This window comes from Taudactylus pleione, unplaced genomic scaffold (assembly GCF_031769625.1).
Source record: "Taudactylus pleione unplaced genomic scaffold, aTauple2 ptg000385l, whole genome shotgun sequence".
Taxonomy (NCBI): Eukaryota; Metazoa; Chordata; class Amphibia; order Anura; family Myobatrachidae; genus Taudactylus; species Taudactylus pleione.
Genome location: NW_028284786.1, coordinates 649,565 through 1,226,280, shown reverse-complemented (window position 1 = coordinate 1,226,280; position 576,716 = coordinate 649,565). Strand labels below are relative to the sequence as shown.

The following is a 576,716-nucleotide window of genomic DNA, read 5'->3' as shown; positions in this document are numbered from 1 at the left end:
AGACTGTATTGTGACTTACACACTGCACATGGTATATGTGGGCCTGATGCAGAATTATATGTACACCTGCTTACAGACTGTATCGTGTCTTACACACTACACATGGTATATGTGGGCCTGATGCAGAATTATATGTACTGTGCTTACAGATTGTATTGTGTCTTACACACTGCACATGGTATATGTGGGCCTGATGCAGAATTATATGTACACCTACTTACAGACTGTATCGTGTCTTACACACTGCACATGGTATATGTGGGCCTGATGCAGAATTATATGTACACCTGCTTACAGACTGTATTGTGTCTTACACACTGCACATGGTATATGTGGGCGTGATGCAGAATTATTTGTACACCTTCTTACAGATTGTATTGTGTCTTACACACTGCACATGGTATATGTGGGCCTGATGCAGAATTATACGTACACCTACTTACAGACTGTATCGTGTCTTACACACTGCACATGGTTATGTGGGACTGATGCAGAATTATATGTACACCTGCTTACTGACTGTATTGTGTCTTACACACTGCACATGGTATATGTGGGCCTGATGCAGAATTATATGAACACCTGCTTACATACTGTATCGTGTCTTACACACTGCACATGGTATATGTGGGTCTGATGCAGAATTATATGTACCGTGCTTACAGACTGTATTGTGTCTTACACACTGCACATGGTATATGTGGGCCTGATGCAGAATTATATGTACACCTGCTTATAGACTGTATCGTGTTTTACACACTGCACATGGTATATGTGGGCCTGATGCAGAATTATATGTACACTTGCTTACTAACTGTATTGTGTCTTACACACTGCACATGGTATATGTGGGCCTGATGCAGAATTATATGTACACCTTCTTACATACTGTATCATGTTTTACACACTGCACATGGTATATGTGGGCCTGATGCAGAATTATATGTACCGTGCTTACAGACTGTATCGTGTTTTACACACTGCACAAGGTATATGTGGGCCTGATGCAGAATTATATGTACACCTGCTTACAGACTGTACCGTGTATTACACAGTGCATATGGTATATGTGGGTCTGATGCAGAATTATATGTACACCTGCTTACAGACTTTATCGTGTCTTACACACTGCACATGGTATATGTGGGCCTGATGCAGAATTATATGTACACCTGCTTACAGACTGTATCGTGTCTTACACACAGCACAAGGTATATGTGGGCCTGATGCAGAATTATGTGTTCCGTGCTTACAGATTATATTGTGTCTTTCACACGGCACATGGTATATGTGGGCCTGATGCAGAATTATATGTACACCGTCTTACAGATAGTATCGTGTCTTACACACTGCACATGGTATATGTGGGCCTGATGCAGAATTATATGTACACCTGCTAACAGACTGTATTGTGTCTTACACACTGCACATGGTATATGTGGGCCTGATGCAGAATTATATGTACACCTGCTTACATACTGTATCGTGTCTTACACACTGCACATGGTATATGTGGGCCTGATGCAGAATTATATGTACACCTATTTACAGACTGTATCATATCTTACTCACTGCACATGGTATATGTGGGCCTGATGCAGAATTATATGTACCGTGCTTACAGACTGTATTGTGTCTTACACACTGCACATGGTATATGTGGGCCTGATGCAGAATTATATGTACACCTTCTTACATACTGTATCATGTTTTACACACTGCACATGGTATATGTGGGCCTGATGCAGAATTATATGTACCGTGCTTACAGACTGTATCGTGTTTTACACACTGCACATGGTATATTTGGGCCTGATGCAGAATTATATGTACACCTGCTTAGAGAATGTATCGTGTCTTACATACAGCACAAGGTATATGTGGGCCTGATGCAGAATTAAATGTACCGTGCTTTTCAGATTGCATTGTGTCTTACACACGGCACATGGTATATGTGGGCCTGATGCAGAATTATATGTACACCTACTTACAGATAGTATCGTATCTTACACACTGCACATGGTATATGTGCGCCTGATGCAGAATTATATATACACCTGCTTACAGACTGTATTGTGTCTTACACACTGCACATGGTATATGTGGGCCTGATGCAGAATTATATGTACACCTGCTTACAGACTGTATTGTGTCTTACACACTGCACATGGTATATGTGGGCCTGATGCAGAATTATATGTACGCCTGCTTACATACTGTATCGTGTCTTACACACTGCACATGGTATATGTGGGCCTGATGCAGAATTATATGTACACCTACTTACAGACTGTATCATATCTTACTCACTGCACATGGTATATGTGGGCCTGATGCAGAATTATATGTACACCTACTTACAGACTGTATCGTGTCTTACAGACTACACATGGTATATGTGGGCCTGATGCAGAATTATATGTACACCTGCTTACAGACTGTATTGTGTCTTACATACTGTACATGGTATATGTGGGCCTGATGCAGAATTATATGTACACCTGCTTACATAATGTATCGTGTCTTACACACTGCACATGGTATATGTGGGCCTGATGCAGAATTATATGTACACCTGCTTATAGACTGTATTGTGTCTTACATACTGCACATGGTATATGTGGGCCTGATGCTGAATTATATGTACACTTGCTTACAGACTGTATCGTGTTTTACACACTGCACATGGTATATGTGGGCCTGATGCAGAATTATATGTACACATGCTTACAGACTGTATCGTGTCTTACACACTGCACATGGTATATGTGGGCCTGATGCAGAATTATATGTATCGTGCTTACAGACTGTATCATGATTTACACACTGCACATGGTATATGTGGGCCTGATGCAGAATTATATTTACACGTGCTTACAGACTGTATCGTGTCTTACACACTGCACATGGTATATGTGGGCCTGATGCAGAATTATATGTACACCTACTTACAGACTGTATTGTGTCTTACACACTGCACATGGTATATGTGGGCCTGATGCAGAATTATATGTACACCTGCTTACATAATGTATCGTGTCTTACACACTGCACATGGTATATGTGGGCCTGATGCAGAATTATATGTACACCTGCTTATAGACTGTATTGTGTCTTACATACTGCACATGGTATATGTGGGCCTGATGCTGAATTATATGTACACTTGCTTACAGACTGTATCGTGTTTTACACACTGCACATGGTATATGTGGGCCTGATGCAGAATTATATGTACACCTGCTTACAGACTGTATCGTGTCTTACACACTGCACATGGTATATGTGGGCCTGATGCAGAATTATATGTATCGTGCTTACAGACTGTATCATGATTTACACACTGCACATGGTATATGTGGGCCTGATGCAGAATTATATTTACACGTGCTTACAGACTGTATCGTGTCTTACACACTGCACATGGTATATGTGGGCCTGATGCAGAATTATATGTACACCTACTTACAGACTGTATTGTGTCTTACACACTGCACATGGTATATGTGGGCCTGATGCAGAATTATATGTACACCTGCTTACAGACTGTATCGTGTCTTACACACTACACATGGTATATGTGGGCCTGATGCAGAATTATACGTACCGTGTTTACAGATTGTATTGTGTCTTACACACTGCACATGGTATATGTGGGCCTGATGCAGAATTATATGTACACCTACTTACAGACTGTATCGTGTCTTACACACTGCACATGGTATATGTGGGCCTGATACAGAATTATATGTACACCTGCTTACAGACTGTATTGTGTCTTACACACTGCACATGGTATATGTGGGCGTGATGCAGAATTATATGTACACCTTCTTACAGATTGTATTGTGTCTTCCACACTGCACATGGTATATGTGGGCCTGATGCAGAATTATATGCACACCTGCTTACAGACTGTATCATGTCTTACACACTGCACATGGTATATGTGGGCCTGATGCAGAATTATACGTACCGTGCTTACAGACTGTATTGTGTCTTACACACTGCACATGGTATATGTGGGCCTGATGCAGAATTATATGTACACCTACTTACAGACTGTATCGTGTCTTACACACTGCACATGGTTATGTGGGACTGATGCAGAATTATATGTACACCTGCTTACAGACTGTATTGTGTCTTACACACTGCACATGGTATATGTGGGCCTGATGCAGAATTATATGAACACCTGCTTACATACTGTATCGTGTCTTACACACTGCACATGGTATATGTGGGCCTGATGCAGAATTATATGTACCGTGCTTACAGACTGTATTGTGTCTTACACACTGCACATGGTATATGTGGGCCTGATGCAGAATTATATGTACACCAGCTTATAGACTGTATCATGTTTTACACACTGCACATGGTATATGTGGGCCTGATGCAGAATTATATGTACACCTGCTTACTAACTGTATCGTGTCTTACACACTGCACATGGTATATGTGGGATTGATGCAGAATTATATATACACCTGCTTACAGACTGTATTGTGTCTTACACACTGCACATGGTATATGTGGGCCTGATGAAGAATTATATGTACACCTTCTTACATACTGTATCATGTTTTACACACTGCACATGGTATATGTGGGTCTGATGCAGAATTATATGTACACCTGCTTACAGACTTTATCGTGTCTTACACACTGCACATGGTATATGTGGGCCTGATGCAGAATTATATGTACACCTGCTTACAGACTGTATCGTGTCTTACACACAGCACAAGGTATATGTGGGCCTGATGCAGAATTATGTGTTCCGTGCTTACAGATTGTATTGTGTCTTACACACGGCACATGGTATATGTGGGCCTGATGCAGAATTATATGTACACCTACTTACAGATAGTATCGTGTCTTACACACTGCACATGGTATATGTGGGCCTGATGCAGAATTATATGTACACCTGCTTACAGACTGTATTGTGTCTTACACACTGCACATGGTATATGTGGGCCTGATGCAGAATTATATGTACACCTGCTTACAGACTGTATTGCGTCTTACACACTGCACATGGTATATGTGGGCCTGATGCAGAATTATATGTACACCTGCTTACATACTGTATCGTGTCTTACACACTGCACATGGTATATGTGGGCCTGATGCAGAATTTTATGTACACCTACTTACAGACTGTATCATATCTTACTCACTGCACATGGTATATGTGGTCCTGATGCAGAATTATATGTACACCTACTTACAGACTGTATCGTGTCTTACACACTACACATGGTATATGTGGGCCTGATGCAGAATTATATGTACACCTGCTTACAGACTCTATTGTGTCTTACACACTGTACATGGTATATGTGGGCCTGATGCAGAATTATATGTACACCTGCTTACATAATGTATCGTGTCTTATACACTGCACATGGTATATGTGGGCCTGATGCAGAATTATATGTACACCTGCTTATAGACTGTATTGTGTCTTACATACTGCACATGGTATATGTGGGCCTGATGCTGAATTATATGTACACTTGCTTACAGACTGTATCGTGTTTTACACACTGCACATGGTATATGTGGGCCTGATGCAGAATTATATGTACACCTGCTTACAGACTGTATCGTGTCTTACACACTGCACATGGTATATGTGGGCCTGATGCAGAATTATATGTATCGTGCTTACAGATTGTATCATGATTTACACACTGCACATGGTATATGTGGGCCTGATGCAGAATTATATTTACACGCGCTTACAGACTGTATCGTGTCTTACACACTGCACATGGTATATGTGGGCCTGTTGCAGAATTATATGTACACCTGCTTACAGACTGTATCGTGTCTTACACACTACACATGGTATATGTGGGCCTGATGCAGAATTATATGTACAGTGCTTACAGATTGTATTGTGTCTTACACACTGCACATGGTATATGTGGGCCTGATGCAGAATTATATGTACACCTACTTACAGACTGTATCGTGTCTTACACACTGCACATGGTATATGTGGGCCTGATGCAGAATTATATGTACACCTGCTTACAGACTGTATTGTGTCTTACACACTGCACATGGTATATGTGGGCCTGATGCAGAATTATATGTACACCTACTTACAGACTGTATCGTGTCTTACACACTGCACATGGTATATGTGGGCCTGATGCAGAATTATATGTACACCTGCTTACAGACTGTATTGTGTCTTACACACTGCACATGGTATATGTGGGCGTGATGCAGAATTATTTGTACACCTTCTTACAGATTGTATTGTCTCTTACACTCTGCACATGGTATATGTGGGCCTGATGCAGAATTATATGTACACCTGCTTACAGACTGTATCGTGTCTTACACACTGCACATGGTATATGTGGGCCTGATGCAGAATTATACGTACCGTGCTTACAGACTGTATTGTGTCTTACACACTGCACATGGTATATGTGGGCCTGATGCAGAATTATATGTACACCTACTTACAGACTGTATCGTGTCTTACACACTGCACATGGTTATGTGGGACTGATGCAGAACTATATGTACACCTGCTTACAGACTGTATTGTGTCTTACACACTGCACATGGTATATGTGGGCCTGATGCAGAATTATATGAACACCTGCTTACATACTGTATCGTGTCTTACACACTGCACATGGTATATGTGGGCCTGATGCAGAATTATATGTACCGTGCTTACAGACTGTATTGTGTCTTACACACTGCACATGGTATATGTGGGCCTGATGCAGAATTATATGTACACCTGCTTATAGACTGTATCGTGTTTTACACACTGCACATGGTATATGTGGGCCTGATGCAGAATTATATGTACACTTGCTTACTAACTGTATCGTGTCTTACACACTGCACATGGTATATGTGGGATTGATGCAGAATTATATGTACACCTGCTTACAGACTGTATTGTGTCTTACACACTGCACATGGTATATGTGGGCCTGATGCAGAATTATATGTACCGTGCTTACAGACTGTATCGTGTTTTACACACTGCACATGGTATATGTGGGCCTGATGCAGAATTATATGTACACCTGCTTACAGACTGTACCGTGTCTTACACAGTGCACATGGTATATGTGGGCCTGATGCAGAATTATGTGTTCCGTGCTTACAGATTGTATTGTGTCTTTCACACGGCACATGGTATATGTGGGCCTGATGCAGAATTATATGTACACCTACTTACAGATAGTATCGTGTCTTACACACTGCACATGGTATATGTGGGCCTGATGCAGAATTATATGTACACCTGCTTACAGACTGTATCGTGTCTTACACACTGCACATGGTATATGTGGGCCTGATGCAGAATTATATGTATCGTGCTTACAGACTGTATCATGATTTACACACTGCACATGGTATATGTGGGCCTGATGCAGAATTATATTTACACGTGCTTACAGACTGTATCGTGTCTTACACATTGCACATGGTATATGTGGGCCTGATGCAGAATTATATGTACACCTGCTTACAGACTGTATTGTGACTTACACACTGCACATGGTATATGTGGGCCTGATGCAGAATTATATGTACACCTGCTTACAGACTGTATCGTGTCTTACACACTACACATGGTATATGTGGGCCTGATGCAGAATTATATGTACTGTGCTTACAGATTGTATTGTGTCTTACACACTGCACATGGTATATGTGGGCCTGATGCAGAATTATATGTACACCTACTTACAGACTGTATCGTGTCTTACACACTGCACATGGTATATGTGGGCCTGATGCAGAATTATATGTACACCTGCTTACAGACTGTATTGTGTCTTACACACTGCACATGGTATATGTGGGCGTGATGCAGAATTATTTGTACACCTTCTTACAGATTGTATTGTGTCTTACACACTGCACATGGTATATGTGGGCCTGATGCAGAATTATACGTACACCTACTTACAGACTGTATCGTGTCTTACACACTGCACATGGTTATGTGGGACTGATGCAGAATTATATGTACACCTGCTTACTGACTGTATTGTGTCTTACACACTGCACATGGTATATGTGGGCCTGATGCAGAATTATATGAACACCTGCTTACATACTGTATCGTGTCTTACACACTGCACATGGTATATGTGGGTCTGATGCAGAATTATATGTACCGTGCTTACAGACTGTATTGTGTCTTACACACTGCACATGGTATATGTGGGCCTGATGCAGAATTATATGTACACCTGCTTATAGACTGTATCGTGTTTTACACACTGCACATGGTATATGTGGGCCTGATGCAGAATTATATGTACACTTGCTTACTAACTGTATTGTGTCTTACACACTGCACATGGTATATGTGGGCCTGATGCAGAATTATATGTACACCTTCTTACATACTGTATCATGTTTTACACACTGCACATGGTATATGTGGGCCTGATGCAGAATTATATGTACCGTGCTTACAGACTGTATCGTGTTTTACACACTGCACAAGGTATATGTGGGCCTGATGCAGAATTATATGTACACCTGCTTACAGACTGTACCGTGTATTACACAGTGCATATGGTATATGTGGGTCTGATGCAGAATTATATGTACACCTGCTTACAGACTTTATCGTGTCTTACACACTGCACATGGTATATGTGGGCCTGATGCAGAATTATATGTACACCTGCTTACAGACTGTATCGTGTCTTACACACAGCACAAGGTATATGTGGGCCTGATGCAGAATTATGTGTTCCGTGCTTACAGATTATATTGTGTCTTTCACACGGCACATGGTATATGTGGGCCTGATGCAGAATTATATGTACACCGTCTTACAGATAGTATCGTGTCTTACACACTGCACATGGTATATGTGGGCCTGATGCAGAATTATATGTACACCTGCTAACAGACTGTATTGTGTCTTACACACTGCACATGGTATATGTGGGCCTGATGCAGAATTATATGTACACCTGCTTACATACTGTATCGTGTCTTACACACTGCACATGGTATATGTGGGCCTGATGCAGAATTATATGTACACCTATTTACAGACTGTATCATATCTTACTCACTGCACATGGTATATGTGGGCCTGATGCAGAATTATATGTACCGTGCTTACAGACTGTATTGTGTCTTACACACTGCACATGGTATATGTGGGCCTGATGCAGAATTATATGTACACCTTCTTACATACTGTATCATGTTTTACACACTGCACATGGTATATGTGGGCCTGATGCAGAATTATATGTACCGTGCTTACAGACTGTATCGTGTTTTACACACTGCACATGGTATATTTGGGCCTGATGCAGAATTATATGTACACCTGCTTACAGAATGTATCGTGTCTTACATACAGCACAAGGTATATGTGGGCCTGATGCAGAATTAAATGTATCGTGCTTTTCAGATTGCATTGTGTCTTACACACGGCACATGGTATATGTGGGCCTGATGCAGAATTATATGTACACCTACTTACAGATAGTATCGTATCTTACACACTGCACATGGTATATGTGCGCCTGATGCAGAATTATATATACACCTGCTTACAGACTGTATTGTGTCTTACACACTGCACATGGTATATGTGGGCCTGATGCAGAATTATATGTACACCTGCTTACAGACTGTATTGTGTCTTACACACTGCACATGGTATATGTGGGCCTGATGCAGAATTATATGTACGCCTGCTTACATACTGTATCGTGTCTTACACACTGCACATGGTATATGTGGGCCTGATGCAGAATTATATGTACACCTACTTACAGACTGTATCATATCTTACTCACTGCACATGGTATATGTGGGCCTGATGCAGAATTATATGTACACCTACTTACAGACTGTATCGTGTCTTACAGACTACACATGGTATATGTGGGCCTGATGCAGAATTATATGTACACCTGCTTACAGACTGTATTGTGTCTTACATACTGTACATGGTATATGTGGGCCTGATGCAGAATTATATGTACACCTGCTTACATAATGTATCGTGTCTTACACACTGCACATGGTATATGTGGGCCTGATGCAGAATTATATGTACACCTGCTTATAGACTGTATTGTGTCTTACATACTGCACATGGTATATGTGGGCCTGATGCTGAATTATATGTACACTTGCTTACAGACTGTATCGTGTTTTACACACTGCACATGGTATATGTGGGCCTGATGCAGAATTATATGTACACATGCTTACAGACTGTATCGTGTCTTACACACTGCACATGGTATATGTGGGCCTGATGCAGAATTATATGTATCGTTCTTACAGACTGTATCATGATTTACACACTGCACATGGTATATGTGGGCCTGATGCAGAATTATATTTACACGTGCTTACAGACTGTATCGTGTCTTACACACTGCACATGGTATATGTGGGCCTGATGCAGAATTATATGTACACCTACTTACAGACTGTATTGTGTCTTACACACTGCACATGGTATATGTGGGCCTGATGCAGAATTATATGTACACCTGCTTACATAATGTATCGTGTCTTACACACTGCACATGGTATATGTGGGCCTGATGCAGAATTATATGTACACCTGCTTATAGACTGTATTGTGTCTTACATACTGCACATGGTATATGTGGGCCTGATGCTGAATTATATGTACACTTGCTTACAGACTGTATCGTGTTTTACACACTGCACATGGTATATGTGGGCCTGATGCAGAATTATATGTACACCTGCTTACAGACTGTATCGTGTCTTACACACTGCACATGGTATATGTGGGCCTGATGTAGAATTATATGTATCGTGCTTACAGACTGTATCATGATTTACACACTGCACATGGTATATGTGGGCCTGATGCAGAATTATATTTACACGTGCTTACAGACTGTATCGTGTCTTACACACTGCACATGGTATATGTGGGCCTGATGCAGAATTATATGTACACCTACTTACAGACTGTATTGTGTCTTACACACTGCACATGGTATATGTGGGCCTGATGCAGAATTATATGTACACCTGCTTACAGACTGTATCGTGTCTTACACACTACACATGGTATATGTGGGCCTGATGCAGAATTATACGTACCGTGTTTACAGATTGTATTGTGTCTTACACACTGCACATGGTATATGTGGGCCTGATGCAGAATTATATGTACACCTACTTACAGACTGTATCGTGTCTTACACACTGCACATGGTATATGTGGGCCTGATACAGAATTATATGTACACCTGCTTACAGACTGTATTGTGTCTTACACACTGCACATGGTATATGTGGGCGTGATGCAGAATTATATGTACACCTTCTTACAGATTGTATTGTGTCTTCCACACTGCACATGGTATATGTGGGCCTGATGCAGAATTATATGCACACCTGCTTACAGACTGTATCATGTCTTACACACTGCACATGGTATATGTGGGCCTGATGCAGAATTATACGTACCGTGCTTACAGACTGTATTGTGTCTTACACACTGCACATGGTATATGTGGGCCTGATGCAGAATTATATGTACACCTACTTACAGACTGTATCGTGTCTTACACACTGCACATGGTTATGTGGGACTGATGCAGAATTATATGTACACCTGCTTACAGACTGTATTGTGTCTTACACACTGCACATGGTATATGTGGGCCTGATGCAGAATTATATGAACACCTGCTTACATACTGTATCGTGTCTTACACACTGCACATGGTATATGTGGGCCTGATGCAGAATTATATGTACCGTGCTTACAGACTGTATTGTGTCTTACACACTGCACATGGTATATGTGGGCCTGATGCAGAATTATATGTACACCAGCTTATAGACTGTATCGTGTTTTACACACTGCACATGGTATATGTGGGCCTGATGCAGAATTATATGTACACCTGCTTACTAACTGTATCGTGTCTTACACACTGCACATGGTATATGTGGGATTGATGCAGAATTATATATACACCTGCTTACAGACTGTATTGTGTCTTACACACTGCACATGGTATATGTGGGCCTGATGAAGAATTATATGTACACCTTCTTACATACTGTATCATGTTTTACACACTGCACATGGTATATGTGGGTCTGATGCAGAATTATATGTACACCTGCTTACAGACTTTATCGTGTCTTACACACTGCACATGGTATATGTGGGCCTGATGCAGAATTATATGTACACCTGCTTACAGACTGTATCGTGTCTTACACACAGCACAAGGTATATGTGGGCCTGATGCAGAATTATGTGTTCCGTGCTTACAGATTGTATTGTGTCTTACACACGGCACATGGTATATGTGGGCCTGATGCAGAATTATATGTACACCTACTTACAGATAGTATCGTGTCTTACACACTGCACATGGTATATGTGGGCCTGATGCAGAATTATATGTACACCTGCTTACAGACTGTATTGTGTCTTACACACTGCACATGGTATATGTGGGCCTGATGCAGAATTATATGTACACCTGCTTACATACTGTATCGTGTCTTACACACTGCTCATGGTATATGTGGCCCTGATGCAGAATTATATGTACACCTGCTTACAGACTGTATTGTGTCTTACACACTGTACATGGTATATGTGGGCCTGATGCAGAATTATATGTACACCTGCTTACATAATGTATTGTGTCTTACACACTGCACGTGGTATATGTGGGCCTGATGCAAAATTATATGTACACCTGCTTATAGACTGTATCGTGTCTTACACACTGCACATGGTATATGTCGGCCTGATGCTGAATTATATGTACACCTGCTTACAGACTGTATCGTCTTTTACACACTGCACATGGTATATGTGGGCCTAATGCAGAATTATATGTACACCTGCTTACAGACTGTATCGTGTCTTACACACTGCACATGGTATATGTGGGCCTGATGCAGAATTAAATGTACACCTGCTTACAGACTTTATCGTGTCTTACACACTACACATAGTATATGTGGGCCTGATGCAGAATTATATGTATCGTGCTTACAGACTGTATCATGATTTACACACTGCACATGGTATATGTGGGCCTGATGCAGAATTATATATACACGTGCTTACAGACTGTATTGTGTCTTACACACTGCACATGGTATATGTGGGCCTGATGCAGAATTATATGTATACCTGCTTACAGACTGTATTGTGTCTTACACACTGCACATGGTATATGTGGGCCTGATGCAGAATTATATGTACACCTTCTTACAGACTGTATTGTGTCTTACACACTGCACATGGTATATGTTCGCCTAATGCAGAATTATATGTACACCTACTTACAGACTGTATTGTGTCTTACACACTGCACATGGTATATGTGGGCCTGATGCAGAATTATATGTACACCTTCTTACAGACTGTATTGTTTCTTACACATTGCACATGGTATATGTAGGCCTGATGCAGAATTATATGTACCGTGCTTACAGATCGTATTGTGTCTTACACACTGCACATGGTATATGTGGGCCTGATGCAGAATTATATGTACACCTACTTACAGACTGTATCGTGTCTTACACATTGCACAAGGTATATGTGGGCCTAATGCAGAATTATATGTACACCTACTTACAGACTGTATCGTGTCTTACACACTGCACATGGTTATGTGGGCCTGATGCAGAATTATATGTACACCTGCTTACAGACTGTATTCTGTCTGACACACTGCACATGGTATATGTGGGCCTGATGCAGAATTATATGTACACCTGCTTACATACTGTATCGTGTCTTACACACTGCACATGGTATATGTGGGTCTGATGCAGAATTATATGTACCGTGCTTACAGACTGTATCATGTCTTACACACTGCACATGGTATATGTGGGCCTGATGCAGAATTATATGTACACCTGCTTACAGACTGTATTGTGTCTTACACACTGCACATGGTTATGTGGGCCTGATGCAGAATTATATGTACACCTGTTTACAGACTGTATCGTGTCTTACACACTGCACATGGTATATGTGGGCCTGATGCAGAATGATATATACACCTGCTTACAGACTGTATAGTGTCTTATACACTGCACATGGTATATGTGGGCCTGATGCAGAATTATATGTACACGTGCTTAGTAGCTTACAGACTGTATCATTTTTTACACACTGCACATGGTATATGTAGGCCTGATGCAGAATTATATGTACCGTGCTTACAGATTGTATTTTGTCTTACACACTGCACATGGTGTATGTGGGCCTGATGCAGAATTATATGTACACCTACTTACAGACTGTATCGTGTCTTACACACTGCACATGGTATATGTGGGCCTGATGCAGAATTATATGTACACCAGCTTACAGACTGTATTGTGTCTTACACACTGCGCATGGTATATGTGGGCCTGATGCAGAATTATATGTACACCTGCTTACATACTGTATCGTGTCTTACACACTGCACATGGTATATGTGCGCCTGATGTAGAATTATATGTACACCTACTTACAGACTGTATCGTGTCTTACACACTGCACATGGTATATGTGGGCCTGATGCAGAATTATATGTACCGTGCTTACAGACTGTATTGTGTCTTACACACTGCAGATGGTATATGTGGGCCTGATGCAGAATTATATGTACACCTACTTACAGACTGTATCGTGTCTTACACACTGCACATGGTATATGTGGGCCTGATGCAGAATTATATGTACACCTGCTTACAGACTGTATCGTGTCTTATACACTGCACATGGTATATGTGGACCTGATGCAGAATTATATGTACACGTGCTTAGAAGCTTACAGACTGTATCATGTTTTACACACTGCACATGGTATATGTAGGCCTGATGCAGAATTATATGTACCGTGCTTACAGACTGTATTGTGTCTTACACACTGCACATGGTGTATGTGGGCCTGATGCAGAATTATATGTACACCTACTTACAGATGGTATCATGTTTTACACACTGCACATGGTATATGTGGGCCTGATGCAGAATTATATGTACACCTATTTACAGATGGTATCATGTTTTACACACTGCACATGGTATATGTGGGCCTGATGCAGAATTATATGTACACCTACTTACAGACTGTATCGTGTCCTACACATTGCACATGGTATATGTGGGCCTGATGCAGAATTATATGTACACCTGCTTACAGACTGTATTGTGTCTTACACACTGCACATGGTATATGTGGTCCTGATGCAGAATTATATGTACACCTGCTTACAGACTGTATTGTGTCTTACACACTGCACATGGTTATGTGGGCCTGATGCAGAATTATATGTACACCTACTTACAGACTGTATTCTGTCTGACACACTGCACATGGTATATGTGGGCCTGATGCAGAATTATACGTACCGTGCTTACAGACTGTATTGTGTCTTACACACTGCACATGGTATATGTGGGCCTAATGCAGAATTATATGTACACCTACTTACAGACTGTATCGTGTCTTACACACTGCACAATGTTATGTGGGCCTGATGCAGAATTATATGTACACCTGCTTACAGACTGTATTCTGTCTGACACACTGCACATGGTATATGTGGGCCTGATGCAGAATTATATGTAAACCTGCTTACATACTGTATCGTGTCTTACACACTGCACATGGTATATGTGGGTCTGATGCAGAATTATATGTACCGTGCTTACAGACTGTATCGTGTCTTACACACTGCACATGGTATATGTGGGCCTGATGCAGAATTATATGTACACTTGCTTACAGACTGTATTGTGTCTTACACACTGCACATGGTTATGTGGGCCTGATGCAGAATTATATGTACACCTGTTTACAGACTGTATCGTGTCTTACACACTGCACATGGTATATGTGGGCCTGATGCAGAATTATATATACACCTGCTTATAGACTGTATAGTGTCTTATACACTGCACATGGTATATGTGGGCCTGATGCAGAATTGTATGTACACGTGCTTAGTAGCTTACAGACTGTATCTTTTTTTACACAATGCACATGGTATATGTAGGCCTGATGCAGAATTATATGTACCGTGCTTACAGATTGTATTGTGTCTTACACACTGCACATGGTGTATGTGGGCCTGATGCAGAATTATATGTACACCTTCTTACAGACTGTATCGTGTCTTTCACACTGCACATGGTATATGTGGGCCTGATGAAGAATTATATGTACACCAGCTTACAGACTGTATTGTGTCTTACACACTGCACATGGTATATGTGGGCCTGATGCAGAATTATATGTACACCTGCTTACATACTGTATCGTGTCTTACACACTGCACATGGTATATGTGGGCCTGATGCAGAATTATATGTACCGTGCTTACAGACTGTATTCTGTCTTACACACTGCAGATGGTATATGTGGGCCTGATGCAGAATTATATGTACACCTACTTACAGACTGTATCGTGTCTTACACACTGCACATGGTATATGTGGGCCTGATGCAGAATTATATGTACACCTGCTTACAGACTGTATTGTGTCTTACACACTGCACATGGTATATGTGGGACTGCTGCAGAATTATATGTACACCTGCTTACAGACTGTATCGTGTCTTACACACTGCACATGGTATATGTGGGCCTGATGCTGAATTATATGTACACCTGCTTACAGACTGTATCGTGTCTTACACACTGCACATGGTATATGTGGGCCTGATGCAGAATTATATGTACACCTGCTTACAGACTGTATTGTGTCTTACACACTGCACATGGTATATGTGGGCCTGATGCAGAATTATATGTACACCTGCTTACAGACTGTATCGTGTCTTACAAACTGCACATGGTATATGTGGGCCTGATGCAGAATTATATGAACACCTGCTTACATACTGTATCGTGTCTTACACACTGCACATGGTATATGTGGGTCTGATGCAGAATTATATGTACCGTGCTTACAGACTGTATTGTGTCTTACACACTGCACATGGTATATGTGGGCCTGATGCAGAATTATATGTACACCTGCTTATAGACTGTATCGTGTTTTACACACTGCACATGGTATATGTGGGCCTGATGCAGAATTATATGTACACTTGCTTACTAACTGTATTGTGTCTTACACACTGCACATGGTATATGTGGGCCTGATGCAGAATTATATGTACACCTTCTTACATACTGTATCATGTTTTACACACTGCACATGGTATATGTGGGCCTGATGCAGAATTATATGTACCGTGCTTACAGACTGTATCGTGTTTTACACACTGCACATGGTATATGTGGGCCTGATGCAGAATTATATGTACACCTGCTTACAGACTGTACCGTGTATTACACAGTGCATATGGTATATGTGGGTCTGATGCAGAATTATATGTACACCTGCTTACAGACTTTATCGTGTCTTACACACTGCACATGGTATATGTGGGCCTGATGCAGAATTATATGTACACCTGCTTACAGACTGTATCGTGTCTTACACACAGCACAAGGTATATGTGGGCCTGATGCAGAATTATGTGTTCCGTGCTTACAGATTGTATTGTGTCTTTCACACGGCACATGGTATATGTGGGCCTGATGCAGAATTATATGTACACCGTCTTACAGATAGTATCGTGTCTTACACACTGCACATGGTATATGTGGGCCTGATGCAGAATTATATGTACACCTGCTAACAAACTGTATTGTGTCTTACACACTGCACATGGTATATGTGGGCCTGATGCAGAATTATATGTACACCTGCTTACATACTGTATCGTGTCTTACACACTGCACATGGTATATGTGGGCCTGATGCAGAATTATATGTACACCTATTTACAGACTGTATCATATCTTACTCACTGCACATGGTATATTTGGGCCTGATGCAGAATTATATGTACAGTGCTTACAGACTGTATTGTGTCTTACACACTGCACATGGTATATGTGGGCCTGATGCAGAATTATATGTACACCTTCTTACATACTGTATCATGTTTTACACACTGCACATGGTATATGTGGGCCTGATGCAGAATTATATGTACCGTGCTTACAGACTGTATCGTGTTTTACACACTGCACATGGTATATTTGGGCCTGATGCAGAATTATATGTACACCTGCTTACAGAATGTATCGTGTCTTACCTACAGCACAAGGTATATGTGGGCCTGATGCAGAATTAAATGTACCGTGCTTTTCAGATTGCATTGTGTCTTACACACGGCACATGGTATATGTGGGCCTGATGCAGAATTATATGTACACCTACTTACAGATAGTATCGTATCTTACACACTGCACATGGTATATGTGCGCCTGATGCAGAATTATATATACACCTGCTTACAGACTGTATTGTGTCTTACACACTGCACATGGTATATGTGGGCCTATTGCAGAATTATATGTACACCTGCTTACAGACTGTATTGTGTCTTACACACTGCACATGGTATATGTGGGCCTGATGCAGAATTATATGTACGCCTGCTTACATACTGTATCGTGTCTTACACACTGCACATGGTATAAGTGGGCCTGATGCAGAATTATATGTACACCTACTTACAGACTGTATCATATCTTACTCACTGCACATGGTATACGTGGGCCTGATGCAGAATTATATGTACACCTACTTACAGACTGTATCGTGTCTAACAGACTACACATGGTATATGTGGGCCTGATGCAGAATTATATGTACACCTGCTTACAGACTGTATTGTGTCTTACACACTGTACATGGTATATGTGGGCCTGATGCAGAATTATATGTACACCTGCTTACATAATGTATCGTGTCTTACACACTGCACATGGTATATGTGGGCCTGATGCAGAATTATATGTACACCTGCTTATAGACTGTATTGTGTCTTACATACTGCACATGGTATATGTGGGCCTGATGCTGAATTATATGTACACTTGCTTACAGACTGTATCGTGTTTTACACACTGCACATGGTATATGTGGGCCTGATGCAGAATTATATGTACACCTGCTTACAGACTGTATCGTGTCTTACACACTGCACATGGTATATGTGGGCCTGATGCAGAATTATATGTATCGTGATTACAGACTGTATCATGATTTACACACTGCACATGGTATATGTGGGCCTGATGCAGAATTATATTTACACGTGCTTACAGACTGTATCGTGTCTTACACACTGCACATGGTATATGTGGGCCTGATGCAGAATTATATGTACACCTGCTTACAGACTGTATTGTGTCTTACACACTGCACATGGTATATGTTCGCCTAATGCAGAATTATATGTACACCTACTTACAGACTGTATCGTGTCTTACACACTGCACATGGTATATGTGGGCCTGATGCAGAATTATATGTACACCTTCTTACAGACTGTATTGTGTCTTACACACTGCACATGGTATATGTAGGCCTGATGCAGAATTATATGTACCGTGCTTACAGATCGTATTGTGTCTTACACACTGCACATGGTATATGTGGGCCTGATGCAGAATTATATGTACGCCTGCTTACATACTGTATCGTGTCTTACACACTGCACATGGTATAAGTGGGCCTGATGCAGAATTATATGTACACCTACTTACAGACTGTATCATATCTTACTCACTGCACATGGTATACGTGGGCCTGATGCAGAATTATATGTACACCTACTTACAGACTGTATCGTGTCTAACAGACTACACATGGTATATGTGGGCCTGATGCAGAATTATATGTACACCTGCTTACAGACTGTATTGTGTCTTACACACTGTACATGGTATATGTGGGCCTGATGCAGAATTATATGTACACCTGCTTACATAATGTATCGTGTCTTACATACTGCACATGGTATATGTGGGCCTGATGCTGAATTATATGTACACTTGCTTACAGACTGTATCGTGTTTTACACACTGCACATGGTATATGTGGGCCTGATGCAGAATTATATGTACACCTGCTTACAGACTGTATCGTGTCTTACACACTGCACATGGTATATGTGGGCCTGATGCAGAATTATATGTATCGTGCTTACAGACTGTATCATGATTTACACACTGCACATGGTATATGTGGGCCTGATGCAGAATTATATTTACACGTGCTTACAGACTGTATCGTGTCTTACACACTGCACATGGTATATGTGGGCCTGATGCAGAATTATATGTACACCTGCTTACAGACTGTATTGTGTCTTACACACTGCACATGGTATATGTGGGCCTGATGCAGAATTATATGTACACCTGCTTACAGACTGTATCGTGTCTTACACACTACACATGGTATATGTGGGCCTGATGCAGAATTATACGTACCGTGTTTACAGACTGTATTGTGTCTTACACACTGCACATGGTATATGTTCGCCGAATGCAGAATTATATGTACACCTACTTACAGACTGTATCGTGTCTTACACACTGCACATGGTATATGTGGGCCTGATGCAGAATTATATGTACACCTTCTTACAGACTGTATTGTGTCTTACACACTGCACATGGTATATGTAGGCCTGATGCAGAATTATATGTACCGTGCTTACAGATCGTATTGTGTCTTACACACTGCACATGGTATATGTGGGCCTGATGCAGAATTATATGTACACCTACTTACAGACTGTATCATGTCTTACACACTGCACATGGTATATGTGGGCCTGATGCAGAATTATATGTACACCTGCTTACAGACTGTATTGTGTCTTACACACTGCACATGGTTATGTGGGCCTGATGCAGAATTATATGTACACCTGTTTACAGACTGTATCGTGTCTTACACACTGCACATGGTATATGTGGGCCTGATGCAGAATGATATATACACCTGCTTACAGACTGTATAGTGTCTTATACACTGCACATGGTATATGTGGGCCTGATGCAGAATTATATGTACACGTGCTTAGTAGCTTACAGACTGTATCATTTTTTACACACTGCACATGGTATATGTAGGCCTGATGCAGAATTATATGTACCGTGCTTACAGATTGTATTTTCTCTTACACACTGCACATGGTGTATGTGGGCCTGATGCAGAATTATATGTACACCTACTTACAGACTGTATCGTGTCTTACACACTGCACATGGTATATGTGGGCCTGATGCAGAATTATATGTACACCAGCTTACAGACTGTATTGTGTCTTACACACTGCGCATGGTATATGTGGGCCTGATGCAGAATTATATGTACACCTGCTTACATACTGTATCGTGTCTTACACACTGCACATGGTATATGTGCGCCTGATGTAGAATTATATGTACACCTACTTACAGACTGTATCGTGTCTTACACACTGCACATGGTATATGTGGGCCTGATGCAGAATTATATGTACCGTGCTTACAGACTGTATTGTGTCTTACACACTGCAGATGGTATATGTGGGCCTGATGCAGAATTAAATGTACACCTGCTTACAGACTTTATCGTGTCTTACACACTACACATAGTACATGTGGGCCTGATGCAGAATTATATGTATCGTGCTTACAGACTGTATCATGATTTACACACTGCACATGGTATATGTGGGCCTGATGCAGAATTATATATACACGTGCTTACAGACTGTATTGTGTCTTACACACTGCACATGGTATATGTGGGCCTGATGCAGAATTATATGTATACCTGCTTACAGACTGTATTGTGTCTTACACACTGCACATGGTATATGTGGGCCTGATGCAGAATTATATGTACACCTTCTTACAGACTGTATTGTGTCTTACACACTGCACATGGTATATGTTCGCCTAATGCAGAATTATATGTACACCTACTTACAGACTGTATCGTGTCTTACACACTGCACATGGTATATGTGGGCCTGATGCAGAATTATATGTACACCTTCTTACAGACTGTATTGTTTCTTACACACTGCACATGGTATATGTAGGCCTGATGCAGAATTATATGTACCGTGCTTACAGATCGTATTGTGTCTTACACACTGCACATGGTATATGTGGGCCTGATGCAGAATTATATGTACACCTACTTACAGACTGTATCGTGTCTTACACATTGCACAAGGTATATGTGGGCCTAATGCAGAATTATATGTACACCTACTTACAGACTGTATCGTGTCTTACACACTGCACATGGTTATGTGGGCCTGATGCAGAATTATATGTACACCTGCTTACAGACTGTATTCTGTCTGACACACTGCACATGGTATATGTGGGCCTGATGCAGAATTATATGTACACCTGCTTACATACTGTATCGTGTCTTACACACTGCACATGGTATATGTGGGTCTGATGCAGAATTATATGTACCCTGCTTACAGACTGTATTGTGTCTTACACACTGCACATGGTTATGTGGGCCTGATGCAGAATTATATGTACACCTGTTTACAGACTGTATCGTGTCTTACACACTGCACATGGTATATGTGGGCCTGATGCAGAATGATATATACACCTGCTTACAGACTGTATAGTGTCTTATACACTGCACATGGTATATGTGGGCCTGATGCAGAATTATATGTACACGTGCTTAGTAGCTTACAGACTGTATCATTTTTTACACAATGCACATGGTATATGTAGGCCTGATGCAGAATTATATGTACCGTGCTTACAGATTGTATTTTGTCTTACACACTGCACATGGTGTATGTGGGCCTGATGCAGAATTATATGTACACCTACTTACAGACTGTATCGTGTCTTACACACTGCACATGGTATATGTGGGCCTGATGCAGAATTATATGTACACCAGCTTACAGACTGTATTGTGTCTTACACACTGCGCATGGTATATGTGGGCCTGATGCAGAATTATATGTACACCTACTTACATACTGTATCGTGTCTTACACACTGCACATGGTATATGTGCGCCTGATGTAGAATTATATGTACACCTACTTACAGACTGTATCGTGTCTTACACACTGCACATGGTATATGTGGGCCTGATGCAGAATTATATGTACCGTGCTTACAGACTGTATTGTGTCTTACACACTGCAGATGGTATATGTGGGCCTGATGCAGAATTATATGTACACCTACTTACAGACTGTATCGTGTCTTACACACTGCACATGGTATATGTGGGCCTGATGCAGAATTATATGTACACCTGCTTACAGACTGTATCGTGTCTTATACACTGCACATGGTATATGTGGACCTGATGCAGAATTATATGTACACGTGCTTAGAAGCTTAAAGACTGTATCATGTTTTACACACTGCACATGGTATATGTAGGCCTGATGCAGAATTATATGTACCGTGCTTACAGACTGTATTGTGTCTTACACACTGCACATGGTGTATGTGGGCCTGATGCAGAATTATATGTACACCTACTTACAGATGGTATCATGTTTTACACACTGCACATGGTATATGTGGGCCTGATGCAGAATTATATGTACACCTATTTACAGATGGTATCATGTTTTACACACTGCACATGGTATATGTGGGCCTGATGCAGAATTATATGTACACCTACTTACAGACTGTATCGTGTCTTACACATTGCACATGGTATATGTGGGCCTGATGCAGAATTATATGTACACCTGCTTACAGACTGTATTGTGTCTTACACACTGCACATGGTATATGTGGTCCTGATGCAGAATTATATGTACACCTGCTTACAGACTGTATTGTGTCTTACACACTGCACATGGTTATGTGGGCCTGATGCAGAATTATATGTACACCTACTTACAGACTGTATTCTGTCTGACACACTGCACATGGTATATGTGGGCCTGATGCAGAATTATACGTACCGTGCTTACAGACTGTATTGTGTCTTACACACTGCACATGGTATATGTGGGCCTAATGCAGAATTATATGTACACCTACTTACAGACTGTATCGTGTCTTACACACTGCACATGGTTATGTGGGCCTGATGCAGAATTATATGTACACCTGCTTACAGACTGTATTCTGTCTGACACACTGCACATGGTATATGTGGGCCTGATGCAGAATTATATGTAAACCTGCTTACATACTGTATCGTGTCTTACACACTGCACATGGTATATGTGGGTCTGATGCAGAATTATATGTACCGTGCTTACAGACTGTATCGTGTCTTACACACTGCACATGGTATATGTGGGCCTGATGCAGAATTATATGTACACCTGCTTACAGACTGTATTGTGTCTTACACACTGCACATGGTTATGTGGGCCTGATGCAGAATTATATGTACACCTGTTTACAGACTGTATCGTGTCTTACACACTGCACATGGTATATGTGGGCCTGATGCAGAATTATATATACACCTGCTTATAGACTGTATAGTGTCTTATACACTGCACATGGTATATGTGGGCCTGATGCAGAATTGTATGTACACGTGCTTAGTAGCTTACAGACTGTATCTTTTTTTACACAATGCACATGGTATATGTAGGCCTGATGCAGAATTATATGTACCGTGCTTACAGATTGTATTGTGTCTTACACACTGCACATGGTGTATGTGGGCCTGATGCAGAATTATATGTACACCTTCTTACAGACTGTATCGTGTCTTACACACTGCACATGGTATATGTGGGCCTGATGAAGAATTATATGTACACCAGCTTACAGACTGTATTGTGTCTTACACACTGCACATGGTATATGTGGGCCTGATGCAGAATTATATGTACACCTGCTTACATACTGTATCGTGTCTTACACACTGCACATGGTATATGTGGGCCTGATGCAGAATTATATGTACCGTGCTTACAGACTGTATTCTGTCTTACACACTGCAGATGGTATATGTGGGCCTGATGCAGAATTATATGTACACCTACTTACAGACTGTATCGTGTCTTACACACTGCACATGGTATATGTGGGCCTGATGCAGAATTATATGTACACCTGCTTACAGACTGTATTGTGTCTTACACACTGCACATGGTATATGTGGGACTGCTGCAGAATTATATGTACACCTGCTTACAGACTGTATCGTGTCTTACACACTGCACATGGTATATGTGGGCCTGATGCTGAATTATATGTACACCTGCTTACAGACTGTATCGTGTCTTACACACTGCACATGGTATATGTGGGCCTGATGCAGAATTATATGTACACCTGCTTACAGACTGTATTGTGTCTTACACACTGCACATGGTATATGTGGGCCTGATGCAGAATTATATGTACACCTGCTTACAGACTGTATCGTGTCTTACAAACTGCACATGGTATATGTGGGCCTGATGCAGAATTATATGAACACCTGCTTACATACTGTATCGTGTCTTACACACTGCACATGGTATATGTGGGTCTGATGCAGAATTATATGTACCGTGCTTACAGACTGTATTGTGTCTTACACACTGCACATGGTATATGTGGGCCTGATGCAGAATTATATGTACACCTGCTTATAGACTGTATCGTGTTTTACACACTGCACATGGTATATGTGGGCCTGATGCAGAATTATATGTACACTTGCTTACTAACTGTATTGTGTCTTACACACTGCACATGGTATATGTGGGCCTGATGCAGAAGTATATGTACACCTTCTTACATACTGTATCATGTTTTACACACTGCACATGGTATATGTGGGCCTGATGCAGAATTATATGTACCGTGCTTACAGACTGTATCGTGTTTTACACACTGCACATGGTATATGTGGGCCTGATGCAGAATTATATGTACACCTGCTTACAGACTGTACCGTGTATTACACAGTGCATATGGTATATGTGGGTCTGATGCAGAATTATATGTACACCTGCTTACAGACTTTATCGTGTCTTACACACTGCACATGGTATATGTGGGCCTGATGCAGAATTATATGTACACCTGCTTACAGACTGTATCGTGTCTTACACACAGCACAAGGTATATGTGGGCCTGATGCAGAATTATGTGTTCCGTGCTTACAGATTGTATTGTGTCTTTCACACGGCACATGGTATATGTGGGCCTGATGCAGAATTATATGTACACCGTCTTACAGATAGTATCGTGTCTTACACACTGCACATGGTATATGTGGGCCTGATGCAGAATTATATGTACACCTGCTAACAAACTGTATTGTGTCTTACACACTGCACATGGTATATGTGGGCCTGATGCAGAATTATATGTACACCTGCTTACATACTGTATCGTGTCTTACACACTGCACATGGTATATGTGGGCCTGATGCAGAATTATATGTACACCTATTTACAGACTGTATCATATCTTACTCACTGCACATGGTATATTTGGGCCTGATGCAGAATTATATGTACAGTGCTTACAGACTGTATTGTGTCTTACACACTGCACATGGTATATGTGGGCCTGATGCAGAATTATATGTACACCTTCTTACATACTGTATCATGTTTTACACACTGCACATGGTATATGTGGGCCTGATGCAGAATTATATGTACCGTGCTTACAGACTGTATCGTGTTTTACACACTGCACATGGTATATTTGGGCCTGATGCAGAATTATATGTACACCTGCTTACAGAATGTATCGTGTCTTACCTACAGCACAAGGTATATGTGGGCCTGATGCAGAATTAAATGTACCGTGCTTTTCAGATTGCATTGTGTCTTACACACGGCACATGGTATATGTGGGCCTGATGCAGAATTATATGTACACCTACTTACAGATAGTATCGTATCTTACACACTGCACATGGTATATGTGCGCCTGATGCAGAATTATATATACACCTGCTTACAGACTGTATTGTGTCTTACACACTGCACATGGTATATGTGGGCCTGATGCAGAATTATATGTACACCTGCTTACAGACTGTATTGTGTCTTACACACTGCACATGGTATATGTGGGCCTGATGCAGAATTATATGTACGCCTGCTTACATACTGTATCGTGTCTTACACACTGCACATGGTATAAGTGGGCCTGATGCAGAATTATATGTACACCTACTTACAGACTGTATCATATCTTACTCACTGCACATGGTATACGTGGGCCTGATACAGAATTATATGTACACCTACTTACAGACTGTATCGTGTCTAACAGACTACACATGGTATATGTGGGCCTGATGCAGAATTATATGTACACCTGCTTACAGACTGTATTGTGTCTTACACACTGTACATGGTATATGTGGGCCTGATGCAGAATTATATGTACACCTGCTTACATAATGTATCGTGTCTTACACACTGCACATGGTATATGTGGGCCTGATGCAGAATTATATGTACACCTGCTTATAGACTGTATTGTGTCTTACATACTGCACATGGTATATGTGGGCCTGATGCTGAATTATATGTACACTTGCTTACAGACTGTATCGTGTTTTACACACTGCACATGGTATATGTGGGCCTGATGCAGAATTATATGTACACCTGCTTACAGACTGTATCGTGTCTTACACACTGCACATGGTATATGTGGGCCTGATGCAGAATTATATGTATCGTGCTTACAGACTGTATCATGATTTACACACTGCACATGGTATATGTGGGCCTGATGCAGAATTATATTTACACGTGCTTACAGACTGTATCGTGTCTTACACACTGCACATGGTATATGTGGGCCTGATGCAGAATTATATGTACACCTGCTTACAGACTGTATTGTGTCTTACACACTGCACATGGTATATGTGGGCCTGATGCAGAATTATATGTACACCTGCTTACAGACTGTATCGTGTCTTACACACTACACATGGTATATGTGGGCCTGATGCAGAATTATACGTACCGTGTTTACAGACTGTATTGTGTCTTACACACTGCACATGGTATATGTTCGCCTAATGCAGAATTATATGTACACCTACTTACAGACTGTATCGTGTCTTACACACTGCACATGGTATATGTGGGCCTGATGCAGAATTATATGTACACCTTCTTACAGACTGTATTGTGTCTTACACACTGCACATGGTATATGTAGGCCTGATGCAGAATTATATGTACCGTGCTTACAGATCGTATTGTGTCTTACACACTGCACATGGTATATGTGGGCCTGATGCAGAATTATATGTACACCTACTTACAGACTGTATCATATCTTACTCACTGCACATGGTATACGTGGGCCTGATGCAGAATTATATGTACACCTACTTACAGACTGTATCGTGTCTAACAGACTACACATGGTATATGTGGGCCTGATGCAGAATTATATGTACACCTGCTTACAGACTGTATTGTGTCTTACACACTGTACATGGTATATGTGGGCCTGATGCAGAATTATATGTACACCTGCTTACATAATGTATCGTGTCTTACATACTGCACATGGTATATGTGGGCCTGATGCTGAATTATATGTACACTTGCTTACAGACTGTATCGTGTTTTACACACTGCACATGGTATATGTGGGCCTGATGCAGAATTACATGTACACCTGCTTACAGACTGTATCGTGTCTTACACACTGCACATGGTATATGTGGGCCTGATGCAGAATTATATGTATCGTGCTTACAGACTGTATCATGATTTACACACTGCACATGGTATATGTGGGCCTGATGCAGAATTATATTTACACGTGCTTACAGACTGTATCGTGTCTTACACACTGCACATGGTATATGTGGGCCTGATGCAGAATTATATGTACACCTGCTTACAGACTGTATTGTGTCTTACACACTGCACATGGTATATGTGGGCCTGATGCAGAATTATATGTACACCTGCTTACAGACTGTATCGTGTCTTACACACTACACATGGTATATGTGGGCCTGATGCAGAATTATACGTACCGTGTTTACAGACTGTATTGTGTCTTACACACTGCACATGGTATATGTTCGCCGAATGCAGAATTATATGTACACCTACTTACAGACTGTATCGTGTCTTACACACTGCACATGGTATATGTGGGCCTGATGCAGAATTATATGTACACCTTCTTACAGACTGTATTGTGTCTTACACACTGCACATGGTATATGTAGGCCTGATGCAGAATTATATGTACCGTGCTTACAGATCGTATTGTGTCTTACACACTGCACATGGTATATGTGGGCCTGATGCAGAATTATATGTACACCTACTTACAGACTGTATCATGTCTTACACACTGCACATGGTATATGTGGGCCTGATGCAGAATTATATGTACACCTGCTTACAGACTGTATTGTGTCTTACACACTGCACATGGTTATGTGGGCCTGATGCAGAATTATATGTACACCTGTTTACAGACTGTATCGTGTCTTACACACTGCACATGGTATATGTGGGCCTGATGCAGAATGATATATACACCTGCTTACAGACTGTATAGTGTCTTATACACTGCACATGGTATATGTGGGCCTGATGCAGAATTATATGTACACGTGCTTAGTAGCTTACAGACTGTATCATTTTTTACACACTGCACATGGTATATGTAGGCCTGATGCAGAATTATATGTACCGTGCTTACAGATTGTATTTTCTCTTACACACTGCACATGGTGTATGTGGGCCTGATGCAGAATTATATGTACACCTACTTACAGACTGTATCGTGTCTTACACACTGCACATGGTATATGTGGGCCTGATGCAGAATTATATGTACACCAGCTTACAGACTGTATTGTGTCTTACACACTGCGCATGGTATATGTGGGCCTGATGCAGAATTATATGTACACCTGCTTACATACTGTATCGTGTCTTACACACTGCACATGGTATATGTGGTCCTGATGCAGAATTATATGTACACCTGCTTACAGACTGTATTGTGTCTTACACACTGCACATGGTTATGTGGGCCTGATGCAGAATTATATGTACACCTACTTACAGACTGTATTCTGTCTGACACACTGCACATGGTATATGTGGGCCTGATGCAGAATTATATGTACACGTACTTACAGACTGTATCGTGTCTTACACACTGCACATGGTATATGTGGGCCTGATGCAGAATTATATGTACACCTGCTTACAGACTGTATCGTGTCTTATACACTGCACATGGTATATGTGGACCTGATGCAGAATTATATGTACACGTGCTTAGAAGCTTACAGACTGTATCATGTTTTACACACTGCACATGGTATATGTAGGCCTGATGCAGAATTATATGTACCGTGCTTACAGACTGTATTGTGTCTTACACACTGCACATGGTGTATGTGGGCCTGATGCAGAATTATATGTACACCTACTTACAGATGGTATCATGTTTTACACACTGCACATGGTATATGTGGGCCTGATGCAGAATTATATGTACACCTATTTACAGATGGTATCATGTTTTACACACTGCACATGGTATATGTGGGCCTGATGCAGAATTATATGTACACCTACTTACAGACTGTATCGTGTCTTACACATTGCACATGGTATATGTGGGCCTGATGCAGAATTATATGTACACCTGCTTACAGACTGTATTGTGTCTTACACACTGCACATGGTATATGTGGTCCTGATGCAGAATTATATGTACACCTGCTTACAGACTGTATTGTGTCTTACACACTGCACATGGTTATGTGGGCCTGATGCAGAATTATATGTACACCTACTTACAGACTGTATTCTGTCTGACACACTGCACATGGTATATGTGGGCCTGATGCAGAATTATACGTACCGTGCTTACAGACTGTATTGTGTCTTACACACTGCACATGGTATATGTGGGCCTAATGCAGAATTATATGTACACCTACTTACAGACTGTATCGTGTCTTACACACTGCACATGGTTATGTGGGCCTGATGCAGAATTATATGTACACCTGCTTACAGACTGTATTCTGTCTGACACACTGCACATGGTATATGTGGGCCTGATGCAGAATTATATGTAAACCTGCTTACATACTGTATCGTGTCTTACACACTGCACATGGTATATGTGGGTCTGATGCAGAATTATATGTACCGTGCTTACAGACTGTATCGTGTCTTACACACTGCACATGGTATATGTGGGCCTGATGCAGAATTATATGTACACCTGCTTACAGACTGTATTGTGTCTTACACACTGCACATGGTTATGTGGGCCTGATGCAGAATTATATGTACACCTGTTTACAGACTGTATCGTGTCTTACACACTGCACATGGTATATGTGGGCCTGATGCAGAATTATATATACACCTGCTTATAGACTGTATAGTGTCTTATACACTGCACATGGTATATGTGGGCCTGATGCAGAATTGTATGTACACGTGCTTAGTAGCTTACAGACTGTATCTTTTTTTACACAATGCACATGGTATATGTAGGCCTGATGCAGAATTATATGTACCGTGCTTACAGATTGTATTGTGTCTTACACACTGCACATGGTGTATGTGGGCCTGATGCAGAATTATATGTACACCTTCTTACAGACTGTATCGTGTCTTACACACTGCACATGGTATATGTGGGCCTGATGAAGAATTATATGTACACCAGCTTACAGACTGTATTGTGTCTTACACACTGCACATGGTATATGTGGGCCTGATGCAGAATTATATGTACACCTGCTTACATACTGTATCGTGTCTTACACACTGCACATGGTATATGTGCGCCTGATGTAGAATTATATGTACACCTACTTACAGACTGTATCGTGTCTTACACACTGCACATGGTATATGTGGGCCTGATGCAGAATTATATGTACACCTGCTTACAGACTGTATTGTGTCTTACACACTGCACATGGTATATGTGGGCCTGATGCTGAATTATATGTACACCTGCTTACAGACTGTATCGTGTCTTACACACTGCACATGGTATATGTGGGCCTGATGCAGAATTATATGTACACCTGCTTACAGACTGTATTGTGTCTTACACACTGCACATGGTATATGTGGGCCTGATGCAGAATTATATGTACACCTGCTTACAGACTGTATCGTGTCTTACAAACTGCACATGGTATATGTGGGCCTGATGCAGAATTATATGAACACCTGCTTACATACTGTATCGTGTCTTACACACTGCACATGGTATATGTGGGTCTGATGCAGAATTATATGTACCGTGCTTATAGACTGTATCGTGTTTTACACACTGCACATGGTATATGTGGGCCTGATGCAGAATTATATGTACACTTGCTTACTAACTGTATTGTGTCTTACACACTGCACATGGTATATGTGGGCCTGATGCAGAATTATATGTACACCTTCTTACATACTGTATCATGTTTTACACACTGCACATGGTATATGTGGGCCTGATGCAGAATTATATGTACCGTGCTTACAGACTGTATCGTGTTTTACACACTGCACATGGTATATGTGGGCCTGATGCAGAATTATATGTACACCTGCTTACAGACTGTACCGTGTATTACACAGTGCATATGGTATATGTGGGTCTGATGCAGAATTATATGTACACCTGCTTACAGACTTTATCGTGTCTTACACACTGCACATGGTATATGTGGGCCTGATGCAGAATTATATGTACACCTGCTTACAGACTGTATCGTGTCTTACACACAGCACAAGGTATATGTGGGCCTGATGCAGAATTATGTGTTCCGTGCTTACAGATTGTATTGTGTCTTTCACACGGCACATGGTATATGTGGGCCTGATGCAGAATTATATGTACACCGTCTTACAGATAGTATCGTGTCTTACACACTGCACATGGTATATGTGGGCCTGATGCAGAATTATATGTACACCTGCTAACAGACTGTATTGTGTCTTACACACTGCACATGGTATATGTGGGCCTGATGCAGAATTATATGTACACCTGCTTACATACTGTATCGTGTCTTACACACTGCACATGGTATATGTGGGCCTGATGCAGAATTATATGTACACCTATTTACAGACTGTATCATATATTACTCACTGCACATGGTATATTTGGGCCTGATGCAGAATTATATGTACCGTGCTTACAGACTGTATCGTGTTTTACACACTGCACATGGTATATTTGGGCCTGATGCAGAATTATATGTACACCTGCTTACAGAATGTATCGTGTCTTACCTACAGCACAAGGTATATGTGGGCCTGATGCAGAATTAAATGTACCGTGCTTTTCAGATTGCATTGTGTCTTACACACGGCACATGGTATATGTGGGCCTGATGCAGAATTATATGTACACCTACTTACGGATAGTATCGTATCTTACACACTGCACATGGTATATGTGCGCCTGATGCAGAATTATATATACACCTGCTTACAGACTGTATTGTGTCTTACACACTGCACATGGTATATGTGGGCCTGATGCAGAATTATATGTACACCTGCTTACAGACTGTATTGTGTCTTACACACTGCACATGGTATATGTGGGCCTGATGCAGAATTATATGTACGCCTGCTTACATACTGTATCGTGTCTTACACACTGCACATGGTATAAGTGGGCCTGATGCAGAATTATATGTACACCTACTTACAGACTGTATCATATCTTACTCACTGCACATGGTATACGTGGGCCTGATGCAGAATTATATGTACACCTACTTACAGACTGTATCGTGTCTAACAGACTACACATGGTATATGTGGGCCTGATGCAGAATTATATGTACACCTGCTTACAGACTGTATTGTGTCTTACACACTGTACATGGTATATGTGGGCCTGATGCAGAATTATATGTACACCTGCTTACATAATGTATCGTGTCTTACACACTGCACATGGTATATGTGGGCCTGATGCAGAATTATATGTACACCTGCTTATAGACTGTATTGTGTCTTACATACTGCACATGGTATATGTGGGCCTGATGCTGAATTATATGTACACTTGCTTACAGACTGTATCGTGTTTTACACACTGCACATGGTATATGTGGGCCTGATGCAGAATTATATGTACACCTGCTTACAGACTGTATCGTGTCTTACACACTGCACATGGTATATGTGGGCCTGTTGCAGAATTATATGTATCGTGCTTACAGACTGTATCATGATTTACACACTGCACATGGTATATGTGGGCCTGATGCAGAATTATATTTACACGTGCTTACAGACTGTATCGTGTCTTACACACTGCACATGGTATATGTGGGCCTGATGCAGAATTATATGTACACCTGCTTACAGACTGTATTGTGTCTTACACACTGCACATGGTATATGTGGGCCTGATGCAGAATTATATGTACACCTGCTTACAGACTGTATCGTGTCTTACACACTACACATGGTATATGTGGGCCTGATGCAGAATTATACGTACCGTGTTTACAGATTGTATTGTGTCTTACACACTGCACATGGTATATGTGGGCCTGATGCAGAATTATATGTACACCTACTTACAGACTGTATCGTGTCTTACACACTGCACATGGTATATGTGGGCCTGATGCAGAATTATATGTACACCTGCTTACAGACTGTATTGTGTCTTACACACTGCACATGGTATATGTGGGCGTGATGCAGAATTATATGTACACCTTCTTACAGATTGTATTGTGTCTTCCACACTGCACATGGTATATGTGGGCCTGATGCAGAATTATATGCACACCTGCTTACAGACTGTATCGTGTCTTACACACTGCACATGGTATATGTGGGCCTGATGCAGAATTATATGTACCGTGCTTACAGACTGTATTGTGTCTTACACACTGCACATGGTTATGTGGGACTGATGCAGAATTATATGTACACCTGCTTACAGACTGTATTGTGTCTTACACACTGCACATGGTATATGTGGGCCTGATGCAGAATTATATGAACACCTGCTTACATACTGTATCGTGTCTTACACACTGCACATGGTATATGTGGGCCTGATGCAGAATTATATGTACCGTGCTTACAGACTGTATTGTGTCTTACACACTGCACATGGTATATGTGGGCCTGATGCAGAATTATATGTACACCAGCTTATAGACTGTATCGTGTTTTACACACTGCACATGGTATATGTGGGCCTGATGCAGAATTATATGTACACCTGCTTACTAACTGTATCGTGTCTTACACACTGCACATGGTATATGTGGGATTGATGCAGAATTATATATACACCTGCTTACAGACTGTATTGTGTCTTACACACTGCACATGGTATATGTGGGCCTGATGAAGAATTATATTTACACCTTCTTACATACTGTATCATGTTTTACACACTGCACATGGTATATGTGGGTCTGATGCAGAATTATATGTACACCTGCTTACAGACTTTATCGTGTCTTTCACACTGCACATGGTATATGTGGGCCTGATGCAGAATTATATGTACACCTGCTTACAGACTGTATCGTGTCTTACACACAGCACAAGGTATATGTGGGCCTGATGCAGAATTATGTGTTCCGTGCTTACAGATTGTATTGTGTCTTACACACGGCACATGGTATATGTGGGCCTGATGCAGAGTTATATGTACACCTACTTACAGATAGTATCGTGTCTTACACACTGCACATGGTATATGTGGGCCTGATGCAGAATTATATGTACACCTGCTTACAGACTGTATTGTGTCTTACACACTGCACATGGTATATGTGGGCCTGATGCAGAATTATATGTACACCTGCTTACATACTGTATCGTGTCTTACACACTGCTCATGGTATATGTGGCCCTGATGCAGAATTATATGTACACCTGCTTACAGACTGTATTGTGTCTTACACACTGTACATGGTATATGTGGGCCTGATGCAGAATTATATGTACACCTGCTTACATAATGTATCGTGTCTTACACACTGCACATGGTATATGTGGGCCTGATGCAAAATTATATGTACACCTGCTTATAGACTGTATCGTGTCTTACACACTGCACATGGTATATGTGGGCCTGATGCTGAATTATATGTACACCTGCTTACAGACTGTATCGTCTTTTACACACTGCACATGGTATATGTGGGCCTAATGCAGAATTATATGTACACCTGCTTACAGACTGTATCGTGTCTTACACACTGCACATGGTATATGTGGGCCTGATGCAGAATTAAATGTACACCTGCTTACAGACTTTATCGTGTCTTACACACTACACATAGTATATGTGGGCCTGATGCAGAATTATATGTATCGTGCTTACAGACTGTATCATGATTTACACACTGCATATGGTATATGTGGGCCTGATGCAGAATTATATATACACGTGCTTACAGACTGTGTTGTGTCTTACACACTGCACATGGTATATGTGGGCCTGATGCAGAATTATATGTATACCTGCTTACAGACTGTATTGTGTCTTACACACTGCACATGGTATATGTGGGCCTGATGCAGAATTATATGTACACCTTCTTACAGACTGTATTGTGTCTTACACACTGCACATGGTATATGTGGGCCTAATGCAGAATTATATGTACACCTACTTACAGACTGTATCGTGTCTTACACACTGCACATGGTATATGTGGGCCTGATGCAGAATTATATGTACACCTTCTTACAGACTGTATTGTGTCTTACACACTGCACATGGTATATGTAGGCCTGATGCAGAATTATATGTACCGTGCTTACAGATCGTATTGTGTCTTACACACTGCACATGGTATATGTGGGCCTGATGCAGAATTATATGTACACCTACTTACAGACTGTATCGTGTCTTACACATTGCACATGGTATATGTGGGCCTAATGCAGAATTATATGTACACCTACTTACAGACTGTATCGTGTCTTACACACTGCACATGGTTATGTGGGCCTGATGCAGAATTATATGTACACCTGCTTACAGACTGTATTCTGTCTGACACACTGCACATGGTATATGTGGGCCTGATGCAGAATTATATGTACACCTGCTTACATACTGTATCGTGTCTTACACACTGCACATGGTATATGTGGGTCTGATGCAGAATTATATGTACCGTGCTTACAGACTGTATCATGTCTTACACACTGCACATGGTATATGTGGGCCTGATGCAGAATTATATGTACACCTGCTTACAGACTGTATTGTGTCTTACACACTGCACATGGTTATGTGGGCCTGATGCAGAATTATATGTACACCTGTTTACAGACTGTATCGTGTCTTACACACTGCACATGGCATATGTGGGCCTGATGCAGAATTATATATACACCTGCTTACAGACTGTATAGTGTCTTATACACTGCACATGGCATATGTGGGCCTGATGCAGAATTATATGTACACGTGCTTAGTAGCTTACAGACTGTATCATTTTTTACACACTGCACATGGTATATGTAGGCCTGATGCAGAATTATATGTACCGTGCTTACAGATTGTATTTTGTCTTACACACTGCACATGGTGTATGTGGGCCTGATGCAGAATTATATGTACACCTACTTACAGACTGTATCGTGTCTTACACACTGCACATGGTATATGTGGGCCTGATGCAGAATTATATGTACACCAGCTTACAGACTGTATTGTGTCTTACACACTGCACATGGTATATGTGGGCCTGATGCAGAATTATATGTACACCTGCTTACATACTGTATCGTGTCTTACACACTGCACATGGTATATGTGCGCCTGATGTAGAATTATATGTACACCTACTTACAGACTGTATCGTGTCTTACACTCTGCACATGGTATATGTGGGCCTGATGCAGAATTATATGTACCGTGCTTACAGACTGTATTGTGTCTTACACACTGCAGATGGTATATGTGGGCCTGATGCAGAATTATATGTACACCTACTTACAGACTGTATCGTGTCTTACACACCGCACATGGTATATGTGGGCCTGATGCAGAATTATATGTACACCTGCTTACAGACTGTATTGTGTCTTACACACTGCAGATGGTATATGTGGGCCTGATGCAGAATTATATGTACACCTACTTACAGACTGTATCGTGTCTTACACACTGCACATGGTATATGTGGGCCTGATGCAGAGTTATATGTACACCTGCTTACAGACAGTATCGTGTCTTACACACTGCACATGGTATATGTGGGCCTGATGCTGAATTATATGTACACCTGCTTACAGACTGTATCGTGTCTTACACACTGCACATGGTATATGTGGGCCTGGTGCAGAATTATATGTACATCTGCTTACAGACTGTATTGTGTCTTACACACTGCACATGGTATATGTGGGCCTGATGCAGAATTATATTTACACCTGCTTACAGACTGTATCGTGTCTTAAACACTGCACATGGTATATGTGGACCTGATGCAGAATTATATGTACACGTTCTTAGAAGCTTACAGACTGTATCATGTTTTACACACTGCACATGGTATATGTAGGCCTGATGCAGAATTATATGTACCGTGCTTACAGACTGTATTGTGTCTTACACACTGCACATGGTGTATGTGGGCCTGATGCAGAATTATATGTACACCTGCTTACAGACTGTATGGTGTCTTACACACTGCACATGGTATATGTGGGCCTGATGCAGAATTATATGTACACCTGCTTACAGACTGTATTGTGTCTTACACACTACACATGGTATATGTGGGCCTGATGCAGAATTATATGTACCGTGTTTACAGATTGTATTGTGTCTTACACACTGCACATGGTATATGTGGGCCTGATGCAGAATTATATGTACACCTACTTACAGACTGTATCGTGTCTTACACATTGCACATGGTATATGTGGGCCTGATGCAGAATTATATGTACACCTGCTTACACACTGTATTGTGTCTTACACACTGCACATGGTATATGTGGTCCTGATGCAGAATTATATGTACACCTGCTTACAGACTGTATTGTGTCTTACACACTGCACATGGTTATGTGGGCCTGATGCAGAATTATATGTACACCTGCTTACAGACTGTATTCTGTCTGACACACTGCACATGGTATATGTGGGCCTGATGCAGAATTATACGTACCGTGCTTACAGACTGTATTGTGTCTTACACACTGCACATGGTATATGTGGGCCTAATGCAGAATTATATGTACACCTACTTACAGACTGTATCGTGTCTTACACACTGCACATGGTTATGTGGGCCTGATGCAGAATTATATGTACACCTGCTTACAGACTGTATTCTGTCTGACACACTGCACATGGTATATGTGGGCCTGATGCAGAATTATATGTAAACCGGCTTACATACTGTATCGTTTCTTACACACTGCACATGGTATATGTGGGTCTGATGCAGAATTATATGTACCGTGCTTACAGACTGTTTCGTGTCTTACACACTGCACATGGTATATGTGGGCCTGATGCAGAATTATATGTACACCTGCTTACAGACTGTATTGTGTCTTACACACTGCACATGGTTATGTGGGCCTGATGCAGAATTATATGTACACCTGTTTACAGACTGTATCGTGTCTTACACACTGCACATGGTATATGTGGGCCTGATGCAGAATTATATATACACCTGCTTATAGACTGTATAGTGTCTTATACACTGCACATGGTATATGTGGGCCTGATGCAGAATTGTATGTACACGTGCTTAGTAGCTTACAGACTGTATCTTTTTTTACACACTGCACATGGTATATGTAGGCCTGATGCAGAATTATATGTACCGTGCTTACAGATTGTATTGTGTCTTACACACTGCACATGGTGTATGTGGGCCTGATGCAGAATTATATGTACACCTTCTTACAGACTGTATCGTGTCTTACACACTGCACATGGTATATGTGGGCCTGATGAAGAATTATATGTACACCAGCTTACAGACTGTATTGTGTCTTACACACTGCACATGGTATATGTGGGCCTGATGCAGAATTATATGTATACCTGCTTACATACTGTATCGTGTCTTACACACTGCACATGGTATATGTGCGCCTGATGTAGAATTATATGTACACCTACTTACAGACTGTATCGTGTCTTACACACTGCACATGGTATATGTGGGCCTGATGCAGAATTATATGTACCGTGCTTACAGACTGTATTCTGTCTTACACACTGCAGATGGTATATGTGGGCCTGATGCAGAATTATATGTACACCTACTTACAGACTGTATCGTGTCTTACACACTGCACATGGTATATGTGGGCCTGATGCAGAATTATATGTACACCTGCTTACAGACTGTATTGTGTCTTACACACTGCACATGGTATATGTGGGACTGATGCAGAATTATATGTACACCTGCTTACAGACTGTATCGTGTCTTACACACTGCACATGGTATATGTGGGCCTGATGCTGAATTATATGTACACCTGCTTACAGACTGTATTGTGTCTTACACACTGCACATGGTATATGTGGGCCTGATGCAGAATTATATGTACACCTGCTTACAGACTGTATTGTGTCTTACACACTGCACATGGTATATGTGGGCCTGATGCAGAATTATATGTACACCTGCTTACAGACTGTATCGTGTCTTACACACTGCACATGGTATATGTGGGCCTGATGCAGAATTATATGTACACCTGCTTACAGACTGTATCGTGTCTTATACACTGCACATGGTATATGTGGACCTGATGCAGAATTATATGTACACGTGCTTAGAAGCTTACAGACTGTATCATGTTTTACACACTGCACATGGTATATGTAGGCCTGATGCAGAATTATATGTACCGTGCTTACAGACTGTATTGTGTCTTACACACTGCACATGGTGTATGTGGGCCTGATGCAGAATTATATGTACACCTACTTACAGATGGTATCATGTTTTACACTCTGCACATGGTATATGTACACCTATTTACAGATGGTATCATGTTTTATACACTGCACATGGTATATGTGGGCCTGATGCAGAATTATATGTACACCTGCTTACAGACTATATGATGTCTTACACACTGCACATGGTATATGTGGGCCTGATGCAGAATTATATGTACACCTGCTTACAGACTGTATCGTGTCTTACACACTGCACATGGTATATGTGGGCCTGATGCAGAATTATATGTACCGTGCTTACAGATTGTATTGTGTCTTACACACTGCACATGGTATATGTGGGCCTGATGCAGAATTATATGTACACCTGCTTACAGACTGTATTGTGTCTTACACACTGCACATGGTATATGTGGGCCTGATGCAGAATTATATGTACACCTGCTTACATACTGTATCGTGTCTTACACACTGCACATGGTATATGTGGGCTTGATGCAGAATTATATGTACACCTACTTACAGACTGTATCATATCTTACTCACTGCACATGGTATATGTGGGCCTGATGCAGAATTATATGTACACCTACTTACAGACTGTATCGTGTCTTACACACTACACATGGTATATGTGGGCCTGATGCAGAATTATATGTACACCTGCTTACAGACTGTATTGTGTCTTACACACTGTACATGGTATATGTGGGCCTGATGCAGAATTATATGTACACCTGCTTATAGACTGTATTGTGTCTTACATACTGCACATGGTATATGTGGGCCTGATGCAGAATTATATGTACACCTGCTTACAGACTGTATTGTGTCTTACACACTGCACATGGTATATGTGGGCCTGATGCAGAATTCTATGTATCGTGCTTACAGACTGTATCATGATTTACACACTGCACATGGTATATGTGGGCCTGATGCAGAATTATATTTACACGTGCTTACAGACTGTATCGTGTCTTACACACTGCACATGGTATATGTGGGCCTGATGCAGAATTATATGTACACCTGCTTACAGACTGTATTGTGTCTTACACACTGCACATGGTATATGTGGGCCTGATGCAGAATTATATGTACACCTGCTTACAGACTGTATCGTGTCTTACACACTACACATGGTATATGTGGGCCTGATGCAGAATTATATGTACACCTACTTACAGACTGTATCGTGTCTTACACACTGCACATGGTATATGTGGGCCTGATGCAGAATTATATGTACACCTGCTTAAAGACTGTATTGTGTCTTACACACTGCACATGGTATATGTGGGCGTGATGCAGAATTATATGTACACCTTCTTACAGATTGTATTGTGTCTTACACACTGCACATGTCATATGTGGGCCTGATGCAGAATTATATGTACACGTGCTTACAGACTGTATCGCGTCTTACACACTGCACATGGTATATGTGGGCCTGATGCAGAATTATACGTACCGTGCTTACAGACTGTATTGTGTCTTACACACTGCACATGGTATATGTGGGCCTGATGCAGAAATATATGTACACCTACTTACAGACTGTATCGTGTCTTTCACACTGCACATGGTTATGTGGGACTGATGCAGAATTATATGTACACCTGCTTACAGACTGTATTGCGTCTTACACACTGCACATGGTATATGTGGGCCTGATGCAGAATTATATGAACACCTGCTTACATACTGTATCGTGTCTTACACACTGCACATGGTATATGTGGGCCTGATGCAGAATTATATGTACACCTGCTTATAGACTGAATCGTGTTTTACACACTGCACATGGTATATGTGGGCCTGATGCAGAATTATATGTACACCTGCTTACTAACTGTATCGTGTCTTACACACTGCACATGGTATATGTGGGCCTGATGCAGAATTATATGTACACCTACTTACAGACTGTATCATATCTTACTCACTGCACATGGTATATGTGGGCCTGATGCAGAATTATATGTACACCTACTTACAGACTGTATCGTGTCTTACACACTACACATGGTATATGTGGGCCTGATGCAGAATTATATGTACACCTGCTTACAGACTGTATCATGGCTTACACACTGCACATGGTATATGTGGGCCTGATGCAGAATTATATGTACACCTGCTTACAGACTGTATCGTGGCTTACACACTGCACATGGTATATGTGGGCCTGATGCAGAATTAAATGTACACCTGCTTACAGACTTTATCGTGTCTTACACACTACACATAGTATATGTGGGCCTGATGCAGAATTAAATGTACACCTGCTTACAGACTTTATCGTGTCTTACACACTACACATAGTATATGTGGGCCTGATGCAGAATTATATGTATCGTGCTTACAGACTGTATCATGATTTACACACTGTACATGGTATATGTGGGCCTGATGCAGAATTATATATACACGTGCTTACAGATTGTATTGTGTCTTACACACTGCACATGGTATATGTGGGCCTGATGCAGAATTATATGTATACCTGCTTACAGACTGTATTGTGTCTTACACACTGCACATGGTATATGTGGGCCTGATGCAGAATTATATGTACACCTTCTTACAGACTGTATTGTGTTTTACACACTGCACATGGTATATGTGGGCCTAATGCAGAATTATATGTACACCTACTTACAGACTGTATTGTGTCTTACACACTGCACATGGTATATGTGGGCCTGATGCAGAATTAAATGTACACCTTCTTACATACTGTATTGTGTCTTACACACTGCACATGGTATATGTGGGCCTGATACAGAATTATATGTACCGTGCTTACAGACTGTATCGTGTTTTACACACTGCACATGGTATATGTGGGCCTGATGCAGGATTATATGTACACCTGCTTACAGACTGTACCGTGTCTTACACAGTGCACATGGGAAATGTGGGTCTGATGCAGAATTAAATGTACACCTGCTTACAGACTTTATCGTGTCTTACACACTGCACATGGTATATATGGGCCTGATGCAGAATTATATGTACACCTGCTTACAGACTGTATTGTGTCTTACACACTGCACATGGTATATGTGGGCCTGATGCAGAATTATATGTACACCTGCTTACATACTGTATCGTGTCTTACACACTGCACATGGTATATGTGGGCCTGATGCAGAATTAAATGTACACCTGCTTACAGACTTTATCGTGTCTTACACACTACACATAGTATATGTGGGCCTGATGCAGAATTAAATGTACACCTGCTTACAGACTTTATCGTGTCTTACACACTACACATAGTATATGTGGGCCTGATGCAGAATTATATGTATCGTGCTTACAGACTGTATCATGATTTACACACTGCACATGGTATATGTGGGCCTGATGCAGAATTATATATACACGTGCTTACAGATTGTATTGTGTCTTACACACTGCACATGGTATATGTGGGCCTGATGCAGAATTATATGTATACCTGCTTACAGACTGTATTGTGTCTTACACACTGCACATGGTATATGTGGGCCTGATGCAGAATTATATGTACACCTTCTTACAGACTGTATTGTGTTTTACACACTGCACATGGTATATGTGGGCCTAATGCAGAATTATATGTACACCTACTTACAGACTGTATCGTGTCTTACACACTGCACATGGTATATGTGGGCCTGATGCAGTATTATATGTACACCTTCTTACATACTGTATTGTGTCTTACACACTGCACATGGTATATGTGGGCCTGATACAGAATTATATGTACCGTGCTTACAGACTGTATCGTGTTTTACACACTGCACATGGTATATGTGGGCCTGATGCAGGATTATATGTACACCTGCTTACAGACTGTACCGTGTCTTACACAGTGCACATGGGAAATGTGGGTCTGATGCAGAATTAAATGTACACCTGCTTACAGACTTTATCGTGTCTTACACACTGCACATGGTATATGTGGGCCTGATGCAGAATTATATGTACACCTGCTTACAGACTGTATTGTGTCTTACACACTGCACATGGTATATGTGGGCCTGATGCAGAATTATATGTACCGTGCTTACAGACTGTATTGTGTCTTTCACACTGCACATGGTATATGTGGGCCTGATGCTGAATTATATGTACACCTTCTTACATACTGTATCGTGTCTTACACACTGCACATGGTATATGTGGGCCTGATGCAAAATTATATGTACACCTGCTTATAGACTGTATCGTGTCTTACACACTGCACATGGTATATGTGGGCCTGATGCTGAATTATATGTATACCTGCTTACAGACTGTATCGTCTTTTACACACTGCACATGGTATATGTGGGCCTAATGCAGAATTATATGTACACCTGCTTACAGACTGTATCGTGGCTTACACACTGCACATGGTATATGTGGGCCTGATGCAGAATTAAATGTACACCTGCTTACAGACTTTATCGTGTCTTACACACTACACATAGTATATGTGGGCCTGATGCAGAAATATATGTATCGTGCTTACAGACTGTATCATGATTTACACACTGCACATGGTATATGTGGGCCTGATGCAGAATTATATATACACGTGCTTACAGATTGTATTGTGTCTTACACACTGCACATGGTATATGTGGGCCTGATGCAGAATTATATGTATACCTGCTTACAGACTGTATTGTGTCTTACACACTGCACATGGTATATGTGGGCCTGATGCAGAATTATATGTACACCTTCTTACAGACTGTATTGTGTCTTACACACTGCACATGGTATATGTGGGCCTAATGCAGAGTTATATGTACACCTACTTACAGACTGTATCGTGTCTTACACACTGCACATGGTATATGTGGGCCTGATGCAGAATTATATGTACACCTTCTTACAGACTGTATTGTGTCTTACACACTGCACATGGTATATGTGGGCCTGAAGCAGAATTATATGTACCGTGCTTACAGATCGTATTGTGTCTTACACACTGCACATGGTATATGTGGGCCTGATGCAGAATTATATGTACACCTACTTACAGACTGTATCGTGTCTTACATCATTGCACATGGCATATGTGGGCCTAATGCAGAATTATATGTACACCTACTTACAGACTGTATCGTGTCTTACACACTGCACATGGTTATGTGGGCCTGATGCAGAATTATATGTACACCTGCTTACAGACTGTATTCTGTCTGACACACTGCACATGGTATATGTGGGCCTGATGCAGAATTATATGTACACCTGCTTACATACTGTATAGTGTCTTATACACTGCACATGGTATATGTGGGCCTGATGCAGAATTATATGTACACGTGCTTAGTAGCTTACAGACTGTATCATTTTTTACACACTGCACATGGTATATGTAGGCCTGATGCAGAATTATATGTACCGTGCTTACAGATTGTATTTTGTCTTACACACTGCACATGGTATATGTGGGTCTAATGCAGAATTATATGTACCGTGCTTACAGACTGTATCATGTCTTACACACTGCACATGGTATATGTGGGCCTGATGCAGAATTATATGTACACCTGCTTACAGACTGTATTGTGTCTTACACACTGCACATGGTTATGTGGGCCTGATGCAGAATTATATGTACACCTGTTTACAGACTGTATCGTGTCTTACACACTGCACATGGTATATGTGGGCCTGATGCAGAATTATATATACACCTGCTTACAGACTGTATAGTGTCTTATACACTGCACATGGTATATGTGGGCCTGATGCAGAATTATATGTACACGTGCTTAGTAGCTTACAGACTGTATCATTTTTTACACACTGCACATGGTATATGTAGGCCTGATGCAGAATTATATGTACCGTGCTTACAGATTGTATTTTGTCTTACACACTGCACATGGTGTATGTGGGCCTGATGCAGAATTATATGTACACCTACTTACAGACTGTATCGTGTCTTACACACTGCACATGGTATATGTGGGCCTGATGCAGAATTATATGTACACCAGCTTACAGACTGTATTGTGTCTTACACACTGCACATGGTATATGTGGGCCTGATGCAGAATTATATGTACACCTGCTTACATACTGTATCGTGTCTTACACACTGCATATGGTATATGTGCGCCTGATGTAGAATTATCTGTACACCTACTTACAGACTGTATCGTGTCTTACACACTGCACATGGTATATGTGGGCCTGATGCAGAATTATATGTACCGTGCTTACAGACTGTATTGTGTCTTACACACTGCAGATGGTATATGTGGGCCTGATGCAGAATTATATGTACACCTACTTACAGACTGTATCGTGTCTTACACACTGCACATGGTATATGTGGGCCTGATGCAGAATTATATGTACACCTGCTTACAGACTGTATTGTGTCTTACACACTGCAGATGGTATATGTGGGCCTGATGCAGAATTATATGTACACCTACTTACAGACTGTATCGTGTCTTACACACTGTACATGGTATATGTGGGCCTGATGCAGAGTTATATGTACACCTGCTTACAGACTGTATCGTGTCTTACACACTGCACATGGTATATGTGGGCCTGATGCTGAATTATATGTACACCTGCTTACAGACTGTATCGTGTCTTACACACTGCACATGGTATATGTGGGCCTGATGCAGAATTATATGTACACCTGCTTACAGACTGTATTGTGTCTTACACACTGCACATGGTATATGTGCGCCTGATGTAGAATTATATGTACACCTACTTACAGACTGTATCGTGTCTTACACACTGCACATGGTATATGTGGGCCTGATGCAGAATTATATGTACCGTGCTTACAGACTGTATTGTGTCTTACACACTGCAGATGGTATATGTGGGCCTGATGCAGAATTATATGTACACCTACTTACAGACTGTATCGTGTCTTACACACCGCACATGGTATATGTGGGCCTGATGCAGAATTATATGTACACCTGCTTACAGACTGTATTGTGTCTTACACACTGCAGATGGTATATGTGGGCCTGATGCAGAATTATATGTACACCTACTTACAGACTGTATCGTGTCTTACACACTGCACATGGTATATGTGGGCCTGATGCAGAGTTATATGTACACCTGCTTACAGACAGTATCGTGTCTTACACACTGCACATGGTATATGTGGGCCTGATGCTGAATTATATGTACACCTGCTTACAGACTGTATCGTGTCTTACACACTGCACATGGTATATGTGGGCCTGGTGCAGAATTATATGTACATCTGCTTACAGACTGTATTGTGTCTTACACACTGCACATGATATATGTGGGCCTGATGCAGAATTATATTTACACCTGCTTACAGACTGTATAGTGTCTTATACACTGCACATGGTATATGTGGGCCTGATGCAGAATTATATGTACACGTGCTTAGTAGCTTACAGACTGTATCATTTTTTACACACTGCACATGGTATATGTAGGCCTGATGCAGAATTATATGTACCGTGCTTACAGATTGTATTTTGTCTTACACACTGCACATGGTATATGTGGGTCTAATGCAGAATTATATGTACCGTGCTTACAGACTGTATCATGTCTTACACACTGCACATGGTATATGTGGGCCTGATGCAGAATTATATGTACACCTGCTTACAGACTGTATTGTGTCTTACACACTGCACATGGTTATGTGGGCCTGATGCAGAATTATATGTACACCTGTTTACAGACTGTATCGTGTCTTACACACTGCACATGGTATATGTGGGCCTGATGCAGAATTATATATACACCTGCTTACAGACTGTATAGTGTCTTATACACTGCACATGGTATATGTGGGCCTGATGCAGAATTATATGTACACGTGCTTAGTAGCTTACAGACTGTATCATTTTTTACACACTGCACATGGTATATGTAGGCCTGATGCAGAATTATATGTACCGTGCTTACAGATTGTATTTTGTCTTACACACTGCACATGGTGTATGTGGGCCTGATGCAGAATTATATGTACACCTACTTACAGACTGTATCGTGTCTTACACACTGCACATGGTATATGTGGGCCTGATGCAGAATTATATGTACACCAGCTTACAGACTGTATTGTGTCTTACACACTGCACATGGTATATGTGGGCCTGATGCAGAATTATATGTACACCTGCTTACATACTGTATCGTGTCTTACACACTGCATATGGTATATGTGCGCCTGATGTAGAATTATCTGTACACCTACTTACAGACTGTATCGTGTCTTACACACTGCACATGGTATATGTGGGCCTGATGCAGAATTATATGTACCGTGCTTACAGACTGTATTGTGTCTTACACACTGCAGATGGTATATGTGGGCCTGATGCAGAATTATATGTACACCTACTTACAGACTGTATCGTGTCTTACACACTGCACATGGTATATGTGGGCCTGATGCAGAATTATATGTACACCTGCTTACAGACTGTATTGTGTCTTACACACTGCAGATGGTATATGTGGGCCTGATGCAGAATTATATGTACACCTACTTACAGACTGTATCGTGTCTTACACACTGTACATGGTATATGTGGGCCTGATGCAGAGTTATATGTACACCTGCTTACAGACTGTATCGTGTCTTACACACTGCACATGGTATATGTGGGCCTGATGCTGAATTATATGTACACCTGCTTACAGACTGTATCGTGTCTTACACACTGCACATGGTATATGTGGGCCTGATGCAGAATTATATGTACACCTGCTTACAGACTGTATTGTGTCTTACACACTGCACATGGTATATGTGCGCCTGATGTAGAATTATATGTACACCTACTTACAGACTGTATCGTGTCTTACACACTGCACATGGTATATGTGGGCCTGATGCAGAATTATATGTACCGTGCTTACAGACTGTATTGTGTCTTACACACTGCAGATGGTATATGTGGGCCTGATGCAGAATTATATGTACACCTACTTACAGACTGTATCGTGTCTTACACACCGCACATGGTATATGTGGGCCTGATGCAGAATTATATGTACACCTGCTTACAGACTGTATTGTGTCTTACACACTGCAGATGGTATATGTGGGCCTGATGCAGAATTATATGTACACCTACTTACAGACTGTATCGTGTCTTACACACTGCACATGGTATATGTGGGCCTGATGCAGAGTTATATGTACACCTGCTTACAGACAGTATCGTGTCTTACACACTGCACATGGTATATGTGGGCCTGATGCTGAATTATATGTACACCTGCTTACAGACTGTATCGTGTCTTACACACTGCACATGGTATATGTGGGCCTGGTGCAGAATTATATGTACATCTGCTTACAGACTGTATTGTGTCTTACACACTGCACATGATATATGTGGGCCTGATGCAGAATTATATTTACACCTGCTTACAGACTGTATCGTGTCTTAAACACTGCACATGGTATATGTGGACCTGATGCAGAATTATATGTACACGTGCTTAGAAGCTTACAGACTGTATCATGTTTTACACACTGCACATGGTATATGTAGGCCTGATGCAGAATTATATGTACCGTGCTTACAGACTGTATTGTGTCTTACACACTGCACATGGTGTATGTGGGCCTGATGCAGAATTATATGTACACCTGCTTACAGACTGTATGGTGTCTTACACACTGCACATGGTATATGTGGGCCTGATGCAGAATTATATGTACACCTGCTTACAGACTGTATTGTGTCTTACACACTACACATGGTATATGTGGGCCTGATGCAGAATTATATGTACCGTGTTTACAGATTGTATTGTGTCTTACACACTGCACATGGTATATGTGGGCCTGATGCAGAATTATATGTACACCTACTTACAGACTGTATCGTGTCTTACACATTGCACATGGTATATGTGGGCCTGATGCAGAATTATATGTACACCTGCTTACACACTGTATTGTGTCTTACACACTGCACATGGTATATGTGGTCCTGATGCAGAATTATATGTACACCTGCTTACAGACTGTATTGTGTCTTACACACTGCACATGGTTATGTGGGCCTGATGCAGAATTATATGTACACCTGCTTACAGACTGTATTCTGTCTGACACACTGCACATGGTATATGTGGGCCTGATGCAGAATTATACGTACCGTGCTTACAGACTGTATTGTGTCTTACACACTGCACATGGTATATGTGGGCCTAATGCAGAATTATATGTACACCTACTTACAGACTGTATCGTGTCTTACACACTGCACATGGTTATGTGGGCCTGATGCAGAATTATATGTACACCTGCTTACAGACTGTATTCTGTCTGACACACTGCACATGGTATATGTGGGCCTGATGCAGAATTATATGTAAACCGGCTTACATACTGTATCGTTTCTTACACACTGCACATGGTATATGTGGGTCTGATGCAGAATTATATGTACCGTGCTTACAGACTGTTTCGTGTCTTACACACTGCACATGGTATATGTGGGCCTGATGCAGAATTATATGTACACCTGCTTACAGACTGTATTGTGTCTTACACACTGCACATGGTTATGTGGGCCTGATGCAGAATTATATGTACACCTGTTTACAGACTGTATCGTGTCTTACACACTGCACATGGTATATGTGGGCCTGATGCAGAATTATATATACACCTGCTTATAGACTGTATAGTGTCTTATACACTGCACATGGTATATGTGGGCCTGATGCAGAATTGTATGTACACGTGCTTAGTAGCTTACAGACTGTATCTTTTTTTACACACTGCACATGGTATATGTAGGCCTGATGCAGAATTATATGTACCGTGCTTACAGATTGTATTGTGTCTTACACACTGCACATGGTGTATGTGGGCCTGATGCAGAATTATATGTACACCTTCTTACAGACTGTATCGTGTCTTACACACTGCACATGGTATATGTGGGCCTGATGAAGAATTATATGTACACCAGCTTACAGACTGTATTGTGTCTTACACACTGCACATGGTATATGTGGGCCTGATGCAGAATTATATGTATACCTGCTTACATACTGTATCGTGTCTTACACACTGCACATGGTATATGTGCGCCTGATGTAGAATTATATGTACACCTACTTACAGACTGTATCGTGTCTTACACACTGCACATGGTATATGTGGGCCTGATGCAGAATTATATGTACCGTGCTTACAGACTGTATTCTGTCTTACACACTGCAGATGGTATATGTGGGCCTGATGCAGAATTATATGTACACCTACTTACAGACTGTATCGTGTCTTACACACTGCACATGGTATATGTGGGCCTGATGCAGAATTATATGTACACCTGCTTACAGACTGTATTGTGTCTTACACACTGCACATGGTATATGTGGGACTGATGCAGAATTATATGTACACCTGCTTACAGACTGTATCGTGTCTTACACACTGCACATGGTATATGTGGGCCTGATGCTGAATTATATGTACACCTGCTTACAGACTGTATTGTGTCTTACACACTGCACATGGTATATGTGGGCCTGATGCAGAATTATATGTACACCTGCTTACAGACTGTATTGTGTCTTACACACTGCACATGGTATATGTGGGCCTGATGCAGAATTATATGTACACCTGCTTACAGACTGTATCGTGTCTTACACACTGCACATGGTATATGTGGGCCTGATGCAGAATTATATGTACACCTGCTTACAGACTGTATCGTGTCTTATACACTGCACATGGTATATGTGGACCTGATGCAGAATTATATGTACACGTGCTTAGAAGCTTACAGACTGTATCATGTTTTACACACTGCACATGGTATATGTAGGCCTGATGCAGAATTATATGTACCGTGCTTACAGACTGTATTGTGTCTTACACACTGCACATGGTGTATGTGGGCCTGATGCAGAATTATATGTACACCTACTTACAGATGGTATCATGTTTTACACTCTGCACATGGTATATGTACACCTATTTACAGATGGTATCATGTTTTATACACTGCACATGGTATATGTGGGCCTGATGCAGAATTATATGTACACCTGCTTACAGACTATATGATGTCTTACACACTGCACATGGTATATGTGGGCCTGATGCAGAATTATATGTACACCTGCTTACAGACTGTATCGTGTCTTACACACTGCACATGGTATATGTGGGCCTGATGCAGAATTATATGTACCGTGCTTACAGATTGTATTGTGTCTTACACACTGCACATGGTATATGTGGGCCTGATGCAGAATTATATGTACACCTGCTTACAGACTGTATTGTGTCTTACACACTGCACATGGTATATGTGGGCCTGATGCAGAATTATATGTACACCTGCTTACATACTGTATCGTGTCTTACACACTGCACATGGTATATGTGGGCTTGATGCAGAATTATATGTACACCTACTTACAGACTGTATCATATCTTACTCACTGCACATGGTATATGTGGGCCTGATGCAGAATTATATGTACACCTACTTACAGACTGTATCGTGTCTTACACACTACACATGGTATATGTGGGCCTGATGCAGAATTATATGTACACCTGCTTACAGACTGTATTGTGTCTTACACACTGTACATGGTATATGTGGGCCTGATGCAGAATTATATGTACACCTGCTTATAGACTGTATTGTGTCTTACATACTGCACATGGTATATGTGGGCCTGATGCAGAATTATATGTACACCTGCTTACAGACTGTATTGTGTCTTACACACTGCACATGGTATATGTGGGCCTGATGCAGAATTCTATGTATCGTGCTTACAGACTGTATCATGATTTACACACTGCACATGGTATATGTGGGCCTGATGCAGAATTATATTTACACGTGCTTACAGACTGTATCGTGTCTTACACACTGCACATGGTATATGTGGGCCTGATGCAGAATTATATGTACACCTGCTTACAGACTGTATTGTGTCTTACACACTGCACATGGTATATGTGGGCCTGATGCAGAATTATATGTACACCTGCTTACAGACTGTATCGTGTCTTACACACTACACATGGTATATGTGGGCCTGATGCAGAATTATATGTACACCTACTTACAGACTGTATCGTGTCTTACACACTGCACATGGTATATGTGGGCCTGATGCAGAATTATATGTACACCTGCTTAAAGACTGTATTGTGTCTTACACACTGCACATGGTATATGTGGGCGTGATGCAGAATTATATGTACACCTTCTTACAGATTGTATTGTGTCTTACACACTGCACATGTCATATGTGGGCCTGATGCAGAATTATATGTACACGTGCTTACAGACTGTATCGCGTCTTACACACTGCACATGGTATATGTGGGCCTGATGCAGAATTATACGTACCGTGCTTACAGACTGTATTGTGTCTTACACACTGCACATGGTATATGTGGGCCTGATGCAGAAATATATGTACACCTACTTACAGACTGTATCGTGTCTTTCACACTGCACATGGTTATGTGGGACTGATGCAGAATTATATGTACACCTGCTTACAGACTGTATTGCGTCTTACACACTGCACATGGTATATGTGGGCCTGATGCAGAATTATATGAACACCTGCTTACATACTGTATCGTGTCTTACACACTGCACATGGTATATGTGGGCCTGATGCAGAATTATATGTACACCTGCTTATAGACTGAATCGTGTTTTACACACTGCACATGGTATATGTGGGCCTGATGCAGAATTATATGTACACCTGCTTACTAACTGTATCGTGTCTTACACACTGCACATGGTATATGTGGGCCTGATGCAGAATTATATGTACACCTACTTACAGACTGTATCATATCTTACTCACTGCACATGGTATATGTGGGCCTGATGCAGAATTATATGTACACCTACTTACAGACTGTATCGTGTCTTACACACTACACATGGTATATGTGGGCCTGATGCAGAATTATATGTACACCTGCTTACAGACTGTATCATGGCTTACACACTGCACATGGTATATGTGGGCCTGATGCAGAATTATATGTACACCTGCTTACAGACTGTATCGTGGCTTACACACTGCACATGGTATATGTGGGCCTGATGCAGAATTAAATGTACACCTGCTTACAGACTTTATCGTGTCTTACACACTACACATAGTATATGTGGGCCTGATGCAGAATTAAATGTACACCTGCTTACAGACTTTATCGTGTCTTACACACTACACATAGTATATGTGGGCCTGATGCAGAATTATATGTATCGTGCTTACAGACTGTATCATGATTTACACACTGTACATGGTATATGTGGGCCTGATGCAGAATTATATATACACGTGCTTACAGATTGTATTGTGTCTTACACACTGCACATGGTATATGTGGGCCTGATGCAGAATTATATGTATACCTGCTTACAGACTGTATTGTGTCTTACACACTGCACATGGTATATGTGGGCCTGATGCAGAATTATATGTACACCTTCTTACAGACTGTATTGTGTTTTACACACTGCACATGGTATATGTGGGCCTAATGCAGAATTATATGTACACCTACTTACAGACTGTATTGTGTCTTACACACTGCACATGGTATATGTGGGCCTGATGCAGAATTAAATGTACACCTTCTTACATACTGTATTGTGTCTTACACACTGCACATGGTATATGTGGGCCTGATACAGAATTATATGTACCGTGCTTACAGACTGTATCGTGTTTTACACACTGCACATGGTATATGTGGGCCTGATGCAGGATTATATGTACACCTGCTTACAGACTGTACCGTGTCTTACACAGTGCACATGGGAAATGTGGGTCTGATGCAGAATTAAATGTACACCTGCTTACAGACTTTATCGTGTCTTACACACTGCACATGGTATATATGGGCCTGATGCAGAATTATATGTACACCTGCTTACAGACTGTATTGTGTCTTACACACTGCACATGGTATATGTGGGCCTGATGCAGAATTATATGTACACCTGCTTACATACTGTATCGTGTCTTACACACTGCACATGGTATATGTGGGCCTGATGCAGAATTAAATGTACACCTGCTTACAGACTTTATCGTGTCTTACACACTACACATAGTATATGTGGGCCTGATGCAGAATTAAATGTACACCTGCTTACAGACTTTATCGTGTCTTACACACTACACATAGTATATGTGGGCCTGATGCAGAATTATATGTATCGTGCTTACAGACTGTATCATGATTTACACACTGCACATGGTATATGTGGGCCTGATGCAGAATTATATATACACGTGCTTACAGATTGTATTGTGTCTTACACACTGCACATGGTATATGTGGGCCTGATACAGAATTATATGTATACCTGCTTACAGACTGTATTGTGTCTTACACACTGCACATGGTATATGTGGGCCTGATGCAGAATTATATGTACACCTTCTTACAGACTGTATTGTGTTTTACACACTGCACATGGTATATGTGGGCCTAATGCAGAATTATATGTACACCTACTTACAGACTGTATCGTGTCTTACACACTGCACATGGTATATGTGGGCCTGATGCAGAATTATATGTACACCTTCTTACATACTGTATTGTGTCTTACACACTGCACATGGTATATGTGGGCCTGATACAGAATTATATGTACCGTGCTTACAGACTGTATCGTGTTTTACACACTGCACATGGTATATGTGGGCCTGATGCAGGATTATATGTACACCTGCTTACAGACTGTACCGTGTCTTACACAGTGCACATGGGAAATGTGGGTCTGATGCAGAATTAAATGTACACCTGCTTACAGACTTTATCGTGTCTTACACACTGCACATGGTATATGTGGGCCTGATGCAGAATTATATGTACACCTGCTTACAGACTGTATTGTGTCTTACACACTGCACATGGTATATGTGGGCCTGATGCAGAATTATATGTACACCTGCTTACATACTGTATCGTGTCTTACACACTGCACATGGTATATGTGGGCCTGATGCAGAATTATATGTACCGTGCTTACAGACTGTATTGTGTCTTTCACACTGCACATGGTATATGTGGGCCTGATGCTGAATTATATGTACACCTTCTTACATACTGTATCGTGTCTTACACACTGCACATGGTATATGTGGGCCTGTTGCAAAATTATATGTACACCTGCTTATAGACTGTATCGTGTCTTACACACTGCACATGGTATATGTGGGCCTGATGCTGAATTATATGTATACCTGCTTACAGACTGTATCGTCTTTTACACACTGCACATGGTATATGTGGGCCTAATGCAGAATTATATGTACACCTGCTTACAGACTGTATCGTGGCTTACACACTGCACATGGTATATGTGGGCCTGATGCAGAATTAAATGTACACCTGCTTACAGACTTTATCGTGTCTTACACACTACACATAGTATATGTGGGCCTGATGCAGAAATATATGTATCGTGCTTACAGACTGTATCATGATTTACACACTGCACATGGTATATGTGGGCCTGATGCAGAATTATATATACACGTGCTTACAGATTGTATTGTGTCTTACACACTGCACATGGTATATGTGGGCCTGATGCAGAATTATATGTATACCTGCTTACAGACTGTATTGTGTCTTACACACTGCACATGGTATATGTGGGCCTGATGCAGAATTATATGTACACCTTCTTACAGACTGTATTGTGTCTTACACACTGCACATGGTATATGTGGGCCTAATGCAGAGTTATATGTACACCTACTTACAGACTGTATCGTGTCTTACACACTGCACATGGTATATGTGGGCCTGATGCAGAATTATATGTACACCTTCTTACAGACTGTATTGTGTCTTACACACTGCACATGGTATATGTGGGCCTGAAGCAGAATTATATGTACCGTGCTTACAGATCGTATTGTGTCTTACACACTGCACATGGTATATGTGGGCCTGATGCAGAATTATATGTACACCTACTTACAGACTGTATCGTGTCTTACATCATTGCACATGGCATATGTGGGCCTAATGCAGAATTATATGTACACCTACTTACAGACTGTATCGTGTCTTACACACTGCACATGGTTATGTGGGCCTGATGCAGAATTATATGTACACCTGCTTACAGACTGTATTCTGTCTGACACACTGCACATGGTATATGTGGGCCTGATGCAGAATTATATGTACACCTGCTTACATACTATATAGTGTCTTATACACTGCACATGGTATATGTGGGCCTGATGCAGAATTATATGTACACGTGCTTAGTAGCTTACAGACTGTATCATTTTTTACACACTGCACATGGTATATGTAGGCCTGATGCAGAATTATATGTACCGTGCTTACAGATTGTATTTTGTCTTACACACTGCACATGGTATATGTGGGTCTAATGCAGAATTATATGTACCGTGCTTACAGACTGTATCATGTCTTACACACTGCACATGGTATATGTGGGCCTGATGCAGAATTATATGTACACCTGCTTACAGACTGTATTGTGTCTTACACACTGCACATGGTTATGTGGGCCTGATGCAGAATTATATGTACACCTGTTTACAGACTGTATCGTGTCTTACACACTGCACATGGTATATGTGGGCCTGATGCAGAATTATATATACACCTGCTTACAGACTGTATAGTGTCTTATACACTGCACATGGTATATGTGGGCCTGATGCAGAATTATATGTACACGTGCTTAGTAGCTTACAGACTGTATCATTTTTTACACACTGCACATGGTATATGTAGGCCTGATGCAGAATTATATGTACCGTGCTTACAGATTGTATTTTGTCTTACACACTGCACATGGTGTATGTGGGCCTGATGCAGAATTATATGTACACCTACTTACAGACTGTATCGTGTCTTACACACTGCACATGGTATATGTGGGCCTGATGCAGAATTATATGTACACCAGCTTACAGACTGTATTGTGTCTTACACACTGCACATGGTATATGTGGGCCTGATGCAGAATTATATGTACACCTGCTTACATACTGTATCGTGTCTTACACACTGCACATGGTATATGTGCGCCTGATGTAGAATTATCTGTACACCTACTTACAGACTGTATCGTGTCTTACACACTGCACATGGTATATGTGGGCCTGATGCAGAATTATATGTACCGTGCTTACAGACTGTATTGTGTCTTACACACTGCAGATGGTATATGTGGGCCTGATGCAGAATTATATGTACACCTACTTACAGACTGTATCGTGTCTTACACACTGCACATGGTATATGTGGGCCTGATGCAGAATTATATGTACACCTGCTTACAGACTGTATTGTGTCTTACACACTGCAGATGGTATATGTGGGCCTGATGCAGAATTATATGTACACCTACTTACAGACTGTATCGTGTCTTACACACTGCACATGGTATATGTGGGCCTGATGCAGAGTTATATGTACACCTGCTTACAGACTGTATCGTGTCTTACACACTGCACATGGTATATGTGGGCCTGATGCTGAATTATATGTACACCTGCTTACAGACTGTATCGTGTCTTACACACTGCACATGGTATATGTGGGCCTGATGCAGAATTATATGTACACCTGCTTACAGACTGTATTGTGTCTTACACACTGCACATGGTATATATGGGCCTGATGCAGAATTATATGTACACCTGCTTACAGACTGTATCATGTCTTACACACTGCACATGGTATATGTGGGCCTGATGCAGAATTATATTTACACCTGCTTACAGACTGTATCGTGTCTTATACACTGCACATGGTATATGTGGACCTGATGCAGAATTATATGTACACGTGCTTAGAAGCTTACAGACTGTATCATGTTTTACACACTGCACATGGTATATGTAGGCCTGATGCTGAATTATATGTACCGTGCTTACAGACTGTATTGTGTCTTACACACTGCACATGGTGTATGTGGGCCTGATGCAGAATTATATGTACACCTACTTACAGATGGTATCATGTTTTACACACTGCACATGGTATATGTGGGCCTGATGCAGAATTATATGTACACCTATTTACAGATGGTATCATGTTTTACACACTGCACATGGTATATGTGGGCCTGATGCAGAATTATATGTACACCTGCTTACAGACTGTATTGTGTCTTACACACTACACATGGTATATGTGGGCCTGATGCAGAATTATATGTACCGTGCTTACAGATTGTATTGTGTCTTACACACTGCACATGGTATATGTGGGCCTGATGCAGAATTATAAGTACACCTGCTTACAGACTGTATTGTGTCTTACACACTGCACATGGTATATGTGGGCCTGATGCAGAACTATATGTACACCTGCTTACATACTGTATCGTGTTTTACACACTGCACATGGTATATGTGGGCCTGATGCAGAATTATATGTACACCTGCTTACAGACTGTATCGTGTCTTACACACTGCACATGGTATATGTGGGCCTGATGCAGAATTATATGTATCGTGCTTACAGACTGTATCATGATTTACACACTGCACATGGTATATGTGGGCCTGATGCAGAATTATATTTACACGTGCTTACAGACTGTATCGTGTCTTACACACTGCACATGGTATATGTGGGCCTGATGCAGAATTATATGTACACCTGCTTACAGACTGTATCGTGTCTTACACACTACACATGGTATATGTGGGCCTGATGCAGAATTATATGTACACCTACTTACAGACTGTATCGTGTCTTACACACTGCACATGGTATATGTGGGCCTGATGCAGAATTATATGTACACCTGCTTACAGACTGTATTGTGTCTTACACACTGCACATGGTATATGTGGGCGTGATGCAGAATTATATGTACACCTTCTTACAGATTGTATTGTGTCTTACACACTGCACATGGTATATGTGGGCCTGATGCAGAATTATACGTACCGTGCTTACAGACTGTATTGTGTCTTACACACTGCACATGGTATATGTGGGCCTCATGCAGAATTATATGTACACCTACTTACAGACTGTATCGTGTCTTACACACTGCACATGGTTATGTGGGACTGATGCAGAATTATATGTACACCTGCTTACAGACTGTATTGTGTCTTACACACTGCACATGGTATATGTGGGCCTGATGCAGAATTATATGAACACCTGCTTACATACTGTATCGTGTCTTACACACTGCACATGGTATATGTGGGCCTGATGCAGAATTATATGTACCCTGCTTACAGACTGTATTGTGTCTTACACACTGCACATGGTATATGTGGGCCTGATGCAGAATTATATGTACACCTGCTTATAGACTGTATCGTGTTTTACACACTGCACATGGTATATGTGGGCCTGATGCAGAATTATATGTACACATGCTTACTAACTGTATCGTGTCTTACACACTGCTCGTGGTATATGTGGGATTGATGCAGAATTATATATGTACACCTGCTTACAGACTGTATTGTGTCTTACACACTGCACATGGTATATGTGGGCCTGATGCAGAATAATATGTTCACCTTCTTACATACTGTATCATGTTTTACACACTGCACATGGTATATGTGGGCCTGATTCAGAATTATATGTACCGTGCTTACAGACTGTATCGTGTTTTACACACTGCACATGGTATATGTGGGCCTGATGCAGAATTATATGTACACCTGCTTACAGACTGTACCGTGTCTTACACAGTGCACATGGTATATGTGGGTCTGATGCAGAATTATATGTACACCTGCTTACAGACTTTATCGTGTCTTACACACTGCACATGGTATATGTGGGCCTGATGCAGAATTATATGTACAACTGCTTACAGACTGTATCGTGTCTTACACACAGCACAAGGTATATGTGGGCCTGATGCAGAATTATGTGTTCCGTGCTTACAGATTGTATTGTGTCTTACACACGGCACATGGTATATGTGGGCCTGATGCCGAATTATATGTACACCTACTTACAGATAGTATCGTGTCTTACACACTGCACATGGTATATGTGGGCCTGATGCAGAATTATATGTACACCTGCTTACAGACTGTATTGTGTCTTACACACTGCACATGGTATATGTGGGACTGATGCAGAATTATATGTACACCTGCTTACATACTGTATCGTGTCTTACACACTGCACATGGTATATGTGGGCCTGATGCCGAATTATATGTTCACCTACTTACAGACTGTATCATATCTTACTCACTGCACATGGTATATGTGGGCCTGATGCAGAATTATATGTACCGTGCTTACAGACTGTATTGTGTCTTACACACTGCACATGGTATATGTGGGCCTGATGCAGAATTATATGTACACCTTCTTACATACTGTATCATGTTTTACACACTGCACATGGTATATGTGGGCCTGATGCAGAATTATATGTACCGTGCTTACAGACTGTATCGTGTTTTACACACTGCACATGGTATATGTGGGCCTGATGCAGAATTATATGTACACCTGTTTACAGACTGTACCGTGTCTTACACAGTGCACATGGTATATGTGGGTCTGATGCAGAATTATATGTACACCTGCTTACATACTGTATCGTGTCTTACACACTGCACATGGTATATGTGCGCCTGATGTAGAATTATATGTACACCTACTTACAGACTGTATCGTGTCTTACACACTGCACATGGTATATGTGGGCCTGATGCAGAATTATATGTACCGTGCTTACAGACTGTATTGTGTCTTACACACTGCAGATGGTATATGTGGGCCTGATGCAGAATTATATGTACACCTACTTACAGACTGTATCGTGTCTTACACACTGCACATGGTATATGTGGGCCTGATGCAGAATTATATGTACACCTGCTTACAGACTGTATTGTGTCTTACACACTGCAGATGGTATATGTGGGCCTGATGCAGAATTATATGTACACCTACTTACAGACTGTATCGTGTCTTACACACTGCACATGGTATATGTGGGCCTGATGCTGAATTATATGTACACCTGCTTACAGACTGTATCGTGTCTTACACACTGCACATGGTATATGTGGGCCTGATGCAGAATTATATGTACACCTGCTTACAGACTGTATTGTGTCTTACACACTGCACATGGTATATGTGGGCCTGATGCAGAATTATATGTACACCTGCTTACAGACTGTATCGTATCTTACACACTGCACATGGTATATGTGGGCCTGATGCAGAATTATATTTACACCTGCTTACAGACTGTATCGTGTCTTATACACTGCACATGGTATATGTGGACCTGATGCAGAATTATATGTACACGTGCTTAGAAGCTTACAGACTGTATCATGTTTTACACACTGCACATGGTATATGTAGGCCTGATGCTGAATTATATGTACCGTGCTTACAGACTGTATTGTGTCTTACACACTGCACATGGTGTATGTGGGCCTGATGCAGAATTATATGTACACCTACTTACAGATGGTATCATGTTTTACACACTGCACATGGTATATGTGGGCCTGATGCAGAATTATATGTACACCTATTTACAGATGGTATCATGTTTTACACACTGCACATGGTATATGTGGGCCTGATGCAAAATTATATGTACACCTGCTTACAGACTGTATGGTGTCTTACACACTGCACATGGTATATGTGGGCCTGATGCAGAATTATATGTACACCTGCTTACAGACTGTATTGTGTCTTACACACTACACATGGTATATGTGGGCCTGATGCAGAATTATATGTACCGTGCTTACAGATTGTATTGTGTCTTACACACTGCACATGGTATATGTGGGCCTGATGCAGAATTATATGTACACCTGCTTACAGACTGTATTGTGTCTTACACACTGCACATGGTATATGTGGGCCTGATGTAGAACTATATGTACACCTGCTTACATACTGTATCGTGTCTTACACACTGCACATGGTATATGTGGGCCTGATGCAGAATTATATGTACACCTGCTTATAGACTGTATTGTGTCTTACATACTGCACATGGTATATGTGGGCCTGATGCTGAATTATATGTACACTTGCTTACAGACTGTATCGTGTTTTACACACTGCACATGGTATATGTGGGCCTGATGCAGAATTATATGTACACCTGCTTACAGACTGTATCGTGTCTTACACACTGCACATGGTATATGTGGGCCTGATGCAGAATTATATGTATCGTGCTTACAGACTGTATCATGATTTACACACTGCACATGGTATATGTGGGCCTGATGCAGAATTATATTTACACGTGCTTACAGACTGTATCGTGTCTTACACACTGCACATGGTATATGTGGGCCTGATGCAGAATTATATGTACACCTGATTACAGACTGTATTGTGTCTTACACACTGCACATGGTATATGTGGGCCTGATGCAGAATTATATGTACACCTGCTTACAGACTGTATCGTGTCTTACACACTACACATGGTATATGTGGGCCTGATGCAGAATTATATGTACACCTACTTACAGACTGTATCGTGTCTTACACACTGCACATGGTATATGTGGTCCTGATGCAGAATTATATGTACACCTGCTTACAGACTGTATTGTGTCTTACACACTGCACATGGTATATGTGGGCGTGATGCAGAATTATATGTACACCTTCTTACAGATTGTATTGTGTCTTACACACTGCACATGGTATATGTGGGCCTGATGCAGAATTATACGTACCGTGCTTACAGACTGTATTGTGTCTTACACACTGCACATGGTATATGTGGGCCTCATGCAGAATTATATGTACACCTACTTACAGACTGTATCGTGTCTTACACACTGCACATGGTTATGTGGGACTGATGCAGAATTATATGTACACCTGCTTACAGACTGTATTGTGTCTTACACACTGCACATGGTATATGTGGGCCTGATGCAGAATTATATGAACACCTGCTTACATACTGTATCGTGTCTTACACACTGCACATGGTATATGTGGGCCTGATGCAGAATTATATGTACCCTGCTTACAGACTGTATTGTGTCTTACACACTGCACATGGTATATGTGGGCCTGATGCAGAATTATATGTACACCTGCTTATAGACTGTATCGTGTTTTACACACTGCACATGGTATATGTGGGCCTGATGCAGAATTATATGTACACATGCTTACTAACTGTATCGTGTCTTACACACTGCTCGTGGTATATGTGGGATTGATGCAGAATTATATGTACACCTGCTTACAGACTGTATTGTGTCTTACACACTGCACATGGTATATGTGGGCCTGATGCAGAATTATATGTTCACCTTCTTACATACTGTATCATGTTTTACACACTGCACATGGTATATGTGGGCCTGATTCAGAATTATATGTACCGTGCTTACAGACTGTATCGTGTTTTACACACTGCACATGGTATATGTGGGCCTGATGCAGAATTATATGTACACCTGCTTACAGACTGTACCGTGTCTTACACAGTGCACATGGTATATGTGGGTCTGATGCAGAATTATATGTACACCTGCTTACAGACTTTATCGTGTCTTACACACTGCACATGGTATATGTGGGCCTGATGCAGAATTATATGTACAACTGCTTACAGACTGTATCGTGTCTTACACACAGCACAAGGTATATATGGGCCTGATGCAGAATTATGTGTTCCGTGCTTACAGATTGTATTGTGTCTTACACACGGCACATGGTATATGTGGGCCTGATGCCGAATTATATGTACACCTACTTACAGATAGTATCGTGTCTTACACACTGCACATGGTATATGTGGGCCTGATGCAGAATTATATGTACACCTGCTTACAGACTGTATTGTGTCTTACACACTGCACATGGTTATGTGGGACTGATGCAGAATTATATGTACACCTGCTTACAGACTGTATTGTGTCTTACACACTGCACATGGTATATGTGGGCCTCATGCAGAATTATATGTACACCTACTTACAGACTGTATCGTGTCTTACACACTGCACATGGTTATGTGGGACTGATGCAGAATTATATGTACACCTGCTTACAGACTGTATTGTGTCTTACACACGGCACATGGTATATGTGGGCCTGATGCCGAATTATATGTACACCTACTTACAGATAGTATCGTGTCTTACACACTGCATATGGTATATGTGGGCCTGATGCAGAATTATATGTACACCTGCTTACAGACTGTATTGTGTCTTACACACTGCACATGGTTATGTGGGACTGATGCAGAATTATATGTACACCTGCTTACAGACTGTATTGTGTCTTACACACTGCACATGGTATATGTGGGCCTCATGCAGAATTATATGTACACCTACTTACAGACTGTATCGTGTTTTACACACTGCACATGGTTATGTGGGACTGATGCAGAATTATATGTACACCTGCTTACAGACTGTATTGTGTCTTACACACTGCACATGGTATATGTGGGCCTGATGCAGAATTATATGAACACCTGCTTACATACTGTATCGTGTCTTACACACTGCACATGGTATATGTGGGCCTGATGCAGAATTATATGTACCCTGCTTACAGACTGTATTGTGTCTTACACACTGCACATGGTATATGTGGGCCTGATGCAGAATTATATGTACACCTGCTTATAGACTGTATCGTCTTTTACACACTGCACATGGTATATGTGGGCCTGATGCAGAATTATATGTACACATGCTTACTAACTGTATCGTGTCTTACACACTGCTCGTGGTATATGTGGGATTGATGCAGAATTATATGTACACCTGCTTACAGACTGTATTGTGTCTTACACACTGCACATGGTATATGTGGGCCTGATGCAGAATTATATGTTCACCTTCTTACATACTGTATCATGTTTTACACACTGCACATGGTATATGTGGGCCTGATTCAGAATTATATGTACCGTGCTTACAGACTGTATCGTGTTTTACACACTGCACATGGTATATGTGGGCCTGATGCAGAATTATATGTACACCTGCTAACAGACTGTACCGTGTCTTACACAGTGCACATGGTATATGTGGGTCTGATGCAGAATTATATGTACACCTGCTTACAGACTTTATCGTGTCTTACACACTGCACATGGTATATGTGGGCCTGATGCAGAATTATATGTACAACTGCTTACAGACTGTATCGTGTCTTACACACAGCACAAGGTATATTTGGGCCTGATGCAGAATTATGTGTTCCGTGCTTACAGATTGTATTGTGTCTTACACACGGCACATGGTATATGTGGGCCTGATGCCGAATTATATGTACACCTACTTACAGATAGTATCGTGTCTTACACACTGCACATGGTATATGTGGGCCTGATGCAGAATTATATGTACACCTGCTTACAGACTGTATTGTGTCTTACACACTGCACATGGTATATGTGGGCCTGATGCAGAATTATATGTACACCTGCTTACATACTGTATCGTGTCTTACACACTGCACATGGTATATGTGGGCCTGATGCCGAATTATATGTTCACCTACTTACAGACTGTATCATATCTTACTCACTGCACATGGTATATGTGGGCCTGATGCAGAATTATATGTACCGTGCTTACAGACTGTATTGTGTCTTACACACTGCACATGGTATATGTGGGCCTGATGCAGAATTATATGTACACCTTCTTACATACTGTATCATGTTTTACACACTGCACATGGTATATGTGGGCCTGATGCAGAATTATATGTACCGTGCTTACAGACTGTATCGTGTTTTACACACTGCACATGGTATATGTGGGCCTGATGCAGAATTATATGTACACCTGCTTACAGACTGTACCGTGTCTTACACAGTGCACATTGTATATGTGGGTCTGATGCAGAATTATATGTACACCTGCTTACAGACTTTATCGTGTCTTACACACTGCACATGGTATATGTGGGCCTGATGCAGAATTATATGTACACCTGCTTACAGACTGTATCGTGTCTTACACACAGCACAAGGTATATGTGGGCCTGATGCAGAATTATGTGTTCCGTGCTTACAGATTGTATTGTGTCTTACACACGGCACATGGTATATGTGGGCCTGATGCAGAATTATATGTACACCTACTTACAAATAGTATCGTGTCTTACACACTGCACATGGTATATGTGGGCCTGATGCAGAATTATATGTACACCTGCTTACAGACTGTATTGTGTCTTACACACTGCACATGGTATATGTGGGCCTGATGCAGAATTATATGTACACCTGCTTACATACTGTATCGTGTCTTACACACTGCACATGGTATATGTGGGCCTAATGCAGAATTATATGTACACCTTCTTACAGATTGTATTGTGTCTTCCACACTGCACATGGTATATGTGGGCCTGATGCAGAATTATATGCACACCTGCTTACAGACTGTATCGTGTCTTACACACTGCACATGGTATATGTGGGCCTGATGCAGAATTATACGTACCGTGCTTACAGACTGTATTGTGTCTTACACACTGCACATGGTATATGTGGGCCTGATGCAGAATTATATGTACACCTACTTACAGACTGTATCGTGTCTTACACACTGCACATGGTTATGTGGGACTGATGCAGAATTATATGTACACCTGCTTACAGACTGTATTGTGTCTTACACACTGCACATGGTATATGTGGGCCTGATGCAGAATTATATGAACACCTGCTTACATACTGTATCGTGTCTTACACACTGCACATGGTATATGTGGGCCTGATGCAGAATTATATGTACCGTGCTTACAGACTGTATTGTGTCTTACACACTGCACATGGTATATGTGGCCCTGATGCAGAATTATATGTACACCTGCTTACAGACTGTATTGTGTCTTACACACTGCACATGGTATATGTGGGCCTGATGCAGAATTATATGTACACCTGCTTACATAATGTATCGTGTCTTACACACTGCACATGGTGTATGTGGGCCTGATGCAGAATTATATGTACACCTGCTTATAGACTGTATCGTGTCTTACACACTGCACATGGTATATGTAGGCCTGATGCTGAATTATATGTACACCTGCTTACAGACTGTATCGTCTTTTACACACTGCACATGGTATATGTGGGCCTAATGCAGAATTATATGTACACCAGCTTACAGACTGTATCGTGTCTTACACACTGCACATGGTATATGTGGGCCTGATGCAGAATTATATGTACACCTGCTTACAGACTGTATTGTGTCTTACACACTTCACATGGTATATGTCGGCCTGATGCAGAATTATATGTACCGTGCTTACAGATTGTATTGTGTCTTACACACTGCACATGGTATATGTGGGCCTGATGCAGAATTATATGTACACCTGCTTACAGACTGTATTGTGTCTTACACACTGCACATGGTATATGTGGGCCTGATGCAGAACTATATGTACACCTGCTTACATACTGTATCGTGTCTTACACACTGCACATGGTATATGTGGGCCTGATGCAGAATTATATGTACACCTACTTACAGACTGTATCATATCTTACTCACTGCACATGGTATATGTGGGCCTGATGCAGAATTATATGTAGACCTGCTTACAGACTGTATTGTGTCTTACACACTGTACATGGTATATGTGGGCCTGATGCAGAATTATATGTACACCTGCTTACATAATGTATCGTGTCTTATACACTGCACATGGTATATGTGGGCCTGATGCAGAATTATATGTACACCTGCTTATAGACTGTATTGTGTCTTACATACTGCACATGCTATATGTGGGCCTGATGCTGAATTATATGTACACTTGCTTACAGACTGTATCGTGTTTTACACACTGCACATGGTATATGTGGGCCTGATGCAGAATTATATGTACTCCTGCTTACAGACTGTATCGTGTCTTACACACTGCACATGGTATATGTGGGCCTGATGCAGAATTATATGTATCGTGCTTAAAGACTGTATCATGATTTACACACTGCACATGGTATATGTGGGCCTGATGCAGAATTATATTTACACGTGCTTACAGACTGTATCGTGTCTTACACACTGCACATGGTATATGTGGGCCTGATGCAGAATTATATGTACACCTGCTTACAGACTGTATTGTGTCTTACACACTGCACATGGTATATGTGGGCCTGATGCAGAATTATATGTACACCTGCTTACAGACTGTATCGTGTCTTACACACTGAACATGGTATATGTGGGCCTGATGCAGAATTATATGTACACCTACTTACAGACTGTATCGTGTCTTACACACTGCACATGGTATATGTGGGCCTGATGCAGAATTATATGTACACCTGCTTACAGACTGTATTGTGTCTTACACACTGCACATGGTATATGTGGGCCTGATGCAGAATTATATGTACACCTGCTTACAGACTGTATTGTGTCTTACACACTGCACATGGTATATGTGGGCCTGATGCAGAATTATATGTACACCTGCTTACAGACTGTATCGTGTCTTACACACTGCACATGGTATATGTGGGCCTGATGCAGAATTATATGTACACCTGCTTACAGACTGTATCGTGTCTTATACACTGCACATGGTATATGTGGACCTGATGCAGAATTATATGTACACGTGCTTAGAAGCTTACAGACTGTATCATGTTTTACACACTGCACATGGTATATGTAGGCCTGATGCAGAATTATATGTACCGTGCTTACAGACTGTATTGTGTCTTACACACTGCACATGGTGTATGTGGGCCTGATGCAGAATTATATGTACACCTACTTACAGATGGTATCATGTTTTACACTCTGCACATGGTATATGTGGGCCTGATGCAGAATTATATGTACACCTATTTACAGATGGTATCATGTTTTACACTCTGCACATGGTATATGTACACCTATTTACAGATGGTATCATGTTTTACACACTGCACATGGTATATGTGGGCCTGATGCAGAATTATATGTACATCTGCTTACAGACTGTATGATGTCTTACACACTGCACATGGTATATGTGGGCCTGATGCAGAATTATATGTACACCTGCTTACAGACTTTATCGTGTCTTACACACTACACATGGCATATGTGGGCCTGATGCAGAATTATATGTACCGTGCTTACAGATTGTATTGTGTCTTACACACTGCACATGGTATATGTGGGCCTGATGCAGAATTATATGTACACCGGCTTACAGACTGTATTGTGTCTTACACACTGCACATGGTATATGTGGGCCTGATGCAGAATTATATGTACACCTGCTTACATATTGTATCGTGTCTTACACACTGCACATGGTATATGTGGGCCTGATGCAGAATTATATGTACACCTACTTACAGACTGTATCATATCTTACTCACTGCACATGGTATATGTGGGCCTGATGCAGAATTATATGTACACCTACTTACAGACTGTATCGTGTCTTACACACTACACATGGTATATGTGGGCCTGATGCAGAATTATATGTACACCTGCTTACAGACTGTATTGTGTCTTACACACTGTACATGGTATATGTGGGCCTGATGCAGAATTATATGTACACCTGCTTATAGACTGTATTGTGTCTTACATACTGCACATGGTATATGTGGGCCTGATGCTGAATTATATGTACACTTGCTTACAGACTGTATCGTGTTTTACACACTGCACATGGTATATGTGGGCATGATGCAGAATTATATGTACACCTGCTTACAGACTGTATCGTGTTTTACACACTGCACATGGTATATGTGGGCCTGATGCAGAATTATATGTATCGTGCTTACAGACTGTATCATGATTTACACACTGCACATGGTATATGTGGGCCTGATGCAGAATTATATTTACACGTGCTTACAGACTGTATCGTGTCTTACACCCTGCACATGGTATATGTGGGCCTGATGCAGAATTATATGTACACCTGCTTACAGACTGTATCGTGTCTTATACACTGCACATGGTATATGTGAGCCTGATGCAGAATTATATGTACACCTACTTACAGACTGTATCGTGCCTTACACACTGCACATGGTATATGTGGGCCAGATGCAGAATTATATGTACACCTGCTTACATACTGTATCGTGTCTTACACACTGCACATGGTAAATGTGGGCTTGATGCAGAATTATATGTACACCTGCTTACAGACTTTATCGTGTCTTACACACTGCACATGGTATATGTGGGCCTGATGCAGAATTATATGTACACCTGCTTACAGACTGTATCGTGTCTTACACACAGCACAAGGTATATGTGGGCCTGATGCAGAATTATGTGTTCCGTGCTTACAGATTGTATTGTGTCTTACACACGGCACATGGTATATGTGGGCCTGATGCAGAATTATATGTACACCTACTTACAAATAGTATCGTGTCTTACACACTGCACATGGTATATGTGGGCCTGATGCAGAATTATATGTACACCTGCTTACAGACTGTATTGTGTCTTACACACTGCACATGGTATATGTGGGCCTGATGCAGAATTATATGTACACCTGCTTACATACTGTATCGTGTCTTACACACTGCACATGGTATATGTGGGCCTAATGCAGAATTATATGTACACCTTCTTACAGATTGTATTGTGTCTTCCACACTGCACATGGTATATGTGGGCCTGATGCAGAATTATATGCACACCTGCTTACAGACTGTATCGTGTCTTACACACTGCACATGGTATATGTGGGCCTGATGCAGAATTATACGTACCGTGCTTACAGACTGTATTGTGTCTTACACACTGCACATGGTATATGTGGGCCTGATGCAGAATTATATGTACACCTACTTACAGACTGTATCGTGTCTTACACACTGCACATGGTTATGTGGGACTGATGCAGAATTATATGTACACCTGCTTACAGACTGTATTGTGTCTTACACACTGCACATGGTATATGTGGGCCTGATGCAGAATTATATGAACACCTGCTTACATACTGTATCGTGTCTTACACACTGCACATGGTATATGTGGGCCTGATGCAGAATTATATGTACCGTGCTTACAGACTGTATTGTGTCTTACACACTGCACATGGTATATGTGGCCCTGATGCAGAATTATATGTACACCTGCTTACAGACTGTATTGTGTCTTACACACTGCACATGGTATATGTGGGCCTGATGCAGAATTATATGTACACCTGCTTACATAATGTATCGTGTCTTACACACTGCACATGGTGTATGTGGGCCTGATGCAGAATTATATGTACACCTGCTTATAGACTGTATCGTGTCTTACACACTGCACATGGTATATGTAGGCCTGATGCTGAATTATATGTACACCTGCTTACAGACTGTATCGTCTTTTACACACTGCACATGGTATATGTGGGCCTAATGCAGAATTATATGTACACCAGCTTACAGACTGTATCGTGTCTTACACACTGCACATGGTATATGTGGGCCTGATGCAGAATTATATGTACACCTGCTTACAGACTGTATTGTGTCTTACACACTTCACATGGTATATGTCGGCCTGATGCAGAATTATATGTACCGTGCTTACAGATTGTATTGTGTCTTACACACTGCACATGGTATATGTGGGCCTGATGCAGAATTATATGTACACCTGCTTACAGACTGTATTGTGTCTTACACACTGCACATGGTATATGTGGGCCTGATGCAGAACTATATGTACACCTGCTTACATACTGTATCGTGTCTTACACACTGCACATGGTATATGTGGGCCTGATGCAGAATTATATGTACACCTACTTACAGACTGTATCATATCTTACTCACTGCACATGGTATATGTGGGCCTGATGCAGAATTATATGTAGACCTGCTTACAGACTGTATTGTGTCTTACACACTGTACATGGTATATGTGGGCCTGATGCAGAATTATATGTACACCTGCTTACATAATGTATCGTGTCTTATACACTGCACATGGTATATGTGGGCCTGATGCAGAATTATATGTACACCTGCTTATAGACTGTATTGTGTCTTACATACTGCACATGCTATATGTGGGCCTGATGCTGAATTATATGTACACTTGCTTACAGACTGTATCGTGTTTTACACACTGCACATGGTATATGTGGGCCTGATGCAGAATTATATGTACTCCTGCTTACAGACTGTATCGTGTCTTACACACTGCACATGGTATATGTGGGCCTGATGCAGAATTATATGTATCGTGCTTAAAGACTGTATCATGATTTACACACTGCACATGGTATATGTGGGCCTGATGCAGAATTATATTTACACGTGCTTACAGACTGTATCGTGTCTTACACACTGCACATGGTATATGTGGGCCTGATGCAGAATTATATGTACACCTGCTTACAGACTGTATTGTGTCTTACACACTGCACATGGTATATGTGGGCCTGATGCAGAATTATATGTACACCTGCTTACAGACTGTATCGTGTCTTACACACTGAACATGGTATATGTGGGCCTGATGCAGAATTATATGTACACCTACTTACAGACTGTATCGTGTCTTACACACTGCACATGGTATATGTGGGCCTGATGCAGAATTATATGTACACCTGCTTACAGACTGTATTGTGTCTTACACACTGCACATGGTATATGTGGGCCTGATGCAGAATTATATGTACACCTGCTTACAGACTGTATTGTGTCTTACACACTGCACATGGTATATGTGGGCCTGATGCAGAATTATATGTACACCTGCTTACAGACTGTATCGTGTCTTACACACTGCACATGGTATATGTGGGCCTGATGCAGAATTATATGTACACCTGCTTACAGACTGTATCGTGTCTTATACACTGCACATGGTATATGTGGACCTGATGCAGAATTATATGTACACGTGCTTAGAAGCTTACAGACTGTATCATGTTTTACACACTGCACATGGTATATGTAGGCCTGATGCAGAATTATATGTACCGTGCTTACAGACTGTATTGTGTCTTACACACTGCACATGGTGTATGTGGGCCTGATGCAGAATTATATGTACACCTACTTACAGATGGTATCATGTTTTACACTCTGCACATGGTATATGTGGGCCTGATGCAGAATTATATGTACACCTATTTACAGATGGTATCATGTTTTACACTCTGCACATGGTATATGTACACCTATTTACAGATGGTATCATGTTTTACACACTGCACATGGTATATGTGGGCCTGATGCAGAATTATATGTACATCTGCTTACAGACTGTATGATGTCTTACACACTGCACATGGTATATGTGGGCCTGATGCAGAATTATATGTACACCTGCTTACAGACTTTATCGTGTCTTACACACTACACATGGCATATGTGGGCCTGATGCAGAATTATATGTACCGTGCTTACAGATTGTATTGTGTCTTACACACTGCACATGGTATATGTGGGCCTGATGCAGAATTATATGTACACCGGCTTACAGACTGTATTGTGTCTTACACACTGCACATGGTATATGTGGGCCTGATGCAGAATTATATGTACACCTGCTTACATATTGTATCGTGTCTTACACACTGCACATGGTATATGTGGGCCTGATGCAGAATTATATGTACACCTACTTACAGACTGTATCATATCTTACTCACTGCACATGGTATATGTGGGCCTGATGCAGAATTATATGTACACCTACTTACAGACTGTATCGTGTCTTACACACTACACATGGTATATGTGGGCCTGATGCAGAATTATATGTACACCTGCTTACAGACTGTATTGTGTCTTACACACTGTACATGGTATATGTGGGCCTGATGCAGAATTATATGTACACCTGCTTATAGACTGTATTGTGTCTTACATACTGCACATGGTATATGTGGGCCTGATGCTGAATTATATGTACACTTGCTTACAGACTGTATCGTGTTTTACACACTGCACATGGTATATGTGGGCATGATGCAGAATTATATGTACACCTGCTTACAGACTGTATCGTGTTTTACACACTGCACATGGTATATGTGGGCCTGATGCAGAATTATATGTATCGTGCTTACAGACTGTATCATGATTTACACACTGCACATGGTATATGTGGGCCTGATGCAGAATTATATTTACACGTGCTTACAGACTGTATCGTGTCTTACACCCTGCACATGGTATATGTGGGCCTGATGCAGAATTATATGTACACCTGCTTACAGACTGTATCGTGTCTTATACACTGCACATGGTATATGTGGGCCTGATGCAGAATTATATGTATACCTGCTTACAGACTGTATTGTGTCTTACACACTGCACATGGTATATGTGGGCCTGATGCAGAATTATATGTACACCTACTTACAGACTGTATCGTGTCTTACACATTGCACATGGTATAAGTGGTCCTGATGCAGAATTATATGTACACCTGCTTACAGACTGTATCGTGTCTTACACACTGCACATGGTTATGTGGGCCTGATGCAGAATTATATGTACACCTGCTTACAGACTGTATTCTGTCTGACACACTGCACATGGTATATGTGGGCCTGATGCAGAATTATACGTACCGTGCTTACAGACTGTATTGTGTCTTACACACTGCACATGGTATATGTGGGCCTAATGCAGAATTATATGTACACCTACTTACAGACTGTATCGTGTCTTACACACTGCACATGGTTATGTGGGCCTGATGCAGAATTATATGTACACCTGCTTACAGACTGTATTCTGTCTGACACACTGCACATGGTATATGTGGGCCTGATGCAGAATTATGTGTTCCGTGCTTACAGACTGTATTGTGTCTTACACACTGCACATGGTATATGTGGGCCTGATGCAGAATTATATGTACACCTGCTTATAGACTGTATCGTGTTTTACACACTGCACATGGTATATGTGGGCCTGATGCAGAATTATATGTACACATGCTTACTAACTGTATCGTGTCTTACACACTGCACATGGTATATGTGGAATTGATGCAGAATTATATGTACACCTGCTTACAGACTGTATTGTGTCTTACACACTGCACATGGTATATGTGGGCCTGATGCAGAATTATATGTTCTCCTTCTTACATACTGTATCATGTTTTACACACTGCACATGGTATATGTGGGCCTGATGCAGAATTATATGTACCGTGCTTACAGACTGTATCGTGTTTTACACACTGCACATGGTATATGTGGGCCTGATGCAGAATTATATGTACACCTACTTACAGACTGTACCGTGTCTTACACAGTGCACATGGTATATGTGGGTCTGATGCAGAATTATATGTACACCTGCTTACAGACTTTATCGTGTCTTACACACTGCACATGGTATATGTGGGCCTGATGCAGAATTATATGTACAACTGCTTACAGACTGTATCGTGTCTTACACACAGCACAAGGTATATGTGGGCCTGATGCAGAATTATGTGTTCCGTGCTTACAGATTGTATTGTGTCTTACACACGGCACATGGTATATGTGGGCCTGATGCAGAATTATATGTACACCTGCTTACAGACTGTATTGTGTCTTACACACTGCACATGGTATATGTGGGCCTGATGCAGAATTATATGTACACCTACTTACAGACTGTATCGTGTCTTACACACTGCACATGGTTATGTGGGACTGATGCAGAATTATATGTACACCTGCTTACAGACTGTATTGTGTCTTACACACTGCACATGGTATATGTGGGCCTGATGCAGAATTATATGAACACCTGCTTTCATACTGTATCGTGTCTTACACACTGCACATGGTATATGTGGGCCTGATGCAGAATTATATGTACCCTGCTTACAGACTGTATTGTGTCTTACACACTGCACATGGTATATGTGGTCCTGATGCAGAATTATATGTACACCTGCTTATAGACTGTATCGTGTTTTACACACTGCACATGGTATATGTGGGCCTGATGCAGAATTATATGTACACATGCTTACTAACTGTATCGTGTCTTACACACTGCACATGGTATATGTGGAATTGATGCAGAATTATATGTACACCTGCTTACAGACTGTATTGTGTCTTACACACTGCACATGGTATATGTGGGCCTGATGCAGAATTATATGTTCTCCTTCTTACATACTGTATCATGTTTTACACACTGCACATGGTATATGTGGGCCTGATGCAGAATTATATGTACCGTGCTTACAGACTGTATCGTGTTTTACACACTGCACATGGTATATGTGGGCCTGATGCAGAATTATATGTACACCTACTTACAGACTGTACCGTGTCTTACACAGTGCACATGGTATATGTGGGTCTGATGCAGAATTATATGTACACCTGCTTACAGACTTTATCGTGTCTTACACACTGCACATGGTATATGTGGGCCTGATGCAGAATTATATGTACAACTGCTTACAGACTGTATCGTGTCTTACACACAGCACAAGGTATATGTGGGCCTGATGCAGAATTATGTGTTCCGTGCTTACAGATTGTATTGTGTCTTACACACGGCACATGGTATATGTGGGCCTGATGCAGAATTATATGTACACCTGCTTACAGACTGTATTGTGTCTTACACACTGCACATGGTATATGTGGGCCTGATGCAGAATTATATATACACCTGCTTACATACTGTATCGTGTCTTACACACTGCACATGGTATATGTGGGCCTGATGCCGAATTATATGTACACCTACTTACAGACTGTATCATATCTTACTCACTGCACATGGTATATGTGGGCCTGATGCAGAATTATATGTACCGTGCTTACAGACTGTATTGTGTCTTACACACTGCACATGGTATATGTGGGCCTGATGCAGAATTATATGTACACCTTCTTACATACTGTATCATGTTTTACACACTGCACATGGTATATGTGGGCCTGATGCAGAATTATATGTACCGTGCTTACAGACTGTATCGTGTTTTACACACTGCACATGGTATATGTGGGCCTGATGCAGAATTATATGTACACCTGCTTACAGACTGTACCGTGTCTTACACAGTGCACATGGTATATGTGGGTCTGATGCAGAATTATATGTACACCTGCTTACAGACTGTATCGTGTCTTACACACTGCACATGGTATATGTGGGCCTGATGCAGAATTATATGTACACCTGCTTACAGACTGTATCGTGTCTTACACACAGCACAAGGTATATGTGGGCCTGATGCAGAATTATATGTACACCTACTTACAGACTGTATCATATCTTACTCACTGCACATGGTATATGTGGGCCTGATGCAGAATTATATGTACCGTGCTTACAGACTGTATTGTGTCTTACACACTGCACATGGTATATGTGGGCCTGATGCAGAATTATATGTACACCTACTTACAGACTGTATCGTGTCTTACACACTGCACATGGTATATGTGGCCCTGATGCAGAATTATATGTACACCTGCTTACAGACTGTATCGTGTCTTACACACTGCACATGGTATATGTGGGCCTGATGCTGAATTATATGTACACCTGCTTACAGACTGTATCGTCTTTTACACACTGCACATGGTATATGTGGGCCTAATGCAGAATTATATGTACACCAGCTTACAGACTGTATCGTGTCTTACACACTGCACATGGTATATGTGGGCCTGATGCAGAATTATATGTACACCTGCTTACAGACTTTATCGTGTCTTACACACTACACATAGTATATGTGGGCCTGATGCAGAATTATATGTATCGTGCTTACAGACTGTATCATGATTTACACACTGCACATGGTATATGTGGGCCTGATGCAGAATTATATATACACGTGCTTACAAACTGTATTGTGTCTTACACACTGCACATGGTATATGTGGGCCTGATGCAGAATTATATGTATACCTGCTTACAGACTGTATTGTGTCTTACACACTGCACATGGTATATGTGGGCCTGATGCAGAATTATATGTACACCTACTTACAGACTGTATCGTGTCTTACACATTGCACATGGTATATGTGGGCCTGATGCAGAATTATATGTACACCTGCTTACAGACTGTATTGTGTCTTACACACTGCACATGGTATATGTGGTCCTGATGCAGAATTATATGTACACCTGCTTACAGACTGTATCGTGTCTTACACACTGCACATGGTTATGTGGGCCTGATGCAGAATTATATGTACACCTGCTTACAGACTGTATTCTGTCTGACACACTGCACATGGTATATGTGGGCCTGATGCAGAATTATACGTACCGTGCTTACAGACTGTATTGTGTCTTACACACTGCACATGGTATATGTGGGCCTAATGCAGAATTATATGTACACCTACTTACAGACTGTATCGTGTCTTATACACTGCACATGGTTATGTGGGCCTGATGCAGAATTATATGTACACCTGCTTACAGACTGTATTCTGTCTGACACACTGCACATGGTATATGTGGGCCTGATGCAGAATTATATGTAAACCTGCTTACATACTGTATCGTGTCTTACACACTGCACATGGTATATGTGGGTCTGATGCAGAATTATATGTACCGTGCTTACAAACTGTATCGTGTCTTACACACTGCACATGGTATATGTGGGCCTGATGCAGAATTATATGTACACCTGCTTACAGACTGTATTGTGTCTTACACACTGCACATGGTTATGTGGGCCTGATGCAGAATTATATGTACACCTGTTTACAGACTGTATCGTGTCTTACACACTGCACATGGTATATGTGGGCCTTATGCAGAATTATATATACACCTGCTTACAGACTGTATAGTGTCTTATACACTGCACATGGTATATGTGGGCCTGATGCAGAATTGTATGTACACGTGCTTAGTAGCTTACAGACTGTATCTTTTTTTACACACTGCACATGGTATAAGTAGGCCTGATGCAGAAATATATGTACCGTGCTTACAGATTGTATTGTGTCTTACACACTGCACATGGTGTATGTGGGCCTGATGCAGAATTATATGTACACCTACTTACAGACTGTATCGTGTCTTACACACTGCACATGGTATATGTGGGCCTGATGCAGAATTATATGTACACCAGCTTACAGACTGTATTGTGTCTTACACACTGCACATGGTATATGTGGGCCTGATGCAGAATTATATGTACACCTGCTTACATACTGTATCGTGTCTTACACACTGCACATGGTATATGTGCGCCTGATGTAGAATTATATGTACACCTACTTACAGACTGTATCGTGTCTTACACACTGCACATGGTATATGTGGGCCTGATGCAGAATTATATGTACCGTGCTTACAGACTGTATTCTGTCTTACACACTGCAGATGGTATATGTGGGCCTGATGCAGAATTATATGTACACCTACTTACAGACTGTATCATGTCTTACACACTGCACATGGTATATGTGGGACTGATGCAGAATTATATGTACACCTGCTTACAGACTGTATCGAGTCTTACACACTGCACATGGTATATGTGGGCCTGATGCTGAATTATATGTACACCTGCTTACAGACTGTATCGTGTCTTACACACTGCACATGGTATATGTGGGCCTGATGCAGAATTATATGTACACCTGCTTACAGACTGTATTGTGTCTTACACACTGCACATGGTATATGTGGGCCTGATGCAGAATTATATGTACACCTGCTTACAGACTGTATCGTGTCTTACACACTGCACATGGTATATGTGGGCCTGATGCAGAATTATATGTACACCTGCTTACAGACTGTATCGTGTCTTATACACTGCACATGGTATATGTGGACCTGATGCAAAATTATATGTACACGTGCTTAGAAGCTTACAGACTGTATCATGTTTTACACACTGCACATGGTATATGTAGGCCTGATGCAGAATTATATGTACCGTGCTTACAGACTGTATTGTGTCTTACACACTGCACATGGTGTATGTGGGCCTGATGCAGAATTATATGTACACCTACTTACAGATGGTATCATGTTTTACACTCTGCACATGGTATATGTGGGCCTGATGCAGAATTATATGTACACCTATTTACAGATGGTATCATGTTTTACACTCTGCACATGGTATATGTACACCTATTTACAGATGGTATCATGTTTTACACACTGCACATGGTATATGTGGGCCTGATGCAGAATTATATGTACACCTGCTTACAGACTGTATGATGTCTTACACACTGCACATGGTATATGTGGGCCTGATGCAGAATTATATGTACACCTGCTTACAGACTGTATCGTGTCTTACACACTACACATGGCATATGTGGGCCTGATGCAGAATTATATGTACCGTGCTTACAGATTGTATTGTGTCTTACACACTGCACATGGTATATGTGGGCCTGATGCAGAATTATATGTACACCGGCTTACAGACTGTATTGTGTCTTACACACTGCACATGGTATATGTGGGCCTGATGCAGAATTATATGTACACCTGCTTACATATTGTATCGTGTCTTACACACTGCACATGGTATATGTGGGCCTGATGCAGAATTATATGTACACCTACTTACAGACTGTATCATATCTTACTCACTGCACATGGTATATGTGGGCCTGATGCAGAATTATATGTACACCTACTTACAGACTGTATCGTGTCTTACACACTACACATGGTATATGTGGGCCTGATGCAGAATTATATGTACACCTGCTTACAGACTGTATTGTGTCTTACACACTGTACATGGTATATGTGGGCCTGATGCAGAATTATATGTACACCTGCTTATAGACTGTATTGTGTCTTACATACTGCACATGGTATATGTGGGCCTGATGCTGAATTATATGTACACTTGCTTACAGACTGTATCGTGTTTTACACACTGCACATGGTATATGTGGGCATGATGCAGAATTATATGTACACCTGCTTACAGACTGTATCGTGTTTTACAAACTGCACATGGTATATGTGGGCCTGATGCAGAATTATATGTATCGTGCTTACAGACTGTATCATGATTTACACACTGCACATGGTATATGTGGGCCTGATGCAGAATTATATTTACACGTGCTTACAGACTGTATCGTGTCTTACACCCTGCACATGGTATATGTGGGCCTGATGCAGAATTATATGTACACCTGCTTACAGACTGTATCGTGTCTTATACACTGCACATGGTATATGTGGGCCTGATGCAGAATTATATGTATACCTGCTTACAGACTGTATTGTGTCTTACACACTGCACATGGTATATGTGGGCCTGATGCAGAATTATATGTACACCTACTTACAGACTGTATCGTGTCTTACACATTGCACATGGTATAAGTGGTCCTGATGCAGAATTATATGTACACCTGCTTACAGACTGTATCGTGTCTTACACACTGCACATGGTTATGTGGGCCTGATGCAGAATTATATGTACACCTGCTTACAGACTGTATTCTGTCTGACACACTGCACATGGTATATGTGGGCCTGATGCAGAATTATACGTACCGTGCTTACAGACTGTATTGTGTCTTACACACTGCACATGGTATATGTGGGCCTAATGCAGAATTATATGTACACCTACTTACAGACTGTATCGTGTCTTACACACTGCACATGGTTATGTGGGCCTGATGCAGAATTATATGTACACCTGCTTACAGACTGTATTCTGTCTGACACACTGCACATGGTATATGTGGGCCTGATGCAGAATTATGTGTTCCGTGCTTACAGACTGTATTGTGTCTTACACACTGCACATGGTATATGTGGGCCTGATGCAGAATTATATGTACACCTGCTTATAGACTGTATCGTGTTTTACACACTGCACATGGTATATGTGGGCCTGATGCAGAATTATATGTACACATGCTTACTAACTGTATCGTGTCTTACACACTGCACATGGTATATGTGGAATTGATGCAGAATTATATGTACACCTGCTTACAGACTGTATTGTGTCTTACACACTGCACATGGTATATGTGGGCCTGATGCAGAATTATATGTTCTCCTTCTTACATACTGTATCATGTTTTACACACTGCACATGGTATATGTGGGCCTGATGCAGAATTATATGTACCGTGCTTACAGACTGTATCGTGTTTTACACACTGCACATGGTATATGTGGGCCTGATGCAGAATTATATGTACACCTACTTACAGACTGTACCGTGTCTTACACAGTGCACATGGTATATGTGGGTCTGATGCAGAATTATATGTACACCTGCTTACAGACTTTATCGTGTCTTACACACTGCACATGGTATATGTGGGCCTGATGCAGAATTATATGTACAACTGCTTACAGACTGTATCGTGTCTTACACACAGCACAAGGTATATGTGGGCCTGATGCAGAATTATGTGTTCCGTGCTTACAGATTGTATTGTGTCTTACACACGGCACATGGTATATGTGGGCCTGATGCAGAATTATATGTACACCTGCTTACAGACTGTATTGTGTCTTACACACTGCACATGGTATATGTGGGCCTGATGCAGAATTATATATACACCTGCTTACATACTGTATCGTGTCTTACACACTGCACATGGTATATGTGGGCCTGATGCCGAATTATATGTACACCTACTTACAGACTGTATCATATCTTACTCACTGCACATGGTATATGTGGGCCTGATGCAGAATTATATGTACCGTGCTTACAGACTGTATTGTGTCTTACACACTGCACATGGTATATGTGGGCCTGATGCAGAATTATATGTACACCTTCTTACATACTGTATCATGTTTTACACACTGCACATGGTATATGTGGGCCTGATGCAGAATTATATGTACCGTGCTTACAGACTGTATCGTGTTTTACACACTGCACATGGTATATGTGGGCCTGATGCAGAATTATATGTACACCTGCTTACAGACTGTACCGTGTCTTACACAGTGCATATGGTATATGTGGGTCTGATGCAGAATTATATGTACACCTGCTTACAGACTGTATCGTGTCTTACACACTGCACATGGTATATGTGGGCCTGATGCAGAATTATATGTACACCTGCTTACAGACTGTATCGTGTCTTACACACAGCACAAGGTATATGTGGGCCTGATGCAGAATTATATGTACACCTACTTACAGACTGTATCATATCTTACTCACTGCACATGGTATATGTGGGCATGATGCAGAATTATATGTACTGTGCTTACAGACTGTATTGTGTCTTACACACTGCACATGGTATATGTGGGCCTGATGCAGAATTATATGTACACCTACTTACAGACTGTATCGTGTCTTAAACACTGCACATGGTATATGTGGCCCTGATGCAGAATTATATGTACACCTGCTTACAGACTGTATTGTGTCTTACACACTGCACATGGTATATGTGGGCCTGATGCAGAATTATATGTACACCTGCTTACATAATGTATCGTGTCTTAAACACTGCACATGGTGTATGTGATCCTGATGCAGAATTATATGTACACCTGCTTATAGACTGTATCGTGTCTTACACACTGCACATGGTATATGTGGGCCTGATGCTGAATTATATGTACACCTGCTTACAGACTGTATCGTCTTTTACACACTGCACATGGTATATGTGGGCCTAATGCAGAATTATATGTACACCAGCTTACAGACTGTATCGTGTCTTACACACTGCACATGGTATATGTGGGCCTGATGCAGAATTATATGTACACCTGCTTACAGACTTTATCGTGTCTTACACACTACACATAGTATATGTGGGCCTGATGCAGAATTATATGTATCGTGCTTACAGACTGTATCATGATTTACACACTGCACATGGTATATGTGGGCCTGATGCAGAATTATATATACACGTGCTTACAGACTGTATTGTGTCTTACACACTGCACATGGTATATGTGGGCCTGATGCAGAATTATATGTATACCTGCTTACAGACTGTATTGTGTCTTACACACTGCACATGGTATATGTGGGCCTGATGCAGAATTATATGTACACCTACTTACAGACTGTATCGTGTCTTACACATTGCACATGGTATATGTGGGCCTGATGCAGAATTATATGTACACCTGCTTACAGACTGTATTGTGTCTTACACACTGCACATGGTATATGTGGGCCTGATGCAGAATTATATGTACACCTTCTTACAGACTGTATTGTGTCTTACACACTGCACATGGTATATGTGGTCCTGATGCAGAATTATATGTACACCTGCTTACAGACTGTATCGTGTCTTACACACTGCACATGGTTATGTGGGCCTGATGCAGAATTATATGTACACCTGCTTACAGACTGTATTCTGTCTGACACACTGCACATGGTATATGTGGGCCTGATGCAGAATTATACGTACCGTGCTTACAGACTGTATTGTGTCTTACACACTGCACATGGTATATGTGGGCCTAATGCAGAATTATATGTACACCTACTTACAGACTGTATCGTGTCTTATACACTGCACATGGTTATGTGGGCCTGATGCAGAATTATATGTACACCTGCTTACAGACTGTATTCTGTCTGACACACTGCACATGGTATATGTGGGCCTGATGCAGAATTATATGTAAACCTGCTTACATACTGTATCGTGTCTTACACACTGCACATGGTATATGTGGGTCTGATGCAGAATTATATGTACCGTGCTTACAAACTGTATCGTGTCTTACACACTGCACATGGTATATGTGGGCCTGATGCAGAATTATATGTACACCTGCTTACAGACTGTATTGTGTCTTACACACTGCACATGGTTATGTGGGCCTGATGCAGAATTATATGTACACCTGTTTACAGACTGTATCGTGTCTTACACACTGCACATGGTATATGTGGGCCTGATGCAGAATTATATATACACCTGCTTACAGACTGTATAGTGTCTTATACACTGCACATGGTATATGTGGGCCTGATGCAGAATTGTATGTACACGTGCTTAGTAGCTTACAGACTGTATCTTTTTTTACACACTGCACATGGTATATGTAGGCCTGATGCAGAATTATATGTACCGTGCTTACAGATTGTATTGTGTCTTACACACTGCACATGGTGTATGTGGGCCTGATGCAGAATTATATGTACACCTACTTACAGACTGTATCGTGTCTTACACACTGCACATGGTATATGTGGGCCTGATGCAGAATTATATGTACACCAGCTTACAGACTGTATTGTGTCTTACACACTGCACATGGTATATGTGGGCCTGATGCAGAATTATATGTACACCTGCTTACAGACTGTATTGTGTCTTACACACTGTACATGGTATATGTGGGCCTGATGCAGAATTATATGTACACCTGCTTATAGACTGTATTGTGTCTTACATACTGCACATGGTATATGTGGGCCTGATGCTGAATTATATGTACACTTGCTTACAGACTGTATCGTGTTTTACACACTGCACATGGTATATGTGGGCATGATGCAGAATTATATGTACACCTGCTTACAGACTGTATCGTGTCTTACACACTGCACATGGTATATGTGGGCCTGATGCAGAATTATATGTATCGTGCTTACAGACTGTATCATGATTTACACACTGCACATGGTATATGTGGGCCTGATGCAGAATTATATTTACACGTGCTTACAGACTGTATCGTGTCTTACACACTGCACATGGTATATGTGGGCCTGATGCAGAATTATATGTACACCTGCTTACAGACTGTATCGTGTCTTATACACTGCACATGGTATATGTGGGCCTGATGCAGAATTATATGTATACCTGCTTACAGACTGTATTGTGTCTTACACACTGCACATGGTATATGTGGGCCTGATGCAGAATTATATGTACACCTACTTACAGACTGTATCGTGTCTTACACACTGCACATGGTTATGTGGGCCTGATGCAGAATTATATGTACACCTGCTTACAGACTGTATTCTGTCTGACACACTGCACATGGTATATGTGGGCCTGATGCAGAATTATACGTACCGTGCTTACAGACTGTATTGTGTCTTACACACTGCACATGGTATATGTGGGCCTAATGCAGAATTATATGTACACCTACTTACAGACTGTATCGTGTCTTACACACTGCACATGGTTATGTGGGCCTGATGCAGAATTATATGTACACCTGCTTACAGACTGTATTCTGTCTGACACACTGCACATGGTATATGTGGGCCTGATGCAGAATTATATGTAAACCTGCTTACATACTGTATCGTGTCTTACACACTGCACATGGTATATGTGGGCATGATGCAGAATTATATGTACCGTGCTTACAGATTGTATTGTGTCTTACACACTGCACATGGTATATGTGGGCCTGATGCAGAATTATATGTACACCGGCTTACAGACTGTATTGTGTCTTACACACTGCACATGGTATATGTGGGCCTGATGCAGAATTATATGTACACCTGCTTACATACTGTATCGTGTCTTACACACTGCACATGGTATATGTGGGCCTGATGCAGAATTATATGTACACCTACTTACAGACTGTATCATATCTTACTCACTGCACATGGTATATGTGGGCCTGATGCAGAATTATATGTACACCTACTTACAGACTGTATCGTGTCTTACACACTACACATGGTATATGTCGGCCTGATGCAGAATTATATGTACACCTGCTTACAGACTGTATTGTGTCTTACACACTGTACATGGTATATGTGGGCCTGATGCAGAATTATATGTACACCTGCTTATAGACTGTATTGTGTCTTACATACTGCACATGGTATATGTGGGCCTGATGCTGAATTATATGTACACCTGCTTACAGACTGTATCGAGTCTTACACACTGCACATGGTATATGTGGGCCTGATGCTGAATTATATGTACACCTGCTTACAGACTGTATCGTGTCTTACACACTGCACATGGTATATGTGGGCCTGATGCAGAATTATATGTACACCTGCTTACAGACTGTATTGTGTCTTACACACTGCACATGGTATATGTGGGCCTGATGCAGAATTATATGTACACCTGCTTACAGACTGTATCGTGTCTTACACACTGCACATGGTATATGTGGGCCTGATGCAGAATTATATGTACACCTGCTTACAGACTGTATCGTGTCTTATACACTGCACATGGTATATGTGGACCTGATGCAGAATTATATGTACACGTGCTTAGAAGCTTACAGACTGTATCATGTTTTACACACTGCACATGGTATATGTAGGCCTGATGCAGAATTATATGTACCGTGCTTACAGACTGTATTGTGTCTTACACACTGCACATGGTGTATGTGGGCCTGATGCAGAATTATATGTACACCTACTTACAGATGGTATCATGTTTTACACTCTGCACATGGTATATGTGGGCCTGATGCAGAATTATATGTACACCTATTTACAGATGGTATCATGTTTTACACTCTGCACATGGTATATGTACACCTATTTACAGATGGTATCATGTTTTACACACTGCACATGGTATATGTGGGCCTGATGCAGAATTATATGTACACCTGCTTACAGACTGTATGATGTCTTACACACTGCACATGGTATATGTGGGCCTGATGCAGAATTATATGTACACCTGCTTACAGACTGTATCGTGTCTTACACACTACACATGGCATATGTGGGCCTGATGCAGAATTATATGTACCGTGCTTACAGATTGTATTGTGTCTTACACACTGCACATGGTATATGTGGGACTGATGCAGAATTATATGTACACCGGCTTACAGACTGTATTGTGTCTTACACACTGCACATGGTATATGTGGGCCTGATGCAGAATTATATGTACACCTGCTTACATATTGTATCGTGTCTTACACACTGCACATGGTAAATGTGGGCCTGATGCAGAATTATATGTACACCTACTTACAGACTGTATCATATCTTACTCACTGCACATGGTATATGTGGGCCTGATGCAGAATTATATGTACACCTACTTACAGACTGTATCGTGTCTTACACACTACACATGGTATATGTGGGCCTGATGCAGAATTATATGTACACCTGCTTACAGACTGTATTGTGTCTTACACACTGTACATGGTATATGTGGGCCTGATGCAGAATTATATGTACACCTGCTTATAGACTGTATTGTGTCTTACATACTGCACATGGTATATGTGGGCCTGATGCTGAATTATATGTACACTTGCTTACAGACTGTATCGTGTTTTACACACTGCACATGGTATATGTGGGCATGATGCAGAATTATATGTACACCTGCTTACAGACTGTATCGTGTCTTACACACTGCACATGGTATATGTGGGCCTGATGCAGAATTATATGTATCGTGCTTACAGACTGTATCATGATTTACACACTGCACATGGTATATGTGGGCCTGATGCAGAATTATATTTACACGTGCTTACAGACTGTATCGTGTCTTACACACTGCACATGGTATATGTGGGCCTGATGCAGAATTATATGTACACCTGCTTACAGACTGTATCGTGTCTTATACACTGCACATGGTATATGTGGGCCTGATGCAGAATTATATGTATACCTGCTTACAGACTGTATTGTGTCTTACACACTGCACATGGTATATGTGGGCCTGATGCAGAATTATATGTACACCTACTTACAGACTGTATCGTGTCTTACACATTGCACATGGTATAAGTGGTCCTGATGCAGAATTATATGTACACCTGCTTACAGACTGTATCGTGTCTTACACACTGCACATGGTTATGTGGGCCTGATGCAGAATTATATGTACACCTGCTTACAGACTGTATTCTGTCTGACACACTGCACATGGTATATGTGGGCCTGATGCAGAATTATACGTACCGTGCTTACAGACTGTATTGTGTCTTACACACTGCACATGGTATATGTGGGCCTAATGCAGAATTATATGTACACCTACTTACAGACTGTATCGTGTCTTACACACTGCACATGGTTATGTGGGCCTGATGCAGAATTATATGTACACCTGCTTACAGACTGTATTCTGTCTGACACACTGCACATGGTATATGTGGGCCTGATGCAGAATTATATGTAAACCTGCTTACATACTGTATCGTGTCTTACACACTGCACATGGTATATGTGGGCATGATGCAGAATTATATGTACCGTGCTTACAGATTGTATTGTGTCTTACACACTGCACATGGTATATGTGGGCCTGATGCAGAATTATATGTACACCGGCTTACAGACTGTATTGTGTCTTACACACTGCACATGGTATATGTGGGCCTGATGCAGAATTATATGTACACCTGCTTACATACTGTATCGTGTCTTACACACTGCACATGGTATATGTGGGCCTGATGCAGAATTATATGTACACCTACTTACAGACTGTATCATATCTTACTCACTGCACATGGTATATGTGGGCCTGATGCAGAATTATATGTACACCTACTTACAGACTGTATCGTGTCTTACACACTACACATGGTATATGTCGGCCTGATGCAGAATTATATGTACACCTGCTTACAGACTGTATTGTGTCTTACACACTGTACATGGTATATGTGGGCCTGATGCAGAATTATATGTACACCTGCTTATAGACTGTATCGTGTCTTACACACTGCACATGGTATATGTGGGCCTGATGCAGAATTATATGTATCGTGCTTACAGACTGTATCATGATTTACACACTGCACATGGTATATGTGGGCCTGATGCAGAATTATATTTACACGTGCTTACAGACTGTATCGTGTCTTACACACTGCACATGGTATATGTGGGCCTGATGCAGAATTATATGTACACCTGCTTACAGACTGTATCGTGTCTTATACACTGCACATGGTATATGTGGGCCTGATGCAGAATTATATGTATACCTGCTTACAGACTGTATTGTGTCTTACACACTGCACATGGTATATGTGGGCCTGATGCAGAATTATATGTACACCTACTTACAGACTGTATCGTGTCTTACACATTGCACATGGTATATGTGGGCCTGATGCAGAATTATATGTACACCTACTTACAGACTGTATTGTGTCTTACACACTGCACATGGTATATGTGGGCCTGATCCAGAATTATATGTACACCTTCTTACAGACTGTGTTGTGTCTTACACACTGCACATGGTATATGTGGTCCTGATGCAGAATTATATGTACACCTGCTTACAGACTGTATCGTGTCTTACACACTGCACATGGTTATGTGGGCCTGATGCAGAATTATATGTACACCTGCTTACAGACTGTATTCTGTCTGACACACTGCACATGGTATATGTGGGCCTGATGCAGAATTATACGTACCGTGCTTACAGACTGTATTGTGTCTTACACACTGCACATGCTATATGTGGGCCTAATGCAGAATTATATGTACACCTACTTATAGACTGTATCGTGTCTTACACACTGCACATGGTTATGTGGGCCTGATGCAGAATTATATGTACACCTGCTTACAGACTGTATTCTGTCTGACACACTGCACATGGTATATGTAGGCCTGATGCAGAATTATATGTAAACCTGCTTACATACTGTATCGTGTCTTACACACTGCACATGGTATATGTGGGTCTGATGCAGAATTATATGTACCGTGCTTACAGACTGTATCGTGTCTTACACACTGCACATGGTATATGTGGGCCTGATGCAGAATTATATGTACACCTGCTTACAGACTGTATTGTGTCTTACACACTGCACATGGTTATGTGGGCCTGATGCAGAATTATATGTACACCTGTTTACAGACTGTATCGTGTCTTACACACTGCACATGGTATTTGTGGACCTGATGCAGAATTATATATACACCTGCTTACAGACTGTATAGTGTCTTATACACTGCACATGGTATATGTGGGCCTGATGCAGAATTGTATGTACACGTGGTTAGTAGCTTACAGACTGTATCTTTTTTTACACACTGCACATGGTATATGTAGGCCTGATGCAGAATTATATGTACCCTACTTACAGATTGTATTGTGTCTTACACACTGCACATGGTGTATGTGGGCCTGATGCAGAATTATATGTACACCTACTTACAGACTGTATCGTGTCTTACACACTGCACATGGTATATGTGGGCCTGATGCAGAATTATATGTACACCAGCTTACAGACTGTATTGTGTCTTACACACTGCACATGGTATATGTGGGCCTGATGCAGAATTATATGTACACCTGCTTACAGACTGTATCGTATCTTACACACTGCACATGGTATATGTGGGCCTGATGCAGAATTATATGTACACCTGCTTACAGACTGTATCGTGTCTTATACACTGCACATGGTATATGTGGACCTGATGCAGAATTATATGTACACGTGCTTAGAAGCTTACAGACTGTATCATGTTTTACACACTGCACATGGTATATGTAGGCCTGATGCAGAATTATATGTACCGTGCTTACAGACTGTATTGTGTCTTACACACTGCACATGGTGTATGTGGGCCTGATGCAGAATTATATGTACACCTACTTACAGATGGTATCATGTTTTACACTCTGCACATTGGTATATGTGGGCCTGATGCAGAATTATATGTACACCTATTTACAGATGGTATCATGTTTTACACACAGCACATGGTATATGTGGGCCTGATGCAGAATTATATGTACACCTGCTTACAGACTGTATGGTGTCTTACACACTGCACATGGTATATGTGGGCCTGATGCAGAATTATATGTACACCTGCTTACAGACTGTATCGTGTCTTACACACTACACATGGTATATGTGGGCCTGATGCAGAATTATATGTACCGTGCTTACAGATTGTATTGTGTCTTACACACTGCACATGGTATATGTGGGCCTGATGCAGAATTATATGTACACCTGCTTACAGACTGTATTGTGTCTTACACACTGCACATCGTGTATGTGGGCCTGATGCAGAATTATATGTACACCTACTTACAGATGGTATCATGTTTTACACTCTGCACATGGTATATGTACACCTATTTACAGATGGTATCATGTTTTACACACTGCACATGGTATATGTGGGCCTGATACAGAATTATATGTACACCTGCTTACAGACTGTATGATGTCTTACACACTGCACATGGTATATGTGGGCCTGATGCAGAATTATATGTACACCTGCTTACAGACTGTATCGTGTCTTACACACTACACATGGCATATGTGGGCCTGATGCAGAATTATATGTACCGTGCTTACAGATTGTATTGTGTCTTACACACTGCACATGGTATATGTGGGCCTGATGCAGAATTATATGTACACCTGCTTACAGACTGTATTGTGTCTTACACACTGCACATGGTATATGTGGGCCTGATGCAGAATTATATGTACACCTGCTTACATACTGTATCGTGTCTTACACACTGCACATGGTATATGTGGGCCTGATGCAGAATTATATGTACACCTACTTACAGACTGTATCATATCTTACTCACTGCACATGGTATATGTGGGCCTGATGCAGAATTATATGTACACCTACTTACAGACTGTATCGTGTCTTACACACTACACATGGTATATGTGGGCCTGATGCAGAATTATATGTACACCTGCTTACAGACTGTATTGTGTCTTACACACTGTACATGGTATATGTGGGCCTGATGCAGAATTATATGTACACCTGCTTATAGACTGTATTGTGTCTTACATACTGCACATGGTATATGTGGGCCTGATGCTGAATTATATGTACACTTGCTTACAGACTGTATCGTGTTTTACACACTGCAGATGGTATATGTGGGCATGATGCAGAATTATATGTACACCTGCTTACAGACTGTATCGTGTCTTACACACTGCACATGGTATATGTGGGCCTGATGCAGAATTATATGTATTGTGCTTACAGACTGTATCATGATTTACACACTGCACATGGTATATGTGGGCCTGATGCAGAATTATATTTACACGTGCTTACAGACTGTATCGTGTCTTACACACTGCACATGGTATATGTGGGCCTGATGCAGAATTATAAGTACACCTGCTTACAGACTGTATTGTGTCTTACACACTGCACATGGTATATGTGGGCCTGATGCAGAATTATATGTACACCTGCTTACAGACTGTATCGTGTCTTACACACTACACATGGTATATGTGGGCCTGATGCAGAATTATATGTACCGTGCTTACAGATTGTACTGTGTCTTACACACTGCACATGGTATATGTGGGCCTGATGCAGAATTATATGTACACCTACTTACAGACTGTATCGTGTCTTACACACTGCACATGGTATATGTGGGCCTGATGCAGAATTATATGTACACCTGCTTACAGACTGTATTGTGTCTTACACACTGCACATGGTATATGTGGGCGTGATGCAGAATTATATGTACACCTTCTTACAGATTGTATTGTGTCTTACACACTGCACATGGCATATGTGGGCCTGATGCAGAATTATATGTACACGTGCTTACAGACTGTATCGCGTCTTACACACTGCACATGGTATATGTGGGCCTGATGCAGAATTATACGTACCGTGCTTACAGACTGTATTGTGTCTTACACACTGCACATGGTATATGTGGGCCTGATGCAGAATTATATGTACACCAACTTACAGACTGTATCGTGTCTTACACACTGCACATGGTTATGTGGGACTGATGCAGAATTATATCTACACCTGCTTACAGACTGTATTGCGTCTTACACACTGCACATGGTATATGTGGGCCTGATGCAGAATTATATGAACACCTGCTTACATACTGTATCGTGTCTTACACACTGCACATGGTATATGTGGGCCTGATGCAGAATTATATGTATCGTGCTTACAGACTGTATTGTGTCTTACACACTGCACATGGTATATGTGGGCCTGATGCAGAATTATATGTACACCTGCTTATAGACTGTATCGTGTTTTACACACTGCACATGGTATATGTGGGCCTGATGCAGAATTATATGTACACCTGCTTACTAACTGTATCGTGTCTTACACACTGCACATGGTATATGTGGGATTGATGCAGAATTATATGTACACCTGCTTCCAGACTGTATTGTGTCTTACACACTGCACATGGTATATGTGGGCCTGATGCAGAATTATATGTACACCTTCTTACATACTGTATCATGTTTTACACACTGCACATGGTATATGTGGGCCTGATGCAGAATTATATGTACCGTGCTTACAGACTGTATCGTGTTTTACACACTGCACATGGTATATGTGGGCCTGATGCAGAATTATATGTACTCCTGCTTACAGACTGTACCGTGTCTTACACAGTGCACATGGGAAATGTGGGTCTGATGCAGAATTATATGTACACCTGCTTACAGACTTTATCGTGTCTTACACACTGCACATGGTATATGTGGGCCTGATGCAGAATTATATATACACCTGCTTATAGACTGTATAGTGTCTTATACACTGCACATGGTATATGTGGGCCTGATGCAGAATTGTATGTACACGTGCTTAGTAGCTTACAGACTGTATCTTTTTTTACACACTGCACATGGTATATGTAGGCCTGATGCAGAATTATATGTACCGTGCTTACAGATTGTATTGTGTCTTACACACTGCACATGGTGTATGTGGGCCTGATGCAGAATTATATGTACACCTTCTTACAGACTGTATCGTGTCTTACACACTGCACATGGTATATGTGGGCCTGATGAAGAATTATATGTACACCAGCTTACAGACTGTATTGTGTCTTACACACTGCACATGGTATATGTGGGCCTAATGCAGAATTATATGTACACCTGCTTACATACTGTATCGTGTCTTACACACTGCACATGGTATATGTGCGCCTGATGTAGAATTATATGTACACCTACTTACAGACTGTATCGTGTCTTACACACTGCACATGGTATATGTGGGCCTGATGCAGAATTATATGTACCGTGCTTACAGACTGTATTCTGTCTTACACACTGCAGATGGTATATGTGGGCCTGATGCAGAATTATATGTACACCTACTTACAGACTGTATCGTGTCTTTCACACTGCACATGGTATATGTGGGCCTGATGCAGAATTATATGTACACCTGCTTAAAGACTGTATTGTGTCTTACACACTGCACATGGTATATGTGGGACTGATGCAGAATTATATGTACACCTGCTTACAGACTGTATCGTGTCTTACACACTGCACATGGTATATGTGGGCCTGATGCTGAATTATATGTACACCTGCTTACAGACTGTATCGTGTCTTACACACTGCACATGGTATATGTGGGCCTGATGCAGAATTATATGTACACCTGCTTACAGACTGTATTGTGTCTTACACACTGCACATGGTATATGTGGGCCTGATGCAGAATTATATGTACACCTGCTTACAGATTGTATTGTGTCTTACACACTGCACATGGCATATGTGGGCCTGATGCAGAATTATATGTACACGTGCTTACAGACTGTATCGCGTCTTACACACTGCACATGGTATATGTGGGCCTGATGCAGAATTATACGTACCGTGCTTACAGACTGTATTGTGTCTTACACACTGCACATGGTATATGTGGGCCTGATGCAGAATTATATGTACACCAACTTACAGACTGTATCGTGTCTTACACACTGCACATGGTTATGTGGGACTGATGCAGAATTATATCTACACCTGCTTACAGACTGTATTGCGTCTTACACACTGCACATGGTATATGTGGGCCTGATGCAGAATTATATGAACACCTGCTTACATACTGTATCGTGTCTTACACACTGCACATGGTATATGTGGGCCTGATGCAGAATTATATGTATCGTGCTTACAGACTGTATTGTGTCTTACACACTGCACATGGTATATGTGGGCCTGATGCAGAATTATATGTACACCTGCTTATAGACTGTATCGTGTTTTACACACTGCACATGGTATATGTGGGCCTGATGCAGAATTATATGTACACCTGCTTACTAACTGTATCGTGTCTTACACACTGCACATGGTATATGTGGGATTGATGCAGAATTATATGTACACCTGCTTCCAGACTGTATTGTGTCTTACACACTGCACATGGTATATGTGGGCCTGATGCAGAATTATATGTACACCTTCTTACATACTGTATCATGTTTTACACACTGCACATGGTATATGTGGGCCTGATGCAGAATTATATGTACCGTGCTTACAGACTGTATCGTGTTTTACACACTGCACATGGTATATGTGGGCCTGATGCAGAATTATATGTACTCCTGCTTACAGACTGTACCGTGTCTTACACAGTGCACATGGGAAATGTGGGTCTGATGCAGAATTATATGTACACCTGCTTACAGACTTTATCGTGTCTTACACACTGCACATGGTATATGTGGGCCTGATGCAGAATTATATATACACCTGCTTATAGACTGTATAGTGTATTATACACTGCACATGGTATATGTGGGCCTGATGCAGAATTGTATGTACACGTGCTTAGTAGCTTACAGACTGTATCTTTTTTTACACACTGCACATGGTATATGTAGGCCTGATGCAGAATTATATGTACCGTGCTTACAGATTGTATTGTGTCTTACACACTGCACATGGTGTATGTGGGCCTGATGCAGAATTATATGTACACCTTCTTACAGACTGTATCGTGTCTTACACACTGCACATGGTATATGTGGGCCTGATGAAGAATTATATGTACACCAGCTTACAGACTGTATTGTGTCTTACACACTGCACATGGTATATGTGGGCCTGATGCAGAATTATATGTACACCTGCTTACATACTGTATCGTGTCTTACACACTGCACATGGTATATGTGCGCCTGATGTAGAATTATATGTACACCTACTTACAGACTGTATCGTGTCTTACACACTGCACATGGTATATGTGGGCCTGATGCAGAATTATATGTACCGTGCTTACAGACTGTATTCTGTCTTACACACTGCAGATGGTATATGTGGGCCTGATGCAGAATTATATGTACACCTACTTACAGACTGTATCGTGTCTTTCACACTGCACATGGTATATGTGGGCCTGATGCAGAATTATATGTACACCTGCTTAAAGACTGTATTGTGTCTTACACACTGCACATGGTATATGTGGGACTGATGCAGAATTATATGTACACCTGCTTACAGACTGTATCGTGTCTTACACACTGCACATGGTATATGTGGGCCTGATGCAGAATTATATGTACACCTGCTTACAGACTGTATCGTGTCTTATACACTGCACATGGTATATGTGGACCTGATGCAGAATTATATGTACACGTGCTTAGAAGCTTACAGACTGTATCATGTTTTACACACTGCACATGGTATATGTAGGCCTGATGCAGAATTATATGTACCGTGCTTACAGACTGTATTGTGTCTTACACATTGCACATGGTGTATGTGGGCCTGATGCAGAATTATATGTACACCTACTTACAGATGGTATCATGTTTTACACTCTGCAAATGGTATATGTGGGCCTGATGCTGAATTACATGTACACATATTTACAGATGGTATCATGTTTTACACACTGCACATGGTATATGTGGGCCTGATGCAGAATAATATGTACACCTGCTTACAGACTGTATGGTGTCTTACACACTGCACATGGTATATGTGGGCCTGATGCAGAATTATATGTACACCTGCTTACAGACTGTATCGTGTCTTACACACTACACATGGTATATGTGGGCCTGATGCAGAATTATATGTACCGTGCTTACAGATTGTATTGTGTCTTACACACTGCACATGGTATATGTGGGCCTGATGCAGAATTATATGTACACCTGCTTACAGACTGTATTGTGTCTTACACACTGCACATGGTGTATGTGGGCCTGATGCAGAATTATATGTACACCTACTTACAGATGGTATCATGTTTTACACTCTGCACATGGTATATGTACACCTATTTACAGATGGTATCATGTTTTACACACTGCACATGGTATATGTGGGCCTGATGCAGAATTATATGTACACCTGCTTACAGACTATATGATGTCTTACACACTGCACATGGTATATGTGGGCCTGATGCAGAATTATATGTACACCTGCTTACAGACTGTATCGTGTCTTACACACTGCACATGGTATATGTGGGCCTGATGCAGAATTATATGTACCGTGCTTACAGATTGTATTGTGTCTTACACACTGCACATGGTATATGTGGGCCTGATGCAGAATTATATGTACACCTGCTTACAGACTGTATTGTGTCTTACACACTGCACATGGTATATGTGGGCCTGATGCAGAATTATATGTACACCTGCTTACATACTGTTTCGTGTCTTACACACTGCACATGGTATATGTGGGCTTGATGCAGAATTCTATGTACACCTACTTACAGACTGTATCATATCTTACTCACTGCACATGGTATATGTGGGCCTGATGCAGAATTATATGTACACCTACTTACAGACTGTATCGTGTCTTACACACTACACATGGTATATGTGGGCCTGATGCAGAATTATATGTACACCTGCTTACAGACTGTATTGTGTCTTACACACTGTACATGGTATATGTGGGCCTGACGCAGAATTATATGTACACCTGCTTATAGACTGTATTGTGTCTTACATACTGCACATGGTATATGTGGGCCTGATGCTGAATTATATGTACACTTGCTTACAGACTGTATCGTGTTTTACACACTGCACATGGTATATGTGGGCCTGATGCAGAATTATATGTACACCTGCTTACAGACTGTATCGTGTCTTACACACTGCACATGGTATATGTGGGCCTGATGCAGAATTATATGTACACCTGCTTACAGACTGTATCGTGTCTTATACACTGCACATGGTATATGTGGACCTGATGCAGAATTATATGTACATGTGCTTAGAAGCTTACAGACTGTATCATGTTTTACACACTGCACATGGTATATGTAGGCCTGATGCAGAATTATATGTACCGTGCTTACAGACTGTATTGTGTCTTACACACTGCACATGGTGTATGTGGGCCTGATGCAGAATTATATGTACACCTACTTACAGATGGTATCATGTTTTACACTCTGCAAATGGTATATGTGGGCCTGATGCTGAATTACATGTACACCTATTTACAGATGGTATCATGTTTTACACACTGCACATGGTATATGTGGGCCTGATGCAGAATAATATGTACACCTGCTTACAGACTGTATGGTGTCTTACACACTGCACATGGTATATGTGGGCCTGATGCAGAATTATATGTACACCTGCTTACAGACTGTATCGTGTCTTACACACTACACATGGTATATGTGGGCCTGATGCAGAATTATATGTACCGTGCTTACAGATTGTATTGTGTCTTACACACTGCACATGGTATATGTGGGCCTGATGCAGAATTATATGTACACCTGCTTACAGACTGTATTGTGTCTTACACACTGCACATGGTGTATGTGGGCCTGATGCAGAATTATATGTACACCTACTTACAGATGGTATCATGTTTTACACTCTGCACATGGTATATGTACACCTATTTACAGATGGTATCATGTTTTACACACTGCACATGGTATATGTGGGCCTGATGCAGAATTATATGTACACCTGCTTACAGACTATATGATGTCTTACACACTGCACATGGTATATGTGGGCCTGATGCAGAATTATATGTACACCTGCTTACAGACTGTATCGTGTCTTACACACTGCACATGGTATATGTGGGCCTGATGCAGAATTATATGTACCGTGCTTACAGATTGTATTGTGTCTTACACACTGCACATGGTATATGTGGGCCTGATGCAGAATTATATGTACACCTGCTTACAGACTGTATTGTGTCTTACACACTGCACATGGTATATGTGGGCCTGATGCAGAATTATATGTACACCTGCTTACATACTGTATCGTGTCTTACACACTGCACATGGTATATGTGGGCTTGATGCAGAATTATATGTACACCTACTTACAGACTGTATCATATCTTACTCACTGCACATGGTATATGTGGGCCTGATGCAGAATTATATGTACACCTACTTACAGACTGTATCGTGTCTTACACACTACACATGGTATATGTGGGCCTGATGCAGAATTATATGTACACCTGCTTACAGACTGTATTGTGTCTTACACACTGTACATGGTATATGTGGGCCTGATGCAGAATTATATGTACACCTGCTTATAGACTGTATTGTGTCTTACATACTGCACATGGTATATGTGGGCCTGATGCTGAATTATATGTACACTTGCTTACAGACTGTATCGTGTTTTACACACTGCACATGGTATATGTGGGCATGATGCAGAATTATATGTACACCTGCTTACAGACTGTATCGTGTCTTACACACTGCACATGGTATATGTGGGCCTGATGCAGAATTATATGTATCGTGCTTACAGCCTGTATCATGATTTACACACTGCACATGGTATATGTGGGCCTGATGCAGAATTATATGTACACCTGCTTACAGACTGTATCGTGGCTTACACACTGCACATGGTATATGTGGGCCTGATGCAGAATTAAATGTACACCTGCTTACAGACTTTATCGTGTCTTACACACTACACATAGTATATGTGGGCCTGATGCAGAATTAAATGTACACCTGCTTACAGACTTTATCGTGTCTTACACACTACACATAGTATATGTGGGCCTGAAGCAGAATTATATGTATCGTGCTTACAGACTGTATCATGATTTACACACTGCACATGGTATATGTGGGCCTGATGCAGAATTATATATACACGTGCTTACAGATTGTATTGTGTCTTACAAACTGCACATGGTATATGTGGGCCTGATGCAGAATTATATGTATACCTGCTTACAGACTGTATTGTGTCTTACACACTGCACATGGTATATGTGGGCCTGATGCAGAATTATATGTACACCTGCTTACAGACTGTATTCTGTCTGACACACTGCACATGGTATATGTGGGCCTGATGCAGAATTATATGTACACCTGCTTACATACTGTAACGTGTCTTACACACTGCACATGGTATATGTGGGTCTAATGCAGAATTATATGTACCTTGCTTACAGACTGTATCATGTCTTACACACTGCACATGGTATATGTGGGCCTGATGCAGAATTATATGTACACCTGCTTACAGACTGTATTGTGTCTTACACACTGCACATGGTTATGTGGGCCTGATGCAGAATTATATGTACACCTGTTTACAGACTGTATCGTGTCTTACACACTGCACATGGTATATGTGGGCCTGATGCAGAATTATATATACACCTGCTAACAGACTGTATAGTGTCTTATACACTGCACATGGTATATGTGGGCCTGATGCAGAATTATATGTACACGTGCTTAGTAGCTTACAGACTGTATCATTTTTTACACACTGCACATGGTATATGTAGGCCTGATGCAGAATTATATGTACCGTGCTTACAGATTGTATTTTGTCTTACACACTGCACATGGTGTATGTGGGCCTGATGCAGAATTATATGTACACCTACTTACAGACTGTATCGTGTCTTACACACTGCACATGGTATATGTGGGCCTGATGCAGAATTATATGTACACCAGCTTACAGACTGTATTGTGTCTTACACACTGCACATGGTATATGTGGGCCTGATGCAGAATTATATGTACACCTGCTTACATACTGTATCGTGTCTTACACACTGCACATGGTATATGTGCGCCTGATGTAGAATTATATGTACACCTACTTACAGACTGTATCGTGTCTTACACACTGCACATGGTATATGTGGGCCTGATGCAGAATTATATGTACCGTGCTTACAGACTGTATTGTGTCTTACACACTGCAGATGGTATATGTGGGCCTGATGCAGAATTATATGTACACCTACTTACAGACTGTATCGTGTCTTACACACTGCACATGGTATATGTGGGCCTGATGCAGAATTATATGTACACCTGCTTACAGACTGTATTGTGTCTTACACACTGCAGATGGTATATGTGGGCCTGATGCAGAATTATATGTACACCTACTTACAGACTGTATCATGTCTTACACACTGCACATGGTATATGTGGGCCTGATGCAGAGTTATATGTACACCTGCTTACAGACTGTATCGTGTCTTACACACTGCACATGGTATATGTGGGCCTGATGCTGAATTATATGTACACCTGCTTACAGACTGTATCGTGTCTTACACACTGCACATGGTATATGTGGGCCTGATGCAGAATTATATGTACACCTGCTTACAGACTGTATCGTGTCTTACACACTGCACATGGTGTATGTGGGCCTGATGCAGAATTATATTTACACCTGCTTACAGACTGTATCGTGTCTTATACACTGCACATGGTATATGTGGACCTGATGCAGAATTATATGTACACGTGCTTAGAAGCTTACAGACTGTATCATGTTTTACACACTGCACATGGTATATGTAGGCCTGATGCAGAATTATATGTACCGTGCTTACAGACTGTATTGTGTCTTACACACTGCACATGGTGTATGTGGGCCTGATGCAGAATTATATGTACACCTACTTACAGATGGTATCATGTTTTACACACTGCACATGGTATATGTGGGCCTGATGCAGAATTATATGTACACCTATTTACAGATGGTATCATGTTTTACACACTGCACATGGTATATGTGGGCCTGATGCAAAATTATATTTACACCTGCTTACAGACTGTATGGTGTCTTACACACTGCACATGGTATATGTGGGCCTGATGCAGAATTATATGTACACCTGCTTACAGACTGTATTGTGTCTTACACACTACACATGGTATATGTGGGCCTCATGCAGAATTATATGTACCGTGCTTATAGATTGTATTGTGTCTTACACACTGCACATGGTATATGTGGGCCTGATGCAGAATTATATGTACACCTGCTTACAGACTGTATTGTGTCTTACACACTGCACATGGTATATGTGGGCCTGATGCAGAACTATATGTACACCTGCTTACATACTGTATCGTGTCTTACACACTGCACATGGTATATGTGGGCCTGATGCAGAATTATATGTACACCTACTTACAGACTGTATCATATCTTACTCACTGCACATGGTATATGTGGGCCTGATGCAGAATTATATGTACACCTGCTTACAGACTGTATTGTGTCTTACACACTGTACATGGTATATGTGGGCCTGATGCAGAATTATATGTACACCTGCTTACATAATGTATCGTGTCTTATACACTGCACATGGTATATGTGGGCCTGATGCAGAATTATATGTACACCTGCTTATAGACTGTATTGTGTCTTACATACTGCACATGGTATATGTGGGCCTGATGCTGAATTATATGTACACTTGCTTACAGACTGTATCGTGTTTTACACACTGCACATGGTATATGTGGGCCTGATGCAGAATTATATGTATCGTGCTTACAGACTGTATCATGATTTACACACTGCACATGGTATATGTGGGCCTGATGCAGAATTATATTTATACGTGCTTACAGACTGTATCGTGTCTTACACACTGCACATGGTATATGTGGGCCTGATGCAGAATTATATGTACACCTGCTTACAGACTGTATTGTGTCTTACACACTGCACATGGTATATGTGGGCCTGATGCAGAATTATATGTACACCTGCTTACAGACTGTATCGTGTCTTACACACTACACATGGTATATGTGGGCCTGATGCAGAATTATATGTACACCTACTTACAGACTGTATCGTGTCTTACACACTGCACATGGTATATGTGGGCCTGATGCAGAATTATATGTACACCTGCTTACAGACTGTATTGTGTCTTACACACTGCACATGGTATATGTGGGCGTGATGCAGAATTATATGTACACCTTCTTACAGATTGTATTGTGTCTTACACACTGCACATGGTATATGTGGGCCTGATGCAGAATTATACGTAGCGTGCTTACAGACTGTATTGTGTCTTACACACTGCACATGGTATATGTGGGCCTGATGCAGAATTATATGTACACCTACTTACAGACTGTATCGTGTCTTACACACTGCACATGGTTATGTGGGACTGATGCAGAATTATATGTGCACCTGCTTACAGACTGTATTGTGTCTTACACACTGCACATGGTATATGTGGGCCTGATGCAGAATTATATGAACACCTGCTTACATACTGTATCATGTCTTACACACTGCACATGGTATATGTGGTCCTGATGCAGAATTATATGTACCCTGCTTACAGACTGTATTGTGTCTTACACACTGCACATGGTATATGTGGGCCTGATGCAGAATTATATGTACACCTGCTTATAGACTGTATCGTGTTTTACACACTGCACATGGTATATGTGGGCCTGATGCAGAATTATATGTACACATGCTTACTAACTGTATCGTGTCTTACACACTGCACATGGTATATGTGGGATTGATGCAGAATTATATGTACACCTGCTTACAGACTGTATTGTGTCTTACACACTGCACATGGTATATGTGGGCCTGATGCAGAATTATATGTTCTCCTTCTTACATACTGTATCATGTTTTACACACTGCACATGGTATATGTGGGCCTGATGCAGAATTATATGTACCGTGCTTACAGACTGTATCGTGTTTTACACACTGCACATGGTATATGTGGGCCTGATGCAGAATTATATGTACACCTGCTTACAGACTGTACCGTGTCTTACACAGTGCACATGGTATATGTGGGTCTGATGCAGAATTATATGTACACCTGCTTACAGACTTTATCGTGTCTTACACACTGCACATGGTATATGTGGGCCTGATGCAGAATTATATGTACAACTGCTTACAGACTGTATCGTGTCTTACACACAGCACAAGGTATATGTGGGCCTGATGCAGAATTATGTGTTCCGTGCTTACAGATTGTATTGTGTCTTACACACGGCACATGGTATATGTGGGCCTGATGCAGAATTATATGTACACCTACTTACAGATAGTATCGTGTCTTACACACTGCACATGGTATATGTGGGTCTGATGCAGAATTATATGTACACCTGCTTACAGACTGTATTGTGTCTTACACACTGCACATGGTATATGTGGGCCTGATGCAGAATTATATATACACCTGCTTACATACTGTATCGTGTCTTACACACTGCACATGGTATATGTGGGCCTGATGCCGAATTATATGTACACCTACTTACAGACTGTATCATATCTTACTCACTGCACATGGTATATGTGGGCCTGATGCAGAATTATATGTACCGTGCTTACAGACTGTATTGTGTCTTACACACTGCACATGGTATATGTGGGCCTGATGCAGAATTATATGTACACCTTCTTACATACTGTATCATGTTTTACACACTGCACATGGTATATGTGGGCCTGATGCAGAATTATATGTACCGTGCTTACAGACTGTATCGTGTTTTACACACTGCACATGGTATATGTGGGCCTGATGCAGAATTATATGTACACCTGCTTACAGACTGTACCGTGTCTTACACAGTGCACATGGTATATGTGGGTCTGATGCAGAATTATATGTACACCTGCTTACAGACTTTATCGTGTCTTACACACTGCACATGGTATATGTGGGCCTGATGCAGAATTATATGTACACCTGCTTACAGACTGTATCGTGTCTTACACACAGCACAAGGTATATGTGGGCCTGATGCAGAATTATGTGTTCCGTGCTTACAGATTGTATTGTGTCTTACACACGGCACATGGTATATGTGGGCCTGATGCAGAATTATATGTACACCTACTTACAGATAGTATCGTGTCTTACACACTGCACATGGTATATGTGGGCCTGATGCAGAATTATATCTACACCTGCTTACAGACTGTATTGTGTCTTACACACTGCACATGGTATATGTGGGCCTGATGCAGAATTATATGTACACCTGCTTACATACTGTATCGTGTCTTACACACTGCACATGGTATATATGGGCCTGATGCAGAATTATATGTACACCTACTTACAGACTGTATCATATCTTACTCACTGCACATGGTATATGTGGGCCTGATGCAGAATTATATGTACCGTGCTTACAGACTGTATTGTGTCTTACACACTGCACATGGTATATGTGGGCCTGATGCAGAATTATATGTACCGTGCATACAGATTGTATTGTGTCTTACACACTGCACATGGTATATGTGGGCCTGATGCAGAATTATATGTACACCTGCTTACAGACTGTATTGTGTCTTACACACTGCACATGGTATATGTGGGCCTGATGCAGAACTATATGTACACCTGCTTACATACTGTATCGTGTCTTACACACTGCACATGGTATATGTGGGCCTGATGCAGAATTATATGTACACCTACTTACAGACTGTATCATATCTTACTCACTGCACATGGTATATGTGGGCCTGATGCAGAATTATATGTACACCTGCTTACAGACTGTATTGTGTCTTACACACTGTACATGGTATATGTGGGCCTGATGCAGAATTATATGTACACCTGCTTACATAATGTATCGTGTCTTATACACTGCACATGGTATATGTGGGCCTGATGCAGAATTATATGTACACCTGCTTATAGACTGTATTGTGTCTTACATACTGCACATGGTATATGTGGGCCTGATGCTGAATTATATGTACACTTGCTTACAGACTGTATCGTGTTTTACACACTGCACATGGTATATGTGGGCCTGATGCAGAATTATATGTATCGTGCTTACAGACTGTATCATGATTTACACACTGCACATGGTATATGTGGGCCTGATGCAGAATTATATTTACACGTGCTTACAGACTGTATCGTGTCTTACACACTGCACATGGTATATGTGGGCCTGATGCAGAATTATATGTACACCTGCTTACAGACTGTATTGTGTCTTACACACTGCACATGGTATATGTGGGCCTGATGCAGAATTATATGTACACCTGCTTACAGACTGTATCGTGTCTTACACACTACACATGGTATATGTGGGCCTGATGCAGAATTATATGTACACCTACTTACAGACTGTATCGTGTCTTACACACTGCACATGGTATATGTGGGCCTGATGCAGAATTATATGTACACCTGCTTACAGACTGTATTGTGTCTTACACACTGCACATGGTATATGTGGGCGTGATGCAGAATTATATGTACACCTTCTTACAGATTGTATTGTGTCTTACACACTGCACATGGTATATGTGGGCCTGATGCAGAATTATACGTACCGTGCTTACAGACTGTATTGTGTCTTACACACTGCACATGGTATATGTGGGCCTGATGCAGAATTATATGTACACCTACTTACAGACTGTATCGTGTCTTACACACTGCACATGGTTATGTGGGACTGATGCAGAATTATATGTACACCTGCTTACAGACTGTATTGTGTCTTACACACTGCACATGGTATATGTGGGCCTGATGCAGAATTATATGAACACCTGCTTACATACTGTATCGTGTCTTACACACTGCACATGGTATATGTGGTCCTGATGCAGAATTATATGTACCCTGCTTACAGACTGTATTGTGTCTTACACACTGCACATGGTATATGTGAGCCTGATGCAGAATTATATGTACACCTGCTTATAGACTGTATCGTGTTTTACACACTGCACATGGTATATGTGGGCCTGATGCAGAATTATATGTACACATGCTTACTAACTGTATCGTGTCTTACACACTGCACATGGTATATGTGGGATTGATGCAGAATTATATGTACACCTGCTTACAGACTGTATTGTGTCTTACACACTGCACATGGTATATGTGGGCCTGATGCAGAATTATATGTTCTCCTTCTTACATACTGTATCATGTTTTACACACTGCACATGGTATATGTGGGCCTGATGCAGAATTATATGTACCGTGCTTACAGACTGTATCGTGTTTTACACACTGCACATGGTATATGTGGGCCTGATGCAGAATTATATGTACACCTGCTTACAGACTGTACCGTGTCTTACACAGTGCACATGGTATATGTGGGTCTGATGCAGAATTATATGTACACCTGCTTACAGACTTTATCGTGTCTTACACACTGCACATGGTATATGTGGGCCTGATGCAGAATTATATGTACAACTGCTTACAGACTGTATCGTGTCTTACACACAGCACGAGGTATATGTGGGCCTGATGCAGAATTATGTGTTCCGTGCTTACAGATTGTATTGTGTCTTACACACGGCATATGGTATATGTGGGCCTGATGCAGAATTATATGTACACCTACTTACAGATAGTATCGTGTCTTACACACTGCACATGGTATATGTGGGTCTGATGCAGAATTATATGTACACCTGCTTACAGACTGTATTGTGTCTTACACACTGCACATGGTATATGTGGGCCTGATGCAGAATTATATATACACCTGCTTACATACTGTATCGTGTCTTACACACTGCACATGGTATATGTGGGCCTGATGCCGAATTATATGTACACCTACTTACAGACTGTATCATATCTTACTCACTGCACATGGTATATGTGGGCCTGATGCAGAATTATATGTACCGTGCTTACAGACTGTATTGTGTCTTACACACTGCACATGGTATATGTGGGCCTGATGCAGAATTATATGTACACCTTCTTACATACTGTATCATGTTTTACACACTGCACATGGTATATGTGGGCCTGATGCAGAATTATATGTACCGTGCTTACAGACTGTATCGTGTTTTACACACTGCACATGGTATATGTGGGCCTGATGCAGAATTATATGTACACCTGCTTACAGACTGTACCGTGTCTTACACAGTGCACATGGTATATGTGGGTCTGATGCAGAATTATATGTACACCTGCTTACAGACTTTATCGTGTCTTACACACTGCACAAGGTATATGTGGGCCTGATGCAGAATTATATGTACACCTGCTTACAGACTGTATCGTGTCTTACACACTGCACATGGTATATGTGGGCCTGATGCAGAATTATATGTACCGTGCTTACAGATCGTATTGTGTCTTACACACTGCACATGGTATATCTGGGCCTGATGCAGAATTATATGTACACCTACTTACAGACTGTATCGTGTCTTACATCATTGCACATGGTATATGTGGGCCTAATGCAGAATTATATGTACACCTACTTACAGACTGTATCGTGTCTTACACACTGCACATGGTTATGTGGGCCTGATGCAGAATTATATGTACACCTGCTTACAGACTGTATTCTGTCTGACACACTGCACATGGTATATGTGGGCCTGATGCAAAATTATATGTACACCTGCTTACATACTGTAACGTGTCTTACACACTGCACATGGTATATGTGGGTCTAATGCAGAATTATATGTACCGTGCTTACAGACTGTATCATGTCTTACACACTGCACATGGTATATGTGGGCCTGATGCAGAATTATATGTACACCTGCTTACAGACTGTATTGTGTCTTACACACTGCACACGGTTATGTGGGCCTGATGCAGAATTATATGTACACCTGTTTACAGACTGTATCGTGTCTTACACACTGCACATGGTATATGTGGGCCTGATGCAGAATTATATATACACCTGCTTACAGACTGTATAGTGTCTTATACACTGCACATGGTATATGTGGGCCTGATGCAGAATTATATGTACACGTGCTTAGTAGCTTACAGACTGTATCATTTTTTACACACTGCACATGGTATATGTAGGCCTGATGCAGAATTATATGTACCGTGCTTACAGATTGTATTTTGTCTTACACACTGCACATGGTGTATGTGGGCCTGATGCAGAATTATATGTACACCTACTTACAGACTGTATCGTGTCTTACACACTGCACATGGTATATGTGGGCCTGATGCAGAATTATATGTACACCAGCTTACAGACTGTATTGTGTCTTACACACTGCACATGGTATATGTGGGCCTGATGCAGAATTATATGTACACCTGCTTACATACTGTATCGTGTCTTACACACTGCACATGGTATATGTGCGCCTGATGTAGAATTATATGTACACCTACTTACAGACTGTATCGTGTCTTACACACTGCACATGGTATATGTGGGCCTGATGCAGAATTATATGTACCGTGCTTACAGACTGTATTGTGTCTTACACACTGCAGATGGTATATGTGGGCCTGATGCAGAATTATATGTACACCTACTTACAGACTGTATCGTGTCTTACACACTGCACATGGTATATGTGGGCCTGATGCAGAATTATATGTACACCTGCTTACAGACTGTATTGTGTCTTACACACTGCAGATGGTATATGTGGGCCTGATGCAGAATTATATGTACACCTACTTACAGACTGTATCGTGTCTTACACACTGCACATGGTATATGTGGGCCTGATGCAGAGTTATATGTACACCTGCTTACAGACTGTATCGTGTCTTACACACTGCACATGGTATATGTGGGCCTGATGCTGAATTATATGTACACCTGCTTACAGACTGTATCGTGTCTTACACACTGCACATGGTATATGTGGGCCTGATGCAGAATTATATGTACACCTGCTTACAGACTGTATCGTGTCTTACACACTGCACATGGTGTATGTGGGCCTGATGCAGAATTATATTTACACCTGCTTACAGACTGTATCGTGTCTTATACACTGCACATGGTATATGTGGACCTGATGCAGAATTATATGTACAAGTGCTTAGAAGCTTACAGACTGTATCATGTTTTACACACTGCACATGGTATATGTAGGCCTGATGCAGAATTATATGTACCGTGCTTACAGACTGTATTGTGTCTTACACACTGCACATGGTGTATGTGGGCCTGATGCAAAATTATATGTACACCTACTTACAGATGGTATCATGTTTTACACACTGCACATGGTATATGTGGGCCTGATGCAGAATTATATGTACACCTATTTACAGATGGTATCATGTTTTACACACTGCACATGGTATATGTGGGCCTGATGCAAAATTATATTTACACCTGCTTACAGACTGTATGGTGTCTTACACACTGCACATGGTATATGTGGGCCTGATGCAGAATTATATGTACACCTGCTTACAGACTGTATTGTGTCTTACACACTACACATGGTATATGTGGGCCTCATGCAGAATTATATGTACCGTGCTTACAGATTGTATTGTGTCTTACACACTGCACATGGTATATGTGGGCCTGATGCAGAATTATATGTACACCTGCTTACAGACTGTATTGTGTCTTACACACTGCACATGGTATATGTGGGCCTGATGCAGAACTATATGTACACCTGCTTACATACTGTATCGTGTCTTACACACTGCACATGGTATATGTGGGCCTGATGCAGAATTATATGTACACCTACTTACAGACTGTATCATATCTTACTCACTGCACATGGTATATGTGGGCCTGATGCAGAATTATATGTACACCTGCTTACAGACTGTATTGTGTCTTACACACTGTACATGGTATATGTGGGCCTGATGCAGAATTATATGTACACCTGCTTACATAATGTATCGTGTCTTATACACTGCACATGGTATATGTGGGCCTGATGCAGAATTATATGTACACCTGCTTATAGACTGTATTGTGTCTTACATACTGCACATGGTATATGTGGGCCTGATGCTGAATTATATGTACACTTGCTTACAGACTGTATCGTGTTTTACACACTGCACATGGTATATGTGGGCCTGATGCAGAATTATATGTATCGTGCTTACAGACTGTATCATGATTTACACACTGCACATGGTATATGTGGGCCTGATGCAGAATTATATTTACACGTGCTTACAGACTGTATCGTGTCTTACACACTGCACATGGTATATGTGGGCCTGATGCAGAATTATATGTACACCTGCTTACAGACTGTATTGTGTCTTACACACTGCACATGGTATATGTGGGCCTGATGCAGAATTATATGTACACCTGCTTACAGACTGTATCGTGTCTTACACACTACACATGGTATATGTGGGCCTGATGCAGAATTATATGTACACCTACTTACAGACTGTATCGTGTCTTACACACTGCACATGGTATATGTGGGCCTGATGCAGAATTATATGTACCGTGCTTACAGACTGTATTGTGTCTTACACACTGCAGATGGTATATGTGGGCCTGATGCAGAATTATATGTACACCTACTTACAGACTGTATCGTGTCTTACACACTGCACATGGTATATGTGGGCCTGATGCAGAATTATATGTACACCTGCTTACAGACTGTATTGTGTCTTACACACTGCAGATGGTATATGTGGGCCTGATGCAGAATTATATGTACACCTACTTACAGACTGTATCGTGTCTTACACACTGCACATGGTATATGTGGGCCTGATGCAGAGTTATATGTACACCTGCTTACAGACTGTATCGTGTCTTACACACTGCACATGGTATATGTGGGCCTGATGCTGAATTATATGTACACCTGCTTACAGACTGTATCGTGTCTTACACACTGCACATGGTATATGTGGGCCTGATGCAGAATTATATGTACACCTGCTTACAGACTGTATCGTGTCTTACACACTGCACATGGTGTATGTGGGCCTGATGCAGAATTATATTTACACATGCTTACAGACTGTATCGTGTCTTATACACTGCACATGGTATATGTGGACCTGATGCAGAATTATATGTACACGTGCTTAGAAGCTTACAGACTGTATCATGTTTTACACACTGCACATGGTATATGTAGGCCTGATGCAGAATTATATGTACCGTGCTTACAGACTGTATTGTGTCTTACACACTGCACATGGTGTATGTGGGCCTGATGCAAAATTATATGTACACCTACTTACAGATGGTATCATGTTTTACACACTGCACATGGTATATGTGGGCCTGATGCAGAATTATATGTACACCTATTTACAGATGGTATCATGTTTTACACACTGCACATGGTATATGTGGGCCTGATGCAAAATTATATTTACACCTGCTTACAGACTGTATGGTGTCTTACACACTGCACATGGTATATGTGGGCCTGATGCAGAATTATATGTACACCTGCTTACAGACTGTATTGTGTCTTACACACTACACATGGTATATGTGGGCCTCATGCAGAATTATATGTACCGTGCTTACAGATTGTATTGTGTCTTACACACTGCACATGGTATATGTGGGCCTGATGCAGAATTATATGTACACCTGCTTACAGACTGTATTGTGTCTTACACACTGCACATGGTATATGTGGGCCTGATGCAGAACTATATGTACACCTGCTTACATACTGTATCGTGTCTTACACACTGCACATGGTATATGTGGGCCTGATGCAGAATTATATGTACACCTACTTACAGACTGTATCATATCTTACTCACTGCACATGGTATATGTGGGCCTGATGCAGAATTATATGTACACCTGCTTACAGACTGTATTGTGTCTTACACACTGTACATGGTATATGTGGGCCTGATGCAGAATTATATGTACACCTGCTTACATAATGTATCGTGTCTTATACACTGCACATGGTATATGTGGGCCTGATGCAGAATTATATGTACACCTGCTTATAGACTGTATTGTGTCTTACATACTGCACATGGTATATGTGGGCCTGATGCTGAATTATATGTACACTTGCTTACAGACTGTATCGTGTTTTACACACTGCACATGGTATATGTGGGCCTGATGCAGAATTATATGTATCGTGCTTACAGACTGTATCATGATTTACACACTGCACATGGTATATGTGGGCCTGATGCAGAATTATATTTACACGTGCTTACAGACTGTATCGTGTCTTACACACTGCACATGGTATATGTGGGCTTGATGCAGAATTATATGTACACCTGCTTACAGACTGTATTGTGTCTTACACACTGCACATGGTATATGTGGGCCTGATGCAGAATTATATGTACACCTGCTTACAGACTGTATCGTGTCTTACACACTACACATGGTATATGTGGGCCTGATGCAGAATTATATGTACACCTACTTACAGACTGTATCGTGTCTTACACACTGCACATGGTATATGTGGGCCTGATGCAGAATTATATGTACACCTGCTTACAGACTGTATTGTGTCTTACACACTGCACATGGTATATGTGGGCGTGATGCAGAATTATATGTACACCTTCTTACAGATTGTATTGTGTCTTACACACTGCACATGGTATATGTGGGCCTGATGCAGAATTATACGTACCGTGCTTACAGACTGTATTGTGTCTTACACACTGCACATGGTATATGTGGGCCTGATGCAGAATTATATGTACACCTACTTACAGACTGTATCGTGTCTTACACACTGCACATGGTTATGTGGGACTGATGCAGAATTATATGTGCACCTGCTTACAGACTGTATTGTGTCTTACACACTGCACATGGTATATGTGGGCCTGATGCAGAATTATATGAACACCTGCTTACATACTGTATCGTGTCTTACACACTGCACATGGTATATGTGGTCCTGATGCAGAATTATATGTACCCTGCTTACAGACTGTATTGTGTCTTACACACTGCACATGGTATATGTGGGCCTGATGCAGAATTATATGTACACCTGCTTATAGACTGTATCGTGTTTTACACACTGCACATGGTATATGTGGGCCTGATGCAGAATTATATGTACACATGCTTACTAACTGTATCGTGTCTTACACACTGCACATGGTATATGTGGGATTGATGCAGAATTATATGTACACCTGCTTACAGACTGTATTGTGTCTTACACACTGCACATGGTATATGTGGGCCTGATGCAGAATTATATGTTCTCCTTCTTACATACTGTATCATGTTTTACACACTGCACATGGTATATGTGGGCCTGATGCAGAATTATATGTACCGTGCTTACAGACTGTATCGTGTTTTACACACTGCACATGGTATATGTGGGCCTGATGCAGAATTATATGTACACCTGCTTACAGACTGTACCGTGTCTTACACAGTGCACATGGTATATGTGGGTCTGATGCAGAATTATATGTACACCTGCTTACAGACTTTATCGTGTCTTACACACTGCACATGGTATATGTGGGCCTGATGCAGAATTATATGTACAACTGCTTACAGACTGTATCGTGTCTTACACACAGCACAAGGTATATGTGGGCCTGATGCAGAATTATGTGTTCCGTGCTTACAGATTGTATTGTGTCTTACACACGGCACATGGTATATGTGGGCCTGATGCAGAATTATATGTACACCTACTTACAGATAGTATCGTGTCTTACACACTGCACATGGTATATGTGGGTCTGATGCAGAATTATATGTACACCTGCTTACAGACTGTATTGTGTCTTACACACTGCACATGGTATATGTGGGCCTGATGCAGAATTATATATACACCTGCTTACATACTGTATCGTGTCTCACACACTGCACATGGTATATGTGGGCCTGATGCCGAATTATATGTACACCTACTTACAGACTGTATCATATCTTACTCACTGCACATGGTATATGTGGGCCTGATGCAGAATTATATGTACCGTGCTTACAGACTGTATTGTGTCTTACACACTGCACATGGTATATGTGGGCCTGATGCAGAATTATATGTACACCTTCTTACATACTGTATCATGTTTTACACACTGCACATGGTATATGTGGGCCTGATGCAGAATTATATGTACCGTGCTTACAGACTGTATCGTGTTTTACACACTGCACATGGTATATGTGGGCCTGATGCAGAATTATATGTACACCTGCTTACAGACTGTACCGTGTCTTACACAGTGCACATGGTATATGTGGGTCTGATGCAGAATTATATGTACACCTGCTTATAGACTTTATCGTGTCTTACACACTGCACATGGTATATGTGGGCCTGATGCAGAATTATATGTACACCTGCTTACAGACTGTATCGTGTCTTACACACAGCACAAGGTATATGTGGGCCTGATGCAGAATTATGTGTTCCGTGCTTACAGATTGTATTGTGTCTTACACACGGCACATGGTATATGTGGGCCTGATGCAGAATTATATGTACACCTACTTACAGATAGTATCGTGTCTTACACACTGCACATGGTATATGTGGGCCTGATGCAGAATTATATCTACACCTGCTTACAGACTGTATTGTGTCTTACACACTGCACATGGTATATGTGGGCCTGATGCAGAATTATATGTACACCTGCTTACATACTGTATCGTGTCTTACACACTGCACATGGTATATATGGGCCTGATGCAGAATTATATGTACACCTACTTACAGACTGTATCATATCTTACTCACTGCACATGGTATATGTGGGCCTGATGCAGAATTATATGTACCGTGCTTACAGACTGTATTGTGTCTTACACACTGCACATGGTATATGTGGGCCTGATGCAGAATTATATGTACCGTGCATACAGATTGTATTGTGTCTTACACACTGCACATGGTATATGTGGGCCTGATGCAGAATTATATGTACACCTGCTTACAGACTGTATTGTGTCTTACACACTGCACATGGTATATGTGGGCCTGATGCAGAACTATATGTACACCTGCTTACATACTGTATCGTGTCTTACACACTGCACATGGTATATGTGGGCCTGATGCAGAATTATATGTACACCTACTTACAGACTGTATCATATCTTACTCACTGCACATGGTATATGTGGGCCTGATGCAGAATTATATGTACACCTGCTTACAGACTGTATTGTGTCTTACACACTGTACATGGTATATGTGGGCCTGATGCAGAATTATATGTACACCTGCTTACATAATGTATCGTGTCTTATACACTGCACATGGTATATGTGGGCCTGATGCAGAATTATATGTACACCTGCTTATAGACTGTATTGTGTCTTACATACTGCACATGGTATATGTGGGCCTGATGCTGAATTATATGTACACTTGCTTACAGACTGTATCGTGTTTTACACACTGCACATGGTATATGTGGGCCTGATGCAGAATTATATGTATCGTGCTTACAGACTGTATCATGATTTACACACTGCACATGGTATATGTGGGCCTGATGCAGAATTATATTTACACGTGCTTACAGACTGTATCGTGTCTTACACACTGCACATGGTATATGTGGGCCTGATGCAGAATTATATGTACACCTGCTTACAGACTGTATTGTGTCTTACACACTGCACATGGTATATGTGGGCCTGATGCAGAATTATATGTACCGTGCTTACAGACTGTATTGTGTCTTACACACTGCACATGGTATATGTGGGCCTGATGCAGAATTATATGTACACCTACTTACAGACTGTATCGTGTCTTTCACACTGCACATGGTATATGTGGCCCTGATGCAGAATTATATGTACACCTGCTTACAGACTGTATTGTGTCTTACACACTGCACATGGTATATGTGGGCCTGATGCAGAATTATATGTACACCTGCTTACATAATGTATCGTGTCTTACACACTGCACATGGTGTATGTGGGCCTGATGCAGAATTATATGTACACCTGCTTATAGACTGTATTGTGTCTTACACACTGCACATGGTATATGTGGGCCTGATGCTGAATTATATGTACACCTGCTTACAGACTGTATCGTCTTTTACACACTGCACATGGTATATGTGGGCCTAATGCAGAATTATATGTACACCAGCTTACAGACTGTATCGTGTCTTACACACTGCACATGGTATATGTGGGCCTGATGGAGAATTATATGTACACCTGCTTACAGACTTTATCGTGTCTTACACACTACACATAGTATATGTGGGCCTGATGCAGAATTATATGTATCGTGCTTACAGACTGTATCATGATTTACACACTGCACATGGTATATGTGGGCCTGATGCAGAATTATATATACACGTGCTTACAGACTGTATTGTGTCTTACACACTGCACATGGTATATGTGGGCCTGATGCAGAATTATATGTATACCTGCTTACAGACTGTATTGTGTCTTACACACTGCACATGGTATATGTGGGCCTGATGCAGAATTATATGTACACCTACTTACAGACTGTATCGTGTCTTACACATTGCACATGGTATATGTGGGCTTGATGCAGAATTATATGTACACCTGCTTACAGACTGTATTGTGTCTTACACACTGCACATGGTATATGTGGGCCTGATGCAGAATTATATGTACACCTTCTTACAGACTGTATTGTGTCTTACACACTGCACATGGTATATGTGGTCCTGATGCAGAATTATATGTACACCTGCTTACAGACTGTATCGTGTCTTACACACTGCACATGGTTATGTGGGCCTGATGCAGAATTATATGTACACCTGCTTACAGACTGTATTCTGTCTGACACACTGCACATGGTATATGTGGGCCTGATGCAGAATTATACGTACCGTGCTTACAGACTGTATTGTGTCTTACACACTGCACATGGTATATGTGGGCCTAATGCAGAATTATATGTACACCTACTTACAGACTGTATCGTGTCTTGCACACTGCACATGGTTATGTGGGCCTGATGCAGAATTATATGTACACCTGCTTACAGACTGTATTCTGTCTGACACACTGCACATGGTATATGTGGGCCTGATGCAGAATTATATGTAAACCTGCTTACATACTGTATCGTGTCTTACACACTGCACATGGTATATGTGGGTCTGATGCAGAATTATATGTACCGTGCTTACAGACTGTATCGTGTCTTACACACTGCACATGGTATATGTGGGCCTGATGCAGAATTATATGTACACCTGCTTACAGACTGTATTGTGTCTTACACACTGCACATGGTTATGTGGGCCTGATGCAGAATTATATGTACACCTGTTTACAGACTGTATCGTGTCTTACACACTGCACATGGTATATGTGGGCCTGATGCAGAATTATATATACACCTGCTTACAGACTGTATAGTGTCTTATACACTGCACATGTTATATGTGGGCCTGATGCAGAATTGTATGTACACGTGCTTAGTAGCTTACAGACTGTATCTTTTTTTACACACTGCACATGGTATATGTAGGCCTGATGCAGAATTATATGTACCGTGCTTACAGATTGTATTGTGTCTTACACACTGCACATGGTGTATGTGGGCCTGATGCAGAATTATATGTACACCTGCTTACAGACTGTATCGTGTCTTACACACTGCACATGGTATATGTGGGCCTGATGCAGAATTATATGTACACCAGCTTACAGACTGTATTGTGTCTTACACACTGCACATGGTATATGTGGGCCTGATGCAGAATTATATGTACACCTACTTACAGACTGTATCGTGTCTTTCACACTGCACATGGTATATGTGGCCCTGATGCAGAATTATATGTACACCTGCTTACAGACTGTATTGTGTCTTACACACTGCACATGGTATATGTGGGCCTGATGCAGAATTATATGTACACCTGCTTACATAATGTATCGTGTCTTACACACTGCACATGGTGTATGTGGGCCTGATGCAGAATTATATGTACACCTGCTTATAGACTGTATTGTGTCTTACACACTGCACATGGTATATGTGGGCCTGATGCTGAATTATATGTACACCTGCTTACAGACTGTATCGTCTTTTACACACTGCACATGGTATATGTGGGCCTAATGCAGAATTATATGTACACCAGCTTACAGACTGTATCGTGTCTTACACACTGCACATGGTATATGTGGGCCTGATGCAGAATTATATGTACACCTGCTTACAGACTTTATCGTGTCTTACACACTACACATAGTATATGTGGGCCTGATGCAGAATTATATGTATCGTGCTTACAGACTGTATCATGATTTACACACTGCACATGGTATATGTGGGCCTGATGCAGAATTATATATACACGTGCTTACAGACTGTATTGTGTCTTACACACTGCACATGGTATATGTGGGCCTGATGCAGAATTATATGTATACCTGCTTACAGACTGTATTGTGTCTTACACACTGCACATGGTATATGTGGGCCTGATGCAGTATTATATGTACACCTACTTACAGACTGTATCGTGTCTTACACATTGCACATGGTATATGTGGGCCTGATGCAGAATTATATGTACACCTGCTTACAGACTGTATTGTGTCTTACACACTGCACATGGTATATGTGGGCCTGATGCAGAATTATATGTACACCTTCTTACAGACTGTATTGTGTCTTACACACTGCACATGGTATATGTGGTCCTGATGCAGAATTATATGTACACCTGCTTACAGACTGTATCGTGTCTTACACACTGCACATGGTTATGTGGGCCTGATGCAGAATTATATGTACACCTGCTTACAGACTGTATTCTGTCTGACACACTGCACATGGTATATGTGGGCCTGATGCAGAATTATACGTACCGTGCTTACAGACTGTATTGTGTCTTACACACTGCACATGGTATATGTGGGCCTAATGCAGAATTATATGTACACCTACTTACAGACTGTATCGTGTCTTACACACTGCACATGGTTATGTGGGCCTGATGCAGAATTATATGTACACCTGCTTACAGACTGTATTCTGTCTGACACACTGCACATGGTATATGTGGGCCTGATGCAGAATTATATGTAAACCTGCTTACATACTGTATCGTGTCTTACACACTGCACATGGTATATGTGGGTCTGATGCAGAATTATATGTACCGTGCTTACAGACTGTATCGTGTCTTACACACTGCACATGGTATATGTGGGCCTGATGCAGAATTATATGTACACCTGCTTACAGACTGTATTGTGTCTTACACACTGCACATGGTTATGTGGGCCTGATGCAGAATTATATGTACACCTGTTTACAGACTGTATCGTGTCTTACACACTGCACATGGTATATGTGGGCCTGATGCAGAATTATATATACACCTGCTTACAGACTGTATAGTGTCTTATACACTGCACATGGTATATGTGGGCCTGATGCAGAATTGTATGTACACGTGCTTAGTAGCTTACAGACTGTATCTTTTTTTACACACTGCACATGGTATATGTAGGCCTGATGCAGAATTATATGTACCGTGCTTACAGACTGTATTGTGTCTTACACACTGCAGATGGTGTATGTGGGCCTGATGCAGAATTATATGTACACCTACTTACAGATGGTATCATGTTTTACACACTGCACATGGTATATCTGGGCCTGATGCAGAATTATATGTACACCTATTTACAGATGGTATCATGTTTTACACACTGCACATGGTATATGTGGGCCTGATGCAGAATTATATGTACACCTGCTTACAGACTGTATGGTGTCTTACACACTGCACATGGTATATGTGGGCCTGATGCAGAATTATATGTACACCTGCTTACAGACTGTATCGTGTCTTACACACTACACATGGTATATGTGGGCCTGATGCAGAATTATATGTACACCTGCTTACATACTGTATCGTGTCTTACACACTGCACATGGTATATGTGGGTCTGATGCAGAATTATATGTACCGTGCTTACAGACTGTATCGTGTCTTACACACTGCTCAATTTATATGTGGGCCTGATGCAGAATTATATGTACACCTGCTTACAGACTGTATTGTGTCTTACACACTGCACATGGTTATGTGGGCCTGATGAAGAATTATGTTGTGAAGGCATCTGTTCCATTTGTAAAGCCAAAGTTAGCAGAAGAAGGGACATTAACCATCTAGGCACCTTCTCCCTGTTACGTCATTTGCAGCGAGTTCATGCAATTTATCTAACAAAATTATCCAGTCCAGTATCAACTACCAGCAGTTTGGACTAGCACATGCAATCTCCACCACCAACACCTTCATCATCAACCTCCTCCTTAATAATTGAAGGTAGTCCTTCCAAAAGATGTTTTGTGGGGGCCCATACAAACCAAGGAGTTCAGCCACTATAGTGTCAGTCCTACTGGCTAAAGTGCTTGGTTTATTAAACTGTGCATGTCCTTTTTAATTAATTCCACATAAGAGTGGGTAGGAGGGACAATTCCATCTTGCACCTCTTTTCTTTACATTTTGCACAATTTGGCCCATTGCCAACTGACATTATTATAGTTAATTAAACTGCCATCCTGTCTGCCACTGCTGTGTGGCAATGTTTCATAGATGTCCTATATTTTTTTTAAATTCCCCTGCGTTTGTGCCGCTGCTCTGTTGCTTACTTTAGCCAGCCAGCTCGCTGCAGCCTTTGGCCTGTATTGGTGAAAAATAGTGAAATCAATATTGTGAGCTGTGAGGAGGTTGAAAATGCATGGAAATGACTGAAAATCATTGTTATTAAGGTTAATAATACTGTAGGAACAAAAACAGGCCCAAATTATGTGGTTTTAGCTGTTTATATAATTTTGGGGAAAAAATACAGATCCAAAACCTAAAAACAAAACACCAAGGAGATACAGATCCAAAACCAAAATACGGGGGTCGGCGCACATCTCTAATAATAATACACTATACAGTGCAGTGCATAAGGAGACCAATCTGTACATCTATGTCTAGGGCAGTGCTAGGTTCTTGTGCTGCTCCCCCAGACTCCCGAACTTGCTCAAATGATCTGGAATGGAGCCCACATCTGTAATAAAAACATTCAGCTCTGGCAGGATGGCCCTACTGCCGCATTTAATGGCTTACTGTGATCGCTGGTCCCTATATGCTGGAATTATGACACACAATACACTTTGTATGACACATATTATAGCTGCTAAGTGCTTAGTATACCCTCTTCATGGACTGGGCACACTTGCTTTAAAATCAAGCATTTGGAAACCCCCCTCTAGAAATCCTGCGTTTTCCCCTGAGACCACCCCGCACAACCCCACATCTCAACTAGTTCTCCACACATGCCACACAGACCTCCTGCCATAATATATATATGACTCCCGATATGCTCTTCAGACCTACCCACATGCCTCCCAGATCCTCTTACATTATTTCAGGACACTCCGTGTAGTACAGTTTAATTTTTTGGGGAGCGTATTTTGTTTTATAAACCCTAATTGGATTAACAGATGAATTCTTAAAAGGGGTCTTGGGGTATCTTTATTATTATATGTGTTTGTTAATAAACTTGTTTCTGTGTTTTATTTTCATTTTTCACTAGTGCAATACAGGTGCCAGGGTCCCAGGTACTATGCAAGGTGACACTTGTGGTTCTCCAAGAGTTAGCATGCCCTGATGGCCATTTTTGGCAATTGAGCCATGATGGGACTTATAGTTCACCAAAGAAAAAACCTTTTTTTTTCATATTAGTAACAATTCTGGTGCATGTAGCGTGCAAAGGGCCTGATTCAGCCAGGAAGGCACGCTAGCAGATGCACGCACCCGTCCGCTGCGAGAATATGCTAATCAATGCATACACACGGAGACCGCAGCACAAGATGCAGACGCCCAGCCCCATATTAAGCCGCTCATCTCCCTTTACTCACAGACTGATCAGCACGCAAGATAGCGTAAACATCGGTAACACTGAGAACCATCCAACCCATTAGCATAATAGTGGTTGACGTGCCGCAGGATTTTGGCCACTTCCTGTGTACAGCTTACGGTATGGCTGCATATGCCACCATACTACCTTAATTATGCACACCCCTATAACGGCGTCATAATGCCTGCGTTCGCCTGACCACCCCCCCGTCACCACCCACAAACAGCACTTCCTGCCAATCAATTTCTGAAGGTTCGGCAATAATAAGTAATTTCCCACTATAACAGTGCCACGATTTCTTTTCAGCACTCTCACACGGCTGCAATTTTACAGACTTGCATGTAACACATACAGTTTATACTCACACACATACACATCCAGCATATTTCCCTCCTCCCAACCCCCCACCACTCCCCCTGACATATACCCCATTTGCTGTGCTGTATCAGCCACTATAAAAATCTTTATGTATACTATTTATTGCTGTTTGACTTTATGACATGTACACATGACATCTTTCAGCCAATAGAGAATGTAATGGCGTGTTTTCACCATTACATACAATATTATTGTTATTTTATATTCTGATGGCAAAACCGCCACAAATCAGCATATTTGAAAATTATCAGCTTAGTAAATACAGCCCAAGGACTCAAACAAATCATCACAAAAAAATCTCTAGAAATGATGTGTATGTCCCTGGACGGCATTCAGCAATAGACACAATTTATGAGCCGTATTCAATTAGAGACGAAAAGCCGTAATAGGCGAAAAAGTTTTGCATATAGACGCTTTTTGCCTGGTCGGAACTTATCTCCAAACTCTTTAGGGGTGTTAATTGACAGGATTTCAATTGACAGAGAAGGGGGAGGTTGTTAGGTCTGCAAGGGGGTGGGGGACAGTTCTAGAATATGATTGCAATTCTAGGGGAAGGGGTTGTTAGATTTAGGGGCAGTTCTGGGACATGATTTTAATTGCGGTAAAAGGAGGGGTTATCAGGTTTAGGAGAGGCAGTTCTATGACATGGGTCGGGGCTCGACTTGGGGGGCAGTTCTGGGGTATTATTTACATTGAGGTAGTTGTCAAGTTTGAGACTGATTATAAAGTAATTGAGGAAGGAGGGGTGATTGTCAGGTACAGGGTATTTTGCAATTGAGGGAGGAGGGTTGTCAAGTTTGGGGTATGATTATAATTGGAGGAGCGGGTGAGGTTGTCAGGTATGGGGTATGATCATAATTGAAGGAGTCTGTGTGATCTGGGGTCTGATTTTAAACTAGAGAGGAAGGGGAACTGACCTGTCAGATCTGGGAACTATTTTTTAATGAGGAAGGGTGGGGTCAAATTTGGGATCTACTTGTTAATGTATAAAAAATTGGGAATGATCATTTATTTCTTTTACCAATATAAAGTAGTCACTGTTTTGCTTGTGTTGCTTGGTGTATATGTAGCAAATTGTTTGTATTGTGTTATATAAATGTATGTTTTAATATCAAGTCAGTAATATTTTTATTTATTTTTACCTATAGGGGTCGATTCAATTAGCCATGAGGTGGCTTGCCCCGCGAGTAAGTGCAGCTATATAACACAGTTTCGGTGGCTCTGAACACGCAGCTTTTGTTTGCAGCGCTGTGTACAAAAAAATTGAAGTCTGGGGCAGTATTGAGCCGGGACTGGGCAAGTTCAGCTGCCATTGCTGACATTTCTACACCATTTCAACTGAAGCTTTCTTCTCCTGCGACTATTTGAATTGAACCCATAGAGTGGCACTTTACTAACTCCATGTATTAGTCGTACTATTAATTATTTATGATTTGTCCAGGTTTGTGTCAGTGCCAGCGCTCACATTTGTATGTTGTACATCTTGTGGTACACCTGACCACTAAGTATATGTTTAGCTTTTGCTAATTATCATCATCGTACATCAGACTACACTTGTTGCAGAAGATGCACCAGGCGTATTTACACTAAGGAACAACTCAGTGGCTGCAGTTCCATCAATACGCCCTCACTGAACATTATCTACATGAAATTGCTCATTACAGCCCAGTTATGCCTCCTCAGCCATTAGTGGAGATTCACTTGAAATGCGTACTACCCTGTGTCAGATACACTTGCATATGCCTGGTTTGTGCCTATATTTCTTTTGCCGTATGCTGGTAGAAAGCCAGGGCCACTTGCTTGTATTTTCTCCCAGGCTAAAAGCTGCCAGACCCTGACTATTACCATTCACCAAATAATGTAACAAGCAATCCCAGACCAACCATTTTTTTGTAATTGCCATTCTGTAGGACTTCCATAATGCAGATTACTTGCATATGTACATTAATTAGTAACATAGATATGAAACATAATACACAAGAAAAATAAAAGAATTGTCTAATATTGGTGAACACTTGAATGGAAAAAAGGAGAGAAATTCCTCTTAAAATATAACCTTTATTGATACAGTATAAAACATCATACACATTAAAATATAAAAAATATATAAACACGTAAAAAAAGTGATACAAAGTTGGAAATGTGAGGTAATAAAATGTCACATTGAATGCTGCTATTTTTGTATTAAATTATACAGTACTGTACTAAACTGTAACCATGACTATAAATAGAGAATAGTGTTAGTAAGGTAAGTCCATATAACCCATAGAGAGGGAAATCCCCAATAAAGAATATAATAAAAAAAAAGAAAACATATATATAATTATAGAGAGATAGAGATCATATATGGTTTATATACTGGAAATAACACAGTTTAAACTTATAGCTAATAATAAAATGGCCCCCATTCAAGACCTATTCATCTTCCTCCTCAGCATCACTAAAACCTGGCTTTCTCCCACAGCTCTCTACTATGGTGACCTCTTTTTTACTCACTCAACAGGTGATGGTGTGTTCGTCAAGGCTTTCATCTCCTCCAAATCCTCCAACTACCAGTGTCTCATCACCAACTTCTCTGCCCTCCTCCACTCCTATATCTCCTTCCCTATCTGCCTATATTCCTTCCCTATCTGCCTATATCTCCTCCCCTATCTGCCTATATCTCCTCCCCTATCTGCCTATATCACCTTCCCTATCTGCCTATATCTCCTCCCCTGTCTGCCTATATCTCCTCCGCTATCTGCCTATATCTCCTCCCCTATCTGCCTATATCTCCTCCCCTATTTGCCTATATCTCCTTCCCTATCTGCCTATATCTCCTCCCCTATCTGCCTATATCTCCTTATCTATCTGCCTATATCTTCTTCCCTATCTGCCTATATCTCCTCCCCTATCTGCCTATATCTCCTTATCTATCTGCCTATATCTCCTTCCCTATCTGCCTATGTCTCCTTCCCTATCTGCCTCTGACTTTGTCATCTTTTCACCTCCAAAATAGAATCTATCAGACAGGAAATCTCTACCTGCCAGACACCTTCTGCCCCTGTCTCCTATCCTAGTTCTTCTCCCTCTAGCTATTACTCCTTTTACTCCGTCATCCTCATCATAGGAAACAAATCCAAGTTCTTCTCTCTTCTCCCCTGGTCCCCCTAACTCATCTCTCCCCTATTCAATCTACCCTTAGGGTCGTATTCAATTGCCGGCGAAAAGCCGAGATCGGCGAAATGTTCTCACTGGTGATTTCATTTCGCCAGGCGAGAACTTTTCCCTGTATTCAATTCTAAAGACTTTTTGCCGGTGCGAAAAGTCTGTGCCTTGTAACCAGCGGGAAAGATTCGCCTCTGAAAGGAGTCGGAAAAAAGTGCAGAATTGGGGGTTTGGGGTGCAAAGTTGCTGGAGCACACCTTCAGCCTTGGGACAGTCCCTCAAAGGTAAACTGTGTCCAAAAAAGCTTAAAAATTATTTTGTTTTGGGGGCGAAAAAAACTAAATTTGGGGGACAAACTTAATAACTAGTGTAATAGACTCCAGGGGGTCCCCCAAGTATTCCCCATGTGTTTTTTGGATTGCAGATGTTTGCTGAAGGTGCATTTTTTATATTTTTTGAAAAACGCACTCTAGCGATTATTAACCATGCTTGCACCCATTTTCATGTACCCCAAATTTGTAGGGACTGCTTATTTTCTCCTTAAAAACCTTATGATGCTATTCTTCACCACTTATGCAAAGACGCTAAATAGCACTAATTGAGAGCATTTAAGCACTCCAAATACCTTCAGCAGGGCTATTCGGGGGGATCCATAGTGATCCCCCATGTCAGTGCATCTTTTGGGGGGTGCCAGGATGATTTCCCCATTTCTGAAAGGACTTTTCGACGATTTGAGTTTTGCCAGGATGCGTTCTCGCATATTTTGCGATTGAATAGGGCGAAAAGTGGTAACAAGCGCGATACTTTTCCGGAGGCAAAGCAAGCGATGACGGAGAAATCTCAGGCATGCCAAAAGTCTGGGACTTTTCGCCGGCAATTGAATACGGTCCTTAATGTTAAGTACTATTTCTTTCAGATAATAATAATAATAATAATAATAATAATAATAATAATAATAATAATAACAGTAACACTGATTTGTACTGTCAATTAAAAAAAAGTGTAATACAAACTGTTTTATAATACCATGTTTTATTTAATCCGGCCTCCACCACCCCTAAATAGCCGGCCAGTCACACTCCTTTGATACTGTTATTATTATTATAATTATTATTATTAGTTTTAATAGCAAGTTTATATACTGGAAATAACACATTTTAAACTTGTAGTTAATAATAAAATGGCCCCCATTAATGACCTATTCATCTTCCTCCTCAACATCACTAAACCTGGCTTTCTCAAAAAGCTCTCTACTACGGTGAGCTCTTTTCTACTCACTCAACCAGGTGATGGTGTGTTCTTCAAGGCTTTCATCTCCTCCAAATCCTCCAACTACCAGTGTCTCATCACCACCTTCTCTGCCCTCCCCCACTCCTATATCTCCTTCCCTATCTGCCTATATCTCCTCCTCTATCTGCCTCTGACTTTGTCATCTATTCACCTCCAACATAGAATCTATCAGATAGGAAATCTCTACCTGCCACCTTCTAACCCTGTCTCCTATCCTACTTCTTCTCCCTCTAGCTATTACTCCTTTTACTCCATCATAGGGAACAAATCCAAGTTCTTCTCTCTTTTCCATTGGTCCCCCTAACTCATCTCTCTCCTATTCAATCTACCCTTAACATTAGGTCATATTTCTTTCATATGCTAACAATAATAATTGCAATAATAATAGTAATAACAATAATGACAGTAACAGAGATATGTACTGTCAATTTTTTTTGTAAATAACTAAAACACAAACTGTAGGTTTTATTTTTATATGGACACATATTTACCATGTTTTAGTTAAAACCCGGCCTCCACCACCCCTAAATAGCCGGCCAGTCACACGCCTTTGATATTTATTATTATTATTATTATTATTATTATTATTATTATTATAGTTATTAGTTTAAATAATCTCTCTTCTCCCCTGGACCCCCTAACTTCTCTCTGCCCTATTTATTCTCCCTTTAACCCCTCCCTTCAGCAATAATAGCATTAGTAGTAGTAATAATAATAATAATAATAATAATAATAAAACCCGGCCTCCACCTCCCCTAAATAGCCGGCCTGTCACACACTCCTTTGATGTTTATTATTATTATAATTATTATTAGCTTAAATAATCTCTCCTCCCCTGGTCTCCCCTAACTCCTCTCTCCCCTATTCACTCTCCCCTTAAACCCCTCCTTCAGCAATAATAGCAGTAGTAATAGTAATAATAATAAAACCCGGCCTCCACCACCCCTAAATAGCCGGCCAGTCACACTCCTTTGATATTTATTATTATTAGAATTATTATTAGTTTAAATAATCTCTCTTCTCCCCTGGCCCCCCTACCTCCTCTCTCCACTATTCACTCTCTCCTTAAACCCTTCCTTCAGCAATAATAGCAGTAGTAGTAATAATTAAAATAATAACAATAATAAAACTCGGTCTCCACCACCCCTATATAGCCGACCAGTCACACTCCTTTAATGTTTACTATTATTATTGTGATTAGTTTAAATGATCTCTCTTCTCCCCTGGTCCCCCATAACTCCTCTCTCCCCTATTAACTCTCCCCTTAAGCCCTCCCTTTAGCAATAATAGCCATAGTAGTAGAAGTAATGATAATAATAATAATAAAACCCGGCCTCCACCTCCCCTAAATAGTCGGCAAGTCAAACTCCTTTGATGTTTATTATTATTATAATCATTGATATTAGTTTAAATAATCTCTCTTCTCCCCTGGTCCCCCCTAACTCCTCTCTCCCCTATTCACTCTCCCCTTAACCCCTCCCTATAGCAAAATTAGCAGTAGTAATAATAATAATAATAATAATAAAACCCGGCCTCCACCGCCCCTAAATAGCCGGCCTGTCACACTCCTTTGATGTTTATTATTATTATAATTATTGTTATTAGTTTAAATAATCTCTCTTCTCCCCTGGTCTCCCCTAACTCCTCTCTCCCCTATTAACTCTCCCCTTAAGCCCTCCCTTTAGCAATAATAGCCATAGTAGTAGAAGTAATGATAATAATAATAATAATAATAATAATAATAATAAAACTCGGCCTCCACCTCCCCTATATAGCCGGCCAGTCACACACCTTTGATGTTTCTTTTTTATTATTATTATTATTATTATTATTAATAATATTAGTTCCATCCTAACTCATCTATCCCCGATTAAATCTCCCCTTAACCCTTCCCCTTAGCAATAATAATAGTAGTAATAATAGTTCAAATGATAATAAAAATAATAGGAATAATAATAGTAATAACAATTAAATAATAATAATAGTAATAACATCTAATGTATCTAAATTATTTGTAGAAAATGTAAAAATACAAAAAATATAAACATGTTTTAAAAATTCTAAAAACATAAACATGTTCTTCTTTTCTTCATCATGGTTCTGAAGTGCTGTGTAATAACAAAAAAAAAAGTAAGACTTTAATGTGTGTTTTCTATGGTAAAAAACACACACACTACAGTATCTTATTCTGTTTGTTGCTGTGTGATCCTGCACTATGGATGCAGAAGGTCTCCAACATGCATTGTCATCTCCTGCCAATATGTCTTATTTCTATACCCAGCACCCTCATCATTAGATCTCTCATATTGTGACTATTCATGATATTAATTATCGGGATTCCGACCCCGATAATTAACATTCTAACTCGATGCAAGCGTGGAGACAGCTTATCCGAAAATCAGCTGTCTCCCCGAACTGTTTCACTGTTCCTTTCAGAGCAGTGAGACAAGTGCACATGCGTAACCTACAGGTCACGCATGCGCACAAGAGCCCCGTCGTCTAGAGGAAGGAGTCGGACAGGGGTGGAGGGATCCGAAAGAACCCTCTTCGCTATACGGGACTCCTTCCCATAGGAAGGAGTAGGTTGCGAGCCCGGAGCCAGAGCACTTGTCATCTAAAGATGGCGAATACTCCTGCACTCAAGCCTTGAAAATATTGTATTTTCGGAGCTTGATTAATTCTGACCCCATACTAGTGTATGGGGACAGTGGCCCATTCAGCGAGAGGAAGGTAAGCAGGAGATATCACGGATACCTTCTTGATGAATGGCCCGATAACTTAATTTCTACAATTGCAGGTGAAAATGTTCATTTTCCCCTGCTTTTATAGAAATTAAGTGATGATGAATAGGCCCCTATATGATGAAACAAGGGATGCACAGGATGTTATTGTTCATTTACTTATTTAATCAGTATGTGAGTTAATATATTCCCTATCCTGCATTACCTAATATCACATAGACAGCAGGCGCGTTACCAAATGGGATAGGCCATCCCCTTCCCCAAGTTCAGTCATACATTGTGTGGCTGCACAGTAACTGGGTATGAGATCTTCTTACACAGTAGCAAACTGATTGGTGGATGGTGCTGGTCATTCACAAGATGGAGTAGCTGGAGGTCTCCATACTTTAATTAGTGAATGTCTGAAACTATCCACTAATCAGAGTGCAGGCTGCTGTCACATGGCCTGTACAGTGCACAGACAGACAGCAAGACACCACAGGAGGGGTAAGTTATTTAATTGTTTCACCCTACAGATATGTGATCTAATTTCATAATAATTATACCAATAAACTTTTGGAAGTGGGCTCAGGGCCTGATTCAGAGCCGCTCGTAAGCGGGCGCTCGTTCGCTCCGAGTGATGTTCACACATCTGCGCATGCATATGGGTTGTAATGCGCATGCGCCAACCAGTCAGTGCGGTCGGAAATCGTCTGCTCACAAAATAGCGAATGCCTGCTAATTTGAGTGACATGATGAGGCATTTGTGGGTGGTAACAGGGGAAGGTGCTTGAAAACTGGGAGTGGAGATCCGAACGCAGGCGTGCCATATGGTCAAAACGGGCATTTTAAGGGTGTGCATAATTAACAAAGCAGCGTCATCGACCACGTCACTTGGTTGTCTTTTAGTCTGAACTGCTCGCATGATTGCGGTAGGAAAATGCTACCAGAAGAATAGCGAGCAGTTCATACGCCTTTCGATGTACTCGATTAATCTAATAAATAGCGGAGATGACGTATGATGCGAGCGGCCAAGGGGCGTCTTTACAAAATAGCGAGCGCATGTTTTGTTCGCTCGCTCAGACATAGAGGCGTCAACAGACCGCAAAGAGCGAGCGCTCAATTTAAATAGCCAGCCCCTTTTTCTGAACGACCGTCCACAAATTCCAGCTCTGAATCAGGCCCTCAGTCCAGGGGCGTATCTATAATGGGTGCAGGCTGTGCGGGGAACATGGGCCCCTGGGTCAAAGGGGGCAACGCACTGCACACCCTGCACCCATAATATTACGTACCTCTCCAGAGTCGCACATCAGTGCGGGGGTCCTGCGCTGTAAAACGACCACGGTGGCCATTTTCCTGTTGTTTGCGCATGCGCAGTACAGGGAAAATGGCCGCCTCTGCAGTGCCCAGAGTCTATACCTCCAGCGCTGGCCGCGCACAGCTCAGTGCACTGCCGGCCGCCGGGCGGAGAGGAAGGGGCCTATGTCGGAGACTGCACACGGGCCCCCTCCTCTCTAGAAACGGCGCTGGCTCAGTCTCATAATTACTTCAGAGATCTCATTTTATATTATATTATATAGAAGGTAGATTTAAATTATATTATGCTGTATTATATTATGTATATTATATTGTGCTGCTAGAGATCTACGGTCTCATTTAGCATTATTGCAGAGATTGGTAAGGAGGGGAATATTTTACATTATAATGTCATCAGAGATATGGGGCCTGATTTTGAATTACAGAGATTGAAGTATGGGGTACTCTATATTAAAATGCCAACAGAGATCTCATGAACAACCATGGCTGTGTATGAATCTAATAATTAAGACACTTTCATAGAGGAGCTGACTATAAAACCTCAAAGTTCAATATTATCACCAGCATCAATCAACTGATTTGCTGAGTGACAGACATGAGCCCTGAGATGTATAAGTCACCCTCTTAGAATTTACCTTCTTCATCCAGCGAGAAGTCTAAACTATTCCTGCTGGGAGGTGGTGGCATAATCTGTAGAGCACATCCTCAGAGGTGACCTCAGAAGAATAGAAAAGAAAATGTGTTAAAATTATACTCTTAACTTATAAAGAGAATATACACATACAATATAAACATGAATACGAAAACCATCAGCTTAAAACCATCTCTTCGTTCCATAACCATCTTCCAGGTGTTAGGCCATCTCGCTCCATGCAGTTGGAAGGCTGGTGTTCTGGGGATGGTCCTCCAGTTGGAGCCCACATATGAGAACCCTCTGAACAGCTCCTGGTCCATTGAGCTCAGTGGTGTTATCTGAGCCTCTGCTGCTTCCATCTCCTCGATGTTACATCCTCTGGAGCTGTGTTCAATGGTGGGCTACAGGAAGAAGAGACAAATAAACATCCATGTACTCAAATCTGATTTCAAATTCATAAAAGCTAAAAGTGTTAGAAAAAAGTAAGATGTGACATGTATCTATGGATCCGCTGATAGCACAGACTAATGTAGTGTGGTTCTGCCTCTCTATAAAGGGTGCGGGGTGTGCGGTGCATATATTGTAGGCTGCAAAGTCTACTGGCGCCCAAACCATACCAGGGCCAAAAACTAGGATTTTTCACACCCGCGGGAAGGCAGTAATTTGGCCCCTCCCCCCAAAAAAAACAACAAAGAAGACATTTTTTTACGTGCAATGCATGTGCACTCCTGAAAAAATTGTGTTGTTTCATGTATTACATTACGCCACACAGTAACGCCCACAACACATTATACCACAGTAATGTCCCTTACAACATATTATGTCACACTAATGCCCCTTACACATTATGCCACAGTAATGCCCCTTAAACATTAAGCCACCTTAATACCCCTTACACATTATGCCACAGTAATGCCCCTTACACATTATGCCATAATAATACCCTCTTACACATTATGCCACAGTAATACCCTTTACACATTAACCCACCATAATGCACCTTGCACATTTATATCCCCCTTCCTTCCCCGAAGCCTCTCACCTTGTTCCCAGGATTTGAAGCCTCTCACCCTAAAATTTGGAGCTGCACGCCGCATTGGCAAGCTTGCTTTCCAGCTAAGGATTTGGGGCCACATGCCTGCATTGGCAGGCAACCGTCCACAGCCCTTGAGAGACAAACACCACCATCATTCTAATGCGATACCGGTCACGGGCAAATTAGAACTTGCAGACTGGCAGCCGCTGCTGATTTGCAGCTGGCCCATGAGTTCTGATTGGCTCTCAATTGGCGCTACAAGAGAATGATTGCAGCTCTGTGTCTCTGCAGGGCAGCGGGCGGCTGCCTGCCAGTCCTGGCGTGTGGCTCCAAACCCACACTAACAGCCAGGTACCTAGGCCCCCGCTCAACAGCTTGTTCTCAGTGCCCCCAAGACCAGCGTCAAGGGCACGTGCCCCCCTAGTAGCTACCCTGACCATACACCCTGCACCCATGTTCAATACTTAGCTCTCCGGAGTTCCATGTTGGCAGTGGCTGGACTCAATATAATAATGTACATGAAATCACTTACTACATATGGGTGCAATGTGATTGCATTTATTTCACTAGCTAAATAAAGCAGGTAATGCCACAGTGATCACCATGTGGATAGGCTGAGCGATGTCCTCTCATCATAAAATGATAGTTGACTTTCATCTTTTTATTATATTTGTAAATGACCCTTATTATCTTTAAATGCATTAATTGTGCAAAACTGCTTTTTTTCCTATACTTACTGGGTCAGGGACATGTGGTGGTGGGAGTCTAAGGGCTTCCAGCGAGACCCAATCCATACGCTGGAACAAAGGATGCTGGCGGATGTTTCCGGTGACTCCCAAACGCCTGGATGGATTTTTACACAGGAGCTGCTTAATGATGTCTTTAGCCACAGCTTCTGCCTCGTGGAACCGTCTGGGATGGAAGCGACGGGTTCCGGTAATCATTTCATTAATGATGACACCAAATGAATACCAATCCACTCCAGCGTTGTACTCCTCTCCTGCCAGCATCTACCATAAGAGAGATATTATAGCACATTGTTACTCTATCATTATCTACTATATGCATGTGTCTGTGTCTCATTGGCACTAGTTCTTTGCTATTATCATCCCACCTCTGTCAGTAGGTAACACTTTGGGTAGCATTCTATTAGCTGAGTCTTTGCCGCAAATTGCTTAAAGTGGCTAAAAACGTCACAACCGTGACTAGGAATGGTCATAATGTTTTATTTGTGTGTGGTGTAACCATTTTTTTCTCCATATGGAGAGTTTTTTCTATGTTTTAGAAAAGATTTTTACATTTTATGCCTAAAAGTGATGTATACACTGTATTTTGCAGTCAAAACAAATGGCAAAAAACATTGATTAATAATGTAATAAGTGTATGTGACATCTGCCAGGCGTAAGCCGGAGCATATGCTGCTGATAGTAATAATATATTATACCCCTCACCTCTGGTGCCATATATCCAGGGGTTCCAGCGTATGCTGTGGCTGTCTGGTCACCAAAGATGTTATCGATTGCCAGGCCGAAATCAGCAATTTTCAGATGACCAGACTCTGCCATCAGGATGTTATCTGGCTTTAGGTCTCTAAAAAGAAAGATTTATAATAAATGAGAACTGTTTTGTCTAGTGAGAAATATATACTGTACATGAATTACCAGTAGTATTACAGGAGTCACATTTTGCAGACAGCGCCACCTAGTGATTACAGTGATTTCAGTTCTTACTTTAAGCATAATAAGAAAGTGCACATCACTGTGACCTGATTATGTATGAAATTGGAATTATTAGTATAATTACCGATGGATGACACCCTTAGAGTGCAGGTGTTGTACACCACATGTGATCTCAGCTGCGTAGAACCTTAAAGAGAGGAAATGACTGTAACTTGTTGACATTAGAGAAAGGTAGAAAACCTGATATTCCCACTTACCCCCTCATGTCATAACACTGCCCCTGTCACATGACACCCTATTATCACTGACACATTCTCACAACTATGCCCCCACATGATCAGCACATTGACATATATGCAAGACATTCCATGATCTAATAGGCCATATGTTAGCAGGGCTATCAAGACAATGGTGGGACCAGGTGATATATAGGGGGTGTGGTCAAATCCCCCTGAAAAAAATTAGTGGAAAATACTATGTGCACCTGCAAAGGGGGGTGTTTATCCCCCTCGACAGCTGGCCCAGGCACCCTGCCAAGCCCCTCAAACAAGTCCAGGTCCCGGTAATTAGTATCTGCTCCCCCTTCTCTCTGTGCCCCTGCATGTTATTCTATCCATACTCACATTCCACATAAAGACTTAATTAAGGTGATCAGACCGTACCTTAATGAAAAGATTACATTGAACATTTGCCATTCTCTGGAGAGGATGGCCCAGGTGTATGGGATGGGGGCATGTACATTAAAGTCTGCATTTTATTTAAGTCTAACTCATTTCAATGCAGATGTAATGCAGCTCAAAACTGAGTATTATTATCTTAAACAAGCTCTATTGATAAGGACAAGGTACCCCAGTAATGTTAGCTGCTGGGCCATCTAGCATCCCAGCTTTGGGTAAAGGTGTAGGGGTAGGAAATATTAAGGGGAATTTACAAAAGGTGTACAACCCTTATACTGTCCCTATCTGTGCACACACTGTTACAGTTCATTTCAGTACATGTCTGTTGTATTTGAGGTGCTTACGTTGCGCTGGTGATGTCCAAGCGGCCTTTCCTCTGCAGGAACTGGTATAAGTCCCCGCCACTCGCGTATTCCAGACCCAGAAATAGATGGTTCTGTTTCATTGGACACACACAATAGTCATATAATACATTTTATTAGGAGAACATGGCAACAACTCCAAGTGAGCGAACTGGCTCATAGTAACATTATTACCCAAGAAGAGATGAATCCTGTATATGTTAGATGTGTAAATATAAATAAAGAATCCCAACTAATGATCCTTGACTAATAAGAAATACACTGTACCGTGGTCTGGAAGGCAAGGTGACCATGGATGAGGAAGGCACTACCAGACGCAACCTCTAGCACCCTGCGCTCCACAAACACCAGCTCCGGGTCCTTCAATAGCAGATTTCTCTTCCTGATGACCTTCACTGCCAATCGCTGACCAGTCAGAGAGTCCTCAGCCAGCAGGACCTACAGGTGATAGAGGCATACACACACAATCATATTTCTACTTACATTTTATTACCTCCATACGCATCCAGGTAGCTCCATATCTTTAGAGGTTAGCGGTATATTGTATTTCCAGTGTCATTAAAGTAAAAAAAAATGTCATTTTTACATATTATTTGATTCTATAAGAGTAGACTGTGGATGATGTTTCTGTAAATGACAATAGTAATATGCAGTCAGCCAGCACAGGAGTAAGGCCTACCCGGCTACTTTCCTGGAATGAGAATCCAGAATATTCCCAGATTAATGATGTGACTGAGGGTAATAGTGCCATTAAGTCCTGCCCCCACTGCAGGGCCGGATTAAGGGGGGGGGGGGGTGACGGGGTGGTTGTCCCTGGGCCCCACACACGGAGGGGCCCCTACACTGGATCAGTGTGACCCTGCCGAGAACAGGTGTCCAGTGACAGTGCCGCTGCATACAGCTCAAAGTGGCTCCCGAGTCTTCTTCTCACCGGCGCCACGTGACACATTACGTTCGTGACGTCGATTGGAGGACCAGGCAGCAGCTCTGCCTGGAGGAGGTCACGCCCGCACGCCGTCACTCAGATAAGTCAGCGGCAGAGTCTTTGGGGGTAGGAGGGCAGGAGGCTTAGGGGGAAGGGGGGAAGCTCCATGTGGCTTGAAGGGGCCCCCGCAATTTAAGGGGCCCCCACAAGCCTTAATCTGGCCCTGCCACACTGCTTTATGGTGATGCTTAATGACGTACATGGAGTGACAATGATAATATATTCATGATGCCTCCTTTACTACAATGTCTGAGTCACACAGTTGTTACCTGAGTTATGTAACCACAGTCACATGACTTACCTTCCCAAAGCTGCCCTGGCCCAGTAGATGGCAGAAGGACAGCCTCTTGATGTATGTAGAGACTGTTTCTCCAGGAGCAGCTTCCTGAACACCACTTCCTCCTTAAAGGGATAAAAAAGTGAACAATGTAACATTTACTATTCAGAGTTAGGGCTCTATTTATTATCATTAGTTTTACTAAAATTAAGTGAAAAAGGGTGTTTTCACACCCTTTTCACAATATTTTAGTTTCACCTAAAGTTACTACAGGGAAATTGGAGTACAATTCGTAAAATTCTACTCCAACCCCTACGTATCACTTATTTTTAGTAATCAGATCGCATTTCCCATAATTGGAATGGGAAATGCGATTTTGTGTGCAAGTTACTAAAAATAAATTGTGAAAAATATACCTGGGGAGGCCCTGTGATAATAACGCCACCTGGAGGTGGCATTATCCAGGGTCTCCTCCGGTTACCGGACTCCTGCTCCGCTCTAACATGCAGAGCAGAGCCCGGAGACGGCCCCAGTGATCAGCTGTGTGGTCTAAACAGACCACACGCTGATACACTGCAAAAAAAAAGAAAGGAAGAAAAAAAAATGTACTTACCTGAGTCCAGGGACCGGAGTTTGGGGCTCCGTTGATGTCCTCCCTCTGGTCAGCTGGTCTCCCTTACTGCACTGCGGCCCGGTCATCAGGTGACTGGGTCCCAGTGCAGTATGGGATGTCAGCTGACCGGAGTAATATCACACTACAATCTGCATTCCCAATGCAGATTGTAGTAAATAGAGCTCTTAGAGGCACATGTAAAATGCATGTACATTATTGTATTGTATTACACCATTATGTAACTGTAATGCAGTCAGAATACTGTTGTGTACAGAGAGAGCACATAAACTCAGCCATACAGAGGAAAGTGGGTCATCAATTGCTACTGTTGGAAAAATGGTCAGAGATGGGCTGTGGAGGGGTATTTGCACCTCAGGCTGGTGTCATATTGCATCACCTTGTGCCGGTCAGTTGCTTAATATTATTTGTATAATAGCTGGATGGGCTCACCATCAGTGTATCTGGGATATCCTCAGTGGGCCCCATTGCTTAACAATTTAATTGGCTAATATTTTACAAATATGACCCCAAAATTGTTGATTTTTTTTTTAAATGATCAAATTATGTAAATAACTATTTACACCTGATTTGGTAAAACACAATTAATAAATATGTAGATTATTAATGACATTATACTGAATAAGGGTAATAGTTCTTATTTACATAATTTGATTATTTAATAAATCAATAAGTTTTGGAACAATTTAAAAGAAGAGTTTTATACAGGTAAAAAAAACTTTATAGTGATATATAGTGTGTGTGTATATAATATATATATATATATATATATATACATACACCATTTTTATAACTGTACAAAACATAATTTTACTTACACTTATCAGCCCTGCAAAAAGCCAGCAGCAGCAGTGAGTGGGCAATCCTGCGGGGCTGGCCAGGTGAGCAGTGCATGTAAATGGGGAGAGACCAGAATACACAGCATCCCTGAGCCCCTTGAGCTCAGGCTGCAGGAAGACTGTTTTTAAGCAGGAGACTGAGCTATTAATTTTATTATTATTATGTGGGTTAGTAATTTAATGTTATTGGATAGAGGACTTGGCTATTTATTAGTGTGGAGATATTATTATTTAATGTAATGGGGATGTGGGCTGGGCTATTAATTTATTGGTGTGGTGGGGTAATCATTTAGCAGTGGATGGGAACTGTTCATTTAATGATGAGGGATATTAATATAATAGTGGCATCTTGGCAATGTCTATTCATTTAAGGTGGGGATGAGGGATATTTATTAAATATTGATGTTATTATGGGCTTTATAGGATGGAAGGTATATTTATTTATTGGGGATGGCTACATGGGATCAACAGTGGTTATGTTTATTATGTTGGTCTCAGAATGGGAGATGTGAAATGACTGAGCAGTGAGCGCTGTATACCGTGATCACTCGCACCGCCGGTATTCTGTGCTGACTGCCCCAAGTCCTGACAATGCGCCTGTGCTGCTGCGCAGTGTGTAACTTCCCGTATCCCCATACAACTGCATGCCTGAAAACTCTCTGTAACCCTGGTTGTCTCTAGAATATGTGTTATTTATTAATGGCAATGTGAAGGCACAATTGTCCCCTGTGGGCTATATTGCACTTTATACATTATGTTGTGTAGGAATAATGTACTATAACTGTGAGGGAGGAGTGCTAGTCCCTTATTTTGCCAGGGGCCTTCGTCATATAAACTCTAGGTGGGGTCAGGTAGGTATTTGAAGACCCCATAGCAAAAGTTTGAGAAGGCCCCTATGTAGCACCCAATGGCAGTGTATTACTGGCCTCCAGGGGTACAGGGGAAACCCCTGGTGGGCCCCACTGCCCAAGGGCCTACCCTCTTCTCTAGTGCTCAGGTTCCAGAATGTACACTTGAATTATTAATTATACATATGTTAAATTATACTGCACAGAACTATGATGTATTTTCTACAATGCATTGCTGTTATTAATCTTGTACATTATCTTGCATGCATTAGCAGTATTTACTATATAGATTATTCAAGGGACCCAGACCATGCACTCTTAATGGTTAGCCAAGTCTCTGTGGAGGCTGGCCACAACCCCAAATATGGGCCCCTATCACTGCATTCCCCCGGTGGGCCCTTCATGCTCCAGTCCGAGACTGCCCAATGGTAAAAAATATAACACATATAACTTTGACAAGGTAGATCAGCCCTCCTCAGCACTGGGTCCTAAAGCAGGTGTACCCCTTGCACCTATTGTAGTTAGTAGGGATTAGCACAAGATGAGAAGTCAAGGCTAAAGCAACATGCAGGGCTGGCACGAGGCATGTTCAACCATTGCAGTCAAACAGGGGCGCCACCCCATTGAGGGCGTACCCCTGCCAATCTTCCCGATTCTCAGCGGGACAGTCCCGTTTTTTGGGCACTGCCCTGCTGTTCAACCCGCGGGCCGAAGGGTCCCGCTGGTGGTCGGGAGGTTGGACACTCCCACCGCCGCAGCTGTGCCGGCCCCATAGAAAAGTAATGGACAATTCAGTGCAGGAAGAGGGCTGGGGGCAGCCCAGCTACTGAACGAGTGCTGGGCTTGCCCCCGGCCTGACGTTAAATGGGAGAAGTGCCATACAGGCACGTCCCCAATTAGTGTCACTTAGGGGGCATGGTCTATGATAATTAGGCCATGCCTCCTTTTTGGGCGCTCACGACTTCACCGAGCGCAGGGTGAGGGGCATCGTATTCCCTCTCCACACAGGGCGTGACACCTCCTCGAGCCGGCCCTGGTAACATGCAATAGTATGTGGAGTTGCAGCAACTCAAGTTGGAGCATATTACAGTAAACAGACCTAAATACATAAAAAACGCTATAAAGTATTCAGTTATACCCCATGTATTTCATTAATGTAGAGGTCAGATTGTATGCTGTGCTCCATTTTGTTGTGGCTAAAGGGTATTGACATTTAAAATACTCCCTGGAACTACAATGAAACATCTTACAATGGAATTGTTTCCTCTATGAGTAACAAGTAGATATAGCTTATTAGGAGCATCTCCACATAATTGTGGGCTATGCAGGGATTGTGCATATGTGTAAATACACCTGTATATTCAGGAGGATCTCTTGCACCAGGGAAAGGGCTGACACAAGTGAGAACTGAAAATAATGACATCTATGACGCCAAGCATACAGATTGTAGCAGTCCAGTCACAAGGATGCATACAACTCAGCGTGTGGGTGATATCTGTATTTAGGGCCTGATTCATTATAGATCGCTATTGCGATCGTAGCTGTGATAATGCATGCAGTTCTGCTGCGAAATATGCTAATGTTTGCAACCACTCAGCCAGCATAGAGACGCCCACTACCGCTTTCTCACATCCATAATACCTCTCAGTCCTGCGTATAAATCGGTAACAATGAGTAACATCAGCCCCTCACACAGAATTACAGCAGGTCTGACCTATCAAATTTTGCAATCGATAGAGGTTTTTAGCATAATCACGGCCAAGGTTATGGGCCTACCCTCCACATCCAGGTAACCTCTTTAGGGTAGGTCCCTAACATACTAGGGGTCAAATCCAGAGCGCAGGACACCCCCAAACTAGCCCAGTTAAGCCACCCTAGGGCACTGCCATAATAGGAAAAGTGAAGTGTAAAAGAAATAGTTAAGAGCAGCCACAGCTGCATATTATATATATATATATTCAGGGTGTGCAGTCCAGGAATCTTTCCTATATACTGAATCTTTCCTGTCTCAGGAATTGCAGGTTCCGTTGCATGCAGTGAGTACTCAGGCTGCATATGTCGTCACAGTAGCTAATGTATGCACACCCATGTAATGGCGTTCAAACGGACAGGCACACCTGGGTTTCTCTTACCACTCCCTCGTCACCACCCCCAAACACTGACATCCCATCACTCACTCTGCGATGGCTTTCTATCTGCGTGTGTAAATGCAATGCTAACCTTCACATGCGCACTGCGGTGCATACACATGCGCAGTATGCACCATTGACCGATATGCGTATGCAGTTGCAATTGCGATCCATGCTGTTTCAGGCCCTTAGTTCCATATATGCAATGCTGGAGCTATTATGGCCAACTCGCATTGCACTCTGCATTTAAAACCAGACACATGATCATTACCCAGCTGCATGCAGTCAGCTGTTATCATGCTAAGATTATGGTTTTACAGATGCAGCAAAGTTTGTTGCAGCAAACAGAATGTATTATGCTATTTATTCATATAACCCGGGTTACTGACAGCTTAACTCAGACCCTCCAACGCATACTTGTCTACTCTCCCGGAACTCTCCCGATAATCGGGTGCTGCTCCTGGCACCCCGCAAGACTAGGCAAGTCCCCCGGAATGGCCTCCGGCACCTCGCAAACCCACGAAAGTGGGCAGTCCGGGGGTGCGATGATGCGATTCTCATCGTCATCGTAGCCCCGCCCCCTGCCTTATAATGCCAGTAATATTAGCATTCTAAAGCGTGGGGGTTGGGGCCACTATGATGCAATCGCGTTGCCACACCCCCGCTCCGCCTACCTAAACCGCCCCCACCCTCTGCTGGACGGACCTGGAAGCCCCCTCCCGAAGCCCCCTGCAGAAAAGTCGGTAAGTATGCTCCAAAGTGACCATTCCATTAGGAATAAAATGCTCTGCTCCTGGACTTCCCTCTTAATTTATGATTACAGACACCTGTGCTGAAACACCTGTCTCATCAATTACCTAGTTCAGCACAGGTGACTGCAATCATACATTAGGTGGGACCCCAGGAGCAGAGCATTTTGTATCTAATGGAATAGGTCATGTTAACTATGATTCAAGATATCAGAGATTTAGTTGTGACAAACCATTTACTGCACTAAATCCTGCCCCATATGTAAATAACTGGATAAAACCACATACTCTTCAGTAGTAAACATATACCTATTGTAGTCAGCTGTAAGGTGCCCATGCAGGAGAGCACAATCTCTTTCTCATAGTAATTATGCCTGCTGCCCCTTTACATTAAGCATCCTATTTCCATAGCCATGTAACAGCACTGGGTGTGGTTATCATTATCTAGTCCCCTATGCCCGATATCCCCTAACAATGCATGATAAAAGGGAAATGCTGCATTTTCCATCTAGAAGGATTAATCACCCCCTCCCTCGGACACATACAGGGGTATTCAATATGGGAGCGATAAGTCCGTTTTTGCGTTAATATCGGAGGTATGACGTCATTATCGCAGGTTTTACTTTTACACCGTATTCAATTTCAGAGACATCGCATTTTTGAAAAGTCGAAGTTAAAAAACGGGGATAAGTTTTCACCATTGAATAGGTGTCGAAAAAAAGTGCAGAATTGGGGTTTAGGGGTGCAGGCTTAAAAAAAATAGCCTGCACCCTTCAGAAGGACCCCTTGAAACGATCTGTGTAAAAAAAAAAAAAAAAATCGGGACAGCCCAAAAAAAGCACTTGGAATTTGGGGGCCAAAAAAAAAATGTTGGGGAACAAAGTTGAAAATAAGCGAACTTGACTCTGGGGGGTCCCCAAGTATGCCACAGGTGTTTTTTTTCATTGCAGCTGCTTGTGCAAGTGGGTTTTTCACGATTTTTTCAAGTATGTTTAGCAACTTTAAAATATGCTGACCCCCATTTTCAAGTACCCCAAATTTGCTGGGCATAGTTATTTTTCCCAAAAAAAATTTCTAAATGCTCTTCTGCACCACCTTCTTCAAAGTCGCATTTATGCACTTGCCGCTGCTATTAGAAACCCAGACTTCCTTTAGGAGTTAAAAATGAGGGTACCCATAGTGATCCCCCATGTCTACACATCATTAGGGGGGTCCCTAGAATATTTCCCGAAAATTCCCGTTTTTGTTAACCTGTTAAAAAAATGTGTAAAAATTTAGAAAAAAAATGACATAAGGTCCCCCCCCCAAAAGCCAAACCAGCCCCAGGCTTGCCAGCCAGTGGTGGTTTCTAAAAATATGGGGAACAAAATGTGTAGGGTTCCACCGTATTTTAGAAACCAACACCAGGCTGCAGGGACAAGTGCTGGTTTTAAATATAGGGGGCAAAAACGACGTGGGGTACCCCCTATATTTAAGACCAGCACCAGATCCAACCGACCGGGGTGCAATGCCACAGCCCGGAGACCCAATCACCGGGGCTCCAGGTCCAAAGCATTACACCCCAAGTCGGTCAGCGTAAGCCGGTGATCTCGGGGGAGTCTGGGACCCCCCAAAAAAGGGTCCCCCCTCTCCCGAGCACCACAGGCTTACGCTGCAGCCTGGGGCTCATCCCCATACCCCTGGAGCGGTGGGTATGGGGGTAATAGGGGGGCCAAATAATGTAAAACTATTGTACTTTACAGTGGAACTACAAGTGCCAGCATGCCTGCCATTTTGCACTTGTGGAACTACAAGTGCCAGCAGACATGCGGCACCTGTAATTTCACTGTAAAATAAATAGTTAAAAAAAGACAAAACACACACACCGTGCCCAGTATAAGTTTATTACACACACCTACCCATTCACACATACTTACCTATACCAGAAGTTTCTGTCCCCTTGTCCAAGTAGAGATCCATGGTAGCTGGCCCTGCAAGGAAGATTTCATACTCACCTACATCCAGCGCTGGTCTCCGTAGTAGTCCATGGGATTTAAAAAAAAATAAACGAGTTACCCGATCCACGCTACTAGCTATGTGTATGTGTGTTGTCACACATACACATGGCTCCCGAATGGCCACTGCCGGCACCTCACGGGGCATTGCAGTCCCGTCAGCCAATCAGCGGCAGCGCTGACTGTAGAGCGCCCGCTGATTGGCTCCGGCAACTGACAGTTCCCACGTGGTGTGACTCGACCACGTGGGAACTGTCAGTAGCTGGAGCCTATCAGCGGCAGCGCTACAGTCAGCGCTGCCGCTGATTGGCTGACGGGACTGCAATGCCCCGTGAGGTGCCGGCAGTGGCCATTCGGGAGCCATGTGTATGTGTGACAACACACATACACATAGCTAGTAGCGTGGATCGGGTAACTCATTTATTTTTTTTTAAATCCCATGGACTACTACGGAGACCAGCGCTGGATGTAGGTGAGTATGAAATCTTCCTTGCAGGGCCAGCTACCATGGATCTCTACTTGGACAAGGGGACAGAAACTTCTGGTATAGGTAAGTATGTGTGAATGGGTAGGTGTGTGTAATAAACTTATACTAATCACGGTGTGTGTGTTTTGTCTTTTTTTAACTATTTATTTTACAGTGAAATTACAGGTGCCGCATGTCTGCTGGCACTTGTAGTTCCACAAGTGCAAAATGGCAGGCATGCTGGCACTTGTAGTTCCACTGTAAAGTACAATAGTCTTACATTATTTGGCCCCCCTATTACCCCCAAACCCACCGCTCCAGGGGTATGGGGATGAGCCCCAGGCTTCAGCGTAAGCCTGTGGTGCTCGGGAGAGGGGGGACCCTTTTTTGGGGGGTCCCCGACTCCCCCGAGATCACCGGCTTGCGCTGACCGACTTGGGGTGTAATGCTTTGGACCTGGAGCCCCGGTGTTTGGGTCTCCGGGCTGTGGCATTGCACCCCGGTCGGTTGGGTCTGGTGCTGGTCTTAAATATAGGGGGTACCCCACGTCGTTTTTGCCCCCTATATTTAAAACCAACACTTGTCCCTGCAGTCTGGTGTTGGTTTCTAAATACGGTGGAACCCTACACATTTTGATCCCCGTATTTTTAGAAACCACCACTGGCTGGCAAGCCTGGGGCTGGTTTAGCTACTGGAGGGGGACATTATGTCATTTTTTTTCTAAATTTTTACAGATTTTTTTTACAGGTTAACAAAAATGGGAATTTTCGGGAAATATTCTAGGGACCCCCCTAATGATGTCTAGATATGGGGGATCACTTAGGGTACCCCCATTTTTAACTACTGAAGGAAGTTGGGGTTTCTAATAGCCGCGACAGGAAAAAACACCTGGCAAAGCTATTTAAAAACACGACTTTCTTTTGCAGGCAAAAACGGGGTTACCCATAGTGATCCCCCATGTCTGGACATCATTAGGGGTCCCAGGCATATTTCCCGAAAATTCCCGTTTTTTTCCTTAAATGGGGTCAAGTGGCATTTTTAAAAAAACAGGGATAATTTTTCAAATCACTATAGCAAGTGAAAAAAATGCAGAATAGGGGTTTGGGGGTGTAGGCTTATAAAAAATAGCCTGTAGTTTTGGGAATGTCCCCTTAAAAGGAAATGTTAAAAAAAAATGTCCCCATAAAATCGGGACACCATTACAAAAAAAAAAAAATTTGGGGGGGTTAAAAAAAAAAAAATTATGTAAAAAAATTACCAAACTAACGAAATTATTTCTGGTGGGGTCCCCAAGTATGGGGCAGGTGTTTTATTCATTGCGCAAAGTAGCGGCAGGTGCACAAATGCAGAATTTTTAATAAACTTACTTTAGGGACATCAAAATATGCTAGTACCCATTTTCATGTACCCCAAATTTGATGGGACCACTTAAAAAAATGAAAAAAATAACCTAAGTGCTCTTCTGCAACACTTCTTCAATGTTGGGAAAAAAACACCTGCTGCGGCTATTTAAATCCCCGACTTTCATTTAAAGGCTAAAACGGGGGTACCCATAGTGATCCCCCATGTTTTTACAACTTTAGGGGGGTCTTACAAATTTTTTATGGAAAAAATCGTAACTTTACGCAAATCCAACTTCGGAGGTTCCCGTTTTCGATAATTTTATATTGAATATGGGGATAAGCGGGAGCGCGCCCGATACTTTAACGCAGAAAAAAACTCCGATATGAAACGTTAACTTCGGCAGTGAAGTTAACGTTTCATATTGAATACCCCTCTTAGAGGGGTATTCAATATGAAAGGTTAACTTCCCTGGCAAAGTTAACATTTCATATCGGAGTTTTTTTCTGCGTGAAGGTATGGTGCGCGCTCCCGCTTATCCCCGTATTCAAAATAAAATTAACGAAAACGGGAAACTCCCAAGTTGGATTTGCGTAAAGTTACGAATTTTTCCTTAAAATAATTGTAAGACCCCCCTAAAGTTGTAAAAACATGGGGGAACACTATGGGTACCCCCGTTTTAGCCATTAGTTGAAAGTCGGGGATTTAAATAGCCGCAGCAGGAGTTTTTTTCCAGACATTGAAGAAGTGATGCAGAAGAGCACTTACGTTATATTTTTTCATTTTTTTAAGTTGTCCCATCAAATTTGGGGTACATGAAAATGGGTACTAGCAAATTTTGGTGTCCCTAAAGTAATTGTTTTAAAATTCTGCATTTGTGCACCTGCCGCTATAAATCTATTCTAGAAAACACCTGCCGCATACTTGCAGAATAGCCCTGAACCTATTTCCCAATTGTTTCCCTTTTTTTTTTTTTGCAACCCAATTTTTAAATTCATTTTTTGGGGTGTCCCTGTTTTTTTTTTTTTTACTTTTTTTGACACAGTTCTTTTTTAAATGTCAATCTCAGGGGTGCAGGCTATTTTTTTTAAGCCTGCACCCCTAAACCCCAATTCTGCACTTTTTTTCGACACCTATTCAATGGTGAAAAGTTATCACCGTTTTTTATCAAAGACTTGTCAAAACTGCGATAGGTCTTTGAAATTGAATAGGGTGTAAAAGTAAAACCTGCGATAATGACTTCATCATTGCAATATTAACGCAAAAACGATGTTATCGCACCCATATTGAATACCCCTCATAGTGATTGCATTATGGCTGGTGGGGCAATTTAAGGCTAGGTGGTGCTAGGCAGCTGCAGAGGTGAAAGGACTGCAGATGAATAACATAGGGATAAATCACATACCTACAGTATAACCTAAGGCCATCAGGTTGAGGGGGAGGATATACAGATTGAGGGGACATGACAGCAGAAAAGAAGCTACAGAAGGTCACTAAGGGTATATCTTCAGTTGAGCCATGGGCAGGGCCGCCAACAGAAATCTTGCGGCCTGGTACACTGATATCTCTGGGGGCCCCCCTCGACCCCCCTCACCCACACATATCTCCCCTGCATTTCCCAAAACACGTGTTACAGCTATACATTGAACAGAGATACCCCCATATATATATTAGCTATACACTGAACAGAGATACCCCCATACATATTACAGAGACAATCAGCCTTTGTCACCCCTGTATTGCCACATACTACTGCAAGTCATATGTTGTAGAAGTAACCACATTATCATCTATAACTTGCCCAGGACCCCACGATAGACAGATAGAAAGATAGATAGATAGATAGATAGATAGATAGATAGATAGATAGATATAGGAGACAGATAGATACAGTCAGGTGCATAAATATTGGGACATTGACAGAGTTTTCATATTTTGGCCTCTATTCACCACCACAATGGCTTTGAAATGAAACAAACAAGATGTGCTTTAACTGCAGACTTTCAGATTTAATTTGAGGGTAATTACATCCAAATCAGGTGAACAGTGTAGGAATTACAACGGCTTCTATATGTGCCTCCCACTTTTTAAGGGGCCAAAAGTAATGGGACTATCAACTCAAAAGCTATTTTATCGACAGGTGTGGGCTATTCCCTCGTTATTTCATTAACAATTAAGCAGGTAAAAGGTCTGGAGTTGATTCTAGGTGTGACATTTGCATTTGGAATCAGTTGCTGTCGACTCTCAATATGAGATCCAAAGAGCTGTCACTATCAGTGAAGCAAGCCATCATTAGGCTGAAAAATCAAAACAAACCCATCAGAGAGATAGCAAAAACATTAGGTGTGGCCAAATCAACTGTTTGGAACATTCTTAAAAAGAAAGAACGCACCGGAGAGCTCAGCAACACCAAAAGATCCGGAAGACCACGGAAAACAACTGTAGTGGATCACAGAAGAATTATTTCCCTGGTGAAGAAAAACCCCTTCACAACAGTTGGCCAAATCAAGAACACTCTCCAGGAGGTAGGTGTATATGTGTCAAAGTCAACAATCAAGAGAAGACTTCACAAGAGTGTATATAGAGGGTTTACCACAAGATGTAAACCATTGGTGAGCCTCAAAAACAGGAAGACCAGATTAGAGTTTGCCAAACAACATCTAAAAAAGCCATTACAGTTCTGGAACAACATCCTATGGACAGATGAGACAAAGATCAACTTGTACCAGAGTGATGGGAAGAGAAGAGTATGGAGAAGGAAAGGAACTTCTCATGATCCAAAACATACCACCTCATCAGTGAAGCATGGTGGTGTTAGTATCATGGCGTGGGCATGTATGACTGCCAATGGAACTGGTTCCCTTGTATTTATTGATGATGTGACTGCTGACAAAAGCAGCAGAATGAATTCTGAGTGTTTCGGGCAATATTATATGCTCATATTCAGTCAAATGCTTCAGAACTCATTGGACGGCGCTTCACAGTGCAGATGGACAATGACCCAAAGCATACTGCAAAAGCAACCAAAGAGTTTTTTAAGGCTAAAAAGTGGAATGTTATGCAATGGCCAAATCAGTCCCCTGACCTGAATCCGATTGAGCATACAATTCACTTGATAAAGACAAAACTGAAACGAAAATGCCCCAAGAACAAGCAGGAACTGAAGACATTTGCAGTAGAGGTGGCAGAGCATCACCAGGGATGAAACCCAGCGTCTGGTGACGTCTATGCGTTCCAGACTTCAGGCTGTAATTGCCTGCAAAGGATTTGCAACAAAGTATAAAAAAGTAAAAGTTAGATTTAGGATTGTTTAGTTTGTCCCATTACTTTTGGCCCCTTAAAAAGTGGGAGGCACATATAGAAACCGTTGTAATTCCTACACCGTTCACCTGATTTGGATGTAATTACCCTCAAATTAAATCTGAAAGTCTGCAGTTAAAGCACATCTTGTTTGTTTCATTTCAAAGCCATTGTGGTGGTGAATAGAGGCCAAAATATGAAAAATCTGTCAATGTCCCAATATTTATGCACCTGACTGTATGAGATAGATAGTTAGATATATAGATAGATAGATAGATATGAGATAGATAGATAGATAGATAGATATGAGATAGATAGACCATTTTAAAGCCACCCTCTGCTTATACCCATTTTTTTATATTATATATATTTGGCAGTAGCAGCACAGTGTTTTTGTTTTAAATAATATCCCATAATATTCTACATGTAAATCCAATGCAAAACTAATTAAATTAATTGATTTTGCTTACCGCATCTCACAGTTAGTGCGTGTTTCAGTCAGCTGCTGCGCTGCCATTCAGTGACTGTCAGATGCTATGGACTGGTTGGGACTGCCAGCCAGGGAAGGTCAGGTGTCATAGATAAGTGTCATAGATAGGATTCTGTAGTGTGGAGGGACTGGAGTGGAGGTGCTGCAGGGCTGCATATGGACAGTGCATATGGATTAGTTTTGCATTGGACACCATTACTGGGGGGATAGCTACTAGTGGGGGCACCATTACTGGGGGGGGGCTACTACTACTGGGGACATCATTACTGGGGGGTAGCCACTACTACTGGGGACACCATTACTGGGGGGGAGCTAATACTACTGAGGACACCATTACTGTGGGGGACTACTACTACTGGGGACACCATTACTGGGGGGCAGCTGCTACTGGGGGCACCATTACTGGGGGGGAGCTACTACTACTGGGGACACCATTACTGGGGGGGAGCCACTACTACTGAGGACACCATTACTGGGGGGGAGCTACTACTACTGGGGACACCATTACTGGGGGGGACTACTACTACTGGGGACACCATTACTGGGGGGGAGCTACTAGTACTGGGGACACCATTACTGGGGGGGACCTACTACTACTGGGGGCACCATTACTGGGGGGGAGCTACTACTCCTGGGGGCACCATTGCTCGGGAGGAGCTGCTACTACTGGGGACACCATTACTGGGGGGCTACTACTGGGGGCACTGCATCGGGAGGGTGAACCTCTACTGGGGACTACTACTGGGGGCACTATATAAGGGGCTTACTACTAGGGGACCACTACTGGGGGCACTAATTAGGGAGAACCACTACAGGGTGCCCTGTATAGGGGGATCGCTGCTGGGTCCTGCATAAGGGGGACCACTACTGGGGGCACTGAATAAGAGGAACTAATAAGGGGCTGCATAAGGGGGTCCACTACTGGGGCATTGCATACTGGGGGTACTGTATAAGGGGAACTAATGGGGGGCTGCTTAAGGGGGACCACTACTGGGGGTACTGTAAAAGGGGCACTACTATGGGCCTGCATAAGATTGACCACAACTGGGGACATTGTATACTGGGGGTACTGTATAAGGGGCACTACTGGGGTTAAGGTGCATATGCAAAGGAATGGTCAGAGTTACGATAAAGGGGTGTGTCATATTGACATGCCCCGTTTTTAAGTGACCACGCCCATTTTTCTGCCAGTTGTAGCCTTCCCAGTGCTTCTCTGGCTTGAATACATACTGCTTACCTTCCCAACATGCTCCTCCATCTCCAAATTGGAGTTTCTATAGAGGAGTGTATAAAGAGGCGCAATATGAAAAAGCTCAGGGATGAGCTATATATATATATATCTATATATATATATATATATATATATAAATGCATTTTTTACAAATCTGTGTCATTATACTGCTGGGAACAGCTACAGGGACTGATTGTACAAGATCCCTCTATCCTGGTTGTTTTCAGGCTGAAAGAAGGATTTTTCTTCATATGACACTATTCTGAGATGACATTATATAAAATAAGCGTCTACACCTTTATTTAATGTTTTGATGCTTGATGAGTTGCAAAAATGTTAAAGAGCTGTAGGGAGCAATGGCTTCCGCTCTACAGTGTGATACTGTGCGAGCTGGTATTAATGGAGAAGATAATTGCGTTATCTTCTCTGGTAACACTTTGCTGTATATTGGGAATAGTACTGAAAAATGTGGTAACACTCATATCCGCATTGTTTAGTAGAAATTTGTTTGCTGAATAAAGCCCCAACTGTGATATTTTTAGGAAAAGCAACAGAGATCATTATCTACGTAAAAAAAAGACTAATAACAGACAGTCCTAGGTAGTCCCTTGAACAGCAAAGTAAATTTTTGGTATTTATTAATGCATATGTTAATCCATATAAATTAAGGTTGTTTATTGATTAGGCACATTTCATTACTGTGGTTCTTTTTCATAGAATATATGAAACTCTTTTTCTTTATATACTACACTTAAGCAAATTCTCGTTGGAATTACCACAACCCCACTAATGGCAGTATATCACCTCACTAGTGGTTGGCCTTACCCCTAAGTGGGACCCATGATTACATTCCCTTTAGGGGCAGTAGATGTAGTCTTGGACCATGCTAACTTGAGCAAGCAGTTAGAGACCCAAGAGATGGAAAATAACAGATAAAGAAGACTTTTAGCCAAATTAAACACATATTTCTAATTATATTCATAATTTCAGCTGCAAATCCTAATATTGTTATACTGCATGTGATGGCCATAAATGATTACCTCAGATAATATTGAATAATTACTTCATAAAGGTTATCATATTTACCACCAGGCAAAAGGTACATAATTTGTTGGATGTGTGATTCTCATAGGAAATGGGTGTGGTAATTGTGGATAATGGGAGTGGTCTAAACTGTCCAGATTGTTTTTGTTGTTTTCTTGTAAGGTTTGTATTATTCTAGTCTACTGGTTGTCATGTCTAATATATTGATACGGCCATACCTGCTCGTTCCTGTCTCCTTCTAGAGTCACCAAAGCGAATGACCTCCCCAGATGTTTTCCTTCTCTTCCTGTCTGCAATCATTCCACTGTCTATGCCAATTTCTTCTATCTGATCCTCTCTCTTCCTCCTCTTATCACTCTTTTGGCTGGTATAATCCATAGAAAAAAATTCCTGGCTCCCATCATCAGAGCTGTTTTCCACATGCAGGCACTTCTTCCTTCCTTTCGTGCGAGACTCGGTGGAAATCCTCTTTTTGGCCTTCTTGATCGCCCAAGACTCCTCCAAACTGTCAGATATCTTTCTTTTCTTCAAAGCCATCATCTTCTTTCTTCTCTTGTAGATAGAAAACTCCTCATCCTCTGAGCTCCTGGCTTCCTTCAGATGTGACGCCATCCTGCCGACAGTCCAACTGTCTCTGACTCCCAACTGCCACTCAGAGTTTTGAAAGTAAACAGCAGCAGGTGATCATGTGACAGCAGCATGGCAGCTGATGATGGCACCAGCTATGCTTTACCAGACAGCCCATCACTATAGATGATGCCCATCTCATGTAGCTACATTGTAGCTGATACTGTTACTTCTCCTATTACAATCAATTGATGTTGACAAATGCTTGAAGTTACAAATCATGGTAATTAAAAAAAACATTAATTCATATACATTTTTGAGCTTGGAAGAGGGCCTCTGTGGCATCACTGACAAATCTCCTTGCTGGACTGACGCAGATGGTGTATCGCTTGTATCTTTTATCATGGATGCTGTTTCATGCTGACTAACTATAGAAGGCTAGCTTGTATAGTAAGGAATTTAACCTTTCAGACCTAGAAATTGAATAAATTATAGAGGCTTAAGTAGAAATACGTATCAGCAACAGCATGACGCACAGTCACAGTGTCCTCTTTAGGGCCATATTCAATTTGAAGAGAAAAGTCAGAGGTTGGACTTTTCGCCATCATCGCCGTTTTTTGCAGGGATAACGTATTGGGCATGTGCCCGCTTATCCCCGTATTCAATTTGGATCCGCAGAAAACTGGACCCGGTGGAAAGGTAAGTATCGAAAAGTGCTGTTTGTTTTTGGGGAAATCACGCTGTCACCCCCCAAAAGATGTTCTGACATGGGGAATCGCTTTGGGTACCCCCGATTTGGCCTGCTGAAGATAGTCTGGGTTTTTACATAGCCGTGGCAGGTGCATAAATGCGCCTGTGAAGAACTAGTGAAGAATAGCACTTAGCTCTTTTTGGGGAGTAAAAATAACAATGCCTATCAAATTTGGGGTACATGAAAATGGGTACAAGCTTATTTTTAAGTCCCTAAAGTTATTTTTTTAAATTCTTCAAAAATGCACCTGCCGCTACCAGCTGCATTCTAGAAAATGCACCTGCCGCTACCAGCCGCATACATGGGAAACCCCCCTGACTCATTTTTGGTAGTTTAAAACTTTTTCCCCAATATTTTTTTTTTCACCCCCAAAATGAAAGTACATTTTTTGGGGTGTCCTGAGGATTTTTTAAAAATGTTTTTTGACACAGATGACTTTTAGGGGACACTAAAAAGGCTTCAGGCTATTTTCTTTTATTCTGCACCCCAAAACCCCAATTCTGAACGTTTTTCACCATGTATTACATGGAGAAAACATATACCCATTTTTTTTACAAAGACTTTTCGCCCTGCGAAAAGTCTTTAAAATTTAATATTGGGATAATTGAAACAGGCGGAAATTACGTCATCAGCGATAAATTATCGCCGATGACAGACTTTTCGCCCCATATTGAATATGGCCCATAGTTGTTGTTGGTGGTAGAGTTTTAGAACTATTCTGCTGGCTGCACCTGAAAAACTCTTGAAAACAAAGGGTTACCCGGCAGTCATTTCTCATCCCAAGGGTCTTTTTCCTCTAATATTGATGACAACAGTTTATTTTGTAAATAGCCTATACAGTAGTTATTATATTACTCATAAACATTTGACCTTCAGTTACCAGTGGTACACGCAGGGTGGTGCTTATGAGCACCCAAAACTGTAAGACGCGAGAGCGGGTATCATATTATTAAGCCCTGGACCAATATGATGTGATTCCTTTCCTGCTAGGGAGAGGAGCCTAATGACATGGTGCCTGGACCTGTCTTCATCTACAACCCACAGCTGCTGCAAGGTATGTGTGTGTGTGTGTAATGCATATGCATGTTTGTGTTTAGATATATATGTGTGTATGTGTAATACACTGTACACGTGTGTGTATACACATATGTATGTTTGTATATATATATATATGTCTGTTTGAATATATATATATATATATATGTGTGTATATATATATAACTATATGTGTGTGTGTGTGTGTAATATATACTGTACATGTATGTGTGTATATATGTATATATGTCTGTGTATGAATATTTATATGTATGTGTGTGTGTATATATATATACAGTATATATATATGTTATATGTGTATATATATATATATAATATATATATATGCGTGTGTGTAAACTGTGTATGGAACGGCCCAATTCAGGAGCAGACCTACTTATTAGAAAAGACCACTCTTCTCTGTATTCTGAAAACGTCATCTGTACCAATATAAATAATAGCATCGGGGTCTATGGCACAGAAATGAGTTTGATAAGTGAAACTGATTCAAGCGACTAGAGTGTCTTATGTATAATGGCGTTTTATAACCCACTGGGTCAAGAATGAAGTGCAGTAGTGTTCATCTATATATGTGCATAAATCTTGTAGCAAAGTGTAGTAAAGTGCTTTGTGAAAAAAGTGCAGTGTGTGCAAAGTGTGCTACTAAAGTGCTGAAATAGACCAATAATTTAACCATTTAAAATTACCCCATCAAACTGGGGATGGTAAAGTGCTTCATAAATACCAAAAGATATACCAGTGATATGAACAGAGTGCAATAAAGATATATATAGCAATTTATTTATACATGAGCAAAAATCCAAAACACAGCCTAGCAATGATCACAACCTCTAATCAACCTTTAATGGGTTACCAGGTGGATACATTGCACTTTATTATCCACCTGGTTACCCCATTTTGATGGGATATTTTAATCGGTTAAATTATTGGCAATTTCAACACTTTAGTAGCACACTTTGCACACGCTGCACTTTGGGGGTCACTCAGACCCGCTCGTGAGCAAAGTTCGCTCGCAAACGGGTCGATGTTGTGAGAATGCGCATGCGCACGACGGAGGGAGCTCCGTCGTGCGCATGCGCGAGACCAGGTGAGTGACGAGAAATGCGTCGCTCCGGGTCTCGCACCAAAGGGGCGTGCTGTCGATGGTGACTGATAGCATTCCCCCTTTGGTGGGCGTGCCGGGGGCGTGGCAGCCAGACGGAGGCGTTCCCATGGGAACGCCTACCGTCTGAGTCCGGCCCCACTGACATCAGTAATGATGTCAGTGAGAGTGACTTTGGCTCTGATAGAGCCAAAATCACTCCTGGGCTTGCGGCAGCGAGACCATACCGCAAGGTTCTCGTCGCAAGCCCGATGGTCGCGATGGTCTGTGGTAACCCACAGCTATGCGAGCGTCCATAAGGCCGCTCCACATTTAAATAGGACGGCCCTGATTCAGAGCAAGCGTTCTGCTCAGAGCATTCAGCTCTGAATCAGGGCCTTTATTCACAAAGCACTTTACTACACTTTGCTACAAGACTTATGCATATATATATATATAAAACCATGTTCTCCCAAGGCTCTATATAAAGGGCGGTCTGCCCGGCAAAATTATCTTGCCACCCGGGACCTGCAGGACGCGCTGTTTACGCAGTGCCGCAGAAACCAATAACAGCCGGTGTCGTCTTCTCAACCAATCGCCGCCGGCAGATTCTCTTCACTACAGCTCCCAGAATCACCCTGGCGCTTGTGGCTCCTCCTCCCTCTGTGTGCGCCTTCTGCAGCTGCCGCCCGCTCATTGCTCTGTGTTCCTGGCTTATTCAGCCTCACTCCAGTCCCTCTCCATCACACACTGCTCCCGCCACAGCCACTCTCCATTCACTGTGCCTCAGAGGGGATGTCGGACCCGGGCTGGGGAGGTGTGCAGACCAGTTGCCCAGGTGTAAACGGTGCTGGTAGAGGAGCACCCTGAAAGGTAAGGACCCCTGTCATTGGTGTTACTGGCTGGCTTTGTGGGGGTGCGGACACATCGCCGGGGACCGGGAGGATTGCCTGATTTTCGGGGGGCTCCCGACCAAAATCGGGAGGGTAGGCAAGTATTTTATACATACATACATAAATACATACATACACACATACATACATTAGAGATGAGCGGTTCGGATTCTGTGGAATCCGAACCGCTCCGAACATTGGGGATCCGAGTCCACCCGAACCCTGTTCGGGTGTTCACCGCCTGACTCGGATCCCCGTTCGGGGCCGAACGGCGGCCGCCTGATGTCGGATTCTCACTAGAGAATCCGACATCAGGTCTCCTCGCGTGTAGGGCAGAGCGCAGTGATAGCGCTCTGCCCTACACAGACACACAGCCGCCAGCGGCAGCTGTGTGTTTGTTACAGCAGCCAATGAGAGTCACACAGACTCTCATTGGCTGCTGCACGGAGGGAGCCGGCTGGAGCTCACACATGAGCTCCGTCTTCCGGCTCCCTCCTCAGCGTGTGACAGAGCGGACGGCGCGGGAGCGGGGATACAGGTAAGTTTTATTTTTTTTATTTTTTTACTTGTCAAAGGTCCGGGGGCGCTACTGGGGGGGGGGTCTGCACTACTGGGGGGGGTCTGCTACTGGGGGGGGCTATACTACTGGGGGGGCCATACTACAGAGGGGCCTGCTACTGGGGGGGCTATACTACTGGGGGGGGGTCTGCACTACTGGGGGGGTCTGCTACTGGGGGAGGCAATACTACTGGGGGGGCCATACTACAGAGGGGCCTGCTACTGGGGAGGGCTATACTACTGGGGGGGGTCTGCTACTGGGGGGGCCATACTACTGGGGGGGATCTGCACTATTGGGGGGCCATACTACAGAGGGGCCTGCTACCGGGGGGGGGCTATACTACTGGGGGGGTCTGCACTACTGGGGGGGTCTGCTACTGGGCAGGGCTATACTACTGGGTGGGCCATACTACAGAGGGGCCTGCTACTGGGGGGGGTCTGCTACTGGGGGGGCCATACTACTGAGGGGCCTGCTACTGGGGGGGGCCATACTACTGGGGGGGCCTACTACAGGGGGGGCCCATACTACAGGGGGGGCTACTACTGGAGCAGCCTACTACTGGGGGGGCCTGCTACTGGGGCAGCCTACTACTGGGGGAGCCATACTACTGGGGGGGCATACTACTGGGTGGCATGCTAATGGGGGGCATACTACTGGGGGGGCCTGCTAATGGGGGACATACTACTGGGGGGGCCTGCTAATGGGGGGCATACTACTGGGGAGCATTCAACTGGGGGCACTGCATAGTGGACCGTACTACTAAGGGGACTGCATAGGGGGCACCACTGCTGGGGGACATTGTGTAAGGGACACCGCTACTGTGGGCATTGTGTAAAAGGGTCACTACTGTGGGCATTGTGTAAAAGGGGCACTACTGTGTGTCGTAACATAAATAAGAGACACTACTTTATGGTGTAATGTGAATCAGGCCCTATGTGCGGTGTAATGCTAATAAGATTGTGCACTGTGACTCCTAGGGCCGTAGCCCACTTTGTAAACAAGTACTGTGACTCTGCTGGCCGTACCCCACTGGGTGGGTGCACTACTTTTCATTTCTGCCACTGCTGTGTGGCAATGTGTCATAGATGTGCTTTATACTGTGGTGTCTGTGTCGTTGTGCCGCTGCTTTGTCGCTTAGTAACCAGTCAGCTCACTGCAACCTTTGGCCAATAATGTTGAAAACAATATTATAAGCTGTGATATGGTCTAAATTGACTGGAAATTAATGTTATTGAGGTTAATAATACTCTAGGAAGAAAAAAAAGACCAATTTATGTGATTTTAGCTTTTTTTGTCAATTTTTGTAAAAAAATCCAAATCCAAATCCAAATCCAAATCCAAAGCCAGTCACCGCAGTTTGGCAAATCCAAATCCAAAGCCGGACGACGAATTAGAACCAAATCCAAATTCGGCAAAAATGGTCCGGCGCACATCCCTAACATACATACATACATACATACATAAATACACACATACATACATGCACACATACATAAATACATACATACACACATACATACATAAATAGATGCACGGCAGAGACTTGCTGGCAGCCTGGAGTGAAAAGGTCATACAGGAGTTGGGGCAGATAGCGGCGGCTAATTAGACCAGCAGCCGTCACCAGAAGGTTGTATATTTCAGAGACATCCTTTTTTTGTTTGGTGGACTCAGCAGCGCCCTCCAGGGGCTGGCACTTTTAGGCAGCTGCCTAAAGGCCCCCATACATCAGAGATTGATTGCAGCAATCGTGCAATTTGCAATCGATTATGTATAAAAAATCTTTCCCTTTTTCAATCGATTGCAGATTGCAGAATTGCCACAATCGATTGAAAAAGGGAAATATTTTTATACACAATCGATTGCAAATTGCACGATTGCTGCAATCAATCTCTGATGTATGGGGGCCTTAAGGCAGGGTACACATCAGAACGACCTGGGCATTATAGTGAGAGTCTGTATGTAATAGTGCAGCAAGCTGGGGATATGGGGCTTATATACTGTATGTATAGGACTGTACCTGACTTGCGCTGCTGAGATATCTCTGGAACTTGTAGTTTAGCAGAAATTATCTATCTACTTGTTCTAGATGGGATAGGCCTAGCATTATTTTTGCCTTTGTGGAACTACAGGTTCCAGCATTACCTTTAGAAACTAGAACAGAACCACACAATCACTAATACATTATTCTTGTGTATAATTTCCTATTGACTGTACCTACTATACATCTTGTATGCAGGTTCGGCAACAGAAATCTTGGGGCCAAGTACACTGATGTCTCTGGGGAGCCCCCCTCGAACACACGCACACACCACCACCCCTGAACCCACCACGCTTGACCCAGCACCAACACATCCCTCCCCTGCGTGTGAGGGAGGCAGGGACAGAATTGCCGGGGGAGGGGCAGCATTGCCTGTAATGTCACTGCTGCATCATTCATTAATAGTCACAGCATGAACCAGGTGATGAGGATACTCGGAGGGGGGCTGAGAGATGGTGCCATGGCTCATACCTCCAACTTTTGTGTTCCACAGAGAGGGACACTTAGCGCGCCCTAGGCGCGTGCGTGAAAAGTGGGCGGAGCTACGACAAAAAGGGGTGGAGTTTATTGGAAATGGGCGGAGCCTCACAGCAAACCCCGTTTATGTCATTATAGGGGGCGTGCCCAGCAGTCTTCGAGATGCTGGGGAGCCCCCTACACAGGTGAACAGATGCGGCATCTGTTCACCTTCTGCACACCCGCTGCTATTCAGAGCATCGGTATGTGCTCTCCCCAACTTCCCCCCCACCGCAGGACACTGCGGCCCGCGGGTGAGACAGCGGGACAGTCCCAGAAAAACAGGACTGTCCCGCTGAATGCGGGACAGTTGGGAGGTATGCATGGCTGGCTTTATTTTGCTTAGTTGTGCGGCCGGCCAGTGTGGTCAGTCTGTATATCAAATTTAGTTGCTGCAGTGGCCCCATCATTTTCTGCACCTCTGAACCTCAGGGCACGGTACGGGTGTACCCTTAGTACCCCCTGTTGCCGGGCCTTCTTCTATGTATTTATATTGAGTCTGAATATGGTGTCATGTGTTCACATGATTATAGAATGATCAAATAGAAATGTATTATTGGGGGACAATGTGGTAGTTTTTATAACTGTATAGGATCTAACATTTCGTGAAGGTTCATATTCTTGAAGTTCTGTAACAGGAGATTGAGTTTAGTATGAGCTATGACATTTGGGTATATGCTAATGACCTAGTATGGTAATTTAGGTGTTGTATGTAGTGTTCAGCCTATCTGAGAAGCACATATTGATGCTTAAACTATTATTTAGAAGCATTGCCACTGCCAGTGCGCAGATCAGTCACATCTTCTGTTTGGAAGTTCGATGGTTTCGCAGACTTGCCAAGCATTACGGATGTGTGTAAGGTAAAGTGGGCATCCTAATGTTTGGCTGTGACGGCATTACGATTGCAATCATTAGCATATTTTCGCAGTGAGACTGCGATCCGTAATGAATCAGGCCCATAGTGCATACACACTGTGCAATCTACCAAACGACTGAATGATATTTTTAATTGTCTGATGGTTAGATCGTTAATTATATGATGTTAACATATCGCCTGGTCGTCCGGTAGTGCATACACACTGCATAATTTGCGGGGAATCGAGATTGTCAGATTGAGCTGCACGTAGGGGTGACCTGAAGATGTGATGGCCGCCGCCACAGGAGCGAGCATAGTGCATATACAGGTGACGATTTGAACAATTTGTCGTTCTGATCCGTCGGAATCAGCCAAATCGTTTAAAAAAATCATCTAATGTGTACCCAGCTTTACTTTGTCATGCAGAAACGCTGGTCTTCACAAAGATAATTGCTTCAAGTCCCTGCAGGAAGACCAACGTTATAAATGAATAGAGCATCTAGTGTTAGTTCTCTGGTGGCACTAGGACTCATGTGATGCAATACAGTGCATGGATGCAGGGGCGGATTGGGATGGAAAACCAGCTCAGGAAATTTATGGAAGCAGCCCTAATAGGGACGGGGTCTGTTGAAGAGGAGGGGTCTGTCAAGGGGTGCGGGATCCATTCTCATGGGGCTTGATTCTGCCCATAGCAACCAATCAGATTCTACTTAACATTTAACTAGCACCTTCTAGAACATAATAGCTAGAATCTGATTGGTTGCTATGGGCAACATCACTTCTAAAACTCACTTCTAAAAACTCTCACTTTAGTAAATTTACCCCTGAGTTGCAGCTGTCCTTGTGTCTTTTGCTGCCGTTGCATCTGTGACTTTAGGCTAATGACATTACAATGCCCTTCCCTGGTGTACAGATATGCCTCTGAATATGCAAGTACTGAGACGCCCACTGTCAGTGTAAGAGGGGCATTCAATATGAAACGTTAACTTCACTGTCGAAGTTAACGTTTCATATCGGAGTTTTTTCCTGCGTTAAAGTCTGGTGCGCGCTCCCGCTTATCCCCGTAATCAATATAAAATGAACGAAAACAGGAAACTCCGAAGTTGGATTTGCGTAAAGTTACGAATTTTTCCTTAAAATAATTGTAAGACCCCCCTAAAGTTGTAAAAACAAGGGGGAACACTATGGGTATCCCCGTTTTAGCCTTTAATTTAAAGTCGGGGATTTAAATAGCCGCAGCAGGTGTTTTTTTCCCGACATTGAAGAAGTGATGCAGAAGAGCACTTAGGTTATTTTTTTCGTTTTTTTAAGTGGTCCCATCAAATTTGGGGTACATGAAAATGGGTACTAGCATATTTTGATGTCCCTAAAGTAAGTTTTTAAAAATTCTGCATTTGTGCACCTGCCGCTATAATTCTATTCTTCAAAACACCTGCCGCATACTTGCAGAATAGCCCTGAACCTATTTCCCTATTGTTTAACATTTTTTCACATTTTTTTTTTTGCACCCCAATTTTTAAATACATTTTTTGGGGTGTCCCTATTTTTTAAAAAAACTTTTTTTGACACAGTTCTCTTTTAAATGTCAATCTCAGGGGTTCAGGCTATTTTTTTTAAGCCTGCACCCCTAAACCCCAATTCTGCACTTTTTTTCGACACCTATGCAATGGTGAAAAGTTATCACCGTTTTTTATCAAAGACTAGTCAAAACTGCGGTAAGTCTTTGAAATTGAATAGGGTGTAAAACTAAAACCTGCGATAATGACGTCATAATTGCGATATTAACGCAAAAACGATGTTATCGCTCCCATATTGAATACCCCTGTAAGTCTTTAGACACCTCCATTGGTTGCATTATTGGAGCTTTCACCATCCTATGCTAGGTGCAGATCATCCGTATTGCCTCCAATGTGAGAAATTCAGCTTCTCTATATCCAACCCCATGTGACATACTTACCTACCCTCCAGCCTTCCGAAAATCCGGTGCCACTCCTGGCCCTCCTGGAAAGGCAGGCAAGTCTCCCGGCCCCAGCGATCCGCCTGCATAAATCCCGGGGCCAGTGACGCAATCCGCGTCATCGTAGCCCCGCCCCCTGCATCACAATGCCATCGTCCCCAATGACGTGTCATTATCCAAGCCACGCCCCTTTTCTCCCGTGACACGCCCCTTTTTACCGCGAGACTCCCCTCGTGTGGTTGCCCGACAGCTCCCTCCCGGAAGTGCAGTATTTTCTTTAAAATTAAAATATCTGCCGCGATACAAAACCCGCATCGGCAAACGGCAGCATCCTGACCAGGTGCTGTTCACTTCGGAGGTCAGGAAGCTGCGTCAGCTGATGCAGCCCCTGGCCTCGTCCCTCTCGGAAAATGTTGCATGTTGGGATCCCATCCTAACCAGCTATTGCTGGGGATAGTGAAAATATGTCAGTCATGCTACGGCTTGGGGGGTGGGTCTGCGAGCGTAATCGCAGGACCCATTCTGTACATGTGCAGAGAACAAGCCTCATGCAGGAGCAGAACCCTAACCATCAGAGATGTACGTTTATCATTGGATGAATGTACATCCCTGAATCAGGTCCTATAATTGGTTATACCCATCAGAAGAGAGTGTCAGTTTACTTATTATGTGTCAAACTGTGGCCCTGATTCAGAGACGGACCACCCACAGCTATTGCCAGCGGCCAGGATGATGGTCGCGATGGTCAAGACCATCGCGACCATCGGGCTTGCGACAAGACCCTTGTGGTAGGGTCTCATGTCCACAAGCCCCAGAGAGCTTCTGGCTCTAATAGAGCCTGAAGCTCTTTCACTGACATCACTGGTGATGTCAGTGGGGCCGCCCACAAACGGCAGGCGTTCGCTTGGGAACGCCTCCATTTGTGAAGCCACCCCCCCACCACGCCTACAAAATGGGGCGAGCTATCAATCAACATCAACAGCCGCCCCTTTTGTAGTGAGTCATGGAGCGATAGATTTTCTCTCTCGCGACGGGCTTGCGCACACCATCGACCCGCTCGCGAGCGCTCAAGCGCTTGCGAGCGGGTCTGAATCAGGCCCAGTATTGCTATATGCATCTGATGTGTAGCTACATTCATTATAAGTGGACACATGCGCTGTCGGTTGCCACTACTCTGTTTATTTGTTGGGATTCGATTTCACCTTAGACAAAGCATCACATCACAAGAATTCAATGGAAAAAAATATTAATATCACTGTTTGCGCATGTTAAACAGCTGAGTTCAGCTTTATTTTGACATTGGATGGTCATCTCTTCCACACCATTGGTGAAAACACTACCTTCGAAAGGAAAACATCCCTAATGAAAAGTCACTCCCTCGGTGGTGACTGCACAGATGCATACTAGCGTAGCATGTGGACTCTCACCTCTGCTCTCCCTTGAGTCCCTTACAGCAGTGGTAGCCAACCCTGGTCCTCAAGAGCTACCACTGGTGCATGTTTTGTAAGTCTTCTCACAGAATCACAAGTGATATAATTAGCTCCACCTGTGGATCTTTTCAAATGTGTTAGTTTGTAATGAATACACCTGTGCACCTACTAGGTGGTCTGGAAAACGTGAACTGTTGGTAGCTCAAGAGGAACGAGGTTGGCTATCCCTGCCTTACAGCACTGCAGTTCTTTTTTTTTGTAAAAGCTTTATTATCAAGCGGCCAAACTAACAAGAGCTCTCTTCTTGCTTATCAGGTGTGGAGAAGCAGATACTGGCAACTAGCTGTGACAAAGGTGCCGCTTGAGAAGACAGCTGACAGTAATAGTGACTTGGAATACATACAGGAGACCAGCAGCCGGCAGTCAGAAGACCAACAGCGACATCACAATGCTCAGAATCCAGACGGGCTCACTAAGTATCCTAACCCTCCCCCCTAACCATCCCTTCCTGCATCCTAACCCTTTCCTCCCGCAGTCTAACCCTAAAGCTGGCCACACACTAAACCAACTTACATCCAACCAGCCAACTTGTTGATTGGTTGGAATGAAAATCTGGTAACGTATGGGAGTAACTGATGATCAGAAATTTGCTCCTAAATGCCAGAAAACAGATGAAAATGGTCGTTCAGACAAGTTTGTTAAATGTTTGATCTAAACAATTTGTTCAAACAACAGTTTTGGTCCATTTTCCAGCGTTTGGGAGCAAATTGCTGATTGTCATTTGCTTTCATTCCTTACCAGATTTTCATTCCAACCAATCAACTAGTTGGCTGGTTGGACAGATAATCTTTAGATGTGTGGCCAGCTTAACCCTCCTCCCACTGCAGGCTAAAGCTGGCCACACACTAGACCAACTTACATCCAACCAGCCAACTTGTTAATTGGTTGGAATAAAAATCTGGTAAGGAATAGGAGTAAATGATGATCAGCAATTTTCTCCTAAATGCCAGAAAACAGATTAAAATGGTCGGTCAGACAAGTTTGTTAAATGTTTGATCTAAACAATTTGTACAAACAACAGTTTTGGTCCATTTTCCAGCGTTTGGGAGCAAATTGCTGATTGTCATTTGCTTTAATACCTTACCAGATTTTCATTCCAACCAATCAACAAGTTGGCTGGTTGGACAGATAATCTTTAGATGTGTGGCCAGCTTATGTCTAACCCTCCCCGTTAGTGCCTAAACCTATCCTTTCCCCTTGGTGCCTAAACCTAACCCTCCCCCTAGTGCCTAACCCTAACCCGCCTCCCCGATGTTGCCTAAACTTAACCCTCTCCCACCCGCAGTCTATCTCTATCCCTCCCCACCACAGTCTAACCCTACACCCCCCCTTCCCGGTGGTGCATAAACCTGACCCTCCCCCCCGCGACCTAAACCTAACCCACCTCGCTATACTTACGTTCGATATGCCAGCTGTCGGGATTCTGGTGTGGACATATCAAGTGATGTCGGGTTTCCGGCGCCGGGGTTCTGGTCACGGTTCGGGATTCCGGCACTGGGATTTCGCCCGCCGGCATCCCGTGACCTCTCCTTAGTAACATCTGGTTTACTTAGCCCTTCCTATGAGGTGCCTATGGCAGGGCTAAGTGACCCATTTGCAGCACGAAATTGTAGCCTGCTATTAACTCTAGCAGGCAGAAGGCAGAGAAAACCCTTTAGTACATACCAAGAAGTGATATGTATAGTGCATGTACTCCTTTGTGTGTCCAGCCCACCAATCTATAACTTCCCAAGCCTGTATTAGGTAGGTGCGCTCAATATAATGGTCTGTAAGTGTAAGTAACCAGACCATTTAATTTCGGCCTCTGATGTCCCATATGGCATCATTCATGGGACTTCACGGGCCCCCTATTCCACCATGCCTTGTCCTTGCTTTGTTAGAATTGATGCGGACTCATTGAAGCCAACCACATACCAGCTAATCCCCAGGTTATCCACAATCGCAATCTTAATATCTTCATACCCATCCAGATTGGAAATGTCCCTAATATGTTGTTATCTTGACTGTATTCCTGTGGGTGTAACACTGCTCTCTAAATCTACACATTAAGTCACGCCACTGCAAGCCGTATTGAAGAATCTCTACAGTACGGAAACTGGAGAGTCAGCGGCTGTAGGATTAGCAGGAGTGCTGGCAGTCAGTTATCTGTATGCCCCATCAGCCATATGGCATTTACTTATTGCTGACTGACTGCTGCATTGCAGATCCTCCTCCCTGGTTATTGGTGGGAGTAGCAGCAAGGTAAATAATAGTCAAGGCTGTGATCTAAACAGGTCAAATGTATTAGGTGGGTGGGGTCAAACTGGGGGAAGGCATAATAATAATAATAATGTGAAAAGGGACTGGACAGTTTGGTGGCGTGCTTTCAATGCTGCATTATACATGCCTACTCTCCCGAAAGTCACTGGAGGCTCCCGATTTTTGGAGTAACCCCCCGCACCCCTGGTAGAGGAGGCATTTCTTCCACATTCTGCCCACTTCCTAGTGAAGTGGGCAGAATGGGGAGAATTTCTGTGGCAATCGAGGGTCCCCATGTAGGGGGCGGGGCTTAATGGCGTGATTCTTCAGGAATATTTAAATTTGCACCAATCGCGGCAATTTACCGTGAAGAGGGACGTCTTGCCCCGTTGCAACCGACCTGCTTCTCCTCCCCGAGCTTCTCCTCCCCGGGAGGAGAAAACAAAAGTAGACAAGTATGTGCTGCATTCTCTTTTTCATTATTTGCGCTTTACAGTTCGTCTTTAGTTTGTTTTTTTCCCCCAAGCAGTCACCATGGACCATGGGGAAATATTCGTTGTATAACAACCTTTGATAACAATCTACTTCATTTAAAATATAATTTTTTTAAATTAAGCTATTTGTAATTCCAACATAAGTACATGAAACAGAATCTTTGGCATCCATTTCATGGTCCACCACATTTATCAAACTTCATCTGAACCTTCTGAGAACCCGGATCACACGTTATCCAGCAAATTCTTTCATTCAATTGTTTTTCCTCCTTTTTTGTTGGTGAAATCATTTTCAGTTTAGCATTGTTCCTGTAATACTAAATGGGATTTGCTCTCTTAACCCATTTTCCAACATTATAAGCTCACCTAAATAGGAGTGGTATTGTATAGTCTAAAGCTGGGTACACTCCATGTGATACATACATCATATGATATATCGTCCCAGCGCGGATCAGAATGATATATCGCACAAATCATATACAGGTTGAGTCTCCCATATCCAAATATTCCGAATTACGGAATATTCCGAAATACGGAATATTTTTAGCATATCTGACATATTGAAACCTTTGTTTTTTGATGGTTCAATGTACACAAACTTTGTTTAAGGCTCAACATTATTAAAACTATTGTATAAAATTAACTTCAGGCTGTGTAAAAGGTGTATATGAAACATAAATTAATTTCATGTATGTACACAAACTTTCTTTGAGCCACAAAATTATTGAAAATATTGTATAAAATTACCTGCAGGCTGTGTGTATGAAGTGTATATAATACATAAATGCATTCTGTGTGTATATTGGGGTCCCATTCCCAAGATATTTCATTATGATATGCAAATATTCCAAAATACGGAATATTCCGTTATCCAAAATACCCCTGGTCCCAAGCATTTTGGATATGGGAGACTCAACCTGTAGTATGTACGACCGATCTGTTGTTCCCGGCTGTCATTCATTGAATCATCCCATCTGCTACGCTGCACATAAGAAGGGATGATTCAATGAATGACGTTGTGTAGTTACATGTAAGAATACATTGTGCTGTCATACTGTGGATCATGCAGAGTGCATGGCGCCTGCATTCTAGCTTTACATCACTCGCCGCATCGCTGGGTTGCACCGTCATAAGGTGTGTACCCAGCTTAAGGACTCATACTCACTGATGTTAATTTTGTGTGTTGCACTAGTTTTATAATGCTAGTGCAATCCTCAAAAAGGTGCCTAAATATGGAAACAATTGCTTCCAATGATAATATACATCAGGGGCGATTCAATTAAGCGCGAGGTGAATAGCACCAGGAAGTTAGTCCCAGAGTATTCAATTCAGCGCGTTGTTTAGTCTGACTATTACAACATAGGTTGGAGAATTCTGGTTCTTGTGACTTAACCTGTGTGTTTAGTTGCGAGAACCTGCATTCTACATTTAAGGTGCCGTCAACGAGACTGTTAGTGCTGCGCTAAGCCCGGCAAACAGCCTAGCGCTCGGCACTTTAGTTGGATTTCTTCTCACTCCCTCAGGAGGGTGCAAGAAGAAATCCTTTAGTCGGCCTAACAGCGCACTGAATTGAATAGCTCTGGGAACTCCTTCCCGGCGCTAACAACAGCACGCTTAATTGATTCACCCCCCTGAGACTTGAGAAGTTTGAGAATGTTGCAGTACTATGAGCGCTGGCTATTTCATTTTGGGGATGTGAGTTGTCCGGAGGTACCGTTAGTGCGGCATATCGCTGCACTTACTTGTGGTGCGACATATTAACTTGATGCCCCTAAGGTCAGTAGTTCATCCTACTGAAACACCTTTGGGTATAAGAACTGTTATATTCACAAGAATAGGTTAGGGGTGCTAATCAACAGCACACCAGCCCACACCTAGTTTTATTTAGCAGCATAAAAAAACAAAACATGAAAATAAATCGTGGCCTATCTAGCTCTAAACTAAACAGAGCACTCCCTCTCTAAGGTAGAAGGACCTAATGTTCCACTTACACAAAAAAAAGCAGAATGTACATGCAAATAGCAGTGTCTCTCTGCAGTCCTGCCAGCCTGCTTCCCCTAGGTAGTGGGAGTCTAGCACACTGACACACCATTTTATCAGCCTCTCACAGGTGTACGACAATCAAAGCTGCTCATTACCTTTATGATCACCAGGCAGACTGTAATGGGAAATAAAACCCTAAATATTATCCACCTAGTGCATTTTCCTATAAATACTTAGAGGGGAATTTAATTAGAAGCGAAAAGTCACGTTTTGGTGAAAAGCGATCGCAGTTGCGAAATTTTCGCATATAAGTGCGTATCGCGCTATCCAATCCCGAAGTGTACGCATGTGCGAAAACTCCATAGACCGAAACAGGTGAAAAGTTTTCACCCTCTCAGAGCAGCAGAAAAAAAGTGCAAAATCCCTATTTTAGGCTAAAAAATGTGGGGACTTGATTCAGAACTCTTTGGGAATGAAAATGTAAAAAATTTTAGAAAATAGGTTTAAAGTACTGGGTCAGGTATTTTGGGGGGCTGTATGGATGGGACAGGTGTTTTTAGGATTGCAGGTTGCTGCAGAAGGTGTATTTTGAACTTTTTTTTAAAACTGCACTTTATAGACACATAAATATACTAACACCCATTTTATTGTACTTCCAATTTAACTGCAGTAATTATTTTCTCCCATAAATATTGCTTTTTATCAATTTTCCACATTTATGCAAATATGCATATAACAACCTTTTCACACTATTTAAGTACCCAAAATACTTTTATTAGGGCTAGTAATACACTTCTATATTGATTTTCTATGTCAGTTAGGCTTTTTATGGGGTACAGACTGATTTCCCCAAAATGTGCTGTACTTTTCACTAGTTTCGCTATGCACAATTATCGAAAATATGCGTTTTTGTGTGTTTTGTATTTGGATAGGGTGAAAAATGGGACCGCGCATAGCGAAAATACGTGTAAATATCGCACCAAAACTGGTGAATAGTGCGAAAATGGCTAATTGTATCCGGCCCTCAACCTTAATATTAATTATTCTCTTTCAACCACTTGCCTTGCATAGTTGCATCCTTTGCGACCACACCAGGCTGTCCGTTATCTGATCTGGTCACAAACGACACAACCAGTCAGATACACAGTGTGGGCGGCTGCAGGAGAAGACATTTTCTGCAGCTGCTGCTCTCAGAAGGACCTTCTGGTCCCTCTGCTTCCCTGCACCCTACCTCCCAGTGTCTGACCTGCTGCCGATCGCTGCTGATCAGTCAGCACAGCAGGACCCTCCCAGTGGCTGCAGAGTTTAGCAGTCACTGGGGAAAAGTAAATTAACCACCGCTCAGCCCTCTAGTGTGTTCCTGGTGGCTGAAGCCACTGGGAAAAGGAAAGTCATGATGGTCGTGATGTTCCCAATGTTCTCGATGTTCCGATAGTGGCGATTCGAAAAGAAAACAAAGAAGAAAAAACATATTTTTTTAATAATGAAATTGTTTTGGATAAGCTGAGATACATGTTCTTCACCTAATTCACTCATAAAAAAAGGCAATTTCTGAGCGTTTTTTTTAGAAAAAAGAGTTGTCAGTTAAGTGGTTAATATACAGAAACATATTTCAGCGTTCAAAAGTTACGTTCAGCAGCTTACAAAAGCAAAATGCGGTGTGTTCTCGTTATAATTCAGGTAAGTACAGCAAAAAAGCTCTAAAATATTTTTACATTGGATGTTTTAAAACAGAGGTGGGGAACCTTTTTTCTGCCGAGGGCCATTTTAATATATAGAACATTATTCGCGCACCTGGTGCAGGCCATGCCCCTTCCGCGTAATGTCACATGGGGCGGGGCCACAATCACAGGTGATTACAGCAATGCCCGGAGCATCCTGAGGATGCTCTGGGGAGCTGTAAGGGCAGCGGTGTGAATGTCTAAAGCATCCTAAGCAGTGATCGCGGTGAGCGAAAACAAATGTGGGTCCCAGGGACCCCTCACTTTAGAAATTTGGGGTCCTACTCCACAATTTCTGGGTCCCATTACAATATATGCTTCTGAGCTCTCATAAGCCATGAGACCACCCACATGCCCTATATACTTGTTGTAATCTGGCACAAAGGTATGTCAGGTAGTAGAACAACTGAGCAACTTTGCATGTGAGCGCTACTAAGGATGCAATATTTAAGAATAAATCCACAGTGCCATGTGCTACGCATTGTGAAAAGCCTCTAGGATGGAAACAAGATGGGCAGAATATGACGACAATTGTAATCACTCAAGCTCTGTCCCTCCAGTGCATATAATAATAATAATACATGATTATTATTATTATTCTCTTCACAAAGTGGCCAAAAAATCCTTAAATGTACTACCATCTCAGACCTCTGGTGCATGTACAAAAAAATAAATAAAATTAAGCATAAATATAATAATTGATATGATTACAAAAAAGAAGACATAAGGATATAAATTTGTATATATTTAATTAAAAATTATATATAATAATTGTAATGGTGCTGCTATTTATATAAGGAGCCTCAGTGAAATACTTCTCCTAATGCTGGGGATATAACTCGCAGGGACAGTGGTTACCGAACCCGCTGTCCCTGGAAGTTCCCCTTGGTACATAGCCAGGATATTTTCAGTCCCTTCCCACACAGCCAGTTCCCCACAATCTTCTTAGTACTTCAGCTCCCAGCCCCATCCCCCAGCACATTACAGGAAACACATAGTACACGACACAGATCCCTGCTGGGTCCATTTTGTCCGGTACAGCCCACGAAGATCATGTTCAATCACAGACCAGATCCTGTGTGTGTGTTATACACTGTTTAGCTTAAAAAAACATACAAATTCTCTACAGCTTAAAAACTCCCACAGTGCGACAGTTGACATTCTCTTCTACATTTAATATTTATCACACCGCCGCCCCCCCCCCCCTCGACGCCCCCCACCCTGACGCACACTTATGGCTAATAGCAAAAATGGAAGGAGGTAGATGCAGCCACCCTCTCAGTCAGGATATGTTGGATATGAGGAAGCAGGTAGCTGCAGCCGCGTTACTGGTTCAGCTGCATGAGCTCCTCAGACAATATATATGAGCTGCTGCAGAACCACTTGGACCGAGCTACCTGTCAGCCTGGGCAGCAGCTAGACATGAGCTTTAGGTTTATCCAGCTGTGGTGCAGTTACAAGTCCTAGGCTGCCCGATGCTGGTCCCCCACCATGCTTACCTCTCCACCCGCCCCTCCAGGTCCTGGATCTGCAGCAGGTAATGCTCCTTGCTCTCCTGGGACACAGGCTCCGCTGTCTCCTGTCCCCCCCCTGGCTTCTCCTCCTTTCCGACGGTGGTGCTGCCCTTCTTTTTCTTGGGGGGGATTTTACTTAACTCTCAGATGCCCCCCTTCCCCCCGCGTACGTGCCAGCTGCCCGCAACAGCTCACCCATGAAGTACTGGCCCCACCTGCCACAGCCCAGCACGTCACCTGCTCACCCCAGAAGAATCCCTACCTACCACAGCACTGAAATGCCATTAGCTAAACCACTCACCCCCACCCGCCACAGCACCAGTCACCCACTCCCCTGCAGTACCAAACCCCCACCCGCTTGCACTTACCGGACGTTGTCTTCCAAGCCGGGTGCAGGGGACTTCTTCACTCCTCTCCAGTGCAGGGGATATTTTTACTCACGGCCGCATGTTCCTATAGTGGCTCCACCTACGCTTTATAAAGCCTACAGCCGGGTCATCAGCAATCACTTGACTTAATCAGGAGCTAAGGGATTGGCTGCTGGGGAGCGCGTCCTCGGGGACCCACCCATAAACCTTCTATCGGATGAGGTGTTGTCATGTGTGCAAACCACTTATCATACTAACATAAAATAAAGACACTGAGACGTGGATTTGGCAGATAACTTGATGGCGATTTATTGGAGCAATAATAATTATTATTTATTTAAGGATGTATGGTGGCAAAGAAAGGACGGCCAGAAATCAGCCAGATCTGCTATGCCCACACACAAACAACAAAAGGCATAGCAGGCGTAGATCGCCCAGAGTGCATACACATAACCATGTAACTCATATCATCAACAAAAGGTAACGCTCACCCCCATCTTGACTTCCCACCCGTTTAGGTGGTGATACTGCCCCCCATTAGGTTGGTACAGCCAACTACCAGTCAACGAAGGGAGCGCCCTTAAATCATAATTGCACCCGGACTGGCGACCTGCCGTTCTTTCCCACCACCCAAAACCAAACCCACAACATACCAAAATTTATAGGGGAGGGAGGGTGGGGAATCTGGAACAAAGAGGCTTTGGCCCACACTTTTATCCCACTATATAATGTTCCTGTTACAAACCCGCCCCTGCTTGCCATAGGCTAACTCCCACAAGTAATTTGCATACATGCCGGCCCCCATCCTAGAGGTTTAAAACACCTCTTTTCTTATGCAATCTTTCGGTTTCTCTAAACCTTCTATCGGATGAGGTGTTGTCATGTGTGCAAACCACTTATCATACTAACATAAAATAAAGACACTGAGACGTGGATTTGGCAGATAACTTGATGGCGATTTATTGGAGCAATAATAATTATTATTTATTTAAGGATGTATGGTGGCAAAGAAAGGACGGCCAGAAATCAGCCAGATCTGCTATGCCCACACACAAACAACAAAAGGCATAGCAGGCGTAGATCGCCCAGAGTGCATACACATAACCATGTAACTCATATCATCAACAAAAGGTAACGCTCACCCCCATCTTGACTTCCCACCCGTTTAGGTGGTGATACTGCCCCCCATTAGGTTGGTACAGCCAACTACCAGTCAACGAAGGGAGCGCCCTTAAATCATAATTGCACCCGGACTGGCGACCTGCCGTTCTTTCCCACCACCCAAAACCAAACCCACAACATACCAAAATTTATAGGGGAGGGAGGGTGGGGAATCTGGAACAAAGAGGCTTTGGCCCACACTTTTATCCCACTATATAATGTTCCTGTTACAAACCCGCCCCTGCTTGCCATAGGCTAACTCCCACAAGTAATTTGCATACATGCCGGCCCCCATCCTAGAGGTTTAAAACACCTCTTTTCTTATGCAATCTTTCGGTTTCTCTAAACCTTCTATCGGATGAGGTGTTGTCATGTGTGCAAACCACTTATCATACTAACATAAAATAAAGACACTGAGACGTGGATTTGGCAGATAACTTGATGGCGATTTATTGGAGCAATAATAATTATTATTTATTTAAGGATGTATGGTGGCAAAGAAAGGACGGACAGAAATCAGCCAGATCTGCTATGCCCACACACAAACAACAAAAGGCATAGCAGGCGTAGATCGCCCAGAGTGCATACACATAACCATGTAACTCATATCATCAACAAAAGGTAACGCTCACCCCCATCTTGACTTCCCACCCGTTTAGGTGGTGATACTGCCCCCCGTTAGGTTGGTACAGCCAACTACCAGTCAACGAAGGGAGCGCCCTTAAATCATAATTGCACCCGGACTGGCGACCTGCCGTTCTTTCCCGCCACAGCAAGGTTCAGCTTATAGAACCGCCGCACCGCCACCATACCAAGTACTACCCCAATAACGCCAACTCCTCAAAAAGATCCCCAATAAACAATGACACACCCTCCTCTGTTAAATGAACTCCATCAGGTCTATACATATAACTAAATCGAAATTGAATGTTATTATGGTAAATGAAACGGCCATAATTGGCCATCACAAATTTGGCAACTGTGAAATTAAGTTTCTTCCTAGCTTCGTCATTAGTAGGAAAACTCCTAACCCCACGCCAGACCTGTCGAGGTACAATGCAAGACCAAATTAATTTACACAAGGGCCAGGCCAATAGCACCCTCGCCAAATCGTTGACAATATCAACTCGTAATTCTACAGTGGACCTCTGCCCTAAGTCGTTGCCTCCTAAATAAGCCACCAAAATACGTGGCCTACCAAAAAGCCTTGCATACTCTAACAGTTTAGGACAAAAGGAATGCCATCTCATACCTCTGGAACCTATCCAACGGACCCTAGCTGAATATTCAAAAATTGGAGCTTGATCTGAACTCAAACCTAGCAGCCCAGAAAATATATGAGTGGCCTATAACCCAAATGTCCTGCGTGTCAAAGAGCAATCCTAAAGGTGGAGGAAAGCAGTAAATAAAAAATTAGTAATTGTCATAAAACAATAAAATTTTATGGTGTATTAGTGGGATCTGATAGAACATAAGTGAGTATCTGCCAAAAAAAAAAATTTTCTATTGGTCGCCGACTTTACTATTTGAAGTGGCTGAGACAAACAGAAGACACAAAGGGGAAGAATGGGTGGGGGGGAATTGGGAAAAAAACAGGTGAACTCGGCAAGAGGTAAAATAAAAACCTGCTGAGGGATGGACTATGGCCTAATTAAATGATTGAGAATAGCCGAATTGAATCCGTCAGTTCAGGTAAAAATTGTAAAATCCCTCAAGACTCCCATTGCCAGCAATGGCGAGTAGCTAATCCCGAGTAGGACGGACAGGGGTAACAGACAAGACAGGACAGTACATGAGACAAGACAAAAACCAGGCAAGCATAAAATATAAACGTAACCGGAACAGACTGTGAAATGACTTTAAACAAAGGGCCTTCATGCCTAGGTCGAATGTAACCTTTATAACTGTCCGATTTCCAATGTCCTAGGGCCTTAATTTCTGATGCCGAGAAACCCGCAGCTGCCGCCGAAGTTGCGGCTCCGATCAGAAACGAGTGTGTACCAAAATCTTGAGGCGGGAGGCCTAAAACTGATACACACCTCTTCAAAAACCAACCAAACTGGTATTTGGTAAGCGGAGTCCTGTCCATATGCATGAGTCATGAACCAGGAACATCCGGCCGCAATAACTCATACCGCATAGCTAGTGCCACGGGGCAGATCTGTTCGTCCCTAGATGGACCCAACGAGATCCACCTACCCCTACCAGTCTGGTCGGTCTTCGACTGCCGAATCCTACAGAGAACAGACCTCTCACTGACCAGGATATCCGAGAGGAGCATGGCGGCATCAACCCATTTGGATGATGCCACCAGCTCCGATACCCTCAAGGTGCCGTGAAAAGCCTCCGAAAACACCACTTGAATCAGGACCGCCTCATACGCAGTAAGAGCCACTCCGAGAACCGCCCCTAATACTGCCGGAAGCAGATGAGCATCCACAGGTCTCCTACGGTCAGCTACTGGCCGGGAGACCCGTGCCCAACCCTTTAAAGCCTTCACTATCAGAAAACTTTTAGTAAAGTCAGGTTGGCCCTTCAATTTACAATAAAATGCAATGCCCCCCAAAGAGCGCACAACAGAAGCCCTGGATCTGCCAGCCAAACGGAGACTCCAAATAAAAGAAAGCATCGAAAGATGCTGACTCTTACCTGCCTGTTTGCTGCTACGGGAATAATCTTCCCATTCATTCCATGCCTGCCGATATGCTCGCAACGTGGAGGGGGCTAAAGACTGTTCTGCTTAGCCCTCCATGCCGGCTCGATCACCTGCCAAACATAAGAGGGGCAAAGCACAACGTCAGCACCAGGGGCCACAGATCGGGACCTAGCCCACTGGAAACGTGATAACGCATCGTCTATCTCATTCTCCACCCCAGGAACGTGTCTTGCCTTAAACATGATGTTACAGCGCAAACATGTGAGCACAGCTGCGCTAGCAAGCGCAAAACCAGCAGGGAAGCCGCATGTTGCTGATTGTATCGCATGGACCATGCCCAGGTTGTCACACCTGATAATGATGCTGCGATTGCGTAACCATTCCCCCCAGATTTCCAAGGAAACCATTATGGGAAAGAGTTTGAGAAGGAGTAAGTCCTTAGTCAAACCCTTTCCCACCCATTCTTCCAGCCAACGGCCAACGCACCAGGAGCCATCAAGGTAACATCCGAACCCCGTGGTGCCTGCTGCGTCGGTGAACAGCTGCAGCTGCAAATTGTCAGCGGCTGGAGACATCCACAACCGAACGCCATTAAAATCCCGAAGAAACGAGACCCAGACAGAGAGGTCCTGCTTAATCTCTGAGGATAAACGTAGCAAATGTCTCGGTTAGTGACACCAGCCGTGGCCCTTTCCAATTTACGTGAAAAAGCTCTGCCCATTGGAATTACTTTACAGGCCCAGGAGGGATTGCGCCTGCCACAGGGTAATTCTACTGGAAGCCGTGCATTCCGCTATGGCATTACTTGACAGGCTTATCGAGAGGAATGCGACAAGAACCCACCGAGGTACAGATCTCGATACCCAGGAATGACAAGGGAAGGGCCCTCCGTTTTGTCCACAGCAACGGGAACTCCAAATGAAAAAACAGCGCTCGTAAAGAAAACAAAAGATAACTGCATCTGCCTGAACCGGAAGGGCCGACACACAGAAAGTCATCGAGATAGTGGGCTATTCCATGACTACCGCAAAAATTAAATAAATAAATTCCGCGCACCAGTGTAGGAAGGTGCTAAAATGCTCGAAAAATGCACAGGACACAGAACACCCCATAGGCAAGCATTTGTCTATGCAATATCCGTTGTCCAAGCTAAAAACCCATAAACTGGAATGACTCTGGGTGCAAAGGAAGTAGACGAAAAGCTGACTCAACATCTATCTTAGCCATCAGTGCGCCCGGACCATAACACCTAATGACGTCCAAAGCATCGTCAAAAGACTGGTACACCACCGAGGAAACCTCAACTGGTATGGCATAATTTACTGATGAGCCTGGCGGATAAGACAGATGTTGCATGAGCCCTTATTTTCCTGGAATTTTCTTGGGAACCACTCCCACCGGGGAATTCACAAGATCCCTAATGGGGGTTCTGCAAAAGGCCCAGCAATGCGCCTGCGCTAACCTCGCCAGCCACTTTTTCCCTAAGAATGTGAGGCAATTCAAAGGCAGACTTCAAATTTCTAGGCGAATATGTGTCGACATCCCTGCAAATAGGTAAACGAAAACCAAAACTGAAGCCTTTTAACGAAAATTCTGCGTCCTGCAGAACCGGGTACCAACTCAACCATTTTGCTATCGCTGTGACACGGACAGGGGATGGAACTTTACTTAGCACTTGTGCCTTTTGCTGGCTGTGCAGGCTGCTGCTGGGCACCCCCCTTGAAACACTTGGCAACTGGGTGATTGCCACCACATCGCAAGCAGAGGTGACGAAAACGACATTTTAATGTGGAATTATTAAAGGCGAAGCATTTTCCCCAGACGCCTGCTGTTAGCCCTGACGAACTGAACTAGCTGCTTTGCACGCGTTGTACCCCTCATAGGCAGGACGCGAAGGCTGCGTGACCTCCAGCAATGTATATTTGTGGAAGTAGGAGCATAGCTGAGAATGGAGCTTCCCGGTGATAGCTGCTTGGGGCAGTGATTGCAATAATAAGCTGTGCACCCTGTAGAAATTCACTGTAGCACATGTATTCTGTCTATTTTGTAAGTTAAATGCTCAGAATACAGTATATAATACAATCTCCTCTATTGGCTGATAATAATGATTCAAAGGAGATAAAAGCTAAATCTTAGGTGCTATAGATAAATAAAGCAGTGTCAAAGCCATTACCCCTTACTGTCATATAACGCATCACTAAAGCATTCTATTCCCCCAATGATACCTCAATGCCCAGCATAATACTGACACTGTTTGCTGCAACTGTTTTCTACCATTAAGAGCCATAATCAGCACTTAGACCAGCTATAAAATACATCATACGAATGTACTGAATGATATAATTCTGGCATATACAGGACCAGCAAACACAGTAAGTAATTATATGTAGAAGTAGAGCCATCCTGTCTGAGCTGAATCTTTTTATTTCATGTGCCGGCTCCTTTACAGATCATATGAGCAAGTTGGGGAATCTGGGAGAGGGCAGAAAAAGAAACCATGCTCTGTCCTGGACATAGATGCACAGATTGGTCCCCTTATGTACTGGATGGTGTATTATCCAGTATTAATAATTGATCCAATAGGTGATCCATATCAGTGCACCCCGTACAGTGCATGTTTTCCAGATCTAGTTGGTGCACAACAATATTCATTACTGGCTTTTTAACTTTTTCTACTGGCTGACACATTTAAAAGATCAACAGGGACTGTAGTGCTAGTTATTTCATTTGTGACACTGAGGGGATCCTAAAAAACATGCAACTTTAGTATTATATGCTATTTCTATTGTAGTCATCATGGTGTGGGCTGAGGGGGGGGGGGGTTCAGGCAAGGCACTCATAAACCCCTCCTGCATTTGCCTATGGTGCTGGCCATTGCAGCCACAAAGATGATATTGACCAGGGGCATTAAGGACTAAAGGGAAGCACCCCTCCCCCGCACTGGCACACCTTCCACAAAGCTGCTGCAGCCTGAGGGGGGATAGAACTATCAATAAGGGAACCACACCTGCAGCTCCTAATAACATGGGGGCACTGTGGAGCCAGGGACCAGGGTCTGTGGAGGCTCATTACTAGGCAGGACATAGCTACACCCACCCCCAACAGAACAAGAAATCAGAAAAGACAGTGATTGAGGACAGAAAGGAAAAGTAAAAGCAATGATATGAAGTAAATGAAAAGAGACTAAATACAATAAGGAAAAGGAGGAGAAGAAGGAGAAGCACTAAGAGAGTTTTATTAAGGAAAATGACAACTGACAAAATGCACTTCCCTGTCCTGGAGGAATCTGGAACAAAGAGGCTTTGGCCCACACTTTTATCCCACTTTATAATGTTCCTGTTACAAACCCGCCCCTGCTTGCCATAGGCTAACTCCCACAAGTAATTTGCATACATGCCGGCCCCCATCCTAGAGGTTTAAAACACCTCTTTTCTTATGCAATCTTTCGGTTTCTCTTCTGGAAAAGGGAGTCCCCAGTCCCAGAATTATATGTACAGCTGCTTACTGACTGTATCGTGTCTTACACACTGCATATGGTATATGTGGGCCTGATGCAGAATTATATGTACCGTGCTTACAGACTGTATCGTGTCTTACACACTGCACATGGTATATGTGGGCCTGATGCAGAATTATATGTACACCTACTTACAGACTGTATCGTGTCTTACACACTGCACATGGTATATGTGGGCCTGATGCAGAATTATATGTACACCTGCTTACAGACTGTATCATGTTTTACACACTGCACATGGTATATGTGGGCCTGATGCAGAATTATATGTACACCTGCTTACAGACTGTATCGTGTCTTACACACTGCACATGGTTATGTGGGCCTGATGCAGAATTATATGTACACCTACTTACAGACTGTATCGTGTCTTACACACTGCACATGGTATATGTTTGCCTGATGCAGAATTATATGTACACCTGCTTACAGACTGTATCATGTTTTAAACACTGCACATGGTATATGTGGGCCTGATGCAGAATTATATGTACACCTGCTTACAGACTGTATTGTGTCTTACACACTGCACATGGTTATGTGGGCCTGATGCAGAATTATATGTACACCTGCTTACAGACTGTATTGTGTCTTAAACACTGCACATGGTATATGTGGGCCTGATGCAGAATTATATGTACCGTGCTTACAGACTGTATCGTGTCTTACACACTGCACATGGTATATGTGGGCCTGATGCAGAATTATATGTACACCTGCTTACAGACTGCATCGTGTCTTACACACTGCACATGGTATATGTGGGACTGATGCAGAATTATATGTACACCTGCTTACAGATTGTATCATGTTTTACACACTGCACATGGCATATGTAGGCCTGATGCAGAATTATATGTACACCTACTTTCAGACTGTATCGTGTCTTACACACTGCACATGGTATATGTGGGCCTGATGCAGAATTACAGTATATGTACCGTGCTTACAGACTGTATTGTGTCTTACACACTGCAGATGGTATATGTGGGCCTGATGCAGAATTATATGTACACCTGCTTACAGACTGTATCGTGTCTTACACACTGCACATGGTATATGTGGGCCTGATGCAGAATTATATGTACACCTGCTTACAGACTGTATCGTGTCTTACACACTGCACATGGTATATGTGGGCCTGATGCAGAATTATATGTACACCTGCTTACAGACTGTATCGTATCTTACACACTGCACATGGTAAATGTGGGCCTGATGCAGAATTATATGTACACCTGCTTACAGACTGTATCGTGTCTTACACACTGCACATGGTATATGTGGGCCTGATGCAGAATTATATGTACACCTGCTTACAGACTGTATTGTGTCTTAAACACTGCACATGGTATATGTGGGCCTGATGCAGAATTAAATGTACCGGGCTTACGGACTGTATCGTGTCTTACAGACTGCACATGGTATATGTGGGCCTGATGCAGAATTATATGTACCGGGCTAACAGACTGTACCGTGTCTTACACACTGCACATGGTATATGTGGGCCTGATGCAGAATTATATGTACACCTGCTTACAGACTGTATCGTGTCTTACACACTGCACATGGTATATGTGGGCCTGATGCAGAATTATATGTACACCTGCTTACAGACTGTATTGTGTCTTACCCTCTGCACATGGTATATGTGGGCCTAATGCAGAATTATATGTATACCTTCTTTCAGACTGTATCATGTTTTACACACTGCACATGTAATATGTGGGCCTGATGCAGAATTATATGTACCGTGCTTACAGACTGTATCGTGTTTTACACAGTGCACAATATATATATGGGGGCCTGATGCAGAATTATATATACACCTGCTTACAGACTGTATCGTGTCTTACACACTGCACATGGTATATGTGGGTCTGATGCAGAATTATATGTACACCTACTTACAGACTGTATGGTGTCTTACACACAGCACATGGTATATGTGGGCCTGATGCAGAATTATATGTACACCTGCTTACAGACTGTATCTTGTCTTACACACTACACATGGTATATGTGGGCCTGATGCAGATTTATATGTATGCCTGCTTACAGATTGTATCATGTTTTACACACTGCACATGGTATATGTGGGCCTGATGCAGAATTATATGTACACCTGCTTACAGAATATATCATGTTTTACACACTGCACTGGTATATGTAGGCCTGATGCAGAATTATATGTACCGTGCTTACAGACTGTATCGTGTTTTACACACTGCACGTGGTATATATGGGCCTGATGCAGAATTATATGTACACCTACTTACAGACTGTATCGTGTCTTACACACTGCACATGGTATATGTGGGCCTGATGCAGAATTATATGACCACCTGCTTACATACTGTATTGTGTTTTACACACTGCACATGATATATGTGGGGCTGATGGAGAATTATATGTACACCTACTTACAAACTGTATCATGTTTTACACACTGCACATGGTATATGTGGGCCTGATGCAGAATTATATGTAGACCTACTTACAGACTATATCGTGTTTTACACACTGCACATGATATATGTGGGGCTGATGGAGAATTATATGTACACCTACTTACAGACTATATCGTGTCTTACACACTGCACATGGTATATGTGGGCCTGATGCAGAATTATATGTATACCTACTTACAGATGATATCATGTTTTACACACTGCACATAGTATATGTGGGCCTGATGCAGAATTATATGTACACCTGCTTACAGACTGTATGGTGTCTTACACTCTGCACATGGTATATGTGGGCCTAATGCAGAATTATATGTACACCTGCTTATAGACTGTATCGTGTTTTACACACTGCACATGGTATATGTGGACCTGATGCAGAATTATATGTACACCTGCTTACTAACTGTATCGTGTCTTACACACTGCACATGGTATATGTGGGACTGATGCAGAATTATATGTACACCTGCTTACAGCCTGTATCGTGTCTTACACACTACACATGGTATATGTGGGCCTGATGCAGAATTATATGTACTCCTTCTTACAGACTGTATCATGTTATACACACTGCACATGGTATATGTGGGCCTGATGCAGAATTATATGTAAAGTGCTTACAGAGTGTATCGTGTTTTACACACTGCACATGGTATATGTGGGCCTGATTCAGAATTATATATAAGCTGCTTACAGACTGTATCGTGTCTTACACACTGCACATGGTATATGTGGGCCTGATGCAGAATTATATGTACACCTGCTTACAGACTGTATCTTGTCTTACACACTACACATGGTATATGTGGGCCTGATGCAGATTTATATGTATGCCTGCTTACAGATTGTATCATGTTTTACACACTGCACATGGTATATGTGGGCCTGATGCAGAATTATATGTACACCTGCTTACAGAATATATCATGTTTTACACACTGCACTGGTATATGTAGGCCTGATGCAGAATTATATGTACCGTGCTTACAGACTGTATCGTGTTTTACACACTGCACGTGGTATATATGGGCCTGATGCAGAATTATATGTACACCTACTTACAGACTGTATCGTGTCTTACACACTGCACATGGTATATGTGGGCCTGATGCAGAATTATATGTACACCTACTTACAAACTGTATCGTGTCTTACACACTGCACATGGTATATGTGGGCCTGATGCAGAATTATATGTACACCTACTTACAAACTGTATCATGTTTTACACACTGCACATGGTATATGTGGGCCTGATGCAAAATTATATGTAGACCTACTTACAGACTATATCGTGTTTTACACACTGCACATAGTATATGTGGGGCTGATGCAGAATTATATGTACACCTACTTACAGACTATATCGTGTCTTACACACTGCACATGGTATATGTGGGCCTGATGCAGAATTATATGTATACCTACTTACAGATGATATCATGTTTTACACACTGCACATAGTATATGTGGGCCTGATGCAGAATTATATGTACACCTGCTTACAGACTGTATGGTGTCTTACACTCTGCACATGGTATATGTGGGCCTAATGCAGAATTATATGTACACCTGCTTATAGACTGTATCGTGTTTTACACACTGCACATGGTATATGTGGACCTGATGCAGAATTATATGTACACCTGCTTACTAACTGTATCGTGTCTTACACACTGCACATGGTATATGTGGGACTGATGCAGAATTATATGTACACCTGCTTACAGCCTGTATCGTGTCTTACACACTGCACAGGGTTATGTGGGCCTGATGCATAATTATATGTACACCTGCTTACAGACTGTATTGTGTCTTAAACACTGCACATGGTATATGTGGGCCTGATGCAGAATTATATGTACCGTGCTTACAGACTGTATCGTGTCTTACACACTGCACATGGTATATGTGGGCCTGATGCAGAATTATATGTACACCTGCTTACAGACTGCATCGTGTCTTACACACTGCACATGGTATATGTGGGCCTGATGCAGAATTATATGTACACCTGCTTACAGACTGTATCACTTTTTATACACTGCACATGGCATATGTAGGCCTGTTGCAGAATTATATGTACCGTGCTCACAGATTATATCGTGTTTTACACACTGCACATGGTATATGTGGGCCTGATGCAGAATAATATGTACACCTACTTACAGACTGTATCGTGTCTTACACACTGCACATGGTATATGTTTGCCTGATGCAGAATTATATGTACACCTGCTTACAGACTGTATCATGTTTTAAACACTGCACATGGTATATGTGGGCCTGATGCAGAATTATATGTACACCTGCTTACAGACTGTATTGTGTCTTACACACTGCACATGGTTATGTGGGCCTGATGCAGAATTATATGTACACCTGCTTACAGACTGTATTGTGTCTTAAACACTGCACATGGTATATGTGGGCCTGATGCAGAATTATATGTACCGTGCTTACAGACTGTATCGTGTCTTACACACTGCACATGGTATATTTGGGCCTGATGCAGAATTATATGTACACCTGCTTACAGACTGCATCGTGTCTTACACACTGCACATGGTATATGTGGGACTGATGCAGAATTATATGTACACCTGCTTACAGATTGTATCATGTTTTACACACTGCACATGGCATATGTAGGCCTGATGCAGAATTATATGTACACCTACTTTCAGACTGTATCGTGTCTTACACACTGCACATGGTATATGTGGGCCTGATGCAGAATTACAGTATATGTACCGTGCTTACAGACTGTATTGTGTCTTACACACTGCAGATGGTATATGTGGGCCTGATGCAGAATTATATGTACACCTGCTTACAGACTGTATCGTGTCTTACACACTGCACATGGTATATGTGGGCCTGATGCAGAATTATATGTACACCTGCTTACAGACTGTATCGTATCTTACACACTGCACATGGTAAATGTGGGCCTGATGCAGAATTATATGTACACCTGCTTACAGACTGTATCGTGTCTTACACACTGCACATGGTATATGTGGGCCTGATGCAGAATTATATGTACACCTGCTTACAGACTGTTTCGTGTCTTACACACTGCACAGGGTTATGTGGGCCTGATGCAGAATTATATGTACACCTGCTTACAGACTGTATTGTGTCTTAAACACTGCACATGGTATATGTGGGCCTGATGCAGAATTAAATGTACCGGGCTTACGGACTGTATCGTGTCTTACAGACTGCACATGGTATATGTGGGCCTGATGCAGAATTATATGTACCGGGCTAACAGACTGTACCGTGTCTTACACACTGCACATGGTATATGTGGGCCTGATGCAGAATTATATGTACACCTGCTTACAGACTGTATCGTGTCTTACACACTGCACATGGTATATGTGGGCCTGATGCAGAATTATATGTACACCTGCTTACAGACTGTATTGTGTCTTACCCACTGCACATGGTATATGTGGGCCTAATGCAGAATTATATGTATACCTTCTTTCAGACTGTATCATGTTTTACACACTGCACATGGTATATGTGGGCCTGATGCAGAATTATATGTACCGTGCTTACAGACTGTATCGTGTTTTACACAGTGCACATGATATATATGGGGGCCTGATGCAGAATTATATATACACCTGCTTACAGACTGTATCGTGTCTTACACACTGCACATGGTATATGTGGATCTGATGCAGAATTATATGTACACCTACTTACAGACTGTATGGTGTCTTACACACAGCACATGGTATATGTGGGCCTGATGCAGAGTTATATGTACACCTGCTTACAGACTATATCTTGTCTTACACACTACACATGGTATATGTGGGCCTGATGCAGATTTATATGTATGCCTGCTTACAGATTGTATCATGTTTTACACACTGCACATGGTATATGTGGGCCTGATGCAGAATTATATGTACACCTGCTTACAGAATATATCATGTTTTACACACTGCACTGGTATATGTAGGCCTGATGCAGAATTATATGTACCGTGCTTACAGACTGTATCGTGTTTTACACACTGCACGTGGTATATATGGGCCTGATGCAGAATTATATGTACACCTACTTACAGACTGTATCGTGTCTTACACACTGCACATGGTATATGTGGGCCTGATGCAGAATTATATGACCACCTGCTTACATACTGTATCGTGTCTTACACACTGCACATGGTATATGTGGGCCTGATGCAGAATTATATGTACACCTACTTACAAACTGTATCATGTTTTACACACTGCACATGGTACATGTGGGCCTGATGCAGAATTATATGTAGACCTACTTACAGACTATATCGTGTTTTACACACTGCACATGATATATGTGGGGCTGATGCAGAATTATATGTACACCTACTTACAGACTATATCGTGTCTTACACACTGCACATGGTATATGTGGGCCTGATGCAGAATTATATGTATACCTACTTACAGATGATATCATGTTTTACACACTGCACATAGTATATGTGGGCCTGATGCAGAATTATATGTACACCTGCTTACAGACTGTATGGTGTCTTACACTCTGCACATGGTATATGTGGGCCTAATGCAGAATTATATGTACACCTGCTTATAGACTGTATCGTGTTTTACACACTGCACATGGTATATGTGGACCTGATGCAGAATTATATGTACACCTGCTTACTAACTGTATCGTGTCTTACACACTGCACATGGTATATGTGGGACTGATGCAGAATTATATGTACACCTGCTTACAGCCTGTATCGTGTCTTACACACTACACATGGTATATGTGGGCCTGATGCAGAATTATATGTACTCCTTCTTACAGACTGTATCATGTTATACACACTGCACATGGTATATGTGGGCCTGATGCAGAATTATATGTACCGTGCTTACAGAGTGTATCGTGTTTTACACACTGCACATGGTATATGTGGGCCTGATTCAGAATTATATATAAGCTGCTTACAGACTGTATCGTGTCTTACACACTGCACATGGTATATGTGGGCCTGATGCAGAATTATATGTACACCTGCTTACAGACTGTATCGTGTCTTACACACAGCACATGGTATATGTGGGCCTGATGCAGAATTATATTTACACCTGCTTACAGACTGTATCGTGTCTAACACACTACACATGGTGTATGTGGGCATGATGCAGAATTATATGTACACCTGCTTACAGATTGTATCGTGTTTTACACACTGCACTGGTATATGTGGGCCTGATGCAGAATTATATGTACACCTACTTACAGATGGTATCATGTTTTACACACTACACATGGTATATGTGGGCCTGAAGCAGAATTATATGTACACCTGCTTACAGACTGCATCGTGTCTTACACACTGCACATGGTATATGTGGGACTGATGCAGAATTATATGTACACCTACTTACAGACTGTATCGTGTCTTACACACTGCACACGGTATATGTGGGCCTGATGCAGAATTATATGTACACCTGCTTACAGACTGTATCGTATCTTACACACTGCACATGGTAAATGTGGGCCTGATGCAGAATTATATGTACACCTGCTTACAGACTGTATCGTGTCTTACACACTGCACATGGTATATGTGGGCCTGATGCAGAATTATATGTACACCTGCTTACAGACTGTATCGTGTCTTACACACTGCACAGGGTTATGTGGGCCTGATGCAGAATTATATGTACACCTGCTTACAGACTGTATTGTGTCTTAAACACTGCACATGGTATATGTGGGCCTGATGCAGAATTAAATGTACCGGGCTTATGGACTGTATCGTGTCTTACAGACTGCACATGGTATATGTGGGCCTACTTACACCTACACCTACACCTACTTACAGACTGTATCGTGTCTTACACACTGCACACGGTATATGTGGGCCTGATGCAGAATTATATGTACACCTGCTTACAGACTGTATCGTGTCTTACACACTGCACAGACTGCACACTGCACAGACTGTATCGTATCTTACACACTGCACATGGTAAATGTGGGCCTGATGCAGAATTATATGTACACCTGCTTACAGACTGTATCGTGTCTTACACACTGCACATGGTATATGTGGGCCTGATGCAGAATTATATGTACACCTGCTTACAGACTGTATCGTGTCTTACACACTGCACAGGGTTATGTGGGCCTGATGCAGAATTATATGTACACCTGCTTACAGACTGTATTGTGTCTTAAACACTGCACATGGTATATGTGGGCCTGATGCAGAATTAAATGTACCGGGCTTATGGACTGTATCGTGTCTTACAGACTGCACATGGTATATGTGGGCCTACTTACACCTACACCTACACCTACTTACAGACTGTATCGTGTCTTACACACTGCACACGTATATGTGGGCCTGATGCAGAATTATATGTACACCTGCTTACAGACTGTATCGTATCTTACACACTGCACATGGTAAATGTGGGCCTGATGCAGAATTATATGTACACCTGCTTACAGACTGTATCGTGTCTTACACACTGCACATGGTATATGTGGGCCTGATGCAGAATTATATGTACACCTGCTTACAGACTGTATCGTGTCTTACACACTGCACAGGGTTATGTGGGCCTGATGCAGAATTATATGTACACCTGCTTACAGACTGTATTGTGTCTTAAACACTGCACATGGTATATGTGGGCCTGATGCAGAATTATATGTACCGGGCTTACAGACTGTACCGTGTCTTACACACTGCACATGGTATATGTGGGCCTGATGCAGAATTATATGTACCGGGCTAACAGACTGTATCGTGTCTTACACACTGCACATGGTATATGTGGGCCTGATGCAGAATTATATGTACACCTGCTTACAGACTGTATCGTGTCTTACACACTGCACATGGTATATGTGGGCCTGATGCAGAATTATATGTACACCTGCTTACAGACTGTATTGTGTCTTACCCACTGCACATGGTATATGTGGGCCTAATGCCGAATTATATGTATACCTTCTTTCAGACTGTATCATGTTTTACACACTGCACATGGTATATGTGGGCCTGATGCAGAATTATATGTACCGTGCTTACAGACTGTATCGTGTTTTACACAGTGCACATGGTATATGTGGGCCTGATGCAGAATTATATATACACCTGCTTACAGACTGTATCGTGTCTTACACACTGCACATGGTATATGTGGGCCTGATGCAGAATTATATGTACACCTACTTACAGACTGTATGGTGTCTTACACACAGCACATGGTATATGTGGGCCTGATGCAGAATTATATGTACATCTGCTTACATACTGTATCGTGTCTTACACACTGCACATGGTATATGTGGGCCTGATGCAGAATTATATGTACACCTACTTACAAACTGTATCATGTTTTACACACTGCACATGGTATATGTGGGCATGATGCAGAATTATATGTACTCCTTCTTACAGACTGTATCATGTTATACACACTGCACATGGTATATGTGGGCCTGATGCAGAATTATATGTACCGTGCTTACAGAGTGTATCGTGTTTTACACACTGCACATGGTATATGTGGGCCTGATTCAGAATTATATATAAGCTGCTTACAGACTGTATCGTGTCTTACACACTGCACATGGTATATGTGGGCCTGATGCAGAATTATATGTACACCTGCTTACAGACTGTATCGTGTCTTACACACAGCACATGGTATATGTGGGCCTGATGCAGAATTATATTTACACCAGCTTACAGACTGTATCGTGTCTAACACACTACACATGGTGTATGTGGGCCTGATGCAGAATTATATGTACACCTGCTTACAGATTGTATCGTGTTTTACACACTGCACTGGTATATGTGGGCCTGATGCAGAATTATATGTACACCTACTTACAGATGGTATCATGTTTTACACACTACACATTGTATATGTGGGCCTGAAGCAGAATTATATGTACACCTGCTTACAGACTGCATCGTGTTTTACACACTGCACATGGTATATGTGGGACTGATGCAGAATTATATGTACACCTACTTACAGACTGTATCGTGTCTTACACACTGCACACGGTATATGTGGGCCTGATGCAGAATTATATGTACACCTGCTTACAGACTGTATCGTATCTTACACACTGCACATGGTAAATGTGGGCCTGATGCAGAATTATATGTACACCTACTTACAGACTGTATCGTGTCTTACACACTGCACATGGTATATGTGGGCCTGATGCAGAATTATATGACCACCTGCTTACATACTGTATCGTGTCTTACACACTGCACATGGTATATGTGGGCCTGATGCAGAATTATATGTACACCTACTTACAAACTGTATCATGTTTTACACACTGCACATGGTATATGTGGGCCTGATGCAGAATTATATGTAGACCTACTTACAGACTATATCGTGTTTTACATACTGCACATGATATATGTGGGGCTGATGCAGAATTATATGTACACCTACTTACAGACTATATCGTGTCTTACACACTGCACATGGTATATGTGGGCCTGATGCAGAATTATATGTATACCTACTTACAGATGATATCATGTTTTACACACTGCACATAGTATATGTGGGCCTGATGCAGAATTATATGTACACCTGCTTACAGACTGTATGGTGTCTTACACTCTGCACATGGTATATGTGGGCCTAATGCAGAATTATATGTACACCTGCTTATAGACTGTATCGTGTTTTACACACTGCACATGGTATATGTGGACCTGATGCAGAATTATATGTACACCTGCTTACTAACTGTATCGTGTCTTACACACTGCACATGGTATATGTGGGACTGATGCAGAATTATATGTACACCTGCTTACAGCCTGTATCGTGTCTTACACACTACACATGGTATATGTGGGCCTGATGCAGAATTATATGTACTCCTTCTTACAGACTGTATCATGTTATACACACTGCACATGGTATATGTGGGCCTGATGCAGAATTATATGTACCGTGCTTACAGAGTGTATCGTGTTTTACACACTGCACATGGTATATGTGGGCCTGATTCAGAATTATATATAAGCTGCTTACAGACTGTATCGTGTCTTACACACTGCACATGGTATATGTGGGCCTGATGCAGAATTATATGTACACCTACTTACAGATGGTATCATGTTTTACACACTACACATGATATATGTGGGCCTGAAGCAGAATTATATGTACACCTGCTTACAGACTGCATCGTGTCTTACACACTGCACATGGTATATGTGGGACTGATGCAGAATTATATGTACACCTACTTACAGACTGTATCGTGTCTTACACACTGCACATGGTATATGTGGGCCTGATGCAGAATTATATGTACACCTGCTTACAGACTGTATCGTATCTTACACACTGCACATGGTAAATGTGGGCCTGATGCAGAATTATATGTACACCTGCTTACAGACTGTATCGTGTCTTACACACTGCACATGGTATATGTGGGCCTGATGCAGAATTATATGTACACCTGCTTACAGACTGTATCGTGTCTTACACACTGCACAGGGTTATGTGGGCCTGATGCAGAATTATATGTACACCTGCTTACAGACTGTATTGTGTCTTAAACACTGCACATGGTATATGTGGGCCTGATGCAGAATTATATGTACCGTGCTTACAGACTGTATCGTGTCTTACACACTGCACATGGTATATGTGGGCCTGATGCAGAATTATATGTACACCTGCTTACAGACTGCATCGTGTCTTACACACTGCACATGGTATATGTGGGCCTGATGCAGAATTATATGTACACCTGCTTACAGACTGTATCACTTTTTATACACTGCACATGGCATATGTAGGCCTGTTGCAGAATTATATGTACCGTGCTCACAGATTATATCGTGTTTTACACACTGCACATGGTATATGTGGGCCTGATGCAGAATAATATGTACACCTACTTACAGACTGTATCGTGTCTTACACACTGCACATGGTATATGTTTGCCTGATGCAGAATTATATGTACACCTGCTTACAGACTGTATCATGTTTTAAACACTGCACATGGTATATGTGGGCCTGATGCAGAATTATATGTACACCTGCTTACAGACTGTATTGTGTCTTACACACTGCACATGGTTATAAGGGCCTGATGCAGAATTATATGTACACCTGCTTACAGACTGTATTGTGTCTTAAACACTGCACATGGTATATGTGGGCCTGATGCAGAATTATATGTACCGTGCTTACAGACTGTATCGTGTCTTACACACTGCACATGGTATATGTGGGCCTGATGCAGAATTATATGTACACCTGCTTACAGACTGCATCGTGTCTTACACACTGCACATGGTATATGTGGGACTGATGCAGAATTATATGTACACCTGCTTACAGATTGTATCATGTTTTACACACTGCACATGGCATATGTAGGCCTGATGCAGAATTATATGTACACCTACTTTCAGACTGTATCGTGTCTTACACACTGCACATGGTATATGTGGGCCTGATGCAGAATTACAGTATATGTACCGTGCTTACAGACTGTATTGTGTCTTACACACTGCAGATGGTATATGTGGGCCTGATGCAGAATTATATGTACACCTGCTTACAGACTGTATCGTGTCTTACACACTGCACATGGTATATGTGGGCCTGATGCAGAATTATATGTACACCTGCTTACAGACTGTATCGTATCTTACACACTGCACATGGTAAATGTGGGCCTGATGCAGAATTATATGTACACCTGCTTACAGACTGTATCGTGTCTTACACACTGCACATGGTATATGTGGGCCTGATGCAGAATTATATGTACACCTGCTTACAGACTGTTTCGTGTCTTACACACTGCACAGGGTTATGTGGGCCTGATGCAGAATTATATGTACACCTGCTTACAGACTGTATTGTGTCTTAAACACTGCACATGGTATATGTGGGCCTGATGCAGAATTAAATGTACCGGGCTTACGGACTGTATCGTGTCTTACAGACTGCACATGGTATATGTGGGCCTGATGCAGAATTATATGTACCGGGCTAACAGACTGTACCGTGTCTTACACACTGCACATGGTATATGTGGGCCTGATGCAGAATTATATGTACACCTGCTTACAGACTGTATCGTGTCTTACACACTGCACATGGTATATGTGGGCCTGATGCAGAATTATATGTACACCTGCTTACAGACTGTATTGTGTCTTACCCACTGCACATGGTATATGTGGGCCTAATGCAGAATTATATGTATACCTTCTTTCAGACTGTATCATGTTTTACACACTGCACATGGTATATGTGGGCCTGATGCAGAATTATATGTACCGTGCTTACAGACTGTATCGTGTTTTACACAGTGCACATGATATATATGGGGGCCTGATGCAGAATTATATATACACCTGCTTACAGACTGTATCGTGTCTTACACACTGCACATGGTATATGTGGATCTGATGCAGAATTATATGTACACCTACTTACAGACTGTATGGTGTCTTACACACAGCACATGGTATATGTGGGCCTGATGCAGAATTATATGTACACCTGCTTACAGACTGTATCTTGTCTTACACACTACACATGGTATATGTGGGCCTGATGCAGATTTATATGTATGCCTGCTTACAGATTGTATCATGTTTTACACACTGCACATGGTATATGTGGGCCTGATGCAGAATTATATGTACACCTGCTTACAGAATATATCATGTTTTACACACTGCACTGGTATATGTAGGCCTGATGCAGAATTATATGTACCGTGCTTACAGACTGTATCGTGTTTTACACACTGCACGTGGTATATATGGGCCTGATGCAGAATTATATGTACACCTACTTACAGACTGTATCGTGTCTTACACACTGCACATGGTATATGTGGGCCTGATGCAGAATTATATGACCACCTGCTTACATACTGTATCGTGTCTTACACACTGCACATGGTATATGTGGGCCTGATGCAGAATTATATGTACACCTACTTACAAACTGTATCATGTTTTACACACTGCACATGGTATATGTGGGCCTGATGCAGAATTATATGTAGACCTACTTACAGACTATATCGTGTTTTACACACTGCACATGATATATGTGGGGCTGATGCAGAATTATATGTACACCTACTTACAGACTATATCGTGTCTTACACACTGCACATGGTATATGTGGGCCTGATGCAGAATTATATGTATACCTACTTACAGATGATATCATGTTTTACACACTGCACATAGTATATGTGGGCCTGATGCAGAATTATATGTACACCTGCTTACAGACTGTATGGTGTCTTACACTCTGCACATGGTATATGTGGGCCTAATGCAGAATTATATGTACACCTGCTTATAGACTGTATCGTGTTTTACACACTGCACATGGTATATGTGGACCTGATGCAGAATTATATGTACACCTGCTTACTAACTGTATCGTGTCTTACACACTGCACATGGTATATGTGGGCCTGATGCAGAATTATATGTACACCTGCTTACAGACTGTATCTTGTCTTACACACTACACATGGTATATGTGGGCCTGATGCAGATTTATATGTATGCCTGCTTACAGATTGTATCATGTTTTACACACTGCACATGGTATATGTGGGCCTGATGCAGAATTATATGTACACCTGCTTACAGAATATATCATGTTTTACACACTGCACTGGTATATGTAGGCCTGATGCAGAATTATATGTACCGTGCTTACAGACTGTATCGTGTTTTACACACTGCACGTGGTATATATGGGCCTGATGCAGAATTATATGTACACCTACTTACAGACTGTATCGTGTCTTACACACTGCACATGGTATATGTGGGCCTGATGCAGAATTATATGACCACCTGCTTACATACTGTATCGTGTCTTACACACTGCACATGGTATATGTGGGCCTGATGCAGAATTATTTGTACACCTACTTACAAACTGTATCATGTTTTACACACTGCACATGGTATATGTGGGCCTGATGCAGAATTATATGTAGACCTACTTACAGACTATATCGTGTTTTACACACTGCACATGATATATGTGGGGCTGATGCAGAATTATATGTACACCTACTTACAGACTATATCGTGTCTTACACACTGCACATGGTATATGTGGGCCTGATGCAGAATTATATGTATACCTACTTACAGATGATATCATGTTTTACACACTGCACATAGTATATGTGGGCCTGATGCAGAATTATATGTACACCTGCTTACAGACTGTATGGTGTCTTACACTCTGCACATGGTATATGTGGGCCTAATGCAGAATTATATGTACACCTGCTTATAGACTGTATCGTGTTTTACACACTGCACATGGTATATGTGGACCTGATGCAGAATTATATGTACACCTGCTTACTAACTGTATCGTGTCTTACACACTGCACATGGTATATGTGGGACTGATGCAGAATTATATGTACACCTGCTTACAGCCTGTATCGTGTCTTACACACTACACATGGTATATGTGGGCCTGATGCAGAATTATATGTACTCCTTCTTACAGACTGTATCATGTTATACACACTGCACATGGTATATGTGGGCCTGATGCAGAATTATATGTACCGTGCTTACAGAGTGTATCGTGTTTTACACACTGCACATGGTATATGTGGGCCTGATTCAGAATTATATATAAGCTGCTTACAGACTGTATCGTGTCTTACACACTGCACATGGTATATGTGGGCCTGATGCAGAATTATATGTACACCTGCTTACAGACTGTATCGTGTCTTACACACAGCACATGGTATATGTGGGCCTGATGCAGAATTATATTTACACCTGCTTACAGACTGTATCGTGTCTAACACACTACACATGGTGTATGTGGGCATGATGCAGAATTATATGTACACCTGCTTACAGATTGTATCGTGTTTTACACACTGCACTGGTATATGTGGGCCTGATGCAGAATTATATGTACACCTACTTACAGATGGTATCATGTTTTACACACTACACATGGTATATGTGGGCCTGAAGCAGAATTATATGTACACCTGCTTACAGACTGCATCGTGTCTTACACACTGCACATGGTATATGTGGGACTGATGCAGAATTATATGTACACCTACTTACAGACTGTGTCGTGTCTTACACACTGCACACGGTATATGTGGGCCTGATGCAGAATTATATGTACACCTGCTTACAGACTGTATCGTATCTTACACACTGCACATGGTAAATGTGGGCCTGATGCTGATTTATATGTACACCTGCTTACAGACTGTATCGTGTCTTACACACTGCACAGGGTTATGTGGGCCTGATGCAGAATTATATGTACACCTGCTTACAGACTGTATTGTGCCTTAAACACTGCACATGGTATATGTGGGCCTGATGCAGAATTAAATGTACCGGGCTTATGGACTGTATCGTGTCTTACAGACTGCACATGGTATATGTGGGCCTACTTACACCTACACCTACACCTACTTACAGACTGTATCGTGTCTTACACACTGCACACGGTATATGTGGGCCTGATGCAGAATTATATGTACACCTGCTTACAGACTGTATCGTATCTTACACACTGCACATGGTAAATGTGGGCCTGATGCAGAATTATATGTACACCTGCTTACAGACTGTATCGTGTCTTACACACTGCACATGGTATATGTGGGCCTGATGCAGAATTATATGTACACCTGCTTACAGACTGTATCGTGTCTTACACACTGCACAGGGTTATGTGGGCCTGATGCAGAATTATATGTACTCCTTCTTATAGACTGTATTATGTTATACACACTGCACATGGTATATGTGGGCCTGATGCAGAATTATATGTACCGTGCTTACAGAGTGTATCGTGTTTTACACACTGCACATGGTATATGTGGGCCTGATTCAGAATTATATATAAGCTGCTTACAGACTGTATCGTGTCTTACACACTGCACATGGTATATGTGGGCCTGATGCAGAATTATATGTACACCTACTTACAGATGGTATCATGTTTTACACACTACACATGGTATATGTGGGCCTGAAGCAGAATTATATGTACACCTGCTTACAGACTGCATCGTGTCTTACACACTGCACATGGTATATGTGGGACTGATGCAGAATTATATGTACACCTACTTACAGACTGTATCGTGTCTTACACACTGCACACGGTATATGTGGGCCTGATGCAGAATTATATGTACACCTGCTTACAGACTGTATCGTATCTTACACACTGCACATGGTAAATGTGGGCCTGATGCAGAATTATATGTACACCTGCTTACAGACTGTATCGTGTCTTACACACTGCACATGGTATATGTGGGCCTGATGCAGAATTATATGTACACCTGCTTACAGACTGTATCGTGTCTTACACACTGCACAGGGTTATGTGGACCTGATGCAGAATTATATGTACACCTGCTTACAGACTGTATTGTGTCTTAAACACTGCACATGGTATATGTGGGCCTGATGCAGAATTATATGTACCGTGCTTACAGACTGTATCGTGTCTTACACACTGCACATGGTATATGTGGGCCTGATGCAGAATTATATGTACACCTGCTTACAGACTGCATCGTGTCTTACACACTGCACATGGTATATGTGGGCCTGATGCAGAATTATATGTACACCTGCTTACAGACTGTATCACTTTTTATACACTGCACATGGCATATGTAGGCCTGTTGCAGAATTATATGTACCGTGCTCACAGATTATATCGTGTTTTACACACTGCACATGGTATATGTGGGCCTGATGCAGAATAATATGTACACCTACTTACAGACTGTATCGTGTCTTACACACTGCACATGGTATATGTTTGCCTGATGCAGAATTATATGTACACCTGCTTACAGACTGTATCATGTTTTAAACACTGCACATGGTATATGTGGGCCTGATGCAGAATTATATGTACACCTGCTTACAGACTGTATTGTGTCTTACACACTGCACATGGTTATGTGGGCCTGATGCAGAATTATATGTACACCTGCTTACAGACTGTATTGTGTCTTAAACACTGCACATGGTATATGTGGGCCTGATGCAGAATTATATGTACCGTGCTTACAGACTGTATCGTGTCTTACACACTGCACATGGTATATGTGGGCCTGATGCAGAATTATATGTACACCTGCTTACAGACTGCATCGTGTCTTACACACTGCACATGGTATATGTGGGACTGATGCAGAATTATATGTACACCTGCTTACAGATTGTATCATGTTTTACACACTGCACATGGCATATGTAGGCCTGATGCAGAATTATATGTACACCTACTTTCAGACTGTATCGTGTCTTACACACTGCACATGGTATATGTGGGCCTGATGCAGAATTACAGTATATGTACCGTGCTTACAGACTGTATTGTGTCTTACACACTGCAGATGGTATATGTGGGCCTGATGCAGAATTATATGTACACCTGCTTACAGACTGTATCGTGTCTTACACACTGCACATGGTATATGTGGGCCTGATGCAGAATTATATGTACACCTGCTTACAGACTGTATCGTATCTTACACACTGCACATGGTAAATGTGGGCCTGATGCAGAATTATATGTACACCTGCTTACAGACTGTATCGTGTCTTACACACTGCACATGGTATATGTGGGCCTGATGCAGAATTATATGTACACCTGCTTACAGACTGTTTCGTGTCTTACACACTGCACAGGGTTATGTGGGCCTGATGCAGAATTATATGTACACCTGCTTACAGACTGTATTGTGTCTTAAACACTGCACATGGTATATGTGGGCCTGATGCAGAATTAAATGTACCGGGCTTACGGACTGTATCGTGTCTTACAGACTGTACATGGTATATGTGGGCCTGATGCAGAATTATATGTACCGGGCTAACAGACTGTACCGTGTCTTACACACTGCACATGGTATATGTGGGCCTGATGCAGAATTATATGTACACCTGCTTACAGACTGTATCGTGTCTTACACACTGCACATGGTATATGTGGGCCTGATGCAGAATTATATGACCACCTGCTTACATACTGTATCGTGTCTTACACACTGCACATGGTATATGTGGGCCTGATGCAGAATTATTTGTACACCTACTTACAAACTGTATCATGTTTTACACACTGCACATGGTATATGTGGGCCTGATGCAGAATTATATGTAGACCTACTTACAGACTATATCGTGTTTTACACACTGCACATGATATATGTGGGGCTGATGCAGAATTATATGTACACCTACTTACAGACTATATCGTGTCTTACACACTGCACATGGTATATGTGGGCCTGATGCAGAATTATATGTATACCTACTTACAGATGATATCATGTTTTACACACTGCACATAGTATATGTGGGCCTGATGCAGAATTATATGTACACCTGCTTACAGACTGTATGGTGTCTTACACTCTGCACATGGTATATGTGGGCCTAATGCAGAATTATATGTACACCTGCTTATAGACTGTATCGTGTTTTACACACTGCACATGGTATATGTGGACCTGATGCAGAATTATATGTACACCTGCTTACTAACTGTATCGTGTCTTACACACTGCACATGGTATATGTGGGACTGATGCAGAATTATATGTACACCTGCTTACAGCCTGTATCGTGTCTTACACACTACACATGGTATATGTGGGCCTGATGCAGAATTATATGTACTCCTTCTTACAGACTGTATCATGTTATACACACTGCACATGGTATATGTGGGCCTGATGCAGAATTATATGTACCGTGCTTACAGAGTGTATCGTGTTTTACACACTGCACATGGTATATGTGGGCCTGATTCAGAATTATATATAAGCTGCTTACAGACTGTATCGTGTCTTACACACTGCACATGGTATATGTGGGCCTGATGCAGAATTATATGTACACCTGCTTACAGACTGTATCGTGTCTTACACACAGCACATGGTATATGTGGGCCTGATGCAGAATTATATTTACACCTGCTTACAGACTGTATCGTGTCTAACACACTACACATGGTGTATGTGGGCATGATGCAGAATTATATGTACACCTGCTTACAGATTGTATCGTGTTTTACACACTGCACTGGTATATGTGGGCCTGATGCAGAATTATATGTACACCTACTTACAGATGGTATCATGTTTTACACACTACACATGGTATATGTGGGCCTGAAGCAGAATTATATGTACACCTGCTTACAGACTGCATCGTGTCTTACACACTGCACATGGTATATGTGGGACTGATGCAGAATTATATGTACACCTACTTACAGACTGTATCGTGTCTTACACACTGCACACGGTATATGTGGGCCTGATGCAGAATTATATGTACACCTGCTTACAGACTGTATCGTATCTTACACACTGCACATGGTAAATGTGGGCCTGATGCTGATTTATATGTACACCTGCTTACAGACTGTATCGTGTCTTACACACTGCACAGGGTTATGTGGGCCTGATGCAGAATTATATGTACACCTGCTTACAGACTGTATTGTGCCTTAAACACTGCACATGGTATATGTGGGCCTGATGCAGAATTAAATGTACCGGGCTTATGGACTGTATCGTGTCTTACAGACTGCACATGGTATATGTGGGCCTACTTACACCTACACCTACACCTACTTACAGACTGTATCGTGTCTTACACACTGCACACGGTATATGTGGGCCTGATGCAGAATTATATGTACACCTGCTTACAGACTGTATCGTATCTTACACACTGCACATGGTAAATGTGGGCCTGATGCAGAATTATATGTACACCTGCTTACAGACTGTATCGTGTCTTACACACTGCACATGGTATATGTGGGCCTGATGCAGAATTATATGTACACCTGCTTACAGACTGTATCGTGTCTTACACACTGCACAGGGTTATGTGGGCCTGATGCAGAATTATATGTACTCCTTCTTATAGACTGTATTATGTTATACACACTGCACATGGTATATGTGGGCCTGATGCAGAATTATATGTACCGTGCTTACAGAGTGTATCGTGTTTTACACACTGCACATGGTATATGTGGGCCTGATTCAGAATTATATATAAGCTGCTTACAGACTGTATCGTGTCTTACACACTGCACATGGTATATGTGGGCCTGATGCAGAATTATATGTACACCTACTTACAGATGGTATCATGTTTTACACACTACACATGGTATATGTGGGCCTGAAGCAGAATTATATGTACACCTGCTTACAGACTGCATCGTGTCTTACACACTGCACATGGTATATGTGGGACTGATGCAGAATTATATGTACACCTACTTACAGACTGTATCGTGTCTTACACACTGCACACGGTATATGTGGGCCTGATGCAGAATTATATGTACACCTGCTTACAGACTGTATCGTATCTTACACACTGCACATGGTAAATGTGGGCCTGATGCAGAATTATATGTACACCTGCTTACAGACTGTATCGTGTCTTACACACTGCACATGGTATATGTGGGCCTGATGCAGAATTATATGTACACCTGCTTACAGACTGTATCATGTCTTACACACTGCACAGGGTTATGTGGGCCTGATGCAGAATTATATGTACACCTGCTTACAGACTGTATTGTGTCTTAAACACTGCACATGGTATATGTGGGCCTGATGCAGAATTATATGTACCGTGCTTACAGACTGTATCGTGTCTTACACACTGCACGTGGTATATGTGGGCCTGATGCAGAATTATATGTACACCTGCTTACAGACTGCATCGTGTCTTACACACTGCACATGGTATATGTGGGCCTGATGCAGAATTATATGTACACCTGCTTACAGACTGTATCACTTTTTATACACTGCACATGGCATATGTAGGCCTGTTGCAGAATTATATGTACCGTGCTCACAGATTATATCGTGTTTTACACACTGCACATGGTATATGTGGGCCTGATGCAGAATAATATGTACACCTACTTACAGACTGTATCGTGTCTTACACACTGCACATGGTATATGTTTGCCTGATGCAGAATTATATGTACACCTGCTTACAGACTGTATCATGTTTTAAACACTGCACATGGTATATGTGGGCCTGATGCAGAATTATATGTACACCTGCTTACAGACTGTATTGTGTCTTACACACTGCACATGGTTATGTGGGCCTGATGCAGAATTATATGTACACCTGCTTACAGACTGTATTGTGTCTTAAACACTGCACATGGTATATGTGGGCCTGATGCAGAATTATATGTACCGTGCTTACAGACTGTATCGTGTCTTACACACTGCACATGGTATATGTGGGCCTGATGCAGAATTATATGTACACCTGCTTACAGACTGCATCGTGTCTTACACACTGCACATGGTATATGTGGGACTGATGCAGAATTATATGTACACCTGCTTACAGATTGTATCGTGTCTTACACACTGCACATGGTATATGTGGGCCTGATGCAGAATTACAGTATATGTACCGTGCTTACAGACTGTATTGTGTCTTACACACTGCAGATGGTATATGTGGGCCTGATGCAGAATTATATGTACACCTGCTTACAGACTGTATCGTGTCTTACACACTGCACATGGTATATGTGGGCCTGATGCAGAATTATATGTACACCTGCTTACAGACTGTATCGTATCTTACACACTGCACATGGTAAATGTGGGCCTGATGCAGAATTATATGTACACCTGCTTACAGACTGTATCGTGTCTTACACACTGCACATGGTATATGTGGGCCTGATGCAGAATTATATGTACACCTGCTTACAGACTGTTTCGTGTCTTACACACTGCACAGGGTTATGTGGGCCTGATGCAGAATTATATGTACACCTGCTTACAGACTGTATTGTGTCTTAAACACTGCACATGGTATATGTGGGCCTGATGCAGAAGTAAATGTACCGGGCTTACGGACTGTATCGTGTCTTACAGACTGCACATGGTATATGTGGGCCTGATGCAGAATTATATGTACCGGGCTAACAGACTGTACCGTGTCTTACACACTGCACATGGTATATGTGGGCCTGATGCAGAATTATATGTACACCTGCTTACAGACTGTATCGTGTCTTACACACTGCACATGGTATATGTGGGCCTGATGCAGAATTATATGTACACCTGCTTACAGACTGTATTGTGTCTTACCCACTGCACATGGTATATGTGTGCCTAATGCAGAATTATATGTATACCTTCTTTCAGACTGTATCATGTTTTACACACTGCACATGGTATATGTGGGCCTGATGCAGAATTATATGTACCGTGCTTACAGACTGTATCGTGTTTTACACAGTGCACATGATATATATGGGGGCCTGATGCAGAATTATATATACACCTGCTTACAGACTGTATCGTGTCTTACACACTGCACATGGTATATGTGGATCTGATGCAGAATTATATGTACACCTACTTACAGACTGTATGGTGTCTTACACACAGCACATGGTATATGTGGGCCTGATGCAGAATTATATGTACACCTGCTTACAGACTGTATCTTGTCTTACACACTACACATGGTATATGTGGGCCTGATGCAGATTTATATGTATGCCTGCTTACAGATTGTATCATGTTTTAAACACTGCACATGGTATATGTGGGCCTGATGCAGAATTATATGTACACCTGCTTACAGAATATATCATGTTTTACACACTGCACTGGTATATGTAGGCCTGATGCAGAATTATATGTACCGTGCTTACAGACTGTATCGTGTTTTACACACTGCACGTGGTATATATGGGCCTGATGCAGAATTATATGTACACCTACTTACAGACTGTATCGTGTCTTACACACTGCACATGGTATATGTGGGCCTGATGCAGAATTATATGACCACCTGCTTACATACTGTATCGTGTCTTACACACTGCACATGGTATATGTGGGCCTGATGCAGAATTATATGTACACCTACTTACAAACTGTATCATGTTTTACACACTGCACATGGTATATGTGGGCCTGATGCAGAATTATATGTAGACCTACTTACAGACTATATCGTGTTTTACACACTGCACATGATATATGTGGGGCTGATGCAGAATTATATGTACACCTACTTACAGACTATATCGTGTCTTACACACTGCACATGGTATATGTGGGCCTGATGCAGAATTATATGTATACCTACTTACAGATGATATCATGTTTTACACACTGCACATAGTATATGTGGGCCTGATGCAGAATTATATGTACACCTGCTTACAGACTGTATGGTGTCTTACACTCTGCACATGGTATATGTGGGCCTAATGCAGAATTATATGTACACCTGCTTATAGACTGTATCGTGTTTTACACACTGCACATGGTATATGTGGACCTGATGCAGAATTATATGTACACCTGCTTACTAACTGTATCGTGTCTTACACACTGCACATGGTATATGTGGGACTGATGCAGAATTATATGTACACCTGCTTACAGCCTGTATCGTGTCTTACACACTACACATGGTATATGTGGGCCTGATGCAGAATTATATGTACTCCTTCTTACAGACTGTATCATGTTATACACATTGCACATGGTATATGTGGGCCTGATGCAGAATTATATGTACCGTGCTTACAGAGTGTATCGTGTTTTACACACTGCACATGGTATATGTGGGCCTGATTCAGAATTATATATAAGCTGCTTACAGACTGTATCGTGTCTTACACACTGCACATGGTATATGTGGGCCTGATGCAGAATTATATGTACACCTGCTTACAGACTGTATCGTGTCTTACACACAGCACATGGTATATGTGGGCCTGATGCAGAATTATATGTACACCTACTTACAGATGGTATCATGTTTTACACACTACACATGGTATATGTGGGCCTGAAGCAGAATTATATGTACACCTGCTTACAGACTGCATCGTGTCTTACACACTGCACATGGTATATGTGGGACTGATGCAGAATTATATGTACACCTGCTTACAGACTGTATCGTGTCTTACACACTGCACAGGGTTATGTGGGCCTGATGCAGAATTATATGTACACCTGCTTACAGACTGTATTGTGTCTTAAACACTGCACATGGTATATGTGGGCCAGATGCAGAATTAAATGTACCGGGCTTATGGACTGTATCGTGTCTTACAGACTGCACATGGTATATGTGGGCCTACTTACACCTACACCTACACCTACTTACAGACTGTATCGTGTCTTACACACTGCACACGGTATATGTGGGCCTGATGCAGAATTATATGTACACCTGCTTACAGACTGTATCGTGTCTTACACACTGCACAGACTGCACACTGCACAGACTGTATCGTATCTTACACACTGCACATGGTAAATGTGGGCCTGATGCAGAATTATATGTACACCTGCTTACAGACTGTATCGTGTCTTACACACTGCACATGGTATATGTGGGCCTGATGCAGAATTATATGTACACCTGCTTACAGACTGTATCGTGTCTTACACACTGCACAGGGTTATGTGGGCCTGATGCAGAATTATATGTACACCTGCTTACAGACTGTATTGTGTCTTAAACACTGCACATGGTATATGTGGGCCTGATGCAGAAATAAATGTACCGGGCTTATGGACTGTATCGTGTCTTACAGACTGCACATGGTATATGTGGGCCTACTTACACCTACACCTACACCTACTTACAGACTGTATTGTGTCTTACACACTGCACACGGTATATGTGGGCCTGATGCAGAATTATATGTACACCTGCTTACAGACTGTATCGTATCTTACACACTGCACATGGTAAATGTGGGCCTGATGCAGAATTATATGTACACCTGCTTACAGACTGTATCGTGTCTTACACACTGCACATGGTATATGTGGGCCTGATGCAGAATTATATGTACACCTGCTTACAGACTGTATCGTGTCTTACACACTGCACAGGGTTATGTGGGCCTGATGCAGAATTATATGTACACCTGCTTACAGACTGTATTGTGTCTTAAACACTGCACATGGTATATGTGGGCCTGATGCAGAATTATATGTACCGGGCTTACAGACTGTACCGTGTCTTACACACTGCACATGGTATATGTGGGCCTGATGCAGAATTATATGTACCGGGCTAACAGACTGTATCGTGTCTTACACACTGCACATGGTATATGTGGGCCTGATGCAGAATTATATGTACACCTGCTTACAGACTGTATCGTGTCTTACACACTGCACATGGTATATGTGGGCCTGATGCAGAATTATATTTACACCTGCTTACAGACTGTATTGTGTCTTACCCACTGCACATGGTATATGTGGGCCTAATGCCGAATTATATGTATACCTTCTTTCAGACTGTATCATGTTTTACACACTGCACATGGTATATGTGGGCCTGATGCAGAATTATATGTACCGTGCTTACAGACTGTATCGTGTTTTACACAGTGCACATGGTATATGTGGGCCTGATGCAGAATTATATATACACCTGCTTACAGACTGTATCGTGTCTTACACACTGCACATGGTATATGTGGGCCTGATGCAGAATTATATGTACATCTACTTACAGACTGTATGGTGTCTTACACACAGCACATGGTATATGTGGGCCTGATGCAGAATTATATGTACATCTGCTTACATACTGTATCGTGTCTTACACACTACACATGGTATATGTGGGCCTGATGCAGAATTATATGTACACCTACTTACAAACTGTATCATGTTTTACACACTGCACATGGTATATGTGGGCCTGATGCAGAATTATATGTACTCCTTCTTACAGACTGTATCATGTTATACACACTGCACATGGTATATGTGGGCCTGATGCAGAATTATATGTACCGTGCTTACAGAGTGTATCGTGTTTTACACACTGCACATGGTATATGTGGGCCTGATTCAGAATTATATATAAGCTGCTTACAGACTGTATCGTGTCTTACACACTGCACATGGTATATGTGGGCCTGATGCAGAATTATATGTACACCTGCTTACAGACTGTATCGTGTCTTACACACAGCACATGGTATATGTGGGCCTGATGCAGAATTATATTTACACCTGCTTACAGACTGTATCGTGTCTAACACACTACACATGGTGTATGTGGGCCTGATGCAGAATTATATGTACACCTGCTTACAGATTGTATCGTGTTTTACACACTGCACTGGTATATGTGGGCCTGATGCAGAATTATATGTACACCTACTTACAGATGGTATCATGTTTTACACACTACACATTGTATATGTGGGCCTGAAGCAGAATTATATGTACACCTGCTTACAGACTGCATCGTGTTTTACACACTGCACATGGTATATGTGGGACTGATGCAGAATTATATGTACACCTACTTACAGACTGTATCGTGTCTTACACACTGCACACGGTATATGTGGGCCTGATGCAGAATTATATGTACACCTGCTTACAGACTGTATCGTATCTTACACACTGCACATGGTAAATGTGGGCCTGATGCAGAATTATATGTACACCTGCTTACAGACTGTATTGTGTCTTACACACTGCACATGGTATATGTGGGCCTGATGCAGAATTATATGTACACCTGCTTCCAGACTGTATCGTGTCTTACACACTGCACAGGGTTATGTGGGCCTGATGCAGAATTATATGTACACCTGCTTACAGACTGTATTGTGTCTTAAACACTGCACATGGTATATGTGGGCCTGATGCAGAATTATATGTACCGGGCTTACAGACTGTACCGTGTCTTACACACTGCACATGGTATATGTGGGCCTGATGCAGAATTATATGTACACCTGCTTCCAGACTGTATCGTGTCTTACACACTGCACAGGGTTATGTGGGCCTGATGCAGAATTATATGTACACCTGCTTACAGACTGTATTGTGTCTTAAACACTGCACATGGTATATGTGGGCCTGATGCAGAATTAAATGTATCGGGCTTATGGACTGTATCGTGTCTTACAGACTGCACATGGTATATGTGGGCCTACTTACACCTACACCTACACCTACTTACAGACTGTATCGTGTCTTACACACTGCACACGGTATATGTGGGCCTGATGCAGAATTATATGTACACCTGCTTACAGACTGTATCGTGTCTTACACACTGCACAGACTGCACACTGCACAGACTGTATCGTATCTTACACACTGCACATGGTAAATGTGGGCCTGATGCAGAATTATATGTACACCTGCTTACAGACTGTATCGTGTCTTACACACTGCACATGGTATATGTGGGCCTGATGCAGAATTATATGTACACCTGCTTACAGACTGTATCGTGTCTTACACACTGCACAGGGTTATGTGGGCCTGATGCAGAATTATATGTACACCTGCTTACAGACTGTATTGTGTCTTAAACACTGCACATGGTATATGTGGGCCTGATGCAGAATTAAATGTACCGGGCTTATGGACTGTATCGTGTCTTACAGACTGCACATGGTATATGTGGGCCTACTTACACCTACACCTACACCTACTTACAGACTGTATCGTGTCTTACACACTGCACACGGTATATGTGGGCCTGATGCAGAATTATATGTACACCTGCTTACAGACTGTATCGTATCTTACACACTGCACATGGTAAATGTGGGCCTGATGCAGAATTATATGTACACCTGCTTACAGACTGTATCGTGTCTTACACACTGCACATGGTATATGTGGGCCTGATGCAGAATTATATGTACACCTGCTTACAGACTGTATCGTGTCTTACACACTGCACAGGGTTATGTGGGCCTGATGCAGAATTATATGTACACCTGCTTACAGACTGTATTGTGTCTTAAACACTGCACATGGTATATGTGGGCCTGATGCAGAATTATATGTACCGGGCTTACAGACTGTACCGTGTCTTACACACTGCACATGGTATATGTGGGCCTGATGCAGAATTATATGTACCGGGCTAACAGACTGTATCGTGTCTTACACACTGCACATGGTATATGTGGGCCTGATGCAGAATAATATGTACACCTACTTACAGACTGTATCGTGTCTTACACACTGCACATGGTATATGTTTGCCTGATGCAGAATTATATGTACACCTGCTTACAGACTGTATCATGTTTTAAACACTGCACATGGTATATGTGGGCCTGATGCAGAATTATATGTACACCTGCTTACAGACTGTATTGTGTCTTACACACTGCACATGGTTATGTGGGCCTGATGCAGAATTATATGTACACCTGCTTACAGACTGTATTGTGTCTTAAACACTGCACATGGTATATGTGGGCCTGATGCAGAATTATATGTACCGTGCTTACAGACTGTATCGTGTCTTACACACTGCACATGGTATATGTGGGCCTGATGCAGAATTATATGTACACCTGCTTACAGACTGCATCGTGTCTTACACACTGCACATGGTATATGTGGGACTGATGCAGAATTATATGTACACCTGCTTACAGATTGTATTATGTTTTACACACTGCACATGGCATATGTAGGCCTGATGCAGAATTATATGTACACCTACTTTCAGACTGTATCGTGTCTTACACACTGCACATGGTATATGTGGGCCTGATGCAGAATTACAGTATATGTACCGTGCTTACAGACTGTATTGTGTCTTACACACTGCAGATGGTATATGTGGGCCTGATGCAGAATTATATGTACACCTGCTTACAGACTGTATCGTGTCTTACACACTGCACATGGTATATGTGGGCCTGATGCAGAATTATATGTACACCTGCTTACAGACTGTATCGTATCTTACACACTGCACATGGTAAATGTGGGCCTGATGCAGAATTATATGTACACCTGCTTACAGACTGTATCGTGTCTTACACACTGCACATGGTATATGTGGGCCTGATGCAGAATTATATGTACACCTGCTTACAGACTGTTTCGTGTCTTACACACTGCACAGGGTTATGTGGGCCTGATGCAGAATTATATGTACACCTGCTTACAGACTGTATTGTGTCTTAAACACTGCACATGGTATATGTGGGCCTGATGCAGAATTAAATGTACCGGGCTTACGGACTGTATCGTGTCTTACAGACTGCACATGGTATATGTGGGCCTGATGCAGAATTATATGTACCGGGCTAACAGACTGTACCGTGTCTTACACACTGCACATGGTATATGTGGGCCTGATGCAGAATTATATGTACACCTGCTTACAGACTGTATCGTGTCTTACACACTGCACATGGTATATGTGGGCCTGATGCAGAATTATATGTACACCTGCTTACAGACTGTATTGTGTCTTACCCACTGCACATGGTATATGTGTGCCTAATGCAGAATTATATGTATACCTTCTTTCAGACTGTATCATGTTTTACACACTGCACATGGTATATGTGGGCCTGATGCAGAATTATATGTACCGTGCTTACAGACTGTATCGTGTTTTACACAGTGCACATGATATATATGGGGGCCTGATGCAGAATTATATATACACCTGCTTACAGACTGTATCGTGTCTTACACACTGCACATGGTATATGTGGATCTGATGCAGAATTATATGTACACCTACTTACAGACTGTATGGTGTCTTACACACAGCACATGGTATATGTGGGCCTGATGCAGAATTATATGTACACCTGCTTACAGACTGTATCTTGTCTTACACACTACACATGGTATATGTGGGCCTGATGCAGATTTATATGTATGCCTGCTTACAGATTGTATCATGTTTTACACACTGCACATGGTATATGTGGGCCTGATGCAGAATTATATGTACACCTGCTTACAGAATATATCATGTTTTACACACTGCACTGGTATATGTAGGCCTGATGCAGAATTATATGTACCGTGCTTACAGACTGTATCGTATTTTACACACTGCACGTGGTATATATGGGCCTGATGCAGAATTATATGTACACCTACTTACAGACTGTATCGTGTCTTACACACTGCACATGGTATATGTGGGCCTGATGCAGAATTATATGACCACCTGCTTACATACTGTATCGTGTCTTACACACTGCACATGGTATATGTGGGCCTGATGCAGAATTATATGTACACCTACTTACAAACTGTATCATGTTTTACACACTGCACATGGTATATGTGGGCCTGATGCAGAATTATATGTAGACCTACTTACAGACTATATCGTGTTTTACACACTGCACATGATATATGTGGGGCTGATGCAGAATTATATGTACACCTACTTACAGACTATATCGTGTCTTACACACTGCACATGGTATATGTGGGCCTGATGCAGAATTATATGTATACCTACTTACAGATGATATCATGTTTTACACACTGCACATAGTATATGTGGGCCTGATGCAGAATTATATGTACACCTGCTTACAGACTGTATGGTGTCTTACACTCTGCACATGGTATATGTGGGCCTAATGCAGAATTATATGTACACCTGCTTATAGACTGTATCGTGTTTTACACACTGCACATGGTATATGTGGACCTGATGCAGAATTATATGTACACCTGCTTACTAACTGTATCGTGTCTTACACACTGCACATGGTATATGTGGGACTGATGCAGAATTATATGTACACCTGCTTACAGCCTGTATCGTGTCTTACACACTACACATGGTATATGTGGGCCTGATGCAGAATTATATGTACTCCTTCTTACAGACTGTATCATGTTATACACACTGCACATGGTATATGTGGGCCTGATGCAGAATTATATGTACCGTGCTTACAGAGTGTATCGTGTTTTACACACTGCACATGGTATATGTGGGCCTGATTCAGAATTATATATAAGCTGCTTACAGACTGTATCGTGTCTTACACACTGCACATGGTATATGTGGGCCTGATGCAGAATTATATGTACACCTGCTTACAGACTGTATCGTGTCTTACACACAGCACATGGTATATGTGGGCCTGATGCAGAATTATATTTACACCTGCTTACAGACTGTATCGTGTCTAACACACTACACATGGTGTATGTGGGCATGATGCAGAATTATATGTACACCTGCTTACAGATTGTATCGTGTTTTACACACTGCACTGGTATATGTGGGCCTGATGCAGAATTATATGTACACCTACTTACAGATGGTATCATGTTTTACACACTACACATGGTATATGTGGGCCTGAAGCAGAATTATATGTACACCTGCTTACAGACTGCATCGTGTCTTACACACTGCACATGGTATATGTGGGACTGATGCAGAATTATATGTACACCTACTTACAGACTGTATCGTGTCTTACACACTGCACACGGTATATGTGGGCCTGATGCAGAATTACATGTACACCTGCTTACAGACTGTATCGTATCTTACACACTGCACATGGTAAATGTGGGCCTGATGCAGAATTATATGTACACCTGCTTACAGACTGTATCGTGTCTTACACACTGCACATGGTATATGTGGGCCTGATGCAGAATTATATGTACACCTGCTTACAGACTGTATCGTGTCTTACACACTGCACAGGGTTATGTGGGCCTGATGCAGAATTATATGTACACCTGCTTACAGACTGTATTGTGTCTTAAACACTGCACATGGTATATGTGGGCCTGATGCAGAATTAAATGTACCGGGCTTATGGACTGTATCGTGTCTTACAGACTGCACATGGTATATGTGGGCCTACTTACACCTACACCTACACCTACTTACAGACTGTATCGTGTCTTACACACTGCACACGGTATATGTGGGCCTGATGCAGAATTATATGTACACCTGCTTACAGACTGTATCGTGTCTTACACACTGCACAGACTGCACACTGCACAGACTGTATCGTATCTTACACACTGCACATGGTAAATGTGGGCCTGATGCAGAATTATATGTACACCTGCTTACAGACTGTATCGTGTCTTACACACTGCACATGGTATATGTGGGCCTGATGCAGAATTATATGTACACCTGCTTACAGACTGTATCGTGTCTTACACACTGCACAGGGTTATGTGGGCCTGATGCAGAATTATATGTACACCTGCTTACAGACTGTATTGTGTCTTAAACACTGCACATGGTATATGTGGGCCTGATGCAGAATTAAATGTACCGGGCTTATGGACTGTATCGTGTCTTACAGACTGCACATGGTATATGTGGGCCTGATGCAGAATTACAGTATATGTACCGTGCTTACAGACTGTATTGTGTCTTACACACTGCAGATGGTATATGTGGGCCTGATGCAGAATTATATGTACACCTGCTTACAGACTGTATCGTGTCTTACACACTGCACATGGTATATGTGGGCCTGATGCAGAATTATATGTACACCTGCTTACAGACTGTATCGTATCTTACACACTGCACATGGTAAATGTGGGCCTGATGCAGAATTATATGTACACCTGCTTACAGACTGTATCGTGTCTTACACACTGCACATGGTATATGTGGGCCTGATGCAGAATTATATGTACACCTGCTTACAGACTGTTTCGTGTCTTACACACTGCACAGGGTTATGTGGGCCTGATGCAGAATTATATGTACACCTGCTTACAGACTGTATTGTGTCTTAAACACTGCACATGGTATATGTGGGCCTGATGCAGAATTAAATGTACCGGGCTTACGGACTGTATCGTGTCTTACAGACTGCACATGGTATATGTGGGCCTGATGCAGAATTATATGTACCGGGCTAACAGACTGTACCGTGTCTTACACACTGCACATGGTATATGTGGGCCTGATGCAGAATTATATGTACACCTGCTTACAGACTGTATCGTGTCTTACACACTGCACATGGTATATGTGGGCCTGATGCAGAATTATATGTACACCTGCTTACAGACTGTATTGTGTCTTACCCACTGCACATGGTATATGTGTGCCTAATGCAGAATTATATGTATACCTTCTTTCAGACTGTATCATGTTTTACACACTGCACATGGTATATGTGGGCCTGATGCAGAATTATATGTACCGTGCTTACAGACTGTATCGTGTTTTACACAGTGCACATGATATATATGGGGGCCTGATGCAGAATTATATATACACCTGCTTACAGACTGTATCGTGTCTTACACACTGCACATGGTATATGTGGATCTGATGCAGAATTATATGTACACCTACTTACAGACTGTATGGTGTCTTACACACAGCACATGGTATATGTGGGCCTGATGCAGAATTATATGTACACCTGCTTACAGACTGTATCTTGTCTTACACACTACACATGGTATATGTGGGCCTGATGCAGATTTATATGTATGCCTGCTTACAGATTGTATCATGTTTTACACACTGCACATGGTATATGTGGGCCTGATGCAGAATTATATGTACACCTGCTTACAGAATATATAATGTTTTACACACTGCACTGGTATATGTAGGCCTGATGCAGAATTATATGTACCGTGCTTACAGACTGTATCGTATTTTACACACTGCACGTGGTATATATGGGCCTGATGCAGAATTATATGTACACCTACTTACAGACTGTATCGTGTCTTACACACTGCACATGGTATATGTGGGCCTGATGCAGAATTATATGACCACCTGCTTACATACTGTATCGTGTCTTACACACTGCACATGGTATATGTGGGCCTGATGCAGAATTATATGTACACCTACTTACAAACTGTATCATGTTTTACACACTGCACATGGTATATGGGGGCCTGATGCAGAATTATATGTAGACCTACTTACAGACTATATCGTGTTTTACACACTGCACATGATATATGTGGGGCTGATGCAGAATTATATGTACACCTACTTACAGACTATATCGTGTCTTACACACTGCACATGGTATATGTGGGCCTGATGCAGAATTATATGTATACCTACTTACAGATGATATCATGTTTTACACACTGCACATAGTATATGTGGGCCTGATGCAGAATTATATGTACACCTGCTTACAGACTGTATGGTGTCTTACACTCTGCACATGGTATATGTGGGCCTAATGCAGAATTATATGTACACCTGCTTATAGACTGTATCGTGTTTTACACACTGCACATGGTATATGTGGACCTGATGCAGAATTATATGTACACCTGCTTACTAACTGTATCGTGTCTTACACACTGCACATGGTATATGTGGGACTGATGCAGAATTATATGTACACCTGCTTACAGCCTGTATCGTGTCTTACACACTACACATGGTATATGTGGGCCTGATGCAGAATTATATGTACTCCTTCTTACAGACTGTATCATGTTATACACACTGCACATGGTATATGTGGGCCTGATGCAGAATTATATGTACCGTGCTTACAGAGTGTATCGTGTTTTACACACTGCACATGGTATATGTGGGCCTGATTCAGAATTATATATAAGCTGCTTACAGACTGTATCGTGTCTTACACACTGCACATGGTATATGTGGGCCTGATGCAGAATTATATGTACACCTGCTTACAGACTGTATCGTGTCTTACACACAGCACATGGTATATGTGGGCCTGATGCAGAATTATATTTACACCTGCTTACAGACTGTATCGTGTCTAACACACTACACATGGTGTATGTGGGCATGATGCAGAATTATATGTACACCTGCTTACAGATTGTATCGTGTTTTACACACTGCACTGGTATATGTGGGCCTGATGCAGAATTATATGTACACCTACTTACAGATGGTATCATGTTTTACACACTACACATGGTATATGTGGGCCTGAAGCAGAATTATATGTACACCTGCTTACAGACTGCATCGTGTCTTACACACTGCACATGGTATATGTGGGACTGATGCAGAATTATATGTACACCTACTTACAGACTGTATCGTGTCTTACACACTGCACACGGTATATGTGGGCCTGATGCAGAATTACATGTACACCTGCTTACAGACTGTATCGTATCTTACACACTGCACATGGTAAATGTGGGCCTGATGCAGAATTATATGTACACCTGCTTACAGACTGTATCGTGTCTTACACACTGCACATGGTATATGTGGGCCTGATGCAGAATTATATGTACACCTGCTTACAGACTGTATCGTGTCTTACACACTGCACAGGGTTATGTGGGCCTGATGCAGAATTATATGTACACCTGCTTACAGACTGTATTGTGTCTTAAACACTGCACATGGTATATGTGGGCCTGATGCAGAATTAAATGTACCGGGCTTATGGACTGTATCGTGTCTTACAGACTGCACATGGTATATGTGGGCCTACTTACACCTACACCTACACCTACTTACAGACTGTATCGTGTCTTACACACTGCACACGGTATATGTGGGCCTGATGCAGAATTATATGTACACCTGCTTACAGACTGTATCGTGTCTTACACACTGCACAGACTGCACACTGCACAGACTGTATCGTATCTTACACACTGCACATGGTAAATGTGGGCCTGATGCAGAATTATATGTACACCTGCTTACAGACTGTATCGTGTCTTACACACTGCACATGGTATATGTGGGCCTGATGCAGAATTATATGTACACCTGCTTACAGACTGTATCGTGTCTTACACACTGCACAGGGTTATGTGGGCCTGATGCAGAATTATATGTACACCTGCTTACAGACTGTATTGTGTCTTAAACACTGCACATGGTATATGTGGGCCTGATGCAGAATTAAATGTACCGGGCTTATGGACTGTATCGTGTCTTACAGACTGCACATGGTATATGTGGGCCTACTTACACCTACACCTACACCTACTTACAGACTGTATCGTGTCTTACACACTGCACACGGTATATGTGGGCCTGATGCAGAATTATATGTACACCTGCTTACAGACTGTATCGTATCTTACACACTGCACATGGTAAATGTGGGCCTGATGCAGAATTATATGTACACCTGCTTACAGACTGTATCGTGTCTTACACACTGCACATGGTATATGTGGGCCTGATGCAGAATTATATGTACACCTGCTTACAGACTGTATCGTGTCTTACACACTGCACAGGGTTATGTGGGCCTGATGCAGAATTATATGTACACCTGCTTACAGACTGTATTGTGTCTTAAACACTGCACATGGTATATGTGGGCCTGATGCAGAATTATATGTACCGGGCTTACAGACTGTACCGTGTCTTACACACTGCACATGGTATATGTGGGCCTGATGCAGAATTATATGTACCGGGCTAACAGACTGTATCGTGTCTTACACACTGCACATGGTATATGTGGGCCTGATGCAGAATTATATGTACACCTGCTTACAGACTGTATCGTGTCTTACACACTGCACATGGTATATGTGGGCCTGATGCAGAATTATATGTACACCTGCTTACAGACTGTATTGTGTCTTACCCACTGCACATGGTATATGTGGGCCTAATGCCGAATTATATGTATACCTTCTTTCAGACTGTATCATGTTTTACACACTGCACATGGTATATGTGGGCCTGATGCAGAATTATATGTACCGTGCTTACAGACTGTATCGTGTTTTACACAGTGCACATGGTATATGTGGGCCTGATGCAGAATTATATATACACCTGCTTACAGACTGTATCGTGTCTTACACACTGCACATGGTATATGTGGGCCTGATGCAGAATTATATGTACACCTACTTACAGACTGTATGGTGTCTTACACACAGCACATGGTATATGTGGGCCTGATGCAGAATTATATGTACATCTGCTTACATACTGTATCGTGTCTTACACACTACACATGGTATATGTGGGCCTGATGCAGAATTATATGTACACCTACTTACAAACTGTATCATGTTTTACACACTGCACATGGTATATGTGGGCCTGATGCAGAATTATATGTACTCCTTCTTACAGACTGTATCATGTTATACACACTGCACATGGTATATGTGGGCCTGATGCAGAATTATATGTACCGTGCTTACAGAGTGTATCGTGTTTTACACACTGCACATGGTATATGTGGGCCTGATTCAGAATTATATATAAGCTGCTTACAGACTGTATCGTGTCTTACACACTGCACATGGTATATGTGGGCCTGATGCAGAATTATATGTACACCTGCTTACAGACTGTATCGTGTCTTACACACAGCACATGGTATATGTGGGCCTGATGCAGAATTATATTTACACCTGCTTACAGACTGTATCGTGTCTAACACACTACACATGGTGTATGTGGGCCTGATGCAGAATTATATGTACACCTGCTTACAGATTGTATCGTGTTTTACACACTGCACTGGTATATGTGGGCCTGATGCAGAATTATATGTACACCTACTTACAGATGGTATCATGTTTTACACACTACACATTGTATATGTGGGCCTGAAGCAGAATTATATGTACACCTGCTTACAGACTGCATCGTGTTTTACACACTGCACATGGTATATGTGGGACTGATGCAGAATTATATGTACACCTACTTACAGACTGTATCGTGTCTTACACACTGCACACGGTATATGTGGGCCTGATGCAGAATTATATGTACACCTGCTTACAGACTGTATCGTATCTTACACACTGCACATGGTAAATGTGGGCCTGATGCAGAATTATATGTACACCTGCTTACAGACTGTATTGTGTCTTACACACTGCACATGGTATATGTGGGCCTGATGCAGAATTATATGTACACCTGCTTCCAGACTGTATCGTGTCTTACACACTGCACAGGGTTATGTGGGCCTGATGCAGAATTATATGTACACCTGCTTACAGACTGTATTGTGTCTTAAACACTGCACATGGTATATGTGGGCCTGATGCAGAATTATATGTACCGGGCTTACAGACTGTACCGTGTCTTACACACTGCACATGGTATATGTGGGCCTGATGCAGAATTATATGTACACCTGCTTCCAGACTGTATCGTGTCTTACACACTGCACAGGGTTATGTGGGCCTGATGCAGAATTATATGTACACCTGCTTACAGACTGTATTGTGTCTTAAACACTGCACATGGTATATGTGGGCCTGATGCAGAATTAAATGTACCGGGCTTATGGACTGTATCGTGTCTTACAGACTGCACATGGTATATGTGGGCCTACTTACACCTACACCTACACCTACTTACAGACTGTATCGTGTCTTACACACTGCACACGGTATATGTGGGCCTGATGCAGAATTATATGTACACCTGCTTACAGACTGTATTGTGTCTTACACACTGCACAGACTGCACACTGCACAGACTGTATCGTATCTTACACACTGCACATGGTAAATGTGGGCCTGATGCAGAATTATATGTACACCTGCTTACAGACTGTATCGTGTCTTACACACTGCACATGGTATATGTGGGCCTGATGCAGAATTATATGTACACCTGCTTACAGACTGTATCGTGTCTTACACACTGCACAGGGTTATGTGGGCCTGATGCAGAATTATATGTACACCTGCTTACAGACTGTATTGTGTCTTAAACACTGCACATGGTATATGTGGGCCTGATGCAGAATTAAATGTACCGGGCTTATGGACTGTATCGTGTCTTACAGACTGCACATGGTATATGTGGGCCTACTTACACCTACACCTACACCTACTTACAGACTGTATCGTGTCTTACACACTGCACACGGTATATGTGGGCCTGATGCAGAATTATATGTACACCTGCTTACAGACTGTATCGTATCTTACACACTGCACATGGTAAATGTGGGCCTGATGCAGAATTATATGTACACCTGCTTACAGACTGTATCGTGTCTTACACACTGCACATGGTATATGTGGGCCTGATGCAGAATTATATGTACACCTGCTTACAGACTGTATCGTGTCTTACACACTGCACAGGGTTATGTGGGCCTGATGCAGAATTATATGTACACCTGCTTACAGACTGTATTGTGTCTTAAACACTGCACATGGTATATGTGGGCCTGATGCAGAATTATATGTACCGGGCTTACAGACTGTACCGTGTCTTACACACTGCACATGGTATATGTGGGCCTGATGCAGAATTATATGTACCGGGCTAACAGACTGTATCGTGTCTTACACACTGCACATGGTATATGTGGGCCTGATGCAGAATTATATGTACACCTGCTTACAGACTGTATCGTGTCTTACACACTGCACATGGTATATGTGGGCCTGATGCAGAATTATATGTACACCTGCTTACAGACTGTATTGTGTCTTACCCACTGCACATGGTATATGTGGGCCTAATGCCGAATTATATGTATACCTTCTTTCAGACTGTATCATGTTTTACACACTGCACATGGTATATGTGGGCCTGATGCAGAATTATATGTACCGTGCTTACAGACTGTATCGTGTTTTACACAGTGCACATGGTATATGTGGGCCTGATGCAGAATTATATATACACCTGCTTACAGACTGTATCGTGTCTTACACACTGCACATGGTATATGTGGTCCTGATGCAGAATTATATGTACACCTACTTACAGACTGTATGGTGTCTTACACACAGCACATGGTATATGTGGGCCTGATGCAGAATTATATGTACATCTGCTTACATCCTGTATCGTGTCTTACACACTGCACATGGTATATGTGGGCAAGATGCAGAATTATATGTACACCTACTTACAAACTGTATCATGTTTTACACACTGCACATGGTATATGTGGGCCTGATGCAGAATTATATGTACTCCTTCTTACAGACTGTATCATGTTATACACACTGCACATGGTATATGTGGGCCTGATGCAGAATTATATGTACCGTGCTTACAGAGTGTATCGTGTTTTACACACTGCACATGGTATATGTGGGCCTGATTCAGAATTATATATATAAGCTGCTTACAGACTGTATCGTGTCTTACACACTGCACATGGTATATGTGGGCCTGATGCAGAATTATATGTACACCTGCTTACAGACTGTATCGTGTCTTACACACAGCACATGGTATATGTGGGCCTGATGCAGAATTATATTTACACCTGCTTACAGACTGTATCGTGTCTAACACACTACACATGGTGTATGTGGGCCTGATGCAGAATTATATGTACACCTGCTTACAGATTGTATCGTGTTTTACACACTGCACTGGTATATGTGGGCCTGATGATGCAGAATTATATGTACACCTACTTACAGATGGTATCATGTTTTACACACTACACATGGTATATGTGGGCCTGAAGCAGAATTATATGTACATCTGCTTACAGACTGCATCGTGTTTTACACACTGCACATGGTATATGTGGGACTGATGCAGAATTATATGTACACCTACTTACAGACTGTATCGTGTCTTACACACTGCACACGGTATATGTGGGCCTGATGCAGAATTATATGTACACCTGCTTACAGACTGTATCGTATCTTACACACTGCACATGGTAAATGTGGGCCTGATGCAGAATTATATGTACACCTGCTTACAGACTGTATCGTGTCTTACACACTGCACATGGTATATGTGGGCCTGATGCAGAATTATATGTACACCTGCTTACAGACTGTATTGTGTCTTACCCACTGCACATGGTATATGTGGGCCTAATGCAGAATTATATGTATACCTTCTTTCAGACTGTATCATGTTTTACACACTGCACATGGTATATGTGGGCCTGATGCAGAATTATATGTACCGTGCTTACAGACTGTATCGTGTTTTACACAGTGCACATGATATATATGGGGGCCTGATGCAGAATTATATGTACCGGGCTAACAGACTGTATCGTGTCTTACACACTGCACATGGTATATGTGGGCCTGATGCAGAATTATATGTACATCTGCTTACAGACTGTATCGTGTCTTACACACTGCACATGGTATATGTGGGCCTGATGCAGAATTATATGTACACCTGCTTACAGACTGTATTGTGTCTTACCCACTGCACATGGTATATGTGGGCCTAATGCCGAATTATATGTATACCTTCTTTCAGACTGTATCATGTTTTACACACTGCACATGGTATATGTGGGCCTGATGCAGAATTATATGTACCGTGCTTACAGACTGTATCGTGTTTTACACAGTGCACATGGTATATGTGGGCCTGATGCAGAATTATATATACACCTGCTTACAGACTGTATCGTGTCTTACACACTGCACATGGTATATGTGGGCCTGATGCAGAATTATATGTACACCTACTTACAGACTGTATGGTGTCTTACACACAGCACATGGTATATGTGGGCCTGATGCAGAATTATATGTACATCTGCTTACATACTGTATCGTGTCTTACACACTGCACATGGTATATGTGGGCCTGATGCAGAATTATATGTACACCTACTTACAAACTGTATCATGTTTTACACACTGCACATGGTATATGTGGGCCTGATGCAGAATTATATGTAGACCTACTTACAGACTATATCGTGTTTTACACACTGCACATGATATATGTGGGGCTGATGCAGAATTATATGTACACCTACTTACAGACTATATCGTGTCTTACACACTGCACATGGTATATGTGGGCCTGATGCAGAATTAAATGTATACCTACTTACAGATGATATCATGTTTTACACACTGCACATAGTATATGTGGGCCTGATGCAGAATTATATGTACACCTGCTTACAGACTGTATGGTGTCTTACACTCTGCACATGGTATATGTGGGCCTAATGCAGAATTATATGTACACCTGCTTATAGACTGTATCGTGTTTTACACACTGCACATGGTATATGTGGACCTGATGCAGAATTATATGTACACCTGCTTACTAACTGTATCGTGTCTTACACACTGCACATGGTATATGTGGGACTGATGCAGAATTATATGTACACCTGCTTACAGCCTGTATCGTGTCTTACACACTACACATGGTATATGTGGGCCTGATGCAGAATTATATGTACTCCTTCTTACAGACTGTATCATGTTATACACACTGCACATGGTATATGTGGGCCTGATGCAGAATTATATGTACCGTGCTTACAGAGTGTATCGTGTTTAACACACTGCACATGGTATATGTGGGCCTGATTCAGAATTATATATAAGCTGCTTACAGACTGTATCGTGTCTTACACACTGCACATGGTATATGTGGGCCTGATGCAGAATTATATGTACACCTGCTTACAGACTGTATCGTGTCTTACACACAGCACATGGTATATGTGGGCCTGATGCAGAATTATATTTACACCTGCTTACAGACTGTATCGTGTCTAACACACTACACATGGTGTATGTGGGCCTGATGCAGAATTATATGTACACCTGCTTACAGATTGTATCGTGTTTTACACACTGCACTGGTATATGTGGGCCTGATGCAGAATTATATGTACACCTACTTACAGATGTTATCATGTTTTACACACTACACATGGTATATGTGGGCCTGAAGCAGAATTATATGTACACCTGCTTACAGACTGCATCGTGTTTTACACACTGCACATGGTATATGTGGGACTGATGCAGAATTATATGTACACCTACTTACAGACTGTATCGTGTCTTACACACTGCACACGGTATATGTGGGCCTGATGCAGAATTATATGTACACCTGCTTACAGACTGTATCGTATCTTACACACTGCACATGGTAAATGTGGGCCTGATGCAGAATTATATGTACACCTGCTTACAGACTGTATCGTGTCTTACACACTGCACATGGTATATGTGGGCCTGATGCAGAATTATATGTACACCTGCTTCCAGACTGTATCGTGTCTTACACACTGCACAGGGTTATGTGGGCCTGATGCAGAATTATATGTACACCTGCTTACAGACTGTATTGTGTCTTAAACACTGCACATGGTATATGTGGGCCTGATGCAGAATTATATGTACCGGGCTTACAGACTGTACCGTGTCTTACACACTGCACATGGTATATGTGGGCCTGATGCAGAATTATATGTACCGGGCTAACAGACTGTATCGTGTCTTACACACTGCACATGGTATATGTGGGCCTGATGCAGAATTATATGTACACCTGCTTACAGACTGTATCGTGTCTTACACACTGCACATGGTATATGTGGGCCTGATGCAGAATTATATGTACACCTGCTTACAGACTGTATTGTGTCTTACCCACTGCACATGGTATATGTGGGCCTAATGCCGAATTATATGTATACCTTCTTTCAGACTGTATCATGTTTTACACACTGCACATGGTATATGTGGGCCTGATGCAGAATTATATGTACCGTGCTTACAGACTGTATCGTGTTTTACACAGTGCACATGGTATATGTGGGCCTGATGCAGAATTATATATACACCTGCTTACAGACTGTATCGTGTCTTACACACTGCACATGGTATATGTGGGCCTGATGCAGAATTATATGTACACCTACTTACAGACTGTATGGTGTCTTACACACAGCACATGGTATATGTGGGCCTGATGCAGAATTATATGTACATCTGCTTACAGACTGTATCTTGTCTTACACACTACACATGGTATATGTGGGCCTGATGCAGATTTATATGTATGCCTGCTTACAGATTGTATCATGTTTTACACACTGCACATGGTATATGTGGGCCTGATGCAGAATTATATGTACACCTGCTTACAGAATATATCATGTTTTACACACTGCACTGGTATATGTAGGCCTGATGCAGAATTATATGTACCGTGCTTACAAACTGTATCGTGTTTTACACACTGCACGTGGTATATGTGGGCCTGATGCAGAATTATATGTACACCTACTTACAGACTGTATCGTGTCTTACACACTGCACATGGTATATGTGGGCCTGATGCAGAATTATATGACCACCTGCTTACATACTGTATCGTGTCTTACACACTGCACATGGTATATGTGGGCCTGATGCAGAATTATATGTACACCTACTTACAAACTGTATCATGTTTTACACACTGCACATGGTATATGTGGGCCTGATGCAGAATTATATGGAGACCTACTTACAGACTATATCGTGTTTTACACACTGCACATGATATATGTGGGGCTGATGCAGAATTATTTGTACACCTACTTACAGACTATATCGTGTCTTACACACTGCACATGGTATATGTGGGCCTGATGCAGAATTATATGTATACCTACTTACAGATGGTATCATGTTTTACACACTGCACATAGTATATGTGGGCCTGATGCAGAATTATATGTACACCTGCTTACAGACTGTATGGTGTCTTACACTCTGCACATGGTATATGTGGGCCTAATGCAGAATTATATGTACACCTGCTTATAGACTGTATCGTATTTTACACACTGCACATGGTATATGTGGACCTGATGCAGAATTATATGTACACCTGCTTACTAACTGTATCGTGTCTTACACACTGCACATGGTATATGTGGGACTGATGCAGAATTATATGTACACCTGCTTACAGACTGTATCGTGTCTTACACACTACACATGGTATATGTGGGCCTGATGCAGAATTATATGTACTCCTTCTTACAGACTGTATCATGTTATACACACTGCACATGGTATATGTGGGCCTGATGCAGAATTATATGTACCGTGCTTACAGAGTGTATCGTGTTTTACACACTGAACATGGTATATGTGGGCCTGATTCAGAATTATATATACACCTGCTTACAGACTGTATCGTGTCTAACACACTGCACATGGTATATGTGGGCCTGATGCAGAATTATATGTACACCTGCTTACAGACTGTATCGTGTCTTACACACAGCACATGGTATATGTGGGCCTGATGCAGAATTATATTTACACCTACTTACAGACTGTATCGTGTCTAACACACTACACATGGTATATGTGGGCCTGATGCAGAATTATATGTACACCTGCTTACAGATTGTATCGTGTTTTACACACTGCACTGGTATATGTGGGCCTGATGCAGAATTATATGTACACCTACTTACAGATGGTATCATGTTTTACACACTACACATGGTATATGTGGGCCTGATGCAGAATTATATGTACACCTGCTTACAGACTGTATCGTGTCTTACACACTGCACATGGTATATGTGGGCCTGATGCAGAATTATATGTACACCTTCTTACAGACTGTATCATGTTTTACACACTGCACATGGTATATGTAGGCCTGATGGAGAAATATATGTACCGTGCTTACAGACTGTATCGTGTTTTAAACACTGCACGTGGTATATGTGGGCCTGATGCAGAATTATATGTACACCTGCTTACAGACTGTATCGTGTTTTAAACACTGCACATGGTTATGTGGGCCTGATGCAGAATTATATGTACACTTGCTTACAGACTGTATCGTGTCTTACACACAGCACATGGTATATGTGGGCCTGATGCAGAATTATATTTACACCTGCTTACAGACTGTATCGTGTCTAACACACTACACATGGTATATGTGGGCGTGATGCAGAATTATATGTACACCTGCTTACAGATTGTATCGTGTTTTACACACTGCACTGGTATATGTGGGCCTGATGCAGAATTATATGTACCGGGCTAACAGACTGTATCGTGTCTTACACACTGCACATGGTATATGTGGGCCTGATGCAGAATTATATGTACCGGGCTAACAGACTGTATCGTGTCTTACACACTGCACATGGTATATGTGGGCCTGATGCAGAATTATATGTACACCTGCTTACAGACTGTATCGTGTCTTACACACTGCACATGGTATATGTGGGCCTGATGCAGAATTATATGTACACCTGCTTACAGACTGTATTGTGTCTTACCCACTGCACATGGTATATGTGGGCCTAATGCAGAATTATATGTATACCTTCTTTCAGACTGTATCATGTTTTACACACTGCACATGGTATATGTGGGCCTGATGCAGAATTATATGTACCGTGCTTACAGACTGTATCGTGTTTTACACAGTGCACATGGTATATGTGGGCCTGATGCAGAATTATATATACACCTGCTTACAGACTGTATCGTGTCTTACACACTGCACATGGTATATGTGGGGCTGATGCAGAATTATATGTACACCTACTTACAGACTGTATGGTGTCTTACACACAGCACATGGTATATGTGGGCCTGATGCAGAATTATATGTACATCTGCTTACAGACTGTATCTTGTCTTACACACTACACATGGTATATGTGGGCCTGATGCAGATTTATATGTATGCCTGCTTACAGATTGTATCATGTTTTACACACTGCACATGGTATATGTGGGCCTGATGCAGAATTATATGTACACCTGCTTACAGAATATATCATGTTTTACACACTGCACTGGTATATGTAGGCCTGATGCAGAATTATATGTACCGTGCTTACAAACTGTATCGTGTTTTACACACTTCACGTGGTATATGTGGGCCTGATGCAGAATTATATGTACACCTACTTACAGACTGTATCGTGTCTTACACACTGCACATGGTATATGTGGGCCTGATGCAGAATTATATGACCACCTGCTTACATACTGTATCGTGTCTTACACACTGCACATGGTATATGTGGGCCTGATGCAGAATTATATGTACACCTACTTACAAACTGTATCATGTTTTACACACTGCACATGGTATATGTGGGCCTGATGCAGAATTATATGTAGACCTACTTACAGACTATATCGTGTTTTACACACTGCACATGATATATGTGGGGCTGATGCAGAATTATATGTACACCTACTTACAGACTATATCGTGTCTTACACACTGCACATGGTATATGTGGGCCTGATGCAGAATTATATGTATACCTACTTACAGATGGTATCATGTTTTACACACTGCACATAGTATATGTGGGCCTGATGCAGAATTATATGTACACCTGCTTACAGACTGTATGGTGTCTTACACTCTGCACATGGTATATGTGGGCCTAATGCAGAATTATATGTACACCTGCTTATAGACTGTATCGTATTTTACACACTGCACATGGTATATGTGGACCTGATGCAGAATTATATGTACACCTGCTTACTAACTGTATCGTGTCTTACACACTGCACATGGTATATGTGGGCCTGATTCAGAATTATATATACACCTGCTTACAGACTGTATCGTGTCTAACACACAGCACATGGTATATGTGGGCCTGATGCAGAATTATATTTACACCTGCTTACAGACTGTATCGTGTCTAACACACTACACATGGTATATGTGGGCCTGATGCAGAATTATATGTACACCTGCTTACAGATTGTATCGTCTTTTACACACTGCACTGGTATATGTGGGCCTGATGCAGAATTATATGTACACCTACTTACAGATGGTATCATGTTTTACACACTACACATGGTATATGTGGGCCTGATGCAGAATTATATGTACACCTGCTTACAGACTGTATCGTGTCTTACACACTGCACATGGTATATGTGGGCCTGATGCAGAATTATATGTACACCTTCTTACAGACTGTATCATGTTTTACACACTGCACATGGTATATGTAGGCCTGATGGAGAAATATATGTACCGTGCTTACAGACTGTATCGTGTTTTAAACACTGCACGTGGTATATGTGGGCCTGATGCAGAATTATATGTACACCTGCTTACAGACTGTATCGTGTTTTAAACACTGCACATGGTTATGTGGGCCTGATGCAGAATTATATGTACACTTGCTTACAGACTGTATCGTGTCTTACACACAGCACATGGTATATGTGGGCCTGATGCAGAATTATATTTACACCTGCTTACAGACTGTATCGTGTCTAACACACTACACATGGTATATGTGGGCCTGATGCAGAATTATATGTACACCTGCTTACAGATTGTATCGTGTTTTACACACTGCACTGGTATATGTGGGCCTGATGCAGAATTATATGTACACCTACTTACAGATGGTATCATGTTTTACACACTACACATGGTATATGTGGGCCTGATGCAGAATTATATGTACACCTACTTACAGACTGTATCGTGTCTTACACACTGCACACGGTATATGTGGGCCTGATGCAGAATTATATGTACACCTTCTTACAGACTGTATCATGTTTTACACACTGCACATGGTATATGTAGGCCTGATGGAGAAATATATGTACCGTGCTTACAGACTGTATCGTGTTTTAAACACTGCATGTGGTATATGTGGGCCTGATGCAGAATTATATGTACACCTGCTTACAGACTGTATCGTGTTTTAAACACTGCACATGGTTATGTGGGCCTGATGCAGAATTATATGTACACTTGCTTACAGACTGTATCGTGTCTTACACACAGCACATGGTATATGTGGGCCTGATGCAGAATTATATTTACACCTGCTTACAGAATATATCATGTTTTACACACTGCACATGGTATATGTGGGCCTGATGCAGAATTATATGTACCGTGCTTACAGACTGTATCGTGTTTTACACAGTGCACATGGTAAATGTGGGCCTGATGCTGAATTATATATACACCTGCTTACAGACTGTATCGTGTCTTACACACTGCACATGGTATATGTGGGCCTGATGCAGAATTATATGTACACCTACTTACAGACTGTATCGTGTCTTACACACAGCACATGGTATATGTGGGCTGATGCAGAATTATATGTACACCTGCTTACAGACTGTATCGTGTTTTACACACTACACATGGTATATGTGGGCCTGATGCAGAATTATATGTACGCCTGCTTACAGATTGTATCATGTTTTACACACTGCACATGGTATATGTGGGCCTGATGCAGAATTATATGTACACCTGCTTACAAAATGTATCATGTTTTACACACTGCACTGGTATATGTAGGCCTGATGCAGAATTATATGTACCGTGCTTACAGACTGTATCGTGTTTTACACACTGCACGTGGTATATGTGGGCCTGATGCAGAATTATATGTACAACTACTTACAGACTGTATCGTGTCTTACACACTGCACATGGTATATGTGGGCCTGATGCAGAATTATATGTACACCAGCTTACATACTGTATCGTGTCTTACACACTGCACATGGTATATGTGGGCCTGATGCAGAATTATATGTACACCTACTTACAAACTGTATCATGTTTTACACACTGCACATGGTATATCTGGGCCTGATGCAGAATTATATGTACACCTACTTACAGACTATATCGTGTTTTACACACTGCACATGGTATATGTGGGGCTGATGCAGAATTATATGTACACCTATTTACAGACTGTATCGTGTCTTACACACTGCACATGGTATATGTGGGGCTGATGCAGAATTATATGTACACCTACTTACAGACTGTATCGTGTTTTACACACTGCAATGGTATATATGGTCCTGATGTAGAATTATATGTACACGTGCTTACAGACTGTATCGTGTCTTTCACACTGCACATGGTATATGCGGGCCTGATGCAGAATTATATGTACACCTACTTACAGACTGTATCATGTTTTACACACTGCACATGGTATATGTGGGCCTAATGCAGAATTATATGTACACCTGCTTATAGACTGTATCGTGTTTTACACACTGCAAATGGTATATGTGGAGCTGATGCAGAATTATATGTACACCTGCTTACTAACTGTATCATGTCTTACACACTGCACATGGTATATGTGGGACTGATGCAGAATTATATGTACACCTGCTTACATACTGTATCATGTTTTACACACTGCACATGGTATATGTGGGCCTGATGCAGAATTATATGTACCGTGCTTACAGACTGTATCGTGTTTTACACACTGCACATGGTATATGTGGGCCTGATTCAGAATTATATATAGACCTGCTTACAGACTGTATCGTGTCTTACACACTGCACATGGTATATGTGGGCCTGATGCAGAATTATATGTACACCTACTTCCAGACTGTATCGTGTCTTACACACAGCACATGGTATATGTGGGCCTGATGCAGAATTATATGTACACCTGCTTACAGACTGTATCGTGTCTTACACACTACACATGGTATATGTGGGCCTGATGCAGAATTATATGTACACCTGCTTACAGATTGTATCGTGTTTTACACACTGCACTGGTATATGTGGGCCTGATTCAGAATTATATATACACCTGCTTACAGACTGTATCGTGTCTTACACACAGCACATGGTATATGTGGGCCTGATGCAGAATTATATGTACACCTGCTTATAGACTGTATCGTGTCTTACACACTGCACATGGTATATGTGGGCCTGATGCAGAATTATATGTACACCTGCTTACAGACTGTATCGTGTCTTACACACTGCACATGGTATATGTGGGCCTGATGCAGAATTATATGTACACCTTCTTACAGACTGTATCATGTTTTACACACTGCACATGGTATATGTAGGCCTGATGCAGAAATATATGTACCGTGCTTACAGACTGTATCGTGTTTTAAACACTGCACGTGGTATATGTGGGCCTGATGCAGAATTATATGTACACCTGCTTACAGACTGTATCGTGTCTTACACACTGCACATGGTATATGTGGGCCTGATGCAGAATTATATGTACATCTTCTTTCAGACTGTATCATGTTTTACACACTGCACATGGTATATGTGGGCCTAATGCAGAATTATATGTACACCTGCTTATAGACTGTATCGTGTTTTACACACTGCAAATGGTATATGTGGAGCTGATGCAGAATTATATGTACACCTGCTTACTAACTGTATCATGTCTTACACACTGCACATGGTATATGTGGGACTGATGCAGAACTATATGTACACCTGCTTACATACTGTATCATGTTTTACACACTGCACATGGTATATGTGGGCCTGATGCAGAATTATATGTACCGTGCTTACAGACTGTATCGTGTTTTACACACTGCACATGGTATATGTGGGCCTGATTCAGAATTATATATAGACCTGCTTACAGACTGTATCGTGTCTTACACACTGCACATGGTATATGTGGGCCTGATGCAGAATTATATGTACACCTACTTCCAGACTGTATCGTGTCTTACACACAGCACATGGTATATGTGGGCCTGATGCAGAATTATATGTACACCTGCTTACAGACTGTATCGTGTCTTACACACTACACATGGTATATGTGGGCCTGATGCAGAATTATATGTACACCTGCTTACAGATTGTATCATGTTTTACACACTGCACTGGTATATGTGGGCCTGATTCAGAATTATATATACACCTGCTTACAGACTGTATCGTGTCTTACACACAGCACATGGTATATGTGGGCCTGATGCAGAATTATATGTACACCTGCTTATAGACTGTATCGTGTCTTACACACTGCACATGGTATATGTGGGCCTGATGCAGAATTATATGTACACCTGCTTACAGACTGTATCGTGTCTTACACACTGCACATGGTATATGTGGGCCTGATGCAGAATTATATGTACACCTTCTTACAGACTGTATCATGTTTTACACACTGCACATGGTATATGTAGGCCTGATGCAGAAATATATGTACCGTGCTTACAGACTGTATCGTGTTTTAAACACTGCACGTGGTATATGTGGGCCTGATGCAGAATTATATGTACACCTGCTTACAGACTGTATCGTGTCTTACACACTGCACATGGTATATGTGGGCCTGATGCAGAATTATATGTACATCTTCTTTCAGACTGTATCATGTTTTACACACTGCACATGGTATATGTGGGCCTGATGCAGAATTATATGTACCGTGCTTACAGACTGTATCGTGTTTTACACAGTGCACATGGTATATGTGGGCCTGATGCAGAATTATATATACACCTGCTTACAGACTGTATCGTGTCTTACACACTGCACATGGTATATGTGGGCCTGATGCAGAATTATATGTACACCTACTTACAGACTGTATCGTGTCTTACACACTACACATGGTAAATGTGGGCCTGATGCAGAATTATATGTACGCCTGCTTACAGATTGTATCATGTTTTACACACTGCACATGGTATATGTGGGCCTGATGCAGAATTATATGTACACCTGCTTACAGAATGTATCATGTTTTACACACTGCACTGGTATATGTAGGCCTGATGCAGAATTATATGTACCGTGCTTACAGACTGTATCGTGTTTTACACACTGCACGTGGTATATGTGGGCCTGATGCAGAATTATAAGTACACCTACTTACAGACTGTATCGTGTCTTACACACTGCCCATGGTATATGTGGGCCTGATGCAGAATTATATGTACACCTGCTTAAAAACTGTATCATGTTTTACACACTGCACATGGTATATGTGGGCCTGATGCAGAATTATATGTACACCTACTTACAGACTATATCATGTTTTACACACTGCACATGGTATATGTGGGGCTGATGCAGAATTATATGTACACCTACTTACAGACTATATCGTGTCTTACACACTGCACATGGTATATGTGGGCCTGATGCAGAATTATATGTATACCTACTTACAGATGGTATCATGTTTTACACACTGCACATGGTATATGTGGGCCTGATGCAGAATTATATGTACACCTGCTAACAGACTGTATCGTGTCTTACACACTGCACATGGTATATGTGGGCCTGATGCAGAATTATATGTACACCTACTTACAGACTGTATCGTGTCTTACACACAGGACATGGTATATGTGGGCTGATGCAGAATTATATGTACACCTGCTTACAGACTGTATCGTGTCTTACACACTGCACATGGTATATGTGGGCCTGATGCAGAATTATATGTACACCTTCTTATAGACTGTATCATGTTTTACACACTGCACATGGTATATGTAGGCCTGATGCAGAAATATATGTACCGTGCTTACAGACTGTATCATGTTTTACACACTGCACGTGGTATATGTGGGCCTGATGCAGAATTATATGTACACCTACTTACAGACTGTATCGTGTTTTACACACTGCAATGGTATATGTGGTCCTGATGTAGAATGATATGTACACCTGCTTACAGACTGTATCATGTCTTACACACTGCACATGGTATATGTGGGACTGATGCAGAATTATATGTACACCTACTTACAGACTGTATCATGTTTTACACACTGCACATGGTATATGTGGGCCTGATGCAGAATTATATGTTCACCTACTTACAGACTGTATCATGTTTTACACACTGCACATGGTATATGTGGGCCTGATGCAGAATTATATGTACACCTGCTTATAGACTGTATCGTGTTTTACACACTGCAAATGGTATATGTGGAGCTGATGCAGAATTATATGTACACCTGCTTACTAACTGTATCATGTCTTACACACTGCACATGGTATATGTGGGACTGATGCAGAATTATATGTACACCTGCTTACATACTGTATCATGTTTTACACACTGCACATGGTATATGTGGGCCTCATGTAGAATTATATGTACACCTGCTTACAGACTGTATCGTGTCTTACACACTGCACATGGTATATGTGGGACTGATGCAGAATTATATGTACACCTACTTACAGACTGTATCATGTTTTACACACTGCACATGGTATATGTGGGCCTGATGCAGAATTATATGTACACCTACTTACAGACTGTATCGTGTTTTACACACTGCAATGGTATATGTGGTCCTGATGTAGAATTATATGTACACCTGCTTACATACTGTATCGTGTCTTACACACTGCACATGGTATATGTGGGCCTGATGCAGAATTATATGTACACCTACTTACAGACTGTATCGTGTCTTACACACAGCACATGGTATATGTGGGCCTGATGCAGAATTATATGTACACCTGCTTACAGACTCTATCGTGTCTTACACACTGCACATGGTATATGTGGGCTTGATGCAGAATTATATGTACACCTTCTTACAGACTGTATCATGTTTTACACACTGCACATGGTATATGTAGGCCTGATGCAGAAATATAAGTACCTTGCTTACAGACTGTATCGTGTTTTACACACTGCACGTGGTATATGTGGGCCTGATGCAGAATTATATGTACACCTACTTACAGACTGTATCGTGTTTTACACACTGCACTGGTATATGTGGGCCTGATGCAGAATTATATGTACACCTGCTTACAGACTGTATCGTGTCTTACACACTGCACATGGTATATGTGGGCCTGATGCAGAATTATATGTACACCTGCTTACAGACTGTATTGTGTCTTACACACTGCACATGGTTATGTGGGCCTGATGCAGAATTATATGTACACCTGCTTACAGACTGTATTGTGTCTTAAACACTGCACATGGTATATGTGGGCCTGATGCAGAATTATATGTACCGTGCTTACAGACTGTATCGTGTCTTACACACTGCACATGGTATATGTGGGCCTGATGCAGAATTATATGTACACCTGCTTACAGACTGCATCGTGTCTTACACACTGCACATGGTATATGTGGGACTGATGCAGAATTATATGTACACCTGCTTACAGACTGTATCATGTTTTACACACTGCACATGGCATATGTAGGCCTGATGCAGAATTATATGTACACCTTCTTACAGACTGTATCGTGTCTTACACACTGCACATGGTATATGTGGGCCTGATGCAGAATTACAGTATATGTACCGTGCTTACAAACTGTATTGTGTCTTACACACTGCAGATGGTATATGTGGGCCTGATGCAGAATTATATGTACACCTGCTTACAGACTGTATCGTGTCTTACACACTGCACATGGTATATGTGGGCCTGATGCAGAATTATATGTACACCTTCTTATAGACTGTATCATGTTTTACACACTGCACATGGTATATGTAGGCCTGATGCAGAAATATATGTACCGTGCTTACAGACTGTATCATGTTTTACACACTGCACGTGGTATATGTGGGCCTGATGCAGAATTATATGTACACCTACTTACAGACTGTATCGTGTTTTACACACTGCAATGGTATATGTGGTCCTGATGTAGAATGATATGTACACCTGCTTACAGACTGTATCATGTCTTACACACTGCACATGGTATATGTGGGACTGATGCAGAATTATATGTACACCTACTTACAGACTGTATCATGTTTTACACACTGCACATGGTATATGTGGGCCTGATGCAGAATTATATGTTCACCTACTTACAGACTGTATCATGTTTTACACACTGCACATGGTATATGTGGGCCTGATGCAGAATTATATGTACACCTGCTTACAGACTGTATCGTGTTTTACACACTGCAAATGGTATATGTGGAGCTGATGCAGAATTATATGTACACCTGCTTACTAACTGTATCATGTCTTACACACTGCACATGGTATATGTGGGACTGATGCAGAATTATATGTACACCTGCTTACATACTGTATCATGTTTTACACACTGCACATGGTATATGTGGGCCTCATGTAGAATTATATGTACACCTGCTTACAGACTGTATCGTGTCTTACACACTGCACATGGTATATGTGGGACTGATGCAGAATTATATGTACACCTACTTACAGACTGTATCATGTTTTACACACTGCACATGGTATATGTGGGCCTCATGCAGAATTATATGTACACCTACTTACAGACTGTATCGTGTTTTACACACTGCAATGGTATATGTGGTCCTGATGTAGAATTATATGTACACCTGCTTACATACTGTATCGTGTCTTACACACTGCACATGGTATATGTGGGCCTGATGCAGAATTATATGTACACCTACTTACAGACTGTATCGTGTCTTACACACAGCACATGGTATATGTGGGCCTGATGCAGAATTATATGTACACCTGCTTACAGACTCTATCGTGTCTTACACACTGCACATGGTATATGTGGGCTTGATGCAGAATTATATGTACACCTTCTTACAGACTGTATCATGTTTTACACACTGCACATGGTATATGTAGGCCTGATGCAGAAATATAAGTACCTTGCTTACAGACTGTATCGTGTTTTACACACTGCACGTGGTATATGTGGGCCTGATGCAGAATTATATGTACACCTACTTACAGACTGTATCGTGTTTTACACACTGCACTGGTATATGTGGGCCTGATGCAGAATTATATGTACACCTGCTTACAGACTGTATCGTGTCTTACACACTGCACATGGTATATGTGGGCCTGATGCAGAATTATATGTACACCTGCTTACAGACTGTATTGTGTCTTACACACTGCACATGGTTATGTGGGCCTGATGCAGAATTATATGTACACCTGCTTACAGACTGTATTGTGTCTTAAACACTGCACATGGTATATGTGGGCCTGATGCAGAATTATATGTACCGTGCTTACAGACTGTATCGTGTCTTACACACTGCACATGGTATATGTGGGCCTGATGCAGAATTATATGTACACCTGCTTACAGACTGCATCGTGTCTTACACACTGCACATGGTATATGTGGGACTGATGCAGAATTATATGTACACCTGCTTACAGACTGTATCATGTTTTACACACTGCACATGGCATATGTAGGCCTGATGCAGAATTATATGTACACCTTCTTACAGACTGTATCGTGTCTTACACACTGCACATGGTATATGTGGGCCTGATGCAGAATTACAGTATATGTACCGTGCTTACAAACTGTATTGTGTCTTACACACTGCAGATGGTATATGTGGGCCTGATGCAGAATTATATGTACACCTGCTTACAGACTGTATCGTGTCTTACACACTGCACATGGTATATGTGGGCCTGATGCAGAATTATATGTACAACTACTTACAGACTATATTGTGTCTTACACACTGCACACGGTATATGTGGGCCTGATGCAGAATTATATGTACACCTGCTTACAGACTGTATCGTATCTTACACACTGCACATGGTAAATGTGGGCCTGATGCAGAATTATATGTACACCTGCTTACAGACTGTATCGTGTCTTACACACTGCACATGGTATATGTGGGCCTGATGCAGAATTATATGTACACCTGCTTACAGACTGTATCGTGTCTTACACACTGCACAGGGTTATGTGGGCCTGATACAGAATTATATGTACACCTGCTTACAGACTGTTTTGTGTCTTAAACACTGCACATGGTATATGTGGGACTGATGCAGAATTATATGTACCGGGCTTACAGACTGTATCGTGTCTTACACACTGCACATGGTATATGTGGGCCTGATGCAGAATTATATGTACCGGGCTAACAGACTGTATCGTGTCTTACACACTGCACATGGTATATGTGGGCCTAATGCAGAATTATATGTACACCTGCTTACAGACTGTATTGTGTCTTACCCACTGCACATGGTATATGTGGGCCTAATGCAGAATTATATGTATACCTTCTTTCAGACTGTATCATGTTTTACACACTGCACATGGTATATGTGGGCCTGATGCAGAATTATATGTACCCTGCTTACAGACTGTATCGTGTTTTACACAGTGCACATGGTATATGTGGGCCTGATGCAGAATTATATATACACCTGCTTACAGACTGTATTGTGTCTTACACACTGCACATGGTATATGTGGGCCTGATGCAGAATTATATGTACACCTACTTACAGACTGTATGGTGTCTTAAACACAGCACATGGTATATGTGGGCTGATGCAGAATTATATGTACACCTGCTTACAGACTGTATCGTGTCTTACACACTACACATGGTAAATGTGGGCCTGATGCAGAATTATATGTATGCCTGCTTACAGATTGTATCATGTTTTACACACTGCACATGGTAAATGTGGGCCTGATGCAGAATTATATGTACACCTGCTTACAGAATGTATCATGTTTTACACACTGCACTGGTATATGTAGGCCTGATGCAGAATTATATGTACCGTGCTTACAGACTGTATCGTGTTTTACACAGTGCACGTGGTATATGTGGGCCTGATGCAGAATTATAAGTACACCTACTTACAGACTGTATCGTGTCTTACACACTGCCCATGGTATATTTGGGCCTGATGCAGAATTATATGTACACCTACGTACAAACTGTATCATGTTTTACACACTGCACATGGTATATGTGGGGCTGATGCAGAATTATATGTACACCTACTTACAGACTATATCGTGTTTTACACACTGCACATGGTATATGTGGGCCTGATGCAGAATTATATGTATACCTACTTACAGATGGTATCATGTTTTACACACTGCACATGGTATATGTGGGCCTGATGCAGAATTATATGTACACCTACTAACAGACTGTATCGTGTCTTACACACTGCACATGGTATATGTGGGCCTGATGCAGAATTATATGTACACCTACTTACAGACTGTATCGTGTCTTACACACAGGACATGGTATATGTGGGCTGATGCAGAATTATATGTACACCTGCTTACAGACTGTATCGTGTCTTACACACTGCACATGGTATATGTGGGCCTGATGCAGAATTATATGTACACCTTCTTATAGACTGTATCATGTTTTACACACTGCACATGGTATATGTAGGCCTGATGCAGAAATATATGTACCGTGCTTACAGACTGTATCATGTTTTACACACTGCACGTGGTATATGTGGGCCTGATGCAGAATTATATGTACACCTACTTACAGACTGTATCGTGTTTTACACACTGCAATGGTATATGTGGTCCTGATGTAGAATGATATGTACACCTGCTTACAGACTGTATCGTGTCTTACACACTGCACATGGTATATATGGGACTGATGCAGAATTATATGTACACCTACTTACAGACTGTATCATGTTTTACACACTGCACATGGTATATGTGGGCCTGATGCAGAATTATATGTTCACCTACTTACAGACTGTATCATGTTTTACACACTGCACATGGTATATGTGGGCCTGATGCAGAATTATATGTACACCTGCTTATAGACTGTATCGTGTTTTACACACTGCAAATGGTATATGTGGAGCTGATGCAGAATTATATGTACACCTGCTTACTAACTGTATCATGTCTTACACACTGCACATGGTATAAGTGGGACTGATGCAGAATTATATGTACACCTGCTTACATACTGTATCATGTTTTACACACTGCACGTGGTATATGTGGGCCTGATGCAGAATTATATGTACACCTGCTTACAGACTGTATCGTGTCTTACACACTGCACATGGTATATGTGGGCCTGATGCAGAATTATATGTACATCTTTCAGACTGTATCATGTTTTACACACTGCACATGGTATATGTGGGCCTGATGCAGAATTATATGTACCGTGCTTACAGACTGTATCGTGTTTTACACAGTGCACATGGTATATGTGGGCCTGATGCAGAATTATATATACACCTGCTTACAGACTGTATCGTGTCTTACACACTGCACATGGTATATGTAGGCCTGATGCAGAATTATATGTACACCTACTTACAGACTGTATCGTGTCTTACACACAGCACATGGTATATGTGGGCTGATGCAGAATTATATGTACACCTGCTTACAGACTGTATCGTGTCTTACACACTACACATGGTAAATGTGGGCCTGATGCAGAATTATATGTACGCCTGCTTACAGATTGTATCATGTTTTACACACTGCACATGGTATATGTGGGCCTGATGCAGAATTATATGTACACCTGCTTACAGAATGTATCTTGTTTTACACACTGCACTGGTATATGTAGGCCTGATGCAGAATTATATGTACCGTGCTTACAGACTGTATCGTGTTTTACACACTGCACGTGGTATATGTGGGCCTGATGCAGAATTATAAGTACACCTACTTACAGACTGTATCGTGTCTTACACACTGCCCATGGTATATGTGGGCCTGATGCAGAATTATATGTACACCTACTTACAAACTGTATCATGTTTTACACACTGCACATGGTATATGTGGGCCTGATGCAGAATTATATGTACACCTACTTACAGACTATATCATGTTTTACACACTGCACATGGTATATGTGGGGCTGATGCAGAATTATATGTACACCTACTTACAGACTATATCGTGTCTTACACACTGCACATGGTATATGTGGGCCTGATGCAGAATTATATGTATACCTACTTACAGATGGTATCATGTTTTACATACTGCACATGGTATATGTGGGCCTGATGCAGAATTATATGTACACCTACTAACAGACTGTATCGTGTCTTACACACTGCACATGGTATATGTGGGCCTGATGCAGAATTATATGTACACCTACTTACAGACTGTATCGTGTCTTACACACAGGACATGGTATATGTGGGCTGATGCAGAATTATATGTACACCTGCTTACAGACTGTATCGTGTCTTACACACTGCAGATGGTATATGTGGGCCTGATGCAGAATTATATGTACACCTTCTTATAGACTGTATCATGTTTTACACACTGCACATGGTATATGTAGGCCTGATGCAGAAATATATGTACCGTGCTTACAGACTGTATCATGTTTTACACACTGCACGTGGTATATGTGGGCCTGATGCAGAATTATATGTACACCTACTTACAGACTGTATCGTGTTTTACACACTGCAATGGTATATGTGGTCCTGATGTAGAATGATATGTACACCTGCTTACAGACTGTATCGTGTCTTACACACTGCACATGGTATATATGGGACTGATGCAGAATTATATGTACACCTACTTACAGACTGTATCATGTTTTACACACTGCACATGGTATATGTGGGCCTGATGCAGAATTATATGTTCACCTACTTACAGACTGTATCATGTTTTACACACTGCACATGGTATATGTGGGCCTGATGCAGAATTATATGTACACCTGCTTATAGACTGTATCGTGTTTTACACACTGCAAATGGTATATGTGGAGCTGATGCAGAATTATATGTACACCTGCTTACTAACTGTATCATGTCTTACACACTGCACATGGTATATGTGGGACTGATGCAGAATTATATGTACACCTGCTTACATACTGTATCATGTTTTACACACTGCACATGGTATATGTGGGCCTGATGTAGAATTATATGTACACCTGCTTACAGACTGTATCGTGTCTTACACACTGCACATGGTATATGTGGGACTGATGCAGAATTATATGTACACCTACTTACAGACTGTATCATGTTTTACACACTGCACATGGTATATGTGGGCCTGATGCAGCATTATATGTACACCTACTTACAGACTGTATCGTGTTTTACACACTGCAATGGTATATGTGGTCCTGATGTAGAATCATATGTACACCTGCTTACAGACTGTATCGTGTCTTACACACTGCACATGGTATATGTGGGACTGATGCAGAATTATATGTACACCTACTTACAGACTGTATCATGTTTTACACACTGCACATGGTATATGTGGGCCTGATGCAGAATTATATGTACACCTACTTACAGACTGTATCATGTTTACACACTGCACATGGTATATGTGGGCCTGATGCAGAATTATATGTACACCTGCTTATAGACTGTATCGTGTTTTACACACTGCAAATGGTATATGTGGAGCTGATGCAGAATTATATGTACACCTGCTTACTAACTGTATCATGTCTTACACACTGCACATGGTATATGTGGGACTGATGCAGAATTATATGTACACCTGCTTACATACTGTATCATGTTTTACACACTACACATGGTATATGTGGGCCTGATGCAGAATTATATGTACACCTGCTTACAGATTGCATTGTGTTTTACACACTGCACTGGTATATGTGGGCCTGATTCAGAATTATATATACACCTGCTTACAGACTGTATCGTGTCTTACACACTGCACATGGTATATGTGGGCCTGATGCAGAATTATATGTACACCTACTTACAGACTGTATCGTGTCTTACACACAGCACATGGTATATGTGGGCCTGATGCAGAATTATATGTACACCTGCTTACAGACTCTATCGTGTCTTACACACTGCACATGGTATATGTGGGCCTGATGCAGAATTATATGTACACCTGCTTACAGACTGTATCATGTTTTACACACTGCACATGGTATATGTAGGCCTGATGCAGAAATATAAGTACCTTGCTTACAGACTGTATCGTGTTTTACACACTGCACGTGGTATATGTGGGCCTGATGCAGAATTATATGTACACCTACTTACAGACTGTATCGTGTTTTACACACTGCACATGGTTATGTGGGCCTGATGCAGAATTATATGTACACCTGCTTACAGACTGTATTGTGTCTTAAACACTGCACATGGTATATGTGGGCCTGATGCAGAATTATATGTACCGTGCTTACAGACTGTATCGTGTCTTACACACTGCACATGGTATATGTGGGCCTGATGCAGAATTATATGTACACCTGCTTACAGACTGCATCGTGTCTTACACACTGCACATGGTATATGTGGGACTGATGTAGAATTATATGTACCGTGTGTACAGCTGCTTACAGACTGTATCGTGTTTTACACACTGCACATGGTATATGTGGGCCTGATGCAGAATTATATATACACGTGCTTACAGACTGTATCGTGTCTTACACACTGCACATGGTATATGTGGGCCTGATGCAGAATTATATGTACACCTGCTTACAGACTGTATTGTGTCTCACACACTGCACATGGTATATGTGGGCCTGATGCAGAATTATATGTACACCTGCTTACAGACTGTATCGTGTCTTACACACTACACATAGTATATGTGGGCCTGATGCAGAATTATATGTACCGTGCTTACAGATTGTATTGTGTCTTACACACTGCACATGGTATATGTGGGCCTGATGCAGAATTATAAGTGCACCTACTTACAGACTGTATCATGCCTTACACACTGCACATGGTATATGTGGGCCTGATGCAGAATTTTATGTACACCTGCTTACAGACTGTATTGTGTCTTACACACTGCACATGGTATATGTGGGCCTGATGCAGAATTATATGTACACCTGCTTACATACTGTATCGTGTCTTACACACTGCACATGGTAAATGTGGGCCTGATGCAGAATTATATGTACACCTACTTTCAGACTGTATCGTATCTTACACACTGCACATGGTATATGTGGGCCTGTTGCAGAATTATATGTACCTTGCTTACAGATTGTATTGTGTCTTACACACTGCACATGGTATATGTGGGCCTGATGCAGAATTATATGTACACCTGCTTACAGATTGTATAGTGTCTTACACACTGTACATGGTATATGTGGGCCTGATGCAGAATTATATCTACACCTGCTTACATACTGTATCGTGTCTTACACACTGCACATGGTATATGTGGGCCTGATGCTGAATTATATGTATACCTACTTACAGACTGTATCGTGTTTTACACACTGCACATGGTATATGTGGGCCTGATGCAGAATTATATGTACACCTGCTTACAGACTGTATCATGTCTTACACACTGCACTTGGTATATGTGGGCCTGATACAGAATTATATGTACACCTGCTTACAGACTGTATTGTGTCTAGCACACTGCACATGGTACATGTGGGCCTGATGCAGAATTATATGTACACCTTCTTACAGACTGTATTGTGTCTTACACACTGCACATGGTATATGTGGGCCTGATGAAGAATTATATGTACACCTGCTAACAGACTGTATCGTGTCTTACACACTGCACATGCTATATGTGGGCCTGATGCAGAATTATAGGTACCGTGCTTACAGACTGTATTGTGTCTTACACACTGCACATGGTATATGTGGGCCTGATGCAGAATTATATGTACACCCACTTACAGACTATATCGTGTCTTACACACTGCACATGCTTATGTGGGCCTGATGCAGAATTATATGTACACCTGCTTATAGACTGTATCGTGTTTTACACACTGCAAATGGTATATGTGGAGCTGATGCAGAATTATATGTACACCTGCTTACTAACTGTATCATGTCTTACACACTGCACATGGTATATGTGGGACTGATGCAGAATTATATGTACACCTGCTTACATACTGTATCATGTTTTACACACTACACATGGTATATGTGGGCCTGATGCAGAATTATATGTACACCTGCTTACAGATTGCATTGTGTTTTACACACTGCACTGGTATATGTGGGCCTGATTCAGAATTATATATACACCTGCTTACAGACTGTATCGTGTCTTACACACTGCACATGGTATATGTGGGCCTGATGCAGAATTATATGTACACCTACTTACAGACTGTATCGTGTCTTACACACAGCACATGGTATATGTGGGCCTGATGCAGAATTATATGTACACCTGCTTACAGACTCTATCGTGTCTTACACACTGCACATGGTATATGTGGGCCTGATGCAGAATTATATGTACACCTGCTTACAGACTGTATCATGTTTTACACACTGCACATGGTATATGTAGGCCTGATGCAGAAATATAAGTACCTTGCTTACAGACTGTATCGTGTTTTACACACTGCACGTGGTATATGTGGGCCTGATGCAGAATTATATGTACACCTACTTACAGACTGTATCGTGTTTTACACACTGCACTGGTATATGTGGGCCTGATGCAGAATTATATGTACACCTGCCTACAGACTGTATCGTGTCTTACACACTGCAGATGGTATATGTGGGCCTGATGCAGAATTATATGTACACCTGCTTACAGACTGTATTGTGTCTTACACACTGCACATGGTTATGTGGGCCTGATACAGAATTATATGTACACCTGCTTACAGACTGTATTGTGTCTTAAACACTGCACATGGTATATGTGGGCCTGATGCAGAATTATATGTACCGTGCTTACAGACTGTATCGTGTCTTACACACTGCACATGGTATATGTGGGCCTGATGCAGAATTATATGTACACCTGCTTACAGACTGCATCGTGTCTTACACACTGCACATGGTATATGTGGGACTGATGTAGAATTATATGTACCGTGTGTACAGCTGCTTACAGACTGTATCGTGTTTTACACACTGCACATGGTATATGTGGGCCTGATGCAGAATTATATATACACGTGCTTACAGACTGTATCGTGTCTTACACACTGCACATGGTATATGTGGGCCTGATGCAGAATTATATGTACACCTGCTTACAGACTGTATTGTGTCTCACACACTGCACATGGTATATGTGGGCCTGATGCAGAATTATATGTACCGTGCTTACAGATTGTATTGTGTCTTACACACTGCACATGGTATATGTGGGCCTGATGCAGAATTATAAGTGCACCTACTTACAGACTGTATCATGCCTTACACACTGCACATGGTATATGTGGGCCTGATGCAGAATTATATGTACACCTGCTTACAGACTGTATTGTGTCTTACACACTGCACACGGTATATGTGGGCCTGATGCAGAATTATATGTACACCTGCTTACATACTGTATCGTGTCTTACACACTGCACATGGTAAATGTGGGCCTGATGCAGAATTATATGTACACCTACTTTCAGACTGTATCGTATCTTACACACTGCACATGGTATATGTGGGCCTGTTGCAGAATTATATGTACCTTGCTTACAGATTATATTATGTCTTACACTCTGCACATGGTATATGTGGGCCTGATGCAGAATTATATGTACACCTGCTTACAGACTGTATGGTGTTTTACACACTGCACATGGTATATGTGGGCCTGATGCAGAATTATATGTACACCTGCTTACAGATTGTATAGTGTCTTACACACTGCACATGGTATATGTGGGCCTGATGTAGAATTATATCTACACCTGCTTACATACTGTATCGTGTCTTACACACTGCACATGGTATATGTGGGCCTGATGCTGAATTATATGTATACCTACTTACAGACTGTATCGTGTTTTACACACTGCACATGGTATATGTGGGCCTGATGCAGAATTATATGTACACCTGCTTACAGACTGTATCGTGTCTTACACACTGCACTTGGTATATGTGGGCCTGATACAGAATTATATGTACACCAACTTACAGACTGTATCGTGTCTTACACAATGCACATGGTATATGTGAGCCTGATACAGAATTATATGTACACCTGCTTACAGACTGTATTGTGTCTAGCACACTGCACATGGTACATGTGGGCCTGATGCAGAATTATATGTACACCTTCTTACAGACTGTATTGTGTCTTACACACTGCACATGGTATATGTGGGCCTGATGCAGAATTATATGTACACCTGCTAACAGACTGTATCGTGTCTTACACACTGCACATGCTATATGTGGGCCTGATGCAGAATTATATGTACCGTGCTTACAGACGGTATTGTGTCTTACACACTGCACATGGTATATGTGGGCCTGATGTAGAATTATATGTACACCCACTTACAGACTATATCGTGTCTTACACACTGCACATGGTTATGTGGGCCTGATGCAGAATTATATGTACACCTGCTTACAGACTGTATCGTGTCTTACACACTGCACATGGTATATGTGGGCCTGATGCAGAATTATATGAACACCTGCTTACATACTGTATCGTGTCTTACACACTGCACATGGTATATGTGGGCCTGATGCAGAATTATATGTATACCTTCTTACAGACTGTATCATGTTTTACACACTGCACATGGTATATGTAGGCCTGATGCAGAAATATATGTACCTTGTTTACAGACTGTATCGTGTTTTACACACTGCACGTGGTATATGTGGGCCTGATGCAGAATTATATGTACACCTGCTTACAGACTGTATCGTGTCTTACATACTGCACATGGTATATGTGGGCCTGATGCAGAATTATATGTACACCTGCTTATAGACTGTATCGTGTCTTACTGACTGCACATGGTATATGTGTGCCTGATGCAGAATTATATGTACCGTGCTTACAGACTGTATTGTGTCTTACACACTGCACATGGTATATGTGGGCCTGATGCAGAATTATATGTACACCTGCTTACCGACTGTATCGTGTCTTACACACTGCAAATGGTATATGTGGGCCTGATGCAGAATTATATGTACACCTGCTTACAGACTGTATTGTATCTTACACACTGCACATGGTATATGGGGGCCTGATGCAGAATTATATATACACGTGCTTACAGACTGCATCGTGTCTTACACACTGCAATTGGTATATGTGGGCCTGATGCAGAATTATATGTACACCTGCTTACATACTGTATCGTGTCTTACACACTGCACATGGTAAATGTGGGCCTGATGCAGAATTATATGTACACCTACTTACAGACTGTATCGTATCTTACACACTGCACAAGGTATATGTGGGCCTGATGCAGAATTATATGTACCGTGCTTACAGATTGTATTGTGTCTTACACACTGCACATGGTATATGTGGGCCTGATGCAGAATTATATGTACACCTGCTTACAGACTGTATCGTGTCTTACACACTGCATATGGTATATGTGGGCCTGATGCAGAATTAAATGTACACCTGCTTACAGACTGTATCGTGTCTTACACACTGCACATGGTTATGTGGGCCTGATGCAGAATTATATGTACACCTGCTTATAGACTGTATTGTGTCTTACACACTGCACATGGTATATGTGGGTCTGATGCAGAATTATAAGTACACCTGCTTACAAACTGTATCGTGTCTTACACAATGCACATGGTATATGTGGGCCTGATGCAGAATTATATGTACACCTACTTACAGACTGTATCATGTTTTACACACTGCACATGGTATATGTGGGCCTGATGCAGAATTATATGTACACCTACTTACCGACTATATTGTGTTTTACACACTGCACATGGTATATGTGGGCCTGATGCAGAATTATATGTACACCTACTTACAGACTATATTGTGTTTTACACACTGCACATGGTATATGTGGGTCTCATGCAGAATTATATGTACACCGACTTACAGACTATATCATGACTTACACACTGTTCATGGTATATGTGGGCCTGATGCAGAATTATATTTAAACCTACTTACAGATGGTATCATGTTTTACACACTGCACATCGTATATGTGGGCCTGATGCAGAATTATATGTACACCTGCTTACAGACTGTATGGTGTCTTACACACTGCACATGGTATATTTGGGCTAATGCAGAATTGTATGTACACCTGCTTATAGACTGTATCGTTTTTTACACACTGCACGTGGTATATGTGGGCCTGATGCAGAATTATATGTACACCTACTTACAGACTGTATCGTGTCTTACACACTGCACATGGTATATGTGGGCGTGATGCAGAATTATATGTACACCTTCTTACAGACTGTATCGTGTCTTACACACTGCACATGGTATATGTGGGCCTGATGCAGAATTATATGTACACCTACTTACAGACTGTATCATATCTTACTCACTGCACATAGTATATGTGGGCCTGATGCAGAATTATATGTACCGTGCTTACAGACTGTATTGTGTCTTATACACTGCACATGGTATATGTGGGCCAGATGCAGAATTATATGTACACCTACTTACAGACTGTATCGTGTCTTTCACACTGCACATGGCTTATGTGGGCCTGATGCAGAATTATATGTACACCTGCTTACATATTGTATCGTGTCTTACACACTGCACATGGTATATGTGGGCCTGATGCAGAATTATATGTACACCTACTTACAAACTGTATCATGTTTTACACACTGCACATGGTATATGTGGGGCTGATGCAGAATTATATGTACACCTACTTACAGACTATATCGTGTCTTACACACTGCACATGGTATATGTGGGCCTGATGCAGAATTATATGTATACCTACTTACAGATGGTATCATGTTTTACACACTGCACATGGTATATGTGGGCCTGATGCAGAATTATATGTACACCTACTAACAGACTGTATCGTGTCTTACACACTGCACATGGTATATGTGGGCCTGATGCAGAATTATATGTACACCTACTTACAGACTGTATCGTGTCTTACACACAGGACATGGTATATGTGGGCTGATGCAGAATTATATGTACACCTGCTTACAGACTGTATCGTGTCTTACACACTGCACATGGTATATGTGGGCCTGATGCAGAATTATATGTACACCTTCTTATAGACTGTATCATGTTTTACACACTGCACATGGTATATGTAGGCCTGATGCAGAAATATATGTACCGTGCTTACAGACTGTATCATGTTTTACACACTGCACGTGGTATATGTGGGCCTGATGCAGAATTATATGTACACCTACTTACAGACTGTATCGTGTTTTACACACTGCAATGGTATATGTGGTCCTGATGTAGAATGATATGTACACCTGCTTACAGACTGTATCGTGTCTTACACACTGCACATGGTATATATGGGACTGATGCAGAATTATATGTACACCTACTTACAGACTGTATCATGTTTTACACACTGCACATGGTATATGTGGGCCTGATGCAGAATTATATGTTCACCTACTTACAGACTGTATCATGTTTTACACACTGCACATGGTATATGTGTGCCTGATGCAGAATTATATGTACACCTGCTTATAGACTGTATCGTGTTTTACACACTGCAAATGGTATATGTGGAGCTGATGCAGAATTATATGTACACCTGCTTACTAACTGTATCATGTCTTACACACTGCACATGGTATAAGTGGGACTGATGCAGAATTATATGTACACCTGCTTACATACTGTATCATGTTTTACACACTGCACGTGGTATATGTGGGCCTGATGCAGAATTATATGTACACCTGCTTACAGACTGTATCGTGTCTTACACACTGCACATGGTATATGTGGGCCTGATGCAGAATTATATGTACATCTTCTTTCAGACTGTATCATGTTTTACACACTGCACATGGTATATGTGGGCCTGATGCAGAATTATATGTACCGTGCTTACAGACTGTATCGTGTTTTACACAGTGCACATGGTATATGTGGGCCTGATGCAGAATTATATATACACCTGCTTACAGACTGTATCGTGTCTTACACACTGCACATGGTATATGTAGGCCTGATGCAGAATTATATGTACACCTACTTACAGACTGTATCGTGTCTTGCACACAGCACATGGTATATGTGGGCTGATGCAGAATTATATGTACACCTGCTTACAGACTGTATCGTGTCTTACACACTACACATGGTAAATGTGGGCCTGATGCAGAATTATATGTACGCCTGCTTACAGATTGTATCATGTTTTACACACTGCACATGGTATATGTGGGCCTGATGCAGAATTATATGTACACCTACTTACAGACTATATCATGTTTTACACACTGCACATGGTATATGTGGGGCTGATGCAGAATTATATGTACACCTGCTTACAGACTATATCGTGTCTTACACACTGCACATGGTATATGTGGGCCTGATGCAGAATTATATGTATACCTACTTACAGATGGTATCATGTTTTACACACTGCACATGGTATATGTGGGCCTGATGCAGAATTATATGTACACCTACTAACAGACTGTATCGTGTCTTACACACTGCACATGGTATATGTGGGCCTGATGCAGAATTATATGTACACCTACTTACAGACTGTATCGTGTCTTACACACAGGACATGGTATATGTGGGCTGATGCAGAATTATATGTACACCTGCTTACAGACTGTATCGTGTCTTACACACTGCACATGGTATATGTGGGCCTGATGCAGAATTATATGTACACCTTCTTATAGACTGTATCATGTTTTACACACTGCACATGGTATATGTAGGCCTGATGCAGAAATATATGTACCGTGCTTACAGACTGTATCATGTTTTACACACTGCACGTGGTATATGTGGGCCTGATGCAGAATTATATGTACACCTACTTACAGACTGTATCGTGTTTTACACACTGCAATGGTATATGTGGTCCTGATGTAGAATTATATGTACACCTGCTTACAGACTGTATCGTGTCTTACACACTGCACATGGTATATATGGGACTGATGCAGAATTATATGTACACCTACTTACAGACTGTATCATGTTTTACACACTGCACATGGTATATGTGGGCCTGATGCAGAATTATATGTTCACCTACTTACAGACTGTATCATGTTTTACACACTGCACATGGTATATGTGGGCCTGATGCAGAATTATATGTACACCTGCTTATAGACTGTATCGTGTCTTACACACTTCACATGGTATATGTGGGCCTGATGCTGAATTATATGTACAGCTGCTTACAGACTGTATCGTGTTTTACACACTGCACATGGTATATGTGGGCCAAATGCAGAATTATATATACACCTGCTTACAGACTGTATCGTGTCTTACACACTACACATGGTATATGTGGGCCTGATGCAGAATTATATGTACCGTGCTTACAGACTGTATCATGATTTACACACTGCACATGGTATATGTGGGCCTGATGCAGAATTATATGTACACCTGCTTACAGACTGTATTGTGTCTTACACACTGCACATGGTATATGTGGACCTGATGCAGAATTATATGTACACCTGCTTACAGACTGTATCGTGTCTTACACACTACACATGGTATATGTGGGCCTGATGCAGAATTATATGTACACCTGCTTACATACTGTATCGTGTCTTACACACTGCACATGGTAAATGTGGGCCTGATGCAGAATTATATGTAAACCTACTTACAGACTGTATCGTATCTTACACACTGCACATGGTATATGTGGGCCTGATGCAGAATTATATGTACCGTGCTTACAGATTGTATTGTGTCTTACACACTGCACATGGTATATGTGGGCCTGATGCTGAATTATATGTACACCTGCTTACAGACTGTATCGTGTTTTACACACTGCACATGGTATATGTGGGCCTGATGCAGAATTATATGTACACCTGCTTGCAGATTGTATAGTGTCTTACACACTGCACATGTCATATGTTGGCTTGATGCAGAATTATATGTACACCTGCTTACAGACTGTATCGTGTCTTACACACTGCACATGGTATATGTGGGCCTGATGCAGAATTATATGTACACCTGCTTACAGACTGTATCGTGTCTTACACACTGCATATGGTATATGTGGGCCTGATGCAGAATTAAATGTACACCTGCTTACAGACTGTATCGTGTCTTACACACTGCACATGGTTATGTGGGCCTGATGCAGAATTATATGTACACCTGCTTACAGACTGTATTGTGTCTTACACACTGCACATGGTAAATGTGGGTCTGATGCAGAATTATATGTACACCTGCTTACAAACTGTATCGTGTCTTACACACTGCACATGGTATATGTGGGCCTGATGCAGAATTATATGTACACCTACTTACAGACTGTATCATGTTTTACACACTGCACATGGTATATGTGGGCCTGATGCAGAATTATATGTACACCTACTTACAGACTTTATTGTGTTTTACACACTGCACATGGTATATGTGGGGCTCATGCAGAATTATATGTACACCTACTTACAGACTATATCGTGTCTTACACACTGCACATGGTATATGTGGGCCTGATGCAGAATTATATTTAAACCTACTTACAGATGGTATCATGTTTTACACACTGCACATCGTATATGTGGGCCTGATGCAGAATTATATGTACACCTGCTTACAGACTGTATGGTGTCTTACACACTGCACATGGTATATGTGGGCCTAATGCAGAATTGTATGTACACCTGCTTATAGATTGTATCGCGTTTTACACACTGCACGTGGTATATTTTGGCCTGATGCAGAATTATATATACACCTGCTTACAGACTGTATCGTGTCTTACACACTGCACATGGCATATGTGGGTCTGATGCAGAATTATATGTACACCTACTTACAGACTGTATCTTGACTTACGCACTGCACATGGTATATGTGAGCGTGATGCAGAATTATATGTACACCTGCTTACAGACTGTATCGTGTCTTACACACTGCACATGGTTATGTGGGCCTGATGCAGAATTATATGTACACCTGCTTACAGACTGTATTGTGTCTTACACACTGCACATGGTATATGTGGGCCTGATGCAGAATTATATGAACACCTGCTTACATACTGTATCGTGTCTTACACACTGCACATGGTATATGTGGGCCTGATGCAGAATTATATGTATACCTTCTTTCAGACTGTATCATGTTTTACACACTGCACATGGTATATGTAGGCCTGATGCAGAAATATATGTACCTTGCTTACAGACTGTATCGTGTTTTACACACTGCACTTGGTATGTGTGGGCCTGATGCAGAATTATATGTACACCTACTTACAGACTGTATCGTGTTTTACACACTGCACTGGTATATGTGGGCCTGATGCAGAATTATATGTTCACCTGCTTACAGACTGTATCGTGTCTTACACACTGCACATGGTATATGTGGTCCTGATGCAGAATTATATGTACACCTACTTACAGACTGTATTGTGTCTTACACACTGCACGTGGTATATGTGGACCTGATGCAGGATTATATGTACACCTGCTTACAGACTGTATCATGTTTTACACACTGCACATGGTTATGTGGGCCTGATGCAGAATTATATGTACACCTGCTTACAGACTGTATTGTGTCTTACACACTGCACATGGTATATGTGGGTCTGATGCAGAATTATATGTACACCTGCTTACAAACTGTATCGTGTCTTACACACTGCACATGGTATATGTGGGCCTGATGCAGAATTATATGTACACCTACTTACAGACTGTATCATATTTTACACACTGCACATCGTATATGTGGGCCTGATGCAGAATTATATGTACACCTACTTACAGACTATATTGTGTTTTACACACTGCACATGGTATATGTGGGGCTCATGCAGAATTATATGTACACCGACTTACAGACTATATCATGTCTTACACACTGCCCATGGTATATGTGGGCCTGATGCAGAATTATATTTAAACCTACTTACAGAGGTTATCATGTTTTACACACTGCACATCGTATATGTGGGCCTGATGCAGAATTATATGTACACCTGCTTACAGACTGTATGGTGTCTTACACACTGCACATGCTATATGTGGGCCTAATGCAGAATTGTATGTACACCTGCTTATAGACTGTATCGTGTTTTACACACTGCACGTGGTATATGTGGGCCTGATGCAGAATTATATATACACCTGCTTACAGACTGTATCGTGTCTTACACACTGCACATGGTATATGTGGGCCTGATGCAGAATTATATGAACACCTGCTTAGATACTGTATCGTGTCTTACACACAGCACATGGTATATGTGGGCCTGATGCAGAATTATATGTATACCTTCTTACAGACTGTATCATGTTTTACACACTGCACATGGTATATGTAGGCCTGATGCAGAAATATAAGTACCTTGCTTACAGACTGTATCGTGTTTTACACACTGCACGTGGTATATGTGGGCCTGATGCAGAATTATTTGTACACCTACTTACAGACTGTATCGTGTTTTACACACTGCACATGGTATATGTGGGCCTGATGCAGAAATATATGTACACTTGCTTACAGACTGTATCGTGTCTTACACACTGCACATGGTAAATGTGGGCCTGATGCAGAATTATATGTACACCTGCTTACAGACTGTATCGTGTCTTACACACTGCACATGGTATATGTGGGCCTGATGCAGAATTATATGTACACCTACTTACAGACAGTATCGTGTCTTACACACTGCACATGGTATATGTGGGCGTGATGCAGAATTATATGTACACCTTCTTACAGACTGTATCGTGTCTTACACACCTCACATGGTATATGTGGGCCTGATGCAGAATTATATGTACACCTACTTACAGACTGTATCATATCTTACTCACTGCACATAGTATATGTGGGCCTGATGCAGAAATATATGTACCGTGCTTACAGACTGTATTGTGTCTTATACACTGCACATGGTATATGTGGGCCTGATGCAGAATTATATGTACACCTACTTACAGACTGTATCGTGTCTTACACACTGCACATGGTTCATGTGGGCCTGATGCAGAATTATATGTACACCTGCTTACATAATGTATCGTGTCTTACACACTGCACATGGTATATGTGGGCCTGATGCAGAATTATATGTACACCTGCTTATAGACTGTATCATGTCTTACACACTGCACATGGTATATGTGGGCCTGATGCTGAATTATATGTACAGCTGCTTACAGACTGTATCGTGTTTTACACACTGCACATGGTATATGTGGGCCAAATGCAGAATTATATGTACACCTGCTTACAGACTGTATCGTGTCTTACACACTACACATGGTATATGTGGGCCTGATGCAGAATTATATGTACCGTGCTTACAGACTGTATCATGATTTACACACTGCACATGGTATATGTGGGCCTGATGCAGAATTATATGTACACCTGCTTACAGACTGTATTGTGTCTTACACACTGCACATGGTATATGTGGACCTGATGCAGAATTATATGTACACCTGCTTAAAGACTGTATCGTGTCTTACACACTACACATGGTATATGTGGGCCTGATGCAGAATTATATGTACACCTGCTTACATACTGTATCGTGTCTTACACACTGCACATGGTAAATGTGGGCCTGATGCAGAATTATATGTAAACCTACTTACAGACTGTATCGTATCTTACACACTGCACATGGTATATGTGGGCCTGATGCAGAATTATATGTACCGTGCTTACAGATTGTATTGTGTCTTACACACTGCACATGGTATATGTGGGCCTGATGCTGAATTATATGTACACCTGCTTACAGACTGTATCGTGTTTTACACACTGCACATGGTATATGTGGGCCTGATGCAGAATTATATGTACACCTGCTTGCAGATTGTATAGTGTCTTACACACTGCACATGTCATATGTTGGCCTGATGCAGAATTATATGTACACCTGCTTACAGACTGTATCGTGGCTTACACACTGCACATGGTATATGTGGGCCTGATGCAGAATTATATGTACACCTGCTTACAGACTGTATCGTGTCTTACACACTGCATATGGTATATGTGGGCCTGATGCAGAATTAAATGTACACCTGCTTACAGACTGTATCGTGTCTTACACACTGCACATGGTTATGTGGGCCTGATGCAGAATTATATGTACACCTGCTTACAGACTGTATTGTGTCTTACACACTGCACATGGTAAATGTGGGTCTGATGCAGAATTATATGTACACCTGCTTACAAACTGTATCGTGTCTTACACACTGCACATGGTATATGTGGGCCTGATGCAGAATTATATGTACACCTACTTACAGACTGTATCATGTTTTACACACTGCACATGGTATATGTGGGCCTGATGCAGAATTATATGTACACCTACTTACAGACTTTATTGTGTTTTACACACTGCACATGGTATATGTGGGGCTCATGCAGAATTATATGTACACCTACTTACAGACTATATCGTGTCTTACACACTGCACATGGTATATGTGGGCCTGATGCAGAATTATATTTAAACCTACTTACAGATGGTATCATGTTTTACACACTGCACATCGTATATGTGGGCCTGATGCAGAATTATATGTACACCTGCTTACAGACTGTATGGTGTCTTACACACTGCACATGGTATATGTGGGCCTAATGCAGAATTGTATGTACACCTGCTTATAGATTGTATCGAGTTTTACACACTGCACGTGGTATATTTTGGCCTGATGCAGAATTATATATACACCTGCTTACAGACTGTATCGTGTCTTACACACTGCACATGGCATATGTGGGCCTGATGCAGAATTATATGTACACCTACTTACAGACTGTATCTTGACTTACGCACTGCACATGGTATATGTGAGCGTGATGCAGAATTATATGTACACCTGCTTACAGACTGTATCGTGTCTTACACACTGCACATGGTTATGTGGGCCTGATGCAGAATTATATGTACACCTGCTTACAGACTGTATTGTGTCTTACACACTGCACATGGTATATGTGGGCCTGATGCAGAATTATATGAACACCTGCTTACATACTGTATCGTGTCTTACACACTGCACATGGTATATGTGGGCCTGATGCAGAATTATATGTATACCTTCTTTCAGACTGTATCATGTTTTACACACTGCACATGGTATATGTAGGCCTGATGCAGAAATATATGTACCTTGCTTACAGACTGTATCGTGTTTTACACACTGCACTTGGTATGTGTGGGCCTGATGCAGAATTATATGTACACCTACTTACAGACTGTATCGTGTTTTACACACTGCACTGGTATATGTGGGCCTGATGCAGAATTATATGTTCACCTGCTTACAGACTGTATCGTGTCTTACACACTGCACATGGTATATGTGGTCCTGATGCAGAATTATATGTACACCTACTTACAGACTGTATTGTGTCTTACACACTGCACGTGGTATATGTGGACCTGATGCAGGATTATATGTACACCTGCTTACAGACTGTATCATGTTTTACACACTGCACATGGTTATGTGGGCCTGATGCAGAATTATATGTACACCTGCTTACAGACTGTATTGTGTCTTACACACTGCACATGGTATATGTGGGTCTGATGCAGAATTATATGTACACCTGCTTACAAACTGTATCGTGTCTTACACACTGCACATGGTATATGTGGGCCTGATGCAGAATTATATGTACACCTACTTACAGACTGTATCATATTTTACACACTGCACATCGTATATGTGGGCCTGATGCAGAATTATATGTACACCTACTTACAGACTATATTGTGTTTTACACACTGCACATGGTATATGTGGGGCTCATGCAGAATTATATGTACACCGACTTACAGACTATATCATGTCTTACACACTGCCCATGGTATATGTGGGCCTGATGCAGAATTATATTTAAACCTACTTACAGAGGTTATCATGTTTTACACACTGCACATCGTATATGTGGGCCTGATGCAGAATTATATGTACACCTGCTTACAGACTGTATGGTGTCTTACACACTGCACATGCTATATGTGGGCCTAATGCAGAATTGTATGTACACCTGCTTATAGACTGTATCGTGTTTTACACACTGCACGTGGTATATGTGGGCCTGATGCAGAATTATATATACACCTGCTTACAGACTGTATCGTGTCTTACACACTGCACATGGTATATGTGGGCCTGATGCAGAATTATATGAACACCTACTTACAGACTGTATCGTGTCTTACACACTGCACATGGTATATGTGGGCGTGATGCAGAATTATATGTACACCTTCTTACAGACTGTATCGTGTCTTACACACTGCACATGGTATATGTGGTCCTGATGCAGAATTATATGTACACCTACTTACAGACTGTATCATATCTTACTCACTGCACATAGTATATGTGGGCCAGATGCAGAATTATATGTACCGTGCTTACAGACTGTATTGTGTCTTATACACTGCACATGGTATATGTGGGCCTGATGCAGAATTATATGTACACCTACTTACAGACTGTATCGTGTCTTACACACTGCACATGGTTTATGTGGGCCTGATGCAGAATTATATGTACACCTGCTTACATAATGTATCGTGTCTTACACACTGCACATGGTATATGTGGGCCTGATGCAGAATTATATGTACACCTTCTTATAGACTGTATCATGTCTTACACACTGCACATGGTATATGTGGCCCTGATGCTGAATTATATGTACAGCTGCTTACAGACTGTATCGTGTTTTACACACTGCACATGGTATATGTTGGCCTGATGCAGAATTATATGTACACCTGCTTACAGTCTGTATCGTGTCTTACACACTACACATGGTATATGTGGGCCTGATGCAGAATTATATGTACCGTGCTTACAGACTGTATCATGATTTACACACTGCACATGGTATATGTGGGCCTGAAGCAGAATTATATATACACGTGCTTACAGACTGTATCGTGTCTTACACACTGCACATGGTATATGTGGGCCTGATGCAGAATTATATGTACACCTGCTTACAGACTGTATTGTGTCTTACACACTGCACATGGTATATGTGGGCCTGATGCAGAATTATATGTACACCTGCTTACAGACTGTATCGTGTCTTACACACTACACATGGTATATGTGGGCCTGATGCAGAATTATATGTACACCTGCTTACATACTGTATCGTGTCTTACACACTGCTCATGGTAAATGTGGGCCTGATGCAGAATTATATGTACACCTACTTACAGACTGTATCGTATCTTACACACTGCACAAGGTATATGTGGGCCTAATGCAGAATTATATGTACCGTGCTTACAGATTGTATTGTGTCTTACACACTGCACATGGTATATGTGGGCCTGATGCAGAATTATATGAACACCTACTTACAGACTGTATCGTGTCTTACACACTGCACATGGTATATGTGGGCGTGATGCAGAATTATATGTACACCTTCTTACAGACTGTATCGTGTCTTACACACTGCACATGGTATATGTGGGCCTGATGCAGAATTATATGTACACCTACTTACAGACTGTATCATATCTTACTCACTGCACATAGTATATGTGGGCCTGATGCAGATTTATATGTACCGTGCTTACAGACTGTATTGTGTCTTATACACTGCACATGGTATATGTGGGCCTGATGCAGAATTATATGTACACCTACTTACAGACTGTATCGTGTCTTAGACACTGCACATGGTTTATGTGGGCCTGATGCAGAATTATATGTACACCTGCTTACATAATGTATCGTGTCTTACACACTGCACATGGTATATGTGGGCCTGATGCAGAATTATATGTACACCTTCTTATAGACTGTATCATGTCTTACACACTGCACATGGTATATGTGGGCCTGATGCTGAATTATATGTACAGCTGCTTACAGACTGTATCGTGTTTTACACACTGCACATGGTATATGTTGGCCTGATGCAGAATTATATGTACACCTGCTTACAGACTGTATCGTGTCTTACACACTACACATGGTATATGTGGGCCTGATGCAGAATTATATATACAGTGCTTACAGACTGTATCATGATTTACACACTGCACATGGTATATGTGGGCCTGAAGCAGAATTATATATACACGTGCTTACAGACTGTATCGTGTCTTACACACAGCACATGGTATATGTGGGCCTGATGCAGAATTATATGTACACCTGCTTACAGACTGTATTGTGTCTTACACACTGCACATGGTATATGTGGGCCTGATGCAGAATTATATGTACACCTGCTTACAGACTGCATCGTGTCTTACACACTACACATGGTATATGTGGGCCTGATGCAGAATTATATGTACACCTGCTTACATACTGTATCGTGTCTTACACACTGCTCATGGTAAATGTGGGCCTGATGCAGAATTATATGTACACCTACTTACAGACTGTATCGTATCTTACACACTGCACAAGGTATATGTGGGCCTAATGCAGAATTATATGTACCGTGCTTACAGATTGTATTGTGTCTTACACACTGCACATGGTATATGTGGGCCTGATGCTGAATTATATGTACACCTGCTTACAGACAGTATCGTGTTTTACACACTGCACATGGTATATGTGGGCCTGATGCAGAATTATATGTACACCTGCTTGCAGATTGTATAGTGTCTTACACACTGCACATGTCATATGTTGGCCTGATGCAGAATTATATGTACACCTGCTTACAGACTGTATCATGTCTTACACACTGCACATGGTATATGTGGGCCTGATGCAGAATTATATGTACACCTGCTTACAGACTGTATTGTGTCTTACACACTGCATATGGTATATGTGGGCCTGATGCAGAATTATATGTACACCTGCTTACAGACTGTATCATGTCTTACACACTGCACATGGTATATGTGGGCCTGATGCAGAATTATATGTACACCTACTTACAGACTGTATCGTGTCTTACACACTGCACATGGTATATGTGGGCCTGATGCAGAATTATATGTACACCTGCTTACAGACTGTATCGTGTTTTACACACTGCACATGGTATATGTGGGCCTGATGCAGAATTATATGTACACCTGCTTACAGACTGTATCGTGTCTTACACACTGCACATGGTTATGTGGGCCTGATGCAGAATTATAGGTACACCTGCTTACAGATTGTATTGTGTCTTACACACTGCACATGGTATATGTGGGTCTGATGCAGAATTATATGTTCACCTGCTTACAAACTGTATCGTGTCTTACACACTGCACATGGTATATGTGGGCCTGATGCAGAATTATATGTACACCTACTTACAGACTGTATCATGTTTTACACACTGCACATGGTATATGTGGGCCTGATGCAGAATTATATGTACACCTACTTACAGACTATATTGTGTTTTACACACTGCACATGGTATATGTGGGGCTCATGCAGAATTATATGTACACCTACTTACAGACTATATCGTGTCTTACACACTGCACATGGTATATGTGGGCCTGATGCAGAACTATATTTAAACCTACTTACAGATGGTATCATGTTTTACACACTGCACATCGTATATGTGGGCCTGATGCAGAATTATATGTACACCTGCTTACAGACTGTATGGTGTCTTACACACTGCACATGGTATATGTGGGCCTAATGCAGAATTGTATGTACACCTGCTTATAGACTGTATCGTGTTTTACACACTGCACGTGGTATATGTGAGCCTCATGCAGAATTATATATACACCTGCTTACAGACTGTATCGTGTCTTACACACTGCACATGGTATATGTGGGCCTGATGCAGAATTATATGTACACCTACTTACAGACTGTATCGTGTCTTACACACTGCACATGGTATATGTGGGCCTGATGCAGAATTATATGTACACCTGCTTACAGACTGTATCGTGTCTTACACACTGCACATGGTATATGTGGGCCTGATGCAGAATTATATGTACACCTACTTACAGACTGTATCATATCTTACTCACTGCACATAGTATATGTGGGCCTGATGCAGAATTATATGTACCGTGCTTACAGACTGTATTGTGTCTTATACACTGCACATGGTATATGTGGGCCTGATGCAGAATTATATGTACACCTGCTTACAGACTGTATCGTGTCTTGCACACTGCACATGGTATATGTGGGCGTGATGCAGAATTATATGTACACCTGCTTACAGATTGTATCGTGTCTTACACACTGCACATGGTATATGTGGGCCTGATGCAGAATTATATGTACACCTACTTACAGACTGTATCATATTTTACTCACTGCACATAGTATATGTGGGCCTGATGCAGAATTATATGTACCGTGCTTACAGACTGTATCGTGTCTTACACACTGCACATGGTATATGTGGGCCTGATGCAGAATTATATGTACACCTGCTTACATAATGTATCGTGTCTTACACACTGCACATGGTATATGTGGGCCTGATGCAGAATTAAATGTACACCTGCTTATAGACTGTATCGTGTCTTACACACTGCACATGGTATATGTGGGCCTGATGCTGAATTATATGTACAGCTGCTTACAGACTGTATCGTGTTTTACACACTGCACACGGTATATGTGGGCCTGATGCAGAATTATATGTACACCTGCTTACAGACTGTATCGTGTCTTACACACTGCACATGGTATATGTGGGCCTGATGCAGAATTATATGTACACCTGCTTACAGACTGTATGGTGTCTTACACACTGCACATGGTATATGTTGGCCTAATGCAGAATTGTATGTACACCTGCTTAAAGACTGTATCGTGTTTTACACACTGCACGTGGTATATGTGGGCCTGATGCAGAATTATATATACACCTGCTTACAGACTGTATCGTGTCTTACACACTGCACATGGTATATGTGGGCCTGATGCAGAATTATATGTACACCTACTTACAGACTGTATCGTGTCTTACACACTGCACAAGGTATATGTGGGCGTGATGCAGAATTATATGTACCCCTTCTTACAGACTGTATCGTGTCTTACACACTGCACATGGTATATGTGGGCCTGATGCAGAATTATATGTACACCTTCTTACAGACTGTATCATATCTTACTCACTGCACATAGTATATGTGGGCCTGATGCAGAACTATATGTACCGTGCTTACAGACTGTATTCTGTCTTATACACTGCACATGGTATATGTGGGCCTGATGCAGAATTATATGTACACCTACTTACAGACTGTATCGTGTCTTACACACTGCACATGGTTTATGTGGGCCTGTTGCAGAATTACATGTACACCTGCTTACATAATGTATCGTGTCTTACACACTGCACATGGTATATGTGGGCCTGATGCAGAATTATATGTACACCTGCTTATAGACTGTATCATGTCTTACACACTGCACATGGTATATGTGGGCCTGATGCTGAATTATATGTACAGCTGCTTACAGACTGTATCGTGTTTTACACACTGCACACGGTATATGTGGGCCTGATGCAGAATTATATGTACACCTGCTTACAGACTGTATCGTGTCTTAAACACTGCACATGGTATATGTGGGCCTGATGCAGAATTATATGTACACCTGCTTACAGACTGTATCGTGTCTTACACACTGCACATGGTATATGTGGGCCTGATGCAGAATTATATTTAAACCTACTTACAGATGGTATCATGTTTTACACACTGCACATCGTATATGTGGGCCTGATGCAGAATTATATGTACACCTGCTTACAGACTGTATGGTGTCTTACACACTGCACATGGTATATGTGGGCCTAATGCAGAATTGTATGTACACCTGCTTAAAGACTGTATCGTGTTTTACACACTGCACGTGGTATATGTGGGCCTGATGCAGAATTATATGTACACCTGCTTACAGACTGTATCGTGTCTTACACACTACACATGGTGTATGTGGGCCTGATGCAGAATTATGTGTACCGTGCTTACAGACTGTATCATGATTTACACACTGCACATGGTATATGTGGGCTGATGCAGAATTATATATACACGTGCTTACAGACTGTATCGTGTCTTACACACTGCACATGGTATATGTGGGCCTGATGCAGAATTATATGTACACCTGCTTACAGACTGTATTGTGTCTTACACACTGCACATGGTATATGTGGGCCTGATGCAGAGTTGTATGCACACCTGCTTACAGACTGTATCGTGTCTTACACACTACACATGGTATATGTGGGCCTGATGCAGAATTATATGTACCGTGCTTACAGATTGCATTGTGTCTTACACACTGCACATGGTATATGTGGGCCTGATGCTGAATTATATGTACACCTGCTTACAGACTGTATCGTGTTTTACACACTGCACATGGTATATGTGGGCCTGATGCAGAATTATATGTACACCTGCTTGCAAATTGTATAGTGTCTTACACACTGCACATGTCATATGTTGGCCTGATGCAGAATTATATGTACACCTGCTTACAGACTGTATCGTGTCTTACACACTGCACATGGTATATGTGGGCCTGATGCAGAATTATATGTACACCTGCTTACAGACTGTATCGTGTCTTACACACTGCACATGGTTATGTGGGCCTGATGCAGAATTATATGTACACCTGCTTACAGACTGTATCGTGTCTTACACACTGCACATGGTATATGTGGGTCTGATGCAGAATTATATGTACACCTGCTTACAAACTGTATCGTGTCTTACACTCTGCACATGGTATATGTGGGCCTGATGCAGAATTATATGTACACCTACTTACAGACTGTATCATGTTTTACACACTGCACATGGTATATGTGGGCCTGATGCAGAATTATATGTACACCTACTTACAGACTATATTGTGTTTTACACACTGCACATGGTATATGTGGGGCTCATGCAGAATTATATGTACACCTTCTTACAGAGTATATCGTGTGTTACACACTGCACATGGTATATGTGGGCCTGATGCAGAATTATATTTAAACCTACTTACAGATGGTATCATGTTTTACACACTGCACATCGTATATGTGGGCCTGATGCAGAATTATATGTACACCTGCTTACAGACTGTATGGTGTCTTACACACTACACATGGTATATGTGGGCCTAATGCAGAATTGTATGTACACCTGCTTATAGACTGTATCGTGTTTTACACACTGCACGTGGTATATGTGGGCCTGATGCAGAATTATATATACACCTGCTTACAGACTGTATCGTGTCTTACACACTGCACATGGTATATGTGGGCCTGATGCAGAATTATATGTACACCTGCTTACAGACTGTATCGTGTCTTACACACTGCACATTGGTATGTGGGCCTGATGCAAAATTATATGTACACCTGCTTACAGATTGTATTGTGTCTTACACACTGCACATGGTATATGTGGGTCTGATGCAGAATTATATGTAAACCTGCTTACAAACTGTATCGTGTCTTACACACTGCACATGGTATATGTGGGCCAGATGCAGAATTATATGTACACCTACTTACAGACTGTATCATGTTTTACACACTGCACATGGTATATGTGGGCCTGATGCAGAATTATATGTACACCTACTTACAGACTATATTGTGTTTTACACACTGCACATGGTATATGTGGGGCTCATGCAGAATTATATGTACACCTACTTACAGACTATATCGTGTCTTACACACTGCACATGGTATATGTGGGCCTGATGCAGAATTATATTTAAACCTACTTACAGATGGTATCATGTTTTACACACTGCACATCGTATATGTGGGCCTGATGCAGAATTATATGTACACCTGCTTACAAACTGTATGGTGTCTTACACACTGCACATGGTATATGTGGGCCTAATGCAGAATTGTATGTACACCTGCTTATAGACTGTATCGTGTTTTACACACTGCACGTGGTATATGTGGGCCTGATGCAGAATTATATATACACCTGCTTACTGACTGTATCGTGTCTTACACACTGCACATGGTATATGTGGGCCTGATCCAGAATTATATGTACACCTACTTACAGACTGTATCGTGTCTTACACACTGCACATGGTATATGTGGGCGTGATGCAGAATTATATGTACACCTGCTTACAGACTGTATCGTGTCTTACACACTGCACATGGTATATGTGGGCGTGATGCAGAATTATATGTACACCTACTTACAGACTGTATCATATCTTACTCACTGCACATAGTTTATGTGGGCCTGATGCAGAATTATATGTACCGTGCTTACAGACTGTATTGTGTCTTATACACTGCACATGGTATATGTGGGCCTGATGCAGAATTATATGTACACCTGCTTACAGACTGTATCGTGTCTTACACACTGCACATGGTATATGTGGGCGTGATGCAGAATTATATGTACACCTACTTACAGACTGTATCATATCTTACTCACTGCACATAGTATATGTGGGCCTGATGCAGAATTATATGTACCGTGCTTACAGACTGTATCGTGTCTTACACACTGCACATGGTTTATGTGGGCCTGATGCAGAATTATATGTACACCTGCTTACATAATGTATCGTGTCTTACACACTGCACATGGTATATGTGGGCCTGATGCAGAATTATATGTACACCTGCTTATAGACTGTATCGTGTCTTACACACTGCACATGGTATATGTGGGCCAGATGCTGAATTATATGTACAGCTGCTTACAGACTGTATCGTGTTTTACACACTGCACATGGTATATGTGGGCCTGATGCAGAATTATATGTACACCTGCTTACAGACTGTATCGTGTCTTACACACTGCACATGGTATATGTGGGCGTGATGCAGAATTATATGTACACCTGCTTACAGACTGTATCGTGTCTTACACACTGCACATGGTATATGTGGGCCTGATGCAGAATTATATGTACACCTACTTACAGACTGTATCATATCTTACTCACTGCACATAGTATATGTGGGCCTGATGCAGAATTATATGTACCGTGCTTACAGACTGTATTGTGTCTTATACACTGCACATGGTATATGTGGGCCAAATGCAGAATTATATGTACACCTGCTTACAGACTGTATCGTGTCTTACACACTGCACATGGTATATGTGGGCGTGATGCAGAATTATATGTACACCTACTTACAGACTGTATCATATCTTACTCACTGCACATAGTATATGTGGGCCTGATGCAGAATTATATGTACACCTGCTTACATAATGTATCGTGTCTTACACACTGCACATGGTATATGTGGGCCTGATGCAGAATTATATGTACACCTGCTTATAGACTGTATCGTGTCTTACACACTGCACATGGTATATGTGGGCAAGATGCTGAATTATATGTACAGCTGCTTACAGACTGTATCGTGTTTTACACACTGCACATGGTATATGTGGGCCTGATGCAGAATTATATGTACACCTGCTTACAGACTGTATCGTGTCTTACACACTGCACATGGTATATGTGGGCCTGATGCAGAATTATATGTACACCTGCTTACAGACTGTATCGTGTCTTACACACTACACATGGTATATGTGGGCCTGATGCAGAATTATATGTACCGTGCTTACAGACTGTATCATGATTTACACACTGCACATGGTGTATGTGGGCCTGATGCAGAATTATATATACATGTGCTTACAGACTGTATCGTGTCTTACACACTGCACATTGTATATGTGGGCCTGATGCAGAATTATATGTACACCTGCTTACAGACTGTATCGTGTCTTACACACTGCACATGGTATATGTGGGCCTGATGCAGAATTATATTTAAACCTACTTATAGATGGTATCTTGTTTTACACACTGCACATGGTATATGTGGGCCTGATGCAGAATTATATGTACACCTGCTTACAGACTGTATGGTGTCTTACACACTGCACATGGTATATGTGGGCCTAATGCAGAATTGTATGTACACCTGCTTAAAGACTGTATCGTGTTTTACACACTGCACGTGGTATATGTGGGCCTGATGCAGAATTATATATACACCTGCTTACAGACTGTATCGTGTCTTACACACTGCACATGGTATATGTGGGCCTGATGCAGAATTATATATACATGTGCTTACAGACTGTATCGTGTCTTACACACTGCACATTGTATATGTGGGCCTGATGCAGAATTATATGTACACCTGCTTACAGACTGTATCGTGTCTTACACACTGCACATGGTATATGTGGGCCTGATGCAGAATTATATTTAAACCTACTTACAGATGGTATCATGTTTTACACACTGCACATATATATGTGGGCCTGATGCAGAATTATATGTACACCTGCTTACAGACTGTATGGTGTCTTACACACTGCACATGGTATATGTGGGCCTAATGCAGAATTGTATGTACACCTGCTTAAAGACTGTATCGTGTTTTACACACTGCACGTGGTATATGTGGGCCTGATGCAGAATTATATATACACCTGCTTACAGACTGTATCGTGTCTTACACACTGCACATGGTATATGTGGGCCTGATGCAGAATTATATGTACACCTACTTACAGACTGTATTGTGTCTTACACACTGCACATGGTATATGTGGGTGTGATGCAGAATTATATGTACCCCTTCTTACAGACTGTATCGTGTCTTACACACTGCACATGGTATATGTGGGCCTGATGCAGAATTATATGTACACCTACTTACAGACTGTATCATATCTTACTCACTGCACATAGTATATGTGGGCCTGATGCAGAATTATATGTACCGTCCTTACAGACTGTATTGTGTCTTATACACTGCACATGGTATATGTGGGCCTGATGCAGAATTATATGTACACCTGCTTATAGACTGTATCATGTCTTACACACTGCACATGGTATATGTGGGCCTGATGCTGAATTATATGTACAGCTGCTTACAGACTGTATCGTGTTTTACACACTGCACATGGTATATGTGGGCCTGATGCAGAATTATATGTACACCTGCTTACAGACTGTATCGTGTCTTACACACTACACATGGTATATGTGGGCCTGATGCAGAATTATATGTACCGTGCTTGCAGACTGTATCATGATTTACACACTGCACATGGTATATGTGGGCCTGATGCAGAATTATATACACACGTGCTTACAGACTGTATCGTGTCTTACACACTGCACATGGTATATGTGGGCCTGATGCAGAATTATATGTACACCTGCTTACAGACTGTATTGTGTCCTACACACTGCACATGGTATATGTGGGCCTGATGCAGAATTATATGTACACCTGCTTACAGACTGTATCGTGTCTTACACACTACACATGGTATATGTGGGCCTGATGCAGAATTATATGTACCGTGCTTACAGATTGTATTGTGTCTTACACACTGCACATGGTATATGTGGGCCTGATGCAGAATTATATGTACACCTACTTACAGACTGTATCGTGCCTTACACACTGCACATGGTATACGTGGGCCTGATGCAGAATTATATGTACACCTGCTTACATACTGTATCGTGTCTTACACACTGCACATGGTAAATGCGGGCCTGATGCAGAATTATATGTACACCTACTTACAGATTGTATCGTATCTTACACACTGCACATGGTATATGTGGGCCTGATGCAGAATTATATGTACCGTGCTTACAGATTGTATTGTGTCTTATACACTGCACATGGTATATGTGAGCCTGATGCTGAATTATATGTACACCTGCTTACAGACTGTATCGTGTTTTACACACTGCACATGGTATATGTGGGCCTGATGCAGATTTATATGTACACCTGCTTGCAGAATGTATAGTGTCTTACACACTGCACATGTCATATGTTGGCCTGATGCAGAATTATATGTACACCTGCTTACAGACTGTAACGTGTCTTACACACTGCACATGGTATATGTGGGCCTGATGCAGAATTATATGTACACCTGCTTACAGACTGTATCGTGTCTTACACACTGCATATGGTATATGTGGGCCTGATGCAGAATTAAATGTACATCTGCTTACAGACTGTATCGTGTCTTACACACTGCACATAGTTATGTGGGCCTGATGCAGAATTATATGTACACCTGCTTACAGATTGTATTGTGTCTTACACACTGCACATGGTATATGTGGGTCTGATGCAGAATTATATGTACACCTGATTACAAACTGTATCGTGTCTTACACACTGCACATGGTATATGTGGGCCTGATGCAGAATTATATGTACACCTACTTACAGACTGTATCATGTTTTACACACTGCACATGGTATATGTGGACCTGATGCAGAATTATATGTACACCTACTTACAGACTATATCGTGTCTTACACACTGCACATGGTATATGTGGGCCAGATGCAGAATTATATTTAAACCTACTTACAGATGGTATCATGTTTTACACACTGCACATCGTATATGTGGGCCTGATGCAGAATTATATGTACACCTGCTTACAGACTGTATGGTGTCTTACACACTGCACATGGTATATGTGGGCCTAATGCAGAATTGTATGTACACCTGCTTATAGACTGTATCGTGTTTTACACACTGCACGTGGTATATGTGGGCCTGATGCAGAATTATATATACACCTGCTTACAGACTGTATCGTGTCTTACACACTGCACATGGTATATGTGGGCCTGATGCAGAATTATATGTACACCTGCTTACAGACTGTATAGTGTCTTACACACTGCACATGGTATATGTGGGCGTGATGCAGAATTATATGTACACCTGCTTACAGACTGTATCGTGTCTTACACACTGCACATGGTATATGTGGGCCTGATGCAGAATTATTTGTACACCTACTTACAGACTGTATCATATCTTACTCACTGCACATAGTATATGTGGGCCTGATGCAGAATTATATGTACCATGCTTACAGACTGTATTGTGTCTTATACACTGCACATGGTATATGTGGGCCTGATGCAGAATTATATGTACACCTGCTTACAGACTGTATCGTGTCTTACACACTGCACATGGTATATGTGGGTGTGATGCAGAATTATATGTACACCTGCTTACAGACTGTATCGTGTCTTACACACTGCACATGGTATATGTGGGCCTGATGCAGAATTATATGTACACCTACTTACAGACTGTATCACATCTTACTCACTGCACACAGTATATGTGGGCCTGATGCAGAATTATATGTACCGTGCTTACAGACTGTATCGTGTCTTACACACTGCACATGGTTTATGTGGGCCTGATGCAGAATTATATGTACACCTGCTTACATAATGTATCGTGTCTTACACACTGCACATGGTATATGTGGGCCTGATGCAGAATTATATGTACACCTGCTTATAGACTGCATCGTGTCTTACACACTGCACATGGTATATGTGGGCCTGATGCTGAATTATATGTACAGCTGCTTACAGACTGTATCGTGTTTTACACACTGCACATGGTATATGTGGGCCTGATGCAGAATTATATGTACAGCTGCTTACAGACTGTATTCTGTCTTACACACTGCACATGGTATATGTGGGCCTGATGCAGAATTATATGTACACCTGCTTACAGACTGTATTGTGTCTTACACACTGCATATGGTATATGTGGGCCTGATGCAGAATTAAATGTACACCTGCTTACAGACTGTATCGTGTCTTGCACACTGCACATGGTTATGTGGGCCTGATGCAGAATTATATGCACACCTGCTTACAGACTGTATCGTGTCTTACACACTGCACATGGTATATGTGGGTCTGATGCAGAATTATATGTACACCTGCTTACAAACTGTATCGTGTCTTACACACTGCACATGGTATATGTGGGCCTGATGCAGAATTATATGTACACCTACTTACAGAGTGTATCATGTTTTACACACTGCACATGGTATATGTGGGCCTGATGCAGAATTATATGTACACCTGCTTGCAGATTGTATAGTGTCTTACACACTGCACTTGTCATATGTTGGCCTGATGCAGAATTATATGTACACCTGCTTACAGATTGTATAGTGTCTTACACACTGCACATGTCATATGTTGGCCTGATGCAGAATTATATGTACACCTGCTTACAGACTGTATCGTGTCTTACACACTGCACATGGTTATGTGGGCCTGATGCAGAATTATATGTACACCTGCTTGCAGATTGTATAGTGTCTTACACACTGCACATGTCATATGTTGGCCTGATGCAGAATTATATGTACACCTGCTTACAGACTGTATGGTGTCTTACACACTGCACATGGTTATGTGGGCCTGATGCAGAATTATATGTACTCCTGCTTACAGATTGTATTGTGTCTTACACACTGCACATGGTATATGTGGGTCTGATGCAGAATTATATGTACACCTGCTTACAAACTGTATCGTGTCTTACACACTGCACATGGTATATGTGGGCCTGATGCAGAATTATATGTACACCTACTTACAGACTGTATCATGTTTTACACACTGCACATGGTATATGTGGGCCTGATGCAGAATTATATGTACACCTACTTACAGACTATATTGTGTTTTACACACTGCACATGGTATATGTGGGGCTCATGCAGAATTATATGTACACCTACTTACAGACTATATCGTGTCTTACACACTGCACATGGATTATGTGGGCCAGATGCAGAATTATATTTAAACATACTTACAGATGGTATCATGTTTTACACACTGCACATCGTATATGTGGGCCTGATGCAGAATTATATGTACACCTGCTTACAGACTGTATGGTGTCTTACACAATGGAAATGGTATATGTGGGCCTAATGCAGAATTGTATGTACACCTGCTTATAGACTGTATCGTGTTTTACACACTGCACGTGGTATATGTGGGCCTGATGCAGAATTATATATACAACTGCTTACAGACTGTATCGTGTCTTACACACTGCACATGGTATATGTGGGCGTGATGCAGAATTATATGTACACCTGCTTACAGACTGTATCGTGTCTTACACACTGCACATGGTTATGTGGGCCTGATGCAAAATTATATGTACACCTGCTTACAGATTGTATTGTGTCTTACACACTGCACATGGTATATGTGGGTCTGATGCAGAATTATATGTACACCTGCTTACAAACTGTATCGTGTCTTACACACTGCACATGGTATATGTGGGCCTGATGCAGAATTATATGTACACCTACTTACAGACTGTATCATGTTTTACACACTGCACATGGTATATGTGGGCCTGATGCAGAATTATATGTACACCTACTTACAGACTATATTGTGTTTTACACACTGCACATGGTATATGTGGGGCTCATGCAGAATTATATGTACACCTACTTACAGACTATATCGTGTCTTACACACTGCACATGGTATATGTGGGCCTGATGCAGAATTATATTTAAACCTACTTACAGATGGTATCATGTTTTACACACTGCACATCGTATATGTGGGCCTGATGCAGAATTATATGTACACCTGCTTACAAACTGTATGGTGTCTTACACACTGCACATGGTATATGTGGGCCTAATGCAGAATTGTATGTACACCTGCTTATAGACTGTATCGTGTTTTACACACTGCACGTGGTATATGTGGGCCTGATGCAGAATTATATATACACCTGCTTACTGACTGTATCGTGTCTTACACACTGCACATGGTATATGTGGGCCTGATCCAGAATTATATGTACACCTACTTACAGACTGTATCGTGTCTTACACACTGCACATGGTATATGTGGGCGTGATGCAGAATTATATGTACACCTGCTTACAGACTGTATCGTGTCTTACACACTGCACATGGTATATGTGGGCGTGATGCAGAATTATATGTACACCTACTTACAGACTGTATCATATCTTACTCACTGCACATAGTTTATGTGGGCCTGATGCAGAATTATATGTACCGTGCTTACAGACTGTATTGTGTCTTATACACTGCACATGGTATATGTGGGCCTGATGCAGAATTATATGTACACCTGCTTACAGACTGTATCGTGTCTTACACACTGCACATGGTATATGTGGGCGTGATGCAGAATTATATGTACACCTGCTTACATAATGTATCGTGTCTTACACACTGCACATGGTATATGTGGGCCTGATGCAGAATTATATGTACACCTGCTTATAGACTGTATCGTGTCTTACACACTGCACATGGTATATGTGGGCCTGATGCAGAATTATATGTACACCTACTTACAGACTGTATCGTGTCTTACACACTGCACATGGTATATGTGGGCCTGATGCAGCATTATATTTAAACCTACTTACAGATGGTATCATGTTTTACACACTGCACATGGTATATGTGGGCCTGATGCAGAATTATATGTACACCTGCTTACAGACTGTATGGTGTCTTACACACTGCACATGGTATATGTGGGCCTAATGCAGAATTGTATGTACACCTGCTTAAAGACTGTATCGTGTTTTACACACTGCACGTGGTATATGTGGGAGTGATGCAGAATTATATATACACCTGCTTACAGACTGTATCGTGTCTTACACACTGCACATGGTATATGTGGGCCTGATGCAGAATTATATATACATGTGCTTACAGACTGTATCGTGTCTTACACACTGCACATTGTATATGTGGGCCTGATGCAGAATTATATGTACACCTGCTTACAGACTGTATCGTGTCTTACACACTGCACATGGTATATGTGGGCCTGATGCAGAATTATATTTAAACCTACTTACAGATGGTATCATGTTTTACACACTGCACATCGTATATGTGGGCCTGATGCAGAATTATATGTACACCTGCTTACAGACTGTATGGTGTCTTACACACTGCACATGGTATATGTGGGCCTAATGCAGAATTGTATGTACACCTGCTTAAAGACTGTATCGTGTTTTACACACTGCACGTGGTATATGTGGGCCTGATGCAGAATTATATATACACCTGCTTACAGACTGTATCGTGTCTTACACACTGCACATGGTATATGTGGGCCTGATGCAGAATTATATGTACACCTACTTACAGACTGTATCGTGTCTTACACACTGCACATGGTATATGTGGGTGTGATGCAGAATTATATGTACCCCTTCTTACAGACTGTATCGTGTCTTACACACTGCACATGGTATATGTGGGCCTGATGCAGAATTATATGTACACCTACTTACAGACTGTATCATATCTTACTCACTGCACATAGTATATGTGGGCCTGATGCAGAATTATATGTACCGTGCTTACAGACTGTATTGTGTCTTATACACTGCACATGGTATATGTGGGCCTGATGCAGAATTATATGTACACCTGCTTATAGACTGTATCATGTCTTACACACTGCACATGGTATATGTGGGCCTGATGCTGAATTATATGTACAGCTGCTTACAGACTGTATCGTGTTTTACACACTGCACATGGTATATGTGGGCCTGATGCAGAATTATATGTACACCTGCTTACAGACTGTATCGTGTCTTACACACTACACATGGTATATGTGGGCTTGATGCAGAATTATATGTACCGTGCTTACAGACTGTATCATGATTTACACACTGCACATGGTATATGTGGGCCTGATGCAGAATTATATGTACACCTGCTTACAGACTGTATTGTGTCTTACACACTGCACATGGTATATGTGGGCCTGATGCAGAATTATATGTACACCTGCTTACAGACTGTATCGTGTCTTACACACTACACATGGTATATGTGGGCCTGATGCAGAATTATATGTACCGTGCTTACAGATTGTATTGTGTCTTACACACTGCACATGTTATATGTGGGCCTGATGCAGAATTATATGTACACCTACTTACAGACTGTATCGTGCCTTACACACTGCACATGGTATATGTGGGCCTGATGCAGAATTATATGTACACCTGCTTACATACTGTATCGTGTCTTACACACTGCACATGGTAAATGCGGGCCTGATGCAGAATTATATGTACACCTACTTACAGATTGTATCGTATCTTACACACTGCACATGGTATATGTGGGCCTGATGCAGAATTATATGTACCGTGCTTACAGATTGTATTGTGTCTTATACACTGCACATGGTATATGTGAGCCTGATGCTGAATTATATGTACACCTGCTTACAGACTGTATCGTGTTTTACACACTGCACATGGTATATGTGGGCCTGATGCAGAATTATATGTACACCTGCTTACAAACTGTATCGTGTCTTACACACTGCACATGGTATATGTGGGCCTGATGCAGAATTATATGTACACCTACTTACAGACTGTATCATGTTTTACACACTGCACATGGTATATGTGGGCCTGATGCAGAATTATATGTACACCTACTTACAGACTATATTGCGTTTTACACACTGCACATGGTATATGTGGGGCTCATGCAGAATTATATGTACACCTACTTACAGACTATATCGTGTCTTACACACTGCACATGGTATATGTGGGCCAGATGCAGAATTATATTTAAACCTACTTACAGATGGTATCATGTTTTACACACTGCACATCGTATATGTGGGCCTGATGCAGAATTATATGTACACCTGCTTACAAACTGTATGGTGTCTTACACACTGCACATGGTATATGTGGGCCTAATGCAGAATTGTATGTACACCTGCTTATAGACTGTATCGTGTTTTACACACTGCACGTGGTATATGTGGGCCTGATGCAGAATTATATATACACCTGCTTACTGACTGTATCGTGTCTTACACACTGCACATGGTATATGTGGGCCTGATCCAGAATTATATGTACACCTACTTACAGACTGTATCGTGTCTTACACACTGCACATGGTATATGTGGGCGTGATGCAGAATTATATGTACACCTGCTTACAGACTGTATCGTGTCTTACACACTGCACATGGTATATGTGGGCGTGATGCAGAATTATATGTACACCTACTTACAGACTGTATCATATCTTACTCACTGCACATAGTTTATGTGGGCCTGATGCAGAATTATATGTACCGTGCTTACAGACTGTATTGTGTCTTATACACTGCACATGGTATATGTGGGCCTGATGCAGAATTATATGTACACCTGCTTACAGACTGTATCGTGTCTTACACACTGCACATGGTATATGTGGGCGTGATGCAGAATTATATGTACACCTACTTACAGACTGTATCATATCTTACTCACTGCACATAGTATATGTGGGCCTGATGCAGAATTATATGTACCGTGCTTACAGACTGTATCGTGTCTTACACACTGCACATGGTTTATGTGGGCCTGATGCAGAATTATATGTACACCTGCTTACATAATGTATCGTGTCTTACACACTGCACATGGTATATGTGGGCCTGATGCAGAATTATATGTACACCTGCTTATAGACTGTATCGTGTCTTACACACTGCACATGGTATATGTGGGCCTGATGCAGAATTATATGTACACCTACTTACAGACTGTATCGTGTCTTACACACTGCACATGGTATATGTGGGCCTGATGCAGCATTATATTTAAACCTACTTACAGATGGTATCATGTTTTACACACTGCACATGGTATATGTGGGCCTGATGCAGAATTATATGTACACCTGCTTACAGACTGTATGGTGTCTTACACACTGCACATGGTATATGTGGGCCTAATGCAGAATTGTATGTACACCTGCTTAAAGACTGTATCGTGTTTTACACACTGCACGTGGTATATGTGGGAGTGATGCAGAATTATATATACACCTGCTTACAGACTGTATCGTGTCTTACACACTGCACATGGTATATGTGGGCCTGATGCAGAATTATATATACATGTGCTTACAGACTGTATCGTGTCTTACACACTGCACATTGTATATGTGGGCCTGATGCAGAATTATATGTACACCTGCTTACAGACTGTATCGTGTCTTACACACTGCACATGGTATATGTGGGCCTGATGCAGAATTATATTTAAACCTACTTACAGATGGTATCATGTTTTACACACTGCACATCGTATATGTGGGCCTGATGCAGAATTATATGTACACCTGCTTACAGACTGTATGGTGTCTTACACACTGCACATGGTATATGTGGGCCTAATGCAGAATTGTATGTACACCTGCTTAAAGACTGTATCGTGTTTTACACACTGCACGTGGTATATGTGGGCCTGATGCAGAATTATATATACACCTGCTTACAGACTGTATCGTGTCTTACACACTGCACATGGTATATGTGGGCCTGATGCAGAATTATATGTACACCTACTTACAGACTGTATCGTGTCTTACACACTGCACATGGTATATGTGGGTGTGATGCAGAATTATATGTACCCCTTCTTACAGACTGTATCGTGTCTTACACACTGCACATGGTATATGTGGGCCTGATGCAGAATTATATGTACACCTACTTACAGACTGTATCATATCTTACTCACTGCACATAGTATATGTGGGCCTGATGCAGAATTATATGTACCGTGCTTACAGACTGTATTGTGTCTTATACACTGCACATGGTATATGTGGGCCTGATGCAGAATTATATGTACACCTGCTTATAGACTGTATCATGTCTTACACACTGCACATGGTATATGTGGGCCTGATGCTGAATTATATGTACAGCTGCTTACAGACTGTATCGTGTTTTACACACTGCACATGGTATATGTGGGCCTGATGCAGAATTATATGTACACCTGCTTACAGACTGTATCGTGTCTTACACACTACACATGGTATATGTGGGCTTGATGCAGAATTATATGTACCGTGCTTACAGACTGTATCATGATTTACACACTGCACATGGTATATGTGGGCCTGATGCAGAATTATATACACACGTGCTTACAGACTGTATCGTGTCTTACACACTGCACATGGTATATGTGGGCCTGATGCAGAATTATATGTACACCTGCTTACAGACTGTATTGTGTCTTACACACTGCACATGGTATATGTGGGCCTGATGCAGAATTATATGTACACCTGCTTACAGACTGTATCGTGTCTTACACACTACACATGGTATATGTGGGCCTGATGCAGAATTATATGTACCGTGCTTACAGATTGTATTGTGTCTTACACACTGCACATGTTATATGTGGGCCTGATGCAGAATTATATGTACACCTACTTACAGACTGTATCGTGCCTTACACACTGCACATGGTATATGTGGGCCTGATGCAGAATTATATGTACACCTGCTTACATACTGTATCGTGTCTTACACACTGCACATGGTAAATGCGGGCCTGATGCAGAATTATATGTACACCTACTTACAGATTGTATCGTATCTTACACACTGCACATGGTATATGTGGGCCTGATGCAGAATTATATGTACCGTGCTTACAGATTGTATTGTGTCTTATACACTGCACATGGTATATGTGAGCCTGATGCTGAATTATATGTACACCTGCTTACAGACTGTATCGTGTTTTACACACTGCACATGGTATATGTGGGCCTGATGCAGAATTATATGTACACCTGCTTACAAACTGTATCGTGTCTTACACACTGCACATGGTATATGTGGGCCTGATGCAGAATTATATGTACACCTACTTACAGACTGTATCATGTTTTACACACTGCACATGGTATATGTGGGCCTGATGCAGAATTATATGTACACCTACTTACAGACTATATTGTGTTTTACACACTGCACATGGTATATGTGGGGCTCATGCAGAATTATATGTACACCTACTTACAGACTATATCGTGTCTTACACACTGCACATGGTATATGTGGGCCAGATGCAGAATTATATTTAAACCTACTTACAGATGGTATCATGTTTTACACACTGCACATCGTATATGTGGGCCTGATGCAGAATTATATGTACACCTGCTTACAGACTGTATGGTGTCTTACACACTGCACATGGTATATGTGGGCCTAATGCAGAATTGTATGTACACCTGCTTATAGACTGTATCGTGTTTTACACACTGCACGTGGTATATGTGGGCCTGATGCAGAATATATATACACCTGCTTACAGAATGTATCGTGTCTTACACACTGCACATGGTATATGTGGGCCTGATGCAGAATTATATGTACACCTACTTACAGACTGTATAGTGTCTTACACACTGCACATGGTATATGTGGGCGTGATGCAGAATTATATGTACACCTGCTTACAGACTGTATCGTGTCTTACACACTGCACATGGTATATGTGGGCCTGATGCAGAATTATTTGTACACCTACTTACAGACTGTATCATATCTTACTCACTGCACATAGTATATGTGGGCCTGATGCAGAATTATATGTCCCGTGCTTACAGACTGTATTGTGTCTTATACACTGCACATGGTATATGTGGGCCTGATGCAGAATTATATGTACACCTGCTTACAGACTGTATCGTGTCTTACACACTGCACATGGTATATGTGGGTGTGATGCAGAATTATATGTACACCTGCTTACAGACTGTATCGTGTCTTACACACTGCACATGGTATATGTGGGCCTGATGCAGAATTATATGTACACCTACTTACAGACTGTATCACATCTTACTCACTGCACATAGTATATGTGGGCCTGATGCAGAATTATATGTACCGTGCTTACAGACTGTATCGTGTCTTACACACTGCACATGGTTTATGTGGGCCTGATGCAGAATTATATGTACACCTGCTTACATAATGTATCGTGTCTTACACACTGCACATGGTATATGTGGGCCTGATGCAGAATTATATGTACACCTGCTTATAGACTGCATCGTGTCTTACACACTGCACATGGTATATGTGGACCTGATGCTGAATTATATGTACAGCTGCTTACAGACTGTATCGTGTTTTACACACTGCACATGGTATATGTGGGCCTGATGCAGAATTATATGTACAGCTGCTTACAGACTGTATCGTGTCTTACACACTGCACATGGTATATGTGGGCCTGATGCAGAATTATATGTACACCTGCTTACAGACTGTATCGTGTCTTACACACTGCATATGGTATATGTGGGCCTGATGCAGAATTAAATGTACACCTGCTTACAGACTGTATCGTGTCTTGCACACTGCACATGGTTATGTGGGCCTGATGCAGAATTATATGTACACCTGCTTACAGACTGTATCGTGTCTTACACACTGCACATGGTATATGTGGGCCTGATGCAGAATTATATGTACACCTGCTTACAGATTGTATTGTGTCTTACACACTGCACATGGTTATGTGGGCCTGATGCAGAATTATATGTACACCTGCTTACAGATTGTATTGTGTCTTACACACTGCACATGGTATATGTGGGTCTGATGCAGAATTATATGTACACCTGCTTACAAACTGTATGGTGTCTTACACACTGCACATGGTATATGTGGGCCTGATGCAGAATTATATGTACACCTACTTACAGACTGTATCATGTTTTACACAATGCACATGGTATATGTGGGCCTGATGCAGAATTATATGTACACCTACTTACAGACTATATTGTGTTTTACACACTGCACATGGTATATGTGGGGCTCATGCAGAATTATATGTACACCTACTTACAGACTATATCGTGTCTTACACACTGCACATGGATTATGTGGGCCAGATGCAGAATTATATTTAAACATACTTACAGATGGTATCATGTTTTACACACTGCACATCGTATATGTGGGCCTGATGCAGAATTATATGTACACCTGCTTACAGACTGTATGGTGTCTTACACAATGGAAATGGTATATGTGGGCCTAATGCAGAATTATATGTACACCTGCTTACAGACTGTATCGTGTCTTACACACTGCACATGGTATATGTGGGCGTGATGCAGAATTATATGTACACCTGCTTACAGACTGTATCGTGTCTTACACACTGCACATGGTATATGTGGGCCTGATGCAGAATTATATGTACACCTACTTACAGACTGTATCATATCTTACTCACTGCACATGGTATATGTGGGCCTGATGCAGAATTATATGTACACCTGCTTATAGACTGTATCTATCTTACACACTGCACATGGTATATGTGGGCCTGATGCTGAATTATATGTACAGCTGCTTACAGACTGTATCGTGTTTTACACACTGCACATGGTATATGTGGGCCTGATGCAGAATTATATGTACAGCTGCTTACAGACTGTATCGTGTCTTACACACTGCACATGGTATATGTGGGCCTGATGCAGAATTATATGTACACCTGCTTACAGACTGTATCGTGTCTTACACACTGCATATGGTATATGTGTGCCTGATGCAGAATTAAATGTACACCTGCTTACAGACTGTATCGTGTCTTACACACTGCACATGGTTATGTGGGCCTGATGCAGAATTATATGTACACCTGCTTACAGACTGTATCGTGTCTTACACACTGCACATAGTATATGTGGGCCTGATGCAGAATTATATGTATACCTACTTACAGACTGTATCATGTTTTACACACTGCACATGGTATATGTGGGCCTGATGCAGAATTATATGTACACCTACTTACAGACTATATTGTGTTTTACACACTGCACATGGTATATGTGGGGCTCATGCAGAATTATATGTACACCTACTTACAGACTATATCGTGTCTTACACACTGCACATGGTATATGTGGGCCTGATGCAGAATTATATTTAAACCTACTAACAGATGGTATCATGTTTTACACACTGCACATCGTATATGTGGGCCTGATGCAGAATTATATGTACACCTGCTTATAGACTGCATCGTGTCTTACACACTGCACATGGTATATGTGGGCCTGATGCAGAATTATATGTACACCTGCTTATAGACTGCATCGTGTCTTACAAACTGCACATGGTATATGTGGGCCTGATGCTGAATTATATGTACAGCTGCTTACAGACTGTATCATGTTTTATTTACACACTGCACATGGTATATGTGGGCCTGATGCAGAATTATATGTACAGCTGCTTACAGACTGTATCGTGTCTTACACACTGCACATGGTATATGTGGGCCTGATACAGAATTATATGTACACCTGCTTACAGACTGTATCGTGTCTTACACACTGCATATGGTATATGTGGGCCTGATGCAGAATTATATGTACACCTACTTACAGACTGTATCATGTTTTACACACTGCACATGGTATATGTGGGCCTGATGCAGAATTATATGTACACCTGCTTGCAGATTGTATAGTGTCTTACACACTGCACATGTCATATGTTGGCCTGATGCAGAATTATATGTACACCTGCTTACAGACTGTATCGTGTTTTACACACTGCACATGGTATATGTGGGCCTGATGCAGAATTATATGTACACCTGCTTGCAGATTGTATAGTGTCTTACACACTGCACATGTCATATGTTGGCCTGATGCAGAATTATATGTACACCTGCTTACAGACTGTATCGTGTCTTACACACTGCACATGGTATATGTGGGCCTGATGCAGAATTATATGTACACCTGCTTACAGACTGTATCGTGTCTTACACACTGCATATGGTATATGTGGGCCTGATGCAGAATTAAATGTACACCTGCTTACAGACTGTATCGTGTCTTACACACTGCACATGGTTATGTGGGCCTGATGCAGAATTATATGTACACCTGCTTACAGATTGTATTGTGTCTTACACACTGCACATGGTATATGTGGGTCTGATGCAGAATTATATTTACACCTGCTTACAAACTGTATCGTGTCTTACACACTGCACATGGTATATGTGGGCCTGATGCAGAATTATATGTACACCTACTTACAGACTGTATCATGTTTTACACACTGCACATGGTATATGTGGGCCTGATGCAGAATTATATGTACACCTACTTACAGACTATATTGTGTTTTACACACTGCACATGGTATATGTGGGGCTCATGCAGAATTATATGTACACCTACTTACAGACTATATCGTGTCTTACACACTGCACATGGATTATGTGGGCCAGATGCAGAATTATATTTAAACCTACTTACAGATGGTATCATGTTTTACACACTGCACATCGTATATGTGGGCCTGATGCAGAATTATATGTACACCTGCTTACAGACTGTATGGTGTCTTACAAACTGCACATGGTATATGTGGGCCTAATGCAGAATTGTATGTACACCTGCTTATAGACTGTATCGTGTTTTACACACTGCACGTGGTATATGTGGGCCTGATGCAGAATTATATGTACACCTACTTACAGACTGTATCGTGTCTTACACACTTCACATGGTATATGTGGGCGTGATGCAGAATTATATGTACACCTGCTTACAGACTGTATCGTGTCTTACACACTGCACATGGTATATGTGGGCCTGATGCAGAAATATATGTACACCTACTTACAGACTGTATCATATCTTACTCACTGCACATAGTATATGTGGGCCTGATGCTGAATTATATGTACAGCTGCTTACAGACTGTATCGTGTTTTACACACTGCACATGGTATATGTGGGCCTGATGCAGAATTATATGTACAGCTGCTTACAGACTGTATCGTGTCTTACACACTGCACATGGTATATGTGGGCCTAATGCAGAATTATATGTACCGTGCTTACAGACTGTATTGTGTCTTATACACTGCACATGGTATATGTGGGCCTGATGCAGAATTATATGTACACCTGCTTACAGACTGTATCGTGTCTTACACACTGCACATGGTATATGTGGGCGTGATGCAGAATTATATGTACACCTGCTTACAGACTGTATTGTGTCTTACACACTGCACATGGTATATGTGGGCCTGATGCAGAATTATATGTACACCTACTTATATACTGTATCGTGTCTTACACACTGCACATGGTATATGTGGGCCTGATGCTGAATTATATGTACAGCTGCTTACAGACTGTATCGTGTTTTACACACTGCACATGGTATATGTGGGCCTGATGCAGAATTATATGTACAGCTGCTTACAGACTGTATCGTGTCTTACACACTGCACATGGTATATGTGGGCCTGATGCAGAATTATATGTACACCTGCTTACAGACTGTATCGTGTCTTACACACTGCATATGGTATATGTGGGCCTGATGCAGAATTAAATGTACACCTGCTTACAGACTGTATCGTGTCTTACACACTGCACATGGTTATGTGGGCCTGATGCAGAATTATATGTACACCTGCTTACAGACTGAATCGTGTTTTACACACTGCACATGGTATATGTGGGTCTGATGCAGAATTATATGTACACCTACTTACAGACTATATCGTGTCTTACACACTGCACATGGTATATGTGGGCCTGATGCAGAATTATATTTAAACCTACTTACAGATGGTATCATGTTTTACACACTGCACATCGTATATGTGGGCCTGATGCAGAATTATATGTACACCTGCTTACAGACTGTATGGTGTCTTACACACTGCACATGGTATATGTGGGCCTAATGCAGAATTGTATGTACACCTGCTTATAGACTGTATCGTGTTTTGAGAAACCGAAAGATTGCATAAGAAAAGAGGTGTTTTAAACCTCTAGGATGGGGGCAGGCATGTATGCAAATTACTTGTGGGAGTTAGCCTATGGCAAGCAGGGGCGGGTTTGTAACAGGAACATTATATAGTGGGATAAAAGTGTGGGCCAAAGCCTCTTTGTTCCAGATTCCTCTTATGTTTGGCAGGTGATCGAGCCGGCATGGAGGGCTTAGCAGAACAGTCTTTAGCCCCCTCCACGTTGCGAGCATATCGGCAGGCATGGAATGAATGGGAAGATTATTCCCGTAGCAGCAAACAGGCAGGTAAGAGTCAGCATCGTTCGATGCTTTCTTTTATTTGGAGTCTCCATTTGGCTGGCAGATCCAGGGCTTCTGTTGCGCGCTCTTTGGGGGGCATTGCATTTTATTGTAAATTGAAGGGCCAACCTGACTTTACTAAAAGTTTTCTGATTGTGAAGGCTTTAAAGTGTTGGGCACGGGTCTCCCGGCCAGTAGCTGACCGTAGGAGACCTGTGGACGCTCATCTGCTTCCGGCAGTATTAGGGGCGGTTCTCGGAGTGGCTCTTACTGCGTATGAGGCGGTCCTGATTCAAGTGGTGTTTTCAGGGGCTTTTCACGGCACCTTGAGGGTATCGGAGCTGGTGGCATCATCCAAATGGGTTGATGCCGCCATGCTCCTCTCGGATATCCTGGTCAGTGAGAGGTCTGTTCTCTGTAGGATTCGGCGGTCAGGGACCGACCAGACTGGTAGGGGAAGGTGGATCTCGTTGGGTCCATCTAGGTACGAACAGATCTGCCCCGTGGCACTAGCTATGCGGTATGAGTTATTGCGGCCGGATGTTCCTGGTTCATGACTCATGTATATGGACAGGACTCCGCTTACCAAATACCAGTTTGGTTGGTTTTTGAAGAGGTGTGTATCAGTTTTAGGCCTCCCGCCTCAAGATTTTGGTACACACTCGTTTCTGATCGGAGCCGCAACTTCGGCGGCAGCTGCGGGTTTCTCAGCATCAGAAATTAAGGCCCTAGGACGTTGGAAATCGGATAGTTATAAAGGTTACATTCGACCTAGGCGTGAAGGCCCTTTGTTTTAAAGTCATTTCACAGTCTGTTCCGGTTACGTTTATATTTTATGCTTGCCTGGTTTTTGTCTTGTCTCATGTACTGTCCTGTCTTGTCTGTTACCCCTGTCCGTCCTACTCGGGATTAGCTACTCGCCATTGCTGGCAATGGGAGTCTTGAGGGATTTTACAATTTTTACCTGAACTGACGGATTCAATTCGGCTATTCTCAATCATTTAATTAGGCCATAGTCCATCCCTCAGCAGGTTTTTATTTTACCTCTTGCCGAGTTCACCTGTTTTTTCCCAATTCCCCCCCACCCATTCTTCCCCTTTGTGTCTTCTGTTTGTCTCAGCCACTTCAAATAGTAAAGTCGGCGACCAATAGAAAATTTTTCTTTTTGGCAGATACTCACTTATGTTCTATCAGATCCCACTAATACACCATAAAATTTTATTGTTTTATGACAATTACTAATTTTTTATTTACTGCTTTCCTCCACCTTTAGGATTGCTCTTTGACACGCAGGACATTTGGGTTATAGGCCACTCATATATTTTCTGGGCTGCTAGGTTTGAGTTCAGATCAAGCTCCAATTTTTGAATATTCAGCTAGGGTCCGTTGCATAGGTTCCAGAGGTATGAGATGGCATTCCTTTTGTCCTAAGCTGTTAGAGTATGCAAGGCTTTTTGGTAGGCCACGTATTTTGGTGGCTTATTTAGGAGGCAACGACTTAGGGCAGAGGTCCACTGTAGAATTACGAGTTGATATTGTCAACGATTTGGCGAGGGTGCTATCGGCCTGGCCCTTGTGTAAATTAATTTGGTCTTGCATTGTACCTTGACAGGTCTGGCGTGGGGTTAGGAGTTTTCCTGCTAATGACGAAGCTAGGAAGAAACTTAATTTCGCAGTTGCCAAATTTGTGATGGCCAATTATGGCCGTTTCATTTACCATAAGAACATTCTATTTCGATTTAGTTATATGTATAGACCTGATGGAGTTCATTTAACAGAGGAGGGTTTGTCATTGTTTATTGGGGATCTTTTTGAGGAGTTGGCGTTATTGGGGTAGTACTTGGTATGGTGGCGGTGCAGCGGTTCTGTAAGCAGAACCTTGCTGTGGCGGGAAAGAACGGCAGGTCGCCAGTCCGGGTGCAATTATGATTTAAGGGCGCTCCCTTCGTTGACTGGTAGTTGGCTGTACCAACCTAACGGGGGGCAGTATCACCACCTAAACGGGTGGGAAGTCAAGATGGGGGTGAGCGTTACCTTTTGTTGATGATATGAGTTACATGGTTATGTGTATGCACTCTGGGCGATCTACGCCTGCTATGCCTCTTGTTGTTTGTGTGTGGGCATAGCAGATCTGGCTGATTTCTGGCCGTCCTTTCTTTGCCACCATACATCCTTAAATAAATAATAATTATTATTGCTCCAATAAATCGCCATCAAGTTATCTGCCAAATCCACGTCTCAGTGTCTTTATTTTATGTTAGTATGATAAGTGGTTTGCACACATGACAACACCTCATCCGATAGAAGGTTTAGAGAAACCGAAAGATTGCATAAGAAAAGAGGTGTTTTAAACCTCTAGGATGGGGGCAGGCATGTATGCAAATTACTTGTGGGAGTTAGCCTATGGCAAGCAGGGGCGGGTTTGTAACAGGAACATTATATAGTGGGATAAAAGTGTGGGCCAAAGCCTCTTTGTTCCAGATTCCCCACCCTCCCTCCCCTATAAATTTTGGTATGTTGTGGGTTTGGTTTTGGGTGGTGGGAAAGAACGGCAGGACGCCAGTCCGGGTGCAATTATGATTTAAGGGCGCTCCCTTCGTTGACTGGTAGTTGGCTGTACCAACCTAACGGGGGGCAGTATCACCACCTAAACGGGTGGGAAGTCAAGATGGGGGTGAGCGTTACCTTTTGTTGATGATATGAGTTACATGGTTATGTGTATGCACTCTGGGCGATCTACGCCTGCTATGCCTTTTGTTGTTTGTGTGTGGGCATAGCAGATCTGGCTGATTTCTGGCCGTCCTTTCTTTGCCACCATACATCCTTAAATAAATAATAATTATTATTGCTCCAATAAATCGCCATCAAGTTATCTGCCAAATCCACGTCTCAGTGTCTTTATTTTATGTTAGTATGATAAGTGGTTTGCACACATGACAACACCTCATCCGATAGAAGGTTTAACACACTGCACGTGGTATATGTGGGCCTGATGCAGAATTATATATACACCTGCTTACAGACTGTATCGTGTCTTACACACTGCACATGGTATATGTGGGCCTGATGCAGAATTATATGTACACCTACTTACAGACTGTATCGTGTCTTACACACTGCACATGGTATATGTGGGCCTGATGCAGAATTATATGTACACCTGCTTACAGACTGTATCGTGTCTTACACACTGCACATGGTTATGTGGGCCTGATGAAAAATTATATGTACACCTGCTTACAGATTGTATTGTGTCTTACACACTGCACATGGTATATGTGGGTCTGATGCAGAATTATATGTACACCTGCTTACAAACGGTATCGTGTCTTACACACTGCACATGGTATATGTGGGCCTGATGCAGAATTATATGTACACCTACTTACAGACTGTATCATGTTTTACACACTGCACATGGTATATGTGGGCCCGATGCAGAATTATATGTACACCTACTTACAGACTATATTGTGTTTTACACACTGCACATGGTATATGTGGGGCTCATGCAGAATTATATGTACACCTACTTACAGACTATATCGTGTCTTACACACTGCACATGGTATATGTGGGCCTGATGCAGAATTATATTTAAACCTACTTACAGATGGTATCATGTTTTACACACTGCACATCGTATATGTGGGCCTGATGCAGAATTATATGTACACCTGCTTACAGACTGTATGGTGTCTTACAGACTGCACATGGTATATATGGGCCTAATGCAGAATTGTATGTACACCTGCTTATAGACTGTATCGTGTTTTACACACTGCACGTGGTATATGTGGGCCTGATGCAGAATTATATATACACCTGCTTACAGACTGTATCGTGTCTTACACACTGCACATGGTATATGTGGGCCTGATGCAGAATTATATGTACACCTACTTACAGACTGTATCGTGTCTTACACACTGCACATGGTATATGTGGGCGTGATGCAGAATTATATGTAGACCTGCTTACAGACTGTATCGTGTCTTAAACACTGCACATGGTATATGTGGGCCTGATGCAGAATTATATGTACACCTACTTACAGACTGTATCATATCTTACTCACTGCACATAGTATATGTGGGCCTGATGCAGAATTATATGTACCGTGCTTACAGACTGTATTGTGTCTTATACACTGCACATGGTATATGTGGGCCTGATGCAGAATTATATGTACACCTGCTTACAGACTGTATCGTGTCTTACACACTGCACATGGTATATGTGGGCGTGATGCAGAATTATATGTACAGCTGCTTACAGACTGTATCGTGTCTTACACACTGCATATGGTATATGTGGGCCTGATGCAGAATTATATGTACACCTACTTACAGACTGTATCATATCTTACTCACTGCACATAGTATATGTGGGCCTGATGCAGAATTATATGTACCGTGCTTACAGACTGTATCGTGTCTTACACACTGCACATGGTTTATGTGGGCCTGATGCAGAATTATATCTACACCTGCTTACATAATGTATCGTGTCTTACACACTGCACATGGTATATGTGGGCCTGATGCAGAATTATATGTACACCTGCTTATAGACTGTATCGTGTCTTACACACTGCACATGGTATATGTGGGCCTGATGCTGAATTATATGTACACCTGCTTACAGACTGTATCGTGTCTTACACACTGCACATGGTATATGTGGGCCTGATGCAGAATTATATGTACACCTACTTACAGACTGTATCGTGTCTTACACACTGCACATGGTATATGTGGGCCTGATGCAGAATTATATGTACACCTGCTTACAGACTGTATCGTGTCTTACACACTGCACATGGTTATGTGGGCCTGATGAAAAATTATATGTACACCTGCTTACAGATTGTATTGTGTCTTACACACTGCACATGGTATATGTGGGTCTGATGCAGAATTATATGTACACCTGCTTACAAACGGTATCGTGTCTTACACACTGCACATGGTATATGTGGGCCTGATGCAGAATTATATGTACACCTACTTACAGACTGTATCATGTTTTACACACTGCACATGGTATATGTGGGCCCGATGCAGAATTATATGTACACCTACTTACAGACTATATTGTGTTTTACACACTGCACATGGTATATGTGGGGCTCATGCAGAATTATATGTACACCTACTTACAGACTATATCGTGTCTTACACACTGCACATGGTATATGTGGGCCTGATGCAGAATTATATTTAAACCTACTTACAGATGGTATCATGTTTTACACACTGCACATCGTATATGTGGGCCTGATGCAGAATTATATGTACACCTGCTTACAGACTGTATGGTGTCTTACAGACTGCACATGGTATATATGGGCCTAATGCAGAATTGTATGTACACCTGCTTATAGACTGTATCGTGTTTTACACACTGCACGTGGTATATGTGGGCCTGATGCAGAATTATACATACACCTGCTTACAGACTGTATCGTGTCTTACACACTGCACATGGTATATGTGGGCCTGATGCAGAATTATATGTACACCTACTTACAGACTGTATCGTGTCTTACACACTGCACATGGTATATGTGGGCGTGATGCAGAATTATATGTAGACCTGCTTACAGACTGTATCGTGTCTTAAACACTGCACATGGTATATGTGGGCCTGATGCAGAATTATATGTACACCTACTTACAGACTGTATCATATCTTACTCACTGCACATAGTATATGTGGGCCTGATGCAGAATTATATGTACCGTGCTTACAGACTGTATTGTGTCTTATACACTGCACATGGTATATGTGGGCCTGATGCAGAATTATATGTACACCTGCTTACAGACTGTATCGTGTCTTACACACTGCACATGGTATATGTGGGCGTGATGCAGAATTATATGTACAGCTGCTTACAGACTGTATCGTGTCTTACACACTGCATATGGTATATGTGGGCCTGATGCAGAATTATATGTACACCTACTTACAGACTGTATCATATCTTACTCACTGCACATAGTATATGTGGGCCTGATGCAGAATTATATGTACCGTGCTTACAGACTGTATCGTGTCTTACACACTGCACATGGTTTATGTGGGCCTGATGCAGAATTATATCTACACCTGCTTACATAATGTATCGTGTCTTACACACTGCACATGGTATATGTGGGCCTGATGCAGAATTATATGTACACCTGCTTATAGACTGTATCGTGTCTTACACACTGCACATGGTATATGTGGGCCTGATGCTGAATTATATGTACAGCTGCTTACAGACTGTATCGTGTTTTACACACTGCACATGGTATATGTGGGCCTGATGCAGAATTATATGTACACCTACTTACAGACTGTATCGTGTCTTACACACTGCACATGGTATATGTGGGCATGATGCAGAATTATATGTACACCTGCTTACAGACTGTATCGTGTCTTACACACTGCATATGGTATATGTGGGCCTGATGCAGAATTAAATGTGCACCTGCTTGCAGACTGTATCGTGTCTTACACACTGCACATGGTATATGTGGGTCTGATGCAGAATTATATGTACACCTGCTTACAAACTGTATCGTGTCTTACACACTGCACATGGTATATGTGGGCCTGATGCAGAATTATATGTACACCTACTTACAGACTCTATCATGTTTTACACACTGCACATGGTATATGTGGGCCTGATGCAGAATTATATGTACACCTACTTACAGACTATATTGTGTTTTACACACTGCACATGGTATATGTGGGGCTCATGCAGAATTATATGTACACCTACTTACAGACTATATCGTGTCTTACACACTGCACATGGTATATGTGGGCCTGATGCAGAATTATATTTAAACCTACTTACAGATGGTATCATGTTTTACACACTGCACATCGTATATATGTGGGCCTGATGCAGAATTATATGTACACCTGCTTACAGACTGTATGGTGTCTTACACACTGCACATGGTATATGTGGGCCTAATGCAGAATTGTATGTACACCTGCTTATAGACTGTATCGTGTTTTACACACTGCACGTGGTATATGTGGGCCTGATGCAGAATTATATATACACCTGCTTACAGACTGTATCGTGTCTTACACACTGCACATGGTATATGTGGGCCTGATGCAGAATTATATGTACACCTACTTACAGACTGTATCGTGTCTTACACACTGCACATGGTATATGTGGGCGTGATGCAGAATTATATGTACACCTGCTTACAGACTGTATCGTGTCTTACACACTGCACATGGTATATGTGGGCCTGATGCAGAATTATATGTACACCTACTTACAGACTGTATCATATCTTACTCACTGCACATAGTATATGTGGGCCTGATGCAGAATTATATGTACCGTGCTTACAGACTGTATTGTGTCTTATACACTGCACATGGTATATGTGGGCCTGATGCAGAATTATATGTACACCTGCTTACAGACTGTATTGTGTCTTACACACTGCACATGGTATATGTGGGCGTGATGCAGAATTATATGTACACCTGCTTACAGACTGTATCGTGTCTTACACACTGCACATAGTATATGTGGGCCTGATGCAGAATTATATGTACCGTGCTTACAGACTGTATCGTGTCTTACACACTGCACATGGTATATGTGGGCATGATGCAGAATTATATGTACACCTGCTTATAGACTTTATCGTGTCTTACACACTGCACATGGTATATGTGGGCCTGATGCAGAATTAAATGTACACCTGCTTACAGACTGTATCGTGTCTTACACACTGCACATGGTTATGTGGGCCTGATGCAGAATTATATATACACGTGCTTACAGACTGTATCGTGTCTTACACACTGCATATGGTATATGTGGGCCTGATGCAGAATTAAATGTACACCTGCTTACAGACTGTATCGTGTCTTACACACTGCACATGGTTATGTGGGCCTGATGCAGAATTATATGTACACCTGCTTACAGACTGTATTGTGTCTTACACACTGCACATGGTATATGTGGGTCTGATGCAGAATTATATGTACACCTGCTTACAAACTGTATCGTGTCTTACACACTGCACATGGTATATGTGGGCCTGATGCAGAATTATATGTACACTTACTTACAGACTGTATCATGTTTTACACACTGCACATGGTATATGTGGGCCTGATGTAGAATTATATGTACCCCTACTTACAGACTATATTGTGTTTTACACACTGCACATGGTATATGTGGGGCTCATGCAGAATTATATCTACACCTACTTACAGACTATATCGTGTCTTACACACTGCACATGGTATATGTGGGCCTGATGCAGAATTATATTTAAACCTACTTACAGATGGTATCATGTTTTACACACTGCACATCGTATATGTGGGCCTGATGCAGAATTATATGTACACCTGCTTACAGACTGTATGGTGTCTTACACACTGCACATGGTATATGTGGGCCTAATGCAGAATTGTATGTACACCTGCTTATAGACTGTATCGTGTTTTACACACTGCACGTGGTATATGTGGGCCTGATGCAGAATTATATATACACCTGCTTACAGACTGTATCGTGTCTTACACACTGCACATGGTATATGTGGGCCTGATGCAGAATTATATGTACACCTACTTACAGACTGTATCGTGTCTTACACACTGCACATGGTATATGTGGGCGTGATGCAGAATTATATGTACACCTGCTTACAGACTGTATCGTGTCTTACACACTGCACATGGTTATGTGGGCCTGATGCAAAATTATATGAACACCTGCTTACAGATTGTATTGTGTCTTACACACTGCACATGGTATATGTGGGTCTGATGCAGAATTATATGTACACCTGCTTACAAACTGTATCGTGTCTTACACACTGCACATGGTATATGTGGGCCTGATGCAGAATTATATGTACACCTACTTACAGACTGTATCATGTTTTACACACTGCACATGGTATATGTGGGCCTGATGCAGAATTATATGTACACCTACTTACAGACTATATTGTGTTTTACACACTGCACATGGTATATGTGGGGCTCATGCAGAATTATATGTACACCTACTTACAGACTGTATCATGTTTTACACACTGCACATGGTATATGTGGGCCTGATGCAGAATTATATGTACACCTACTTACAGACTGTATCGTGTCTTACACACTGCACATGGTATATGTGGGCGTGATGCAGAATTATATGTACACCTGCTTACAGACTGTATCGTGTCTTACACACTGCACATGGTTATGTGGGCCTGATGCAGAATTATATGTACACCTACTTACAGACTGTATCATGTTTTACACACTGCACATGGTATATGTGGGCCTGATGCAGAATTATATGTACACCTACTTACAGACTATATTGTGTTTTACACACTGCACATGGTATATGTGGGGCTCATGCAGAATTATATGTACACCTACTTACAGACTATATTGTGTCTTACACACTGCACATGGTATATGTGGGCCTGATGCAGAATTATATTTAAACCTACTTACAGATGGTATCATGTTTTACACACTGCACATGGTATATGTGGGCCTGATGCAGAATTATATGTACACCTACTTACAGACTATATTGTGTTTTACACACTGCACATGGTATATGTGGGGCTCATGCAGAATTATATGTACACCTACTTACAGACTATATTGTGTCTTACACACTGCACATGGTATATGTGGGCCTGATGCAGAATTATATTTAAACCTACTTACAGATGGTATCATGTTTTACACACTGCACATGGTATATGTGGGCCTGATGCAGAATTATATGTACAACTACTTACAGACTATATTGTGTATTACACACTGCACATGGTATATGTGGGGCTCATGCAGAATTATATGTACACCTACTTACAGACTATATCGTATCTTACACACTGCACATGGTATATGTGGGCCTGATGCAGAATTATATTTAAACCTACTTACAGAAGGTATCATGTTTTACACACTGCATATCGTATATGTGGGCCTGATGCAGAATTATATGTACACCTGCTTACAGACTGTATGGTGTCTTACACACTGCACATGGTATATGTGGGCCAAATGCAGAATTGTATGTACACCTACTTACAGACTGTATCATGTTTTACACACTGCACATGGTATATGTGGGCCTGATGTAGAATTATATGTACCCCTACTTACAGACTATATTGTGTTTTACACACTGCACATGGTATATGTGGGGCTCATGCAGAAATATATGTACACCTACTTACAGACTATATCGTGTCTTACACACTGCACATGGTATATGTGGGCCTGATGCAGAATTATATTTAAACCTACTTACAGATGGTATCATGTTTTACACGCTGCACATCGTATATGTGGGCCTGATGCAGAATTATATGTACACCTGCTTACAGACTGTATGGTGTCTTACACACTGCACATGGTATATGTGGGCCTAATGCAGAATTGTATGTACACCTGCTTATAGACTGTATCGTGTTTTACACACTGCACGTGGTATATGTGGGCCTGATGCAGAATTATATATACACCTGCTTACAGACTGTATCGTGTCTTACACACTGCACATGGTATATGTGGGCCTGATGCAGAATTATATGTACACCTACTTACAGACTGTATCGTGTCTTACACACTGCACATGGTATATGTGGGCGTGATGCAGAATTATATGTACACCTGCTTACAGACTGTATCGTGTCTTACACACTGCACATGGTTATGTGGGCCTGATGCAAAATTATATGTACACCTGCTTACAGATTGTATTGTGTCTTACACACTGCACATGGTATATGTGGGTCTGATGCAGAATTATATGTACACCTGCTTACAAACTGTATCGTGTCTTACACACTGCACATGGTATATGTGGGCCTGATGCAGAATTATATGTACACCTACTTACAGACTGTATCATGTTTTACACACTGCACATGGTATATGTGGGCCTGATGCAGAATTATATGTACACCTACTTACAGACTATATTGTGTTTTACACACTGCACATGGTATATGTGGGGCTCATGCAGAATTATATGTACACCTACTTACAGACTATATTGTGTCTTACACACTGCACATGGTATATGTGGGCCTGATGCAGAATTATATTTAAACCTACTTACAGATGGTATCATGTTTTACACACTGCACATGGATATGTGGGCCTGATGCAGAATTATATGTACAACTACTTACAGACTATATTGTGTATTACACACTGCACATGGTATATGTGGGGCTCATGCAGAATTATATGTACACCTACTTACAGACTATATCGTGTCTTACACACTGCACATGGTATATGTGGGCCTGATGCAGAATTATATTTAAACCTACTTACAGAAGGTATCATGTTTTACACACTGCATATCGTATATGTGGGCCTGATGCAGAATTATATGTACACCTGCTTACAGACTGTATGTTGTCTTACACACTGCACATGGTATATGTGGGCCTAATGCAGAATTGTATGTACACCTGCTTATAGACTGTATCGTGTTTTACACACTGCACGTGGTATATGTGGGCCTCATGCAGAATTATATATACACCTGCTTACAGACTGTATCGTGTCTTACACACTGCACATGGTATATGTGGGCCTGATGCAGAATTATATGTACACCTACTTACAGACTGTATCGTGTCTTACACACTGCACATGGTATATGTGGGCGTGATGCAGAATTATATGTACACCTGCTTACAGACTGTATCGTGTCTTACACACTGCACATGGTATATGTGGGCCTGATGCAGAATTATATGTACACCTACTTACAGACTGTATCATATCTTACTCACTGCACATAGTATATGTGGGCCTGATGCAGAATTATATGTACCGTGCTTACAGACTGTATCATGTCTTACACACTGCACATGGTATATGTGGGCATGATGCAGAATTATATGTACACCTGCTTATAGACTGTATCGTGTCTTACACACTGCACATGGTATATGTGGGCCTGATGCTGAATTGTATGTACACCTGCTTATAGACTGTATCGTGTTTTACACACTGCACGTGGTATATGTGGGCCTGATGCAGAATTATATATACACCTGCTTACAGACTGTATCGTGTCTTACACACTGCACATGGTATATGTGGGCCTGATGCAGAATTATATGTACACCTACTTACAGACTGTATCGTGTCTTATACACTGCACATGGTATATGTGGGCGTGATGCAGAATTATATGTACACCTGCTTACAGACTGTATCGTGTCTTACACACTGCACATGGTATATGTGGGCCTGATGCAGAATTATATGTACACCTACTTACAGACTGTGTCATATCTTACTCACTGCACATAGTATATGTGGGCCTGATGCAGAATTATATGTACCGTGCTTACAGACTGTATTGTGTCTTATACACTGCACATGGTATATGTGGGCCTGATGCAGAATTATATGTACACCTGCTTACAGACTGTATTGTGTCTTACACACTGCACATGGTATATGTGGGCGTGATGCAGAATTATATGTACACCTGCTTACAGACTGTATCGTGTCTTACACACTGCACATAGTATATGTGGGCCTGATGCAGAATTATATCTACCGTGCTTACAGACTGTATCGTGTCTTACACACTGCACATGGTATATGTGGGCATGATGCAGAATTATATGTACACCTGCTTATAGACTTTATCGTGTCTTACACACTGCACATGGTATATGTGGGCCTGATGCAGAATTATATGTACACCTGCTTACAGACTGTATTGTGTCTTACACACTGCATATGGTATATGTGGGCCTGATGCAGAATTAAATGTACACTTGCTTACAGACTGTATCGTGTCTTACACACTGCACATGGTTATGTGGGCCTGATGCAGAATTATATGTACACCTGCTTACAGACTGTATCGTGTCTTACACACTGCACATGGTATATGTGGGTCTGATGCAGAATTATATGTACACCTGCTTACAAACTGTATCGTGTCTTACACACTGCACATGGTATATGTGGGCCTGATGTAGAATTATATGTACACCTACTTACAGACTATATCGTGTCTTACACACTGCACATGGTATATGTGGCCTGATGCAGAATTATATTTAAACCTACTTACAGATGGTATCATGTTTTACACACTGCACATCGTATATGTGGGCCTGATGCAGAATTATATGTACACCTGCTTACAGACTGTATGGTGTCTTACACACTGCACATGGTATATGTGGGCCTAATGCAGAATTGTATGTACACCTGCTTATAGACTGTATCGTGTTTTACACACTGCACGTGGTATATTTGGGCCTGATGCAGAATTATATATACACCTACTTACAGACTGTATCGTGTCTTACACACTGCACATGGTATATGTGGGCCTGATGCAGAATTATATGTACACCTACTTACAGACTGTATCGTGTCTTACACACTGCACATGGTATATGTGGGCGTGATGCAGAATTATATGTATACCTGCTTACAGACTGTATCGTGTCTTACACACTGCACATGGTTATGTGGGCCTGATGCAAAATGATATGTACACCTGCTTACAGATTGTATTGTGTCTTACACACTGCACATGGTATATGTGGGCCTGATGCAGAATTATATGTACACCTGCTTACAAACTGTATCGTGTCTTACACACTGCACATGGTATATGTTTGCCTGATGCAGAATTATATGTACACCTACTTACAGACTGTATCATGTTTTACACACTGCACATGGTATATGTGGGCCTGATGCAGAATTATATGTACACCTACTTACAGACTATATTGTGTTTTACACACTGCACATGGTATATGTGGGGCTCATGCAGAATTATATGTACACCTACTTACAGATTATATCGTGTCTTACACACTGCACATGGTATATGTGGGCCTGATGCAGAATTATATTTAAACCTACTTACAGATGGTATCATGTTTTACACACTGCACATGGTATATGTGGGCCTGATGCAGAATTATATGTACAACTACTTACAGACTATATTGTGTTTTACACACTGCACATGGTATATGTGGGGCTCATGCAGAATTATATGTACACCTGCTTATAGACTGTATCGTGTTTTACACACTGCACGTGGTATATGTGGGCCTGATGCAGAATTATATATACACCTGCTTACAGACTGTATCGTGTCTTACACACTGCACATGGTATATGTGGGCCTGATGCAGAATTATATGTACACCTACTTCCAGACTGTATCGTGTCTTACACACTGCACATGGTATATGTGGGCGTGATGCAGAATTATATGTACACCTGCTTACAGACTGTATCGTGTCTTACACACTGCACATGGTATATGTGGGCCTGATGCAGAATTATATGTACACCTACTTACAGACTGTATCATATCTTACTCACTGCACATAGTATATGTGGGCCTGATGCAGAATTATATGTACCGTGCTTACAGACTGTATCATGTCTTACACACTGCACATGGTATATGTGGGCATGATGCAGAGTTATATGTACACCTGCTTATAGACTGTATCGTGTCTTACACACTGCACATGGTATATGTGGGCCTGATGCTGAATTATATGTACAGCTGCTTACAGACTGTATCGTGTTTTACACACTGCACATGGTATATGTGGGCCTGATGCAGAATTATATGTACAGCTGCTTACAGACTGTATCGTGTCTTACACACTGCACATGGTATATGTGGGCCTGATGCAGAATTATATGTACACCTGCTTACAGACTGTATCGTGTCTTACACACTGCATATGGTATATGTGGGCCTGATGCAGAATTAAATGTACACCTGCTTACAGACTGCACATGGTTATGTGGGCCTGATGCAGAATTATATGTACACCTGCTTACAGACTGTATCGTATCTTACACACTGCACATGGTATATGTGGGTCTGATGCAGAATTATATGTACACCCGCTTACAAAATGTATCGTGTCTTACACACTGCACATGGTATATGTGGGCCTGATGTAGAATTATATGTACACCTACTTACAGACTATATTGTGTTTTACACACTGCACATGGTATATGTGGAGCTTATGCAGAATTATATGTACACCTACTTACAGACTATATCGTGTCTTACACACTGCACATGGTATATGTGGGCCTGATGCAGAATTATATTTAAACCTACTTACAGATGGTATCATGTTTTACACACTGCACATCGTATATGTGGGCCTGATGCAGAATTATATGTACACCAGCTTACAGACTGTATGGTGTCTTACACACTGCACATGGTATATGTGGGCCTAAGGCAGAATTGTATGTACACCTGCTTATAGACTGTATCGTGTTTTACACACTGCACGTGGTATATGTGGGCCTAATGCAGAATTATATATACACGTGCTTACAGACTGTATCGTGTCTTACACACTGCACATGGTATATGTGGGCCTGATGCAGAATTAAATGTACACCTACTTACAGACTGTATCGTGTCTTACACACTGCACATGGTATATGTGGGCATGATGCAGAATTATATGTACACCTGCTTACAGACTGTATCGTGTCTTACACACTGCACATGGTATATGTGGGCCTGATGCAGAATTATATGTACACCTACTTACAGACAGTATCATATCTTACTCACTGCACATAGTATATGTGGGCCTGATGCAGAATTATATGTACACCTGCTTACAGACTGTATCATGTCTTACACACTGCACATGGTATATGTGGGCCTGATGCAGAATTATATGTACACCTGCTTACAGACTATATCGTGTCTTACACACTGCACATGGTATATGTGGGCGTGATGCAGAATTATATGTACCCCTTCTTACAGACTGGATCGTGTCTTACACACTGCACATGGTATATGTGGGCCTGATGCAGAATTATATGTACACCTACTTACAGACTGTATCATATCTTACTCACTGCACATAGTATATGTGGGCCTGATGCAGAATTATATGTACCGTGCTTACAGACTGTATTGTGTCTTATACACTGCACATGGTATATGTGGGCCTGATGCAGAATTATATGTACACCTGCTTATAGACTGTATCATGTCTTACACACTGCACATGGTATATGTGGGCCTGATGCTGAATTATATGTACAGCTGCTTACAGACTGTATCGTGTTTTACACACTGCACATGGTATATGTGGGCCTGATGCAGAATTATATGTACACCTGCTTACAGACTGTATCGTGTCTTACACACTACACATGGTATATGTGGGCCTGATGCAGAATTATATGTACCGTGCTTACAGACTGTATCATGATTTACACACTGCACATGGTATATGTGGGCCTGATGCAGAATTATATATACACGTGTTTACAGACTGTATCGTGTCTTACACACTGCACATGGTATATGTGGGCCTGATGCAGAATTATATGTACACCTGCTTACAGACTGTATTGTGTCTTACACACTGCACATGGTATATGTGGGCCTGATGCAGAATTATATGTACCGTGCTTACAGATTGTATTGTGTCTTACACACTGCACATGGTATATGTGGGCCTGATGCAGAATTATATGTACACCTACTTACAGACTGTATCGTGCCTTACACACTGCACATGGTATACGTGGGCCTGATACAGAATTATATGTACACCTGCTTACATACTGTATCGTGTCTTACACACTGCACATGGTAAATGTGGGCCTGATGCAGATTTATATGTACACCTACTTACAGATTGTATCGTATCTTACACACTGCACATGGTATATGTGGGCCTGATGCAGAATTATATGTACCGTGCTTACAGATTGTATTGTGTCTTATACACTGCACATGGTATATGTGAGCCTGATGCTGAATTATATGTACACCTGCTTACAGACTGTATCGTGTTTTACACACTGCACATGGTATATGTGGGCCTGATGCAGAATTATATGTACACCTGCTTGCAGATTGTATAGTGTCTTACACACTGCACATGTCATATGTTGGCCTGATGCAGAATTATATGTACACCTGCTTACAGACTGTATCGTGTCTTACACACTGCACATGGTATATGTGGGCCTGATGCAGAATTATATGTACACCTGCTTACAGACTGTATCGTGTCTTACACACTGCATATGGTATATGTGGGCCTGATGCTGAATTAAATGTACACCTGCTTACAGACTGTATCGTGTCGTACACACTGCACATGGCTATGTGGGCCTGATGCAGAATTATATGTACACCTGCTTACAGATTGTATTGTGTCTTACACACTGCACATGGTATATGTGGGTCTGATGCAGAATTATATGTACACCTGCTTACAAACTGTATCGTGTCTTACACACTGCACATGGTATATGTGGGCCTGATGCAGAATTATATGTACACCTACTTACAGACTGTATCATGTTTTACACACTGCACATGGTATATGTGGGCCTGATGCAGAATTATATGTACACCTACTTACAGACTATATTGTGTTTTACACACTGCACATGGTATATGTGGGGCTCATGCAGAATTATATGTACACCTACTTACAGACTATATCGTGTCTTACACACTGCACATGGTATATGTGGGCCAGATGCAGAATTATATTTAAACCTACTTACAGATGGTATCATGTTTTACACACTGCACATCGTATATGTGGGCCTGATGCAGAATTATATGTACACCTGCTTACAGACTGTATGGTGTCTTACACACTGCACATGGTATATGTGGGCCTAATGCAGAATTGTATGTACACCTGCTTATAGACTGTATCGTGTTTTACACACTGCACGTGGTATATGTGGGCCTGATGCAGAATTATATATACACCTGCTTACAGACTGTATCGTGTCTTACACACTGCACATGGTATATGTGGGCCTGATGCAGAATTATATGTACACCTACTTACAGACTGTATCGTGTCTTACACACTGCACATGGTATATGTGGGCGTGATGCAGAATTATATGTACACCTGCTTACAGACAGTATTGTGTCTTACACACTGCACATGGTATATGTGGGCCTGATGCAGAATTATATGTACACCTACTTACAGACTGTATCATATCTTACTCACTGCACATAGTATATGTGGGCCTGATGCAGAATTATATGTACCGTGCTTACAGACTGTATTGTGTCTTATACACTGCACATGGTATATGTGGGCCTGATGCAGAATTATATGTACACCTACTTACAGACTGTATCGTGTCTTACACACTGCACATGGTATATGTGGGCGTGATGCAGAATTATATGTACACCTGCTTACAGACTGTATCGTGTCTTACACACTGCACATGGTATATGTGGGCCTGATGCAGAATTATATGTACACCTTCTTACAGACTGTATCATATCTTACTCACTGCACATAGTATATGTGGGCCTGATGCAGAATTATATGTACCGTGCTTACAGACTGTATCGTGTCTTACACACTGCACATGGTTTATGTGGGCCTGATGCAGAATTATATGTACACCTGCTTACATAATGTATCGTGTTTTACACACTGCACATGGTATATGTGGGCCTGATGCAGAATTATATGTACACCTGCTTATAGACTGTATCGTGTCTTACACACTGCACATGGTATATGTGGGCCTGATGCTGAATTATATGTACAGCCGCTTACAGACTGTACCGTGTTTTACACACTGCACATGGTATATGTGGGCCTGATGCAGAATTATATGTACACCTGCTTACATAATGTATCGTGTTTTACACACTGCACATGGTATATGTGGGCCTGATGCAGAATTATATGTACACCTGCTTATAGACTGTATCGTGTCTTACACACTGCACATGGTATATGTGGGCCTGATGCTGAATTATATGTACAGCTGCTTACAGACTGTACCGTGTTTTACACACTGCACATGGTATATGTGGGCCTGATGCAGAATTATATGTACACCTGCTTACAGACTGTATCGTGTCTTACACACTACACATGGTATATGTGGGCCTGATGCAGAATTATATGTACCGTGCTTACAGACTGTATCATGATTTACACACTGCACATGGTATATGTGGGCCTGATGCAGAATTATATATACACGTGCTTACAGACTGTATCGTGTCTTACACACTGCACATTGTATATGTGGGCCTGATGCAGAATTATATGTACACCTGCTTACAGACTGTATCGTGTCTTACACACTGCACATGGTATATGTGGGCGTGATGCAGAATTATATGTACACCTGCTTACAGACTGTATCGTGTCTTACACACTGCACATGGTATATGTGGGCCTGATGCAGAATTATATGTACACCTACTTACAGACTGTATCATATCTTACTCACTGCACATAGTATATGTGGGCCTGATGCAGAATTATATGTACCGTGCTTACAGACTGTATCGTGTCTTACACACTGCACATGGTTTATGTGGGCCTGATGCAGAATTATATGTACACCTGCTTACATAATGTATCGTGTCTTACACACTGCACATGGTATATGTGGGCCTGATGCAGAATTATATGTACACCTGCTTATAGACTGTATCGTGTCTTACACACTGCACATGGTATATGTGGGCCTGATGCTGAATTATATGTACAGCTGCTTACAGACTGTATCGTGTTTTACACACTGCACATGGTATATGTGGGCCTGATGCAGAATTATATGTACACCTGCTTACAGACTGTATCGTGTCTTACACACTGCACATGGTATATGTGGGCCTGATGCAGAATTATATGTACACCTGCTTACAGACTGTGTCGTGTCTTACACACTACACATGGTATATGTGGGCCTGATGCAGAATTATATGTACCGTGCTTACAGACTGTATCATGATTTACACACTGCACATGGTATATGTGGGCCTGATGCAGAATTATATATACACGTGCTTACAGACTGTATCGTGTCTTACACACTGCACATTGTATATGTGGGCCTGATGCAGAATTATATGTACACCTGCTTACAGACTGTATCGTGTCTTACACACTGCACATGGTATATGTGGGCCTGATGCAGAATTATATTTAAACCTACTTACAGATGGTATCATGTTTTACACACTGCACATCGTATATGTGGGCCTGAAGCAGAATTATATGTACACCTGCTTACAGACTGTATGGTGTCTTACACACTGCACATGGTATATGTGGGCCTAATGCAGAATTGTATGTACACCTGCTTAAAGACTGTATCGTGTTTTACACACTACACGTGGTATATGTGGGCCTGATGCAGAATTATATATACACCTGCTTACAGACTGTATCGTGTCTTACACACTGCACATGGTATATGTGGATCTGATGCAGAATTATATGTACACCTACTTACAGACTGTATCGTGTCTTACACACTGCACATGGTATATGTGGGCGTGATGCAGAATTATATGTACACCTTCTTACAGACTATATCGTGTCTTACACACTGCACATGGTATATGTGGGCCTGATGCAGAATTATATGTACACCTACTTACAGACTGTATCATATCTTACTCACTGCACATAGTATATGTGGGCCTGATGCAGAATTATATGTACCGTGCTTACAGACTGTATTGTGTCTTATACACTGCACATGGTATATGTGGGCCTGATGCAGAATTATATGTACACCTACTTACAGACTGTATCGTGTCTTACACACTGCACATGGTTTATGTGGGCCTGATGCAGAATTATATGTACACCTGCTTACATAATATATCGTGTCTTACACACTGCACATGGTATATGTGGGCCTGATGCAGAATTATATGTACACCTGGTTATAGACTGTATCATGTCTTACACACTGCACATGGTATATGTGGGCCTGATGCAGAATTATATATACACGTGCTTACAGACTGTATCGAGTCTTACACACTGCACATGGTATATGTGGGCCTGATGCAGAATTATATGTACACCTGCTTACAGACTGTATTGTGTCTTACACACTGCACATGGTATATGTGGGCCTGATGCAGAATTATATGTACACCTGCTTACAGACTGTATCGTGTCTTACACACTACACATGGTATATGTGGGCCTGATGCAGAATTATATGTACCGTGCTTACAGATTGTATTGTGTCTTACACTCTGCACATGGTATATGTGGGCCTGATGCAGAATTATATGTACACCTGCTTACAGACTGTATCGTGTCTTACACACTGCATATGGTATATGTGGGCCTGATGCAGAATTAAATGTACACCTGCTTACAGACTGTATCGTGTCTTACACACTGCACATGGTTATGTGGGCCTGATGCAGAATTATATGTACACCTGCTTACAGACTGTATCGTGTCTTACACACTGCACATGGTATATGTGGGCCTGATGCAGAATTATATGTACACCTACTTACAGACTATATTGTGTTTTACACACTGCAAATGGTATATGTGGGGCTCATGCAGAATTATATGTACACCTACTTACAGACTATATCGTGTCTTACACACTGCACATGGTATATGTGGGCCTGATGCAGAATTATATTTAAACCTACTAACAGATGGTATCATGTTTTACACACTGCACATCGTATATGTGGGCCTGATGCAGAATTATATGTACACCTGCTTATAGACTGCATCGTGTCTTACACACTGCACATGGTATATGTGGGCCTGATGCAGAATTATATGTACACCTGCTTATAGACTGCATCGTGTCTTACAAACTGCACATGGTATATGTGGGCCTGATGCTGAATTATATGTACAGCTGCTTACAGACTGTATCGTGTTTTATTTACACACTGCACATGGTATATGTGGGCCTGATGCAGAATTATATGTACAGCTGCTTACAGACTGTATCGTGTCTTACACACTGCATATGGTATATGTGGGCCTGATACAGAATTATATGTACACCTGCTTACAGACTGTATCGTGTCTTACACACTGCATATGGTATATGTGGGCCTGATGCAGAATTATATGTACACCTACTTACAGACTGTATCATGTTTTACACACTGCACATGGTATATGTGGGCCTGATGCAGAATTATATGTACACCTGCTTGCAGATTGTATAGTGTCTTACACACTGCAAATGTCATATGTTGGCCTGATGCAGAATTATATGTACACCTGCTTACAGACTGTATCGTGTTTTACACACTGCACATGGTATATGTGGGCCTGATGCAGAATTATATGTACACCTGCTTGCAGATTGTATAGTGTCTTACACACTGCACATGTCATATGTTGGCCTGATGCAGAATTATATGTACACCTGCTTACAGAGTGTATCGTGTCTTACACACTGCACATGGTATATGTGGGCCTGATGCAGAATTATATGTACACCTGCTTACAGACTGTATCGTGTCTTAAACACTGCATATGGTATATGTGGGCCTGATGCAGAATTAAATGTACACCTGCTTACAGACTGTATCGTGTCTTACACACTGCACATGGTTATGTGGGCCTGATGCAGAATTATATGTACACCTGCTTACAGATTGTATTGTGTCTTACACACTGCACATGGTATATGTGGGTCTGATGCAGAATTATATTTACACCTGCTTACAAACTGTATCGTGTCTTACACACTGCACATGGTATATGTGGGCCTGATGCAGAATTATATGTACACCTACTTACAGACTGTATCATGTTTTACACACTGCACATGGTATATGTGGGCCTGATGCAGAATTATATGTACACCTACTTACAGACTATATTGTGTTTTACACACTGCACATGGTATATGTGGGGCTCATGCAGAATTATATGTACACCTACTTACAGACTATATCGTGTCTTACACACTGCACATGGATTATGTGGGCCAGATGCAGAATTATATTTAAACCTACTTACAGATGGTATCATGTTTTACACACTGCACATCGTATATGTGGGCCTGATGCAGAATTATATGTACACCTGCTTACAGACTGTATGGTGTCTTACAAACTGCACATGGTATATGTGGGCCTAATGCAGAATTGTATGTACACCTGCTTATAGACTGTATCGTGTTTTACACACTGCACGTGGTATATGTGGGCCTGATGCAGAATTATATGTACACCTACTTACAGACTGTATCGTGTCTTACACACTTCACATGGTATATGTGGGCGTGATGCAGAATTATATGTACACCTGCTTACAGACTGTATCGTGTCTTACACACTGCACATGGTATATGTGGGCCTGATGCAGAATTATATGTACACCTACTTACAGACTGTATCATATCTTACTCACTGCACATAGTATATGTGGGCCTGATGCAGAATTATATGTACCGTGCTTACAGACTGTATTGTGTCTTATACACTGCACATGGTATATGTGGGCCTGATGCAGAATTATATGTACACCTGCTTACAGACTGTATCGTGTCTTACACACTGCACATGGTATATGTGGGCGTGATGCAGAATTATATGTACACCTGCTTACAGACTGTATTGTGTCTTACACACTGCACATGGTATATGTGGGCCTGATGCAGAATTATATGTACACCTACTTATATACTGTATCGTGTCTTACACACTGCACATGGTATATGTGGGCCTGATGCTGAATTATATGTACAGCTGCTTACAGACTGTATCGTGTTTTACACACTGCACATGGTATATGTGGGCCTGATGCAGAATTATATGTACAGCTGCTTACAGACTGTATCGTGTCTTACACACTGCACATGGTATATGTGGGCCTGATGCAGAATTATATGTACACCTGCTTACAGACTGTATCGTGTCTTACACACTGCATATGGTATATGTGGGCCTGATGCAGAATTAAATGTACACCTGCTTACAGACTGTATCGTGTCTTACACACTGCACATGGTTATGTGGGCCTGATGCAGAATTATATGTACACCTGCTTACAAACTGAATCGTGTTTTACACACTGCACATGGTATATGTGGGTCTGATGCAGAATTATATGTACACCTACTTACAGACTATATCGTGTCTTACACACTGCACATGGTATATGTGGGCCTGATGCAGAATTATATTTAAACCTACTTACAGATGGTATCATGTTTTACACACTGCACATCGTATATGTGGGCCTGATGCAGAATTATATGTACACCTGCTTACAGACTGTATGGTGTCTTACACACTGCACATGGTATATGTGGGCCTAATGCAGAATTGTATGTACACCTGCTTATAGACTGTATCGTGTTTTGAGAAACCGAAAGATTGCATAAGAAAAGAGGTGTTTTAAACCTCTAGGATGGGGGCAGGCATGTATGCAAATTACTTGTGGGAGTTAGCCTATGGCAAGCAGGGGCGGGTTTGTAACAGGAACATTATATAGTGGGATAAAAGTGTGGGCCAAAGCCTCTTTGTTCCAGATTCCTCTTATGTTTGGCAGGTGATCGAGCCGGCATGGAGGGCTTAGCAGAACAGTCTTTAGCCCCCTCCACGTTGCGAGCATATCGGCAGGCATGGAATGAATGGGAAGATTATTCCCGTAGCAGCAAACAGGCAGGTAAGAGTCAGCATCGTTCGATGCTTTCTTTTATTTGGAGTCTCCATTTGGCTGGCAGATCCAGGGCTTCTGTTGCGCGCTCTTTGGGGGGCATTGCATTTTATTGTAAATTGAAGGGCCAACCTGACTTTACTAAAAGTTTTCTGATTGTGAAGGCTTTAAAGTGTTGGGCACGGGTCTCCCGGCCAGTAGCTGACCGTAGGAGACCTGTGGACGCTCATCTGCTTCCGGCAGTATTAGGGGCGGTTCTCGGAGTGGCTCTTACTGCGTATGAGGCGGTCCTGATTCAAGTGGTGTTTTCAGGGGCTTTTCACGGCACCTTGAGGGTATCGGAGCTGGTGGCATCATCCAAATGGGTTGATGCCGCCATGCTCCTCTCGGATATCCTGGTCAGTGAGAGGTCTGTTCTCTGTAGGATTCGGCGGTCAGGGACCGACCAGACTGGTAGGGGTAGGTGGATCTCGTTGGGTCCATCTAGGTACGAACAGATCTGCCCCGTGGCACTAGCTATGCGGTATGAGTTATTGCGGCCGGATGTTCCTGGTTCATGACTCATGTATATGGACAGGACTCCGCTTACCAAATACCAGTTTGGTTGGTTTTTGAAGAGGTGTGTATCAGTTTTAGGCCTCCCGCCTCAAGATTTTGGTACACACTCGTTTCTGATCGGAGCCGCAACTTCGGCGGCAGCTGCGGGTTTCTCAGCATCAGAAATTAAGGCCCTAGGACGTTGGAAATCGGATAGTTATAAAGGTTACATTCGACCTAGGCGTGAAGGCCCTTTGTTTTAAAGTCATTTCACAGTCTGTTCCGGTTACGTTTATATTTTATGCTTGCCTGGTTTTTGTCTTGTCTCATGTACTGTCCTGTCTTGTCTGTTACCCCTGTCCGTCCTACTCGGGATTAGCTACTCGCCATTGCTGGCAATGGGAGTCTTGAGGGATTTTACAATTTTTACCTGAACTGACGGATTCAATTCGGCTATTCTCAATCATTTAATTAGGCCATAGTCCATCCCTCAGCAGGTTTTTATTTTACCTCTTGCCGAGTTCACCTGTTTTTTCCCAATTCCCCCCCACCCATTCTTCCCCTTTGTGTCTTCTGTTTGTCTCAGCCACTTCAAATAGTAAAGTCGGCGACCAATAGAAAATTTTTCTTTTTGGCAGATACTCACTTATGTTCTATCAGATCCCACTAATACACCATAAAATTTTATTGTTTTATGACAATTACTAATTTTTTATTTACTGCTTTCCTCCACCTTTAGGATTGCTCTTTGACACGCAGGACATTTGGGTTATAGGCCACTCATATATTTTCTGGGCTGCTAGGTTTGAGTTCAGATCAAGCTCCAATTTTTGAATATTCAGCTAGGGTCCGTTGCATAGGTTCCAGAGGTATGAGATGGCATTCCTTTTGTCCTAAGCTGTTAGAGTATGCAAGGCTTTTTGGTAGGCCACGTATTTTGGTGGCTTATTTAGGAGGCAACGACTTAGGGCAGAGGTCCACTGTAGAATTACGAGTTGATATTGTCAACGATTTGGCGAGGGTGCTATCGGCCTGGCCCTTGTGTAAATTAATTTGGTCTTGCATTGTACCTTGACAGGTCTGGCGTGGGGTTAGGAGTTTTCCTGCTAATGACGAAGCTAGGAAGAAACTTAATTTCGCAGTTGCCAAATTTGTGATGGCCAATTATGGCCGTTTCATTTACCATAAGAACATTCTATTTCGATTTAGTTATATGTATAGACCTGATGGAGTTCATTTAACAGAGGAGGGTTTGTCATTGTTTATTGGGGATCTTTTTGAGGAGTTGGCGTTATTGGGGTAGTACTTGGTATGGTGGCGGTGCAGCGGTTCTGTAAGCAGAACCTTGCTGTGGCGGGAAAGAACGGCAGGTCGCCAGTCCGGGTGCAATTATGATTTAAGGGCGCTCCCTTCGTTGACTGGTAGTTGGCTGTACCAACCTAACGGGGGGCAGTATCACCACCTAAACGGGTGGGAAGTCAAGATGGGGGTGAGCGTTACCTTTTGTTGATGATATGAGTTACATGGTTATGTGTATGCACTCTGGGCGATCTACGCCTGCTATGCCTCTTGTTGTTTGTGTGTGGGCATAGCAGATCTGGCTGATTTCTGGCCGTCCTTTCTTTGCCACCATACATCCTTAAATAAATAATAATTATTATTGCTCCAATAAATCGCCATCAAGTTATCTGCCAAATCCACGTCTCAGTGTCTTTATTTTATGTTAGTATGATAAGTGGTTTGCACACATGACAACACCTCATCCGATAGAAGGTTTAGAGAAACCGAAAGATTGCATAAGAAAAGAGGTGTTTTAAACCTCTAGGATGGGGGCAGGCATGTATGCAAATTACTTGTGGGAGTTAGCCTATGGCAAGCAGGGGCGGGTTTGTAACAGGAACATTATATAGTGGGATAAAAGTGTGGGCCAAAGCCTCTTTGTTCCAGATTCCCCACCCTCCCTCCCCTATAAATTTTGGTATGTTGTGGGTTTGGTTTTGGGTGGTGGGAAAGAACGGCAGGTCGCCAGTCCGGGTGCAATTATGATTTAAGGGCGCTCCCTTCGTTGACTGGTAGTTGGCTGTACCAACCTAACGGGGGGCAGTATCACCACCTAAACGGGTGGGAAGTCAAGATGGGGGTGAGCGTTACCTTTTGTTGATGATATGAGTTACATGGTTATGTGTATGCACTCTGGGCGATCTACGCCTGCTATGCCTTTTGTTGTTTGTGTGTGGGCATAGCAGATCTGGCTGATTTCTGGCCGTCCTTTCTTTGCCACCATACATCCTTAAATAAATAATAATTATTATTGCTCCAATAAATCGCCATCAAGTTATCTGCCAAATCCACGTCTCAGTGTCTTTATTTTATGTTAGTATGATAAGTGGTTTGCACACATGACAACACCTCATCCGATAGAAGGTTTAACACACTGCACGTGGTATATGTGGGCCTGATGCAGAATTATATATACACCTGCTTACAGACTGTATCGTGTCTTACACACTGCACATGGTATATGTGGGCCTGATGCAGAATTATATGTACACCTACTTACAGACTGTATCGTGTCTTACACACTGCACATGGTATATGTGGGCCTGATGCAGAATTATATGTACACCTGCTTACAGACTGTATCGTGTCTTACACACTGCACATGGTTATGTGGGCCTGATGAAAAATTATATGTACACCTGCTTACAGATTGTATTGTGTCTTACACACTGCACATGGTATATGTGGGCCCGATGCAGAATTATATGTACACCTACTTACAGACTATATTGTGTTTTACACACTGCACATGGTATATGTGGGGCTCATGCAGAATTATATGTACACCTACTTACAGACTATATCGTGTCTTACACACTGCACATGGTATATGTGGGCCTGATGCAGAATTATATTTAAACCTACTTACAGATGGTATCATGTTTTACACACTGCACATCGTATATGTGGGCCTGATGCAGAATTATATGTACACCTGCTTACAGACTGTATGGTGTCTTACAGACTGCACATGGTATATATGGGCCTAATGCAGAATTGTATGTACACCTGCTTATAGACTGTATCGTGTTTTACACACTGCACGTGGTATATGTGGGCCTGATGCAGAATTATATATACACCTGCTTACAGACTGTATCGTGTCTTACACACTGCACATGGTATATGTGGGCCTGATGCAGAATTATATGTACACCTACTTACAGACTGTATCGTGTCTTACACACTGCACATGGTATATGTGGGCGTGATGCAGAATTATATGTAGACCTGCTTACAGACTGTATCGTGTCTTAAACACTGCACATGGTATATGTGGGCCTGATGCAGAATTATATGTACACCTACTTACAGACTGTATCATATCTTACTCACTGCACATAGTATATGTGGGCCTGATGCAGAATTATATGTACCGTGCTTACAGACTGTATTGTGTCTTATACACTGCACATGGTATATGTGGGCCTGATGCAGAATTATATGTACACCTGCTTACAGACTGTATCGTGTCTTACACACTGCACATGGTATATGTGGGCGTGATGCAGAATTATATGTACAGCTGCTTACAGACTGTATCGTGTCTTACACACTGTATATGGTATATGTGGGCCTGATGCAGAATTATATGTACACCTACTTACAGACTGTATCATATCTTACTCACTGCACATAGTATATGTGGGCCTGATGCAGAATTATATGTACCGTGCTTACAGACTGTATCGTGTCTTACACACTGCACATGGTTTATGTGGGCCTGATGCAGAATTATATCTACACCTGCTTACATAATGTATCGTGTCTTACACACTGCACATGGTATATGTGGGCCTGATGCAGAATTATATGTACACCTGCTTATAGACTGTATCGTGTCTTACACACTGCACATGGTATATGTGGGCCTGATGCTGAATTATATGTACACCTGCTTACAGACTGTATCGTGTCTTACACACTGCACATGGTATATGTGGGCCTGATGCAGAATTATATGTACACCTACTTACAGACTGTATCGTGTCTTACACACTGCACATGGTATATGTGGGCCTGATGCAGAATTATATGTACACCTGCTTACAGACTGTATCGTGTCTTACACACTGCACATGGTTATGTGGGCCTGATGAAAAATTATATGTACACCTGCTTACAGATTGTATTGTGTCTTACACACTGCACATGGTATATGTGGGTCTGATGCAGAATTATATGTACACCTGCTTACAAACGGTATCGTGTCTTACACACTGCACATGGTATATGTGGGCCTGATGCAGAATTATATGTACACCTACTTACAGACTGTATCATGTTTTACACACTGCACATGGTATATGTGGGCCCGATGCAGAATTATATGTACACCTACTTACAGACTATATTGTGTTTTACACACTGCACATGGTATATGTGGGGCTCATGCAGAATTATATGTACACCTACTTACAGACTATATCGTGTCTTACACACTGCACATGGTATATGTGGGCCTGATGCAGAATTATATTTAAACCTACTTACAGATGGTATCATGTTTTACACACTGCACATCGTATATGTGGGCCTGATGCAGAATTATATGTACACCTGCTTACAGACTGTATGGTGTCTTACAGACTGCACATGGTATATATGGGCCTAATGCAGAATTGTATGTACACCTGCTTATAGACTGTATCGTGTTTTACACACTGCACGTGGTATATGTGGGCCTGATGCAGAATTATACATACACCTGCTTACAGACTGTATCGTGTCTTACACACTGCACATGGTATATGTGGGCCTGATGCAGAATTATATGTACACCTACTTACAGACTGTATCGTGTCTTACACACTGCACATGGTATATGTGGGCGTGATGCAGAATTATATGTAGACCTGCTTACAGACTGTATCGTGTCTTAAACACTGCACATGGTATATGTGGGCCTGATGCAGAATTATATGTACACCTACTTACAGACTGTATCATATCTTACTCACTGCACATAGTATATGTGGGCCTGATGCAGAATTATATGTACCGTGCTTACAGACTGTATTGTGTCTTATACACTGCACATGGTATATGTGGGCCTGATGCAGAATTATATGTACACCTGCTTACAGACTGTATCGTGTCTTACACACTGCACATGGTATATGTGGGCGTGATGCAGAATTATATGTACAGCTGCTTACAGACTGTATCGTGTCTTACACACTGCATATGGTATATGTGGGCCTGATGCAGAATTATATGTACACCTACTTACAGACTGTATCATATCTTACTCACTGCACATAGTATATGTGGGCCTGATGCAGAATTATATGTACCGTGCTTACAGACTGTATCGTGTCTTACACACTGCACATGGTTTATGTGGGCCTGATGCAGAATTATATCTACACCTGCTTACATAATGTATCGTGTCTTACACACTGCACATGGTATATGTGGGCCTGATGCAGAATTATATGTACACCTGCTTATAGACTGTATCGTGTCTTACACACTGCACATGGTATATGTGGGCCTGATGCTGAATTATATGTACAGCTGCTTACAGACTGTATCGTGTTTTACACACTGCACATGGTATATGTGGGCCTGATGCAGAATTATATGTACACCTACTTACAGACTGTATCGTGTCTTACACACTGCACATGGTATATGTGGGCGTGATGCAGAATTATATGTACACCTGCTTACAGACTGTATCGTGTCTTACACACTGCATATGGTATATGTGGGCCTGATGCAGAATTAAATGTGCACCTGCTTGCAGACTGTATCGTGTCTTACACACTGCACATGGTATATGTGGGTCTGATGCAGAATTATATGTACACCTGCTTACAAACTGTATCGTGTCTTACACACTGCACATGGTATATGTGGGCCTGATGCAGAATTATATGTACACCTACTTACAGACTCTATCATGTTTTACACACTGCACATGGTATATGTGGGCCTGATGCAGAATTATATGTACACCTACTTACAGACTATATTGTGTTTTACACACTGCACATGGTATATGTGGGGCTCATGCAGAATTATATGTACACCTACTTACAGACTATATCGTGTCTTACACACTGCACATGGTATATGTGGGCCTGATGCAGAATTATATTTAAACCTACTTACAGATGGTATCATGTTTTACACACTGCACATCGTATATATGTGGGCCTGATGCAGAATTATATGTACACCTGCTTACAGACTGTATGGTGTCTTACACACTGCACATGGTATATGTGGGCCTAATGCAGAATTGTATGTACACCTGCTTATAGACTGTATCGTGTTTTACACACTGCACGTGGTATATGTGGGCCTGATGCAGAATTATATATACACCTGCTTACAGACTGTATCGTGTCTTACACACTGCACATGGTATATGTGGGCCTGATGCAGAATTATATGTACACCTACTTACAGACTGTATCGTGTCTTACACACTGCACATGGTATATGTGGGCGTGATGCAGAATTATATGTACACCTGCTTACAGACTGTATCGTGTCTTACACACTGCACATGGTATATGTGGGCCTGATGCAGAATTATATGTACACCTACTTACAGACTGTATCATATCTTACTCACTGCACATAGTATATGTGGGCCTGATGCAGAATTATATGTACCGTGCTTACAGACTGTATTGTGTCTTATACACTGCACATGGTATATGTGGGCCTGATGCAGAATTATATGTACACCTGCTTACAGACTGTATTGTGTCTTACACACTGCACATGGTATATGTGGGCGTGATGCAGAATTATATGTACACCTGCTTACAGACTGTATCGTGTCTTACACACTGCACATAGTATATGTGGGCCTGATGCAGAATTATATGTACCGTGCTTACAGACTGTATCGTGTCTTACACACTGCACATGGTATATGTGGGCATGATGCAGAATTATATGTACACCTGCTTATAGACTTTATCGTGTCTTACACACTGCACATGGTATATGTGGGCCTGATGCAGAATTAAATGTACACCTGCTTACAGACTGTATCGTGTCTTACACACTGCACATGGTTATGTGGGCCTGATGCAGAATTATATATACACATGCTTACAGACTGTATCGTGTCTTACACACTGCATATGGTATATGTGGGCCTGATGCAGAATTAAATGTACACCTGCTTACAGACTGTATTGTGTCTTACACACTGCACATGGTTATGTGGGCCTGATGCAGAATTATATGTACACCTGCTTACAGACTGTATCGTGTCTTACACACTGCACATGGTATATGTGGGTCTGATGCAGAATTATATGTACACCTGCTTACAAACTGTATCGTGTCTTACACACTGCACATGGTATATGTGGGCCTGATGCAGAATTATATGTACACTTACTTACAGACTGTATCATGTTTTACACACTGCACATGGTATATGTGGGCCTGATGTAGAATTATATGTACCCCTACTTACAGACTATATTGTGTTTTACACACTGCACATGGTATATGTGGGGCTCATGCAGAATTATATCTACACCTACTTACAGACTATATCGTGTCTTACACACTGCACATGGTATATGTGGGCCTGATGCAGAATTATATTTAAACCTACTTACAGATGGTATCATGTTTTACACACTGCACATCGTATATGTGGGCCTGATGCAGAATTATATGTACACCTGCTTACAGACTGTATGGTGTCTTACACACTGCACATGGTATATGTGGGCCTAATGCAGAATTGTATGTACACCTGCTTATAGACTGTATCGTGTTTTACACACTGCACGTGGTATATGTGGGCCTGATGCAGAATTATATATACACCTGCTTACAGACTGTATCGTGTCTTACACACTGCACATGGTATATGTGGGCCTGATGCAGAATTATATGTACACCTACTTACAGACTGTATCGTGTCTTACACACTGCACATGGTATATGTGGGCGTGATGCAGAATTATATGTACACCTGCTTACAGACTGTATCGTGTCTTACACACTGCACATGGTTATGTGGGCCTGATGCAAAATTATATGAACACCTGCTTACAGATTGTATTGTGTCTTACACACTGCACATGGTATATGTGGGTCTGATGCAGAATTATATGTACACCTGCTTACAAACTGTATCGTGTCTTACACACTGCACATGGTATATGTGGGCCTGATGCAGAATTATATGTACACCTACTTACAGACTGTATCATGTTTTACACACTGCACATGGTATATGTGGGCCTGATGCAGAATTATATGTACACCTACTTACAGACTATATTGTGTTTTACACACTGCACATGGTATATGTGGGGCTCATGCAGAATTATATGTACACCTACTTACAGACTGTATCATGTTTTACACACTGCACATGGTATATGTGGGCCTGATGCAGAATTATATGTACACCTACTTACAGACTGTATCGTGTCTTACACACTGCACATGGTATATGTGGGCGTGATGCAGAATTATATGTACACCTGCTTACAGACTGTATCGTGTCTTACACACTGCACATGGTTATGTGGGCCTGATGCAGAATTATATGTACACCTACTTACAGACTGTATCATGTTTTACACACTGCACATGGTATATGTGGGCCTGATGCAGAATTATATGTACACCTACTTACAGACTATATTGTGTTTTACACACTGCACATGGTATATGTGGGGCTCATGCAGAATTATATGTACACCTACTTACAGACTATATTGTGTCTTACACACTGCACATGGTATATGTGGGCCTGATGCAGAATTATATTTAAACCTACTTACAGATGGTATCATGTTTTACACACTGCACATGGTATATGTGGGCCTGATGCAGAATTATATGTACACCTACTTACAGACTATATTGTGTTTTACACACTGCACATGGTATATGTGGGGCTCATGCAGAATTATATGTACACCTACTTACAGACTATATTGTGTCTTACACACTGCACATGGTATATGTGGGCCTGATGCAGAATTATATTTAAACCTACTTACAGATGGTATCATGTTTTACACACTGCACATGGTATATGTGGGCCTGATGCAGAATTATATGTACAACTACTTACAGACTATATTGTGTATTACACACTGCACATGGTATATGTGGGGCTCATGCAGAATTATATGTACAACTACTTACAGACTATATCGTATCTTACACACTGCACATGGTATATGTGGGCCTGATGCAGAATTATATTTAAACCTACTTACAGAAGGTATCATGTTTTACACACTGCATATCGTATATGTGGGCCTGATGCAGAATTATATGTACACCTGCTTACAGACTGTATGGTGTCTTACACACTGCACATGGTATATGTGGGCCAAATGCAGAATTGTATGTACACCTACTTACAGACTGTATCATGTTTTACACACTGCACATGGTATATGTGGGCCTGATGTAGAATTATATGTACCCCTACTTACAGACTATATTGTGTTTTACACACTGCACATGGTATATGTGGGGCTCATGCAGAAATATATGTACACCTACTTACAGACTATATCGTGTCTTACACACTGCACATGGTATATGTGGGCCTGATGCAGAATTATATTTAAACTAGGGATGTGCAGGCTCGGATAGGTTCGAGTTTGCACGTGGAGTTCGGATTTTTCCCTCCAAAAAAACGGAACTCAGAACGAGGCAAAACGTCATCTTACATGGACGAACATCATCATTCCTGGTCTTTTGTCCAGGAATGATGATGTTCGTCCATGTAAGATGACGTTTTGCCTCGTTCTGAGTTCCGTTTTTTTGGAGGGAAAAATCCGAACTCCACGTGCAAACTCGAACCTATCCGAGCCTGCACATCCCTAATTTAAACCTACTTACAGATGGTATCATGTTTTACACACTGCACATCGTATATGTGGGCCTGATGCAGAATTATATGTACACCTGCTTACAGACTGTATGGTGTCTTACACACTGCACATGGTATATGTGGGCCTAATGCAGAATTGTATGTACACCTGCTTATAGACTGTATCGTGTTTTACACACTGCACGTGGTATATGTGGGCCTGATGCAGAATTATATATACACCTGCTTACAGACTGTATCGTGTCTTACACACTGCACATGGTATATGTGGGCCTGATGCAGAATTATATGTACACCTACTTACAGACTGTATCGTGTCTTACACACTGCACATGGTATATGTGGGCGTGATGCAGAATTATATGTACACCTGCTTACAGACTGTATCGTGTCTTACACACTGCACATGGTTATGTGGGCCTGATGCAAAATTATATGTACACCTGCTTACAGATTGTATTGTGTCTTACACACTGCACATGGTATATGTGGGTCTGATGCAGAATTATATGTACACCTGCTTACAAACTGTATCGTGTCTTACACACTGCACATGGTATATGTGGGCCTGATGCAGAATTATATGTACACCTACTTACAGACTGTATCATGTTTTACACACTGCACATGGTATATGTGGGCCTGATGCAGAATTATATGTACACCTACTTACAGACTATATTGTGTTTTACACACTGCACATGGTATATGTGGGGCTCATGCAGAATTATATGTACACCTACTTACAGACTATATTGTGTCTTACACACTGCACATGGTATATGTGGGCCTGATGCAGAATTATATTTAAACCTACTTACAGATGGTATCATGTTTTACACACTGCACATGGATATGTGGGCCTGATGCAGAATTATATGTACAACTACTTACAGACTATATTGTGTATTACACACTGCACATGGTATATGTGGGGCTCATGCAGAATTATATGTACACCTACTTACAGACTATATCGTGTCTTACACACTGCACATGGTATATGTGGGCCTGATGCAGAATTATATTTAAACCTACTTACAGAAGGTATCATGTTTTACACACTGCATATCGTATATGTGGGCCTGATGCAGAATTATATGTACACCTGCTTACAGACTGTATGGTGTCTTACACACTGCACATGGTATATGTGGGCCTAATGCAGAATTGTATGTACACCTGCTTATAGACTGTATCGTGTTTTACACACTGCACGTGGTATATGTGGGCCTCATGCAGAATTATATATACACCTGCTTACAGACTGTATCGTGTCTTACACACTGCACATGGTATATGTGGGCCTGATGCAGAATTATATGTACACCTACTTACAGACTGTATCGTGTCTTACACACTGCACATGGTATATGTGGGCGTGATGCAGAATTATATGTACACCTGCTTACAGACTGTATCGTGTCTTACACACTGCACATGGTATATGTGGGCCTGATGCAGAATTATATGTACACCTACTTACAGACTGTATCATATCTTACTCACTGCACATAGTATATGTGGGCCTGATGCAGAATTATATGTACCGTGCTTACAGACTGTATCATGTCTTACACACTGCACATGGTATATGTGGGCATGATGCAGAATTATATGTACACCTGCTTATAGACTGTATCGTGTCTTACACACTGCACATGGTATATGTGGGCCTGATGCTGAATTGTATGTACACCTGCTTATAGACTGTATCGTGTTTTACACACTGCACGTGTTATATGTGGGCCTGATGCAGAATTATATATACACCTGCTTACAGACTGAATCGTGTCTTACACACTGCACATGGTATATGTGGGCCTGATGCAGAATTATATGTACACCTACTTACAGACTGTATCGTGTCTTATACACTGCACATGGTATATGTGGGCGTGATGCAGAATTATATGTACACCTGCTTACAGACTGTATCGTGTCTTACACACTGCACATGGTATATGTGGGCCTGATGTAGAATTATATGTACACCTACTTACAGACTATATTGTGTTTTACACACTGCACATGGTATATGTGGAGCTTATGCAGAATTATATGTACACCTACTTACAGACTATATCGTGTCTTACACACTGCACATGGTATATGTGGGCCTGATGCAGAATTATATTTAAACCTACTTACAGATGGTATCATGTTTTACACACTGCACATCGTATATGTGGGCCTGATGCAGAATTATATGTACACCTGCTTACAGACTGTATGGTGTCTTACACACTGCACATGGTATATGTGGGCCTAATGCAGAATTGTATGTACACCTGCTTATAGACTGTATCGTGTTTTACACACTGCACGTGGTATATGTGGGCCTAATGCAGAATTATATATACACGTGCTTACAGACTGTATCGTGTCTTACACACTGCACATGGTATATGTGGGCCTGATGCAGAATTAAATGTACACCTACTTACAGACTGTATCGTGTCTTACACACTGCACATGGTATATGTGGGCGTGATGCAGAATTATATGTACACCTGCTTACAGACTGTATCGTGTCTTACACACTGCACATGGTATATGTGGGCCTGATGCAGAATTATATGTACACCTACTTACAGACTGTATCATATCTTACTCACTGCACATAGTATATGTGGGCCTGATGCAGAATTATATGTACACCTGCTTACAGACTGTATCATGTCTTACACACTGCACATGGTATATTTGGGCCTGATGCAGAATTATATGTACACCTGCTTACAGACTATATCGTGTCTTACACACTGCACATGGTATATGTGGGCGTGATGCAGAATTATATGTACCCCTTCTTACAGACTGGATCGTGTCTTACACACTGCACATGGTATATGTGGGCCTGATGCAGAATTATATGTACACCTACTTACAGACTGTATCATATCTTACTCACTGCACATAGTATATGTGGGCCTGATGCAGAATTATATGTACCGTGCTTACAGACTGTATTGTGTCTTATACACTGCACATGGTATATGTGGGCCTGATGCAGAATTATATGTACACCTGCTTATAGACTGTATCATGTCTTACACACTGCACATGGTATATGTGGGCCTGATGCTGAATTATATGTACAGCTGCTTACAGACTGTATCGTGTTTTACACACTGCACATGGTATATGTGGGCCTGATGCAGAATTATATGTACACCTGCTTACAGACTGTATCGTGTCTTACACACTACACATGGTATATGTGGGCCTGATGCAGAATTATATGTACCGTGCTTACAGACTGTATCATGATTTACACACTGCACATGGTATATGTGGGCCTGATGCAGAATTATATATACACGTGTTTACAGACTGTATCGTGTCTTACACACTGCACATGGTATATGTGGGCCTGATGCAGAATTATATGTACACCTGCTTACAGACTGTATTGTGTCTTACACACTGCACATGGTATATGTGGGCCTGATGCAGAATTATATGTACACCTGCTTACAGACTGTATCGTGTCTTACACACTACACATGGTATATGTGGGCCTGATGCAGAATTATATGTACCGTGCTTACAGATTGTATTGTGTCTTACACACTGCACATGGTATATGTGGGCCTGATGCAGAATTATATGTACACCTACTTACAGACTGTATCGTGCCTTACACACTGCACATGGTATACGTGGGCCTGATACAGAATTATATGTACACCTGCTTACATACTGTATCGTGTCTTACACACTGCACATGGTAAATGTGGGCCTGATGCAGATTTATATGTACACCTACTTACAGATTGTATCGTATCTTACACACTGCACATGGTATATGTGGGCCTGATGCAGAATTATATGTACCGTGCTTACAGATTGTATTGTGTCTTATACACTGCACATGGTATATGTGAGCCTGATGCTGAATTATATGTACACCTGCTTACAGACTGTATCGTGTTTTACACACTGCACATGGTATATGTGGGCCTGATGCAGAATTATATGTACACCTGCTTGCAGATTGTATAGTGTCTTACACACTGCACATGTCATATGTTGGCCTGATGCAGAATTATATGTACACCTGCTTACAGACTGTATCGTGTCTTACACACTGCACATGGTATATGTGGGCCTGATGCAGAATTATATGTACACCTGCTTACAGACTGTATCGTGTCTTACACACTGCATATGGTATATGTGGGCCTGATGCTGAATTAAATGTACACCTGCTTACAGACTGTATCGTGTCGTACACACTGCACATGGCTATGTGGGCCTGATGCAGAATTATATGTACACCTGCTTACAGATTGTATTGTGTCTTACACACTGCACATGGTATATGTGGGTCTGATGCAGAATTATATGTACACCTGCTTACAAACTGTATCGTGTCTTACACACTGCACATGGTATATGTGGGCCTGATGCAGAATTATATGTACACCTACTTACAGACTGTATCATGTTTTACACACTGCACATGGTATATGTGGGCCTGATGCAGAATTATATGTACACCTACTTACAGACTATATTGTGTTTTACACACTGCACATGGTATATGTGGGGCTCATGCAGAATTATATGTACACCTACTTACAGACTATATCGTGTCTTACACACTGCACATGGTATATGTGGGCCAGATGCAGAATTATATTTAAACCTACTTACAGATGGTATCATGTTTTACACACTGCACATCGTATATGTGGGCCTGATGCAGAATTATATGTACACCTGCTTACAGACTGTATGGTGTCTTACACACTGCACATGGTATATGTGGGCCTAATGCAGAATTGTATGTACACCTGCTTATAGACTGTATCGTGTTTTACACACTGCACGTGGTATATGTGGGCCTGATGCAGAATTATATATACACCTGCTTACAGACTGTATCGTGTCTTACACACTGCACATGGTATATGTGGGCCTGATGCAGAATTATATGTACACCTACTTACAGACTGTATCGTGTCTTACACACTGCACATGGTATATGTGGGCGTGATGCAGAATTATATGTACACCTGCTTACAGACAGTATTGTGTCTTACACACTGCACATGGTATATGTGGGCCTGATGCAGAATTATATGTACACCTACTTACAGACTGTATCATATCTTACTCACTGCACATAGTATATGTGGGCCTGATGCAGAATTATATGTACTGTGCTTACAGACTGTATTGTGTCTTATACACTGCACATGGTATATGTGGGCCTGATGCAGAATTATATGTACACCTACTTACAGACTGTATCGTGTCTTACACACTGCACATGGTATATGTGGGCGTGATGCAGAATTATATGTACACCTGCTTACAGACTGTATCGTGTCTTACACACTGCACATGGTATATGTGGGCCTGATGCAGAATTATATGTACACCTTCTTACAGACTGTATCATATCTTACTCACTGCACATAGTATATGTGGGCCTGATGCAGAATTATATGTACCGTGCTTACAGACTGTATCGTGTCTTACACACTGCACATGGTTTATGTGGGCCTGATGCAGAATTATATGTACACCTGCTTACATAATGTATCGTGTTTTACACACTGCACATGGTATATGTGGGCCTGATGCAGAATTATATGTACACCTGCTTATAGACTGTATCGTGTCTTACACACTGCACATGGTATATGTGGGCCTGATGCTGAATTATATGTACAGCTGCTTACAGACTGTACCGTCTTTTACACACTGCACATGGTATATGTGGGCCTGATGCAGAATTATATGTACACCTGCTTACATAATGTATCGTGTTTTACACACTGCACATGGTATATGTGGGCCTGATGCAGAATTATATGTACACCTGCTTATAGACTGTATCGTGTCTTACACACTGCACATGGTATATGTGGGCCTGATGCTGAATTATATGTACAGCTGCTTACAGACTGTACCGTGTTTTACACACTGCACATGGTATATGTGGGCCTGATGCAGAATTATATGTACACCTGCTTACAGACTGTATCGTGTCTTACACACTACACATGGTATATGTGGGCCTGATGCAGAATTATATGTACCGTGCTTACAGACTGTATCATGATTTACACACTGCACATGGTATATGTGGGCCTGATGCAGAATTATATATACACGTGCTTACAGACTGTATCGTGTCTTACACACTGCACATTGTATATGTGGGCCTGATGCAGAATTATATGTACACCTGCTTACAGACTGTATCGTGTCTTACACACTGCACATGGTATATGTGGGCGTGATGCAGAATTATATGTACACCTGCTTACAGACTGTATCGTGTCTTACACACTGCACATGGTATATGTGGGCCTGATGCAGAATTATATGTACACCTACTTACAGACTGTATCATATCTTACTCACTGCACATAGTATATGTGGGCCTGATGCAGAATTATATGTACCGTGCTTACAGACTGTATCGTGTCTTACACACTGCACATGGTTTATGTGGGCCTGATGCAGAATTATATGTACACCTGCTTACATAATGTATCGTGTCTTACACACTGCACATGGTATATGTGGGCCTGATGCAGAATTATATGTACACCTGCTTATAGACTGTATCGTGTCTTACACACTGCACATGGTATATGTGGGCCTGATGCTGAATTATATGTACAGCTGCTTACAGACTGTATCGTGTTTTACACACTGCACATGGTATATGTGGGCCTGATGCAGAATTATATGTACACCTGCTTACAGACTGTATCGTGTCTTACACACTGCACATGGTATATGTGGGCCTGATGCAGAATTATATGTACACCTGCTTACAGACTGTGTCGTGTCTTACACACTACACATGGTATATGTGGGCCTGATGCAGAATTATATGTACCGTGCTTACAGACTGTATCATGATTTACACACTGCACATGGTATATGTGGGCCTGATGCAGAATTATATATACACGTGCTTACAGACTGTATCGTGTCTTACACACTGCACATTGTATATGTGGGCCTGATGCAGAATTATATGTACACCTGCTTACAGACTGTATCGTGTCTTACACACTGCACATGGTATATGTGGGCCTGATGCAGAATTATATTTAAACCTACTTACAGATGGTATCATGTTTTACACACTGCACATCGTATATGTGGGCCTGAAGCAGAATTATATGTACACCTGCTTACAGACTGTATGGTGTCTTACACACTGCACATGGTATATGTGGGCCTAATGCAGAATTGTATGTACACCTGCTTAAAGACTGTATCGTGTTTTACACACTGCACGTGGTATATGTGGGCCTGATGCAGAATTATATATACACCTGCTTACAGACTGTATCGTGTCTTACACACTGCACATGGTATATGTGGATCTGATGCAGAATTATATGTACACCTACTTACAGACTGTATCGTGTCTTACACACTGCACATGGTATATGTGGGCGTGATGCAGAATTATATGTACACCTTCTTACAGACTGTATCGTGTCTTACACACTGCACATGGTATATGTGGGCCTGATGCAGAATTATATGTACACCTACTTACAGACTGTATCATATCTTACTCACTGCACATAGTATATGTGGGCCTGATGCAGAATTATATGTACCGTGCTTACAGACTGTATTGTGTCTTATACACTGCACATGGTATATGTGGGCCTGATGCAGAATTATATGTACACCTACTTACAGACTGTATCGTGTCTTACACACTGCACATGGTTTATGTGGGCCTGATGCAGAATTATATGTACACCTGCTTACATAATGTATCGTGTCTTACACACTGCACATGGTATATGTGGGCCTGATGCAGAATTATATGTACACCTGGTTATAGACTGTATCATGTCTTACACACTGCACATGGTATATGTGGGCCTGATGCAGAATTATATATACACGTGCTTACAGACTGTATCGAGTCTTACACACTGCACATGGTATATGTGGGCCTGATGCAGAATTATATGTACACCTGCTTACAGACTGTATTGTGTCTTACACACTGCACATGGTATATGTGGGCCTGATGCAGAATTATATGTACACCTGCTTACAGACTGTATCGTGTCTTACACACTACACATGGTATATGTGGGCCTGATGCAGAATTATATGTACCGTGCTTACAGATTGTATTGTGTCTTACACTCTGCACATGGTATATGTGGGCCTGATGCAGAATTATATGTACACCTACTTACAGACTGTATCGTGCCTTACACACTGCACATGGTATACGTGGGCCTGATGCAGAATTATATGTACACCTGCTTACATACTGTATCGTGTCTTACACACTGCACATGGTAAATGTGGGCCTGATGCAGATTTATATGTACACCTACTTACAGATTGTATCGTATCTTCCACACTGCACATGGTATATGTGGGCCTGATGCAGAATTATATGTACCGTGCTTACAGATTGTATTGTGTCTTATACACTGCACTTGGTATATGTGAGCCTGATGCTGAATTATATGTACACCTGCTTACAGACTGTATCGTGTCTTACACACTACACATGGTATATGTGGGCCTGATGCAGAATTATATTTAAACCTACTTACAGATGGTATCATGTTTTACACACTGCACATCGTATATGTGGGCCTGAAGCAGAATTATATGTACACCTGCTCACAGACTGTATGGTTTCTTACACACTGCACATGGTTTATGTGGGCCTGATGCAGAATTATATGTACACCTGCTTACATAATGTATCGTGTCTTACACACTGCACATGGTATATGTGGGCCTGATGCAGAATTATATGTACACCTGCTTACAGACTGTATTGTGTCTTACACACTGCACATGGTTTATGTGGGCCTGATGCAGAATTATATGTACACCTGCTTACATAATGTATCGTGTCTTACACACTGCACATGGTATATGTGGGCCTGATGCAGAATTATATGTACACCTGCTTATAGACTGTATCATGTCTTACACACTGCACATGGTATATGTGGGCCTGATGCAGAATTATATATACACGTGCTTACAGACTGTATCGTGTCATACACACTGCACATGGTATATGTGGGCCTGATGCAAAATTATATGTACACCTGCTTACAGACTGTATTGTGTCTTACACACTGCACATGGTATATGTGGACCTGATGCAGAATTATATGTACACCTGCTTACAGACTGTATCGTGTCTTACACACTACACATGGTATATGTGGGCCTGATGCAGAATTATATGTACCGTGCTTACAGATTGTATTGTGTCTTACACACTGCACATGGTATATGTGAGCCTGATGCAGAATTATATGTACACCTACTTACAGACTGTATCGTGTCTTACACACTGCACATGGTATATGTGGGCGTGATGCAGAATTATATGTACACCTGCTTACAGACTGTATCGTATCTTACACACTGCACATGGTGGGCCTGATGCAGAATTATATGTACACCTACTTACAGACTGTATCATATCTTACTCACTGCACATAGTATATGTGGGCCTGATGCAGAATTATATGTACCGTGCTTACAGACTGTATTGTGTCTTATACACTGCACATGGTATATGTGGGCCTGATGCAGAATTATATGTACACCTACTTACATACTGTATCGTGTCTTACACACTGCACATGGTATATGTGGGCGTGATGCAGAATTATATGTACACCTGCTTACAGACTGTATCGTGTCTTACACACTGCACATGGTATATGTGGGCCTGATGCAGAATTATATGTACACCTGCTTACAGACTGTATCGTGTCTTACACACTACACATGGTATATGTGGGCCTGATGCAGAATTATATGTACCGTGCTTACAGACTGTATCATGATTTACACACTGCACATGGTATATGTGGGCCTGATGCAGAATTATATATACACGTGCTTACAGACTGTATCGTGTCTTACACACTGCACATTGTATATGTGGGCCTGATGCAGAATTATATGTACACCTGCTTACAGACTGTATCGTGTCTTACATACTGCACATGGTATATGTGGGCGTGATGCAGAATTATATGTACACCTGCTTACAGACTGTATCGTGTCTTACACACTGCACATGGTATATGTGGGCCTGATGCAGAATTATATGTACACCTACTTACAGACTGTATCATATCTTACTCACTGCACATAGTATATGTGGGCCTGATGCAGAATTATATGTACCGTGCTTACAGACTGTATCGTGTCTTACACACTGCACATGGTTTATGTGGGCCTGATGCAGAATTATATGTACACCTGCTTACATAATGTATCGTGTCTTACACACTGCACATGGTATATGTGGGCCTGATGCAGAATTATATGTACACCTGCTTATAGACTGTATCGTGTCTTACACACTGCACATGGTATATGTGGGCCTGATGCTGAATTATATGTACAGCTGCTTACAGACTGTATCGTGTTGTACACACTGCACATGGTATATGTGGGCCTGATGCAGAATTATATGTACACCTGCTTACAGACTGTATCGTGTCTTACACACTGCACATGGTATATGTGGGCCTGATGCAGAATTATATGTACACCTGCTTACAGACTGTATCGTGTCTTACACACTACACATGGTATATGTGGGCCTGATGCAGAATTATATGTACCGTGCTTACAGACTGTATCATGATTTACACACTGCACATGGTATATGTGGGCCTGATGCAGAATTATATATACACATGCTTACAGACTGTATCGTGTCTTACACACTGCACATTGTATATGTGGGCCTGATGCAGAATTATATGTACACCTGCTTACAGACTGTATCGTGTCTTACACACTGCACATGGTATATGTGGGCCTGATGCAGAATTATATTTAAACCTACTTACAGATGGTATCATGTTTTACACACTGCACATTGTATATGTGGGCCTGAAGCAGAATTATATGTACACCTGCTTACAGACTGTATGGTGTCTTACACACTGCACATGGTTTATGTGGGCCTGATGCAGAATTATATGTACACCTGCTTACATAATGTATCTTGTCTTACACATTGCACATGGTATATGTGGGCCTGATGCAGAATTATATGTACACCTGCTTACAGACTGTATTGTGTCTTACACACTGCACATGGTTTATGTGGGCCTGATGCAGAATTATATGTACACCTGCTTACATAATGTATCGTGTCTTACACACTGCACATGGTATATGTGGGCCTGATGCAGAATTATATGTACACCTGCTTATAGACTGTATCATGTCTTACACACTGCACATGGTATATGTGGGCCTGATGCAGAATTATATATACACGTGCTTACTGACTGTATCGTGTCATACACACTGCACATGGTATATGTGGGCCTGATGCAAAATTATATGTACACCTGCTTACAGACTGTATTGTGTCTTACACACTGCACATGGTATATGTGGACCTGATGCAGAATTATATGTACACCTGCTTACAGACTGTATCGTGTCTTACACACTACACATGGTATATGTGGGCCTGATGCAGAATTATATGTACCGTGCTTACAGATTGTATTGTGTCTTACACACTGCACATGGTATATGTGAGCCTGATGCAGAATTATATGTACACCTACTTACAGACTGTATCGTGCCTTACACACTGCACATGGTATATGTGGGCCTGATGCAGAATTATATATACACCTGCTTACATACTGTATCGTGTCTTACACACTGCACATGGTAAATGTGGGCTTGATGCAGAATTATATGTACACCTGCTTAAAGACTGTATCGTGTTTTACACACTGCACGTGGTATATGTGGGCCTGATGCAGAATTATATATACACCTGCTTACAGACTGTATCGTGTCTTACACACTGCACATGGTATATGTGGGCCTGATGCAGAATTATATGTACACCTACTTACAGACTGTATCGTGTCTTACACACTGCACATGGTATATGTGGGCGTGATGTAGAATTATATGTACACCTTCTTACAGACTGTATCGTGTCTTACACACTGCACATGGTATATGTGGGCCTGATGCAGAATTATATGTACACCTACTTACAGACTGTATCATATCTTACTCACTGCACATAGTATATGTGGGCCTGATGCAGAATTATATGTACCGTGCTTACAGACTGTATTGTATCTTATACACTGCACATGGTATATGTGGGCCTGATGCAGAATTATATGTACACCTACTTACAGACTGTATCGTGTCTTACACACTGCACATGGTTTATGTGGGCCTGATGCAGAATTATATGTACACCTGCTTACATAATGTATCGTGTCTTACACACTGCACATGGTATATGTGGGCCTGATGCAGAATTATATGTACACCTGCTTATAGACTGTACATTGTATTACACACTGCACATGGTATATGTGGGCCTGATGCTGAATTATATGTACAGCTGCTTACAGACTGTATCGTGCCTTACACACTGCACATGGTATATGTGGGCCTGATGCAGAATTATATGTACACCTGCTTACATACTGTATCGTGTCTTACACACTGCACATGGTAAATGTGGGCCTGATGCAGAATTATATGTACACCTACTTACAGATTGTATCGTATCTTACACACTGCACATGGCATATGTGGGCCTGATGCAGAATTATCTGTACCGTGCTTACAGATTGTATTGTGTCTTACACACTGCACATGGTATATGTGAGCCTGATGCTGAATTATATGTACACCTGCTTATAGACTGTATCGTGTTTTACACACTGCACATGGTATATGTGGGCCTGATGCAGAATTATATGTACACCCGTTTGCAGATTGTATAGTGTCTTACACACTGCACATGTCATATGTTGGCCTGATGCAGAATTATATGTACACCTGCTTACAGACTGTATCGTGTCTTACACACTGCACATGGTATATGTGGGCCTGATGCAGAATTATATGTACACCTGCTTACAGACTGTATCGTGTCTTACACACTGCATATGGTATATGTGGGCCTGATGCAGAATTAAATGTACACCTGCTTACAGACTGTATCGTGTCTTACACACTGCACATGGTTATGTGGGCCTGATCCAGAATTATATGTACACCTGCTTACAGATTGTATTGTGTCTTACACACTGCACATGGTATATGTGGGTCTGATGCAGAATTATATGTACACCTGCTTACAAACTGTATCGTGTCTTACACACTGCACATGGTAAATGTGGGCCTGATGCAGAATTATATTTAAACCTACTTACAAATGGTATCATGTTTTACACACTGCACATCGTATATGTGGACCTGATGCAGAATTATATGTACACCTACTTACAGACTATATTGTGTTTTACACACCGCACATGGTATATGTGGGGCTCATGCAGAATTATATGTACACCTACTTACAGACTATATCGTGTCTTACACACTGCACATGGTATATGTGGGCCTGATGCAGAATTATATTTAAACCTACTTACAAATGGTATCATGTTTTACACACTGCACATCGTATATGTGGGCCTGATGCAGAATTATAAGTACACCTGCTTACAGACTGTTTGGTGTCTTACACACTGCACATGGTATATGTGGGCCTAATGCAGAATTGTATGTACACCTGCTTATAGACTGTATCGTGTTTTACACACTGCACGTGGTATATGTGGGCCTGATGCAGAATTATATATACACCTGCTTATAGACTGTATCGTGTCTTACACACTGCACATGGTATATGTGGGCCTGATGCAGAATTATATGTACACGTACTTACAGACTGTATCATATCTTACTCACTGCACATAGTATATGTGGGCCTGATGCAGAATTATATGTACCGTGCTTACAGACTGTATTGTGTCTTATACACTGCACATGGTATATGTGGGCCTGATGCAGAATTATATGTACACCTGCTTACAGACTGTATCGTGTCTTAGACACTGCACATGGTATATGTGGGCGTGATGCAGAATTATATGTACACCTCCATACAGACTGTATCGTGTCTTACACACTGCACATGGTATATGTGGGCCTGATGCAGAATTATATGTACACCTACTTACAGACTGTATCATATCTTACTCACTGCACATAGTATATGTGGGCCTGATGCAGAATTATATGTACCGTGCTTACAGACGGAAGCGTGTCTTACACACTGCACATGGTTTATGTGGGCCTGATGCAGAATTATATGTACACCTGCTTACAGACTGTATCGTGTCTTACACACTGCACATGGTATATGTGGGCCTGATGCAGAATTATATGTACACCTGCTTACAGACTGTATCGTGTCTTACACACTACACATGGTATATGTGGGCCTGATGCAGAATTATACGTACCGTGCTTACAGACTGTATCATGATTTACACACTGCACATGGTATATGTGGGCCTGATGCAGAATTATATATACACGTGCTTACAGACTGTATCGTGTCTTACACACTGCACATGGTATATGTGGGCCTGATGCAGAATGATATGTACACCTGCTTACAGACTGTATCGTGTCTCACACACTGCACATGGTATATGTGGGCCTGATGCAGAATTATATGTACACCTGCTTACAGACTGTATCATGTCTTACACACTACGCATGGTATATGTGGGCCTGATGCAGAATTATATGTACCATGCTTACAGACTGTATCATGATTTACACACTGCACATGGTATATGTGGGCCTGAAGCAGAATTATATGTACACCTGCTTACAGACTGTATGGTGTCTTACACACTGCACATGGTATATGTGGGCCTAATGCAGAATTGTATGTACACCTGCTTAAAGACTGTATCGTGTTTTACACATTGCACGTGGTATATGTGGGCCTGATGCAGAATTATATATACACCTGCTTACAGACTGTATCGTGTCTTACACACTGCACATGGTATATGTGGGCCTGATGCAGAATTATGTGTACACCTACTTACAGACTGTATCTTGTCTTACACACTGCACATGGTATATGTGGGCGTGATGCAGAATTATATGTACACCTTCTTACAGACTGTATCGTGTCTTACACACTGCACATGGTATATGTGGGCCTGATGCAGAATTATATGTACACCTACTTACAGACTGTATCATATCTTACTCACTGCACATAGTATATGTGGGCCTGATGCAGAATTATATGTACCGTGCTTACAGACTGTATTGTGTCTTATACACTGCACATGGTATATGTGGGCCTGATGCAGAATTATATGTACACCTACTTACAGACTGTATCGTGTCTTACACACTGCACATGGTTTATGTGGGCCTGATGCAGAATTATATGTACACCTGCTTACATAATGTATCGTGTCTTACACACTGCACATGGTATATGTGGGCCTGATGCAGAACTATATGTACACCTGGTTATAGACTGTATCATGTCTTACACACTGCACATGGAATATGTGGGCCTGATGCAGAATTATATATACACGTGCTTACAGACTGTATCGTGTCATACACACTGCACATGGTATATGTGGGCCTGATGCAAAATTATATGTACACCTGCTTACAGACTGTATTGTGTCTTACACACTGCACATGGTATATGTGGGCCTGATGCAGAATTATATGTACACCTGCTTACAGACTGTATCGTGTCTTACAAAATACACATGGTATATGTGGGCCTGATGCAGAATTATATGTACCGTGCTTACAGACTGTATCATGATTTACACACTGCACATGGTATATGTGGGCCTGATGCAGAATTATATATACACGTGCTTACAGACTGTATCGTGTCTTACACACTGCACATGGTATATGTGGGCCTGATGCAGAATTATATGTACACCTGCTTACAGACTGTATTGTGTCTTACACACTGCACATGGTATATGTGGGCCTGATGCTGAATTATATGTACACCTGCTTACAGACTGTATCGTGTCTTACACACTACACATGGTATATGTGGGCCTGATGCAGAATTATATGTACCATGCTTACAGATTGTATTGTGTCTTACACACTGCACATGGTATATGTGGGCCTGATGCAGAATTATATGTACACCTACTTACAGACTGTATCGTGCCTTACACACTGCACATGGTATACGTGGGCCTGATGCAGAATTATATGTACACCTGCTTACATACTGTATCGTGTCTTACACACTGCACATGGTAAATGTGGGCCTGATGCAGATTTATATGTACACCTACTTACAGATTGTATTGTGTCTTACACACTGCACATGGTATATGTGGGCCTGATGCAGAATTATATGTACACCTGCTTACAGACTGTATCGTGTCTTACAAAATACACATGGTATATGTGGGCCTGATGCAGAATTATATGTACCGTGCTTACAGACTGTATCATGATTTACACACTGCACATGGTATATGTGGGCCTGATGCAGAATTATATATACACGTGCTTACAGACTGTATCGTGTCTTACACACTGCACATGGTATATGTGGGCCTGATGCAGAATTATATGTACACCTGCTTACAGACTGTATTGTGTCTTACACACTGCACATGGTATATGTGGGCCTGATGCTGAATTATATGTACACCTGCTTACAGACTGTATCGTGTCTTACACACTACACATGGTATATGTGGGCCTGATGCAGAATTATATGTACCATGCTTACAGATTGTATTGTGTCTTACACACTGCACATGGTATATGTGGGCCTGATGCAGAATTATATGTACACCTACTTACAGACTGTATCGTGCCTTACACACTGCACATGGTATACGTGGGCCTGATGCAGAATTATATGTACACCTGCTTACATACTGTATCGTGTCTTACACACTGCACATGGTAAATGTGGGCCTGATGCAGATTTATATGTACACCTACTTACAGATTGTATCGTATCTTACACACTGCACATGGTATATGTGGGCCTGATGCAGAATTATATGTACCGTGCTTACAGATTGTATTGTGTCTTATACACTGCACATGGTATATGTGAGCCTGATGCTGAATTATATGTACACCTGCTTACAGACTGTATCGTGTTTTACACACTGCACATGGTATATGTGGGCCTGATGCAGAATTATATGTACACCTGCTTGCAGATTGTATAGTGTCTTACACACTGCACATGTCATATGTTGGCCTGATGCAGAATTATATGTACACCTGCTTACAGACTGTATCATGTCTTACACACTGCACATGGTATATGTGGGCCTGATGCAGAATTATATGTACACCTGCTTACAGACTATATCGTGTCTTACACACTGCACATGGTATATGTGGGCGTGATGCAGAATTATATGTACCCCTTCTTACAGACTGTATCGTGTCTTACACACTGCACATGGTATATGTGGGCCTGATGCAGAATTATATGTACACCTGCTTACAGACTGTATCATGATTTACACACTGCACATGGTATATGTGGGTCTGATGCAGAATTATATATACACGTGCTTACAGACTGTATCGTGTCTTACACACTGCACATGGTATATGTGGGCCTGATGCAGAATTATATGTACACCTGCTTACAGACTGTATTGTGTCTTACACACTGCACATGGTATATGTGGGCCTGATGCTGAATTATATGTACACCTGCTTACAGACTGTATCGTGTCTTACACACTACACATGGTATATGTGGGCCTGATGCAGAATTATATGTACACCTGCTTACAGACTGTATCGTGTCTTACACACTACACATGGTATATGTGGGCCTGATGCAGAATTATATGTACCGTGCTTACAGACTGTATCATGATTTACACACTGCACATGGTATATGTGGGCCTGATGCAGAATTATATATACACGTGCTTACAGACTGTATCGTGTCTTACACACTGCACATGGTATATGTGGGCCTGATGCAGAATTATATGTACACCTGCTTACAGACTGTATTGTGTCTTACACACTGCACATGGTATATGTGGGCCTGATGCAGAATTATATGTACACCTGCTTACAGACTGTATCGTGTCTTACACACTACACATGGTATATGTGGGCCTGATGCAGAATTATATGTACCGTGCTTACAGATTGTATTGTGTCTTACACTCTGCACATGGTATATGTGGGCCTGATGCAGAATTATATGTACACCTACTTACAGACTGTATCGTGGCTTACACACTGCACATGGTATACGTGGGCCTGATGCAGAATTATATGTACACCTGCTTACATACTGTATCGTGTCTTACACACTGCACATGGTAAATGTGGGCCTGATGCAGATTTATATGTACACCTACTTACAGATTGTATCGTATCTTACACACTGCACATGGTATATGTGGGCCTGATGCAGAATTATATGTACCGTGCTTACAGATTGTATTGTGTCTTATACACTGCACATGGTATATGTGAGCCTGATGCTGAATTATATGTACACCTGCTTACAGACTGTATCGTGTTTTACACACTGCACATGGTATATGTGGGCCTGATGCAGAATTATATGTACACCTGCTTGCAGATTGTATAGTGTCTTACACACTGCACATGTCATATGTTGGCCTGATGCAGAATTATATGTACACCTGCTTACAGACTGTATCGTGTCTTACACACTGCACATGGTATATGTGGGCCTGATGCAGAATTAAATGTACACCTGCTTACAGACTGTATCGTGTCTTACACACTGCACATGGCTCTGTGGGCCTGATGCAGAATTATATGTACACCTGCTTACAGATTGTATTGTGTCTTACACACTGCACATGGTATATGTGGGTCTGATGCAGAATTATATGTACACCTGCTTACAAACTGTATCGTGTCTTACACACTGCACATGGTATATGTGGGCCTGATGCAGAATTATATGTACACCTACTTACAGACTGTATCATGTTTTACACACTGCACATGGTATTTGTGGGCCTGATGCAGAATTATATGTACACCTACTTACAGACTATATTGTGTTTTACACACTGCACATGGTATATGTGGGGCTCATGCAGAATTATATGTACACCTACTTACAGACTATATCGTGTCTTACACACTGCACATGGTATATGTGGGCCAGATGCAGAATTATATTTAAACCTACTTACAGATGGTATCATGTTTTACACACTGCACATCGTATATGTGGGCCTGATGCAGAATTATATGTACACCTGCTTACAGACTGTATGGTGTCTTACACACTGCACATGGTATATGTGGGCCTAATGCAGAATTGTATGTACACCTGCTTATAGACTGTATCGTGTTTTACACATTGCACGTGGTATATGTGGGCCTGATGCAGAATTATATATACACCTGCTTACAGACTGTATCGTGTCTTACACACTGCACATGGTATATGTGGGCCTGATGCAGAATTATATGTACACCTACTTACAGACTGTATCGTGTCTTACACACTGCACATGGTATATGTGGGCGTGATGCAGAATTATATGTACACCTGCTTACAGACTGTACCGTGTTTTACACACTGCACATGGTATATGTGGGCCTGATGCAGAATTATATGTACACCTGCTTACAGACTGTATCGTGTCTTACACACTACACATGGTATATGTGGGCCTGATGCAGAATTATATGTACCGAGCTTACAGACTGTATCATGATTTACACACTGCACATGGTATATGTGGGCCTGATGCAGAATTATATATACACGTGCTTACAGACTGTATCGTGTCTTACACACTGCACATTGTATATGTGGGCCTGATGCAGAATTATATGTACACCTGCTTACAGACTGTATCGTGTCTTACATACTGCACATGGTATATGTGGGCCTGATGCAGAATTATATATACACGTGCTTACAGACTGTATCGTGTCTTACACACTGCACATTGTATATGTGGGCCTGATGCAGAATTATATGTACACCTGCTTACAGACTGTATCGTGTCTTACACACTACACATGGTATATGTGGGCCTGATGCAGAATTATATGTACCGTGCTTACAGATTGTATTGTGTCTTACACACTGCACATGGTATATGTGGGTCTGATGCAGAATTATATGTACACCTGCTTACAAACTGTATCGTGTCTTACACACTGCACATGGTATATGTGGGCCTGATGCAGAATTATATGTACACCTGCTTACATACTGTATCATGTTTTACACACTGCACATGGTATATGTGGGCCTCATGCAGAATTATATGTACCGTGCTTACAGACTGTATCGTGTTTTACACACTGCACATGGTATATGTGGGCCTGATTCAGAATTATATATACACCTGCTTACAGACTGTATCGTGTCTTACACACTACACATGGTATATGTGGGCCTGATGCAGAATTATATGTACACCTGCTTACAGATTGCATCGTGTTTTACACACTGCACTGGTATATGTGGGCCTGATTCAGAATTATATATACACCTGCTTACAGACTGTATCGTGTCTTACACACTGCACATGGTATATGTGGGCCTGATGCAGAATTATATCTACACCTACTTACAGACTGTATCGTGTCTTACACACAGCACATGGTATATGTGGGCCTGATGCAGAATTATATGTACACCTGCTTACAGACTGTATTGTGTCTTACACACTGCACATGGTATATGTGGGCCTGATGCAGAATTATATGTACACCTGCTTACAGACTGTATCGTGTCTTACACACTGCACCTGGTATATGTGGGCCTGATGCAGAATTATATGTACACCTTCTTACAGACTGTATCGTGTCTTACACACTGCACATGGTATATGTGGGCCTGATGCAGAAATATAAGTACCTTGCTTACAGACTGTATCGTGTTTTACACACTGCACTGGTATATGTGAGCCTGATGCAGAATTATATGTACACCTGCTTACAGACTGTATCGTGTCTTACCCACTGCACATGGTATATGTGGGCCTGATGCAGAATTATATGTACACCTGCTTACAGACTGTATCGTGTCTTACACACTGCACATGGTATATGTGGGCCTGATGCAGAATTATATGTACACCTGCTTTCAGACTGTATCATGTTTTACACACTGCACATGGTATATGTAGGCCTGATGCAGAATTATATGTACCGTGCTTACAGACTGTATCGTGTTTTACACACTGTACGTGGTATATGTGGGCCTGATGCAGAATTATATGTGCACCTACTTACAGACTGTATCGTGTCTTACACACTGCACATGGTATATGTGGGCCTGATGCAGAATTATATCTACACCTACTTACAGACTGTATCGTGTCTTACACACAGCACATGGTATATGTGGGCCTGATGCAGAATTATATGTACACCTGCTTACAGACTGTATTGTGTCTTACACACTGCACATGGTATATGTGGGCCTGATGCAGAATTATATGTACACCTGCTTACAGACTGTATCGTGTCTTACACACTGCACATGGTATATGTGGGCCTGATGCAGAATTATATGTACACCTTCTTACAGACTGTATCGTGTCTTACACACTGCACATGGTATATGTGGGCCTGATGCAGAAATATAAGTACCTTGCTTACAGACTGTATCGTGTTTTACACACTGCACTGGTATATGTGAGCCTGATGCAGAATTATATGTACACCTGCTTACAGACTGTATTGTGTCTTACCCACTGCACATGGTATATGTGGGCCTGATGCAGAATTATATGTACACCTGCTTACAGACTGTATCGTGTCTTACACACTGCTCATGGTATATGTGGGCCTGATGCAGAATTATATGTACACCTGCTTACAGACTGTATCATGTTTTACACACTGCACATGGTATATGTAGGCCTGATGCAGAATTATATGTACCGTGCTTACAGGCTGTATCGTGTTTTACACACTGTACGTGGTATATGTGGGCCTGATGCAGAATTATATGTGCACCTACTTACAGACTGTATCGTGTCTTACACACTGCACATGGTATATGTGGGCCTGATGCAGAATTATATGTACACCTGCTTACAAACTGTATCGTGTCTTACACACTGCACATGGTATATGTGGGCCTGATGCAGAATTATATGTACACCTTCTTATAGACTGTATCATGTTTTACACACTGCACATGGTATATGTAGGCCTGATGCAGAAATATATGTACCGTGCTTACAGACTGTATCGTGTTTTACACACTGCACGTGGTATATGTGGGCCTGATGCAGAATTATATGTACACCTACTTACAGACCGTATCGTGTTTTACACACTGCACTGGTATATGTGGGCCTGATGCAGAATTATATGTACACCTGCTTACAGACTGTATCGTGTCTTACACACTGCACATGGTATATGTACGCCTGATGCAGAATTATATGTACCGTGCTTACAGACTGTATCGTGTTTTACACACTGCACGTGGTATATGTGGGCCTGATGCAGAATTATATGTGCACCTACTTAGACTGTATCGTGTCTTACACACTGCACATGGTATATGTGGGCCTGATGCTGAATTATATGCACACCTGCTTACAGACTGTATCGTGTTTTACACACTGCACATGGTATATGTGGGCCTGATGCAGAATTATATGTACACCTGCTTATAGACTGTATCGTGTCTTACACCCTGCACATTGTATATGTGGGCCTGATGCAGAATTATATGTACACCTGCTTACAGACTGTATCGTGTCTTACACACTGCACATGGTATATGTGGGCCTGATGCAGAATTATATGTACACCTGCTTACAGACTGTATCGTGTCTTACACACTGCACGTGGTATATGTGGGCCTGATGCAGAATTATATGTAGACCTTCTTACAGACTATATCATGTTTTACACACTGCACATGGTATATGTAGGCCTGATGCAGAAATATATGTACCTTGCTTACAGACTGTATCGTGTTTTACACACTGCACGTGGTATATGTGGGCCTGATGCAGAATTATATGTACACCTACTTACAGACCGTATCGTGTTTTACACACTGCACTGGTATATGTGGGCCTGATGCAGAATTATATGTACACCTGCTTACAGACTGTATCGTGTCTTACACACTGCACATGGTATATGTACGCCTGATGCAGAATTATATGTACCGTGCTTACAGACTGTATCGTGTTTTACACACTGCACGTGGTATATGTGGGCCTGATGCAGAATTATATGTGCACCTACTTAGACTGTATCGTGTCTTACACACTGCACATGGTATATGTGGGCCTGATGCTGAATTATATGCACACCTGCTTACAGACTGTATCGTGTTTTACACACTGCACATGGTATATGTGGGCCTGATGCAGAATTATATGTACACCTGCTTATAGACTGTATCGTGTCTTACACACTGCACATTGTATATGTGGGCCTGATGCAGAATTATATGTATACCTGCTTACAGACTGTATCGTGTCTTACACACTGCACATGGTATATGTGGGCCTGATGCAGAATTATATGTACACCTGCTTACAGACTGTATCGTGTCTTACACACTGCACGTGGTATATGTGGGCCTGATGCAGAATTATATGTAGACCTTCTTACAGACTATATCATGTTTTACACACTGCACATGGTATATGTAGGCCTGATGCAGAAATATATGTACCTTGCTTACAGACTGTATCGTGTTTTACACACTGCACGTGGTATATGTGGGCCTGATGCAGAATTATATATACACCTACTTACAGACCGTATCGTGTTTTACACACTGCACTGGTATATGTGGGCCTGATGCAGAATTATATGTACACCTGCTTACAGACTGTATCGTGTCTTACACACTGCACATGGTATATGAGGGCCTGATACAGAATTATATGTACACCTGCTTACAGACTGTATCGTGTCTTACACACTGCACATGGTATATGTGGGCCTGATGCAGAATTAAATGTACACCTGCTTACAGACTGTATCATGTTTTACACACTGCACATGGTATATGTAGGCCTGATGCAGTATTATATGTACCGTGCTTACAGACTGAATCGTGTTTTACACACTGCACGTGGTATATGTGGGCCTGATGCAGAATTATATGTGCACCTACTTACAGACTGTATCGTGTCTTACACACTGCACATTGTATATGTGGGCCTGATGCAGAATTATATGTACACCTGCTTACAGACTGTATCGTGTTTTACAGACTGCACATGGTATATGTGGGCCTGATGCAGAATTATATGTACACCTGCTTACAGACTGTATCGTGTCTTACACACTGCACATTGTATATGTGGGCCTGATGCAGAATTATATGTTCCCCTGCTTATAGACTGTATCGTTTCTTACTGACTGCACATGGTATATGTGTGCCTGATGCAGAATTATATGTACCGTGCTTACAGACTGTATTGTGTCTTACACACTGCACATGGTATATGTGGGCCTGATGCAGAATTATATGTACACCTACTTACAGACTGTATCGTGTCTTACACACTGCAAATGGTATATGTGGGCCTGATGCAGAATTATATGTACACCTGCTTACAGACTGTATTGTATCTTACACAATGCACATGGTATATGTGGGCCTGATGCAGAATTATATGTACACCTGCATATATACTCTATCGTGTCTTACACACTGCACATGGTATATGTGGGCCTGATGCAGAATTATATGTACACCTGCTTACACACTGTATCGTGTCTTACACACTGCACATGGTTATGTGGGCCTGATGCAGATTTATATGTACACCTGCTTACAGACTGTATTGTGTCTTACACACTGCACATGGTATATGTGGGTCTGATGCAGAATTATATGTAGACCTTCTTACAGACTATATCATGTTTTACACACTGCACATGGTATATGTAGGCCTGATGCAGAAATATATGTACCTTGCTTACATACTGTATCATGTTTTACACACTGCACATGGTATATGTGGGCCTGATGCAGAATTATTTGTACCGTGCTTACAGACTGTTTCGTGTTTTACACACTGCACATGGTATATGTGGGCCTGATTCAGAATTATATATACACCTGCTTACAGACTGTATCGTGTCTTACACACTGCACATGGTATATGTGGGCATGATGCAGAATTATATGTACACCTACTTACAGACTGTATCGTGTCTTACACACAGCACATGGTATATGTGGGCCTGATGCAGAATTATATGTACACCTGCTTACAGACTGTATCGTGTCTTACACACTACACATGGTATATGTGGGCCTGATGCAGAATTATATGTACACCTGCTTACAGATTGCATCGTGTTTTACACACTGCACTGGTATATGTGGGCCTGATGCAGAATTATATGTACACCTGCTTACAAACTGTATCGTGTCTTACACACTGCACATGGTATATGTGGGCCTGATGCAGAATTATATGTACACCTACTTACACACTGTATCATATTTTACACACTGCACATGGTATATGTGGGCCTGATGCAGAATTATATGTACACCTACTTACAGACTATATTGTGTTTTACACACTGCACATGGTATATGTGGGGCTCATGCAGAATTATATGTACACCGACTTACAGACTATATCATGTCTTACACACTGTTCATGGTATATGTGGGCCTGATGCAGAATTATATTTAAAGCTACTTACAGATGGTATCATGTTTTACACACTGCACATCGTATATGTGGGCCTGATGCAGAATTATATGTACACCTGCTTACAGACTGTATGGTGTCTTACACACTGCACATGGTATATTTGGGCTAATGCAGAATTGTATGTACACCTGCTTATAGACTGTATCGTTTTTTACACACTGCACGTGGTATATGTGGGTCTGATGCAGAATTATATGTACACCTACTTACAGACTGTATCGTGTCTTACACACTGCACATGGTATATGTGGGTGTGATGCAGAATTATATGTACACCTTCTTACAGACTGTATCGTGTCTTACACACTGCACATGGTATATGTGGGCCTGATGCAGAATTATATGTACACCTACGTACAGACTGTATCATATCTTACTCACTGCACATAGTATATGTGGGCCTGATGCAGAATTATATGTACCGTGCTTACAGACTGTATTGTGTCTTATACACTGCACATGGTATATGTGGGCCTGATGCAGAATTATATGTACACCTACTTACAGACTGTATCGTGTCTTTCACACTGCACATGGCTTATGTGGGCCAGATGCAGAATTATATGTACACCTGCTTACATATTGTATCGTGTCTTACACACTGCACATGGTATATGTGGGCCTGATGCAGAATTATATGTACACCTGCTTATAGACTGTATCATGTCTTACACACTGCACATGGTATATGTGGGCCTGATGCTGAATTATATGTACAGCTGCTTACAGACTGTATCGTGTTTTACACACTGCACATGGTATATGTGGGCCTGATGCAGAATTATATGTACACCTGCTTACAAACTGTATCGTGTCTTACACACTGCACATGGTATATGTGGGCCTGATGCAGAATTATATGTACACCTGCTTACAGACTGTATCGAGTCTTACACACTACACATGGTATATGTGGGCCTGATGCAGAATTATATGTACCGTGCTTACAGACTGTATAATGATTTACACACTGCACATGGTATATGGGGGCCTGATGCAGAATTATATATACACGTGCTTACAGACTGTATCGTGTCTTACACACTGCACATGGTATATGTGGGCCTGATGCAGAATTATATGTACACCTGCTTACAGAATATATTGTGTCTTACACACTGCACATGGTATATGTGGGCCTGATGCAGAATTATATGTACACCTGCTTACAGACTGTATCGAGTCTTTCACACTACACATGGTATATGTGGGCCTGATGCAGAATTATATGTACCGTGCTTACAGATTGTATTGTGTCTTACACACTGCACATGGTATATGTGGGCCTGATGCAGAATTATATGTACACCTACTTACAGACTGTATCGTGCCTTACACACTGCACATGGTATATGTGGGCCTGATGCAGAATTATATGTACACCTGCTTACATACTGTATCGTGTCTTACACACTGCACATGGTAAATGTGGGCCTGATGCAGAATTATATGTACACCTACTTACAGACTGTATCGTATCTTACACACTGCACATGGTATATGTGGGCCTGATGCAGAATTATATGTACCGTGCTTACAGATTGTATTGTGTCTTACACACTGCACATGGTATATGTGGGCCTGATGCTGAATTATATGTACACCTGCTTACAGACTGTAACGTGTTTTACACACTGCACATGGTATATGTGGGCCTGATGCAGAATTATATGTACACCTGCTTGCAGATTGTATAGTGTCTTACACACTGCACATGGTATATGTGGGCCTGATGCAGAATTATATGTACACCTGCTTACAGACTGTATCGTGTCTTACACACTGCATATGGTATATGTGGGCCTGATGCAGAATTAAATGTACACCTGCTTACAGACTGTATCGTGTCTTACACACTGCACATGGTTATGTGGGCCTGATGCAGAATTATATGTACACCTGCTTATAGACTGTATTGTGTCTTACACACTGCACATGGTATATGTGGGTCTGATGCAGAATTATAAGTACACCTGCTTACAAACTGTATCGTGTCTTACACACTGCACATGGTATATGTGGGCCTGATGCAGAATTATATGTACACCTACTTACAGACTGTATCATGTTTTACACACTGCACATGGTATATGTGGGCCTGATGCAGAATTATATGTACACCTACTTACAGACTATATTGTGTTTTACACACTGCACATGGTATATGTGGGGCTCATGCAGAATTATATGTACACCTACTTACAGACTATATCGTGTCTTACACACTGCACATGGTATATGTGGGCCTGATGCAGAATTATATTTAAACCTACTTACAGACTGTTTCGTATCTTACACACTGCACATGGTATATGTGGGCCTGATGCAGAATTATATGTACCGTGCTTACAGATTGTATTGTGTCTTACACACTGCACATGGTATATGTGGGCCTGATGCTGAATTATATGTACACCTGCTTACAGACTGTAACGTGTTTTACACACTGCACATGGTATATGTGGGCCTGATGCAGAATTATATGTACACCTGCTTGCAGATTGTATAGTGTCTTACACACTGCACATGGTATATGTGGGCCTGATGCAGAATTATATGTACACCTGCTTACAGACTGTATTGTGTCTTACACACTGCATATGGTATATGTGGGCCTGATGCAGAATTAAATGTACACCTGCTTACAGACTGTATGGTGTCTTACACACTGCACATGGTATATGTGGGCCTAATGCAGAATTGTATGTACACCTGCTTATAGAATGTATCGTGTTTTACACACTGCACATGGTATATGTGGGCCTGATGCAGAATTATATATACACCTGCTTACAGACTGTATCGTGTCTTACACACTGCACATGGTATATGTGGGCCTGATGCAGAATTATATGTACACCTCCTTACAGACTGTATCGTGTCTTACACACTGCACATGGTATATGTGGGCGTGATGCAGAATTATATGTACACCTGCTTACAGACTGTATCGTGTCTTACACACTGCACATGGTTATGTGGGCCTGATGCAGAATTATATGTACACATGCTTACAGACTGTATTGTGTCTTACACACTGCACATGGTATATGTGGGCCTGATGCAGAATTATATGAACACCTGCTTACATACTGTATCGTGTCTTACACACAGCACATGGTATATGTGGGCCTGATGCAGAATTATATGTATACCTTCTTACAGACTGTATCATGTTTTACACACTGCACATGGTATATGTAGGCCTGATGCAGAAATATAAGTACCTTGCTTACAGACTGTATCGTGTTTTACACACTGCACGTGGTATATGTGGGCCTGATGCAGAATTATTTGTACACCTACTTACAGACTGTATCGTGTTTTACACACTGCACTGGTATATGTGGGCCTGATGCAGAATTATATGTACACCTGCTTACAGACTGTATCGTGTCTTACACACTGCACATGGTATATGTGGGCCTGATGCAGAATTATATGTACACCTGCTTACAGACTGTATCGTGTCTTACACACTGCACATGGTAAATGTGGGCCTGATGCAGAATTATATGTACACCTGCTTACAGACTGTATCGTGTCTTACACACTGCACATGGTATATGTGGGCCTGCTGCAGAATTATATGTACACCTACTTACAGACAGTATCGTGTCTTACACACTGCACATGGTATATGTGGGCGTGATGCAGAATTATATGTACACCTTCTTACAGACTGTATCGTGTCTTACACACTGCACATGGTATATGTGGGCCTGATGCAGAATTATATGTACACCTACTTACAGACTGTATCATATCTTACTCACTGCACATAGTATATGTGGGCCTGATGCAGAATTATATGTACCGTGCTTACAGACTGTATTGTGTCTTATACACTGCAGATGGTATATGTGGGCCTGATGCAGAATTATATGTACACCTACTTACAGACTGTATCGTGTCTTACACACTGCACATGGTTTATGTGGGCCTGATGCAGAATTATATGTACACCTGCTTACATAATGTATCGTGTCTTACACACTGCACATGGTATATGTGGGCCTGATGCAGAATTATATGTACACCTGCTTATAGACTGTATCATGTCTTACACACTGCACATGGTATATGTGGGCCTGATGCTGAATTATATGTACAGCTGCTTACAGACTGTATCGTGTTTTACACACTGCACATGGTATATGTGGGCCTAATGCAGAATTATATGTACACCTGCTTACAGACTGTATCGTGTCTTACACACTACACATGGTATATGTGGGCCTGATGCAGAATTATATGTACCGTGCTTACAGACTGTATCATGATTTACACACTGCACATGGTATATGTGGGCCTGATGCAGAATTATATGTACACCTGCTTACAGACTGTATTGTGTCTTACACACTGCACATGGTATATGTGGGCCTGATGCAGAATTATATGTACACCTGCTTACAGACTGTATCGTGTCTTACACACTACACATGGTATATGTGGGCCTGATGCAGAATTACATGTACACCTGCTTACATTCTGTATCGTGTCTTACACACTGCACATGGTAAATGTGGGCCTGATGCAGAATTATATGTACACCTACTTACAGACTGTATCGTATCTTACACACTGCACATGGTATATGTGGTCCTGATGCAGAATTATATGTACCGTGCTTACAGATTGTATTGTGTCTTACACACTGCACATGGTATATGTGGGCCTGATGCTGAATTATATGTACACCTGCTTACAGACTGTATCGTGTCTTACACACTGCACATGGTATATGTGGGCCTGATGCAGAATTATATGTACACCTGCTTGCAGATTGTATAGTGTCTTACACACTGCACATGTCATATGTTGGCCTGATGCAGAATTATATGTACACCTGCTTACAGACTGTATCGTGTCTTACACACTGCACATGGTATATGTGGGCCTGATGCAGAATTATATGTACACCTGCTTACAGACTGTATCGTGTCTTACACACTGCATATGGTATATGTGGGCCTGATACAGAATTAAATGTACACCTGCTTACAGACTGTATCGTGTCTTACACACTGCACATGGTTATGTGGGCCTGATGCAGAATTATATGTACACCTGCTTACAGACTGTATTGTGTCTTACACACTGCACATGGTAAATGTGGGTCTGATGCAGAATTATATGTACACCTGCTTACAAACTGTATCGTGTCTTACACACTGCCCATGGTATATGTGGGCCTGATGCAGAATTATATGTACACCTACTTACAGACTGTATCATGTTTTACACACTGCACATGGTATATGTGGGCCTGATGCAGAATTATATGTACACCTACTTACAGACTATATTGTGTTTTACACACTGCACATGGTATATGTGGGGCTCATGCAGAATTATATGTACACCTACTTACAGACTATATCGTGTCTTACACACTGCACATGGTATATGTGGGCCTGATGCAGAATTATATTTAAACCTACTTACAGATGGTTTCATGTTTTACACACTGCACATCGTATATTTGGGCCTGATGCAGAATTATATGTACACCTGCTTACAGACTGTATGGTGTCTTACACACTGCACATGGTATATGTGGGCCTAATGCAGAATTGTATGTACACCTGCTTATAGACTGTATCGCGTTTTACACACTGCACGTGGTATATGTTGGCCTGATGCAGAATTATATATACACCTGCTTACAGACTGTATCGTGTCTTACACACTGCACATGGCATATGTGGGCCTGATGCAGAATTATATGTACACCTACTTACAGACTGTATCTTGTCTTACACACTGCACATGGTATATGTGAGCGTGATGCAGAATTATATGTACACCTGCTTACAGACTGTATCGTGTCTTACACACTGCATATGGTATATGTGGGCCTGATACAGAATTAAATGTACACCTGCTTACAGACTGTATCGTGTCTTACACACTGCACATGGTTATGTGGGCCTGATGCAGAATTATATGTACACCTGCTTACAGACTGTATTGTGTCTTACACACTGCACATGGTAAATGTGGGTCTGATGCAGAATTATATGTACACCTGCTTACAAACTGTATCGTGTCTTACACACTGCCCATGGTATATGTGGGCCTGATGCAGAATTATATGTACACCTACTTACAGACTGTATCATGTTTTACACACTGCACATGGTATATGTGGGCCTGATGCAGAATTATATGTACACCTACTTACAGACTATATTGTGTTTTACACACTGCACATGGTATATGTGGGGCTCATGCAGAATTATATGTACACCTACTTACAGACTATATCGTGTCTTACACACTGCACATGGTATATGTGGGCCTGATGCAGAATTATATTTAAACCTACTTACAGATGGTTTCATGTTTTACACACTGCACATCGTATATGTGGGCCTGATGCAGAATTATATGTACACCTGCTTACAGACTGTATGGTGTCTTACACACTGCACATGGTATATGTGGGCCTAATGCAGAATTGTATGTACACCTGCTTATAGACTGTATCGCGTTTTACACACTGCACGTGGTATATGTTGGCCTGATGCAGAATTATATATACACCTGCTTACAGACTGTATCGTGTCTTACACACTGCACATGGCATATGTGGGCCTGATGCAGAATTATATGTACACCTACTTACAGACTGTATCTTGTCTTACACACTGCACATGGTATATGTGAGCGTGATGCAGAATTATATGTACACCTGCTTACAGACTGTATCGTGTCTTACACACTGCACATGATTATGTTGGCCTGATGCAGAATTATATGTACACCTGCTTACAGACTGTATTGTGTCTTACACACTGCACATGGTATATGTGGGCCTGATGCAGAATTATATGAACACCTGCTTACATACTGTATCGTGTCTTACACACTGCACATGGTATATGTGGGCCTGATGCAGAATTATATGTATACCTTCTTTCAGACTGTATCATGTTTTACACACTGCACATGGTATATGTAGGCCTGATGCAGAAATATATGTACCTTGCTTATAGACTGTATCATGTTTTACACACTGCACTTGGTATATGTGGGTCTGATGCAGAATTATATGTACACCTACTTACAGACTGTATCGTGTTTTACACACTGCACTGGTATATGTGGGCCTGATGCAGAATTATATGTACACCTGCTTACAGACTGTATCGTGTCTTACACACTGCACATGGTATATGTGGGCCTGATGCAGAATTATATGTACACCTGCTTACAGACTGTATCGTGTCTTACACACTGCACATGGTAAATGTGGGCCTGATGCAGAATTATATGTACACCTGCTTACAGACTGTATCGTGTCTTACACACTGCACAAGGTATATGTGGGCTTGATGCAGAATTATATGTACACCTGCTTACAGACTGTATCGTGTCTTACACACTACACATGGTATATGTGGGCCTGATGCAGAATTATATGTACACCTGCTTACAGACTGTATGGTGTCTTACACACTGCACATTGTATATGTGGGCCTGATGCAGAATTATATGTACACCTGCTTACAGACTGTATCGTGTCTTACACACTGCACATGGTATATGTGGGCCTGATGCAGAATTATATGTACACCTGCTTATAGACTGTATCGTGTCTTACTGACTGCACATGGTATATGTGTGCCTGATGCAGAATTATATGTACTGTGCTTACAGACTGTATTGTGTCTTACACACTGCAAATGGTATATGTGGGCCTGATGCAGAATTATATGTACACCTACTTACAGACTGTATTGTGTCTTACACACTGCACATGGTATATGTGGACCTGATGCAGGATTATCTGTACACCTGCTTACAGACTGTATCATGTTTTACACACTGCACATGGTTATGTGGGCCTGATGCAGAATTATATGTACACCTGCTTACAGACTGTATTGTGTCTTACACACTGCACATGGTATATGTGGGTCTGATGCAGAATTATATGTACACCTGCTTACAAACTGTATCGTGTCTTACACACTGCACATGGTATATGTGGGCCTGATGCAGAATTATATGTACACCTACTTACAGACTGTATCATATTTTACACACTGAACATGGTATATGTGGGCCTGATGCAGAATTATATGTACACCTACTTACAGACTATATTGTGTTTTACACACTGCACATGGTATATGTGGGGCTCATGCAGAATTATATGTACACCGACTTACAGACTATATCATGTCTTACACACTGCACATGGTATATGTGGGCCTGATGCAGAATTATATTTAAACCTACTTACAGAGGTTATCATGTTTTACACACTGCACATCGTATATGTGGGCCTGATGCAGAATTATATGTACACCTGCTTACAGACTGTATGGTGTCTTACACACTGCACATGGTATATGTGGGTCTAATGCAGAATTGTATGTACACCTGCTTATAGACTGTATCGTGTTTTACACACTGCACGTGGTATATGTGGGCCTGATGCAGAATTATATATACACCTGCTTACAGACTGTATCGTGTCTTACACACTGCACATGGTATATGTGGGCCTGATGCAGAATAATATGAACACCTACTTACAGACTGTATCGTGTCTTACACACTGCACATGGTATATGTGGGCGTGATGCAGAATTATATGTACACCTTCTTACAGACTGCATCGTGTCTTACACACTGCACATGGTATATGTGGGCCTGATGCAGAATTATATGTACACCTACTTACAGACTGTATCATATCTTACTCACTGCACATAGTATATGTGGGCCTGATGCAGAATTATATGTACCGTGCTTACAGACTGTATTGTGTCTTATACACTGCACATGGTATATGTGGGCCTGATGCACAATTATATGTACACCTACTTACAGACTGTATCGTGTCTTACACACTGCACATGGTTTACGTGGGCCTGATGCAGAATTATATGTACACCTGCTTACATAATGTATCGTGTCTTACACACTGCACATGGTATATATGGGCCTGATGCAGAATTATATGTACACCTTCTTATAGACTGTATCATGTCTTACACACTGCACATGGTATATGTGGGCCTGATGCTGAATTATATGTACAGCTGCTTACAGACTGTATCGTGTTTTACACACTGCACATGGTATATGTTGGCCTGATGCAGAATTATATGTACACCTGCTTACAGACTGTATCGTGTCTTACACACTACATATGGTATATGTGGGCCTGATGCAGAATTATATGTACCGTGCTTACAGACTGTATCATGATTTACACACTGCACATGGTATATGTGGGCCTGATGCAGAATTATATATACACGTGCTTACAGACTGTATCGTGTCTTACACACTGCACATGGTATATGTGGGCCTGATGCAGAATTATATGTACACCTGCTTACAGACTGTATTGTGTCTTACACACTGCACATGGTATATGTGGGCCTGATGCAGAATTATATGTACACCTGCTTACAGACTGTATCGTGTCTTACACACTACACATGGTATATGTGGGCCTGATGCAGAATTATATGTACACCTGCTTACATACTGTATCGTGTCTTACACACTGCTCATGGTAAATGTGGGCCTGATGCAGAATTATATGTACACCTACTTACAGACTGTATCGTATCTTACACACTGCACATGGTATATGTGGGCCTAATGCAGAATTATATGTACCGTGCTTACAGATTGTATTGTGTCTTACACACTGCACATGGTATATGTGGGCCTGATGCTGAATTATATGTACACCTGCTTACAGACAGTATCGTGTTTTACACACTGCACATGGTATATGTGGGCCTGATGCAGAATTATATGTACACCTGCTTGCAGATTGTATAGTGTCTTACACTCTGCACATGTCATATGTTGGCCTGATGCAGAATTATATGTACACCTGCTTACAGACTGTATCATGTCTTACACACTGCACATGGTATATGTGGGCCTGATGCAGAATTATATGTACACCTGCTTACAGACTGTATCGTGTCTTACACACTGCATATGGTATATGTGGGCCTGATGCAGAATTATATGTAAACCTGCTTACAGACTGTATTGTGTCTTACACACTGCACATGGCTATGTGGGCCTGATGCAGAATTATATGTACACCTGCTTACAGACTGTATTGTGTCTTACACACTGCACATGGTATATGTGGGTCTGATGCAGAATTATATGTACACCTGCTTACAAACTGTATCGTGTCTTACACACTGCACATGGTATATGTGGGCCTGATGCAGAATTATATGTACACCTACTTACAGACTGTATCATGTTTTACACACTGCACATGGTATATGTGGGCCTGATGCAGAATTATATGTACACCTACTTACAGACTATATTGTGTTTTACACACTGCACATGGTATATGTGGGGCTCATGCAGAATTATATGTACACCTACTTACAGACTATATCGTGTCTTACACACTGCACATGGTATATGTGGGCCTGATGCAGAATTATATTTAAACCTACTTACAGATGGTATCATGTTTTACACACTGCACATCCTATATGTGGGCCTGATGCAGAATTATATGTACACCTGCTTACAGACTCTATGGTGTCTTACACACTGCACATGGTATATGTGGGCCTAATGCAGAATTGTATGTACACCTGCTTATAGACTGTATCGTGTTTTACACACTGCACGTGGTATATGTGGGCCTGATGCAGAATTAGATATACACCTGCTTACAGACTGTATCGTGTCTTACACAGTGCACATGGTATATGTGGGCCTGATGCAGAATTATATGTACACCTACATACAGACTGTATCGTGTCTTACACACTGCACATGGTATATGTGGGCGTGATACAGAATTATATATAAACCTGCTTACAGACTGTATCGTGTCTTACACACTGCACATGGTTAAGTGGGCCTGATGCAGAATTATATGTACACCTGCTTACAGACTGTATTGTGTCTTACACACTGCACATGGTATATGTGGGCCTGATGCAGAATTATATGTACACCTGCTTACAGACTGTATCGTGTTTTACACACTGCACTGGTATATGTGGGCCTGATGCAGAATTATATGTACACCTGCTTACAGACTGTATCGTGTCTTACACACTGCACATGGTATATGTGGGCCTGATGCAGAATTATATGTACACCTGCTTACAGACTGTATCGTGTCTTACACACTGCACATGGTAAATGTGGGCCTGATGCAGAATTATATGTACACCTGCTTACAGACTGTATCATGTCTTACACACTGCACATGGTATATGTGGGCCTGATGCAGAATTATATGTACACCTGCGTACAGACTGTATCGTGTCTTACACACTGCACATTGTATATGTTGGCCTGATGCAGAATTATATGTACACCTGCTTACAGACTGTATCGTGTCTTACACACTGCACATGGTATATGTGGGCCTGATGCAGAATTATGTGTACACCTGCTTATAGACTGTATCGTGTCTTACTGACTGCACATGGTAAATGTGTGCCTGATGCAGAATTATATGTACACCTACTTAGAGATAGTATCGTGTCTTACACACTGCACATGATATATGTGGGCCTGATGCAGAATTATATGTACACCTACTTACAGACTGTATCGTGTCTTACACACTGCACATGGTATATGTGGACCTGATGCAGAATTATATGTACACCTGCTTACAGACTGTATCATGTTTTACACACTGCACATGGTTATGTGGGCCTGATGCAGAATTATATGTACACCTGCTTACAGACTGTATTGTGTCTTACACACTGCACATGGTATATGTGGGTCTGATGCAGAATTATATGTACACCTGCTTACAAACTGTATCGTGTCTTACACACTGCACATGGTATATGTGGGCCTGATGCAGAATTATTTGTACACCTACTTACAGACTGTATCATATTTTACACACTGCACATGGCATATGTGGGCCTGATGCAGAATTATATGTACACCTACTTACAGACTATATTGTGTTTTACACACTGCACATGGTATATGTGGGGCTCATGCAGAATTATATGTACACCGACGTACAGACTATATCATGTCTTACACACTGCACATGGTATATGTGGACCTGATGCAGAATTATATTTAAACCTACTTACAGATGGTATCATGTTTTACACACTGCACATCGTATATGTGGGCCTGATGCAGAATTATATGTATACCTGCTTACAGACTGTATGGTGTCTTACACACTGCACATGGTATATGTGGGCCTAATGCAGAATTGTATGTACACCTGCTTATAGACTGTATCGTGTTTTACACACTGCACGAGGAATATGTGGGCCTGATGCAGAATTATATATACACCTGCTTACAGACTGTATTGTGTCTTACACACTGCACATGGTATATGTGGCCCTGATGCAGAATTATATGTACACCTACTTACAGACTGTATCGTGTCTTACACACTGCACATGGTATATGTGGGCGTGATGCAGAATTATATGTACACCTTCTTACAGACTGTATCGTGTCTTACACACTGCACATGGTATATGTGGGCCTGATGCAGAATTATATGTACACCTACTTACAGACTGTATCATATCTTACTCACTGCACATAGTATATGTGGGCCTGATGCAGAATTATATGTACCGTGCTTACAGACTGTATTGTGTCTTATACACTGCACATGGTATATGTGGGCCTGATGCAGAATTATATGTACACCTACTTACAGATTGTATCGTGTCTTACACACTGCACATGGTTTATGTGGGCCTGATGCAGAATTATATGTACACCTGCTTACATAATGTATCGTGTCTTACACACTGCACATGGAATATGTGGGCCTGATGCAGAATTATATGTACACCTGCTTATAGACTGTATCATGTTTTACACACTGCACATGGTATATGTGGGCCTGATGCAGAATTATATGTACACCTGCTTACAGACTGTATCGTGTCTTACACACTACACATGGTATATGTGGGCCTGATGCAGAATTATATGTACCGTGCTTACAGACTGTATCATGATTTACACACTGCACATGGTATATGTGGGCCTGATGCAGAATTATATATACACGTGCTTACAGACTGTATCGTGTCTTACACACTGCACATGGTATATGTGGGCCTGATGCAGAATTATATGTACACCTGCTTACAGACTGTATTGTGTCTTACACACTGCACATGGTATATGTGGGCCTGATGCAGAATTATATGTACACCTGCTTACAGACTGTATCGTGTCTTACACACTACACATGGTATATGTGGGCCTGATGCAGAATTATATGTACCGTGCTTACAGATTGTATTGTGTCTTACACACTGCACATGGTATATGTGGGCCTGATGCAGAATTATATGTACACCTACTTACAGACTGTATCGTGCCTTACACACTGCACATGGTATATGTGGGCCTGATGCAGAATTATATGTACACCTGCTTACATACTGTATCGTGTCTTACACACTGCACATGGTAAATGTGGGCCTGATGCAGAATTATATGTACACCTACTTACAGAATGTATCGTATCTTACACACTGCACATGGTATATATGGGCCTGATGCAGAATTATATGTACCGTGCTTACAGATTGTATTGTGTCTTATACACTGCACATGGTATATGTGAGCCTGATGCTGAATTATATGTACACCTGCTTACAGACTGTATCGTGTTTTACACACTGCACATGGTATATGTGGGCCTGATGCAGAATTATATGTACACCTGCTTGCAGATTGTATTGTGTCTTACACACTGCACATGTCATATGTTGGCCTGATGCAGAATTATATGTACACCTGCTTACAGACTGTATCGTGTCTTACACACTGCACATGGTATATATGGGCCTGATGCAGAATTATATGTACACCTGCTTACAGACTGTATCGTGTCTTACACACTGCATATGGTATATGTGGGCCTGATGCAGAATTAAATGTACACCTGCTTACAGACTGTATCGTGTCTTACACACTGCACATGGTTATGTGGGCCTGATGCAGAATTATAGGTACACCTGCTTACAGATTGTATTGTGTGTTACACACTGCACATGGTATATGTGGGTCTGATGCAGAATTATATGTTCACCTGCTTACAAACTGTATCGTGTCTTACACACTGCACATGGTATATGTGGGCCTGATGCAGAATTATATGTACACCTACTTACAGACTGTATCATGTTTTACACACTGCACATGGTATATGTGGGCCTGATGCAGAATTATATGTACACCTACTTACAGACTATATTGTGTTTTACACACTGCACATGGTATATGTGGGGCTCATGCAGAATTATATGTACACCTACTTACAGACTATATCGTGTCTTACACACTGCACATGGTATATGTGGGCCTGATGCAGAACTATATTTAAACCTACTTACAGATGGTATCATGTTTTACACACTGCACATCGTATATGTGGGCCTGATGCAGAATTATATGTACACCTGCTTACAGACTGTATGGTGTCTTACACACTGCACATGGTATATGTGGGCCTAATGCAGAATTGTATGTACACCTGCTTATAGACTGTATCGTGTTTTACACACTGCACGTGGTATATGTGAGCCTGATGCAGAATTATATATACACCTGCTTACAGACTGTATCGTGTCTTACACACTGCACATGGTATATGTGGGCCTGATGCAGAATTATATGTACACCTACTTACAGACTGTATCGTGTCTTAAACACTGCACATGGTATATGTGGGCCTGATGCAGAATTATATGTACACCTGCTTACAGACTGTATCGTGTCTTACACACTGCACATGGTATATGTGGGCCTGATGCAGAATTATATGTACACATACTTACAGACTGTATCATATCTTACTCACTGCACATAGTATATGTGGGCCTGATGCAGAATTATATGTACCGTGCTTACAGACTGTATTGTGTCTTATACACTGCACATGGTATATGTGGGCCTGATGCAGAATTATATGTACACCTGCTTACAGACTGTATCGTGTCTTGCACACTGCACATGGTATATGTGGGCGTGATGCAGAATTATATGTACACCTGCTTACAGATTGTATCGTGTCTTAAACACTGCACATGGTATATGTGGGCCTGATGCAGAATTATATGTACACCTACTTACAGACTGTATCATATCTTACTCACTGCACATAGTATATGTGGGCCTGATGCAGAATTATATGTACCGTGCTTACAGACTGTATCGTGTCTTACACACTGCACATGGTATATGTGGGCCTGATGCAGAATTAAATGTACACCTGCTTATAGACTGTATCGTGTCTTACACACTGCACATGGTATATGTGGGCCTGATGCTGAATTATATGTACAGCTGCTTACAGACTGTATCGTGTCTTAAACACTGCACATGGTATATGTGGGCCTGATGCAGAATTATATGTACACCTGCTTACAGACTGTATCGTGTCTTAAACACTGCACATGGTATATGTGGGCCTGATGCAGAATTATATGTACACATACTTACAGACTGTATCATATCTTACTCACTGCACATAGTATATGTGGACCTGATGCAGAATTATATGTACCGTGCTTACAGACTGTATTGTGTCTTATACACTGCACATGGTATATGTGGGCCTGATGCAGAATTATATGTACACCTGCTTACAGACTGTATCGTGTCTTGCACACTGCACATGGTATATGTGGCCGTGATGCAGAATTATATGTACACCTGCTTACAGATTGTATCGTGTCTTACACACTGCACATGGTATATGTGGGCCTGATGCAGAATTATATGTACACCTACTTACAGACTGTATCATATCTTACTCACTGCACATAGTATATGTGGGCCTGATGCAGAATTATATGTACCGTGCTTACAGACTGTATCGTGTCTTACACACTGCACATGGTATATGTGGGCCTGATGCAGAATTATATGTACACCTGCTTACATAATGTATCGTGTCTTACACACTGCACATGGTATATGTGGGCCTGATGCAGAATTAAATGTACACCTGCTTATAGACTGTATCGTGTCTTACACACTGCACATGGTATATGTGGGCCTGATGCTGAATTATATGTACAGCTGCTTACAGACTGTATCGTGTTTTACACACTGCACACGGTATATGTGGGCCTGATGCAGAATTATATGTACACCTGCTTACAGACTGTATCGTGTCTTACACACTGCACATGGTATATGTGGGCCTGATGCAGAATTATATGTACACCTGCTTACAGACTGTATCGTGTCTTACACACTGCACATGGTATATGTGGGCCTGATGCAGAATTATATTTAAACCTACTTACAAATGGTATCATGTTTTACACACTGCACATCGTATATGTGGGCCTGATGCAGAATTATATGTACACCTGCTTACAGACTGTATGGTGTCTTAAACACTGCACATGGTATATGTGGGCCTAATGCAGAATTGTATGTACACCTGCTTAAAGACTGTATCGTGTTTTACACACTGCACGTGGTATATGTGGGCCTGATGCAGAATTATATATACACCTGCTTACAGAATGTATCGTGTCTTACACACTGCACATGGTATATGTGGGCCTGATGCAGAATTATATGTACACCTACTTACAGACTGTATCGTGTCTTACACACTGCACAAGGTATATGTGGGCGTGATGCAGAATTATATGTACCCCTTCTTACAGACTGTATCGTGTCTTACACACTGCACATGGTATATGTGGGCCTGATGCAGAATTATATGTACACCTTCTTACAGACTGTATCATATCTTACTCACTGCACATAGTATATGTGGGCCTGATGCAGAACTATATGTACCGTGCTTACAGACTGTATTCTGTCTTATACACTGCACATGGTATATGTGGGCCTGATGCAGAATTATATGTACACCTACTTACAGACTGTATCGTGTCTTACACACTGCATATGGTTATGTGGGCCTGATGCAGAATTACATGTACACCTGCTTACATAATGTATCGTGTCTTACACACTGCACATGGTATATGTGGGCCTGATGCAGAATTATATGTACACCTGCTTATAGACTGTATCATGTCTTACACACTGCACATGGTATATGTGGGCCTGATGCTTAATTATATGTACAGCTGCTTACAGACTGTATCGTGTTTTACACACTGCACACAGTATATGTGGGCCTGATGCAGAATTATATGTACACCTGCTTACAGACTGTATCGTGTCTTACACACTGCACATGGTATATGTGGGCCTGATGCAGAATTATATGTACACCTGCTTACAGACTGTATCGTGTCTTACACACTACACATGGTATATGTGGGCCTGATGCAGAATTATGTGTACCGTGCTTACAGACTGTATCATGATTTACACACTGCACATGGTATATGTGGGCCTGATGCAGAATTATATATACACGTGCTTACAGACTGTATCGTGTCTTACACACTGCACATGGTATATGTGGGCCTGATGCAGAATTATATGTACACCTGCTTACAGACTGTATTGTGTCTTACACACTGCACATGGTAAATGTGGGCCTGATGCAGAGTTGTATGCACACCTGCTTACAGACTGTATCGTGTCTTACACACTGCACATGGTATATGTGGGCCTGATGCAGAATTATATGTACCGTGCTTACAGATTGTATTGTGTCTTACACACTGCACATGGTATATGTGGGCCTGATGCAGAATTATATGTACACCTACTTACAGACTGTATCGTGAGCCTTACACATTGCACATGGTATACGTGGGCCTGATGCAGAATTATATGTACACCTGCTTACATACTGTATCGTGTCTTACACACTGCACATGGTAAATGTGGGCCTGATGCAGAATTATATGTACACCTACTTACAGATTGTATCGTATCTTACACACTGCACATGGTATATGTGGGCCTGATGCAGAATTATATGTACCGTGCTTACAGATTGTATTGTGTCTTATACACTGCTCATGGTATATGTGAGCCTGATGCTGAATTATATGTACACCTGCTTACAGACTGTATCGTGTTTTACACACTGCACATGGTATATGTGGGCCTGATGCAGAATTATATGTACACCTGCTTGCAGATTGTATAGTGTCTTACACACTGCACATGTCATATGTTGGCCTGATGCAGAGTTGTATGCACACCTGCTTACAGACTGTATCGTGTCTTACACACTGCACATGGTTATGTGGGCCTGATGCAAAATTATATGTACACCTGCTTACAGATTGTATTGTGTCTTACACACTGCACATGGTATATGTGGGTCTGATGCAGAATTATATGTACACCTGCTTACAAACTGTATCGTGTCTTACACACTGCACATGGTATATGTGGGCCTGATGCAGAATTATATGTACACCTACTTACAGACTGTATCATGTTTTACACACTGCACATGGTATATGTGGGCCTGATGCAGAATTATATGTACACCTACTTACAGACTATATTGTGTTTTACACACTGCACATGGTATATGTGGGGCTCATGCAGAATTATATGTACACCTACTTACAGACTATATCGTGTCTTACACACTGCACATGGTATATGTGGGCCTGATGCAGAATTATATTTAAACCTACTTACAGATGGTATCGTGTCTTACACACTGCACATGGTTATGTGGGCCTGATGAAAAATTATATGTACACCTGCTTACAGATTGTATTGTGTCTTACACACTGCACATGGTATATGTGGGTCTGATGCAGAATTATAAGTACACCTGCTTACAAATGGTATCGTGTCTTACACACTGCACATGGTATATGTGGGCCTGATGCAGAATTATATGTACACCTACTTACAGACTGTATCATGTTTTACACACTGCACATGGTATATGTGGGCCTGATGCAGAATTATATGTACACCTACGTTCAGACTATATTGTGTTTTACACACTGCACATGGTATATGTGGGGCTCATGCAGAATTATATGTACACCTACTTACAGACTATATCGTGTCTTACACACTGCACATGGTATATGTGGGCCTGATGCAGAATTATATTTAAACCTACTTACAGATGGTATCATGTTTTACACACTGCACATCGTATATGTGGGCCTGATGCAGAATTATATATACACCTGCTTACAGACTGTATGGTGTCTTACAGACTGCACATGGTATATATGGGCCTAATGCAGAATTGTATGTACACCTGCTTATAGACTGTATCGTGTCTTACACACTGCAAGTGGTATATGTGGGCCTGATGCAGAATTATATATACACCTGCTTACAGACTGTATCGTGTCTTACACACTGCACATGGTATATGTGGGCCTGATGCAGAATTATATGTACACCTACTTACAGACTGTATCGTGTCTTACACACTGCACATGGTATATGTGGGCGTGATGCAGAATTATATGTAGACCTGCTTACAGACTGTATCGTGTCTTACACACTGCACATGGTATATGTGGGCCTGATGCAGAATTATATGTACACCTACTTAAAGACTGTATCATATCTTACTCACTGCACATAGTATATGTGGGCCTGATGCAGAATTATATGTACCGTGCTTACAGACTGTATTGTGTCTTATACACTGCACATGGTATATGTGGGCCTGATGCAGAATTATATGTACACCTGCTTACAGACTGTATCGTGTCTTACACACTGCACATGGTATATGTGGGCGTGATGCAGAATTATATGTACACCTGCTTACAGACTGTATCGTGTCTTACACACTGCACATGGTATATGTGGGCCTGATGCAGAATTATATGTACACCTACTTACAGACTGTATCATATCTTACTCACTGCACATAGTATATGTGGGCCTGATGCAGAATTATATGTACCGTGCTTACAGACTGTATTGTGTCTTACACACTGCACATGGTTTATGTGGGCGTGATGCAGAATTATATGGACACCTGCTTACATAATGTATCGTGTCTTACACACTGCACATGGTATATGTGGGCCTGATGCTGAATTATATGTACAGCTGCTTACAGACTGTATCGTGTTTTACACACTGCACACGGTATATGTGGGCCTGATGCAGAATTATATGTACACCTGCTTACAGACTGTATCGTGTCTTACACACTGCACATGGTATATGTGGGCCTGATGCAGAATTATATGTACACCTGCTTACAGACTGTATCGTGTCTTACACACTGCACATGGTATATGTGGGCCTGATGCAGAATTATATTTAAACCTACTTACAAATGGTATCATGTTTTACACACTGCACATCGTATATGTGGGCCTGATGCAGAATTATATGTACACCTGCTTACAGACTGTATGGTGTCTTAAACACTGCACATGGTATATGTGGGCCTAATGCAGAATTGTATGTACACCTGCTTAAAGACTGCATCGTGTTTTACACACTGCACGTGGTATATGTGGGCCTGATGCAGAATTATATATACACCTGCTTACAGAATGTATCGTGTCTTACACACTGCACATGGTATATGTGGGCCTGATGCAGAATTATATGTACACCTACTTACAGACTGTATCGTGTCTTACACACTGCACAAGGTATATGTGGGCGTGATGCAGAATTATATGTACCCCTTCTTACAGACTGTATCGTGTCTTACACACTGCACATGGTATATGTGGGCCTGATGCAGAATTATATGTACACCTTCTTACAGACTGTATCATATCTTACTCACTGCACATAGTATATGTGGGCCTGATGCAGAACTATATGTACCGTGCTTACAGACTGTATTCTGTCTTATACACTGCACATGGTATATGTGGGCCTGATGCAGAATTATATGTACACCTACTTACAGACTGTATCGTGTCTTACACACTGCATATGGTTATGTGGGCCTGATGCAGAATTACATGTACACCTGCTTACATAATGTATCGTGTCTTACACACTGCACATGGTATATGTGGGCCTGATGCAGAATTATATGTACACCTGCTTATAGACTGTATCATGTCTTACACACTGCACATGGTATATGTGGGCCTGATGCTTAATTATATGTACAGCTGCTTACAGACTGTATCGTGTTTTACACACTGCACACAGTATATGTGGGCCTGATGCAGAATTATATGTACACCTGCTTACAGACTGTATCGTGTCTTACACACTGCACATGGTATATGTGGGCCTGATGCAGAATTATATGTACACCTGCTTACAGACTGTATCGTGTCTTACACACTACACATGGTATATGTGGGCCTGATGCAGAATTATGTGTACCCTGCTTACAGACTGTATCATGATTTACACACTGCACATGGTATATGTGGGCCTGATGCAGAATTATATATACACGTGCTTACAGACTGTATCGTGTCTTACACACTGCACATGGTATATGTGGGCCTGATGCAGAATTATATGTACACCTGCTTCCAGACTGTATTGTGTCTTACACACTGCACATGGTAAATGTGGGCCTGATGCAGAGTTGTATGCACACCTGCTTACAGACTGTATCGTGTCTTACACACTGCACATGGTATATGTGGGCCTGATGCAGAATTATATGTACCGTGCTTACAGATTGTATTGTGTCTTACACACTGCACATGGTATATGTGGGCCTGATGCAGAATTATATGTACACCTACTTCTAGACTGTATGGTGTCTTACAGACTGCACATGGTATATATGGGCCTAATGCAGAATTGTATGTACACCTGCTTATAGACTGTATCGTGTCTTACACACTGCAAGTGGTATATGTGGGCCTGATGCAGAATTATATATACACCTGCTTACAGACTGTATCGTGTCTTACACACTGCACATGGTATATGTGGGCCTGATGCAGAATTATATGTACACCTACTTACAGACTGTATCGTGTCTTACACACTGCACATGGTATATGTGGGCGTGATGCAGAATTATATGTAGACCTGCTTACAGACTGTATCGTGTCTTACACACTGCACATGGTATATGTGGGCCTGATGCAGAATTATATGTACACCTACTTACAGACTGTATCATATCTTACTCACTGCACATAGTATATGTGGGCCTGATGCAGAATTATATGTACCGTGCTTACAGACTGTATTGTGTCTTATACACTGCACATGGTATATGTGGGCCTGATGCAGAATTATATGTACACCTGCTTACAGACTGTATCGTGTCTTACACACTGCACATGGTATATGTGGGCGTGATGCAGAATTATATGTACACCTGCTTACAGACTGTATCGTGTCTTACACACTGCACATGGTATATGTGGGCCTGATGCAGAATTATATGTACACCTACTTACAGACTGTATCATATCTTACTCACTGCACATAGTATATGTGGGCCTGATGCAGAATTATATGTACCGTGCTTACAGACTGTATTGTGTCTTACACACTGCACATGGTTTATGTGGGCCTGAAGCAGAATTATATGGACACCTGCTTACATAATGTATCGTGTCTTACACACTGCACATGGTATATGTGGGCCTGATGCAGAATTATATGTACACCTGCTTATAGACTGTATCGTGTCTTACACACTGCACATGGTATATGTGGGCCTGATGCTGAATTATATGTACAGCTGCTTACAGACTGTATCGTGTTTTACACACTGCACATGGTATATGTGGGCCAGATGCAGAATTATATGTACACCTGCTTACAGACTGTATCGTGTCTTACACACTACACATGGTATATGTGGGCCTAATGCAGAATTATATGTACCGTGCTTTCAGACTGTATCATGATTTACACACTGCACATGGTATATGTGGGCCTGATGCAGAATTATATATACATGTGCTTACAGACTGTATCGTGTCTTACACACTGCACATTGTATATGTGGGCCTGATGCAGAATTATATGTACACCTGCTTACAGACTGTATCGTGTCTTACACACTGCACATGGTATATGTGGGCCTGATGCAGAATTATATTTAAACCTACTTACAGATGGTATCATGTTTTACACACTGCACATGGTATATGTGGGTCTGATGCAGAATTATATGTACACCTGCTTACAAACTGTGTCGTGTCTTACACACTGCACATGGTATATGTGGGCCTGATGCAGAATTAAATGTACACCTACTTACAGACTGTATCATGTTTTACACACTGCACATGGTATATGTGGGCCTGATGCAGAATTATATGTACACCTACTTACAGAGTATATTGTGTTTTACACACTGCACATGGTATATGTGGGGCTCATGCAGAATTATATGTACACCTACTTACAGACTATATCGTGTCTTACACACTGCACATGGTATATGTGGGCCAGATGCAGAATTATATGTACACCTACTTACAGATGGTATCATGTTTTACACACTGCACATCGTATATGTGGGCCTGATGCAGAATTATATGTACACCTGCTTGCAGACTGTATGGAGTCTTACACACTGCACATGGTATATGTGGGCCTAATGCAGAATTGTATGTACACCTGCTTATAGACTGTATCGTGTTTTACACACTGCACGTGGTATATGTGGGCCTGATGCAGAATTATATATACACCTGCTTACAGACTGTATCGTGTCTTACACACTGCACATGGTATATGTGGGCCTGATGCAGAATTATATGTACACCTACTTACAGACTGTATCGTGTCTTACACACTGCACATGGTATATGTGGGCGTGATGCAGAATTATATGTACACCTGCTTACAGACTGTATCATGTCTTACACACTGCACATGGTATATGTGGGCCTGATGCAGAATTATATGTACACCTACTTACAGACTGTATCATATCTTACTCACTGCACATAGTATATGTGGGCCTGATGCAGAATTATATGTACCGTGCTTACAGACTGTATTGTGTCTTATACACTGCACATGGTATATGTGGGCCTGATGCAGAATTATATGTACACCTGCTTACAGACTGTATCGTGTCTTACACACTGCACATGGTATATGTGGGCGTGATGCAGAATTATATGTACTCCTGCTTACAGACTGTATCGTGTCTTACACACTGCATATGGAATATGTGGGCCTGATGCAGAATTATATGTACACCTACTTACAGACTGTATCATATCTTACTCACTGCACATAGTATATGTGGGCCTGATGCAGAATTATATGTACCGTGCTTACAGACTGTATCGTGTCTTACACACTGCACATGGTTTATGTGGGCCTGATGCAGAATTATATGTACCGTGCTTACAGACTGTATCGTCTCTTACACACTGCACATGGTATATGTGGGCCTGATGCAGAATTATATGTACACCTGCTTATAGACTGTATCGTGTCTTACACACTGCACATGGTATATGTGGGCCTGATGCTGAATTATATGTACAGCTGCTTACAGACTGTATCGTGTTTTACACACTGCACATGGTATATGTGGGCCTGATGCAGAATTATATGTACACCTGCTTACAGACTGTATCGTGTCTTACACACTGCACATGGTATATGTGGGCCTGATGCAGAATTATATGTACACCTGCTTACAGACTGTACCGTGTCTTACACACTGCATATGGTATATGTGGGCCTGATGCAGAATTAAATGTGCACCTGCTTACAGACTGTATCGTGTCTTACACACTGCACATGGTATATGTGGGTCTGATGCAGAATTATATGTACACCTGCTTACAAACTGTATCGTGTCTTACACACTGCACATGGTATATGTGGGCCTGATGCAGAATTATATGTACACCTACTTACAGACTCTATCATGATTTACACACTGCACATGGTATATGTGGGCCTGATGCAGAATTATATGTACACCTACATACAGACTATATTGTGTTTTACACACTGCACATGGTATATGTGGGGCTCATGCAGAATTATATGTACACCTACTTACAGACTATATCGTGTCTTACACACTGCACATGGTATATGTGGGCCTGATGCAGAATTATATTTAAACCTACTTACAGATGGTATCATGTTTTACACACTGCACATCGTATATGTGGGCCTGATGCAGAATTATATGTACACCTGCTTACAGACTGTATGGTGTCTTACACACTGCACATGGTATATGTGGGCCTAATGCAGAATTGTATGTACACCTGCTTATAGACAGTATCGTGTTTTACACACTGCACGTGGTATATGTGGGCCTGATGCAGAATTATATATACACCTGCTTACAGACTGTATCGTGTCTTACACACTGCACATGGTATATGTGGGCCTGATGCAGAATTATATGTACACCTACTTACAGACTGTATCGTGTCTTACACACTGCACATGGTATATGTGGGCGTGATGCAGAATTATATGTACACCTGCTTACAGACTGTATCGTGTCTTACACACTGCACATGGTATATGTGGGCCTGATGCAGAATTATATTTAAACCTACTTACAAATGGTATCATGTTTTACACACTGCACATCGTATATGTGGGCCTGATGCAGAATTATATGTACACCTGCTTACAGACTGTATGGTGTCTTAAACACTGCACATGGTATATGTGGGCCTAATGCAGAATTGTATGTACACCTGCTTAAAGACTGTATCGTGTTTTACACACTGCACGTGGTATATGTGGGCCTGATGCAGAATTATATATACACCTGCTTACAGAATGTATCGTGTCTTACACACTGCACATGGTATATGTGGGCCTGATGCAGAATTATATGTACACCTACTTACAGACTGTATCGTGTCTTACACACTGCACAAGGTATATGTGGGCGTGATGCAGAATTATATGTACCCCTTCTTACAGACTGTATCGTGTCTTACACACTGCACATGGTATATGTGGGCCTGATGCAGAATTATATGTACACCTTCTTACAGACTGTATCATATCTTACTCACTGCACATAGTATATGTGGGCCTGATGCAGAACTATATGTACCGTGCTTACAGACTGTATTCTGTCTTATACACTGCACATGGTATATGTGGGCCTGATGCAGAATTATATGTACACCTACTTACAGACTGTATCGTGTCTTACACACTGCATATGGTTATGTGGGCCTGATGCAGAATTACATGTACACCTGCTTACATAATGTATCGTGTCTTACACACTGCACATGGTATATGTGGGCCTGATGCAGAATTATATGTACACCTGCTTATAGACTGTATCATGTCTTACACACTGCACATGGTATATGTGGGCCTGATGCTTAATTATATGTACAGCTGCTTACAGACTGTATCGTGTTTTACACACTGCACACAGTATATGTGGGCCTGATGCAGAATTATATGTACACCTGCTTACAGACTGTATCGTGTCTTACACACTGCACATGGTATATGTGGGCCTGATGCAGAATTATATGTACACCTGCTTACAGACTGTATCGTGTCTTACACACTACACATGGTATATGTGGGCCTGATGCAGAATTATGTGTACCGTGCTTACAGACTGTATCATGATTTACACACTGCACATGGTATATGTGGGCCTGATGCAGAATTATATATACACGTGCTTACAGACTGTATCGTGTCTTACACACTGCACATGGTATATGTGGGCCTGATGCAGAATTATATGTACACCTGCTTCCAGACTGTATTGTGTCTTACACACTGCACATGGTAAATGTGGGCCTGATGCAGAGTTGTATGCACACCTGCTTACAGACTGTATCGTGTCTTACACACTGCACATGGTATATGTGGGCCTGATGCAGAATTATATGTACCGTGCTTACAGATTGTATTGTGTCTTACACACTGCACATGGTATATGTGGGCCTGATGCAGAATTATATGTACACCTACTTCTAGACTGTATGGTGTCTTACAGACTGCACATGGTATATATGGGCCTAATGCAGAATTGTATGTACACCTGCTTATAGACTGTATCGTGTCTTACACACTGCAAGTGGTATATGTGGGCCTGATGCAGAATTATATATACACCTGCTTACAGACTGTATCGTGTCTTACACACTGCACATGGTATATGTGGGCCTGATGCAGAATTATATGTACACCTACTTACAGACTGTATCGTGTCTTACACACTGCACATGGTATATGTGGGCGTGATGCAGAATTATATGTAGACCTGCTTACAGACTGTATCGTGTCTTACACACTGCACATGGTATATGTGGGCCTGATGCAGAATTATATGTACACCTACTTACAGACTGTATCATATCTTACTCACTGCACATAGTATATGTGGGCCTGATGCAGAATTATATGTACCGTGCTTACAGACTGTATTGTGTCTTATACACTGCACATGGTATATGTGGGCCTGATGCAGAATTATATGTACACCTGCTTACAGACTGTATCGTGTCTTACACACTGCACATGGTATATGTGGGCGTGATGCAGAATTATATGTACACCTGCTTACAGACTGTATCGTGTCTTACACACTGCACATGGTATATGTGGGCCTGATGCAGAATTATATGTACACCTACTTACAGACTGTATCATATCTTACTCACTGCACATAGTATATGTGGGCCTGATGCAGAATTATATGTACCGTGCTTACAGACTGTATTGTGTCTTACACACTGCACATGGTTTATGTGGGCCTGATGCAGAATTATATGGACACCTGCTTACATAATGTATCGTGTCTTACACACTGCACATGGTATATGTGGGCCTGATGCAGAATTATATGTACACCTGCTTATAGACTGTATCGTGTCTTACACACTGCACATGGTATATGTGGGCCTGATGCTGAATTATATGTACAGCTGCTTACAGACTGTATCGTGTTTTACACACTGCACATGGTATATGTGGGCCAGATGCAGAATTATATGTACACCTGCTTACAGACTGTATCGTGTCTTACACACTACACATGGTATATGTGGGCCTAATGCAGAATTATATGTACCGTGCTTTCAGACTGTATCATGATTTACACACTGCACATGGTATATGTGGGCCTGATGCAGAATTATATATACATGTGCTTACAGACTGTATCGTGTCTTACACACTGCACATTGTATATGTGGGCCTGATGCAGAATTATATGTACACCTGCTTACAGACTGTATCGTGTCTTACACACTGCACATGGTATATGTGGGCCTGATGCAGAATTATATTTAAACCTACTTACAGACTGTATCATATCTTACTCACTGCACATAGTATATGTGGGCCTGATGCAGAATTATATGTACCGTGCTTACAGACTGTATTGTGTCTTATACACTGCACATGGTATATGTGGGCCTGATGCAGAATTATATGTACACCTGCTTACAGACTGTATCGTGTCTTACACACTGCACATGGTATATGTGGGCGTGATGCAGAATTATATGTACACCTGCTTACAGACTGTATCGTGTCTTACACACTGCACATGGTATATGTGGGCCTGATGCAGAATTATATGTACACCTACTTACAGACTGTATCATATCTTACTCACTGCACATAGTATATGTGGGCCTGATGCAGAATTATATGTACCGTGCTTACAGACTGTATTGTGTCTTACACACTGCACATGGTTTATGTGGGCCTGAAGCAGAATTATATGGACACCTGCTTACATAATGTATCGTGTCTTACACACTGCACATGGTATATGTGGGCCTGATGCAGAATTATATGTACACCTGCTTATAGACTGTATCGTGTCTTACACACTGCACATGGTATATGTGGGCCTGATGCTGAATTATATGTACAGCTGCTTACAGACTGTATCGTGTTTTACACACTGCACATGGTATATGTGGGCCAGATGCAGAATTATATGTACACCTGCTTACAGACTGTATCGTGTCTTACACACTACACATGGTATATGTGGGCCTAATGCAGAATTATATGTACCGTGCTTTCAGACTGTATCATGATTTACACACTGCACATGGTATATGTGGGCCTGATGCAGAATTATATGTACACCTACTTACAGACTGTATCATATCTTACTCACTGCACATAGTATATGTGGGCCTGATGCAGAATTATATGTACCGTGCTTACAGACTGTATCGTGTCTTACACACTGCACATGGTTTATGTGGGCCTGATGCAGAATTATATGTACCGTGCTTACAGACTGTATCGTCTCTTACACACTGCACATGGTATATGTGGGCCTGATGCAGAATTATATGTACACCTGCTTATAGACTGTATCGTGTCTTACACACTGCACATGGTATATGTGGGCCTGATGCTGAATTATATGTACAGCTGCTTACAGACTGTATCGTGTTTTACACACTGCACATGGTATATGTGGGCCTGATGCAGAATTATATGTACACCTGCTTACAGACTGTATCGTGTCTTACACACTGCACATGGTATATGTGGGCCTGATGCAGAATTATATGTACACCTGCTTACAGACTGTACCGTGTCTTACACACTGCATATGGTATATGTGGGCCTGATGCAGAATTAAATGTGCACCTGCTTACAGACTGTATCGTGTCTTACACACTGCACATGGTATATGTGGGTCTGATGCAGAATTATATGTACACCTGCTTACAAACTGTATCGTGTCTTACACACTGCACATGGTATATGTGGGCCTGATGCAGAATTATATGTACACCTACTTACAGACTCTATCATGATTTACACACTGCACATGGTATATGTGGGCCTGATGCAGAATTATATGTACACCTACATACAGACTATATTGTGTTTTACACACTGCACATGGTATATGTGGGGCTCATGCAGAATTATATGTACACCTACTTACAGACTATATCGTGTCTTACACACTGCACATGGTATATGTGGGCCTGATGCAGAATTATATTTAAACCTACTTACAGATGGTATCATGTTTTACACACTGCACATCGTATATGTGGGCCTGATGCAGAATTATATGTACACCTGCTTACAGACTGTATGGTGTCTTACACACTGCACATGGTATATGTGGGCCTAATGCAGAATTGTATGTACACCTGCTTATAGACAGTATCGTGTTTTACACACTGCACGTGGTATATGTGGGCCTGATGCAGAATTATATATACACCTGCTTACAGACTGTATCGTGTCTTACACACTGCACATGGTATATGTGGGCCTGATGCAGAATTATATGTACACCTACTTACAGACTGTATCGTGTCTTACACACTGCACATGGTATATGTGGGCGTGATGCAGAATTATATGTACACCTGCTTACAGACTGTATCGTGTCTTACACACTGCACATGGTATATGTGGGCCTGATGCAGAATTATATTTAAACCTACTTACAAATGGTATCATGTTTTACACACTGCACATCGTATATGTGGGCCTGATGCAGAATTATATGTACACCTGCTTACAGACTGTATGGTGTCTTAAACACTGCACATGGTATATGTGGGCCTAATGCAGAATTGTATGTACACCTGCTTAAAGACTGTATCGTGTTTTACACACTGCACGTGGTATATGTGGGCCTGATGCAGAATTATATATACACCTGCTTACAGAATGTATCGTGTCTTACACACTGCACATGGTATATGTGGGCCTGATGCAGAATTATATGTACACCTACTTACAGACTGTATCGTGTCTTACACACTGCACAAGGTATATGTGGGCGTGATGCAGAATTATATGTACCCCTTCTTACAGACTGTATCGTGTCTTACACACTGCACATGGTATATGTGGGCCTGATGCAGAATTATATGTACACCTTCTTACAGACTGTATCATATCTTACTCACTGCACATAGTATATGTGGGCCTGATGCAGAACTATATGTACCGTGCTTACAGACTGTATTCTGTCTTATACACTGCACATGGTATATGTGGGCCTGATGCAGAATTATATGTACACCTACTTACAGACTGTATCGTGTCTTACACACTGCATATGGTTATGTGGGCCTGATGCAGAATTACATGTACACCTGCTTACATAATGTATCGTGTCTTACACACTGCACATGGTATATGTGGGCCTGATGCAGAATTATATGTACACCTGCTTATAGACTGTATCATGTCTTACACACTGCACATGGTATATGTGGGCCTGATGCTTAATTATATGTACAGCTGCTTACAGACTGTATCGTGTTTTACACACTGCACACAGTATATGTGGGCCTGATGCAGAATTATATGTACACCTGCTTACAGACTGTATCGTGTCTTACACACTGCACATGGTATATGTGGGCCTGATGCAGAATTATATGTACACCTGCTTACAGACTGTATCGTGTCTTACACACTACACATGGTATATGTGGGCCTGATGCAGAATTATGTGTACCGTGCTTACAGACTGTATCATGATTTACACACTGCACATGGTATATGTGGGCCTGATGCAGAATTATATATACACGTGCTTACAGACTGTATCGTGTCTTACACACTGCACATGGTATATGTGGGCCTGATGCAGAATTATATGTACACCTGCTTCCAGACTGTATTGTGTCTTACACACTGCACATGGTAAATGTGGGCCTGATGCAGAGTTGTATGCACACCTGCTTACAGACTGTATCGTGTCTTACACACTGCACATGGTATATGTGGGCCTGATGCAGAATTATATGTACCGTGCTTACAGATTGTATTGTGTCTTACACACTGCACATGGTATATGTGGGCCTGATGCAGAATTATATGTACACCTACTTCTAGACTGTATGGTGTCTTACAGACTGCACATGGTATATATGGGCCTAATGCAGAATTGTATGTACACCTGCTTATAGACTGTATCGTGTCTTACACACTGCAAGTGGTATATGTGGGCCTGATGCAGAATTATATATACACCTGCTTACAGACTGTATCGTGTCTTACACACTGCACATGGTATATGTGGGCCTGATGCAGAATTATATGTACACCTACTTACAGACTGTATCGTGTCTTACACACTGCACATGGTATATGTGGGCGTGATGCAGAATTATATGTAGACCTGCTTACAGACTGTATCGTGTCTTACACACTGCACATGGTATATGTGGGCCTGATGCAGAATTATATGTACACCTACTTACAGACTGTATCATATCTTACTCACTGCACATAGTATATGTGGGCCTGATGCAGAATTATATGTACCGTGCTTACAGACTGTATTGTGTCTTATACACTGCACATGGTATATGTGGGCCTGATGCAGAATTATATGTACACCTGCTTACAGACTGTATCGTGTCTTACACACTGCACATGGTATATGTGGGCGTGATGCAGAATTATATGTACACCTGCTTACAGACTGTATCGTGTCTTACACACTGCACATGGTATATGTGGGCCTGATGCAGAATTATATGTACACCTACTTACAGACTGTATCATATCTTACTCACTGCACATAGTATATGTGGGCCTGATTCAGAATTATATGTACCGTGCTTACAGACTGTATTGTGTCTTACACACTGCACATGGTTTATGTGGGCCTGATGCAGAATTATATGGACACCTGCTTACATAATGTATCGTGTCTTACACACTGCACATGGTATATGTGGGCCTGATGCAGAATTATATGTACACCTGCTTATAGACTGTATCGTGTCTTACACACTGCACATGGTATATGTTTGCCTGATGCTGAATTATATGTACAGCTGCTTACAGACTGTATCGTGTTTTACACACTGCACATGGTATATGTGGGCCAGATGCAGAATTATATGTACACCTGCTTACAGACTGTATCGTGTCTTACACACTACACATGGTATATGTGGGCCTAATGCAGAATTATATGTACCGTGCTTTCAGACTGTATCATGATTTACACACTGCACATGGTATATGTGGGCCTGATGCAGAATTATATATACATGTGCTTACAGACTGTATCGTGTCTTACACACTGCACATTGTATATGTGGGCCTGATGCAGAATTATATGTACACCTGCTTACAGACTGTATCGTGTCTTACACACTGCACATGGTATATGTGGGCCTGATGCAGAATTATATTTAAACCTACTTACAGACTGTATCATATCTTACTCACTGCACATAGTATATGTGGGCCTGATGCAGAATTATATGTACCGTGCTTACAGACTGTATTGTGTCTTATACACTGCACATGGTATATGTGGGCCTGATGCAGAATTATATGTACACCTGCTTACAGACTGTATCGTGTCTTACACACTGCACATGGTATATGTGGGCGTGATGCAGAATTATATGTACACCTGCTTACAGACTGTATCGTGTCTTACACACTGCACATGGTATATGTGGGCCTGATGCAGAATTATATGTACACCTACTTACAGACTGTATCATATCTTACTCACTGCACATAGTATATGTGGGCCTGATGCAGAATTATATGTACCGTGCTTACAGACTGTATTGTGTCTTACACACTGCACATGGTTTATGTGGGCCTGAAGCAGAATTATATGGACACCTGCTTACATAATGTATCGTGTCTTACACACTGCACATGGTATATGTGGGCCTGATGCAGAATTATATGTACACCTGCTTATAGACTGTATCGTGTCTTACACACTGCACATGGTATATGTGGGCCTGATGCTGAATTATATGTACAGCTGCTTACAGACTGTATCGTGTTTTACACACTGCACATGGTATATGTGGGCCAGATGCAGAATTATATGTACACCTGCTTACAGACTGTATCGTGTCTTACACACTACACATGGTATATGTGGGCCTAATGCAGAATTATATGTACCGTGCTTTCAGACTGTATCATGATTTACACACTGCACATGGTATATGTGGGCCTGATGCAGAATTATATATACATGTGCTTACAGACTGTATCGTGTCTTACACACTGCACATTGTATATGTGGGCCTGATGCAGAATTATATGTACACCTGCTTACAGACTGTATCGTGTCTTACACACTGCACATGGTATATGTGGGCCTGCTGCAGAATTATATTTAAACCTACTTACAGATGGTATCATGTTTTACACACTGCACATGGTATATGTGGGTCTGATGCAGAATTATATGTACACCTGCTTACAAACTGTGTCGTGTCTTACACACTGCACATGGTATATGTGGGCCTGATGCAGAATTAAATGTACACCTACTTACAGACTGTATCATGTTTTACACACTGCACATGGTATATGTGGGCCTGATGCAGAATTATATGTACACCTACTTACAGAGTATATTGTGTTTTACACACTGCACATGGTATATGTGGGGCTCATGCAGAATTATATGTACACCTACTTACAGACTATATCGTGTCTTACACACTGCACATGGTATATGTGGGCCAGATGCAGAATTATATGTACACCTACTTACAGATGGTATCATGTTTTACACACTGCACATCGTATATGTGGGCCTGATGCAGAATTATATGTACACCTGCTTGCAGACTGTATGGAGTCTTACACACTGCACATGGTATATGTGGGCCTAATGCAGAATTGTATGTACACCTGCTTATAGACTGTATCGTGTTTTACACACTGCACGTGGTATATGTGGGCCTGATGCAGAATTATATATACACCTGCTTACAGACTGTATCGTGTCTTACACACTGCACATGGTATATGTGGGCCTGATGCAGAATTATATGTACACCTACTTACAGACTGTATCGTGTCTTACACACTGCACATGGTATATGTGGGCGTGATGCAGAATTATATGTACACCTGCTTACAGACTGTATCATGTCTTACACACTGCACATGGTATATGTGGGCCTGATGCAGAATTATATGTACACCTACTTACAGACTGTATCATATCTTACTCACTGCACATAGTATATGTGGGCCTGATGCAGAATTATATGTACCGTGCTTACAGACTGTATTGTGTCTTATACACTGCACATGGTATATGTGGGCCTGATGCAGAATTATATGTACACCTGCTTACAGACTGTATCGTGTCTTACACACTGCACATGGTATATGTGGGCGTGATGCAGAATTATATGTACTCCTGCTTACAGACTGTATCGTGTCTTACACACTGCATATGGAATATGTGGGCCTGATGCAGAATTATATGTACACCTACTTACAGACTGTATCATATCTTACTCACTGCACATAGTATATGTGGGCCTGATGCAGAATTATATGTACCGTGCTTACAGACTGTATCGTGTCTTACACACTGCACATGGTTTATGTGGGCCTGATGCAGAATTATATGTACCGTGCTTACAGACTGTATCGTCTCTTACACACTGCACATGGTATATGTGGGCCTGATGCAGAATTATATGTACACCTGCTTATAGACTGTATCGTGTCTTACACACTGCACATGGTATATGTGGGCCTGATGCTGAATTATATGTACAGCTGCTTACAGACTGTATCGTGTTTTACACACTGCACATGGTATATGTGGGCCTGATGCAGAATTATATGTACACCTGCTTACAGACTGTATCGTGTCTTACACACTGCACATGGTATATGTGGGCCTGATGCAGAATTATATGTACACCTGCTTACAGACTGTACCGTGTCTTACACACTGCATATGGTATATGTGGGCCTGATGCAGAATTAAATGTGCACCTGCTTACAGACTGTATCGTGTCTTACACACTGCACATGGTATATGTGGGTCTGATGCAGAATTATATGTACACCTGCTTACAAACTGTATCGTGTCTTACACACTGCACATGGTATATGTGGGCCTGATGCAGAATTATATGTACACCTACTTACAGACTGTATCATATCTTACTCACTGCACATAGTATATGTGGGCCTGATGCAGAATTATATGTACCGTGCTTACAGACTGTATTGTGTCTTACACACTGCACATGGTTTATGTGGGCCTGAAGCAGAATTATATGGACACCTGCTTACATAATGTATCGTGTCTTACACACTGCACATGGTATATGTGGGCCTGATGCAGAATTATATGTACACCTGCTTATAGACTGTATCGTGTCTTACACACTGCACATGGTATATGTGGGCCTGATGCTGAATTATATGTACAGCTGCTTACAGACTGTATCGTGTTTTACACACTGCACATGGTATATGTGGGCCAGATGCAGAATTATATGTACACCTGCTTACAGACTGTATCGTGTCTTACACACTACACATGGTATATGTGGGCCTAATGCAGAATTATATGTACCGTGCTTTCAGACTGTATCATGATTTACACACTGCACATGGTATATGTGGGCCTGATGCAGAATTATATATACATGTGCTTACAGACTGTATCGTGTCTTACACACTGCACATTGTATATGTGGGCCTGATGCAGAATTATATGTACACCTGCTTACAGACTGTATCGTGTCTTACACACTGCACATGGTATATGTGGGCCTGCTGCAGAATTATATTTAAACCTACTTACAGATGGTATCATGTTTTACACACTGCACATGGTATATGTGGGTCTGATGCAGAATTATATGTACACCTGCTTACAAACTGTGTCGTGTCTTACACACTGCACATGGTATATGTGGGCCTGATGCAGAATTAAATGTACACCTACTTACAGACTGTATCATGTTTTACACACTGCACATGGTATATGTGGGCCTGATGCAGAATTATATGTACACCTACTTACAGAGTATATTGTGTTTTACACACTGCACATGGTATATGTGGGGCTCATGCAGAATTATATGTACACCTACTTACAGACTATATCGTGTCTTACACACTGCACATGGTATATGTGGGCCAGATGCAGAATTATATGTACACCTACTTACAGATGGTATCATGTTTTACACACTGCACATCGTATATGTGGGCCTGATGCAGAATTAAATGTACACCTGCTTACAGACTGTATCGTGTCTTACACACTGCACATAGTATATGTGGGCCTGATGCAGAAATATATGTACCGTGCTTACAGACTGTATCGTGTCTTACACACTGCACATGGTATATGTGGGCATGATGCAGAATTATATGTACACCTGCTTATAGACTTTATCGTGTCTTACACACTGCACATGGTATATGTGGGCCTAATGCAGAATTATATGTACCGTGCTTTCAGACTGTATCATGATTTACACACTGCACATGGTATATGTGGGCCTGATGCAGAATTATATATACATGTGCTTACAGACTGTATCGTGTCTTACACACTGCACATTGTATATGTGGGCCTGATGCAGAATTATATGTACACCTGCTTACAGACTGTATCGTGTCTTACACACTGCACATGGTATATGTGGGCCTGCTGCAGAATTATATTTAAACCTACTTACAGATGGTATCATGTTTTACACACTGCACATGGTATATGTGGGTCTGATGCAGAATTATATGTACACCTGCTTACAAACTGTGTCGTGTCTTACACACTGCACATGGTATATGTGGGCCTGATGCAGAATTAAATGTACACCTACTTACAGACTGTATCATGTTTTACACACTGCACATGGTATATGTGGGCCTGATGCAGAATTATATGTACACCTACTTACAGAGTATATTGTGTTTTACACACTGCACATGGTATATGTGGGGCTCATGCAGAATTATATGTACACCTACTTACAGACTATATCGTGTCTTACACACTGCACATGGTATATGTGGGCCAGATGCAGAATTATATGTACACCTACTTACAGATGGTATCATGTTTTACACACTGCACATCGTATATGTGGGCCTGATGCAGAATTATATGTACACCTGCTTGCAGACTGTATGGAGTCTTACACACTGCACATGGTATATGTGGGCCTAATGCAGAATTGTATGTACACCTGCTTATAGACTGTATCGTGTTTTACACACTGCACGTGGTATATGTGGGCCTGATGCAGAATTATATATACACCTGCTTACAGACTGTATCGTGTCTTACACACTGCACATGGTATATGTGGGCCTGATGCAGAATTATATGTACACCTACTTACAGACTGTATCGTGTCTTACACACTGCACATGGTATATGTGGGCGTGATGCAGAATTATATGTACACCTGCTTACAGACTGTATCATGTCTTACACACTGCACATGGTATATGTGGGCCTGATGCAGAATTATATGTACACCTACTTACAGACTGTATCATATCTTACTCACTGCACATAGTATATGTGGGCCTGATGCAGAATTATATGTACCGTGCTTACAGACTGTATTGTGTCTTATACACTGCACATGGTATATGTGGGCCTGATGCAGAATTATATGTACACCTGCTTACAGACTGTATCGTGTCTTACACACTGCACATGGTATATGTGGGCGTGATGCAGAATTATATGTACTCCTGCTTACAGACTGTATCGTGTCTTACACACTGCATATGGAATATGTGGGCCTGATGCAGAATTATATGTACACCTACTTACAGACTGTATCATATCTTACTCACTGCACATAGTATATGTGGGCCTGATGCAGAATTATATGTACCGTGCTTACAGACTGTATCGTGTCTTACACACTGCACATGGTTTATGTGGGCCTGATGCAGAATTATATGTACCGTGCTTACAGACTGTATCGTCTCTTACACACTGCACATGGTATATGTGGGCCTGATGCAGAATTATATGTACACCTGCTTATAGACTGTATCGTGTCTCACACACTGCACATGGTATATGTGGGCCTGATGCTGAATTATATGTACAGCTGCTTACAGACTGTATCGTGTTTTACACACTGCACATGGTATATGTGGGCCTGATGCAGAATTATATGTACACCTGCTTACAGACTGTATCGTGTCTTACACACTGCACATGGTATATGTGGGCCTGATGCAGAATTATATGTACACCTGCTTACAGACTGTACCGTGTCTTACACACTGCATATGGTATATGTGGGCCTGATGCAGAATTAAATGTGCACCTGCTTACAGACTGTATCGTGTCTTACACACTGCACATGGTATATGTGGGTCTGATGCAGAATTATATGTACACCTGCTTACAAACTGTATCGTGTCTTACACACTGCACATGGTATATGTGGGCCTGATGCAGAATTATATGTACACCTACTTACAGACTCTATCATGATTTACACACTGCACATGGTATATGTGGGCCTGATGCAGAATTATATGTACACCTACATACAGACTATATTGTGTTTTACACACTGCACATGGTATATGTGGGGCTCATGCAGAATTATATGTACACCTACTTACAGACTATATCGTGTCTTACACACTGCACATGGTATATGTGGGCCTGATGCAGAATTATATTTAAACCTACTTACAGATGGTATCATGTTTTACACACTGCACATCGTATATGTGGGCCTGATGCAGAATTATATGTACACCTGCTTACAGACTGTATGGTGTCTTACACACTGCACATGGTATATGTGGGCCTAATGCAGAATTGTATGTACACCTGCTTATAGACAGTATCGTGTTTTACACACTGCACGTGGTATATGTGGGCCTGATGCAGAATTATATATACACCTGCTTACAGACTGTATCGTGTCTTACACACTGCACATGGTATATGTGGGCCTGATGCAGAATTATATGTACACCTACTTACAGACTGTATCGTGTCTTACACACTGCACATGGTATATGTGGGCGTGATGCAGAATTATATGTACACCTGCTTACAGACTGTATCGTGTCTTACACACTGCACATGGTATATGTGGGCCTGATGCAGAATTATATTTAAACCTACTTACAAATGGTATCATGTTTTACACACTGCACATCGTATATGTGGGCCTGATGCAGAATTATATGTACACCTGCTTACAGACTGTATGGTGTCTTAAACACTGCACATGGTATATGTGGGCCTAATGCAGAATTGTATGTACACCTGCTTAAAGACTGTATCGTGTTTTACACACTGCACGTGGTATATGTGGGCCTGATGCAGAATTATATATACACCTGCTTACAGAATGTATCGTGTCTTACACACTGCACATGGTATATGTGGGCCTGATGCAGAATTATATGTACACCTACTTACAGACTGTATCGTGTCTTACACACTGCACAAGGTATATGTGGGCGTGATGCAGAATTATATGTACCCCTTCTTACAGACTGTATCGTGTCTTACACACTGCACATGGTATATGTGGGCCTGATGCAGAATTATATGTACACCTTCTTACAGACTGTATCATATCTTACTCACTGCACATAGTATATGTGGGCCTGATGCAGAACTATATGTACCGTGCTTACAGACTGTATTCTGTCTTATACACTGCACATGGTATATGTGGGCCTGATGCAGAATTATATGTACACCTACTTACAGACTGTATCGTGTCTTACACACTGCATATGGTTATGTGGGCCTGATGCAGAATTACATGTACACCTGCTTACATAATGTATCGTGTCTTACACACTGCACATGGTATATGTGGGCCTGATGCAGAATTATATGTACACCTGCTTATAGACTGTATCATGTCTTACACACTGCACATGGTATATGTGGGCCTGATGCTTAATTATATGTACAGCTGCTTACAGACTGTATCGTGTTTTACACACTGCACACAGTATATGTGGGCCTGATGCAGAATTATATGTACACCTGCTTACAGACTGTATCGTGTCTTACACACTGCACATGGTATATGTGGGCCTGATGCAGAATTATATGTACACCTGCTTACAGACTGTATCGTGTCTTACACACTACACATGGTATATGTGGGCCTGATGCAGAATTATGTGTACCGTGCTTACAGACTGTATCATGATTTACACACTGCACATGGTATATGTGGGCCTGATGCAGAATTATATATACACGTGCTTACAGACTGTATCGTGTCTTACACACTGCACATGGTATATGTGGGCCTGATGCAGAATTATATGTACACCTGCTTCCAGACTGTATTGTGTCTTACACACTGCACATGGTAAATGTGGGCCTGATGCAGAGTTGTATGCACACCTGCTTACAGACTGTATCGTGTCTTACACACTGCACATGGTATATGTGGGCCTGATGCAGAATTATATGTACCGTGCTTACAGATTGTATTGTGTCTTACACACTGCACATGGTATATGTGGGCCTGATGCAGAATTATATGTACACCTACTTCTAGACTGTATGGTGTCTTACAGACTGCACATGGTATATATGGGCCTAATGCAGAATTGTATGTACACCTGCTTATAGACTGTATCGTGTCTTACACACTGCAAGTGGTATATGTGGGCCTGATGCAGAATTATATATACACCTGCTTACAGACTGTATCGTGTCTTACACACTGCACATGGTATATGTGGGCCTGATGCAGAATTATATGTACACCTACTTACAGACTGTATCGTGTCTTACACACTGCACATGGTATATGTGGGCGTGATGCAGAATTATATGTAGACCTGCTTACAGACTGTATCGTGTCTTACACACTGCACATGGTATATGTGGGCCTGATGCAGAATTATATGTACACCTACTTACAGACTGTATCATATCTTACTCACTGCACATAGTATATGTGGGCCTGATGCAGAATTATATGTACCGTGCTTACAGACTGTATTGTGTCTTATACACTGCACATGGTATATGTGGGCCTGATGCAGAATTATATGTACACCTGTTTACAGACTGTATCGTGTCTTACACACTGCACATGGTATATGTGGGCGTGATGCAGAATTATATGTACACCTGCTTACAGACTGTATCGTGTCTTACACACTGCACATGGTATATGTGGGCCTGATGCAGAATTATATGTACACCTACTTACAGACTGTATCATATCTTACTCACTGCACATAGTATATGTGGGCCTGATGCAGAATTATATGTACCGTGCTTACAGACTGTATTGTGTCTTACACACTGCACATGGTTTATGTGGGCCTGATGCAGAATTATATGGACACCTGCTTACATAATGTATCGTGTCTTACACACTGCACATGGTATATGTGGGCCTGATGCAGAATTATATGTACACCTGCTTATAGACTGTATCGTGTCTTACACACTGCACATGGTATATGTGGGCCTGATGCTGAATTATATGTACAGCTGCTTACAGACTGTATCGTGTTTTACACACTGCACATGGTATATGTGGGCCAGATGCAGAATTATATGTACACCTGCTTACAGACTGTATCGTGTCTTACACACTACACATGGTATATGTGGGCCTAATGCAGAATTATATGTACCGTGCTTTCAGACTGTATCATGATTTACACACTGCACATGGTATATGTGGGCCTGATGCAGAATTATATATACATGTGCTTACAGACTGTATCGTGTCTTACACACTGCACATTGTATATGTGGGCCTGATGCAGAATTATATGTACACCTGCTTACAGACTGTATCGTGTCTTACACACTGCACATGGTATATGTGGGCCTGATGCAGAATTATATTTAAACCTACTTACAGATGGTATCATGTTTTACACACTGCACATGGTATATGTGGGTCTGATGCAGAATTATATGTACACCTGCTTACAAACTGTGTCGTGTCTTACACACTGCACATGGTATATGTGGGCCTGATGCAGAATTAAATGTACACCTACTTACAGACTGTATCATGTTTTACACACTGCACATGGTATATGTGGGCCTGATGCAGAATTATATGTACACCTACTTACAGAGTATATTGTGTTTTACACACTGCACATGGTATATGTGGGGCTCATGCAGAATTATATGTACACCTACTTACAGACTATATCGTGTCTTACACACTGCACATGGTATATGTGGGCCAGATGCAGAATTATATTTAAACCTACTTACAGATGGTATCATGTTTTACACACTGCACATCGTATATGTGGGCCTGATGCAGAATTATATGTACACCTGCTTGCAGACTGTATGGAGTCTTACACACTGCACATGGTATATGTGGGCCTAATGCAGAATTGTATGTACACCTGCTTATAGACTGTATCGTGTTTTACACACTGCACGTGGTATATGTGGGCCTGATGCAGAATTATATATACACCTGCTTACAGACTGTATCGTGTCTTACACACTGCACATGGTATATGTGGGCCTGATGCAGAATTATATGTACACCTACTTACAGACTGTATCGTGTCTTACACACTGCACATGGTATATGTGGGCGTGATGCAGAATTATATGTACACCTGCTTACAGACTGTATCATGTCTTACACACTGCACATGGTATATGTGGGCCTGATGCAGAATTATATGTACACCTACTTACAGACTGTATCATATCTTACTCACTGCACATAGTATATGTGGGCCTGATGCAGAATTATATGTACCGTGCTTACAGACTGTATTGTGTCTTATACACTGCACATGGTATATGTGGGCCTGATGCAGAATTATATGTACACCTGCTTACAGACTGTATCGTGTCTTACACACTGCACATGGTATATGTGGGCGTGATGCAGAATTATATGTACTCCTGCTTACAGACTGTATCGTGTCTTACACACTGCATATGGAATATGTGGGCCTGATGCAGAATTATATGTACACCTACTTACAGACTGTATCGTGTCTTACACACTGCACATGGTATATGTGGGCCTGATGCAGAATTATATGTACACCTACTTACAGACTGTATCGTGTCTTACACACTGCACATGGTATATGTGGGCGTGATGCAGAATTATATGTACACCTGCTTACAGACTGTATCATGTCTTACACACTGCACATGTTATATGTGGGCCTGATGCAGAATTATATGTACACCTACTTACAGACTGTATCATATCTTACTCACTGCACATAGTATATGTGGGCCTGATGCAGAATTATATGTACCGTGCTTACAGACTGTATTGTGTCTTATACACTGCACATGGTATATGTGGGCCTGATGCAGAATTATATGTACACCTGCTTACAGACTGTATCGTGTCTTACACACTGCACATGGTATATGTGGGCGTGATGCAGAATTATATGTACTCCTGCTTACAGACTGTATCGTGTCTTACACACTGCATATGGAATATGTGGGCCTGATGCAGAATTATATGTACACCTACTTACAGACTGTATCATATCTTACTCACTGCACATAGTATATGTGGGCCTGATGCAGAATTATATGTACCGTGCTTACAGACTGTATCGTGTCTTACACACTGCACATGGTTTATGTGGGCCTGATGCAGAATTATATGTACCGTGCTTACAGACTGTATCGTCTCTTACACACTGCACATGGTATATGTGGGCCTGATGCAGAATTATATGTACACCTGCTTATAGACTGTATCGTGTCTTACACACTGCACATGGTATATGTGGGCCTGATGCTGAATTATATGTACAGCTGCTTACAAACTGTATCGTGTCTTACACACTGCACATGGTATATGTGGGCCTGATGCAGAATTATATGTACACCTACTTACAGACTCTATCATGTTTTACACACTGCACATGGTATATGTGGGCCTGATGCAGAATTATATGTACACCTACATACAGACTATATTGTGTTTTACACACTGCACATGGTATATGTGGGGCTCATGCAGAATTATATGTACACCTACTTACAGACTATATCGTGTCTTACACACTGCACATGGTATATGTGGGCCTGATGCAGAATTATATTTAAACCTACTTACAGATGGTATCATGTTTTACACACTGCACATCGTATATGTGGGCCTGATGCAGAATTATATGTACACCTGCTTACAGACTGTATGGTGTCTTACACACTGCACATGGTATATGTGGGCCTAATGCAGAATTGTATGTACACCTGCTTATAGACAGTATCGTGTTTTACACACTGCACGTGGTATATGTGGGCCTGATGCAGAATTATATATACACCTGCTTACAGACTGTATCGTGTCTTACACACTGCACATGGTATATGTGGGCCTGATGCAGAATTATATGTACACCTACTTACAGACTGTATCGTGTCTTACACACTGCACATGGTATATGTGGGCGTGATGCAGAATTATATGTACACCTGCTTACAGACTGTATCGTGTCTTACACACTGCACATGGTATATGTGGGCCTGATGCAGAATTATATGTACACCTACTTACAGACTGTATCATATCTTACTCACTGCACATAGTATATGTGGGCCTGATGCAGAATTATATGTACCGTGCTTACAGACTGTATTGTGTCTTATACACTGCACATGGTATATGTGGGCCTGATGCAGAATTATATGTACACCTGCTTACAGACTGTATCGTGTCTTACACACTGCACATGGTATATGTGGGCGTGATGCAGAATTATATGTACTCCTGCTTACAGACTGTATCGTGTCTTACACACTGCATATGGAATATGTGGGCCTGATGCAGAATTATATGTACACCTACTTACAGACTGTATCATATCTTACTCACTGCACATAGTATATGTGGGCCTGATGCAGAATTATATGTACCGTGCTTACAGACTGTATCGTGTCTTACACACTGCACATGGTTTATGTGGGCCTGATGCAGAATTATATGTACCGTGCTTACAGACTGTATCGTCTCTTACACACTGCACATGGTATATGTGGGCCTGATGCAGAATTATATGTACACCTGCTTATAGACTGTATCGTGTCTTACACACTGCACATGGTATATGTGGGCCTGATGCTGAATTATATGTACAGCTGCTTACAGACTGTATCGTGTTTTACACACTGCACATGGTATATGTGGGCCTGATGCAGAATTATATGTACACCTGCTTACAGACTGTATCGTGTCTTACACACTGCACATGGTATATGTGGGCCTGATGCAGAATTATATGTACACCTGCTTACAGACTGTACCGTGTCTTACACACTGCATATGGTATATGTGGGCCTGATGCAGAATTAAATGTGCACCTGCTTACAGACTGTATCGTGTCTTACACACTGCACATGGTATATGTGGGTCTGATGCAGAATTATATGTACACCTGCTTACAAACTGTATCGTGTCTTACACACTGCACATGGTATATGTGGGCCTGATGCAGAATTATATGTACACCTACTTACAGACTCTATCATGTTTTACACACTGCACATGGTATATGTGGGCCTGATGCAGAATTATATGTACACCTACATACAGACTATATTGTGTTTTACACACTGCACATGGTATATGTGGGGCTCATGCAGAATTATATGTACACCTACTTACAGACTATATCGTGTCTTACACACTGCACATGGTATATGTGGGCCTGATGCAGAATTATATTTAAACCTACTTACAGATGGTATCATGTTTTACACACTGCACATCGTATATGTGGGCCTGATGCAGAATTATATGTACACCTGCTTACAGACTGTATGGTGTCTTACACACTGCACATGGTATATGTGGGCCTAATGCAGAATTGTATGTACACCTGCTTATAGACTGTATCGTGTTTTACACACTGCACGTGGTATATGTGGGCCTGATGCAGAATTATATATACACCTGCTTACAGACTGTATCGTGTCTTACACACTGCACATGGTATATGTGGGCCTGATGCAGAATTATATGTACACCTACTTACAGACTGTATCGTGTCTTACACACTGCACATGGTATATGTGGGCGTGATGCAGAATTATATGTAGACCTGCTTACAGACTGTATCGTGTCTTACACACTGCACATGGTATATGTGGGCCTGATGCAGAATTATATGTACACCTACTTACAGACTGTATCATATCTTACTCACTGCACATAGTATATGTGGGCCTGATGCAGAATTATATGTACCGTGCTTACAGACTGTATTGTGTCTTATACACTGCACATGGTATATGTGGGCCTGATGCAGAATTATATGTACACCTGCTTACAGACTGTATCGTGTCTTACACACTGCACATGGTATATGTGGGCGTGATGCAGAATTATATGTACTCCTGCTTACAGACTGTATCGTGTCTTACACACTGCATATGGAATATGTGGGCCTGATGCAGAATTATATGTACACCTACTTACAGACTGTATCATATCTTACTCACTGCACATAGTATATGTGGGCCTGATGCAGAATTATATGTACCGTGCTTACAGACTGTATCGTGTCTTACACACTGCACATGGTTTATGTGGGCCTGATGCAGAATTATATGTACCGTGCTTACAGACTGTATCGTCTCTTACACACTGCACATGGTATATGTGGGCCTGATGCAGAATTATATGTACACCTGCTTATAGACTGTATCGTGTCTTACACACTGCACATGGTATATGTGGGCCTGATGCTGAATTATATGTACAGCTGCTTACAGACTGTATCGTGTTTTACACACTGCACATGGTATATGTGGGCCTGATGCAGAATTATATGTACACCTGCTTACAGACTGTATCGTGTCTTACACACTGCACATGGTATATGTGGGCCTGATGCAGAATTATATGTACACCTGCTTACAGACTGTACCGTGTCTTACACACTGCATATGGTATATGTGGGCCTGATGCAGAATTAAATGTGCACCTGCTTACAGACTGTATCGTGTCTTACACACTGCACATGGTATATGTGGGTCTGATGCAGAATTATATGTACACCTGCTTACAAACTGTATCGTGTCTTACACACTGCACATGGTATATGTGGGCCTGATGCAGAATTATATGTACACCTACTTACAGACTCTATCATGTTTTACACACTGCACATGGTATATGTGGGCCTGATGCAGAATTATATGTACACCTACATACAGACTATATTGTGTTTTACACACTGCACATGGTATATGTGGGGCTCATGCAGAATTATATGTACACCTACTTACAGACTATATCGTGTCTTACACACTGCACATGGTATATGTGGGCCTGATGCAGAATTATATTTAAACCTACTTACAGATGGTATCATGTTTTACACACTGCACATCGTATATGTGGGCCTGATGCAGAATTATATGTACACCTGCTTACAGACTGTATGGTGTCTTACACACTGCACATGGTATATGTGGGCCTAATGCAGAATTGTATGTACACCTGCTTATAGACAGTATCGTGTTTTACACACTGCACGTGGTATATGTGGGCCTGATGCAGAATTATATATACACCTGCTTACAGACTGTATCGTGTCTTACACACTGCACATGGTATATGTGGGCCTGATGCAGAATTATATGTACACCTACTTACAGACTGTATCGTGTCTTACACACTGCACATGGTATATGTGGGCGTGATGCAGAATTATATGTACACCTGCTTACAGACTGTATCGTGTCTTACACACTGCACATGGTATATGTGGGCCTGATGCAGAATTATATGTACACCTACTTACAGACTGTATCATATCTTACTCACTGCACATAGTATATGTGGGCCTGATGCAGAATTATATGTACCGTGCTTACAGACTGTATTGTGTCTTATACACTGCACATGGTATATGTGGGCCTGATGCAGAATTATATGTACACCTGCTTACAGACTGTATCGTGTCTTACACACTGCACATGGTATATGTGGGCGTGATGCAGAATTATATGTACTCCTGCTTACAGACTGTATCGTGTCTTACACACTGCATATGGAATATGTGGGCCTGATGCAGAATTATATGTACACCTACTTACAGACTGTATCATATCTTACTCACTGCACATAGTATATGTGGGCCTGATGCAGAATTATATGTACCGTGCTTACAGACTGTATCGTGTCTTACACACTGCACATGGTTTATGTGGGCCTGATGCAGAATTATATGTACCGTGCTTACAGACTGTATCGTCTCTTACACACTGCACATGGTATATGTGGGCCTGATGCAGAATTATATGTACACCTGCTTATAGACTGTATCGTGTCTTACACACTGCACATGGTATATGTGGGCCTGATGCTGAATTATATGTACAGCTGCTTACAGACTGTATCGTGTTTTACACACTGCACATGGTATATGTGGGCCTGATGCAGAATTATATGTACACCTGCTTACAGACTGTATCGTGTCTTACACACTGCACATGGTATATGTGGGCCTGATGCAGAATTATATGTACCGTGCTTACAGACTGTATCGTGTCTTACACACTGCACATGGTTTATGTGGGCCTGATGCAGAATTATATGTACCGTGCTTACAGACTGTATCGTCTCTTACACACTGCACATGGTATATGTGGGCCTGATGCAGAATTATATGTACACCTGCTTATAGACTGTATCGTGTCTTACACACTGCACATGGTATATGTGGGCCTGATGCTGAATTATATGTACAGCTGCTTACAGACTGTATCGTGTTTTACACACTGCACATGGTATATGTGGGCCTGATGCAGAATTATATGTACACCTGCTTACAGACTGTATCGTGTCTTACACACTGCACATGGTATATGTGGGCCTGATGCAGAATTATATGTACACCTGCTTACAGACTGTACCGTGTCTTACACACTGCATATGGTATATGTGGGCCTGATGCAGAATTAAATGTGCACCTGCTTACAGACTGTATCGTGTCTTACACACTGCACATGGTATATGTGGGTCTGATGCAGAATTATATGTACACCTGCTTACAAACTGTATCGTGTCTTACACACTGCACATGGTATATGTGGGCCTGATGCAGAATTATATGTACACCTACTTACAGACTCTATCATGTTTTACACACTGCACATGGTATATGTGGGCCTGATGCAGAATTATATGTACACCTACATACAGACTATATTGTGTTTTACACACTGCACATGGTATATGTGGGGCTCATGCAGAATTATATGTACACCTACTTACAGACTATATCGTGTCTTACACACTGCACATGGTATATGTGGGCCTGATGCAGAATTATATTTAAACCTACTTACAGATGGTATCATGTTTTACACACTGCACATCGTATATGTGGGCCTGATGCAGAATTATATGTACACCTGCTTACAGACTGTATGGTGTCTTACACACTGCACATGGTATATGTGGGCCTAATGCAGAATTGTATGTACACCTGCTTATAGACTGTATCGTGTTTTACACACTGCACGTGGTATATGTGGGCCTGATGCAGAATTATATATACACCTGCTTACAGACTGTATCGTGTCTTACACACTGCACATGGTATATGTGGGCCTGATGCAGAATTATATGTACACCTACTTACAGACTGTATCGTGTCTTACACACTGCACATGGTATATGTGGGCGTGATGCAGAATTATATGTAGACCTGCTTACAGACTGTATCGTGTCTTACACACTGCACATGGTATATGTGGGCCTGATGCAGAATTATATGTACACCTACTTACAGACTGTATCATATCTTACTCACTGCACATAGTATATGTGGGCCTGATGCAGAATTATATGTACCGTGCTTACAGACTGTATTGTGTCTTATACACTGCACATGGTATATGTGGGCCTGATGCAGAATTATATGTACACCTGCTTACAGACTGTATCGTGTCTTACACACTGCACATGGTATATGTGGGCGTGATGCAGAATTATATGTACACCTGCTTACAGACTGTATCGTGTCTTACACACTGCACATGGTATATGTGGGCCTGATGCAGAATTATATGTACACCTACTTACAGACTGTATCATATCTTACTCACTGCACATAGTATATGTGGGCCTGATGCAGAATTATATGTACCGTGCTTACAGACTGTATTGTGTCTTACACACTGCACATGGTTTATGTGGGCCTGATGCAGAATTATATGGACATCTGCTTACATAATGTATCGTGTCTTACACACTGCACATGGTATATGTGGGCCTGATGCAGAATTATATGTACACCTGCTTATAGACTGTATCGTGTCTTACACACTGCACATGGTATATGTGGGCCTGATGCTGAATTATATGTACAGCTGCTTACAGACTGTATCGTGTTTTACACACTGCACATGGTATATGTGGGCCAGATGCAGAATTATATGTACACCTGCTTACAGACTGTATCGTGTCTTACACACTACACATGGTATATGTGGGCCTAATGCAGAATTATATGTACCGTGCTTTCAGACTGTATCATGATTTACACACTGCACATGGTATATGTGGGCCTGATGCAGAATTATATATACATGTGCTTACAGACTGTATCGTGTCTTACACACTGCACATTGTATATGTGGGCCTGATGCAGAATTATATGTACACCTGCTTACAGACTGTATCGTGTCTTACACACTGCACATGGTATATGTGGGCCTGATGCACAATTATATTTAAACCTACTTACAGATGGTATCATGTTTTACACACTGCACATGGTATATGTGGGTCTGATGCAGAATTATATGTACACCTGCTTACAAACTGTGTCGTGTCTTACACACTGCACATGGTATATGTGGGCCTGATGCAGAATTAAATGTACACCTGCTTACAGACTGTATCGTGTCTTACACACTGCACATAGTATATGTGGGCCTGATGCAGAAATATATGTACCGTGCTTACAGACTGTATCGTGTCTTACACACTGCACATGGTATATGTGGGCATGATGCAGAATTATATGTACACCTGCTTATAGACTTTATCGTGTCTTACACACTGCACATGGTATATGTGGGCCTGATGCAGAATTATATGTACACCTGCTTACAGACTGTATCGTGTCTTACACACTGCATATGGTATATGTGGGCCTGATGCAGAATTAAATGTACACCTGCTTACAGACTGTATCGTGTCTTACACACTGCACATGGTTATGTGGGCCTGATGCAGAATTATATGTACACCTGCTTACAGACTGTATCGTGTCTTACACACTGCACATGGTATATGTGGGTCTGATGCAGAATTATATGTACACCTACTTACAGACTGTATCATGTTTTACACACTGCACATGGTATATGTGGGCCTGGTGTAGAATTATATGTACACCTACTTACAGACTATATTGTGTTTTACACACTGCACATGGTATATGTGGGGCTCATGCAGAATTATATGTACACCTACTTACAGACTATATCGTGTCTTACACACTGCACATGGTATATGTGGGCCTGATGCAGAATTATATTTAAACCTACTTACAGATGGTATCATGTTTAACACACTGCACATCGTATATGTGGGCCTGATGCAGAATTATATGTACACCTGCTTACAGACTGTATGGTGTTTTACACACTGCACATGGTATATGTGGGCCTAATGCAGAATTGTATGTACACTTGCTTATAGACTGTATCGTGTTTTACACACTGCACGTGGTATATGTGGGCCTGATGCAGAATTATATATACACCTGCTTACAGACTGTATCGTGTCTTACACACTGCACATGGTATATGTGGGCCTGATGCAGAATTATATGTACACCTACTTACAGACTGTATCGTGTCTTACACACTGCACATGGTATATGTGGGCGTGATGCAGAATTATATGTACACCTGCTTACAGACTGTATCGTGTCTTACACACTGCACATGGTTATGTGGGCCTGATGCAGAATTATATGTACACCTACTTACAGACTGTATCATGTTTTACACACTGCACATGGTATATGTGGGCCTGATGCAGAATTATATGTACACCTACTTACAGACTATATTGTGTTTTACACACTGCACATGGTATATGTGGGGCTCATGCAGAATTATATGTACACCTACTTACAGACTATATCGTGTCTTACACACTGCACATGGTATATGTGGGCCTGATGCAGAATTATATTTAAACCTACTTACAGATGGTATCATGTTTTACACACTGCATATCGTATATGTGGGCCTGATGCAGAATTATATGTACACCTGCTTACAGACTGTATGGTGTCTTACACACTGCACATGGTATATGAGGGCCTAATGCAGAATTGTATGTACACCTGCTTATAGACTGTATCGTGTTTTACACACTGCACGTGGTATATGTGGGCCTGATGCAGAATTATATATACACCTGCTTACAGACTGTATCGTGTCTTACACACTGCACATGGTATATGTGGGCCTGATGCAGAATTATATGTAGACCTACTTACAGACTGTATCGTGTCTTACACACTGCACATGGTATATGTGGGCGTGATGCAGAATTATATGTACACCTGCTTACAGACTGTATCGTGAGTCTTACACACTGCACATGGTATATGTGGGCCTGATGCAGAATTATATGTACACCTACTTACAGACTGTATCATATCTTACTCACTGCAAATAGTATATGTGGGCCTGATGCAGAATTATATGTACCGTGCTTACAGACTGTATCATGTCTTACACACTGCACATGGTATATATGGGCATGATGCAGAATTATATGTACACCTGCTTATAGACTGTATCGTGTCTTACACACTGCACATGGTATATGTGGGCCTGATGCTGAATTGTATGTACACCTGCTTATAGACTGTATCGTGTTTTACACACTGCACGTGGTATATGTGGGCCTGATGCAGAATTATATATACACCTGCTTACAGACTGTATCGTGTCTTACACACTGCACATGGTATATATGCGCCTGATGCAGAATTATATGTACACCTACTTACAGACTGTATCGTATCTTATACACTGCACATGGTATATGTGGGCGTGATGCAGAATTATATGTACACCTGCTTACAGACTGTATCGTGTCTTACACACTGCACATGGTATATGTGGGCCTGATGCAGAATTATATGTACACCTACTTACAGACTGTATCATATCTTACTCACTGCACATAGTATATGTGGGCCTGATGCAGAATTATATGTACCGTGCTTACAGACTGTATTGTGTCTTATACACTGCACATGGTATATGTGGGCCTGATGCAGAATTATATGTACACCTGCTTACAGACTGTATTGTGTCTTACACACTGCACATGGTATATGTGGGCGTGATGCAGAATTATATGTACACCTGCTTACAGACTGTATCGTGTCTTACACACTGCACATAGTATATGTGGGCCTGATGCAGAATTATATCTACCGTGCTTACAGACTGTATCGTGTCTTACACACTGCACATGGTATATGTGGGCATGATGCAGAATTATATGTACACCTGCTTATAGACTTTATCGTGTCTTACACACTGCACATGGTATATGTGGGCCTGATGCAGAATTATATGTACACCTGCTTACAGACTGTATCGTGTCTTACACACTGCATATGGTATATGTGGGCCTGATGCAGAATTAAATGTACACCTGCTTACAGACTGTATCGTGTCTTACACACTGCACATGGTATATGTGGGTCTGATGCAGAATTATATGTACACCTGCTTACAAACTGTATCGTGTCTTACACACTGCACATGGTATATGTGGGCCTGATGCAGAATTATATGTACACCTACTTACAGACTGTATCATGTTTTACACACTGCACATGGTATATGTGGGCCTGATGTAGAATTATATGTACACCTACTTACAGACTATATTGTGTTTTACACACTGCACATGGTATATGTGGGGCTCATGCAGAATTATATGTACACCTACTTACAGACTATATCGTGTCTTACACACTGCACATGGTATATGTGGGCCTGATGCAGAATTATATTTAAACCTACTTACAGATGGTATCATGTTTTACACACTGCACATCGTATATGTGGGCCTGATGCAGAATTATATGTACACCTGCTTACAGACTGTATGGTGTCTTACACACTGCACATAGTATATGTGGGCCTAATGCAGAATTGTATGTACACCTGCTTATAGACTGTATCGTGTTTTACACACTGCACGTGGTATATGTGGGCCTGATGCAGAATTATATATACACCTGCTTACAGACTGTATCATGTTTTACACACTGCACATGGTATATGTGGGCCTGGTGCAGAATTATATGTACACCTACTTACAGACTATATTGTGTTTTACACACTGCACATGGTATATGTGGGGCTCATGCAGAATTATATGTACACCTACTTAGAGGCTATATCGTGTCTTACACACTGCACATGGTATATGTGGGCCTAATGCAGAATTGTATGTACACCTGCTTATAGACTGTATCGTGTTTTACACACTGCACGTGGTATATGTGGGCCTGATGCAGAATTATATGTACACCTGCTTACAGACTGTATCGTGTCTTACACACTGCACATGGTATATGTGGGCCTGATGTAGAATTATATGTACACCTACTTACAGACTGTATCATATCTTACTCACTGCACATAGTATATGTGGGCCTGATGCAGAATTATATGTACCGTGCTTACAGACTGTATCATGTCTTACACACTGCACATGGTATATGTGGGCATGATGCAGAATTATATGTAAACCTGCTTATAGACTGTATCGTGTCTTACACACTGCACATGGTATATGTGGGCCTGATGCTGAATTATATGTACAGCTGCTTACAGACTGTATCGTGTTTTACACACTGCACATGGTATATGTGGGCCTGATGCAGAATTATATGTACAGCTGCTTACAGACTGTATCGTGTCTTACACACTGCACATGGTATATGTGGGCCTGATGCAGAATTATATGTACACCTGCTTACAGACTGTATCGTGTCTTACACACTGCATATGGTATATGTGGGCCTGATGCAGAATTAAATGTACAACTGCTTACAGACTGTATCGTGTCTTACACACTGCACATGGTTATGTGGGCCTGATGCAGAATTATATGTACACCTGCTTACAGACTGTATCGTGTCTTACACACTGCACATGGTATATGTGGGTCTGATGCAGAATTATATGTACACCCGCTTACAAACTGTATCGTGTCTTACACACTGCACATGGTATATGTGGGCCTGATGCAGAATTATATGTACACCTACTTACAGACTGTATCATGTTTTACACACTGCACATGGTATATGTGGGCCTGATGTAGAATTATATGTACACCTACTTACAGACTATATTGTGTTTTACACACTGCACATGGTATATGTGGGGCTCATGCAGAATTATATGTACACCTACTTACAGACTATATCGTGTCTTACACACTGCACATGGTATATGTGGGCCTGATGCAGAATTATATTTAAACCTACTTACAGATGGTATCATGTTTTACACACTGCACATCGTATATGTGGGCCTGATGCAGAATTATATGTACACCTGCTTACAGACTGTATGGTGTCTTACACACTGCACATGGTATATGTGGGCCTAATGCAGAATTGTATGTACACCTGCTTATAGACTGTATCGTGTTTTACACACTGCACGTGGTATATGTGGGCCTGATGCAGAATTATATATACACCTGCTTACAGACTGTATCGTGTCTTACACACTGCACATGGTATATGTGGGCCTGATGCAGAATTATATGTACACCTACTTATAGACTGTATCGTGTCTTACACACTGCACATGGTATATGTGGGCGTGATGCAGAATTATATGTACACCTGCTTACAGACTGTATCGTGTCTTACACACTGCACATGGTTATGTGGGCCTGATGCAAAATTATATGTACACCTGCTTACAGATTGTATTGTGTCTTACACACTGCACATGGTATATGTGGGTCTGATGCAGAATTATATGTACACCTGCTTACAAACTGTATCGTGTCTTACACACTGCACATGGTATATGTGGGCCTGATGCAGAATTATATGTACACCTACTTACAGACTGTATCATGTTTTACACACTGCACATGGTATATGTGGGCCTGGTGCAGAATTATATGTACACCTACTTACAGACTATATTGTGTTTTACACACTGCACATGGTATATGTGGGGCTCATGCAGAATTATATGTACACCTACTTACAGGCTATATCGTGTCTTACACACTGCACATGGTATATGTGGGCCTGATGCAGAATTATATTTAAACCTACTTACAGATGGAATCATGTTTTACACACTGCACATCGTATATGTGGGCCTGATGCAGAATTATATGTACACCTGCTTACAGACTGTATGGTGTCTTACACACTGCACATGGTATATGTGGGCCTAATGCAGAATTGTATGTACACCTGCTTATAGACTGTATCGTGTCTTACACACTGCACATGGTATATGTGGGCGTGATGCAGAATTATATGTACACCTGCTTACAGACTGTATCGTGTCTTACACACTGCACATGGTATATGTGGGCCTGATGCAGAATTATATGTACACCTACTTACAGACTGTATCATATCTTACTCACTGCACATAGTATATGTGGGCCTGATGCAGAATTATATGTACCGTGCTTACAGACTGTATTGTGTCTTATACACTGCACATGGTATATGTGGGCCTGATGCAGAATTATATGTACACCTGCTTACAGACTGTATCGTGTCTTACACACTGCACATGGTATATGTGGGCGTGATGCAGAATTATATGTACACCTGCTTACAGACTGTATCGTGTCTTACACACTGCACATGGTATATGTGGGCCTGATGCAGAATTATATGTACACCTACTTACAGACTGTATCATATCTTACTCACTGCACATAGTATATGTGGGCCTGATGCAGAATTATATGTACCATGCTTACAGACTGTATCGTGTCTTACACACTGCCCATGGTATATGTGGGCCTGATGCAGAATTATATGTACACCTGCTTATAGACTGTATCGTGTCTTACACACTGCACATGGTATATGTGGGCCTCATGCTGAATTATATGTACAGCTGCTTACAGACTGTATCATGTTTTACACACTACACATGGTATTTGTGGGCCTGATGCAGAATTATATGTACACCTGCTTACAGACTGTTTCGTGTCTTACACACTGCACATGGTATATGTGGGCCTGATGCAGAATTATATGTACACCTGCTTACAGACTGTATCGTGTCTTACACACTACACATGGTATATGTGGGCCTAATGCAGAATTATATGTACCGTACTTACAGACTGTATCATGATTTACACACTGCACATGGTATATGTGGGCCTGATGCAGAATTATATATACATGTGCTTACAGACTGTATCGTGTCTTACACACTGCACATTGTATATGTGGGCCTGATGCAGAATTATATGTACACCTGCTTACAGACTGTATCGTGTCTTACACACTGCACATGGTATATGTGGGCCTGATGCAGAATTATATTTAAACCTACTTACAGATGGTATCATGTTTTACACACTGCACATGGTATATGTGGGTCTGATGCAGAATTATATGTACACCTGCTTACAAACTGTATCGTGTCTTACACACTGCACATGGTATATGTGGGCCTGATGCAGAATTATATGTACACCTACTTACAGACTATATTGTGTTTTACACACTGCACATGGTATATGTGGGGCTCATGCAGAATTACATGTACACCTACTTACAGACTATATCGTGTCTTACACACTGCACATGGTATATGTGGGCCAGATGCAGAATTATATTTAAACCTACTTACAGATGGTATCATGTTTTACACACTGTACATCGTATATGTGGGCCTGATGCAGAATTATATGTACACCTGCTTACAGACTGTATGGTGTCTTACACACTGCACATGGTATATGTGGGCCTAATGCAGAATTGTATGTACACCTGCTTATAGACTGTATCGTGTTTTACACACTGCACGTGGTATATGTGGGCCTGATGCAGAATTATATATACACCTGCTTACAGACTGTATCGTGTCTTACACACTGCACATGGTATATGTGGGCCTGATGCAGAATTATATGTACACCTACTTACAGACTGTATCATGTCTTACACACTGCACATGGTATATGTGGGCCTGATGCAGAATTATATGTACCGTGCTTACAGACTGTATTGTGTCTTATACACTGCACATGGTATATGTGGGCCTGATGCAGAATTATATGTACACCTGCTTACAGACTGTATTGTGTCTTACACACTGCACATGGTATATGTGGGCGTGATGCAGAATTATATGTACTCCTGCTTACAGACTGTATCGTGTCTTACACACTGCCCATGGTATATGTGGGCCTGAGGCAGAATTATATGTACACCTGCTTATAGACTGTATCGTGTCTTACACACTGCACATGGTATATGTGGGCCTCATGCTGAATTATATGTACAGCTGCTTACAGACTGTATCATGTTTTACACACTACACATGGTATATGTGGGCCTGATGCAGAATTATATGTACACCTGCTTACAGACTGTTTCGTGTCTTACACACTGCACATGGTATATGTGGGCCTGATGCAGAATTATATGTACACCTGCTTACAGACTGTATCGTGTCTTACACACTACACATGGTATATGTGGGCCTGATGCAGAATTATATATACATGTGCTTACAGACTGTATCGTGTCTTACACACTGCACATTGTATATGTGGGCCTGATGCAGAATTATATGTACACCTGCTTACAGACTGTATCGTGTCTTACACACTGCACATGGTATATGTGGGCCTGATGCAGAATTATATTTAAACCTACTTACAGATGGTATCATGTTTTACACACTGCACATGGTATATGTGGGTCTGATGCAGAATTATATGTACACCTGCTTACAAACTGTATCGTGTCTTACACACTGCACATGGTATATGTGGGCCTGATGCAGAATTATATGTACACCTACTTACAGACTATATTGTGTTTTACACACTGCACATGGTATATGTGGGGCTCATGCAGAATTACATGTACACCTACTTACAGACTATATCGTGTCTTACACACTGCACATGGTATATGTGGGCCAGATGCAGAATTATATTTAAACCTACTTACAGATGGTATCATGTTTTACACACTGTACATCGTATATGTGGGCCTGATGCAGAATTATATGTACACCTGCTTACAGACTGTATGGTGTCTTACACACTGCACATGGTATATGTGGGCCTAATGCAGAATTGTATGTACACCTGCTTATAGACTGTATCGTGTTTTACACACTGCACGTGGTATATGTGGGCCTGATGCAGAATTATATATACACCTGCTTACAGACTGTATCGTGTCTTGCACACTGCACATGGTATATGTGGGCCTGATGCAGAATTATATGTACACCTACTTACAGACTGTATCATGTCTTACACACTGCACATGGTATATGTGGGCCTGATGCAGAATTATATGTACCGTGCTTACAGACTGTATTGTGTCTTATACACTGCACATGGTATATGTGGACCTGATGCAGAATTATATGTACACCTGCTTACAGACTGTATCGTGTCTTACACACTGCACATGGTATATGTGGGCGTGATGCAGAATTATATGTACTCCTGCTTACAGACTGTATCGTGTCTTACACACTGCCCATGGTATATGTGGGCCTGATGCAGAATTATATGTACACCTGCTTATAGACTGTATCGTGTCTTACACACTGCACATGGTATATGTGGGCCTCATGCTGAATTATATGTACAGCTGCTTACAGACTGTATCATGTTTTACACACTACACATGGTATATGTGGGCCTGATGCAGAATTATATGTACACCTGCTTACAGACTGTTTCGTGTCTTACACACTGCACATGGTATATGTGGGCCTGATGCAGAATTATATGTACACCTGCTTACAGACTGTATCGTGTCTTACACACTACACATGGTATATGTGGGCCTGATGCAGAATTATATATACATGTGCTTACAGACTGTATCGTGTCTTACACACTGCACATTGTATATGTGGGCCTGATGCAGAATTATATGTACACCTGCTTACAGACTGTATCGTGTCTTACACACTGCACATGGTATATGTGGGCCAGATGCAGAATTATATTTAAACCTACTTACAGATGGTATCATGTTTTACACACTGCACATGGTATATGTGGGTCTGATGCAGAATTATATGTACACCTGCTTACAAACTGTATCGTGTCTTACACACTGCACATGGTATATGTGGGCCTGATGCAGAATTATATGTACACCTACTTACAGACTATATTGTGTTTTACACACTGCACATGGTATATGTGGGGCTCATGCAGAATTACATGTACACCTACTTACAGACTATATCGTGTCTTACACACTGCACATGGTATATGTGGGCCAGATGCAGAATTATATTTAAACCTACTTACAGATGGTATCATGTTTTACACACTGTACATCGTATATGTGGGCCTGATGCAGAATTATATGTACACCTGCTTACAGACTGTATGGTGTCTTACACACTGCACATGGTATATGTGGGCCTAATGCAGAATTGTATGTACACCTGCTTATAGACTGTATCGTGTTTTACACACTGCACGTGGTATATGTGGGCCTGATGCAGAATTATATATACACCTGCTTACAGACTGTATCGTGTCTTACACACTGCACATGGTATATGTGGGCCTGATGCAGAATTATATGTACACCTACTTACAGACTGTATCATGTCTTACACACTGCACATGGTATATGTGGGCCTGATGCAGAATTATATGTACCGTGCTTACAGACTGTATTGTGTCTTATACACTGCACATGGTATATGTGGGCCTGATGCAGAATTATATGTACACCTGCTTACAGACTGTATCGTGTCTTACACACTGCACATGGTATATGTGGGCGTGATGCAGAATTATATGTACTCCTGCTTACAGACTGTATCGTGTCTTACACACTGCACATGGTATATGTGGGCCTGATGCAGAATTATATGTACACCTACTTACAGACTGTATCATATCTTACTCACTGCACATAGTATATGTGGGCCTGATGCAGAATTATATGTACCGTGCTTACAGGCTGTATCGTGTCTTACACACTGCACATGGTTTATGTGGGCCTGATGCAGAATTATATGTACACCTGCTTACATAATGTATCGTGTCTTACACACTGCACATGGTATATGTGGGCCTGATGCAGAATTATATGTACACCTGCTTATAGACTGTATCGTGTCTTACACACTGCACATGGTATATGTGGGCCTGATGCTGAATTATATGTACAGCTGCGTACAGACTGTATCGTGTTTTACACACTGCACATGGTATATGTGGGCCTGATGCAGACTTATATGTACACCTGCTTACAGACTGTATCGTGTCTTACACACTGCACATGGTATATGTGGGCCTGATGCAGAATTATATGTACACCTGCTTACAGACTGTATCGTGTCTTACACACTGCATATGGTATATGTGGGCCTGATGCAGAATTAAATGTACACCTGCTTACAGACTGTATCGTGTCTTACACACTGCACATGGTTATGTGGGCCTGATGCAGAATTATATGTACACCTGCTTACAGACTGTATCGTGTCTTACACACTGCACATGGTATATGTGGGTCTGATGCAGAATTATATGTACACCTGCTTACAAACTGTATCGTGTCTTACACACTGCACATGGTATATGTGGGCCTGATGCAGAATTATATGTACACCTATTTACAGACTGTATCATGTTTTACACACTGCACATGGTATATGTGGGCCTGATGCAGAATTATATTTAAACCTACTTACAGATGGTATCATGTTTTACACACTGCACATGGTATATGTGGGGCTCATGCAGAATTATATCTACACCTACTTACAGACTGTATCGTGTCTTACACACTGCACATGGTATATGTGGGTCTGATGCAGAATTATATGTACACCTGCTTACAAACTGTATCGTGTCTTACACACTGCACATGGTATATGTGGGCCTGATGCAGAATTATATGTACACCTACTTACAGACTGTATCATGTTTTACACACTGCACATGGTATATGTGGGCCTGATGCAGAATTATATGTACACCTACTTACAGACTATATTGTGTTTTATACACTGCACATGGTATATGTGGGGCTCATGCAGAATTATATGTACACCTACTTACAGACTATATCGTGTCTTACACACTGCACATCGTATATGTGGGCCTAATGCAGAATTGTATGCACACCTGCTTATAGACTGTATCGTGTTTTACACACTGCACGTGGTATATGTGGGCCTGATGCAGAATTATATATACACCTGCTTACAGACTGTATCGTGTCTTACACACTGCACATGGTATATGTGGGCCTGATGCAGAATTATATGTACACCTACTTACAGACTGTATCGTGTCTTACACACTGCACATGGTATATGTGGGCGTGATGCAGAATTATATGTACACCTGCTTACAGACTGTATCGTGTCTTACACACTGCACATGGTTATGTGGGCCTGATGCAAAATTATATGTAGACCTGCTTACAGATTGTATTGTGTCTTACACACTGCACATGGTATATGTGGGTCTGATGCAGAATTATATGTACACCTGCTTACAAACTGTATCGTGTCTTACACACTGCACATGGTATATGTGGGCCTGATGCAGAATTATATGTACACCTACTTACAGACTGTATCATGTTTTACACACTGCACATGGTATATGTGGGCCTGATGCAGAATTATATGTACACCTACTTACAGACTGTATCGTGTTTTACACACTGCACATGGTTATGTGGGCCTGATGCAAAATTATATGTACACCTGCTTACAGATTGTATTGTGTCTTACACACTGCACATGGTATATGTGGGGCTCATGCAGAATTATATGTACACCTACTTACAGACTATATCGTGTCTTACACACTGCACATGGTATATGTGGGCCTGATGCAGAATTATATTTAAACCTACTTACAGATGGTGTCATGTTTACACACTGCACATCGTATATGTGGGCCTGATGCAGAATTATATGTACACCTGCTTACAGACTGTATGGTGTCTTACACACTGCACATGGTATATGTGGGCCTAATGCAGAATTGTATGTACACCTGCTTATAGACTGTATCGTGTTTTACACACTGCACGTGGTATATGTGGGCCTGATGCAGAATTATATATACACCTGCTTACAGACTGTATCGTGTCTTACACACTGCACATGGTATATGTGGGCCTGATGCAGAATTATATGTACACCTACTTACAGACTGTATCGTGTCTTACACACTGCACATGGTATATGTGGGCGTGATGCAGAATTATATGTACACCTGCTTACAGACTGTATCGTGTCTTACACACTGCACATGGTATATGTGGGCCTCATGCAGAATTATATGTACACCTACTTACAGACTGTATCATATCTTACTCACTGCACATAGTATATGTGGGCCTGATGCAGAATTATATGTACCGTGCTTACAGACTGTATTGTGTCTTATACACTGCACATGGTATATGTGGGCCTGATGCAGAATTATATGTACACCTGCTTACAGACTGTATTGTTTCTTACACACTGCACATGGTATATGTGGGCGTGATGCAGAATTATATGTACACCTGCTTACAGACTGTATCGTGTCTTACACACTGCACATAGTATATGTGGGCCTGATGCAGAATTATATGTACCGTGCTTACAGACTGTATCGTGTCTTACACACTGCACATGGTATATGTGGGCATGATGCAGAATTATATGTACACCTGCTTATAGACTTTATCGTGTCTTACACACTGCACATGGTATATGTGGGCCTGATGCAGAATTATATGTACACCTGCTTACAGACTGTATCGTGTCTTACACACTGCATATGGTATATGTGGGCCTGATGCAGAATTAAATGTACACCTGCTTACAGACTGTATCGTGTCTTACACACTGCACATGGTTATGTGGGCCTGATGCAGAATTATATGTACACCTGCTTACAGACTGTATCGTGTCTTACACACTGCACATGGTATATGTGGGTCTGATGCAGAATTATATGTACACCTGCTTACAAACTGTATCGTGTCTTACACACTGCACATGGTATATGTGGGCCTGATGCAGAATTATATGTACACCTACTTACAGACTGTATCATGTTTTACACACTGCACATGGTATATGTGGGCCTGGTGTAGAATTATATGTACACCTACTTACAGACTATATTGTGTTTTACACACTGCACATGGTATATGTGGGGCTCATGCAGAATTATATGTACACCTACTTACAGACTATATCGTGTCTTACACACTGCACATGGTATATGTGGGCCTGATGCAGAATTATATTTAAACCTACTTACAGATGGTATCATGTTTTACACACTGCACATCGTATATGTGGGCCTGATGCAGAATTATATGTACACCTGCTTACAGACTGTATGGTGTCTTACACACTGCACATGGTATATGTGGGCCTAATGCAGAATTGTATGTACACTTGCTTATAGACTGTATCGTGTTTTACACACTGCACGTGGTATATGTGGGCCTGATGCAGAATTATATATACACCTGCTTACAGACTGTATCGTGTCTTACACACTGCACATGGTATATGTGGGCCTGATGCAGAATTATATGTACACCTACTTACAGACTGTATCGTGTCTTACAAACTGCACATGGTATATGTGGGCGTGATGCAGAATTATATGTACACCTGCTTACAGACTGTATTGTGTCTTACACACTGCACATGGTTATGTGGGCCTGATGCAAAATTATATGTACACCTGCTTACAGACTGTATGGTGTCTTACACACTGCACATGGTATATGTGGGCCTAATGCAGAATTGTATGTACACCTGCTTATAGACTGTATCGTGTTTTACACACTGCACGTGGTATATGTGGGCCTGATGCAGAATTATATATACACCTGCTTACAGACTGTATCGTGTCTTACACACTGCACATGGTATATGTGGGCCTGATGCAGAATTATATGTACACCTACTTACAGACTGTATCGTGTCTTACACACTGCACATGGTATATGTGGGCGTGATGCAGAATTATATGTACACCTGCTTACAGACTGTATCGTGAGTCTTACACACTGCACATGGTATATGTGGGCCTGATGCAGAATTATATGTACACCTACTTACAGACTGTATCATATCTTACTCACTGCAAATAGTATATGTGGGCCTGATGCAGAATTATATGTACCGTGCTTACAGACTGTATCATGTCTTACACACTGCACATGGTATATATGGGCATGATGCAGAATTATATGTACACCTGCTTATAGACTGTATCGTGTCTTACACACTGCACATGGTATATGTGGGCCTGATGCTGAATTGTATGTACACCTGCTTATAGACTGTATCGTGTTTTACACACTGCACGTGGTATATGTGGGCCTGATGCAGAATTATATATACACCTGCTTACAGACTGTATCGTGTCTTACACACTGCACATGGTATATATGCGCCTGATGCAGAATTATATGTACACCTACTTACAGACTGTATCGTATCTTATACACTGCACATGGTATATGTGGGCGTGATGCAGAATTATATGTACACCTGCTTACAGACTGTATCGTGTCTTACACACTGCACATGGTATATGTGGGCCTGATGCAGAATTATATGTACACCTACTTACAGACTGTATCATATCTTACTCACTGCACATAGTATATGTGGGCCTGATGCAGAATTATATGTACCGTGCTTACAGACTGTATTGTGTCTTATACACTGCACATGGTATATGTGGGCCTGATGCAGAATTATATGTACACCTGCTTACAGACTGTATTGTGTCTTACACACTGCACATGGTATATGTGGGCGTGATGCAGAATTATATGTACACCTGCTTACAGACTGTATCGTGTCTTACACACTGCACATAGTATATGTGGGCCTGATGCAGAATTATATCTACCGTGCTTACAGACTGTATCGTGTCTTACACACTGCACATGGTATATGTGGGCATGATGCAGAATTATATGTACACCTGCTTATAGACTTTATTGTGTCTTACACACTGCACATGGTATATGTGGGCCTGATGCAGAATTATATGTACACCTGCTTACAGACTGTATCGTGTCTTACACACTGCATATGGTATATGTGGGCCTGATGCAGAATTAAATGTACACCTGCTTACAGACTGTATCGTGTCTTACACACTGCACATGGTATATGTGGGTCTGATGCAGAATTATATGTACACCTGCTTACAAACTGTATCGTGTCTTACATACTGCACATGGTATATGTGGGCCTGATGCAGAATTATATGTACACCTACTTACAGACTGTATCATGTTTTACACACTGCACATGGTATATGTGGGCCTGATGTAGAATTATATGTACACCTACTTACAGACTATATTGTGTTTTACACACTGCACATGGTATATGTGGGGCTCATGCAGAATTATATGTACACCTACTTACAGACTATATCGTGTCTTACACACTGCACATGGTATATGTGGGCCTGATGCAGAATTATATTTAAACCTACTTACAGATGGTATCATGTTTTACACACTGCACATGGTATATGTGGGTCTGATGCAGAATTATATGTACACCTGCTTACAAACTGTATCGTGTCTTACACACTGCACATGGTATATGTGGGGCTCATGCAGAATTACATGTACACCTACTTACAGACTATATCGTGTCTTACACACTGCACATGGTATATGTGGGCCAGATGCAGAATTATATTTAAACCTACTTACAGATGGTATCATGTTTTACACACTGTACATCGTATATGTGGGCCTGATGCAGAATTATATGTACACCTGCTTACAGACTGTATGGTGTCTTACACACTGCACATGGTATATGTGGGCCTAATGCAGAATTGTATGTACACCTGCTTATAGACTGTATCGTGTTTTACACACTGCACGTGGTATATGTGGGCCTGATGCAGAATTATATATACACCTGCTTACAGACTGTATCGTGTCTTACACACTGCACATGGTATATGTGGGCCTGATGCAGAATTATATGTACACCTACTTACAGACTGTATCATGTCTTACACACTGCACATGGTATATGTGGGCCTGATGCAGAATTATATGTATGGTGCTTACAGACTGTATTGTGTCTTATACACTGCACATGGTATATGTGGGCCTGATGCAGAATTATATGTACACCTGCTTACAGACTGTATCGTGTCTTACACACTGCACATGGTATATGTGGGCGTGATGCAGAATTATATGTACTCCTGCTTACAGACTGTATCGTGTCTTACACACTGCCCATGGTATATGTGGGCCTGATGCAGAATTATATGTACACCTGCTTATAGACTGTATCGTGTCTTACACACTGCACATGGTATATGTGGGCCTCATGCTGAATTATATGTACAGCTGCTTACAGACTGTATCATGTTTTACACACTACACATGGTATATGTGGGCCTGATGCAGAATTATATGTACACCTGCTTACAGACTGTTTCGTGTCTTACACACTGCACATGGTATATGTGGGCCTGATGCAGAATTATATGTACACCTGCTTACAGACTGTATCGTGTCTTACACACTACACATGGTATATGTGGGCCTGATGCAGAATTATATATACATGTGCTTACAGACTGTATCGTGTCTTACACACTGCACATTGTATATGTGGGCCTGATGCAGAATTATATGTACACCTGCTTACAGACTGTATCGTGTCTTACACACTGCACATGGTATATGTGGGCCTGATGCAGAATTATATTTAAACCTACTTACAGATGGTATCATGTTTTACACACTGCACATGGTATATGTGGGTCTGATGCAGAATTATATGTACACCTGCTTACAAACTGTATCGTGTCTTACACACTGCACATGGTATATGTGGGCCTGATGCAGAATTATATGTACACCTACTTACAGACTATATTGTGTTTTACACACTGCACATGGTATATGTGGGGCTCATGCAGAATTACATGTACACCTACTTACAGACTATATCGTGTCTTACACACTGCACATGGTATATGTGGGCCAGATGCAGAATTATATTTAAACCTACTTACAGATGGTATCATGTTTTACACACTGTACATCGTATATGTGGGCCTGATGCAGAATTATATGTACACCTGCTTACAGACTGTATGGTGTCTTACACACTGCACATGGTATATGTGGGCCTATTGCAGAATTGTATGTACACCTGCTTATAGACTGTATCGTGTTTTACACACTGCACGTGGTATATGTGGGCCTGATGCAGAATTATATATACACCTGCTTACAGACTGTATCGTGTCTTACACACTGCACATGGTATATGTGGGCCTGATGCAGAATTATATGTACACCTACTTACAGACTGTATCATGTCTTACACACTGCACATGGTATATGTGGGCCTGATGCAGAATTATATGTACCGTGCTTACAGACTGTATTGTGTCTTATACACTGCACATGGTATATGTGGGCCTGATGCAGAATTATATGTACACCTGCTTACAGACTGTATCGTGTCTTACACACTGCACATGGTATATGTGGGCGTGATGCAGAATTATATGTACTCCTGCTTACAGACTGTATCGTGTCTTACACACTGCACATGGTATATGTGGGCCTGATGCAGAATTATATGTACACCTACTTACAGACTGTATCATATCTTACTCACTGCACATAGTATATGTGGGCCTGATGCAGAATTATATGTACCGTGCTTACAGGCTGTATCGTGTCTTACACACTGCACGTGGTTTATGTGGGCCTGATGCAGAATTATATGTACACCTGCTTACATAATGTATCGTGTCTTACACACTGCACATGGTATATGTGGGCCTGATGCAGAATTATATGTACACCTGCTTATAGACTGTATCGTGTCTTACACACTGCACATGGTATATGTGGGCCTGATGCTGAATTATATGTACAGCTGCGTACAGACTGTATCGTGTTTTACACACTGCACATGGTATATGTGGGCCTGATGCAGACTTATATGTACACCTGCTTACAGACTGTATCGTGTCTTACACACTGCACATGGTATATGTGGGCCTGATGCAGAATTATATGTACACCTGCTTACAGACTGTATCGTGTCTTACACACTGCATATGGTATATGTGGGCCTGATGCAGAATTAAATGTACACCTGCTTACAGACTGTATCGTGTCTTACACACTGCACATGGTTATGTGGGCCTGATGCAGAATTATATGTACACCTGCTTACAGACTGTATCGTGTCTTACACACTGCACATGGTATATGTGGGTCTGATGCAGAATTATATGTACACCTGCTTACAAACTGTATCGTGTCTTACACACTGCACATGGTATATGTGGGCCTGATGCAGAATTATATGTACACCTATTTACAGACTGTATCATGTTTTACACACTGCACATGGTATATGTGGGCCTGATGCAGAATTATATTTAAACCTACTTACAGATGGTATCATGTTTTACACACTGCACATGGTATATGTGGGGCTCATGCAGAATTATATCTACACCTACTTACAGACTGTATCGTGTCTTACACACTGCACATGGTATATGTGGGTCTGATGCAGAATTATATGTACACCTGCTTACAAACTGTATCGTGTCTTACACACTGCACATGGTATATGTGGGCCTGATGCAGAATTATATGTACACCTACTTACAGACTGTATCATGTTTTACACACTGCACATGGTATATGTGGGCCTGATGCAGAATTATATGTACACCTACTTACAGACTATATTGTGTTTTATACACTGCACATGGTATATGTGGGGCTCATGCAGAATTATATGTACACCTACTTACAGACTATATCGTGTCTTACACACTGCACATCGTATATGTGGGCCTAATGCAGAATTGTATGTACACCTGCTTATAGACTGTATCGTGTTTTACACACTGCACGTGGTATATGTGGGCCTGATGCAGAATTATATATACACCTGCTTACAGACTGTATCGTGTCTTACACACTGCACATGGTATATGTGGGCCTGATGCAGAATTATATGTACACCTACTTACAGACTGTATCGTGTCTTACACACTGCACATGGTATATGTGGGCGTGATGCAGAATTATATGTACACCTGCTTACAGACTGTATCGTGTCTTACACACTGCACATGGTTATGTGGGCCTGATGCAAAATTATATGTACACCTGCTTACAGATTGTATTGTGTCTTACACACTGCACATGGTATATGTGGGTCTGATGCAGAATTATATGTACACCTGCTTACAAACTGTATCGTGTCTTACACACTGCACATGGTATATGTGGGCCTGATGCAGAATTATATATACACCTGCTTACAGACTGTATCGTGTCTTACACACTGCACATGGTATATGTGGGCCTGATGCAGAATTATATGTACACCTACTTACAGACTGTATCGTGTCTTACACACTGCACATGGTATATGTGGGCGTGATGCAGAATTATATGTACACCTGCTTACAGACTGTATCGTGTCTTACACACTGCACATGGTTATGTGGGCCTGATGCAAAATTATATGTACACCTGCTTACAGATTGTATTGTGTCTTACACACTGCACATGGTATATGTGGGTCTGATGCAGAATTATATGTACACCTGCTTACAAACTGTATCGTGTCTTACACACTGCACATGGTATATGTGGGCCTGATGCAGAATTATATGTACACCTACTTACAGACTGTATCATGTTTTACACACTGCACATGGTATATGTGGGCCTGATGCAGAATTATATGTACACCTACTTACAGACTGTATCGTGTTTTACACACTGCACATGGTTATGTGGGCCTGATGCAAAATTATATGTACACCTGCTTACAGATTGTATTGTGTCTTACACACTGCACATGGTATATGTGGGGCTCATGCAGAATTATATGTACACCTACTTACAGACTATATCGTGTCTTACACACTGCACATGGTATATGTGGGCCTGATGCAGAATTATATTTAAACCTACTTACAGATGGTGTCATGTTTACACACTGCACATCGTATATGTGGGCCTGATGCAGAATTATATGTACACCTGCTTACAGACTGTATGGTGTCTTACACACTGCACATGGTATATGTGGGCCTAATGCAGAATTGTATGTACACCTGCTTATAGACTGTATCGTGTTTTACACACTGCACGTGGTATATGTGGGCCTGATGCAGAATTATATATACACCTGCTTACAGACTGTATCGTGTCTTACACACTGCACATGGTATATGTGGGCCTGATGCAGAATTATATGTACACCTACTTACAGACTGTATCGTGTCTTACACACTGCACATGGTATATGTGGGCGTGATGCAGAATTATATGTACACCTGCTTACAGACTGTATCGTGTCTTACACACTGCACATGGTATATGTGGGCCTCATGCAGAATTATATGTACACCTACTTACAGACTGTATCATATCTTACTCACTGCACATAGTATATGTGGGCCTGATGCAGAATTATATGTACCGTGCTTACAGACTGTATTGTGTCTTATACACTGCACATGGTATATGTGGGCCTGATGCAGAATTATATGTACACCTGCTTACAGACTGTATTGTTTCTTACACACTGCACATGGTATATGTGGGCGTGATGCAGAATTATATGTACACCTGCTTACAGACTGTATCGTGTCTTACACACTGCACATAGTATATGTGGGCCTGATGCAGAATTATATGTACCGTGCTTACAGACTGTATCGTGTCTTACACACTGCACATGGTATATGTGGGCATGATGCAGAATTATATGTACACCTGCTTATAGACTTTATCGTGTCTTACACACTGCACATGGTATATGTGGGCCTGATGCAGAATTATATGTACACCTGCTTACAGACTGTATCGTGTCTTACACACTGCATATGGTATATGTGGGCCTGATGCAGAATTAAATGTACACCTGCTTACAGACTGTATCGTGTCTTACACACTGCACATGGTTATGTGGGCCTGATGCAGAATTATATGTACACCTGCTTACAGACTGTATCGTGTCTTACACACTGCACATGGTATATGTGGGTCTGATGCAGAATTATATGTACACCTGCTTACAAACTGTATCGTGTCTTACACACTGCACATGGTATATGTGGGCCTGATGCAAAATTATATGTACACCTACTTACAGACTGTATCATGTTTTACACACTGCACATGGTATATGTGGGCCTGGTGTAGAATTATATGTACACCTACTTACAGACTATATTGTGTTTTACACACTGCACATGGTATATGTGGGGCTCATGCAGAATTATATGTACACCTACTTACAGACTATATCGTGTCTTACACACTGCACATGGTATATGTGGGCCTGATGCAGAATTATATTTAAACCTACTTACAGATGGTATCATGTTTTACACACTGCACATCGTATATGTGGGCCTGATGCAGAATTATATGTACACCTGCTTACAGACTGTATGGTGTCTTACACACTGCACATGGTATATGTGGGCCTAATGCAGAATTGTATGTACACTTGCTTATAGACTGTATCGTGTTTTACACACTGCACGTGGTATATGTGGGCCTGATGCAGAATTATATATACACCTGCTTACAGACTGTATCGTGTCTTACACACTGCACATGGTATATGTGGGCCTGATGCAGAATTATATGTACACCTACTTACAGACTGTATCGTGTCTTACAAACTGCACATGGTATATGTGGGCGTGATGCAGAATTATATGTACACCTGCTTACAGACTGTATCGTGTCTTACACACTGCACATGGTTATGTGGGCCTGATGCAAAATTATATGTACACCTGCTTACAGACTGTATGGTGTCTTACACACTGCACATGGTATATGTGGGCCTAATGCAGAATTGTATGTACACCTGCTTATAGACTGTATCGTGTTTTACACACTGCACGTGGTATATGTGGGCCTGATGCAGAATTATATATACACCTGCTTACAGACTGTATCGTGTCTTACACACTGCACATGGTATATGTGGGCCTGATGCAGAATTATATGTACACCTACTTACAGACTGTATCGTGTCTTACACACTGCACATGGTATATGTGGGCGTGATGCAGAATTATATGTACACCTGCTTACAGACTGTATCGTGAGTCTTACACACTGCACATGGTATATGTGGGCCTGATGCAGAATTATATGTACACCTACTTACAGACTGTATCATATCTTACTCACTGCAAATAGTATATGTGGGCCTGATGCAGAATTATATGTACCGTGCTTACAGACTGTATCATGTCTTACACACTGCACATGGTATATATGGGCATGATGCAGAATTATATGTACACCTGCTTATAGACTGTATCGTGTCTTACACACTGCACATGGTATATGTGGGCCTGATGCTGAATTGTATGTACACCTGCTTATAGACTGTATCGTGTTTTACACACTGCACGTGGTATATGTGGGCCTGATGCAGAATTATATATACACCTGCTTACAGACTGTATCGTGTCTTACACACTGCACATGGTATATATGCGCCTGATGCAGAATTATATGTACACCTACTTACAGACTGTATCGTATCTTATACACTGCACATGGTATATGTGGGCGTGATGCAGAATTATATGTACACCTGCTTACAGACTGTATCGTGTCTTACACACTGCACATGGTATATGTGGGCCTGATGCAGAATTATATGTACACCTACTTACAGACTGTATCATATCTTACTCACTGCACATAGTATATGTGGGCCTGATGCAGAATTATATGTACCGTGCTTACAGACTGTATTGTGTCTTATACACTGCACATGGTATATGTGGGCCTGATGCAGAATTATATGTACACCTGCTTACAGACTGTATTGTGTCTTACACACTGCACATGGTATATGTGGGCGTGATGCAGAATTATATGTACACCTGCTTACAGACTGTATCGTGTCTTACACACTGCACATAGTATATGTGGGCCTGATGCAGAATTATATCTACCGTGCTTACAGACTGTATCGTGTCTTACACACTGCACATGGTATATGTGGGCATGATGCAGAATTATATGTACACCTGCTTACAGACTGTATCGTGTCTTACACACTGCATATGGTATATGTGGGCCTGATGCAGAATTAAATGTACACCTGCTTACAGACTGTATCGTGTCTTACACACTGCACATGGTATATGTGGGTCTGATGCAGAATTATATGTACACCTGCTTACAAACTGTATCGTGTCTTACATACTGCACATGGTATATGTGGGCCTGATGCAGAATTATATGTACACCTACTTACAGACTGTATCATGTTTTACACACTGCACATGGTATATGTGGGCCTGATGTAGAATTATATGTACACCTACTTACAGACTATATTGTGTTTTACACACTGCACATGGTATATGTGGGGCTCATGCAGAATTATATGTACACCTACTTACAGACTATATCGTGTCTTACACACTGCACATGGTATATGTGGGCCTGATGCAGAATTATATTTAAACCTACTTACAGATGGTATCATGTTTTACACACTGCACATGGTATATGTGGGTCTGATGCAGAATTATATGTACACCTGCTTACAAACTGTATCGTGTCTTACACACTGCACATGGTATATGTGGGCCTGATGCAGAATTATATGTACACCTACTTACAGACTATATTGTGTTTTACACACTGCACATGGTATATGTGGGGCTCATGCAGAATTACATGTACACCTACTTACAGACTATATCGTGTCTTACACACTGCACATGGTATATGTGGGCCAGATGCAGAATTATATTTAAACCTACTTACAGATGGTATCATGTTTTACACACTGTACATCGTATATGTGGGCCTGATGCAGAATTATATGTACACCTGCTTACAGACTGTATGGTGTCTTACACACTGCACATGGTATATGTGGGCCTAATGCAGAATTGTATGTACACCTGCTTATAGACTGTATCGTGTTTTACACACTGCACGTGGTATATGTGGGCCTGATGCAGAATTATATATACACCTGCTTACAGACTGTATCGTGTCTTACACACTGCACATGGTATATGTGGGCCTGATGCAGAATTATATGTACACCTACTTACAGACTGTATCATGTCTTACACACTGCACATGGTATATGTGGGCCTGATGCAGAATTATATGTACACCTGCTTACAGACTGTATCGTGTCTTACACACTGCACATGGTATATGTGGGCGTGATGCAGAATTATATGTACTCCTGCTTACAGACTGTATCGTGTCTTACACACTGCCCATGGTATATGTGGGCCTGATGCAGAATTATATGTACACCTGCTTATAGACTGTATCGTGTCTTACACACTGCACATGGTATATGTGGTCCTCATGCTGAATTATATGTACAGCTGCTTACAGACTGTATCATGTTTTACACACTACACATGGTATATGTGGGCCTGATGCAGAATTATATGTACACCTGCTTACAGACTGTTTCGTGTCTTACACACTGCACATGGTATATGTGGGCCTGATGCAGAATTATATGTACACCTGCTTACAGACTGTATCGTGTCTTACACACTACACATGGTATATGTGGGCCTGATGCAGAATTATATATACATGTGCTTACAGACTGTATCGTGTCTTACACACTGCACATTGTATATGTGGGCCTGATGCAGAATTATATGTACACCTGCTTACAAACTGTATCGTGTCTTACACACTGCACATGGTATATGTGGGCCTGATGCAGAATTATATTTAAACCTACTTACAGATGGTATCATGTTTTACACACTGCACATGGTATATGTGGGTCTGATGCAGAATTATATGTACACCTGCTTACAAACTGTATCGTGTCTTACACACTGCACATGGTATATGTGGGCCTGATGCAGAATTATATGTACACCTACTTACAGACTATATTGTGTTTTACACACTGCACATGGTATATGTGGGGCTCATGCAGAATTACATGTACACCTACTTACAGACTATATCGTGTCTTACACACTGCACATGGTATATGTGGGCCAGATGCAGAATTATATTTAAACCTACTTACAGATGGTATCATGTTTTACACACTGTACATCGTATATGTGGGCCTGATGCAGAATTATATGTACACCTGCTTACAGACTGTATGGTGTCTTACACACTGCACATGGTATATGTGGGCCTAATGCAGAATTGTATGTACACCTGCTTATAGACTGTATCGTGTTTTACACACTGCACGTGGTATATGTGGGCCTGATGCAGAATTATATATACACCTGCTTACAGACTGTATCGTGTCTTACACACTGCACATGGTATATGTGGGCCTGATGCAGAATTATATGTACACCTACTTACAGACTGTATCATGTCTTACACACTGCACATGGTATATGTGGGCCTGATGCAGAATTATATGTACCGTGCTTACAGACTGTATTGTGTCTTATACACTGCACATGGTATATGTGGGCCTGATGCAGAATTATATGTACACCTGCTTACAGACTGTATCGTGTCTTACACACTGCACATGGTATATGTGGGCGTGATGCAGAATTATATGTACTCCTGCTTACAGACTATATTGTGTTTTACACACTGCACATGGTATATGTGGGGCTCATGCAGAATTACATGTACACCTACTTACAGACTATATCGTGTCTTACACACTGCACATGGTATATGTGGGCCAGATGCAGAATTATATTTAAACCTACTTACAGATGGTATCATGTTTTACACACTGCACATGGTATATGTGGGTCTGATGCAGAATTATATGTACACCTGCTTACAAACTGTATCGTGTCTTACACACTGCACATGGTATATGTGGGCCTGATGCAGAATTATATGTACACCTACTTACAGACTATATTGTGTTTTACACACTGCACATGGTATATGTGGGGCTCATGCAGAATTACATGTACACCTACTTACAGACTATATCGTGTCTTACACACTGCACATGGTATATGTGGGCCAGATGCAGAATTATATTTAAACCTACTTACAGATGGTATCATGTTTTACACACTGTACATCGTATATGTGGGCCTGATGCAGAATTATATGTACACCTGCTTACAGACTGTATGGTGTCTTACACACTGCACATGGTATATGTGGGCCTAATGCAGAATTGTATGTACACCTGCTTATAGACTGTATCGTGTTTTACACACTGCACGTGGTATATGTGGGCCTGATGCAGAATTATATATACACCTGCTTACAGACTGTATCGTGTCTTACACACTGCACATGGTATATGTGGGCCTGATGCAGAATTATATGTACACCTACTTACAGACTGTATCATGTCTTACACACTGCACATGGTATATGTGGGCCTGATGCAGAATTATATGTACCGTGCTTACAGACTGTATTGTGTCTTATACACTGCACATGGTATATGTGGGCCTGATGCAGAATTATATGTACACCTGCTTACAGACTGTATCGTGTCTTACACACTGCACATGGTATATGTGGGCGTGATGCAGAATTATATGTACTCCTGCTTACAGACTGTATCGTGTCTTACACATGTAACCCTGTTTGTGACTGCAGATTGGTTAAGTTTAGTGCCTCCACCCAAGCTATTTACTGTTATAATGTAGTATGGGTCCACTTGGGCAAAACCCACCTAATTACTAAATTAGTGTTGCGTTACATAGAAACATCATTTACCTGCTATCTGTATAATTCTTCTCCACTGAATTCACTCTTTGAAATATCTCACCTAAGGATTATTAAGTAAATAACACCACAGTACAAGTTTCTTTTCTATATTTTGTGATAACTTTCAAACAGAGTTTTAAAGGTTTCGTACTACTAACATATTGAATAACACATGTTTATGTTGCAAATATATTAGAATAGTGGTTTTAATACAATCAACCATACTCTTATTATTAATATAGTAATTTATATTATACCTAGCAAATAGCTAACAGGATAAATAGCCTGTATATTATTACATACAAACACTGAAAAACATCACATATGAAATTATTTAGAAAAGTCTATGAATGAGTCTATCACACAATAGGCATCCTGTGGCGTGTCTTTAGTCCTGCATCAGGGAGTAATCCCAATTTGTATTTAACAGAAGGATGTCCGCTGCTATAGTTCGCTTAGACTGAGCAGTATTTAGTTTGCTATATGTTCCGGGTAGTGTTTTATATCATATCCTGAGGACGGGTGCCTTTAGTACAGTAAATGTGCTTCTCCTGTCTCAAGTCCAGAATCCCGTTTAATATTGGCAACTATTGTAGCGAATCACCTTTTAAAGTTATTTTCTTTTGAAAACAGAACCTCAGTAATATTGCTACTACAGTCTGCTTTTTAAGGATGTCTCATGGTCCCAGGGATTAGTTAGTGTAATAATGGTAATCTAAGCCAGAAGGTAATATCTCTGTAAATGCAATCACTGCAGGTCTAAATTAATCCAATCTCTCCCCCAGCACTTCTCTCCATTTGGCTATTATAAAAGTTTTATAAGAGTGACTCCTTAGTGTTTGTTATTAACTGGGCTCACCACCTCCGCGTATAGCTGCTCCCAGCTGACTCCTTATGTCACTCAGGCAAATCTCTAGCAGCTGCCTCCGCCTCCTGCCTTCCTTCAGCTGTACTGAGCTCCTGCGTCACACAGCTCCCTGCCTGAACTCCACTATCTCAGTGGCCAGATGCTGCTGCGGCTACTCCTCCGATCTGACGCTGATGCTGTCAGCTTAGTGCAGATGCTGCTCTGCTCACACTGGCCTGACTGAGCCTGTTACTCCATCTCTGCTGTCATCTCAGCTCTTAAGCCAGACAGCATGGAGGTGATCAGGTCAGTCAGCACTGGAGGGGGATCAGGAGACTGGCAGTTACTAGACTGGCAGTTACTGCTGCTGCAGTGGCATTTATAACCTTGCTGACCTGTCCATGTGCTCTTTCTAGAACTATCCCTCCATGCAGTGTATGAGGTGCAGTAAATCACTTTCACTGGGGCCATGTTTCACCCCTTCACACTGTACATATAATAATTATACACAGTCATATTAAACACATACAGATACAATACTATCTTAAAGATGTAATATACACACATATAGTTCTGTTTTATTTTACATATTTTACACCCTATATGGATTATCCCTCTTTCTCATACTTATTAAAGGGTGTTACACTCTCCCCCTGATGCACAAACAAGGAATTTGAAAAGAATCTTGTGAGTGCATCAACAACTTCATGTATTGTAACTATGCCCCTTTTACAGTACTATTTTTTTCCTCTTATACCCATTTACTGTACATTCTATCTCCACCCTACATTTCCCTCATCCACCCAAAGTAAGGCCACGAAAAGACTATATTGGGATGGATTATGCGGAGTACTTCAACGGGTTGTCCTAAAGTGTCATAGGTTAACATCATCGGAGGCCTAACATTCCTCTTTGGTCGTAGAAAGGTCTCTACCTTCCCTAAATCATTTTCAGTTTCAAAGGATTCCTCACCCAGACTCCCTGAATCCTGTAATTCCAACTGAGGCGCTTCTAACGGAGAAAGTTCATAGAGTGTCACCATTGAGGACTCATTGGTATCTTCACTCTCATTATCTCTCCCTAATAGCTCAGGAGAAAACAATTCTCTTCTTTGTTCAATATCAGTAGGTATGTTGACATCCCTTGAAAATGGGGAATCACAGTAGTAATAACCTCCTTTTTCCTCACTGTGGGAGAGGTCACTTTCTGTAACACATTCCTCATCCTTCCCTCTTTTGCTACGACAAACAGGGATTGAAGAGTTTTGTTTACTTTCAAGCCCTGGCTGAAAATCTAAGAGAAGTCTAACTTCCCGACCTATATGCAATAAATGTTGCCGATGATAGGTTTTAATTGGGCCAGAAGCCCCTTCCGGCCTAATCTTGTAAGAGGGGGTCTCTGGAAGCTGTTCCACAATCTCATATGGTTCAGGATTCCATCGGTTGCTCAGTTTGTGTTGGGAAGAATGTCCTAAATTCCGAACCAGAACTCTATCCCCTGGTAACAGTAAATGTTCACGAACTTTAGAATCATAGTGCACCTTGTTCTTTTCTCCTAATTTCTTAGCTGCTCTTTGTGCAAGTTGGTGTGCCTCATGCAAATCTCTCCTTAATTGCTCCACGTATTTTGTATGGGGAATACAGCCAGCTCTTCCTGTGGTGGTTCCAAAACAGACATCTATTGGAAGACGGGCTTCTCTTCCGAACAGCAAGAAGTAAGGGGAATACCCCGTGGCCTCATTTTTAGTACAGTTATATGAATGTACCAGCAAACTAATGTACCGACTCCACTGAGATTTCTTACTAGGATCCAAGGTACCCAGCATATTGAGGAGGGTGCGATTAAATCGCTCTGGCTGTGGATCTCCTTGGGGATGATATGGGGTGGTCCTAGATTTCTTGATACCACATATGTCACACATTTCTCGTATGATTTGACTTTCAAATTCACGCCCTTGGTCCGAATGTATACGAGCTGGCAACCCATAATGAAGGAAAAACTTCTCCCACAAGATCTTGGCAACTGTAATGGCCCTTTGGTCTCTCGCTAAATAAGCTTGCGCGTAGCGAGTGAAATGATCAGTGATCACTAATATGGATGACTTTCTATCCTCTCCAGACTCTATAGCCAGGAAATCTATACATACTAAATCTAATGGGCCATCAGATGAGATATTCTTAAGCGTTGCACTCTTTGTTGGCAAAGTCTTACGGAGAATACAGTTGCCACAGTTGTTACAATAGCGAGTCACATCTTCTGCCATTTTAGGCCAATAAAACCGATCTACAATCAATGCAAAGGTCTTGTCTATCCCAAAATGGCCATGGTCATCATGCAAAGATTTAAGTACTATGGAGTGGTAAACTTCTGGTAACACCAGCTGTTCTTTGACTTTTCCCTCCTTGGAAACTTTCACCCTATATAACAGTCCTCTCCTGATCTTGAGAAGGTTAAACTGTCTACAGAGTAATCGAGCTTGGGGGTTATCAGTAGATATCAGTGGAGGATGCTTTAGACCTTTTATCACAGCTTGTCTAACTTCTTGAATATACGGATCTGCTTTTTGCTCAACTTCTAGTTGACTGCGGCTTATTCTTTGGAGATCTCCCATCTCTACCTTAGATAGCCAGCAATAAGCTAATGGAAGTGCCTTTCCTGTGGCTCCTAACACTTCAATAAAATTCTTAGCTATTTGTTTAGCTGAGCTTTGGTGGCATAATCCTCTTACTTCAGAGGCTGGCACCTCTATCCATCCTTCCTCTTGCGTACCATCCGGTTCTTGTTTCAATCTGGACAATGCATCTGCATCAATGTTACTTGTCCCTGGTCTATATTTTAAACAAAAATTATATACTGACAGGGCTGCCAACCACCTATGCCCTGTGGCATCCAATTTAGCCGTTGTCTGAACATACGTGAGGGGGTTATTATCGGTGTGGACCTCAAAGGCCACACCATACAAGTAATCGTGTAATTTGTCTACCACCGCCCATTTTAAAGCTAGAAATTCTAGTTTATGAGCGGGATAGTTCCGCTCACTAGGTGATAATCCTCGACTGATATAAGAGACCGGACGCAATTGAGTGTCATACAGCTGGTATAAAACTCCCCCAAGCCCTTCAAGGGATGCATCTATATGTAGAACATAAGGTCGGGATGGATCAGCGTATGCCAAGACTGGTGTATTGGTAAGGTGTTCCTTCAATTCTAGAAAGGCTTTCTCACAATGTTGAGTCCAACGCTCACCAAACTCCTCGTTAATCCGATAGTAAGCACCTGGGTCACTTTTCTTATATCTAAGAGAAGATTTTTTTAAAGGAGGATACCCTTTAGTGAGGTTAGTCAAGGGCTTTGCTATTTTAGAAAATTTTGGCACAAATCGCCTATAGTATCCACAAAATCCTAAAAAGGAACGTAATTCTTTTAGTTTGGTCGGCCTAGGCCATTCTTTCACTGCTTCCACTTTAGACGGATCAGCAGCTATTCCCTCTCGGCTGACAATATGGCCAATATACTTTACAGTTTTCTGACATATTTTACATTTTTCTAAAGATAGCTTAAACCCGTGAGCAATGAGACGATCTAACACCTTTAAAAGCCGCTGATTGTGCTCCTCTAATGTCTTACCAAATACAATGATGTCATCAAGATACACCACCACTTCTCGGAGATGCATATCTCCAACTGTCTTCTCCATACTCCTCTGAAACGTGGCAGGAGCTCCCTTGGTTCCCTGGGGCATTCGTAAAAATTCAAAAAACCCCAATGGACAGATGAATGCAGTCTTCTCAGCATCTTTAGGATCCATCAAGATCTGATAAAATCCACTTTTTAGATCTAGCACTGAAAACCACTGACTACCCTGTAGGCAATCCAAGGCCTCATCCACCCGTGGTACTGTGTATTGATCTGGTACAGTCCGTTGGTTAAGTTTACGGTAGTCAATGCACATGCGTACCTCTCCATTCTTTTTTCTTGCGACCACTATAGGTGAAGCAAAAGGGCTTTCCGACTCCCGAATGACTCGGCTGTCTAATAATTTTTTCAAATGCTCTCTCATATCTTCTAAATCAGCTGGCGCCAATCTACGGGATCTTTCCCTAAAGGGAGTTTCGTCGGTTAAACGAATTTGATGGGACACATTGGTGGATAAACCCAGATCCCACTCATGCTGTGAGAACGCAGCATTCCGCTGTATGAGATCCTTCACCAACTTAGATTTACTTTCATCTGGGATATCACTCCCTGAAAAGCACTCTTCAATGTCATGTTGTGGGCTGTATTTGGTCTTGGCCTGCACTTCTTCAATTTTCCGATATGCCTCCAGGCAGGAGGGATGTATATGTAAGGAGTTGGCATAGGCTGTCCCTCCCACTTCTCGACACCACTGCGCCAAAGTTTTGAATAAATTTGCATTGGTTCCCAGAATGACGGAAGCCTCTCTTTCCTCTCCATCTGATTCTGGGCAAATTAAAGCCGTGGTATGTATTTCTCCATTCACTCCAGCTACTTCCAAGGGAAATTTTAATGTAATAGGTATGTACCCTAGATATGGGTAACTATGATCACTTAATCCCCATAGGATAAGACCTGACAAGGGTAATATAGGAATATCATCCAAATGATGTCTATACCAGTCCTCGAATATGATGGATACCTGGGATCCGCTGTCTAACAAAACAGTACATGGGTTTCCATTAACAAATGCTGGTATCAGTGGAGCCGGTCCCATCAATCCCTCAGGCACAGAGTAGCTGCCACTGTAACTCCCCATCACTTCCTGCTGATTCTTTAGGGAGCCGATGCGGGGTTCATCGGTCTCCCACTGGCGTTTCCCGATGAGTTCCTGCCTCGACTAGCCCGAGAGCCTTCTTCAACACCGTTCCATCTCTGATCACATTCAAACGCTCTGTGGCCAAGTCTTCCACAGCGAAAACACCTTTGCTGTCTAGTAACCCTTCCTCTTTCAGCAGTATTCATGGGCGTAGTTCCAGTGGGTGTTTTAGCTGCGTCATCTTTCTTCTTTATCTCCTCTTTCAACTGAAATGCTAGCTGCCCAACTTGCTCTCGTAACTCTTCTACTACTTTAGCTAAATGTTCAATAGGAGCTGTTGTTGTTTCATTCGTTTTAGGTGTCACCATTTTAACTTTTTTTTCAGTCTTCTCTCGTGCTTCAACTAGAGCTTCTTCCTGTTTAACTTCCCTCATTAATTGCATAAAGGAAGGAGGTTGTCTGCTGACTGTAGTGTATCTCAGCCGCTGAGCGATTGGATCAGTGGTAAGAGCCCCTTCTATCAACTGTTGCATCCTTTTATCATTAACCTCTTCTGTTGTCATTCCCCCCTTTTCAACAATTTGATGAATGATTTTGTCAATGCGATACAGATATGCTGTCAACTTCTCCCCCACCTCTTGGTAAGTATGCCGCAACCGATACTTAAGATCATCTACATTCTCCATTGTCCCAAATTCTAATTCTAGAGCTGCAAGATAATCTCGGAAACTTATAGTAGGGTCATCTCTCCGAGTGGCATTTATTACTTCCATAGCTGGGCCCCTTAAACTTTCTACTATTCGTTGTTTTTTTATTGCATCAGGACACTGCCACTCTTCCGACAACTGATGTACGGTGTCTTTCCAAGCTTCATAGCTGTCTTCTCCAGTGGGTACCGGCCGAATCCCAGAAAAAATCCTCAAGCGTCTATACCCTCCCTCATGATGAATTCTCCCAAATTCATCTACTAGCGTCTTTACAACAGTCACCATCGCATTGTTCTGGTTTGTATTAGCATTAGATCCTTGGTCAAGAGTATTACTCCTCATATTCTGTAAATTCTCCCCATTAAAGGGTGTGGAACGATTATGAACAGATTCCCCTGCCCCTATACCACTGCTTGGCTTTTCAACTGGCCAAATAATATTCCACTTCTGTCCATCTCCATCAGGAGTGGGTATCCTAACAGGAATCATATCCCTTTCCAGCGGTTCCTTGGTGACTACTAATGCAGCGCACACTACTCCATCAATTTTTTCCCAAAAATCTACCACTCGTGGCTCTTTGATGCCGTACAAATTCTCAACAGCTAATACTATCTGAGCACTCCGAACATCGCTCAGATTCCCCCCTAGGGCTAAGCAGTTCAGTGGGGGGACACTTTTCCTTTCACACCACTCTAAAATATCTTCCCTCTTTATTGACGCCATACCTTGATAGTAAACAGAAGATACCCCGAGGCTTCCCTGTCTCACTTTTCAGATCTCAGCAGTGCCTCCAGTTGTAACCCTGTTTGTGACTGCAGATTGGTTAAGTTTAGTGCCTCCACCCAAGCTATTTACTGTTATAATGTAGTATGGGTCCACTTGGGCAAAACCCACCTAATTACTAAATTAGTGTTGCGTTACATAGAAACATCATTTACCTGCTATCTGTATAATTCTTCTCCACTGAATTCACTCTTTGAAATATCTCACCTAAGGATTATTAAGTAAATAACACCACAGTACAAGTTTCTTTTCTATATTTTGTGATAACTTTCAAACAGAGTTTTAAAGGTTTCGTACTACTAACATATTGAATAACACATGTTTATGTTGCAAATATATTAGAATAGTGGTTTTAATACAATCAACCATACTCTTATTATTAATATAGTAATTTATATTATACCTAGCAAATAGCTAACAGGATAAATAGCCTGTATATTATTACATACAAACACTGAAAAACATCACATATGAAATTATTTAGAAAAGTCTATGAATGAGTCTATCACACAATAGGCATCCTGTGGCGTGTCTTTAGTCCTGCATCAGGGAGTAATCCCAATTTGTATTTAACAGAAGGATGTCCGCTGCTATAGTTCGCTTAGACTGAGCAGTATTTAGTTTGCTATATGTTCCGGGTAGTGTTTTATATCATATCCTGAGGACGGGTGCCTTTAGTACAGTAAATGTGCTTCTCCTGTCTCAAGTCCAGAATCCCGTTTAATATTGGCAACTATTGTAGCGAATCACCTTTTAAAGTTATTTTCTTTTGAAAACAGAACCTCAGTAATATTGCTACTACAGTCTGCTTTTTAAGGATGTCTCATGGTCCCAGGGATTAGTTAGTGTAATAATGGTAATCTAAGCCAGAAGGTAATATCTCTGTAAATGCAATCACTGCAGGTCTAAATTAATCCAATCTCTCCCCCAGCACTTCTCTCCATTTGGCTATTATAAAAGTTTTATAAGAGTGACTCCTTAGTGTTTGTTATTAACTGGGCTCACCACCTCCGCGTATAGCTGCTCCCAGCTGACTCCTTATGTCACTCAGGCAAATCTCTAGCAGCTGCCTCCGCCTCCTGCCTTCCTTCAGCTGTACTGAGCTCCTGCGTCACACAGCTCCCTGCCTGAACTCCACTATCTCAGTGGCCAGATGCTGCTGCGGCTACTCCTCCGATCTGACGCTGATGCTGTCAGCTTAGTGCAGATGCTGCTCTGCTCACACTGGCCTGACTGAGCCTGTTACTCCATCTCTGCTGTCATCTCAGCTCTTAAGCCAGACAGCATGGAGGTGATCAGGTCAGTCAGCACTGGAGGGGGATCAGGAGACTGGCAGTTACTAGACTGGCAGTTACTGCTGCTGCAGTGGCATTTATAACCTTGCTGACCTGTCCATGTGCTCTTTCTAGAACTATCCCTCCATGCAGTGTATGAGGTGCAGTAAATCACTTTCACTGGGGCCATGTTTCACCCCTTCACACTGTACATATAATAATTATACACAGTCATATTAAACACATACAGATACAATACTATCTTAAAGATGTAATATACACACATATAGTTCTGTTTTATTTTACATATTTTACACCCTATATGGATTATCCCTCTTTCTCATACTTATTAAAGGGTGTTACACACACTGCACATGGTATATGTGGGCCTGATGCAGAATTATATGTACACCTACTTACAGACTGTATCATATCTTGCTCACTGCACATAGTATATGTGGGCCTGATGCAGAATTATATGTACCGTGCTTACAGACTATATTGTGTTTTATACACTGCACATGGTATATGTGGGCCTGATGCAGAATTATATGTACACCTACTTACAGACTGTATCGTGTCTTACACACTGCACATAGTATATGTGGGCCTGATGCAGAATTATATGTACCGTGCTTACAGGCTGTATCGTGTCTTACACACTGCACATGGTATATGTGGGCCTGATGCAGACTTATATGTACACCTGCTTACAGACTGTATCGTGTCTTACACACTGCACATAGTATATGTGGGCCTGATGCAGAATTATATGTACCGTGCTTACAGGCTGTATCGTGTCTTACACACTGCACATGGTATATGTGGGCCTGATGCAGACTTATATGTACACCTGCTTACATAATGTATCGTGTCTTACACACTGCACATGGTATATGTGGGCCTGATGCAGAATTATATGTACACCTGCTTACATAATGTATCGTGTCTTACACACTGCACATGGTATATGTGGGCCTGATGCAGAATTATATGTACACCTGCTTACAGACTGTATCGTGTCTTACACACTGCACATGGTATATGTGGGCCTGATGCAGAATTATATGTACACCTGCTTACAGACTGTATCGTGTCTTACACACTGCATATGGTATATGTGGGCCTGATGCAGAATTATATGTACACCTGCTTACATAATGTATCGTGTCTTACACACTGCACATGGTATATGTGGGCCTGATGCAGAATTATATGTACACCTGCTTACATAATGTATCGTGTCTTACACACTGCACATGGTATATGTGGGCCTGATGCAGAATTATATGTACACCTGCTTATAGACTGTATCGTGTTTTACACACTGCACATGGTATATGTGGGCCTGATGCAGACTTATATGTACACCTGCTTACAGACTGTATCGTGTCTTACACACTGCACATGGTATATGTGGGCCTGATGCAGAATTATATGTACACCTGCTTACAGACTGTATCGTGTCTTACACACTGCATATGGTATATGTGGGCCTGATGCAGAATTAAATGTACACCTGCTTACAGACTGTATCGTGTTTTACACACTGCACATGGTATATGTGGGCCTGATGCAGAATTATATGTACACCTGCTTACAGACTGTATCGTGTCTTACACACTGCACATAGTATATGTGGGCCTGATGCAGAATTATATGTACACCTGCTTACATAATGTATCGTGTCTTACACACTGCACATGGTATATGTGGGCCTGATGCAGAATTATATGTACACCTGCTTACATAATGTATCGTGTCTTACACACTGCACATGGTATATGTGGGCCTGATGCAGAATTATATGTACACCTGCTTACAGACTGTATCGTGTCTTACACACTGCACATGGTATATGTGGGCCTGATGCAGAATTATATGTACACCTATTTACAGATGGTATCGTGTCTTACACACTGCACATGGTATATGTGGGCCTGATGCAGACTTATATGTACACCTGCTTACAGACTGTATCGTGTCTTACACACTGCATATGGTATATGTGGGCCTGATGCAGAATTATATGTACACCTGCTTACATAATGTATCGTGTCTTACACACTGCACATGGTATATGTGGGCCTGATGCAGAATTATATGTACACCTGCTTACATAATGTATCGTGTCTTACACACTGCACATGGTATATGTGGGCCTGATGCAGAATTATATGTACACCTGCTTATAGACTGTATCGTGTTTTACACACTGCACATGGTATATGTGGGCCTGATGCAGACTTATATGTACACCTGCTTACAGACTGTATCGTGTCTTACACACTGCACATGGTATATGTGGGCCTGATGCAGAATTATATGTACACCTGCTTACAGACTGTATCGTGTCTTACACACTGCATATGGTATATGTGGGCCTGATGCAGAATTAAATGTACACCTGCTTACAGACTGTATCGTGTTTTACACACTGCACATGGTATATGTGGGCCTGATGCAGACTTATATGTACACCTGCTTACAGACTGTATCGTGTCTTACACACTGCACATGGTATATGTGGGCCTGATGCAGAATTATATGTACACCTATTTACAGATGGTATCGTGTCTTACACACTGCACATGGTATATGTGGGGCTCATGCAGAATTATATGTACACCTACTTAAAGACTATATCGTGTCTTACACACTGCACATGGTATATGTGGGCCTGATGCAGAATTATATTTAAACCTACTTACAGATGGTGTCATGTTTACACACTGCACATCGTATATGTGGGCCTGATGCAGAATTATATGTACACCTGCTTACAGATTGTATTGTGTCTTATACACTGCACATGGTATATGTGGGCGTGATGCAGAATTATATGTACACCTGCTTACAGACTGTATCGTGTCTTACACACTGCACATGGTATATGTGGGCCTGATGCAGAATTATATGTACACCTACTTACAGACTGTATCATATCTTACTCACTGCACATAGTATATGTGGGCCTGATGCAGAATTATATGTACCGTGCTTACAGACTGTATTGTGTCTTATACACTGCACATGGTATATGTGGGCCTGATGCAGAATTATATTAGGGGTGTGCACCGGCCACTTTTCGTGTTTTGTGTTTTGGTTTTGGATCTGGATCTTTCTTCGTGTTTTGGATCTGGATTGGTTTTGCCAAAACCACCCTTCCGTGTTTTGGGTTCTGGGTTTTGTGTTTTGGATCTGTATTTTTTTGAAAAAAAGCATAAAAACAGCTAAAATCACAGAATTTGTAGGTTTTTCTGCTCCTATGCTATTATTAACCTCAATAACCTTAATTTCCACTCATTTCCAGTCTATTCTGAACACCTCACACCTCACAATAGTGTTTTTATGTCCAATAGGTTGCACCGAGGTAGCTGGATGACTATGCTAAGCGACACGAGTGGGCGGCACAAACACGTGACCCATCTAGGAGTGACACTGCAGTGGCAGACAGGATGGCAGTTAGAAAAACTAGGCCCCAAACTGTACATAATGCAAAGAAAAAAAGAGGTGCAAGATGGAATTGTCCTTGGGCCCTCCCACCCACCCTTATGTTGTATAAACAGGACATGCACACTTTAACAAATCAATCATTTCAGCGCCAGGGTCTGCCACACAACTGTGGCTGAAATGATTGGTTCGTTTGGGCCCCCACAAAACAAGCTGGCAATTAATGTGTCCCTGCACAAACTGGCTCTACGGAGGCAAGATGTCATCCTCATCCTCCTCATCCACCGATTCCTCACCCTCTTCAGTGTGTACATCCTCATCCTCACAAAGTATTAACTCGTCCCCACTTGAATCCACCACCACAGGTCCCTCTGTACGTTCTGGAGGCTGGTCTCCCTGGAAGAGCTGATAATTCATTTTGATGAACATCATCTTCTCCACATTCTGTGGAAGCAACCTCCTACGCCTTTCGCTGACAAGGTTCCCGGCTGCACTAAACACTCTTTCGGAGTACACACTGGAGGGGGGGCAACTCAGGTAAAATAGAGCCAGTTTGTACAGGGGCCTCCAAATTGCCTCTTTTTCCTGCCAGTACAGGTATGGACTGTCTGACATGCCTACTTGGATGCTGTCACCGATGTAATCCTCCACCATTCTGTCAATGGTGACAGTATCATATGCAGTGACAGTAGACATGTCAGAAATTGTTGCCAGGTCCTTCAGTCCGGACCAGATGTCCAAACTTGGTCCTGCCTGCCCTGCATCACCGCCAGCGGGTTGCTTAGGATACCTAAGTTTTTTCCTGGCAGCCCCAGTTGCGGGAGAAAATGAAGAAGGAGCCGTTGACGTGTCACGTTCCGCTTCAGCTGACAGTGTGTTCACCAGCAGGTCTTTGCACCTCTGCAGGCTTGTGTCGGCCGGAAAGAGAGACACCACATAGGCTTTAAACCTAGGATCGAGCACGGTGGCCAAAATGTAGTGGTCTGATTTCAACAGATTGACCACCCTGGAATCCTGGCAAAGCGAATGAAGGGCTTCATCCACAAGTCCCACATGCCGAGCGGAATCGCTCCGTCTTAGCTCCTCCTTCACTTTCTCCAGCTGCTTCTGCAAAAGCCTGATGAGGGGAATGACCTGACTCAAGCTGGCAGTGTCTGAACTGACTTCACGTGTGGCAAGTTCGAAGGGCTGAAGAACCTTGCACAACACGGAAATCATTCTCCACTGCGCTTGAGTCAGGTGCATACCCCCTCCTTTGCCTATGTCATAGGTGGATGTATAGGCTTGTATGGCCTTTTGCTGCTCCTCCATCCTCTGAAGCATATAGAGGGTTGAGTTCCACCGCGTCACAACCTCTTGCTTCAGGTGATGGCGGGGCAGGTTCAAGAGTGTTTGCTGGCGCTCCAGTCTTCGGCACGCAGTCGCTGAATGGCGAAAGTGGCCAGAAATTTTTCGGGCCACCCAAAGCGTCTCCTGCACGCCCCTGTCGCTTTTCAGAAAATTCTGCACCACCAAGTTTATTGTGTGAGCAAAACATGGGACGTGCTGGAATTTGCCCAGATGTAATGCCCGCACAATATTGGTGGCGTTGTCAGATATCACAAATCCCCAGGAGAGTCTAAGTGGGGTAAGCCACTGGGCGATGATTTCCCTCAGTTTCTCTAAGAGGTTGTCGGCGGTGTGCCTCTTACTGAAACTGGTGATACACAGCGTAGCCTGCCTTGTAACGAGCTGGCGTTTCTGAGATGCTGCTACTGGTGACGCTGCTGCTGTTGCTGCGTAAGGTGATACATCTACCCAGTGGGCTGTCACAGTCATATAGTCCTTAGTCTGCCCTGTTCCACTTGTCCACATGTCCGTGGTTAAGTGGACATTGTGTACAACGGCATTTTTCAGGACACTGAGGACACTTTTTCTGACGTTTCTGTACAGTCTCGGTATCGCCTGCCTAGTGAAGTGGAATCTAGACGGGATTTGGAACCGGGGACACACTACCTCCATCAATTGTCTAAATCCCACTGCACTAATGGCGGATACCGGACGCACGTCTAACACCAACATAGCAGTCAAGGCCTCAGTTATACGTTTTGCTTCAGGATGACTGCTGTCGTACTTCATCCTCCTCGCTAAGGACTGTTGGAGGGTCAATTGTTTAGTAAAAGTAGTGGTGTTCCTACTTCCTCTCTGGGATGATGAACGACTCCCAGCAGCAGCAGCAACAGCAGCAGCGGCAGCAGTAGGCATAGCAATGCAGGATCCTCCGGAGGAATCCCGGATAGGAGAGTCAGTCATGCCAGTGATATGGCCTGCAGGACTACTTCCGATCCTGACTAAGGAGGAAATTGACGAGGAGGGAGTTGACGGTGTGGTTTGCAGGCGCTTGGATACAACAGGACAACGGGATTTAGGTGTCCCTGGACTGCTTACGGTCTGAGCCAAAGTTTCTGAACTTGACAGTAACTTTTTATGAAAGCGCTGCAGGTGCCGTATAAGGGAGGATGTTCCTAGGTGGTTGACGTCCCTACCCCTACTTATTTCACCTTTACATATGGTACATATGGCAAGACAGTTGTTGTCCGGATTTGGATAGAAATATTGCCAGACCAAAGAGGTGGAATGTTTGGTCTTCTGCCCAGGCATGACCGTGATGGGCTTTTTCATCCCACGGACAACAACTGTCTCCCCCGGAGCCTGATTTAAACAAACCACATCACCATCAGAATCCTCCTCGCCAACTTCCTCCTCAGCGCCAGCTACACCAGTATCCTCATCCTGTTGTACTTCAACAGTGACATCTTCAATTTGCATATCAGCAAGTGGACTGTGGGTGCTCCTTTCAGCACTTGCAGGGGGCGTGCAAATGGTGGAAAGAGCCACCTCTTCCCGTCCAGTGCTGGGAAGGTCAGGCATCGCAACCACCACCACACTTGGACTCTCCTTGGGGATTTGTGATATCTTCTTAGAAAGCACAGTTCTTCGCTGTGCTTTTGCCAGCTTAACTCTTTTGATTTTTTTAGTGGGAGGAGTGCTTCCATCGTCATGTGAAGCTGAACCACTAGTCATGAACATACTAGGGATCGACCTTAGCCGTTCCTTGCCACTCCGTGTCGTAAATGGCATATTGGCAAGTTTACGTTTCTCTTCAGCTGATTTAAATGTCTTTTTCAAGGTCATTTTCCTGAACTTTGCCATTTGGGATTGTATGTGCCCTCTACTATGACATTGGGCATCGGCCTTGGCAGACGACGTTGATGGCATGTTATCGTCTATGTCATGACTAGTGGCAGCAGCTTCAGCACTAGGAGGAAGTGGTTCTTGATCTTTCTCTATTTTATTTTTATCGGAGAAAGTTTGGTCCTCCATTTATGTTATATCGATTTGATATATACGTGCGGCTAAACACAGAAAATAATTTTTTTTTTGGTTTGGACTGGAGTGTACTTTGTGGGTTACAGCACCCTTTAACGGTCAAGCCAGCCGGCCCTTTACTTATGACACAGGCGCACTCTTGGCACTACTTTGTTGATGCACGTGCGGCTACTGCGCACACAATTCACAAACACAGAAAATAATTTTTTTTTGGTTTGGACTGGAGTGTACTTTGGGGGTTACAGCACCCTTTAACGGTCAAGCCAGCCGGCCCTTTACTTATGACACAGGCGCACGCTTGGCACTACTTTGTTGATGCACGTGCGGCTACTGCGCACACAATTCACAAACACAGAAAATAATTTTTTTTTGGTTTGGACTGGAGTGTACTTTCGGGGGTTACAGCACCCTATAACGGTCAAGCCAGCCGGCCCTTTACTTATGACACAGGCGCACGCTTGGCACTACTTTGTTGATGCACGTGCGGCTACTGCGCACACAATTCACAAACACAGAAAATAATTTTTTTTTGGTTTGGACTGGAGTGTACTTTCGGGGGTTACAGCACCCTTTAACGGTCAAGCCAGCCGGCCCTTTACTTATGACACAGGCGCACGCTTGGCACTACTTTGTTGATGCACGTGCGGCTACTGCGCACACAATTCACAAACACAGAAAATAATTTTTTTTTAGGTTTGGACTGGAGTGTACTTTCGGGGGTTACAGCACCCTTAACGGTCAAGCCAGCCGGCCCTTTACTTATGACACAGGCGCACGCTTGGCACTACTTTGTTGATGCACGTGCGGCTACTGCGCACACAATTTACAAACACAGAAAATAATTTTTTTTTTGGTTTGGACTGGAGTGTACTTTCGGGGGTTACAGCACCCTTAACGGTCAAGCCAGCCGGCCCTTTACTTATGACACAGGCGCACGCTTGGCACTACTTTGTTGATGCACGTGCGGCTACTGCGCACACAATTCACAAACACAGAAAATAATTTTTTTTTGGTTTGGACTGGAGTGTACTTTCAGGGGTTACAGCACCCTTTAACGGTCAAGCCAGCCGGCCCTTTACTTATGACACAGGCGCACGCTTGGCACTACTTTGTTGATGCACGTGCGGCTACTGCGCACACAATTCACAAACACAGAAAATAATTTTTTTTTGGTTTGGACTGGAGTGTACTTTCGGGGGTTACAGCACCCTTTAACGGTCAAGCCAGCCGGCCCTTTACTTATGACACAGGCGCACTCTTGGCACTACTTTGTTGATGCACGTGCGGCTACTGCGCACACAATTCACAAACACAGAAAATAATTTTTTTTTAGGTTTGGACTGGAGTGTACTTTCGGGGGTTACAGCACCCTTAACGGTCAAGCCAGCCGGCCCTTTACTTATGACACAGGCGCACGCTTGGCACTACTTTGTTGATGCACGTGCGGCTACTGCGCACACAATTCACAAACACAGAAAATAATTTTTTTTTGGTTTGGACTGGAGTGTACTTTCGGAGGTTACAGCACCCTTTAACGGTCAAGCCAGCCGGCCCTTTACTTATGACACAGGCGCACGCTTGGCACTACTTTGTTGATGCACGTGCGGCTACTGCGCACACAATTCACAAACACAGAAAATAATTTTTTTTTGGTTTGGACTGGAGTGTACTTTCAGGGGTTACAGCACCCTTTAACGGTCAAGCCAGCCGGCCCTTTACTTATGACACAGGCGCACGCTTGGCACTACTTTGTTGATGCACGTGCGGCTACTGCGCACACAATTCACAAACACAGAAAATAATTTTTTTTTGGTTTGGACTGGAGTGTACTTTCGGGGGTTACAGCACCCTTTAACGGTCAAGCCAGCCGGCCCTTTACTTATGACACAGGCGCACTCTTGGCACTACTTTGTTGATGCACGTGCGGCTACTGCGCACACAATTCACAAACACAGAAAATAATTTTTTTTTAGGTTTGGACTGGAGTGTACTTTCGGGGGTTACAGCACCCTTAACGGTCAAGCCAGCCGGCCCTTTACTTATGACACAGGCGCACGCTTGGCACTACTTTGTTGATGCACGTGCGGCTACTGCGCACACAATTCACAAACACAGAAAATAATTTTTTTTTGGTTTGGACTGGAGTGTACTTTCGGAGGTTACAGCACCCTTTAACGGTCAAGCCAGCCGGCCCTTTACTTATGACACAGGCGCACGCTTGGCACTACTTTGTTGATGCACGTGCGGCTACTGCGCACACAATTCACAAACACAGAAAATAATTTTTTTTTAGGTTTGGACTGGAGTGTACTTTCGGGGGTTACAGCACCCTTAACGGTCAAGCCAGCCGGCCCTTTACTTATGACACAGGCGCACGCTTGGCACTACTTTGTTGATGCACGTGCGGCTACTGCGCACACAATTCACAAACACAGAAAATAATTTTTTTTTTGGTTTGGACTGGAGTGTACTTTCGGGGGTTACAGCACCCTTAATGGTCAAGCCAGCCGGCCCTTTACTTATGACACAGGCGCACGCTTGGCACTACTTTGTTGATGCACGTGCGGCTACTGCGCACACAATTCACAAACACAGAAAATAATTTTTTTTTTGGTTTGGACTGGAGTGTACTTTCAGGGGTTACAGCACCCTTAACGGTCAAGCCAGCCGGCCCTTTACTTATGACACAGGCGCACGTTTGGCACTACTTTGTTGATGCACGTGCGGCTACTGCGCACACAATTCACAAACACAGAAAATAATTTTTTTTTAGGTTTGGACTGGAGTGTACTTTCGGGGGTTACAGCACCCTTAACGGTCAAGCCAGCCGGCCCTTTACTTATGACACAGGCGCACGTTTGGCACTACTTTGTTGATGCACGTGCGGCTACTGCGCACACAATTCACAAACACAGAAAATAATTTTTTTTTTGGTTTGGACTGGAGTGTACTTTCGGGGGTTACAGCACCCTTAACGGTCAAGCCAGCCGGCCCTTTACTTATGACACAGGCGCACGCTTGGCACTACTTTGTTGATGCACGTGCGGCTACTGCGCACACAATTCACAAACACAGAAAATAATTTTTTTTTTGGTTTGGACTGGAGTGTACTTTCGGGGGTTACAGCACCCTTAACGGTCATGCCAGCCGGCCCTTTACTTATGACACAGGCGCACGCTTGGCACTACTTTGTTGATGCACGTGCGGCTACTGCGCACACAATTCACAAACACAGAAAATAATTTTTTTTTGGTTTGGACTGGAGTGTACTTTCGGGGGTTACAGCACCCTTTAACGGTCAAGCCAGCCGGCCCTTTACTTATGACACAGGCGCACGCTTGGCACTACTTTGTTGATGCACGTGCGGCTACTGCGCACACAATTCACAAACACAGAAAATATATTATTTTTTTAGCACTTGGGGGGAGCACCCCTGATGGACAGAGCACCCCCTGGACAACACTACAGCACCCCTTTAGGACTGGGACACTGCACAGGACTTTGGAGTGGACACAGCCCCTATGGAGAACTGACTGCACAACACAGTCCAGCCAGCCCCTATGGACTTTGAAGTAGTGGACACAGCCCCTATTAACAACAGCAGCACAGCACAACACAGCCAGCCCCTATGGACTTTGAAGTAGTGGACAACAGCAGCACTACACTACACTACACTACACAGCACTAACTCCCACCCTCCCTCTTCACTGTCCACAGCCGAGTGAGAAAATGGCGCCGACGCGGGTACCTTATATAGGATCCAAAACCCGCGAGACTCGGAAGGCGGGATGATGACGTTTTGCCTCGATGTCAGATCCGAGTCAGGCGGGAAAAGTCGAGCCTGACTCGGATCGGACTCGGATCGGGGGGGCTCGGGGGGGTTCGGATTTCAGAAATCCGAACCCGCTCACCCCTAAATTATATGTACACCTACTTACAGACTGTATCGTGTCTTACACACTGCACATGGTATATGTGGGCGTGATGCAGAATTATATGTACACCTACTTACAGACTGTATCATATCTTACTCACTGCACATAGTATATGTGGGCCTGATGCAGAATTATATGTACCGTGCTTACAGACTGTATCGTGTCTTACACACTGCACATGGTTTATGTGGGCCTGATGCAGAATTATATGTACACCTGCTTACATAATGTATCGTGTCTTACACACTGCACATGGTATATGTGGGCCTGATGCAGAATTATATGTACACCTGCTTATAGACTGTATCGTGTCTTACACACTGCACATGGTATATGTGGGCCTGATGCTGAATTATATGTACAGCTGCTTACAGACTGTACCGTGTTTTACACACTGCACATGGTATATGTGGGCCTGATGCAGAATTATATGTACACCTGCTTACAGACTGTATCGTGTCTTACACACTACACATGGTATATGTGGGCCTGATGCAGAATTATATGTACCGTGCTTACAGATTGTATCATGATTTACACACTGCACATGGTATATGTGGGCCTGATGCAGAATTATATATACACGTGCTTACAGACTGTATCGTGTCTTACACACTGCACATTGTATATGTGGGCCTGATGCAGAATTATATGTACACCTGCTTACAGACTGTATCGTGTCTTAAACACTGCACATGGTATATGTGGGCGTGATGCAGAATTATATGTACACCTGCTTACAGACTGTATCGTGTCTTACACACTGCACATTGTATATGTGGGCGTGATGCAGAATTATATGTACACCTACTTACAGACTGTATCATATCTTACTCACTGCACATAGTATATGTGGGCCTGATGCTGAATTATATGTACCGTGCTTACAGACTGTATCGTGTCTTACACACTGCACTTGGTTTATGTGGGCCTGATGCAGAATTATATGTACACCTGCTTACATAATGTATCGTGTCTTACACACTGCACATGGTATATGTGGGCCTGATGCAGAATTATATGTACACCTGCTTACAGACTGTATCGTGTCTTACACACTGCACATGGTATATGTGGGCCTGATGCAGAATTATATGTACACCTGCTTACAGACTGTATCGTGTCTTACACACTACACATGGTATATGTGGGCCTGATGCAGAATTATATGTTCCGTGCTTACAGACTGTATCATGATTTACACACTGCACATGGTATATGTGGGCCTGATGCAGAATTATATATACACGTGCTTACAGACTGTATCGTGTCTTACACACTGCACATTGTATATGTGGGCCTGATGCAGAATTATATGTACACCTGCTTACAGACTGTATTGTGTCTTACACACTGCACATGGTATATGTGGGCCTGATGCAGAATTATATTTAAACCTACTTACAGATGGTATCATGTTGTACACACTGCACATCGTATATGTGGGCCTGAAGCAGAATTATATGTACACCTGCTTACAGACTGTATGGTGTCTTACACACTGCACATGGTATATGTGGGCCTAATGCAGAATTGTATGTACACCTGCTTAAAGACTGTATCGTGTTTTACACACTGCACGTGGTATATGTGGGCCTGATGCAGAATTATATGTACACCTGCTTACAGACTGTATTGTGTCTTACACACTGCACATGGTATATGTGGGCCTGATGCTGAATTATATGTACCGTGCTTACAGATTGTATTGTGTCTTACACACTGCACATGGTATATGTGGGCCTGATGCAGAATTATATGTACACCTGCTTACAGACTGTATCGTGTCTTACACACTACACATGGTATATGTGGGCCTGATGCAAAATTATATGTACACCTACTTACAGTCTGTATCTTGCCTTACACACTGCACATGGTATACGTGGGCCTGATGCAGAATTATATGTACACCTGCTTACATACTGTATCGTGTCTTACACACTGCACATGGTAAATGTGGGCCTGATGCAGATTTATATGTACACCTACTTACAGATTGTATCGTATCTTACACACTGCACATGGTATATGTGGGCCTGATGCAGAATTATATGTACCGTGCTTACAGATTGTATTGTGTCTTATACACTGCACATGGTATATGTGGGCGTGATGCAGAATTATATGTACCCCTTCTTACAGACTGTATCGTGTCTTACTCACTGCACATAGTATATGTGGGCCTGATGCAGAATTATATGTACCGTGCTTACAGACTGTATTGTGTCTTATACACTGCACATGGTATATGTGGGCCTGATGCAGAATTATATGTACACCTGCTTATAGACTGTATCATGTCTTACACACTGCACAAGGTATATGTGGGCCTGATGCTGAATTATATGTACAGCTGCTTACAGACTGTATTGTGTTTTACACACTGCACATGGTATATGTGGGCCTGATGCAGAATTATATGTACACCTGCTTACAGACTGTATCGTGTCTTACACACTACACATGGTATATGTGGGCCTGATGCAGAATTATATGTACCGTGCTTACAGACTGTATCATGATTTACACACTGCACATGGTATATGTGGGCCTGATGCAGAATTATATATACACGTGCTTACAGACTGTAACGTGTCTTACACACTGCACATGGTATATGTGGGCCTGATGCAGAATTATATGTACACCTGCTTACAGACTGTATTGTGTCTTACACACTGCACATGGTATATCTGGGCCTGATGCTGAATTATATGTACCGTGCTTACAGATTGTATTGTGTCTTACACACTGCACATGGTATATGTGGGCCTGATGCAGAATTATATGTACACCTGCTTACAGTCTGTATCTTGCCTTACACACTGCACATGGTATACGTGGGCCTGATGCAGAATTATATGTACACCTGCTTACATACTGTATCGTGTCTTACAAACTGCACATGGTAAATGTGGGCCTGATGCAGATTTATATGTACACCTACTTACAGATTGTATCGTATCTTACACACTGCACATGGTATATGTGGGCCTGATGCAGAATTATATGTACCGTGCTTACAGATTGTATTGTGTCTTACACACTGCACATGTCATATGTTGGCCTGATGCAGAATTATATGTACACCTGCTTACAGACTGTATCGTGTCTTACACACTGCACATGGTATATGTGGGCCTGATGCAGAATTATATGTACACCTGCTTACAGACTGTATCGTGTCTTACACACTGCATATGGTATATGTGGGCCTGATGCAGAATTAAATGTACACCTGCTTACAGACTGTATCGTGTCTTACACACTGCACATGGCTATGTGGGCCTGATGCAGAATTATATGTACACCTGCTTACAGATTGTATTGTGTCTTACACACTGCACATGGTATATGTGGGTCTGATGCAGAATTATATGTACACCTGCTTACAAACTGTATCGTGTCTTACACACTGCACATGGTATATGTGGGCCTGATGCAGAATTATATGTACACCTACTTACAGACTATATTGTGTTTTACACACTGCACATGGTATATGTGGGGCTCATGCAGAATTATATGTACACCTACTTACAGACTATATCGTGTCTTACACACTGCACATGGTATATGTGGGCCAGATGCAGAATTATATTTAAACCTACTTACAGATGGTATCATGTTTTACACACTGCACATCGTATATGTGGGCCTGATGCAGAATTATATGTACACCTGCTTACAGACTGTATGGTGTCTTACACACTGCACATGGTATATGTGGGCCTAATGCAGAATTGTATGTACACCTGCTTATAGACTGTATCGTGTTTTACACACTGCACGTGGTATATGTGGGCCTGATGCAGAATTATATATACACCTGCTTACAGACTGTATCGTGTCTTACACACCGCACATGGTATATGTGGGCCTGATGCAGAATTATATGTATACCTACTTACAGACTGTATCGTGTCTTACACACTGCACATGGTATATGTGGGCGTGATGCAGAATTATATGTACACCTGCTTACAGACTGTATCGTGTCTTACACACTGCACATGGTATATGTGGGCCTGATGCAGAATTATATGTACACCTACTTACAGACTGTATCATATCTTACTCACTGCACATAGTATATGTGGGCCTGATGCAGAATTATATGTACCGTGCTTACAGACTGTATTGTGTCTTATACACTGCACATGGTATATGTGGGCCTGATGCAGAATTATATTAGGGGTGTGCACCGGCCACTTTTCGTGTTTTGTGTTTTGGTTTTGGATCTGGATCTTTCTTCGTGTTTTGGATCTGGATTGGTTTTGCCAAAACCACCCTTCCGTGTTTTGGGTTCTGGGTTTTGTGTTTTGGATCTGTATTTTTTTGAAAAAAAGCATAAAAACAGCTAAAATCACAGAATTTGTAGGTTTTTCTGCTCCTATGCTATTATTAACCTCAATAACCTTAATTTCCACTCATTTCCAGTCTATTCTGAACACCTCACACCTCACAATAGTGTTTTTATGTCCAAAAGGTTGCACCGAGGTAGCTGGATGACTATGCTAAGCGACACGAGTGGGCGGCACAAACACGTGACCCATCTAGGAGTGACACTGCAGTGGCAGACAGGATGGCAGTTAGAAAAACTAGGCCCCAAACTGTACATAATGCAAAGAAAAAAAGAGGTGCAAGATGGAATTGTCCTTGGGCCCTCCCACCCACCCTTATGTTGTATAAACAGGACATGCACACTTTAACAAATCAATCATTTCAGCGCCAGGGTCTGCCACACAACTGTGGCTGAAATGATTGGTTCGTTTGGGCCCCCACAAAACAAGCTGGCAATTAATGTGTCCCTGCACAAACTGGCTCTACGGAGGCAAGATGTCATCCTCATCCTCCTCATCCACCGATTCCTCACCCTCTTCAGTGTGTACATCCTCATCCTCACAAAGTATTAACTCGTCCCCACTTGAATCCACCACCACAGGTCCCTCTGTACGTTCTGGAGGCTGGTCTCCCTGGAAGAGCTGATAATTCATTTTGATGAACATCATCTTCTCCACATTCTGTGGAAGCAACCTCCTACGCCTTTCGCTGACAAGGTTCCCGGCTGCACTAAACACTCTTTCGGAGTACACACTGGAGGGGGGGCAACTCAGGTAAAATAGAGCCAGTTTGTACAGGGGCCTCCAAATTGCCTCTTTTTCCTGCCAGTACAGGTATGGACTGTCTGACATGCCTACTTGGATGCTGTCACCGATGTAATCCTCCACCATTCTGTCAATGGTGACAGTATCATATGCAGTGACAGTAGACATGTCAGAAATTGTTGCCAGGTCCTTCAGTCCGGACCAGATGTCCAAACTTGGTCCTGCCTGCCCTGCATCACCGCCAGCGGGTTGCTTAGGATACCTAAGTTTTTTCCTGGCAGCCCCAGTTGCGGGAGAAAATGAAGAAGGAGCCGTTGACGTGTCACGTTCCGCTTCAGCTGACAGTGTGTTCACCAGCAGGTCTTTGCACCTCTGCAGGCTTGTGTCGGCCGGAAAGAGAGACACCACATAGGCTTTAAACCTAGGATCGAGCACGGTGGCCAAAATGTAGTGGTCTGATTTCAACAGATTGACCACCCTGGAATCCTGGCAAAGCGAATGAAGGGCTTCATCCACAAGTCCCACATGCCGAGCGGAATCGCTCCGTCTTAGCTCCTCCTTCACTTTCTCCAGCTGCTTCTGCAAAAGCCTGATGAGGGGAATGACCTGACTCAAGCTGGCAGTGTCTGAACTGACTTCACGTGTGGCAAGTTCGAAGGGCTGAAGAACCTTGCACAACACGGAAATCATTCTCCACTGCGCTTGAGTCAGGTGCATACCCCCTCCTTTGCCTATGTCATAGGTGGATGTATAGGCTTGTATGGCCTTTTGCTGCTCCTCCATCCTCTGAAGCATATAGAGGGTTGAGTTCCACCGCGTCACAACCTCTTGCTTCAGGTGATGGCGGGGCAGGTTCAAGAGTGTTTGCTGGCGCTCCAGTCTTCGGCACGCAGTCGCTGAATGGCGAAAGTGGGCAGAAATTTTTCGGGCCACCCAAAGCGTCTCCTGCACGCCCCTGTCGCTTTTCAGAAAATTCTGCACCACCAAGTTTATTGTGTGAGCAAAACATGGGACGTGCTGGAATTTGCCCAGATGTAATGCCCGCACAATATTGGTGGCGTTGTCAGATATCACAAATCCCCAGGAGAGTCTAAGTGGGGTAAGCCACTGGGCGATGATTTCTCTCAGTTTCTCTAAGAGGTTGTCGGCGGTGTGCCTCTTACTGAAACTGGTGATACACAGCGTAGCCTGCCTTGTAACGAGCTGGCGTTTCTGAGATGCTGCTACTGGTGACGCTGCTGCTGTTGCTGCGTAAGGTGATACATCTACCCAGTGGGCTGTCACAGTCATATAGTCCTTAGTCTGCCCTGTTCCACTTGTCCACATGTCCGTGGTTAAGTGGACATTGTGTACAACGGCATTTTTCAGGACACTGAGGACACTTTTTCTGACGTTTCTGTACAGTCTCGGTATCGCCTGCCTAGTGAAGTGGAATCTAGACGGGATTTGGAACCGGGGACACACTACCTCCATCAATTGTCTAAATCCCACTGCACTAATGGCGGATACCGGACGCACGTCTAACACCAACATAGCAGTCAAGGCCTCAGTTATACGTTTTGCTTCAGGATGACTGCTGTCGTACTTCATCCTCCTCGCTAAGGACTGTTGGAGGGTCAATTGTTTAGTAAAAGTAGTGGTGTTCCTACTTCCTCTCTGGGATGATGAACGACTCCCAGCAGCAGCAACAGCAGCAGCGGCAGCAGTAGGCATAGCAATGCAGGATCCTCCGGAGGAATCCCGGATAGGAGAGTCAGTCATGCCAGTGATATGGCCTGCAGGACTACTTCCGATCCTGACTAAGGAGGAAATTGACGAGGAGGGAGTTGACGGTGTGGTTTGCAGGCGCTTGGATACAACAGGACAACGGGATTTAGGTGTCCCTGGACTGCTTACGGTCTGAGCCAAAGTTTCTGAACTTGACAGTAACTTTTTATGAAAGCGCTGCAGGTGCCGTATAAGGGAGGATGTTCCTAGGTGGTTGACGTCCCTACCCCTACTTATTTCACCTTTACATATGGTACATATGGCAAGACAGTTGTTGTCCGGATTTGGATAGAAATATTGCCAGACCAAAGAGGTGGAATGTTTGGTCTTCTGCCCAGGCATGACCGTGATGGGCTTTTTCATCCCACGGACAACAACTGTCTCCCCCGGAGCCTGATTTAAACAAACCACATCACCATCAGAATCCTCCTCGCCAACTTCCTCCTCAGCGCCAGCTACACCAGTATCCTCATCCTGTTGTACTTCAACAGTGACATCTTCAATTTGCATATCAGCAAGTGGACTGTGGGTGCTCCTTTCAGCACTTGCAGGGGGCGTGCAAATGGTGGAAAGAGCCACCTCTTCCCGTCCAGTGCTGGGAAGGTCAGGCATCGCAACCACCACCACACTTGGACTCTCCTTGGGGATTTGTGATATCTTCTTAGAAAGCACAGTTCTTCGCTGTGCTTTTGCCAGCTTAACTCTTTTGATTTTTTTAGTGGGAGGAGTGCTTCCATCGTCATGTGAAGCTGAACCACTAGTCATGAACATACTAGGGATCGACCTTAGCCGTTCCTTGCCACTCCGTGTCGTAAATGGCATATTGGCAAGTTTACGTTTCTCTTCAGCTGATTTAAATGTCTTTTTCAAGGTCATTTTCCTGAACTTTGCCATTTGGGATTGTATGTGCCCTCTACTATGACATTGGGCATCGGCCTTGGCAGACGACGTTGATGGCATGTTATCGTCTATGTCATGACTAGTGGCAGCAGCTTCAGCACTAGGAGGAAGTGGTTCTTGATCTTTCTCTATTTTATTTTTATCGGAGAAAGTTTGGTCCTCCATTTATGTTATATCGATTTGATATATACGTGCGGCTAAACACAGAAAATAATTTTTTTTTTGGTTTGGACTGGAGTGTACTTTGTGGGTTACAGCACCCTTTAACGGTCAAGCCAGCCGGCCCTTTACTTATGACACAGGCGCACTCTTGGCACTACTTTGTTGATGCACGTGCGGCTACTGCGCACACAATTCACAAACACAGAAAATAATTTTTTTTTGGTTTGGACTGGAGTGTACTTTGGGGGTTACAGCACCCTTTAACGGTCAAGCCAGCCGGCCCTTTACTTATGACACAGGCGCACGCTTGGCACTACTTTGTTGATGCACGTGCGGCTACTGCGCACACAATTCACAAACACAGAAAATAATTTTTTTTTGGTTTGGACTGGAGTGTACTTTCGGGGGTTACAGCACCCTATAACGGTCAAGCCAGCCGGCCCTTTACTTATGACACAGGCGCACGCTTGGCACTACTTTGTTGATGCACGTGCGGCTACTGCGCACACAATTCACAAACACAGAAAATAATTTTTTTTTGGTTTGGACTGGAGTGTACTTTCGGGGGTTACAGCACCCTTTAACGGTCAAGCCAGCCGGCCCTTTACTTATGACACAGGCGCACGCTTGGCACTACTTTGTTGATGCACGTGCGGCTACAGCGCACACAATTCACAAACACAGAAAATAATTTTTTTTTAGGTTTGGACTGGAGTGTACTTTCGGGGGTTACAGCACCCTTAACGGTCAAGCCAGCCGGCCCTTTACTTATGACACAGGCGCACGCTTGGCACTACTTTGTTGATGCACGTGCGGCTACTGCGCACACAATTCACAAACACAGAAAATAATTTTTTTTTTGGTTTGGACTGGAGTGTACTTTCGGGGGTTACAGCACCCTTAACGGTCAAGCCAGCCGGCCCTTTACTTATGACACAGGCGCACGCTTGGCACTACTTTGTTGATGCACGTGCGGCTACTGCGCACACAATTCACAAACACAGAAAATAATTTTTTTTTGGTTTGGACTGGAGTGTACTTTCAGGGGTTACAGCACCCTTTAACGGTCAAGCCAGCCGGCCCTTTACTTATGACACAGGCGCACGCTTGGCACTACTTTGTTGATGCACGTGCGGCTACTGCGCACACAATTCACAAACACAGAAAATAATTTTTTTTTGGTTTGGACTGGAGTGTACTTTCGGGGGTTACAGCACCCTTTAACGGTCAAGCCAGCCGGCCCTTTACTTATGACACAGGCGCACTCTTGGCACTACTTTGTTGATGCACGTGCGGCTACTGCGCACACAATTCACAAACACAGAAAATAATTTTTTTTTAGGTTTGGACTGGAGTGTACTTTCGGGGGTTACAGCACCCTTAACGGTCAAGCCAGCCGGCCCTTTACTTATGACACAGGCGCACGCTTGGCACTACTTTGTTGATGCACGTGCGGCTACTGCGCACACAATTCACAAACACAGAAAATAATTTTTTTTTGGTTTGGACTGGAGTGTACTTTCGGAGGTTACAGCACCCTTTAACGGTCAAGCCAGCCGGCCCTTTACTTATGACACAGGCGCACGCTTGGCACTACTTTGTTGATGCACGTGCGGCTACTGCGCACACAATTCACAAACACAGAAAATAATTTTTTTTTAGGTTTGGACTGGAGTGTACTTTCGGGGGTTACAGCACCCTTAACGGTCAAGCCAGCCGGCCCTTTACTTATGACACAGGCGCACGCTTGGCACTACTTTGTTGATGCACGTGCGGCTACTGCGCACACAATTCACAAACACAGAAAATAATTTTTTTTTGGTTTGGACTGGAGTGTACTTTCAGGGGTTACAGCACCCTTTAACGGTCAAGCCAGCCGGCCCTTTACTTATGACACAGGCGCACGCTTGGCACTACTTTGTTGATGCACGTGCGGCTACTGCGCACACAATTCACAAACACAGAAAATAATTTTTTTTTGGTTTGGACTGGAGTGTACTTTCGGGGGTTACAGCACCCTTTAACGGTCAAGCCAGCCGGCCCTTTACTTATGACACAGGCGCACTCTTGGCACTACTTTGTTGATGCACGTGCGGCTACTGCGCACACAATTCACAAACACAGAAAATAATTTTTTTTTAGGTTTGGACTGGAGTGTACTTTCGGGGGTTACAGCACCCTTAACGGTCAAGCCAGCCGGCCCTTTACTTATGACACAGGCGCACGCTTGGCACTACTTTGTTGATGCACGTGCGGCTACTGCGCACACAATTCACAAACACAGAAAATAATTTTTTTTTGGTTTGGACTGGAGTGTACTTTCGGAGGTTACAGCACCCTTTAACGGTCAAGCCAGCCGGCCCTTTACTTATGACACAGGCGCACGCTTGGCACTACTTTGTTGATGCACGTGCGGCTACTGCGCACACAATTCACAAACACAGAAAATAATTTTTTTTTAGGTTTGGACTGGAGTGTACTTTCGGGGGTTACAGCACCCTTAACGGTCAAGCCAGCCGGCCCTTTACTTATGACACAGGCGCACGCTTGGCACTACTTTGTTGATGCACGTGCGGCTACTGCGCACACAATTCACAAACACAGAAAATAATTTTTTTTTTGGTTTGGACTGGAGTGTACTTTCGGGGGTTACAGCACCCTTAATGGTCAAGCCAGCCGGCCCTTTACTTATGACACAGGCGCACGCTTGGCACTACTTTGTTGATGCACGTGCGGCTACTGCGCACACAATTCACAAACACAGAAAATAATTTTTTTTTTGGTTTGGACTGGAGTGTACTTTCAGGGGTTACAGCACCCTTAACGGTCAAGCCAGCCGGCCCTTTACTTATGACACAGGCGCACGTTTGGCACTACTTTGTTGATGCACGTGCGGCTACTGCGCACACAATTCACAAACACAGAAAATAATTTTTTTTTTGGTTTGGACTGGAGTGTACTTTCGGGGGTTACAGCACCCTTAACGGTCAAGCCAGCCGGCCCTTTACTTATGACACAGGCGCACATTTGGCACTACTTTGTTGATGCACGTGCGGCTACTGCGCACACAATTCACAAACACAGAAAATAATTTTTTTTTTGGTTTGGACTGGAGTGTACTTTCGGGGGTTACAGCACCCTTAACGGTCAAGCCAGCCGGCCCTTTACTTATGACACAGGCGCACGCTTGGCACTACTTTGTTGATGCACGTGCGGCTACTGCGCACACAATTCACAAACACAGAAAATAATTTTTTTTTTGGTTTGGACTGGAGTGTACTTTCGGGGGTTACAGCACCCTTAACGGTCAAGCCAGCCGGCCCTTTACTTATGACACAGGCGCACGCTTGGCACTACTTTGTTGATGCACGTGCGGCTACTGCGCACACAATTCACAAACACAGAAAATAATTTTTTTTTGGTTTGGACTGGAGTGTACTTTCGGGGGTTACAGCACCCTTTAACGGTCAAGCCAGCCGGCCCTTTACTTATGACACAGGCGCACGCTTGGCACTACTTTGTTGATGCACGTGCGGCTACTGCGCACACAATTCACAAACACAGAAAATATATTATTTTTTTAGCACTTGGGGGGAGCACCCCTGATGGACAGAGCACCCCCTGGACAACACTACAGCACCCCTTTAGGACTGGGACACTGCACAGGACTTTGGAGTGGACACAGCCCCTATGGAGAACTGACTGCACAACACAGTCCAGCCAGCCCCTATGGACTTTGAAGTAGTGGACACAGCCCCTATTAACAACAGCAGCACAGCACAACACAGCCAGCCCCTATGGACTTTGAAGTAGTGGACAACAGCAGCACTACACTACACTACACTACACAGCACTAACTCCCACCCTCCCTCTTCACTGTCCACAGCCGAGTGAGAAAATGGCGCCGACGCGGGTACCTTATATAGGATCCAAAACCCGCGAGACTCGGAAGGCGGGATGATGACGTTTTGCCTCGATGTCAGATCCGAGTCAGGCGGGAAAAGTCGAGCCTGACTCGGATCGGACTCGGATCGGGGGGGCTCGGGGGGGTTCGGATTTCAGAAATCCGAACCCGCTCACCCCTAAATTATATGTACACCTACTTACAGACTGTATCGTGTCTTACACACTGCACATGGTATATGTGGGCGTGATGCAGAATTATATGTACACCTACTTACAGACTGTATCATATCTTACTCACTGCACATAGTATATGTGGGCCTGATGCAGAATTATATGTACCGTGCTTACAGACTGTATCGTGTCTTACACACTGCACATGGTTTATGTGGGCCTGATGCAGAATTATATGTACACCTGCTTACATAATGTATCGTGTCTTACACACTGCACATGGTATATGTGGGCCTGATGCAGAATTATATGTACACCTGCTTATAGACTGTATCGTGTCTTACACACTGCACATGGTATATGTGGGCCTGATGCTGAATTATATGTACAGCTGCTTACAGACTGTACCGTGTTTTACACACTGCACATGGTATATGTGGGCCTGATGCAGAATTATATGTACACCTGCTTACAGACTGTATCGTGTCTTACACACTACACATGGTATATGTGGGCCTGATGCAGAATTATATGTACCGTGCTTACAGATTGTATCATGATTTACACACTGCACATGGTATATGTGGGCCTGATGCAGAATTATATATACACGTGCTTACAGACTGTATCGTGTCTTACACACTGCACATTGTATATGTGGGCCTGATGCAGAATTATATGTACACCTGCTTACAGACTGTATCGTGTCTTACACACTGCACATGGTATATGTGGGCGTGATGCAGAATTATATGTACACCTGCTTACAGACTGTATCGTGTCTTACACACTGCACATTGTATATGTGGGCGTGATGCAGAATTATATGTACACCTACTTACAGACTGTATCATATCTTACTCACTGCACATAGTATATGTGGGCCTGATGCTGAATTATATGTACCGTGCATACAGACTGTATCGTGTCTTACACACTGCACTTGGTTTATGTGGGCCTGATGCAGAATTATATGTACACCTGCTTACATAATGTATCGTGTCTTACACACTGCACATGGTATATGTGGGCCTGATGCAGAATTATATGTACACCTGCTTACAGACTGTATCGTGTCTTACACACTGCACATGGTATATGTGGGCCTGATGCAGAATTATATGTACACCTGCTTACAGACTGTATCGTGTCTTACACACTACACATGGTATATGTGGGCCTGATGCAGAATTATATGTTCCGTGCTTACAGACTGTATCATGATTTACACACTGCACATGGTATATGTGGGCCTGATGCAGAATTATATATACACGTGCTTACAGACTGTATCGTGTCTTACACACTGCACATTGTATATGTGGGCCTGATGCAGAATTATATGTACACCTGCTTACAGACTGTATCGTGTCTTACACACTGCACATGGTATATGTGGGCCTGATGCAGAATTATATTTAAACCTACTTACAGATGGTATCATGTTGTACACACTGCACATCGTATATGTGGGCCTGAAGCAGAATTATATGTACACCTGCTTACAGACTGTATGGTGTCTTACACACTGCACATGGTATATGTGGGCCTAATGCAGAATTGTATGTACACCTGCTTAAAGACTGTATCGTGTTTTACACACTGCACGTGGTATATGTGGGCCTGATGCAGAATTATATATACACCTGCTTACAGACTGTATCGTGTCTTACACACTGCACATTGTATATGTGGGCCTGATGCAGAATTATATGTAAACCTACTTACAGACTGTATCGTGTCTTACACACTGCACATGGTATATGTGGGCGTGATGCAGAATTATATGTACACCTTCTTACAGACTGTATCGTGTCTTACACACTGCACATGGTATATGTGGGCCTGATGCAGAATTATATGTACACCTACTTACAGACTGTATCATATCTTACTCACTGCACATAGTATATGTGGGCCTGATGCAGAATTATATGTACCGTGCTTACAGACTGTATTGTGTCTTATACACTGCACATGGTATATGTGGGCCTGATGCAGAATTATATGTACACCTACTTACAGACTGTATCGTGTCTTACACACTGCACATGGTTTATGTGGGCCTGATGCAGAATTATATGTACACCTGCTTACATAATGTATCGTGTCTTACACACTGCACATGGTATATGTGGGCCTGATGCAGAATTATATGTACACCTGCTTATAGACTGTATCATGTCTTACACACTGCACATGGTATATGTGGGCCTGATGCAGAATTATATATACACGTGCTTACAGACTGTATCGTGTCATACACACTGCACATGGTATATGTGGGCCTGATGCAAAATTATATGTACACCTGCTTACAGACTGTATTGTGTCTTACACACTGCACATGGTATATGTGGGCCTGATGCAGAATTATATGTACACCTGCTTACAGACTGTATCGTGTCTTACACACTACACATGGTATATGTGGGCCTGATGCAGAATTATATGTACCGTGCTTACAGACTGTATCATGATTTACACACTGCACATGGCATATGTGTGCCTGATGCAGAATTATATATACACGTGCTTACAGACTGTATCGTGTCTTACACACTGCACATGGTATATGTGGGCCTGATGCAGAATTATATGTACACCTGCTTACAGACTGTATTGTGTCTTACACACTGCACATGGTATATGTGGGCCTGATGCTGAATTATATGTACACCTGCTTACAGACTGTATCGTGTCTTACACACTACACATGGTATATGTGGGCCTGATGCAGAATTATATGTACCGTGCTTACAGATTGTATTGTGTCTTACACACTGCACATGGTATATGTGGGTCTGATGCAGAATTATATGTACACCTGCTTACAAACTGTATCGTGTCTTACACACTGCACATGGTATATGTGGGCCTGATGCAGAATTATATGTACACCTACTTACAGACTGTATCATGTTTTACACACTGCACATGGTATATGTGGGCCTGATGCAGAATTATATGTACACCTACTTACAGACTATATTGTGTTTTATACACTGCACATGGTATATGTGGGGCTCATGCAGAATTATATGTACACCTACTTACAGACTATATCGTGTCTTACACACTGCACATCGTATATGTGGGCCTAATGCAGAATTGTATGTACACCTGCTTATAGACTGTATCGTGTTTTACACACTGCACGTGGTATATGTGGGCCTGATGCAGAATTATATATACACCTGCTTACAGACTGTATCGTGTCTTACACACTGCACATGGTATATGTGGGCCTGATGCAGAATTATATGTACACCTACTTACAGACTGTATCGTGTCTTACACACTGCACATGGTATATGTGGGCGTGATGCAGAATTATATGTACACCTGCTTACAGACTGTATCGTGTCTTACACACTGCACATGGTTATGTGGGCCTGATGCAAAATTATATGTATACCTGCTTACAGATTGTATTGTGTCTTACACACTGCACATGGTATATGTGGGTCTGATGCAGAATTATATGTACACCTGCTTACAAACTGTATCGTGTCTTACACACTGCACATGGTATATGTGGGCCTGATGCAGAATTATATGTACACCTACTTACAGACTGTATCATGTTTTACACACTGCACATGGTATATGTGGGCCTGATGCAGAATTATATGTACACCTACTTACAGACTGTATCGTGTCTTACACACTGCACATGGTTATGTGGGCCTGATGTAAAATTATATGTACACCTGCTTACAGATTGTATTGTGTCTTACACACTGCACATGGTATATGTGGGGCTCATGCAGAATTATATGTACACCTACTTACAGACTATATCGTGTCTTACACACTGCACATGGTATATGTGGGCCTGATGCAGAATTATATTTAAACCTACTTACAGATGGTATCATGTTTACACACTGCACATCGTATATGTGGGCCTGATGCAGAATTATATGTACACCTGCTTACAGACTGTATGGTGTCTTACACACTGCACATGGTATATGTGGGCCTAATGCAGAATTGTATGTACACCTGCTTATAGACTGTATCGTGTTTTACCCACTGCACGTGGTATATGTGGGCCTGATGCAGAATTATATATACACCAGCTTACAGACTGTATCGTGTCTTACACACTGCACATGGTATATGTGGGCGTGATGCAGAATTATATGTACCCCTTCTTACAGACTGTATCGTGTCTTACACACTGCACATGGTATATGTGGGCCTGATGCAGAATTATATGTACACCTACTTACAGACTGTATCATATCTTACTCACTGCACATAGTATATGTGGGCCTGATGCAGAATTATATGTACCGTGCTTACAGACTGTATTGTGTCTTATACACTGCACATGGTATATGTGGGCCTGATGCAGAATTATATGTACACCTGCTTATAGACTGTATCATGTCTTACACACTGCACAAGGTATATGTGGGCCTGATGCTGAATTATATGTACAGCTGCTTACAGACTGTATTGTGTTTTACACACTGCACATGGTATATGTGGGCCTGATGCAGAATTATATGTACACCTGCTTACAGACTGTATCGTGTCTTACACACTACACATGGTATATGTGGGCCTGATGCAGAATTATATGTACCGTGCTTACAGACTGTATCATGATTTACACACTGCACATGGTATATGTGGGCCTGATGCAGAATTATATATACACGTGCTTACAGACTGTAACGTGTCTTACACACTGCACATGGTATATGTGGGCCTGATGCAGAATTATATGTACACCTGCTTACAGAATTTATTGTGTCTTACACACTGCACATGGTATATGTGGGCCTGATGCTGAATTATATGTACCGTGCTTACAGATTGTATTGTGTCTTACACACTGCACATGGTAAATGTGGGCCTGATGCAGATTTATATGTACACCTACTTACAGATTGTATCGTATCTTACACACTGCACATGGTATATGTGGGCCTGATGCAGAATTATATGTACCGTGCTTACAGATTGTATTGTGTCTTATACACTGCACATGGTATATGTGAGCCTGATGCTGAATTATATGTACACCTGCTTACAGACTGTATCGTGTTTTACACACTGCACATGGTATATTTGGGCCTGATGCAGAATTATATGTACACCTGCTTGCAGATTGTATAGTGTCTTACACACTGCACATGTCATATGTTGGCCTGATGCAGAATTATATGTACACCTGCTTACAGACTGTATCATGTCTTACACACTGCACATGGTATATGTGGGCCTGATGCAGAATTATATGTACACCTGCTTACAGACTATATCGTGTCTTACACACTGCACATGGTATATGTGGGCGTGATGCAGAATTATATGTACCCCTTCTTACAGACTGTATCGTGTCTTACACACTGCACATGGTATATGTGGGCCTGATGCAGAATTATATGTACACCTACTTACAGACTGTATCATATCTTACTCACTGCACATAGTATATGTGGGCCTGATGCAGAATTATATGTACCGTGCTTACAAACTGTATTGTGTCTTATACACTGCACATGGTATATGTGGGCCTGATGCAGAATTATATGTACACCTGCTTATAGACTGTATCATGTCTTACACACTGCACATGGTATATGTGGGCCTGATGCTGAATTATATGTACACCTGCTTACAGACTGTATTGTGTCTTACACACTGCACATGGTATATGTGGGCCTGATGCAGAATTATATGTACACCTGCTTACAGACTGTATCGTGTCTTACACACTACACATGGTATATGTGGGCCTGATGCAGAATTATATGTACCGTGCTTACAGATTGTATTGTGTCTTACACACTGCACATGGTATATGTGGGCCTGATGCAGAATTATATGTACACCTACTTACAGACTGTATCGTGCCTTACACACTGCACATGGTATACGTGGGCCTGATGCAGAATTATATGTACACCTGCTTACATACTGTATCGTGTCTTACACACTGCACATGGTAAATGTGGGCCTGATGCAGATTTATATGTACACCTACTTACAGATTTTATCGTATCTTACACACTGCACATGGTATATGTGGGCCTGATGCAGAATTATATGTACTGTGCTTACAGATTGTATTGTGTCTTATACACTGCACATGGTATATGTGAGCCTGATGCTGAATTATATGTACACCTGCTTACAGACTGTATCGTGTTTTACACACTGCACATGGTATATGTGGGCCTAATGCAGAATTGTATGTACACCTGCTTAAAGACTGTATCGTGTTTTACACACTGCACGTGGTATATGTGGGCCTGATGCAGAATTATATATACACCTGCTTACAGACTGTATCGTGTCTTACACACTGCACATTGTATATGTGGGCCTGATGCAGAATTATATGTAAACCTACTTACAGACTGTATCGTGTCTTACACACTGCACATGGTATATGTGGGCATGATGCAGAATTATATGTACACCTTCTTACAGACTGTATCGTGTCTTACACACTGCACATGGTATATGTGGGCCTGATGCAGAATTATATGTACACCTACTTACAGACTGTATCATATCTTACTCACTGCACATAGTATATGTGGGCCTGATGCAGAATTATATGTACCGTGCTTACAGACTGTATTGTGTCTTATACACTGCACATGGTATATGTGGGCCTGATGCAGAATTATATGTACACCTACTTACAGACTGTATCGTGTCTTACACACTGCACATGGTTTATGTGGGCCTGATGCAGAATTATATGTACACCTGCTTACATAATGTATCGTGTCTTACACACTGCACATGGTATATGTGGGCCTGATGCAGAATTATATGTACACCTGCTTATAGACTGTATCATGTCTTACACACTGCACACGGTATATGTGGGCCTGATGCAGAATTATATATACACGTGCTTACAGACTGTATCGTGTCATACACACTGCACATGGTATATGTGGGCCTGATGCAAAATTATATGTACACCTGCTTACAGACTGTATTGTGTCTTACACACTGCACATGGTATATGTGGGCCTGATGCAGAATTATATGTACACCTGCTTTCAGACTGTATCGTGTCTTACACACTGCACATGGTATATGTGGGCCTGATGCAGAATTATATGTACACCTGCTTGCAGATTGTATAGTGTCTTACACACTGCACATGTCATATGTTGGCCTGATGCAGAATTATATGTACCGTGCTTACAGACTGTATCGTGTCTTACACACTGCACATGGTTTATGTGGGCCTGATGCAGAATTATATGTACACCTGCTTACATAATGTATCGTGTCTTACACACTGCACATGGTATATGTGGGCCTGATGCAGAATTATATGTACACCTGCTTATAGACTGTATCGTGTCTTACACACTGCACATGGTATATGTGGGCCTGATGCTGAATTATATGTACAGCTGCTTACAGACTGTACCGTGTTTTACACACTGCACATGGTATATGTGGGCCTGATGCAGAATTATATGTACACCTGCTTACAGACTGTATCGTGTCTTACACACTACACATGGTATATGTGGGCCTGATGCAGAATTATATGTACCGTGCTTACAGACTGTATCATGATTTACACACTGCACATGGTATATGTGGGCCTGATGCAGAATTATATATACACGTGCTTACAGACTGTATCGTGTCTTACACACTGCACATTGTATATGTGGGCCTGATGCAGAATTATATGTACACCTGCTTACAGACTGTATCGTGTCTTACACACTGCACATGGTATATGTGGGCGTGATGCAGAATTATATGTACACCTGCTTACAGACTGTATCGTGTCTTACACACTGCACATGGTATATGTGGGCGTGATGCAGAATTATATGTACACCTACTTACAGACTGTATCATATCTTACTCACTGCACATAGTATATGTGGGCCTGATGCTGAATTATATGTACCGTGCTTACAGACTGTATCGTGTCTTACACACTGCACTTGGTTTATGTGGGCCTGATGCAGAATTATATGTACACCTGCTTACATAATGTATCGTGTCTTACACACTGCACATGGTATATGTGGGCCTGATGCAGAATTATATGTACACCTGCTTACAGACTGTATCGTGTCTTACACACTGCACATGGTATATGTGGGCCTGATGCAGAATTATATGTACACCTGCTTACAGACTGTATCGTGTCTTACACACTACACATGGTATATGTGGGCCTGATGCAGAATTATATGTTCCGTGCTTACAGACTGTATCATGATTTACACACTGCACATGGTATATGTGGGCCTGATGCAGAATTATATATACACGTGCTTACAGACTGTATCGTGTCTTACACACTGCACATTGTATATGTGGGCCTGATGCAGAATTATATGTACACCTGCTTACAGACTGTATCGTGTCTTACACACTGCACATGGTATATGTGGGCCTGATGCAGAATTATATTTAAACCTACTTACAGATGGTATCATGTTTTACACACTGCACATCGTATATGTGGGCCTGAAGCAGAATTATATGTACACCTGCTTACAGACTGTATGGTGTCTTACACACTGCACATGGTATATGTGGGCCTAATGCAGAATTGTATGTACACCTGCTTAAAGACTGTATCGTGTTTTACACACTGCACGTGGTATATGTGGGCCTGATGCAGAATTATATATACACCTGCTTACAGACTGTATCGTGTCTTACTCACTGCACATAGTATATGTGGGCCTGATGCAGAATTATATGTACCGTGCTTACAGACTGTATTGTGTCTTATACACTGCACATGGTATATGTGGGCCTGATGCAGAATTATATGTACACCTACTTACAGACTGTATCGTGTCTTACACACTGCACATGGTTTATGTGGGCCTGATGCAGAATTATATGTACACCTGCTTACATAATGTATCGTGTCTTACACACTGCACATGGTATATGTGGGCCTGATGCAGAATTATATGTACACCTGCTTATAGACTGTATCATGTCTTACACACTGCACACGGTATATGTGGGCCTGATGCAGAATTATATATACACGTGCTTACAGACTGTATCGTGTCATACACACTGCACATGGTATATGTGGGCCTGATGCAAAATTATATGTACACCTGCTTACAGACTGTATTGTGTCTTACACACTGCACATGGTATATGTGGGCCTGATGCAGAATTATATGTACACCTGCTTACAGACTGTATCGTGTCTTACACACTGCACATGGTATATGTGGGCCTGATGCAGAATTATATGTACACCTACTTATAGACTGTATCATGTTTTACACACTGCACATGGTATATGTGGGCCTGATGCAGAATTATATGTACACCTACTTACAGACTATATTGTGTTTTATACACTGCACATGGTATATGTGGGGCTCATGCAGAATTATATGTACACCTACTTACAGACTATATCGTGTCTTACACACTGCACATCGTATATGTGGGCCTAATGCAGAATTGTATGTACACCTGCTTATAGACTGTATCGTGTTTTACACACTGCACGTGGTATATGTGGGCCTGATGCAGAATTATATATACACCTGCTTACAGACTGTATCGTGTCTTACACACTGCACATGGTATATGTGGGCCTGATGCAGAATTATATGTACACCTACTTACAGACTGTATCGTGTCTTACACACTGCACATGGTATATGTGGGCGTGATGCAGAATTATATGTACACCTGCTTACAGACTGTATCGTGTCTTACACACTGCACATGGTTATGTGGGCCTGATGCAAAATTATATGTACACCTGCTTACAGATTGTATTGTGTCTTACACACTGCACATGGTATATGTGGGTCTGATGCAGAATTATATGTACACCTGCTTACAAACTGTATCGTGTCTTACACAGTGCACATGGTATATGTGGGCCTGATGCAGAATTATATGTACACCTACTTACAGACTGTATCATGTTTTACACACTGCACATGGTATATGTGGGCCTGATGCAGAATTATATGTACACCTACTTACAGACTGTATCGTGTCTTACACACTGCACATGGTTATGTGGGCCTGATGCAAAATTATATGTACACCTGCTTACAGATTGTATTGTGTCTTACACACTGCACATGGTATATGTGGGGCTCATGCAGAATTATATGTACACCTACTTACAGACTATATCGTGTCTTACACACTGCACATGGTATATGTGGGCCTGATGCAGAATTATATTTAAACCTACTTACAGATGGTATCATGTTTACACACTGCACATCGTATATGTGGGCCTGATGCAGAATTATATGTACACCTGCTTACAGACTGTATGGTGTCTTACACACTGCACATGGTATATGTGGGCCTAATGCAGAATTGTATGTACACCTGCTTATAGACTGTATCGTGTTTTACCCACTGCACGTGGTATATGTGGGCCTGATGCAGAATTATATATACACCAGCTTACAGACTGTATCGTGTCTTACACACTGCACATGGTATATGTGGGCCTGATGCAGAATTATATGTACACCTACTTACAGACTATATTGTGTTTTACACACTGCACATGGTATATGTGGGGCTCATGCAGAATTATATGTACACCTACTTACAGACTATATCGTGTCTTACACACTGCACATGGTATATGTGGGCCAGATGCAGAATTATATTTAAACCTACTTACAGATGGTATCATGTTTTACACACTGCACATCGTATATGTGGGCCTGATGCAGAATTATATGTACACCTGCTTACAGACTGTATGGTGTCTTACACACTGCACATGGTATATGTGGGCCTAATGCAGAATTGTATGTACACCTGCTTATAGACTGTATCGTGTTTTACACACTGCACGTGGTATATGTGGGCCTGATGCAGAATTATATATACACCTGCTTACAGACTGTATCGTGTCTTACACACCGCACATGGTATATGTGGGCCTGATGCAGAATTATATGTACACCTACTTACAGACTGTATCGTGTCTTACACACTGCACATGGTATATGTGGGCGTGATGCAGAATTATATGTACACCTGCTTACAGACTGTATCGTGTCTTACACACTGCACATGGTATATGTGGGCCTGATGCAGAATTATATGTACACCTACTTACAGACTGTATCATATCTTACTCACTGCACATAGTATATGTGGGCCTGATGCAGAATTATATGTACCGTGCTTACAGACTGTATTGTGTCTTATACACTGCACATGGTATATGTGGGCCTGATGCAGAATTATATGTACACCTACTTACAGACTGTATCGTGTCTTACACACTGCACATGGTATATGTGGGCGTGATGCAGAATTATATGTACACCTACTTACAGACTGTATCATATCTTACTCACTGCACATAGTATATGTGGGCCTGATGCAGAATTATATGTACCGTGCTTACAGACTGTATCGTGTCTTACACACTGCACATGGTTTATGTGGGCCTGATGCAGAATTATATGTACACCTGCTTACATAATGTATCGTGTCTTACACACTGCACATGGTATATGTGGGCCTGATGCAGAATTATATGTACACCTGCTTATAGACTGTATCGTGTCTTACACACTGCACATGGTATATGTGGGCCTGATGCTGAATTATATGTACAGCTGCTTACAGACTGTACCGTGTTTTACACACTGCACATGGTATATGTGGGCCTGATGCAGAATTATATGTACACCTGCTTACAGACTGTATCGTGTCTTACACACTACACATGGTATATGTGGGCCTGATGCAGAATTATATGTACCGTGCTTACAGACTGTATCATGATTTACACACTGCACATGGTATATGTGGGCCTGATGCAGAATTATATATACACGTGCTTACAGACTGTATCGTGTCTTACACACTGCACATTGTATATGTGGGCCTGATGCAGAATTATATGTACACCTGCTTACAGACTGTATCGTGTCTTACACACTGCACATGGTATATGTGGGCGTGATGCAGAATTATATGTACACCTGCTTACAGACTGTATCGTGTCTTACACACTGCACATGGTATATGTGGGCGTGATGCAGAATTATATGTACACCTACTTACAGACTGTATCATATCTTACTCACTGCACATAGTATATGTGGGCCTGATGCAGAATTATATGTACCGTGCTTACAGACTGTATCGTGTCTTACACACTGCACTTGGTTTATGTGGGCCTGATGCAGAATTATATGTACACCTGCTTACATAATGTATCGTGTCTTACACACTGCACATGGTATATGTGGGCCTGATGCAGAAGTATATGTACACCTGCTTACAGACTGTATCGTGTCTTACACACTGCACATGGTATATGTGGGCCTGATGCAGAATTATATGTACACCTGCTTACAGACTGTATCGTGTCTTACACACTACACATGGTATATGTGGGCCTGATGCAGAATTATATGTTCCGTGCTTACAGACTGTATCATGATTTACACACTGCACATGGTATATGTGGGCCTGATGCAGAATTATATATACACGTGCTTACAGACTGTATCGTGTCTTACACACTGCACATTGTATATGTGGGCCTGATGCAGAATTATATGTACACCTGCTTACAGACTGTATCGTGTCTTACACACTGCACATGGTATATGTGGGCCTGATGCAGAATTATATTTAAACCTACTTACAGATGGTATCATGTTTTACACACTGCACATCGTATATGTGGGCCTGAAGCAGAATTATATGTACACCTGCTTACAGACTGTATGGTGTCTTACACACTGCACATGGTATATGTGGGCCTAATGCAGAATTGTATGTACACCTGCTTAAAGACTGTATCGTGTTTTACACACTGCACGTGGTATATGTGGGCCTGATGCAGAATTATATATACACCTGCTTACAGACTGTATCGTGTCTTACACACTGCACATTGTATATGTGGGCCTGATGCAGAATTATATGTAAACCTACTTACAGACTGTATCGTGTCTTACACACTGCACATGGTATATGTGGGCATGATGCAGAATTATATGTACACCTTCTTACAGACTGTATCGTGTCTTACACACTGCACATGGTATATGTGGGCCTGATGCAGAATTATATGTACACCTACTTACAGACTGTATCATATCTTACTCACTGCACATAGTATATGTGGGCCTGATGCAGAATTATATGTACCGTGCTTACAGACTGTATTGTGTCTTATACACTGCACATGGTATATGTGGGCCTGATGCAGAATTATATGTACACCTACTTACAGACTGTATCGTGTCTTACACACTGCACATGGTTTATGTGGGCCTGATGCAGAATTATATGTACACCTGCTTACATAATGTATCGTGTCTTACACACTGCACATGGTATATGTGGGCCTGATGCAGAATTATATGTACACCTGCTTATAGACTGTATCATGTCTTACACACTGCACACGGTATATGTGGGCCTGATGCAGAATTATATATACACGTGCTTACAGACTGTATCGTGTCATACACACTGCACATGGTATATGTGGGCCTGATGCAAAATTATATGTACACCTGCTTACAGACTGTATTGTGTCTTACACACTGCACATGGTATATGTGGGCCTGATGCAGAATTATATGTACACCTGCTTACAGACTGTATCGTGTCTTACACACTACACATGGTATATGTGGGCCTGATGCAGAATTATATGTACCGTGCTTACAGACTGTATCATGATTTACACACTGCACATGGCATATGTGTGCCTGATGCAGAAATATATATACACGTGCTTACAGACTGTATCGTGTCTTACACACTGCACATGGTATATGTGGGCCTGATGCAGAATTATATGTACACCTGCTTACAGACTGTATTGTGTCTTACACACTGCACATGGTATATGTGGGCCTGATGCTGAATTATATGTACACCTGCTTACAGACTGTATCGTGTCTTACACACTACACATGGTATATGTGGGCCTGATGCAGAATTATATGTACCGTGCTTACAGGTTGTATTGTGTCTTACACACTGCACATGGTATATGTGGGTCTGATGCAGAATTATATGTACACCTGCTTACAAACTGTATCGTGTCTTACACACTGCACATGGTATATGTGGGCCTGATGCAGAATTATATGTACACCTACTTATAGACTGTATCATGTTTTACACACTGCACATGGTATATGTGGGCCTGATGCAGAATTATATGTACACCTACTTACAGACTATATTGTGTTTTATACACTGCACATGGTATATGTGGGGCTCATGCAGAATTATATGTACACCTACTTACAGACTATATCGTGTCTTACACACTGCACATCGTATATGTGGGCCTAATGCAGAATTGTATGTACACCTGCTTATAGACTGTATCGTGTTTTACACACTGCACGTGGTATATGTGGGCCTGATGCAGAATTATATATACACCTGCTTACAGACTGTATCGTGTCTTACACACTGCACATGGTATATGTGGGCCTGATGCAGAATTATATGTACACCTACTTACAGACTGTATCGTGTCTTACACACTGCACATGGTATATGTGGGCGTGATGCAGAATTATATGTACACCTGCTTACAGACTGTATCGTGTCTTACACACTGCACATGGTTATGTGGGCCTGATGCAAAATTATATGTACACCTGCTTACAGATTGTATTGTGTCTTACACACTGCACATGGTATATGTGGGTCTGATGCAGAATTATATGTACACCTGCTTACAAACTGTATCGTGTCTTACACACTGCACATGGTATATGTGGGCCTGATGCAGAATTATATGTACACCTACTTACAGACTGTATCATGTTTTACACACTGCACATGGTATATGTGGGCCTGATGCAGAATTATATGTACACCTACTTACAGACTGTATCGTGTCTTACACACTGCACATGGTTATGTGGGCCTGATGCAAAATTATATGTACACCTGCTTACAGATTGTATTGTGTCTTACACACTGCACATGGTATATGTGGGGCTCATGCAGAATTATATGTACACCTACTTACAGACTATATCGTGTCTTACACACTGCACATGGTATATGTGGGCCTGATGCAGAATTATATTTAAACCTACTTACAGATGGTATCATGTTTACACACTGCACATCGTATATGTGGGCCTGATGCAGAATTATATGTACACCTGCTTACAGACTGTATGGTGTCTTACACACTGCACATGGTATATGTGGGCCTAATGCAGAATTGTATGTACACCTGCTTATAGACTGTATCGTGTTTTACCCACTGCACGTGGTATATGTGGGCCTGATGCAGAATTATATATACACCAGCTTACAGACTGTATCGTGTCTTACACACTGCACATGGTATATGTGGGCCTGATGCAGAATTATATGTACACCTACTTACAGACTGTATCGTGTCTTACACACTGCACATGGTATATGTGGGCGTGATGCAGAATTTTATGTACACCTGCTTACAGACTGTATCGTGTCTTACACACTGCACATGGTATATGTGGGCCTGATGCAGAATTATATGTACACCTACTTACAGACTGTATCATATCTTACTCACTGCAGATAGTATATGTGGGCCTGATGCAGAATTATATGTACCGTGCTTACAGACTGTATTGTGTCTTACACACTGCACATGGTATATGTGGGCGTGATGCAGAATTATATGTACACCTGCTTACAGACTGTATCGTGTCTTACACACTGCACATGGTATAGTGGGCCTGATGCAGAATTATATGTACACCTACTTACAGACTGTATCATATCTTACTCACTGCACATAGTATATGTGGGCCTGATGCAGAATTATATGTACCGTGCTTACAGACTGTATCGTGTCTTACACACTGTACATGGTTTATGTGGGCCTGATGCAGAATTATATGTACACCTGCTTACATAATGTATCGTGTCTTACACACTGCACATGGTATATGTGGGCCTGATGCAGAATTATATGTACACCTGCTTATAGACTGTATCGTGTCTTACACACTGCACATGGTATATGTGGGCCTGATGCTGAATTATATGTACAGCTGCTTACAGACTGTATCGTGTTTTACACACTGCACATGGTATATGTGGGCCTGATGCAGAATTATATGTACACCTGCTTACAGACTGTATCGTGTCTTAAACACTGCACATGGTATATGTGGGCCTGATGCAGAATTATATGTACACCTGCTTACAGACTGTATCGTGTTTTACACACTACACATGGTATATGTGGGCCTGATGCAGAATTATATGTACCGTGCTTACAGACTGTATCATGATTTACACACTGCACATGGTATATGTGGGCCTGATGCAGAATTATATATACATGTGCTTACAGACTGTATCGTGTCTTACACACTGCACATTGTATATGTGGGCCTGATGCAGAATTATATGTACACCTGCTTACAGACTGTATCGTGTCTTACACACTGCACATGGTATATGTGGGCCTGATGCAGAATTATATTTAAACCTACTTACAGATGGTATCATGTTTTACACACTGCACATCGTATATGTGGGCCTGATGCAGAATTATATGTACACCTGCTTACAGACTGTATGTTGTCTTACACACTGCACATGGTATATGTGGGCCTAATGCAGAATTGTATGTACACCTGCTTAAAGACTGTATCGTGTTTTACACACTGCACGTGATATATGTGGGCCTGATGCAGAATTATATATACACCTACTTACAGACTGTATCGTGTCTTACACACTGCACATGGTATATGTGGGCCTGATGCAGAATTATATGTACACCTACTTACAGACTGTATCGTGTCTTACACACTGCACATGGTATATGTGGGCCTGATGCAGAATTATATGTACACCTACTTACAGACTGTATCATATCTTACTCACTGCACATAGTATATGTGGGCCTGATGCAGAATTATATGTACCGTGCTTACAGACTGTATTGTGTCTTATACACTGCACATGGTATATGTGGGCCTGATGCAGAATTATATGTACACCTGCTTATAGACTGTATCATGTCTTACACACTGCACAAGGTATATGTGGGCCTGATGCTGAATTATATGTACAGCTGCTTACAGACTGTATTGTGTTTTACACACTGCACATGGTATATGTGGGCCTGATGCAGAATTATATGTACACCTGCTTACAGACTGTATCGTGTCTTACACACTGCACATGGTATATGTGGGCCTGATGCAGAATTATATTTAAACCTACTTACAGATGGTATCATGTTTTACACACTGCACATCGTATATGTGGGCCTGAAGCAGAATTATATGTACACCTGCTTATAGACTGTATGGTGTCTTACACACTGCACATGGTATATGTGGGCCTAATGCAGAATTGTATGTACACCTGCTTAAAGACTGTATCGTGTTTTACACACTGCACGTGGTATATGTGGGCCTGATGCAGAATTATATATACACCTGCTTACAGACTGTATCGTGTCTTACACACTGCACATTGTATATGTGGGCCTGATGCAGAATTATATGTACACCTACTTACAGACTGTATCGTGTCTTACACACTGCACATGGTATATGTGGGCGTGATGCAGAATTATATGTACACCTTCTTACAGACTGTATCGTGTCTTACACACTGCACATGGTATATGTGGGCCTGATGCAGAATTATATGTACACCTACTTACAGACTGTATCATATCTTACTCACTGCACATAGTATATGTGGGCCTGATGCAGAATTATATGTACCGTGCTTACAGACTGTATTGTGTCTTATACACTGCACATGGTATATGTGGGCCTGATGCAGAATTATATGTACACCTGCTTACATAATGTATCGTGTCTTACACACTGCACATGGTATATGTGGGCCTGATGCAGAATTATATGTACACCTGCTTATAGACTGTATCATGTCTTACACACTGCACATGGTATATGTGGGCCTGATGCAGAATTATATATACACGTGCTTACAGACTGTATCGTGTCATACACACTGCATATGGTATATGTGGGCCTGATGCAAAATTATATGTACACCTGCTTACAGACTGTATTGTGTCTTACACACTGCACATGGTATATGTGGGCCTGATGCAGAATTATATGTACACCTGCTTACAGACTGTATCGTGTCTTACACACTACACATGGTATATGTGGGCCTGATGCAGAATTATATGTACCGTGCTTACAGACTGTATCATGATTTACACACTGCACATGGCATATGTGTGCCTGATGCAGAATTATATATACACGTGCTTACAGACTGTATCGTGTCTTACACACTGCACATGGTATATGTGGGCCTGATGCAGAATTATATGTACACCTGCTTACAGACTGTATCGTGTCTTACACACTACACATGGTATATGTGGGCCTGATGCAGAATTATATGTACCGTGCTTACAGATTGTATTGTGTCTTACACACTGCACATGGTATATGTGGGTCTGATGCAGAATTATATGTACACCTGCTTACAAACTGTATCGTGTCTTACACACTGCACATGGTATATGTGGGCCTGATGCAGAATTATATGTACACCTACTTACAGACTGTATCATGTTTTACACACTGCACATGGTATATGTGGGCCTGATGCAGAATTATATGTACACCTACTTACAGACTATATTGTGTTTTATACACTGCACATGGTATATGTGGGGCTCATGCAGAATTATATGTACACCTACTTACAGACTATATCGTGTCTTACACACTGTATCATGATTTACACACTGCACATGGCATATGTGTGCCTGATGCAGAATTATATATACACGTGCTTACAGACTGTATCGTGTCTTACACACTGCACATGGTATATGTGGGCCTGATGCAGAATTATATGTACACCTGCTTACAGACTGTATGGTGTCTTACACACTGCACATGGTATATGTGGGCCTGATGCAGAATTATATATACACCTGCTTACAGACTGTATCGTGTCTTACACACTGCACATGGTATATGTGGGCCTGATGCAGAATTATATGTACACCTACTTACAGACTGTATCGTGTCTTACACACTGCACATGGTATATGTGGGCGTGATGCAGAATTATATGTACACCTGCTTACAGACTGTATCGTGTCTTACACACTGCACATGGTTATGTGGGCCTGATGCAAAATTATATGTACACCTGCTTACAGATTGTATTGTGTCTTACACATTGCACATGGTATATGTGGGTCTGATGCAGAATTATATGTACACCTGCTTACAAACTGTATCGTGTCTTACACACTGCACATGGTATATGTGGGCCTGATGCAGAATTATATGTACACCTACTTACAGACTGTATCATGTTTTACACACTGCACATGGTATATGTGGGCCTGATGCAGAATTATATGTACACCTACTTACAGACTGTATCGTGTTTTACACACTGCACATGGTTATGTGGGCCTGATGCAAAATTATATGTACACCTGCTTACAGATTGTATTGTGTCTTACACACTGCACATGGTATATGTGGGGCTCATGCAGAATTATATGTACACCTACTTACAGACTATATCGTGTCTTACACACTGCACATGGTATATGTGGGCCTGATGCAGAATTATATTTAAACCTACTTACAGATGGTGTCATGTTTACACACTGCACATCGTATATGTGGGCCTGATGCAGAATTATATGTACACCTGCTTACAGACTGTATGGTGTCTTACACACTGCACATGGTATATGTGGGCCTAATGCAGAATTGTATGTACACCTGCTTATAGACTGTATCGTGTTTTACCCACTGCACGTGGTATATGTGGGCCTGATGCAGAATTATATATACACCTGCTTACAGACTGTATCGTGTCTTACACACTGCACATGGTATATGTGGGCTTGATGCAGAATTATATGTACACCTACTTACAGACTGTATCGTGTCTTACACACTGCACATGGTATATGTGGGCGTGATGCAGAATTTTATGTACACCTGCTTACAGACTGTATCGTGTCTTACACACTGCACATGGTATATGTGGGCCTGATGCAGAATTATATGTACACCTACTTACAGACTGTATCATATCTTACTGACTGCACATAGTATATGTGGGCCTGATGCAGAATTATATGTACCGTGCTTACAGACTGTATTGTGTCTTACACACTGCACATGGTATATGTGGGCCTGATGCAAAATTATATGTACACCTGCTTACAGATTGTATTGTGTCTTACACACTGCACATGGTATATGTGGGTCTGATGCAGAATTATATGTACACCTGCTTTCAAACTGTATCGTGTCTTACACACTGCACATGGTATATGTGGGCCTGATGCAGAATTATATGTACACCTACTTACAGACTGTATCATGTTTTACACACTGCACATGGTATATGTGGGCCTGGTGCAGAATTATATGTACACCTACTTACAGACTAAATTGTGTTTTACACACTGCACATGGTATATGTGGGGCTCATGCAGAATTATATGTACACCTACTTACAGGCTATATCGTGTCTTACACACTGCACATGGTTATGTGGGCCTGATGCAAAATTATATGTACACCTATTTACAGACTGTATCATGTTTTATACACTGCACATGGTATATGTGGGCCTGATGCAGAATTATATTTAAACCTACTTACAGATGGTATCATGTTTTACACACTGCACATGGTATATGTGGGCCTGATGCAGAATTATATGTACACCTACTTACAGACTGTATCATGTTTTACACACTGCACATGGTATATGTGGGCCTGATGTAGAATTATATTTAAACCTACTTACAGATGGAATCAAGTTTTACACACTGCACATCGTATATGTGGGCCTGATGCAGAATTATATGTACACCTGCTTACAGACTGTATGGTGTCTTACACACTGCACATGGTATATGTGGGCCTAATGCAGAATTGTATGTACACCTGCTTATAGACTGTATCGTGTCTTACACACTGCACATGGTATATGTGGGCGTGATGCAGAATTATATGTACACCTGCTTACAGACTGTATCGTGTCTTACACACTGCACATGGTATATGTGGGCCTGATGCAGAATTATATGTACACCTACTTACAGACTGTATCATATCTTACTCACTGCAGATAGTATATGTGGGCCTGATGCAGAATTATATGTACCGTGCTTACAGACTGTATTGTGTCTTACACACTGCACATGGTATATGTGGGCGTGATGCAGAATTATATGTACACCTGCTTACAGACTGTATCGTGTCTTACACACTGCACATGGTATAGTGGGCCTGATGCAGAATTATATGTACACCTACTTACAGACTGTATCATATCTTACTCACTGCACATAGTATATGTGGGCCTGATGCAGAATTATATGTACCGTGCTTACAGACTGTATCGTGTCTTACACACTGTACATGGTTTATGTGGGCCTGATGCAGAATTATATGTACACCTGCTTACATAATGTATCGTGTCTTACACACTGCACATGGTATATGTGGGCCTGATGCAGAATTATATGTACACCTGCTTATAGACTGTATCGTGTCTTACACACTGCACATGGTATATGTGGGCCTGATGCTGAATTATATGTACAGCTGCTTACAGACTGTATCGTGTTTTACACACTGCACATGGTATATGTGGGCCTGATGCAGAATTATATGTACACCTGCTTACAGACTGTATCGTGTCTTAAACACTGCACATGGTATATGTGGGCCTGATGCAGAATTATATGTACACCTGCTTACAGACTGTATCGTGTTTTACACACTACACATGGTATATGTGGGCCTGATGCAGAATTATATGTACCGTGCTTACAGACTGTATCATGATTTACACACTGCACATGGTATATGTGGGCCTGATGCAGAATTATATATACATGTACTTACAGACTGTATCGTGTCTTACACACTGCACATTGTATATGTGGGCCTGATGCAGAATTATATGTACACCTGCTTACAGACTGTATCGTGTCTTACACACTGCACATGGTATATGTGGGCCTGATGCAGAATTATATTTAAACCTACTTACAGATGGTATCATGTTTTACACACTGCACATCGTATATGTGGGCCTGATGCAGAATTATATGTACACCTGCTTACAGACTGTATGTTGTCTTACACACTGCACATGGTATATGTGGGCCTAATGCAGAATTGTATGTACACCTGCTTAAAGACTGTATCGTGTTTTACACACTGCACGTGATATATGTGGGCCTGATGCAGAATTATATATACACCTACTTACAGACTGTATCGTGTCTTACACACTGCACATGGTATATGTGGGCCTGATGCAGAATTATATGTACACCTACTTACAGACTGTATCGTGTCTTACACACTGCACATGGTATATGTGGGCCTGATGCAGAATTATATGTACACCTACTTACAGACTGTATCATATCTTACTCACTGCACATAGTATATGTGGGCCTGATGCAGAATTATATGTACCGTGCTTACAGACTGTATTGTGTCTTATACACTGCACATGGTATATGTGGGCCTGATGCAGAATTATATGTACACCTGCTTATAGACTGTATCATGTCTTACACACTGCACAAGGTATATGTGGGCCTGATGCTGAATTATATGTACAGCTGCTTACAGACTGTATTGTGTTTTACACACTGCACATGGTATATGTGGGCCTGATGCAGAATTATATGTACACCTGCTTACAGACTGTATCGTGTCTTACACACTGCACATGGTATATGTGGGCCTGATGCAGAATTATATTTAAACCTACTTACAGATGGTATCATGTTTTACACACTGCACATCGTATATGTGGGCCTGAAGCAGAATTATATGTACACCTGCTTATAGACTGTATGGTGTCTTACACACTGCACATGGTATATGTGGGCCTAATGCAGAATTGTATGTACACCTGCTTAAAGACTGTATCGTGTTTTACACACTGCACGTGGTATATGTGGGCCTGATGCAGAATTATATATACACCTGCTTACAGACTGTATCGTGTCTTACACACTGCACATTGTATATGTGGGCCTGATGCAGAATTATATGTACACCTACTTACAGACTGTATCGTGTCTTACACACTGCACATGGTATATGTGGGCGTGATGCAGAATTATATGTACACCTTCTTACAGACTGTATCGTGTCTTACACACTGCACATGGTATATGTGGGCCTGATGCAGAATTATATGTACACCTACTTACAGACTGTATCATATCTTACTCACTGCACATAGTATATGTGGGCCTGATGCAGAATTATATGTACCGTGCTTACAGACTGTATTGTGTCTTATACACTGCACATGGTATATGTGGGCCTGATGCAGAATTATATGTACACCTACTTACAGACTGTATCGTGTCTTACACACTGCACATGGTTTATGTGGGCCTGATGCAGAATTATATGTACACCTGCTTACATAATGTATCGTGTCTTACACACTGCACATGGTATATGTGGGCCTGATGCAGAATTATATGTACACCTGCTTATAGACTGTATCATGTCTTACACACTGCACATGGTATATGTGGGCCTGATGCAGAATTATATATACACGTGCTTACAGACTGTATCGTGTCATACACACTGCATATGGTATATGTGGGCCTGATGCAAAATTATATGTACACCTGCTTACAGACTGTATTGTGTCTTACACACTGCACATGGTATATGTGGGCCTGATGCAGAATTATATGTACACCTGCTTACAGACTGTATCGTGTCTTACACACTGCACATGGTATATGTGGGCGTGATGCAGAATTATATGTACACCTGCTTACAGACTGTATCGTGTCTTACACACTGCACATGGTTATGTGGGCCTGATGCAAAATTATATGTACACCTGCTTACAGATTGTATTGTGTCTTACACATTGCACATGGTATATGTGGGTCTGATGCAGAATTATATGTACACCTGCTTACAAACTGTATCGTGTCTTACACACTGCACATGGTATATGTGGGCCTGATGCAGAATTATATGTACACCTACTTACAGACTGTATCATGTTTTACACACTGCACATGGTATATGTGGGCCTGATGCAGAATTATATGTACACCTACTTACAGACTGTATCGTGTTTTACACACTGCACATGGTTATGTGGGCCTGATGCAAAATTATATGTACACCTGCTTACAGATTGTATTGTGTCTTACACACTGCACATGGTATATGTGGGGCTCATGCAGAATTATATGTACACCTACTTACAGACTATATCGTGTCTTACACACTGCACATGGTATATGTGGGCCTGATGCAGAATTATATTTAAACCTACTTACAGATGGTGTCATGTTTACACACTGCACATCGTATATGTGGGCCTGATGCAGAATTATATGTACACCTGCTTACAGACTGTATGGTGTCTTACACACTGCACATGGTATATGTGGGCCTAATGCAGAATTGTATGTACACCTGCTTATAGACTGTATCGTGTTTTACCCACTGCACGTGGTATATGTGGGCCTGATGCAGAATTATATATACACCTGCTTACAGACTGTATCGTGTCTTACACACTGCACATGGTATATGTGGGCTTGATGCAGAATTATATGTACACCTACTTACAGACTGTATCGTGTCTTACACACTGCACATGGTATATGTGGGCGTGATGCAGAATTTTATGTACACCTGCTTACAGACTGTATCGTGTCTTACACACTGCACATGGTATATGTGGGCCTGATGCAGAATTATATGTACACCTACTTACAGACTGTATCATATCTTACTGACTGCACATAGTATATGTGGGCCTGATGCAGAATTATATGTACCGTGCTTACAGACTGTATTGTGTCTTACACACTGCACATGGTATATGTGGGCCTGATGCAAAATTATATGTACACCTGCTTACAGATTGTATTGTGTCTTACACACTGCACATGGTATATGTGGGTCTGATGCAGAATTATATGTACACCTGCTTTCAAACTGTATCGTGTCTTACACACTGCACATGGTATATGTGGGCCTGATGCAGAATTATATGTACACCTACTTACAGACTGTATCATGTTTTACACACTGCACATGGTATATGTGGGCCTGGTGCAGAATTATATGTACACCTACTTACAGACTAAATTGTGTTTTACACACTGCACATGGTATATGTGGGGCTCATGCAGAATTATATGTACACCTACTTACAGGCTATATCGTGTCTTACACACTGCACATGGTTATGTGGGCCTGATGCAAAATTATATGTACACCTATTTACAGACTGTATCATGTTTTATACACTGCACATGGTATATGTGGGCCTGATGCAGAATTATATTTAAACCTACTTACAGATGGTATCATGTTTTACACACTGCACATGGTATATGTGGGCCTGATGCAGAATTATATGTACACCTACTTACAGACTGTATCATGTTTTACACACTGCACATGGTATATGTGGGCCTGATGTAGAATTATATTTAAACCTACTTACAGATGGAATCAAGTTTTACACACTGCACATCGTATATGTGGGCCTGATGCAGAATTATATGTACACCTGCTTACAGACTGTATGGTGTCTTACACACTGCACATGGTATATGTGGGCCTAATGCAGAATTGTATGTACACCTGCTTATAGACTGTATCGTGTCTTACACACTGCACATGGTATATGTGGGCGTGATGCAGAATTATATGTACACCTGCTTACAGACTGTATCGTGTCTTACACACTGCACATGGTATATGTGGGCCTGATGCAGAATTATATGTACACCTACTTACAGACTGTATCATATCTTACTCACTGCAGATAGTATATGTGGGCCTGATGCAGAATTATATGTACCGTGCTTACAGACTGTATTGTGTCTTACACACTGCACATGGTATATGTGGGCGTGATGCAGAATTATATGTACACCTGCTTACAGACTGTATCGTGTCTTACACACTGCACATGGTATAGTGGGCCTGATGCAGAATTATATGTACACCTACTTACAGACTGTATCATATCTTACTCACTGCACATAGTATATGTGGGCCTGATGCAGAATTATATGTACCGTGCTTACAGACTGTATCGTGTCTTACACACTGTACATGGTTTATGTGGGCCTGATGCAGAATTATATGTACACCTGCTTACATAATGTATCGTGTCTTACACACTGCACATGGTATATGTGGGCCTGATGCAGAATTATATGTACACCTGCTTATAGACTGTATCGTGTCTTACACACTGCACATGGTATATGTGGGCCTGATGCTGAATTATATGTACAGCTGCTTACAGACTGTATCGTGTTTTACACACTGCACATGGTATATGTGGGCCTGATGCAGAATTATATGTACACCTGCTTACAGACTGTATCGTGTCTTAAACACTGCACATGGTATATGTGGGCCTGATGCAGAATTATATGTACACCTGCTTACAGACTGTATCGTGTTTTACACACTACACATGGTATATGTGGGCCTGATGCAGAATTATATGTACCGTGCTTACAGACTGTATCATGATTTACACACTGCACATGGTATATGTGGGCCTGATGCAGAATTATATATACATGTGCTTACAGACTGTATCGTGTCTTACACACTGCACATTGTATATGTGGGCCTGATGCAGAATTATATGTACACCTGCTTACAGACTGTATCGTGTCTTACACACTGCACATGGTATATGTGGGCCTGATGCAGAATTATATTTAAACCTACTTACAGATGGTATCATGTTTTACACACTGCACATCGTATATGTGGGCCTGATGCAGAATTATATGTACACCTGCTTACAGACTGTATGTTGTCTTACACGCTGCACATGGTATATGTGGGCCTAATGCAGAATTGTATGTACACCTGCTTAAAGACTGTATCGTGTTTTACACACTGCACGTGATATATGTGGGCCTGATGCAGAATTATATATACACCTACTTACAGACTGTATCGTGTCTTACACACTGCACATGGTATATGTGGGCCTGATGCAGAATTATATGTACACCTACTTACAGACTGTATCGTGTCTTACACACTGCACATGGTATATGTGGGCCTGATGCAGAATTATATGTACACCTACTTACAGACTGTATCATATCTTACTCACTGCACATAGTATATGTGGGCCTGATGCAGAATTATATGTACCGTGCTTACAGACTGTATTGTGTCTTATACACTGCACATGGTATATGTGGGCCTGATGCAGAATTATATGTACACCTGCTTATAGACTGTATCATGTCTTACACACTGCACAAGGTATATGTGGGCCTGATGCTGAATTATATGTACAGCTGCTTACAGACTGTATTGTGTTTTACACACTGCACATGGTATATGTGGGCCTGATGCAGAATTATATGTACACCTGCTTACAGACTGTATCGTGTCTTACACACTGCACATGGTATATGTGGGCCTGATGCAGAATTATATTTAAACCTACTTACAGATGGTATCATGTTTTACACACTGCACATCGTATATGTGGGCCTGAAGCAGAATTATATGTACACCTGCTTATAGACTGTATGGTGTCTTACACACTGCACATGGTATATGTGGGCCTAATGCAGAATTGTATGTACACCTGCTTAAAGACTGTATCGTGTTTTACACACTGCACGTGGTATATGTGGGCCTGATGCAGAATTATATATACACCTGCTTACAGACTGTATCGTGTCTTACACACTGCACATTGTATATGTGGGCCTGATGCAGAATTATATGTACACCTACTTACAGACTGTATCGTGTCTTACACACTGCACATGGTATATGTGGGCGTGATGCAGAATTATATGTACACCTTCTTACAGACTGTATCGTGTCTTACACACTGCACATGGTATATGTGGGCCTGATGCAGAATTATATGTACACCTACTTACAGACTGTATCATATCTTACTCACTGCACATAGTATATGTGGGCCTGATGCAGAATTATATGTACCGTGCTTACAGACTGTATTGTGTCTTATACACTGCACATGGTATATGTGGGCCTGATGCAGAATTATATGTACACCTACTTACAGACTGTATCGTGTCTTACACACTGCACATGGTTTATGTGGGCCTGATGCAGAATTATATGTACACCTGCTTACATAATGTATCGTGTCTTACACACTGCACATGGTATATGTGGGCCTGATGCAGAATTATATGTACACCTGCTTATAGACTGTATCATGTCTTACACACTGCACATGGTATATGTGGGCCTGATGCAGAATTATATATACACGTGCTTACAGACTGTATCGTGTCATACACACTGCATATGGTATATGTGGGCCTGATGCAAAATTATATGTACACCTGCTTACAGACTGTATTGTGTCTTACACACTGCACATGGTATATGTGGGCCTGATGCAGAATTATATGTACACCTGCTTACAGACTGTATCGTGTCTTACACACTACACATGGTATATGTGGGCCTGATGCAGAATTATATGTACCGTGCTTACAGACTGTATCATGATTTACACACTGCACATGGCATATGTGTGCCTGATGCAGAATTATATATACACGTGCTTACAGACTGTATCGTGTCTTACACACTGCACATGGTATATGTGGGCCTGATGCAGAATTATATGTACACCTGCTTACAGACTGTATCGTGTCTTACACACTACACATGGTATATGTGGGCCTGATGCAGAATTATATGTACCGTGCTTACAGATTGTATTGTGTCTTACACACTGCACATGGTATATGTGGGTCTGATGCAGAATTATATGTACACCTGCTTACAAACTGTATCGTGTCTTACACACTGCACATGGTATATGTGGGCCTGATGCAGAATTATATGTACACCTACTTACAGACTGTATCATGTTTTACACACTGCACATGGTATATGTGGGCCTGATGCAGAATTATATGTACACCTACTTACAGACTATATTGTGTTTTATACACTGCACATGGTATATGTGGGGCTCATGCAGAATTATATGTACACCTACTTACAGACTATATCGTGTCTTACACACTGTATCATGATTTACACACTGCACATGGCATATGTGTGCCTGATGCAGAATTATATATACACGTGCTTACAGACTGTATCGTGTCTTACACACTGCACATGGTATATGTGGGCCTGATGCAGAATTATATGTACACCTGCTTACAGACTGTATGGTGTCTTACACACTGCACATGGTATATGTGGGCCTAATGCAGAATTGTATGTACACCTGCTTATAGACTGTATCGTGTTTTACACACTGCACGTGGTATATGTGGGCCTGATGCAGAATTATATATACACCTGCTTACAGACTGTATCGTGTCTTACACACTGCACATGGTATATGTGGGCCTGATGCAGAATTATATGTACACCTACTTACAGACTGTATCGTGTCTTACACACTGCACATGGTATATGTGGGCGTGATGCAGAATTATATGTACACCTGCTTACAGACTGTATCGTGTCTTACACACTGCATATGGTATATGTGGGCCTGATGCAGAATTAAATGTACACCTGCTTACAGACTGTATCGTGTCTTACACACTGCACATGGTTATGTGGGCCTGATGCAGAATTATATGTACACCTGCTTACAGACTGTATCGTGTCTTACACACTGCACATGGTATATGTGGGTCTGATGCAGAATTATATGTACACCTGCTTACAAACTGTATCGTGTCTTACACACTGCACATGGTATATGTGGGCCTGATGCAGAATTATATGTACACCTATTTACAGACTGTATCATGTTTTACACACTGCACATGGTATATGTGGGCCTGATGCAGAATTATATTTAAACCTACTTACAGATGGTATCATGTTTTACACACTGCACATGGTATATGTGGGGCTCATGCAGAATTATATCTACACCTACTTACAGACTGTATCGTGTCTTACACACTGCACATGGTATATGTGGGTCTGATGCAGAATTATATGTACACCTGCTTACAAACTGTATCGTGTCTTACACACTGCACATGGTATATGTGGGCCTGATGCAGAATTATATGTACACCTACTTACAGACTGTATCATGTTTTACACACTGCACATGGTATATGTGGGCCTGATGCAGAATTATATGTACACCTACTTACAGACTATATTGTGTTTTATACACTGCACATGGTATATGTGGGGCTCATGCAGAATTATATGTACACCTGCTTACAGACTATATCGTGTCTTACACACTGCACATCGTATATGTGGGCCTAATGCAGAATTGTATGTACACCTGCTTATAGACTGTAACGTGTTTTACACACTGCACGTGGTATATGTGGGCCTGATGCAGAATTATATATACACCTGCTTACAGACTGTATCGTGTCTTACACACTGCACATGGTATATGTGGGCCTGATGCAGAATTATATGTACACCTACTTACAGACTGTATCGTGTCTTACACACTGCACATGGTATATGTGGGCGTGATGCAGAATTATATGTACACCTGCTTACAGACTGTATCGTGTCTTACACACTGCACATGGTTATGTGGGCCTGATGCAAAATTATATGTACACCTGCTTACAGATTGTATTGTGTCTTACACATTGCACATGGTATATGTGGGTCTGATGCAGAATTATATGTACACCTGCTTACAAACTGTATCGTGTCTTACACACTGCACATGGTATATGTGGGCCTGATGCAGAATTATATGTACACCTACTTACAGACTGTATCATGTTTTACACACTGCACATGGTATATGTGGGCCTGATGCAGAATTATATGTACACCTACTTACAGACTGTATCGTGTTTTACACACTGCACATGGTTATGTGGGCCTGATGCAAAATTATATGTACACCTGCTTACAGATTGTATTGTGTCTTACACACTGCACATGGTATATGTGGGGCTCATGCAGAATTATATGTACACCTACTTACAGACTATATCGTGTCTTACACACTGCACATGGTATATGTGGGCCTGATGCAGAATTATATTTAAACCTACTTACAGATGGTGTCATGTTTACACACTGCACATCGTATATGTGGGCCTGATGCAGAATTATATGTACACCTGCTTACAGACTGTATGGTGTCTTACACACTGCACATGGTATATGTGGGCCTAATGCAGAATTGTATGTACACCTGCTTATAGACTGTATCGTGTTTTACCCACTGCACGTGGTATATGTGGGCCTGATGCAGAATTATATATACACCTGCTTACAGACTGTATCGTGTCTTACACACTGCACATGGTATATGTGGGCTTGATGCAGAATTATATGTACACCTACTTACAGACTGTATCGTGTCTTACACACTGCACATGGTATATGTGGGCGTGATGCAGAATTTTATGTACACCTGCTTACAGACTGTATCGTGTCTTACACACTGCACATGGTATATGTGGGCCTGATGCAGAATTATATGTACACCTACTTACAGACTGTATCATATCTTACTGACTGCACATAGTATATGTGGGCCTGATGCAGAATTATATGTACCGTGCTTACAGACTGTATTGTGTCTTACACACTGCACATGGTATATGTGGGCCTGATGCAAAATTATATGTACACCTGCTTACAGATTGTATTGTGTCTTACACACTGCACATGGTATATGTGGGTCTGATGCAGAATTATATGTACACCTGCTTTCAAACTGTATCGTGTCTTACACACTGCACATGGTATATGTGGGCCTGATGCAGAATTATATGTACACCTACTTACAGACTGTATCATGTTTTACACACTGCACATGGTATATGTGGGCCTGGTGCAGAATTATATGTACACCTACTTACAGACTAAATTGTGTTTTACACACTGCACATGGTATATGTGGGGCTCATGCAGAATTATATGTACACCTACTTACAGGCTATATCGTGTCTTACACACTGCACATGGTTATGTGGGCCTGATGCAAAATTATATGTACACCTATTTACAGACTGTATCATGTTTTATACACTGCACATGGTATATGTGGGCCTGATGCAGAATTATATTTAAACCTACTTACAGATGGTATCATGTTTTACACACTGCACATGGTATATGTGGGCCTGATGCAGAATTATATGTACACCTACTTACAGACTGTATCATGTTTTACACACTGCACATGTTATATGTGGGCCTGATGTAGAATTATATTTAAACCTACTTACAGATGGAATCAAGTTTTACACACTGCACATCGTATATGTGGGCCTGATGCAGAATTATATGTACACCTGCTTACAGACTGTATGGTGTCTTACACACTGCACATGGTATATGTGGGCCTAATGCAGAATTGTATGTACACCTGCTTATAGACTGTATCGTGTCTTACACACTGCACATGGTATATGTGGGCGTGATGCAGAATTATATGTACACCTGCTTACAGACTGTATCGTGTCTTACACACTGCACATGGTATATGTGGGCCTGATGCAGAATTATATGTACACCTACTTACAGACTGTATCATATCTTACTCACTGCACATAGTATATGTGGGCCTGATGCAGAATTATATGTACCGTGCTTACAGACTGTATTGTGTCTTATACACTGCACATGGTATATGTGGGCCTGATGCAGAATTATATGTACACCTGCTTACAGACTGTATCGTGTCTTACACACTGCACATGGTATATGTGGGCGTGATGCAGAATTATATGTACACCTGCTTACAGACTGTATCGTGTCTTACACACTGCACATGGTATATGTGGGCCAGATGCAGAATTATATGTACACCTACTTACAGACTGTATCATATCTTACTCACTGCACATAGTATATGTGGGCCTGATGCAGAATTATATGTACCGTGCTTACAGACTGTATCGTGTCTTACACACTGCCCATGGTATATGTGGGCCTGATGCAGAATTATATGTACACCTGCTTATAGACTGTATCGTGTCTTACACACTGCACATGGTATATGTGGGCCTCATGCTGAATTATATGTACAGCTGCTTACAGACTGTATCATGTTTTACACACTACACATGGTATATGTGGGCCTGATGCAGAATTATATGTACACCTGCTTACAGACTGTTTCGTGTCTTACACACTGCACATGGTATATGTGGGCCTGATGCAGAATTATATGTACACCTGCTTACAGACTGTATCGTGTCTTACACACTACACATGGTATATGTGGGCCTAATGCAGAATTATATGTACCGTACTTACAGACTGTATCATGATTTACACACTGCACATGGTATATGTGGGCCTGATGCAGAATTATATATACATGTGCTTACAGACTGTATCGTGTCTTACACACTGCACATTGTATATGTGGGCCTGATGCAGAATTATATGTACACCTGCTTACAGACTGTATCGTGTCTTACACACTGCACATGGTATATGTGGGCCTGATGCAGAATTATATTTAAACCTACTTACAGATGGTATCATGTTTTACACACTGCACATGGTATATGTGGGTCTGATGCAGAATTATATGTACACCTGCTTACAAACTGTATCGTGTCTTACACACTGCACATGGTGTATGTGGGCCTGATGCAGAATTATATGTACACCTACTTACAGACTATATTGTGTTTTACACACTGCACATGGTATATGTGGGGCTCATGCAGAATTACATGTACACCTACTTACAGACTATATCGTGTCTTACACACTGCACATGGTATATGTGGGCCAGATGCAGAATTATATTTAAACCTACTTACAGATGGTATCATGTTTTACACACTGTACATCGTATATGTGGGCCTGATGCAGAATTATATGTACACCTGCTTACAGACTGTATGGTGTCTTACACACTGCACATGGTATATGTGGGCCTAATGCAGAATTGTATGTACACCTGCTTATAGACTGTATCGTGTTTTACACACTGCACGTGGTATATGTGGGCCTGATGCAGAATTATATATACACCTGCTTAAAGACTGTATCGTGTCTTACACACTGCACATCGTATATGTGGGCCTGATGCAGAATTATATGTACACCTACTTACAGACTGTATCATGTCTTACACACTGCACATGGTATATGTGGGCCTGATGCAGAATTATATGTACCGTGCTTACAGACTGTATTGTGTCTTATACACTGCACATGGTATATGTGGGCCTGATGCAGAATTATATGTACTCCTGCTTACAGACTGTATCGTGTCTTACACACTGCACATGGTATATGTGGGCCTGATGCAGAATTATATGTACACCTACTTACAGACTGTATCATATCTTACTCACTGCACATAGTATATGTGGGCCTGATGCAGAATTATATGTACCGTGCTTACAGGCTGTATCGTGTCTTACACACTGCACATGGTTTATGTGGGCCTGATGCAGAATTATATGTACACCTGCTTACATAATGTATCGTGTCTTACACACTGCACATGGTATATGTGGGCCTGATGCAGAATTATATGTACACCTGCTTATAGACTGTATCGTGTCTTACACACTGCACATGGTATATGTGGGCCTGATGCTGAATTATATGTACAGCTGCGTACAGACTGTATCGTGTTTTACACACTGCACATGGTATATGTGGGCCTGATGCAGAATTATATGTACACCTGCTTACAGACTGTATCGTGTCTTACACACTGCACATGGTATATGTGGGCCTGATGCAGAATTATATGTACACCTGCTTACAGACTGTATCGTGTCTTACACACTGCATATGGTATATGTGGGCCTGATGCAGAATTAAATGTACACCTGCTTACAGACTGTATCGTGTCTTACACACTGCACATGGTTATGTGGGCCTGATGCAGAATTATATGTACACCTGCTTACAGACTGTATCGTGTCTTACACACTGCACATGGTATATGTGGGTCTGATGCAGAATTATATGTACACCTGCTTACAAACTGTATCGTGTCTTACACACTGCACATGGTATATGTGGGCCTGATGCAGAATTATATGTACACCTATTTACAGACTGTATCATGTTTTACACACTGCACATGGTATATGTGGGCCTGATGCAGAATTATATTTAAACCTACTTACAGATGGTATCATGTTTTACACACTGCACATGGTATATGTGGGGCTCATGCAGAATTATATCTACACCTACTTACAGACTGTATCGTGTCTTACACACTGCACATGGTATATGTGGGTCTGATGCAGAATTATATCTACACCTGCTTACAAACTGTATCGTGTCTTACACACTGCACATGGTATATGTGGGCCTGATGCAGAATTATATGTACACCTACTTACAGACTGTATCATGTTTTACACACTGCACATGGTATATGTGGGCCTGATGCAGAATTATATGTACACCTACTTACAGACTATATTGTGTTTTATACACTGCACATGGTATATGTGGGGCTCATGCAGAATTATATGTACACCTGCTTACAGACTATATCGTGTCTTACACACTGCACATCGTATATGTGGGCCTAATGCAGAATTGTATGTACACCTGCTTATAGACTGTATCGTGTTTTACACACTGCACGTGGTATATGTGGGCCTGATGCAGAATTATATATACACCTGCTTACAGACTGTATCGTGTCTTACACACTGCACATGGTATATGTGGGCCTGATGCAGAATTATATGTACACCTACTTACAGACTGTATCGTGTCTTACACACTGCACATGGTATATGTGGGCGTGATGCAGAATTATATGTACACCTGCTTACAGACTGTATCGTGTCTTACACACTGCACATGGTTATGTGGGCCTGATGCAAAATTATATGTACACCTGCTTACAGATTGTATTGTGTCTTACACACTGCACATGGTATATGTGGGTCTGATGCAGAATTATATGTACACCTGCTTACAAACTGTATCGTGTCTTACACACTGCACATGGTATATGTGGGCCTGATGCAGAATTATATGTACACCTACTTACAGACTGTATCGTGTTTTACACACTGCACATAATTATGTGGGCCTGATGCAAAATTATATGTACACCTGCTTACAGATTGTATTGTGTCTTACACACTGCACATGGTATATGTGGGGCTCATGCAGAATTATATGTACACCTACTTACAGACTATATAGTGTCTTACACACTGCACATGGTATATGTGGGCCTGATGCAGAATTATATTTAAACCTACTTACAGATGGTGTCATGTTTACACACTGCACATCGTATATGTGGGCCTGATGCAGAATTATATGTACACCTGATTACAGACTGTATGGTGTCTTACACACTGCACATGGTATATGTGGGCCTAATGCAGAATTGTATGTACACCTGCTTATAGACTGTATCGTGTTTTACCCACTGCACGTGGTATATGTGGGCCTGATGCAGAATTATATATACACGTGCTTACAGACTGTATCGTGTCTTACACACTGCACATGGTATATGTGGGCCTGATGCAGAATTATATGTACACCTACTTACAGACTGTATCGTGTCTTACACACTGCACATGGTATATGTGGGCGTGATGCAGAATTTTATGTACACCTGCTTACAGACTGTATCGTGTCTTACACACTGCACATGGTATATGTGGGCCTGATGCAGAATTATATGTACACCTACTTACAGACTGTATCATATCTTACTGACTGCACATAGTATATGTGGGCCTGATGCAGAATTATATGTACCGTGCTTACAGACTGTATTGTGTCTTACACACTGCACATGGTATATGTGGGCGTGATGCAGAATTATATGTACACCTGCTTACAGACTGTATCGTGTCTTACACACTGCACATGGTATAGTGGGCCTGATGCAGAATTATATGTACACCTACTTACAGACTGTATCATATCTTACTCACTGCACATAGTATATGTGGGCCTGATGCAGAATTATATGTACCGTGCTTACAGACTGTATCGTGTCTTACACACTGTACATGGTTTATGTGGGTCTGATGCAGAATTATATGTACACCTGCTTACATAATGTATCGTGTCTTACACACTGCACATGGTATATGTGGGCCTGATGCAGAATTATATGTACACCTGCTTATAGACTGTATCGTGTCTTACACACTGCACATGGTATATGTGGGCCTGATGCTGAATTATATGTACAGCTGCTTACAGACTGTATCGTGTTTTACACACTGCACATGGTATATGTGGGCCTGATGCAGAATTATATGTACACCTGCTTACAGACTGTATCGTGTCTTAAACACTGCACATGGTATATATGGGCCTGATGCAGAATTATATGTACACCTGCTTACAGACTGTATCGTGTTTTACACACTACACATGGTATATGTGGGCCTGATGCAGAATTATATGTACCGTGCTTACAGACTGTATCATGATTTACACACTGCACATGGTATATGTGGGCCTGATGCAGAATTATATATACATGTGCTTACAGACTGTACCGTGTCTTACACACTGCACATTGTATATGTGGGCCTGATGCAGAATTATATGTACACCTGCTTACAGACTGTATCGTGTCTTACACACTGCACATGGTATATGTGGGCCTGATGCAGAATTATATTTAAACCTACTTACAGATGGTATCATGTTTTACACACTGCACATCGTATATGTGGGCCTGATGCAGAATTATATGTACACCTGCTTACAGACTGTATGTTGTCTTACACACTGCACATGGTATATGTGGGCCTAATGCAGAATTGTATGTACACCTGCTTAAAGACTGTATCGTGTTTTACACACTGCACGTGATATATGTGGGCCTGATGCAGAATTATATATACACCTACTTACAGACTGTATCGTGTCTTACACACTGCACATGGTATATGTGGGCCTGATGCAGAATTATATGTACACCTACTTACAGACTGTATCGTGGCTTACACACTGCACATGGTATATGTGGGCGTGATGCAGAATTATATGTACCCCTTCTTACAGACTGTATCGTGTCTTACACACTGCACATGGTATATGTGGGCCTGATGCAGAATTATATGTACACCTACTTACAGACTGTATCATATCTTACTCACTGCACATAGTATATGTGGGCCTGATGCAGAATTATATGTACCGTGCTTACAGACTGTATTGTGTCTTATACACTGCACATGGTATATGTGGGCCTGATGCAGAATTATATGTACACCTGCTTATAGACTGTATCATGTCTTACACACTGCACAAGGTATATGTGGGCCTGATGCTGAATTATATGTACAGCTGCTTACAGACTGTATTGTGTTTTACACACTGCACATGGTATATGTGGGCCTGATGCAGAATTATATGTACACCTGCTTACAGACTGTATCGTGTCTTACACACTACACATGGTATATGTGGGCCTGATGCAGAATTATATGTACCGTGCTTACAGACTGTATCATGATTTACACACTGCACATGGTATATGTGGGCCTGATGCAGAATTATATATACACGTGCTTACAGACTGTAAAGTGTCTTACACACTGCACATGGTATATGTGGGCCTGATGCAGAATTATATGTACACCTGCTTACAGACTGTATTGTGTCTTACACACTGCACATGGTATATGTGGGCCTGATGCTGAATTATATGTACCGTGCTTACAGATTGTATTGTGTCTTACACACTGCACATGGTATATGTGGGCCTGATGCAGAATTATATGTACACCTGCTTACAGACTGTATCGTGTCTTACACACTACACATGGTATATGTGGGCCTGATGCAGAATTATATGTACCGTGCTTACAGATTGTATTGTGTCTTACACACTGCACATGGTATATGTGGGCCTGATGCAGAATTATATGTACACCTACTTATAGTCTGTATCTTGCCTTACACACTGCACATGGTATACGTGGGCCTGATGCAGAATTATATGTACACCTGCTTACATACTGTATCGTGTCTTACACACTGCACATGGTAAATGTGGGCCTGATGCAGATTTATATGTACACCTACTTACAGATTGTATCGTATCTTACACACTGCACATGGTATATGTGGGCCTGATGCAGAATTATATGTACCGTGCTTACAGATTGTATTGTGTCTTATACACTGCACATGGTATATGTGGGCGTGATGCAGAATTATATGTACCCCTTCTTACAGACTGTATCGTGTCTTACACACTGCACATGGTATATGTGGGCCTGATGCAGAATTATATTTACACCTACTTACAGACTGTATCATATCTTACTCACTGCACATAGTATATGTGGGCCTGATGCAGAATTATATGTACCGTGCTTACAGACTGTATTGTGTCTTATACACTGCACATGGTATATGTGGGCCTGATGCAGAATTATATGTACACCTGCTTATAGACTGTATCATGTCTTACACACTGCACAAGGTATATGTGGGCCTGATGCTGAATTATATGTACAGCTGCTTACAGACTGTATTGTGTTTTACACACTGCACATGGTATATGTGGGCCTGATGCAGAATTATATGTACACCTGCTTACAGACTGTATCGTGTCTTACACACTACACATGGTATATGTGGGCCTGATGCAGAATTATATGTACCGTGCTTACAGACTGTATCATGATTTACACACTGCACATGGTATATGTGGGCCTGATGCAGAATTATATATACACGTGCTTACAGACTGTAACGTGTCTTACACACTGCACATGGTATATGTGGGCCTGATGCAGAATTATATGTACACCTGCTTACAGACTGTATTGTGTCTTACACACTGCACATGGTATATCTGGGCCTGATGCTGAATTATATGTACCGTGCTTACAGATTGTATTCTGTCTTACACACTGCACATGGTATATGTGGGCCTGATGCAGAATTATATGTACACCTGCTTACAGACTGTATCGTGTCTTACACACTACACATGGTATATGTGGGCCTGATGCAGAATTATATGTACCGTGCTTACAGATTGTATTGTGTCTTACACACTGCACATGGTATATGTGGGCCTGATGCAGAATTATATGTACACCTACTTACAGTCTGTATCTTGCCTTACACACTGCAGATGGTATACGTGGGCCTGATGCAGAATTATATGTACACCTGCTTACATACTGTATCGTGTCTTACACACTGCACATGGTAAATGTGGGCCTGATGCAGATTTATATGTACACCTACTTACAGATTGTATCGTATCTTACACACTGCACATGGTATATGTGGGCCTGATGCAGAATTATATGTACCGTGCTTACAGATTGTATTGTGTCTTATACACTGCACATGGTATATGTGAGCCTGATGCTGAATTATATGTACACCTGCTTACAGACTGTATCGTGTTTTACACACTGCACATGGTATATTTGGGCCTGATGCAGAATTATATGTACACCTGCTTGCAGATTGTATAGTGTCTTACACACTGCACATGTCATATGTTGGCCTGATGCAGAATTATATGTACACCTGCTTACAGACTGTATCATGTCTTACACACTGCACATGGTATATGTGGGCCTGATGCAGAATTATATGTACACCTGCTTACAGACTATATCATGTCTTACACACTGCACATGGTATATGTGGGCGTGATGCAGAATTATATGTACCCCTTCTTACAGACTGTATCGTGTCTTACACACTGCACATGGTATATGTGGGCCTGATGCAGAATTATATGTACACCTACTTACAGACTGTATCATATCTTACTCACTGCACATAGTATATGTGGGCCTGATGCAGAATTATATGTACCGTGCTTACAAACTGTATTGTGTCTTATACACTGCACATGGTATATGTGGGCCTGATGCAGAATTATATGTACACCTGCTTATAGACTGTATCATGTCTTACACACTGCACATGGTATATGTGGGCCTGATGCTGAATTATATGTACACCTGCTTACAGACTGTATTGTGTCTTACACAATGCACATGGTATATGTGGGCCTGATGCAGAATTATATGTACACCTGCTTACAGACTGTATCGTGTCTTACACACTACACATGGTATATGTGGGCCTGATGCAGAATTATATGTACCGTGCTTACAGATTGTATTGTGTCTTACACACTGCACATGGTATATGTGGGCCTGATGCAGAATTATATGTACACCTACTTACAGACTGTATCGTGCCTTACACACTGCACATGGTATACGTGGGCCTGATGCAGAATTATATGTACACCTGCTTACATACTGTATCGTGTCTTACACACTGCACATGGTAAATGTGGGCCTGATGCAGATTTATATGTACACCTACTTACAGATTTTATCGTATCTTACACACTGCACATGGTATATGTGGGCCTGATGCAGAATTATATGTACCGTGCTTACAGATTGTATTGTGTCTTATACACTGCACATGGTATATGTGAGCCTGATGCTGAATTATATGTACACCTGCTTACAGACTGTATCGTGTTTTACACACTGCACATGGTATATGTGGGCCTGATGCAGAATTATATGTACACCTGCTTGCAGATTGTATAGTGTCTTACACACTGCACATGTCATATGTTGGCCTGATGCAGAATTATATGTACACCTGCTTACAGACTGTATCGTGTCTTACACACTGCACATGGTATATGTGGGCCTGATGCAGAATTATATGTACACCTGCTTACAGACTGTATCGTGTCTTACACACTGCATATGGTATATGTGGGCCTGATGCAGAATTAAATGTACACCTGCTTACAGACTGTATCGTGTCTTACACACTGCACATGGCTATGTGGGCCTGATGCAGAATTATATGTACACCTGCTTACAGATTGTATTGTGTCTTACACACTGCACATGGTATATGTGGGTCTGATGCAGAATTATATGTACACCTGCTTACAAACTGTATCGTGTCTTACACACTGCACATGGTATATGTGGGCCTGATGCAGAATTATATATACACCTACTTACAGACTATATTGTGTTTTACACACTGCACATGGTATATGTGGGGCTCATGCAGAATTATATGTACACCTACTTACAGACTATATCGTGTCTTACACACTGCACATGGTATATGTGGGCCAGATGCAGAATTATATTTAAACCTACTTACAGATGGTATCATGTTTTACACACTGCACATCGTATATGTGGGCCTGATGCAGAATTATATGTACACCTGCTTACAGACTGTATGGTGTCTTACACACTGCACATGGTATATGTGGGCCTAATGCAGAATTGTATGTACACCTGCTTATAGACTGTATCGTGTTTTACACACTGCACGTGGTATATGTGGGCCTGATGCAGAATTATATATACACCTGCTTACAGACTGTATCGTGTCTTACACACCGCACATGGTATATGTGGGCCTGATGCAGAATTATATGTACACCTACTTACAGACTGTATCGTGTCTTACACACTGCACATGGTATATGTGGGCGTGATGCAGAATTATATGTACACCTGCTTACAGACTGTATCGTGTCTTACACACTGCACATGGTATATGTGGGCCTGATGCAGAATTATATGTACACCTACTTACAGACTGTATCATATCTTACTCACTGCACATAGTATATGTGGGCCTGATGCAGAATTATATGTACCGTGCTTACATACTGTATCGTGTCTTACACACTGCACATGGTATATGTGGGCCTGATGCAGAATTATATGTACACCTACTTACAGACTGTATCGTGGCTTACACACTGCACATGGTATATGTGGGCGTGATGCAGAATTATATGTACCCCTTCTTACAGACTGTATCGTGTCTTACACACTGCACATGGTATATGTGGGCCTGATGCAGAATTATATGTACACCTACTTACAGACTGTATCATATCTTACTCACTGCACATAGTATATGTGGGCCTGATGCAGAATTATATGTACCGTGCTTACAGACTGTATTGTGTCTTATACACTGCACATGGTATATGTGGGCCTGATGCAGAATTATATGTACACCTGCTTATAGACTGTATCATGTCTTACACACTGCACAAGGTATATGTGGGCCTGATGCTGAATTATATGTACAGCTGCTTACAGACTGTATTGTGTTTTACACACTGCACATGGTATATGTGGGCCTGATGCAGAATTATATGTACACCTGCTTACAGACTGTATCGTGTCTTACACACTACACATGGTATATGTGGGCCTGATGCAGAATTATATGTACCGTGCTTACAGACTGTATCATGATTTACACACTGCACATGGTATATGTGGGCCTGATGCAGAATTATATATACACGTGCTTACAGACTGTAACGTGTCTTACACACTGCACATGGTATATGTGGGCCTGATGCAGAATTATATGTACACCTGCTTACAGACTGTATTGTGTCTTACACACTGCACATGGTATATGTGGGCCTGATGCTGAATTATATGTACCGTGCTTACAGATTGTATTGTGTCTTACACACTGCACATGGTATATGTGGGCCTGATGCAGAATTATATGTACACCTGCTTACAGACTGTATCGTGTCTTACACACTACACATGGTATATGTGGGCCTGATGCAGAATTATATGTACCGTGCTTACAGATTGTATTGTGTCTTACACACTGCACATGGTATATGTGGGCCTGATGCAGAATTATATGTACACCTACTTACAGTCTGTATCTTGCCTTACACACTGCACATGGTATACGTGGGCCTGATGCAGAATTATATGTACACCTGCTTACATACTGTATCGTGTCTTACACACTGCACATGGTAAATGTGGGCCTGATGCAGATTTATATGTACACCTACTTACAGATTGTATCGTATCTTACACACTGCACATGGTATATGTGGGCCTGATGCAGAATTATATGTACCGTGCTTACAGATTGTATTGTGTCTTATACACTGCACATGGTATATGTGGGCGTGATGCAGAATTATATGTACCCCTTCTTACAGACTGTATCGTGTCTTACACACTGCACATGGTATATGTGGGCCTGATGCAGAATTATATGTACACCTACTTACAGACTGTATCATATCTTACTCACTGCACAAGGTATATGTGGGCCTGATGCTGAATTATATGTACAGCTGCTTACAGACTGTATTGTGTTTTACACACTGCACATGGTATATGTGGGCCTGATGCAGAATTATATGTACACCTGCTTACAGACTGTATCGTGTCTTACACACTACACATGGTATATGTGGGCCTGATGCAGAATTATATGTACCGTGCTTACAGACTGTATCATGATTTACACACTGCACATGGTATATGTGGGCCTGATGCAGAATTATATATACACGTGCTTACAGACTGTAACGTGTCTTACACACTGCACATGGTATATGTGGGCCTGATGCAGAATTATATGTACACCTGCTTACAGACTGTATTGTGTCTTACACACTGCACATGGTATATCTGGGCCTGATGCTGAATTATATGTACCGTGCTTACAGATTGTATTGTGTCTTACACACTGCACATGGTATATGTGGGCCTGATGCAGAATTATATGTACACCTGCTTACAGACTGTATCGTGTCTTACACACTACACATGGTATATGTGGGCCTGATGCAGAATTATATGTACCGTGCTTACAGATTGTATTGTGTCTTACACACTGCACATGGTATATGTGGGCCTGATGCAGAATTATATGTACACCTGCTTACAGACTGTATCGTGTCTTACACACTACACATGGTATATGTGGGCCTGATGCAGAATTATATGTACCGTGCTTACAGATTGTATTGTGTCTTACACACTGCACATGGTATATGTGGGCCTGATGCAGAATTATATGTACACCTACTTACAGTCTGTATCTTGCCTTACACACTGCAGATGGTATACGTGGGCCTGATGCAGAATTATATGTACACCTGCTTACATACTGTATCGTGTCTTACACACTGCACATGGTAAATGTGGGCCTGATGCAGATTTATATGTACACCTACTTACAGATTGTATCGTATCTTACACACTGCACATGGTATATGTGGGCCTGATGCAGAATTATATGTACCGTGCTTACAGATTGTATTGTGTCTTATACACTGCACATGGTATATGTGAGCCTGATGCTGAATTATATGTACACCTGCTTACAGACTGTATCGTGTTTTACACACTGCACATGGTATATTTGGGCCTGATGCAGAATTATATGTACACCTGCTTGCAGATTGTATAGTGTCTTACACACTGCACATGTCATATGTTGGCCTGATGCAGAATTATATGTACACCTGCTTACAGACTGTATCATGTCTTACACACTGCACATGGTATATGTGGGCCTGATGCAGAATTATATGTACACCTGCTTACAGACTATATCGTGTCTTACACACTGCACATGGTATATGTGGGCGTGATGCAGAATTATATGTACCCCTTCTTACAGACTGTATCGTGTCTTACACACTGCACATGGTATATGTGGGCCTGATGCAGAATTATATGTACACCTACTTACAGACTGTATCATATCTTACTCACTGCACATAGTATATGTGGGCCTGATGCAGAATTATATGTACCGTGCTTACAAACTGTATTGTGTCTTATACACTGCACATGGTATATGTGGGCCTGATGCAGAATTATATGTACACCTGCTTATAGACTGTATCATGTCTTACACACTGCACATGGTATATGTGGGCCTGATGCTGAATTATATGTACACCTGCTTACAGACTGTATTGTGTCTTACACACTGCACATGGTATATGTGGGCCTGATGCAGAATTATATGTACACCTGCTTACAGACTGTATCGTGTCTTACACACTACACATGGTATATGTGGGCCTGATGCAGAATTATATGTACCGTGCTTACAGATTGTATTGTGTCTTACACACTGCACATGGTATATGTGGGCCTGATGCAGAATTATATGTACACCTACTTACAGACTGTATCGTGCCTTACACACTGCACATGGTATACGTGGGCCTGATGCAGAATTATATATACACCTGCTTACATACTGTATCGTGTCTTACACACTGCACATGGTAAATGTGGGCCTGATGCAGATTTATATGTACACCTACTTACAGATTTTATCGTATCTTACACACTGCACATGGTATATGTGGGCCTGATGCAGAATTATATGTACCGTGCTTACAGATTGTATTGTGTCTTATACACTGCACATGGTATATGTGAGCCTGATGCTGAATTATATGTACACCTGCTTACAGACTGTATCGTGTTTTACACACTGCACATGGTATATGTGGGCCTGATGCAGAATTATATGTACACCTGCTTGCAGATTGTATAGTGTCTTACACACTGCACATGTCATATGTTGGCCTGATGCAGAATTATATGTACACCTGCTTACAGACTGTATCGTGTCTTACACACTGCACATGGTATATGTGGGCCTGATGCAGAATTATATGTACACCTGCTTACAGACTGTATCGTGTCTTACACACTGCATATGGTATATGTGGGCCTGATGCAGAATTAAATGTACACCTGCTTACAGACTGTATCGTGTCTTACACACTGCACATGGCTATGTGGGCCTGATGCAGAATTATATGTACACCTGCTTACAGATTGTATTGTGTCTTACACACTGCACATGGTATATGTGGGTCTGATGCAGAATTATATGTACACCTGCTTACAAACTGTATCGTGTCTTACACACTGCACATGGTATATGTGGGCCTGATGCAGAATTATATGTACACCTACTTACAGACTATATTGTGTTTTACACACTGCACATGGTATATGTGGGGCTCATGCAGAATTATATGTACACCTACTTACAGACTATATCGTGTCTTACACACTGCACATGGTATATGTGGGCCAGATGCAGAATTATATTTAAACCTACTTACAGATGGTATCATGTTTTACACACTGCACATCGTATATGTGGGCCTGATGCAGAATTATATGTACACCTGCTTACAGACTGTATGGTGTCTTACACACTGCACATGGTATATGTGGGCCTAATGCAGAATTGTTTGTACACCTGCTTATAGACTGTATCGTGTTTTACACACTGCACGTGGTATATGTGGGCCTGATGCAGAATTATATATACACCTGCTTACAGACTGTATCGTGTCTTACACACCGCACATGGTATATGTGGGCCTGATGCAGAATTATATGTACACCTACTTACAGACTGTATCGTGTCTTACACACTGCACATGGTATATGTGGGCGTGATGCAGAATTATATGTACACCTGCTTACAGACTGTATCGTGTCTTACACACTGCACATGGTATATGTGGGCCTGATGCAGAATTATATGTACACCTACTTACAGACTGTATCATATCTTACTCACTGCACATAGTATATGTGGGCCTGATGCAGAATTATATGTACCATGCTTACAGACTGTATTGTGTCTTATACACTGCACATGGTATATGTGGGCCTGATGCAGAATTATATGTACACCTACTTACAGACTGTATCGTGTCTTACACACTGCACATGGTATATGTGGGCGTGATGCAGAATTATATGTACACCTACTTACAGACTGTATCATATCTTACTCACTGCACATAGTATATGTGGGCCTGATGCAGAATTATATGTACCATGCTTACAGACTGTATTGTGTCTTATACACTGCACATGGTATATGTGGGCCTGATGCAGAATTATATGTACACCTACTTACAGACTGTATCGTGTCTTACACACTGCACATGGTATATGTGGGCGTGATGCAGAATTATATGTACACCTACTTACAGACTGTATCATATCTTACTCACTGCACATAGTATATGTGGGCCTGATGCAGAATTATATGTACCGTGCTTACAGACTGTATCGTGTCTTACACACTGCACATGGTTTATGTGGGCCTGATGCAGAATTATATGTACACCTGCTTACATAATGTATCGTGTCTTACACACTGCACATGGTATATGTGGGCCTGATGCAGAATTATATGTACACCTGCTTATAGACTGTATCGTGTCTTACACACTGCACATGGTATATGTGGGCCTGATGCTGAATTATATGTACAGCTGCTTACAGACTGTACCGTGTTTTACACACTGCACATGGTATATGTGGGCCTGATGCAGAATTATATGTACACCTGCTTACAAACTGTATCGTGTCTTACACACTACACATGGTATATGTGGGCCTGATGCAGAATTATATGTACCGTGCTTACAGACTGTATCATGATTTACACACTGCACATGGTATATGTGGGCCTGATGCAGAATTATATATACACGTGCTTACAGACTGTATCGTGTCTTACACACTGCACATTGTATATGTGGGCCTGATGCAGAATTATATCTACACCTGCTTACAGACTGTATCGTGTCTTACACACTGCACATGGTATATGTGGGCGTGATGCAGAATTATATGTACACCTGCTTACAGACTGTATCGTGTCTTACACACTGCACATGGTATATGTGGGCGTGATGCAGAATTATATGTACACCTACTTACAGACTGTATCATATCTTACTCACTGCACATAGTATATGTGGGCCTGATGCTGAATTATATGTACCGTGCTTACAGACTGTATCGTGTCTTACACACTGCACTTGGTTTATGTGTGCCTGATGCAGAATTATATGTACACCTGCTTACATAATGTATCGTGTCTTACACACTGCACATGGTATATGTGGGCCTGATGCAGAATTATATGTACACCTGCTTACAGACTGTATCGTGTCTTACACACTGCACATGGTATATGTGGGCCTGATGCAGAATTATATGTACACCTGCTTAGAGACTGTATCGTGTCTTACACACTACACATGGTATATGTGGGCCTGATGCAGAATTATATGTTCCGTGCTTACAGACTGTATCATGATTTACACACTGCACATGGTATATGTGGGCCTGATGCAGAATTATATATACACGTGCTTACAGACTGTATCGTGTCTTACACACTGCACATTGTATATGTGGGCCTGATGCAGAATTATATGTACACCTGCTTACAGACTGTATCGTGTCTTACACACTGCACATGGTATATGTGGGCCTGATGCAGAATTATATTTAAACCTACTTACAGATGGTATCATGTTTTACACACTGCACATCGTATATGTGGGCCTGAAGCAGAATTATATGTACACCTGCTTACAGACTGTATGGTGTCTTACACACTGCACATGGTATATGTGGGCCTAATGCAGAATTGTATGTACACCTGCTTAAAGACTGTATCGTGTTTTACACACTGCACGTGGTATATGTGGGCCTGATGCAGAATTATATATACACCTGCTTACAGACTGTATCGTGTCTTACACACTGCACATTGTATATGTGGGCCTGATGCAGAATTATATGTAAACCTACTTACAGACTGTATCGTGTCTTACACACTGCACTTGGTATATGTGGGCGTGATGCAGAATTATATGTACACCTTCTTACAGACTGTATCGTGTCTTACACACTGCACATGGTATATGTGGGCCTGATGCAGAATTATATGTACACCTACTTACAGACTGTATCATATCTTACTCACTGCACATAGTATATGTGGGCCTGATGCAGAATTATATGTACCGTGCTTACAGACTGTATTGTGTCTTATACACTGCACATGGTATATGTGGGCCTGATGCAGAATTATATGTACACCTACTTACAGACTGTATCGTGTCTTACACACTGCACATGGTATATGTGGGCGTGATGCAGAATTATATGTACACCTACTTACAGACTGTATCATATCTTACTCACTGCACATAGTATATGTGGGCCTGATGCAGAATTATATGTACCGTGCTTACAGACTGTATCGTGTCTTACACACTGCACATGGTTTATGTGGGCCTGATGCAGAATTATATGTACACCTGCTTACATAATGTATCGTGTCTTACACACTGCACATGGTATATGTGGGCCTGATGCAGAATTATATGTACACCTGCTTATAGACTGTATCGTGTCTTACACACTGCACATGGTATATGTGGGCCTGATGCTGAATTATATGTACAGCTGCTTACAGACTGTACCGTGTTTTACACACTGCACATGGTATATGTGGGCCTGATGCAGAATTATATGTACACCTGCTTACAGACTGTATCGTGTCTTACACACTACACATGGTATATGTGGGCCTGATGCAGAATTATATGTACCGTGCTAACAGACTGTATCATGATTTACACACTGCACATGGTATATGTGGGCCTGATGCAGAATTATATATACACGTGCTTACAGACTGTATCGTGTCTTACACACTGCACATTGTATATGTGGGCCTGATGCAGAATTATATGTACACCTGCTTACAGACTGTATCGTGTCTTACACACTGCACATGGTATATGTGGGCGTGATGCAGAATTATATGTACACCTGCTTACAGACTGTATCGTGTCTTACACACTGCACATGGTATATGTGGGCGTGATGCAGAATTATATGTACACCTACTTACAGACTGTATCATATCTTACTCACTGCACATAGTATATGTGGGCCTGATGCTGAATTATATGTACCGTGCTTACAGACTGTATCGTGTCTTACACACTGCACTTGGTTTATGTGGGCCTGATGCAGAATTATATGTACACCTGCTTACATAATGTATCGTGTCTTACACACTGCACATGGTATATGTGGGCCTGATGCAGAATTATATGTACACCTGCTTACAGACTGTATCGTGTCTTACACACTGCACATGGTATATGTGGGCCTGATGCAGAATTATATGTACACCTGCTTAGAGACTGTATCGTGTCTTACACACTACACATGGTATATGTGGGCCTGATGCAGAATTATATGTTCCGTGCTTACAGACTGTATCATGATTTACACACTGCACATGGTATATGTGGGCCTGATGCAGAATTATATATACACGTGCTTACAGACTGTATCGTGTCTTACACACTGCACATTGTATATGTGGGCCTGATGCAGAATTATATGTACACCTGCTTACAGACTGTATCGTGTCTTACACACTGCACATGGTATATGTGGGCCTGATGCAGAATTATATTTAAACCTACTTACAGATGGTATCATGTTTTACACACTGCACATCGTATATGTGGGCCTGAAGCAGAATTATATGTACACCTGCTTACAGACTGTATGGTGTCTTACACACTGCACATGGTATATGTGGGCCTAATGCAGAATTGTATGTACACCTGCTTAAAGACTGTATCGTGTTTTACACACTGCACGTGGTATATGTGGGCCTGATGCAGAATTATATATACACCTGCTTACAGACTGTATCGTGTCTTACACACTGCACATTGTATATGTGGGCCTGATGCAGAATTATATGTAAACCTACTTACAGACTGTATCGTGTCTTACACACTGCACATGGTATATGTGGGCGTGATGCAGAATTATATGTACACCTTCTTACAGACTGTATCGTGTCTTACACACTGCACATGGTATATGTGGGCCTGATGCAGAATTATATGTACACCTACTTACAGACTGTATCATATCTTACTCACTGCACATAGTATATGTGGGCCTGATGCAGAATTATATGTACCGTGCTTACAGACTGTATTGTGTCTTATACACTGCACATGGTATATGTGGGCCTGATGCAGAATTATATGTACACCTACTTACAGACTGTATCGTGTCTTACACACTGCACATGGTTTATGTGGGCCTGATGCAGAATTATATGTACACCTGCTTACATAATGTATCGTGTCTTACACACTGCACATGGTATATGTGGGCCTGATGCAGAATTATATGTACACCTGCTTATAGACTGTATCATGTCTTACACACTGCACATGGTATATGTGGGCCTGATGCAGAATTATATATACACGTGCTTACAGACTGTATCGTGTCATACACACTGCACATGGTATATGTGGGCCTGATGCAAAATTATATGTACACCTGCTTACAGACTGTATTGTGTCTTACACACTGCACATGGTATATGTGGGCCTGATGCAGAATTATATGTACACCTGCTTACAGACTGTATCGTATCTTACACACTACACATGGTATATGTGGGCCTGATGCAGAATTATATGTACCGTGCTTACAGACTGTATCATGATTTACACACTGCACATGGCATATGTGTGCCTGATGCAGAATTATATATACACGTGCTTACAGACTGTATCGTGTCTTACACACTGCACATGGTATATGTGGGCCTGATGCAGAATTATATGTACACCTGCTTACAGACTGTATTGTGTCTTACACACTGCACATGGTATATGTGGGCCTGATGCTGAATTATATGTACACCTGCTTACAGACTGTATCGTGTCTTACACACTACACATGGTATATGTGGGCCTGATGCAGAATTATATGTACCGTGCTTACAGATTGTATTGTGTCTTACACACTGCACATGGTATATGTGGGTCTGATGCAGAATTATATGTACACCTGCTTACAAACTGTATCGTGTCTTACACACTGCACATGGTATATGTGGGCCTGATGCAGAATTATATGTACACCTACTTACAGACTGTATCATGTTTTACACACTGCACATGGTATATGTGGGCCTGATGCAGAATTATATGTACACCTACTTACAGACTATATTGTGTTTTATACACTGCACATGGTATATGTGGGGCTCATGCAGAATTATATGTACACCTACTTACAGACTATATCGTGTCTTACACACTGCACATCGTATATGTGGGCCTAATGCAGAATTGTATGTACACCTGCTTATAGACTGTATCGTGTTTTACACACTGCACGTGGTATATGTGGGCCTGATGCAGAATTATATATACACCTGCTTACAGACTGTATCGTGTCTTACACACTGCACATGGTTATGTGGGCCTGATGCAAAATTATATGTACACCTGCTTACAGATTGTATTGTGTCTTACACACTGCACATGGTATATGTGGGTCTGATGCAGAATTATATGTACACCTGCTTACAAACTGTATCGTGTCTTACACACTGCACATGGTATATGTGGGCCTGATGCAGAATTATATGTACACCTACTTACAGACTGTATCATGTTTTACACACTGCACATGGTATATGTGGGCCTGATGCAGAATTATATGTACACCTACTTACAGACTGTATCGTGTCTTACACACTGCACATGGTTATGTGGGCCTGATGCAAAATTATATGTACACCTGCTTACAGATTGTATTGTGTCTTACACACTGCACATGGTATATGTGGGGCTCATGCAGAATTATATGTACACCTACTTACAGACTATATCGTGTCTTACACACTGCACATGGTATATGTGGACCTGATGCAGAATTATATTTAAACCTACTTACAGATGGTATCATGTTTACACACTGCACATCGTATATGTGGGCCTAATGCAGAATTGTATGTACACCTGCTTAAAGACTGTATCGTGTTTTACACACTGCACGTGGTATATGTGGGCCTGATGCAGAATTATATATACACCTGCTTACAGACTGTATCGTGTCTTACACACTGCACATTGTATATGTGGGCCTGATGCAGAATTATATGTACACCTACTTACAGACTGTATCGTGTCTTACACACTGCACATGGTATATGTGGGCGTGATGCAGAATTATATGTACACCTTCTTACAGACTGTATCGTGTCTTACACACTGCACATGGTATATGTGGGCCTGATGCAGAATTATATGTACACCTACTTACAGACTGTATCATATCTTACTCACTGCACATAGTATATGTGGGCCTGATGCAGAATTATATGTACCGTGCTTACAGACTGTATTGTGTCTTATACACTGCACATGGTATATGTGGGCCTGATGCAGAATTATATGTACACCTACTTACAGACTGTATCGTGTCTTACACACTGCACATGGTTTATGTGGGCCTGATGCAGAATTATATGTACACCTGCTTACATAATGTATCGTGTCTTACACACTGCACATGGTATATGTGGGCCTGATGCAGAATTATATGTACACCTGCTTATAGACTGTATCATGTCTTACACACTGCACATGGTATATGTGGGCCTGATGCAGAATTATATATACACGTGCTTACAGACTGTATCGTGTCATACACACTGCATATGGTATATGTGGGCCTGATGCAAAATTATATGTACACCTGCTTACAGACTGTATTGTGTCTTACACACTGCACATGGTATATGTGGGCCTGATGCAGAATTATATGTACACCTGCTTACAGACTGTATCGTGTCTTACACACTACACATGGTATATGTGGGCCTGATGCAGAATTATATGTACCGTGCTTACAGACTGTATCATGATTTACACACTGCACATGGCATATGTGTGCCTGATGCAGAATTATATATACACGTGCTTACAGACTGTATCGTGTCTTACACACTGCACATGGTATATGTGGGCCTGATGCAGAATTATATGTACACCTGCTTACAGACTGTATCGTGTCTTACACACTACACATGGTATATGTGGGCCTGATGCAGAATTATATGTACCGTGCTTACAGATTGTATTGTGTCTTACACACTGCACATGGTATATGTGGGTCTGATGCAGAATTATATGTACACCTGCTTACAAACTGTATCGTGTCTTACACACTGCACATGGTATATGTGGGCCTGATGCAGAATTATATGTACACCTACTTACAGACTGTATCATGTTTTACACACTGCACATGGTATATGTGGGCCTGATGCAGAATTATATGTACACCTACTTACAGACTATATTGTGTTTTATACACTGCACATGGTATATGTGGGGCTCATGCAGAATTATATGTACACCTACTTACAGACTATATCGTGTCTTACACACTGCACATCGTATATGTGGGCCTAATGCAGAATTGTATGTACACCTGCTTATAGACTGTATCGTGTTTTACACACTGCACGTGGTATATGTGGGCCTGATGCAGAATTATATATACACCTGCTTACAGACTGTATCGTGTCTTACACACTGCACATGGTATATGTGGGCCTGATGCAGAATTATATGTACACCTACTTACAGACTGTATCGTGTCTTACACACTGCACATGGTATATGTGGGCGTGATGCAGAATTATATGTACACCTGCTTACAGACTGTATCGTGTCTTACACACTGCATATGGTATATGTGGGCCTGATGCAGAATTAAATGTACACCTGCTTACAGACTGTATCGTGTCTTACACACTGCACATGGTTATGTGGGCCTGATGCAGAATTATATGTACACCTGCTTACAGACTGTATCGTGTCTTACACACTGCACATGGTATATGTGGGTCTGATGCAGAATTATATGTACACCTGCTTACAAACAGTATCGTGTCTTACACACTGCACATGGTATATGTGGGCCTGATGCAGAATTATATGTACACCTATTTACAGACTGTATCATGTTTTACACACTGCACATGGTATATGTGGGCCTGATGCAAAATTATATTTAAACCTACTTACAGATGGTATCATGTTTTACACACTGCACATGGTATATGTGGGGCTCATGCAGAATTATATCTACACCTACTTACAGACTGTATCGTGTCTTACACACTGCACATGGTATATGTGAGTCTGATGCAGAATTATATGTACACCTGCTTACAAACTGTATCGTGTCTTACACACTGCACATGGTATATGTGGGCCTGATGCAGAATTATATGTACACCTACTTACAGACTGTATCATGTTTTACACACTGCACATGGTATATGTGGGCCTGATGCAGAATTATATGTACACCTACTTACAGACTATATTGTGTTTTATACACTGCACATGGTATATGTGGGGCTCATGCAGAATTATATGTACACCTGCTTACAGACTATATCGTGTCTTACACACTGCACATCGTATATGTGGGCCTAATGCAGAATTGTATGTACACCTGCTTATAGACTGTATCGTGTTTTACACACTGCACGTGGTATATGTGGGCCTGATGCAGAATTATATATACACCTGCTTACAGACTGTATCGTGTCTTACACACTGCACATGGTATATGTGGGCCTGATGCAGAATTATATGTACACCTACTTACAGACTGTATCGTGTCTTACACACTGCACATGGTATATGTGGGCGTGATGCAGAATTATATGTACACCTGCTTACAGACTGTATCGTGTCTTACACACTGCACATGGTTATGTGGGCCTGATGCAAAATTATATGTACACCTGCTTACAGATTGTATTGTGTCTTACACACTGCACATGGTATATGTGGGTCTGATGCAGAATTATATGTACACCTGCTTACAAACTGTATCGTGTCTTCCACACTGCACATGGTATATGTGGGCCTGATGCAGAATTATATGTACACCTACTTACAGACTGTATCATGTTTTACACACTGCACATTGTATATGTGGGCCTGATGCAGAATTATATGTACACCTACTTACAGACTGTATCGTGTTTTACACACTGCACATGGTTATGTGGGCCTGATGCAAAATTATATGTACACCTGCTTACAGATTGTATTGTGTCTTACACACTGCACATGGTATATGTGGGGCTCATGCAGAATTATATGTACACCTACTTACAGACTATATCGTGTCTTACACACTGCACATGGTATATGTGGGCCTGATGCAGAATTATATTTAAACCTACTTACAGATGGTGTCATGTTTACACACTGCACATCGTATATGTGGGCCTGATGCAGAATTATATGTACACCTGCTTACAGACTGTATGGTGTCTTACACACTGCACATGGTATATGTGGGCCTAATGCAGAATTGTATGTACACCTGCTTATAGACTGTATCGTGTTTTACCCACTGCACGTGGTATATGTGGGCCTGATGCAGAATTATATATACACCTGCTTACAGACTGTATCGTGTCTTACACACTGCACATGGTATATGTGGGCCTGATGCAGAATTATATGTACACCTACTTACAGACTGTATCGTGTCTTACACACTGCACATGGTATATGTGGGCGTGATGCAGAATTTTATGTACACCTGCTTACAGACTGTATCGTGTCTTACACACTGCACATGGTATATGTGGGCCTGATGCAGAATTATATGTACACCTACTTACAGACTGTATCATATCTTACTGACTGCACATAGTATATGTGGGCCTGATGCAGAATTATATGTACCGTGCTTACAGACTGTATTGTGTCTTACACACTGCACATGGTATATGTGGGCCTGATGCAAAATTATATGTACACCTGCTTACAGATTGTATTGTGTCTTACACACTGCACATGGTATATGTGGGTCTGATGCAGAATTATATGTACACCTGCTTTCAAACTGTATCGTGTCTTACACACTGCACATGGTATATGTGGGCCTGATGCAGAATTATATTTACACCTACTTACAGACTGTATCATGTTTTACACACTGCACATGGTATATGTGGGCCTGGTGCAGAATTATATGTACACCTACTTACAGACTAAATTGTGTTTTACACACTGCACATGATATATGTGGGGCTCATGCAGAATTATATGTACACCTACTTACAGGCTATATCGTGTCTTACACACTGCACATGGTATATGTGGGCCTGATGTAGAATTATATTTAAACCTACTTACAGATGGAATCATGTTTTACACACTGCACATCGTATATGTGGGCCTGATGCAGAATTATATGTACACCTGCTTACAGACTGTATGGTGTCTTACACACTGCACATGGTATATGTGGGCCTAATGCAGAATTGTATGTACACCTGCTTATAGACTGTATCGTGTCTTACACACTGCACATGGTATATGTGGGCGTGATGCAGAATTATATGTACACCTACTTACAGACTGTATCGTGTCTTACACACTGCACATGGTATATGTGGGCCTGATGCAGAATTATATGTACACCTACTTACAGACTGTATCATATCTTACTCACTGCACATAGTATATGTGGGCCTGATGCAGAATTATATGTACCGTGCTTACAGACTGTATTGTGTCTTATACACTGCACATGGTATATGTGGGCCTGATGCAGAATTATATGTACACCTGCTTACAGACTGTTTCGTGTCTTACACACTGCACATGGTATATGTGGGCGTGATGCAGAATTATATGTACACCTGCTTACAGACTGTATCGTGTCTTACACACTGCACATGGTATATGTGGGCCTGATGCAGAATTATATGTACACCTACTTACAGACTGTATCATATCTTACTCACTGCACATAGTATATGTGGGCCTGATGCAGAATTATATGTACCGTGCTTACAGACTGTATCGTGTCTTACACACTGCCCATGGTATATGTGGGCCTGATGCAGAATTATATGTACACCTGCTTACAGACTGTTTCGTGTCTTACACACTGCACATGGTATATGTGGGCCTGATGCAGAATTATATGTACACCTGCTTACAGACTGTATCGTGTCTTACACACTACACATGGTATATGTGGGCCTAATGCAGAATTATATGTACCGTACTTACAGACTGTATCATGATTTACACACTGCACATGGTATATGTGGGCCTGATGCAGAATTATATATACATGTGCTTACAGACTGTATCGTGTCTTACACACTGCACATTGTATATGTGGGCCTGATGCAGAATTATATGTACACCTGCTTACAGACTGTATCGTGTCTTACACACTGCACATGGTATATGTGGGCCTGATGCAGAATTATATTTAAACCTACTTACAGATGGTATCATGTTTTACACACTGCACATGGTATATGTGGGTCTGATGCAGAATTATATGTACACCTGCTTACAAACTGTATCGTGTCTTACACACTGCACATGGTATATGTGGGCCTGATGCAGAATTATATGTACACCTACTTACAGACTATATTGTGTTTTACACACTGCACATGGTATATGTGGGGCTCATGCAGAATTACATGTACACCTACTTACAGACTATATCGTGTCTTACACACTGCACATGGTATATGTGGGCCAGATGCAGAATTATATTTAAACCTACTTACAGATGGTATCATGTTTTACACACTGTACATCGTATATGTGGGCCTGATGCAGAATTATATGTACACCTGCTTACAGACTGTATGGTGTCTTACACACTGCACATGGTATATGTGGGCCTAATGCAGAATTGTATGTACACCTGCTTATAGACTGTATCGTGTTTTACACACTGCACGTGGTATATGTGGGCCTGATGCAGAATTATATATACACCTGCTTACAGACTGTATCGTGTCTTACACACTGCACATCGTATATGTGGGCCTGATGCAGAATTATATGTACACCTACTTACAGACTGTATCATGTCTTACACACTGCACATGGTATATGTGGGCCTGATGCAGAATTATATGTACCGTGCTTACAGACTGTATTGTGTCTTATACACTGCACATGGTATATGTGGGCCTGATGCAGAATTATATGTACTCCTGCTTACAGACTGTATCGTGTCTTACACACTGCACATGGTATATGTGGGCCTGATGCAGAATTATATGTACACCTACTTACAGACTGTATCATATCTTACTCACTGCACATAGTATATGTGGGCCTGATGCAGAATTATATGTACCGTGCTTACAGGCTGTATCGTGTCTTACACACTGCACATGGTTTATGTGGGCCTGATGCAGAATTATATGTACACCTGCTTACATAATGTATCGTGTCTTACACACTGCACATGGTATATGTGGGCCTGATGCAGAATTATATGTACACCTGCTTATAGACTGTATCGTGTCTTACACACTGCACATGGTATATGTGGGCCTGATGCTGAATTATATGTACAGCTGCGTACAGACTGTATCGTGTTTTACACACTGCACATGGTATATGTGGGCCTGATGCAGAATTATATGTACACCTGCTTACAGACTGTATCGTGTCTTACACACTGCACATGGTATATGTGGGCCTGATGCAGAATTATATGTACACCTGCTTACAGACTGTATCGTGTCTTACACACTGCATATGGTATATGTGGGCCTGATGCAGAATTAAATGTACACCTGCTTACAGACTGTATCGTGTCTTACACACTGCACATGGTTATGTGGGCCTGATGCAGAATTATATGTACACCTGCTTACAGACTGTATCGTGTCTTACACACTGCACATGGTATATGTGGGTCTGATGCAGAATTATATGTACACCTGCTTACAAACTGTATCGTGTCTTACACACTGCACATGGTATATGTGGGCCTGATGCAGAATTATATGTACACCTATTTACAGACTGTATCATGTTTTACACACTGCACATGGTATATGTGGGCCTGATGCAGAATTATATTTAAACCTACTTACAGATGGTATCATGTTTTACACACTGCACATGGTATATGTGGGGCTCATGCAGAATTATATCTACACCTACTTACAGACTGTATCGTGTCTTACACACTGCACATGGTATATGTGGGTCTGATGCAGAATTATATCTACACCTGCTTACAAACTGTATCGTGTCTTACACACTGCACATGGTATATGTGGGCCTGATGCAGAATTATATGTACACCTACTTACAGACTGTATCATGTTTTACACACTGCACATGGTATATGTGGGCCTGATGCAGAATTATATGTACACCTACTTACAGACTATATTGTGTTTTATACACTGCACATGGTATATGTGGGGCTCATGCAGAATTATATGTACACCTGCTTACAGACTATATCGTGTCTTACACACTGCACATCGTATATGTGGGCCTAATGCAGAATTGTATGTACACCTGCTTATAGACTGTATCGTGTTTTACACACTGCACGTGGTATATGTGGGCCTGATGCAGAATTATATATACACCTGCTTACAGACTGTATCGTGTCTTACACACTGCACATCGTATATGTGGGCCTGATGCAGAATTATATGTACACCTACTTACAGACTGTATCATGTCTTACACACTGCACATGGTATATGTGGGCCTGATGCAGAATTATATGTACCGTGCTTACAGACTGTATTGTGTCTTATACACTGCACATGGTATATGTGGGCCTGATGCAGAATTATATGTACTCCTGCTTACAGACTGTATCGTGTCTTACACACTGCACATGGTATATGTGGGCCTGATGCAGAATTATATGTACACCTACTTACAGACTGTATCATATCTTACTCACTGCACATAGTATATGTGGGCCTGATGCAGAATTATATGTACCGTGCTTACAGGCTGTATCGTGTCTTACACACTGCACATGGTTTATGTGGGCCTGATGCAGAATTATATGTACACCTGCTTACATAATGTATCGTGTCTTACACACTGCACATGGTATATGTGGGCCTGATGCAGAATTATATGTACACCTGCTTATAGACTGTATCGTGTCTTACACACTGCACATGGTATATGTGGGCCTGATGCTGAATTATATGTACAGCTGCGTACAGACTGTATCGTGTTTTACACACTGCACATGGTATATGTGGGCCTGATGCAGAATTATATGTACACCTGCTTACAGACTGTATCGTGTCTTACACACTGCACATGGTATATGTGGGCCTGATGCAGAATTATATGTACACCTGCTTACAGACTGTATCGTGTCTTACACACTGCATATGGTATATGTGGGCCTGATGCAGAATTAAATGTACACCTGCTTACAGACTGTATCGTGTCTTACACACTGCACATGGTTATGTGGGCCTGATGCAGAATTATATGTACACCTGCTTACAGACTGTATCGTGTCTTACACACTGCACATGGTATATGTGGGTCTGATGCAGAATTATATGTACACCTGCTTACAAACTGTATCGTGTCTTACACACTGCACATGGTATATGTGGGCCTGATGCAGAATTATATGTACACCTATTTACAGACTGTATCATGTTTTACACACTGCACATGGTATATGTGGGCCTGATGCAGAATTATATTTAAACCTACTTACAGATGGTATCATGTTTTACACACTGCACATGGTATATGTGGGGCTCATGCAGAATTATATCTACACCTACTTACAGACTGTATCGTGTCTTACACACTGCACATGGTATATGTGGGTCTGATGCAGAATTATATCTACACCTGCTTACAAACTGTATCGTGTCTTACACACTGCACATGGTATATGTGGGCCTGATGCAGAATTATATGTACACCTACTTACAGACTGTATCATGTTTTACACACTGCACATGGTATATGTGGGCCTGATGCAGAATTATATGTACACCTACTTACAGACTATATTGTGTTTTATACACTGCACATGGTATATGTGGGGCTCATGCAGAATTATATGTACACCTGCTTACAGACTATATCGTGTCTTACACACTGCACATCGTATATGTGGGCCTAATGCAGAATTGTATGTACACCTGCTTATAGACTGTATCGTGTTTTACACACTGCACGTGGTATATGTGGGCCTGATGCAGAATTATATATACACCTGCTTACAGACTGTATCGTGTCTTACACACTGCACATGGTATATGTGGGCCTGATGCAGAATTATATGTACACCTACTTACAGACTGTATCGTGTCTTACACACTGCACATGGTATATGTGGGCGTGATGCAGAATTATATGTACACCTGCTTACAGACTGTATCGTGTCTTACACACTGCACATGGTTATGTGGGCCTGATGCAAAATTATATGTACACCTGCTTACAGATTGTATTGTGTCTTACACACTGCACATGGTATATGTGGGTCTGATGCAGAATTATATGTACACCTGCTTACAAACTGTATCGTGTCTTACACACTGCACATGGTATATGTGGGCCTGATGCAGAATTATATGTACACCTACTTACAGACTGTATCGTGTTTTACACACTGCACATAATTATGTGGGCCTGATGCAAAATTATATGTACACCTGCTTACAGATTGTATTGTGTCTTACACACTGCACATGGTATATGTGGGGCTCATGCAGAATTATATGTACACCTACTTACAGACTATATAGTGTCTTACACACTGCACATGGTATATGTGGGCCTGATGCAGAATTATATTTAAACCTACTTACAGATGGTGTCATGTTTACACACTGCACATCGTATATGTGGGCCTGATGCAGAATTATATGTACACCTGATTACAGACTGTATGGTGTCTTACACACTGCACATGGTATATGTGGGCCTAATGCAGAATTGTATGTACACCTGCTTATAGACTGTATCGTGTTTTACCCACTGCACGTGGTATATGTGGGCCTGATGCAGAATTATATATACACGTGCTTACAGACTGTATCGTGTCTTACACACTGCACATGGTATATGTGGGCCTGATGCAGAATTATATGTACACCTACTTACAGACTGTATCGTGTCTTACACACTGCACATGGTATATGTGGGCGTGATGCAGAATTTTATGTACACCTGCTTACAGACTGTATCGTGTCTTACACACTGCACATGGTATATGTGGGCCTGATGCAGAATTATATGTACACCTACTTACAGACTGTATCATATCTTACTGACTGCACATAGTATATGTGGGCCTGATGCAGAATTATATGTACCGTGCTTACAGACTGTATTGTGTCTTACACACTGCACATGGTATATGTGGGCGTGATGCAGAATTATATGTACACCTGCTTACAGACTGTATCGTGTCTTACACACTGCACATGGTATAGTGGGCCTGATGCAGAATTATATGTACACCTACTTACAGACTGTATCATATCTTACTCACTGCACATAGTATATGTGGGCCTGATGCAGAATTATATGTACCGTGCTTACAGACTGTATCGTGTCTTACACACTGTACATGGTTTATGTGGGTCTGATGCAGAATTATATGTACACCTGCTTACATAATGTATCGTGTCTTACACACTGCACATGGTATATGTGGGCCTGATGCAGAATTATATGTACACCTGCTTATAGACTGTATCGTGTCTTACACACTGCACATGGTATATGTGGGCCTGATGCTGAATTATATGTACAGCTGCTTACAGACTGTATCGTGTTTTACACACTGCACATGGTATATGTGGGCCTGATGCAGAATTATATGTACACCTGCTTACAGACTGTATCGTGTCTTAAACACTGCACATGGTATATATGGGCCTGATGCAGAATTATATGTACACCTGCTTACAGACTGTATCGTGTTTTACACACTACACATGGTATATGTGGGCCTGATGCAGAATTATATGTACCGTGCTTACAGACTGTATCATGATTTACACACTGCACATGGTATATGTGGGCCTGATGCAGAATTATATATACATGTGCTTACAGACTGTACCGTGTCTTACACACTGCACATTGTATATGTGGGCCTGATGCAGAATTATATGTACACCTGCTTACAGACTGTATCGTGTCTTACACACTGCACATGGTATATGTGGGCCTGATGCAGAATTATATTTAAACCTACTTACAGATGGTATCATGTTTTACACACTGCACATCGTATATGTGGGCCTGATGCAGAATTATATGTACACCTGCTTACAGACTGTATGTTGTCTTACACACTGCACATGGTATATGTGGGCCTAATGCAGAATTGTATGTACACCTGCTTAAAGACTGTATCGTGTTTTACACACTGCACGTGATATATGTGGGCCTGATGCAGAATTATATATACACCTACTTACAGACTGTATCGTGTCTTACACACTGCACATGGTATATGTGGGCCTGATGCAGAATTATATGTACACCTACTTACAGACTGTATCGTGGCTTACACACTGCACATGGTATATGTGGGCGTGATGCAGAATTATATGTACCCCTTCTTACAGACTGTATCGTGTCTTACACACTGCACATGGTATATGTGGGCCTGATGCAGAATTATATGTACACCTACTTACAGACTGTATCATATCTTACTCACTGCACATAGTATATGTGGGCCTGATGCAGAATTATATGTACCGTGCTTACAGACTGTATTGTGTCTTATACACTGCACATGGTATATGTGGGCCTGATGCAGAATTATATGTACACCTGCTTATAGACTGTATCATGTCTTACACACTGCACAAGGTATATGTGGGCCTGATGCTGAATTATATGTACAGCTGCTTACAGACTGTATTGTGTTTTACACACTGCACATGGTATATGTGGGCCTGATGCAGAATTATATGTACACCTGCTTACAGACTGTATCGTGTCTTACACACTACACATGGTATATGTGGGCCTGATGCAGAATTATATGTACCGTGCTTACAGACTGTATCATGATTTACACACTGCACATGGTATATGTGGGCCTGATGCAGAATTATATATACACGTGCTTACAGACTGTAAAGTGTCTTACACACTGCACATGGTATATGTGGGCCTGATGCAGAATTATATGTACACCTGCTTACAGACTGTATTGTGTCTTACACACTGCACATGGTATATGTGGGCCTGATGCTGAATTATATGTACCGTGCTTACAGATTGTATTGTGTCTTACACACTGCACATGGTATATGTGGGCCTGATGCAGAATTATATGTACACCTGCTTACAGACTGTATCGTGTCTTACACACTACACATGGTATATGTGGGCCTGATGCAGAATTATATGTACCGTGCTTACAGATTGTATTGTGTCTTACACACTGCACATGGTATATGTGGGCCTGATGCAGAATTATATGTACACCTACTTATAGTCTGTATCTTGCCTTACACACTGCACATGGTATACGTGGGCCTGATGCAGAATTATATGTACACCTGCTTACATACTGTATCGTGTCTTACACACTGCACATGGTAAATGTGGGCCTGATGCAGATTTATATGTACACCTACTTACAGATTGTATCGTATCTTACACACTGCACATGGTATATGTGGGCCTGATGCAGAATTATATGTACCGTGCTTACAGATTGTATTGTGTCTTATACACTGCACATGGTATATGTGGGCGTGATGCAGAATTATATGTACCCCTTCTTACAGACTGTATCGTGTCTTACACACTGCACATGGTATATGTGGGCCTGATGCAGAATTATATTTACACCTACTTACAGACTGTATCATATCTTACTCACTGCACATAGTATATGTGGGCCTGATGCAGAATTATATGTACCGTGCTTACAGACTGTATTGTGTCTTATACACTGCACATGGTATATGTGGGCCTGATGCAGAATTATATGTACACCTGCTTATAGACTGTATCATGTCTTACACACTGCACAAGGTATATGTGGGCCTGATGCTGAATTATATGTACAGCTGCTTACAGACTGTATTGTGTTTTACACACTGCACATGGTATATGTGGGCCTGATGCAGAATTATATGTACACCTGCTTACAGACTGTATCGTGTCTTACACACTACACATGGTATATGTGGGCCTGATGCAGAATTATATGTACCGTGCTTACAGACTGTATCATGATTTACACACTGCACATGGTATATGTGGGCCTGATGCAGAATTATATATACACGTGCTTACAGACTGTAACGTGTCTTACACACTGCACATGGTATATGTGGGCCTGATGCAGAATTATATGTACACCTGCTTACAGACTGTATTGTGTCTTACACACTGCACATGGTATATCTGGGCCTGATGCTGAATTATATGTACCGTGCTTACAGATTGTATTCTGTCTTACACACTGCACATGGTATATGTGGGCCTGATGCAGAATTATATGTACACCTGCTTACAGACTGTATCGTGTCTTACACACTACACATGGTATATGTGGGCCTGATGCAGAATTATATGTACCGTGCTTACAGATTGTATTGTGTCTTACACACTGCACATGGTATATGTGGGCCTGATGCAGAATTATATGTACACCTACTTACAGTCTGTATCTTGCCTTACACACTGCAGATGGTATACGTGGGCCTGATGCAGAATTATATGTACACCTGCTTACATACTGTATCGTGTCTTACACACTGCACATGGTAAATGTGGGCCTGATGCAGATTTATATGTACACCTACTTACAGATTGTATCGTATCTTACACACTGCACATGGTATATGTGGGCCTGATGCAGAATTATATGTACCGTGCTTACAGATTGTATTGTGTCTTATACACTGCACATGGTATATGTGAGCCTGATGCTGAATTATATGTACACCTGCTTACAGACTGTATCGTGTTTTACACACTGCACATGGTATATTTGGGCCTGATGCAGAATTATATGTACACCTGCTTGCAGATTGTATAGTGTCTTACACACTGCACATGTCATATGTTGGCCTGATGCAGAATTATATGTACACCTGCTTACAGACTGTATCATGTCTTACACACTGCACATGGTATATGTGGGCCTGATGCAGAATTATATGTACACCTGCTTACAGACTATATCGTGTCTTACACACTGCACATGGTATATGTGGGCGTGATGCAGAATTATATGTACCCCTTCTTACAGACTGTATCGTGTCTTACACACTGCACATGGTATATGTGGGCCTGATGCAGAATTATATGTACACCTACTTACAGACTGTATCATATCTTACTCACTGCACATAGTATATGTGGGCCTGATGCAGAATTATATGTACCGTGCTTACAAACTGTATTGTGTCTTATACACTGCACATGGTATATGTGGGCCTGATGCAGAATTATATGTACACCTGCTTATAGACTGTATCATGTCTTACACACTGCACATGGTATATGTGGGCCTGATGCTGAATTATATGTACACCTGCTTACAGACTGTATTGTGTCTTACACAATGCACATGGTATATGTGGGCCTGATGCAGAATTATATGTACACCTGCTTACAGACTGTATCGTGTCTTACACACTACACATGGTATATGTGGGCCTGATGCAGAATTATATGTACCGTGCTTACAGATTGTATTGTGTCTTACACACTGCACATGGTATATGTGGGCCTGATGCAGAATTATATGTACACCTACTTACAGACTGTATCGTGCCTTACACACTGCACATGGTATACGTGGGCCTGATGCAGAATTATATGTACACCTGCTTACATACTGTATCGTGTCTTACACACTGCACATGGTAAATGTGGGCCTGATGCAGATTTATATGTACACCTACTTACAGATTTTATCGTATCTTACACACTGCACATGGTATATGTGGGCCTGATGCAGAATTATATGTACCGTGCTTACAGATTGTATTGTGTCTTATACACTGCACATGGTATATGTGAGCCTGATGCTGAATTATATGTACACCTGCTTACAGACTGTATCGTGTTTTACACACTGCACATGGTATATGTGGGCCTGATGCAGAATTATATGTACACCTGCTTGCAGATTGTATAGTGTCTTACACACTGCACATGTCATATGTTGGCCTGATGCAGAATTATATGTACACCTGCTTACAGACTGTATCGTGTCTTACACACTGCACATGGTATATGTGGGCCTGATGCAGAATTATATGTACACCTGCTTACAGACTGTATCGTGTCTTACACACTGCATATGGTATATGTGGGCCTGATGCAGAATTAAATGTACACCTGCTTACAGACTGTATCGTGTCTTACACACTGCACATGGCTATGTGGGCCTGATGCAGAATTATATGTACACCTGCTTACAGATTGTATTGTGTCTTACACACTGCACATGGTATATGTGGGTCTGATGCAGAATTATATGTACACCTGCTTACAAACTGTATCGTGTCTTACACACTGCACATGGTATATGTGGGCCTGATGCAGAATTATATATACACCTACTTACAGACTATATTGTGTTTTACACACTGCACATGGTATATGTGGGGCTCATGCAGAATTATATGTACACCTACTTACAGACTATATCGTGTCTTACACACTGCACATGGTATATGTGGGCCAGATGCAGAATTATATTTAAACCTACTTACAGATGGTATCATGTTTTACACACTGCACATCGTATATGTGGGCCTGATGCAGAATTATATGTACACCTGCTTACAGACTGTATGGTGTCTTACACACTGCACATGGTATATGTGGGCCTAATGCAGAATTGTATGTACACCTGCTTATAGACTGTATCGTGTTTTACACACTGCACGTGGTATATGTGGGCCTGATGCAGAATTATATATACACCTGCTTACAGACTGTATCGTGTCTTACACACCGCACATGGTATATGTGGGCCTGATGCAGAATTATATGTACACCTACTTACAGACTGTATCGTGTCTTACACACTGCACATGGTATATGTGGGCGTGATGCAGAATTATATGTACACCTGCTTACAGACTGTATCGTGTCTTACACACTGCACATGGTATATGTGGGCCTGATGCAGAATTATATGTACACCTACTTACAGACTGTATCATATCTTACTCACTGCACATAGTATATGTGGGCCTGATGCAGAATTATATGTACCGTGCTTACATACTGTATCGTGTCTTACACACTGCACATGGTATATGTGGGCCTGATGCAGAATTATATGTACACCTACTTACAGACTGTATCGTGGCTTACACACTGCACATGGTATATGTGGGCGTGATGCAGAATTATATGTACCCCTTCTTACAGACTGTATCGTGTCTTACACACTGCACATGGTATATGTGGGCCTGATGCAGAATTATATGTACACCTACTTACAGACTGTATCATATCTTACTCACTGCACATAGTATATGTGGGCCTGATGCAGAATTATATGTACCGTGCTTACAGACTGTATTGTGTCTTATACACTGCACATGGTATATGTGGGCCTGATGCAGAATTATATGTACACCTGCTTATAGACTGTATCATGTCTTACACACTGCACAAGGTATATGTGGGCCTGATGCTGAATTATATGTACAGCTGCTTACAGACTGTATTGTGTTTTACACACTGCACATGGTATATGTGGGCCTGATGCAGAATTATATGTACACCTGCTTACAGACTGTATCGTGTCTTACACACTACACATGGTATATGTGGGCCTGATGCAGAATTATATGTACCGTGCTTACAGACTGTATCATGATTTACACACTGCACATGGTATATGTGGGCCTGATGCAGAATTATATATACACGTGCTTACAGACTGTAACGTGTCTTACACACTGCACATGGTATATGTGGGCCTGATGCAGAATTATATGTACACCTGCTTACAGACTGTATTGTGTCTTACACACTGCACATGGTATATGTGGGCCTGATGCTGAATTATATGTACCGTGCTTACAGATTGTATTGTGTCTTACACACTGCACATGGTATATGTGGGCCTGATGCAGAATTATATGTACACCTGCTTACAGACTGTATCGTGTCTTACACACTACACATGGTATATGTGGGCCTGATGCAGAATTATATGTACCGTGCTTACAGATTGTATTGTGTCTTACACACTGCACATGGTATATGTGGGCCTGATGCAGAATTATATGTACACCTACTTACAGTCTGTATCTTGCCTTACACACTGCACATGGTATACGTGGGCCTGATGCAGAATTATATGTACACCTGCTTACATACTGTATCGTGTCTTACACACTGCACATGGTAAATGTGGGCCTGATGCAGATTTATATGTACACCTACTTACAGATTGTATCGTATCTTACACACTGCACATGGTATATGTGGGCCTGATGCAGAATTATATGTACCGTGCTTACAGATTGTATTGTGTCTTATACACTGCACATGGTATATGTGGGCGTGATGCAGAATTATATGTACCCCTTCTTACAGACTGTATCGTGTCTTACACACTGCACATGGTATATGTGGGCCTGATGCAGAATTATATGTACACCTACTTACAGACTGTATCATATCTTACTCACTGCACAAGGTATATGTGGGCCTGATGCTGAATTATATGTACAGCTGCTTACAGACTGTATTGTGTTTTACACACTGCACATGGTATATGTGGGCCTGATGCAGAATTATATGTACACCTGCTTACAGACTGTATCGTGTCTTACACACTACACATGGTATATGTGGGCCTGATGCAGAATTATATGTACCGTGCTTACAGACTGTATCATGATTTACACACTGCACATGGTATATGTGGGCCTGATGCAGAATTATATATACACGTGCTTACAGACTGTAACGTGTCTTACACACTGCACATGGTATATGTGGGCCTGATGCAGAATTATATGTACACCTGCTTACAGACTGTATTGTGTCTTACACACTGCACATGGTATATCTGGGCCTGATGCTGAATTATATGTACCGTGCTTACAGATTGTATTGTGTCTTACACACTGCACATGGTATATGTGGGCCTGATGCAGAATTATATGTACACCTGCTTACAGACTGTATCGTGTCTTACACACTACACATGGTATATGTGGGCCTGATGCAGAATTATATGTACCGTGCTTACAGATTGTATTGTGTCTTACACACTGCACATGGTATATGTGGGCCTGATGCAGAATTATATGTACACCTGCTTACAGACTGTATCGTGTCTTACACACTACACATGGTATATGTGGGCCTGATGCAGAATTATATGTACCGTGCTTACAGATTGTATTGTGTCTTACACACTGCACATGGTATATGTGGGCCTGATGCAGAATTATATGTACACCTACTTACAGTCTGTATCTTGCCTTACACACTGCAGATGGTATACGTGGGCCTGATGCAGAATTATATGTACACCTGCTTACATACTGTATCGTGTCTTACACACTGCACATGGTAAATGTGGGCCTGATGCAGATTTATATGTACACCTACTTACAGATTGTATCGTATCTTACACACTGCACATGGTATATGTGGGCCTGATGCAGAATTATATGTACCGTGCTTACAGATTGTATTGTGTCTTATACACTGCACATGGTATATGTGAGCCTGATGCTGAATTATATGTACACCTGCTTACAGACTGTATCGTGTTTTACACACTGCACATGGTATATTTGGGCCTGATGCAGAATTATATGTACACCTGCTTGCAGATTGTATAGTGTCTTACACACTGCACATGTCATATGTTGGCCTGATGCAGAATTATATGTACACCTGCTTACAGACTGTATCATGTCTTACACACTGCACATGGTATATGTGGGCCTGATGCAGAATTATATGTACACCTGCTTACAGACTATATCGTGTCTTACACACTGCACATGGTATATGTGGGCGTGATGCAGAATTATATGTACCCCTTCTTACAGACTGTATCGTGTCTTACACACTGCACATGGTATATGTGGGCCTGATGCAGAATTATATGTACACCTACTTACAGACTGTATCATATCTTACTCACTGCACATAGTATATGTGGGCCTGATGCAGAATTATATGTACCGTGCTTACAAACTGTATTGTGTCTTATACACTGCACATGGTATATGTGGGCCTGATGCAGAATTATATGTACACCTGCTTATAGACTGTATCATGTCTTACACACTGCACATGGTATATGTGGGCCTGATGCTGAATTATATGTACACCTGCTTACAGACTGTATTGTGTCTTACACACTGCACATGGTATATGTGGGCCTGATGCAGAATTATATGTACACCTGCTTACAGACTGTATCGTGTCTTACACACTACACATGGTATATGTGGGCCTGATGCAGAATTATATGTACCGTGCTTACAGATTGTATTGTGTCTTACACACTGCACATGGTATATGTGGGCCTGATGCAGAATTATATGTACACCTACTTACAGACTGTATCGTGCCTTACACACTGCACATGGTATACGTGGGCCTGATGCAGAATTATATATACACCTGCTTACATACTGTATCGTGTCTTACACACTGCACATGGTAAATGTGGGCCTGATGCAGATTTATATGTACACCTACTTACAGATTTTATCGTATCTTACACACTGCACATGGTATATGTGGGCCTGATGCAGAATTATATGTACCGTGCTTACAGATTGTATTGTGTCTTATACACTGCACATGGTATATGTGAGCCTGATGCTGAATTATATGTACACCTGCTTACAGACTGTATCGTGTTTTACACACTGCACATGGTATATGTGGGCCTGATGCAGAATTATATGTACACCTGCTTGCAGATTGTATAGTGTCTTACACACTGCACATGTCATATGTTGGCCTGATGCAGAATTATATGTACACCTGCTTACAGACTGTATCGTGTCTTACACACTGCACATGGTATATGTGGGCCTGATGCAGAATTATATGTACACCTGCTTACAGACTGTATCGTGTCTTACACACTGCATATGGTATATGTGGGCCTGATGCAGAATTAAATGTACACCTGCTTACAGACTGTATCGTGTCTTACACACTGCACATGGCTATGTGGGCCTGATGCAGAATTATATGTACACCTGCTTACAGATTGTATTGTGTCTTACACACTGCACATGGTATATGTGGGTCTGATGCAGAATTATATGTACACCTGCTTACAAACTGTATCGTGTCTTACACACTGCACATGGTATATGTGGGCCTGATGCAGAATTATATGTACACCTACTTACAGACTATATTGTGTTTTACACACTGCACATGGTATATGTGGGGCTCATGCAGAATTATATGTACACCTACTTACAGACTATATCGTGTCTTACACACTGCACATGGTATATGTGGGCCAGATGCAGAATTATATTTAAACCTACTTACAGATGGTATCATGTTTTACACACTGCACATCGTATATGTGGGCCTGATGCAGAATTATATGTACACCTGCTTACAGACTGTATGGTGTCTTACACACTGCACATGGTATATGTGGGCCTAATGCAGAATTGTTTGTACACCTGCTTATAGACTGTATCGTGTTTTACACACTGCACGTGGTATATGTGGGCCTGATGCAGAATTATATATACACCTGCTTACAGACTGTATCGTGTCTTACACACCGCACATGGTATATGTGGGCCTGATGCAGAATTATATGTACACCTACTTACAGACTGTATCGTGTCTTACACACTGCACATGGTATATGTGGGCGTGATGCAGAATTATATGTACACCTGCTTACAGACTGTATCGTGTCTTACACACTGCACATGGTATATGTGGGCCTGATGCAGAATTATATGTACACCTACTTACAGACTGTATCATATCTTACTCACTGCACATAGTATATGTGGGCCTGATGCAGAATTATATGTACCATGCTTACAGACTGTATTGTGTCTTATACACTGCACATGGTATATGTGGGCCTGATGCAGAATTATATGTACACCTACTTACAGACTGTATCGTGTCTTACACACTGCACATGGTATATGTGGGCGTGATGCAGAATTATATGTACACCTACTTACAGACTGTATCATATCTTACTCACTGCACATAGTATATGTGGGCCTGATGCAGAATTATATGTACCATGCTTACAGACTGTATTGTGTCTTATACACTGCACATGGTATATGTGGGCCTGATGCAGAATTATATGTACACCTACTTACAGACTGTATCGTGTCTTACACACTGCACATGGTATATGTGGGCGTGATGCAGAATTATATGTACACCTACTTACAGACTGTATCATATCTTACTCACTGCACATAGTATATGTGGGCCTGATGCAGAATTATATGTACACCTGCTTACATAATGTATCGTGTCTTACACACTGCACATGGTATATGTGGGCCTGATGCAGAATTATATGTACACCTGCTTATAGACTGTATCGTGTCTTACACACTGCACATGGTATATGTGGGCCTGATGCTGAATTATATGTACAGCTGCTTACAGACTGTACCGTGTTTTACACACTGCACATGGTATATGTGGGCCTGATGCAGAATTATATGTACACCTGCTTACAGACTGTATCGTGTCTTACACACTACACATGGTATATGTGGGCCTGATGCAGAATTATATGTACCGTGCTTACAGACTGTATCATGATTTACACACTGCACATGGTATATGTGGGCCTGATGCAGAATTATATATACACGTGCTTACAGACTGTATCGTGTCTTACACACTGCACATTGTATATGTGGGCCTGATGCAGAATTATATGTACACCTGCTTACAGACTGTATCGTGTCTTACACACTGCACATGGTATATGTGGGCGTGATGCAGAATTATATGTACACCTGCTTACAGACTGTATCGTGTCTTACACACTGCACATGGTATATGTGGGCGTGATGCAGAATTATATGTACACCTACTTACAGACTGTATCATATCTTACTCACTGCACATAGTATATGTGGGCCTGATGCTGAATTATATGTACCGTGCTTACAGACTGTATCGTGTCTTACACACTGCACTTGGTTTATGTGGGCCTGATGCAGAATTATATGTACACCTGCTTACATAATGTATCGTGTCTTACACACTGCACATGGTATATGTGGGCCTGATGCAGAATTATATGTACACCTGCTTACAGACTGTATCGTGTCTTACACACTGCACATGGTATATGTGGGCCTGATGCAGAATTATATGTACACCTGCTTAGAGACTGTATCGTGTCTTACACACTACACATGGTATATGTGGGCCTGATGCAGAATTATATGTTCCGTGCTTACAGACTGTATCATGATTTACACACTGCACATGGTATATGTGGGCCTGATGCAGAATTATATATACACGTGCTTACAGACTGTATCGTGTCTTACACACTGCACATTGTATATGTGGGCCTGATGCAGAATTATATGTACACCTGCTTACAGACTGTATCGTGTCTTACACACTGCACATGGTATATGTGGGCCTGATGCAGAATTATATTTAAACCTACTTACAGATGGTATCATGTTTTACACACTGCACATCGTATATGTGGGCCTGAAGCAGAATTATATGTACACCTGCTTACAGACTGTATGGTGTCTTACACACTGCACATGGTATATGTGGGCCTAATGCAGAATTGTATGTACACCTGCTTAAAGACTGTATCGTGTTTTACACACTGCACGTGGTATATGTGGGCCTGATGCAGAATTATATATACACCTGCTTACAGACTGTATCGTGTCTTACACACTGCACATTGTATATGTGGGCCTGATGCAGAATTATATGTAAACCTACTTACAGACTGTATCGTGTCTTACACACTGCACATGGTATATGTGGGCGTGATGCAGAATTATATGTACACCTTCTTACAGACTGTATCGTGTCTTACACACTGCACATGGTATATGTGGGCCTGATGCAGAATTATATGTACACCTACTTACAGACTGTATCATATCTTACTCACTGCACATAGTATATGTGGGCCTGATGCAGAATTATATGTACCGTGCTTACAGACTGTATTGTGTCTTATACACTGCACATGGTATATGTGGGCCTGATGCAGAATTATATGTACACCTACTTACAGACTGTATCGTGTCTTACACACTGCACATGGTATATGTGGGCGTGATGCAGAATTATATGTACACCTACTTACAGACTGTATCATATCTTACTCACTGCACATAGTATATGTGGGCCTGATGCAGAATTATATGTACCGTGCTTACAGACTGTATCGTGTCTTACACACTGCACATGGTTTATGTGGGCCTGATGCAGAATTATATGTACACCTGCTTACATAATGTATCGTGTCTTACACACTGCACATGGTATATGTGGGCCTGATGCAGAATTATATGTACACCTGCTTATAGACTGTATCGTGTCTTACACACTGCACATGGTATATGTGGGCCTGATGCTGAATTATATGTACAGCTGCTTACAGACTGTACCGTGTTTTACACACTGCACATGGTATATGTGGGCCTGATGCAGAATTATATGTACACCTGCTTACAGACTGTATCGTGTCTTACACACTACACATGGTATATGTGGGCCTGATGCAGAATTATATGTACCGTGCTTACAGACTGTATCATGATTTACACACTGCACATGGTATATGTGGGCCTGATGCAGAATTATATATACACGTGCTTACAGACTGTATCGTGTCTTACACACTGCACATTGTATATGTGGGCCTGATGCAGAATTATATGTACACCTGCTTACAGACTGTATCGTGTCTTACACACTGCACATGGTATATGTGGGCGTGATGCAGAATTATATGTACACCTGCTTACAGACTGTATCGTGTCTTACACACTGCACATGGTATATGTGGGCGTGATGCAGAATTATATGTACACCTACTTACAGACTGTATCATATCTTACTCACTGCACATAGTATATGTGGGCCTGATGCTGAATTATATGTACCGTGCTTACAGACTGTATCGTGTCTTACACACTGCACTTGGTTTATGTGGGCCTGATGCAGAATTATATGTACACCTGCTTACATAATGTATCGTGTCTTACACACTGCACATGGTATATGTGGGCCTGATGCAGAATTATATGTACACCTGCTTACAGACTGTATCGTGTCTTACACACTGCACATGGTATATGTGGGCCTGATGCAGAATTATATGTACACCTGCTTAGAGACTGTATCGTGTCTTACACACTACACATGGTATATGTGGGCCTGATGCAGAATTATGTGTTCCGTGCTTACAGACTGTATCATGATTTACACACTGCACATGGTATATGTGGGCCTGATGCAGAATTATATATACACGTGCTTACAGACTGTATCGTGTCTTACACACTGCACATTGTATATGTGGGCCTGATGCAGAATTATATGTACACCTGCTTACAGACTGTATCGTGTCTTACACACTGCACATGGTATATGTGGGCCTGATGCAGAATTATATTTAAACCTACTTACAGATGGTATCATGTTTTACACACTGCACATCGTATATGTGGGCCTGAAGCAGAATTATATGTACACCTGCTTACAGACTGTATGGTGTCTTACACACTGCACATGGTATATGTGGGCCTAATGCAGAATTGTATGTACACCTGCTTAAAGACTGTATCGTGTTTTACACACTGCACGTGGTATATGTGGGCCTGATGCAGAATTATATATACACCTGCTTACAGACTGTATCGTGTCTTACACACTGCACATTGTATATGTGGGCCTGATGCAGAATTATATGTAAACCTACTTACAGACTGTATCGTGTCTTACACACTGCACATGGTATATGTGGGCGTGATGCAGAATTATATGTACACCTTCTTACAGACTGTATCGTGTCTTACACACTGCACATGGTATATGTGGGCCTGATGCAGAATTATATGTACACCTACTTACAGACTGTATCATATCTTACTCACTGCACATAGTATATGTGGGCCTGATGCAGAATTATATGTACCGTGCTTACAGACTGTATTGTGTCTTATACACTGCACATGGTATATGTGGGCCTGATGCAGAATTATATGTACACCTACTTACAGACTGTATCGTGTCTTACACACTGCACATGGTTTATGTGGGCCTGATGCAGAATTATATGTACACCTGCTTACATAATGTATCGTGTCTTACACACTGCACATGGTATATGTGGGCCTGATGCAGAATTATATGTACACCTGCTTATAGACTGTATCATGTCTTACACACTGCACATGGTATATGTGGGCCTGATGCAGAATTATATATACACGTGCTTACAGACTGTATCGTGTCATACACACTGCACATGGTATATGTGGGCCTGATGCAAAATTATATGTACACCTGCTTACAGACTGTATTGTGTCTTACACACTGCACATGGTATATGTGGGCCTGATGCAGAATTATATGTACACCTGCTTACAGACTGTATCGTATCTTACACACTACACATGGTATATGTGGGCCTGATGCAGAATTATATGTACCGTGCTTACAGACTGTATCATGATTTACACACTGCACATGGCATATGTGTGCCTGATGCAGAATTATATATACACGTGCTTACAGACTGTATCGTGTCTTACACACTGCACATGGTATATGTGGGCCTGATGCAGAATTATATGTACACCTGCTTACAGACTGTATTGTGTCTTACACACTGCACATGGTATATGTGGGCCTGATGCTGAATTATATGTACACCTGCTTACAGACTGTATCGTGTCTTACACACTACACATGGTATATGTGGGCCTGATGCAGAATTATATGTACCGTGCTTACAGATTGTATTGTGTCTTACACACTGCACATGGTATATGTGGGTCTGATGCAGAATTATATGTACACCTGCTTACAAACTGTATCGTGTCTTACACACTGCACATGGTATATGTGGGCCTGATGCAGAATTATATGTACACCTACTTACAGACTGTATCATGTTTTACACACTGCACATGGTATATGTGGGCCTGATGCAGAATTATATGTACACCTACTTACAGACTATATTGTGTTTTATACACTGCACATGGTATATGTGGGGCTCATGCAGAATTATATGTACACCTACTTACAGACTATATCGTGTCTTACACACTGCACATCGTATATGTGGGCCTAATGCAGAATTGTATGTACACCTGCTTATAGACTGTATCGTGTTTTACACACTGCACGTGGTATATGTGGGCCTGATGCAGAATTATATATACACCTGCTTACAGACTGTATCGTGTCTTACACCCTGCACATGGTATATGTGGGCCTGATGCAGAATTATATGTACACCTACTTACAGACTGTATCGTGTCTTACACACTGCACATGGTATATGTGGGCGTGATGCAGAATTATATGTACACCTGCTTACAGACTGTATCGTGTCTTACACACTGCACATGGTTATGTGGGCCTGATGCAAAATTATATGTACACCTGCTTACAGATTGTATTGTGTCTTACACACTGCACATGGTATATGTGGGTCTGATGCAGAATTATATGTACACCTGCTTACAAACTGTATCGTGTCTTACACACTGCACATGGTATATGTGGGCCTGATGCAGAATTATATGTACACCTACTTACAGACTGTATCATGTTTTACACACTGCACATGGTATATGTGGGCCTGATGCAGAATTATATGTACACCTACTTACAGACTGTATCGTGTCTTACACACTGCACATGGTTATGTGGGCCTGATGCAAAATTATATGTACACCTGCTTACAGATTGTATTGTGTCTTACACACTGCACATGGTATATGTGGGGCTCATGCAGAATTATATGTACACCTACTTACAGACTATATCGTGTCTTACACACTGCACATGGTATATGTGGACCTGATGCAGAATTATATTTAAACCTACTTACAGATGGTATCATGTTTACACACTGCACATCGTATATGTGGGCCTAATGCAGAATTGTATGTACACCTGCTTAAAGACTGTATCGTGTTTTACACACTGCACGTGGTATATGTGGGCCTGATGCAGAATTATATATACACCTGCTTACAGACTGTATCGTGTCTTACACACTGCACATTGTATATGTGGGCCTGATGCAGAATTATATGTACACCTACTTACAGACTGTATCGTGTCTTACACACTGCACATGGTATATGTGGGCGTGATGCAGAATTATATGTACACCTTCTTACAGACTGTATCGTGTCTTACACACTGCACATGGTATATGTGGGCCTGATGCAGAATTATATGTACACCTACTTACAGACTGTATCATATCTTACTCACTGCACATAGTATATGTGGGCCTGATGCAGAATTATATGTACCGTGCTTACAGACTGTATTGTGTCTTATACACTGCACATGGTATATGTGGGCCTGATGCAGAATTATATGTACACCTACTTACAGACTGTATCGTGTCTTACACACTGCACATGGTTTATGTGGGCCTGATGCAGAATTATATGTACACCTGCTTACATAATGTATCGTGTCTTACACACTGCACATGGTATATGTGGGCCTGATGCAGAATTATATGTACACCTGCTTATAGACTGTATCATGTCTTACACACTGCACATGGTATATGTGGGCCTGATGCAGAATTATATATACACGTGCTTACAGACTGTATCGTGTCATACACACTGCATATGGTATATGTGGGCCTGATGCAAAATTATATGTACACCTGCTTACAGACTGTATTGTGTCTTACACACTGCACATGGTATATGTGGGCCTGATGCAGAATTATATGTACACCTGCTTACAGACTGTATCGTGTCTTACACACTACACATGGTATATGTGGGCCTGATGCAGAATTATATGTACCGTGCTTACAGACTGTATCATGATTTACACACTGCACATGGCATATGTGTGCCTGATGCAGAATTATATATATACGTGCTTACAGACTGTATCGTGTCTTACACACTGCACATGGTATATGTGGGCCTGATGCAGAATTATATGTACACCTGCTTACAGACTGTATCGTGTCTTACACACTACACATGGTATATGTGGGCCTGATGCAGAATTATATGTACCGTGCTTACAGATTGTATTGTGTCTTACACACTGCACATGGTATATGTGGGTCTGATGCAGAATTATATGTACACCTGCTTACAAACTGTATCGTGTCTTACACACTGCACATGGTATATGTGGGCCTGATGCAGAATTATATGTACACCTACTTACAGACTGTATCATGTTTTACACACTGCACATGGTATATGTGGGCCTGATGCAGAATTATATGTACACCTACTTACAGACTATATTGTGTTTTATACACTGCACATGGTATATGTGGGGCTCATGCAGAATTATATGTACACCTACTTACAGACTATATCGTGTCTTACACACTGCACATCGTATATGTGGGCCTAATGCAGAATTGTATGTACACCTGCTTATAGACTGTATCGTGTTTTACACACTGCACGTGGTATATGTGGGCCTGATGCAGAATTATATATACACCTGCTTACAGACTGTATCGTGTCTTACACACTGCACATGGTATATGTGGGCCTGATGCAGAATTATATGTACACCTACTTACAGACTGTATCGTGTCTTACACACTGCACATGGTATATGTGGGCGTGATGCAGAATTATATGTACACCTGCTTACAGACTGTATCGTGTCTTACACACTGCATATGGTATATGTGGGCCTGATGCAGAATTAAATGTACACCTGCTTACAGACTGTATCGTGTCTTACACACTGCACATGGTTATGTGGGCCTGATGCAGAATTATATGTACACCTGCTTACAGACTGTATCGTGTCTTACACACTGCACATGGTATATGTGGGTCTGATGCAGAATTATATGTACACCTGCTTACAAACAGTATCGTGTCTTACACACTGCACATGGTATATGTGGGCCTGATGCAGAATTATATGTACACCTATTTACAGACTGTATCATGTTTTACACACTGCACATGGTATATGTGGGCCTGATGCAAAATTATATTTAAACCTACTTACAGATGGTATCATGTTTTACACACTGCACATGGTATATGTGGGGCTCATGCAGAATTATATCTACACCTACTTACAGACTGTATCGTGTCTTACACACTGCACATGGTATATGTGGGTCTGATGCAGAATTATATGTACACCTGCTTACAAACTGTATCGTGTCTTACACACTGCACATGGTATATGTGGGCCTGATGCAGAATTATATGTACACCTACTTACAGACTGTATCATGTTTTACACACTGCACATGGTATATGTGGGCCTGATGCAGAATTATATGTACACCTACTTACAGACTATATTGTGTTTTATACACTGCACATGGTATATGTGGGGCTCATGCAGAATTATATGTACACCTGCTTACAGACTATATCGTGTCTTACACACTGCACATCGTATATGTGGGCCTAATGCAGAATTGTATGTACACCTGCTTATAGACTGTATCGTGTTTTACACACTGCACGTGGTATATGTGGGCCTGATGCAGAATTATATATACACCTGCTTACAGACTGTATCGTGTCTTACACACTGCACATGGTATATGTGGGCCTGATGCAGAATTATATGTACACCTACTTACAGACTGTATCGTGTCTTACACACTGCACATGGTATATGTGGGCGTGATGCAGAATTATATGTACACCTGCTTACAGACTGTATCGTGTCTTACACACTGCACATGGTTATGTGGGCCTGATGCAAAATTATATGTACACCTGCTTACAGATTGTATTGTGTCTTACACACTGCACATGGTATATGTGGGTCTGATGCAGAATTATATGTACACCTGCTTACAAACTGTATCGTGTCTTCCACACTGCACATGGTATATGTGGGCCTGATGCAGAATTATATGTACACCTACTTACAGACTGTATCATGTTTTACACACTGCACATTGTATATGTGGGCCTGATGCAGAATTATATGTACACCTACTTACAGACTGTATCGTGTTTTACACACTGCACATGGTTATGTGGGCCTGATGCAAAATTATATGTACACCTGCTTACAGATTGTATTGTGTCTTACACACTGCACATGGTATATGTGGGGCTCATGCAGAATTATATGTACACCTACTTACAGACTATATCGTGTCTTACACACTGCACATGGTATATGTGGGCCTGATGCAGAATTATATTTAAACCTACTTACAGATGGTGTCATGTTTACACACTGCACATCGTATATGTGGGCCTGATGCAGAATTATATGTACACCTGCTTACAGACTGTATGGTGTCTTACACACTGCACATGGTATATGTGGGCCTAATGCAGAATTGTATGTACACCTGCTTATAGACTGTATCGTGTTTTACCCACTGCACGTGGTATATGTGGGCCTGATGCAGAATTATATATACACCTGCTTACAGACTGTATCGTGTCTTACACACTGCACATGGTATATGTGGGCCTGATGCAGAATTATATGTACACCTACTTACAGACTGTATCGTGTCTTACACACTGCACATGGTATATGTGGGCGTGATGCAGAATTTTATGTACACCTGCTTACAGACTGTATCGTGTCTTACACACTGCACATGGTATATGTGGGCCTGATGCAGAATTATATGTACACCTACTTACAGACTGTATCATATCTTACTGACTGCACATAGTATATGTGGGCCTGATGCAGAATTATATGTACCGTGCTTACAGACTGTATTGTGTCTTACACACTGCACATGGTATATGTGGGCCTGATGCAAAATTATATGTACACCTGCTTACAGATTGTATTGTGTCTTACACACTGCACATGGTATATGTGGGTCTGATGCAGAATTATATGTACACCTGCTTTCAAACTGTATCGTGTCTTACACACTGCACATGGTATATGTGGGCCTGATGCAGAATTATATTTACACCTACTTACAGACTGTATCATGTTTTACACACTGCACATGGTATATGTGGGCCTGGTGCAGAATTATATGTACACCTACTTACAGACTAAATTGTGTTTTACACACTGCACATGGTATATGTGGGGCTCATGCAGAATTATATGTACACCTACTTACAGGCTATATCGTGTCTTACACACTGCACATGGTATATGTGGGCCTGATGTAGAATTATATTTAAACCTACTTACAGATGGAATCATGTTTTACACACTGCACATCGTATATGTGGGCCTGATGCAGAATTATATGAACACCTGCTTACAGACTGTATGGTGTCTTACACACTGCACATGGTATATGTGGGCCTAATGCAGAATTGTATGTACACCTGCTTATAGACTGTATCGTGTCTTACACACTGCACATGGTATATGTGGGCGTGATGCAGAATTATATGTACACCTACTTACAGACTGTATCGTGTCTTACACACTGCACATGGTATATGTGGGCCTGATGCAGAATTATATGTACACCTACTTACAGACTGTATCATATCTTACTCACTGCACATAGTATATGTGGGCCTGATGCAGAATTATATGTACCGTGCTTACAGACTGTATTGTGTCTTATACACTGCACATGGTATATGTGGGCCTGATGCAGAATTATATGTACACCTGCTTACAGACTGTTTCGTGTCTTACACACTGCACATGGTATATGTGGGCGTGATGCAGAATTATATGTACACCTGCTTACAGACTGTATCGTGTCTTACACACTGCACATGGTATATGTGGGCCTGATGCAGAATTATATGTACACCTACTTACAGACTGTATCATATCTTACTCACTGCACATAGTATATGTGGGCCTGATGCAGAATTATATGTACCGTGCTTACAGACTGTATCGTGTCTTACACACTGCCCATGGTATATGTGGGCCTGATGCAGAATTATATGTACACCTGCTTATAGACTGTATCGTGTCTTACACACTGCACATGGTATATGTGGGCCTCATGCTGAATTATATGTACAGCTGCTTACAGACTGTATCATGTTTTACACACTACACATGGTATATGTGGGCCTGATGCAGAATTATATGTACACCTGCTTACAGACTGTTTCGTGTCTTACACACTGCACATGGTATATGTGGGCCTGATGCAGAATTATATGTACACCTGCTTACAGACTGTATCGTGTCTTACACACTACACATGGTATATGTGGGCCTAATGCAGAATTATATGTACCGTACTTACAGACTGTATCATGATTTACACACTGCACATGGTATATGTGGGCCTGATGCAGAATTATATATACATGTGCTTACAGACTGTATCGTGTCTTACACACTGCACATTGTATATGTGGGCCTGATGCAGAATTATATGTACACCTGCTTACAGACTGTATCGTGTCTTACACACTGCACATGGTATATGTGGGCCTGATGCAGAATTATATTTAAACCTACTTACAGATGGTATCATGTTTTACACACTGCACATGGTATATGTGGGTCTGATGCAGAATTATATGTACACCTGCTTACAAACTGTATCGTGTCTTACACACTGCACATGGTATATGTGGGCCTGATGCAGAATTATATGTACACCTACTTACAGACTATATTGTGTTTTACACACTGCACATGGTATATGTGGGGCTCATGCAGAATTACATGTACACCTACTTACAGACTATATCGTGTCTTACACACTGCACATGGTATATGTGGGCCAGATGCAGAATTATATTTAAACCTACTTACAGATGGTATCATGTTTTACACACTGTACATCGTATATGTGGGCCTGATGCAGAATTATATGTACACCTGCTTACAGACTGTATGGTGTCTTACACACTGCACATGGTATATGTGGGCCTAATGCAGAATTGTATGTATACCTGCTTATAGACTGTATCGTGTTTTACACACTGCACGTGGTATATGTGGGCCTGATGCAGAATTATATATACACCTGCTTACAGACTGTATCGTGTCTTACACAGTGCACATCGTATATGTGGGCCTGATGCAGAATTATATGTACACCTACTTACAGACTGTATCATGTCTTACACACTGCACATGGTATATGTGGGCCTGATGCAGAATTATATGTACCGTGCTTACAGACTGTATTGTGTCTTATACACTGCACATGGTATATGTGGGCCTGATGCAGAATTATATGTACACCTGCTTACAGACTGTATCGTGTCTTACACACTGCACATGGTATATGTGGGCGTGATGCAGAATTATATGTACTCCTGCTTACAGACTGTATCGTGTCTTACACACTGCACATGGTATATGTGGGCCTGATGCAGAATTATATGTACACCTACTTACAGACTGTATCATATCTTACTCACTGCACATAGTATATGTGGGCCTGATGCAGAATTATATGTACCGTGCTTACAGGCTGTATCGTGTCTTACACACTGCACATGGTTTATGTGGGCCTGATGCAGAATTATATGTACACCTGCTTACATAATGTATCGTGTCTTACACACTGCACTTGGTATATGTGGGCATGATGCAGAATTATATGTACACCTGCTTATAGACTGTATCGTGTCTTACACACTGCACATGGTATATGTGGGCCTGATGCTGAATTATATGTACAGCTGCGTACAGACTGTATCGTGTTTTACACACTGCACATGGTATATGTGGGCCTGATGCAGAATTATATGTACACCTGCTTACAGACTGTATCGTGTCTTACACACTGCACATGGTATATGTGGGCCTGATGCAGAATTATATGTACACCTGCTTACAGACTGTATCGTGTCTTACACACTGCATATGGTATATGTGGGCCTGATGCAGAATTAAATGTACACCTGCTTACAGACTGTATCGTGTCTTACACACTGCACATGGTTATGTGGGCCTGATGCAGAATTATATGTACACCTGCTTACAGACTGTATCGTGTCTTACACACTGCACATGGTATATGTGGGTCTGATGCAGAATTATATGTACACCTGCTTACAAACTGTATCGTGTCTTACACACTGCACATGGTATATGTGGGCCTGATGCAGAATTATATGTACACCTATTTACAGACTGTATCATGTTTTACACACTGCACATGGTATATGTGGGCCTGATGCAGAATTATATTTAAACCTACTTACAGATGGTATCATGTTTTACACACTGCACATGGTATATGTGGGGCTCATGCAGAATTATATCTACACCTACTTACAGACTGTATCGTGTCTTACACACTGCACATGGTATATGTGGGTCTGATGCAGAATTATATGTACACCTGCTTACAAACTGTATCGTGTCTTACACACTGCACATGGTATATGTGGGCCTGATGCAGAATTATATGTACACCTACTTACAGACTGTATCATGTTTTACACACTGCACATGGTATATGTGGGCCTGATGCAGAATTATATGTACACCTACTTACAGACTATATTGTGTTTTATACACTGCACATGGTATATGTGGGGCTCATGCAGAATTATATGTACACCTGCTTACAGACTATATCGTGTCTTACACACTGCACATCGTATATGTGGGCCTAATGCAGAATTGTATGTACACCTGCTTATAGACTGTATCGTGTTTTACACACTGCACGTGGTATATGTGGGCCTGATGCAGAATTATATATACACCTGCTTACAGACTGTATCGTGTCTTACACACTGCACATGGTATATGTGGGCCTGATGCAGAATTATATGTACACCTACTTACAGACTGTATCGTGTCTTACACACTGCACATGGTATATGTGGGCGTGATGCAGAATTATATGTACACCTGCTTACAGACTGTATCGTGTCTTACACACTGCACATGGTTATGTGGGCCTGATGCAAAATTATATGTACACCTGCTTACAGATTGTATTGTGTCTTACACACTGCACATGGTATATGTGGGTCTGATGCAGAATTATATGTACACCTGCTTACAAACTGTATCGTGTCTTACACACTGCACATGGTATATGTGGGCCTGATGCAGAATTATATGTACACCTACTTACAGACTGTATCGTGTTTTACACACTGCACATGGTTATGTGGGCCTGATGCAAAATTATATGTACACCTGCTTACAGATTGTATTGTGTCTTACACACTGCACATGGTATATGTGGGGCTCATGCAGAATTATATGTACACCTACTTACAGACTATATCGTGTCTTACACACTGCACATGGTATATGTGGGCCTGATGCAGAATTATATTTAAACCTACTTACAGATGGTGTCATGTTTACACACTGCACATCGTATATGTGGGCCTGATGCAGAATTATATGTACACCTGCTTACAGACTGTATGGTGTCTTACACACTGCACATGGTATATGTGGGCCTAATGCAGAATTGTATGTACACCTGCTTATAGACTGTATCGTGTTTTACCCACTGCACGTGGTATATGTGGGCCTGATGCAGAATTATATATACACGTGCTTACAGACTGTATCGTGTCTTACACACTGCACATGGTATATGTGGGCCTGATGCAGAATTATATGTACACCTACTTACAGACTGTATCGTGTCTTACACACTGCACATGGTATATGTGGGCGTGATGCAGAATTTTATGTACACCTGCTTACAGACTGTATCGTGTCTTACACACTGCACATGGTATATGTGGGCCTGATGCAGAATTATATGTACACCTACTTACAGACTGTATCATATCTTACTGACTGCACATAGTATATGTGGGCCTGATGCAGAATTATATGTACCGTGCTTACAGACTGTATTGTGTCTTACACACTGCACATGGTATATGTGGGCGTGATGCAGAATTATATGTACACCTGCTTACAGACTGTATCGTGTCTTACACACTGCACATGGTATAGTGGGCCTGATGCAGAATTATATGTACACCTACTTACAGACTGTATCATATCTTACTCACTGCACATAGTATATGTGGGCCTGATGCAGAATTATATGTACCGTGCTTACAGACTGTATCGTGTCTTACACACTGTACATGGTTTATGTGGGTCTGATGCAGAATTATATGTACACCTGCTTACATAATGTATCGTGTCTTACACACTGCACATGGTATATGTGGGCCTGATGCAGAATTATATGTACACCTGCTTATAGACTGTATCGTGTCTTACACACTGCACATGGTATATGTGGGCCTGATGCTGAATTATATGTACAGCTGCTTACAGACTGTATCGTGTTTTACACACTGCACATGGTATATGTGGGCCTGATGCAGAATTATATGTACACCTGCTTACAGACTGTATCGTGTCTTAAACACTGCACATGGTATATGTGGGCCTGATGCAGAATTATATGTACACCTGCTTACAGACTGTATCGTGTCTTACACACTGCACATGGTATATGTGGGCCTGATGCAGAATTATATTTAAACCTACTTACAGATTTTATCTTGTTTTACACACTGCACATCGTATATGTGGGCCTGATGCAGAATTATATGTACACCTGCTTACAGACTGTATGTTGTCTTACACACTGCACATGGTATATGTGGGCCTAATGCAGAATTGTATGTACACCTGCTTAAAGACTGTATCGTGTTTTACACACTGCACGTGATATATGTGGGCCTGATGCAGAATTATATATACACCTACTTACAGACTGTATCGTGTCTTACACACTGCACATGGTATATGTGGGCCTGATGCAGAATTATATGTACACCTACTTACAGACTGTATCGTGGCTTACACACTGCACATGGTATATGTGGGCGTGATGCAGAATTATATGTACCCCTTCTTACAGACTGTATCGTGTCTTACACACTGCACATGGTATATGTGGGCCTGATGCAGAATTATATGTACACCTACTTACAGACTGTATCATATCTTACTCACTGCACAAGGTATATGTGGGCCTGATGCTGAATTATATGTACAGCTGCTTACAGACTGTATTGTGTTTTACACACTGCACATGGTATATGTGGGCCTGATGCAGAATTATATGTACACCTGCTTACAGACTGTATCGTGTCTTACACACTACACATGGTATATGTGGGCCTGATGCAGAATTATATGTACCGTGCTTACAGACTGTATCATGATTTACACACTGCACATGGTATATGTGGGCCTGATGCAGAATTATATATACACGTGCTTACAGACTGTAACGTGTCTTACACACTGCACATGGTATATGTGGGCCTGATGCAGAATTATATGTACACCTGCTTACAGACTGTATTGTGTCTTACACACTGCACATGGTATATCTGGGCCTGATGCTGAATTATATGTACCGTGCTTACAGATTGTATTGTGTCTTACACACTGCACATGGTATATGTGGGCCTGATGCAGAATTATATGTACACCTGCTTACAGACTGTATCGTGTCTTACACACTACACATGGTATATGTGGGCCTGATGCAGAATTATATGTACCGTGCTTACAGATTGTATTGTGTCTTACACACTGCACATGGTATATTTGGGCCTGATGCAGAATTATATGTACACCTACTTACAGTCTGTATCTTGCCTTACACACTGCACATGGTATACGTGGGCCTGATGCAGAATTATATGTACACCTGCTTACATACTGTATCGTGTCTTACACACTGCACATGGTAAATGTGGGCCTGATGCAGATTTATATGTACACCTACTTACAGATTGTATCGTATCTTACACACTGCACATGGTATATGTGGGCCTGATGCAGAATTATATGTACCGTGCTTACAGATTGTATTGTGTCTTATACACTGCACATGGTATATGTGAGCCTGATGCTGAATTATATGTACACCTGCTTTCAGACTGTATCGTGTTTTACACACTGCACATGGTATATTTGGGCCTGATGCAGAATTATATGTACACCTGCTTGCAGATTGTATAGTGTCTTACACACTGCACATGTCATATGTTGGCCTGATGCAGAATTATATGTACACCTGCTTACAGACTGTATCATGTCTTACACACTGCACATGGTATATGTGGGCCTGATGCAGAATTATATGTACACCTGCTTACAGACTATATCGTGTCTTACACACTGCACATGGTATATGTGGGCGTGATGCAGAATTATATGTACCCCTTCTTACAGACTGTATCGTGTCTTACACACTGCACATGGTATATGTGGGCCTGATGCAGAATTATATGTACACCTACTTACAGACTGTATCATATCTTACTCACTGCACATAGTATATGTGGGCCTGATGCAGAATTATATGTACCGTGCTTACAAACTGTATTGTGTCTTATACACTGCACATGGTATATGTGGGCCTGATGCAGAATTATATGTACACCTGCTTATAGACTGTATCATGTCTTACACACTGCACATGGTATATGTGGGCCTGATGCTGAATTATATGTACACCTGCTTACAGACTGTATTGTGTCTTACACACTGCACATGGTATATGTGGGCCTGATGCAGAATTATATGTACACCTGCTTACAGACTGTATCGTGTCTTACACACTACACATGGTATATGTGGGCCTGATGCAGAATTATATGTACCGTGCTTACAGATTGTATTGTGTCTTACACACTGCACATGGTATATGTGGGCCTGATGCAGAATTATATGTACACCTACTTACAGACTGTATCGTGCCTTACACACTGCACATGGTATACGTGGGCCTGATGCAGAATTATATGTACACCTGCTTACATACTGTATCGTGTCTTACACACTGCACATGGTAAATGTGGGCCTGATGCAGATTTATATGTACACCTACTTACAGATTTTATCGTATCTTACACACTGCACATGGTATATGTGGGCCTGATGCAGAATTATATGTACCGTGCTTACAGATTGTATTGTGTCTTATACACTGCACATGGTATATGTGAGCCTGATGCTGAATTATATGTACACCTGCTTACAGACTGTATCGTGTTTTACACACTGCACATGGTATATGTGGGCCTGATGCAGAATTATATGTACACCTGCTTGCAGATTGTATAGTGTCTTACACACTGCACATGTCATATGTTGGCCTGATGCAGAATTATATGTACACCTGCTTACAGACTGTATCGTGTCTTACACACTGCACATGGTATATGTGGGCCTGATGCAGAATTATATGTACACCTGCTTACAGACTGTATCGTGTCTTACACACTGCATATGGTATATGTGGGCCTGATGCAGAATTAAATGTACACCTGCTTACAGACTGTATCGTGTCTTACACACTGCACATGGCTATGTGGGCCTGATGCAGAATTATATGTACACCTGCTTACAGATTGTATTGTGTCTTACACACTGCACATGGTATATGTGGGTCTGATGCAGAATTATATGTACACCTGCTTACAAACTGTATCGTGTCTTACACACTGCACATGGTATATGTGGGCCTGATGCAGAATTATATGTACACCTACTTACAGACTATATTGTGTTTTACACACTGCACATGGTATATGTGGGGCTCATGCAGAATTATATGTACACCTACTTACAGACTATATCGTGTCTTACACACTGCACATGGTATATGTGGGCCAGATGCAGAATTATATTTAAACCTACTTACAGATGGTATCATGTTTTACACACTGCACATCGTATATGTGGGCCTGATGCAGAATTATATGTACACCTGCTAACAGACTGTATGGTGTCTTACACACTGCACATGGTATATGTGGGCCTAATGCAGAATTGTTTGTACACCTGCTTATAGACTGTATCGTGTTTTACACACTGCACGTGGTATATGTGGGCCTGATGCAGAATTATATATACACCTGCTTACAGACTGTATCGTGTCTTACACACCGCACATGGTATATGTGGGCCTGATGCAGAATTATATGTACACCTACTTACAGACTGTATCGTGTCTTACACACTGCACATGGTATATGTGGGCGTGATGCAGAATTATATGTACACCTGCTTACAGACTGTATCGTGTCTTACACACTGCACATGGTATATGTGGGCCTGATGCAGAATTATATGTACACCTACTTACAGACTGTATCATATCTTACTCACTGCACATAGTATATGTGGGCCTGATGCAGAATTATATGTACCATGCTTACAGACTGTATTGTGTCTTATACACTGCACATGGTATATGTGGGCCTGATGCAGAATTATATGTACACCTACTTACAGACTGTATCGTGTCTTACACACTGCACATGGTATATGTGGGCGTGATGCAGAATTATATGTACACCTACTTACAGACTGTATCATATCTTACTCACTGCACATAGTATATGTGGGCCTGATGCAGAATTATATGTACCGTGCTTACAGACTGTATCGTGTCTTACACACTGCACATGGTTTATGTGGGCCTGATGCAGAATTATATGTACACCTGCTTACATAATGTATCGTGTCTTACACACTGCACATGGTATATGTGGGCCTGATGCAGAATTATATGTACACCTGCTTATAGACTGTATCGTGTCTTACACACTGCACATGGTATATGTGGGCCTGATGCTGAATTATATGTACAGCTGCTTACAGACTGTACCGTGTTTTACACACTGCACATGGTATATGTGGGCCTGATGCAGAATTATATGTACACCTGCTTACAGACTGTATCGTGTCTTACACACTACACATGGTATATGTGGGCCTGATGCAGAATTATATGTACCGTGCTTACAGACTGTATCATGATTTACACACTGCACATGGTATATGTGGGCCTGATGCAGAATTATATATACACGTGCTTACAGACTGTATCGTGTCTTACACACTGCACATTGTATATGTGGGCCTGATGCAGAATTATATGTACACCTGCTTACAGACTGTATCGTGTCTTACACACTGCACATGGTATATGTGGGCGTGATGCAGAATTATATGTACACCTGCTTACAGACTGTATCGTGTCTTACACACTGCACATGGTATATGTGGGCGTGATGCAGAATTATATGTACACCTACTTACAGACTGTATCATATCTTACTCACTGCACATAGTATATGTGGGCCTGATGCTGAATTATATGTACCGTGCTTACAGACTGTATCGTGTCTTACACACTGCACTTGGTTTATGTGGGCCTGATGCAGAATTATATGTACACCTGCTTACATAATGTATCGTGTCTTACACACTGCACATGGTATATGTGGGCCTGATGCAGAATTATATGTACACCTGCTTACAGACTGTATCGTGTCTTACACACTGCACATGGTATATGTGGGCCTGATGCAGAATTATATGTACACCTGCTTACAGACTGTATCGTGTCTTACACACTACACATGGTATATGTGGGCCTGATGCAGAATTATATGTTCCGTGCTTACAGACTGTATCATGATTTACACACTGCACATGGTATATGTGGGCCTGATGCAGAATTATATATACACGTGCTTACAGACTGTATCGTGTCTTACACACTGCACATTGTATATGTGGGCCTGATGCAGAATTATATGTACACCTGCTTACAGACTGTATCGTGTCTTACACACTGCACATGGTATATGTGGGCCTGATGCAGAATTATATTTAAACCTACTTACAGATGGTATCATGTTTTACACACTGCACATCGTATATGTGGGCCTGAAGCAGAATTATATGTACACCTGCTTACAGACTGTATGGTGTCTTACACACTGCACATGGTATATGTGGGCCTAATGCAGAATTGTATGTACACCTGCTTAAAGACTGTATCGTGTTTTACACACTGCACGTGGTATATGTGGGCCTGATGCAGAATTATATATACACCTGCTTACAGACTGTATCGTGTCTTACACACTGCACATTGTATATGTGGGCCTGATGCAGAATTATATGTAAACCTACTTACAGACTGTATCGTGTCTTACACACTGCACATGGTATATGTGGGCGTGATGCAGAATTATATGTACACCTTCTTACAGACTGTATCGTGTCTTACACACTGCACATGGTATATGTGGGCCTGATGCAGAATTATATGTACACCTACTTACAGACTGTATCATATCTTACTCACTGCACATAGTATATGTGGGCCTGATGCAGAATTATATGTACCGTGCTTACAGACTGTATTGTGTCTTATACACTGCACATGGTATATGTGGGCCTGATGCAGAATTATATGTACACCTACTTACAGACTGTATCGTGTCTTACACACTGCACATGGTTTATGTGGGCCTGATGCAGAATTATATGTACACCTGCTTACATAATGTATCGTGTCTTACACACTGCACATGGTATATGTGGGCCTGATGCAGAATTATATGTACACCTGCTTATAGACTGTATCATGTCTTACACACTGCACATGGTATATGTGGGCCTGATGCAGAATTATATATACACGTGCTTACAGACTGTATCGTGTCATACACACTGCACATGGTATATGTGGGCCTGATGCAAAATTATATGTACACCTGCTTACAGACTGTATTGTGTCTTACACACTGCACATGGTATATGTGGGCCTGATGCAGAATTATATGTACACCTGCTTACAGACTGTATCGTGTCTTACACACTACACATGGTATATGTGGGCCTGATGCAGAATTATATGTACCGTGCTTACAGACTGTATCATGATTTACACACTGCACATGGCATATGTGTGCCTGATGCAGAATTATATATACACGTGCTTACAGACTGTATCGTGTCTTACACACTGCACATGGTATATGTGGGCCTGATGCAGAATTATATGTACACCTGCTTACAGACTGTATTGTGTCTTACACACTGCACATGGTATATGTGGGCCTGATGCTGAATTATATGTACACCTGCTTACAGACTGTATCGTGTCTTACACACTACACATGGTATATGTGGGCCTGATGCAGAATTATATGTACCGTGCTTACAGATTGTATTGTGTCTTACACACTGCACATGGTATATGTGGGTCTGATGCAGAATTATATGTACACCTGCTTACAAACTGTATCGTGTCTTACACACTGCACATGGTATATGTGGGCCTGATGCAGAATTATATGTACACCTACTTACAGACTGTATCATGTTTTACACACTGCACATGGTATATGTGGGCCTGATGCAGAATTATATGTACACCTACTTACAGACTATATTGTGTTTTATACACTGCACATGGTATATGTGGGGCTCATGCAGAATTATATGTACACCTACTTACAGACTATATCGTGTCTTACACACTGCACATCGTATATGTGGGCCTAATGCAGAATTGTATGTACACCTGCTTATAGACTGTATCGTGTTTTACACACTGCACGTGGTATATGTGGGCCTGATGCAGAATTATATATACACCTGCTTACAGACTGTATCGTGTCTTACACCCTGCACATGGTATATGTGGGCCTGATGCAGAATTATATGTACACCTACTTACAGACTGTATCGTGTCTTACACACTGCACATGGTATATGTGGGCGTGATGCAGAATTATATGTACTCCTGCTTACAGACTGTATCGTGTCTTACACACTGCACATGGTTATGTGGGCCTGATGCAAAATTATATGTACACCTGCTTACAGATTGTATTGTGTCTTACACACTGCACATGGTATATGTGGGTCTGATGCAGAATTATATGTACACCTGCTTACAAACTGTATCGTGTCTTACACACTGCACATGGTATATGTGGGCCTGATGCAGAATTATATGTACACCTACTTACAGACTGTATCATGTTTTACACACTGCACATGGTATATGTGGGCCTGATGCAGAATTATATGTACACCTACTTACAGACTGTATCGTGTCTTACACACTGCACATGGTTATGTGGGCCTGATGCAAAATTATATGTACACCTGCTTACAGATTGTATTGTGTCTTACACACTGCACATGGTATATGTGGGGCTCATGCAGAATTATATGTACACCTACTTACAGACTATATCGTGTCTTACACACTGCACATGGTATATGTGGGCCTGATGCAGAATTATATTTAAACCTACTTACAGATGGTATCATGTTTACACACTGCACATCGTATATGTGGGCCTAATGCAGAATTGTATGTACACCTGCTTAAAGACTGTATCGTGTTTTACACACTGCACGTGGTATATGTGGGCCTGATGCAGAATTATATATACACCTGCTTACAGACTGTATCGTGTCTTACACACTGCACATTGTATATGTGGGCCTGATGCAGAATTATATGTACACCTACTTACAGACTGTATCGTGTCTTACACACTGCACATGGTATATGTGGGCGTGATGCAGAATTATATGTACACCTTCTTACAGACTGTATCGTGTCTTACACACTGCACATGGTATATGTGGGCCTGATGCAGAATTATATGTACACCTACTTACAGACTGTATCATATCTTACTCACTGCACATAGTATATGTGGGCCTGATGCAGAATTATATGTACCGTGCTTACAGACTGTATTGTGTCTTATACACTGCACATGGTATATGTGGGCCTGATGCAGAATTATATGTACACCTACTTACAGACTGTATCGTGTCTTACACACTGCACATGGTTTATGTGGGCCTGATGCAGAATTATATGTACACCTGCTTACATAATGTATCGTGTCTTACACACTGCACATGGTATATGTGGGCCTGATGCAGAATTATATGTACACCTGCTTATAGACTGTATCATGTCTTACACACTGCACATGGTATATGTGGGCCTGATGCAGAATTATATATACACGTGCTTACAGACTGTATCGTGTCATACACACTGCATATGGTATATGTGGGCCTGATGCAAAATTATATGTACACCTGCTTACAGACTGTATTGTGTCTTACACACTGCCCATGGTATATGTGGGCCTGATGCAGAATTATATGTACACCTGCTTACAGACTGTATCGTGTCTTACACACTACACATGGTATATGTGGGCCTGATGCAGAATTATATGTACCGTGCTTACAGACTGTATCATGATTTACACACTGCACATGGCATATGTGTGCCTGATGCAGAATTATATATACACGTGCTTACAGACTGTATCGTGTCTTACACACTGCACATGGTATATGTGGGCCTGATGCAGAATTATATGTACACCTGCTTACAGACTGTATCGTGTCTTACACACTACACATGGTATATGTGGGCCTGATGCAGAATTATATGTACCGTGCTTACAGATTGTATTGTGTCTTACACACTGCACATGGTATATGTGGGTCTGATGCAGAATTATATGTACACCTGCTTACAAACTGTATCGTGTCTTACACACTGCACATGGTATATGTGGGCCTGATGCAGAATTATATGTACACCTACTTACAGACTGTATCATGTTTTACACACTGCACATGGTATATGTGGGCCTGATGCAGAATTATATGTACACCTACTTACAGACTATATTGTGTTTTATACACTGCACATGGTATATGTGGGGCTCATGCAGAATTATATGTACACCTACTTACAGACTATATCGTGTCTTACACACTGCACATCGTATATGTGGGCCTAATGCAGAATTGTATGTACACCTGCTTATAGACTGTATCGTGTTTTACACACTGCACGTGGTATATGTGGGCCTGGTGCAGAATTATATATACACCTGCTTACAGACTGTATCGTGTCTTACACACTGCACATGGTATATGTGGGCCTGATGCAGAATTATATGTACACCTACTTACAGACTGTATCGTGTCTTACACACTGCACATGGTATATGTGGGCGTGATGCAGAATTATATGTACACCTGCTTACAGACTGTATCGTGTCTTACACACTGCATATGGTATATGTGGGCCTGATGCAGAATTAAATGTACACCTGCTTACAGACTGTATCGTGTCTTACACACTGCACATGGTTATGTGGGCCTGATGCAGAATTATATGTACACCTGCTTACAGACTGTATCGTGTCTTACACACTGCACATGGTATATGTGGGTCTGATGCAGAATTATATGTACACCTGCTTACAAACAGTATCGTGTCTTACACACTGCACATGGTATATGTGGGCCTGATGCAGAATTATATGTACACCTATTTACAGACTGTATCATGTTTTACACACTGCACATGGTATATGTGGGCCTGATGCAGAATTATATTTAAAACTACTTACAGATGGTATCATGTTTTACACACTGCACATGGTATATGTGGGGCTCATGCAGAATTATATCTACACCTACTTACAGACTGTATCGTGTCTTACACACTGCACATGGTATATGTGGGTCTGATGCAGAATTATATGTACACCTGCTTACAAACTGTATCGTGTCTTACACACTGCACATGGTATATGTGGGCCTGATGCAGAATTATATGTACACCTACTTACAGACTGTATCATGTTTTACACACTGCACATGGTATATGTGGGCCTGATGCAGAATTATATGTACACCTACTTACAGACTATATTGTGTTTTATACACTGCACATGGTATATGTGGGGCTCATGCAGAATTATATGTACACCTGCTTACAGACTATATCGTGTCTTACACACTGCACATCGTATATGTGGGCCTAATGCAGAATTGTATGTACACCTGCTTATAGACTGTATCGTGTTTTACACACTGCACGTGGTATATGTGGGCCTGATGCAGAATTATATATACACCTGCTTACAGACTGTATCGTGTCTTACACACTGCACATGGTATATGTGGGCCTGATGCAGAATTATATGTACACCTACTTACAGACTGTATCGTGTCTTACACACTGCACATGGTATATGTGGGCGTGATGCAGAATTATATGTACACCTGCTTACAGACTGTATCGTGTCTTACACACTGCACATGGTTATGTGGGCCTGATGCAAAATTATATGTACACCTGCATACAGATTGTATTGTGTCTTACACACTGCACATGGTATATGTGGGTCTGATGCAGAATTATATGTACACCTGCTTACAAACTGTATCGTGTCTTACACACTGCACATGGTATATGTGGGCCTGATGCAGAATTATATGTACACCTACTTACAGACTGTATCATGTTTTACACACTGCACATGGTATATGTGGGCCTGATGCAGAATTATATGTACACCTACTTACAGACTGTATCGTGTTTTACACACTGCACATGGTTATGTGGGCCTGATGCAAAATTATATGTACACCTGCTTACAGATTGTATTGTGTCTTACACACTGCACATGGTATATGTGGGGCTCATGCAGAATTATATGTACACCTACTTACAGACTATATCGTGTCTTACACACTGCACATGGTATATGTGGGCCTGATGCAGAATTATATTTAAACCTACTTACAGATGGTGTCATGTTTACACACTGCACATCGTATATGTGGGCCTGATGCAGAATTATATGTACACCTGCTTACAGACTGTATGGTGTCTTACACACTGCACATGGTATATGTGGGCCTAATGCAGAATTGTATGTACACCTGCTTATAGACTGTATCGTGTTTTACCCACTGCACGTGGTATATGTGGGCCTGATGCAGAATTATATATACACCTGCTTACAGACTGTATCGTGTCTTACACACTGCACATGGTATATGTGGGCCTGATGCAGAATTATATGTACACCTACTTACAGACTGTATCGTGTCTTACACACTGCACATGGTATATGTGGGCGTGATGCAGAATTTTATGTACACCTGCTTACAGACTGTATCGTGTCTTACACACTGCACATGGTATATGTGGGCCTGATGCAGAATTATATGTACACCTACTTACAGACTGTATCATATCTTACTGACTGCACATAGTATATGTGGGCCTGATGCAGAATTATATGTACCGTGCTTACAGACTGTATTGTGTCTTACACACTGCACATGGTATATGTGGGCCTGATGCAAAATTATATGTACACCTGCTTACAGATTGTATTGTGTCTTACACACTGCACATGGTATATGTGGGTCTGATGCAGAATTATATGTACACCTGCTTTCAAACTGTATCGTGTCTTACACACTGCACATGGTATATGTGGGCCTGATGCAGAATTATATGTACACCTACTTACAGACTGTATCATGTTTTACACACTGCACATGGTATATGTGGGCCTGGTGCAGAATTATATGTACACCTACTTACAGACTAAATTGTGTTTTACACACTGCACATGGTATATGTGGGGCTCATGCAGAATTATATGTACACCTACTTACAGGCTATATCGTGTCTTACACACTGCACATGGTATATGTGGGCCTGATGTAGAATTATATTTAAACCTACTTACAGATGGAATCATGTTTTACACACTGCACATCGTATATGTGGGCCTGATGCAGAATTATATGTACACCTGCTTACAGACTGTATGGTGTCTTACACACTGCACATGGTATATGTGGGCCTAATGCAGAATTGTATGTACACCTGCTTATAGACTGTATCGTGTCTTACACACTGCACATGGTATATGTGGGCGTGATGCAGAATTATATGTACACCTACTTACAGACTGTATCGTGTCTTACACACTGCACATGGTATATGTGGGCCTGATGCAGAATTATATGTACACCTACTTACAGACTGTATCATATCTTACTCACAGCACATAGTATATGTGGGCCTGATGCAGAATTATATGTACCGTGCTTACAGACTGTATTGTGTCTTATACACTGCACATGGTATATGTGGGCCTGATGCAGAATTATATGTACACCTGCTTACAGACTGTTTCGTGTCTTACACACTGCACATGGTATATGTGGGCGTGATGCAGAATTATATGTACACCTGCTTACAGACTGTATCGTGTCTTACACACTGCACATGGTATATGTGGGCCTGATGCAGAATTATATGTACACCTACTTACAGACTGTATCATATCTTACTCACTGCACATAGTATATGTGGGCCTGATGCAGAATTATATGTACCGTGCTTACAGACTGTATCGTGTCTTACACACTGCCCATGGTATATGTGGGCCTGATGCAGAATTATATGTACACCTGCTTATAGACTGTATCGTGTCTTACACACTGCACATGGTATATGTGGGCCTCATGCTGAATTATATGTACAGCTGCTTACAGACTGTATCATGTTTTACACACTACACATGGTATATGTGGGCCTGATGCAGAATTATATGTACACCTGCTTACAGACTGTTTCGTGTCTTACACACTGCACATGGTATATGTGGGCCTGATGCAGAATTATATGTACACCTGCTTACAGACTGTATCGTGTCTTACACACTACACATGGTATATGTGGGCCTAATGCAGAATTATATGTACCGTACTTACAGACTGTATCATGATTTACACACTGCACATGGTATATGTGGGCCTGATGCAGAATTATATATACATGTGCTTACAGACTGTATCGTGTCTTACACACTGCACATTGTATATGTGGGCCTGATGCAGAATTATATGTACACCTGCTTACAGACTGTATCGTGTCTTACACACTGCACATGGTATATGTGGGCCTGATGCAGAATTATATTTAAACCTACTTACAGATGGTATCATGTTTTACACACTGCACATGGTATATGTGGGTCTGATGCAGAATTATATGTACACCTGCTTACAAACTGTATCGTGTCTTACACACTGCACATGGTATATGTGGGCCTGATGCAGAATTATATGTACACCTACTTACAGACTATATTGTGTTTTACACACTGCACATGGTATATGTGGGGCTCATGCAGAATTACATGTACACCTACTTACAGACTATATCGTGTCTTACACACTGCACATGGTATATGTGGGCCAGATGCAGAATTATATTTAAACCTACTTACAGATGGTATCATGTTTTACACACTGTACATCGTATATGTGGGCCTGATGCAGAATTATATGTACACCTGCTTACAGACTGTATGGTGTCTTACACACTGCACATGGTATATGTGGGCCTAATGCAGAATTGTATGTACACCTGCTTATAGACTGTATCGTGTTTTACACACTGCACGTGGTATATGTGGGCCTGATGCAGAATTATATATACACCTGCTTACAGACTGTATCGTGTCTTACACAGTGCACATCGTATATGTGGGCCTGATGCAGAATTATATGTACACCTACTTACAGACTGTATCATGTCTTACACACTGCACATGGTATATGTGGGCCTGATGCAGAATTATATGTACCGTGCTTACAGACTGTATTGTGTCTTATACACTGCACATGGTATATGTGGGCCTGATGCAGAATTATATGTACACCTGCTTACAGACTGTATCGTGTCTTACACACTGCACATGGTATATGTGGGCGTGATGCAGAATTATATGTACTCCTGCTTACAGACTGTATCGTGTCTTACACACTGCACATGGTATATGTGGGCCTGATGCAGAATTATATGTACACCTACTTACAGACTGTATCATATCTTACTCACTGCACATAGTATATGTGGGCCTGATGCAGAATTATATGTACCGTGCTTACAGGCTGTATCGTGTCTTACACACTGCACATGGTTTATGTGGGCCTGATGCAGAATTATATGTACACCTGCTTACATAATGTATCGTGTCTTACACACTGCACATGGTATATGTGGGCCTGATGCAGAATTATATGTACACCTGCTTATAGACTGTATCGTGTCTTACACACTGCACATGGTATATGTGGGCCTGATGCTGAATTATATGTACAGCTGCGTACAGACTGTATCGTGTTTTACACACTGCACATGGTATATGTGGGCCTGATGCAGAATTATATGTACACCTGCTTACAGACTGTATCGTGTCTTACACACTGCACATGGTATATGTGGGCCTGATGCAGAATTATATGTACACCTGCTTACAGACTGTATCGTGTCTTACACACTGCATATGGTATATGTGGGCCTGATGCAGAATTAAATGTACACCTGCTTACAGACTGTATCGTGTCTTACACACTGCACATGGTTATGTGGGCCTGATGCAGAATTATATGTACACCTGCTTACAGACTGTATCGTGTCTTACACACTGCACATGGTATATGTGGGTCTGATGCAGAATTATATGTACACCTGCTTACAAACTGTATCGTGTCTTACACACTGCACATGGTATATGTGGGCCTGATGCAGAATTATATGTACACCTATTTACAGACTGTATCATGTTTTACACACTGCACATGGTATATGTGGGCCTGATGCAGAATTATATTTAAACCTACTTACAGATGGTATCATGTTTTACACACTGCACATGGTATATGTGGGGCTCATGCAGAATTATATCTACACCTACTTACAGACTGTATCGTGTCTTACACACTGCACATGGTATATGTGGGTCTGATGCAGAATTATATGTACACCTGCTTACAAACTGTATCGTGTCTTACACACTGCACATGGTATATGTGGGCCTGATGCAGAATTATATGTACACCTACTTACAGACTGTATCATGTTTTACACACTGCACATGGTATATGTGGGCCTGATGCAGAATTATATGTACACCTACTTACAGACTATATTGTGTTTTATACACTGCACATGGTATATGTGGGGCTCATGCAGAATTATATGTACACCTGCTTACAGACTATATCGTGTCTTACACACTGCACATCGTATATGTGGGCCTAATGCAGAATTGTATGTACACCTGCTTATAGACTGTATCGTGTTTTACACACTGCACGTGGTATATGTGGGCCTGATGCAGAATTATATATACACCTGCTTACAGACTGTATCGTGTCTTACACACTGCACATGGTATATGTGGGCCTGATGCAGAATTATATGTACACCTACTTACAGACTGTATCGTGTCTTACACACTGCACATGGTATATGTGGGCGTGATGCAGAATTATATGTACACCTGCTTACAGACTGTATCGTGTCTTACACACTGCACATGGTTATGTGGGCCTGATGCAAAATTATATGTACACCTGCTTACAGATTGTATTGTGTCTTACACACTGCACATGGTATATGTGGGTCTGATGCAGAATTATATGTACACCTGCTTACAAACTGTATCGTGTCTTACACACTGCACATGGTATATGTGGGCCTGATGCAGAATTATATGTACACCTACTTACAGACTGTATCGTGTTTTACACACTGCACATGGTTATGTGGGCCTGATGCAAAATTATATGTACACCTGCTTACAGATTGTATTGTGTCTTACACACTGCACATGGTATATGTGGGGCTCATGCAGAATTATATGTACACCTACTTACAGACTATATCGTGTCTTACACACTGCACATGGTATATGTGGGCCTGATGCAGAATTATATTTAAACCTACTTACAGATGGTGTCATGTTTACACACTGCACATCGTATATGTGGGCCTGATGCAGAATTATATGTACACCTGCTTACAGACTGTATGGTGTCTTACACACTGCACATGGTATATGTGGGCCTAATGCAGAATTGTATGTACACCTGCTTATAGACTGTATCGTGTTTTACCCACTGCACGTGGTATATGTGGGCCTGATGCAGAATTATATATACACGTGCTTACAGACTGTATCGTGTCTTACACACTGCACATGGTATATGTGGGCCTGATGCAGAATTATATGTACACCTACTTACAGACTGTATCGTGTCTTACACACTGCACATGGTATATGTGGGCGTGATGCAGAATTTTATGTACACCTGCTTACAGACTGTATCGTGTCTTACACACTGCACATGGTATATGTGGGCCTGATGCAGAATTATATGTACACCTACTTACAGACTGTATCATATCTTACTGACTGCACATAGTATATGTGGGCCTGATGCAGAATTATATGTACCGTGCTTACAGACTGTATTGTGTCTTACACACTGCACATGGTATATGTGGGCGTGATGCAGAATTATATGTACACCTGCTTACAGACTGTATCGTGTCTTACACACTGCACATGGTATAGTGGGCCTGATGCAGAATTATATGTACACCTACTTACAGACTGTATCATATCTTACTCACTGCACATAGTATATGTGGGCCTGATGCAGAATTATATGTACCGTGCTTACAGACTGTATCGTGTCTTACACACTGTACATGGTTTATGTGGGTCTGATGCAGAATTATATGTACACCTGCTTACATAATGTATCGTGTCTTACACACTGCACATGGTATATGTGGGCCTGATGCAGAATTATATGTACACCTGCTTATAGACTGTATCGTGTCTTACACACTGCACATGGTATATGTGGGCCTGATGCTGAATTATATGTACAGCTGCTTACAGACTGTATCGTGTTTTACACACTGCACATGGTATATGTGGGCCTGATGCAGAATTATATGTACACCTGCTTACAGACTGTATCGTGTCTTAAACACTGCACATGGTATATGTGGGCCTGATGCAGAATTATATGTACACCTGCTTACAGACTGTATCGTGTCTTACACACTGCACATGGTATATGTGGGCCTGATGCAGAATTATATTTAAACCTACTTACAGATTTTATCTTGTTTTACACACTGCACATCGTATATGTGGGCCTGATGCAGAATTATATGTACACCTGCTTACAGACTGTATGTTGTCTTACACACTGCACATGGTATATGTGGGCCTAATGCAGAATTGTATGTACACCTGCTTAAAGACTGTATCGTGTTTTACACACTGCACGTGATATATGTGGGCCTGATGCAGAATTATATATACACCTACTTACAGACTGTATCGTGTCTTACACACTGCACATGGTATATGTGGGCCTGATGCAGAATTATATGTACACCTACTTACAGACTGTATCGTGGCTTACACACTGCACATGGTATATGTGGGCGTGATGCAGAATTATATGTACCCCTTCTTACAGACTGTATCGTGTCTTACACACTGCACATGGTATATGTGGGCCTGATGCAGAATTATATGTACACCTACTTACAGACTGTATCATATCTTACTCACTGCACATAGTATATGTGGGCCTGATGCAGAATTATATGTACCGTGCTTACAGACTGTATTGTGTCTTATACACTGCACATGGTATATGTGGGCCTGATGCAGAATTATATGTACACCTGCTTATAGACTGTATCATGTCTTACACACTGCACAAGGTATATGTGGGCCTGATGCTGAACTATATGTACAGCTGCTTACAGACTGTATTGTGTTTTACACACTGCACATGGTATATGTGGGCCTGATGCAGAATTATATGTACACCTGCTTACAGACTGTATCGTGTCTTACACACTACACATGGTATATGTGGGCCTGATGCAGAATTATATGTACCGTGCTTACAGACTGTATCATGATTTACACACTGCACATGGTATATGTGGGCCTGATGCAGAATTATATATACACGTGCTTACAGACTGTAACGTGTCTTACACACTGCACATGGTATATGTGGGCCTGATGCAGAATTATATGTACACCTGCTTACAGACTGTATTGTGTCTTACACACTGCACATGGTATATGTGGGCCTGATGCTGAATTATATGTACCGTGCTTACAGATTGTATTGTGTCTTACACACTGCACATGGTATATGTGGGCCTGATGCAGAATTATATGTACACCTGCTTACAGACTGTATCGTGTCTTACACACTACACATGGTATATGTGGGCCTGATGCAGAATTATATGTACCGTGCTTACAGATTGTATTGTGTCTTACACACTGCACATGGTATATGTGGGCCTGATGCAGAATTATATGTACACCTACTTATAGTCTGTATCTTGCCTTACACACTGCACATGGTATACGTGGGCCTGATGCAGAATTATATGTACACCTGCTTACATACTGTATCGTGTCTTACACACTGCACATGGTAAATGTGGGCCTGATGCAGATTTATATGTACACCTACTTACAGATTGTATCGTATCTTACACACTGCACATGGTATATGTGGGCCTGATGCAGAATTATATGTACCGTGCTTACAGATTGTATTGTGTCTTATACACTGCACATGGTATATGTGGGCGTGATGCAGAATTATATGTACCCCTTCTTACAGACTGTATCGTGTCTTACACACTGCACATGGTATATGTGGGCCTGATGTAGAATTATATGTACACCTACTTACAGACTGTATCATATCTTACTCACTGCACATAGTATATGTGGGCCTGATGCAGAATTATATGTACCGTGCTTACAGACTGTATTGTGTCTTATACACTGCACATGGTATATGTGGGCCTGATGCAGAATTATATGTACACCTGCTTATAGACTGTATCATGTCTTACACACTGCACAAGGTATATGTGGGCCTGATGCTGAATTATATGTACAGCTGCTTACAGACTGTATTGTGTTTTACACACTGCACATGGTATATGTGGGCCTGATGCAGAATTATATGTACACCTGCTTACAGACTGTATCGTGTCTTACACACTACACATGGTATATGTGGGCCTGATGCAGAATTATATGTACCGTGCTTACAGACTGTATCATGATTTACACACTGCACATGGTATATGTGGGCCTGATGCAGAATTATATATACACGTGCTTACAGACTGTAACGTGTCTTACACACTGCACATGGTATATGTGGGCCTGATGCAGAATTATATGTACACCTGCTTACAGACTGTATTGTGTCTTACACACTGCACATGGTATATCTGGGCCTGATGCTGAATTATATGTACCGTGCTTACAGATTGTATTGTGTCTTACACACTGCACATGGTATATGTGGGCCTGATGCAGAATTATATGTACACCTGCTTACAGACTGTATCGTGTCTTACACACTACACATGGTATATGTGGGCCTGATGCAGAATTATATGTACCGTGCTTACAGATTGTATTGTGTCTTACACACAGCACATGGTATATATGGGCCTGATGCAGAATTATATGTACACCTACTTACAGTCTGTATCTTGCCTTACACACTGCAGATGGTATACGTGGGCCTGATGCAGAATTATATGTACACCTGCTTACATACTGTATCGTGTCTTACACACTGCACATGGTAAATGTGGGCCTGATGCAGATTTATATGTACACCTACTTACAGATTGTATCGTATCTTACACACTGCACATGGTATATGTGGGCCTGATGCAGAATTATATGTACCGTGCTTACAGATTGTATTGTGTCTTATACACTGCACATGGTATATGTGAGCCTGATGCTGAATTATATGTACACCTGCTTACAGACTGTATCGTGTTTTACACACTGCACATGGTATATTTGGGCCTGATGCAGAATTATATGTACACCTGCTTGCAGATTGTATAGTGTCTTACACACTGCACATGTCATATGTTGGCCTGATGCAGAATTATATGTACACCTGCTTACAGACTGTATCATGTCTTACACACTGCACATGGTATATGTGGGCCTGATGCAGAATTATATGTACACCTGCTTACAGACTATATCGTGTCTTACACACTGCACATGGTATATGTGGGCGTGATGCAGAATTATATGTACCCCTTCTTACAGACTGTATCGTGTCTTACACACTGCACATGGTATATGTGGGCCTGATGCAGAATTATATGTACACCTACTTACAGACTGTATCATATCTTACTCACTGCACATAGTATATGTGGGCCTGATGCAGAATTATATGTACCGTGCTTACAAACTGTATTGTGTCTTATACACTGCACATGGTATATGTGGGCCTGATGCAGAATTATATGTACACCTGCTTATAGACTGTATCATGTCTTACACACTGCACATGGTATATGTGGGCCTGATGCAGAATTATATGTACACCTACTTACAGACTGTATCATATCTTACTCACTGCACATAGTATATGTGGGCCTGATGCAGAATTATATGTACCGTGCTTACAGACTGTATTGTGTCTTATACACTGCACATGGTATATGTGGGCCTGATGCAGAATTATATGTACACCTGCTTATAGACTGTATCATGTCTTACACACTGCACAAGGTATATGTGGGCCTGATGCTGAATTATATGTACAGCTGCTTACAGACTGTATTGTGTTTTACACACTGCACATGGTATATGTGGGCCTGATGCAGAATTATATGTACACCTGCTTACAGACTGTATCGTGTCTTACACACTACACATGGTATATGTGGGCCTGATGCAGAATTATATGTACCGTGCTTACAGACTGTATCATGATTTACACACTGCACATGGTATATGTGGGCCTGATGCAGAATTATATATACACGTGCTTACAGACTGTAACGTGTCTTACACACTGCACATGGTATATGTGGGCCTGATGCAGAATTATATGTACACCTGCTTACAGACTGTATTGTGTCTTACACACTGCACATGGTATATGTGGGCCTGATGCTGAATTATATGTACCGTGCTTACAGATTGTATTGTGTCTTACACACTGCACATGGTATATGTGGGCCTGATGCAGAATTATATGTACACCTGCTTACAGACTGTATCGTGTCTTACACACTACACATGGTATATGTGGGCCTGATGCAGAATTATATGTACCGTGCTTACAGATTGTATTGTGTCTTACACACTGCACATGGTATATGTGGGCCTGATGCAGAATTATATGTACACCTACTTATAGTCTGTATCTTGCCTTACACACTGCACATGGTATACGTGGGCCTGATGCAGAATTATATGTACACCTGCTTACATACTGTATCGTGTCTTACACACTGCACATGGTAAATGTGGGCCTGATGCAGATTTATATGTACACCTACTTACAGATTGTATCGTATCTTACACACTGCACATGGTATATGTGGGCCTGATGCAGAATTATATGTACCGTGCTTACAGATTGTATTGTGTCTTATACACTGCACATGGTATATGTGGGCGTGATGCAGAATTATATGTACCCCTTCTTACAGACTGTATCGTGTCTTACACACTGCACATGGTATATGTGGGCCTGATGTAGAATTATATGTACACCTACTTACAGACTGTATCATATCTTACTCACTGCACATAGTATATGTGGGCCTGATGCAGAATTATATGTACCGTGCTTACAGACTGTATTGTGTCTTATACACTGCACATGGTATATGTGGGCCTGATGCAGAATTATATGTACACCTGCTTATAGACTGTATCATGTCTTACACACTGCACAAGGTATATGTGGGCCTGATGCTGAATTATATGTACAGCTGCTTACAGACTGTATTGTGTTTTACACACTGCACATGGTATATGTGGGCCTGATGCAGAATTATATGTACACCTGCTTACAGACTGTATCGTGTCTTACACACTACACATGGTATATGTGGGCCTGATGCAGAATTATATGTACCGTGCTTACAGACTGTATCATGATTTACACACTGCACATGGTATATGTGGGCCTGATGCAGAATTATATATACACGTGCTTACAGACTGTAACGTGTCTTACACACTGCACATGGTATATGTGGGCCTGATGCAGAATTATATGTACACCTGCTTACAGACTGTATTGTGTCTTACACACTGCACATGGTATATCTGGGCCTGATGCTGAATTATATGTACCGTGCTTACAGATTGTATTGTGTCTTACACACTGCACATGGTATATGTGGGCCTGATGCAGAATTATATGTACACCTGCTTACAGACTGTATCGTGTCTTACACACTACACATGGTATATGTGGGCCTGATGCAGAATTATATGTACCGTGCTTACAGATTGTATTGTGTCTTACACACTGCACATGGTATATATGGGCCTGATGCAGAATTATATGTACACCTACTTACAGTCTGTATCTTGCCTTACACACTGCAGATGGTATACGTGGGCCTGATGCAGAATTATATGTACACCTGCTTACATACTGTATCGTGTCTTACACACTGCACATGGTAAATGTGGGCCTGATGCAGATTTATATGTACACCTACTTACAGATTGTATCGTATCTTACACACTGCACATGGTATATGTGGGCCTGATGCAGAATTATATGTACCGTGCTTACAGATTGTATTGTGTCTTATACACTGCACATGGTATATGTGAGCCTGATGCTGAATTATATGTACACCTGCTTACAGACTGTATCGTGTTTTACACACTGCACATGGTATATTTGGGCCTGATGCAGAATTATATGTACACCTGCTTGCAGATTGTATAGTGTCTTACACACTGCACATGTCATATGTTGGCCTGATGCAGAATTATATGTACACCTGCTTACAGACTGTATCATGTCTTACACACTGCACATGGTATATGTGGGCCTGATGCAGAATTATATGTACACCTGCTTACAGACTATATCGTGTCTTACACACTGCACATGGTATATGTGGGCGTGATGCAGAATTATATGCACCCCTTCTTACAGACTGTATCGTGTCTTACACAATGCACATGGTATATGTGGGCCTGATGCAGAATTATATGTACACCTACTTACAGACTGTATCATATCTTACTCACTGCACATAGTATATGTGGGCCTGATGCAGAATTATATGTACCGTGCTTACAAACTGTATTGTGTCTTATACACTGCACATGGTATATGTGGGCCTGATGCAGAATTATATGTACACCTGCTTATAGACTGTATCATGTCTTACACACTGCACATGGTATATGTGGGCCTGATGCTGAATTATATGTACACCTGCTTACAGACTGTATTGTGTCTTACACAATGCACATGGTATATGTGGGCCTGATGCAGAATTATATGTACACCTGCTTACAGACTGTATCGTGTCTTACACACTACACATGGTATATGTGGGCCTGATGCAGAATTATATGTACCGTGCTTACAGATTGTATTGTGTCTTACACACTGCACATGGTATATGTGGGCCTGATGCAGAATTATATGTACACCTACTTACAGACTGTATCGTGCCTTACACACTGCACATGGTATACGTGGGCCTGATGCAGAATTATATGTACACCTGCTTACATACTGTATCGTGTCTTACACACTGCACATGGTAAATGTGTGCCTGATGCAGATTTATATGTACACCTACTTACAGATTTTATCGTATCTTACACACTGCACATGGTATATGTGGGCCTGATGCAGAATTATATGTACCGTGCTTACAGATTGTATTGTGTCTTATACACTGCACATGGTATATGTGAGCCTGATGCTGAATTATATGTACACCTGCTTACAGACTGTATCGTGTTTTACACACTGCACATGGTATATGTGGGCCTGATGCAGAATTATATGTACACCTGCTTGCAGATTGTATAGTGTCTTACACACTGCACATGTCATATGTTGGCCTGATGCAGAATTATATGTACACCTGCTTACAGACTGTATCGTGTCTTACACACTGCACATGGTATATGTGGGCCTGATGCAGAATTATATGTACACCTGCTTACAGACTGTATCGTGTCTTACACACTGCATATGGTATATGTGGGCCTGATGCAGAATTAAATGTACACCTGCTTACAGACTGTATCGTGTCTTACACACTGCACATGGCTATGTGGGCCTGATGCAGAATTATATGTACACCTGCTTACAGATTGTATTGTGTCTTACACACTGCACATGGTATATGTGGGTCTGATGCAGAATTATATGTACACCTGCTTACAAACTGTATCGTGTCTTACACACTGCACATGGTATATGTGGGCCTGATGCAGAATTATATGTACACCTACTTACAGACTATATTGTGTTTTACACACTGCACATGGTATATGTGGGGCTCATGCAGAATTATATGTACACCTACTTACAGACTATATCGTGTCTTACACACTGCACATGGTATATGTGGGACAGATGCAGAATTATATTTAAACCTACTTACAGATGGTATCATGTTTTACACACTGCACATCGTATATGTGGGCCTGATGCAGAATTATATGTACACCTGCTTACAGACTGTATGGTGTCTTACACACTGCACATGGTATATGTGGGCCTAATGCAGAATTGTATGTACACCTGCTTATAGACTGTATCGTGTTTTACACACTGCACGTGGTATATGTTGGCCTGATGCAGAATTATATATACACCTGCTTACAGACTGTATCGTTTCTTACACACCGCACATGGTATATGTGGGCCTGATGCAGAATTATATGTACACCTACTTACAGACTGTATCGTGTCTTACACACTGCACATGGTATATGTGGGCGTGATGCAGAATTATATGTACACCTGCTTACAGACTGTATCGTGTCTTACACACTGCACATGGTATATGTGGGCCTGATGCAGAATTATATGTACACCTACTTACAGACTGTATCATATCTTACTCACTGCACATAGTATATGTGGGCCTGATGCAGAATTATATGTACCGTGCTTACATACTGTATCGTGTCTTACACACTGCACATGGTATATGTGGGCCTGATGCAGAATTATATGTACACCTACTTACAGACTGTATCGTGGCTTACACACTGCACATGGTATATGTGGGCGTGATGCAGAATTATATGTACCCCTTCTTACAGACTGTATCGTGTCTTACACACTGCACATGGTATATGTGGGCCTGATGCAGAATTATATGTACACCTACTTACAGACTGTATCATATCTTACTCACTGCACATAGTATATGTGGGCCTGATGCAGAATTATATGTACCGTGCTTACAGACTGTATTGTGTCTTATACACTGCACATGGTATATGTGGGCCTGATGCAGAATTATATGTACACCTGCTTATAGACTGTATCATGTCTTACACACTGCACAAGGTATATGTGGGCCTGATGCTGAATTATATGTACAGCTGCTTACAGACTGTATTGTGTTTTACACACTGCACATGGTATATGTGGGCCTGATGCAGAATTATATGTACACCTGCTTACAGACTGTATCGTGTCTTACACACTACACATGGTGTATGTGGGCCTTATGCAGAATTATATGTACCGTGCTTACAGACTGTATCATGATTTACACACTGCACATGGTATATGTGGGCCTGATGCAGAATTATATATACACGTGCTTACAGACTGTAACGTGTCTTACACACTGCACATGGTATATGTGGGCCTGATGCAGAATTATATGTACACCTGCTTACAGACTGTATTGTGTCTTACACACTGCACATGGTATATGTGGGCCTGATGCTGAATTATATGTACCGTGCTTACAGATTGTATTGTGTCTTACACACTGCACATGGTATATGTGGGCCTGATGCAGAATTATATGTACACCTGCTTACAGACTGTATCGTGTCTTACACACTACACATGGTATATGTGGGCCTGATGCAGAATTATATGTACCGTGCTTACAGATTGTATTATGTCTTACACACTGCACATGGTATATGTGGGCCTGATGCAGAATTATATGTACACCTACTTACAGTCTGTATCTTGCCTTACACACTGCACATGGTATACGTGGGCCTGATGCAGAATTATATGTACACCTGCTTACATACTGTATCGTGTCTTACACACTGCACATGGTAAATGTGGGCCTGATGCAGATTTATATGTACACCTACTTACAGATTGTATCGTATCTTACACACTGCACATGGTATATGTGGGCCTGATGCAGAATTATATGTACCGTGCTTACAGATTGTATTGTGTCTTATACACTGCACATGGTATATGTGGGCGTGATGCAGAATTATATGTACACCTTCTTACAGACTGTATCGTGTCTTACACACTGCACATGGTATATGTGGGCCTGATGCAGAATTATATGTACACCTACTTACAGACTGTATCATATCTTACTCACTGCACATAGTATATG

The 576,716-nt window shown here is 41.7% G+C and overlaps 1 protein-coding gene across 1 annotated transcript; it reads right to left on the bottom strand.

The window, feature by feature from the left end:
- Positions 1-132,187: 132,187 nt before the first annotated feature.
- LOC148507774 (protein kinase C delta type-like) lies at positions 132,188-155,691 on the bottom strand. The gene is made up of 9 exons (XM_088445613.1): positions 155,298-155,691; positions 140,042-140,142; positions 139,023-139,193; positions 138,738-138,829; positions 137,841-137,903; positions 137,489-137,627; positions 136,775-137,047; positions 135,003-135,402; positions 132,188-132,438 (listed from the first exon to the last, which is right to left on the bottom strand). Exons 1-8 carry the CDS (start codon positions 155,689-155,691, stop codon positions 135,124-135,126), a joined length of 1,512 nt encoding a protein of 503 aa, XP_088301739.1. The 3' UTR covers positions 132,188-132,438; positions 135,003-135,123.
- Between the last annotated feature and the right edge of the window lie 421,025 nt (positions 155,692-576,716).

Bases quoted from the DNA above. Each gene is read 5' to 3' on its own strand.
- LOC148507774 (XM_088445613.1), bottom strand. From the start codon at position 155,691: ATGGCGTCACATCTGAAGGAAGCCAGGAGCTCAGAGGATGAGGAGTTT. The intron at 137,048-137,488 runs GTGAGGGGTATA...CTCTTATGGTAG, and splicing joins CTGGATATATGGCACCAGAG to ATGCTGGCAGGAGAGGAGTA. The intron at 135,403-136,774 runs GTAAGTATAGGA...TTCTTCCTGTAG, and splicing joins CACCACATGTCCCTGACCCA to CCCACCATTGAACACAGCTC.